The sequence below is a fragment of the Oryctolagus cuniculus genome, chromosome 21, assembly GCF_964237555.1.
Source record: "Oryctolagus cuniculus chromosome 21, mOryCun1.1, whole genome shotgun sequence".
Taxonomy (NCBI): domain Eukaryota; kingdom Metazoa; phylum Chordata; class Mammalia; order Lagomorpha; family Leporidae; genus Oryctolagus; species Oryctolagus cuniculus.
In genome coordinates, this window is record NC_091452.1 from 8,496,101 (window position 1) to 9,053,613 (window position 557,513).

Consider the following 557,513-nt stretch of genomic DNA (forward strand, 5'->3'; position numbering starts at 1 on the left):
AAGAAATAAAAATGGCTGAAAAGCCGTTTGGAAATAGCTTCCGTCTCGTGCGTGGTTTCGGCGAGCACGGAGGGGACGGCACACACAGCTGGTGCGTGCACAAATCAGCGGCTTCCTGCGAGGAAGTTGGTGCCACGTTCCACATCTTCTTAGAAAGTCCCATAACCGTCTACGGCCATACCACCCTGGACGCGCCCGACCCCGTCTGATCTCGGAAGAAAACTCCACAACCGCACACTGGCCACAAGAGTTTCACTCTCTGGGAGTCAGTCGAGGAAGACACAAAGCAGCGGAGAGAGGCCCCTGGGGACCGCTCCCAGCTTCCCCCGCCCCTGAGCAAGCTCCGCAGGGGGTGACCCTCTGCTCTCTGCTGGTGCACCAGGTGTGCGTGACACAGTTGAAGTGACAAAGGTGACAGGAAGAACCGATATGGAGGCCGGCGCTGCGGCTCACTAGGCTAATCCTCCGCCTAGCGGCGCAGGCACACCGGGTTCTAGTCCCGGTTGGGGCGCCGGATTCTGTCCCGGTTGCCCCTCTTCCAGGCCAGCTCTCTGCTGTGGCCCGGGAGTGCAGTGGAGGATGGCCCAGGTGCTTGGGCCCTGCACCCCATGGGAGACCAGGAGAAGCACCTGGCCCCTGGCTTTGGATCAGAGCGGTGCGTCAGCCATAGCAGCCATTAGGGGGGTGAACCAATGGAAAGAAGACCTCTCTCTCTCTCTCTCTCTCACTAACTCTGCCTGTCAAAAAAAAAAAAAAAAAAATTCATTCATTTGTCTGAGAGGCGGAGAGGGAGAAGCAGATAGAGAGTGCGTGCTCCCGTCAGCTGCTCTGGGCCTGGCCAGGCTGAAGCCAGGAGCTGGGAACAGAATCCAGGTCTCCCCTGTGGGCGGCAGGAACCTAACTACTGTCATCGTCCTTGCCTTCCAGGGGCTGCGTGTGCGGGAAGCTGCAGCCAGGGGCCGGCGTCAGGTTGAGGGAGGCGCTCTGGTGTGGGATGCAGATGCCGTAGCTGCCGGCTAAGCCACCAGGCTAACTGCCCACCCCACAGCTTTCCACGGTCAAGTGCCCCATCGGCAACGCTCTGGGGTCATTTCTCTACTGTTTTGAAAGACCTCCAGGTAAGGGCTCTGCCTGCTAATTGCTATGCAACAATCTACCTGCTAACGATCATTTGTTGTCCGTGTGAATTGGAGGTTGGGCGGTGAGGCCAGCTCGTCTCTGCTCCACGCGGCGGCGGTGGCCGAATCCGCTCCGAGGTGGCTCACTCCCCGACCTGGCACTGTGCTGCTAGCCCCGGGCGTGGAGCTCAGGCCGGGCACAAGGCTGAGGACATCGGCAGCGCCCCCTGCCCAGTGTGCGCCTCTGCCAGGGACGCTGGGCTGCCTTCCAGCCTGGCAGCCGGCTGTGAAGAGCGAGGCGGAGGGACATGGCCTCAGGGGTCGGTGTCACGGTGTGTACCCCGCTGGTCGGTGCAGCCAAGGTCAAGGGGAGCGGACACGGCTGAAGGCGCTTGCAGCTGTGGAAAAGCACACGGAGGGGGACTTGGCTGCGGCAGTTTCTGGAAAACACCGCCTGCCGCCACGCCCCCGGGTAGCGGTCCCTCCCGCCCCTCCAGCCTACCCCGGCCTGCGGCCAGCTGGGGAGTGAACCGGCGGGGGGAAGGCCTCTCTCTCCCCCTCTCTCTGTAACTCATCTTTCAAAGAAATAAAATAAATCTTAAGAGATTATTTATTTTTGTAAAGCTGGATTTTTAAAAAAATATTTACTTATTTATAAATCAGAGTTATAGAGAGAGAGGGAGAGACACAGAGAGAGGTCTTCCACCCGGTGGTTCACTCCTAAATGGCCGTACCAGCAGGAGCTGGGCCAATCTGAAGCCAGGAGCTTCCTGAGGTCCCCCACGTGGCTGCAGGGGCCAAGCCTTTGAGCCGTCTTTGGCTGCTTTTCCTGGGCGGTTAGCAGTGAAGCAGCCTAGATGTGAACTGGCGCCCACGTGGGTTGCAGGCATTAAGGGGGCAGCTTCACCTGCTACGCCAGCGCTGGCCCCCATTGTGAGTTACTGTGTCTGCTCTCACCATTTCTGTCCAGCATTGTACTCAAGGTTATAGCCATTTTGATAAGGCAAAGAAAAGAGATTTTTAAAATTTACATTGGAAAACAAGAAGTAAAATTTGCAGACGATGATCATCTGTGTAAAAAATGTGGCCGGCGCCGCGGCTCACTAGGCTAATCCTCCGCCTTGCAGCACGGGCACACCGGGTTCTAGTCCCGGTTGGGGCGCCAGATTCTGTCCCGGTTGCCCCTCTTCCAGGCCAGCTCTCTGCTGTGGCCAGGGAGTGCAGTGGAGGATGGCCCAAGTGCTTGGGCCCTGCACCCCATGGGAGACCAGGAGAAGCACCTGGCTCCTGCCATCAGATCGGCGCGATGCGCCGGCCGCAGTGCGCCGGCCGTGGCGGCCATTGGAGGGTGAACCAACGGCAAAGGAAGACCTTTCTCTCTGTCTCTCTCTCTCACTGTCCACTCTGCCTGTCAAAAAAAAAAAAAAAAAAAAATGTGATGGAACCTACAGAAAAACCACCGGTGAGTTCAGTGAAGTCCTGGACATAAGATCATTACACAAACAGCAACTGCATTTCTATACGTATGCAATGAAAAACTGGAAACTGGAATTTTATTTTTTAAAAAGATTTATTTAGAGGAAGAGTTAGAGACCTGTCTTCCATCTGCTGGTTCACTCCCCAATTGGCCGTGATGGCTGGAGCTAGGCCAATCAGAAACCGAAGCTTGGAGCTTCTTCTGGGTCTCCCACATGGGTGCAGGGGCCCAAGGACATGGGCCATCTTCCACTGCTTTCCCAGGCCACAGCAGAGAGCTGGATTGGAAATGGAGCAGCTGGGACTTGAACCGGCGCCCATATGGGACGCCGGCGCCGCAGGCAGAGGATTCACCAAGCGAGCCCCGGCGCCGGCCCCGGTTTCTTTGTATTTAAGGGTCTGCTCTAATAGCTCCTTTCTCTGCATTTTCTCACAGGAGGCCAGAGAAGGCCAGAGGACACTCAGCATCCTGCCGCATCACCGAGTTCCCCGGCCCATTTCCTCTTCTCCACGTCCCACCATGGCCCCCTTCCTGCCCCCTCAGAACAAAGACCCTGTTCTCCCCGTTTCCAACAGGCTTTCCTTCCTCTGTGCCGACGCCCTCCCTAATCCTGTGCCGGGCTCAGTGTCTCCAAGGCCCGGGGGTCTCGACGCTTGGTTCTGGCTGCGGCCTCTTGCTTAGCTGCTGGATCGGCGGGGGACAGCTGGGGGCTGGCTGGGCCTTGTTGGCATGCGGCCTCCGGGGGAAGGGGCACTGCGCTCTCTGCCTAGCCTGGCTTGGGCTTCCTCACAGCATGAACGCCCTCAGGCTGCGCAGACCAACCACCTGGGCTGGACAGCATCAAGAGTGTTAGCCCAGCCTGGTTTTCGTTTTTTTTTTGTTTTTTTTTTTTTTTTTTCCCCTAAGATTTATTTATTTGAAAGGCAGAGTTACAGAGAGAGGGGGAGAGAGAGAGAGGTCTCCCATCCATTGGTTCACTCCCCAAATGGCCGCTACGGCTGGCGCTGTGCCTATCCGAAGCCAGGAGCCAGGAACTTCCTCCAGGTCTCCCACGCAGGTGCACGGGCCCAAGGGCTTGGGCCATCTTCTACTGCTTTCCCGGGCCACAGCAGAGAGCTGGATCGGAAGTGGGTCAGCCAGGATGTGAACTGTTGCCCATATGGAATGCCAGCACCGCAGGTAGTGGCTTTACCATATGTCACAGCGCTGGCCCTAGCCCAGCCATTTTATAAGGGAGACTGTTTCCTTTCCCACGCTGATCAAAGCTCACCATTGAAGGAATGAGTTTTCATTTAAGAGGAGACTGTGTTATACCAGACAGTAACTGGCATTCATCGAGGGTTACCTGCGGGCCAGCTGCTCCTCTAAGCCTTCTACATGGCGAGGTGGGCCTCGCTGATTACCGTTTCTGAGATCCACTTGGGTGGCACAGAGAGGCACAGTGAGAAGTGACAGAGCCGGGACTGACAGCCACAGAGCCCGAGCCAGAGCCTGTGTACGGACTGCTGGGCTGCTTGCTGGGCAGTCACAGGCTGATTGTAACACTTCTGCCAGTAAGTAAGAAACAATAAGAAACAGTAGCTTTTTTTTTTTTTTTTTTTTTACAGGCAGAGTGGACAGTGAGAAAGGTCTTCCTTTGCCGTTGGTTCACCCTCCAATGGCCGCCGTGGCTGGCACACTGCGGCCGGCACACCGCACCTATCTGAAGGAAGGCAGGAGCCAGGTACTTATTCTGGTCTCCCATGCGGGTGCAGGGCCCAAGCACCTGGGCCATCCTCCACTGCACTCCCGGGCCACAGCAGAGAGCTGGCCTGGAAGAGGGGCAACCGGGACAGAATCCGGTGTGCCGGCGCCGCAAGGCGGAGGATTAGCCTAGTGAGCTGTGTTGTGGCCAACAATAGCTGGTTTTAAAAACTGAAGTGGTTCCTCTGTGCTGGGCTCCTGTCCTGGTAGGGGCCCCAGACACAGTCGCTGCCGCTGTCCCAGCTCCCAGGAGAGGAGGCCGAGAGCCCCGGGGAGGTCTAGGTCACCTCACCCGGCCGGGAGATGGGGTTGGAACTGGGGGCCCGCTGAAGGCCTCGCTCTTTCCCATGCATGTCACGCCAGAATCCAGCGGATCCTAATGCCGTGCCCGTCTTTGATGGGGACCCTCTTCTTGGAAGGCCGGCTGTTGGGGTTAACCTGGAGCAGGGCCAGGATCCGCGGGAGGACTTCCCAGATCAGTTTTGCCAGGCAGCGCCGTGGTCTGCAGCCGGGCCCTCGGTCCTCTCGCTCCCTTCCCAGCGGCCTCCGAGCCACGAGCGGGCCGGGGCCCGGGGAGGACCGGGGAGGAGAGGCAGGCCCTGGGGCAGCGGGCGCGGGAGGCAGCCAGGCCCTGGTCCTGCGCTGTGGGAGGCCGGGAGGGCTCTGCTTCTCCACGCGCGAGTGGAGTCCCTGCCTGGGTCTAGACAGCACTTCCCTGCAGGGCTCCCGCGTAGACCCCAAGCCCATCCTGAGTCACGGGGCTGCTTGGTTTCCCAGCATGCACTTCACGGTCACAGTGCTCGCCCCGCCCCCTGGGGGCGCATGGACTTCTGGAAAGCTGACTCCTAACTTCTGGGAAGCTGACTCCTAACTTCTAGGAGCGGAGCACGTGGCTGAGGCCTAAGCCAATCAGAATAATCCCCAGCCCTTGGCTGCTGTGATTGGGCCAAGAGCGGGCACGTGACTCGATTGGCCCAATCAGAGTGAAATAGAGGCCGAGACGCCTGTTCTGCTGGGTGTGAGGGAGTTCCTGCAGGTGCTGCCAGATGGCCGCAGGTGCTGCAGAGGGGGGCCCGCCTGAGTGGAGCGGGTGAGGAGGAAGTGGGGCAGAGAAGCAGACGGGGGCCCCCTCCCTGCAGCCCCGGCCCCGCGGAGGACCACACGGTTGTGTCTGGTCTGCCCCGTCTTCTGTCTTCCTGCCCTGTTCCGTGGCCACAGCGATCTGGCGGGCGTGGTCGGTTTCATCAGCTTTCCGCGAGATTTTGCGCAGGGAGGAGCCGGGCGGGGCTGGACTTTGTGCCGGGACGCCGTCTCCCCCGGCCCTCTCACCGTGCAGCTCCCATTTTGGTCTCTGAAGCGTCAGATGTCATTGCACAGAGCATCCGCCTGGGCCTGCCGGGGAGGGGGATTCGCCTTCGGCTTGGAGCACCTGTCAAGGCGTCTGTGGACCTGGGGCAGAAGTTCCCGTCCAGAGGGAGCGGGAAGTGGGGCCCGAGGGGGTGTTATGGCAGATACTTCCTTGTCGCGGGACCGTAGGCTTGTTCATGGACTCCAGGAAGGTGGGCTCAGTCTCTGGCTTGGGGGGGAATTGCAAGCTGCGAGGCCCAGTCTCGGGGCATTCTGGAGAAAGTTTTCTTGTCTAGTAAGAGGAGAACCTCTGCTCTAAGCCTCTGTTCGTTTCTTCCTCCAAATGTAGTTGTGTGAGGATGTGATATCTGGAGCTCTGGCTGCCATTTTGTGACCATGAGGGGAAGGCCAAGAGATTAGCAGGGACCAGTGCTTTGAGTATTTTTTGGCCACCAAACTTACTCTGAGAGCCACCTACTCTGAACTTCCTGCTATTTGAGAAAAAAGAAAACACACACACACACAAACACACAAACCTCAACCTCTGTTCAGTTAGGCCAGAGTTTAGCCAGTGTTTTCTTTAAAGGGTCCCATAGTAGATATTTTAAATGTTGCAAGCTATGTGGCCTCTGTCATGACTACCCATGTCTGCATTTGTATCACAAAAGCAGCTACAGACAATTTGCTAGCAAATAGATGTGAGGTGTCCAACAAAGCTTTGTTTTAAAATGAGAGGGGCTGGCGTTGCAATGTCATGGGTAAGGCATCCTGTATGGGCGCTGGTTCATCCCAGCTGCTCCGCTTCTGATCCAGCTCCCTGCTAACGGCTGGGAAAAGCGGTGGCAGATGGCCCAGGTGCTTGGGTTCCTGACTTTGAGCTTCAGCCTGGCCCCGCTCTGGCCATCACAGCCATTCTGGGAGATTGCTCTCTCTCTCTCTCACCTGACTTTCAAATAAATAAATAAAGGAAACTGAGCAAAGGGCTGGATTTGCCCTGAGCCGTAGTTTGCCAGCCCCTCCTGGCCCCGTGAGCTGGCCTTGCCGTGACGGACACCCGGAGCTGGGCTGCCTGGGCTGCCTGGACGGGGATCCTCTCCACCCTACCAGCTGGGCACGCGGCTCGTCCTCCACGCTGGCAGCTCCCACTTCTTTTCTTCTTCTTCTTTATTTTTAAAGATTTATTTTATTTATTTGAAAGAGTTACACAGAGAGAGAGAGAGACAGACAGAGAGAGGTCTTCCATCTGATGGTTCAGTCCCCAGGTGGCCGTAATGGCCGGAGCTGCACTGATCTGAAGCCAGGAGCCAGGAGCTTCTTCCGGGTCTCCCACGTGGGTGCAGGAGCCCAAGCACTTGGGCCATCCTCCACTGCTTTCCCAGGCCATAGCAGAGAGCTGGATCGGAAGAGGAGCAGCTGGGACTAGAACCAGCGCCCATATGGGATGCCGGCGCTTCAGGCCAGGGCTTTAACCTGCTGCGCCACAGCGCCGGCCCCACTTCTGTCTACACACACTCATGCAGTCAACAGACGTCTACGGAGTATCTTTCATGTACCAGGCAGTGTGCTGCTGCCGGCAGTGACGGACCCTGCCCCTGGGCGCTCGCATTACCTAGCAGTGAGAATCAGGGAAGGCTCACGGAGGAGGTGATTGCTGACTCAGTGCTCAAGGCTGAGGCGGAGTCGGGAGGGTGCAAGACACGGCACGGGCTCGGTGGCATGTGGGTGTCCCTCGCAATGGTCCCGGGGCGAAGGTTTGCCCCTGGACAGAAAAGGGAGGGGAAAGGGAGTGGAGGTGGGCGAGGCCCCTGAGACCCTGTGCGCCCAGACCACGCAGTGGCTCCCAATGTCGCGATGGCTGCTGGGCCTAGGGCGGTAGCGGGCGAGGGGAGGCGAGGCCTGGTGAGATTCCGAGGAGACGGAGCGACAGGCCTGAAGGATGGAGCGGCCGTGGCGGGAGCCAAAGGCGACCGGCAGGGTTCTGCCTCCTGCTCCGACGACGACGGGGTGGCACCTTATCTAAAGGCGGACAGGGAGGGCGGCGGGGAGTGCAGGGGAGAGTGTCTGCGGCCTTTATGCGAGGCTTTCTCAGATCAGAGAGGAGAGCAGCGAGCGGGCGCTCGGGCTGTGGCCCGGAGAACGCACCAGGGTGACGGGGCTTCTGCACACGTGTCGTGATTCACAGCGTTAGGGGAGAGTCTCTAAAGGTCAAGACGCAAAGTGCAGGAAAGTGACGGGGCTGTCATGGAGGCCGCTGCATGCGCGGCGGTCCCTGCTAGGGTGTTTGCCGGAAGAGCAGGGCGGGACTTGGCCAGGAGCTCCGCGGGAGCTGGGAAGGGAACGGGCCTCCCCCGGAGACCCTGAGGCCACCTCCAAATACTCTGCTCACCTACTAGCAGATTGAATCTAAATGTTGATCAGAGTATTGCAGGTCCGCTGATTTAAAAAGCCAAACAGGCCTGCCTTCTGCTACGCGTTGTATGTGGTTGCAAGTGACACACACCCTGGTGGCTGGCAGCTGGAACCTGAAGATCTGATTCTGACTTTTTGGTTGCTATTCACAGCCAGGAGTCCAGAGGTGAGCCCTTGGTTAAATGGCTCAACAGTGTCGGGCCAGATGTTTTTCCTTTTCCTTTCTGTCATGATCACAAGATGGCTGCCAACTTTTCTGTAACTCTAAAGCTTCTCTTGAAAGTATATTAAAGTATCAAATTGATATTCAACATCTATATTATGATTGTTTATATTATTCGCAAATAGGCTGCTTTGTGTACCATGAATACAACATGATGTTTTTCCTGGAGTTAGCAATTGCCTCATTTTTCTCTTGGTCTTTTATGTTCTTATCAGTAAGTCATCCCAGACCCTGCTATTTGTATAAATCTCTTAATACATTTCAGCACATTGATCATTGATAATTCATCCAACTATATTTCTGGTTCAAGCACTACTCCACTGTCTTTTTTTTTTTTTTTTTTTTTTTTTTTGACAGAGTGGATAGTGAGAGAGACAGAAAGGTCTTCCTTTTGCCGTTGGTCCACCCTCCAATGGCTGCTGTGGCTGGTGCACCGCGCTGATCCGAAGGCAGGAGCCAGGTACTTCTCCTGATCTCCCATGCAGGTGCAGGGCCCAAGCACTTGGGCCATCCTCCACTGCACTCCCTGGCCACAGCAGAGAGCTGGCCTGGAAAAGGGGCAACCGGGACAGAATCCGGCACCCCGACCAGGACTAGAACCCGGTGTGCCGACGCCGCTAGGCGGAGGATTAGCCTACTGAGCCGCGGTGCTGGCCTCCACTGTCTTAATACTCAGAAGGTAGCAGTAGTCTTTAAATGTTTGAAACAAATCTTTAAAAATTTATTTATTTTGAAAATCAGAGTTAGAGAGGGGAAGAGGTGGAAAGTGAGAGACCTTCCATCTGCTGGTTCACACCCCAGATGGCCACAATGGCCAGGGCTGGGCCAGGCCGAAGCCAGGAGCTAGGAGGTTTTTTTTTTTTTTAAAAGAATTATTTTATTTATTTGAAAGACAGAGTTACAGAGAGAGGGAGTCAGAAAGAGAGAGGCCTTGCATTCCACTGGTTCACTCCCCAAATGACCATAATGGCTGGAGCTGCAGCGATCTGAAGCCAGGAGCTTCTTCCTGGTCTCCCACATGGGCACAGGGGCCCAAGGACATGGGCCATCTTCTACTGCTTTCCCAGGCCATAGCAGAGAGCTGGATCTGAAGAGGAGCAGCCGGGACTAGAACCGGCACCCATATGGGATGCTGGTGCTTCAGGCCAGGGCTTTAACCCACTGCGCCACAGTGCCGGCCCCAAGGAGCTAGGAGCTTTATCTGGGCCTCCCACATGGATGGCAGGGGCCCAAACACTTGGTGCCACCTTTTGTTTCTCCCAGGCACATTAGCAGGAGCTGGAGCGGAAGTGGAGCAGCCAGGACATGAACCAGTGCCCACATGGGATGCCGGCTTCACAGGTGGCGGCTTTACCTGCTATGCCCGATGCTGGCCCCGAATCAACATTTTAATCCTTGTAAACAATATCTCTATGTGAGGAGCAGCTCGGGCTAGACTAAGTTACTGGAATTAAGACTTGTTCTATGCATCTGCTCTCCCACAATATGGCGCTGGGAGAGGAGAAAACAGCTTTTACACAGCTGCCTCCAGTTCAACCAATAAACTGTAGGACTTGTTCCTGATTGGAGGAGAGCAGCGTGCTCGGCGTGTGGGCAGCCGAGCACGGATTGGCGGAGGAGGACTATAAAGGAGGAGAGAGACGGCATGCACCAGGAACATCTAAGGGGAACATCTAAGGGGAACACCTGTGCAGCCCCCGAGAGAGTCGGCCGGCGGAGTGCCGCTCCCCTGCGGAAGTGGGGAATGTGGCCAGGGGGAACCGCCCTTCCACGGAGGTGGAAGGGACAGTAGCCAACCCGGGAAGAACCAGCAGCAAACCCGGGGAGGGCCGAGCAGACGAAAGAACAGCGCAGGGTCCAGTGTTGCTCCTCCACGAAGAGGGGGAGCGACATAATGGTGCCGTGACTCGGATAGGAAACCTAGGACGGATAGGAAACCTATGACGGATAGGAAACCTAGGAGGGAAGAAACGGGAAGAACTGGGAAAATATCGGAGAGAGAGACTAGCAAACAGCCTAGGGAAAAGCCTGACGAAAAAGGTGCCGGAAGAAGCTATTGAAAGCCTAGGCATAGACTCAGATACGGACTACGGACTACGGGGGGAAGCTGGGAGAAATCTCTAAGGTCGAAAGCGAAAGTGAAAGCTAGAACAGACTCGGATGCGGACTGTGGGGAGAGGCCAGGAGAAATGAGGGAGGAGTATTGTTGGAAGAAAGCTTGGGGAAACATACTGGGTAGAGAAAAATGTTAGGGAAATTGAAGCCGCGGGGGGCAGGCCGAGGCGGAAACGAAAGCCACTTTGGGATTCTCAAGTTAGCCCGGGAATAGGGGGCGAAAAGTTAAAACCAGAAGCGGAAACGTAAGCCCGGTTGGGATCCGTCTGATTAGCCCGGGGAGCAAAGGACGGGAAGCCAAATCGTGGGGCGGAGACGTGAGCTGGGTTGAATTCGCCAGGTTAGCCCGGGGAACTTGGATTGAATGCTAGTGGCGGAGACGCAAGCTACGCTGTGTGACTCGCGGAAGCCGCCGCGTGCAGAGAGAGCATGGGGCGTGAATAGATAGGGAATGCGGGGCTGGCGCGAGGCCGTGTTGCGGACGTGAAGGGGCGTGGAGACCGCGGAGTGTGCGCGCAAAGCCGAGCTGCGCAGAGCCGCGAAGCCGCGCAGATGAGAGAGGCGCGGGCTGAAGCGGCTCAGCCGGGAAGCCGCCGAGAAGCAGCCTCGGGGCGGGCGCCGGGAAGCCGTGGGGATAAGAGAAACAGAAGTTTAGAAGTAAAATGAGAGAAATAGGAATGCTGGAAGATAGAAGTAAAATGGGAGAAATAGGAATGCCCGGACATAGAGAAATAGAGAAATAGAAAGGCCTCCCCACAACAGGGCAATGAGAGAGCTTGGATTCGGTCTGCCTGATTAGTGAGGCGATGAGCACCTGCGGGCGGCTAGCAGCTTATGCACCGCAGGTCACCGAAGACAGGCACGAATTAACATCAGTAAGGCCTCCCCACAACACAGCAATGAGAGGGCTTGGATTCGGTCTGCCCGATTAGTAAGGCGATAAGCACCAGTAGGCAGCTCGACCAGAGTATGAGCTGCAGGTCACCGAAGATAGGCACGAACCAACACTAATAAGTCTCCCCCACAATACGGCAATGAGAAGGCTTGGGTTCGGTTTGCCTGATTGTTAGGGCTTGTAAGCCCCTGCAGGCAGAGCAGAGCATGCGCTGCAGGGCACCGAACACAGGCACGCATCAGCGCCTAAAAACCTCCTCACAATGGCGAAGAGAGGACCCGGATTCGGTTTGCCTGATTGATAGGACTTGTAAGAACCTGTGGCAACTCTAGCAAGCGGAGCGGAGTGTGTGCCGCGGGACACCGAAGACAGGCGCGTATCAACGCCAAAAAATAAAAAGAAAGGGGGATCTGTGGGGAGCAACCCGGACTTAGTCTAAGTTACTGGAATTAGGACTTATTCTATGCATCTGCTCTCCCACAATATGGCGCTGGGAGAGAAGAAAACAGTTTCTGCACAGCTGCCTCCAGTTCAGCCAATAAACTGTAGGACCTGCTCCTGATTGGAGGAGAGCAGCGTGCTCGGCGTGTGGGCAGCCGAGCACGGATTGGCGGAGGAGGACTATAAAGGAGGAGAGAGACGGCATGCACCAGGAACATCTAAGGGGAACATCTAAGGGAACACCTGTGCAGCCCCCGAGAGAGCTGGCCGGCGGTGTGCCGCTCCCCTGCGGAAGTGGGGAATGTGGCCAGGGGGAACCGCCCTTCCACGGAGGTGGAAGGGACAGTAGCCAACCCGGGAAGAACCAGCAGCAAACCCGGGGAGGGCCGAGCAGACGAAAGAACAGCGCAGGGTCCTGTGTCGTTCCTCCATGAAGAGGGGGAGCGACATCTCTATTTTACTGCTGGAGAAGAGTAGGCTTCTTACAGAAGGACTTGCCGCGGACCACAGAACAGGCCTTTCTGCCTGCCCAGCACCACGGTCCTTTGTGAGCGGCAGTCAGAAAAATCCACAGGGCGGTAGGGAGGCTCTGCTGGGATCCGCCGTCTTCAGTTTAGGACTCTCCTTTGGGCTGACAAACGGCAACACGATCAGAGCTGCCGTTTCTTGAGCTCCATCTGGGTGCCAGGCTCTGTGCCAAGGACGTACATACGGGCTCTTGTGTGCTCCGGGAGAAAACTCGGAGTCTGCCATCCGGGTGGGGCCCACAGCACCTCCAGTGCAGACCGGCCCCAGGACCTGTGTTTCATACCTGCCAAATGTATTCATTCGCCTCCCTCTCCCGCCCCCTGGGAGCCATCTTAACTTGGGGTTCCCTTGGATTGTCTACTGTAAAGAAGGCTGTGTCCCCAGGTCCCAGACGGAAGATGGCCTGGCCACGGAGGGCACGCAAGCCCTCGTCACGTCCGACTCTCCCTGGGCTGGCTGTGATGACAGCTGTCAAGAGGGGCCAGGCTTCGGAAGTGGGATGATTTCCAGATCCAAAGAGGGGCTTAGAAGTCACAGCTCCGCGTGCCAGGGCTTGCCCTGGGGCTGGCTGCCCTAGAGTCGTTTCCTCCCAGAGTCACACTGCCCCTTCGGAACCTTGTGAGTGACCATGTGTGTGCCACTTCATCAGAGTCAGAGCGCCAGCCACAGGTTCACAAGGTCACATATCCCTGGCCTTTCCCTCCTCACACGTTTCCATGCAGCCGTGGCTGGGTGCCTGCAGCAGCCCCGCTCAGACTATGCACTGGGAGTGAGCACCTACTATGTGCCAGGCAGCCGTGTTTCTCAAACTTCAGTCACTTGACTTCGGCTTCTCAGTTGTTTGCATGTTGCATTTCTGCTACTTTTGATTTAACATTCTTCTTTAACTTAGCTTTCTTTTTTTTTTAGCTCAATAAATGTATTTTGATAAGAAATGTTAGATCCCTGCCATCCATGAAAAGCCAATTTCATCTGCCAAAAGCAGATAGTAACCTTAAAAGTAAACGCTGTTAAAATAAAAATGGCTGTTCTCTGTTCACCTAAATGACCTCTGTCAGCCCCCAGTGCTACCGGTACCTAGACAGGTGTTGCCGTATCTCCTTCACACCTCCCCACGGTGCCCTAAGAGGGGTTCCATTCTCACCTGCACTCCACAGATGTGGAACTGAGAGGCTCAGTGGGTTGAAGGGATTTGGCCAAGGAAAAAGAGGACAGGGGCACCATGGAGCTGAGGTTCAAGTCCAGGTCTAGAATGAATACCCATGGCCCTTGCCTGCAAGCCCTGGGGCTTCTGAGGCCCATTCTTGGTCTTAAGGTGCACGAGAGGATCTTTCGCTGTCTTCTTGGCTGATTTAGAATCTGTCCACGCTTATCCATTTATCCACAGCCAGGACAGGCAGAGGCCAAGGTGAACACTCCCTGATGATGTGGGAGAGAACCTTAGAGGCCAATCTCATATCACATGACCTGGCCTGGTTCTCCATTCAGCCCCTCCCACAACCCGCCTGACCTCCTGCAGCTTGCAGGATGTGGTGCTGGTTCCTGGTATACAGGATGTTGGTTCACTCCTCATTCCTTTGGTTACTAGTGAAACAATCCTAAGTCAGTGGTTTATGTAAATAAGGGAATTCATTGACTTGTGCGTAAGAAGTCCTAGTGTGTAGGACTTCAGGCATGGCTGGAGCCAGGCTTCACCCTACATCATCTGAACTTAATCCACCTTGCTCTCGTTCACTTCTCTCTCTCTCTGTTCTTCTGTTTTGGCTCCATTCTCCTCCTCACCTCCAAAATGGCCGCCAGCAGGCCCACACTGACATTTCACCAGATCAGCAGCCTCCTTAGAGAGCAAGCACCAAGCTCAGCACCAGCCCCAGGTTTGTCTTGTCCAGCCAAGATCGGGTCAAGGCTGCTCCCCAGAACAATTATTACAAGTCTGATCGGCTGCGCCTGGGTTTGGGCCAGCTGATAACCAGCCTAACTCAGCCACAGGGCCCCAGCGTGGCGAGGGCACGGTCTCCCAGGTCACTCAGAGCGCTGCTACCACGGCACGCCAGAAAATGGCCTCCCCGTGCGCACAGGCTGGGTCTTTGCAGAACCGCGCAAGGCCCAAGTTCCTGTTCCTGGAAGGCGCAGGCGGATGGTGTTCTCAGTTTCTTGGACCCACACTCGCTGTGCCTCTGAGATAAAATGATGAGGGCCCAGTAAAGGCGTCTTCAGTCTCCCTTCCTGGCACCCAGAAAGTGCAGGCAGAGAGCCCCGTCCTGGCTTCGCCGCGGTGCCAGGCGCACCATTTTTGACGCAGAGGTCACGAACCAAGTCCCTTCTCTCACAAACGTTCAGCCCAGAGAGAGCCGGTGGGCAAAGCTGGGAATTTGTACAGCGGCAGGAGAGTAGCCGGTGCTCAGGACCCGGGGCGGGGACTGACAACCGCACGGCGACCTCCCTGTCCGTTGCGTACCTGGCCCTACAGCACTCCCGTCGAACCCCCCATTTCCTTCCTCTAAACAACCAGCGCCGAGTAGCACCTCTGAATCCCAGATTCCCGGATGGAAGGATCTGATTGGCCCGGCTGCGGCCAGCAACGCAGCCAGAACCAATCAGCTTTGGCCAGGGTTAGCTCACGTGACTGCGGTCACGCCTGCTCGTGAGGGAGCCTGAGTCTGTGGAGCGAGGCGTTGCGGACCAGGCCGCCATCATAAAAGAGTTAATTAAAATCCGCCGGCATCGAGCTGAAATCCAGTTAGTTTTAGCATTTTATGTTTAAGTGGGCTCTCTCTCCGGGAAGTGGAGAAGTGTGAGGTCTGCCTTCTGAGAAAAAAGGGACTGAACAGCATCGATACGGTCTGAAGAGGACACCACCGGCCTGAGAAGCCGAGCCCGCCGGAGCCACCTCACCGCTCGGCTCGGAGCTCCTGGGCCTGAGATAACATTGATTTGGGCGCTTGCATCACACATGTGCTCCGTGACGGATTGCTGGACGTTGACAGCATGGCTCCGCTACTAAAAACATATGACTCCATATGGCGCTCCGCGGCGCGGGGTGGGAATCCTGGCCGGCTCGCGGCTGCAGATGGCCATGTATAATTCACGGGATCTGTAAGACTCCGCATCTGCTCCGCTGCTCATTCTTCAGTTGTCAGACAGACACAGTCCCGAGCCTCTTATTTTATAACACAGCTCTGCCAACGGGCGGGAGCCGGGGAAGGCAGGGCCGCTGCCAGGAAAACTCAGAAATAATTTGGGGGAGAACGTTACGCGTGTCAGCGAGGACAGAAACACGCGCTGCAGGGAGCCCAGGGGGAGTTGGAACCGGGCTGCCAGCTCCCTGGTTCCTCTAGGAAGACCGGGTGCCTGAGGAGGCTTCTAGAACCGAGTGCATTTTGAAATCGCCTCTAACTGGGCCGCACGAGGCGCGTGTGGGGTCCCCTGGATCTGCCTCTTGGGTGAGTCAGCAGGTCAGAGGGCAGGCTGGTTAGGCGGTTTGTACACTGAGTCAGCCCGTCTTGGACCAACCCGTCCTGTGGTAGCCTTAGAGGGGCAGAAAGAGGTTCGATTTTGTGTCGCTTCCTCGGATGACTTTTCCTGCCCCTTCTGCCCTGGATGGTGTCCCTGCAGTGGTCATGGCTGGGACCCCATGGCTCCCCTCACCACTCTGGAGTCCTTTGCACGGACAAGTTAAGGGTTTTGTCCATCTGCCTTTCTGGGAGCTTTTAAAAAAGGATTTATGCTTTTTTTTTTTTTTTTTTTTTTTTTTTTGACAGGCAGAGTTAGAGAGAGAGAGAGGTCTTCCTTTTTCCATTGGTTTACCCCCTAAATGGCTGCCACGGCCGGTGCTGTGCCGATCCAAAGCCAGGAGCCAGGTACTTCTCCTGGTCTCCCATGGGGTGCAGGGCCCAAGCACTTGGGCCATCCTCCACTGCACTCCTGGGCCACAGCAGAGAGCTGGCCTGGAAGAGGGGCAACCGGGACAGAATCCGGCGCCCCGACCGGGACCAGAACCCAGGGTGCCGGTGCCGCAGGTGGAGGATTAGCCTAGTGAGCCGCGGCACTGGCCTTATGCTTGTTTTTAAGATGCCAGAACTCCTTCAGCCCCGGGGGTGGGATAGGTCGGAGTGCCAGGGAGCTGGTCCCCCAGAAGCTAACCTCAGCCAGCAAGGGTGGGGCAGTACCCCAGCGTCTCCCCGCTGAGGCAGGGCGAGATGTGCTGCTGTGGCTTGAACACGCTTTGGCTCCCAAAGTCAGGCAGACCTTTAAACCCCAAATCCTTCAGTTAATGATACTAAGAAGGGTGAAAAATTAACCCAACTATGCTATTTGGGTGGTGGGCCTAGTGGGAGGTCCTTGGGCCGTTGGGCATAGGCCCTGGGGTGTCCTTATCCTGAGAGGGTCGGCTAGAAAAGCCTGAAGCAGGCCCAGCTCTGCGCTCTTGCTGCTGTCTGGGTCACCCTGTGATGGCTCCTTCACAGGTGCTGTGGCACTGCCATCTTCCAGACTCCCCAGACAGCTGGCAAGGGGCCCTCCACTCTTGGACTGTGAACCTCCAAAACCATAAGCCAGGGTAAACTTCTGCCTTCATCAGTAACTGTGCTACGGGTGATGAGAAGCCGATTCGTGTATGTGTTCTGCCGTTTTCCGAGCGTCTCCAGGGGCTGAGCCCCAGTTGCCCAGCATCAGACTTGCCTATTAACAGCCTTTGAGAGTACATACCACCTGTTTCCCTCTGTGTGAAGTTCCTATACATGCTAAGCTAAAGCCTAGAGAAATCAGGTCCATGGTGCCCTCTTGGGAGAGCAGAGGTTGTGGGGGACAGGGGGTGTTACTTACTGGGAAGGAGCATAAACAGACTTTCTAGGTTTGGATGATGAGCTGCACCTTGACGGTGGTTTGGGTTAGATGGTTGAGGCATTTGCCAAAACCTATGCAATGACAGGAAAGATTAATGTGTAAAATATTTTAATTTCACCAAAAAAAGGAAGAAAAATACTGAATTGGAGTTCATGATACATGAGTGAAGTGTTTAAGAATGAAGTATGAGGCAAGCATTTGGCATAGCACTCTTTGGATGCCCATGTCCCGTATCAGCCCCGGGACTGAGGTCCTGCTGCTGCTGCTCACTTCATGCCTTTTTTTTTTTTTTTAAGATTTATTTACTTGAAAGTTAGAGTTACACAGAGAGAAGGAGAGGCAGGGAGAGAGGTCTTCCGATCCGCTGGTTCATTGCCCAGATGGCCCCAACGGTCGGAGCTATGCTGATCCAGAGCCAGGAGCCAGGAGCCTCCCCCGGGGTCTCCCACGTGAGTTCAGGGGCCAAGGACTTGGGTCATCTTCCACTGCTTTCCCAGGCCATAACAGAGAGCTGTATTGGAAGTGGAGCATCTGGGACTCAAACCGGTGCCCATATGGGATGCCAGCGCTGCAGGCGGCTGCTTTATATGCTACGTCACAGCGCTGGCCCCCCACTGCTAATGTGCATCCAGGGAGACAGCAGTGAGACTTGAATACTTGGGTCCCTGGTGCCCTTGTGGGAGACTTGGGTTGAATTTCAGGCTCCTGGCTATGAGCTAGTCCAGTCCTGGTGGATGTGGACACTGGGGAATGAACCATAAGATGAGGGATCTCTGTGTCTCTCTCTGCCTTTAAAATAAAATAAGTAAAGAATTTTAGAGAATGAAGTGTATGACTGTGACTCATTTGGAAATGCAAAAAAAAAAAAAAGTAGTTAGAAACAAGGAGGGGAGATGGACAACCATGTAATAAAACACCGCATTGTCGTGGCGTCATCTGTGGGATGTACTAAGTGGATACAGGTTTGTTCACAGCTCTTTCTGCTTTTCTGTAGTTGGGGATTTCTCATCATAAAATCCTGGGAGAAAGATCCCACAAGCTGGAACAAGGAGAGTGGCAAAGGAGGCTATTTGGGTTTGTGCCGGCCGCTGTAACAAAGTGTGGCCCACAGGGCCTTGCTCCTCGGACCCAGTCTGTGGGCCGGAAAGCTGAGGGCAGGATTGGCTCCTTCTCAGGGCTGCCGGGGGCTCTGTCTCGTGCCTCTCTCCCGGCTTCTGGTAATTTGCTGGCAGTCCTTGGCAGTCCTTCAACCGTAGAAGCATCTTCTGATTTCTGCTTTCTCCTCGACATGGCCTTCTCCTCGTGTGCGGGTCTGTCTCTGTGTCCCTTTGTAGGAGGACACCAAGATTACTGGATTAGGGCCTACTTTACAACCCCATTTTAACTCAGTTACCTTTGTTAAGACCCCATCTCCAAACGAGGTCCCGTTCAAAGTACTAGGTACTCCCACATGTCTTCTTTGTGTGTGTGTGTGTGGTGGGGGGGATACAGTTCAACCCATAACAGACCATTGGCATTCTGAACTGAATATAAAAGGCTGGCTACAAGGACCTACTAAATGATTAGCATTGTAATTGGCAAAACTTACTGTCAAGCGTCTCCTGCCTGGGTGATCCTCATTTTGATAGGCATTTAGAAATCCTGTGAGGGTGTTTTTGACAGAGAAAGGTCTTCCTTCCATTGGTTCACTTCCCAAATGGCCGCTGCACTGATCCGAAGCCAGGAGCCAGGTGCTTCCTCCTGGTCTCCCATGCAGGTGCAGGGCCCAAGGACTTGGGCCATCCTCCACTGCCTTCCCAGGCCACAGCAGAGAGCTGTCCTGGAAGAGGAGCAACTGGGACAGAATCCGGAGCCCCGACCGGGACTAGAACCCTGGGGTGCCAGTGCCGCAGGTGGAGGATTAGCCTAGTGAGCCGTGGTGCCAGCCTCTGTGAGGGTGTTTTTATACAAAGGGGTGCCAGCTGTCATTGGGACCTGCTCCTGTGCTCAGAACAGTGCTGGACACGTTAACCTAGAAAATTAGGGTTTTCAGCTGCAAGCAGTAGACGACTATTCAGTCTGATGGAAGCAGATGAGGAATTTTGGAAGAATGTGGAGTAGCCAGAGTCCCCAGGAAGGGAAGCAGCCCCAGAAAAAGAGGGACAGAGCAGACTCCACCGGCCCCAGCCAGTGATACCACTCCTTCCATTGCCACACTGCCCCTCCTGTTGTCCTTGGAAACTGGGCGTGGCTGTCATTGCTGAGACCCCCTGAAGAGATTCTTCCCTATCCTGGTATTTTTGTATCTCAGCTCCCAGTTCATAGTCTGGAACCAGAGCACCTGATTGGCTGAGCTGGATCACATGACCTGTGACTTAGACTCCTCCCCAGGCTAGGGAGATTAGGAGACTAAGGCTTGGCTTCCAACTTCAAAAGAGAGGTGAAGTTTCTGCCTCATCATCCTCATGACTGATACAGCCAGGAACTTCCAAAATCTCGGAAAGGATTCCAAATGCCAAATGACAGAAGTGACAAATCCCTTTTGCATAAATTCCCTTACTTATGCAGAAGTAGACATTACCCTGACACTCCCCCCACCCACTATCTTACAGCCAAGAAAACTGAGGGTGATATAAGTGTATGTCAAAGGCTTCGTAGAAAATGGAATTTAAAAATAAGTTTATTCTGGTGCAAAAAAATTTTGAAATCCATTCATAGTTTCTTCATAATATCTATTTCCATGAACTTTTAGAAGGCCCCTTGTATACATGGCTTTTAAGGGTATTTTTGGTGGCTGGCGTCGCAGCTCACTTGGCTAATCCTCCACCTGTGGTGCTGGCACCCCGGATTCTAGTCCTGGCTGGGGCGCCGGATTCTGTCCCAGTTGCTCCTCTTCTAGTCCAGCTCTCTGCTGTGGCCCGGGAAGGCAGTGGAGGATGGCCCAGGTGCTTGGGCCCTGCACCCCCGTATGGGAGACCAGGAGGAAGCACCTGGCTCCTGGCTTCGGATCAGTGCAGCGCGCCGGCCGTAGTGGCCATTTGGGGGTTGAACCAACGGAAAAAGAAGACCTTTCTCTCTGTCTGTCTCTCTCATTGTCTAACTCTGCCTGTCAAAAAAAAAAAAAGTTTTTTTTTGGTATCAAAAAGTCCACTTATCCTTTAATTACGTTTTCCAGTCTGAAGTACCATTGTGGCAGTGGAGCCCCCTGTTCTGGGTCACACAGGTGAACGGTGCTACCCAGGATTACAAGCCAGGGAGTGGGAGGACGGTGCATACCTTTCTCATGACATCATGTAGGGGAATCATATGCCACAACTCAGGTGGGATTTTCACATTGAACTCCGGGATTGTGCAACTTTGCAGCCAAAATTGCCCCCAGGATTCCTACCTGAGGAATCTGAATTTTTTTTGTCCATTAACCTGTTTTAAAATCTAAATGGATATGTCCCTTGAGGAGGCATATCACATACCCAATCAGTCACCATAGTCAAGGTCTTGCCTGGAAGGAGACAAGGTCAGGAGCTGCTAATAATTAGAAGAGCCTGTCTGTGTGGTTTTCTCTTTGCTCCCCATGTCTTCTCGCTGTGTGAGAAATGATCCCCAAACTTAACATTTGAACGCGGCAACCACTGTTTTTATTATAGCACATGATTGATTGTGTGGGTTGGCTGTGTGGACAGGGCTCAGCTGGGCGATTCTTCTGTTCCATGTGGTATTGACAAAGACTGCTCAGGAGTGTTCAGCTCGTGGCGAGGTTGGTTTGGAAGGTCCACCATCATGTCTGGTGTCTCACTGCTGTTGCCTGAATGGCTGGGTTCTGCTGGGTCCCCTGACTGAAGCTCCAACATGTGGCCATCCAGCCTGGTGCCAGTCACAAGTCCATCCAGATCCAAGTGGACAGCACAGAGACCTTCAGCTCTCAGTGGGCAAGCTGTCAAAGAACTTACAGTAATGTTTTAAAATCACCACACCCTTCTAGAAAGATCTGTCTGCCACTTAGCCCATCCCTAAAAGTAGGCAGAAGGATGTTTGTTATCTCTACAACAGCAAGAAAGAAAAGAAATCGGCCAACGTATGACTCTGTACCCTGCTTTCACTGCAGTCGGTGAGGGCTTTTTGGGCCACAGGTGAGAGAGCCCCAGTTGCAGGTCATTTCACTGGACGATGGCTGCAATTGACTATCCCCCTTCTACCCCATCTCAGTCCCTGACTTCTTCTTCTTCTTCTTTTTTTTTTTTTTTTTTTTTTTTGATTCATTTGTTTATTTGAAAGGCAGAGTTACAGAGAGGCAGAGGCAGAGAGACAGGTCTTCCATCTGGTGATTCACTCACCAATGGATGCAATGGTTAGAGCTGAGACAATCTGAAGCCAGGAGCCAGGAGCTTCCTCCAGTCTCCCATGCAGATGCAGGGGCCCAAGCACTTGGGCCTTCTTCTACTGCTTCCCCAGGCCATAGCAGAGAGCTGGATCGGAAGTGGAGCAGCCAGGACTGGAACAGGCAACCCTATGGGGTGCCAGCACTGCAGGCAGTGGCGTAGCCCCTCCCTGACCTTTTGACATTGAATGTACAAGTCACCCTTCCACATGTTCCCATCTCTGCTCAGGGGCTGAATGAACTATCTTGTTTGGGACAGTGAAAGCCTTTGTCATCTTTTCCTTCGTCGGTGGGCCGCTGTCTGTGTGAGAATCCAGATTACCCTTGTGGGCCCCACTGGTGATTGCCTCTGAGAATCACTTCTCCCCCGACCTCTCCTGGAAGCAGGGGGTGAATCGGGGCTGCACAAAGGGAAGAATGTTATCGCCGTCAACCAGGACGAGCCCAGCTTGGCTCGCTTGCAGAAAACACACTGCTCTCATGCAGAACAAGCCAAATTGAAAAGATCGTGGGTTAATCAAATCCTTTTCTCCTCTGTTTTTATCAAACTCAAGAGGGGCTGGCCTATTAATTAGAAACGCTTTTTCATGTAAAACACGGGCGCTTTGGAGATAAGGAGGGAAGACCCTTGATTCTGCAGTCACAGTGCTGTTCCAGTTATTTCATTACAAGACGCCACACTCATTGCTGGTCCCGTGGACACAGAACAGAGCTCCCCGCACTCTCAGGGAAAAACTCCCCGAGATTCAGAAAGTCCCCCTGCAGCCAGCCAAGGGCAAGAGAGTTTATTTTATTGGAGTCCATATGCTTTGGAGATCTTGCGTTTCTATTTAGCAGCAACTGAAAAACTTAGCTGACTTCCTGTGCCGCCCAGTGTGGCAGCCACCAGACTCACGTGACCATTTAACTTGTTTAAAATGAAAAATTCAGTTTCTCAATGTTACTAGCCACAACATTGCTATCGAGTATTTTTTCAATAGCAATGTTGTGGCTAGTGGTGCCCACTATAAAATGTTTCCATTATTCCAGAAAGTTCTATCGGACAGCACTGCTTCCAGAGCAAACTCACAAAACCTCATATTTGTCATTTGGAAGAAATAAGAAAATCAGGCACAAACTTTGCCTCAAGCATGAATTATTTTTACAATTGTATAAAATTATCTCCAGGGTATGCATATAAGGTATATATGCAATGTAAATGAATTTCATGTTTAGACGTGGGTCCCATCCTCAAGATATCACATTACCTATAAGCAACTATTCCAAAATCCGAAACTCTTGTGGTCCCAATCATTTTGGATCAGGTATGTGAATCTGTATGTCAGTTTGCCTTTCTGAGTCAATTGTCATTGGTGTTCTCTGCCCCAGCGTCCATTCCCCTTCTTCTGACAAAAGCACCCTGATTTTCTTTCTGGGTGTCTCCCCTCTCCTACTCTGTGTTTGTGCAGTTAAACCTGAATTTTTTTGTCCATTAACCTGTTACAAGATCTAAATCCTTGACCCCACTGCCGGGCCCCATAGCAGGCCCTAGGACCTAAGCCTGACCACAGCGATTGTGTCAGTGCCTCCGGCCCAGTAAAAGTGAAGCCTGCATTTTCTGCTGGGTTCCTCTTCATGGTGGGATTGCCTAGGTGGTAGGAGCTGCCGGTGGCCCTCAGCCTGCCTTGAAGGCCCCGGGGCTGTGGAGGATTCTGTTGCAGAACGGAGGGAAAGGAGGAGTCCTGGTGGCAGTGTAGGCCTCTTGGGGCAGCTTTGGTGACAGATCTACCCCTGAACTTCCCGGTCACATGAGCCAGTAAACACCTTCATGCTTAGGCCGCTTCAGACTGAGTTCCTGTCGCTGTCAGCAGTTCTGATCACCTGTCTTCTGAGGACACTGACCCATTTATGAACGAAGATGAGGCCCCTTTTTCCCTTTGGACACATTTTTGTTCCTAAGCCATTTCCAAGATTCTCTGTGTCCTGAAGGGTTATCAGCTGCAGTTGCATCTTCCTGTTCCTACCTGGCTGCCTTTGGTTAAAAGGAGCTGGAGGGTGGGGCAAGTCCACAGGCTGAGGCCACACCCACAGGCCGTGTCGGGAATTCGGATGAACTTGACCTCTAGGTTGTGGAGCCATGTCAGTGGGAGTATCAGTCTGAGGGTCCCTGCTCGGCTGCTCTGCTCTCATCCTTCCTAAGACGTCTGTAATAAATCGTCTTGAACTTGAGCTAGTTCAAATGGTTGTCTGTTCCCCAAAACCAAATATGCCAAAAGTTTGAGAAGTGTTTTATTTGGGCCAAAATTTCTACTTTTAGGAATCTACTTCCAATCAAAGTACAGGGTCAGAGATTCAGCTTCGAGGTTGGTAATGCAGTCGTCCTTCTTGGAGGGAGAAGCTGAGACGGTAACGGGCTCAGTTCGCACGTTCTGGGGCCTCTGTAATTGTGAGCACTTGTGAATGAGTGACTGAGCTGTGAGGTAAGCATGAGATCACGTTGGAGAAATAGACTCATGCACATGAAACACGGCTGTGTTCGGGAGTGCTGTGTTCTGTATGAGCTCATCTAGAAAGAGTCGCTGTGTATTTGGGTTGGGAAGAATCAGTAGTACCCAGTAGGTGGGACTGTAGGTTTGTTTTTTTGTTGGTTGATTTTCTTCTTTTTGCTTGTCTGCTTGGTTTTCATTTTTATTTTTGATAATGAACCTTGTTCTTGTTGTAAGAAGTGCCTCTTCCCTTATAATAAAATAGTCAAGTGGTGATGTTTATTTCAAAACAATCTCAAATCTTCAGTTTTGGGATTACCAAGCAAGAATTTTTACTTAATCTCAGTAACTGTGGAGTGTCACCCACCTCCCTCCCAACCCTGTGTGATTTGGGAGCAAGGCTGCTTCGTTAGTTAAGAGCAGATATTTTGTCCCTTCCTGGTTGTGTCATGTGGGGAAAGTTGCAGAATCGACTTAGGCCTCAGTTTATCCACCTGCAAAATGGGGTAATAAATGCAGAAACCACAGTGAATTGCCAAAAGCTCCAATGAGCTGCTGCAGATCAAGGGCCCTGCACTGGGCCTGACACACAACCAGGGCTCCCTAGACAATATCATTGCCACTAATAGGGCGAAACGGGGGAAGGGGAAACAGCATTCCCATGTGACCCAGCAATTAGCCCTGGGTATGCTAAACAGAATTGAAAACAGGCTGGGGAGATTCTTGCGCACTGACGTTCATGCACACTGTCACCGCAGCCAAAGGGCGGGAACCCAGTGTCCATCAGCAGATGAGGAGATCGGATGAGGTCTGGCAAACCATGGGGTGTTATTCAGCCTTGAAAGGTGAAGAACTGACAGCTGCTACAGCACAAGCGCATCGCGTAGCCATACCCAGAAGCCCCAGAGCGTGCGCTTCCATGTGTAGGCAACGTGCAGAGGAGATGAATTCATAGAGGAGGAAGGCGCCTGGTGCTTCCCAGGTGCTGCGGCCGGGGAATTGGTGCTCACGGGCACAAGTCTTCTGATCGGGGCAATGAAGATGTTTCGGAACTAGATGTGGTGATCACATGATGTTGTCAGTGTACTTACTGCCCTGACGTGTATACTTAAAGATGATGAAATTGGCAAGCTGTATGTATATCTTACCACAATAAGTTTTTACTTAAAAAATAGGAGTTTGGGTTCTGGGAGCTAAATGCTTGTTTCAAGCAACTTTCACCTTCTCTTTGAACTTCACAGCTCATTTGGTCATTTAAATCAACACTGATTGCCAAGTGCAGTCAGCCATACCAGTCCCTCCATCAGGTACTGGGACCCAGTGTCAGGTTTGCCATGCAGTGAACTATTGGTTGAGTGTCTGAGCTGTTGTTGGGAGTTCAGTAGGGAATGAGACCCAGGCCGTCCCCGTCCTGTGGACTTCATGTTGGAGTTGGAGATGGTGATGCTGTAAACAAGGTGAAAATTGGTGCCTGCCCCTTGCAGCACAGGTTTCAGGGGCTCTGCTAACCTTGGGGAAGCTGTCACCTTGCTCTGGGGCGGAGAGAGGGGAGTCATGGGAGATTTCCTGGGGCAAGTGCCGTTTACTCTGCAACTTGAAGGATAAAGAAAATTGGCCAGGGACAGCGCCAGGAGCCTGCTCAGTTCAGTCCTTTAGCTTAGACTAAGCATGGAGGCCGTGATGGGGCCCTGTGGGTGACTTGAAAGTAAAACTACCCTGAACAGCAAAACAAGTATAGAGAGCTCTGAAAAATGTTGCGATTGCCCCCAGAATTCCGTCTGTTTAAAGTATTTCAGACAATTGGAGTATCAGCTTCCCTGGTGCCCCAGGCGTGAACTGAATTGCTTCACAGTGGTGGCAAGAGAGTTCCAGACAAAGGGAACAGCAAATACCAAGGCTTAGGGGTGGAGTGGATGTGGCTTCTACAAGGAGTGTTTGCTCTTTGAGCGGTAGACTCATGGGATGGTAGGTGACAGTGGCCACATGTGAAGCTGGATGGGGGTGCAGGACCCAGGCGCTGAAGGGCTTGGAGGTCACTGGAAGAACTTTACCTCGGTCTTCAAGGCAGTGGGAAGTAGTTGCAAGGCTGGAAAAAGACATGCTACGATATTTTTAAAAAGACCCTGTTTCTGAGTTAACAAAATGAGATATTATTAGCCATTGTGGCTAGGGAAATTGCCTTTTGAAAAAAGCCCCGCAGGCAGGATTTTTAACTTGACAGTGTTTCACAGACATTCTGGAGTGGGTTTGTTTTTAATTCATTATGCTGACACTAACTATCAAACCCCGTTCCCTGGAGCTCAGCTGTGTTGTAGCTGAAAACTTGCTCAGTATGTTTACTCCACACAGCACCCAATTTTCCCAATCTCTGCAAATTTGCCCTTAACAGTAAAATACTGGGTACAGAGCATCTTCCTACTCCACCCAAATTATCCCCTGTGGTGTGTGCTAACAGCCTGATGCTGTGATGGCGGAGATGGGAGCCCAGGCTTTGGAAGCCTCCCTGGAGGAACCTGGGTGGGTTCCCTGTGTTAGCCTTGTAGATGCCACAGATTGGGGTCATGGGGCCATTCATTCACCCTCGGTAAGTCAGGAGACCTGGGTGATGCTGCACTAACAAACATCCCTAAAGTTCCCGGGACTTCCAGCCTCCCAGGCTACATGGGATCAGAAGAGGGAGTGTCTCTATTCCAAGTCATCTTGTTGGGATCGGGGCCAGAGGACTGGCCTCTGTCTGAGGTGTCACTGGTCTCATCGCAGAAGGAAGAGAGAGCATGGTGAACCATGTGTTGTTGGCTCTTACTGTTTCTGCTGGAAAGAAAACAAAACTGATCATTTTCCCTACTTCTTAATTCTCTGTTGGCTGTCTTTTAGGAATCCTTATTTAATTTTTTTTTACTGTGAGAGAGAGGAAAGGGGGGGGGGCGAGAGATTGATCTTAACTGTGGGTTCACTCTCTAAATGCCCACAACAGCTGAGGCTGAGCCAGGCCGAAGCCAGGAGCCAGGAACTCAATCTAGGATGCCCATGGGGGTGGCAGAAACCCACATACTTGAGCCATCACCTGCTACCTCCCAAGGTGTGTATTATTATCAGGTAGCTGGAATCCAGAGCACACCTGGGACTGTAACCTAGGCACTCTAATACGGGATACAGACATCCCAAGTGGGTTCTTAACTGCTAGGTTAAATGCCAACTCCCTTTTTGAAAATTAAAAAAATATTTATTTATTTGAGAGGGATGAGAGAGACAGAAACAGAAACAGAGAGAGCAGGTAGGTGCTCCCATCCACTTGCTCACAACCCAAATTCTCACAATGGCTGGAGCTAGACCAAGGACTACATTGGAGGCAGGAGCAGAGCAGGCAGTTCAGGTGTCCTGTGGGGTGTCAGGCACTAAAACACTTGAGCCTTCACAGCTGCCTGTCAGGGTGTGCATCAGCGAAGCTGGCGTCAGGAGCTGGAGCTGGGAATGAAATCCAGGCAGCTGTGGATGTGGGACACAGGCCTCTTAACCGCTAGAAAAGCACTCAGCCCACCCTGGATAATGATCGTGAACACAATTACAGCAGCTCCTGGTCCATGAGGACCTGCTGCATCCCAGACGCGAGGAAAGTGCCTTCCATCCTCATCTCGTTTCCTCCCGCCGGGCAGGGCTGCTCATCAAGAAGATGGCACCTCCCGGGTTTTGCCTCCTCTTGTTTTTGAGTTAGTGATAAGGTGGAGTCTTGCCTAAAAGCAGTAGCTGGTCTACAGCAAGAGGTGGGAGTCAAGGCCAGGCAGAGTCCACACTGCCAGCCGCGTTGCTTTGCTCCCTCTCTCACGTCCTTGCTTTCTGCAGCCCTGAGCCACATTGTATTTGGCATCCACCACCTCCCATCTAGTTCTTTAACCATCTCAGGACTTGATCCTTCTTTCTAGGAACATTGCAATGTCCTCTTCCAGGTTTCCCAACCTTCAGATTTGGCTCCCCTTGGATGCACTGCCGCATTCCTCTTTGGGCGGCCTGGGTTCCGTCGTGCTCCTCTTCTGCTCAGGAAACTCTAGACTCCCCGCTGTGCTAAAGCAGGCTGTGGCTGGGCACCCAAGCCCTCCGTGACCTCCTGCAGCCTTGGAGGACGTGCTGTGTTTCTGTTCTCCTTTTGGGCTTTCCCTCCCACTCATGCCTTCCCGATCCCCAAACTCCCATGGGAAGTCTCTGTTGCTGTGCCTTGAGCACGAGTTGCAACGTCCCTTCTAGACCTGCAGTTCTGATGGGGGTGATCCCGTGATAGGAGGGGCACTCTAAGAGCAGCTTCGCAGCGCTCCTTGGAAACAAGTCCATAGCGAAGAATAACATTTTTCTCTTAACAAAGCAAAGCCAATCATACAAAGGACAGCAGGAAGTAGAGAAATTTTAGCACTAACTTGCATTGGAAAGAAATTATCTTGCATGCCATTTTTTTAAATTAAAGTGTAACACATAAAAAGCACATATGTTAAGTGTCCAATTCAGTGAATTGAGAAACGCATACACCTGAATAATTGCTGCTCATATAAGATATAAAACATGCCCACACCCTAGAAGGTTCCCTCAGGTCTCTTGCCCATCAATTCCCCACCCCCCTCCCTAGAGGGAATCATCATGTTGACCTTGATTCATTTTCCTGTTCTTACCCTTTGCATAAATGAATTCATGCAGTGTCTGGCTTCTTTCATTCAACATAATGTCTGTCTCACATGGTTTTGATTGCAGCATAAAGCATAAAATAATTTGCACAAACTTAAAAGAAAAACAGTTATCATTAAAATTGTGATTTTTCAGCAAGAAAAGATGTGGAGGACCAAACAAGCCTAGCCCTTGTTTTATCACGTGCTGGTGCAGTGATGGAAGGAACCAGAAGTTTGGGCTCAAGTTAATTCCGGGGCAAACAGCCACTGGGTGTTAAGGGTAGAGACTGGGTGCAGGGAAGAGGACAGGGACAAGGGTTTGGAGTTTTGTGTAAAGGTTTAAGTCCGGACTTGGCCAAGGTCCTGGACGGAAGGAAGCGTCTACTTTAGTGGAGGAAGGAAGGGGGCTGTGGCCTGGGGCAGGTGGGAGGCCCGGCAGAGACTGCCTTCGGCAGAACCTGCTGGCCACACGTGCTGAGTGCTGCAGGCCCTGTCAGAAAGTCACAGCTTCGTCATGTCCCTGGCTTCTTCCTAAGTGTAAATGACAGTGTTTCAGAGTCAGAACTCCTGGGGAAGGGTGAAGTTCAAGGGCTGGGTTAGTTTCCAACTCATTTCATCAGCCTTGCAAAAATCATGTAGTTCTTTTTTTTTTTTTTTTTTTTTTTTTTTTTTTTTTTTTTTTAATGTATATGAGAGACACACAGAAAGAAGGACAGGGAGGGCCCCTGTTGCTGGTGCACTCCCCAAATGTCCTCGTGGCTGGGACCAGGCCAGACCAAAGCCAGGAGGCAGGAACTCCATGCAAGTTCCTCACGTGGGGGACAGGAACCCAGTCACTGGAGCCACCGCTGCTGCTTCCCAGGGTGTGCATTAGCAGGAAGCTGGAGCCAGGAGCCGGAGCTGAGAACTGAGCCCAGGTGCTCCGGTGTGGGACATGGGCGTCTTAACCACTAGGCCGAACACCTGCCCCGTTGTACTGCTTTAACATGAAACCCTATTTCTGCAGTTCTGGAGGCAACTTTGGAATTACAATTTGGAATTAGATGGGGTGCTACCTACCTGAGCAAGTTATGTCACACTCAGGGCCTCTATCAGTGATGTGCACGCAGGAGGTGCTTACTAAGAACTTACTGAGTGGAAGAGAGAAGGGAACAAAGGGAGAGGGTGAAGCAGGGGGAGGTGGGTAACAAGGGATCAGGGGGAAGGAACAGCCCCCAGGTAGGAGTGAGGTGGGGAAGGCTGCTCGGCCTGCTGGGCGGACCAGGATCCCTCCTGGTGGGTGGAGTGCACAGTGCAGCGCCAGGAGCCCAGGTCAGCGGCCACTCGCATCTCCACCTTTCAGAAACAGAGGCCTGCTGCCTCCTGACAGGGCTGGCATCGCTGTCGGCTTCCTAGCAGGAGGTTTCCAGAATGAAGCCGCCTATTCCAAATCGTAGGAGATCTAGAACAGGTCGCTCACCTCATCGGACTTTTGCTTCTTTATCCATGGAAAGGACATCCAGGGTCCCAGTTCCCCTGTTCTCCCCAGCCTCCTCTCTTACACGCCACCCATTTTATCCACTGACAATAGCGCATTTCCCCAAAAGTGGGAGGGCCTGGGACCCTGGTCTAGAAGCTTCATCGTGTTTCTGGCCTCTGTGGAATGATGAGATGTCATTTCTGTTATCAAATGTGCATCTGATTTCTGACTGTACACGTGGTGCCTTGCAACACAAGAGTTTTTGAAGTGATTTTGCAGATTCTGCAGAAGAAATTTTTTCAGCCCCCGTGTCGTCTTTATGGGATCATTACCAAATATCGGACAGCTTTGTTATCCTGCCCCGAAACAGAGAGCACTCAGGTCATTGGCATTCCAGTTCAGGCATCCTTTGATTTGCATTCGTTTCTTGATTTTCTGGAGTATGTTTTCAGGTAGCTTTTTTCAAAAGATCACACAAGCAGTTCATTGTCTGAGCCCTTAATTATCGGCGTATATTTCTCAGTTGCCTTCAGACATGAGTAATAATTTGAATATAAAATTACCGAGTTACCTGCTTTTGCCTTTGTAATTCTGAGGATGTTGCTCTCGTATTTGGGGCTGCATATGGGAAATCTGAATTCTCTTTTTCTCGGGCAACTGTATTTTGCGATCTGGATTTTTTCCCTGTAAATATCTTCAGTGGGCATGGGAACTTGTTTCCGAGATGGGCATCATTGATTCCATACCTTGCCATGCCCACAAGCCTTTCCCCCACTGAGTAGAATCTCTTTCCCTACTCCTTGATTTGACCAATAGGGTAAAATGACAAAATGTGTGTGACGTCTGCAGTTAGGTTGTCAGAAGCCTTGAGCTTACTTCAGAGCTCCTTAGAACATTCATTCTGAAGGAAGCCACCGTGGGCGATGCCGGACAGCTGTGACTGAGACGAACATGCTGTGAGGAAGCTCAAGCCAGCCGCACAGAGGGGCCACATGAAGGGAAAGAAATGCCCAGCCCCCAGATGTCCCCACATATCCCAGCCATCCCAGCCCAAGTGCCAGGCAGGCAAGGGAAGGCGCTTTCAAATGATCTAAGGCCAGCCACCAACTGACTGCAACCCCAGGAGGCACCCTGAGCGAGGTCACCCTGCTGTGCCCAGGGCACCCGTAGCACCATGAGAGGCATTAATGAGTTGCTCTGGTTTGAATATTTGTCCTTCTCAACCCACAGGCTTGCTCTCATGCTGCCGGCACTAAAGGGTAGAACCTGGATCCATCATGGTGTTTGGAGGTGGGGCCCCCCTCAATTTTCCGATTGGCACGCACTCTGGGCCTGAGAGTGTGGCTGCCAGTGGGGAAGGGGTGGAGGATTTTCTTCCTCCTTGGGGTCTGGAGGGGTGCCCTGTTTCGGGAGATAAAACTTGAACAGACTCCTGATTGTTTATCTCAGCCCAGCTCCATCTGCCTCATATTTATGGAAATTCCTCCTAGCTCTGGCAGCGGGTGCCTGTCAGTCTTGGGTGTCAGCACTATGAGGTTTGAATTCTTTCTGCCTTCTTAGGTGCTTTAATGGGAAGCTGGGAAAACACATCTCAAGGGCTGCTACTCTGATGCCAGTTTAAATGAACCACATCCAACCTCTTGCCTTCACAACTTCACCAACTTTTTTTTTTTTTAATTAATTCACTCATTCAATCAACAAACATTTATGGAGCCTGTTGAGTGTGCTGGGTATGATACTATGTGTCAGGAAGGAGGAGGTGAATTGGAACTCATCCTCCTCTCTGCCTGCGAGAGGGACTATCTTTTGGAGGAAGCAGATTCATAATCACAATATTAGTACAAGAGTGGTGTGTGATGCCGAGACCTCATAAACCAGAGAAGCTGAGTGGCCTGTGCAAGGCTGTGCGGCAGGTTGGAGCAGTATCCCTACAAGAGGCGTGTTCTCTGGGGCCTCCGGTCCATCATCCTGAGTTTCTCTCTGCAGCTCCCACTGCCAGGAAAAAGCCCATAGACACCGCTTCCTTCCTCGCAGATGCAGGTGCCCTTGTTGTCCGTAGGGACTTGGCTCCGGGACTCCTGTGGTCCCCAAGCCCACAGATGCTCAGGTCCCTGTGTTAAATGGCACAGGTTTGCCTGTAACCCGTGCACATCTTTCTTTAAACATCACTGTGGTCCTTTTAGTACATACTCCACACACTGTAAATGCTGCTGGACCGTGTTGTTTAGGGGCTGATGGCGGGAGCAGATCTGTAGTGCTCAGTACAGATGCCCTACAGGGCTAGGGCTAGGTTTTCCAGGCATTTTCCACTGCAGTTGGTTGAATCCATGGCTGTGGAACCTGCAGGCATGGAGGGCCACTGGTGTTTCTCTGTGGAATTTGGGCCTCTCCCACTTCTCACCCAGTCCCTAGGTCTTCTCGCCTGAGAGCCCTTCCCAGGCTGTGAACACTTCGTCCCACAAACTGGAGAAGGTGTGCAGAAGTCTCAGCTTGGTGGCCTATGACTTCTTCTCTTGTGTGACCGGAAGTCCTTTGAGCACATGGGGTGAAGCCTGCAGCTCGAGGGCCAGAGGCCCACTTTTGCACATCTTTTTGCTGTGTGCCTGGGCCAAGTTGCGTGCTGTCTCTGGACTTCACGTCTGTACCTGCAGAATGAGGATAAGAGCACTGGTCTTCCTGTGGGTGTGTTTCAATGAGCGTGTCGAAGCACACATTAGCAGTGCCTGGTGAACAAGGCCTGCGATTAGTGTTTTTCTCTTTTAAATTTTATTTATTTATTTATTTGAGAGGCAGAGTTACAGAGAGAGAGAACTAGAAACAGAGAGGTCTTCCATCTGCTGGTTCACTTCCCACATGGCCACAGCGGCCAGAGCTAGGTCCATCGGAAGGCAGGAGCAGGTCCCCATGCAGGTGCAAGGGGCCCAAGCAGTTGGGCCATCTTCTGCTGCTTTCCCAGGTCATAGAAGGGAGCTGGGTCAGAAATGGAGCAGCCAGGACTCAAACCGGCACCCATGTGGCATGGCAGCACCGCAGGTGGAAGCTTAACCTCGTTAGGGTTAACCACAGTGCTGGCCCCATGATTACTGTTCTTATTACTGCTCATACTCGCTTGCTGGCCTGTCTCCCAGCACCAACATATACTGAACCTTTGATGAATGTTCATCCAGTATTTCAGTTGACACGTTTAAGTCCAATCCAGGTTATCAGGCCGTGCCTTTAATTGTAAGAAGGAAAACTTGAAGTTGTAAAGCAGTGATTCCAAAGTTGGATCTGGAATGTACTGCTGGCCTGCTGGGCTTCCAGAACATCTGACACCCCATCCTCCGTGGAGCAGAGCTCCAGACACCTGCCAACAGCCCCCTGGGGCCAGGAGCCAATGGCACAGCGACTTCTTTTTTTAAAGAAGTTATCAGTGTGCATTTTAAAAAATTGTCGATTTCTTGTACAGACAGCAAAGTAAAATTGGTTTTCTGTAAAGAGAAGAGAGATGGTTCAGGTGTACTCACCAAAGGTTATTTTGAACATTGAGACATTTGCAGCTGACCCGAAACCTTGTTCTTGTTGTAGCCCCTTTAAAACCATCACACACGGGGCTGGCACTGTGATGTAGCAGGTAAAGCCACTGCCTGCAGTGCCAGCATCCCATGTGGGCGCCAGTTCGAGTCCTGGCTGCTCTACTTCTGATCCAGCTCTTTACTATGGCCAGGGAAAGCAGTAGAAGATGGCCTAAGTCCTTGGGCCCCTGCACCCACATGGGAGACCCAGAGGAAGCTCCTGGCTCCTGGCTTTGGATCAGCACAGTGCTGGCCATTGTGGCCAAATGGGGAGTGAACCAGCAGATGGAAGACCTCTCTCTCTCTCTCTCTCTCTCTCTCTCTGCCTCTCATTCTCTCTCTGTGTAGCTCTGACTTTCAAATAAATAAATAAACCTTTTTAAAAAAATCACACATTTACGTCCCCGGCAGAATGCCTGTCTTCCTTGTCTGGTAAGCACATGACATGGAAACTACATATTTAGTCTTTGCAGGAAACAGTATGGTCAGACCTGGGGACTCCTGACTTCCCTCCCCATGGGTTGAGTTGGATCTACAGAGAGCAGCCTTTCAGCTCAAGCAGAGCCCTTTAGCTCGCGGCCTGGGCCTCTCCCCGCCATCTCTCAGCCCTGGCTGGGCTGTTTTCCCAGCTTCCACTTGTTCATCACTTACTGTACACCGGGCTCTGCTAAGAGCTTTACCCAGTTTAATTACCCAATTCAGCGCTTCTTCTGGCAACTCTATGAAGTGGAAGTTGATCATTTGCAATAGACAGAAGAGGAAACTTGGACTCTAAGAGGTCAAGTCTGTACGGTGCCTGGTCCTCTTCCCAAAGCCAGAGCAGCAACTGTAGAGCCACCGTCACCCCTCCGTGCCTCTGGATTTCTGTTCCCACTGGGGGGAAGTTCACCTAGTGTAAGTGGAGTCACCTGACACGGCACAGTTCAGCACATCTAGGACTTTCACGGTGTGTGCAACTGCCGTGTCTGCCCTTCCAGACGCGTTCGCCGTGGCGACAGGAGCATCAGCCACCGCCTCCGCCGCCGCCGCCGCCTCCTCCTCCCTGAGCCTGGCGGTTTCCATCCTGCTTGCGCCTGCCCAGGGCCCAGCTCCCTTTCGGGAAGGATTCTTGCCTCCGAGGAGTCATCCTTTCCTGGCACGAAAGTAGAACTTGATTTCCCCAGGGCAGGGGCTGGTGGTACGCACAGCTGTGGCCCGAGGCACGGTACCTGAGCGTCGGCATGGCATCAGCTGGAAGCCCCACCTCGTTTTCAGTGGCTGCTCTGCTTGAGTGGCTGTCGAGTTTACTGAGGTTCTGCTGAGGGCCTCCACGTGCACTCTCAGGGCCACTCCATATGGATCCTCAAGGCCTCCGTGTGGATCTCAGGTCCTCTGTGTGGATCTCAGGGCCTCCGTGTGGATTTCAGGGCCTCCATGTGGACCCTCAGGGCCACTCTGTGTGGGTCCTCAAGGCCACTCCGTATGGACCCTCAGGGCCTCTGTGTGGATCTCAGGGCCTCCTTGTGGATCTCAGGGCCTCCGTGTGGATTTCAGGGCCTCCATGTGGACCCTCAGGGCCACTCTGTGTGGGTCCTCAGGGCCCCCGTGTGGACCATCAGGGTCCCCGTGTGGACCCTCTTTTCTCATTTTATACATTTAGGTGCTGTTCGAGTCCCGGCTGCTCCACTTCCGATCCAGCTCCCTGCTGTGGCCTGGGAGGATTAGCCTAGTGAGCCACGGCACTGGCCCCCTTTTTTTTTTTTTTTTTTTGACAGGCAGAGTGGACAGTGAGAGAGACAGAGAGAAAGGTCTTCCAATGGCCACAACGGCTGGAGCTGTAGCCCGTGAGGATTCTCCCGGTTCTGCAGCTCGAGTGCTGCTCTCACCCCAAGCATCAGCTGGGTGGGTCTTTCCCAGCAGCAATCTTAAGTATGCTGTCCTGTGAACTTAAGCCTTATTGCTTTCCCCAGAGTCCTAATTTCGCTTGCTCTCCTCAGGAGGTGCCCCAGGGCCCCTGTGTGGACCCTCAGGGCCCCCATGTAGACCCTCAGGGCCTCTGTGTGGGTCCTCAGGGCCCCCGTGTGGATCTCAGAGCCCCCATGTAGACCCTCAGGGCCTCTGCATGGGTCCTTAGGGCCTCCGTGTGGATCCTCAGAGCCCCCGTGTAAACCCTCAGGGCCCCCGTGTGGATCTCAGAGCCCCCATGTAGACCCTCAGGGCCTCCGTGTGGATCTCAGGGCCTCCGTGTGGACCCTCAGGGCCTCTGTGTGGACCCTCAGGGCCTCTGTGTGGATCTCAGAGCCCCCGTGTGGATCTCAGAGCCCCCATGTAGACCCTCAGGGCCTCTGCATGGGTCCTCAGGGCTCCCGTGTGGGTCCTCAGGGCCTCTGCATGGACCCTCAGGGTCTCTGTGTGGGTCCTCAGGGCCCCCGTGTGGATCTCAGGGCCCCCGTGTGGACCCTCAGGGCCTCTGTGTGGACCCTCAGGGCCACTCCGGGAAGAGGTGGGAATGATGGACCCCATTGTGCAGAGAGGAGACTGAGGCTCAGAAAGGTGAAGCCACTCACCCCCTGCCGGTTTCTCTGCACCTTCGCAGCTGCCGGTCCCCTTTCCCTGACCACCCTTCCCCCAGATTTCCCACTGCCAGTGCCCTTGCCATCCCTCCTCTTTCTGTCTGGGGCCTGGCCTTGCTCCTGTGTTTAAAAAGTGAAAACCTGACACACAAAGGGGATTCTTACATTTGCCTCCCATCGGGCCACCCAGGCTCCTCCAGACATCCAGCGTCTTTGCTCTTGGCTGGGATCCTCTCGGCTCCAGGAGCCTCCTGCTAATCGGAAGCCCCGTCTGCAGTTTGTACATCTTTGATGAATAAAAAATGGGGAAAGGAATTAATTATTACTTAATAAATTCAGTTTGGTTGACAAAAATCTTTCAAAACATAAGGCCTTCAAAGTTGGAGCCAGCCCAGATGTCTGTCCGTCAACGGATGGCTGGTGAAATAGATGATGATGTCTTTGCACGGTGGTGTGCCAGCGAGGGACAGCTACGGGCAGTGACAGGGAAGCATGGTGGGGCCATTGCGTCAGGAGCAGAAAGAAAGCTGCAGAGGAGCGTGGAAGGCACAGACTCACTCTCTTGGATAGAAAAATACATATGCATGTGGATATAAATATGTATTTATGGAGAAAATTCTAGAACATAAGTTGGCCTGGTGATTAAGATGTCAGTTAGGAAACGTGACCCATATTGAAATGCCTGAGTTTGATCCCCGGCCCCGACTCCTGCTTCCAGTTCCTGCTAATGCAGACCCTGGGAAGCATGAGTGTTGGCTCAAATACTTGGATTTGTGCCAGCCACATGGGAGACTTAGACTGAGTTCCTGGCTCCAGGCTGGGCCCCGTCCTGGAGCTGTTGCAGGAATTTGGGATGAACCAGTAGGTGGGAGCTCCCTCTCTGCCCTTCTGTCTCTCAAATAAATAAATAATAATTTAAGATAACACCAAATCTTGAGCAAAACTGATCTGTGGGTAAGACAGAATTTGGGAGATTTTTGCTTCCTTTTCCTCAGTGCAGTCAGTTTATTAATTACAACATGAAATAGGATTGACTAAAAACTTTAAATGCAACAAACATGTATAAAATCTACAGAAATATGTATAAAACATGTATAAAATCTACAGAGATACCACTGGTACCCATCTGTCTTAGGAAAGTATAATCATACCTTTACACATACTTTTATAGTCGTACCTGGAGTGTGCTCCTCTATGTTTTCTCTGCCCCCGTGAACACTTTTGGAAGGAGAAGTTGAACTGTCAGATGGCATCACTTGCTTCAGCCACTGAAGCTGCATGTGGACATCTTCCCCGGCCAGTGTGCGTGGCTCTGCCTCCATGCGTTTGAACTGTTTCCTGGTGTTCCATTGCCTGTGCGCTCCAAGTGTCCACTTAGCATTTAGGTGCTTGCAGTTCATCTGTCACTAAAAACTGTGACGCGGCCAACACCCTCATCTTGGCGCCTGGTGAGTGCCACCAGCTGCTAGACAGGCACCCAGATGTGGCATTGCTGGGCCAGGTGGGCGGGTTTCACCAAGCTGTCAGCCAGAGGAGTCATGCTGATTGCCCTCCTTCCTCCCAGAGGGTGGGAGTCCCTTTCCACCACAGCCTCACCAACTCCAGCACCTCTCCACTTTTTAATCTGATAAAGACAAAGCATATGAGGGTGCCTCAGGAAGTTTGTAGAGGGGCGGGTGTTTGGCACAGCAGTTAAGGTGCCACCTGGAACACCGATGTGTCACACTGGAGTGCCTGGGTTCAAGTCCCTGCTCTGCTCCCAATTCCAGCTTCCTGTGAACGTCTACCATCGGAGGCAGCAGGTGATCGCTCAAGTACTTGGGTGTCTGCCAATCACACGGAAGACCCAGGCTCCTGTTGCAGCCTGGCTCTGCTCTATTGTCACAGGCATTTGGGGAGTGAACCAGCGAATAGGAGCTCTCTGTCTATCTGTCTCTGTCTCCCTTGCAAATACCTTTTTTTTTAAAGTTTGTGGAAAATTAAATTAAAGCATAAGTTTATTTTGGTACAAAAAGTTTTGAAATCCGTACTTACGTGTGTGAGGTTTTTGTCTGCGTCTTCAATTGCAAGTGCAACTGAATGCCAAGTTGAGTGGCCGTTGTTATTCTGTGGAAATTCATTTGCTCAGTCCACTTGTTGGAGGGAGAGTTTCAGTCTCCTTCAGGCATTCCCGTTCTGTGTGACGCCATTTGACTTTCTTAAGACAAATAGCCAGTTCAGTCCTCGGTCCCTTATCTGAAGCCTGTGGGGAATATGGTCTCAGGATTCAGCACTCATGTGGCTCTTGGAGGCACCACGTCTGGCGCCTTATCTAACGCTCCCAGCCAGGTGCAGGGCAGCACCTTGGAATCAAACGCAGCGAGATTTCTGCAGCGAGAGGGAGAAACAGCCCACAAAGAGGGGTGAAGGGGGAATGCAAAGAGCCTTATATCCATTCAAATCAAGTTTCACCACCAAGTATGTTACCATAAAAATTCAGTTTTCACAGCTTTTTGGACCTGAGAATTCCCGAGCTGGAGTCCTTTCTGGACTTGAGAATTTTAAATCTTGACAGACAGATTGCTGACCTGAATCACTTTTGTTTACAGGGAAAGAACACAAGAAAGATGGCTTTAGAATTAAATAACTACGTCCGTGCCCACGCAGGGGACGTGACAGGAAGGGGCGCGAGTGGACTCCCTCCTCCACTTGCAAAGGCAGGTGGGACAAGGTGGAGTGTGCGTGCTTACCCAGGCTTTCAGCAGCCGGGGCACCCCCCACTCCTTCCCAGTCCCTGTAGTTGGCCAGTGTCAGCTCTCGCCCTAGCAGACTTGTCCTCTTGCAGCCCTCAGCCCCAGCCTGTCCCGACACCTGCCTCCTGCCCAGGTCCAGTGAGGACCCCCTTCCCACCTTCCACCTTCCACCTTCCACCTTCCACCTTCCCCACGAGTGCTTCCCGCCTGAGTGCTGTGGCCGTTCCCTCGGCTCCACGCGCGAGTGCACCTGAAGTTCCTCCAGTCCCACAGAGTCCTCTGGGTCAGGGGGCTGTCATCTCCCCACCAGCCAAGCATGCAAGGCAGTGATGGAGGAGGCCCCATGCTAATTCTTCCCCTAATATATAAAAACCAGGTGCTTCCAGGAACTGTAAATATGAATCTACTTTAGGCTTTTAAAGCTACCGTGGAATTGAATAATCATAAAAGATTCTTCCATGGAGATTTATGCCATCCACGCACCCCCCACTCCCAGTTCCCAACTGATAAAAAAAAAAAAGTATTGTACCAAAATATATCTCCCATCAGTGGTCCTGGAACACCTCACTAACTGGCTATATTTATTGGGAAATGATTCACATTAATTTCAGGTGTCATCCTAATATTATATTTATGGCAGACCATGGGAGCGTCAGCCGGGGCCCTCGCCTTATCCCTGGCATGCATTCTCTGTGTCTGCAAATACATATTGTAAACACTGCCTGGAGAGAGAGTATCATAAAACCAAGCCAGGTTATCTTTGGGAAATCTGTTAATCCTAATCAAATAAGACAACTGCCTGCATGATTTCAAAAACCGAGAGGCTTCACCCGAGGTGTGGGGAGTATCTCTTTTAGAACTTTCTTATCCCAGTATCCCCCCACCTTTCCCATCCTAACATGTGGGGCTTTCTCCTGCTGGTGAGACTAGTCGGTGAGTAAGACTTGACTTAGAAATCCTGCCAAGTGAGTAGTTGCTCATTCTGGAGGAGAGAAACTAAAGGGAGAGGCTGCATAGGCCCACCATCATCAATGTGGCTCTTGTCAACTCACACTATCAATGAATCCATAGCTGAACAAGAGGAGATGCGCTTGAAGCCGCATTTTGTGTGGTGAGGCAGTGTGCCAGAGTACAGACCCAGACAAATACATAGCTGCTGCCCTTTGAGGGAGAATTACTTCTGACTGGCAAGAGGCTTTCGGGGCCTGTCCCCTGGAGCTGGGAGGGAAAGGCCTGGGATTGTTTAAGGATAGAGGGAATCCCGGGGCAGGTGTTGCGGTGTAGTGGGTAATGCCACCGCCTATGATGCTGGCATCCCACGTGGATGCCCATTCAAGTTGCAGCTGTTCCACTTCCGATCCGTCTTCCTGTTAATGTGCTTGGGAAAGTAGTGGAGGGTGGCCCAAGTACTGGAGTCCTTGCACCCATGTAGAAGACCAGGATGACGCTCCTGGATCCCAGCCCTTGCCATTGGGCCATTTGAAGAATGAACCAGCAGATCAAAGACTTCTCTCTCTCTCTCTCTCTCTCTGCCTTTCAAATAAATAAATATAAAAAAATAGGGGAAATCTAATATTTAATTTTAAATTGTGTTGTGCAGTGTGATGTATACACATACCGTTGCAGGCGCCATGTCCTGTAAAAGCCACCATCTAGCACAGCCTCGTGTGGGGGTTGCCCTGGGGCAAAGGGGCTGTTTCCAGTATTCCACGTCAGGGTGTGGTCCTCTGAGGCAGCTGTGTCTGCCTGCCCTGCATTCATTCCTACGTCTGGAAGCAGCACTCCTCACCTCTCCCTTACTACAATCCAAGAGCTTGGGTGAAGTCCGCTGTAACTGGTGGATTGGCATGTGACTCGGCCTGGCCAATCAGAGACTTTTATCTCTCTGGACATAGTGATTGGTTCCCAAATGACCATGTGACTCAGACCTGGCCAGTCAGGGCATTTAACCACCATAGACATAACCATTGGTGTCAGATCTGGCCAATCAGAGCTTGCCATCCTTCTGGCTGTAGTGATCTGTGCCAGGACGGGCACGTGGTCTAGACTCGCTGATGAGAACAGCCCGTCTCCCTACCCCAAGATCGGTACAGGAATGGTCAGGGCTCAAAGCCAGGCTGAAGAAAACTAGAATTTTGAGGAAAGAAAGGACGGCACTCTTAGACTGGTCTTTTCAAGGGGGTGGGATGTGAACTTGAGCTCTGGCAGCCATTTTGCCACTGGGGCGAGAACTTACCTGAGAGTGAAGACGCGTGGATGAAAATAAAGGCGAGATGGAACACGTGGTTGCTGTTGCTGATAACCATGCCAGTAACACTGACACTAATAATGGCTACTCGTACATGAGGACAGCGCTCGCTTGTCCAAGTCCACTCCTGGAACAGTACCTGCAGGGGTCATTGGGTCCTTCTGTCAGCTCTAGGAGCTGAGTGCTTTCATTACTTCCATTTCACAGATGAGAAAATGGAGGCCCAGAGAGGTCACCCAGTAAATGACAGGGCCAGAGTCACGACCCGAGCAGCCTGGCTCCAGAAGCCCTGTTCATTGCTGCTCTGCATCATTCCATAACACTGTCGAGTGCCTATTGTGTGCCAGGCTGTGTGAGGACAGGTGGTGCGCCACCTGTATTTGCTTGCTTGCTAGGACCATCGTTGCAGAACAGCACAGGTTAGTGGCTTGAAGACAGAAAATTTTATTCTCACAGTTCTGCAAGCCAGAAGTCCAAGATCAAGGGGCCATTAGGGCTCTTTCTGGCGTGGCTTCTCCCTGCTTTGTGGGTGGCTGCCTTCTGGCTGTGTCCTCACCTGTCCTGTTCTCTCTGTGTGTGTGGGGGGGTGGGGGGCAGGGGAGCAAGGAGTCAGAGAGAGAGAGAGAAGAGAGGTTGATCTGGTGTCCCTCCCACTTCTTCTAAGGACATCCTGTTGAATCAGGGCCTCTCCCTGTGATTGCATTTAATCTTGGTTGCATCCCATGAGGCCTATTTGAAAATGTAGTCACATTGGGGATTACAGCTGCTGTGTGTGGGTTTGGGGATGCAATTCAGCTCATAACACCTGGTCTCCAGGAGCTGTGGGCTGGGGCGGGGAGGCAGGAAGCTGGTAGACTGGCCATGGTGGGACTCAGGTGCCCTCCACCTGCGGCTATGTCACCACCTGCAATTTGTGAAGAAATTCATTCCCATCAGGAGAGCAGCTCTGGCTGTAGCAGGCCTTGGGAAATGTCAGGGGTATTTTTAGCCTGGAGAGTTGGTGCATCCAGTGGCAGCTCAGAGAAACCAGAGTGCTCTGGGGAGACGAAATGGGAAGCTTCAGGAAACTGTTTCAGGAGGGGCTGGGCTCAGGGGAGGCCCAGAGCCTCGAGGGGGGAGGGGTCAGCCAGGCTGTGTGGCTTCTGGAACTGAGGGTGGGGTCACACCTCAGAGAGTCCTGTCCTGGGACTTCTGTGGTCCACTCCTGGGAGGACTCATGGAGGCCGTCCAGAAGGCACCGCCTTGCAGGTGCGCCTGAGGGAGTGGCGCTCAGTGAGACAGCCAAATGGGTGCAGAGCGCGGGGGCAGGGCCTCGCGTCAGTCCAAGCACCTGTGTGCTGCTGCCCGGAACCTGACGCGCCGTCGGTGCCCACGTGTTCTGCTGAAGGAAGAGAGGCTGGCCCCTGAGTGAGCAGCCGCCGTGCCTCAGAACCAGACTAGCAGCTGGGAGTGCGCAGGATGGAAACGGGACCATTGAACCCGGACCACCACGGTCTGGCAGCCCGAGGGACTGTGGTAGCACAAGAAAGGGCCAGGTAGCCTGGTTGTCAGGTCAGAGAAGGCCCTCTGGAAGAGGTGAGCATTGGATTGGAGGCTTGAAAGACAGTGTGCAATGAGTCAAGTGCTAAGGCCTGAAGGTGGGTGAAGAAGAAGGGGACAGCAATAAAGATAGCAGCCCTCCAGGGGCTGGCCTTGTGGCATAGCGGGCTAAGCTACTGCCGGCATCCCATGAGAGCGCCAGTTCAAGTCCCGGGCACCCCCGCAGCTGGGGCTGCATGCAGTGAGACAGGGACTTACTCTGCCGTGGCCACTTGGTGCCGCCCTGCCCGGTAGCTTGCCATGTGCGTGTGCCATATGCACCATTATCACTTCTCTCCTCTTCTTCAAACGGACTCACTTTTCTTTCCTTTTTTGTTCTTTACTGTGAATATATGTATTGGAGAAAGAAACTATGTTGCTGCTGTAAATGAAACACCAGCTTTCCTTTTCAGAAATAGAATCTAACCTAAAAATACATATATAAATACTAAATTTAAAAAAAATTCACTGTTAGACTTGGCTCAGTCTTGCATGCATAGTGTCTCCCCCATAGCTTTCTTGTTCCTTACTCAGGGGAGAAATGCTGTGGAGAAGCCTACAGATGCCACCCTCTCCAAGAGCCTGGGGTCTGTAGCCCCAGAGGTGGGGCAGACAGGCAGCAGGTGCCTCTCACCGAGAGGGGTGCAGATTTGGCTTCTGTGTCCTTTCGCCAAAGTGCACAGTCTGAATCTGATCTTGAGGAAACATCAGGAAAACCCAGAGTGAGAGACATCCTCCAAATTGGACTTTCAAAATGTTAAGGTCAAGAAAGACAAAGAACAGCTGGGATTTTTATGCAGTAAAGGAAATTTGAGATGTGGCCATTTGTTTCATTTATTTTCATTTACTTGGAAGACAGAGTGACAGAGATGTGGGGGAAAAGGTGGCAAGAGAGAGACACACACACACACACACACACACACTATCCATTGGTCCATTCCCCAAATGCCCACAGCAGCCAGGGCTGGACCCGGCTGAAGCTAGGAGCCCAGAGCTCCTTCTGGATGCATGGGAGCTTGTGGGTGGCAGGGACCCAAGTACTTGGACCATCATTTGCTGCATCCCAGGGGCCACCAGCAAGAAGCCGAATCAGAAACACAGTGCCTGGGCCTTGCGCAGGCACTCTGACATGGGATATGAGTGTCCTAAGCAGCAGCCTGACTAGCCGCGCGACAATGCCTGCCGCACAGCTAATTTTGTGTCTGATCCTAGATTAGATCCTGGACTCGGAAAATGATTGTTATAAAATACAAGAGTAGGACAACTGGAGAGATCTGAAGATGGACTCTGACGTTGAGATCCAAGGACTGCATGGGTGCTGGGGTGCTGTGTGTGATAGTTAGTGCTGGTCCAGGAACAGGGCCGTGTTCTCTGGAGGCCACCGTGAGTGTGCGGGAAGGGTCCCGTCCAGGAGCGGGGCCATGTACTCGGGAGGCCACCGTGAGTGTGCGGGAAGGGTCCCATCCAGGAGCGGGGCCGTGTTCTCGGGAGGCCACAGTGAGCTGTGTGTGGGAAGGGTCCCGTCCAGGAGCAGGGCCGTGTTCTCGGGAGGCCACCGTGAGCTGTGTGCGGGAAGGGTCCCATCCAGGAGCGGGGCCGTGTTCTCGGGAGGCCACAGTGAGTGTGCGGGAAGGGTCCAGTGTGACTGCACTGACTCTCAGGTGGTTCGAGGGTGAGAAATGCAGGGAGAGAGGAAATGTGGCAAGAGGCCGACGTTAGCAAATCTGAGTTGGCTGAGGAGTTGTTTTTACTTTCCCTGCCTGCAACTCGTCTCTTGCAATCTTTTTCCGCAGTAAAATGTCTTGGAAGCTGAGGAGAGCGGCGGCGTCTCGCGCTCCCCGGGGCGGTGGGGGCTCCCTCTGGGGCGCACGTCCTCGCAGGTGCAGTACCTCCCTCTGCAGCTGTCGCTCTCTGTTGTGCCTCACAGCTTAGGAACTTCCGAGAAACTCGGCTTACTCTCCCCTCTTATGGAGGCATGGCCCGTTGGCGCATTAAAGGCTCTGAAAACGTGTTGGCTGCGATTATCGTTAAGGGGAGAGGTTGCTGTTCACTGAGCCTCCGTGTTCCTGGTGTTGTGCTGAGGGCCATGGGGCAGGGGGGGAGATGCTGTAATTGTACCCATTTCACAAATGATGAAACTGAGGCTCAGAGGGGCAAATTACTTCCCAAGAATTCCAGATAGGAAGCCACGGAGCAGGGATTGGAATACACCCCTTAGAAATCACAGTACGTCTGCTTTTGGAGCCACAAGGCAGTTACTTCAGGGAGTCTAGTGATGGGGAACAGGCACTCTGCCACTTAGACCCCAGTTCAGTCCCAGTTCGCATCTCTGCTGTTTCCCAGGTGTGTGATCCAGAACAGGTCACCTGTCTGGACTGTGGGCTTGTGTGGATGGTGACATGGACTAGTCTGTGGCAAGCAGTAAGAACAGGGTCTGACGTGCCGTGAGAACCAGAAACTTGGAGAGCGGCTCGGGGGCTCGGCTGAGGTTGCATGTGAAGTGGCAGGCATAGGGTTTGAACCTAGGGCTGGTTGATCCCAGAGCCCCATCTGTTGACCCTGAGCTCAGCTCCTGGCTCCAGTCCCCTGCTGTCCCCCTGCCCATGCGAAGGCCCACACTTGCTCCAGGGTGGAGGTGCTGTTCTCCTAGGCTGGACTGGCCCCGGTCAGTGCCCAGGTGGACAGGAGGTTATCTCCTGGGCCTGTTGTTGGGTCTCTGGCTCCTAGCCCAGCCCAGTCTGGACGGGGAAGCTGGGTGTGACTTAACTACCACTGAGGACAGCTTACCTGCTGCTGGGGTCAGTACCCCACTTGCAAACCTGTGGGTTTCCAGAATGTTCCTCAGGCTCACCCCACCTGCCTTCTTTCATGTGAACTGGCTCCACTGAAGCATCGTGTGAGGTATTTACTCAGCAGAGAACAAAGCAGTGGCCACGACTGTGACAACAGGAGCAGAACCCCTTTCACCCTAACTGTTCTTTTACACAAGTGGCTACAATTGACTGGGCTAATCCATATGTATGGGGACTCATGCATTGCCATTCAAACCAATGTAAATTACCTTTGACCAATATATTTTCCTGGAAATCAATGCATTTTAACACGAGATAATATTTATGAAATTGAATTTTTTATTGAAGCTAATGCAATTCTATTCTATTTTATGCATTTTTATTCAACTAATGCATTTTAAATTAATCCATTGTATATTAAGTACAACAGACATTGGTACTTACAGTAAAATAATGTATGCCCATTGAAATCAATACAGTTTCAAAACTGGGTGTTTTCCCTTTAACTGAAGGATGTCAAGAATACACAGACATGAGTTTGGAGCTTGAGAGTATGAAATTCCACCTTTTCTTTTTTTGTTTTTCAAAAACATTATTACATGAAAGATACTGTGCCTCCAAATCTGGCCAGAGGCCCTGAGGTTTGGACTTAATTAGTGACAGTAACAGCCAACTGCATCAGGCATTGGAGGTCACCAACTTTTTTTTTTTTTTTTTTTTTTTTTTTTTTTTTTTTAAGATTTATTTTATCTATTTGAATGGTGGAGTTACGGGGAGGGGGTCTTTCATCTTCTGGTTTACTCCTCAAATGGCTGCAACAGCCGGAGCTGTGCTGATCCAAAGCCAGGAGCCAGGAGTTGCTCTGGGTCTCTCATGCAGGTTCAGGAGCCCAAGGACTTGGGCCATCCTCTGCTGCTTTCCCAGGCCATACAGAGAGCTGGATGGGAAATGGAGCAGCTGGGACTTGAACTGGTGTCCATATGGGACGCCAGTGCTGCAGGCCGAGGCTTTAACCTGCCGCACCACAGCACTGGTGTGACCAGTTTTTTGGCCAAGTGGGCAAGAGATTCTTTCATGAGGTGTGACACAAATCACTTGTCACTACTGGTGAAATACACAACTCTGTCTCTCTTTGCCTTTCAAATAAATGATAAAAAATTTTAAAAGAATTATAAAAAAGTTTAAGTACATAAAATATGCAAGTTCGCAAATAATTCACTTTGGGGAAAAGCGAATCGTGTTTTGGATTAGGCATTCTTGGGCAGAGAAGATGGCACTCTCCAGCTGGTGTTTCGAGGCGCGTGTTGAATGAGGGGGCTGTCTTCAGGCGAGGGCAAGTCTAGAACAGCAGTGGTAAAGCCCCCTGGTGTTAGAAACAGGGAGAGACGCTCCCATCCAGGCTCCTGAGGGCGAAGCTCTAGCCGACAGTAGAGAAACTCCGTCTCGCTGGGCTGGCCCACAGGGAGGGAGCCTCCCTCCCTCCTCTTCCCTGGCCACCCCCTTCCGTTGGGCACATCTGCAGGAAGCCAGAGGACAAGGGAGGCCATTGTTGTGGACCTGGGGCGGCGCAGAAGCTGGAGAAAGGGGAAGAAGCGTGAACAGGCACTGAGACTATCACCCTGCGCGTGCTTATTATATGCAAAGTCCCTTATTTAATTCTCACTGCACGTTATCAGGAAGGTTCTATTACTGTTAGCCCCATTTCCAGGACGGGGAAATTGAGGCTCAAAGAGATTAAATGGGCGAGCTGGGGTCTGGTCAGAGGTTCATCCAACTTTGCTGAGGAAGTGGGAGACAGTCTTTGAGAAGAATCTTTCTCTTTAATGAGACAGGATTCTCATTAGTGCCATTGATGGAACAAGGACTTATGCCTCGGCCATTTTAGCTCCTTGCCTGAAAGCAGAAGAAATCCCCTTTGCCCCTGCCTTCTTTCAAGAGACCAACTCAGCCCACACCCTGTGTTGTTCCCCACCCACCCTCTGCATTCTTTCCAAGTTTGAAAGTCTGCAAAAAACCTGTGTGCACTGGCCCAGCCCCCACCCCCCATTGCCCACCGTAAGGAAGTAAGACCCATGTGCTCTGCCATGGGTTCCAGCGCGCGTCCACCTTGTGTCCTGTCCTTCTCCGTTGTGTCCCTCTTGCCTTACATTGGGTGTCCCACATGGGGAAGGGCGTGGGAGATCACCCTCTTGCCCACAGTGGTCCCTCGGAAACTGGACGTTCCTCCATCCTCAGGTAAGAGCCGCGCACCCCCTTACTCCGAACTTTGTTCTTTCTGTGGCAGACTGCACATCTGCCTCACCCTCTGCTCAGACTTCCTTGTCTCCAGCTGAATTCACAGCCAGAGACCCTCTGTCACATCTCTCCTCTCTGTGCAGTATCAGACCCGACTTTCAGCCTGTCAGATTGGTAAGAGGTTGGGGCAGACTGGCCATTGTCCCCTGCCTCCCGGTGGTCTAACGTGGGGGGGCTCGTCCCACTTTTGAGCAAGGATGCTTGTTTTAAAGCAGGCCCACTCTTCTCTGGGAGATTTCTGGTTGTGTGAAGCTTCTTAGGGGACGCTCTAAGAGAGTGACCCTCCAACCTCCAGGCCCACCCTACCAGATGCACGGGCTCTGAAGTTTCTTGCCTTCCACCTGACTCCCTCTGGCCTGTCTATAAAAAACCTGCGCAGGTTGGGCCTAAAGAGAGAGACATCAGGCCAAAATGACTCATTTTCCTCTATGCTAAAGCCTGGCCTCAGTGTATATTGGGCAAGAATTGCAGGTGGCCAGAATTCTGCATGTCTGGCCCCAAATCCTCCTGATCTTCGTGACTTTACACAGAGAAACGGCAAATGGGCAGAGGTCCCCTATACCCAAGTGTGGGGAGCAACCCGGACTAGACTGAGTTACTGGAATTAAGACTTATTCTATGCATCTGCTCTCCCACAATATGGCGCTGGGAGAGAAGTAAACAGCTTCCGCACAGCTGCCTCCAGTTCAACCAATTAACTGTAGGACTTGCTCCTGATTGGAGAGCAGCGTACTCGGCGTGTGGGCAGCCGAGTTGGGATTGGCGGAGGAGGACTATAAAGGAGGAGAGAGACGGCATGCACCAGGAACATCTAAGGGGAACATCTAGCTGAAGGAACACCTGTGCAGCCCCCGAGAAGAGCCGGCCGGCGGTGTGCCGCTCCCCTGCGGAAGTGGGGAATGTGGCCAGGGGGAACTGCCCTTCCACGGAGGTGGAAGGGATAGTAGCCAACCCGGGAAGAACCAGCAGCAAACCTGGGGAGGGCCGAGCAGACGAAAAGAACAGCGCAGGGTCCTATGTCATTCCTCCACGAAGAGGGGGAGCGACATAATGGTGCCGTGACTCGGATATGAAGCCTAGGCAGGGTCCTGTGTTGCTCCTCCACGAAGAGGGGGAGCGACATAATGGTGCCGTGACTCGGATATGAAGCCTAGGCAGGGTTTAGTGTCGTTCCTCCACGAAGAGGGGGAGCGACATAATGGTGCCGTGACTCAGATAGGAAACCTAGGACGGATAGCAAACTTAGGAGGGAAGAAACGGGAAGAAACGGGAAGAATTGGGAAAATATCGGAGAGAGAGACTAGCAAACAGCCTAGGGAAAATACCGGAGAGAGAGACTAGCAAACAGCCTAGGGAAAAGCCCGACGAAAAGGGTGCCGGAAGAAGCTATTGAAAGCCTAGGCATAGACTCGGATACGGACTACGGGGGGAAGCTGGGAGAAATCTCTAAGGTCGAAAGCGAAAGTGAAAGCTAGAACAAACAGACTCGGATACGGACTGTGGGGAGAGGCCAGGAGAAATGAGGGAGGAATATTGTTGGAGGAAAGCTTGGGGAAACATACCGGGTAGAGAAAAATGTTAGGGAAATTGAAGCCGTGGGGGGCAGGCCAAGGCGGACACGAAAGCCACTTTGGGATTCTCAAGTTAGCCCGGGAATAGGGGGCGAAAAGTTGAAACCAGAAGCTGAAACGTAAGCCAGATTGGGATCCGTCTGATTAGCCCGGGGAGCAAAGGACGGGAAGCCAAACCGTGGGGCGGAGACGTAAGCTGGGTTGAATTCGCCAGGCTAGCCCGGGGAACTTAGATTGAATGCTAGTGGCGGACACGTAAGCTACGCTGTGCGACTCGCGGAAGCCGCCGCGTGCAGAGAGAGCACGGGGCGTGAATAGATAGGGAACGGGGCTGGCGCGAGGCCGCGGTTCAGACGCGAAAGGGCTCAGCCGGAAAGCCGCGGAGAAATAGCCTCGGGGCGGAGCCTGCCGCGAGGTGCCGAGAAGCTGCGGGGATAAGAGAAACAGAAGTTTTAGAAGTAAAGTGAGAGAAATAGGAATGCTGGAAGATAGAAGTGGAATGGGAGCAATAGGAATGCCCGGAGATAGAGAAATAGAGAAATAGAAAGGCCTCCCCTCAACATGGCAATTAGAAGGCTTGGATTCGGTCTGCCCAATTAAGTGAGGCGATGAGCACCTGCAGCGGCTAGCAGCTTATGCGCCGCAGGTCACCGAAGACAGGCACGAATTAACATCAGAAAGGCCTCCCCACAATACAACAATGAGAAGGCTTGGATTCGGTTTGCCTGATTGTTAGGGCTTGTAAGCCCCTGCAGGCAGAGCAGAGCATGCGCTGCAGGGCACCGAACACAGGCACGCATCAGCGCCTAAAAACCTCCTCACAACATGGCGAAGAGAGGACCCGGATTCGGTTTGCCTGATTGATAGGACTTGTAAGAGCCTGTGGCAACTCTAGCAAGTAGAGCAGAGTGTGTGCCGCGGGACACCGAAGACAGGCGCGTATCAACGCCAAAAAATAAAAAGAAAGGGGGATCTGTGGGGAGCAGCCCGGACTGGACTGAGTTACTGGAATTAAGACTTATTCTATGCATCTGCTCTCCCACAATATGGCGCTGGGAGAGAAGTAAACAGCTTCCACACAGCTGCCTCCAGTTCAGCTAATAAACTGTAGGACTTGCTCCTGATTGGAGGAGAGCAGCGTACTCGGCGTGTGGGCAGCCGAGTTAGGATTGGCGGAGGAGGACTATAAAGGAGGAGAGAGACGGCATGCACCAGGAACATCTAAGGGGAACATCTAGCTGAAGGAACACCTGTGCAGCCCCCGAGAAGAGCCGGCCGGCGGTGTGCCGCTCCCCTGCGGAAGTGGGGAATGTGGCCAGGGGGAACTGCCCTTCCACGGAGGTGGAAGGGATAGTAGCCAACCCGGGAAGAACCAGCAGCAAACCTGGGGAGGGCCGAGCAGACGAAAGAACAGCGCAGGGTCCTGTGTCGTTCCTCCACGAAGAGGGGGAGCGACATAATGGTGCCGTGACTCGGATATGAAGCCTAGGCAGGGTTTAGTGTCGTTCCCCCATGAAGACGGGGAGCGACACCCAAGCCTTTGTCCTCGTCCGAGGTCACCTTTCCTCATTCCAAGTCCTCAGGCAGGAGAAGGGCCTGGAGCCTCCTCTGGAACCCTCGCCTCTCCCTCTTCCCACTCTTGCTCCCCTCTGCTGCTGCCGCCTCAGGAGTGTGACCCTCGACTCGCCCGGTCACCTCTCTGGCCCTTCTCCCCTCACCTCTGCCTTCTCTCAGCGCAGCCACACTGCCTCTCCCCTTGCCTCCTGACCCCACCCCGCCCCGTTCTGCAGATGGGTAACGTAAAGGCCAGCAGAACGCTTGCTGCTCTGGAAAGTCGTGCACTGTGGATTCTCCAAGGAGCCTTTCTCGCGTCTCCCACCCACCTTGTCAGGGCTGTGTGGTGCTCTGCACCTCTGCCGACGAGCAGCTGGAAAAGGGGCTCTGCCTGCGGCTTCAACCCCCCTGCATCTTGGCAGGCTCAACCACGCTCTCTCTTTGCACCCCCTGTTTTGTCCTCCCTAAAATAAAGTCTTTCCTACTTCAGCTAGCTGCCTCCTCTCCTCCTTCGAACCCTAGAATCCCAACACCTAGCAGCCATCATATCCTTCTTTGCTGCTAGGGATTCTTTTGTGAGGACCTGGTGTCTGGGAAGGAGGCAGCCATCTTGTGACCCCCCCCCCAGGTCACACTGTCTCCCCCCCCCCATGTGCCCCAAGTCCAGCAGAACAGCGAGAGCAGAGGCACCTGCGTGCTGGTTGACTGAGTCTGTGAACCAAGCCCAGGCTCCCTGCTGGTTAACAGTAAGCAGCTTTGTCTGTCAAGCGACTGCTTCCGGTAGCTAGAAGCAGTCCTGGCTGATGCATCAGCACATCTACACTGAATTCTCAGTGACGACTATGCCATGCCTTTGTGAAGACACAAGGTCAGGTAATAAATGACCACTTAACAGCACCCCTCATCTAGCTTCACCAAACTGACGGTGGAGTTCCTGTCTTCTTTGTGACAAAGCCCAGACACACGTGATTTTTAAAAATTCATTTATTTATTTAAAAGTCAGAGAGAGAGGGTGGGGGAGAGCATTCACACTTCGATCTGTTGGGTTTCTTCCCAAATGGCTGCCACTGCTGGGGCTGGGCCAGACCTAAAGCCAGGAGCCTGGAGCTCCATTCAGGTCTCTCACCTGGTAGCGGGGCGCAGGCCTTGGGCCACCTTCTGGTTCCCAGGTGCACTAGCAGGCAGTTGGATTGGAAGTGGAGCAGCCACCCTTGTGGCTACTACAGCACAGCACTGGCACTTGCAGGTGACTTTTTAAGGTTGAATTTGCAAGCCTGTCTTCCTGCATTTTTTTACAAGCTGTTTTCATTGTGCCCGAGTAGATGGCAGAGTGGCGTGGGTGCCTGTGTCTCTGAGCTCCCTCTCACTGGGAGGGGGGCCCCATGAGGCCCAGCGTGACAGTTGGTGCAGAGTTCCTGTGAAGGTCCCTTAAAAACCTGCCGTGTCTTGCCCCCACCAGCTCTGAGTGTGTTCAGGGGAGCTTTCAGGGTCCCCAGGGCCCGGGGGGAGCTCCTGGCCTTCACCCTCACTCTCCATGGACAGCAGTGTCTTCCTTCCACATGAGGAGGGTCTTGTACTAACTTCCATGTGGTGCCTGTTTGTGAATGGAGACTCTCAGGCTCCTGGGATCTCGAGGGAGTGGGGCACTTCCTCTTCCTTGCACACTGTCCACGCCCGCCTTCTCATTGCTTCAGTTCCTCTGAGCCTCAGTTTCCTCATCTGGAAAACGGGATGATGAGTTGTTGGGAGGGCGGCAGCTGCTGGAGCGTCGGCGTGACCCACACAGATTGCAGCCCTAGTACCCCAGGCTGCGGCGGAGTGACAGTCAGACCACTGTGAAGTCTTTGAGAGCCAGTGAGCACTCCTAATGTTCTGTCCACATCCCAGCTGGCTTCCCCAGGAGGGACTGCCTCGCAGTGGAAAAATTCAGGTCACCATGGAGAGACCGAGGTCTCTGCACGTCTCTCCCTCGGGGGACTGTCTGCTGAAGTCATCCCTAGCACTCAGAGGCCCAAGGCAGGCAGTGGGAGCCGAGAGCTGGGATGGTACAGCCAGAAGGAAGCGAGTTCAGCTCTGCTTGCTAATGTGACCTTGGGAAAATCACTTTGGCCTGTCTGAACTCAGCTTCCTCATCTGGAGGATGGGACTAGCTGGGGCTGGCGTTGTGGCACAGCCGGTTAAGCTGCCCACCAGCGTCCTGTATGGGCGCCGGTTCAATTCCCAGCTGCTCCATGGCTCCCTGTTAACAGGGGAAAGCAGCGGAAGATGGCCCAAATGCTTGGGCCCCTGTACCCATGTAGGGGACCTGCATGAGTGCCAGGCTCCTGGCTTCACCCTGACCCAGCCCTGGCCATTGTGGCCTTTTGGAGAGTGAACCAGTGGATGTAAGATCTCAAGCTCTTGCTCTCGCTCTTGCTAGCTCTCTCTGTCTCTCCCTCTCGCCCCCTCTCTCTGTAACTCTGCCTTTCAAATAAATAAATAAATCTATAAAAAAAGGAAAAGAAACAAAATGGAACTAGCAATGGATGCCTCGTGGGTTTGCTTGAAGATGAAACAGGGTACACACGGGAAGCCGTGAACACGGGCCACTGAAGGGTGCCTGCCATCTCTCTTTATAGCTGTCATTTGCTTCCTTTGCCACGCATGGAAATAAGTAGGGAAGGATGGAGCAGAGTCCTGCGGCTACGTGCTGTTCTGCCTCCAGAGACAGATGGAGAGAGGAAGGAAGTGCAAGGAGGTTATTGGTTGAGTTGGAAATTTCTTTTCTTAAATAAAAGTGATCTCAAAGTTGCATTAATATTTTCCCACTGTGTCTTGATTGCAGACTCGTTATGGGCTGAAACACTGTTAAGGAACCTTAGAGCTCCGTACAGTGCTGGCACTTGCAGGTGCCCAGTGAATGCCTACTACTGCACACAGATCCCTGCTGAGTCCATGTGCTCAGACTGTGTGGTAAAACAGCACAAGGATGGCGCTCAGAGCGGAGATTGAATTCCGCACAGGTCTTGATGCTGGAAGTCTGGGTCTGGGTGCCAGCAGGGTCACGCTGTCTTCTGGGCTTGCAGATGGCTGCGGTGTGATCATAAGGAGGAGAGAGAGGGGGGAAATGCTCTGATGTCGTGTCTCATAAAGGCACTAATCCCTCCTGTCCTCATCCAAGTTACCCTCCAAAGGCCTCACCTCCAACTGCCATCACGTTGGGCATGAGGGCTTCAGCTCGTGAATTTTGAGGGGCATATTCAATTTGTAGCAGTGCTTTCCTCCCTGCCCCCAAATTTTTTGTTTCAGCTGCAAAATAGACCAAACTCTTAAGTTGAGGAAAGTGAACAAGAATCCATGGATAAGGATGATGAGGCATGAAAGGGAGTTTAGAGTGGGCCTCTGGGGACAGCTGGCCCGCCTACCCGCTTGGCTCTCGTTGGCAGCTGGGGGAATGGGTAGGAGTGCCGGAAGTGGACTTCATTGCCTGGCTTCACTGCCGTGAGACCTAGGGCCCAACCCTGTCTGGACCCAAGTCTCTCTCCGTGTGAAAGTAAGAGCGGAGGAAACAGGTGCTGCTTTGACCTGCATATCTTTGCCCTTTCTTGCAAAAGCAGCCCCAGGTTTTCCTTTGGCCAGCTGTGCCTTGGTGATGGCTCCCCAGCTGGGGAGCTGGCCGTGTGACTTGGGCCTGGTCTGGCAGAGGAGAGGGGGTTGGATGAGGTATTGGCAGATGCTCTAGTCTGAACCAGTGAGAATCTTTCCCAGGGTTTCTGATGGAACTTCGGGGGGGGGGGGGGGAAGGCTTTCTTTTCCCAGAGCTTGTTAAACCGGGAGAGTGGAAGTCTGAGCTCTGACAGCCAACTTTGCTTTCCTGAGAATGAAGCCTGTACAGAAGAAACCAGCCTAAGGAAGAACAGTAAAGAACAGAATTAAACTTCAGAGGCCCTTGATCTAGCTGTTCCTGAAGCCCATCCACATGGTTAAACTATCCTGTAAAGCCAGCGAATCATGTTAGCCTTAAATCCATTTGAACTATGCAGATCACAGCTTGGCTAGTCAGTGTTCCAGTGCCTGAGTAGACACTGTTCCCTGCCTTCCCAGCATCCTCCTTCTTCCCCTGCCCATTTCCTTCCAGTTCCCAGCCCACTCTTACCCCCAGCTGCTGGCCCTAGGGGAAGGTGAGCCCACCCTAGTCAGGCTAATCCCGGCTCAAGAATGGGACTAGCTCAGGGACTGACTCAAGAATGGGCATGCGACTCACTGGTGGCCGATGACACAGGAAGACAAATCTGCCGGGTGGGGCTTCTGGGCCAAGTCCCCTGAGACCTACAAGGAAACTGCGACCCTTATCCCAGCGGGGCATTGCCATTATCTTCCTTTGCCCCAAAGAAAGAACTCGGAAGTCCACGGAGCAAAGAGACGGAATGCCCCTGTGTCCTGGTGACACGGTGGAACTGCCGCATCCGCCCCCCCCCCGGGGGGGTCTGCTGAATGTGGGAGGACGATGACCTCTTTCACCTAGACCACTTCAAATCAGGATTTCTGCTGCTTGATGCTCAAAGCCACCTTGAGTAATGCACTCTTCATTTATAGATGAAAATGACTTAGAGAAGTGGCTTTCTCTAATACCTTGTCCGGATTATATCAGTTGCAGGTGACAGCACCTAACTCCAGCAGTCTAAGAAAAGGCATTGGCTTGGGGAAACTCTGAGTGTGGGTGTGGGTGAGCTGTGGGGCATGGGGACACAGGGCTGTACCACTCAGCAATAAAGAGGGTCAGGCTCCCCTGTGCCCACAGCGTGGCCGAACCTCAGATACCGTTGGTGAAGAAGTTGGCCTCCAAAGGCGATGTGCTGTGCAGTTGTAGTTCGAACAGGAAACAGAGCAGTGGGCTCCAGGGGTTTGAGGCAGCAGACCCAAAAGGAGGATGAGTGAGTCTGGGGCCAGCGATTGGCCTGTTCTGTGTCTGGATTTTGGTGCTGGTTATGTGACTCAGCACTTACAGAATGACAGAAAAAGAGTGACCTTCACTGTCTGGGTATTACACTTGCAGAAACCAGGAGTCCTGGGGGAGAATAGTTACTGTTTAACGGGCACAGTGTTTCTGTTTGGGGTGATGAAGTTTTGAATATAGATTATGATGACTGCCCAGTGTGCTACTAATGTCACTGAGTTGTTGTGGCTGGCGTCGTGGAACACAGCGGGTTAAGCTGCCTTTGATGCTGGCATCCCCTGTAGGCCCTGGTTCAAATCTCAGCTGCTCCACTTCTGATCAAGCTCCCTGCTAATGCACCTGGGAGAGCAGCAGAGCTGTCCACATACTTGGGCCCCTGCACCCACGTGGGAGACTTGGCCTGGCCAAGCCTCAGCCTGTTGCAGACATTTGGGGAATGAACTGGAGGACTGATGACCTCTCATCTCTGTCTCTCCCCCTCTGTAACTCTGCCTTTCAAATACATAAGTACAACTTGTTTCTAAAAAGTCACTAAATTGTACTTTTAAAAATGGTTAAAATGGAAAATTTTATATTCTGTAATTCTCACTGCTTACAAGAGGAGGGAGCAAAGATGGAGGGAGAAAAGGAGGAAGAAATGCAAGTGGAGGTTTCAGGCATGGCTGAATCCAGGATTCTCTCTCTGTTGCTCTGGCTGCCTCTCCTCCACCTTGGCTTATTCTGACACCCACCCAAGGGGTGATAACAGTGATGTGACAATTACAGGTGATTTGAGGAAGCAGGTAGCAGTTGGCTGGCTGGAGAGGAAGTGTCTCTTTACCAGGAGTTTTTGGTTTTCCCATTGTTGAGTCTCACTGGCTTGCCTGGGGCGAGAACTTGCCTCTCACCAGTCCTGGGGCCAAAGCGTTGTCGGGAGCTGGCAGGTCGTAAGTCACATGCCCACCCTGCGGATGGAGAGCAGGAAGGGGGGATCCCAAAGAAAACCCAGAAGGTTTTTCCAGGAGCCCCTGCAGCTCCAGTAAATGTTGAGTGGCGTGGGCCAGTTCCCTGCCCGACATTTCTGCAGGCTGTGCCACTCTCTGCTGCATTCCCTCCAGCAGAGCCCATGTAGGTACAACACTCTCCTCATTCCATCCCAGGGTTTGCATAAAAACCCACGGCCACGAAGTAGCAACTGCAATGTTTTTCAATCACACAGCAAAGATATTTAAAAATATCACCCATATGTGTTTTAAATACAGGCAAATAGCTGGCAAGGCAGCCGGCTTCACACCCGCGTGCCATTCTGAGTTATAATCGTCTCGCTTCCAACTCTCAGAATCACACGTTGAAGGCCAGACGAGCCCAGGACGCTGCTGAGGCTGTGTGTCTACGCAGAATGTGCCTGGCCGGTGTGGCTCAGAGCTCTCTCCTGGTGGGGGCGGCGTGTTGGATTCAGGGCAGGGAAGGGCTTCCGGGCTCGCATGCAACCCTTTGCCCTCAGCTGGGAGCACAGCAATGGAGCCAGGAAGGGTATGGCATCCTCCATGAAACTGCCCTTCCCACTCTGCCCTCCCCAGCTGCCGCTGTCTCTGCCCACCCACGATGTCCTTTGTCTTGTGTTAGAGTCTTTAAAATCCAGTCTTGCTTATGTCGTAATGTGAGACTCTGCAAATCCTCACCTTCCAGATCTGTACTTTCCTTTAATATCCAAAATGATACTCTTGTGTGGGTAATGGATAATTCCAACTCAGGCAAAGTATATTTTCTTTGTATTGTGCAGGACTTGCATAAGGCAAACCCAGGTTTGGTATGGTCAGTGGGTATCTGACATCAACTCTCTAGCCTGCCCTCTATTTCTCTTTTTAAAGATTTATTTATAGAGTGAGAAAGAGAGATAGAGAAATCATTCATCTGCTGGTTCACTCCCCAAATGGCCCCAACAACCAGGGCTAGGCTAATCTAAGCCAGGAGCCAGGAGCGTCTTCTGGGCCTCCCACATAGGTGCAAGGGCCCAAGTACTTGGGCCATCTTCTGCTGCTTTCTCAGACACATTAGCAGGGAGCTAGACCAGAAGTGGGGCAGCAGACTCTCAAACTGGCATCCACACGGGATGGCAACTTTACCTGCTTTGCCACAGCACTAACCCTGCCACACCCTCTTTTGTGTGGTTTTTACCATCACTCTGCTTCTCCTCATGTCCCCAGAAATGGCTGCCCCAGCACCAGGTATCACATCTAGACACAGAAATGTCCACAGTCAACAGTCCCTATAAGCACTTTGACAGTTTTCCTCTCATTGGCTAGAACTAAATCACATGTCCACTCCCAGACCAGTCACCAACAAGGGCACTGTGAATATCTTGATTGATTTAGACTTTAGGTTGATCAAGATTTAGCTCTGAAATTGGAGAGACTTTCTTGCTGTCCTCTAAGTCAAGATTTGGGGCAGGTGGACATTCCAACAAAACACAAGGTATGCGAGCAAGGACTATGGGGGTGTGGTCCCACCTGTACCCTGACCTTATCCCCTCACCCTTCCTCTTAGCCCTTGCCTCTCACTGCCAACTGCTGGCACCTGCATGTCATTGTAAAAAGGCTTTCACAGCCTTCTGGTCCCTCCTGGCTCACCTGCACGGAAGTCTGGGAGGGCTAGGGAATTCACACGCTCTGGGCACAGCAGTTGGTGCATAAATGCTCGCTCGTTCGTAACTACTGTTACCTGGCTTCCCAGGTTTTCCTGGTGGAGTAAACTCCAGTTCAGTTGGACACAGTGGTGATTAGTTTAATAAGTCATTTACAAATTTTATTTACTTATTTGAAAATTTACAAAGAGAGAAGGGAAGGAGGGGGGAGGGAGGGAGGGAGGGAGGGATCCATCCATTGGTTCACTCCCCAGATTGCCACAACAGACAACAGCCAGGGCTGAGCAGGCCGAAGCCAGGAGCCAGGAGCTTCATCCAGGTCTCCCACGTGTGTGGCAGTGGCAGGATTCTAAATCCCTGGGCCATCTGCTGCTTTTCCCAGGCCATTGGCAGGGAGCTGAATCAGAAGTGGAGTAGTTGGGATATGAATGGCATCCATATGGGATGCCAGTGTTGCAAGCAGCAACTTTATGCATTATGCCATAATGCTGGCCCCAGTAAATCATTTTTTAAGATTTATTTATTTATTTGAAAAAGTTACACAGAGAAAGGGGGGGGGCGGTCTTCCATCTGCTGGTTCACTCCCAATTGGCCATAATAGCTGGAGCTGCGCCCATCCAAAGCCAGGAGCCAGGAGCTCCTTCTAGGTCTCCCATGTTGGGCAAGGTCCCAAGGACTTGAGCCATCTTCTACTGCTTTCCTAGTAGAAGAGCTGGATTGGAAGTGGAGCAGCCGGAACTCGAACCAGTACCCATATGGGATGCTGGCACTTCAGGCTGTGGCTTTACCTGCTATGCCACAGCGCCAGCCCCGCATAAATCATTTTAATGTTTTTTGTTCTTTTCCCCACTCTTCTAGTGTCTCATACAAACAAACTACTTGCATTTGAGTCTTTATCTTGGGGGTTTGTTACTTGGGGTCCCCAAATTAAGACAGTTGCCAAGGAGGGCTTGGTGAAGAATGAAGATGGAAGAGGAGAGGAGGATGAGAAGAAAGTGGGGGGTGGAGAGACAGGAGAAAGAGGAAGAGGAGAAGCAGGGCTGTGGGGAGGAGATTTCTCAGACATGCAGGAGCTCCTCTGTGTCCCTGCTCAGGATCCACGCTGTAGCTCACGTGATGTCCTCTCGCTGTCTCCAGACGCTTCTCCCTGTGCCCTCTGCCCCAGTGCCACATGGCCATGACTGAGCGCTGACTCTGTGCTGGGTGCCTGCCATCCCCTGTTAGTCCTGTTCCACCCTACCCCCCGACCCAACTTCCCATGGGGCTGCTCCCCAAGTCCCCATTCCACTGCATAGCAAGATTTGTTTTTGAGTTTGTGACCATTTTGTGTGGCAGGAAGGCTGACCAAGACTGCAGCACACGGACTTCTCTAAAAACCCCAGTTGACATGAGCAGTGGCGTATTTGCTGCAGAAGTATCCTTGTGCTTCATCATGGGGCAAGCCCAAGCCCTGCACACAGTGCACAGTACAGTCTCCCAGAAACCTGGAATGTTCTGAGTCCCCAGAGGCATCTGGTCTCGGGGGGTCTGGATGCAGTGGGAGATGATACTGGGTGGTGATTGCTGTCATCCCCATTGTGCAGCGTCTGGGGGAGCTGAGACTCCCGTCAGGCTAGGTAGCTTGTCTGAGTTTCCATAGAGAGAATGGTGGGGATTTAAACTTCATGTCAAAGGCAAGGCCGCTCCCCAGCACGGTCCTCTGAGCCTCCCATCCTTGCCACCTGCAGGTGTCATCTCTTACTGTTCATGTAACTATTTCTGTAATGCGTGCCTGCATTTGTAACAGCACACATCCTGTGGCACTGCGTGGGGAATGGCATCCCTCGCAGTGAACAGTAGATCCTGTGATGGCGTCCATGGAGTGCGAAGGGTTCAGTTCTTGCCTGCAGAAGGAGCTGAGGCTGCACTCTCTCCAAGAGAGGATTTTTGAGGGCTGCAAGCAGCACCTACCTTAGCCTTGTGATTGGGTGTGATGACGATTGAGAGACTTGAGGCATGGCTGGAGGAAGAGGGGCCATCAGACTGGCTGCCATCAAATGACCTATCCTGCCATGGGGGTTCGAAGTAAAAATTCAGTTGGTTTATAGGGGACATAAGGAGGCCAAATATCTCTTGTACACCTGGTCTGTGGGCTGAGATTTGAACCTATATATATATATGTGTGTGTGTGTGTGTGTATATATGTATACATATATATATATATATTTACACCAAAATAAACTTACCTTTTAGCTCCCTTTTCTGTGACTGTTTGAAGTCCCCCAGTGCACACAGAGTGTAGAGCTGACATGCAGGTGTCTGTGTACCTGTGAGTTCTGTCTGATCCATCTTGCTCCAAGGAATCCCATGGCAACCCCAGCCCTCTTGGTCTTTTACAGCTCCAGGATGTTAAGACCTGCTCCTTCTACAGATCGTCCCTGCTCTGAGGACGGGGACTACCACAGAGGGCCACAAATTTGTTGGCATCCTAAGAATTTCTCTGCCTAAGGTTGCCTGGGCATTTTCCCTTGAATATGAACAGCAGAGTAAGTGTGGACCTTGCCCTAGCGTAACCAAGCACTGAACTTACCCAGATAAACAGCCACTACCCCGGAGCTCAGGCTAGAGTGGATTTCAAAGATGCTGGCTCTGCATCCTGTCTGGTTCTGCTCTGGCACACGATGGCAGGGCACTCACTTCCCTGAGGCCGGGCGTGCCTGGGGGTGTGGCCAGTGGGATGTGAGCAGGTGAGGTGTGCTCTTTGCAGGCAGCATGTGACCCCTAGGGGTGATCGGCCGGCCTGTCATTGTGGAGGCCTGTAGTGAGGCTGAGGGCAGAGCCTCAGCTGACCCAGTACGAACAAGGAAGAAGCCTTTGTTGGGGGTTGTTACTGCAGCACAACCGTGTCCCTCTTGACTGAGGCAAAACCATCAAACTGTGTGATGCACACAATCCCCTTTCTCCACCAAGCCTTCCTTGTAATCCCATCTAGGGAGCTGTGTCCTCCCAGTGCCATCTCTCCCTTTCCTCCCACCTCCCTTCCCCTCTCTTGTATCTCTGCCCTTCCTCCTCCATCCTTCTTTAACAAGTATTTCCCAGCCGGCGCCACAGCTCACTAGGCTAATCCTCCACCTTGCGGCGCCGGCACACCGGGTTCTAGTCCCGCTCGGGGCACCGGATTCTGTCCCGGCTGCCCCTCTTCCAGGCCAGCTCTGCTGTGGCCAGGGAGTGCAGTGGAGGATGGCCCAGGTGCTTGGGCCCTGCACCCCATGGGAGACCAGGAGAAGCACCTGGCTCCTGCCGTTGGATCAGCGCGGCGTGCCGGCCGCAGCGCACCAGCCACGGCGGCCACTGGAGGGTGAACCAGCGGCAAAGGAAGACCTTTCTCTCTGTCTCTGTCTCTCTCTCTCACTGTCCACTCTGCCTGTCAAAAAAAATAAAAACAAAAAACAAACAAACAAAAAAAACAAGTATTTCCCTAGGGCCCCCAGATGCCAGACACCCAGAATCCTGCTAGGTCAGCACTGGACACCAGACTCCATGGTGATGGGTCAGCCTCCGATTGTGCCACGAGACTCCCCGGCCTGCCCTCTGCACGGGAGCTCCTTACGGACTGTAGCGCTGAGGACTCTCTCTTCATTGTATCTCAGCCCAGGCGCAGAGCACGTTTGATAAACGGCCTGTTGCTGGTTGGAGGAAGGAATTGTAAGTGCCTGCTGAGCCGCGCTTCGTGGATGTGGCCCTGAGTGCTTGGGAGTCCCAGGCCTGGCGCACAGCTATTGCTCAACAAGGCCTCACCCAGGAGGAGTGGGGCGGGCATTACCAAGAGGGGATGGGATTACAAGGAAAGCTGCCTGGAGAAAGAAGGCCTCGTGTGCATTAATGCTGCCTTGTTTTGACTCGGTCAGGAGGGACCAGGTGGAGGTGTGTGTTGACGACTGAGATGAGTGATCAGGAAGAAGCTGTTTCTCTCCTGCCCACCCCAACAGGCATGCTTTTGGGGGCCCCAAGACACGTGGTTGTAAGAAGATGAGCACGTGAAAGCGACACTTCTCCAACTGGTCACTGTTGTCTCAGGAGCTGCCGCACATCTGTGCTGCACTAGGTATGTTCACCGTGGGTTTTCGCACCCTCTAGGCTGCCCTGTGAGGGAGCTGAAGTCCAGAAACACCACTGGCCCCTGCTTTGCCATGACAGCCAGCAACCTTCCCATTCCCCTGGGGTGTTTTGAACTTTCTTTTGATCCATTTCAGAGGTGAGAAGACGTGGAGAATAACGCAGCATCTGGATTCCTGTCACCCAGCCTCAGGATAAACTGTCATCAAGTCCCCCACTACTCCTCCATGCGCTTTCTCCCCTTGCCAGCCAGCTCATCTCCGTCCTGAACGTCAGCACTCACCTCCTCTGCAAGTCTACATTGTGCGGACTCTCAGGACCATATCCCTAACCAGTGTGTGGTACCGCGCTGCCTGCTTTCAGGCTCGTGTGACCATCGTCACCCGTGGGTGTCCTGTGGCGTGCTTGCTTCACCCGGCGTTACTGTGTGAGCTCTTCCAGGTGAACCTGGAGTTCTGAGTCCTTAGTTCTCCTCTTGGAGAGTCCCGTGGTGTGAGCACGGCAGAGTTGGCTTCTCCCGCCTGCTGCTGGTGGGCATTTTCTGTTGCTACCTTTTCCCTTTTTTTTAAAAAAAAAGAAAAAAACCACTGTTGTGAATAGTCTTTTATAATTTTATGTGAAGATACCAATCATATCCTGCCTTGGACAAGGGTTCCTACGGGGTATTCCTAGGACTAGACTGCACTGTACATCAGTACAGGTTCCGCTTTGATTTTGCCACGTGTTTCCCAAGGGGGTTGTACTAGTTACACCCACACACAGGGTGTTTCAGGGCTCTGGTTGTCCCATATCCTTGCCAACACTTGGTGTTGTCAGACTGTAAAATTTTGGCCAATCTGGTGACTGTAAAAAGGTAGCTCATTTTGCTTTCAGTTTGAATTATTCTTAATTACTGGTGAGGCCGAGCTGCTTCTCCTGTGTGTGGCCCCTTGAGCTTCTGCTTCTGTGACGTGCCGACCTGTGGCTGTGCTTTCGGGCTCTGGAAGGGGAGCGTTTCACAGGGCCACCCTAGGCATGTTGAAATCTTTGCTTCTTCACTTGTCGAAGGAACTGGCATTCAAGATTTTAAGAAAGTGGAGAATCAGGAAGAGGGTGGGGGTGGGATCTGGGGACAAAGGAGGTCTCCCCTGTGTATCTGGGTCTCGTGACACCTCCCATTTCTGGAGAACCCTTTGCATCACGTAGGGCACAGCACTCTCCCATACAGGTGTGAAAAATGAGGCCCTGGAGGCCCTAGTAGTTAGGCCTTGCCCAAAGCCATGTGGCATTGTGACTCTGCTGAGCTGTGTGCAAGTCCTGCTTAGAGTCCAACTGCCAGGGGACAGTGCGAGATCCACTGACGGCAGAGTGGCTCGGCTCTAGACAGGGTGGTTTCTTAGCCTCAGAGCACCTCTCAGCAGCCGTTCCTGGCTAGCAAAGTCGTTTAAGAACCCAGGCGCCTCCCTGCGGGCACAGTGGGCTAGCAGGGGCCTGTTCTTCCTACGGGAAGGCAAACGTACTAACAAAGCAGTGGAAACGCGTGACGTCCCTTGAGTCATGGGCTCAGAACCGGCAGGCAACACTTGGGCTTATTCTGTTGACCAGAGCGAGTCACATGGTCCAAGCCCAAGTCTAGTGGCAGGAAGTCACGCCCCACCACAGTGGGATGGCCCCTGCAAAGCCACATGGCGTGGGGTATGAGTAGAGAGACGGGTGAAAAGCTGGGGCCAGCAACACCATCTGCAGCAGCGGGAATTGTTCTTCCCGTTTTCCTGAGGCAGAAGCAGGTGAATAATAAGGCTAAGCAGCTGGATCTAGAACACACAGCCAGGCAGCTGCAGACTGGGGTTTCAACCCCAGCAGCCTTGACCCCACCATGCCACGTCAAAACGATTCCGTGGTGGCTGGCGGCGTTGAGCAGCGATTTCTCAGTGTCTGGCTCTTAAGGAAAGGGTGGAATGCACGATTCCCCATGCCTGAGCTCTCTGACATGCGTCTCTTGTCTGGGCCACCATCTGGCCCCCGCTCCACGGTGTCGCCTCAGCAGCAGGGCAGGGCTTCGCCGCCAGGTTGCCTCCACCTTCGTGCCTCGTTGCGACATCCGGCAGATGCACATTTTCTGACGCAGGCCCCCACAGTTAGCAGGTGCTGTTTAATTAGTGTAATTTTCATCACCTTTATTGCTTCCCTGAGATTATTTTAATTCCTTAGCCCTCTGGGACACACATGGTGCTTATGTGGCCATTCGCCTCCCCAGGGTTGGCAGGAAGGATGAGCCTGTTGGGGACACTTGTGGTTGGGGACTTGCCTCTAGAACCAGTCCCTGGCCCCAGGGAAGCATCCAGACTTGGGGAGGCTGGGAGGTCAGAGCCAGTAGGACGTCTCCCTGGGAGCAGAGAAGGGAGAAGATTCTGGAATTAGCCTGTCAGGATTTTAATCCACTCTCTGGTTCCACATCACCCCTGTGCCTCAGTGTCCTCACCTATAAAAGGGGGATAATAAAAATGCCTATCCCAGGGTTGCTGAGAAGTTGAATGAGTCAATTTTTAGTGCTTACAATAGTGCCCAGCACAGAGGGATTCAATTACGATTCTAAAATTGTTATTTTGGGCCCCTACAGATCAGCTCCCACCCACTCCTGCACGTATCACTCATTTCCCTAAACATCAGCCAGTACACAGGAGCACTTCCTGATCCCCGGCTCCTTGCATGCATTGTCTCGTTTAATTCTCAATGCAGCACTAAGATCCCTGCTGCACAGGTTGGGGGACTGAGGTCAGGGAAGTGGGGGGACTAAAAAGTGGGAGCCAAGCTTCATATTGGAGTTCAAACCAGGTCCCTCTGATGCCAGCCCTGCTCTTTGTCACCGTTGCACTAGGTCTGAGAGGAGCAGAGACTGAGAGTAGTGGACGTCACCTCCGCGAGGGAGGTGTTCTTTCAGCCCTCCTAGTGGGACTTCTGGCCCACTTCACAGTTGGCAGAACCAGGTCTGGAAGATGGAGTGACTCGTGCAGGGCCGCGGGCCTGGGGAGGGGCGGAGCCAGGGTGTGCATCCTTGCTGGCCTCAGAATCGTTCTTGCCTGTCCTTTGCTTTGCCAGTGGAGCCGACGAGGCCCAGGAGGGGGAGAGGCCGTGGCGGCCGAACAGTGACTCAGACCTCTGCCCTTGCCTCTGAGCCTCTTCCCGCCTTCCGCCGAGGAAACTGCCGCATGGGGAAGGGTTAGACGGAGAGAAGGCAGCTCCACAGGGATGGGGGCGTCCCGAAGTCTAGCTTTGGGTCTGCTCAGTCATCGCCAGCCATCCAGGGATTGCCCAGTGCCCTCACTGTGGTTCCTGGGATTGGCACATACACCAAGTGTCCACCAGGTGGGGCTTTCGCCCAAGGCCACGCTCTGGGAAGGCCCTGGAGAGGCCTAGCTGCCTCACCTGGGGAGGCACAGCCTGGCACCCTACCCCCACCCCCACTGCGTATTCACTCAGTGTGCTCACCTGTGTGTACTTGCGGGCTATGTAGACATGTGTGTGAACACACAAGTGTCTCAGAGAGCCTGCTTCCGGCTTGTGTCCAAATGTGCATAAAAGTATGTGTGCACAGGTGTTTGGGAATGTGTGCATATGTGTATACATGTGTGCCCAAGGAGGCACATGTGTCTGTGTATGTAGGTGTGAGCAACTACAGACAGGAGCATGTGCCTGTACTTGTATCTCAGCAGATGCATGTACCTGAGTGGCACATATGTGCATGTTGTAGATATGAATGTGCAGGAAAGGGTGCAGGCCCACAGGTGACAGATTAGACCCTGACTTTGCTCCTTGAGTGTGTTTTCGTCTCTCTCTGAGGCTGTCCTGAGGTAGGAGGAGAGAACAGATGTCCTCCTGGGTCCCGATGCCTGGCAAGTTGGCCAGGAATCCTGAAGGAGGCGGAGGATGTGGGGCAAGAGGGGTCTTGATGGGGCTATGTTTGTGGGTCAGGGAGGGGTTGGATGTGGGGCTTTGCTCCCCACAGGCTGAATTCTTTAGTCTTCAGATGTCTCTGGAGTGAGAGGAAGGGAGACCCAACCTTCAAAGAGAGCTTCTAGGACCTGCCTCCTGGATCTTTTAGGCCTGGAGGGTGTGGCTGGAGACGTGGGAGTGATGGCCGGCTTAGCACCAGTCCTAACTCCGTCCCTCCCGGGCTGTGAAGTGGCTTCAGTGCCCCAGGGAAAAGCTGGAGGCGAGTGAGAAAGCGAAGGAGGTGGTGTTAAAAGTCAAGGATGCAAGCCTGGCATCGGACGGCACAGGAGTTGACCTGCAGCTCTGCTGCCCACAGGCTGAGTGACGTTGGGCAAATCAGTGGCCATCTCCAAGCCCCACTTTCCTCAGCTACTCAAAGGAGAACATGGCAAGGTGCATCTCCAGGTGCTGTCACCTGGGTCCTGGGCACAGAGAGCCCAGCCTGTGCACAGCAGGCCCTGAACTGGCACCAGCATCGTTGCTGACCTGTGGGGAAACGTGGGTCATTATAGGATTCGTGGGAGCCAAGAGCTGAGAAACCAGAAGCTCCAAGAAGGCTGCAGGTGGCAGACCCTTGCCCCCTGATTTGTCTAAATGACCTCCTTGTCCCCTTGCCTCCTGCCCCAACCACAGGCAGCAGGAAAAGCTAAAATGAGGCCGGTGCCCAAAGGTGCTCGTTTTCCCGACTGGCTTCCAAATCGGCTCAGTTCTTGTCCTGCTGCGTGCACGTGGGTGAGCTGTTCACTGTCTCCGAGCCTGTTTGCTTATCTGTAAAATGGACACAGCCAAGCTTGACACGAGATGCGAGAAGAATGGGGGTGAAGTCCTGGTGCGCTGCAGGCACCATGATGACATCGATGGTGACGACGACAGTGATGATGGCTGCACAGGTATAAAAAGACAAGGAGGTGTCTTCGTGTCTCCCCACCTCACCAAAGAAGGAAAAGCATGGTTTCTTTCTTTTTGGGTTTGGCTCCTGACCTGTGTTTGGCCAACTCGATTAAATATGAGAAGTTCAGCCTTGCAGAGGAGGGAGGAGAGAGGCAGAACAGAGGGAGAGGGAGATGCAGAGAAGGAGCCAGGGAGAAACCAGGAGTGAGCGATGAGCGAGAAGATGGATGAGCAGTTTGCAGGGAGAGAAATTAAAAATAGAGACTGGAGCAGCCGCTGTCCTGAAGGGACTTGGGGGAAGGAGAGGGGGCGAGGGCAGCGAGCCTTGGTGCCCTGCCCCTGCAGAAGCTGTCTGCTCTCCATGAGACCTGAGTGGGGGCTGCAGGGCTCAGTTCTCTGAGTGCAGGGAAGGCCCACGGCTGCCCCGGGACCCCACAGTTCCAGGAGCTGATGGAGGAGTGGGTGGCCGCTCAGCTCAGCTGTGTGCCGTGTGGGTGAGGTGTAGTCAGATGGGTGCCTTGAGTTCCGTGCTGGCGGCTGAGGACTTAGGTGTCTTTCTGCTTTGTACCCTCAGCTTTTACAGCAGAGATGCAAAACTGGAGGTGGGTTCCTGCCCTGGGGTGGACGCCGTAGAGACTGGGAAATTGTGTGTCCAAGGACGGCCATGCCAGTGCCCAGCAGCGACTCTTAGCTACCTGCGGTTTCTGTGCCGTCTGGGCACTACCAGCTGCCAAGTGTCGTGTCGTTCTGGGGACGCTCGAAGACGACCCAGCTGTTTCTGGTTGCAGATCCAGCTCTGGAAGGAATCCTGGGCTAGTACATGGCCAGAGCTCTCAGCACGCTTCTTAGCAAGCAGACATGGCACTGCAGAGTCACTTTAAAAAGGCTACCAAGTTTTCAGTCCAAATGTTCTGTGCTGTTGGGAAAGCGGAACCAGTTGAGTTTCTTTCTCTGAATCTGTGGGAGTACAGATGCCCTCACCTGGAGCTGGCCCTCCTGTGTGGTGTGAGGCACAGATCTAATTGGGTTTTTCTCCCAGATGGACGGGCAGTTGGCTCAGTATCACGTTGAAAATGAAATCTAGCCTTTTCCCACAAATTTGTAATGCCAGCTCTGCCACTTCTAAAGCCACTTCAGAGAGCTAATGGGAAAAAAGGAATTAGAAGATACACTTAAACTTTTTTTTTAAGGATTTATTAATTTATTTGAAAGGCAGAGTTACAGAGAGGGGAGGAGAGAGGTAGAGTTGGAGAGTGAGATTTTCTATTTGCTGGTTCACGCTCCCACATGGCCACAATGGTCAGGGCCGGGCCGGGCGGGGCCGAAGCCAGGAGTCTGAAACTCCAGCCGGGTCTGTCATGTGGGTGGCAAAGTCCCAAGCAGTTGGGCTATCTTCTGCTGCTTTCCCAGGCACATAAGCAAGGAGTTGGATTGGAAGTCGAGCAGCTGGGACCCGAGTGGGTGCTCATATAGAATGCTGGTGTCACAGGCAGCAGCTTAACCCACTGTACTACAACACATGCCCCAAGATATGCTTTTCTGAAAAGATAATTTTGGTACCAAAAAATTGAGAAATCCATGTGTACCTTTTTTATAAGACTCATTTTCTGGAACTTTCCGAAGTACCCTCCTATTTGTGGGAGTCTCTTCTCTGTGCATGTGAGTCTGTTTCTAGACTTTTCAGCCTGTCCCTTGGTATCGTCCTCTGTCCGTCCGCCTTAGTCTGTGTTACTGTAGCTTCACAGTGAGTCCTGACCTCTTGTAGGAAAAGTTCTCTCTCCGTGTGATCCCTCACACTTGCCTCAGCTGCCCTTGACACTTGCATCTTCATAAGAATTTAAAAATGGGCTTATCAAGTTCTGGGGAAAACCTTTTGATCGGAGTGGGCTTAAATGTATGGATTGATTTGAGGAGAGGTGACGTCATCACTTTCTCATATCTCCCAACCTGTCAGTGTGGACTGTGGTGATTCAGACCTCTTAGAGGCATTGCAGACTGGTGTGCTATCCTGTGGTGTGCATATAGTTCAGGGTGCAGAAGGAAATGGAGTCTCTTATCCCAACCAGATGAAGATTCCTGCTGATAAAAGTAATGTGTGCTATCAAAGAATTAAGACAGAGCAAGATGGCAGCTGAACAAGAAACTCTAGCCATCCTCTGCCCACAGAGACACCAGTTTGAACAGATATTCACGTGCCAGGTCACCTTCACAAAAACTGGGGAAGCCAGGAGAGACTACAGTGCCTGCATGTAATACAATAAGAAAAGCAATGGAGAAGGCAGGAAAGAAAGAACTGCCCACGTGACTCCTCCCTTGTCCCAAGTAGACAGTGTGAGAGGGATGCCTGGCCTCCTGCTTGGGAGGGCGGGCAGGCATTGAGTCCAGCCTTAGACCCACCACAGTAAAAGGCAGACCTGGACACAGCCCCCAGGCCCCTGCTCCCAGGCCGTGCCTGCAGACTGAGATCTTTGTATGGTCCCTTAGTCAGGTGGCTAAGGGGCCATGGCTACCACCTCTCCCCAGCCTCCAGCGATAGTGAGGAAACACACAGCTGCTGGGGAGGAGGGAAGGAAAGGGAACTTGGGGGTGTATCTTGGAGCTTAGGGCTGCTGCTCAGAGACCTGGTACCAGAGAACCCCCCAGGTCAGTGCTCGCAGACTGAGCCCCTAGACTTCAGGTGGAGACCTGAGCCCTGCCAGCCCCATGTGCTTGGACCCCGGAGATTGTGCTGTGCCTGGCAACTGGGAGATGCAGGTGCAACCACTTAGTGCCAGCCTGGATGGCCAAGGGGCTGCCAATATCGCACCTCCTCCAACCCTGGGCAGACAGGTACACCAGGACTTGTGTCTTGGGATTCAGTGACAGCTAGTAAAACGCAGCACTGGGAAGATCCTAACGGTGTCTGTCCCTAGTCCAGTGCTTGCAGACAGGGACTTGGAACCTGCCCCAGTGCCATCTGGAGTCTGGTGGCTTCAGCTGTTGGATTTGTACCCCAGCCAGCGTCACCTGTAGCCAGTTACAATGGCCTCAGGCTGTAAGTCCAACATTGTGGGCCTTGGTCCTACTTGTGCTATGCGGGTCTCAGTGGGCTGTAAGATGCAGGTGTAATCTGGTGTTGGGGTGATGGTGGCCATAGGCCTAGACCTCTGGGCCTCCTCCACCCCCAGAAAGAGGCCTGTAGGGATAGACTTTGTAGATTCTCCCCCACCTCATTCTGAAGAATGCACTAACTGTGGATTTGGAAGAAATAAGGGCCTGGCATCCTGTGGCACTGAAACAGCAACACACCAACAGCAGACTTGTGGCAAACCTTGCCTTAGGTGCCGTCTAGTGCAATAGCAGAAGTGTCTGCAATCTCAGGGAAAAGAAGTAGGCTGCTTAGAATTCCTGGAAGTCAGCCACAAGCACAGCCTGATTAGGAAGCCTGGAAGAAGAGGACAAACTCCAGGTGCACAGGATGCGTCCCATCAAGAACTTCCAGGGAACCGTGATCTCATCTGATGAACAAAATAAGGTGCCAGAAATCAGCTAGCTAGGAACTGACATTTACAAATGTTGGGATGAAGAATTCAAAGTAGTTGTTTTAAGGATACTCGGTGTACTTCAAGAGAGCACAGAGAAACCATTTAACATGCTAACAGAGAAACTTGACAGAGAGGTGGGATTGATTTTCATGTATCAAATAGAAATACTTTGACTGTAAAAAGTATAAGTGAAATTTAAAACACAGTAGAAAGCATCAGCAACAAAATAAACCAAACAGAAGAAAGTGAGGTGGAATAGGCTATTTGAAAATACAGTTGGAGGAGAAACAAGAATGAAGAGAAATAAATAAAGCTAACAATAATCTTGGAATAGGGGCCAGTGTTGTGGTATAATGGTTTAAGCCACCACCTGCAATGCTGGCATCCAGTGTGGGTGCTGGGTTGGGTCCTAGCTCCTCCACTTCTAATCCAGCTCCCTGCTAATGTGCCTGAGAAAGCAGTGGAGGATGGCCTGAGTCCTTGGGCCCTTACACCCATATGGGAGACCCAGATGAAGCTCCTAGCTCCCGACTTTGGCTTGGCCCCGGCCCAGCTGTTGCGGCCATTTGGGGAGTGAACCAGCGGATAGATCTCTCTCTCTCTCTCTCTCTCCCTCTCATTCTCTGTAACTCTGCCTTTCAAATAAACAAAATAAATCTTAGGAAAAAAGAACCTTGGAACAGCATTACAAGAGCAAATACTCTGAGTTACTGGGGTTCTTGAGACTTGACAATGCCAAGGGGGTAAAAAGCATATTCAGAGATACAGTAACAGAAAATTCCCAGGTCCTGAAGACAGATGGAACTACCCAAGTATGGAAGATCAAGGTCGCCAGTCAGAATCAGCTCACCCAAGTCTATCCCAAGTCATGTTGTAATCAAGTTCTCCAAGGTTAAATGTAAAGAGAGGATTCAAGAGCTGCAAGAGAAAAAACACAAAGGGCATAGAAAAATGTCCAAACTTGTCTGACTGCAGACTTCTCAACAGAGGCTTTACAAGTCGGGAGGGAGTGGGATGTGACTTTCATAGGATTGAAGGAAATGCCCCCACCCACTAAGAATACTGTACCTAGAAATGCTATCCTTTAGATATGAAGAGGAGACACAGATATTCCCAGGCAAATGAAGATGGGAGAGTTTATCACCACCAGACTTGTCTTACAAGAAATGTTAAACGGAGTTCTTCAAACTAGAATAGAGAGATTTTAACAGGAAGAAAATATCACAAGGTAAAAAATCCACTGGTAGGAATAACTAGATAGACACATTCAGAATGCTCTAGTATTGTAAACATGGTGCATAAGTCACTTATATCTTTAATGTGAAGAACAAAAACTGAACTTTTAAATAATAGCTGCATTAGTATGTTAAGAGACAGGCAATACAGAAAAAGTTCAAAAGGTCAATTCAGAATGTGGGGAGGAATGAAATGCAAGTGTACAATTCTGAATTTCTTCTTTCTTTTTGTTTTTCTCCATCTTTTAATCAATGTCATTTCTATCATTTTTTTTTTTTTTTGATAGGCAGAGTGGACAGTGAGAGAGAGAGACAGAGAGAGAAAGGTCTTCCTTTGCCGTTGGTTCACCCTCCAATGACCGCCGCTGCAGCCGGCGCACCGCGCTGATCCGATGGCAGGAGCCAGGATCCAGGTGCTTTTCCTGGTCTCCCATGGGGTGCAGGGCCCAAGCACCTGGGCCATCCTCCACTGCACTCCCTGGCCATAGCAGAGAGCTGGCCTGGAAGAGGGGCAACCGGGACAGAATCCGGTGCCCCGACCGGGACTAGAACCCGGTGTGCCGGCGCCGCAAGGTGGAGGATTAGCCTATTGAGCCACGGCGCCGGCTATTTCTATCATTTTAAGATAGCTTGTTATAATAAGATATTTTTGTAAGCCTTATGGTAAGCATAAAGCAAAAATACTAGGCAAGGAATCAAAACATACTACTAGAAAAAAGTCCATTATCTACAAAGGAAGATTGGAAGAGAGGGAAAAAGGAAGGAAGGAAATATATTAAACTAGAAAACCAGTATCGCAGAGCCAATAGTAAGACTGTACCTGTAAGGCCTACTAACTATTTTACATGTAAAAAGATTAAAATCTCCAATTAAAAAGGCATAGAATGACTGTGGGGAGCAATCCGGACTAGACTAAGTTACTCGAATTAGGACTTATTCTATGCATCTGCTCTCCCACAATATGGCGCTGGGAGAGAAGTAAACAGCTTCCGCACAGCTGCCTCCAGTTCAACTAATGAACTGTAGGACTTGCTCCTGATTGGAGAGCAGCGTACTCGGCGTGTGGGCAGCCGAGTTGGGATTGGCGGAGAAGGACTATAAAGGAGGAGAGAGACGGCATGCACCAGGAACATCTATGGGGAACATCTATGGGGAACATCTAAGAGGAACATCTACCTGAAGGAACACCTGTGCAGCCCCCGAGAGAGCCGGCCGGCGGTGTGCCGCTCCCCCGCGGAAGTGGGGAATGTGGCAGGGGGAACCGCCCTTCCACGGAGGTGGAAGGGTCGGTAGCCAACCCGGGAAGAACCAGCAGCAAACCCGGGAAGGGCCGAGCAGACAAAAGAACAGCACAGGGTCCTGTGTCGTTCCTCCACGAAGAGGGGGAGCAACAAATGACTGAATAATAATAATAATAAAACAAGACCAACTGTTTTCTGCTTACAGGAAACTGACATGCACGGGCTGAAAGTGAAAAGATGGAATAAGATGTTTCAGGAAAATGGAACTTAAAATAGGAGCAGCCGTATTTCTATCAGAAAAAGGTTTTAGATCAAAAGTGGTAAAAAGAGATAAGGAAGGTTATTATATAATGATAAAAGAGCTGTTCAGCAAAAATAAATAATTATGACTAAATATACACAAAATATCAGAGCACCAAAGCACATAAAGCAGATATTAGTAGACCTAAAGGGAAACATATCCTGCAGTCTGATGCTAGTGGGGAACTCGCACATCTCACTTCCAGAAACGGACACATCATTCACACAGAAAAATCAACACAGACGCAGCGGAGTTAGATTGTACCCTATTGTCGCTCCCCCTCTTCGTGGAGGAACGACACTAAACCCTGCCTAGGTTTCCTATCCGAGTCACGGCACCATTATGTTGCTCCCCCTCTTCACGGAGGAACGACACAGGACCCTGCGCTGTTCTTTTGTCTGCTCGGCCCTCCCCGGGTTTGCTGCTGGTTCTTCCCGGGTTGGCTACCGATCCTTCCACCTCCGTGGAAGGGCGGTGCCCCCTGCCACTTTCCCCACTTCCGCGGGGGAGCGGCACACCACAGGCCGGCTCTCTCGGGGGCTGCACAGGTGTTCCTTCAGATAGATGTTCCTGGTGCATGTTGTCTCTCTCCTCCTTTATAGTCCTCTTCCACCAATCCCAACTCTGCTACCCACACGCCGAGTACGCTGCTCTCCTCCAATCAGGAGCAGGTCCTGCAGCTTATTGGTTGAACTGGAGGCAGCTGTGTAGAAGCTGTTTATTCCTCTCCCAGCGCCATATTGTGGGAGAGCAGATGCATAGAATAAGTCTTAATTCGAGTAACTTAGTCTAGTCCGAGTTGCTCCCCACACCCTATGTCAACTGAACCTAACAGAAATCTACGGAACATTCCATCTAACAGCTGAAGAATACACACTTTTTTCAGCATCCCGTGGAACATTCTCCAGGACAGATCATCTGTGTGGACATAAAACAAGTCTTAACAAATTAAAAAAAAATCAGATTGAGCATCTTTTCAGGCCACAATACAATGAAACTAGAACCTAATAACAAGAAAAATTTAAGAACTATATAAATGCATGGAAATTAAACAGCTTAGTTCCAAGCAGGCCATGGATCAAGTAATAAATCAGGAAGGAAATTGAAACATTTATTGAAATAAATGAAAATAGAAACAGAACATACCAAAGCCGATGACATACAGAAAAGCAGTATATTAAGCAGGAAGCTTATAGAAATCAGTTAGTAGAAAAAAATGGTAAAAAGTGTTAAAAAAGAAAAATCAGAGTGGAGGCAGATGTGTAGCCTAGTGGTTAAAACACCTCCGTTTCATCTCAGAGTGCCTGCACTGGACGCCTCGCTCGGGCTCCCGAGTCCACCTTCCTGTTCCTGCAGACTGGCTCAAGTCATTGGGCCCCTGCCACCCACCTGGGAGACCTGGGCTGAGTTGTTGGCTTCTGGTTTCACATGGTCCGACCCCAGTGTTGCGGGCATTTGAGAAGTGAAGGGTGGGAACTCTCTTCAGTCTTTTTATGTTTCTTTCTTTGTCTCTCTGACAAATTAAAATTTAGAAAAAAATGTCAGAGAAGAAATATATGAAATACAGACTAAAAAACACAAAAAAATCAATGAAATAAAGGGTTGCTTCTTTGAAAAGATAAGATTGACACATACTTAGCTCAAGTAAAAAAAAATAAAAAGATTTAAATAAATTGGAGATGAATGAAAGACATTACAACTGACACCACAAATACACAGAGTATTGATAGAAAGTATTATGAGCATTTATACAGCAATGAATTTCATAACCTAGAAGAAATGAACAGACTCCTGGACAGATATACCTTTTTTTTTTTTTTTTTTTTTTTTTTTACGATTTATTTATTTTACATGAAAGGTGGAGTTACAGAGAGGGACAGGCAGAGGAGGACAGAAGTCTTCCATCCACTGGTTCACTTCCCAAATGGCTGTAACAGCTGGCACTGGGCCAGTCCAAAGCTGGGAGCTTTCTCTAGGTTTCCCACATGAGTTCAGGGGCCCAAGGACTTGGACCATCTTCTGCTGTTCTCCCATGCACATTAGCAGGGAGCTGGATTGGAAGTACAGCAGCTGGGTCTTGAACTGGTACCCATATGGGATGCTGGTGCTGCAGGCTGTGGCTTAGCTCGCTATGTCCGAGATATACCTTTTTTTTCCCCCAAGATTTTTATTTATTTATTTGGAAGGCAGAGTTACAAAGAGAGAGAAGGAGAGGCAGAGAGAGAGACAGGTCTTCCATCTGCTAGTTCACTCCCCAATTGGCTGTGATGGCTAGAGCTGTGCCGATCTGAAGCCAGAAGCCAGGAGCTTCTTCCCTGTCTCCCATATGGATGTAGGGACCCAAGGCCTTAGGCCATCTTCTACTGCTTTCCCAGGCCATAGCAGAGAGCTGGATCAGAAGTAAAGTAGCTGGAACTTGAACCAGTGCCTATATGGGATGCCGGCACTGCAGGAAGTGGCTTTACTCGCTACACCACAGCTCTGGCCCCCAGATACACCTTTTTAAGATCCAATTATTGGCCGGCGCCGCGGCTCACTAGGCTAATCCTCCGCCTAGCAGCGCCGGCACACCGGGTTCTAGTCCCGGTTGGGGCGCCGGATTCTGTCCCGGTTGCCCCTCTTCCAGGCCAGCTCTCTGCTGTGGCCAGGGAGTGCAGTGGAGGATGGCCCAGGTGCTTGGGCCCTGCACCCCATGGGAGACCAGGAAAAGCACCTGGCTCCTGGCTCCTGCCATCGGATCAGCGCGGTGCGCCGGCCGCAGCGCGCCAGCCGCGGCGGCCATTGGAGGGTGAACCAACGGCAAAGGAAGACCTTTCTCTCTGTCTCTCTCTCTCACTGTCCACTCTGCCTGTCAAAAAAATAAATAAAAAAAAAAAAAAAAGAAAAAGAAAAAAAAAGATCCAATTATTGCCCACGCCGCGGCTCACTAGGCTAATCCTCCACCTTGCTGCGCTGGCACACTGGGTTCTAGTCCCAGTCAGGGTGCTGGATTCTGTCCCGGTTGCCCCTCTTCCACTCTCTGCTGTGGCCCGGGAGTGCAGTGGAGGATGGCCCAAGTGCTTGGGCCCTGCACCCCATGGGATACCAGGAGAAGTACCTGGCTCCTGCCATCAGATCAGCGCAGTGCACTGGCTGCGGTTGCCATTGGAGGGTAAACCAACGGCAAAGGAAGACCTTTCTCTCTGTCTCTCTCTCTCACTGTCCACTCTGCCTGTCAAAAAAAAAAAAAAAAAAAAAGATCCAATTATGGGCTGGGCGCTGTGGCGTTGCACGTAAAGCCCCGCCTGCAGGGCTGGCATCCTATATGGTGCCGGTTCTAGTCCCGGCTGCTCCTCTTCTGATCCAGCTCTCTGCTATGGCCTGGGAAAGCAGTGGAAGATGGAAGATGGCTTTGAATCGGCCCAGCTCTAGTCATTGTGACCATTCAGGGAGTGAACCAGAGGATGGAAGACTTCTCCCTCCCTTCCTCCCTCCCTCCCTCTGCCTCTCTGTAACTCTTCCTTTCAAATAAATAAATAAATAAATAAATAAATCTATCTTTTTAAAAAAGATCAAATCATGACACATAGTGAGATTGAGTAATAAAGTCTCCCATCAAAGAAAAGCCCAGAAACAGATGATTTTACTGCTGAATTCTACCAAATAGTTAAAGAAGAATTAATACCAATTCTTTTTTTTTTTTTTTTTTGGACAGGCAGAGTTAGACAGTGAGAGAGAGACAGAGAGAAAGGTCTTCCTTTCATTGGTTCACCCCCCAAATGGCCGCTACAGCCGGCGTGCTACAGCCAGCATGTTGCGCCGATCCAAAGCCAGGAGCCAGGTGCTTCTTCCTGGTCTCCCATGCAGGTGCAGGGCCCAAGCACTTGGGCCATCTTCCACTGCCTCCCCAGGCCACAGCAGAGAGCTGGACTGGAAGAGGAACAACCGGGACTAGAACCCAGAGTGCCGGTGCTGCAGGCGGAGGATTAGCCTAGTGAGCTGCGGCGCCGGCCTAATTTTTAAATTATTGAACAAAAAGGGAGCCAGCGCTGTAGCACAGCAGGTTAATGCCCCTGCCTGAAGCACTGCCATCCTATATGGGCACCGGTTTAAGACCCGGCTGCTCCATTTCTGATCCAGCTCTCTGCTGTGGCCTGGGAAAGCAGTAGAAGATGGCCCAAGTCCTTGGGCCCCTGACCCTATGTGGGAGACCCAGAAGAAGCTTCTGGCTTCTGGTTTTGGATCAGCACAACTCCGGCCATTGTGGCCACCTGGGAGTGAACCATTGGATGGAAGACCTCTCTCTTTCTCTGTCTCTCTCTCTCTCTCTCTGCCTCTCTTTCTCTCTCTGTGTAACTCTGACTTTCAAATAAATAAATAAATCTTAAAAAAAAAAAAAAGAGGATGGAATTCTTCTAGATTCACTCTAAAAGTTTAGCTTTACCCTGATACCAAAACTAGTCAAGGATACAACAACCACCACAACAATGGAAAATCAATTTTCTTGATGAATACAGATGCAAAAATCCTCAAAACAAAAATGCTAGTCAACTAAGCAATACATCAAAAAGATCATTTACTATGATCAAGTGGGATTCATTCCAGAGGTAGAATGATTAAACAAATGCAAATTAATAAATGTGATATACCACATCAACAGAATAAAAGAAAAAACCTAATTGCAATAGATGCAGAGAAGGTATTTTATAGAACCCAGGATCTTCTCATGATAAAATGCTAAACCAAATAGGTATAGAGAGATTGCACTTCAGCATAAAGGTCACGTATAAGCTGGTGCCGCAGCTCACTAGGCTAATCCTCCACCTGCGGCGCCGGCACACTGGGTTCTAGTCCAGGTTGGGGTGCTGGATTCTGTTCTGGTAGCTCCTCTTCCAGTCCAGCTCTCTGCTGTGGCTTGGGAAGGCAGTGGAGGATGGCCCAAGTGCTTGGGCCCCGTACCAGCATGGGAGACCAGGAGGAAGCACCTGGCTCCTGGCTTCGGATCGGCGCAGCACTGGCCGTAGTGGCCATTTTGGGGGATGAACCAATGGAAAGGAAGACCTTTCTCTCTCTCTCTAACTCTGCCTGTCAAAAAATTAAGAAAAAAAAAAAAGGTCATGTATAACAAATGAACATCTAACATCAAACTAAGAGAGGAAAAGCTGAAACCTTTCTAAGATCTAGAACAAGACAAAGATGCCTGCTTTCCCTTTTATTCAACATAATACCTGAAGTCCTAGTGAGAGTCAAGAGAAAAAAAAGAGAAGGCACCCATATCAGAAAGAGTACGTAAAATTGTCACTATTTGCAGATGACGTGATCTTACAGATAGAAAACCCCAATACACCACAAAAAACTATTAGAACTAATAAACAAATTTGAAATTGCAGGATACAAAGTCAACATACCAAAATCATTAGCATTGTTATATACCAATAGCAGATTATCTGAAAAAAAAATTAATTCCACTTCCAATAGCAACAAAAATAGGAAATACCTAGGAATAAACTTATGAGGTGAAGGATCTCCACAGGGAAGACTGTAAGACGTTGATGGAAGGAGTGGAAGATGACAGGGAAATTGAAAGATCAGAAGACTCAACTCATTAGGCTCCTTACTGTGCAGAGTAAGTGCAATCTCTATTAAAATACCAGTAACATTTCTCATAGAGTTGGAAAAAAATTAGTGAAATTTGTATGGGGCCACAGAAGACCCTGAACAGCCACATGGATCTTGAGCAGGGAAACAGAGCTGGAGACGTATACTACCTGACTGTAAAATATGTCACAAAACCACAGTGAGGAAAACAGCATGGTGTTGGCATAAAAACAGACATACAGACCCATGGAGTGGAATAGAAACTCTAGAAGCGATCCACAGATCTACAGCCAACTGACCTTTTAAAAATTATTTATTTTTGGCTGGCGCCGCGGCTCACTAGGCTAATCCTCCGCCTTGCGGCGCCGGCACCCCAGGTTCTAGTCCCGGTCGGGGCGCAGGATTCTGTCCCGGTTGCCCCTCTTCCAGGCCAGCTCTCTGCTGTGGCCAGGGAGTGCAGTGGAGGATGGCCCAAGTGCTTGGGCCCTGCACCCCATGGGAGACCAGGATAAGTACCTGGCTCCTGGCTTCGGATCAGCGTGGTGCACCGGCCGAAGCGGCCATTTGGGGGGTGAACCAACAGAAGGAAGACCTTTCTCTCTGTCTCTCTCTCTCACTAACTCTGCCTGTCCAAAAAAATTATTCATTTTTCATTTATTCAAAAGGTAACATGACAGAGAAAGATATCTTCCAAATACTGGCCCGCTCCCTAAATGTCTGCAACTGAAAGGCTGCAACTCCATCCAGGTTTCTTCTAAGTGGGTGGCAGGGACCCAAGTCCTTGAGCTATCACTTGCTACCCCACAGGGTGTGCATTAGCAGGTGGTGGTTGGCAAGCAGAAGCAGGACTTATGCCCCAGCCCTCTCATGTGGGTTGCGGGTATCCCAAACAGCATCTTAACTGCTCTGCAACAATGCCCACCCCTCCCCCCAACTGGCCTTTGACAAAGATACTGAGATACTCATTAGAAAACAGTCTTTTTAATAAATGGTGCTGGGAAAATGAGAAATCCACATAAAGAAGAAGGAATCCCCCTGCTCAAACCTCTCGCCATGTATAAAAATCAACTTATGGGGTCAGTGTTGTGGCATAACAGGTTAAGCCACTGCTTGTAACATCCAGCATCCCATATTAAAGTGCTAGTTCAAATCCTGGCTGCCCTGCTTCCAATTCAGTTCCTTGCTAATGTGCCTGGGAAAGCAGTAGAGGATGGCTCAAGTATGTAGGCTCCTGCCACCCACATGAGAGACCTGGATGGAGTTGTGAGTTCCCAGCTTCAGCCTAGACCAGCCCCGGCTGTTGTGGCCATTTGGGGAGAGATATCTCTCTCCCTTCACCCTGTTCCTGTTCCCCACTCTCTTTCTGTCACTCAGCTTGTCAAGTAAATAAATAAACATTTAAGGAGCCAGCACCATGGCTCACTTGGTTAATCCTCCACCTGTGGCGCCGGCATCCCATATGGGCACCGGGTTCTAGTCCCGGTTGCTCCTCTTCCAGTCCAGCTCTCTCTGTGGCCTGGGAAGGCAGTGGAGGATGGCCCAAGTGCTTGGGCACCCGCATGGGAGACCAGGAAGAGGCACCTGGCTCCCGGCTTCGGATCGGCGCAGTGCTGGCCATAGTGGCCATTTGGGGGGTGAGCCAACAGAAGGAAGACCTTTCTGTCTGTCTCTCTCTCTTTGCCTGTCAAATGAAACAAACAAACAAAAAAGTAAACATTTAAAAAGAAAATAAAGATCTAAATGTAAGGCCTGAAACCTTGAAACTACTGGAAGAAAGCCTAGAGAAAATGCTTCAGAACATTAAAATGGGCAAGGATTTTTTTAGATCAGACCCCAAAAACATAAGGAACAAAAGATAAGTGGAACTTTGTTAAACTAAAGAGCATCTGCACAGTACAGAAAACAGTCAGTAGAGTGAAGAGACAACCTACAGAATGGGAGAAAATGTTTGCAGGTTGCATATCTGACAAGGAGTTAATATAAGGAGTATATAAAGGAACTGAATTCAAACAACTCAATAGCGGATAACCAAATAATACATTTAAAAATGGGTGGAATTAAAAGACATTTTTCGAAGGAAGACATACAAATGGCCAACAGGTACATGCAAAAATGCTCAACATATCAAGCAAATGCAAATCGAACCACAATGAGATACCACCTCATGCCAGTTAGAAAGACTGTTTAGCAGAAATACAGAAGTACATAAATGATGAGGATGTGCAAGAAAGGGCACGTGTGTCTGTGTGCTGTGGGTGGGAATGTAAAGTAACCATTGTGGAAGACAGTATGGAGGTTCTTCACAAAGATAAAATAAATAAAAAAAAATAAAGGTACTACATAATCTAGCAATCCCACTACCGGGCATGCATCCAAGGGAAGTGAAATCACTCTGTTGAAGAGATGTCTGCTGCCCCACACTTACTACACCACTGTCCACATAGCCACGGAGTGAGGCAGCCTGAGTGTCCATCCACTGATGAATGGATAAAGAAAACGTGGCACACATGCACCATGGAATACCACTCAGATGTCGAAAAGGAGGAAGTTTTGTTATTTGCAGTAACATGGATGGAACTGGAGGTTATTATGTTAAGTGAACTAAGCCAAGCACAGACAGAAAGGACCAGCTGATCTTATATGTGGAATTGAGCAAAAGTCACTTTCATAAAAGTTAGGAATATAATGGTGGTTACAAGGGGCTGGCGAGAGTGGAGGGGAAGGAGAGTTGGGGGAAGACTCTCTAATGGGTATTAAGTTATAGTTAGATAGGAGAAAGAAGGTTTGGGGTTCTGTTGCACAGTAGGGTGACTGCAGATAAAGACAATGTGCTGTATATTTCTCTAAGAAAAAGAGAAAGGAGTTTGAATGTTAAATGTTAGAGGAATGAGATGTGTTTGCTCTGAGTGGACATTACACAGTGTATATGTGGCATCACAGGGTGCCCCATACATGTAAACAGTTTTTATGTATCAGCTAAAAATTTTTAATTTTTTAAAATTAAAATTATGATGTGGAAATTATAAGAGCCCTCTAAACCTACTTTTCAGAATTAGCTATTAAAGATTTGATGAAAACATATATAATGCATATAGGGTCCAGTAATATCTGAAGGGTCTTAGAACAAAATCCCCTCTGTGGATGGGGAAGGTCCCACAGCAGAGGTGTGGGGCAGGAAAGTTTTGAGGCATCTCAGTGCTAGCAAGAGGGGGAAGCCATTTCCAGCCCACCCCTGGAGGGAGAGGGGAAGGGAGAGGGGTCCAGAGAGAGCAAGCGAGAGACAGCTTGGCAGGGCTGTGGCTGTAGAATGACCCGCTCACTGCCAAAGCTCAGCCGGGTAGGTAAGGACCAGGGAATAAATACCCCAGCTTCTCTCCACTCCTTCCTGTGGTCAAACCAAGTGAGAATCAGAGGACAGGGGAGCCTGGGAGATGCAGTCCACGGAGCTTAGTGTCCAGGAGGCCCTGAGCAGGTGGAGGGGAACCTAAGGAGAATGATCAGCACAGAAAGAATACACTATTGTTTATTTAACTGCAGGGGGCTCGGGCCAAGAGAGCCTACCCGTTTTGTGTTGTTCCTCTGGTTTTGATAGGTCACTGAGAGTTGGCCCATAGTCAAGGCTGCAGCTCTGGCTTTCTGGGAGTTTGCTTTTCCACCCATTCTTCCAAGACAGAGTAGGCTCAAGTGCCAAGTACCTAGCTTGCTCTGAGTCACCCCATGTATCAGTCCTGGTTCCACACCTTTGCAACCACATGACCGTGGACCAGCCGTTTCCCCTAGGGCCTCAGTCTTTCCATCTGCAGTATGGGAGTGTCCATTCCTGTCAATCACAATGAAAGCACATTACACCGTGCCTTAATCCTCATCACATTGTATGGTGACTTGCGCATTGTGCACATGAAGAAAGCAAGGCACAGAGAGGCCACAGAGCCTATCAGCAGCGAAGCTGGAATCTATACCCAAACATCCTGGCTCTGGAGCTCCCACTCCTTTTTTTATAATTTTTTTTTATTTGACAAGTAGAGTTATAGACAGAGAGAGGGAGAGAGAAAGGTCTTTCTTCCATTGGTTCACTCCCCAAATGGCTGCTACGGCTGGCACTACGCCGATCCGAAGCCAGGAGCCAGGTGCTTCTTCCTGGTCTCCCATGCGGGCGCAGGGGCCCAAACACTTGGGCCATCCTCCACTGCCTTCCCAAGCCACAGCAGAGAGCTGGACTGGAAGAGGAGCAACTGGGACTAGAACCGGTGCCCAGATGGAGCCCCCACTCCTAGCCACTGTGTGATGCCAATGATTTACTTATAAAGCATCCAGCAAGCAGCAGGTGCTTCATGATGGTAAGGGTTGACAGTGTCTGCATAAGCAGCAGCCAGCCGGGTCCCTGTGGCCAGTTAGCCCAGCCCCTGGGTCCAGGACCTGACTGTGGGCCAGCCTCCAGGACCACAGTGGGCAGGAGTCTGTGAGACAGCCCCGAACCCTCAGTCCCTGGTGAGGGCTGCTTCTCATTCCAGATGTGTTTGGAGTCTCCCGCCGTCTTTCCTGCCTGGCAGCTGCGGTGGGCAATGCAGAGCTACCGAAGGACATTTTCTTTTGTTTCCGCTTTGATGCCGGGATTTCGCATATCATTATGTTTGTGGCTAAGGATCTGCCGTGGTCTTCTCCGGGATTCTTGCACAGTGTCTGAATTTGCTAGAGGATCCTGGCTCTCTGGTTGTTTCTGGTTTCAGGACAGGCTGCCCCAAGCTGCCCTCTGCTTCCTCTGGGGAGGGGGGCAGTGTCGTCTTTTCCACTGTGTTTTTTTAAAATATACATGTTGATGTGTGGATCTTCAGGGATCAGGAAAAAATCAAGAAGCTGTTTAAGTTTTTGTATCTGTGTGTGTTTATGGCAGAGAGTGTGGTAAGAACATGAAAAACATCTTTTCTCAAAAAATATTTCAAATTTTAATTGTGTAGTTTCCGAATCCGAGGCCATTGTCTATGGAAAAGTCTGACTCTTGGCTCACCATCTTTCGTGATCACCCATGATAATACCATTCCCCAGCTCAGTCTGTTTAGGGGTAAACACTTAACTGCCTACTAACTCACTATTGCCAAGTCTGAGATGGCTACAGATTGCCTTTGGAAAATAAGTCCCCACAACCAAGGAGGCCCAGGCTCGCGGAGCACTGGGGATATGGTGGGGAGAGATGGCTGAAATTTATTTTGTGAATAAAGCAATAAGCCACTAAGCAAAGCTAATATGTTTCAGCCGAGACAGAGAGACACGATCATTCGGTATTTATGTAGCAGCCCATTCCTCAGTGGGACTGCAAGTTTCTACCATTAAAATTGTCGGAATTCTTCAGAGACCCACTGCATTAAGTCATTTAAAAATATCACAGACTTAAAACAATCTGAATTATTGGATTTTCTCGCTGCTTCTCGGTAAGCATGTTTGCTGTGGCAATTTCCTGCTCGGTCAAAGGTGCAGTCTACCTCCATCAGGAAAGTAGGCAAGCTCTGTGCGGAATATTTATTTGGAATCCAAAACAAAGTCAGATCTGGATATAGGGAATTTATTTTTTCTTTTAGCTTTTAAGTTGACTTAATTCCTGGTGCTGACGTGGTGCAAAGAAAGCAGAGGACGTCTGTGTCCTCTTCACCTGAGTCCTGGGATGTTAACAGTTGGCAACCCTGGCTTGTCCTTCTCTGCATAAAGATACATAAGCAGATACACACTCCCTTCCTCTGCAGTGAGCATCAGCTGGAGATGGCTGTCCGCCTGTGGGTCCCTGCACACTTCTGTGGGTTCTGTAAAAACAAGGATATTTTGTTGCAGAGCCACAGTGCCATGATCAAAATCAGGAAATTAACATTGATACAATGCTGTTACCTAATGTATTGACTTGATTCTAAATTTGTGGTTGGCTCCAATTAATGCCCTTTGTAGTAAAAGAACATCCCGATCATACATTTTAGTCACTTGTCAAGTCTCTTTAGCTTCCTTGAATTTTGAACAGTCCCTGAGTCTGCCTGCGTGTTCCATGCAACACTGACGTTTTTAAAATAGAGTAGGCTGTGTTTTGCAGGCTTTTCCCTCCGTTCCGGGTTGTCTGATATTTTTCGGAGTGTGGTTGTGTACTTTGGTGAGGACTGCTGCAGAAACGATGTGTCCTTCTCAGTACATCACGTCAAGAGGTGCACAGTGTAGCGAGTCCCATCATCGCAAGGTCAGGTAGAAATTTAATCTTTTGTCAGAACCTTGCTTGGAAAGGTTTCACACTCATGCCAAATTTTTAAAATTATTATTATTACAACAGGCCTTTTATAAACAGATTCTGAGACAAGGAAGCTACAAGCTTTGCAGATGCTCAGGAGAAAATGTAGCCATTTAAAAAAATTGCAATGAGATAGTTATGAAATTTTCCTAAATTCATTTTGCAGAATGAGAGCTGTAATTTAAACGTGAAGTTATCGAGAGCTGAGATAAAGCACACATCACGTGCAATTTAATCTGGCAGGGAAACAGGCCACTCGGAATTGCTAACTAGGCCTAATTCATTACATCTTGGTGAACACTGTACTTTTGGTCTTTTGAGTCTCTCAGCTCCTGAATTAATAGATTACCCAGACCTCATGGAAAATGTATGGGGATGGTAACAGAAATACTGTATCCTTGTTTAAATCACATTACATTTTTTAAACAGCTCAAATGATTGCTCAGAAAGATCACACCTTCTTCCGAAGCATTTATGAAACAATTATTTACATTACATTAAAAACTTTAATTGCCTTGAAGCACGTGCTCTGAGACACAAATATTGGAAAATCATCAAAAATATCCGTCATGATTCTCTCTCCTTTACAACTCTTCTAAACTTTATCTTTTTTATAACCCGCTGTATTGATCTATTGTCCCAGACCGAGAGTGATGTCAGATGTCCAAGCTGGGTCATAAAAAGTGAATATAATTTCCATTTGCTGTCTATAGCAAATCGTCTGATCTGAGAAACAGCGGGGAAATGCCCCTTTTCTTTTTCATGGGGAAGGGAGTAGGATGGTTTGTGGCCGGGATCCTCATGCCTGAGAGGGAGGATGGCTGTGGGATGGGAGGGGTGATAAGTGGGTTGATGGCAGACTGTGAGTTCTTTCTGGGCCACGGGGACTGGAAGAGAGAGCGAAAATGAAAAACAAGAAAACCTGGTTAGCTCTATTGTCCAGGTCTGAGGAATTTCAAAAGACCAGAAGCTCCCTCTGGCCAAGTTGAAGTCCCTCCCACAACACAGTCCTACTAAAGGAAGGCCCTGGGCCCCTGAATGATAATGGTGGTAACAGGAGCATTTCAGCTGGAGCCCCCATAAGCGGGGCTGTTCCCTCAACAGATCACAATAACACCAGCCCTGCTGGGGAGGGGCCCTGCAGAGGTTTGGTTAAGAATCCCCTCCAAAAATACCGGTTAACAGTAAAAGGGCCTCCCCTACAGTCGGGTTAAGGATCTCCCTAAATATTGACAATAAAAGGAATCCCTTGGGGTCGGCATTTTGGTGAAGAGGGTTAAGCCTCTGCCCCGGACTGCGTCAGTTGGAAACTCAGCTGCTCCACTTCTGATGCAGCTCCCTGCTAACGACCTGGGAAAGCAGCAGAGGGTGACACAAGTGCTTGGGCGCCTGCACCCACGTAGGAGACTGGGTGGATGTCCCTGGCTTCTGGCTTTGGCCTGGCACAGACCTGACCGATGCAGTCATTTGGGGGGTGAACAGGCGAATGGAGGATCTCTGACTCTCCCTCCTTCTGTAAGTCTGCCTTTCAAATTAAAAAAAAAAAAAAATCCCTTTTGCAAAGGACCCGAGGCTCCCGTCCCATCCGTAAAGATGAGCTACGACTATGACAAGTGCCCACTCCTAATACTAATAACAACGTTTAACAATGTGAAAACTGCCCGTGGTGGTGACATTTCCCACGGCTCAGTGGCGCCCCCGGGCGGTTCCCACCCGTCCGCTGGCCAGCGCGTCTGAGCAGCCCCAAATGCGCGTTGCGACCCTCGGATCCTAAGCCTTGTTGGTGGAAGAGCGGCAGCAGCCGGAGGCACGTGTTGTGTGTGCTCCCATTGCAAAGGAAAAAAAATGCATCGCAAACTATTAACTTTTTTTTTTTTAAGTATGCGATACTGGGAGTGGGTGTTAGACAGGTGCGGGGGGAGGGGTGGGGCTGGCGCCCCGCATGCCTGCCTCTTGCAGCACCCCCATCACAAACTTCCCTTTGCATTGATCAGCACGTTACGTCAGTATTGATAAGTTTGCAAAAAGCCAAAGTCAAGTGCAATCGCGCGGCACACCGACCCCAGACTTGGGGGGGGAGATGCGGCGAGCGCTCCGCGGGCCCGGGAGCCGGCTGCAGGCAGGGCAGCGGCGGCGCCGGCGCCTCTCGGAGAGGCGGCCTCCCCCCACCCCTCCCCTTCCACCCCATCCCCGGCCGCCTCCCCCAGGCGGGCGCCTAGCTCCCCGCCCGGCGCGCTCCGCCCGCGCCCTCCGGGGGTCGGGGGGACGCACAGCTCCCGGCCCGGCGGCGGCGGTAGCGGCGGTGGCGCTGAGGGGCAGCCGGTGGCAGGAGGCCGGGGGGCGCCCGAGGGGCCCCGGGCGGCGGCACGCAGGGCCTGGGCGGCCAGCGGCGGCCCCGGGGCTGGGGGGAGTCCAGCCCGGATATTGAGTGCAGCCATTGAGAAAAGCCAAACTCTTGTGTGTGTGCGTCTCGAATAGCCCCCAAGATGGCCGCCAATGTGGGATCGATGTTTCAATATTGGAAGCGATTTGATCTACGGCGACTCCAGGTTAGTGCGGGCAGCGCCGGCCGCGCAGCCGTGGGGAGCCCCCGGGCGCGCCCTGGGCGCATTGGGGAGGTCCCCGGGCGGGCAAGCGGGCGTCCTGGGGCTGCGGGCGGCGGCTGCTGGGGCTCGCCAGAGCTCGGCTGCCCGCTGCCCATCGATAGGTATTAGGAATTGATCTCGCCGCTGCTCTTTGTTCGGTTCAATCATCGATTAGCCGCCGCGACCATGGAGAAGCGCTAGTGAGCCCGCGGCCGGGGCAGTGAGCCGGCGGGCGAGGCGCGAGGAAGGAAGGCACTACGGCCCCCGGGCCGGGGGTGCGGGCGGGACCCCCGGGGCCCCCTCATGCCACACTTTATGCGCCTCCCAACTTCGCTGCGCCGGGGGAGGCCGCGGAGCGCGCCGCGTGCCTGTCCGCGCCTGGCTGGGGCTCAGGCTAGGGAGGGAGGGAGCTGGCGGGCAGGGAGGAGGAGGAGGAGGAGAGAGGAGGAGGAGGAGGCAGCCAGGGTTGGCGAGGAGGCGGCTCCGCGCCCCGCCGCTCGCCGGCACCTCTGCTGCCGCCGCCCGCCTGGCTGCGCAGCCCGGACGCGCCGCCACCCGGGGGCCACCGCCGTCACCGAGCTGCCGCCGCTGCCGCCGCCGCCGCTGGACTGGCCGCCTGCACTGAGAGACCTTTCCTCTTCGGGCAGGGGTCTCGGGGTTCGTCTCTTCTTCTTGTCTTTCCCCCTTCCCATCCCTTCCTGAGTCTAGATGCAGGCGGGCGGCAGCGCCGGCACTGGGCCCCGGGCGCGCGCAAGTTTGCGCTTCTGCCTCCCGGGCCCGTGCGGAGCCCGGAGCAGCACCGAGCAGGTGACTCCGGGCTTTTGGGCCCATGGGAACTTTTAAAGGAGAGATTCCCTCGCTCTGTTCTGCCTCCTGCGTCCCTGCCCGCCGTTCCCTGCTTATCTCTTCTCCCTGTTCTCCCGCCTTCTTGCCTCTTCCTCTCTCCACCCCGACGGCACTTTCTCTTCACTAGCTCTTCCCAGGAGTCTCCGTGGCTCCCCCAGGTTTGGGGTATTCTCTGCCCAGGTTCTAGAAGTCGGGGGTGGGATCTCCGGGTTCTGGTGCACCCGCTAGCTTCTGACCTTTCCCGGAGTGCCCAGGAGCCCTGGACAAGCCCCCAAGCCCTGGAGTCTGGCAAAGTGGCTGCCAGTGTGGCAGGAATAGGGGTGGAGAAATGATGCAGATAACGGGGCGATTAGAGCATCCTGCCTGGGCCGTGTCATCGCTGAGGACAGAGAACATCAGTCGGGGATAAAGAGACCCACTTAAAAAAAAAACCCACCTGCAAATCTCCTCAAGTTTATTCTGATAAGTGGTTCTAGCACCACCCCCTTTCTCTGCCCCTTTCCAGTAGCCCTCATCCCTAACCCCCCATTCCTGTTCCCCTCCTCCCCCAAAGCCACTGAGCTGGAGAGGAAATCGGTGCACTCAGGCATGGTCAGTGGCTGCCAGTGCCCTGCAGTTCCAGGTCCTTGCTGGAGTTGGGGCTACAGTTTGGTGGCCGGCAGGCTGTGAGCTGTGCTTGCCCATTTAAATGATGCTAAAGTGGCCTTTCTGTGAGAGTGGGGGTTGTGGCGGGGGTGGGGGGTGAGAGAGAGGGAGGGGGAGAGAGGGAGAGAGAGAGAGGGAGAGAGTTGGGCAGCCACATTGGGCTTGGCACGAAGGCCAATGGTAATCGTATTCCCTGCTAATGTTTGTAAATGAGACCGGAGCACGGCTGGGGGACAGCGTCTTTATTTATGATTGATGTTCTGTAACATAAGGAATGACAAGAACGTGGCAGACAAGAGGAGAGGAACCAGCCGGGCTGGGAGAGCCCTTTGCTTGGTCCTATTGTTATTCTGGGCTGGAGAAAATTTCTGCAGAGAGATTTACAGCGCTGGTATTTGCTCCCGGTCGGCTGGGGAATGTCCCTTAACACAATTTTCATTAGATAACTCGTTTCCATCCGGGCAGCTCTGGCTGCTGTGAGGTAGTGGCTGGGCTGGGTGCGGCGCCCCAGGGGGCTGATTTCTGAGCTGGGGGTGTTGGAACCTCAGGGTCTTTTGTGGAGCCGTTGAGGTCACCCAAATCTCGATTCCAGCTGGGCTCCTGTGGAGGCAAGAACCCTTTGTTAGGGCCTTACTGAAGCAGAGATGGAGAAGCAGATTTAGACCGGAGAGGCTGAAGGTGGGGGTGGTGGAGTGGCCGGTCCCAGTGATGGGGGCCCAGGGCCAAGGCCTCTTCCCCCTACAGGGGGCCGGCAGTGGTGGTGGTGGGTCTGTTCATTAAGACAATGGCAGTATGTCTGGCACAAAATGAGGAGGCTCTCAGGGAAGGGGGTGAGCTCATTTACATCGATATTAAGTGGAGGGGGTGTCCCTGAGGGAGTTTGAAAGGCTGCACACTTCCAGAGAGCAGAGAAATAGATGTGGCTGTGGCGGCGGCATGCAGGCATTCAGGCCACACAGCTGCCACTGTCCCCCTCCCAGGCCTGACGTCTTGGGTTGCACCCCCTGCCCATGTGCCCTCAGCTCCCCCATTCCCCTGTCTGTACCGTTGGCATTTTTGTTGGAGACGAGTTCTGTGCCCTGGGATCTTTTCCGGTCCTTGATGCTAATGACTCCTCCACCACACCGCACTTTCGCTTTCCCTCCCCACGTTCCTGTTAGGGGAGATAACCAGAAAGGGAAGCTACCGGAGAGGCAGGTGCCCACCCCAAGGCCTGAGCCGGCGGCAGCTTTGGGCCTGATGGTCCCGGGCAGCTGAGCTGCCTGTGTGGGGGTGCGTGGCTTCCATTCAGGCTGTTCGGGTTGAATGGTTTCTCACAGCCTGGTTGCAGAGCGTTAAAGTGGCCGAGGCAGCACGGGCAGCCCGCTGTCCCTAGGCCGTACCATTCTGCTGCTGCCACTCCGATCGTGGCAAGAAAGGTGACCTTGTGCCAGCCTGGCGGGAGCCCTCGGAAGTCTCTGGTTTTTGCAGTGAGGACGCCGTCCTGCTCTGGTTGCTCCAGCGCGTGCTCTGAACACAGCAGGGCTGTTTCCCGAGGACGCAAGTCAGGCCCCAGCCTTCAGGACTGGAGGACTGAAGGGCTGGAGGGCTGGAGGGCTGACGGCCGGGGGGGGGGGGGGGGGGGCTGTCCTGTGGCCCCCACTCTAGCCCCCCGGCCACTGCCTCTCCTTCTTTTTCTCCTCTTCTGCTAGAAGCTCAGGAAACGAGAAGAAATCAAATTCCATCCGAAGATAATGCTGGGCATATTTCATTTGGTTATAAGATTGCTTTATGGTGAACATTACTAATGCAGTATTTTTTTATGGCTTTTCTGTGTATAATCGTCGTAACCAGATTCATACCTTTATGATTTTCTTTTTCTGCTGTACTTTCCACTTTTTTTAAACGATGTTCTGGATCCAGTCTCCCAGGCTTTTTTCTCCCCCACTACAAAGAGGGTTAATTAAGCTAACAAGGACTGAGGGCACCCGGTCCGAATGAGGGCGCTCGGTCCAAGTGCACAGCTGTGTTTTGGAGGATGCAGAGCGCTTGGCTGAAGAGACCAGAGTGCGAGTTGTAGAGGAAGAGGCGAGTTCTGCCGGAGACAGCAGTTAGGGATGGGGCTCGGCTGGGTGCGCGGGAGAGGCTGGGCTTCTGCAGGGAGTTTCAGGAAACTTCTGGAAAGGCTCCGTCTCTCGGTGCAGGGGAGCAAGGTGGTGCTTGATGGAATGTTTTTCCCTGCTCAAAGTTTAGAAAAGAGCGTGGATGTGATTAAAATATTATAACCTTATGATATTCTGAAGTGCATAAATTTTACATATCAGCCACAGAGAGTTTAGACATCCATTAGAGCCTCTGACAGCTTGACTTATCTAAATGTGCTATCATTTAACAATGTGTCAAAATTCCTCTTTCTATAGATGACAGCAGTAAATAAGCTATCAGCCCTGTTGGTGGATTCCTAACTTTGGAAACTTCGCTGTAATAGAATCGCTGCTGGGGTGGGTGCCTGAGCCGCCAGGGCTTGGCGAGGCCCCAGCCTTTGAGATGGGTGGCCTGTGGGAGGGGAGAGGGCAGGGTGGAGATTTCTAGTAGCTTCTCTGTGAATAAGACCATGCACTTGTCCTCATCCCTGGGTTCTCCTACAAGTCCAGCTTGTGGGTGACCCCATGCCATCTGCCTCTCCACTCCCTTGGAATCCACACCCAGCAGGAGCTGGAAACAGGTGTGGGGTGTTTACAGGAAGAACCCAGCAGTCTTTTCTGGGCATCCCCAAATCCTGGTTTCTCAACCCCACCAGAAATTCTTCCCGTGGATGAGCTAGCTGTCTCTCTGAGTGCTGGAAGAAAAACAGGCACTGCTTTTTCCTTCACCGAGTTTGCTGCTGGCAGTCTTGAAATTTCTCTTATTAGAACCTGAATTCTCTGTAGAAAATTGAGAAGCCACGGACAAGCCTAAAGAAGCGAGCTGGCGTCTCGGCGGGTTATTTCAGATGAGCGCCGTGCTATTTTGACTCCAGGGAACAGCTTTTCTGATTCTGCTGGTGGTCCCCCCCTCCTTTTCTTTCTTTTTTCTTATTTTTAAAAACCCTCCTGTTAAAAAGAGAATTCTGTCTTCAGACTTGACATTCCTTTGCAGTAACCTTTCTTGAGGCAGATGGGGTTTCAAACGTGAGCACCTTGGTTGGTGCTAAATTTGGTCCTGGCTGATGGTGATTGGGGCTGCCCAGACACTGTGGTTTTCTGTGCCGCTTTCGGAAGGGGCTGCATTTCCGGCGGCTTCCTGGTTATCTGATTCCGAGGCCCCGCCTGGCAGAGGTTCCCAGGCGGTTCCTGCCTTTGTTCCTTGCCTTGGGAGTTGGGGCCCAGTCATCTGGTGGATTTCCCTCCCCAGGGAGATTGCTCTTTATTTATGGCAGAGGCTGTGTCAGGGTGTCAGGGAAGATGGAGCTGTGTGGAAGTGGGCAGGACCCCAAGCACTGTGGCCTGTGGCCTCCTGCACTCCAAGGAGACAGCCCGTGGCTCAGGTCTCTGTGTCTTAGTCCGTCACCTTGCCTGACATATCCCAGGCTGTAGTAAAAGTGAGGGACGCTGGGGTACCTTGTAGGCCAGTTCCAGGTGCTGTCTTCTAGTGACCTTGGGACAACCCCGCCTCCCACATGGTTGGTGGGGGCCGGTGGGGGGAGGGGCATTGGCCTTTTAAGCAGGTGTCTTTTTTTCATGAGACAAGAAATTATGTCCAGAATGTAGTTACTTGGTTTCTTTTCTTCTTTCTGTTTTCTCTTCCTTTTTTCCTTCCTTTGAGAGGTAGACAGGGGCAGCAGAGATCTGCCATCCACTGGTTTACTCCTCGAATGGTTTACTCCACAACGTCAGGGCTGGGTTGGGCCAAAGCCAGGAGCTGGGAACGCCATCCAGATCTCTCGTGTCCGTTAGCCGTCACCTGCCGCCTCTCAGTGGCTCACCAGCAGGAACTGGATGGGAGTAGAGTGCCGGGGCTGGAACTGGGCGCTCCGATAGGGAATTCAGGAGTCCCAGGACGCGACCTCACTGCTGCACAGACGCCCGCCCTGAGATGACTTATTTTTTTAAGCTTCCAGAAGCGCCTCACAAGCAAACAAAACCGGCTCGTAGCGGATTGTAGTTTGCAAGATGTGGATGATATCTTTCTGCCCCAGACCAAAACTGGATGCCTCTGCCCCGACGGTTCCCACTTGACCTGCGTCCCTGTCATTTTTCTGGCTCCTTCGCCAGCCAGTCTCCCCCGCTCCAGCCGTGCAGCCTTCACTCCGTCGCTCAGACACACAGGGCCCAGGCTGCTTTTCCTCCAGGTCTTCCTGGCCAGTGGCCCAGTTCCTCCCATCTGAGCCCACCTGTCGTGGCTGCTCAGCCCTAAGAAAGCTGGGGAAGCTTCCCTGGCTCCCTCCCCTCTTTGGTATGCACACGTCTTGAAGGCCATCTTGAAGGCCATTGCTGTGTTTCCCAGCGGTCTCGCTCAGAGCCCTCCCGAGGGGGTGGTGCCTCCCGGACACTCAGGCGATGCTGGGCCCTTCCCGGCTGAGGCACCCTGTTTCTCTAGAGTGTATAGGCTTTGTGGGTTATCCCGCTCTGCTGTCGTGTCTTGGAGGCACCCCTGGGTAGGCAAGGATGAGTGGGTGTGGCTGGGTTCCAATGAAACTTTTTTTTTTTTTTGACAGGCAGAGTGGACAGTGAGAGAGAGACAGAGAGAAAGGTCTTCCTTTGCCATTGGTGCACCTTCCAATGGCCGCCGCGGTCGGCGCACTGCGGCTGGCGCACTGCACTGATCCGATGGCAGGAGCCAGGTACTTATCCTGGTCTCCCATGGGGTGCAGGGCCCAAGCACTTGGGCCATCCTCCACTGCACTCCCTGGCCACAGCAGAGAGCTGGCCTGGAAGAGGGGCAACCGGGACAGAATCCGGCGCCCCGACCGGGACTAGAACCCAGTGTGCCAGCGCCGCAAGGCGGAGGATTAGCCTAGTGAGCCGTGGCGCCGGCCTCCAATGAAACTTTCTTTGCAGAAACGAAAGGTCTGGATTTGGCCCGAGGGCCGTGGTTTGCTGACCTCTTTCACTGGTTGACGTGACGGTTGTCATCCGTGCCGTGTCGTCCTGTGTTCAGTAATGGCTCAAGCTCAGTTGCAGAAACTTGTTCTTGACCGTTTCCCTCAAGAGGGAAGCACGAAGAGCCAGGACGGCGAGGGCCCTGCCTGGCTTCCCGCTCTGGCACCTGCCAGGTGTCTCTGAACCTCTCTGAATGCTGCCTGCCTCGTCTTTAAGTGGGACCGATGACAGTCTCCACCTTCTAGGTTGTTAAGGAAGGTTAAACCACTTTGAACATGAACACGTTTAGCATGGTGTGTGGCAGTACCTTCCTTCATGGTGTCAGTGAGACAGGGTGGGCTGGCATTGTGGTGCTTGGTACAGCAGCCTCCCTTGGAGTGCTGGTTTCAGTCTTGGCTGCTCTGCTTCCCATTTCGCGTCTTGCTAATGTGCCTGGGAAGGCAGAAGATGGCCCAAGGACCTGAGTCCTTGCCGTAAACGTGGAAGACCTACATGGAGCTCCTCCTGCCTCCTGGCTTTAGCCTGGTCCAGCCCTTTCTGCTGTAGGACTGAACCCAAAGATCTCTGCTTCTCTCCCTCTCTCTCTGTTTCTCTTCCTTTTAAATAAGTCAGTAAATAAATAAATAAGCAAATAAATAAACAAATCTTTGTAAGAGAGAGAGTGAGTGAGTGTGAGGAGGATGAGAAAGCCAAAGAAACAGCAGCAGCTGGGCCTCCCTGGCCATGCAGGGGGTTTCCGAGGCTCTGGGCAGGTTTGTGTCTCTCCCTCACTGCACTGGTGCTTACGTGTGTTAATGCATCATTGATGGTCATGACTTAGGTTTTTGGAACTGACCACAGAAGTTGTCGAGCTCTGTCTGACCCATGGGCATGTCTGTCTAGATTAGTGCAATATTTAAAAAGTATTTTTGTAAAAGTTGTCAATATTTAAAACATGAGAGATTTTACCTGGGAAGTCTAGAGATTCAAATCAGGATCTCTAGAGAGCGGCAAGGGCATTCCAAAGAGAGGGAGCAGCCCACACAAAGGCCCAGCTGTGGGTGTCCCAGCTCTCTCTGACGCTGTCAAGCCGCTTCTCTGAGTACCTCGTAGCAGAAGAGGTTGGAGTTCCAGAAAAATCGAAAGGCCCCAAACAGTTCCATGTAGAGATGTGGTTGGGAGGACATAGGCTTGCTGTCTCTGCTTTTCCCCAGTAGCCTAGTCACCACTCCCCCCCCCCCCAAAGAGTGAACCTGTCCCCCGTCATCCTTCAGTTTGACCCAGTGAGACAACAGTTCCCAGATACACTTTTGTCATTAAAAAGAAAGAAAAACAGAAAAAAAAATCAATTCTTTACCCTCTCTGGCCTGAGCTGGTCCTCTGCCCAAGCCACCCGGAGCCCAGCGGTGCTTAAGACTCGGCGTGCCGCCGCCGCCGGATGGGCTGAGTGGCTCCTCGGGAACCATTGCGGTCAACTGACTTGTCTAGCCGCCTGTTTGGAGGGGGCGCTGTGGACGGGGAGACCACAGGGGTCAGCAGGGCCGCCTGGCCGGAGCAGACTCCCACTTCCCTGATTGGGTCAGTTGCTCAGAGGTGGTGCTGCAGGGGACCCTTACTGGGGGTGCTGTGGTCCCCGATGAGCACCCCCGCCCCCCACGATGGGTCTGGGTGTGGGCTGCAGAGTCAGGCACCCCTAGGGTGTATAGTTGACTCTGGAGCCAGGTGGAGCCCAGCCGCTTCATAGCTGTGTGACTTTGCTGCAGTTAACATCTCAGCCTCAGTTTCTCCTGCATAAATGGGGATAACAGTGGTAGCCACTCTTCAGAAAGCTTATGGAAAGTTGGGATTAAAAGATAAGGTTCTTTTGTGTGTGTGTGCAGAATTGTTTTTTTGAATCCATGCATTTTTTTAATAATATGCATTTTCATGGACTTTAAAAATATATATATATATATAATTTGAAAGTTACACAGGGAGAAAAGAGGAGGCAGAGAGAGAGAGAGAGAGAGGGCTTCCATCCACTGGTTTACTCCCCAATTGGCCACAGTGGCTGGAACTGCACCAATCTGAAGCCAGGAGCCAGGAGCTTCCAGGTCTCCCACGTGGGTGCAGGGGCCCAAAGCTTGGGCCATCTCCCACTGCTTTCCTAGGCCACGGCAGAGAGCTGTATTGGAAGTGGAGCAGCTGGGACTGCTCCATATGGGATGCTGGCACTGCAGGTAGCCGTTTTACTTACTACACCACAGCGGCCGGCGCACCGCGCTGATCCGATGGCAGGAGCCAGGTACTTCTCCTGGTCTCCCATGGGGTGCAGGGCCCAAGCACTTGGACCATCCTCCACTGCACTCCCTGGCCACAGCAGAGAGCTGGCCTGGAAGAGGGGCAACCGGGACAGAATCCGGCGCCCCGACTGGGACTAGAACCCGGTGTGCCGGCGCCACAAGGCGGAGGATTAGCCTAGTAAGCTGCAGTGCCAGCCTTTTATGGACTTTTTAAAGTACCCATGTAGAAGTATAATATGATGCTAAAATTACCAATAGTTGCTCTTATTCTTTACTCCAGAAATGTATAATTACCCCTCATGGTAGTATTTGATAATTTCCTAAATAATAGCAAATGTAACGGATAATGTAAATACAATGTTGGAGATGTCACTGTGAACAGGGAGGGTGAGGTCCCAGCTGGCTCCGAGTCCACAGCAGAGGCTGCGGCTCCCGTCACTGCACGGACAGATGTGCAGTGAGCTTTGGGAATCGAATCTGAGATACGTATGGCAGAGTGATTGTGGGCCTCAGGCGGGGCTTCCTGGAAGAAATGAGCTTTTTGCCAGAGCTCAAGGATCCCACAAGAGGGAACAGCATGTGCTCAGACTCTGAGCTGGACGGAGTTGTGCACAGATGTGAAGGAGGTGCCGAGGCTGGGGGAAGATTCTAAGTAGGCTGCTAGACCCATCCTCACCTTGCTCCCACGCGTGTCAGCTGGGAGATGTTGCAAGTGTGGCTCCGAGTGAATACCCTCTCAGTGGGCAGTGGGCACTCTGCAAATCATCAGACCCTATAAAGGCTTTGAGTGTCGCTTGTGTCTTTTTTCGGAGACGCTTGGTCCCCATGGTCTGTTGGAAAATGCTTTTTCCCCCGTTGCCATCTCTGTCCGAAGGCTGTGCACAGGGCAGCCGGGATCCAAATCCTAGCTCCGCTTCCTCCCAGCTGCGTGTCCTTGAGCTGGTTATTCCCTGTTGGGTCCTGGTTTCCCCGTCTGGAAGGTGTGCGTGGTAATCGTACCTGAGAATGGGTCTCAGAGCCTCCCCTGCAGGCACTGCTTGGCCCCGGAGGCTGCACCCCAAACTCACCCACAGCCGCCACAGCCAGGGACTGGGTGCAGCGGGGATCCTGTGACAGACCCAGGCCCTCTGCTGGCTCCACGCAATCTGGAAGCCTCCCCACCTTCCTCCTCCCTCCTTCCCTCCCCGTCTCCCTTCCCCCTTCCCCCTCTCCTTCTGGCTTACTTGCAGGGCACACGCATTGACCCTGATAAGTCTGCCATAAAAACCCCGCCTTGTGTTCTGCTTTCCAGAGCACTGTGCTCTCCCACACAAGGATGAAAGGAGGTTCAGGCTTCTGCACGAGCTACCTAGCAGACGCGCACTCGCGGCCCCCATCGTGCCTATGTGGAGCGGTCGGGGACCTGTCGCTCTGAGCAGCCCTTCTTCTTGATGGCCTGGCCCTCTCTGGCCTCTGTGTCCTGTGTGATTAGGTGTCCTCTCCCTCTACCAACCCCCCAGCCTCTGTGCCTCTCGTCTTTTGCCATTCCAGGTCGCTATTCAAGCCACTCTGGCCTCCTCAGTGTTCCTCAGACACACCCAGCATATTCCCGCCCCAGGCCTTTGCACTCACCGTCCCTGCCTGCCTCACTCTTGTAGACGTCCCCATTGCCCCTCCCTCAGTGTGTCCACTCTCCGCTGCAGTCCTCATCCCTTCAGAGGGCCCTCGCTGACCTCTCTTTCCAGAATAGCCTCCCTCTTGCCCCTTCCCCTGCTGTAGCTAATGGGATATTGTGTATGTATTCCTTCAGTTCTTGGTTTACCGTCTGCTTCCCTCCCAGGGAAGGGCAGGGACATAGTAAGTGCTCAGTAAATACTTCCACGCTGGAGAGGTGCATGCCACAGCAAGAGGTGGCAGGTGCCCTGGACTGGACCTTGGGAGGTGCCCCTAGGGGCTCCCGGACCCTCGGCAGCTTCACCCGTCCCTGGCTCCCAGGTCCCTCACCCCATGCTGAGAATCAGGCCCAGGCCTCAGGCCTTTGGTGAATGAGGGTTTATCTTTAGCTCTGTCAGCCTCGCTTTAGAAACTGGTGACCCCAATTCCAGCCAGGGAGGTGGCTCCCATCCTAATTAATAAATCCGTTAATTAATTGCTGGCAGGCTGCAAGCCATTAGCGATGGTTTGGTGGCCGCAGTCACAGAGAGCTCAGAGCCAGTCCCTGCAGCCTGTGGGACAGCTGTCGTGGGGGACACAGCCAGGGAGCGTTTTCAGACCAGATGACGCTTCCGGTGCCTGCTTCTCAGGGCCACCGGATCAGCACAGCAGGCGTCAGAGAGGACCCTGGGTACTGCACAGGGATCCGGAGGAGGGGCCCAGCACCCTGTTCATAATCAGGTAGAGGCCGAGTTGTATTTTTTTTGTTATTATTTTTAAATTTATATTTATTTATTTTCAATTATTTGAGAGGCGGGGTTGGGGGAGAGAGCGAGAGATAGATCTTTCATCCTCTGGTTTACTCCTCAATTGGCAGCAACAGCTGTGGCTGGGGCAGGCAGAAGCCAGGAGCCAGGAGCTCCATCCGGGTCTCTTAAGTGGGCGGCAGGGACTCAAGTACTCGAGCCGTCACCTGCTGCCTGCCAGGACGTGCACTGGAGGGAGCTGGAGTTGGGGTGAGCTGGAACTCAAGCCCAGGCCCTTCAGTGTTGGGTGTGGTGCCCCAAGTAGCATCTTGCCCACTGTGTCAGATGTGGGCCTCAAGGCCAGGATCTAAGCCCCGACTCCCATCTGTGCTGAGGGACCCTCCCTGGGCCTGCTTTTCTGTCCAAAATGGAGCCACCCTGGTAGTGAAATCGGCTCACTCACTCAGATACGGAGCCAGGTGGGTGCTGCCGAGGCTCTGGGGGTGCAGGCGCCGGCAGCCAGAGGAGTGCCTGTCCTTGGAAGGCTCTGTTTCTGCTGCTCGGATGTTGGAGAGGTCTTCAAAACGTTTCTGGAAATGGCAATAAAAGCTAAGTTTATTTTGATGCAAGAAGATGTTGGAAATGCATGGAAAAAATGAATTATGAAGAAATTGTGTGGCTTAGAAGAGTTTTTTGCACCAAAATAAACTTACTTTTCAAATCTGTTTCAAGTCTCCTCGTGGAAAGCCGTTCCTTCCGGGGTCATAGGAAGCAGAGAGTACCCTGGGCCTGGGGCCTGGCACGCTGGGAGCCGGGCCCGCGCGGTGGCTGCTGGGAGAGATTGCTTCGTCCGCGGTAGCGGTGTTCTCCTGCAGTGTGGGCACACGGCCTGTTGGCTGCATTTGTCCTGGTGCAGCCGGTGAGATGCTGCGAGCCCGAGGCAGACCTGCCTCCTGACGGCGAGGTCTTGGGCAGTCCGCTGGACTTCCCCAGGCTTCCGTTTCCTCGTCTGTAAGGTGGGAATTAGAGACAGCGCCTGACTCCCAGGGGCATCGCAAGGATCCAGCGAGGCAAGGCATGGAGAGCCTAAGAGTGCAGTCGAGAACCTGCCGCCTGCTGTGACCCAGGGCGGCTGGCTGTTGCTACCTTTGTCACCATCGCCTTGCTGCCTGGGCCTCGCTGGCAGCTTGGAGGTGGAGCTGGGTGCAGCTGGGCGGAGCCTGCTGTGGGGAGTTGAGAGAGCGCACCTGAACTCCGGCCAGGTGCATGCGCCCGCTCTGTACCCTGCAAGCAGGGGACTCTTCCCACGGGCCTTCCTTAGCCAACAACCAGGCGGCCCTGCTGCACATGAGAAGCCCAGGACAGGAGGTCAGGCGTGGTTTCGCAGGCTTTGGAGGGTCAGAGGAAGGTGCTTAGAGAGGCCTGCACAGGCCTGGCAGTGCTTCAGTGAGCAGCGCCGAGCTCGTGTTCCATTCCAGACGGCGTGCAGGGCCCTCACAGAGAGCATCTCCTTAGGAAGAGAAGACCGTGAGTGTTCCCATCTTACAGCTGAACACACTGAGGCACAGAAGGTTCAGTCCAAGGCCACGTTGCCAGCAGGAGGCAGCGGCTGGGCTTAAACAGAAGACCCAGGTCCGTGGGCCGCCCTGGTCCTGCCCTTATCCCACTAGTGGCCCAAAGGCTCCCTTCCAGGGCTGCTGGCCCCATGCCTGGCCCTCCTCTACAATCACTATACTTGGATTTTCTGGGTTTTTTTTGAAAGCTTCTTAAAACATCTTGCTAACCCATGAGCCTGAGCAGCATGGGGCAGGTGGAGTTTTATTCACGACGGGGAAAGATTCCCATCTCGGCCTGGAGAATGGACGCCATCCGCCCATCCATCCCCGGCCCGCCTGGTGCCGGAGCCACGAGGTGCGCCCTGTCGTCGGGCCCGCGTTCCGCAAGATGGAATTCTCGGCTTGGGCTGATAATAAGCAGGTATTGATTGCCGCTGTGGTCATTATCAAGATTTATTTAGTCAATATGGTCTCCCCGGTCAATAAATCGTGTCGTTGATAAAGAAGGAAGGAGATAGACTTGTAGGCTTTATTAAAAAAGTTTTTTAGATTTTTTTTTTTAACAGCCAAGTCCAGCCCCCGCCCCTCCAGTGGCTGCACCAGCCACTCTGTACTTCTGGTGTTCAGTATTGTAAGCCTTTTCCTTTCATAGCACATTCCCGCTCTGGTTTCGGGGAGCAAAAGCCAGGGCTGGGTCTGGGGAGCAGCCTCTGGGCTTTGATGTCTCCTCACTTTTCTGCACCGCCCCCTCCTCCCATGTGGGGCTGGAAGCCCCCACCCTGGCTTATTGTTCTCTCCTCGCATCCACACGGTGATCCTTTGGGGCAGGCACAGGCGTGGCCCCATCTTGCAGATGTGGGAACTGAGGCCAAAGGAGGTCTCTTCACGCGCCCCAGCTCAGCCCCAACTGCAACCCAGACAGTCTGGCTGGGGTCTCGGCTCCGACTGTGGCATTCATGCAGCAGAGAGCAAATACTGTACACGCGCTGGCTGTAGAGGGGCAAGCTAGATACATAAATGTGTAATGACAGAATGGGTGGAGGGGCACCTGTTGATTCAGAGTGTCCACACAGGGCCGCCCGGAATAGGCCATATTTAGTCTGTAAGAGCTAGGCAGTGGGAAGGAGCTGCTCAGGCAAGTTTAGGCAGGAGCGTTTGTAGTCACAGGCTCAGCCTGTGCAAAGGCCCTGTGGTGGGAATCTGCTTGGCACATGAAGGAACTGAAGGGAATCCAGTGTGGCTGGGTAGCTTCAGTGAGCAGGGGAGGAGAGGGCGTGCGGTCAGGGTGGGAAGCGGGGTGTGACGGCACCAGCCCTTGAAGGCTACAGGAGGTGGTCACAGTCAGTGCCACAGCCAGGTCACACACAGATTCTAGTGCTGGGGAAGCGGGAAGACACTGAGGGCATGAAGTAGGGAGAAGCAGCATCTGGGTGATGTTTGAGTGGCGCTGGGTTCAGCCTGTTGGGAACAGTGAAGGGCGGGAGGGGCGGTTGGAAGGCAGGTGAACGAGAGCTGCTGTGAGCTCTGGGTGTCTGCCCAGGGAGGGCCACTGTGGGGCAAGACTTTGTGCCTACAGTGTTGTTGTTGTTGTTTTTAAAGATTCATTTATTAACTTGACAGGTAGAATTCCAGACACAGGGAGGGAGAGACAGAGAGAGAGGTCTTCCATCTGCTGGTTCACTCCCCAAATGGACGCAACAGCCAGAACGAGGCTGATCCAAAGCCAGAAGCCAGGAGCTTCTTCCAGGTCTTTCATGCAGGGGCCCAATCACTTGGGCCGTCTTCTACTGCTTTTCCAGGCCATTAGCAGGGAGCTGGATCCGAAAAGGAGCAGCTGGGTCTTGAACCGGCACCTGTATGGGTTGCTGGCACTGCAGGCAGAGGTTTAACCTGCTATGCCACAGCACTGGACCCACCTGCAGTGTTTTGAGGACCACTGCCTTTCGACCTGGCAGATAGAGAGGCATCCATGGGGACGCACCAGATAACCCCAGCAGGGTGGCTGATCCCCACGCAAGAGCCATCTGGGGTATGTTTAGAGGCCTTCAGTGGCAGGTGGGCGAGGGGTACTGTGTCCCCCCTGCTGAAATAAAACTGGTCAAAGAGACCTGTGGGGTGCAGGGTTATGCTCTGAGAAGGGCACTTGATCCAGTGGCCTCCGAGGGTCAGGTTTCCAGTGCGTCCCCTGGTGCCACCTGTCAACACAGGGCCATGAGATGAAGTGAACAAGATGGTTTGGCTGTCAGGACCCCAGACTGCACAAGGGTGCTGTGCCCTGGGGCCACGTCCTAGATTCACATGTGGGGCTCCTGTTGGGCGTAAGAGCGAGCAGATGTCTAGCTGGGATCACAGCAGGGGTGGACTGGAGGGCAGAATGAAAAGATTTTTCACCCTTTAGTTTGTCCAGGCTGTGAGCGCTTGTGGACTGTGCGTCCAGAGGAGCTGAGTGACCTCTTCCCTGCCACCCATCCTCTCACCCATCCAACAGGCCCTCTCCTGTTCATTCATGATTTGCTCACTCACCCACTTTTTATATTTTTAAAGATTTATTTATTGGGGCTGGCACTGTGACGTAGCAGGTAAAGCTGCTGCCTGCAATGCCAGCATCCCATATGGGCACTGGTTCAAGTCCCAGCTGCTCCATTTCTGATCTAGCTCTCTGCTATGGTCTGGGAAAGCAGTAGAAGATGGCCCAAGTCCTTGGGTTCCTGCCCCCACATGGGAGACCCAGAAAAAGCTCCTGGATCCTGGCTTCAGATTGGCACAGCTCTGGCCATTGTGGCCATCTGGGGAGTGAACCAGAGGATGGAAGACCTCTCTCTCTCTCTCTCTGCCTCTGCCTCTCTGTAGCTCTGCCTTTCAAATAAATAAATACATCTTTTTAAAAAATACACTTAAAAAGATGTATTTATTTATTTAGAAAGTCACCATTATAGAGAGTTACAGAGAGAGAGGGAAAGACAGAGAGATATCCTCCATCTTCTGGTTGACTTCCCAGATGGCCACAAAGACCAGTGCCAGGCCAGGCTGAAGCTTCTTCCAGGTCTCTTCATGGGTGCTGGGGGCCCCAGGTGCTTGGACTATTATCTGTTGCTTTCCCAGGTGCATTAGCAGGGAGCTGAATTGGAAGTGGCGCAGTCAGGACATGAACCGGCACCCAGCATTGTAGGTGGCTGCTTTACCTGCTAAGCTACAATGCCAGCCCCTTATCTACCTTTAAAATTTTTTATTTATGTTTATTTATTGAGAGACTCAGAGAGGCAGAGAGCTCCTATCTGCTGGTTTGCTCCCAGATTCCCACAATGGCCAGAACAGGGCTAGGTGGAAGCCAGGAGCCAGGAACTCAACCTGAGTGTCCCACATGAGTGGCAGGGCCCCACTACTTGAGCCCTCCCTCTGCCTGCAAGGTTCTGGATTAGCAGGAGCTGGAGTGCAGAGCGGAGCTGGAGCTCATATCCAGGTGCTGTGGCGGGATGCGGGTGCCCCAGCCACATCTTACCTGCTGGCCCAACGCGAGCTGCTTGTCCTTTCCTCCATCTTTGTATGCGTCCACTCCACAGTTCAGCCAGTTGTCTGCTTTCCCATTCCTGCAGACTTCAGCCATCCCTTTGTCTGTCCATTCAGCTGTTAGTCCGTCCATCTGCAAATCTGTTCAACCCTGCATCCATCCATCTCTCCATCTGATCATCCATCCACTGACCCACGTAGCTACCCAGCAACCTTCCACATACCCATACACCCAATGCACATCTCTCTGTGTGCGTGCATCCATCCGATATCCACTCAGCCAACACCAAGGCTCCAAAGAGGGAGCAGCCCTTGTCCTTAGGGATTTTGTAGAATGGAGAGAGCTAACCTCAAAGTAGTGTCATCAGCACAGTAATCAAAAGCTGTCCCCAGAGTTGCACGGACCGAGAGGGGAGGAAGCCACTGTCCCCACAGGCCTGAGAGGTTGACGGAGGGCAACTGGCGAGGGTGCTAAGCTCAGAAGGGGGAGGGGGGGAGAGAGAGAGAGAGAGAGAGAGAGAGAGAGAGAGAGAGATCGGTCTTCCATCCGATGGTTCACTCCCGAATTAGCCGCAACGGCCAGAGCTGTGCTGATATCTGAAGCCAAGAGCCAGGAGCTTCTTCCAGGTCTCCCATGTGGGTGCAGGGATCCAAGGACTTGGGCCCTCTTCTATTGCTTTCCCAGGCCATAGCAGAGAGCTGGATTGGAAGTAGAGCAGCCGGGTCTTGAACTGGCACCCAAATGGGATGCCCGCACTGCTGCAGGCCAGCGTGCTAACCAGCTGCTCCACAGCACCGGCCCCTCGTGACGGCATCTTAACTGCTAGGCCAAGCACCGTTCTCTGAGCAGATGCAGGCCCCTGTGGGCTGTGAGTGAGCAACCTTGCTCCTCATGCAGACCTGAGCTGCTTGGTCCCCATCTCTACAGCACTGACCACCTGGAGCTCGTCACCCGGAGCTCTCTGGGTTACTGATTAGCACCTGCTTCCTCCTTCTGTGGACTCCAAATTTCAGGAGGGCACAGAGCAGCTCATTCCCAGAGCTTAGCAACAGAGGCTGAGCACGTAGTAGGACCTAAAAAATAACACTGAAATGAATGGCCCGCTGCATCTATGTTCCCGTGCGTGCACTGTGTCGGTATGTCCGTACCTCTGAGGGTCTTTGTCCTTGTGTGTGTGTAGGTCATAGTGTGCTTCTGGGAGCATGTTTGTGTGGTGTGTCTGTGTGCCTGTGTGTTGGCATCCACGTGAGGGTGTGTGTGTGTATGTGTTGTGGTGTAGCTGTGTGTTCGCTTCTGGGTGCTCCTGCTCTGGGGCACAGCTCCTTTCGGTGTCTCCTTGCCATGCAATTATTTTTGACCAGTTTGGTGTAGCATTTAATGATTTCCCCAAAGCTAAGCACGGCCCCCCGAGTATTGATCTTGCTGCAGTGGAGGAGACATGGGGTAATGCGGGGCCAGCTGGCTGCGCTGCTTCCCCAGAATTGGCTGCCGCACCTCCCCCAGCCCAGGCTTGACCCTGAGAGGGGACCCCCGCCTGGGCTGTGGCTTGGTGCAGGGGTGTACAGACTGGCTGCATGCTTGCCAGATGGGGGCGGCGGCCAGGGCACTGCCATTTTCAGTGCCTCAGTTTCCTTGTCGGTGAAATGTGGTTGGCAATCACAGTCACATGGTAGGACCTCAGCATGGGGGGGAAGGTGCTCCCTGCAGGGGGCCCAGGCCCTTCACTTTGGATGCTCTCCAGTCCTTTCGCCTGGGCTGTGGGAGCGATCAGTGTGGGTGGCAGCATGGAAGGAAGTGACCCAAAACTCTGCTGTCCAGAGGCTGCCTGCCAGCCCTGGCCAAAGCAGCATGCTGTCCCACAGGGGCCCAGAGACACACGGCATTGCCCCAGCAGAGACAGGACTCAGGCCCAAGTTCCCGGTTTCAGCCAGTCTTCAACCTGCTTCCGTAGACTCCAGCCTTAGCTCTGTCGCTGCCTCCACCCTGACATCCCAGACATCTTCCCCACCCCACAGAGCTGCCATCCTCATGCCTCCCAGCTTTTCACTTTCTGTTCCCAGTGTACAGAACACTGTTCCCTTTGTTTTGCTTAGCCCTTTCTTCCCTGACCCTGTGCTAGTTTGGGCACCTTCTTCTGCCTCCCACTTAGACTCCCCTGGCCTGGGTGCTTTCCGTGCCACCAGATGATTCCCCACTTCCTCGTTGGTCGTCTTCACCCGGTGGTGAGCTCATTCCGTTACTCCACAGCTGCAGTGCTGGGTGGTGGCTGGTGAGGCCCCAGGGCTGGTGGCCTGATTGGAGTCATGTTTTGGAAATTCAGAGGCTTGGTTTTCTCTCCGGCAGGAGAGTTGGTGCCCCTGGGCCTGCGGCTAGGGCTAGGAAAGGGGGCATCGGCTTCCCACCCTTCCTCCACACCACACTGAGTTCGGTTCTCCCTATGTAGCCCCTGAGGCAGCCCCTGTAATCCTGGGAGTGGGCAGCCTCACTCCAGGGATCAGCTGTGTCCTGTTTGTAACTGGTATCAAGGGTATTCTGACTTTTCTAGCCTCAGTGTAGCCGCTCCAGAAAATGGACAGAATCGGCGTGACCATTCAGGCCTGAGATGCGCTTGAAGGTTTCTTTAAAAGTTTGTTTACTATTAATATAACAAACACTTAGCAAGAGTAGCTTGTGCTAGGCCTGCATCCCAGTGCTGCCTAAATACCACCATTTAAGTAACTTACCCCCCCCCCCCACAATAGCTCTTCTCATTTTCAGAGGAGGAAGGGGAGGCACACGGAGGCTAAAGGACTTGCCTGGTGTCACACAGTGCGACACAGTCTGTGCTTGTAGCCTCTCCTGCCTCTTGCTTCTGCTGCTGCTACTCAAAGCCCTCCCTTCGCTCCCAAGAAGCCCCTGTGCACGGGTTTGCCTCGCAGAGGTCTTAGGTGATGTGGGTGGCTTGCAGGGATGGTGCATCCTGGCAGTAGTGGGGCTGGGGCTGGGTTCTTGGGAGTGGCCCGATGCTGGGAAAGCAACTGCGATGTCAGGGTCCCAGGTGCCAAGGCCAGAGCCGGTAGCCACAGTGGGAGTGGAGCAGGCTTGTGTCCTGTCCTTCCTGTCCTAAGGTGGCTGGATCCTGGGCCCCTTGGGCCAGCAGCCGGGGAGCCTCTCTGAGCCAGCCCAGTCCCTCGGCACATGTCCTCTGCAGCTTCCTCAGCACGGGGCTTGGTCCCGCAGCCCATGGCCTACTTTATGAAACTCATCTGCAGAACAAAGATGATTCTCTGAGCAGAGCATCTCGGCGTCTCGTGGCGGGGAAGGCCTGCTGAGTCCTTCTGCCTCCCCGGAGCAGGGAGGAGAGAAACACAGGCCCAGCTCCTGCTTTCTGCTTGGCTACGAAGGTGTGGTGTGCTGTGGCAGGCAGCCCCCCCCAGCCCCCGCCCCAGGCTCGCAGGCCAGTCTGGCTGCCTCAGTCGCCCTATCCGTGTACATTTCCGGCACCTGGCCCATTTGGCCTCCTTAACAGGCTGGGGATGGCCCAGTGCCAGCAGGTGCCAAGGCTCAGGCCAGAACATCATGTCGTGCTGGGGGAGGTCTTGCCAAGCTGCCCAAGTGACAGACAGTCCAGCCATTTCACCAGGAGTCTGGGTCTGAGCCGGGCACTGCCCCACACCGGCCCTGGGCCCTGGGCAGGCTGCTCAGCTGCCTGGGTCTGTGTTGTCTTCCACAGTAGGGGCGTGCGGGGTGCTCCTGTGCTGGCTGTGTAGTTTGCACACCCAGGCCCTTCCTGCCACCCCAGACAGCAGGCCCATAGGAGGGAGGCTGATGGGCTCTCACAGGGTCCCGGCCGTCAGATCCATCCACTTTCTCCAGCAGAGGGGCTCTGAGGCACGAGGGATGGTGGTGATGAGGATGGTGTGCAGGCATTCACGGGGCCTTCAAAGAGTGCATGGGAAATGCCGAGAAAACATGCATGCACCAGTCTGCACCAAAATGCACTTATCTTTTAATTCCATCTTCCACCAACTTGTTAGTCCCCTGGCATCGCCCGACTTCATGGCGGGAAGCGACTGTGTGTACTGATTCCTGAATCAGCATTGGGGCGGGCCAAGCCAACGCGCTGACCTGCCCTCGCTGATGGCCAGGCTTCAGCTGGGGACGTTCCGAGTGGGGGACCACGACAGTGCGCGTGTCTGGTGGAGGAGCCCAGCTGCCTGCGGGCCGCTCCCGGCCTCCTCAGCATGGCAGTGCGTGTCCCCAGAGAACCGGCGGCACTGCAGGTGCTTTCCTGCCCTACCCTTGGAAGCCGCAGGCGTAGCAAAGGTTGACACAGGGTCAAAGGGAAGGCTGTCCACCGTGCCACTCACTCAATGGGAGGAGCATCGAGGTCACATTGCAGGAAGAGCCTGCGCAGTGAGAGGTGTGGCGGCGGCCATCTTTGCCGATGGCCCTTTGCTGCAGGAAGGGTGGCAGGAGGCTGTGGGGGGAGTGACAGTGACAGGGAGTGGCCGTGGCGGAGGTGGCTGCGTCGGGGGGAGTGAGTGTGACAGGCAGAAGCTGAGCAGGGCTCTCTGGCTTTGAGTCCGCCCTGAAGGGCGTGGGCCTGACAGTGACAGTGACAGTACCCAAGATGCATCATCTGTCCTTGCTTTCCAAGTTGGACTCCCTTGAGGGCCTTGGAGTGACCAGACTGGTTCTGCCACAGGGACCCAGGCCTCAGCCGGGCCTGGCCCGTGCCCTCTTCATCCCAGCCCTGCCTTCCTCTTGCCCCAGCCTCTGCCATCTCTCTCCCTTCCCAGGGGCCCAGGCTCCCTACTCCCGCCAGCAGCCTCCCCTTCTTCCAGAAAGAGCGACTCTCCCCTCCCCAGCCTGGAAGCATTCCAGCTACCATACTTTTCTTCAAATAAAAGCAGCTAATTAACATTATTCTTTAATTATTGCCTTTATCAACAAGGGGTCTGATTTGTACCAGCAGGATAGTCGCTTTCCCTGAAACTACCCAAGTGAATGCTTCAGTTCCTGGTGCTTTTGAAATGAATTTGATGTCAGCTGCCCGGAGTCACTTAATGGGGACGCCTGGGTAATGACTGAGCGCGCTGGCTCCGTTAGCAGCCCTGGAAGCATGTAATTTGGCCCCTCAGGCAACAGCACTTTTGAAATCTCTGGATAGTTTTGAACTCTCTGTTCTTAATTAAATATGCAATTTTTCACGGTAACCAGGTTAATTCTTTTGTGTTGTGTTGTAATACTGTTAGGAATTTTCATAGTTCTTATTAAACATTATTCAGGCATTGTGAATTCCATAATTAAAAAAAATGAAAAGAACAAAGCTTGATTCACTCCTTTCTTTTCCCTGGCTAATTTATCAAATGAATTTTGCAAATTTTTCTCTCCGTCCCCAGACAGTGTGGCAAGTGTTTTAAAGGGGAAGGATTTAATTGCCCTGTAGGGATTGGCTGGTTATGAAGGATTTGCCTGTTTGATTAGTAAACCCAGTTGGGAACGGCCTAATGCGCCGTGATCTTAAAAAGTGTCTGATTGTGCCCTCTCCAAGGAGGCCTCTCTGTTCGCTCCGGAGAGCGTCCGCTTCACACAAGTGTGATTAGTAGGTAGTGAGGAAGGCGAAGACGAGGATCTGACTCCGCTTCCAGCTGGCGGTCCGCGGAGATCTGTACCCCCGATTCCCTGGCCGGGGAGGAAGTGGGGAGATGAGAAAGACAGACACAGGAGTGTCAGTCAGAGGCAAGAAAGACGCGGAGAGACAGAGGCATGTGGAGACTGCAGGACGCGGAGAGGCACAGGCATGCAGGGACAGAGCCAGGCGGAGAGACACAGCCATGCAGGGACAGAGCCAGGCGGAGAGGCACAGGTGAGCTCAGAAGCAGAGGTGCAGTTCTCGAAGCTCAGGAACGGGCGGCCGCTGCTGCCTCCGTGTGGATCCTGGCCCCGGCCACGCTGCTGCTCGTAAGCCCAGGGCGTCCTACTTCGCAGGGTTCTGTGGCGGGGAGAGGGGAGGAGGGACACATCTCATTTCTGGAATCGGGCCTGGTCTCTGAAAGATGTGCTGCTGTCCCCCTCCCCTGAGCATGCTGGATGATGGGCTAAAGGGAACTTGCCTACCATACGTCCTTGAGAAGGTTGCAGCCTCCAGGTCGAGGGGCCTGGGCACTTGCAGTGAGAGGAGTGGGGCACTGCCAAATGGTAGACCTTTTGCTTTCCACTGGAGCCTCAGCTATGCCTCATTTTTCCCCATCTGCCAAATGGGGCAGGTGTTTTCCAGCCTTTTTCTTGACTATCTTGGGCTGCCCCAGTCTTAGCTTCCTGTATCCCAGGGGAGGGAGGCAGGACCAGGTCATGCAGGGTCTTTGGAGCTGTGGTGAGGAGCTAGGATAAAGCTCGCTAGACACTGGGGGAAGAGAAGGTGACTTGGAGACTTGGAGATAGGGTGTATGGCGGAGGCGGGGAGTGGCTCAGGCCCGGCTGGGGTCGAGCAAGAAGAGGCCTGTGTGCCAGAGGGTGGGCTGCCAGTTGGCCCGCTGCTTTCCCACCTGGCCCTGCCAGGCTTAGCATCTGCTTAGCCCTGAGCTGCAGGGCACTGCCCACCCTGGAGTCCTTCCCAGGCTCCGTGCCGGGGCCTCCTTGGGAAGCTGGGCAAGGAGCAGGCAGTGACTTACCTTAGGTCACATGGCAGTGCCCCTGCTCCATTCTGAGTCTTGGACCCTGAGCTCTGCCTTGAGTGATGTTTACAAAACACTAAGTCAGGTCACCACACTCTTCCCTCCATTTAAAACGCCTGATGCTGCCCCGTTGCCCGTGGACCGAAGTCGACACTGTGCCTTGGCCCGTGAGACCTGCGCAGCCACCCCTTCCCCTCTTCACCTCCACCTTCTCGTCTTTCCTCTCCTTCCTTTCTGCCAAGTCCTCCAGCCAGGCCTAGACACTTCCCCAGCCCCCAGGTGTCCATCCTTCCTCACACACGTGTTCCCCTGCCTGGAAGTGTCCGTTCCTCTCTCCACCTGGCAAACTCTGTCGTCCTCCACAGCTTAGCCAAGAGGCTGTCCTGAGCATCCTGGAAGATTAGGGCTCCCAAGTATCCCCTCCCGATTGTGCCTTTCTGGAGACCCAGGAGGGCAGCGTTTGTGTCTGCCTGGCTGGCTTGTCACACCACGGGCTTTGGCACACGTGAGCTGCTCGGTGAGCATCGGCTGATGAGCCCTCACTTCTGCTCCCAGGGTTTCGGGGAGCAGGAATCTTGCTCCTGAACTTGCTGGACCACAGCAGGAATCAGGGTTTGGTTTGAAGATGCTGAGGAGCAAGCTCCATGTCCCCCAGTCCTGGCCTCGCCCAGCCTGCTGGCTGATGGACTAAGAGGATGTGCCCCCCTAATGTACTTGACACTGTCCTTCTGGGAGGTTCTGTTGGGGCTGACACCTCCATGGAGTGAGGACAAGACGGACTCACTCTCCAAGGGCCATGGAAAGAGTTGGGCTGCTGTGGCTGCCCCGAGAAGCGGAAGGAAGGGAGACTCCCCCCGTCCTGTTCTCCCTATTAGGTGAAGAGCCTGCATGGTCAGGTGCCAGGAATAGGATCAAAGGAAGTGACACAATTATCTCCCCTCCGGAAGGTCTGTGAGGCCTTTAGGAAGGACGCCTTGGGACATCAGGACCTTGGCCTGCACTGCAGCCCCCTTCCCTGGGGCCGGCCACGGGAGCTTTCCCAGCTCTGGCAGCAGCCGTGAGGATGCCAGTTTCTGACTGAGGTTCTGCTTGGCAGCCTGCAGGGCCAAAGCATCCTCAGGCACGCACACGCACACGCACACGCACACCGAGGAGGGAGATGCGTCCCCAGGATCCCTGCACACAACCACTCGCAGCTCTCTGTGCCCACTCTTCTCTATTTTTATTCCGGTTTGAGTTGGTAGGGGATGAAGCGGAGCCAAGGAGAGCTCTCTGGGATTTGGGGTGGGGAGACACAGGCCGCAGAGGGATTTGGGAGGAATCTCAACACTGCCAGGAGAGGAGGGATTTGGGAAATTGATGTTGTCTTATGAAGGTCCTGTCACTGTGCTCTGGGAGGGCTCTGAAAACAGAGTGGAGGGAGAGCAAGTGCCAGGAGGGAGCCCTGCTGCCTTGTGATGCGTTCTGTGTCTTCTCTTCCTGCTCGGCCCCATCAGGGCGGCCCATGCTGCCTGCCCGTCTTTCTGCCTCACGTCCGGGTTAGCCCCTTCCACGTCATTTCACTGTCTTTAGGACAAGCGTTCACTGGGGATGTTGGCATCCATATTAGAGTGCTTGGGTTCGAGTCTCAGCTCTATTCCCGACTCCAGATTCCTGCTAATGCACCTAGGAGGTAGCAGGGAAGGGCCCAGGCCCCGGGTTCCAGGCCCCCGCGTGGGAGACCCAAAGGGGGTTCTGGCTCCTGAGTTCAGCCTGGCCCAGCCTGGGCTATTGGGGCCTCTTGGGGAGTGGACCAGTGGGTGGAAGGTCTCTCTCTCCCTCTCTCCCTCCCTCCCTCTCTCCCTCTCTCCCTCTCTCCTTCTCTCCCTCTCTCCCTCTCTCCCTTTCTCCCTCTCTCCCTCTCTGTTTCTATCTCTGTCTCTCTGCCTTTCAAATAGAAAGTGAAAATAAATAAATGTAGAAATGTGGAACAAGTGTTTTGCCTGCCTCATATTCCGTAGAGTGAATGGATCTCTCTACTCAGCCTGGCCCCTTCCCTGCATCTCTGGGTTTTTTGCTTGTTGGTTGCTTTAAATTCTGTTCTGGTAGAAATGCTGTGCTTCTGGTTTAGTGTGCTAGGCCTTGTTCTCAGCAGGAAGGGCTCTGTGGCCAAGAACCTGGAGGGAGAGTCAGGCACACCTGGGTCTGATTCTGCCCCTGTAAGTGAGACTTGAGCAGGTGGGCCTGTGCTGTGCCTCAGTTTGCTTGCCTGTGAAATGGGTACCCTCGAAGTGCTGTGTGGTTGGAGGAGTGACTTTTCCTGCGATGTCTGACTCAGGAGTCGCACACATCGTAGGCACCCAGTAAGCACTGGTGCCTCCTGGGCAGCCCAGGGCGTCTGCTGTTCTTAGTTGCTGTTCTTCCCCGGGGTGGGGGGGCCTGTGCCTCTTGTGTCGCAGGAATTCCTCAAACCAGGAATGTGTGCGGATGGCGTCCTCAGGAGTGAGGGCTTCCTTCCTGTGCTGATGTGTGTGTTTCTGCTGGGGACTCTTCTGTAGAGATGCTGGTGTGTGCACACGTGTTCACCTACACGCACACGCACACTCAGCCGAACCAAAGGGAGCACGCAGGGCCGTCCTCGTGAGGTGCACGAGCGTCTGCCTTGATTAAATATTTATCTAGGGCTTGCAGTCGAGCATGGCACTTCGCAGTAGACAAAACGATGCCGTGTAGAAAACGCCTGAAGAGCAAGGGGCCAGCTCAGCACGGAAGCAGCGGGCGCTGGGGACGTGAGTGGAAGGGCTTGGGTGAGGGGTGCGGTCATGGCATCCGTCAGTCACCCACCCAGGAAGTGTTTCTCCAGCTCCCGCTTGATTCCAGGCCCCAGGCCAGGGGCTGGGGTATGCCCTGGTGATCAAAACGGACGTGCTCTCTCTCCTAATGTGCCATGGGTCTCCATGGTGTTTAGAAGTAAAGTCCCTTAAGAGACTGACATTAATCAAATAATCACACACGTTTGGAATTGCAAATCCTGCAGAAGAAGTGATTCAGAAATGATGAGATTGTATAACAGGGACCAGACCGAGTCTGGACGTCAGGGAAGGCCTCCCCGGGTTGCCGAGGAAAGAGGGGTGTGGCATTCAGTCAGAGGACGGAAACGGCCTGTGCGAAGGTCCTAGAGGGGAGGACACATCGCTGGTTCCCGGAAGTGACCGTCGCCCGTGTGTGGGAGGACACATCGCTGGTTCCCGGAAGTGACCATCAGCCCGTGTGTGGGAGGACACAGCGCTGGTTCCCGAAGTGACCGTCGGCCCGTGTGTCTGGAGCACGAGGGGAGGCACACAGAGGTGGGGTGTGGCTAGGGAGGCCAGCATAGGTGGCTCAAGCTGCTGCTGTTGCTACCATGAGCAGAGGGGAACCAGGGCTGTTGGTTTGGGGGGTGGTTGAGGAGGAGAATGAAGGTGTTTGTGGGCCCAGGGCCCAGAGTGGGAGAAGTGTCCAGGCAAAGAGGCTCAGCTTCTTCTGCCACCATCTTCTGGCCAGAGACTGCATGCCTGGCTTCTCCCAGCAGCCAGGCCATTTAGCAGTCTTGTTTACCTAGGGGCTTGTGAAAAAGAGAAAGAGCCAAAAAAGAAAAAAAAAAATACGAACGCATATCCAACATTGCTCCAGGCGTGAAGCCTGAGGGAACAAGCATTTTCTCCTCCCGTGTGTGCACGTGTGCACGTGTGAAATGCTGCACCCACACCCACACCCAGGCCCCGCCAACACAGCAGGCTCTGGGACCTTGCAGGGCTGTCAGAAGGGGAGCACCGTGACCCTAGCAAAAGTTGGCACGGTGGGACCGTGCTCGGCAGAATGGTGAGCTCATGGTCCTGCTTCGTGGCCTGCGCTGGGGATGGGAGGGTCTCAGGCAGGCTGGAGTCTGGAGCGGTGCGGCTCCTGGCTGGGAGGTTGGAGGCTGGGAGTCCCGGGGATTTGGCGGCCGCCCCTGCACAGCGATCCTCTGTGCCTCACACATTCTTATTAGCATCGTAATCGCTCCAAAATACTGATTCATTATCGCACTCCAAGCTGCAGACTGAAGCAATGGGGTTTAATGGTTCCATATGAGCCACTCTGGGTTGTTGAGTAAATATTGCTCATTCTGAAAAATTGGGTAAATGTGTGTTTACGCTGTCGACAAGCGAGGCACCAGCCAAGTAGGTAGTTGATGTCTGGGTCCGTGCCAGGAGAGGTGCTGGGGGACGGGCGGACGCGCGCTAAGCAGTGTCCAGTCCATGCATGGATGGCCCCGAAAGACCCTTGGGCACGTGGAGGTTGGGATTAGGGAAGTGACATCACCCCAGAGCTGGAGTCGAACGAGCGTCATGTGTCTTGTGCACATGGTGGTGGCTGGGGTGGCCCTTCCCACTGTATGTAGACCAGTGACTGGACTCTGGGCTTCAGGTGGCAGTGTGGCAGTGGTAAGTGTGCATGGGAGAGGGCCTCTCTTCTGCCACTTACCAACTGTGTGATCCTGGCTAAGTCATTTGGGCTTCTGCCACATCAGTTTTCTCCTCTGTAAAATGGGCATGACACAAGCACTTCCTTGTGGGGTTTTATGGCATTGAGGAGGTATCTGGCATCCTGCACAGGAAATGTTAGTTAGGACTGTGGTTCTAGCCAAGGGTGCAGACAGGCTTGCATTGGGAATGCCTGTCTCAGGAGCTGCTTGACTTTGGCGACCGGATGGGAGCTGAGTTGTCCTCAGAACCGTCACGGGCATACAGCAGTTTTCAGAGAGCTGCCAGGGGTGGGATCCCTCAAGATAGCCATGCACCCTGAGTTAGGGCTCTTGATTTCAGCCATAATTGCCTTGCTCTGGAAGTGGAGGTGAGGCATAGGATTTGGAACTTTCTAGAACAGGTTTCCAGCCCAATGCCTGGGTCTGCTCCCGGCTGTGCCTCGTGTTTGCTGTGTACCTCTGGGCAAGTAAAGCCGCCTCTGAGCCCCAGTCGGGTCCTTCTCGTGGACAGGGTTTGGATGGCCCTGGGCACTGGGCACACCGCCTGGCACTCAGCGGGCATGCAGTGTCGTCACCCACATCATTGCCCTTGATTGGAGACCTACGAGTTGCGGAGCGGAGGCTGCCTCCCTGTTGCAGGTGTAGTCTGTGGTCAGTAATTCTGTTACCAGAAGTACCTGGGCCTGATCCTGCTGCTGCTGTGTCTGTTGATGCTTGCACTTGGTAGACCAGCTCCCCTTACTTTTTTTTTTTTTTTTTTACTTTTTGAGAGAAATCTAGGTAGGATCATACCCTGTGTATTCTGTATGACCTGGATGGATCCTGGTGCGGAAGTCAGCCAGGTGGTAAACATTTTTGGCTGTGTAGGCTACAGGCTCTACCACAGTATTGCGCAAAGCAGCCATAAATGTACACAAGCCAATGGGTGAGGCTAGACTTGTCCCACGGCGGGAGGGACTTGTCCTGAAGGTCATGGTTTGCTTACCCCTGTGCTAGAGAAATTTTGTATTTGCTCTTTGCTTCATTTTTTTCCCCAGCTCTTCTCATCCCCAGCTGAGAATGATTTTTTCTCATGTTAGTTTCTAGTCTGACAGTAGTGGTTCTCAAAGTGTGGTCCCTGGACCAGCAGTTCAGCTCCCTGTGGACATTCATCAGGTGTGTACCAGGTCAGGAATCCTGGGGCTGGGGTGCCGCGGTCTCTCGCTTAACAACCGCTGGAGTGATTCTGGTGCACACTCGGGTCCAGGAGCTCCCAGGTAAGTGCGGAGCCATGGTGACAGAGCCTCGGGGAGGGTTACTTTCTTGGTTTTCCAATCTGGAGGCGAGACCCAGACGGATCAAGCCTGTCTTCTTTTAGTGTTCGGGCACGGCAGTGTGTGACCACACTTGGGGAGGGAGGAAGCCTCCTGACTACCAGGATGGGCTCCCTGTGGAAGGCACGGGCTCCCTGTGGAGGGCACGGGCTCCCTGTGGAGGGCACGGGCTCCCTGTGGAGGGCACTGGCTCCCCGTGGAGGGCACTGGCTCCCTCGTCCTCAGCAGCTTGGTTTGCTGGAGCTGGCCCTTCCATTCTGGCCCAGGGCATTTCTGTTCCTTTCTCATGGCACTGAGCTGCTTAGTTACAGGGATGCTGGCGCACTTGGTCCAGGCTCCTGGGAGTGTTGTAGTGGGAGCTTCTGATTCCATTGTCTCCCATATTACTGGACACAGAAGTCCTCTCGACTGAATGAGAAATTGAGTTTCTCCTTTAGAATTCTTCTGTGTGATGTCAGGCCACCCCCTTATCTCCGCGACATGATACTTGTCACTTGCCCTGAGGTCAGGACCCACTTTGTCACTTGCAGAGACAGAGCTGAACATCGCCTGGGGGTGGGGGGGTGTCTCTCCACCTTTCCTTTGCCCACAGCTTGAGTCTAGTTCAGCCATTTGTTGACCACCCACCCACTAGGGGAGGGCTGATGGGAGAAAGGTGTTTGTGGGGAGCAACTCGGACTAGACTGTTACTGGAATTAAGACTTATTTTATGCATCTGCTCTCCCACAATATGGCGCTGGGAGAGGAGGAAACAGCTTCTACACAGCTGCCTCCAGTTCAACCAATAAACTGTAGGACCTGCTCCTGATTGGAGGAGAGCAGCGTACTCGGCGTGTGGGTAGCAGAGTTGAGATTGGTGGAAGAGGACTATAAAGGAGGAGAGAGACAACATGCACCAGGAACATCTATCTGAAGGAACACCTGTGCAGCCCCCGAGAGAGCCGGCCGGCGGTGTGCCGCTCCCCCACGGAAGTGGGGAAAGTGGCAGGGGGAACCGCCCTTCCACGGAGGTGGAAGGGACGGTAGCCAACCCGGGAAGAACCAGCAGCAAACCCGGGAAGGGCCGAGCAGACAAAAGAACAGCGCAGGGTCCTGTGTAGTTCCTCCACGAAGAGGGGGAGCGACAGGTGTTAGTTGGTTTTGCCTTACTATAGCAAAATACTTGAGGCTGGGTACTTAATGAAGAAAAGAGGCTTGTTTGGCTTGGAATTCTGGAGGCTAAAGTTCCGACAGCAGAGAACGGGCTCTGGTGAGGGCCCCCGTCTGCATGCCATTGTAGCAGACGGCATCATAGTGTCAGTGCACGCAGGAAGGAGGGATCAAGGGGAGCCACAGAGGCAGGAGGGCCAGTAAGCACCTTCTATTAGGCTTCTCCTCTTTTTTCTTTTGTAAAGATTTATTCATTTATTTGAAAGAGTTACAGAGAGAGAGGGAGAGACAGAGAGATCTTCTATCTGCTCATTCACTCCCCAGATGGCTGCAATGGTCAGAGCTGGGCCAGGCTGAAGCCAGGAGCCAGGAGCTTCATCTGGGTCTCCCATGTGGGTGGCAGGGGCCCAAACACTTGGGCCATTGTCCACTGCTTTTCCTAGGTGCATTAGCAGGGAGCTGGATCAGAAGTGAAGCAGCCACCAACTTTTGTCCATCTGGGATGCAGATGGCAGCTTTACTGGCTGTGCCACAGTGCTGGCCCCTGACCCCACCTCTTACAGCTACCCCCACCCCTTAACACAGCCACACCGAGGCCAAGCTTCCAACTTGGACCTTCGGGGAATGCACTAGACCATCCCTAAAGCAGAGCAGAAAGGTCCGCTCTGTACCAGACACTTGTCTGCATTCAAAGATGCGACCCTGTGTCCAGTATTCCTGGGCACCGTTCTGTAGCCCAGCAACTAAGTCCTGTGCCACTTTGGGGGAATTTGACTGCCTTAAGGGTTTTCTCTGGGAGTCAGAATGAGGTTAAGGTATAGAGCACTGGCTTTGAAATTCACTGGCTGGAATCAGTTTCAGCTCCCAGCTCTGCCTCTTACAAACTGGGTGATCTTGGGTGAGCCCCATAGCTCTCTAAGCATTGGCTTTTCCCACTGTGAGGCAGGGTGGTGGGGCTGCTGTAACGAGCCAGTGGGATCCTTCAGCAAGGTGTTTGGCGTGGCGCCCAGTACGTGGTGAGTGCTCAGTGCGTGTTCCTGTTTGCGACCAGAATGGCCCTGTGCATCTGCCTCTGACGATCCTGTTCTTGGAGAAGTCAGGCTGGAGAGGTAGGCAGGCCCTGGGGTACTCATGGAATGGCAAAAACAGGCCGTTGTATAGCAGGTGCACTTGGGTGTCAGCACTGTAACACCCCATTCCTGTACTGTCTTCTTTATGCTTCCTATGCCTCTGCTCAGTCATGTGATCAGCCAGGGAGACACAGGAGCTGATGGTCATGGTACTCCATCCCCTGGCTACAGTTAGTCCCAGGAGAAGTCACATGACTCAAGTTGATCCAATCAGAGAATTCTCTGGGATTTTTTAGTTGCAACAAAGAGGGGAAATCTTTTTCTCTGTAGCAGAGGTACTGGAAGGAAGGAAGCTCATAGCTGCCCACAGCCAGGGTTACAGACAGCTTCAAGGGGGTCAAGGCAGGCCCAGCATGCAGAGAAGGGCCAAGAGAGACAGAGCTCTGGTTTGAATCATCCTGAGGCTGCCTCCTCCTCTGTGTCTATAGCTTGATCATTGGAGCTCACCTGGTTTCTTGTTTGTTCGATTGGTTAAGTTTCTATAACCTGCAATCAAAATGCCACCCACAACGTCACCCCACGGAAAGTTCTGGAAACTGTTGGTCACTCCATTCTAGCCGTCCACATTTCCACAGAGGTGAACCAGACGCAGGTCACATCTGCCACCGACCGCTGTTAACCTGCTCGGTGGTGGTGCAGGATGTGCCTTTTTGTTTGAAGAACCTGATGTTGCGCATGAGGGGTCAGGGGGAGGCCACATAGCATGTTAGGACACAGCCCTGGGGCAGAACTCCACTGGCCTGGGCACTGTGGGAAGCCTCTGTCACGGGACCCTTTAGGCCAGGACTCAGCCGTGACTGGACAAAGAGAGTCCTGTGTGTAGCTTCTGCCAAGTGGATGTGCTTGTCCTTGGGTGTCATGTTCTCCTCAGAGACGCCATGGGTACCCCTAAGGGGTCGCCAGCCCCTCCCTGTCGCATGCCAGCTTTGCAGGTCTGGTTGGCTGAAGTGGACCCTGCCCGCTTTGCAGGAGTGGTCTGCAGCCCCGGGCAAGGCCACCGCAGCTCCCTGAGCTCGTCTCACCTGCTGCCCTTCAGCCCAGCCCTTCCCTCGGGTGGTGGTCTCAGAGATCCTCGTGGAGAGGGCCAGTCTGTGCACTGTTTACCCAAATGCCACCTTTCCTAATTTTGCCAGAGATGCGCTCCCCTCCCCGTGTCCCTCCCTTCCCTACTTCCTTTTCTTTTTTTCTTGGTTTCACACTGGGTTTGGCTTTCTTGAACCAAAATAACTGTCACAGTGCGCAGGGAAAAGCGCTTCCTGTGGATGAATGACATCTGTATGAAAAGCCAGCAAGCCGGCGATTTCTGTCCTTTGAAGACACTTGTCAGCGAGAGCCGTGGCGAAGTGTCAGGCGTCACCGGGGTGACTGTAGAGGCGCCTGCCATACTGAGCCTTTTTCCAAAAAGCCTTCAGCCCAAACTTTGGGCTCTCCAGGGAGGCAGCAGCAGCTTCCAGTTTCCACAGGGATGAAAGGCGATGCCGGTTAGGGCAGCTGGTGCTTGCGACTGTGTTCCCAGCAGGGCCCTGCAGCAGCTCTGCTCCGCGTGCTCCCTTCCTGTGAGTGGTGCACCTACTTCGGGGTCTGGCAGTTCCAGGCAGCCCCCTGGGATGAGACGGGGTGCTGGCCATGCCCCCACAGCTCTCCTGTGGGAGGAGAGGGGGAAACATCTCATGATAAAGAAATGTGGCTTTGGAACCGACATGGTCTGAGTTCAGACCCCAGCTCTGCCATCCTCTCTGAGCCAGAGTTCTGTCACCTGTGCGAGCCTCGGTTTGCCCATCTGCAGAACAGGCTTATGGTGTTCAGTGGATTCAGTACAGGCAGAGCGTTCCCTTAGCTTGGCGCCTGTCCTGCACCTGCTCACCTCTCCAGAGTCACCTGGCTGGCCCTCCCTCGCTTGCGTCCAGGCAGCTTCCACAGGCCAGCTTTATTTCTCCCCTCGATGGTGTTCCTCATGCCCACAGTGGCCTTCCATGCTTGGTCTGTCCAACGGACTCCTATTCATATGTCAACACCCAGCTCAGGCATCACACTTCTGTAAGCCTTCCTGGATGGCATCCCTTCTGGTCAGACGTGGCCCATAGATAACTCCTGGCTTTGCATGCACACATGTGTTTCTTCACAGAAACTTACTCCCCCACAGTTCTGGAGGCTGGAAGTAAGATCAAGGTGTGACAGGGTTAGTTCTGTTTCAGGCTTCCATTGCTGGCATGTAGCTGGCTGCCTCCTCTCCCTCTGTGTGTGTCTGGGTCTCGATGTCCTACTGTTCTTAAGGGCATCAGGCTGGATTAGAGCCCACCAAAGTACTCTCACTTTTACCTTCAATACCTCTTTAAAGGCCCCGCCTCTAGACACAGTCAGGGTTAGGGTTTCGGTATACGAATGGGAGACAAGGTCAGGACACAGCACAGCCTATATGTGTCCCCATCTCTAGGTGGGCTTCCGTCCCTTCAGGACCCGAGTGTGGGCTTTGATAGCCTCTAGGTCCAGCTTCATGATGGACGTGACCACTCCTGGTGCCATGCAGGGGGAAGGGAAGGGTCACTGCAGGGGGTCACCTGCCTTGGGGGGGCACCCAGACCTAGAGCTTGCCTGCTGTCCCCCAGCTGAAGCTTAGATCTAATGGTCTTGCACCTGTGCCTGCAAGTCCCTGATCTGCCACAGTGACTGTGGAAGAGTTGGGAGTGGAACGGGCTGTGTGCATGGCTTCGGCCTGCATAGAATCAGCTGTTCTAGTTGGGGTCTGCAGGCCATCTCTGAGTGCCACAGCACCCGGGGGTCGTCAGAGCAGTTTCAGGTCCACAGTATTGTCAGCTCCCCTGACCCGAGTAGTGTGTTTGTTACATGCCATAACCTGCAGTGATTAATCATCGTTACACAAAGTCCACAGGTTAAAATTTGGAGTCATCCTTGGCAGCTGCCCAGTCTGTCAAGTTTGGAGAGATGTGTAAAGACATGTGTCGGCTGTCACTGTATCCTGTCAGAGTAGCGGCAGTGCCCGAGAAGTCCTCTGCATCCCACTGTTTACCCTCCACCCACAATTCCTGTCCCCAGAGTTTTGTTTTTCCCAGATCATCAGACAGGTAGACTCACGCACTGGGTAGCCTTTTCAGATTGGACTCTTTTCTGTTAGTAACACCCCCTTTTCGTGGCTTGATAGTTCCTTTCCTTTTAACACTGTCTGGAAGAGACACAGTCTATCCAGTCACCTACTGCAGGGTTTCTTGGCCACTTCCAAGTTCAGGCAATTCGTGTAAGGCTGCTGAAAACAACTATGTGCAGGTTCTTGTGTGGACCGTTTTCAACAAGGAGTGCAGTTGCTGAATCCTGTGGTGAGTAGATGTTTGCTGTTGTGAGAGGCAGCCAAGCTGTCTTCCACAGTGCCTCCCACCGCAATGAACGAGGCTTCCTGTTGTTCCACAGCCTTGCCAGCATTTGGCGTTGTCAGTGCTGTGGGGTTGGCCAGCCTGATCAGTAGATAAGTGGTGACGTCTCCCTGTTGTTTCAGTTTGCGTTTCCCTGACGGCATCTGACATGGAGCACTCTCCCGTGTATTTAGTCACCACATTTAGGTCTTCTTGGATGAGAAGTTCATGACGGTCCTTGGTCTGTTTCTCAGTCGGGTTGTTCGGTTTCTTATTGTTGAGCGTGCAGAGTTCTTTATATATTCTGGATAAAAGTCCTTTATTAGATGTGTCTTGTTCACGCGTTTCCTCCGGCCTGTGCCTTGTCTTCTCACTGTCACTGAACTCAGGCTCTGATATGGAATGCGGGCATCCCAGGCAGCGTCGTCAGCACTGCACTGTGTGTAATGTTGACGAAGTGGAATCGTGCACCCCATGCTCGAAGGCATCAGAGGGCCCCGTCTTTCCTTCTGTCGTCCACTCTCCCGCTGGAGAGCGCTACAGTGACCGAGTCTGTTGGCTGCCTCTGCACTCTGGCTTGTCCACCTCACTATCTGGTTCTGCACCTTCCGGCTGTGTGACTTTGGCTCAGTGGCTTCACCTCTCCCTGCCTGTTTCATCCTCTGTGTGTTGACAGTCTCTGCCTCCGTTGTGTGGAGGAGAATTGAGTGAATTCCTGTACACGAGGCGCCCAGGACGGGGTCTGGTGCAGGCCAGTGCACTCTGACTGCCATTGCAGAATTCGGTGGCTGCAGAGTCTCCCACGATGGTGAGCCTCATGTCCGTAATCCTTTGCTGCAAGGTGGCAAATGGCTTTCCAATCATGCTTGAAGATTTTGCCATAAATAGACACAGCAAGTCATGATAATAGTAAAGGGTGCTGTGGTGCTTAACGGGAAGTGGCTCTCCGACTCATGAGGTGTTTCAGCCCGATAGTCATGCCCTGGTGCTACTTATAGGTGGAAGCTGGATCCAGTTATGGTGTCTGGGCGGTCGGCACATGAGCGGTCCTTAGGTCATCAGGGGCGTGCCCCGGGAGGGAGTTCTCACAGAGGGTTGCTGACGAAAACCACGTCAGCTCAGCCGTCGGCCATCCGCTCCTGTCCTGCTCTGGGACCCGTCCTCTGCTGGGCTGCCCCATCTGCTGCCCTGGTCGGACGCCAGACCAGAGGGGCTGCCTGGCTGTGGGCTGTGAACCTCCAAAGCCACGAGCTGAAGTAAACCTTCTTGTTTTGTCACTTTCCTGGTGACAGAAAGCCGCCAATGCAGATGCGCAGTCCTGGGTGAACTGCAGAGAGCAGTGTGTAACCCTAGTCTGCGTGCATCCCCTGCGACCCTGGGGTCTGCTCGCTGCTGCTCTGAACTAAACTCTGTCTGCACGTGCTGTGTTTTATCTCGCAGTCCTGAGCCCCACAGCACCAAGAATGCCAGGAGCTGAGTCTTTTCGCACACACTCTTCCACAAACCTGGCCTCTCGTTCCAGTCACCTGGCGGGGTGGGGGTGGGGGTCGGGGGGACGTGGTTGTCAAAGCGCAGAATCCTGGCCCCGCCCAGGTATCTTGAAACTCAGGAGACTGAATTTTTAACCAGGGCTTCAGGTGATTCAGAGCCCAACCTTGAAGACGAATTCCCAAGAAAAGGAAAACGCTAGTGTTGCCCCCTCACCCCCAACTTCCCCGCCGGGCTCCCGACGCCCTGTGTGGGAGTTGGGGCCAGGAAAACTTACTGCTCTTCTCCGTCAGTGTTCTGCCATGGGGACCCTGCACCTGAGACTTTGAGCTTGGTCAGGGGGCTGCCAGGCCCCCACCCTGCCCGGCCCTCGACTCCACTCAGTGCCTGCCCAGCCTTACAGGAATCAGCTGCTGAACTTTGGCAGGGGGAGGGGGAGGGTGGGCACCAGAGCCAGCTGCATTGATTTCTGGCTGCAGATCTTGGCAGGCCTGTCATGAGGAAGGCAGACAGCAGGTCAACGGCAGACGGCGGCTCCGCGGCAGTGGGGAGCCCACATCCTTTCAAGGTGCCAGCACAGCATCCCATGGGCCCAGGCCCGAGGCTTCCTGGGACTCACTGTGCAGCCAGGTAAGCTGGGTCTGTGCTTGTGGTTCATTCGTTCAGTCCCCTGGGCCTTCGCTGGCCCAGGCAGGGCTGAGGACAGTGTGGACAGAGGCGATGTCTTCCAGCCCCCAGTGCCCCACACCCTACCCCGGAGCAGCTGCCCTTCCTGCCATGGGAGGGCAGATCTGATCTCTGTTTTACCCAGCCGCTGCTGGGCTAGAGCCGCCGGGCCACAGGCAGCCGCGAAATAACAGCTCAGACAGGATCAATGGGACCAGGCCAGAGGCCTTCGGCGGATGGTTTTGCTCTGAGCCGAGGTCGGAGGGCTTCAGACTTAGAAATGCGTTATTACGTAAGACGAGACTCCTGGTGGGCTGTGAGGCCTTGCTGGACGGCAAGGTTGGGTCCTTCTCTGGCTTCCTCGGTGCCCTCTAAGCCAGAGCCAGAGTCTGGGTGGCCTGGGTGCCTTCTGACAGCGACCTGGGATCCTTGGGGTGTGCGGGCCACATCTGGGTGGCAAGAGGGAGCTGTCCACCAGCCTTGAATTTCTGTTTGCTGCCTGCGGCTTGTGCTGGGCACTGATGCTTTTCTGCTGGAAAACTCTGAACAAAATGTGTGTAGCGCTTTGTCTCTTTAAGTACGAGTTGTGGGCCAAACATCCGTCTAGCAAGGGGCTGCATAAGGCCCTGTGAAATCATTTGGTCTGGTCTGTGAAGTCACATAAACATATAGCAGGCTAATTTTGAGGTTGATAATTTTGTTTGCCCCTCAGAATAATGTTATAAATAGCCAAAAGGAGCTTGACGGGGAAACTGAGGGAATTGGTTTGTGACTAAACCACAGAACTTAGAGGCCTCATTCTTTGTCCTCACTGGAGCCAGCCTGGTCTCACAGAGGCCCCCTGAGGTTTGACTCTGCTTGGTAAACGAACAAGATCGTGTCCAGTGGACTGAGTGAGAAACTGGCCAGTAAGGCAGCATAAATCGAGGGCTCATGGTGTGTCAGGGACTGCTGAGTTCCTGGAAGTCTGGAAGTTGGTATTATTATCTTCCCATTTTCAAATTGAGGCTCAAAGCTGTAAATTCACTTTCCCAGGATCTCACAGGTTGTAAGTGGCAGAGCTGGGATTTGAACCCAGAACTCCACACATATTGTTAGGCACTTTCTGGGACTCCCTCTGGAGCCCTGGGCACTGGAGAGGCATGCCAGAGCCATTCTTTGTACAGAGGGTAGGTACTTTGGCTGGAGTTTGCCATTGCGGGGGGGGGGGGGGGGGGTGCTGATTCACCTAACTTTACCCATAACCCCTCTTAGGAGTGTAAAACCTCTGGCATTGTCATAGCAGTAGTAGTGCCAGTGGGGTCCATATGCTTAGCACTTCAGTATTTCTCCTCTGTTTCACACCTAGAGATGGCCTGGAGAGCTTAAAATATGGGCCTTGAGGCTGGTGCTGCGGCGTAGTAGGCTAAGCCTCCTCCTGTAGTGCTGGCCTCCCATGTGGGTGAGGGTTTGAGTCCCGGCTGCTCCACTTCCAATCCAGCTCTCTGCTATGGCCTGGGAAAGCAGTGGAAGATGGCCCAAGTGCTTGGGCCTCTGCACCTGCATGGGAGACCTGGAAGAAGCTCCTGGCTCGGATCTGCCCAGCTCTTGCCGTTGCAGGCCATTTGGAGAGTGAACCAGCGGATGAAGGCCTCTCACTCTAACTCTAACTCTAACTCTAACTCTAACTCTAACTCTAACTCTAACTCTAACTCTAACTCTAACTCTAACTCTAACTCTAACTCTAACTCTCTAACTCTGCCTTTTAAATAAACAAATAAATCTTTAAAAAAAAAAATACAGGCCGCTTCATCATCCCATTTGACAGATGAGAAAATCCGGCCCATGAGAGGCTGATCTCTTGGCTGAGCCGAGGCTGACCTCTCCCCGCACAGCTCGCAGAGCTTTGGTTCTCCCGGCAGCAGCTCGACGAGCCCCTGTGGCCTCTGTACCCTTCTGGCGTCCCCCGTGGTGGCTCACCCTCATTCAGTCTGGTCAGCAGAGGGTGGGGCTGCCTCCTGGGGTCCCGGCTCCTTCCAACCCTGAGACGCCCGCATTTTCCCTGCCTGAATCTTTTCTAATCGGGTCAGCTGCTGAATGCGGCCCCAACATGAGAATGCCAAGTGCAGCCTCTGCGGCCTCTGGGTCTCCGGCTTGCTTAGCACCATGCAGCTTCGGTGTGGGTGTGCGTGTGTCCTTAAACAAGACAAAACCCTGTATTTACTCTGCTCTTGTTTTTATAAGATATGACTCTTAACAAGGCTTTAATTCAAGGTCAAAGAGTCTGGAAGTTGGCGAGAAATCCCGTGGCCCCAGTGGGCCCTGCCAGACCGAGCCGCAGCCAATGGATGGCTCTTCTCATCCCCTGCTTTCAACAGTCCCCTTGCAACAGAGCTATTCCTTGCATGAGGAGGGAAAATATTTGAACTGACCGTATTGCCTGTTCCTAACTGTTTACAAAATGCAGCCATGCCCTCCTTGGTTTTATTTATTCTTTGCTTTTTTTGTAGTTCAAGGGAAATAATTTATTAACTTAGGAATTAGAGATATCGTTTCCCCAGCCCCTCAGATCCCTGGGGCTGGAGCCAGGCTGTCTGCCCCGCAGGGGGAGTTGAGGGAGACCTTTCCGTCAAAGGCACAGGCCGGGCAGAGCCCAGGCGGCCATGGGTAATGTATTCACAGTCATGACACATACCCCGCGTGTCTCGAACCCCAGCCTCTGGGGACTCACAGGGCCATGCCATCGACCTGAACCCCTGGACTGCTGCCCTGGTCTAAATCCATCAGGCCCACGGGCCCCGGTCTCGGACCACTGAATAATTTACGGTCCCCCGGAGCAGCGAGGAGCGGGTCACTGGAGTTCATGGGTTAATAACAGGTTTGGTTTTCGATGTCAGCAGCTCTCTTGATAACGTATGAAAGAATCCTATTCTGTTGATTAGATTTTGAAATGGATCAATTTTTAATCAGCCAAACACCTGACTCACTCAATAAGAGTTGCATTGTAGAGACAGGATGGAGGCTGGCTTTATTTACAAGAGTGTTTGTTTTTTGGGGGCCATACGCAAATTCCCACCCAGGTCCCTCCTCCTGGAAGAAATTGACCGGATTATCTCCCCCCACCTCAAATAGCAGCGTTTGATTCACCTTCCGATTAGTTGGGAAATCCATGGGTCTGTTTAAGAGATAAGAACAGCAGCTAAAGGTTTGATTTAGTCATCCGTGGTTATTGATGGGGAAAGCATTTATTTGCCAATGAAGAAATTTTGCTTAATGTAACAGCAGGGAGGAAGCGAGGAGACAAAGGGAGTCAGGGCAGTACCTGGGGGTGGCCAAGGCACTTCTGCCCTGAGGGTGGCTGCGCTTTGCAGCCCTGGTCCCTGAAGTGGTCAGAACAATGTTATGGCCGTTGGCGAGTGAGTCTGATGAATTTGTAGAAAGTTAATGACAGTGGGTGCTGTGTGTGTCACTTCTGTTTTACTTATTCACTCAACAAGCAGTTGAGTCTGCCTTGTGTGCTGGGCTATGCTGGGCGTCAGGGATGAATCTGCTCCTGGGAGAGAGAAGGGGTCCTGTCCTCATCCAGCTTCTGTTCTGGGTGGGGGGGGGCAGGTGGTAAAGAAAGGGCATCACAGAGCTTCTGAGTGTTAGGATACGAGAGGAGGCTGGGAGTTCCTCACAAGAGTGTCCCCTTTGACCCATGATCCAGCGAGGAGAGAGGGACAGGCTGGAGGGGCGGCCAGGAAGCCAGTGTGCTGGAGGAGCCCGGTAAGGCCGGGGTGGGGGAACAGATGGCGGAGGAGGCTGGGAAGGCAGACGGTAGGTCAGCGAAGGAGCCTGGGTGTGACTGACGGTGCTGTCAGGAGCCCTGCAAAGCTCTGGAGCAGGTGAGTGGCTGGTTTGAGTTTTCACCAGAAGAGGTTGCTCACAGGAGAGTGGGCTGGAGTGCTGGGAAACCACCGAGGGGTCCAGTGACGGGCCTGGGCCAGGGGCAGCTTGGAGAGGGCGAAGGGGGTGGATTCCGCGGTTCTGCTCCATGGCCAGGCAGCCGAGGAGCAGGAGCAGTAGGTGGGGCCCCAGGCCAGCCCTGTGAGGGAGCAGAGACAGTCTGGCAGAACGTGCATGCCTGTGGGCTTAACCTCAGACAGCCTGCAGCCGGAGCAGGCGGCCCTGAGGTGGGACACTGGGCTGTGAAGTCAGCTTCAAATCTCAGCACTGCCTCTGACAAGCTGGGGGCCTCAGACAATAGTCTTCTGCATGGATGAGCAGGTTAGAATAATTTTTGGTATAGATCTTTTCAGAAAGGGTCATCAGAGACTGCCAACAGCCTTGGGTGGGTGGGAGATTCCTGGCTCCTTCACACTGCATTTGTACACAGGCATGTGTTGTCTAGTCGATAGTGTCCACGCCAATTTTGACGTGCTGTGGTGTTTGGAGCAAAGACGGGGTGCCTCTCTCCCCCTCTCCCATTTTATAGAAAAGGCTCAGAGAGAGGAAGTCACTTGCCTGAAGTCACACAGCAGTACCTGCCAAGGCTTCTGTCCCTTCTCAGGCCCTGACCCCTGTGTCTCTTCTCAGCTCAGCCCCTCTTCCTCGCTGCTGTCGGCCAAGGTCGTGGACTTGCCGCTCCTTGGACGAGCTTGGTTTTCTCCAGCTTGAGTAGCGATTTCTCATTCCCTGGTGCTCTGCTCCAAGAACCATCGATTGGGCCGCTTTGTTTATTAGCTTAATCTCTGCACATCCCTCTGCTATGCTGTTCTCTCACCTGCTTGGTCGAGGGGCAGAAAGGCCTGGGCACACACCTGTGTGTGTCTGTGTAGGTTTGTGTGGGTGATGGTCTGAGTGTGGCTTTGGGATCGGGTAGAGGACAGCTCACTCTGCAGCTCTCCCTGGGGACACACAGACTCTCCCAGGTCTCTGCTCCAGGGCACTGCTGTGGAGAGCTCTCAGTGGAAAGAGCCATCGCATCTCGTGTCCACGTCCTGGGTTCCTGTCCTGGCCCGTGTATTTGCTTGTCCTGTGACCTTGAGCAAGTCATTTCTATTCTTCGGGCCTCAGTTTCTTATCTGGAGAATGGGAGTGATCAATTTTAGGCTTGTTCTCGACCAGGCCGAGCATCCTCCCGTCTCAAGGCCTTGGCCCTTGCAGGTCCCTCTACCCACGTGTTGGCCTCCCTGCTCCTTTACTTTGGCGCTTACGCAGGGAGGCTGTCCCTCGCCACTCTAACTAAAATTCAGTGACTAACAGGGACACACACAGACCTCTTCCCCACTTTCTGTTTTCTTCCTTAACATTTAACATGACTGAACTTAGCTTACGTTGCCTGTTGATCTTACCTGGGGATTTTTTCCATTGGAATTCAGTCAGTTCCAGGAGGGCAGGGACTGGTGTGTATTTCGTTTACCGACACCTGGAACACACCTACGGCAGAGGACACACCAGCAGCCCTGGCTGGAAGACTGACACCTGGAACAGAACCTACAGCAGAGGACGCACCAGCAGCCCTGGCTGGAAGACTGACACCTGGAATGCACCTACAGCAGACGCACCAGCAGCCCTGGCTGGACGACTGACACCTGGAACAGCACCTACGGCAGAGGATGCACCAGCAGCCCTGGCTGGACGACTGACACCTGGAATGCACCTACAGCAGAGGACGCACCAGCAGCCCTGGCTGGACGACTGACACCTGGAACAGCACCTATGGCAGGCGCACCAGCAGCCCTGGCTGGAAGACTGACACCTGGAACAGCACCTACAGCAGAGGACACACCAGCAGCCCTGGCTGGACGACTGTTTGCTCACCTGTAACGTGGAGATGCTGCTGACGATTCCCTAGGGCCCTGAGGATTCAGTGATGGGGGTGGGGATGCCCAGCTCCTGTGCAGCTCCCGATACAGTAATTCCCGAATACACAAGAGCTTTTGTGGCTGTAGAACAAAATGAATGATAAAGGCCCTCCCCAGGTGTGGGAGTGTTCCTTGAAAATGGCGGTAGTGTGTGGGACCCAGCCCAGCCCTCGACCACCCCATCACTGCTGCTGCCAGGGAGGGACCGCTGATCCTTGCTGGCCTCGCGCTGTCATCTCCCTTGTGTGTTGAGCCAGTGTTGATGAACGCACCTTAGGACTGGAGCTTTCTCGAGGGGATGTCTCAAATTCTTCCAAAGTTCCCTTGATTGTTTTCAGTCATAAAGTTTTATGGATTTAATTGTTTGAAAAGCAGAGTGATGGGACCGGCGTTGAGACGCAGTGGGTTAAGCCACTGCCTACAATGCTGGCATTCCATACAAGTGCCGGTTCAAGTCCCATTTTCAATCCAGCTCCCTACTAATATGCCTGGGAAAGCAGCAGAAGATGGCCCAAGTGCTTGGGCTCCTGCCACCCATGCTGGAGATCTGGATGAGAGGCAGAGTAACCGGTGAGCAGGGAGAGGTCTTCCGTCACTGATTCACTTCCCTAGATGGAACAGCTGGGGCTGGGCTGGGCTGAAGCCAGGAGCCTGGAGTTCTGTCAGAGTCCCCAGGGTGGGTGCAGGGACCCAAGCACTTAAGCCATCACCTGCTGCCTCCCAGGTGCATTAGCAGGGAGTTGGATTAAACATGAAGTGGGGCTCAATCCCAGACACTCTGACGTGCAGTACACATGTCCTAAGTGGTGGGTTGACCCTCTGAGCCACCATGCCAGCCCTGTGTTTTGTTTTTAAAAGGAGCATAGAAAGTTTTTGTTTTTAGGGAGCAAAAGATCAATTGCTATTTCCTGTCCCGGGGAAACATGCCAGCACGTTGGTGTGTGAATCAGAACCACTGGCAGGCGGTGTGCACAGTGCAGTTTCTAACGCGGTCAGTGCAGCGCCTCCCTGCCTGGGGAGCTGCTCATTGTCCTAGGCCTGGTTCCCGAGCCTCACTGCTCCAGTGGGAGAGAAAGCACACCCACGACTGGTATTTGCAGGTGCTGGACACTGAGTCAGCCCCCGAGCCCATGGCTCTTGTTGACCTGGGGGAAGGAGGTTCTGGGTGTTCAGGACAGTTGGGAGTGCTGGTAGAGCATGAGGTGTAGAAATACCCCAGATCCCTCCCTCCTGAGTGGAATGATTCTGTGGTCTGCTTTGTTCTTCCTTTAGGTGGTGGAAGTTATATTTGCTTTTGGCTTTCTTCTTCCCTCCTCTCCTCTTCCCTCCTCCCCTTTCCTTCCTCCCTCGCTCCCTTCCTTCCTTCTTTTAAAGATTTATTTTACAGGCAATTACAGAGATTGAGAGAGAGAGAGAGAGAGGCCGGCGCCGCAGCTCACCAGACTAATCCTCTGCCTGCGGCACCGGCACCCCGGGTTCTAGTCCTGGTTGGGGCACCGGATTCTGTCCCAGTTGCTCCGCTTCCAGTCCAGCTCTCTGCTGTGGCCCGGGAAGGCAGTGGAGGGTGGCCCAGGTGCTTGGGCCCTGCACCCCATGGGAGACCAGGAGGAGGCACCTGGCGCCTGGCTTTGGATTGGCTCAGCGCGCCGGTCATAGCGGCCATTTGTGGGGTGAACCAAAGGAAGGAAGACCTTTCTTTCTGTCTCTCTCTCTCTCTAACTCTGCCTGTCCAAAAAAAAAAGAGAGGTCTTCTATCCACTGGTTCACTCCCCAAATGGCCGCAACGGCTGGGGCTGGGCCAGACTGAAGCCAGGAGCCAGGAGCTTCTTCCAGGTCTCCCACGTGGGTGCAGGGGCCCACACACTTAGGACATCTTCTGCCTCTTTCCCAGGCCGTAACAGGGAGCTGCTACAAAAGGGCAGGAATGTCCCCAGGAAGGTGGGGGATGTCTGTGTGGGACAGCAGGCAGCATGGTCACATCGGGGTCTCTGCTCATACGGCAGGCAGAGCAGTTCAGGCTTCTTCATTGAGCCAAGCTGAAGGAAGGTGGAAGATCACCCGGACTGTGCACCCAGCCCCAGATCCTGGATCCGAGGCGCTCCGGAGTAGTTCTGTAGGGCGTTCAGAAAGCTGCTGATTTCTGACGCCTGGGATTAGGCGTGCTCAACCAGTGAAGTCTGCAAACAAACAGCTCTGAGAGCTGAAACACTTCCAGCAGCAAGCCGTGCAGGTGAGGGATGCGAACTGGGCTTTGTAAGGTGAGGCTAAAGGATTAGAGCTAAGCCAAGTCGTTAGACTGATGGCCTGAAGTGGTTTGCATTCTTTCTGGATTCAAAACCAGACCTGAATGAATTCTGCATCTCTTGAACACCTACAGAGTGCCAGGTGCTGTGCCGGGCACCTAGGGGTTGCGGGGTGGGGTGGAAGAGATAAGTGAGACCATGCTTCCTGAAGAACCCGAGAGAACCAACTCAGCAGTGGTCCTAGTTGGACAGGAGAAGCAGGAGGCTAGGGAGGGTGAAGCCAGCATTTGGGAGCAGAGAGGGACAGTGGTGAGGTCAGCTAGGGACCTGGGAGAGAGGACCGGGTGTTGGAGGCAGATCTGGAAACCTAGAAGATGGACGATGAGAGTTGGAGGAGGTAGGTGCTCCTGAGCAGAGCACAGTGCGGGTGAAGGCCTGGGGGAGAGGGAAGCCAGGCCTGCCTTGGAAGCGCGGGGAAGCCAGCTTGGCTTGGGGGTGGAAGGTGACCTGGAAGTTAGCCTGGGATCATGCAGGAGCCTGACCCTAGTGAAGAGGGTCGCTGCATAGCTCGGTGGCCAGGGGAAGGCATCTGAGGAGGGGAGTGTGAAGAGCTGTGTTTAAGAGATTCTGTCCCACGGCTTCTTGGCCTCCACACTGTCTTTGACGCTCAGGCTGTCCCGTGGTGGGGTGCGTCCCGTGCATTATAGGATTTTGAGCAGCTTCCCTGGCCTCTGCCTGTTGGGTGGTAGTTGCCTCCCTCCAAGTTGTGACAACCAAAATATGGGCACTCTTCTCTGAGAAGCACTTAGACTGGGTGGGGGCAGGGAGGGCAGCTAGCAAGCAGCCAGCAGGCAGGTGATCCGTGACACACCCAGAACCCAGGCAGGGCAAGGGAGGAGGGCACAGGTGCCAGGGGCCTTGCAGAATGAGGAGGAGGGGTTGGAGATCTGAAGGTCAAGGGCTCCATGGAGGCTAGGGATGCTGAGCCAAGCCTTGCCAAGGGTTCCCGGTGCCAGGGCCAGAGGGGAAAATGGAGGAGTCCTTTGGGGTTGAGGGACTAGGACATTCCGGTTGATGCATCCTGACACAAAGGACTTGATACAAAGTGGGTCCTTGGTGACAGGGAAAGTGTTGGGCGAATGAGTGAATGACTACAAGAGGCACAGGTGAGGCACTTATGGGAAAAAGACTAAGGTTTGGGAGAGAGTTAGTGTTTTCTGTGCCCTTAGTGGGTTCCTGCTGTGTGCACACACTGGAGCAGACCCGGGCCACATGCACAGCCCTGGTCTCGGAGGTTGAAGCCCAGCGAGCACCCCAGGGGGTGCCAGTGCCGGGAAAGGGAAGCAAGGGCTTGTGGACGGGAGCCTTGGGCCAGCGGCTGCCGTCCACAGCGTGGCCCGCTTTGGGCTCCCTTGGTGGGGGCAGAGCAGTGAGGCACGCCTTGGCGCGGAGCAGGTTGACGAGGCAGCAGGGCGAGTTCCTTGCGTTTGGGTAGGAGTAGTCACCTGTCCCTGAGCAGGTGACAGAATGGTGACCAGCAGTTTGCAGGGGGAGCAGCATATGCAAGTCCCGTGGCCTGGCTTGTCAGAGGCTGGAGCTTTTCAGGACCGACAGAGCCTTGACTTACCTTCTTGACCCTGATGGATAAACAGGGTCTGGCTGCTGGCCCCCCACAGCAAGGACTGAACCAGCAGGGGCGGCGAGGTTTGGAGAGCCTGCGATAGTGACGCCACGCTCAGTGCTACAAGATGGGCAGGTTGTCTGCCTCCCTCTCCTCCCGTTCCTGCCCAGTTCCTCGTCTGTTTGCAGGGGAGCAGATGGAGGGCCCAGATGTGCCCCCCAGCAGCTGGCAACCTGTAGATATTCCGAGAGTGGTTTTCAGCGCCTCCGTGTACCACTGGAGAAAACAACTGAACCTCTCCTTTTTTTTTTTTTTTAAAGGCTAATTTAAAAAAGAAAAAAAAAAATCACTTCTTTGCAGAACAGGCCACCAGCTATTACAGAAATAGTAAACAGGAGTCAGAGCCGGGCCCTAAGTGGTCCGTTTTAATTAGAACATTAAAGTATTTTAACGCTTACACTTTATATTTTTGCGAACTTGATTATATAGCATTTTAAATACCTGTGAACGTTTTAAGGACTCTCAGCCATGAATTATTTGCAGTTTCACAGGAAACTTCTATTTTAAAAGCAGAACGGCGTGAGAGTGGCTGCAAAGCTTGGCGGTGGCTGGGCTGTGTAACGAGGAGCCACGTGCAGCCGCTGGCAGACGGCCCACAGTGCTGCCACCACTCCACTGCTGCAGAGACCCCGGGGCACGGGGATCGGGAAGGCCTTGGGCCCCAGCCAGGGCCCCCATGTCCACCCCAGTTCCCCCCAAGGTCTGATGATTCCCCTCCCCAGTGCATCCCAACTGTGTCTCTGTCTCTTCCTGGCTACCTGGGTGACCATACAAGCTGCCTCCTGGGGCTCCTGGCTTCAACGTTTGCCCCTTCCAGCCTCCTTCCCACCCAGCACCCCCAGGGATCTTTTTTAAAGCACAAATCGGGGGCCGAAGGTGTGGTGCAGTGGGTTAAGCTGCTGCCTGCAGCACTGGCATCCCATGTGGGCGCCAGTTCAAGTCTCAGCTGCTCCTCCAATCCAGCTCCATGCTAATGTGCCTGGGAAAGCCGAGAAGGGTGACCCAAGTACTTTTGCACCTGCACTTACCTGGGAGACCCAGATGAAGCTTCTGGCTCCTGGCTTCACCCTGGCCCAGCCCTGGCCCAGCCCTGGCCCAGCCCTGGCCGTTGAAGCCATCTAGGGAGTGAACCAGTGGATGGAAGATCTCTCTGCCTCTCCTTCTTTCTCTGTAATTCTTTCAGATAAATAATAACTATTTAAAACAACAACAATAACAACAAGACCACGACTCCATTCCCTGACTCAGTCATGTAGAAACTTTCTGGGGTAGAAGGAACATCAAACCTCTCTCGTCAGATTCCCTGAAGCCTTGGGTGATGGGGTCCTGGGAACCCCCTGCCTTTGGCCGTGTTCTGTCACTGTGATGGAATTCCTGAGGCCGGACCCTGTATGAAAAGAGGTTTTTGTGCCTGCAGCTTTGGAGGCTGGAAGTCCAGGACCAGGCAGCCCTTGAGTCGGCGTCTGGTGAGGTCTCGTGGCGCGTGGGCTCACGGTGGCCGGACAGAGCATGTGCAGAAGTTGTGTGCGAAGCAGGGCCCAGAGGCAGCAGGGCCTGGCTAGCCGTTCTTGTGGGAACTCGGGTTCCTCCCTTCTGAGGGCTGTGTGCCTGGTACCCTAACCACGTCCCACCACCTGCCAGCACCACTGCACGGCAGTCCTGGGGCACAAGCACCTCCGGGGACAACCCGGTCCAACCTACCACCCCGTTAGCTCCGCCTCCCACACGGACCTTCCTGCCCGAGACTTCTGACCAGCTGCTACGTGCCGGGCGTTATTCTAGGTGCTGCTGACAGAGCAGTGAGTACACAGGGGCTCCTGCTTAGGCCAAGGGGACAGGCAGCAGAGAAAGACGAGTGGTCTTCACGTGATCCAGGAGTCAGAACGTGAACAGGTGGCGCTGGACGGATGTGCTGTTTTGATGGGGGATCAGGAAAGGTTTCGTTGATGAGGCGACCTCCAAAGCCTAGATGACATGAGGGGCTTTTCCTGCCAGTCCATGGCATGCTGGAATTGGCTTGCCCCAGCCAAGCAGGCCGGTTTGGTCATTTAAAATCAGCCAGTGGAAGAATTTATTCCAGGGAAATTAGCAATCGCCACAAATCGGGGCCTTGTCCCCAGAGAGTCCCCTGTTAAACTTTGCCACCACACAGCTAGAGCAAGTCATGCGGAGATCTCCGAGGGATGGAAGGGTGTTGCCGGCATTCCCTGAGGCGGAATGTGTTCTGAAGGTTTGAGGGATATCATGGAAGCCAGGGGGCTGGGACAGAGTGAGTGAGGGAGCAAGGAGGAGACAAAACCAGACACTCCTAACAAATACTCGCTTGTCTGTGGCTCAGGACCTTTGCGTGTGCTCTTCTCCTGGCTGCTGCCTTCAGTTCTGTTTCCTCTAGAGAGGTTTTCTCTGCCGTTTTTGCTAAAGCACACCCTTCACCGTATCCTGTGTCCCTCCCAGCGTTTGTCTCGATTTGTGATTGGTGCCGGGCTGCTTGCGACTGGAGTCTGCCTGCCCCACTGGAGCGTTCGTTCTGGAGGGTCTTGTTCACTGTCGAGCCTGCGCCTCCCAGCAGGGTGCGCAGAGCAGATGCATGGTGCCTTGTTGCCGCGTCGGTGAATGCTGATGCAGGAGCCTTCTCTGTCCTCTGGTGGTCAGGTGATGTCTCAATGGTGTGAGCTCAGGGATCGGGAGCACAGATGGCAGATGGAGGAGCCGTTCTAACTGCAGTGGCACAAATCCTGGTCCCTTCTGGCTAACTCCAAGACAACACACCAGCAAGGCAAGGCCTCTCCCACAGTGGCCACAGCAGTCTCCCCTGTCTGCCGGAAGCACTCCCTCTGCTCCCACTGAATCCCTCGGCTTCCCTGGAAGTGAAACAGAGCGATCACGTCGCGGCTGCACTTGCCTGGTCGCCAGAGTTGAGAGTTCAGCCTTGTGAGCATCGAGCAGGCGCTCGGCCGCCAGCACCCAGCCCCGCTGTGAGGCTCAGGGTGCCTCGAGGAGGGAACCAGCTGGATCAGAGGAATGGTTCGCTGACCTGATGACTCTTTATATAACGAAGAGAGCTTAGAACGCATCGACTGAGGTGATCAGTGTTTAGATCTTCCATCGTTAATGAGCAGCTGTCTGATTGATATTGGACACAGTCAGTTCCCAGGCCTTTAATGAGGCATGCGGTGCCAGTGAGAGAAGGATGCTTTACATCACAGAGCTGGGTGTGGAGTGGGCTCCATTTTTATGCCATCCGATTGACTCCCTCTGTCCTTCACGTCCTAGCGCTGTCTCCCATATGGGCACCACACACGTGCCTGGGGCCAGCTGCAGCCTCAGATTCTTCTGTGGATGGGGCTGGTAGTGCAGAGATCTTGGCGAAGGGTTTGCGGATTGTGAGGACACTGCCCAAGGCCCGTCTCATGGGAACGCGGTCGGCTTGTTCCGTGAAAACAGGAACTTCCTAAAGAGAATGCCTGAAGAAGTCCCTGTGGAGCTGTGTGGCCAGTGCCTGGTCGCCTCCTCTGGAGGCGGTGAGTGCTGAACCCCCAGGTGACGTGTTTCCCTGAGCGGCTGCAGCCAGGTGCAAGGCGCTGACCTTGGCCTGTTGGTGCCTCTGCTGGCATCAGCATGGGCGAGAGAACTCATCGTGGCTGTGTGCATTGCTGTCCAGTGGCCCGTGCCCCAACTTGTCCACGTAGTTAATCCGTTTTGTGTCATCCAGGAGGCAGGGGCTGCGTCTGCCTCGTTCGCTGCTGTGTCCTCCGTGCCTGGAAGAGCATCTGCACATAGTAGGTGCTCAATGGATGTCTGTTGGGTGGGGGAGGCTGTATGCCTACAGGGGTTAAGAATGAAGGACCAGATCCCAGGGAAAGGAAGAGATAAGATCACGCAGAAGCCTGCACACGAGCGTGCTCTGTGGTTTTCTTCACCATAGCCAGAAAGTGGAGACAGCCCAGACACTGGTCTGCCCTGGGCGTGGAGCCGCTGTGCCGCGTGGAGATTGAAGGGCTCGCGCTGAGTGACAAAGCCAGCCACAGACGGGGTTCCCCACGGTGAGACTGTGTTCCCCTGGCAGTCTTGAAAAGACCGAGTTTGGGAAGCGTGGTCCTTCCAGCTCCGGTGTCCGGTGGCTCTGAGCTCGGGTTTTTTAGTTTGTCTCACGCAGTTGCCAATCGCAGGGTAGCTTGTGGCCCGTGACCATGCTCAACGGCACTGGCCCTCGATGCAAAGTCCCCTGGAGACAGTGCTGGTGTTGAGCCTCTGCTTTGCAGATCACCAGACTGGGGCCTGGGCAAGCGATTTCTCTTCTTCTTCTTTTTTTTTTTTTTTTTTTTTTTTGACAGGCAGAGTGGACAGTGAGAGAGAGAGACAGAGAGAAAGGTCTTCCTTTGCCGTTGGTTCACCCTCCAATGGCCGCCGCGGCCGGCGCGCTGCGGCCGGCGCACCGCGCTGATCCGATGGCAGGAGCCAGGTGCTTCTCCTGGTCTCCCATGGGGTGCAGGGCCCAAGCACCTGGGCCATCCTCCACTGCACTCCCGGGCCACAGCAGAGAGCTGGCCTGGAAGAGGGGCGACCGGGACAGAATCCGGCGCCCCGACCGGGACTAGAACCCGGTGTGCCAGCGCCGCAAGGCGGAGGATTAGCCTAGTGAGCCACAGCGCCGGCCACGATTTCTCTTCTCAAATCTTGGTTTCCTCACCGGAGAAATGAGCAAGAATGAGGATGAAATCAGAAGACCAGTTTGAGAGCACACTGTAGGAAACTGGTGGTGTCTGGGCTCTGGAACTGGGAACTCCCGTCCACCTGCCTGTGGCCCAGGCTCGGGGCAGGGAATGCTGAGAGCAGTGCAGCCTCCACCCACTCGTCCTCTGTGCCACGGCTCCTCTGGGCTGTGCTTGGATCTGAGCTCTCCTTGACTGCTGGTTTCCCCGGGCAGGATGGCCTGGGTTGCAGCAGGGCTCCCCCGCCCCCGCAAGGGCCTGTGAGGCTTCCTGAAGGAGGCAGCACCTCAGCTCAGAGCTGACAGTTGCCTGGACTTGGCCAGGTGAGTGAGAGGAAGGGGGCGGAAGGGCAAACTAGGGAGGAGGAACTGCAGGGACAGAGGCGCAGAGGTGAGTGTTTCTGGGAGAGTGTAACTGGGCTGGTAATGACTGAGCATTAAACCGTGCCAAGCACAGCCGAGGCTCCTGGCCCTGAGGCTGGAGGGGTTTCGGGGAGCTCAGGGCCTGGAGATGCATTGGAACTTCACTTTGAGGTCATGGGGTGCCCCGGAGGGTTCAGAGCAGAGGCATGGCATGGATGGATTCGGGTGACCTCTGACTCTGACTGCGGGGTGGAGGGAGCCTGAGTAGAAGTGGGGAGGCTGGGCCACTGCAGCACATCGGTGAACCTTTGCGGGGACTAGGGCAGGGCTGTGGGAGGGGCTTGGATAGCAGTGCGTGGGCCAGATGAGGGGTATCTGATGTGAGCTGGGTTTCTGTCCTGGGTGCTGGGCCAGCCAGAAGGGGGAGACCCTGTCACTGCTGGTCCTTGAGATCATCTGTGGATCAGGAACAATCTCCATGTCCCCGTCTCCTGGCATCCTTCACTTGGTGAGAGCCACAGGACCTCTCCCAGAGCCAGTGCTTTGTGGTTGGCAGCAGAACACCGCGACCCCACCGAGAGGCCGTGAGAAAGCCCGGGGCGTGGAGCCCTGGTGTTACAGCCACCGACTCCCTCATCTCTTCCAGGGCTTTTCAGATGTGCCGCACCCAGCCACGTAACCTAGGTGCCGGCTGTTTCTTCCCTCCCCCCCCCCTTTTTTTTTTATTTTTTGACAGGCACAGTGGACAGTGAGAGAGAGAGACAGAGAGAAAGGTCTTCCTTTTGCCGTTGGTTCACCCTCCAATGGCCGCCGCGGCCGGCGCGCTGCGGCCGGCGCACCGCGCTGATCCGATGTCAGGAGCCAGGAGCCAGGTGCTTTTCCTGGTCTCCCATGGGGTGCAGGGCCCAAGCACCTGGGCCATCCTCCACTGCACTCCCTGGCCACAGCAGAGAGCTGGCCTGGAAGAGGGGCAACCGGGACAGAATCCGGCGCCCCAACCAGGACTAGAACCCGGGGTGCCGGCGCCGCTAGGCGGAGGATTAGCCTAGTGAGCCGCGGCGCCGGCCTCTTCCCTCCCCTTTTTAATCATCAACACCAGTTCTGGTCTCTGCTCCCTTCTGCTTGTCTCGGGGGAGGTGCTCAGGAGTAGTGCTGTCACCAGATGGCTGGCTCCAAAGCCAGCAAACTCATGTTGATGGGGCACCTGCCATATGCCAGGGCTTTCCTATGTTAGCTCCTGGATCTCTGGGGTAAGGGCGCGCGTGATGGAGTCCAACACACTTGTGCCCGTGTCTGGCTGTGCCACATCCTAGCTAAGTTGGATCTTAGGTGGGGACCCTCAGCTCCTCTCAGCCTTGGTTTGCGCATTCTGTGTGGGGCTCCATGCATAGGCTCATGGTGGAAGGTACGTGAAGGCATGGGCCAGGGCAGAGGCAGCTGGCAGTGAGCATTCCCGGGAGGTCGGCCTCGTTCCCATTCCTATTCAGGGAGGGAAGAGAGTCGCAGCCCCAGAGCTGCCGAGTGGCTTTCTTAACTCAGGCTTGCCCTTTCCGTGAAGGCCTGGAGGCGACAGCTGGGGCCATGCTGGTGAAGGTCAAGTGTAGCGTGGCCGCCTTCATTCCTCCCCACGCAGCCCCCTGAGGACAGGGGGAACCTTAATGGAACTGTTGCAGGCTGTGGGCTTGGACCACCTTGTCCTGGTTCCCCACCTGACCTGGAAGGTGCTGAAAGCCTTGGCTCTGTGTACATTTTGTAGGGGTGTTGTTTCTCTTTCCCGGGGCTGCCATCACAAAATGTCACAAGCAGGGTGGCCGAGGATGAGGAGTTCACCCTCTCGTGTCCCCGGAGGCTAGAGCCCTCCAAAGGCTCCCGGGGCAGCTTCCTTGGCTTGCAGCTGCGTCACCGCTGCCTGCGCCACCATCTTCGCAGGGCTGCCTTCCCCCTGGCCACGTCTGTGGCTCCTTGCCCTTTCTGTAAGGACATTCGTGCTTGGATGGAGGGCCCACCCGCATCCAGCGTGACCTCAGCTGCATTCACGGGATGAATTCGCCCAGGTTCTGATTTCCAATAAGGTCAAGTTCTGAGGTTGTGGACAGAAGTGCATTTCAGGGGCCGCAGTTCAAGCAGCACAAGCAGCTTTGGAAAACGTTGAGAATGCGCTGAGTTGCGCCTGGAGTTAGGGTGGGAAGCCAAAAGAGGGTGTGAGGCTGACCCGCAGCCAGGGCAGGAGGAAGGGCTCCTGGGGCTCCTCCAGAATGTGTCACTCCCCAGGAGCCCTAGACTCGCGGTCTCCTGCACAGGGGCGGTGTGCGCTGGAGCCAGGGACACAGGCCTCGCAACAGTTTCCACCACTTGCTTTCCCCCGAGCCTCAGTTTTCCTGTCTGTAAACTGGGAATAATAGCGGCACCTTTCCTTTCAGCAGATGGGAAGACGTCACTGTGGGTTTTAATGCTAGAGGCTGCCTGGCCTGAGCTCTCACTTTTTGAACAGAGTCTGGGGTTGGGGGAGGGGCCGTGACTTGAAGTGATGGCGCAGAATGCAAGCTGATCTGCTAGCTCCGAGACAGTCCTTCCCCGCAAGTGTAGCCCTGGTCCTGCCCATGATCGACCAGGAGGCGCGAGACCCCTTTATAGTGGAGTGGGGGCTTGTCCTCAGAGTGCCCCATTTCACAGATAAGGAAACTGAGGCTCAGACAAATTGAAGTTTCCAGCCCAGGGCCACCAAGGTGGTGGAGCTGAGATTCCCATGCAGAAACGTCCACGTCCACTGCCACTTCATCAGGCTTCTCTGTGCCTTGATTTCCCCATCTGCAAAATGGCATTGTGTCCCCAGCTTCAGGGGCCCTGCTCCATCAAGATAGTGCTGAGTTTGAGGCCCAGAGGTTATGTAAACCTCAGCTCACCCAGGAGGGTGTCTCAGTGTCTCCATCTCCTGTGCCTCACACCGTGGCAACTTGAGATCTTTATACAGACAGGAACTGTGGGGGGGGGGGGGGAGCAGGAGTGTGTGTGTGTGTGTGTGTGTGTGTTTGTGTGTTTGCAGCAAATATTTTATAATAGACAAGCCTCGTCTGCCACTTCTAAAAGTAGTGAAAAAAAAAAATAAAACACCTCACTTTGAGAAAATAAAAATAACCCAAGCCTGAGTCACTGAAGTCACTGAACTCGGCTAGAATTGTCTGCTGTGGGCCATGGCTGCATTAGGCAGCTCGGGGTGAGTGGGTGCAGGTTAAGGGGGACAGGCACCCCAAGCTTGGAGGGGGCAAGGCCCAGGGGTCAGTGTGTGAAGGACGTGACTGTCCAGACTCCCAGGCTTTGAGGGGCGGGGCCCAGGGGCCAGTCTGCAGGGGAAGTGACTGTCCATGCGCCTCTGCTTTTTTAAGCTGCAGGAGGAAGCATCGCCCTGAGATGCTCTGTCTTCTTTCTCTTTGAAAAGTGACTTGACAATTGATAATTCTGCCCTGGCGACGGACACCTTAGAGCTTTTATTTCTTGGAGGCCAAACATTGATGTTGTGTGAAATGGGAGCTTGGCGGAGCCTTTGTGCGGATCTCAAGCTTCCTGAAAAATTTATTTACTGTGACTGTGATCCGCAGGAGCGAATTGATGTTTATCTATAGCCGTTCGCGCTGGCAAGGAGGGGAAAACTGCATCACTGCACTTTCTGCAGACGCCTGCGAGGCTGTTTAAAGAAGTATCTAATAGTGAACTTTCAGCAGCAGACGGGAGGCTTGACGGACAGGGGACAGTGTATTATTAACCATGAGCAGGTGCAATCTTTCCCCCACGCTTGCGAGAAAGCTTTATAATCTGGCCGAGGAATTCACGAGAACAGGTATTTGAGGCTAAGCAAAATCATCCTAGCGGTTCCAGTGGCAGAATCGATCGCTCACTGTGCCACAAGAGGGAAGGAGGGCAGGCGGCAGAGGCTGTGGCTGGGCCTGGCATGAGCAGCCCCAGCCGCCTCTTTGCGGCTGAAGGTCAGAAGTTGACCAGGACGGGAGCTGGCAGCTGGGTGGGGGACGCCTGGGAGATGGGCTCCTCCCCTGAACCCCCGGGTAAGTGACTTCTGCTGTTGCCTGAGCCCAGGGGGTCAGTGGGGATGGGGAACAGGGACGTACATCTTCCCTCTATGCCCTGGTTGCAATGGCACCCGAACCCTGGGGCACCTCGTGAAGCCGTGGAAACGCTGCCTTGGACCAGAAGTTGTGTGCAGCCAGGGAGCTGCCTGGTTTCTTGGGACTCCGGGGCAAGGTGGACTGTCTTGGCTACAGCCCTCGTCCCCGCTATGGCTGTCATCACTTTGAGAGAGATGGCGCCTTTGGCATCTTGTCCCCTTCTGGAAAGGCAGCCGTGACAGCCCTGGGCCATCGCGTTCACCCCCAGCTCCCTGCACTGAGCACTTCTGGCTCCATCAGCATCTGTGGAATGATGACCCCAGGTTCTTCTGGGGAGGGGAGGGGATACCTGTGGTTAGAGCGTGGAGGTCAGGGGAACTCGGGATCAGGCCCTAGTCTGCTGCCGGCCGCGTGTCCAAGTCTCTGTTTCCAGGTCTCTAAGATGGGGAGGGAGGGAGTGACTTCACCTTTAGAGGCTCAGTTTCCTCAAAGAATGAGCCTCAGAGCACATTTAGCTCAAGCCTTAGGTGAGGAGCAAACAGCCTGGACTGGTACTCAGTGTGGCAGAGCTGTTCTCAGTGCAGCCGGGAGGGGCGGTATTGCTGTCATTGCCTTTTCCACTGTCTCTGGAAGAAACCCAAGCCACAGCCTCTGTCCATTTTGTCTGCTTCAGACACTGTCTTCCCCTTGTGTTGTGACAGGCACACGGGTCACAGCGGCCGTGCTGGCACTGCGCAGCCGGGAATCCTGGGTGTAAGCGCCTGGTGCTGGGGCTGGGCTGGGGTCAGCCCCTGCAGACAAGGGCAGCTCCCATGGATCTGCTCAGCACTGGCACTGGGAGCTGCCCCAAGTTTAGGCCCTCAGGCCCGTCTGAGCTTTGTCCTGCAGGAGTGAGGGCCCCACAGACTTGGCAGCGAATCTGGGGGCAGGGGCTTCTGGGCTCAGCCAAGTCTGAGTGAGGAGGGCCCCAGGAATATCGGTGTCGCTGTGCCCTATGTCAGCTGGAAACCCGAGAACTGCCTGTGTCACCCCCGTGTCACCAGTCCAGGGGGTCCATGACGGAGCCCTTCTGGGTGGTGACGAAGGATCAGACCAGGCTCTCGCGCTCCCCAGCTGCCTTGCCTAGGCTTCTTGTCCACCCTGGGCTGCTCTCTGTCCTCTGTCCTTTCTTCCTGTCCTGCCTGCAGCCAGTTGGACTTAACATGACTCATTGTCATAGCAGCCACCGTGCATGGAGCAGAGCAGGCCACCTGGCCGTGTACGGTGCACTCCCTGTGTGGGATTTCAGGAGTGTTTATAGCTTTCACCCATTTTCCAGAAGAGGAAGCTGAGGCCCAGAGAGGCAGAGTCATTTACCTGAATCCACAGCATTTTCATTACCTGATGCACTAAGCATCCCCATTTCCCATGCAACTGGGTCCCCAGCCTCCTCTTTTTCTCCAGGAAGCAGGACTGGCCCAGCCACCGGGGGGCATTTGTTAGTGGACTTGGCCAGAGAGAGTTGGGTGCAGCCAAGAGGATGAGTCCCCACTGGAGACATAAAGCCTGAAAGTGGAGACTTGCCAGCCCCATGGGGCAGAGCGCAGCATCCCCAGGGCCTGCACCACGTCCTTCCTGAATGCATTCTAACCCTGTCCTGGGTAGCTCATTGGGTAGCCCTTGTCCGGACGCACCCAGGAGGGTGAGGTGGAGCCCTTGGATGTGTGCGTGTCACCTGAGACCGCCAGGTGTGGCCTCACAGTGCAGATCCCCAGGGTTCTGGACTTGACACGAGGGCCTCAGATTCTCAGGTGCCAACCTGGGGTGAGGTGCCCACTGTCTCCCCACTTCCTGTTTCCTTTCAGGGCCTCTCCCACTGCTCACCCTTCAGTCCCTAAATCCCTTCCTCCTAGACAGCATCATGGGGAGATGGGGAGGAAGCGCAGGAGCTGGGTCTGGCCAGCTGACTGGCTTTATCTGTTAGAAAGAGTCATACAGGCACCTGGAGCAAGGCACCAGCAGCAGAGGGAGCTTACAAATGATGTTAATCCCAATTGCCGTAACTGATCCATTTTACTATGTCTGTTCTGGACCAGATCTGGGGAGCCCCTAGATAAAGACCATGGGCTTGTGCCTTCCAGAGGGTCCCTGGGGAGAGAGAAGACCACACTACAGTGCAAGATGGGGTTTTCCACAGCAATGGGTGCCTTGCTCAGCAGATGCGTGTATCTGGGAGCTGGGAAAGAAAGAGACTGCAGCGGCTCTGAGGATGAGTTTGTCAGGTGGGGAATTAGGGTAGCTGTCATACCTGGGGCAGCATTGGCCACAGGGATTGGTGTGGGTGTTGGCACAGAGGATGAGAAACAGGGTGTTGGGGCAGTGGGAGTCATTTTATTAGGACGGGGGTAAGCTTGGGGTGGCCAGCAGATGTCAGGTCCGGAGCCCTTCTGTGTGCTGTGTGGAGATTGGACTTTTCTCTTAGGATCAGGGTCAAGATTGGGGGTTAATTCCGTGCGCAAAAGGAGGCCATTGAGGACCTGAGCCAGGGTGGTGGTAACAGGGTGGCTTACCTTTTGCAAAAAGCTCTCAGGCCACCACGGAGAGGAAGGAGGGGTTATAGGGTAAGAATGGTGAGGGGGAAACCGGCGCTGTGGCTCAACAGGCTAATCCTCCACCTAGCGGCGCCGGCACACTGGGTTCTAGTCCCGGTCGGGGCACTGGATTCTGTCCCAGTTGCCCCTCTTCCAGGCTAGCTCTCTGCTGTGCCCCGGCAGTGCAGTGGAGGATGGCCCAAGTGCTTGGGCCCTGCACCCCATGGGAGACCAGGATAAGTACCTGGCTCCTGCCATCGGATCAGCGTGGTGCGCCGGCCGCGGCGGCCATTGGAGGGTGAACCAACGGCAAAGGAAGACCTTTCTCTCTGTCTCTCTCTCACTGTCCACTCTGCCTGTGGGGAAAAAAAAAACAAGAATGGTGAGGGAGACAGGGCAGAGCCAGTGCCGGTGGTCAGGCCTGAGTCAGGGGCCTGGGCCCCGTGTGGCACTGAGGCTGCCCAGGAGAATGCGGGGCAGTGGTGTTTCAGAAGTCGGAATGGAGACTTTGAGGCTGCTGTGGGCCGTCTGCTGACGTCACTCTTTTCCACTCCCCGCAGGCCCTGCAGAGCCCCAGTGGGCGATCCTGTAACAGCTGATGGTTGGGAATGGCTTGCGGGGGGCCCACACCTCAGCCCCAGTGCAGAGTGGGTAGGAGCAGGGAGCCACCTCCCTTCTCCAGCAAGGACTCACTTGGTCTCTGTTTCCTGATTTCTTTGTGGGGGTGTGGCCATGTTGGAGGGATCTGCCTGGGCCAGCCAGCTGTTCATTTATTCATTCATTCCGTCGGCAGCAACCTATTGGGCACATGCTGTGCCCCGTGCAGGGCAGACAGGAAACACTGCAGACTGCTTCCTGTCCTCAGGGAGCCTGCAGGCAGGGACAGACCTGGAATGAAGCGGATAGCGTTCTTCCAGGCTGGGAAGAACTATCCTGAAGTGGGAGCCCAGGCATCTTGTGGGGCTGAAGAGGGTCTGCACAGCCTAGTCTGGGAGGCCAGGAGAGCTCCCTGGAGGAGGCTGCCCCATTCAACTTGGGATTCCAGGCCCCCAGCACATGCAGTGAGGTGACTGGGGAGACCTGTGGGTGAGCGGGCACAGCGCTAGCAAAGGGCAGGAGAGAGTAGAGGGAATGGCGTGGGCAAAGGTGCAGAGTTGGCTCCCTGGAGATCACTGCTCAGAGAGCCTGGGGCCTCCAGGCCGAGCAGGGTCGGGGGAGAGTGAGGCTGTGGGCCCAAGGCAGTGCTGTGCTCTGGAGTGCGGGCCTCTGAGGTCCTAAAAACTGCCTGCTTCGCTTCCCCCAGAGGCCCTGTGGCTTCCCTTCCCAGTCCTGCAGTCCCTGCTGAGGCCAGAAATCTAGCCCGGGTCACTGCTGGAGGGGAGAGGTGAGAGAGCAAGTGGCCGGAGGGGGAGAGACTTCACACCCAGTCCGCACTGTGGGAGTGGGCAGGGGTAGGCAGACCTGCCTCGTGGAAGGCACCTTGCTGGTGTGTGGTGCTCACACAGGACAGCAGCCTCAGATCCGCCCCCAGGGGCCATGGAAGGGGTGAGATGGACTCTACAGGGGAGGTTGAGGGGGGTCTCTGCCACATTTGGGCTTCTGGACCCACTGATCACTTAACTGCTTCATCAGGTGCTAAAACTGGGTAGCATAGAGTCAGACGAGGAGGCCAGCGGGTCCCTGGGCTTGTCCCATTGTACAGGGTGTCCCTGCGTCCCTTCCCTGCCCAGTGCAGTGGAAGGGGAGCTGAGGCACAGGACTGGCTGGCTGGCTGGGGAGCCAAAGAGGTAATGCTAATGTCTTTTAAATTTAGAATGAAAATGTTTATTGCAGAGCAGAACCTGCGTCAGCTCAGTCCTGTGGGAAGGGGACGGCGCTATCGCCGCCTTTCGCTGGCGTTTTTGCACGTTTGCTTTTTCTTTGCCTGCGGAGCTGCTGCCGGGCCTTCGGAACAGGCTCTGCGGCCAGGCCAGGGTCGAGTCTGGACACGCCGGGGGGCCTCCCACAGCCCTGGAGAGAGGCCAGAGCTGCCCAGAGTGAGTGTGGGGCCCACCCTCATGGGAAGGGCCTGGGGGATGAGAGCCAGAGGCTGTGACCCTGTGTGTGTCCAGCGTGATGTGTGTGTTGCATGTGGCTCTCCCTGTGACTTCTGTGTAAGTCATGACTGTGAGGGCCATCCATGTGTGAGACAGGGTGTGGATGTGTGTGTGTGTGTGTGCACGCACACACATGTGTGGTCATGAATTGAGAGTGTCTCTCCATATTCACCTATCCATGTCTTTGGGAGGTGGCCCTGGGCATGGCTGGAGTGAGTCTGTAGGTGCCTCTGTGGGGCCCTGCAGATCTTTTTCTGTGTGTGGATGGATGTGTGCATCTTGGGGAGGTGCGAGGGTGCAGGCACCCATGCATGTCAGATGACATGTGTGGGTGTGAGCTTGTGCGAGCACACGAGTACCCACACACAAATATGTGTGGAGGTGTGTGTGCACATGTGCGTGTATGCATGCCAGTGTGTGATAGTGCATTGAGACGTGAACATGCTTGGGGCAGGGTGTTGTGTGGGGAGCTGCATGTGTGCTTGGTGCGTGTGTGTGTGTTTTGTTGGAGAGGCCGGTTATGAGCACACGTTGCACATGAGCTGTGAGCGGTTCTCTGTGTAAGGACACATGTTGCAGGTGTGGTGCTTTCCCATTTCCCGTGTTGCCTCCTGTGTAGGCAACCCGTCATGGAACCCCATGGCCAAGAACACAGCATAGGTGCCGTAGAAAGATGAGCAGCCTCCCCCGGCCACGCCCTGCCCTGGCCCCTGCAGATCCCTCTGGGAACCCACGCCAGCCTAACCAAGAAAATTTTGTCAAGCTTTGCTTTCTGAAGCTTTGGCAATAAAAACAATGGGTGTTTAGTTTTTGGAGGGGGCGCTGCTTTCCGAATATAAAATTATTTTATGATACAGAAAATGCTTTGTCTCAATCTGCCTGCCCCAGCAATCGGGACCCCAGTTGACACATGCTGTGTGATCCGAGGAGGCCAGCATCCCTGGACTGGCCGTTGGACTGATCCTACCAAGGAGGCCCCCCGCCCTTGGTTTTGGGCAGTGAGGGTCTCCAGCCACAGCCCTGGAGATGGCAGCAACTCTGCGGATGGGACCTGCCCCAGTGGTTTCTCTAGGGTAGAAAAATTATGCCCTGCAGGAAACCTGGTGGCCCGCTGGGCCTTCCCTGGAGCTAGGGAACCTCTTAACATCTGTCCCTGTCTGCTCACCCCAGCTTTGCCAGATCTGTCTTGCTGCAGTGTCACCCTCCACAGACCAGGGCGGCTGGGCTGGGGAGTCCCGTTTTTCTGAAGAGAAACCAAGTGTTGTGTGCAATTCAGTGCTGTTAGGCCAGTGCCAAATGCAGGTTTAGAGCCTGGCCTTGAGTGCCATGTGGCCTTGAACATGCTACTCTGCTTCTCTGAGCCTCAGTCTTGTCTCCTGGACAATGGGACTCCTGGCAGTGCCACTGTCTCTCCCTTGTTGCAAACTCAGTTCTGCGTGTCATAGCTCATGAGATGCAGATTTGGGGCAGGTCATCCTATCTGTGCCTCGGTTTCCTGACTTGTAAGATGCAGCTAATAATAGTACCTGTTGCTGGGGCATGTCAGGGTTAAGTTCCTGATTCTACATAAAAGGTTGTAGTGAGCACTGCAGAGCATGAGCTATTATTGGTATTTCTGGAATGCTTGAACCCAGATTAAAACATCTGTCAGCACAAAATAGCCTCCTTTTTAAAAGACACAATGCGTAATGCACTCCGTGTGCAGCCTTGCCCACTCTGCTGTCAGGCAGCTGTGGGGTGCCAGGGGCGCCACAGCCAGGATTATGGGGTGGGTGTCCTGTGTGGGTGGGCCACATGGAATGCTGTCTGCCTCTCCTCCAGCGATTTGGCAAGATGGGCATAGACTTGGGTTAAATCAGTCTGGGCAGCAGCCAGGGGCGGAAGCCAGCCAGCAAGGAAGCCACCTGGCAGCCCTCTTCGCCGAGGGCGAGCCCAGCAAGCCAGGGCAGCGGCTGTGCCGAAAGCCGACTGACATCTGAGCATTGGTGGCAGACAGCAAAAGGAGGAGGGGTGGTGTTTCCCCCTGCCTGGCACCACACCCCACCCTGAGCCCACCCCTCCTTAAACTGTGTCACGGCTGGTGGTGGGAAAGTACCCGGGCGTGCCGAGGGAAGCCCTCTGTGCCTGCCTGGCCGGCACCCACGCTCCTTGCTGCAGTTAGCTCGTCTTGTCTTCGTAGACGCCTCCCGGAGTAGGACCCCCTTATTCCTGTTTCAGGCAGGGAAAGCGGAAGGTTGGAGACCTTCTGTGATCCTCCTCAACGCTTGCATTTGCTGGGCAGCTTTGAGCTAGACCTCTCTGAGTGTCTTTTTGTTTTGTTTTGTTTTGTTTTTACAGATTTTTATTTATTTATTTATTTGACAGGTAGAGTTACAGAGAGAGAGAGAGAGAGAGAGAGAGAGAGAGGGGTCTTCCTTCCGTTCGTTCACCCCCCAAATCGCCACTACGGCGGGCGCGCTGCACCGATCCGAAGCCAGGAGCCAGGTGCTTCTTCCTGGTCTCCCATGTGGGTGCAGGGGCCCAAGGTCTTGGGCCATCCTCCACTGCCTTCCTGGGCCACAGCAGAGAGCTGGACTGGAAGAGGAGCAACCGGGACTAGAACCCGGTACCCATATGGGATGCTGGTGCTGCAGACAGAGGATTAGCCAAGTGAGCCATGGCACCGGGCCCTCTGAGTGTCTGCTTACCCACACCATGGACTTTGAATTTTCTAAAAAATTTTTAAAGATTTATTTATTTAAAAGGCAGAGATAGAGACTGGGGAGTGACAGAGAGAGATCTTCCATCCACAGGTTCACTTCCCTGATGGCTGCAGTAGCCAAGCTGGGCCAGGCTGAAGCCGGGAGCCAGGAGCTTCTTCTCATCTTACTGTTACTGGCAATGGATAGGTTTCTAAATTTCCTGTTGAGGAGGCCCCTGCCCTCATCTTGAAGGTCTTGCTGGGGGCCAACATTGTGCACAGCCAGTTAAGCCACCACTCGCAATGCCGGCGTCCCATATCACAGCACTGGTTCAGGTCTCAGCTACTGTTCCACTTGGGATCAAGTTACCTGCTAATGCACCTGGGAAAGCAGTGCAAGATGACCGAGGTGACTGGGCCCTGCCACCCACGTGGGAGGCCAGATGGAGTTCCAAGTACCTTTGCTCTTATACTGTTGCCATCATCTGGGGACTGAACCAACAGATGGAAGATATTTCTCCCTCCGACCCTGTGTGTGTGTGTGTGTGTGTGTGTGTGTCTGACTACAGCTTTCAAATTAATAAATAAGTTAATCTTTTTTTTTAAAAGAGAAAAGGTCTCATTGGCTTATGGAAGAGGTGCCCATCTATTTGATGAAAACGAAATGTCCCCTGGGTTTGGTCCCAGACCAAGTTCCACAGCAGACACCCAGATGCTGTGAGCAGGCGCTCCGTGTATCTGTTGTCTAACAGGTGTTGTCAGGTGGGTGGATGGTGGTCTCTCAGCTCACTGTGGCTCAGGAGGTGATTGGGTTCTGGCGTAACCTGGTAGCTCCCAGGAAGAGGGGTTGTGGTCCATGAGACCTGCAGACCTGTGTGTGCCAGAAACGTCTCATGGAGTTGGTCATGAAGTGTGATTGTGATGGCTGGAGACAGAGGAACTGCTGGGAAACTAGGACACTCATCCTCCGCTCGAAGACTTGGCCGTGACTATAGCCTGCCAGGCCGCTGAGGTGTGCGCTGGCTTGGGGAGGGGGCACATGCACTCGTTCAGTGAATACTTCTGTGCTCGGCTTCCTGGTACCAGGGGACAGCCCGTGGGACCAGCAGAAGGAGGAGAACTGATTGCCCTCATGAATCTCAGGTGGAGGTTTTAGGGACTATATCACAGTGAGGGGTGTCTGAGACCACTGTTTTGTTTTTTTTAATTTATTTGCCAGGTAGAGTTATAGACAGAGAGAGAGACAGAGAGAAAGGTCTTCCTTCCATTGGTTCACCCCCCCCCCCCAGATGGCTGCTACGGCCAGTGCTGTGCTGATCCGAAGCCAGGAGCAAGGTGCAGGGGCTCAAGCACTTGGGCCATCTTCCACTGCCCTCCCGGGCCACAGCAGAGAGCTGGACTGGAAGAGCAGCAACTGGAACTAGAACCTGGCGCCCATATGGGATGCTAGCGCCGCAGGCAGAGAATTAACCTAGTGAGCCACGGTGCCAGCCCGTGAGACCACTCTTTACTATAACAGGCAGGACTTCTTATTTTTTAGATTTATTTATTTATTTGAAAGGCAGAGTTTCAGAGAGGCAGAGGCACACAAAGAGAGAGGTCTTCCATCTACTGGTTCACTCTCCCAGATGACTGCAAAAGCCAGAGCTACGCTGATCCAAAGCCAGGTGCCAGGAGATTCCTCTGGGTCTCCCACACGGTGCAGGGGCCCAAGCACTTGGACCATCTTCTACTGCTTTCCCAGGCCACAGTAGAGAGCTGGATCAGAAGTGGAGCAGCCGGGACTCGAACCGACGCCCATATGGGACGCTGGCACTGTGGACAGCAGCTTTACTCCCTATACCACAGCGCCGGCCCCACCGGGCAGGACATTTAAGTCTATGTGAGAGGAGTTCATCTGGAACCACCCTAAATTAAAAAAGGACTTTTATTGACTCATGTGACCTGAAAGTTCTGAGTTAACATCTTCAGACATGCTGTACCCAGCTGCTCAGATGATGTTATCTTACCCTGCTCGTCTCCTGGCTCAGCCTTCTGTTGGTGGGTGGGCTTTATTCTCAGCCAGGGCTTTCCCCTGGCAGCCATTGAGCCAGTTTGGCAACTCAGGGAAAGGAAGCAACTCTCCCGACAGCTGTTGCGAGTGCACGAGTTGCTCTCATTGGATGGGCTTGGGTGCTGCATGCACTTGTCCAGGCTGCTCTGGCCACCTGGACAGGGTTGGGGAATCTGGGCCCGTGGGCCAGGCAAGGCCTGAGAAATCATTTGTTCTGGCCCCGCCAAGGCAACCACAGGTAGGACTTGAAATTCAACATATCTGTAGCAGGCTACTTTTTAAGTTAACAATTTTGTGTGGCCTGTGAATGATGTTATGAATATCAGAAGGGCCCTTGGCAGAAAAAAAGATCCCTGCTTCCCCCAACTAGTGTCCCTCCTTCTTCTGCCTGTTCCAAACCCTCCCACACTTGGAGTTCAGCTCGAGTTCCGCAGCTGCCACCAGCTGGCTCCTTTGCTTTTTGCCTGTCTTGTCTTCTACATGTTTCCTCTTTCGGGATACCACCATCCTTTTTTTGTGACTTGCAGAGATTCTGCCACGTCCTGGCTGTGCTGTACTCACGGTACCCAGTGACACCACAGTCCTGAGCTTCATTTTTGTCTGCTCTTTTACCCCTCATGCAAGCAATAACAAAACAGGGTAAGTGCTTACTGAGTGAAGTGTTGACGGATGTGAAATGTTCAGAAGGATTTAATTGGGGCTGGCACTGTAGCTTAGTGGGTTAAGCTACCGCCTGCAGTGCCGGCATCCCACATGAGCACTGGTTTGAGTCCCAGCTGCTCCACTTCTGAGTCAGCTTCCTGCTGAAGCAGCAGAGGATCTCCCAAGTGTTTGGGCCCCTGTACCCATAAAAGCTCCTGGTTGGCGGGGGGGGAGGTTGTAGACTCTGCCCCCTATTAACAGAGGAGGAAAGAGCAGCCCAGGTAGCATCTGAGACATCCCCAAGGTCATGGTCACAGAGAATCAGTGTGGCCCCACCCTGCTCATCTTGACCCCCAGCTCAGCCCCTGCTTTCCACCTTGGCTGGCATTTTTGGGACCGCCTGTGCCTGTAGCCCATGTGGAGGCTTCTTTTGAGGAATGGGCTGAGGTGGATGGGGGCCAGTGTGGTTTCCTCGGAGGACGAACAGGGTGTCAGCCTCGGTGGCTTTGCCTGAAACTGATTTGCTTCCAGCTGCATCTTCGCTGCTCTGTCCTGGGACCTGCCGCCTCAAAGCAGCGTCCTTGACTGACCCACCTGCTGAGCAAGGCTCACCGCTGCCCCCAGGACAGACCAGGGCCCTGCCAGGTGTCTGGGCCATGTGCTGGGGAAGGACTGCTGCCCCGCCGGCCGGGCCTGTGTCCTTCAGCGCGAAGGTGCAGCCCCAGCTTGCTACCTGGGCGGCGTATTTATTGTGCCTCAGAAATATTTTGGGGTTATTAAAAGGAAATGTGCGTCCATCAGAATTGAAATGGGGCATGGGGGTTTTGGAATGATCGGCTCTGCCTCGGGGCCCAACGCCCATCGATTTGATAGCTGAGTCGATAGGCAATGAGTATTGATTTCTGTCCTCCCGGGCAGGGGCCGGCAAAGGCGGTGACTCAGCGCAGGGGAGATGATTTGAAATTCAGGAGAGGGCCACTGTGGGAAGCGGGACAGCTGCCCGCGCACGTGCACTGTGCCTCTCCCTCCAGGGCCTGTAACACAGAGCCCAGGAGAAGAGGTAGTGGGATTCCTACCCCTCCAGCTCCCTTTTCTAGCAGGCATCCGAGAAGAGTGAGGCCTTTGGAGCCACTCAGGAGCCCAACTCTGTCACTTGCTAGCTAGAGGTCCTGTGCAAGTGACCTCTTTGGGACACAGTTTCCTTGCCTGTCAAGTGGATGAACAGTAGTGTCTGTGTGTGGGCTGTGGAGAGGACTCATCAAGCCTCTCTCTCTCTCTCTTTTTTTTTTTTTTTTTTTTTTTTTTTGGACAGGCAGAGTGGACAGTGAGAGAGAGAGAGAGACAGAGAGAAAGGTCTTCCTTTGCCGTTGGTTCACCCTCCAATGGCCGCTGCTGCGGCCGGCGCACCGCGCTGATCCGATGGCAGGAGCCAGGTGCTTCTCCTGGTCTCCCATGGGGTGCAGGGCCCAAGCACTTGGGCCATCCTCCACTGCACTCCTGGGCCACAGCAGAGAGCTGGCCTGGAAGAGGGGCAACCGGGACAGAATCCAGCGCCCCAACCGGGACTAGAACCCGGTGTGCCGGCGCCGCAAGGCGGAGGATTAGCCTATTGAGCCGCGGCGCCGGCCCAAGCCTCTCTCTTAATGCTCGTTAACGGCAGTGCTGGCTGCACGGAGTCTCAGTTGCAGATGGAAACTGGAGTAAAGGGCAGGGGCACCAGGGAACGGGCGCTGGGTTCCGACCGAGGCTGTCCTGGAGGACGCGGTGGCAACGTGTGGCAGGAAGTGAGGGGCAGCAAACACTTTCCTGTTTCAGAAAATCAGGGAGGTAACGAAGCCTCTGGCCAGATGGGGAAACACCTGTTGTCCCGTGTGGCCAAGAGAGGGCCAGGGGACAGCCCAGGGACAGAAGGGAGTCGGCCTTGTGGGGCTGGCAGCTCAGTTGGAACTGGTTGATGGACACGTTCTGTGCAGGTAGGGCCCACGTGGCAGGGAGATAGTTGCACATGAAGTCCAGAAGCGGTGGTGACCCCTTCTAGTGTGCCGGGCATGGCGCTAATCGTCCTCGTACAGCCGCGCCTCTCTCCCCATTTAACACGTGCAGGTGCACCCAAGTGTAGTTTTCTGTGCTAGTGCCTTTCTCCCTGTGGCTCACACCCCAGGTCCTGCTCCATGACCAAGCCGTCACACAGCCCACCCACCTGGTGTGGATCAGTCGCATCCTGGAACTCCTGTTGGTTTCTCCTTGACAGAAACTTTTGTGACATTCAACTGGACTGTGTTTATCCCTGCTCAGGATCCCCTGCCTAATTGAACCAGGTGAAGATGGCATGTGGATGTCACTTACGGTTCTCTTCTCTGTGTTCCCAGCTCAGTTCTTTTGTTGCCTTGGGGAGTTCAGGAGCTGGGGTGTCACCTGGGCAGGGCCTGGTGCTGCCACCCCCACCTGGCCAGCTCCATCCTTCCTGGCCCTGGGAACGTGGAGGTACCTGCCAGGCATGTCCATTCCCCAGGTGGGGTTCCAGAGGGTGCAGGGAGCAGAATGGTCTGGAATGGGACTTGTCAGCTCTAGCTAGCACACAGATGCCTGAAACCAACAGCCATATGGATGAGGAGCGAATCAGTCAGGGCATTTAGGGAATGCCTCACGCTTTTAAAATCTTAATTAATTAATTTGATTTAATTTTTTTTTTTTTGACAGGCAGAGTGGACAGTGAGAGATAGAGACAGAAAGGTCTTCCTTTGCCGTTGGTTCACCCTCCAATGGCCGCCGCAGCCGGCGCACTGCGGCCGGCGCACCGCGCTGATCCGATGGCAGGAGCCAGGTACTTCTCCTGGTCTCCCATGGGGTGCAGGGCCCAAGCACTTGGGCCATCCTCCACTGCACTCCCTGGCCACAGCAGAGAGCTGGCCTGGAAGAGGGGCAACCAGGACAGAATCCGGTGCCCCGACCGGGACTAGAACCCGGGGTGCCGATGCCGCAAGGCGGAGGATTAGCCTAGTGAGCTGCAGCGCCGGCCTAAAATCTTAATTAATTAATTTGAAAGACAGAGTTAGAGGGAGAGAGAGATCTGCCATCTGCAGATTCACTCCCTCAAATGGCCGCAACAGCCAGGGCTGGGCCAGACTGAAGCCTGGAGGCTGGCACCCCATGCAGGTCTCCCACAAGTGGGTGGCAGGGGCCCACACAGTTGGGCCATCTGCTGCTGCCTTCCCATGCTGCAGCTTCACCTGCTGCACCAAAACTCTGGCTCCTAAAATCCTACTTTCTACCACTTCATTTTGAGATGATTTCAAAAGGATTTATAAGAAGTTGGGGGAAAAAATGGTACAAAGAATTCCCCAGATGCCAACCAGAACCACAGAACAATCACAAAAGTTAACATGGATGCAATACTGTTCTGTAGCGGACTGGGTAACCGTACTCAAATTCTGCCAGTTGTCCCACTCATGTCCTGTTTGTGGCTCAGGTCCAGTTCTAGATTATGCATTGCATTAGTTGTCATGGGCCTTCAGTCTCCTTAGGTCTGGGACAGTGCTTTGCTCTTCTTTGTCTTTGATGACCTTGACACATTTGTAGAGAACTTGGTGAGACTGACGATAACGTGTTTTAGAGATTGTCGCTCCATTTGGGAATGTAGGACGATCACTTGTGGTCAGATTTGGACTGTGCACTCTGGGCAGAAGTGCTGTGATGGTGATGCTGTGTCCTTCTTGGTACATTGTATCACAAGGCACCTTCTGTCTGTCTATCCTGTTACTGTTTTTTTTTAAGATTTATTTTTATTTATTTGAAAGAGTTACAGAGAGAGGTCGAGACAGAGAGATCTTCCATCACTGGTTCACTCCCCAGATAGCTGCAACAGCTGGAGCTGTGCTGATCTGGAGCCAGGAGCCAGGAGCTTCCTCGGGGTCTCCCACACGTATGCAGGGGCCCAAGGACTTGGGCCATCTTCTACTGCTTTCCCAGGCCATAGCAGAGAGCTGGATCAAAGATGAGCAGCCGGAACTAGAACCGGTGCCCATATGGGGTGCCAGCGCTTCAGGCCAGGGCTTTTACCCACTGTGCCACAGCACCAGCATGCCTGTTACTGTTGATGTTACCTTTGGCCACCAGCTCAAGGCGATGGATGTCTGCAGGGACCTTCTGCTATGAAGTGATTTTTTTTTCTTTGTAATTAATAAGTATCTTGTGGGGAGAGGTTACAAGACAATGTAATACTCTGTTTCCCATCATTCTTTTGCACTCTGGTTTTAGCATCATTCAGTGCTTCTTGCCTGAAACTTTGCTATGGTGTTTACCAAGTGGTAGTTTCCTATTTCCACTATTAATTTTACATTTATTAGTTGAAGAGCTTTTTCTTATCTCTTGTTGATCCATTTGGTTGGTTGTTTTTATCAGTGTAGACTCGAGGGTCTATATATCGTTTTCTCTGTCCTCTCTGCTCCCATCTCCTCTCTCCCCTCCACTATTTCCTGTCCCCCCACCCCGTCTCTGTGCCTCCCCATCCCATTCTCCTCTCTCATTTCTCCTCTTGTTTTTGTTAGATGTGTGTTTTTCTTGCCAAAGAAGCCAGACTGTTTGTCCTGTACAGTTTCCCTGCATTGGCTTTGGGCGAGCACCTCCCTGTGGTGTCATTTAACGCTCTCCTCTGTGCCCTGGGTTTCTTGCACACTGGCAGTAGACTCCGACGCTTGATCAGATGCCGGCTGGATCAATATTTTTGGCAAGACCACATGGCAGGTGGCTATGTGCCCTTCTGTCAGGATGCACACGGGGTCTGGCAGTCTCCCTGTCTTGATGTTGCGATTGATCGGTGGGTTCAGGAGCTGTCAGCCTGATCCATCCATTGTCAACTTCCCTGTCCATTTTGCATCCACTGGGTTTCATGCCCACTTGTGATCACTGCCCAGGTCCATTAGTCCATTCGGGGCTGCTAAATGTGGATCCACAGCTTCTGTCCCTGCTCCTGTCTTTTCTGCAGAGGAACTGCCCCTCATCAGTTATTTGCTTACCCTGAAGGAAAGTGTGTCCATGAAAGGGAAGATAAATGCTTAATTCTTTCCCTTTATGTACCAGTTCCAAACTAATGAACTGGTTCTCTGGCGTCCTCCAAAGGTGGCTGAGGAGAGGTTTAAGAATCGTCTTGATTAGCACAAGGATCCAAGCATGACTGCAGTCTCCTGATCCATTTCCATTACTGGCCTCATCCATGTTCAGATTGTGCCATCTCTGGCAGGAAGTGGCCTCTGCGTCGACCCCAGAACCCTCTGGACCTCCATCGGCCTTGGACAGCTTCCTTGCTTTCTGGGAGGACAGCTTGCTACAGGCTTTCTGCTCATTTCCTACCTGGCCTTGGGGCCCTGGAGCAATGGCAGAGATGAGGTCTGTGCCTGAACGAACGCATCAATAAAGCATCTCGAATCCCACAGTTTGGGTGCGTTTGCAGGGATCCTCGGTGGATGGGATGGGGGGAAGGGGCAAAGTGGTGACTTTGAACTTGAATCTCATCTGTGTCCCACCCAGTCCTGGGTTAATGACCCACTGGGAGCCTTTCACCCACTTTCACTGCTTTCCTCCAACTTGTTCTCCCATTTAGAAGACAAGGGTGAGTCTTTCCCCATCTCTCCCTCCTTGCTTGAGAGAGGCCACCGTGGGCCATGGGTCCCTGCTTGGATCCTGCCCCACGCTGTTTTGCTGCTCTGTGCGATGGATTGGTGGGGGGCTTGTCTCTGCCACTTGCCTCTTAGCTTCTTTAAGGTGCAGAGCAGCATGGGTGTTCACTGAGACCCCCTTCTTCACCCTCAGCTGCAGGCCAGACAAATGATGGATAATGTCCCTTCACCAGAGCAACTTAAAAATTCATACAGGCCTCTGAGTGTCCCCCCTCCCCTTTATCCAAGAAGCCCGCATCCTACATTTGAGATTAAAACTCACATTTCATTTTTATATGCTGTGCTTAATCCAATAATGATTTCATGTTACAAACAGCAATAATATCTTTCAGCATAGTTAATCAGAATAGACTTAATGCTGTCACTATTTATTAACCTTTGTTGAAAAGCAAGAAGTTTCTCTCTAATCTGTGATTGTTGGTCTTGTCAGGCTCTATCAGCGAAGAAACAGCTTTGGCATTCATTAAAACGGTGCGAATCCTGAAATGACAATTGGAGCCGGATGGTATTTGGTGCATGAAATCTTTGTCGTGTTCACCAGGATAACTGAGAAGGTTGGGGAGGCGCGAACAGGGGACGCACACATTCACAAGGCTCCGTGTCTCATCCCTGAGATCCCTTTGGATAAAGAAACTATTCTTGGGAATGGGTAAAGGGGGGTGCAGAGGTGGGATGGGGGGTGGTTAGGCCTGTTGGTGCCTCTTGCCAAAGAAGCACTGGGGCAGTGGCCTTGAACTTGGATCTCAGGTGCTTTACCTCTTTGCCAATCCCATCCTGGTTCGTGACTTGCTGGGAATCATTCATTCATTCATTCTCTCTGCCTCAACTTCCTTTGGACAACACAGGGGTCTCCCACATCCCCAGCACTCCTGCGTCCAGTGGAAGGAGTCCATTCAACCGAAGTGGCCGCCCTCAGACGGCAGACTTCCTCCTCCGCGGAATCCTTGTCCTCCAGCTTTGTCGTGCAGAAGGTCCCCTTGGACAGCTTCCTGACTCCTGGGGATGTAGCAGCCCCGACACGTCTTAGGAGTGTGCATTTCTCCCCAGTTCCCAGGCGCTGCTAACGTGGTCAGTGTGGGGAACTCTAAGGGCTTCATGGTTCAGGGGTTTCTGAACCAGGCCAGGACGTGATTGCTGGCTCAGTGGCCCTCTGAGCTAGGCTGGCGGCCTTGTTGGAAGGTGTCTGTTCCCAGGGCTATGGCGGCCCTGGGGGCGGTAGGGCCAGGGATCCCAGTTTGGGGCTGGCAAGCAGAAGGTGTCTTCGTTACTCTCCCAGGGGAGATGCGAGGGACCTCATTGAAATGGGGATTCTGGTTCTCTAGGACTGGGTGGCGCCCACGACTCTCTATTTCTAGCAGACGTCCTAGGCACACTGAGGGGCAGAGCTTTGGTCCAGTAACAGGAGAGCCCAGCAGGACGGCTGGCTCACGGCTGGGCCTTCCAGAGCTGGAATTACAGAGTTGGAGCCTTGCTAACTGCACCAACCCCCCTCAAGGGGGATTTGCCTTTCAAATAATCATGAGAGGTTTCAGATTCTCCCTAGGGCTCGTCCCCCTTCCTTGCTTGCCTCACAGCCCCCAGACTATGTCTCAGGAAGTCCCTGGGGGTCTTTACCTTGCAGAGTGATCCAGGGAAAACTCTAATCCAGTAAAGAAGTCCCAAGCCAAGGTGGGGATGGGGGGCGGGGGGAAAAGGGCCTGGGCAAGATCTTCCACTGAGCAAATAAAGTGCTTGTTGGGGGCGGGGCCAGGTGGCCAGGCAGTGGCCCATTGATCTTTGTTCGCACTAGGAGGGTCCAGCAGGGCTTCGAGTAAATGGGGAGGTGAGCAGGTGCTGTTAATTATTTAGGAAGAATTAAGCAGTCTGGGTGGGTGGGTTTTATGCTCTGTTTGGTAATAAAGGTTGCTGTGGAAAGGAATTTTAAAATTCAGTATTCTCATTTGCCTCATATCGCAAAGAAGCCCGGCCTGGGTTTGACTGGTGGGAGCATCTGGAATTAATGAACCGGCTTCTTACAGAGCAGAAATCAATGTTTGCTGCATTAATTGCACAACGCCAAAACCCCGCTTTTTATTTCTGACTCGCAGAGCCGCGGCCTAAGAAATCTCTCTTAAGCAGTGTTCTGGGGCCTCGCTGTTGCCTTAATCCGGCTGGGCGTGGGGAAGGAATTGCTCCTTCATCACGGAGGTGTGACCTAGGGGGCCATGGGGAATCCCGGGACAAGCTGTGTGCCACGCAGGGGACTTCCAGGGGCAGGCTTGGGTCAGTGCCGTCTTGAGTTGCTGTGCTCTGGCCTGGCTTCCTTCTCCTGAGAGCATCTTTGGGTTAAAAGAAGCCTTATTAAGGAAGGCCATGTTTTCAGCTGGAGGTATGTCCCTTGCCTCTTTCATTTTCCACCACATCCCTCTTTTGGAATGTGGATGTTGGCATCGAAGACATAGCTGGCCACCGTGTCCTTAAATAATGGGACATTGGATAGTGTCAGTCTTCCCCCAACCAAGCTGGGCTCAGCATCTCTGTGGACCCAGCCTCTGAGCTGGGCACTTTGGATGGATGACCCCAGGAAGCGATGTTCAAGCCACATCTGGAGGAATTAATAAGAGCTTAACTGGGAGGGAGGCAAGTAAGGCACTCCAGGCAGAAGGAGCAGCATGAACAAAGGCCCTGGGGTATGAAGGTGCTGACCTTGGGCCCTGGAGTGGTGGAGGGGAGCATCAGCTGTGGAGGGGGCTGTGCAGGTGCTGTGAGGCTCTGAGCATCGTGCTAAGAACTCTGCATTGTCTCCAACAGCGAGTGGGAGGTCTGGCAGGATGCCTAAGCAGAGGGTGAGAGGAGCGGTGGGGTTGTGTTTTACTGACACGCTGCCGTGTTTCTTGGTTTGCTTAGTGGATGGTTGCATGTGCTTTGAGCACCATCAGAATGTGAGACGCTTCTGCCACCCCGAGAGTCCCTTGTTCTGCTTTTTGTGTTCAAATCCTTCCTCACTCGCATACCTGGCAACGACTGTAGTGGCTGTCCCATGAGCTTTGCCTTTTCACAGACATCATGTAAACAGAATGATGCAGTATGTAATATGTTGTCTTTTTTAAAAAAAAAGAGATTTATTTATTTATTTATTTATTTAAAAGTCAGAGTTACACAGAGAGAGGAGAGGCAGAGAGAGAGGTCTTCCATCTGCTGGTTCACTCCCCAATTGGCCATAACGGCGGAGCTGCACCGATCCGAAGCCAGGAGCCAGGAGCTTCTTCTGGGTCTCCCACACAGATACAGGGGCCCAAGGACTTGGGCCATCTTCTACTGCTTTCCCAGGCCATAGCAGAGAGCTAGATTGGAAGTGGAACAGCTGGGCTTTGAACCATCGCCCATATGGGATGCTGGCACTGCAGGCGGTGGCTTAACCTGTTACACCACAGCGCTGGCCCCATATGTTGTCTTTTGAACCTGGCTTCTTTCCTTTAGCACAGTGCATCTAAGATACAGCTATACTGTCGAGTTTGTTCACAGCATGCTCCTTTGTATTGCTGAATAGTATTCCATTGTGTGGTCAGATCACCGTTTATTCATTCACCTGGCCTTTAAAGATACTTGAATTGTTTGCAGGTTATGGCACTTGTGCATAAAGCTCCAGTAAACCTTTGCACACAGGCTTGTCTGTGACTTCAGCTTTTTTTTTTTTTTAAAAAAAAGATTTATTTGTTCATTTGTTTGAAAGGCAGAATTAGAGAGAGAGAGGCAGAGGCAGAGAGAGAGAGAGGTCTTCCATCCACTGGTTCACTCCCCAATTGGCCGCACAGCTGGAGCTGGACCAATCCAAAGCTAGAAGCCAGAAGCTCCTTCCGAGTCTCTCATTTGGGTGCAGGGGCCCAAGGATTTGGGACATCCTCTACTGCTTTCCCAGGCCATAGCAGAGAGCTGGATTGGAAGTGGAGCAGCCAAGACTTGCATCAGCACCCATATGGGATGCTGGCACTGCACGCAGTAGTTTTACCCACTATGCCACAGCGCCAGCCCCTGTAACTGCAGCTTTTGTCTCTAGAGTAAATACCTAGGAGTGAGCCATTTGATAAGCGCATCATCAACATTTCAGGAAACTGCTTTCTTGTTGTTGAGTTTTGAGAGTTCTTTATATATGCCTCAGATTAGTCCTGTCAGGTATGTGGTTTGCAAATATCTTCTCCTAGTCTGTGACTTGTCTTCATTGTCTGCGGCACAGGTTTCTTTTTATGAAGCTCACTGCAGCAGTGAATACCCAGTTATGCCACTTCCCTTCTGCTGTGCCACACTCTGTCCATGCTGGATTTCTTGCAGAATATCAAATCCTTCTCCAGAGCCTTGGCCCGTGTTACGCCTCTTTCTCAAGTGCTCTTACCACTGTGTTTGGTTTAAGAGGCCTTTTCCTGCCCCTAAATCATGAAGCTATTCTCCTGTTTTCTTTCAGAAGCTGTGCTGTTTCTGAGTTTATGTTTAGATCTATGATTTGTCTTAAGTTTGGTGGTGTGAGGTAAGAGTTTTTTATATTTATTTGAGAGGTATAGTTAGAGAGAGAGGGAGAGGCAGAGAGAGAGAGAGAGAGAGAGAGGTCTTCCATCTGCTGGTTCACTACCTAAATGGCTGCTACAGCCAGAGCAGGGCTGATACAAAGCCAGGAGCCAAAAGCTTCTTCCGGGTCTCCCATGTGGGTGCAGGGGCCCAAGGGCTTGGGCCTGCTTTCCCAGGCCACAGGAGAGAGCTGGGCTGGAAGAGGAGCAGCCAGGACACAAACCAGTGCCCAAACGAGTGCTGGTGCTGCAGGCGGAGGCTTAGCTCACTAGCCACAGCGCTGGCCCCTGTGAAGTAAGTTTGAGGATCACTTTTCTCTGTATGAATATCCAGTGCCATTTGTTAAAAATATTTTCCTTTCCCCTTTAGATTGCTTTGTTTTCTTTTCTCAAATGTCAAATGAAGGGGCTGGTGCTGAGGTGTAGCAAGTAAAGCTGCCGCCTGCAGCACCGGCATCCCATATGGATGCTGATGCGGGTCCAATCCAGCTCTCTGCTGTGGCCTGAGAAAGCAGTGGAAGATGGCCCAAGTCCTTGGCCTCTGCTTCCAAGTGGGAGACCTGGAGGAGGCTCCTGGCTCCTGACTTTGAATTGGCCCAGCTCTGCTCTTGCGGCCATTTGGGTAGTGAAACAGCGGATTGAAGACTTCTCTCTCTCTTTCTCTGCCTCCGCCTCTCTGTAACTCTGACTTTCAGATAAATAAATAAGCCTTTTTTTAAAAATAAAAGTCAAATGAGCATCTATGTGTGGGTCTATTTCTGGGATCTTCATCATTCCTCAGTGATCAATATGCCTATCCTTACTGCGTCAGCACACTTTATTGATGACCATGTCTTCCTAGTGGGTTTTGAAACTGAATAGACCAAGGCATCCTACCTTGTTCTTGTGTTTCAAGATTCCTTTGGATCTTCTTCCTTGAATTTCCGTGTAAATGTTAGAATAGACTACTCGATTTCTACAACAAAGAAAACACACCTCCTGGGACTTTGATTGGGATTGCATGTGGCCTACAGATCAATTTGGAGAGAATCCGATTATACTGGGTCTTCTAATCCATGGACATTGTATATCTCTGTTTTCTTCCCGCTCTCTTCCCTTTCACTCCTCTCTCAAATGCAGCTGAAGTGTCAGCTCTTCAAGGAAGTGTTGGTGGCCCCTGGTCTAGATGACGTAGCTCCTCCTACACTCACAGGTGCCCCTCTTTTTCTGCTTGGCTCCGGTCACCATGGTAGAAATAATTGTGCGATTATCTGTTTTGTGCTTGTCTCCCCGGCTGGACCGTATGTTCCTTAAGGGCCAGGAGCGGGTCTGCCTTACTCAGGAGCAGCACGCTGCAAGTTCTCAGTAAAGACTGACAGAGGAGTGAATGCATGCCCTCCTGCTCCTTGGAATAAATCTGCAGGACACTGCTGTTATGCTTTGATGGAACCTTGATCCCTGCTTGCTAAAGGAAAAACCAAGGCCTCATCCTCCCTCCCTCTCTTGGCCTCTGCCTGGTGCTTAGTTCCTGCTGACATGCATTATATGTTGAGAATTCCTATTCATTTGACAGGTAGATGTGTGCAATTATGATTTTAAAAAGCAAAAATTGTGCATATACAGAGAATTCTTAGGTAATGATTATAATACAGAGGTTTAATTTGTTTGGAGGGGGAAAAAAAGTGTTGCTTTCATGGCATCAGTCAGAGCGTTAGAAAAAACCAGCAGTGGAATCTTGATTGAATTAGGCTGCACTCATAATTAGGGAATGCCAAGGCCTACAGAATGCTGGGAAGTGGGGGAGGCCAAAGTGATGACAGTAAAGAGGCTTTTTTTTTTTTTAAGGTTTAAGGAGCTGGCAGTTTAGGGCATTGTGTTGTTAACTAATTGGTTTGTGGATGCTACTTGGATATATAGATTTAATTCTGCATTTTGATCCGTGGTCAGTACGTAGGTCCCTGCATTAATTAAATCCCTAGGGTAAGTATTTCTAAGGAAGACTTTAGGAGGAACTTTCTGAGTAGGAGAGAGGTTGTTGGGACAAGTCGTCGAGGTGTGCTGCCGACACTGGTGATTCAGAATGAGGACAGGGAGGAGGGGGACGTCACGGGCGTGCTGTCCTGTGCAGGAATTCTGAACAAGGAGGCCAGAGAGACCTGGAGCTAGGTGGTGCACACAAAACGAAAACTCCAGCAGAGTTTCCGGGGGCGCACGAGGAGCAGTGGGGAATCTCCAACTGTGTCGCAGCCGCAGATGCCCGGCTCTCGGCTCTGGCAGCTCGTGTTTCACACAGTGCGCGTCCTCATTCGGGCTGCAGAGCAGCCTGGTGAGGCCAAAGCACATTGTTCGTCTTTATTCTTCCCATACCGCAGATGAGCAAACTGGGGTTCAGGGGACTGAAGTGACTGGCCTGAACATGCAGAGCTAGCAAGCAGCAGGTTCAAATGAGGATCCCTGGACAAGAATGCCACACTCTGTTCCTTACACCTCACCAGGCAAAACCTTCTTTTTATAGAAGTAAAGGGTCTCAGCTGAGAAGAGGGGAGAGTTTTTGAATGAAGTCTCTTTGGTTTGGAGACTGTGGTGATGCTGGTGAGAAGAAGAAGTGCCATTTGTTTAGCAGTGTTAGTCGATGTAGGGCATGCTGTGCTGCAGTAACAAAAGGTCCCCGAGTTTCCAAGGCTGAACACAGCAAAGGCGTATTCTTGCTCACATGACGTGTCCACTCTCTTCTTGTGCATCATGCATGGATACTGGGCTCTGCTAATCATAGTTATCTGGGGACCCAGGCAGGCTGATGGAGCTACCACCAGGTCAAATGGGGCATCCACCATCCTGGAAGCACGGAGAGCTCTGAAGGGTCTTGTGCCAGCAACAAAATGCCCCATCCTGGAAGCGACCCGTCACCGCCTTGCACTGATCACAGGGCCTCACTCAACCACGGACAGCCAGGAAGTGCTAGCTTCCCTTGTGCATGGCAGGGAGAGCTGGAAACATCTGGCTAGTAGTTCATCTGATCCTACCACAGACCTGTAGGGTAATAATGAGAGCCAGTGGTCATTGGTCACTCACCACGTGCTACGTGCTGTTCATCTAGCAGAGCATACTCGACCCCACAATGGCCCCATCAGGTGGACACTGTAATTGTTTCCATTTTACAGATGAGAAAACTAAGGTTCAGAGAGGTGAAGCTGCTTGCCCAAGGTTATACAGCTAGGAGGTAGTAGAGGCAGCATTTGAAGCCAGGCTGTCTTGCCTGCGGAGTCCACGCTGTAATAACCCTGTTTAACAGTTGGGGAATCAGAGGCTCGGGGAAGCCAACCGACCCGGCCCAGGCGAGACTGCAGGGAAGCAGCGAGCCCCCGTCCCTTGGTGGTACTGCCCGTGCGAAGGTCGGGAGACAGCCCCATTTGGTTTTGCCTGGTGATCGCAGCCGTTCTCTGGCTCCTCCCCTTGCCGGTGACGCCAGCTCTTGGCCTTCCAAGTCCCAGATGTGAGCACCATGCCAGACCTAGCTCATAATAGCTCGCAAGAGCCAAACGTTCAATTTCCAGGACTTGTGCAAGCCAGTTGTTAAACATAGACATTATTAAAATTAAATTATGCAGTCACTACAGTTGAATGAAATATATTTCAAACCAAGGTAATAAATACTCAGAAGTCACCACTGCCTAATTGTTTTATCACTGTAGACTCTGGAGGTCCTTGACATCTACCCTAGCAGTACTGAGGTGGAAGCACGGTGCGCTGGTGTGTGGCTGATGTCGGCCCCGCGCCGTGCTCAGTGACACTCGGTTCGTGGACTGCAGTTGGCTGTGGTGGGAGTATTGGCAAGTGCTGCCGTCTGGGCACTCTCCCGCTGGAGCTGGTGGTTAAGTGTTTACCAGCACGCCACTGCCTGAGGCTCCCACCATGGGGCTTTGCCATCAGGCTCAATCCAGGACCAACTCGTCTTCCAAAAGCCCCGCTGACTCCAGGGCCAGGCCTGCTTCCCTGCGGCTGCTGCCCTGGACTGGTAGTCTGCACTCACCTTTGAACCCATCATGCCAGACAGATGTCCTCCCTTTGAACCCCTGGTCGTCTGCCTTGGCTGCCCACGGCCCCCTAAGAGAGCTTTCAAAACCTCAGATTGTTTATGGGATCCACCTCCAGGGGTTCTGACCTAACTGTGGTCTGGGCATCCAGATTTTTTAAGGGTTTCCAGCTACAAACTCTGAGCAAACTCCGTGTGTGAAAAACACGAACTCTTATCAAAGAAGGCAGATGAGGGGACTGGTGATTTTGTAGCAAGCTTTCCCAGTTTCTTCAGTGATATGAGGGGTCTTCTGAAAGTTTATGGCAAGTGTGTGTGATGAAGAGCTATGCGTGGATTTCAAAATTTGTTGCACCAAAATAAATGTCTGTTTGAATTCCGTTTTCGTGAACTTTTGGGAATGCCCTCTGTAAAGAACACGGCGGCTGGGAGGGTAGGTGTCTGATGTTGGGGACCAGGGGGGCTCTGGTGTAGCACCCAGCTCCGCTGTGGCCGTGTGAAAGCAGCCACAAGCGTGTGTCAGGGATGCACAGGCCTGTGTCTAGTACTGCCTTGTTTACATGCTGAGGTAAGCAGCGATTGGCCCATGGCCAGTTTGCCAGCCTCTGTCTGTGGCATTCTGTTAAAGAGGGCCATGCTTGCCAGAGATTGCACTTCACATCAGTGCACATGATCACCCTGCGTGTCCCCAGGAGGCTGCCAGGTTGGGTGGTCTGCTGAGACGGATTCTTGAGGTAGAAATGTTGACTTTGAGCATAAGCAGCCTAGGAGTTCCTTTTTTTTTTTTTTTTTTTTTTTTTTTTTTTGACAGGCAGAGTTAGACAGTGAGAGAGAGAGAGAGAGAGAGAGAGAGAGAGAGAAAAGTCTTCCTTTTTCCGTTGGTTCACTCCCCAAGTGGCCGCTATGGCTGGTGCGTTGCGGCCGGTGCGCTGCGCAGATCCGAAGGCAGGAACCAGGTGCTTCCTCCTGGTCTCCCATGCGGGTGCAGGGCCCAAGCACTTGGGCCATCCTCCACTGCCTTCCTGGACCACAGCAGAGAGCTGGACAGGAAGAGGAGCAACCGGGACAGAACTGGTGCCCCAACCGGGACTAGAACCCCGGGTACCGGCGCCGCAGGCAGAGGATTAGCCTAGTGAGCCACGGCAATGACCCTAGGAGTTCTTTAAAGAGGGAGGAGCCTCCCCTGACCTGCACTCCACGTGGTGCCTGACCTGTGGACCTCACCTGTCAAATATATGTTAGATGAATAAGTTGACAAAATAAATATTTGCTGTTTCTTAAAAACTTCATTACGGGGCGGGTTCATTGTGGCACAGCAGGTTAAACGACCGCTTGAGATGCTCACATACTATATACGCATGCCTAGGATCAGGTCCCACCTCAGCTTCCAATGCCGCTTCCTGCCAGTGTGCCATGGGAGACAGCAGATGGTGGCTCAAGAGTCCTGGTTGAGCTTCCTGGCTCCTGGCTTTGGCCTGGCCCAGCCGCAGCTGTTGTGGGCATTTGAGGAGTGAACCAGCAGATGGAAGATCTCACTCTTGCTCTGCCTTTCAAATAAATAAAAATAAACAGACGTTCTTAAACTGCTTGATTATGGAGCATGTCAGAGGGACACATGGTGGGAACAGCATGGAGAATTCCATGTAGCGCCGCCCAACTCCAGCACTGAATGGAGCTGCTTGTCTAGGGGTGTGTGTGTGTGTGTGTGTGTGTGTGTGTGTCTGAATTCCCCTAGGACAGGATCTCTGTGTTACCCCGTATCCCACGGTATTCCATGGTGAGCAGGGCAAGTAGCAGGTGCTTGGGGAACCTGTGATGGAAAATGAAAGAACGAATCAATGACAAGCTGGTATGCTGAGAGGTAATTAGCAAGACTCCTGGGGGATTCGATGACTGCTTACAGAGATTTGGAAACATTGTTGGTTGAGTCCGTGTCCCTGCCACTAAGACCACAAGTGGCCAGGGGTGGCGTCTGCAGTGGACATCACACTCCTCTTTCTCTCGGGAGCTGGGCTGTGTGTGGGGAAGCCCAGAAGAGTCTTGCAGGTGATGGAGAGTGTGGCTGTCCAGGGTGAGGATGCTTTGGTCCTGACCACCTCTGACACTTTCTCTCCCGAGTCCTGGTGAGTAAGGAAGGGAGTGACCACACACACGCATACAATCTGGTCCGATTTAAACCCCTTTAAAGTTACCAGGCTGCTGGAGATTAGTTTTAGAAAGTATGTTGGAGGCTGCTTTGATTTGCAATTTGAGATAAATGCGGGAAACGTGTTTCGGCTTCCTAGGAGAGGATTATGTTGCCTTGCGAGTTGGGTCATTGTCACTTTTGATTTTACAACACTTACTTGTGCCTCCAGTAATGAACAAAAGCCAAACCGCACTGGAATGAGCCTGGGAGGCCCTGCTGTCTCCGAAGCGCAGCGTGTGCTGGTTTTCCCCGAGTGCGCGTCTGCTCCCGGATCCCTGCCTGGCACTCGCCAGCCTTGTAAGTGCCCTGCGCCCGGGGGCTGCATCAGTGCCACTGCTTCCTTTCAGACATAGACTCCCGACGGCGTTGTTACCCCCAAATCCGCAAGAACTAACTTGGCATTTTATATTTTGGGGTGAAGTCATCAACCTTGCCCATATTGATTTAATGTGCAATGGAACCCTTGCCTAAATAACCCTTATACAACACCCAGTCATCCCCAACCAGGGTGGCTGTGAATTCAGACCCATTTTACCTTGTTTATTCGTTTTTAAAGTATTATTTGTGTGAGAGGCAGAGAAGGACAGAGATTGAGGGCTTTCATCCACTGGTTCAGTCCCAAAATGTGTGCAACCTCCAGGGCAGAGCCAGGACCAAAGCTGGGAGCCAGAAAGCGCACTCAGGGTCTCCCCTTTGGGCGGCAGGGACTCAGCTACTTGAGCCATCACAAGCGCCTCCCAGGGTCTGCCTTGGCAGGAAGCTGGAATCCAGCGCCTGGAACCAAATCTGAATATTCTAATATGGGATGCAGGCATCTTGCACTAGGCTAAGTGCTCACGAACTCAGTCAAATTTTAGATGCATTAAATATGATCATAGAGCTTAAACTGGGAGGCAGACAAAGAAAGAAACATTTCCTATAAATAGTACCTTGCTTTTCTTTATCCACTAATTGATGCGATAAGAGAGGCAAGGTTTTAGCATAATTTTTCCAATTGAAAAATGACTGTGTAAGTTAGAAGCCATAGGTGCCTGCATGGCAAGTGTTGTTATAAGTGTGAGTCATACAGATTTTGAACTGGAGGGGCTTTGGGGTGAAGTCCTGCTTTCCCAAACTCTCAGAATTACTTAACCCAGTTCCACTGATACCTACAACACAAGGGTCCTTCCAAACATTTGTAGGAAAGTGGAATTCTTATGAGTTTATTTTGGTGCAAAAAGCTTTGAAATCTGGAGCAGGCGTTTGGTGAAATGATAAAGAGGCCACTCCTATGCTTAAGTGCCTGGTTCAAGTCCCATTTCTGCTTCCTAGCCAGCTTCCTGCCAAGGCACACCCTGGAAGTCAGCAGGTAGTGATTGCTCAAATGCTCCTGCCACCCATGTGGGAGACCCAGATGGAATTTCTGGCTCCTGGCTTTGGCCAGCCCAGTCCCCACTGTTGTAAGCATTCAAGGAGCAAACCAGTGGATGGGAGATCCATCCCTCTCTCACTCTCTCCTCATCCCAGCTTCGCTACTCCCTTTCAAGTAAAAGGAAAAATAATTTTTTAAAGGTTTTTATTTGATGGTAGAGTTATAGACAGTGAGAGAAAGAAAGGTCTTCCTTCCGTTGGCTCACTCCTCTAATGGCTGCTACAGCCAGTGCTGCGCCAATCCAAAGCCAGGAGCCAGGTGCTTCCTCCTGGTCTCCCATGCGGGTGCAGGGCCCAAGCACTTGGGCCATCCTCCACTGCACTCCCGGGCCACAGCAGAGAGCTGGCCTGGAAGAGGAGCAACTGGGACTAGTACCCAGTGCCCCAACCGGGACTAGAACCTGGGATGCCGGCGCCGCAGGCGGAGGATTAGCCAAGTGAGCCACGGCACTGGCCCCGGAAAAATAAATTTATTTATTTATTTATTTATTTATTTATTTATTTATTTATTTTTGACAGGCAGAGTGAACAGTGAGAGAGAGACAGAGAGAAAGGTCTTCCTTTGCCTTTGGTTCACCCTCCAATGGCTGCCGCGGCCGGCGCACTGCGGCCGGCGCACTGTGCTGATCCGATGGCAGGAGCCAGGAGCCAGGTGCTTCTCCTGGTCTCCCATGGGGTGCAGGGCCCAAGCACCTGGGCCATCCTCCACTGCACTCCCTGGCCACAGCAGAGGGCTGGCCTGGAAGAGAGGCAACCGGGACAGAATCCGGCGCCCCGACTGGGACTAGAACCCGGTGTGCCGGCGCCGCTAGGCGGAGGATTAGCCAAGTGAGCCACAGTGCTGGCCCCGGAAAAATAAATTTTTTAAAAAAAGAAGTATTTTGGAAATCCATGCACAGTTTTTTCATAATATATATTTCCCTTGAACTTTGTGAAGACTGCACTGAAATAAACTTCAGTTTCGCTCTCCATGAATTCTTGGAAGCGCCCTGGAGTTGGTGCTCCGGATCGTCCTGGGAGGCTGAGCCCCCCGCCCACAGCCGGTATCCTCACATCATCCACTTCCTTCCTGCAGTCTTGTGCTGGGAGTCGCTGGTTCGAATGGCTGAGTGCTTGGTGGTCTAAATATAGCCATTTAGAAAGAAGATTACAGCCCGTCCACTTGGGACTGCTAAAAAGCCTTTCACGATAACTCTTGAAAGCCTGATGCCTTTAATCCTTAACTTTAATTTAAAATAAGGAAATCTGCTCAGCTCATGTTCCATTCTCCGCAGTCTCTCCCCCCACCCCACCTTCCGTTCTTGAGGAATAAGACGCTTGCCAAGTAGCTTCTGGAGCAAGGCTGGGCTAAGCTGTTTTAATTTCTTGCAAGGATGTTTTCAGAGAAGAAAATCAAGTCAACACTCGAGAGTATACAGGGCCCTTCGCGAGGCTGGGAGAATTAATCAGGCCAGAAGTTCGGGGTATGAGAGGGGGAGGGGAAGGACGTTTCATCAAACCCGACTGCTCTGGGAGATGCCGAGATAAAAGGATTTCCCTCTCCCCGCGCCTTAAATATTGGCAGGCAGTAGGGTCAAGATTTCTCCTTTTGTTGTTCTAGAAAGCCATACAGATAATTAATGCCGTTGAAAGAAGATTGTTCTGTTGGCGTCTGCGAGGCTGGCCCCCCAGTCTGCGATCTTCTGGAAAGAAACAAGTCAGGGAAAAAAGTTAGGCACCAGGGGAGATCCTGCCAATTTACCCTCCCAGTAAATAACGTCCGGAGAGCAGCCGCCACCGGCCAGCTCCCTGTGGCCGTGGAAACGGCAGAGGGGGGGCAGGTCAGTGCCCCCCCCCAGCCCACCCCGTCACAGGCTGCTTCGTTTAAACAATAATTATTAAAGAAAGGAATTTGCAGCAGGCGCCCGGGAAGGCTGTGCATCGGCTTTGATATTTACAGTTTTTATGTCTTCTGAGATGGATGGCTCCTGCTCTCATTTAATGGGCAGGAAGTATCTGATCCCTTACTTGGATGTCAGATGCAGCCACAGGGTCTGGGAATCCTGGCCGGGCCTGCTGGGCCCCCAGGAGCCTTCTCTGCCTGTGGCTGACCCAATTTTGGAGGAAGGAGAATACACTGAGAAAACTCCATACACCCCGAAGTGGTAAGAATGGCTCCGTGTCCACCCACCGCTTCCTATGTGCTGGGTCTCGCACACTTTTCGTATGTTAGCTCGCTTAGGCCTAAACACCCACTGAGGCTAACAGTCCCATTGTACAGATAAGGAAACTGAGGCTCAAGGGTGGTAAAGCTCACATAACCAGCAAATGTCAGAACTAGAGTTAGAACTCATGGGGTCTGGCTCCAGAGTGTCCGACACTGTTTAAAAAACTGAGGGCTGGCATTGTGGAATAGGGACTTAAGCCACTCCCAGCACAAGACTGCATCCGGCATCCCATACGGACAACGTTTGGAGTCCTGGCTACTCCACTTCCGATCCAGCTCCATGTTAATGCACCTGGGAAAGCAGTAGAAGATGGCCCAAGTGCTTGGGCCCCCACACCCACTTGGGAGACCTGGAAGAAGCTCCTGGCTTCAGTCTGGCCCGAGCCCCAGCTGTTACAGCCTTTTGGGGAGTGAACCAGCAGATGGAAGATCAATCGATCTCTTTCTCTCTCTCTCTCTCTCTCTGTCTTTCAAATAAATAAATAAGTCTTTATAAAAAAAACTGAAGTGACATTCATAGAACATAAATTAACCATTTCAGAGTAAATAATTTAGTGGCACTCAGTACTCGTGCATAGATTTCAAAATTTTTTGTACCAAAATAAATTTTAATTCCATTATCTATAAACTTTTTCAAAACATTTATTTCAGAAACAGAGACAAACAGAGCTCCCATCTACTGGCTCACTCCCCCAAATGCCTGCAGCGGTTAGGACCGAGCTGGGCCAGGACTGAGAGCTGGGAACTCAATCCAGGTCTCCCACATGGGTGTCAGGGACCCCACCAAGGAGGCACTGCCTGCTCCTGCCAGGGTTTGCACTGACAGAAAACGTGAACTGAGAGCAGCCAGAGCCAGGAATCAAACCCGGGAACTCTGATATGGGACTCGTGCATCTCAACTGCTAAACCAAATGCCTGCGCCTCCATGAACTTCTAGAAGCACCGGGCGCATGCACGGTGATGTGCCACCATCGCCTCTGTCTCGTTCCAAACATCTCCGTCTCCTTCCCATTAAATTTCCCACAAGGAAACTCTGGATCCATGATGGTCATCCACGCTGCTAGCCCCTGGCCCCCGAGAACCACCAGTCTCCTTTCCATCTGCGTATTCTGGACATTGCCCATAATAGCACCAAGCACGCGCTGTGTCTGGCTGCTTCCACTTAGCGTGATGTCTTCAAGCTTTGCCCGCGGCCTAGCACGCGTCAGGAGCTCCTGCCTTGCTGGTGTGGCTGGGTAGCAGTCCCTGCATAGCTAGATCACGTTTTACTTCCATCTACTGCCATGCATTTGGGTTATTCTGTCCTTTTGGCTGTGGGGACTGGTGCTGCTGATCTATAAACTTAAACACCTGTTTCCAGTTCTTTGGGGTGTAGCACTAGGTGAGGAATTGCTGGGTCATGTAGTAATGCTGTGCTTTACGTTGGGGGAATCTGCCAGAATGGTCGGAGCCAGCAGTCATAACCACCCCACCCTACTATCGCCAAGTCCCCCAGTACCCAAGGTGCTCCGGGTGTTTTTGGAAGAATGCTACTGCGGCCTTACCTTGGAGAGACTTGTGGTTCTTGTCCGAGATGCAGGGAACATTCGTTCATTCACTTACTCATCAAATGTATTCCGAGCACCATCTTTGCATGGGTGCCGGCCATGTATTTGGTGAATATAGTGCATGGTCCTTGCGTTTCTAAGCCTCACAGTCTAGAAGGGAAGAAAGGGGCCATGTGAAGCAGGACCAGCAGGTTCAGATTCCTGCAGGTGCCCCATGGGTGGGATTAGGGAGGGAGGTGGCGCCGGTGCCAGGTTATTAGGGCATGATGGACGCAGGCCAATTAGGGGCTGGATGTCCAGATTAAAAGCTCTAACGGGTGATCACCAGACAGCATGGCAAGCCCAATGTACTCAGATCTTCCTCTTTTTAAAAGGAAACTGGGAATGTGGGTGTTTGTATAAAATCTGACAAGATGGAACAGAAAGTCAACAGCAGCGTGTGCAAGGGCCACCAGCTTCTGAACTGTACCAGAGTTTTCAGAGAGACAGAATCAACAAGGGGTCTGTGCAGCCATGCCCCACGTAATGGCACTCTGGCCACGGTGGGGTGCAGGTGTGATGGTGGTCCCATAGGATTACGGTGGGGCTAGACAGTCCCCGTTCCCTGATGTTTTAACTACACTTCCCCTGTTTCTAGATGTAGTTAGACATACCCATACTTCCCGTCGTGTTACTGTTGTTCAAGATATTCAGAACGGTAACAAGCCCATACAGGTTTGCAGCCTAGGGAGGATAGCCTGTGCCGTTTAGCCCAGATGTGTCCCAGGCTGTACCATCTCAGTGTGTGTGGGTGCGTTCGTGATGTTGCATAAAGAATCACTTTCTGATGCGTTCCCCAGGACAAGTCCCTCTTGTCAGGTGACGCGTGACTGTATCCATAGATTTGTTGTAAGGAATCGGCTCACATGAGTTTGAAGGCTGAGAAGTCGTAAGGTTTGAGGAGCAAGCTGGAGACCGGGAGCTCACGATGTTCCAGTCTGAAAGTGGACAGGCCTACGAACCAGAAAGAGCCAGTGTTGCAGTTCAAGCTTGGAGACAAGAAGAGCCGCAGCTTGACAGGCAGGCAGGAGGGCTCCCTCGTACTCCAGGGAGGGTCAGCCTTTTTGTTGTGTTCAGGCCTCCCACTGGTCGGAAGGGGCCTCCCACGGCGGGGAACCTATGGATTTAAATATTAATCCCAGCCAGATACACCCCAAGTAAAGCTTAACCACATACCTGGGCACCCAAACCCAGCAAAGTTGACATACAAATCAACCATTGCAAGTCAACCCCTTGGCAACTTGGCACCCAGCATATCTCATTAAGCCATATTTAACCTCCAGATAAAGATGACAGCAAGATCACAATCCCGCCTAACATGCCACACCCACCCTGCGCTGAAGGGGACACACACTAACCCCCTTCCCAGAAGAGCAGGCCTTGCCCGGGAGTGATGTCTCCTCTCCTTCTAGACGTCCCAGAGCATAAATATTGCGAGGTGACGTCCACGGTGCTTTAGCGTCATCAGAGGAGTCAGTGTGCTGTGTGTCGAGAGACTTGATCTGTGTATGTGTGTGTGCACATGTGTGCGTACAAATGAACTCCAACAGTCAGGAGGAAGCACTCAGGACAGCCACAGCCCTCTTTCCTGTGACTGGCCGTGGGGTCATGGCTGGCTTCGTAGCCAGTTTCCCTACTGCTCATGCTATGTCCCTTTGCCCATAAGCCCCTCAGTTGCTCATGGCTTTTTCCCTGCTGGAGTCCCTAGACTTGCCTTCCTGGCGGGCGGGGGGGCTGCCTGGACTGGGTGGCAGCTGGCCACTGACCTTCAGCACATGGTGGTGCTATGTGATGCCCTGAGAGTGCTCCTGGATCCCAGATGGTTCCTCCCGAGCCCGCTGGGGATTAGCAGTCTGGGCTCCCCTTGGTCATCTGGGCCACCCACCCCAGTCAGCTCGGAGATGCCTTCCTGCTGGGTTCCGAGGCAGGAGGACCCCAGCATGGCCAGTTCAGTGACTCATCACTGTGTCTCCTGGTGACAGCATCCCTCCCTGCCACGGTGGCCACTTACGCCACGAGCTCATTGGGCAGTCACGAGGTGGCTGGGGAAGGGACCGACTGGGACCACAGAATGGGTCATCCGACGCTCCACACAGCCCCCCGGCCCTGCCGCCTCAGATGGCCCAGAGCACAGAGCAGCGTGCACAGGAGCCTGCACCTGTTGTAGGGCCTTCTGTCCTGGGCCCCACCCAACACTAGCGGTATCTCGGGTCCCTGGTGAACAGGGAGCAGTAACGCGCCAGATGCCACACAGGTCTGTGAGAGGAGCTGTGCCAGCACGGCCTGCATCGTGCCCCCGGGAGTCTCACTGTGGCACGCAGCCCTGCACTGTAGCAGGCTTGTCTCCCACACACTGGCATACCTGTGTCTCACCCGGGAGGCCAGAGCGGTCGCTCCTCCTCAGCCGCTGGGTCCAGCCGGCAGAACGTCGTCAGTGTCGAGGGCCAGTGTGATGTCCTGCAGAAAGGAAAGGTGGTCAGGATCCTCGCCACCTGGGTGGGGCGGGAGGCCGCAGAGCCGATGCCCCTGGAGACTGCACTGCAGGTGCGTTGTTGGCCCTCGGCTGAAAGCAAGCTGCCCTGGTGGGCCCTATGCACAGGGGTGCCGGAGAAGGCCCCGGCCAGATCAGTAGCCACGTACCACATACTGGAAGGGGGAGTGAATTTGTTCAAGCAGGGAAACCACATCTGGTACAGCAGCTGCCACGGGAGTCGCCCCTGGTTAAGCTCTGACAGCCCATTGTCAGTCTCCGAGATCCGCATGCCTCCTGCACAGGCCCAGTCGGGCTCACCACCGCTGTCTCTTCCAGGGGCTTGGTGGTGGCCTGGCCCTGCACTCCCTTCAGGAACGCAGCGCGGCCTTGCCTGGGCAGAGGCGGCTGACGTGGCTTCTGCTCGGCCTTCCCTCCGTAACAGCCCTTCCTGCACAGGGCAGAGGCATCTGGGTCAGGGGGAGAACCACAGGATGGGCTTGGGGGCCCACGGCGAGACGGACCTCAGCTAAGGCTCCGCGAGCCCCTGCTCGGACCGGGGACCACAGTGGCGTTGCGGGTCTCCTGGATCAGGGTCAGATGAGAGCGGGAGTTCAGCAGCACCTGAACGTTCGCATCGCTTCCCAGTCCCCGGTGCGTGGTCACTCTGGTAGGACGCCGTGGTGGGTTCCTCTGAGGGAACTGCCCGGCAGTGTACCAGACTTTTCCTTAAGGCGACTCCACCACCCCATCGTCAAGGGGTTCTGGGCTGCAGTCTGGGAATTGAGTGGGGGCTGTTGAAGAAGACTGTTTCTGTGATTCAGGTTAGAGTTTTCTTCCCTTGTTCTAGAACACCCCATGTATTTCATTTCTAGGGGTGCCTGAGTCCGGGCGAGTCGGGCTGTCCCAGCTACTCTGTCATTGTAACAACACCCACCCTGCCTTTGGCAGTTCAGTGCCACCACCTGGCCCTGCCACCTCCAGGGTGCAGTTGTGCAGTGACCTCTGTCAGCCTGGCCTACTCCAGCTCTGTGCTCCTGGCACCACTCTCCCACGCCCTCAGTGTTCATATCCACACGCGTGCCCTGGATTTCTGTCCATGTGCATTAGGAAACTCAAGTGGGAGCAGGTGTTTGGTGCAGCAGTTGACGCTGCTTGGGGCACCTGCCTGGTTCAAGTCCTGGCTGCTCTGCTTCTGATCCAGCTGCCTGCTAATGCAGCTCTGGGAGTCAGCTCAGGGTGATGGCTCAAGTCCACGGGTCTCTGATACCCACATGGCCTGGCTGTGGCTGTTGTGGGTATTCGGGGAGTGAACCAGCAGACAGGAGCCCTCTCTTTGTCTCTCACTCTTGCTCTCTCTGCCTTTCAAATAAAGTAAAAACAGTTTTTTTTAAAAAAAGAAAGCCCAAGTAGTTCTTGCGAGTGGGGCACATCTCCTCATGAGTCGCATTTTGTTCCCACCTTCAGGGCCTGCTGGGACTTGTGCTCCAGAAGCGATGGCTGGGGGCAGGGAGCAGGGTCCTGGAAGAATCCACTCACCAGAATGCCGGGGCCCAGTGTCCCCAGACTCTTCAGGCTCTTGCACTTGTCCCTGCCTCAGCTTGCAGGGCGCACCCTCCCCAGTCAGTGGGTGCCGCAGCTTCACTGGGGTTCAGCCAGCCCCAGGATGAGATGGGTTTGGTGCTCAGCAGTTCAGCTCCTGCAGGAGGGGGATCCTGCAGGAGGATGCTTCCAGGATCCTCCACCCCTGGCCCCTGAGTCGGAATTCAGCTCTCAGGGCACATCCTCTTCTTTCCCCATTTCATCCAGAAACATTAGGTACAGCCAGCCAATCCCATTCCATTCATTAGTGTGCCCCAGTGTTCAAAGGGGTCGTACACGTGGCCACCTGACCCCCCGCTCCTTATGAGTGGTTGGTCAGAAGTGTCTGGTGGAGAGGGTTTTTGCTTCTTTATGACCACATGCTGTGAACAGACAGTGCCAGAGTCGTGAGTGCCCTTGAATCTGATCAGCTTTGTGAGCCAACCCCAGGAACCCTAAAAACAAGTCAGAAAATGCCTTAAAACTCTGTGTCTCTGGAACCATGCCTCATGCCAGAATCTGTATTGATCAGGACGCTCCAGAGAGAGAGAACCAGCAGGGTGTGTGTGCGCGCGTGTGTGTGTGTACGTGCCCATGAGTGCCAACAGTGTAGTCCAGCCAAGTATGTACCCAGAGCAATGCAGGCTGAAGTAGGTGTGAAGGAGATATGCAGGAAGATCATGTAAAATCTGGGAGGTCAGGGAAGGCTCCCAGGAGGAGGTTACGCTTCGTCTACATTGCCGGGGGAAGTGGGTGGGACAGGGAATGCCGGGCAGCAGGACCACATGTACTTGGGTTCCTATAGCTTAGCTCGGTGTGACCCTGACACAGGACGTGTGTGAGGATGTGACAGGGTCGCAGACTCCCCTGAGGGCCAGAGGACCCTTCTGGGGCTTTGAACACGGGAGTGGCGAGGGTTCAGGATTGTACTGGAAAGACTGCTGTGTGGCGCTGTATATTGAGCACCTACTGTGTGCCAGGCCTGGGGTTTCAGCGGGGAGACAGAGAAGGGTGCTGCCAGCTGGAGCTGCATTCTAGAGAGAGCGCAAGACCAGCGTGGCCGACATCCGCTCCTTGGCACTGCTGGCGTCTGCCCCTCCCGCCCCTTCATGTTCTAGAGTATTTGTAAGAAAACCCAGAGATGGTATTTCTCTCACCCCAGTGGTGGTGGTGGTGGTGGTGGTGGTGGTGGTGGTGGTGGTGGTGGTGGGGTGTTTAATGATCATTAGTTTCAGCTCATTTGGATTTCCTAGGTTTTGTGCAGAGATATGTGTTTTATTTTTGGGTCTGACTTCAAAATCTCTGCCCTTGTCAGGTTGCTAAGCCCTGGGCATCTCTCTCGGAGCTCATTTCTGTGAGATCCTGATCACAGGACCTCTGCAGCATAGCTTATACTTTCTTTTTGAACTTAAAACAAATCTGCTGGAAATAGAGCGCTCCCATCCACTGGCCCACTCCCCAGATGCCTACAACAGACCCTGGTTGGGGCCAAATCCAGGAGCCAGGAACCCCATGCAGGTCTCCCACGTGGGCGGCAGAAAGCCCGCTGCTGCAGGAACTGGAGCCAGAAGCGGAGCCTGGCGTCGAGCCGAGCACTCTGCGTGGAAGGTGGGCACCTTCCCTCTCCAGCCGGCCTCTCGCCCTTTCGTGTTGTTTTTGATGTGGTGTGGCTTGTGATGTGTAGATTGTGCCCCTCGAGCTCCTGCAGCCTGGTCTTCCCAGGAGGACTGCTGAGGCCCTGGCCTGCCCCCAGGAGTTCCCAGGCCACGTGCTGCAGTTCCTGCCCACGGTTTACCGGGCTGCTCTTCTCAGACCCACCGTCACCTCCCGCCCCCTCCTGATGCACCCCAGGATGCAGAGACCGGGCCCTGTGCTCATTGGCAGGCAGCCACCCTCTCCGAGCCTGTTTCCACCCCTTTCGGTTCAGGATGGTCGGGGCACAGGGCTGCTTGCAGGATGGGAGGAGCTAGTGCGAAGAAAGGTGCAGAACAGTGCAGTGTACTGGGCATGCAGTAGGTGCCCAATAATTATTCACTTTGGGATGCACATTGAGTAGGAATGAGGTATTGGACCATCGCTGCCTCCCCGATCATGGCCACAGGGCCGTGGAATGAGCTTTGGCTGCAGTACAGTCGGGTCAGCTCAGACTCGCCCTGCCGTGGGCCTCGGGCATGTGTCCTAGCCTCTCTGGGCATCCAGAAAGGGGCAGTGTGGTCAGCTGCATGAAAGGCCATGGCCTGGGCCACTGCGGGGACAGGGGCAGCTGTCGGGACCACTGCTCCCCTCTACTTCCCGCGCGCAGCAGCCGCTGCCAGGCCAGCCCACGGGAGGGGCTTGGCATGAGGACCAGCAGATGCCAGTCTCGCTCTGCGCACAGATGTAGCTGCCAGTTTCTGATGGGGAGAAGCGATCTGGGAGTCGCTCACTTCATTGATAATTAAATTCAAATTAAGAGAGATTTGCATTTATCAGAAGCCTGTTTGACAAGGTGTCACTGCTCTCCTCCAGCACCCGGGCGCTGGGGAGCCAGCAGGGGAGGTGCAGCGCCATGGGGGCGGCCGGCAGAGAGGCTGCCTGCCAGCCCCTCGTTGTCACAGAGGGTCTGGGCTCCATGGGAAACAGGACAGAACCCTGAGTGGCCTTGGGCAGGCTGCTGAAGCTTTCTGAACCCCCAGGGTATTCCCCCAAGTTGGGGGGACAACTACCATTTTGCTTTGAGCTAGACAAGAGCCCCCATGCCTGCCACCCCTCTCTGCTGAATGCCAGCTAGGAGGGCCACAGACACTCTGGGGGAAGTTGTTGGTGGCCCAGCCAGGTCTCTTTCCCCTACAGTGCTACCGCCCTGGCAGCCCCTTCTCCAGGGAACCTCGGGGCCCCCATGCTGCCCCACCCTGGGTACAACTCACAGCTATGACTGGCTGACTCCAGGGAAGAATGCAAGCCTGACCCCCTTTCCTCCAGGTGGGACCACCCTGGATCCCGTCCACACTCCACAGCATCCCCCACCCAGGCCAGGATGAGACGCATGGAGTGCGGAGCTGCTTCTTTGTTCCATCCTGCCTGCCCAGCCTGCCTCCCTTGCTCGCTGTGGCTTCCTCCTGATGACTTGTCCCCTAGCTCCAGGAGTCAGTAGCACAGAAACCCGACTCAGCTTCCACGCTGGCGACCTTGACCCCAGACAGAATCCAGCCCCCACCTCCAGCCAGCTGTCAACCTCCCTGAGCCTCCATGTCCTCTTGGGGGCCTGGAGGTGAGACGGCCCCACCTTGGGTGGCAGGTGCTGCATGCCTTCCCGTAAATTGGACCAGAGGCTCCCTTCATGGACGAGAGGGATCCTGGTGGCCTGAGTGGCCAGCAGGTGTTCAGTGGCAGGAGAGTGGAGGGGGTCTACGGGGAGAAGGGGGGTGCGATGGGGACAGTGCTGCCTCGCTGGCTTGCGGTAGGCCCATGAAGGCAGAACAGCAAGTGGCAATTGTGAGCCGTGGTCACCAGTGGGCCGAGGTACAGTTCCGATGGCAGCTGAGGTTGGGGTTCACGGGAATTGTACCCCCAGCCCTGCATTGGGATGGGGCCACCCCATCCCCCAGAGGGGCTTCTGGTGGCAGAGGTGGCATCTGCTCTCCCTGGTCCACTCTCTTCTCCGACCCAGCCCACTGTGCCCTTCGTTGGAAGGCAGAGGAAGCCGAGTAGGAGGAGGTCTCCTGAGCAGAGCAGGTGAACCCAGGGACGCTGCATGCCCTGCACGGCACTGCTTAGTGCAGGGCTGTGCTCCCTGCAAACAGGGTAAGATGTCAGGGGAAGTTTTCCCCAAGCAGCTGCCAGTGTCAAAGGTGCTGGGCCTGCCTTCACTCTGCCAAGGGATCCTTTGTTCTGTTAAAATCAGACTTGAGTTCTGCCCTGAGCTAGCTGTGTGGCCTGGGTGAGTCACTTGACCTTGTCTGTAATGGGGGCTGTGGATGCAGTGCGTGGGAGCAGCAGTGAGGCGAGCACGCGGCCTGACCCCAGTGTGAGCACAGCTGGCGTCTCCTGTGACTTCCCCGTCCCTGGCCCTCCCTGTTGGGACTCAGCTCCCTGCCCTCCACTCTGCTCCTTCAAGGCTCCCAGTGCTGGGACTCTCGTGTCAACTGCACTTGCAAAAGCAGGGGGAGACTGGGGGTGAGCTGGGTGCTCACTGAACCACTCCCCAAGCACTCCTGTAGGGCTGTATGGGGCCGGGTCCTGCCGATGGAGGAGCAGGAACAGCAAGCGTGGGGGCTGTTGTGAGGACAGCCGTCTTGGGGGCCAGTCTCCCTTTTTTTTTAGTCAGAGCAGATTGAGCTGGTAACCGAGAGTTCTGGGATTTCGCTGAGGCTTTTCCCCACCGCCTGCGGACCCCTGATGGAGAGGAGAGTGCCGGGAGGGCAGCTCAGATGGACGCAGCCTGCAGCCGCCCGGCTGGCCCGGTGCTGCTGCTTCCCACCAGTAGCTTCCACCCAGTCGTTGGTCTCCCTGCCTGCACGCGGCTGCAGAGCGCGCCGGCGGAGTAGCCCTGCACAGGCAGGAGAGATGGCGTGAAGTTAGGGGGGCGAGAGGGGTGGGTTGGCATAATCGGAATGGGGAGGGTCTCCAGCCTGTGGCGCATTTTGATTGAGGCTCCTCGGCACCAGAGAGCCCCACTTGGGTCTCACAGGCAGTGCGAGTGCTGGGGGGTTAGACCCCCGCCCCGTGCTGTGTTTTCCCCTCTCCCCTTTGTGGCATTTCAGGCCTAACTTTTCCAGGACCCAGTTTTCCCACCTGAGGGCGATGCCTAAGCAATGGGCGGGGAGCCTCAGGTGCCCCCGGGGACTCACCTCTCGGCCTTGTGTTTGCTGTCAAACCAGAGGTGGAGTGGAGGTGGTGCATGGAGGGAGGTGGTTTTTGTTGCTGACCAAATCTTGATCTCATAGGCCCTTAGAATCAAAATTATAATTTAAAACTGAATTAGGGGCTCAGGGCTTAGCTCAACAACCCCCTCCCCCCAGTTTATACACAGATACAAACAGAAGGACACCTCCCCCCAACAGGCACAGAAATGCACATGGATATGCCCACACACATACATGCATGCAGACACACACAGACACCCGCACACAGACACACATACATGCATGCAGACACAGACACCCACACACATACATGCATGCAGACACACACAGACACCCACACAGACATGCATGCAGACACACAGACACAGACACCCACACACAGACACACATACATGCATGCAGACACACACAGACACATATACATGCATGCAGACACACACAGACACAGACACCCACACACAGACACACATACATGCATGCAGACACACACAGACACAGACACCCACACACAGACACACATACATGCATGCAGACACAGACACCCGCACACAGACACACATACATGCATGCAGACACACACAGACACATATACATGCATGCAGACACAGACACCCGCACACAGACACACATACATGCATGCAGACACACACAGACACACATACATGCATGCAGACACAGACACCCGCACACAGACACACATACATGCATGCAGACACACACAGACACCCACACACAGACACACATACATGCATGCAGACACACACAGACACAGACACCCACACACAGACACACATACATGCATGAAGACACAGACACCCGCACACAGACACACATACATGCATGCAGACACACACAGACACATATACATGCATGCAGACACAGACACCCGCACACAGACACACATACATGCATGCAGACACACACAGACACCCACACACAGACACACATACATGTATGCAGACGCACAGACACCCACACACAGACACACATACATGCATGCAGACACAGACACCCGCACACAGACACACATACATGCATGCAGACACACACAGACACATATACATGCATGCAGACACAGACACCCGCACACAGACACACATACATGCATGCAGACACACACAGACACCCACACACAGACACACATACATGCATGCAGACACAGACACAGACACCCGCACACAGACACACATACATGCATGCAGACACAGACACCCGCACACAGACACACATACATGCATGCAGACACAGACACCCGCACACAGACACACATACATGCATGCAGACACACAGACACAGACACCCACACATATACATGCATGCAGACACAGACACCCACACACAGACACACATACATGCATGCAGACACACACAGACACATATACATGCATGCAGACACAGACACCCGCACACAGACACACATACATGCATGCAGACACAGACACCCACACACAGACACACATACATGCATGCAGACACAGACACCCGCACACAGACACACATACATGCATGCAGACACACAGACACAGACACCCACACATATACATGCATGCAGACACAGACACCCACACACATACATGCATGCAGACACACACAAAGACACCCACACACATACATGCATGCAGACACAGACACCCACACACAGACACACATACATGCATGCAGACACAGACACAGACACCCACACACATACATGCATGCAGACACACACAAAGACACCCACACACATACATGCATGCAGACACAGACACCCACACACAGACACACATGCATGCAGACACAGACACAGACACCCACACACATGCACACATACATGCATGCAGACACACACAAAGACACCCACACACATACATGCATGCAGACACAGACACCCACACACAGACACACATACATGCATGCAGACACAGACACAGACACCCACACACAGACACACGTACATGCATGAAGACACAGACACCCACACACAGACACACATACATGCATGCAGACACACACAGACACCCACACACAGACACACATACATGCATGCAGACACACAGACACAGACACCCACACACATACATGCATGCAGACACACGGACACCCACACACAGACACACATACATGCATGAAGACACAGACACCCACACACAGGCACACATACATGCATGCAGACACACACAGACACCCACACACAGACACACATACATGCATGCAGACACACAGACACAGACACCCACACACATACATGCATGCAGACACACGGACACCCACACACAGACACACATACATGCATGAAGACACAGGCACCCACACACAGACACACATATGTGCATGCAGACACACAGACACAGGCACCCACACACAGACACACATACGTGCATGCAGACACACAGACACCCACACACAGACACACGTACATGCATGCAGACACAGACACCCACACACAGACACACATACATGCATGCAGACACACAGACACAGGCACCCACACACAGACACACATACGTGCATGCAGACACACAGACACCCACACACAGACACACGTACATGCATGCAGACACAGACACCCACACACAGACACACATACGTGCATGCAGACACAGAGACACAGACACCCAGACACAGGCTTCCTGGTGGAGGTGGCCCTCTTGCTCTTCAAAAGAGACAGTCTTTTGTGGTTGTTAAATTAGCAGACTCTAGATACTGCATTTGTCACTTCCTTGTTCTGTCACGGTTAAAGCACTTTCCTTCCCCAGTCCTCAGTTTCCCCATCTGTAAAATGGTGCTATTTCCCTAGGCCAAGCAAAATGATGGTGAAATGACCAGCAGCCATTGAGCCCTCACTGTGCGCCCACCTCCCTAATAAGCGTCACCTAATATCTGAGCTCTGAGAACAGCCCCCTAGAACCAGTGTTGTCTCCATGTCACCAGCGGGGAAGCTGAGACTCAGAGGCTAAGTGTCTCTCCTGAAGCCACATAGCAGGACCGGCGCTCAGACCAGTTCTGGGCTCTTGTGCCCACAGGTGACTTAGCCCCACTGCTGGACACAGTAGGCGCCCAGTCAGCGTTGGCTGGAGCGGTCATGGTTCTGCTGGCAGTGCCAGGAAAACCACTGCTTGGGAACAAGAGAATGGAGGGGGGGTGAATCCCAGGCTGTTCTAGCACAGATTCAGACTCCCATCTGATTTCCAAATGGAAGGCTCATGCTGAAATGAGCCTCACGCAAAGTGCAGCCTTCCCACCCCGAAGAAAAGGAGGTATTTATATACACATGCTCCCGTCCTGGTGTCTCAGAACCAGGCAGAACATTGTAAAGCAGCGTACAATGGCATAAAATATCGTCCCAATTTAATCCATCTATCTAGTGTTCCATCTAATTACTATATTAGAAAAGTCTTCAGACCATGTATTGAACATTATAAATGGGAATAAAATGATTCTGGTAATGGCTTAATAAAACAGGTGAGGTAGCTCCGTCTGTCTGCCTGTATCCTTGGACCATGGCCAGATTGATTTGTCAGGGAAGCATAAAAAAAAAAAAAAAAAAGAAAGAAAAGAAAAGAAATGGGCTTGTGCTGTTGCACTTTGGAGATTGTCTCCATTAGGGGCCTTTGATTTTCTTCTTGTTTTTCCTTATGAGAAGTGGTTATCGGTTCCTTTTGTTAACAGCAAAATATGTAGAACTGATGGAAAAACCTGAGAGCAGCCGTTTCATATTTTATAAAGCCGCTCCCGGCTTGTCTTGTGCGGGCCGGGATGAGTCGAGCCTCCTGGTGCCTCCACTGCTGACAACCACAGCCCGCTCTGGGGGAGGGCGTGGCCACCGCCAGGATCTGGGGGTGCAGCCTGAGGAGCTCAGGGGAGCCCAGGGACAAGAAATGGCGGCGTGAGCTCTTGTGCGTCACGTCCCCCTTTTCCGAGCCTCGATGGGTGTTTGCTGCCTTGCAGTCCCTTGGAGCCCCTGTGGCTTTTGTGTGGGGGTCAGAAAGGCCCCGCCTCTTCTGCCTCGCGCCCAGTGTTCCCTGTCCGCGCCCCTCTGGGTGCACCCCTGCCCGAGCTGCCTGCCTGCTTCGGGGCTGTGCTGGCAGCCAGCGACCAGCAGGCCTCCGGCCCCTCGCTCTTACCCTCCTGCCTCAGAGGAGCCTCACCCCGGTGAGGGAGGGGGAGATGTCCCCCACCCCCAGTGCCTTGCCGCATTTCCAGTCCCAAACTCTGTCGTCTCTTGCTCCCATGTCGGCGATGGAGGTTAAATTCCAGCACCTCCAGGAGGTACCCGTCTCTCCCCGAGCCCTGGCATCCGCGCCCAGCGTCGTCCATGTTGTCATGGCTACGCAAGCCCGGGACCCCAGAGATGGGCGCGCGGAATTAATGGCAGTCCCGGATAAAGGATTCCTGTCTTGGCGAGGTTGATGGATTACATTGATGCCCCATTTGTCATACTGTAATTGTTCTGGCAAATGTAATACCCACCAGTATAAACATTGTACTGCTTTGCTAATAAAACCCAAAATAGGAAGAGAAAGGATGATACAGTGTTGGGCTCACTTAAAGAGACAATGCCTCTTTTCCAAGGTGGGGCTCACTTTCTGGAGGCCCTGAGCCGCTGCTTTCTCCTTCAGTGTGTGTGGTCACCCTTCTTCCCGGCGTGCCCGGCATGGACCACCTTGTGCGTGTGGGCAGGCATTTTCTTGAATGCGTGGGGAACTTGGTTTCCCTCCCTGTCAGCATCTCCCATGATTTGTCTTCTTGGGACCAAAACTTGGTGTGTCCTTGGTGCCTGCTCAGCATCCCCAGACTTGACATTTGCAGCCCTGTTCAGATGTACCACTGCCTCCAGGAAGCCTTCCCTGACTAGCACTTCTCCAACCACTCACTTTCCTCAGACCTATGTGATACGTCAGAGACCCACCTCTGCCAGGTGTCAGTACTGCCCTGGATTCCTTATCCTCTTAGGTCGTGGGTCAAACTGGGCCCCAAACATCAGTTTCCCCACCTCCCATCCCCGTGTGATGCCCAGGGCAGTGTTTGGGATGTGTACCTGGCAGGCGGCTGACTCGCCTGTTCCCACTGGACAGGAGAGGCTTGAGCAGGCGGCCTCGCTGGCCACGTCAGCGTGTCAGGACCCAGATGCCCGTCGCCGCCTGAGGAGGTGAGGGTAACGCCTGCTCCTTCCCTGGTGTGCAGAGCTTCCCTGTTTTGTTTCTGGCCCAGCCCCTGTCCACGCTCGTCTGGCTACTGAGTCCTGCGAGTGAGCCTGCCCCTTGGCAGCTCTGTAGTGCACACACTCTCAACTCACACGGCACCTCTTTCAGAATACCTCCCCTGGCACCTGCACTGATCCCTGGCTCCCTGGGCTTCACCCTCGGGCGCTCAGCGCACGCTGCGTGGCCTGTGCTCACGGAGAGCACTGTTAGGTCATATCCTGCCTCGTGCGTACCTCTGGGCTCCTGGTACCCTGCTCAGTGTTGAGATCCTGAAAGAAGGACAAGGCAGTGCGTGAATGAGCGCCCTCCCCTGGCCCCAACCCCTAGGAAGAGCTGTGCGTGAGTCCCCTTCCTGGGGCTGACCTGCCCAGGGCTGCCATTGAGTGGAGAATGGGGGCCCGTCCAGGGTGGCCATGCAGCTGGCCTGGGCCTGGGCAGCGTGGGCAGTGGAGCAGCGCTGTCATCTCTGGGTTGAGCTGTGAGTGCCCTGGGCGCTCTGGCTGCACCATTTGTCCTGGGAAGGTGTTTATGCAGGGCTGAGCCTCTTGCCGGGCCTGGCTGCTCACCCTGGTTTTTTTTTGTTTGTTTGTTTTTTGTTTTTGTTTTTGTTTTTGTTTTTTGACAGGCAGAGTGGACAGTGAGAGAGAGACAGAGAGAAAGGTCTTCCTTTGCCGTTGGTTCACCCTCCAATGGCCGCCGCGGCTGGTGCGCTGCGGCCGGCGCACCGCGCTGATCCGATGGCAGGAGCCAGGTGCTTCTCCTGGTCTCCCATGGGGTGCAGGGCCCAAGCACTTGGGCCATCCTCCACTGCACTCCCTGGCCACAGCAGAGCTGGCCTGGAAGAGGGGCAACCGGGACAGAATCCGGCGCCCCGACCGGGACTAGAACCCGGGGTGCCAGTGCTGCAAGGCGGAGGATTAGCCTAGTGACCCTGTTTTGAGTTCCAGCTTTCCCAGCTGAGCCATGAACCATGAACACTTGTGTTTTTGACACCCACCCACTGCCCCCAGCCACCTTCCCTTGGACCATGACAAGTAGGAGGGCAGAAGGGCTTAGGCAGGGCCTCGGGCCCCACACAGTTTGTCAGGCACTGCCTAGCTTCCCCATCCTAACTTGCATCTCTCTCACTCTGTCCAAACTCCTCACCGCTTGCGGGCCCAGGCGGTAGCCCCAGGGCTGCTGAGGTTCTGCTCCCATGAGGGACATCTCCAGCTGCAAACAGCCAGTGGTGCCAGAAACTCACACGGGCTCGCTTATTTGTATTTTTAAAATGTGTTTTACATGTTGATGTCAGTTCACAGCAGAACTGCCCGCCCCTCCATACACTGGCTCTCCCTGCCATCAGCATCCCGCACCAGAGCGGTGTCTTTGTTGCAGCTGTACACCTGCGCTGGCTCGTTCGGTCACCCAGAGTCCAGAGGTCCCTGTAGCGTCTCCACTGGACGGGTTTAGACAGGCATGTGCACCGCTGTTTCCACACAGGGGAGCTCCGCTGCCCTGAAAATCCTGGGTGTGCCGCCCCTTCGTCCCCTGCTGTGCTATCTCCATAGCTTCGCCCTTCCCAGAATGCCGTGCAGCTGGTATCTGAGTCCATTTTCAGTTGCTCCAACAAAATACCAGAGACCGAGTCATTTTTCAAGAATATGGATTTGTTTGGCCCACAGTTCTGGATGCGGGAAGGCACCGGCATCGGGTGAGCGCCTCCTTGCTGCGTTGTGTCGGGAGGACGTCGTGGCCTACCACCCTCCTGGGAAGCTGTCATGGAGGCCCGTCCTCTGACCCCGCCCTCTGACGGCCTGCAAGTGTGCGGATTGAGGTCCCAACACACAGACTTCGGGGCCACACTCCAGGCGCAGCAGGAGAGTGGCCAGGGTGAGCCTTCCCAGCTGGCTTCTTTGGCTTAGCAAAGCGCACAGGCTCCTCCATGGCAGTTCCGGCTCGTCGGCTCGTCTCCTGTTGGTGTGGATGAAGCCCCCTTGTCTGGCGGCACCACCACGCGTGCGTCCTCTCACGGCTGATAACGCGGAGTCCGAAGGAGGAGGCAGCTTTCTGGCCTTCCCAGTCCCATCTCGGCTTTCATTGTCCGGGCTCGAGGTGGTGTGCAGGCCAGAAAGGGGGGAGAGGAAAGGGCGGGGAGCAGAGGGCCCGTTTCTCCTGCCGAGGTCGGTAGCTCTTCACCGCACTTGGGAAGCTCCCTCCAGACTTCGTCTTGTCGTCCAGAGCACGAGGCTGGGAAGTCAAGCCCTTCAGCTTTGGGTGGTACAGACTGGACTTGGGGCGCCTTGAAGTCCTGACCGCCGCCCCCAGGACCTGGGAATGCAGCTGTGTTTGGAGATAGTCAGGAGAGCATAAGGAAGTTAGCACGAGGTGAATGGGGTGGGCCCTAATCCCACGCAGCTGATGTCCTTGGGCAAGGAGGACAGAGCGGGGAGGGTATGTAGACTCCCGGTAAAGACACAGCGGGCAGGCGGGCGCTGTCTGCAAGCCAGGAGGAGGGCCTCAGGGGAAACCAGCCCTCCCCACACCTTCCTCCTGGACTGCAAGGGAGTCAGTGTCCGTGGTGGAGGCCCCGGTCTGGTACGGCAGCCCTGGGAGCCAATGGAGAGAGCAGGGAGAAGGGGCTGGGAGTGACCCCCAGGTGTCCAGTCAGCAGGGTCTGCCTTGAGTGTGTTCCGCTATTGCCCCCATTTTGCAGAAGAGAGAGCAGAGTCGGAGGCAGCAGCAGGCCCGGGCTCCGGCGGCAGCCCCAGGCCCCAGAGGCACCCCTCCCCACCCCGGGTCACACGCCAGTCTCCCCGCCAGCGTGGCCCGTCAGAGCTGCGCCAGCCCCCAAGCCTGTTTCCTCTTTTTCGAACGTGGATGTGAGGACAGCCTGCTCTCCCAGGGCTAATGGGCACATTAGGTGAGATGAACTGTGGGAAGTGTGTTTTTTTTTTTTCCCCCGAATTATCTAAGTAGATGGGAATTTGAGCCACATCTGTCTGCTTCCCAGGCCTGGCGGCATGTGGGAAGGGAAGAGGGTCCCAGCGTCAGCCCTGCTCCCCTGGGAAGGCAGCCAGCTCGCAGCAGCACAAAAAGCCTGAGATTTATATCCCCACGACTGACTCTCCGCCTTTGTCTGCTGGGCTCCTGCTGTGTTGACTCCCCCTCATCCTCTGCCCAAGGAGGGCCCCTCTTCCCTGGCACCCCACAGGCTGGGAGTGAGGGGCCCTCCCGGACCATCAACCCCGTGCTCTGTGCGCCTGTGTCACAGGGAGCTGGCTTTGATGACAGACACTGGCCTGTGGAGGTGACAGGATGAAGACAGGTGACCAGGCAAGAGCTCCAGGAGGCCACCCTGGAGCAGACCCCTGGGACGCTCCAACCAGAGGTGGGAGAGTCCCGGGGAGATGTGTCCAGGAAGGCAGCGTGTGCAGGGTCTTGGCGATTGAGTCCTCTGCCCAGGTGTCACACACATGGGGACTGACCTGTGGGGGAGATTCTCCACCGCGGACCCGAGTCTTTGCCATCCCTAAAAGTACTGCCGCCAAGGCCAGCTCCAGGTCCTGGTGAGGGTGCAACAGTTCCTGAGAAAAACATGAAGAGAGTGACCATGTGATGCAGCCGTTCTGCCTCTGGGCAGGCGCCAGGGGAGTTGGGAGTGTGGACCTGTACAGTGCCCGTGCTCACAGCAGTGCTGTGCTGTGTCCCCAGAGCGTGCAAGCAGCCCCCGTGTCTGTCAGTGGCTGCATGGCTCAAACTGTGGTCTGTGCAGCAGAATAGTCCTCAGCCTTGCAGAGGAGGCATTTATGACACCTGCTGTCACAGGGACAAACCTTGAGCACACTGTGCTTGCTGAAATAAGCCGGGCACAAAACCCAAACCACACGTGAGTCCACTTCGAGGAGGCCCCAGGGTGCTGACAGAGGCAGGACGGTGGCGCCAGCGGCTGTGGCGTGTTTCCCAGTACAGAGGTTGAGTTTGGGAGGGTGAGCATTTCTGGATACGGACAGCAGTGATGGCCACACAGCAGTGTCAGCGTGCTCAGTGCCACAGAGCTGCACCCTTGGAACGACGGGAATGGTGAAGTTGAGTTATGTGTGTTTTATGACAATGAAAAGAATTCTGTGCTCATTACTGTGCTCACAGCCTCCTCCACTGCTGCCTGACACGGGGTCCTTCTCGAAATCTTCCCAGTTACCCTGCCGCGTAGACACTGCCCGAGGGCAGCAAAGACACTGACCTGTAGTACTTAGCAGGTTCAGAGAGGTGAAATCTTTTGTCCCAAGTCCCATGACCAGCAAGTAGCAGACATGGGACATCTGTGTCCAGCACCCACTGTCTCAACCACACCGCCCTCGAGCACCCGGAGTGAGCAGAGCGGGCTTTTCATCCTGACACCCCGGACACCAGGGCTGCCCGAGCCTTTGTGCTGTGTGACTTGATGTACACGGTAGGGTGTTAGCATCTCTGGTTTCTTGATGCCAGGAGCACAGCGCCATGGCCCCCAGATGTTCCACAGACACTGCCAGATGTGCCCAGGGGGGAGGGGGGATTACCAGGGTCCTCCAGCAGGGCACAGGGTATGGGACGCTTGCTTCCCTTTTAAAGCCTCATCTCTGTAGAAGGCAACTTTTTATGACAGGAAATCGGAGGGAAGGCAGGGCCGCAACTGCTTTCTATCCCTGTTGGAAGGGTTTCCCTCAAGCCCTCTGAGCCGTCAGTGCCGCAAAACCTTTTAGATCCGTTTTGGCATGAGCCTGGGCTCACTGGTGCTTACACCTTGAATGGCATCCATTTGTAATATGTCTCATCTTAGCAAGCAACCGTCCCTTTCGGGTGTGGGATAGTGCACGGTTGGCGTGGTCGGCACGAGCTGTGGGATTGTAGCCTTTTAGTTAGGACATGTTGTTAGGTGAATAAAACATGGAGTAGTGTGCAATTGCATTTTGTAAGGAAGATTTATTTATTTATTTAATTGACAGAGGGAGAGAGATCTTCCATCTGCTGGTTCACTCTCCAGATGTTCACAACATCCAGGAGTAGGCCAGGCTGAAATCAGGAGCCCAGAACTCCACCTGGGTCTCCCATGTAGGTGGCATGGACCCAAGTACTTGGCCCATCATCTACACTGCTTTCTCGGGTATCTTACAGGGAACTGGATTGGAAGCAGAGCAGCTGAGACTCAAACCAGCACTCCATTATGGGATGTCAACGTCCCTAGTGGCCCCTGAGCCCACTATGCCACAACACTGGCCCCATCGTTCTATTTTTGAGAGAAAGTCTGCCTATGCATGCACATGTGGTTGGCATATAGAGAAAGGCCTGGAAGAGTGGGCCAGGGACAGTGCCCTGGCACGTAGTAGGTGTCTTATTGTTTGTTATAACTGAATACAAAGTGGCAAACAGAGCTGTTAGCTTTTTCCTTTGTGTGCTTCTGCCTTATTTGAATTTTTATAACAAAGCTATATTAACTTTGTTGCTTAAAATTTTTTAAAATCTTCCTCTAGAAAAGACACACACACACACAAACCTCATCCCTTGAACTTGAACTTGAACTTGCCTAGCTCTCTGTCTGCAAAGCTCAAATGCACATGTCCATCCTGCCAAAGCCATGCGAAGAAGCGAGTCTGGCATTTTATGGTCCTTGTTCAGTCATGCAGTAATAACACTGGACTTCTGAAGAAAGCGGCTCTGTATTCATTTCTCTTGCCTTGGTTTTTCCCTTGGGCTTTTGTAGGGGGCAGCGGGGGGTGGGGGAAGAAGGAGGTATGGGCAGGAAGGCGGTTAAGGAAGGGAGAAGGGGCCTGGAAGCTTCTGTCTTGCGTCTGCAGGAGGCAGAAGGCTGAACCAAATGACATCTTGGTGGGCAGTGAATGGCCACTTCTGTGACTTTCTCCTTTTGTGCCTTCAAGGTACCTCCAGAGCTGCCCAAGTGCTAGGAAAAGGTTGGGGCGATCAGAGGCCCAGGAGGGACAACAGGAAGTGGCATCTTTCGGGGAGCACGTTTCTGGACCTCAAGGATGAGGGGGATTTTGTCTTTTTTTGTTTGCAGTGAGGAGATCAGGGCAGAAGAAGCCCTGCAGCTTTCCAACTCCCAGATACCCCGAAGCCTTTTGAGTTTGTACAATTGCATCTCAAATGTTTTTTAAAGTTTACGACTGACCCGATTCGGAGGAAAAGATAAACACCCTTCCCATGTTTGGAGTCGTGTGTAATTTTTATCTCTTGACCTTTAAATGTAAGCAGCAGTGAAATGAAGAACTATTGCAGTCATTTAACACTCCGGCTGTACTAACTGGTTCCTGCCTGAGAAGCGTGGTTTTAAATTGGCTAATGCAGAATACTTGCAGAGCTAATAATAATTCAGATTATTCCTGTCAGCTATTCCGGTTTCATGGGTAATTTAGTAGTTGAATAAATTTTTAAAAAAATTCATTCGTTACCATGCGCTGTTATGAATCAGTAGATGGTTTACCATTGGCAGCAGTAACTGTAAGAAGATTTAAATTGCGACTGAAAAGGATTTGAGTGAAGGTAATGTTTTATAATGTTCTAAGCCATATGCACTACTTTCAGGCCTCATCAGTTTTACATTGATTCCTAGTGAAGTGTTTAATTGCATCATGAATGCAATATAATTCAGTTCTTTCTGCTAATATGGTATATATCTCAAAGTGATATACAGCGCTGACAGGGAGAATTCGCAGTTTTGTCTGGATTTGGGAGGGCCGCGAGAACTGGGCGCCTCCTGCATGCATGTGAGCAGGCGGCAGCAAGGAGGGCCTGGCTCGGCCCCATCGTGCTGACACGGGGGTGTCCTGGCACGTGCAGGAGGGGTACGCTGTGTCTGTCGTCGGCTCCCAGTGCCGGTGGCCAGCCAGAAAGGGGTCAGGTGCTACTGGCCTTCCTGGGAGGGTGGGGGGTCCCTCCACGGGCTGTGAAGCTACTGAAAGCTGGCCAGGCCCAGCCATCACCCGCTGATGGATTGGGTCCAGGCATCTCGCCGGCCGTCTCCAAGCAGTCACTGAGGACGGGGCTCTCTGTTGCTGTCTGTTCAGTCATTCAACAAATATTTATCGAGGACCTACTATGTGTGAGGCAGCCAGTGGCCCAGGAGTGCAAGATGGGCCTGGACACTGCCCTTTACTGCTTGTGACAGAGGAGCCGCACACTCCTAAGTACAGGTTTAGAGAGGGGTTGAGCCTCACGCCCCTGCTGGCACCACGGGCAGTGGCCGGACGCCGGGACCTCAGGGTGTGGGGCCGGCCCGCGGCTCCAGCCAAATGTCTCCATAGGCCCAGTGTTGTCAGGGCTTTAAATTTCTCATGAGAAGCTGGGCATCAGGATTTGTATGCAAAACCACCCATTTTTAAAGAAAAATTAAAATGTATACACGATGCAGGCCAAGCTAAATACAGGATGTCTGTGGGCATAGCCTGCCCAGGGCCACCTGTTTCCAATGTCTGTTAATGCGCCTGACTGCTGTTAAAGCAAAAAACTCTTGCTCGCAGGGCCGACCAAAAAAAAAAAAAAATAGGCACATTCAGGGGGACAGAGCAGGCAGGGCCTTGTCAGGCGGGGATGCAGTCTGCGGAGAGGGGGTGTCGGAGTCCCATCAGGCCCCTGGGGATAGAGGGTGAGCTGCCCTGGACAGGGTGCAGAGGCCAGAAGCATGAAGGGGGCCCCTCCTTGGAGCCAGAACTGAAGGCCAAAGGCATAGTGGTATTCCCTGGGGGGTGTAAGCAGGCGACTCAGGCGAGGTGGCACCTGTGCCCGGCAGGCAGCCTGGAGGCGGTCAGAGCTGGATCAGAGCTTCTCCTTGTGTTTTCCTTCTGTGCATCTCAGGGAGCAGCCCAGGTGCAGGGTTTCCCCCTGGGGAAGGCCTCTGGCTTCTGTTTCTAGGGTGTCTGTGGCTACCATCCTGCCAGGCCAAAGGACGCCCCCTTCCAGATGGCAGCGTGGGAGAGCTAAGCTCGGTCCTCCCGCTGCTCAGTCACTGATTCACGTGCTTGTTCGTTGGACAGACATTCCGAGCCAGGCACTGTTCTGGCTGTTGGGCAGGGAGCAGTGCCCGAGGCGGATGGGCGGGCTCTCCTGCGGCTTCCAGTCCAGTGGGGACGGACAGGTCACCAACGAGCAGGCGGCCAAGAGCGCGGGTCAGCTTCGCATGCGACTGGTGACCTCACCGCAACAGGGTGCACGTGACGCACCTCGCGGGCACCTGTTTGCTCTGTGCTGGGGTTGCCGGGTGGCTTAAGTGACAGGAACTGGTTTCCTCACGGTTCTGGAGGCTGCAAGTCCAGAATCAAGGTGCTTTCCTCCGGCCCACTCTCCTTGGCTTTCTGGCGGCTGATTTGTGTTCATAACGCGTCCTTCCTCCGTGCTCCTATGACACACCGCGTCAGGGCCGTCTTCGTGACCTCACTGTCACCAAACAAGGCACGTTCCGAGGTACTGGGGGTCAGGACTTCAGTGTTTGGATCCGGGGTGTGCACAGTTCAGCCCCCTACAGGGCAACCTGTGCATGATGACAGCAGGGTGGATGTGCTCCCAGTGCAGGGACAGGAAGACGGGGCTACAGGACTCTCATGGCAAACCTGTCCTGTGCAGCCCTGGGAGGGATGCTGGTCACGTCCATCCCTGCCAGAGCAGACCTTCGAACCAGAGTCCACGCGTCTCCAGCTATCAGATCACCACAGTCGCAAAACAGAAGTCCAGGCCCCGCGGCTCCGGCCCCAGCCTGGCGTCGCACTGTCATCAGAGCCTTCTTTTTATCCCCACTCTCAAGGAAGGCCGGCCGGGCCACCTTTTTGATCATCGTGACCTTGATGCACAAGAATAATTTATCCACGCCCCCGGACGAGGAAATTGCAAAATATTATTTATGAAGGCGAGCCGACGCGTCGTAATTCTGGCCCTGCGTTTGTGGTCACGGCTGGCCAAGATGGGGAGATGCAGGTGACTTTTGACAGTTAAATGGGATGTCACACCCAGGAGGTGTGGATGTGGGTGCGGTAGGGAAGAGAGATCCCAGGGAATGAGTTGTTCCAGAAACCGACCCAGGTGGAACCAGGTCAAAGGTGGGAAGACGAAACCTCTGTGAAAATGCCAGCATACTGGGATGCAGGGGGCGTGGATTTGGGGTGGGAAAGGAGGTGCGGGGCCCTCTGGCAGGCGTGGCCTTGCTCCGGGGGACTGGGAAGGTTGTGGAGCTCACTGACGCTGAGCCCTAGCTTTGGGCCAGCCTTGCATTTGAGCTCTGGCTCTGTGGCTTCCTGTAAGGTATTTGGCAGGTTGGATAAATTTCCTGAGCCTCAGTTCTTTCGTCTGTACGATGGGAATAAGGATGAATCTATTTCAAGGTTTTTTTTTTTTTCTTCTCAAGATTAATTTAAGAGATGTAGATTCTGTTTGATTGTCTAGTCCAATGGCCTAAATTCTTACCTCGTAGGAATGAAGTTGAATGATTAAGAGCAAAGCCCTAGAGCCGTACAGCCTGGCCTGATGTCTCAGCCCAGTTTCCCACCAACTGTGTGACGTTGGACTAGTCACTTTACTTCTCTGAGCCTCTATTTGCCTCATCTGTCAAATGGGTATGAAAGTTTCCCATCTTATAGAGTAGCCTTGAGGGTGGAATGAATGCAAGCAAGGACAGAGTACAGAACAGCACACGTCTCAGCCCACACTGGCTGTTAATACTGCTTCCTCAGCCACGGTTCTTAACGGTCCTCATTCCGAGGCGCAGTTCCCAACTTTGACTCGGATTCAGAGGCACCCTGTCCCCCATCTGCCGGTGCTGTCAGAAAACCCGCTCAGCCAGAAGAGCCCAGGGGATCCGTATTCCTGGGACTGGAAAGCTTCTGAGGGTCGGGAGGCTCCTCGCGAGGTGACAGGGGTGCATGCTCCCAGGGACTCGCCTTGCCTTCTGTGCCCACGCCAGCCCCCGACAACACCTGCCCGGCTCTCAACCCCAAAGTGTTTGCAGCCTCTCAGCGATTTGTGGTTCTACCGAATTAGCATTTGGTATTGAATTAGTCTTCATTTTCTCTAATATGATATAAAAGTATAATCACATTAGTGACTTTTATAGCACATTAGATTATACATTTGGAACACGTCCCTGCCTGAAACAGCTTAAAGAAAAGAAAAAAAGTCAGCCAACAATACCAAGAAAACCGGTTTCCATCTTCGCTCACGAGCCCTGGCTTTTCCAGCTGGGCTGCGGCAACCTGGGATAGAAAATTCCGTGCTCTTGGCCTCGTGGTCCCCGCAGAGAGAGAATTTCCATTCCACCGGCCTGATTTGTGAAGCATTGAATTTAAGACCTTAATAGTCGTTCCAAATGAATGTTTCTCTAATCCCGGGGCAGAAACGTAGGCTGTGGTTGAGATGTAATTAATAGCACTAATTACTCTTCTCTTGTTCCATCTCCTTCTCCTCCTGCCCTCATCCCCGTCTCCCAAGAAACCTGGTGGGGGCCCTCGGAATGTCCACGCCCCTCGTGCTCCAAGATGTCGCAGCCAGCGAGCTCAGAGTTCCCCTCTCGCTGGACTCCCAGCTTCTGGCATTTTCCCTCTGCCTCCCAGGGGTCCCTCCAGTTCTGGGACCCCCGAGCTTTTCAGAAGGTCCAGTTTTCTAGAACCTGCTTCCAGCTGTCACGGTGCCTCAGCCGGTCCTGAATGGGGATGTTGTGAGGCGGCGGCAGCCCGTGGCCTGACTGGCCTGGGCATCTGTCCCCAAGTAATAGCCTCACTGATTCCTCCCAGACGGACTTGCCCCAGCCCCGCCACCAGACACCCGAAACCAAGGAGCCCCATCCATCGCCACGTGGGCCCACAGCTCAACCCCCACAAGCCGCTTCCCAGCACTCGGAGCGGAGGAGGCAGAGGTGGCCCACGTGGACCGGGGAAGGCTGGTCGGAGGACGGAAGTGCGCCGTGCGTCCACTGGCGCCGTCCCAGCACAGAGCGTCCCCGCGGCGGAGCACGCGGCGAGAGCAGGCGCACTCCGCCTGGGAGCCCTGAGAGTGCCCGTGGGCGTTGCCTGGGGAAGGCCATGCTCTGGCTCAGCAGGAGCGTCTCTCTGCTTTATAGCGTTGTGGAGCATCCGTCACGAGGGGGCTTCGGAAGGTTTGCAGAAAAATGGAAAATAAGAAAAATTAGACTGTAAGTTGGAGTGGGGAGCTGGCACAGTGGGGAAGACACCGCCTGGGACACCCACATCCCATATCAGAGTGGAAGCTTTGTCTCACCTCTGCTTCCAACCCAGCTTCCTGCTAACGCATGCCTGCCTGGGAGGACGTGGCTCAAGTTCTGGGTCCCTGCCACCGCATCAGAGACCCAGACTGAGCTTTGGCCTGCACAAGCCCCGGCTGTTGTGGGCGTTTGGAGAGTAAAGCAGCAAATGGTAAATTCCTCTCCCCTCTCTATCTCGCTCTCTTTTTCTCTGCCTTCCAAAGAAATAAAAATAAATAGCTTTTTTTAAAAGAGCAGGCTCCATTAAAAATGTTTATTTTGGTACAAGAAAACTTTGAAGCTTTTGGGTAGCCTGCAGCTCTTGTGAACATGCTGAGGGCCCAGGGTAAGTGGCTGTGTAGGTGGCCACTGTTCAGGCACCGGGGACACAGCCGCCTTCTCCTCAGTGAAAGTCCCTCCCCTACAGGAAGTCACACTCTGGTGAGGAGCGTGTGACAGTTAGGCCCTCACAAAGCCACTCTGGAAGGGCTGGAGCGAGCACAGGATAGAGTCGGCGCCCACCCTACTGGGAAGCCTTTGGAGGATTTTCCCTGGCGAAGTACCAAGATCTGCTGGCTCACTCCCCAAATGCCCACAATGACCAGGGCGAGTCAAGGCCAAAATCAGGGGCCAGAAACTCCTTCCTGGTCTCCCACATGAGTGACCAGGACCCAAGTGCTTGGACCGTCATCCACTGCTTTGCCAGACCTGCTAGCAGGAAGCTGGATCGGAAGTGGGGCAGCCAAGACTCGAACTGGCTCTCCAAGGCACTTGCCATCCCAAGAGGCAACTCAGCCTGCTGCTTCACAACACTGGAGTAAAGCTTTCGTAAAAAGTCACTCAGGGTCGTGTGTGGAGAGGTAGCGGAGAGGAGAAGCTAAGAAGCCGGATTTGAGGTTACGACAGGTGTCTGAGCAAGGAATAGTGGAGGATGGACGATGGGTATGAACTGATGCACCGACAGACTGGATTGCAGTAGAAGAGTGGGCACTCTGTTAGTAATGTCTGCCACGGGCCTTGGAGGCATGCTCCACGTTTGCCATCTCTGTCTTAGGTGCCATTCTTAGGGTGACAGGAGTGGGTTAGGGAAGATGCAGGCTCACTTGGAGATATTGATTCATGGGTTTCACAACAGCTGCAGGTATTCCAGACGGTGCATTGACGAATACTCACCAGTTGTTCTTGGAGGCATTAGACAAAGAGATGGGCCGGCTCAAGGAATCTGGGGTGCACAACCTGAGATCCTCTAGGTCCCGGGTGGACAGATGGGCCCCTCAGAGTCAGACCAAATCCCTGGAGAGCTGTGCAAAGGGCTGGCTGGATTCTGTGGAGAAACAGTCAGGGAGGTTTGGGGAAAAGTGGTGAGGCAGGCGGCCGTCAAGGGCACAGGTAATGGAAAAGCATTTTCAATTATGTCAGGCTCAGACAGAGGATCAGGGACGGTGTTCTCTCTGTGCGCCACACAGGAGGACCCAGGGCTGGGTGAGACGAGAGCAGGGAGCGGTTACCAGCCAGTGACCGACTGGCAGCACCTTTGGTGTGCACTTGTGTTTCCTATAAACCCTCACCTCCGCTAAGAGGCTCAGCCGCCATCGGGCACTTGGAGAAAGTGTGTTGTCGCCCTGTGAGTGGCCAGGAGAGACAGACTGGAATGCGGCAGGGCCTGGCCTCCTGGAGGGAACCAGGAGCATCCACCTGGGATGGGTGACGGCAGCACGTGGAGGGGCGCTGACTCTTACTGCGCCTCTAAGAAAAAGGTGAGATTATGATGTTGAATCAGTGAGACACGCGATGTCTTACTTTCTGCTTGGAAAAAAAAAAAAAAGATACAAGGGCAGCCTTTGTTGGAGGAGGGGAGGGGGTCCGGGGAGGGCATTAGCTCAGCTTCTGGTAGTAGGAAGAGTTTCGACAAAACCGTTCCCCTGAGCAGCCATCTCTGCTGTTGCGCCTGGCTCCCACAGCAGCAGTGTGGCTGCAGGAACCATTCAGCCCCGGAAAAACGTCATCTCCACGGCCGGGAAGGCAGACAAGGGCGCAGAAAGCGAGCCCACGGGAGGCCCAGGAGGGGGCCCCACCCCGCCCAGGAAGGTGTTGAAGTCCCATCCGGTAGCCCAAGCTGCGGCTCCTGCTGGGACGTTTGCAATACTCCCAAGGGCTCTGCTGCTGGCCAGGTTGGAGCACACCTGAGAAAGCCCATTTTAAATACCGACTCTCGGGGTCTGGCGTTGCGGTGTAACTGGTTGAGCCACTGCCTGCCATGCTGGCATCCCACATGGGTGCTGTTTTGAGCCCTGGCTGCTCCACTTTTTTTTTTTCTCCACTTCTGATCCAGCTCTCTGCTATGGCCTGGGAAAGCAGTGGAAGATGGCCCAAGTCCTTGGGCCCCTGCACCCACTTGGAGACCCAAGTGAAGCTCTTGGTTCCTGGTTTCAGCCTAGAAAGACAGGGAGAGAAGGAGAGAGAGAGAGAGAGAGAGAATCTTCTATCCGCTGGTTCACTCCCAGAATGGCCGCTATGGCTGGGGCTGGGCCAGGCTGAAGCCAGGAACCTGGAGCTTCTTCTGAGTCTCCCACGGGTGCAGGGGCCCAAGCACTTGGGCCATCTTCTGCTGCTTTCCCAGGCACATTAGCAGGGAGCTGGATTGGAAGTGGAGCAGCCGGGTCTGGAGCAGGCACCCATATGGGATGCCAAAGTCTTGGGCAGTGACTCACGACAGGCACCTGCATGTCTGCTGCATGTGTGTGAGGTGTGCATGGATGTGTTTTTGTGTCTAGAGGGTCTCTGGCTGTGCGGGATGTGCTGCTCCCTCTCTATGGGTGTCTGCAGGTGCACACGTGTGGCACATGGATCAGGGTTCCTGGGGTCTGAGAGCTGCTATGACCAGGGGGAGTGCAGAGTGGGCAGGAAATGCGGCCAGAGGCAGGCTCGCACCTCCTTGGCCGTGCTGAGGGGCCTGGGTTGTTGAGTCAGATGCGCAGAGATGACGTGGTCAGGCGGTGTTTCCAGGACAGTGCTCCGCATCTATCATGGCAACCAGATCTTGGACGAGGATGGGTGGTGGCTGAGGATGGCTTAGGCTTGGCCTTGGCCTTGGCCTTAGAATCGGAGCTGCCAGGCCTCTCCGGTGGATGTCATGCACTGTAATGGAATGAATGAATGCATGTCTGGGGCCTCCGGCATGTGCGGGGGCTGCAAAGATTCAGTGCTGCTCCCTGCCCTGGGGGAGAGGCAGGGAGAAGGACTGGGGAGCAGGTGGGAGGCAGGATCCCAGCGTTCCTCTTGGCCATGGGAAATCCGAGATGCCACTGCCCTCCCAGAGGGGGAGTCCTGTGGCTGGAGGTGAGACCCACCTTGACTGCAGGCAGGGGCAGTCTGCTCTGGCTGCCCTGGGCCTGTAACCAGAACCCTGAATCACCGGAAGAGTATTTGAGTGTGGCCACTTTCATCTCTGGCCCCGTCAGTCATCTCAGCACAGCCCCTCAGTCGCTGATGGGAGACACCCATTAGAATGATGTCGCCTCGGACCACAGCAGTGGAGCACAAAGGCCCCAGAACGTTGGGTCACCCCTCCCCAGAGGGCTAGGACCAGCCTCCTAGAGGCTGCTTCCCCTCCCCTTATCTCAGAAAATGACACACTCTGTCACTGCAGGGACATCTTGCAGGCTTTGGTTGATGGGAACCCTGCGAGCCCATGTTGAACACTTTGCTGTGCATTGGCCCCGACTGCCCGTCAGCTCGGTTCACGCTCACAGCCACCCCAAGAGTTCTGTTCCGCAGTCACTGCCCTTGTGCAGGTGAAGAAACTGCGGCTGTGTAGACGGGACTAGAAACAGACCAGTGTGCCTGCAAAGCCCGTCCTCTCAGCTCCCACACTCGGTGCCCAGCACTTGCTAGATGTCATTTCTTAAAGACAACTACCTCCAAATAGGGGCGTCGTACTCACTTTGTAGAAGGAGAAATAGAGGCTTAGGGAGACGGATGCTTTGCTGAGAGTCACAACTGGTAGGTGGCAGCATCGGGATCTGAACCCAGGGCCTGGAGAAGCCCTGAGTTCTCTTTCCAACCCACTCCTGGTCACCAGCCCCTGCCTCCGTCCACTGACAGTAAAAGCCTCTGTGTGTTCCCAGCCCTGCCCCAAAGATCCCAAAGGAGGAGGTAGGACTCCAGCCTCTGGCTGCCCCTGCAGCTTCCTGGACAAGCGTTACGCACCCCTGAGAACTGTCAGAGGCCCTGGGGCTCTGTGGAATGTGTGCTCAGAGCCGGTGAGGTCCCGATGCACCAGAGGTGGGTTTGTCACCAGAGCAGTTCCCAAAGGTGGGTGCTGGAGCTCATGTGGGGCCCTGATGGCATCAAGTTCCCACTGCTGGGGTGCACATTCTCAGCCAGCTGTGGGGGCTCGGCACCCTACCCACGGGGACAGCCCAGTGGCTCTTTGGGCAGTGGTGAACAGCTCATGCACAGGGAGCTCTGAGGGTTGCTGCAAGGAAGTATGTGTACATGTGGTGAACATGTGTGTACCTGTGTGTGTCTTGAGCCAGTAATCGGAAAGTCACATGGACACCTGCCTCCTGAAGCTTCCAGGAGACCTCTGTTTAATTAGCATTGCTATTAAGAATATGGGATTTGGGGCCAGGCTGCTGGATTTGAGTCTCAGCTCTAATGCTCACTGGCTGCGTCACCTTGCGCTTGATTGGTCATAACCTCTTCATATCTCAGTTTCCCTGCCTCCTAGGATTATTGTAAGAAGCAAACGAATGCTTGGACCCGTGTCTGGTGCACTGTGCACCCTCCCTGTGTGCTGGCGGAGTTGTGCTGCTGCTGTTACTGTCGAGGCTGGGTCTTTCTGGGAGGGGCCAGAAAGGGCGGATCTCATGTTTCCAGGCCTCGCAGTCTCTGCTGTGACTGTGGGTGACACATCAAGGAATGGGTGTGAGTGGGGTGCAGGTGTGGGTGTGGGTGGGAGTAGGTGTGTGATTGGGTGTGGGTGCAGGTGTGGGTGTGGGGGGTTGGGAGTGGGTGTGGGTGTGGGTGCAGGTGTGGGTGCAGGTGTGGGGAGTGGCTGTGGGTATGGGTGTGGGTGGGAGTGGGTGTGGGATAGGGTGTGGGTGTGGGTGCAGGTATGGGTGGGAGTAAGTTTGGGATTGGGTGTGGGTGCAGGTGTGGGTATGGGGAGTGGCTATGGGGAGTTGGGAGTGGGTATGGATGTGGGTGTAGGTGCAGGTGTGGGAGTGGGTGTGGGTGCAGGTGTGGGTATGGGGAGTGGCTTTGGGAAGTTGGGAGTGGGTATGGATGTGGGTGTAGGAGCAGGTGTGGGAATGGGTGTGGGTGCAGGTGTGGGTGTGGAGGGTGGCTATGGGGAGTTGGAAGTAGGTGTGTATGTGGGTGTAGGTGCAGGTGTGGGAGTGGGTGTGGGTACAGGTGCAGGTGTGGGTGCAGGTGTGGGAGTGGGTGTGGGTGTGGGGAGTGGCTGTGGGGAGTTGGGAGTGGGTGTGGATGTGGGTATCGGAGCAGACATGGCAGTGGGTGTGGGTGTGGGAGTGGGTGTGTACCAACACACTTCCCTCTGACTTGGGTACGAGCGCAAAGGAGGCAAGTCCTTCTGGGAGGATGGGCCCTGGGGCTGCGGCCAGCTCAGTGGGAAGCAGAGCCGAATCTACCCCTGCACCGTTCAGTTTTAAGAGCTGGGTTTTCCTTGTTATCCTTGAACTACTGTAGATGCTGCCAGCACAGCCCCTGTCACAAGGGGCTATTCTGGGAGGTGCGAGCTGTTTCATTAGGAAGCCATGTGGTGTCTTGGTGGGGAGGAGGTGCCTCCTTCCACTGTCTGGGAAAGAGAAGTGGGAAGGTCACGGGGAGCCCTGGCCGGTCAGGCGGTGGGAGGCTCAGCAGAGCCCAGCCAGACGGGCAGAGCTGAGCACGGAAGATGCACAGACACCCTCACTGCTGCCTGTCTGTCCCGGAAGGTTCGTGTTGTGCTAACAGGGAGCCAAATCTGGGCTGGGCATGGAGAACACGACCTCTGGAGCCCATGCAAACCTCAGTGGGAATCCTGGTGCTGCTGCCCCTCTCTGGACGGGGAATATGTGTCCTTGAACCTCACCATCCATGTCTACAGAATGGGGATCCAGTGGACGTGGGAGGGTTACTGCCGTGGTGACCAGAGCTGGCTGATGAGGACCGGCTACAGATGCCGCTTCTTCGCCCCATGTTAGCTTAGAGGAGCTCGAAGCTGACCCTGGTGGGAGAATTTATACCTTGGGAATGGTGCACTTGAGACTCTCCGTTCTCTCCAGAGAGCAGGTGGCGCCAGCACACCACTGGCTCCGTGACGAGGTTTCCTAGTCCCTGCACCCAGCGCGTCATGGCTGGCTGCTGAGGCTTGCTGTGTGGTATACTACTATACTATTCCTGATCTCACATCCATGGTTTTCACCATTAGGCTTTCAGGAAGTTAACTGTGGTTTTCTACTTGTTTTTTTGTTTGTTTTGTCTTGTTTTTTTTGAGATGCAGAAAAACAGTTCCCATTCTCTGGTTTACTCTCCAAAACGCCCACAACCGCTGGGGCTGGGGCTGGTCAAATCTGGGAACTGGGAACTCAGTATGCACCAGAGACCTAATCATGTGAGCCATCACTACTCTTTCCCAAGATGCACATTAGCAGGAAGCTGGAATTGGGAGCAGAGCCGGATTCAAACCCAGGCACACTGGTGTGGGACGTTGGTGTCCCATGGGGCATCTTAACCACCAGACCAGTGCCAGCCCAAGTGTGTTCAGTCTGTGACATTTATTTTAACTGTGTGGGGTCCGTATCTTCTGGATATGGACATGGTCCGTGCGTCAAGTTCTGGATAGTCAGAGTACTATAGATAGAAATAACCAAATGCTAACACATTTTTTAAGCACGGACTAGAATGCCTGGCACTGGGAAAGTACTCCTTCCATATTCTTTTTTAATACTGTAACAGCTCTGGGAGGCAGAGGCACACGGGGGCCCAGAGAAGTTAAGGGACCTGCTGTGGACTGAGCAAAGGAGGAGCCAGGCTTTGAATCCTTGCATTTTGGCTCCAAAGCCTGTGCCTTCATCAGGGGAATGCATGGAGGTTGAACACAGCTGGGGCAGGTGTTGGGATCCTGGGGTTGTGTACCTTCTTCGCTGGGACTTTGGGGAGGGTGTGGACAATAGGTAGGGCCAAAAAGTCCTGACCACATCATCTGCCCGGTGGATTGTGGCAGGGCGATTTTCCAGGCCGTGTGCCGCCGCCTTCTGACTGTCGAGGGGATAGCTCTTTTGGAAGGGAACCTTGGCCACTTGCCTCTTGGCAGGCGGCTCTTGGCTGTCGCGTGGAGTGCTGTTTGGAAGCAGCAGGAATAATTCGGCAGCCTTGCCGGGATAGCTTGGAATGGAGCGCGCTTGGGCGGGGGGCCTCTGCCCATCTCCCAGACAGGCTGGCGGGAGAGCCGGAGAGCGGGCACTGTCACCCGGCTTCTCCGCTCTCCTCTTTGCCTCTGTCTCTTTCTGTCCCTCAGCCTCTTTCTGCCAGGACTTGGGAGCCAGGGCAGTGACAGGTGGTTCCGCAGCACAGACAGCAGCATCTCCGTTCCCTCCACCGTCCCAAAGCTTTAGCTTGTGCTTCCACCATTCCTGATTTCCCAAGTTCAGCTTCCTCAGTTTGTCTGGAAAGCCTCCCGTGGCGTGACCTCCGTCTTCGGATCCTGTAGTATGCTTGTGAGTACAGTATGCACTTCCTGGGAGAGGACTGGAGCATACTTGACTTTTTCTTTCTCTACAGCGCTCACTCAGGACATGTGGGTGGACTCGAAGGGCAAGCAGGGGTGGCCGCCCCTCGCTGGTGGAGGGCCTGACTCAGGTCAGCCATGGCTGCTGCACGAAGCACATTCACCACCATCCTGCCAGGCGCTGGGCAAGATCCCCGTCTCACGCAGCCCTTACAGCAGCCCTGTTACGGAGGCCCCATTTGATCCCCATTTTACAGAGAAGGAAACTGAGGTACAGAGAGAGCAGATTACAGACCCAAGATTATCCAGCCAGGCCATGGTGGTGATGAGATTTGAACTCCAGAGTCCAGGCTGGCTTAAGAGAAGTCGTCCTTGAACCACCCCAAGAGCCTATACCAGGTCAGTGCACCCCAAAAGCCTGTACCGGGTCAGTGTCACCCCCTTCCCCCCCCACACACACTCCACACCACTTTCCTGTGGCCTTGTCAGCACAACACCTGGTTTCCTGGCTCTACACATCGCCCCGGCTCTGCACGTCCACACGTTCTTGATGAATTGACCTTGGCAATGCCAGCCCCGCTTGTCATAGCAATGAGTAGAGCCGCAGAAAGCTGAGTCGTGAAAGGTATAATGGTCCCCTCGCCCTGCCTGTCGCCTTCCCCTGCAGACTCCTGGGCTGCCCAGTGTTTAAGGGGAGAGCCAGAATGTACCTTAGGTGGGGCTGGGAGGTGGGGAGTTGGAGATGGTGGAGACCCCATTTTATCCCCTTTGATGTTATCCAAGGGGAACCTCCTGCACCCCAAAGCCTTATCCTGTGAAGAAGGTGGCCCATGTGGCTCGCCGGGGACAGAGGCCTCGCGATCCCCGACACTGCTCAGACGCGCCCAGGTTGGGGAGAGTCGCGTTGCATCAGCCATTCTCAGCCAGGCTGTGTCATGTTCCGACTGCTCGGTGGTAGCGGTTGCTCTTGCTAATGTGAGCCGAAAGTTACTAATCCGAGGAGACTTTCTGCATTGTATTAGGGAAAACAAATATTAATGTGAGTCGATGGAAGTGGCTAATAAGAGATTCTAGTTGCTAATATGACATGATGGGTCGGTGGGAGGAATTTGGGTCGGGTACTTGAACTTTTCCAGAATGTTCAGCAAGGTTAGGGGGCAAAAATGGCAGGAACTCCATGTTCTGATTACTCAGTTAAACTCTGTTCGAGCCCTCTGCCACTTGCTGCCGTCACCACAACCCATAGGCCCCCATTCCTGGTTGAATAGTGTGCTTCCCAAATTTATGTCTACCCAGAGCCTTCGGTCTCACTTTACTTGGAAATAGGGTCTTTGCAGGTGTCGTTAGTTAAATGATGTCATAGTGGGTTGGGACAGGCCCCATGTCCAGTGATTGGCATCCTTGTAAGCAGAGGACCGACACTGGGAGAGAGCCATGGGGGATGGAGACGCAAGCCACTGGACCCTGAGGACTTCCAGGAGCTGCCAGAAGTTGAAGAGGCAAGAGAGGCTTCTCCCCCGGAGCCTTCAGGGGGCAAGGCCCTGCAGCCCTCACCCCCGCTTTGGTCTCCCGGCCTGTACAACTGCCGAGGAATCAGTGTCTGTTGGTTTAAGCCACCCAGTTTGAGGTCATTCGTCCCAGCAGCCCTAGGAAATTAATAACTGCCTGTCCCCTCACACCCAGGAAACCAGGAGCAGTCATGGCAACAGTCGTTGAGCTCAGAGACGCCCAGTCGAGTGGGGGATGTTCTCCCAGCCCCACAGGCTGCCTGGCTGCTTAACCAGCCCTGAGTGTGGGGCCTAGCTCTCTGCCCCCGCTTTGATCTTGGCGAAAGAGAAAGGGGTGTCCTCCGTGGCAGGGCGGTTGGCATATGGGCTCCGCAGCCGGCTCCGCGTCACGTTAATATGTGATTAAAGGGATCTTAAAACACCCATTAGTCCCCCTCTGGTATCTAATAGCGCTTTTGGATTTAGAACAGAATATTATTTACTCATTAGCTGATAATAGACCCTAGTACGCGCTGTATGTATTGGGGCAATTATTAGAGTCAATTACACACAGAAACAGTGCTGCTGCTGTGGCTGGTGGCAGGACAGGGTGGTCCTGAGGGCATGGGGGCGGTCCGAGGTGACCAGTGGGCCCTACAGAGGAAGCCAGGAGCGTCGCTGGTGGCTCGCCGTGGACAGGAGCACATTTGGGTGCGAGTCAGCTGTGTGGGTGCCCCTGAGAAGGAGGACCAAGGGGTGGGATTTAGGATCACTGCCTCCAAGCACAGGGGTGCCAACAGTGATGGCCCCTTGCAGTGGTAAGGGGGTGCCCTGAGCCCTGGGTCCAAGGCTGCCAGGGTGGGAGCATGGATTAGTAACGGGGCTGCTGCCACTCTGATCCCAGGGAGGCTGGCTGAGGGGCACATGGCTGGTGAGGGTCACAGGCAAAGCAGCTCTTCAGACGACGGGTCCTGCGTTGTGGTCAGCACGCCTCTCTCCGCACTGCAGGCCCTTCTCGCTGAGCCCGGTTCCTTCTCCTGTGGAAAGAGGACTTTGAACATCATTCCTTCTTAGGTCTGCTTTGTTGCAAAGATGACAAGAGCAGACGTGCCCCTCTGTGCTGGGAAGGCCAGGGGAGAGGGAAGGTTTGGGATGGCCCTCCATGCCGTGGGAGTCACCTGCACATCTCCCAGGAAGCAGGGGGATCGGGAGTGACTGGGTTAGGAGACAGTGACCCCAGTCAGGCTTTGTAGGAATCAGAGTGGGTTGGAGAAGAGATTTCCTGGTGAGTCTTTCCAGATCGGAGCCACGGATGGCTTTGTACCAACAGGAGGGAACAGCTGGCAGAGACACCTGGAGTCCACCTTGCAGGTGTCAGCGGCCGACTCTACTCGGAGATGACAAAGATAGAGAAGCTGGGTTAGTCCCCAGTTTGATTGGCAGGACACAGGGTGTGGAAGGAGCCTCAAGTTTGACCTTTTACTTGCCTTGACCTTGGTAAGCCCGATTCCAGGTCATTAGCTTGCAGTGGTTTTGCGAGTGAATGCATAAACCTTAGTACCGATGCTCTTGATTGGGCTGGGGCACGTGTCATAATCATATAGAGGCCACCCAGCCTGCCCAGCATCCCACCTCCACAGCACAGCGCACCCTAGGGCGCTGGCGGTTTCCCCTCGTGAGCACAGGCCCCCACTGCCCAGCATTGCAGAGAGGATGCACTGTGTAGCACCAGCCCAGGGAAAGATTTGAATTCCAAGTGCCATGTACAGTTCCTACAGAATGCCCATAGCCTTTGCCCCACCACAAAGTGGAAAAATCCCAGGTCACCCCGTGTGAGCTGGGGTGGCCGGTACTTGCGTGGCAGGGCACGAGCACCCAGATGCACACACGTGAGCTTCGGAAAGCACAGGCACCCACACCTCACCTTCGTGTTCGGACTCACCTGGGCGGTTCTGAGATGTGCCAGGACACCAGGGCTTCTGGCAGGGCTGTGACTGGGGTCTCTGTGGCCAGGGGCAAGCAGCCAGGAAACAGCATGCGTCCCAGTTTCCGGGGTGTGCAGGGGAAACCCAGGCCCCATGTTCCTGTCAGGCACAGGTGGCCTCAGGAACCCCCGTTCATGATTGAACATGCACAGGGCCAGGGAGGGAAAGGCACAGCCGTTCCAGCCTGGGAGAAGCCGAAGGTGTTCCCAGGGGGCGCCTGGAGACCCACTCTCACCTTTGTCTGCTGCCTGCACTAGGACCAGGGCTCCCAGGGAAAGACTGGCAGGACCCCTTTCCAGCACCCTGTGAAGGGGCCGGGGGAAAGCATAGCTTGGAGAGTTTGCCCTCCGCCACCTCCTGCTCCAGAGACGCAGGTTCCACAAGCAGCCAGGCCAAATAAATAAAGTCCTTTCCCATGGGCGTGTGGCACGTGCATGTCTGTGCGTGCGTGCTTGTGTGTTGCAGTAAGGCGCACCAGGAGCCAGATATCAATTTCTGTCAGAGACACAGAGCATCTGAACCAGAACTAAATAAAAATAAACATTAAACAATTATTGGAATTTAGGTTTATTTAAAAAATCAGCAGGGTTGAAGGAACAAGCCACCCATTAGTGAGGCAGAACTATCGGGTCTTTTAACAACATGCTGGTTCCTGGCTGCCAAGGAGATTTGGACTGTCCAAGCCGTGGAAACTCCAGATCCTATTGATTAAAGACGACGAGGTAATGGGCCAATTACAGCGCCGTGGCCGCTGGCGGCGCTGGCCAGCGCCCACCACTCATTTGCCTTTATGGAAAGGCTTTGTCTGGGGGGCTCAGCAGAGAGGCTTGGAGTCCCCAGCCAGGGCAAAGCATTGAGTGGAGGCTGCGAACCCCGAGCAGCCCCAGACGCTTGCACTTTTCTCCTCCCTGCCCCCTCCGTGGACGGCCACAGCTCAAAAGGAACCTGTGTCTTGTCAGCCAAATCAGTGCAAACAACCGGTGAGTGGTTCTCAACTTTTCAGTAATAATTGATCTTCCCTGAACTGGTGCCGTGTGGAAGATGCCAGTAAGGGGAGCAGCAGCAAGCCAGATGCTGGCATTAAGGGAAGATAATCGCTCCGCGATATAGGAAAAGAGATGATGTCTCTCCCAGCTACAGCTCCAAGAGGAGCTGAGCAAACCCACGCAGCATCTAGAAGCTTCCAGTACACTCAGGGCTTAGCCCAGTCTTGTCTCTCACCTGGAAGATTTGGGTCACTGCAGGACTAGAATCTTGCACGCCGATGGGCAGGAGTTCCTGCCTGCAGCTTCCGAGTCTCCAGGTTTTTATTTGGAAACCCTCTCACAGCCAGTCCCGGGCAGGGAGGGGGCAGGGCTGGTGAGCCAATGAGCTGTTTGCTGCAGGGGAGCTCCTCTGCTGTTCGTTCCGCTGAGTCTGTCCCCCATTTGATGGGTATTTCCATACCCTGCTGTGTGATTGGTGCCTGGCTCAACCAGGGTGATGCTTGGATGGGGACCTAGTGCCTCATCGAAATGAAGAGGGGACAGTGAGGGCCCCGGCAGTAGGAGCCTGACCCCATCTTGGGGTGCTGGTCTCATGGAGACAGTGCGTAAGATGAAGCTTGACTGAGGGGCAGGACTGAGCTAGGCCACTGGTTCACAGACTCGTGTGTGCGTTAGAACCACCTGGAAGTTCCCTGGAAAGATTGCCAGGCCCCACTCAGTTCTGATTGAGGAGGTCGGGGGATAGCCTGAGAACCTACATTTCTGTCAAGTTCCTGGTGGCCCTGCTGCTGATAGTCCAGGTACCACACTTTAGAATCCATTGACTGGGGTAACGGATTGAGAGGGAAGGGCACCCAGGTAGCAGAAACTGTGAGTAAAGGCCCTGGGGCTGGCTTGAGCTTGGCAGCTCCCAGGGACAGAGGAAAGGCCAGGTTGGAGGTAGGAGGAATGGAGAAGCAGGCAGAGCCCCGACCACGCAGGCATGTGGTCTGAAATGGGACAGGGAGCCCGGGAGGGTGAAGCATCCAGTCTGAGGCGGAGCCAGGGAGCCCCACACGGAGGCTACTGCGGGCAGCCAAGCGGGACTGGCAGTGACTGGACCAGGCCGATGGCAGAGGGCATCGCAAGGCAGGGGCATGTCCTGCAACTGCTGAGCTCAGTTTCCTGCCAGTCACGTGGACAGGGATGTGGTCAGCTCTTTGGGGACGGGGCTGTGTGTATCGCATCTGACGCAGGTAGCCCACCGGCTGCCGCCGGGTTGGATCCACAATACCTTGTCCTAGTTAGCTGGTTGAAAAATACCAGCTAGGCTCACAGCTGTGACCTCATTCGGTTTTCCAGATACCTTGGAGGAACACTGAGGTTTCCATTTTCTGGATGGGAAAACAGGTTAGAGAGGGCGGGGGCTACTCCTGAGCTTACAGAGCCGGGCTGAGGAAGGGCGGGACTCCCACCCTCGGCCAGGTGGCCCTGGTGAGCACAGGGAGCTGGGAGCCTGCTCCCGTGTGCTTTGAGCAGCGACTGGATTTCTTCGTGGCATCGCTAGACTTCCCTGTGATGCTGCCAGAAGTGCGAAGGAGTTTCCAAGGCTATGGAAGCCCTTGAGTTCTCCGACTCTTATCTTGTTTAGACAAGGTCATAGTCATGGAAACTCATGACTGGTGCATAGGGAGATTACTGATGCCATAAACATGAGTGTCAATTTGTAAAGTCAACAACAGGAGTCACTGTGCACTTACTCCTCATGTAGGATCTCTGTCCTTAATGTGCTGTACATTGAGGCTTAATGCTATAACGAGTACTCAAACAGTATATTTCACTTTGTGTTTCTATGGGGGTGCAAACTGTTGAAATCTTTACTTAATGTATACTAAACTGATCTTCTGTTAAAAAAAAAAAAAGAAGAAATTAGCAATTCCCAACTTGACTCTCGCTGGGATTAAACATGACAATAGGTCTCATCTGATTTCATCATCATTTAAAAAATCATCTATTATTTTTCACTTTATGTTTCTGTGTGGGAGCAAACTGTTGAAATCTTTACTTAATGTATGCTAAACTGATCTTCTGTATATAAAGAGAATCGAAAATGAAAAAAAAAAAAAGAAGTACGAAGGAGATATAGGAGAAGCGGACATTGGGAGCGGATCAGAAATAGCGTTTTCCTAGGGCTCAGCCTAAATCAGCGTGTCAAGGGGATGGGGAGGATGTTGCACTTCCAGAAAATTCTGCTGTAGCGTGAGGGAGAGGAGCGGCCTCATAGTCTAAATTGTCTCCAAGAGCAGCCCCCACCCCCCGAAGCCGACGAGGGGCTGTAGGGATGCGGCCTCTCAGAATCAGTCTATAATGCAATCAATTTTGTATATCCCTGGTGAAACAGCAACATTTATTTAACGTCTTTTATAGAGCAGCTGAGTTTTATCACAAATCACATTCCATTTCTATTCATCTGGGACTCCTTGAAGGCTAAAATGCACTTACTTTTCTCGGAGGAAATTTACCAATTCTTCAATAAAGACCCATTTGCCTCTGTATGTAAAATTGACACATTTATTGAATATTAAACATTTAAGGGTTTTTTTTCTGGCTCCCCCATCCCCTCATCCACACCTTCTGGACTTTTCCATGAAGCCTCGCAGGCATCAGGAAGCTTCCTCAAAGTGGCGAGAAATGGCCAGCGTTGAGCCTTGGGGCTTTCTCACCGCTGGGAAACGGCCACGTGACGTCGCAGATTTCTAGAGCAGGCGAGGCGCAGCACCTCGGGGTGGCCTCTTCAAGCCTGCGCGTTTCCTGGCGTGTTGTGGCGGGCTGGGTCATGCGGTGCCGCCGTGTTGGGTTTGTGACAAGAGTCTTTTTGTCCACACTCACAACGTGTGCAGAAGGCAGGGCTCGCCTTGCCCACAATAAATCGTTCTAATTAGCATAAGGGCCTATTAATAAAGCGAGTTTTCTTCCATCCGTGTTCCTGAATGGTTGGAGACATCAGTTAAAGTATGTGCTCAGGGTAATGTCTTTTCTCTGCTGTTTGCAGTGTTTCTGTTTAAAAACTAAGTGGGGGCGGGGAGGGGGCACTGGGGAACATGTTTTTGTTTCCTGAACATGAGAGAGGGCTGAACTGTTGAACTGAGGCCTCAAATATTGGGGCCGCGTTTCCTGTGTTCTCAGAGTGGAGGTGGGTGGGGGTGGCAGCAGGTGTCCTCCGTCCGGCAGAGCTTTGCTTTGAGTCAGAGGACAGAGGACTGGCAGGGTTCACGGGCCTCTCCTAAGGGCTCTGGCACCAGGCAGACACAGGTTCAAGTTCTGACTTCCCAACTTCCTGGCTCTGTGACCTCAGACAAGTGGGTCTGCCCCTTCGAGCCCAGTTTCCTGTTCTGTAAAATAAGGTTAACCATGTTGCCCTTGTCATGGGCTAGGCTGTGAGGTAGAAAAGGAGAAGGTTCTAGAAAGAACCTCAGATGTCACTCGCTGCTCTTGTTCTAAGGACGTGTTGGATTGGTTAGGAAGAGATGTCATTGTATGCAGCCCCCTGTTCAAGGCTTGATCTTGCCCCTCACGGAAGCCATCAGTTGACTGCTCTACGCTGACACCCTCCTGGGGACAGGGGCCTCATTTCTGACCACCAGGACTGTCTCCTTGGGCTGGTCTGAAATCCGTGTTTGTGTTCCTTCCTTTGCCCACACAGATCTGAGCTCCTCTCCCATTCTTCAAGTATGCAAATCTGTCCCCTGTCCAAGTCTCCCGTCCTCCAGGGTCACTGCCCGCAGCTCTTTGTAGATCTGATTTCTCCGCCTCGTGCATCACGGATGTCTTGGGCCAGGTCATTGTTTCTGTGGGAGGCTGTCCTGTGCACGGGAGACTGTCGGCCAGCATCCCGCTAGCTGCCAGTGGCAGCCCCGATGCAGCAATGGCAAGTCTCTAGACCTTGCCAAGTGTCTGCGGGCAGGCACACTCACCCTGGGTTGAGAAGCACCATTCCTGTTTTTGGATCTTCCCCACACTGGACTCCTGCAGCCAGACACCTTCTGTCTCAGCTCGGTGTCCCCTCTGCTGTGCCCACGTCCCTGTGGCTCATGCCTCCAGTGTGTTTTTGGCACCTTGCTGGAAGCAGGGTCCATGTTTACCCAGCAGCATGAAATCTGCCCGGATCCTGAGAGCCCAGAAGCAAGCCTCCTGAGGCTCCGAATCCGACGGCACATGTCCTGTTCCCTGCAGCTGCCTCTGCTCCAGGACTGGGAGGAGGCTGGGGGCTTCCTTGTTGGAGTCTCCAGCTGGGGAACAGAAACGATGAGGTCTGAATGCGTCTCATCTGTGTTGTCTGATCAGGCAAAGCTGACTTCACGGAGCAGCTCAGTGGTCAGGGAGGGTTTCTGACCAGAGGTCACTCCAGCTCTGGGTTACCTGACTGCGCCGCTGACTGTCGGAGTGCCTGCACTTGTCGGAGCCCTCGTCTCCTCGTCTGTAGAATGGGAATAAAGATAGTAACTGTCTCAAGGGTGTTACGGTGATTGGAAGTCACCCTATGCACACCGCCCAGCCTGTCACGGCAATCATCGGTAAAATCGTAGCTGTCTGTCGCTGTCTGTTATTGTTTGCAAATAAGAAAGGAGAGTGGGAGGAGTTCACCCACAGTCGCCTGTAGGTCAGAGAGAACAGCGGGTCCAGAGCCTTCCCCCAGCACCCCAGGGCTCTCTGCAGAGGTGTGTGCGTGCGTGCTGCAGAGAGCCCTCCAGGATGATGTGTTTCCTGGGATTCTCACCCCATTTACAGCCCACGGTCTTGCCAGAATATCCTCTTTTCACTTTCATTTTAAAAGCCAGCCAGTGTAATAAATCTTGCCCTGGGATCTCGGCAGCACATCTAGGCTGCGGCGTATGATAAGCCTAATACACTGGCCTCTCCCATCTTACAGACCCCGACACGTAGCTGCACTTGGGGCGGACAGCCCCATGGCCTGGCAGGATGGTCGTCAGCTCTCGGGAGCCAAGGGTGGACTCGTGGCCCACAAACTCCTAGCCGCCCCTCCCCACAACCATAACATGGCTTTAGAGCCAGGACTGAACTGGAGGGCCCAGCTGGGACGTGTGGCCTTGGGGGACACAGTAGGGGTCCTGCTTGGGCCGTTCAGCAAATGTTTCTTAAGCACCTCCTGTGTGTTTACAGAGCTGAAATGTACTGAGCCGGGCTTCAGTGGAGGAGGGGACACATCCATGGTGTGGGCATCAGAAACAACGTCCAGCGTTGATGCTGCGAAGGGCCCGGGTGGAAGTGTGGGGGCCGTGGGGGCCCCAGGGATGCCCAGAGCGGAGCTGGAGGGCAGTGGACATTGACAAGGCCTGGGGGTGTGCCCAGACCTTGAGCCAGGAAAGGGTAGTGCAGAGGTGAGCAGGAGGGAAGGGGCGGGGACAGGCCATGCAGGACGCTCTTGGCCCTTGCTTAGGGCCGGGGGCAACCTGAGAGGGCGTTTGGAAGGAGCAGTGCCCATTTTAAAGGTGCCTCTGCCTCTCGCACAGGGCAGACTGGATGGCAGTGGAGGGAGTTGGGAGCCCATTAAAGGGCTGAGGACTTCCCTTCTCCTCTAGGAGCCCCACGGGGAGCCCAGCAAGGCCCTTAGGAGGTCAGGAAACCATCCCCAAAGGGGGTTAGGGACTGGGAGTGGGTTCCAGTCCCCACTGCATGCCTCACAGACCAGCCTTAGTCACTTCCCCTCTCAGCCTCAGTTTCCTCGCCTGCAAAATGGGGGTGATAGAAGTATCACCACGGAGGAGCATTCAAAAGACAAATCAGGAAAACACATTGCAGGTGCACAGAACAGGGGCTCAGCGGCTCTGTTGACAGCCTGTGTGACCCTGGGGAGGTTAACTTGACCTCTTCAGGTCTCATTTACCTAATCTGCAAAATGGGGCTGCAGTTATTCCTCTTGGTAGTGTGTTTGAGAGGATTCGAGGACTCAGAGCAGCGCCTAATGGCATTGGGGCTGATGAGTGGCAGCTGCCGCTGGTTTTGCCTGCTTTTACCTTCAGTTCCTGTCCCCCGTGGCTGACAGGTGGGAACTGCGGTTTTTAATCCTGGCTCAGAATCCACCGTATTAGCCTCCCGCTTTGTGCCCCCTCCTCAGGCCCTCTCGTGTGCTCCCCGGAGTCCCCAGGCCCTGTCACACGCCTGCTGCCCACTCGCCCTGCTGCACCGTAACCCACTGACTGTCCTGCTTGGCTGAGACAGTGAGGTCATCCAGCTGGGGGGTCCTGGGGACCGTGCCGTCCCTGACTGGCACTCGTAGCCACTCCTCCCTGCAGAAGCACTCCTGCCCCTTCCCGTGAGCACCACCTCCAGCTCACGCTTCCACGGGCAGAGAGGCCTCCCAGACACTCGGCCTGCCTCTCTCAGCCCCAGGGGCCGCCGTGACACGTGGCGCAGGAGAGCCTGGGCCTCCACAGCAGCCGTGCAACGGTCTTCAGGTCAGGCCAGCATGGCTGAGCCAAAGGAAAAGCTCAAGAGACCCCAGTCTGGAGAACACTGGCCTCGATGGGGGTCTTCCAGGCTGGCTTATTCTGGAACTTTCTTCATCCCTGTCTTGTAGGACCCAGAACAAAGGCCTGTGAGGGTCTGCTGGGACTGAGGCCCACGGTCTTCTTAGCTCCTGCAGCTGAGGCTGCTCACGCCTGTGTGGCCAGCTGGCTGCCCCGGGGCCCTGCTGCCACCTCCCCTCAGGGCGAGCAGGGGCGCCTCAGGCTCCCCCGTGCTGTTGAGGGAAGAATCGTGGCCTGGACCCCTTTCCATAAGAATACCTTCCCTGGCTCCTCCTGATGGGCGAGGGAAAGTGCTTCACATGCTTAGAAGGAATAAACAGCTTTTAATGAAGTTACATTGCCACATAATGGGTATCATAAAATCGCCTTCATACTACAGGGTCCCAGGATGGCATTTATTATCGACTGCGCCAGGATAGTCTTTGCAGAGCTCCGGCAGCTGCAGAGAGAAGAATGCAAAAGTCTCCTTAAATTACCTGATTGAAATAACCGGTGGAATATTCCGCGGGGCCGCCGCGTGCCAGGGCAGCCGCCTTTGGGGTGGTCTGTCAGAGGCGGTTTGCGCGTTCTGAAGAACACAGGAGTTTCATTGCAGCAAAACAGATGTTCATCTTGTTTCTCCATCGGCTGTTTGATGAGAAATTTATTGCTCTTCCGCTGGGCAGGAGGCCCCTCTCGGCTGTGGAGTCTATTAGGCAAGCCAGCAGCTGGCGGGAAGCCAAGGTGAGGCTGTTTTGATGAAACCCATGAAAAGCTTTGGCTTCGAGGCGCCGGTAATAATGCACTGGCTAGACTCTCCTGATTGGGCGATTGATTGGCCTGATTTGATTTATTGATCAATACCCTCAAATTTGGCGTCTGAGAAGCTGCACTAATCTTTAACTGTTGTGAACATCTCTACCTGCTGGAGAATTAGACCCTGATAAGGAATGTATGAAAGGAATCGGGGCTTATCTTAATCACACACCAGGCCCCAGCGCTGCCCGAGCCGGCAAGGGCCTCCACGCACCGGCCCCAGCGCCGGGCAGGCCTGCGCAGATCTATAAATTGATGGAATTCAAAGCCTCCAGCATCGATTACCGTTATAACAAACAGTGGTGCACAGAATGTCTGATTATTTTTAGACAAAGATTCTGTTCTCTCAGCAGCAATTTTGCTGAGGCTGTCACTGTGTCAGATGTCTACTGTTGATTGCAATTAGATGCAATACAAAAAAAAATTAAACTATCTGCATCCTTACTCTTATTTCCAGTTATTCAATCGCTTTCTTTGTTTGCCGTTTCCTCACGATATCTACAGCTGGATGAAATGTTTGGTTGGCAGGAGAAACCCTCAGAATTCGGCGAGGGGGCCGTGGCCCACCCGCTGGGTGGGTTATGTCTGATGGGGCGCAGCAGATCCGGGCGGAGGGGAGCCCCGGGGAGGGTGTTGCTGGGCATCTGGTTAAAAGCGTGTGAGGGAAAAGGCTCGATGCAGAAATGTTTCAGGGCGGGGTCCGAGATAACCATCAACCCCCAAAGCATCCGAGGTGTGGAGTCTTCCTGTGCCCATTCATGTCCGGGAGGCTGTAGGCAGGGATGTGGTCCCCTGCCGGGGTCCTGCGAAGCTATCCACAACCACCAGAGCTCAGAGGTTGGCGCCGCTCAGAATAATTAATTCCTCCAAACAGAGACGGCACTTGGGACCGCTGCCGCACTACATCATACCCAAGAAGCAGGCTCCAGGTAGTTGTGGGTACGAACAAATTAGGCATCCCTTTTACATCCGGCCCGGCCGCCAGCATCCCGGCGTGGACGGGCCCATCCATCATCCTGACGCCCTCCAGTTGATCTGTCTTCTCGGAGACATTAGCCCTGGCGTCCTTGACGTTGGAACAGCTGTAAACCAGAGACCATCCATGGGGTGGCTGAGACTGACAATTCATTACACCGTCGGCTGGGGACAGGGGCTCAGGTGACAATGCCAAGGCCTCCCCGTTCCCAGAAGCCAGCTCCACTTGGACTTGTCAACAACCAGCTAATTTTAGAATATTCCAAGTTGAGGATGGAGAAGGAGGAGGTGGCAGCTTTGACTTCGGGGTCCTGCAGAAGTGGCTGAGCTCAGTAAGGCATCCATCAGCACGGCAAGAGTGGGCAAGGCTGTCTTCAGGTGGGTGTGGCGTGGCCCAGGGCCAGACATTCTAGAGCCCCCAGAAGGACACCCAAGGGAGCCAGCAGAGGAGACTACCCCCCAACCCCCGGAGCAGAGAATGGGTCAGTCTTCCTCAGTGATGGTAGGAACAGCATCCACGGTGTGTTTACCATCCACCTCCCTGACCCCTGTACTGGGTACTCCTGGGGGCCCCTTCTCTGCCTGTCCTGTTACCTCGGGAGGTCGGTGGTGACTGTACTTGTTTGACACACGCCGAGACAGGCTTAGGCCTGCCCATGGCCACGCAGCCGGGGAGGGGATTCAGGTTGGTTTCTGGAGTCTAGGCTCAGCCACAGTGGAGAATGCTTAGTAAGCATCTGTTGAACTCATGCGTACATGCATGCCTGAATGGATGCTGCGTGCGCCTCCAGTGGAGATCAGAGGGGCTCGTGGACAGCCACGATGACAGGGCCTGGCCATCTCTCAGGCAGGCGTGGCCTGTGGGCTCTGGACTGCAGAGAAAGCCCTGGCTTCATCCTCACGGCCACAGAGCTGGGCCCAGGCCCCAGGCCCTCAGTTGGAGGAACCGGTTCCATGTTCCCAGGAAGCTTCTGTGCAGAACCTGTCAGGGTCTGCCGGGTCTGGCCACAGGGAGGAGTGCTACTGGGGACTTGAGGCAAGGTGGGCTCGTTGGTCACCTAGCTGGGAGCCAGGCAGCCTCGGGCCAGAGTGTGACAGTGGTTCAGAGCTTGAACCCTGAGGTCGCATAGAGCATCGCGTTCTTAGCTCCCTGCGACCTTGGGCCTCTCTGAGCTCCTCCCTCTCGAGGTCGCTGTGTGGATGCAGTGATAACGCATGTCACCCCGTCACAGTGCCTGGGACCTTACGTTTGGTGGCCGTGGTATTGGTCTGGAGCTCTTGGGGACACCCAGGACCCCTGCTGGACATTTATGGCTAAAGAAAATTCCAGACCAGGGCAAAAAAGAGGTGTCAAGTGACCTCTAAGACACAGAGCAAGTGGCTTGCCCACATCTTCCTCGTCACCTGTTGTCACCTCTTGATGTCAGTTGTCTGTATCTCTCCGCCTTTTCCCTTTCACAGCCCTGGTAACTTTGACCACCATAAGACTCACGCTCCCAGGGCGGGCTTGGGGAAAGAGGCAGTGCCTTGTGGGGCTGGTGGGCGATGATCAGTGCAGCCCCATCGAAGGACAAGCTGGCCATGTCGGTCACACAAAGAAGCCTGCCCTGTGGCCAGGCCATTGGCCACACACAGCATCTCAGTAGAACGAACAGAGCCCGTAAGTAACCTGTGTGTCCATGAGTAGGGACCAGATTCCCCAAACGAGGCTCAGCCACGCAGAACATCCTGCAGCTGTAGGATGGAGTAAGCATGCTGTTCATGTCTCAGTAAAAGGGAGCAGGCAAGATAGGTGCCGTGAAGGTGGCACACTGCACAGCTCAGTGGGTGAATACCCCGAGAGGAGACCATCGTACTCATGTGTCCCAGGGAGTGTGGCCGCAGTGTCTTCGGAAGCATACAGCATTGTGGCAGGCGCCCTGGGAGAGGAAGACCTGTGTGCAGTCCTCCTGGGCTGCAGTAAATGTTGTCCTACGCATTAAGCGCTTTAGCAGGCCTGACATTTTACTGGTTCTACAGACTGATGGAGTGAAAAGACCCTGGACTCTCGCAGTCAGATTTGGGAGCAAGTATTGGCTCTGTGGCTTACAGGCTCGGTGGCCTTAGATAAACAGCAGCCGTGCCGATGCCTTGGTTTTGTCCTCAGTGCCGGGGCAGTGACCAGCGTTGGGGAGATTGGCCGCAGAAATCACCCAGTCCCCACGTTAGCGGTTATCATTAGCAGCTCAGGCCTGACAGGACACACTGGTCATAGCTTTTGTGGGACACCCAGCCCTGGCCTCACGGGCAGGGTCCCAGGGACAAAGGCAGCCCCTTGAGGAACCCACACCCAGTTGGTGCAGCCCCGGACCCCATTAGCCTGGAAGGCTCAGTAATGGATCCCTCCCCAGAGCCCAGCTCCTGACGGTCACAGCTCCTGTAATGAGGCCTGGTCCCCAGCTCTACAGAGAGAGGCGCAGAGCAGGGCCCCCCTCCCCCTTCCCACTCTCCTCTACCCTCCCATCTTTCCCCTCCCCCTTCCCACTCTCCTCTACCATTCTCTCTTTCCCCTCCCCCTTCCCACTCTCCTCTACCCTCCCCTCTTTCCCCTCCCCCTTCCCACTCTCCTCTACCATTCTCTCTTTCCCCTCCCCCTTCCCACTCTCCTCTACCCTCCTCTCTTTCCCTCTTCATTCTCCTGATGTTTCTTCTCCCTTTCTCTGGATTTCTCTTCTACTCCCTGTGTCTTCTCCTCCCGGGTTCCCCTGCTCTCCCCCTTTCTTTCTCCCCCTCTCTGTGGTCTCCGCCCTGCTGTCCCCATGTCAGCTGTCCAAGGGCTGCTGTGGTTGTCACCATGAGGACCTTAGTTGGGTGACACTTGTGGGAGCTGAGTGTGCTGAGCCGGCATTGGGGCTAGACGGAGGGGATGTGGCAGACCCAGACCCTGCCTTGGAGCTTTTTGGGGGGCGGCCTAGCATTTCTTTGGGGACCCAGGAACAGAGAAAGCATCAGAGCTCCAACACGGAAAGGCAGGGCCTCTCGGCCCACCCCCTTGGAGAGGTGTCGGTGAGCCCAGCAGATGGGGCTCCCCAGAGGCCCTGGCACTCAAGCTGAGGCCCACGCGGACCAGGTGTGCGTGCTGGGGGCAGGGGCGGGGCAGGAGCGTGCCTGGCAGCAGCAGTCATGTGCAGAGAGCCTGTGGTGGGTGAGCGTGTGCCAGCCCGGTCAGTCACCCGGCACGTGTCCTGGGAGAAAGAAGGGGACTCCAGGGAGTGACCCCCACCATGGCTGTGCAGAGTATAGATGGCAACCACGGAGTTTGGAGCCCTGGGTTTGCCTTTCAGCCCCACCATCAGCCGGCTGTGTGACCTTGTATGACCTTGCCACTCTGAGTTTCTGCTCCCTTGGCTGTAGAGACGGTGGTGGGACATACCTGGGGGGGCTGCTGTGTGGTCACTGCCCTGCTCAGATCATGCCGGACGCAGGCCCAGGCCACCCAGGCACTCTCCCGTCATGGTCTCCATAGCACTAGCTGTGTCCCTGCTCCGCGGTGCCTGAGGCTGGGGGTCTGCATCACACAGCAGCCAGGGGTCCTGTGAACCCATGTCAGGACCTACTCCTCCATAGCTCACAGACCTGCTCCTGCTGCCTGCAGCCTCTGCACTGCTGTGCCCTCGGAAAAGCCTCTTCCCTAGCCGCCCCTGGCTTGATTCCCCACCCGCTCTGGGCCTCGCTGAGAAGTCCCCTGTTCCCGAAGCCCAGAAGCCCCTTGCTACTGCTCTGTGTGAGCCTGGAGCGCCCCACCCCCACCGCTCCTGACCCCTTCCCTGCTTGGTCTTCTCTCTTTCCCCATCTCTACGCTCAGAAGCAGGTCAGTGCCGCCCCCTCCCCCCATTGCTCTTGGAGCAGAGGCCCAGCGGTGCCTGCCATCCCTGGGTGCCCCCACCACTCCCAGGTCAGTGGTGCCTGGGGTTGGCCCTGTCTACACAGCTCAGGCTGGCGGGTAACCCGAGGGTCCACGCACAGCATCAGTCCACACAGGACTCTGGCCAAGGTGGCTTCCACAGCCCCATCCAGCAGACAGCAGCCTGGCCTGCTCGCTGGCTTCCTTCCTGGAGCAGAGATGATGGTGACCAGAGCAGGCCTGGCATCCTGGCCTGTGACCTGGTGCCGGTCATGCCCTCTCTGAGCCTTCTTTGGCTATGACTGTAGGATAGTCAGAGTCAGAGTCCTACTCACTGGCCTTCCTTGTACCCACACTTGTAACTGCATTGCTGCCTGCCTTTGGGTTGATTCAAGGGGGTTGTACTCATTTGGGGTTAAAGGGTTGGGTTATGGAACCCGCCTCCCTGGGTTCAAATCCTAGCACTCTTACTCGCATCCTGGGTGCCCTTGGGCAAGTAACTTGAGCTCTCTGTGCTTTAGCTGTGAAAAATGAGAATATTATCACTTTACAGAGTCGTTATAAGCATTGAATGAATTAACATGAGGAAGGCGTGTGGAACAGTGCCCAGCATAGGACAAGTGATCAGTATGGAGTTGGTGGAATGAGGGAATGTTATCAGGATTGCATGGGATAATAGTCGGGGCCCCTCGCGCTTGGCCTCTGTGTAGATTGTCAATCCCAGCTCGAGGCCAGTCCGTCCACTAGCGAGGGTCTGTTTTCTCCCGTGGCTTGCTGGCTGGAATGCCAGGTGGCTTTCTCCGCTGTTTGGTGCCCACGAGCAGCCGGCCTAGGAGAGGCAGCGTGCGCACCTGAGGTGTTCCTTTCCTTCCCCAGGGTCCTCCCAAGTGGCCAGGGAAGGGACTTCTGGTGTTATTGTGGTCTCCTGGTTTACATCCCTGCTGGGTTTCAATCCCAGAAGCCACTGCTCTTCCTGAACTTGCATCACCCACCACTCCCCTAGAGGCCCCTTCAAGTTCGCCCCAGCGGTCCTGCTGTGAGGGAGTCAGGTCCTCGTGAGGAGGCGGGCAGCACAGAGCCCACTCCCCTGAGGCTTCAGGACCTGCCCAACATGCCATGATTTACCGCTGGCGAAGCCAGGGCTCGAGACCTGATGGGGGAGGGGACAGAGGGGAAGCCCAGCACGTGCAGCCTGGCCTCTCCATCTGCTTCTACCCACTTCTGGTGCCACACCCAGCCTCTCCATGCCTCAGCGTGTGCATCTGTAGCATGGGTTGATGATGGTGAAACCTGGGATTTAGAACCGTGAGTGACATAGCAGGTGTGGAGTTCTCAGCACAGGGCTCCGACCCCTGCTCAGTGAATGGTGGGCGCAATGCCATGAGGCAAGTCATCGTCGGCCCATCAGCCCCCAGGACACGCCTGTTTGGAAGGAGATCTCGCTTCCTGTGTCCCCTTCCAGTGGGCGCCTGCCTCGTGCGCTGGAGCAGGGTTCTCAAAGGGCCCACCCTGCGATGGCAGCACCTGCTGCTTTCCAGCGGGGTGGGGTGGGGGGCGGGGACTCATGCTGGAAGCTCGAGCCGGAGAAAGAAACGGCCCGCAGAGGTTCTCATCCAGCCCCGCAGGCCAGTGTTCCACCCCCGGGCCCAGGCCCTTGGGGAGATGAGGACCCAAAGCCGTTTCTCGCCTTTTTCCACTCTGTTTCCAGAGGCCCAGGTGACCCTCAGACCCTTAACCGGACCTCCCCTTGGCCTCATCACCCCCTTTTTCATGACAAAGCTGCTCCAGCTCCAGCCCATCAGAGAGGCCTGGTCTGACAGGTCCCTGGGCGGGCCTTCACCAGACACGGTCACTGACTCACGGGGTGTCCAGTGAAAGCTGGTCACCTGGGCCCTCAGGCTCATTTGCTTACCTTCCCTCAAGGACATACTTTGCAAACCTGAAGTGGGCCAGCCAGGCTGTGGCCCAGTCATTAAATCCGACGCCAGCTGAATCCCAGGAGGTGCTCGGGGACTCTGCAAATACAGGGGCCTGCAGAAAGTTCGTGGAAAAACGCATATTGTGAAAAAACTGTGTGGATTTCAATTTTTTTTTTGCACCAAAATAACTTTACTCTCTAATTCCATTTTCTCCGCTACAATCTGAAGCACCCTGCTTTGTCTTGTGGCTCTTGAACCCACCTCTGGCCCTGTTGGTTCAGCAGGCACTCGCCGAGCCCCCGCTGCATGCGCTTTTCTGAATGGAGGTTCTGTCGGTTCTGACCCAGTAAATAGGTTACTAACACGAGGTGTCCATGTTCGGAAGAAAAAGCCAGCGAGCAATGGCGGTGGAGGAAGGGGGGATGGAGTGTGGAGGTGGGGCCACGAGATGGAGGGCCAGCTGTCACCTCTGCCCGAGAGGGCAGGTGCTGCGTATGCCAGGTACTGGCGGAACCTGGGGACACGACAGGACAGATGTGGACCCTGGCCTCAGTGGTGAGCAGGGGGGGCTGCAAGAAACGAACAGGGTCACCATGCGGAGCGCAGAGAAGGAAGCCCCTGGGGCAAGAGAATAAGAATGGGGCCATGTAGCGTGATGGGCAGGGAAGGCCAGAGGGCCAGTGAGAGGGCAGTCAAGGGGAAGAAAGATACACACACACACACAGTGGGGGAACAGCAGGTGCAAAGACCCTGCGGTAGCCAAGTGCTTGTCCAATGGAAGAGTGGCTGGAACCCACAGAGCAGAGGACATGAGGGCAGAGTGGTGGGCAGAGCACACTCCGTTCGCTGGCCCAGGGAAGATTTGGGACCTAAGCTTGGGTGTCCACCCCTCCTGACATGGCAGAGCTTCTGGCTATGGAGCGGCAGGAGCTGATGGACTGGGTGCTGCTGGGAGGGAGGCACAGCAGGAAGACGTGGAGAGGCTGCCGCACCCGTGGTGGGCGCAGAGATGGCCAGGCAGGGGCAGATACAAGAGGATTTCAGGCAGAAGGAACAGAGCTGATGCAGAAAGGGCAGGGGATTTAAGGTCATACATAGCCCAACCGGTGGCCACGACTGACCGCACCCATGGACCAGCATGGAGAGCCAGAAACAAAACCTCCCCACCCCCCACCCCCAGCCACCTCCCTTTGACTCATTCTAGTCCGGGCCACCAGGTGAGAACTACCTTCCCAACTTCCACGCAGGTCCCTCTGTCCGTCTCCACGCCTTGTGCCACTGGGGTCTGCTGGCGTGCACTCTGCGTCCTGCTGTTTGCTCGGCACTGCACTTGTAAGCCGTATCAGCACCGTCTGCCGTTGTTCGTGCGCGTGGCTGCACCGCCGTGACGTGTGCAGTGAGTGCGTCACAGACGCGTTTATGCAGCCTGCTGAGGGTGGGCATTCAGGTTGTGGCCATTCGGGAGCTGGGTGGCATTTCTATGAACAGTCCAGACCTGCTGGCTGTAATGTGCTCATGAATCGCCTCGAGCGCTTGTTAAGATACAGACCTCAGGCCGGCGCCGCAGCTCACTAGGCTAATCCTCCGCCTAGCGGCGCCGGCACCCCGGGTTCTAGTCCCGGTCGGGGTGCCGGATTCTGTCCCGGTTGCCCCTCTTCCAGGCCAGCTCTCTGCTGTGGCCCGGGAGTGCAGTGGAGGATGGTCCAAGTGCTTGGGCCCTGCACCCCATGGGAGACCAGGAAAAGCACCTGGCTCCTGGCTTCAGATCAGCGCGGTGCGCTGGCCGCAGCGACCATTGGAGGGTGAACCAACGGCAAAGGAAGACCTTTCTCTCTGTCTCTCTCTCTCTGTCCACTCTGCCTGTCAAAAAAAATAAAAAATAAAAAGATACAGACCTCAGTTCAGTAGGTCTGGGGAGGTCCTGAGTGCAGGCATTGCACACAAGTGCCTGTGTGATGTCTGTGCTGCGGGTCCGTGCCCATCCTGTGCACAGTGAGGCTCGTGCTGGTGAACATGTCCCTGGGGTACGTAGCCAGGAGGAGACCTGCTGGTTGTAGGGAGGCATGATGGCCAGTTTCACGGAACACTGCAAGCAGTTGTCCCAGATAGCAGTGGTAAGCACCGCACCACTGCACGAGGCTCCAGTTGCCCCACATGCTAGTCAGCACTTGGTATTACCCGTCTTCCTTTTCAGCCGTCCTGGTGGAGAAGTAGCTGTGTGTAGTCATGGCTTAACGTCACAGTTCCCTGATGACGGATGAGGTTAAGTGTCTTTTTGTTCGTTGCCTGCTGAGGGCTCCTCTTCTGTGAGGTGAGGGTTTGAGTCTCTTGCCCATTTTTCTATTCAGTCATCTCTTTTTGTTACTGAATTTTTAGGCGCTCTTGACTGGACACAGTCCTTTATCGGGTCAGTTTAACAAGCCTTCTCCCAGGCTGTGTGGCCTCTGCACATTGGCTTCACCTGCTCTTTTTAATTCAGTAGTGACTGCCCAGGACCTGGGTGGGGGGGGGGTGTGCCGAAACTCCCCCTTTTGTCCGTCATAAGCACTCACAGTGTGCTACTGGAGACAGTGTCCTTGAGCCTCTCACGTGTTCACAGACCGCACGCTCTGGCCCCTGACCTTCCTAAGGGTCCTCAGATTCCTGGTGAGCAATTTGCCACCTGCCCCCTCCACACTCCCCCACTGTTGGTGCGCACCGTGGCATCCGCTGATCTCAGTGTCCTGGGCGTTTTCCCACCTCCTGATGCTTTGGACTCCTTGCTGCGTTCATGTTTCCTGGACGCCCAGGGGATGCGTGGGATGGTCGGTGCACAGACAGCCCCTCTGTGGCCGATGGAGGTACACAGGAAGCTGGTTGGTCTCATGCAGACTGGGAGGAGTGAAGGCAAAAAAGGCAAGTGCACCTTGTGCCAGCTTAATTTCATTTCTAATCTGACGGGGACCCCTCACCTTGGCACTTGCCGCTCCCCCAAGCCAAATGCCCTGCTTTACTCTGGTGTGTGTGTGTGTGTGTGTGTGTGATCCTGCCATGGACTCACACCCTCCGACACCTCACATCACACCTGCATCTGTGCTTGTGCCACCTCCTCCCTGCCACCTCCTCCCTCCCACCTTCACTCTTGGCCCTCCAGCTCCCAGACCCCACCTAGCAGGAAAATCCCCCGGTGCCCCAGGAAGCCACTTCCCACTGGTAACCCTGGAGGACACAGAGGGGCGGAGTGAGGCCTGCAGCCTCAGAGCTCTTCCCCGGGGCGCTGAGCTGCTGCTGCCCCCTTCACTGGCCTTGTGAACTGGGCAGTGTTCACTTTCGCCAGCTATAAACCAGGGATGATGCCGGCAACTCACGGTGCGGCAGGGAGGGCTGAGTGAAGCAGTGGGTGTGGGATGCCAGGAAGGGGGCGGCGTTGACCCGCTGCGGGCAGCGTGGAGCTGTCGGCTGCCATTACCCTTCCTGCTCCTGCTGTCCTGACGGCACCCGGCTGCCCCCGCTCTCCCACGCTGTCCACGCCAGCCAGATGCGCCTGCCTTCGCTCATCCCCAGGCTTTGTATGTGCTGCTCGTTCTGCCGGGAGCCTGTGTCCCCCATTCTCTCTCTGGGGACCCCTCCCGTTTATACCCTGAAACCCGTAACCTCCTGCTTCTGGCACATCTCCTGACTGCCAGCATTGGTGCCGCGCCCCTGTGGGGTGTGTGTGTGCACAGCAGGGGCTGGTCTCTCGTGATGCTGGGAACAAAGGACAGTGTTTCCTGAGCACCTACCGTGTGCACTCTCGGGGAGCTTTTCCCTGAGCTCTCCCATGGTGCCCCTGACGACCCACACTTCCACAATGAGCCCAAAGTTCCACGTGGGGAAGAGGCCGAGCCAGGGTCCCCACGTGGCCCCCTCCCCGCCCTGGGCTGGTCCAGCCCCTTCCACTGTGTCAGCCCCGCCCTCCCCGTGAGCGCTCAGCCCTCCCTGTTTACTCACTACATCTCCTTCAAGGGAGACTGGTGCCCCCTGCTGACTGCCCTCCTCCCCTGCTGAGAACCCCAAGAAAGGGGGACAGGTCACTTCTTCGCTGTCATATCCCATGGGTATTCCCAAACCTTTCCAGGAGTCTTCAGAATCAGACCAGTCTCAAAATACCAGGAAGCTGCGATTTGCCCTCTGCGCTCTTATTCTGGCACGAATGCACGTTGGAATCTTCCAGAAGCTACCCAAGGCGTGATGATGGCATGATGCCATGGCTCTGACACCTGCACTGGCGCATGCACTGTGTCCTGTGCTGTAGGAACTTCCCAGTTCTCACTGGGTGATGAGTGCCAGTTCCGGGTGCCTGCACAGACAGGCTCCTTGGGGGTCTGAGTCACGGTGAAGGGTTTAAAAGGGTCCTGAAGCCCAGTGTGAGAACCACTTTACCGGGCAGTGCAGAACGGGTGAGTGAAGGAAGGAGTGGGCGGAGTGAGCGTTGCCGACCCGGCTTGTCTAGGTGGGACGTTTGGACCCGGCTTGTCTAGGTGGTTGTGGTTTGGGGACCACATGCTGGTGGCCACGTGGAGAATGGGCGAGCCCAGGAGAGGGGCGCATGGGTGAACCGAGTCCCGCCTGCTGGAACACAGCTCTTGGCCTGGTACCAGCGTGCCTCGGCACTGCCAGCGGCTGACCGACCGAGGTGTTTTCCACAGCAAAACAATTTGGAATAATGAGAACTTTACAGAATGTCTTTAAACATGCTGGTAATGGGCATAAGAAAGCCTTGCGAAGTGTAATCAGTTATTAGCAGCTGATCAATTATCCTCATGGATAGCAGTGGAGGGGGGAGAGGAGACGCAATAATAAGCCCCTTGATTAACTAATTTGAATATCTTTGGAGAAGAAATTCTGAAATTTCTTTCCATTTTCTCGCCTGCTATTGTACCGGCCGCACATCTGCTGGATCGAGGCGGGACGGAAATGGTAATGAGTGCCGTGCTGTGAACAGGCCCCTTGTTCAGCACCCAGAGGAAGGCTGGGGGGTGCAGCCAGCCTGGCCTGGGGACCTCGTGCTGGCTGGAGGGTGGAAGCACAGGGCTGCGGTCAGCCCTGCCCCACGGCGTGACCTCTGCCCCCCGGTGAAGCGTCAAGGTCAGGGGAAGCTGGCTGTGGAAGGCAGAAGGCACAGGCAGGCCAGCACCCATTTGAGTAGCGACACAGGTTGTCCTGCAGACCCTCCTGGGCCAGTTGGGCCTGGGGCAGTCCCAGGATGGAGCTGACAACAGGAGAGGACCCTGCACGCTGGATGCCACTGTCAGCAGCAGGCCCCTGCCCAACCTCCATGTGCAACAAGCCTACAGAAGGCAGGGAGTGAGCCTGGGCAGCACTAAGGGTCCCCTTATGCCCTGGGATCTTGGATGACCCTGTGGACATATCACCCCAGTGGCCACCTAGCTTGCAGCCGCCTTGCAACTAAAGCAGTCTCTGGAGCCAGACTGCCCGAGGAGGCCAGCTGTGCAGCCTTAGGCAAGTGACCGGACCTTTCTGTGCCTCCGCCTGCGCTGCCTTAGAAAGGGGAGAGCGGCCCTCACGGCTCGGCCCGGGGCCGTCGGCACAGTAAGCACAGTACAAACGTGAGCGCAGCTATTGCAGCTTCCTGCACCCTGTGCCATTAGCAGGCTGGGCTCGGTTTGCAAACTGGCAGGCCAGGCTCCAGATCCCCCCAATAAATCTGTTTTACTTGGCACAAGCTGCATTGTTAATTTTTTTTTCTGGGTTTGTTGCCAGCCATTAAAATTTGGGAGATTCTCATATCACAAATCAGGACGGGAGGGTTTTTCCAGGGAATCAGGCCCCCTGGCCCCAAGTCAGCCAGAGCCAAGCAGGGGCACTGGTGTCCCACTCGGCGCAGCACGCCCCACCCCTTCACCTCTCACGGCACCTGCTGCGCCCACCCTCGCCCGAGAGACTGGGAGGTCTGCTGGGGACAGGATGCCCCAGTCCCCGATGTGCCGTGGCCTGAGACTCAGACACGCCTGACGGAGCGTGTGTCTGATGAGACGCTGACCTACGGGGCAGGCCTGTGTCCCCAGACCCCTCAGCAGCCTTGCCTGAGGAGGCGGCCAGCTCTAGCCTCGGTTAGCGCCCCCAAGAGGCCCTGTGGTCTCTCCTGCTCCCGCTTCCCACACCCCTCTGTCCTCTCTTTGTGCCTCCTACAGGAGGTGTTCTGGAGACCCCACACAGGGGTCCCAGTTGCCCACCCCAGGCCAAGGCCCAAAGTGCCAGAGAAAGCCCCGCACAGCCGCGGCAGTGCCCGTGGTCCCTGGGCCTCTCCCCCGCCCCACCCCAGCGGCTCTTTTATCTTCAGTTGGAGGCTGCTCAGAACAGAGCCTCCGAAGCCACCTTTCAAATCCTTCCCGCCCCCTCCCCTGACCGTTCCACTGCTTAAAAATGGCTTAACCAATTTGGGTTATTTTTAGTAAAATGCCTGGCGTGTTGGCTGACAACCTGTATTCTAAGTTTCAACCTGATATGGAAAAGACAGAGTTTATAAACCTCCACGGGAAAAAAAGGAGAAATGCACAAAACATTTCTTTAGAATAGAAATCATCTGAAACTGACCCCATGGGTCCTGGCCAGCGGGGCTTCAAGGGCACACAGAGGAGTTTGTTCATCTGAGCTTCCAGCACTGCTGGGAGACCTGGACACAGGTCTCCCTGTGATGGACCGAGAGGCAGGATGGACAGAGAGGATTTGAACCCTGATTCCACCACTCTGTATGTCCCTGAGTCCTCAGTTTTGCCATCTGTGGTATGGGGGTGCTCGTAACCACCCCAGGTAGAATCCAGAGCCTGACCCTAGTCACATGTTCATGCGTCCTTATTGTCACAGTGGCCTGGTGTGGGAGGAAGCCCTGATCTCTGTGAAGGTAGCTTCCCCTGCCTCCTTGTGTCTTTTGAGGTTGATTTTTTTTTAAACAGCTCTATTGAGGTATAATTTGCATGCTATAAAATTCATCTATAGAGACACATGCGTGTATATATGTGTGTGTGTATATATGCACACACAATTCATCACATATAGTTCAGTGATTTTTAGCATACTTGTCGAGCTGTACGGCCATCACCACGACCATATTAGAACATTCCCACCGCTCCAGAAAGATCTCTGGGATCCACTTAGAGCCACTTTCCCATCTCACCTCCAGCCGCAAAACCACGCGCCTGTTTTCCGTGTCTACAGGTTTGCCTGTTCTGGTTGTTTCCTGCGGATGAGATTGTGCAGCGGAGGGCCTGCCGTGTAGTGTTTTTGGTGTCCCCCCACGCCGTGCCTGGTGGTGGTGTTTGGGTGAGCCGCGTCCCCTCTGCTCAGCAGCTGGTGGGTGCTGGCTGGGTGGTTTCCACTGCCGGGTCCCGTGAACAGTGCTGCTGTGAACACAGGGACACAGAGCTTTGTGGAACCGTGTTATCACTTCTCGTGGGCACAGTGCAACTGCTGGGTCCTAAGGCAAATTTATGTTTAAACGATTAAGAAACTGCCCGACTGCTTTCCCAAGCGGCCCACAGTCTGCATTCTCACTGGCGGTATTGCACCCGGCATTCCTCCTTGAGGTTTGAGTATACATTTTAGGTTCCTGGTTTCAGTCGGGATTTGGCCTGGGAATTCTGGGAGCCCCTGGTGCTTGAAGAGAGGAGTGGCGGGTGGGAGCGTGGGACACGATCACACATCCTTCAGTGTTCTAGAGCAGCGCTGCCTTGCAGAGCTTCTGAGATTGTATGTACCGTGTGCGTGCGAGCCCTCCGGTGTGGTGGCTTCCGGCACCTGCAGGCGTGGCCGTGCAGCCGAGGGTCGGATCTGTCCCTGTTGCGTTTGCGTTCATTTAGATGCATTGGGTATAAGTGACCCCATGCTGCCCTGGTGGATCGCCTCCTTCTGATGTCCAGGGTCACCGCTCCCGTATGCCAGATCCTCACGGAGTCTCTCTGAGGATGGATCAGGGCTCAGTTCTTTAACCACAGGCAGCTGCATAGGTGTGAGGCTCGGGGACCACAAGGATGTGCTCAGTGGCTCCAGCAGACTTGGGGGTCTTAGGTGGGGCTGTGCCGTGGAGTCACAAGAGTATAGGTGGGCCCTGGGGCTAGGGGACCCAGGTTCAGATCCCAGCCCTGTCACTTACCGGTCTGGGACCTGAGACAAGGGACCTGTCCCTGCTGAGCCTCGGTGTTCTCATCTGAAGAATGGGAGTAGTACGGCCCCTCTGTGGAGGAGGCAGCATCACTCTGAAAGGCCTGCTGTCCAGCTCGGAAAATCTAATCCCTTAGCTGCACGTCTGCTTGAGGGGCGGGGAAGGGGTGGTCTCTCCTTCCCATTGTAAAGGGAACACCCAGCACCCCTGTGAAGAAGACAGGCTGACAAGAGAGACGCCTGACAAGTCCACGTGATCGTCGTTTTTCTGCCACGAGAGCCTTCAGCTTGAAGACCCCGAGACTCCGTGGCTGGCGTGAACTCGCCCCTCGCAGGCCCCGGTTTGAGGAAGCCTGGAGAAACGGGATTGCGTGGGAGGGGCATGCGCGCATGGGCCTGGACAGGGGCAGACCAGATCCTTCTCTGCTGCTCTGCGCAGCCTCCCTCCCTACCCCCGGGGGGCTGGGCCCTTTCCGGGAGGGAGGGCTTACGACCTACAGCCAAACCAGGGAGGCGGAGCATGCTGCTAAGGCCAGCTTCTCCCACGGCAGCGGGGAAGGCAGTTTGATGTTCAGGTCTTGTGGCTGCCTTGCAAAGGAGGGGTCTGGCCCCGCCTTGGGGACGAGGGACCTGAGTCTCTCTGGCCGGCCTTGGAGAGAGGGAGGAGCAGGAGATGGGAGCAGCTTTGGTTCTGAGGCCTTCCCTTTGGGGGAAGTTTCCAAGTCCCCACACCTGTGCTTAGAGTCAGGGGACAAGGGTCACCTTCTGTTACTGTCGTCCGGAGTCCCGCCTCCTTGTCTGGAAAAGCCAAGATGTTAGACCGTGAGCCCCACCTGGAGCAGGTGGCTCCGTGCTTGTTTGAGGAATGACAGTGAATGCCGTCGGTTTGTCAGCATGCTAGGTGTGAGTGGCATGGATTAGCTGGGGACAATGACGCTGCCTTCGGAAGCTGTGGCTGGGAAACAGCCCTGGGGTCAGTGCTGACCGCGGCCTGCTTTGTGGGAGGCAAAGACGGCTTCCTGTCAGCAGGAATGGGGCCGCAGCGCAGGCCAGTCTGGAGGCCCCTGAGGTAAGCGGGGAGTGGACAAGGGTTCCCAGGGTCAGCCGAGCCAGCCAGTACCCCCCAGTTTCCACAGGGTGAAAACGTGGCTCCTGGTAGGCACAAGCGGCTGACAACTCTCCCACTCCCGGAGAGACCAGGACTGCTCCCATTCCCGGCAGCAGTGTCCCCTCTGGTTGCTTGGGGACCAGGCTGGCTCCGACGCCCCCAGCCTGGCGCCCCGCCTCCTCCCTGGGCCCCTGGTCTCGCTCACTGTCACCACTCCAGCCCCTCCGCCCTACAGAGTTGTTACCCTCCCTTCACTTGTGTGACATGTTCAGCAGCCACCAGATTCTTCCATATTCCTTGTTCTCGTCCAACATGCAGAGAAACTCGGGAAAGCAAATGTTCATTCCAGAAAGCTCTGTTCTGCTTTTGCGGGGTCTGGGCCTAGGTGCCAGGGGTACAGAGGTGGACCAGACAGGGGAGGGCCCCCAGCCTCCCGGAGCTTCTAGTTGTTGGGAGGGGGCTTGCAGCTGAGTGGATGTTCTGCGGAATGGGAGCGGGGGAGGGGCGTGGATTGGAATTGAGGGCGGGCCCCACTGAGCAGTGCCTCGTGGTGGGGGTGGGGAAGCATCGCACACAGGGAGAAGCGCGTGTGCAAAGGTCCTGGGATGGGAGCGAGGACAGGAAGCGGTCAGTGTGTCTGGAGAGCCTAGAGTTGGACAGGGGGGCCCTCCCAGGAGGGCTGGAGCCCACTGCAGTGCCCAGTCCCAGTGGGCCCCATTAAGAAGTCTGATTTTAATCTTCGTAGCAAATAAATCAGGGCCGAGTTCCGGGCCAGGAGAGGTGAGCTGACTCACGTTCGAACAGCTTCCTCCGGCTGCCACGCAGAGAATGTAGGCAAGGTGGGCGCTGAGCGAGAGGGGAGGAGGCCTGGGATGGTGGCAGCTTGGACAAAGGCGGCAGTGGGGGTGGTGGTTATTTCTGGACAGTTAAAGAGATGTGGCTGGGACTTGCCAAGGAATGCTGCTGCTGTCCTTCTGCCGCTGTGACGGCGCCGGGGCCTCAGAGAGGGGCTGCAGAGGCAGAGCTGGCAAGTGCCGCAGGTGAGGGAGGAAGCCAGGCCCACCCACACCCTGTTCCGCTCTCCACACGGCTCCTGGGGGCCCCGCCGGATGACCATTTCTGCTGAAATGATGCCTGTAGAGATTACCCCCATTTTACAGGTCGGGCAGCTGAGATGTAGATGTTAGGGTCTCCCAACCAGTGGGTGCCAGGAGGATTTGAACAGCTGGTGAGCCTCGCCTGTGTGTCCACGCACATACCTCTGTACGTCTTGGTGTCCATGCGTCTGCGGAGCTGTGTCTGCATTCTTGTCCACATGTATCCATGTGTGTTTCTGGGCATCCTACACCTGTGTGTCTGCGCGTGTCTGTGCACCCACCCACACTCATGTAGAAAAAAGCCTGGGAGGCAGGCTTTGCCCCGCTGCCCTCGACGTGCCAGGGCTGCCGCCCACTCACCCTTTGCCTCCTCTCTCTGCCATCCCTCATCTGCCTGAGGAACGCATGTTACTTTCATGAGCAGTGCTGGGTGCGGGGCGGGGACGGGACAGGCCGCTCAGCGGTGCCTCACACGTGGTGTCCATGTTGACTTTGGAACTGGTGTTGTTGGGTTTGAGGAGGGGAGTGGCACCCCCTGCCCCCCATTCAGAGAGGGTCTGAGCCTCGCCTGGACTCTCCCTGCCCTGTGTACCACGTCACGCGACTCTCGGGGACCCTGCATGGGGATCTTGATGCCGTCTCAGGTCACTGAGGCTGGATGTCTGTGATCAGCGTTGCAATAAATGTAGGTGCATCTAGAGATGTCGATTCCCCAACAAAGGCATTTTCCTTTCTCCCTCCGCCCACCTCCTTTCTTTCCTTTCTGGAAGTGGCAAGAATCGTATGTCGGGATGCTGTGCAGCTGGATGGCAGATAAGACCACACCCTGGACAGGAAGCAGCCCACAGGCGCTGCCTATCAGGGCGTTAGGGGGAGGCTCTGTCTTGGTTCACTGGAGGAGTGGAGTCTCCTGTGTGTGTGTGTGTTGAGGGGCTCCTTCCTGGAGGTGGCAGCAGGTGGGCAAATGTTTTCCAGTCCTAAAAGAAACAGCTACAGTGTGTGCTTAGGCCGCAGCTGAGTTCGGGGTGGCCCTGGGAGCCAGGAACACCAACAGCACTGGAGGGAGCGCTGGCACTTGGGTCTGGATCTCTTCCTCCCTCTAGCAAAATGTTTCTCTTTGAAACTGGTTCTGTCCTGGCAGGAAGCTGGCTCCACAGGCCAGTCATTCACAGGTGTGTTGAGAAAGAAAGTGCATCTGCACCCCTCTCCCGGTCCTCTCAGGAGGCAGCCCCCCATCTCCTTGCCCCACTTCACCAGTAGGGGCTCGGGGGAGATCAGACACTTGCTAAAGTCCACGACAATCTAGGGTATAAGCCGGCGTCTAGCCAGGCCGCCGGCCGCCCCTCTCAGAGCCTTCTCTCTCAGTCTTGCCTTCAGGCCCACCAGGCAGGGCTCTCAGCTGCCAAGTGGTGGGGAGGCCAGTGTCCCAGGGGGCCCTGAAATCTGCCACCTCCACCTTCTGCTGTTGCCCCCACTGCCCCTTGCTCACCGGGCCGGTAGCAGGAGGTGGGAGGTGGCCCTCTGCTCTCCCAGTGTGCGTGCCTTCCCTCCCCCGCCTCCTCCTCTCCGTCCCCTGTGGCTCCCAGCCGCTCTTTACTGAGGTCCCACAACTTTCCCACGCAGTCTGCAGGAGTCCCCCCTGTGCCCTGCGTCCTGTTGGGTGGGGCTCTCTCTGTTGTGCTTCCCCTGGGATGGCACCTGTGTGTCTGTGTCATTGTCCCACCCCACTGAGCCGCACAGGGCTCTTGAAAGCCAGTCTGGCATACAGCAGGTGCATAGGGACTGAGCCTAAAGCTTCCACCCCTGCCTGCAGTGCGTGCCTGCCCCTTCTTAGCCCTGCACACCAGTGGATTTTTCCAGAGGGCCTGAGGTTCCTGCAGATCTTCGTCTCTCCTTTGTCTCCCTTCAGCCTCAGAAGAGTGGCTGCTCAGGGAAACGGTTTGGGGGAGAAGCATAAGGAGTAGCAGAGACTTGAGCTGGTGCAGTGTTGTGGGCAAGAACGGAGCGGGGTCCGAAGCCCTGCTCTGCTTTCGCCCACTGTGAACATGGGGCAGTGATGCTGTCTCTCGGGGACTTATTTTCCTTATCTGCAGAGGGGGTTGTTAGGAGCCCAGACTTCTGGAAGACCAGGTGGTCTGAGGTGTGCAAAGTACCATCACGTAGAAGCCACCGGTTCCTGCACTGTGGTGAGGGATCCACCAGTGAGGCCCTAGCAAGTACCTTGCACATAGTAGGTGCTCAGTAAGTGCCCAAGGAGGGAGTGCTCGGTTACTTGATGTGATCATTTTGACAGAGGAGGGCGGGGAGCTGCCAGGCCAGCTCACGCAGCTGGACCAGACCTGCTGGCTCTGAGTAGACGGGGTCTCCCCCTCACTGAGACCCAACAGAGTTGGGGCTACTTTGTTTTCTCAGTGCCTGCAGGGTTTTTAATTCTGAGACCTCTGGAATATAAAACAGCAATCAAGGCCAAGAGGAAGTGATCGGATGTGTCTCCCAGTTTTTGGGGCTTGTCATGAGATAATTAGGTATTTGATTGGCATCTGCTCTCAAGGACAGCCACCTCCAAGTCCCGCCTGCAGCAGGAGCGGGCTGTGTGCTTGCCCAATGCTTGGGAGAGGCTGGCTGGAGGGGGACAAGGCACTGAGGCAGGGGAGCCCCTGCTGGGAGTGGGGGTGGGGCTCCAGGAATCAGCCTGTCCATCTTTCATTCTTTACATTCATTCACTGACGCAGCAAGTGTTCAGCACCTACAGCCATGACCCAGAGTCCTTGTCCTTATGGAGTGGACACTGGAGGGGGCAGGCAGCAGAAACAGGCAGGTAAAATACGATATAAAAGGTTCCACAAAAAGCATTATGGACAAAAATAAGCAGGGTGTAGGGGAGGTAGACAGGAGGCGTTGCTGGTTTGAACAGGATGGCGGCACAGGTTCTGGGGGAAGTTACTGTAAGAGCTGAGACCTTGAGGGTGCAGGGAAACATCTGTGTGGAAAACAAAACAGCATGTCGGGCCATGGGAATAACCAGTGCAAAGGCCCCGGGCCACAGACGTGCTGGAGACCATGTGGGCTAAAGAACCAGCCACGTCCCTCTGTGGCCGCAGCAGAGTGGGTGAGGGGGGAGCAGCAGGAAGTGAAACCAGAGGTGAAGCAGGTGGTGAGCACTTTGACCTTGTCTGAGTCAGGTGGGGGCCTTGGAGTGGTTTTGAGGATGTGAGTGAATGGCTGCCAGGTGAGGACAACACGGTAGGAGGGCAGGGGTGACAGCAGACAGCCCAGTGAAGAGGCTCCCGTGGTCACTGAGCATGATGGCCTGACCCAGGGAGGTGGCAGCAGCAAGGGTAAGACATTGTCGCATCATACGATTTGCTGACTGATGTCAGCCTGATACCCGGGTCTGGGAAAGTGGCCTCAGCGTTGGCAGCAGCCCCAGCCCAGGCACCAACCTTGGCCCTGGGCACCCAACCCTCCCCAGGCACTTCCTGTAGCCTGGACCCTGAGGCGGTGGCCCCCTGAGGGAGGCAAGGCCATGACTGACTTGCTGCACTCTGCCTGCCAAACACTGGCCCTCAGCCTCCCTCACACGGACAGCAGATTGGCCCCTACATTTGCTGGAAGTCTAAGCTGGGGCAGTGCTCAGGAGGCTTGTGGCCTGCGGCTCCCATTGTCTGTGCTGCCTGTGCACCCAGATGCTCCATACAGCGGGGCCTGCGTCCTTCTCGCCCCTGGAAACACTGTAGGCACCTCAGGTGTAATGGGTGGGTGATTGGACGGACAGATGGCCAGGTGATTGGATGGGCGGACAGCCCCAGTGGGCCCAGCGTGCTCCTGCTCTTCAGCTGTGTGGGTTCTTGTTGAGGACAGTTCGGGGAAAGGCTGGCCCGTCAGTAGCTGGGGTGCAGCTCCCAGGAAGCACCCAGAAGAAAGGACCCAAAACACATAGGTTGGATCCCCATGGTGCCTGTTCCCAGCGGGTGATTTGGGCAAATAGCTTAGTCTCTGTGCAGAGGCACTGTGTGTCCCATGGTACCCACATCACAGAACTGTTGATTTGCTCCGTCAGCAGAGATTTCTGGAGATTCCCCTGCACTCTGAGCGCTGCTGGGGGAACTCGGTGAGCTGCCGTGCCCAGAGGGCTCTCTCCACCCCGGCCGTCACAGCAGGGTGGTCACTGCTCCAGAAGCTCGCCGCACAGTCGTCGGCAGCCTCTCTGCTCACGCCCAGGCCCCGAGGCTTGGCACCGTTCCCCTCCACAGCTCTCTGAGTGTGAACTGCCCATCACCTTGCGGAAGACTGGAAAAGCCAGCCTGGCTGAGACCCATTCAATGTAGGCGCCGCCCCTTGCCCCGGCCTCAGATAATTGGCCCAATACATCTTGGTGTGGGGAATTTACATACGGTGCAGCGGGTGATGGATGGCTCTGGGAACCCAGGCTGTCTCTCAGCCGCCATGCAGTTATCCATCTAGGCGGACTGCAGAGCCATCCATCTTGTCGCGTCTCCTTGCTGGTGGCAGGTCGGCATGTGCCCTCCCTCCATCCTAGGTTGTCCCTGAGTCCCCCCCTGCCAGAGCTGGCCCACTGAGGCCCCTCTGAAGGCGCCACTCCCAGCCTGCCCCACTACAGACAGAACAAGTCCCTTGGCTGCGAGCATCCCTGGGACTCCCTCCTCCCTGTCTGCCTGGGAGCTAGTCGCAAAGCCCTGTGTGCTCCGGGGACCAGAGATGCAGGTGAGACATTTGGCAGCCAGAAAGGTGTCGCCTCCCTGCTCTCGCCACAGGGGACCTCTCCTGCCTCTTTCTGGTAGCAGGCTGTCACTCCACTGTACTTGCCGAAGGCTTCCTGCACACCAAGCATTTTGCTAGAACTGTGGACAGAGCTGTGAGCAACCCAGACACAGTCCCTGCCCCTCAGGGACTCCCATTCCACTGGAGGTCAGTACCACTCTGGACGCCGCCACGTGTTCACTCCTCATCTCCTGATTCTCAAGAAGTCCACACCAGGGGCCGGCGCTGTGGCACGGCAACACCCATAGCCCACGTCAGAGTACCAGTTTTCAGTCCTGATCTCTGATCCAGCCCCCAGCTTGCGGGTCTGGGACAGCAGCAGATGACGGCCCAAGTGCTTGGCTCTGCGTCCACATGGGAGATCCAGACGGAGTTCCCTGGCTCCGGGCTTTGGCCTGGCCCTTCCCTGGCTGTTGCAGACATTTGAGGAGTGAACCAGCAAATGGAAGAGCCTGCTTGCTCACTCTCGTCTCAGTCTCTCTCTCCCTCCCTCTCTCTCTCTCTCACTCACTCACTCTGCGTTTCGGATAAATAAGTCTTAAGAAAAAAATAAGTCCTCACAATATCCCTGCAGACATGAATTTCTGTCCCCATTTTACAGACACAGAAACTGAGGCTGAATCATTATAAAGAGCAAACTTACCTATGGTGCTAGGACCAGAATCATGGTTACTTTTACAGGATGGTGACTGGGAGGGGACAGAAGGGACCCCTCCAAGGGGATCGGGGCCATGAACATTCCCTGTCTCCTTCTGGCCAGTGGTGAAAACGCATCCAGCTTAGCATGGGTATATCCCAGTCAGAAACAAAACGCGGGAGCCCATATGAAGATAAAGATTCAGGGAGTCATTGTCAGAATGTCCTTGTGGCAAAATTCACACAGAGGGAGCTGTGCATCTAAAGTTCAGGCAGGGAGGAGCCGGCAACCTTGAAGGCTTCTGCTGGCTTCTGTTTGGAGTGCCTTGAGATCCAAGTCCCAGGACTGCTCAGCTCGCTGATGGCAGACCCGCTGAGGGCTGGGGGCACGCGCTGGGCGCTGGGCACTGCTTGCTCCCATCAGAAGAGCCCCTTCCTTGGAGCCCCGCCTTCTGCTGCAGCGCCCGTCCTGGGTGCGGCTCAGTCCCAGCCCCCTTTCTCTCCACACGTTGGCCCGAGCCTCAGCTGCATCTATCATCTGCTTCAAGCTCATTAAAATTATTTCTTTTTAGTTGCAAATGGGCTGTTTATGATGATCATTATTTGAATGGTCTGCGCCGGGCTCCGGGCTGTCTGTCTGCTGCTGCTGGCCGGTTAATCAGATGATTCGCCTCCTTGCCTGGGCTGGGTCCAGAGTCTGGGGCTGTGTTAAGCAGGGCTCCCCAGGGCTGGGGCTGGGGCTGGGGCTGGGGCTGGAGGCCAGGGTGGGAGAGGATCCCGAGTTCTGTGAGGTTTTCCAAGAGGAGGCCCTGCTAGCTCTGTGAGCATTTCTAACTCCAGACCTGTGAAGAATTTTTCATTTCTTAAAAAAAAAAAAAATTTAATATGGCCTTTTCAATTGTAAATCTGTTTCTTTGTAAAGACCATCGTCAGTCTGTCCTCGGCCTTCTTGCTTTGTTGATGTTCATATATCTGTTTTATAGGGGTAGGAGCAAGTGCTTCTTAGTATCTTTGCTTGTTTCAGTCAAAATTGGCAATACTCTTGTTGGTCCCCACCCCCCTCACCTTTTTGGGTAAGATTTTTTACTACCCTGTGAAATCCAGAACTCACGGAATCATTTATCTGGTGTGGTGTTGTCTGAGTTCTCAGTTTATCTAAGTATAAGATTAACGTCAGCCAACGTTTATTGAATACTTGGTACCATGCTTTGGTGTTTTACACATGTATGTTATGTCATTTACAACAAGCTCTCTGAATTCATACCAGCTAATGGGGAATGAAGCAGGTGACTAAAAATTTCCCTTATAGGCTGGTGTTGTGGTACAGCTGGCTAAGCCACCACCGGAGATTGTGGCATCCCATATAGGCATGGTTTCAAGTCCTGGCTGTCCCACTTCTGAGCCAGCTCCTTGCTAATGCACCTGGGAAAAGCAAAAGATGGCCCAAGTTCTTGGGCCCCTGTACCCACATGGGGAGACATGCATAGATTTCCTGGCTCCTGGCTTCAGTCTGGCCCAGCCCTAACTGTTGTATCCATTTGGGGAGTGAACCAGCAGATGGAAGATCTCTCTCTCTCTCTCTCTCTCTCTCTGTCCCTCTCTGTGTAACTCTGCCTTTCAACTAAGTAAACTAAATCTTTTTTTTATTTCCTTTATAATCCACCAAGGAGATAATGCTCACTTCAGTTATTAGAATTGACGATATCCCTTACAGACACTTAACATGTTTGTCATATGTGATGATATATGATAAGAACTTAGCATAGTACCTGGTCTGCATAAGCACTCAATAAATGGTGATTTTTTTGTTTTTATAAATTTTATTTATGTGAGAGGAAGAGACAGAGCTACTGTCTACTGCTTCACTCCTCAGATGCCCAAAGTGGCCAGGGACAGGGCCAAAGCCAGGATCTGGGAACTCAATCCAGGTCTCCCATGTGAGTGGCTGGAACCCAACTACCTGAGCCATCCATACCACCTCCCGCATTAGCAGGAAACTGGAGTCAGGAGCTGGAAGTAGGTGTCAAACCCAGGCACTCCAAAGTGAGATTTCTGGTATCTTAACTGGCACTGAACTGCTAGACAAAATGCCTGCCCATATTTTTTACTGGTGTTATTATTGATGGTAGTGTGTTTACCACAGAAATGCAGCAAGAATTCAGGGTTCAAAAATGAGGATAGAATTAGCAAAGTTGAGAAGAACGTGGATGTCCCTAGCATTGCCTGTTTCTCAAGAGCCAAACAGGAAAGCTACCAAGAGCTTGGGTTGCAGTGAGGCCTCCTGAAGTCCCCCTGCCTTCCCTGGCTCTGCCCTCCCTGCTGCATGGTGCCACAGACACCCTGCCTGTCAGAGGTGCACCTGCCAGCAGCCTCGGAGGTACTGGTAGGGCACCAAACATAAAGGTCTGGTGCAACACAACAGAGAGTTGGCCTTACCCTGCCCTGGATGTCCTGCAGAACCTAAACTGGGTGTGTTGAATGAAGAGTCGAATCCAGACCCACCAGGTATCTCAGTTGCTGTGGTGTGGGGAGGTACAGTGTCCCTGAAACAGGAGCACAGCGCCAGAAACAAGGTCATCCAAAACCAAAGCATTAAAAACCCAAGTCTCAGTTGTTTGTCCAGCAGCAATGTGCAGATGACATCTTTGTCTTCAAGGGGACAAGAAAAACTGTGAGCACTTGGCTCAAGAGCACTCCAGGTCTCTTTCTCCCCTGGCAGGTGAAATTCTGTTCACCTGGCTGCACCAACTGTTAGTTATCTATTGCTGCAAACACTGAGCTCACCCAGTCACCCGATATGGTGGCGGCGGTCAGCTGTGGTTTCTGTATTGGAAACTGACCTTGGTTTTAAATGAAGACAACCAGACATCTATGCTTTTTCTTGCGACACCTCATTCCCCTCTAGGCCCAAAATTGTATGGGGCCTTTTGACAGGCAGTCGTATCCACCAGCAGACCGGTGCTGCAGCAGGAATTAGTTTCAGGACCGTGGACAGCGCCCATCCCCCAGCGCCACGTTGGACAGCAACTTTTGTTCCTCTACCGTCTCCTTTCTGCTCTTCTGATTCTCCAGAGATGTTAGACACTTCTCTGGAATAGAATCTCCTGCCTGGATTGCTCCAGAAAGCCCCATGGGGCAGAGACACTTTTCCCAGGTTTGGGGTACCAGCTTTGTGGTGCTAGGGTGAATTGCTGTTTAGCAGATTTACCGACTCTCAGACATGATCTAAGACAATTGCCATGTGTTCCGTCTCTTAGAGGGAAAAGGATTTGCAGCGGGTTAATAGTACTTTTATTTCATTATCTAATGGTAAAAGTGTTTCATTGTGTGTGCAAGATGAATGTGTATTAGCAATGACAAATGGGGTCTTTCAACACAGTGCTGGGCCTCCTCATACATATGTTAGATTAAAGAGTTCACCCTAGAAACACACTCCCGCATCTGCATGTGTGTTTTTAATAAATCTGATTGCAGAAATTTATTGCGCCACCGGATTTAGGAAATTATGGGGCTTGATTGCTGCAAATATAATCGGGTGATATATACAGAAATACTCCTCGAGTTATGGTCCAGAAAAAAAGCCCATCTCGGGACGGTGCAAGAAAGCAGCAGACCACATAAACAGAGCGTTTCTTGAATTATGCAAATGAAATCCCTGACAACTTGCAGTGAATTGTACTCCCCTTGTGCGACTGCCACTGTTAAAGTGAAAAAAGCCCCTAGGGGTGATCAGACACACACGCTCGGCCAGCAGGCAATGTCTGAGAGGAGTCTGAGCTGGGCGTGCCCCCTTCCATCCCCCACTTTTTTCCCCCTCGCTGCTCTATCCTGCAAAACACTCCCTCCTCCCCCTCTTCTGACACCACAGCCATTGCACACAGGCAGGCCCAGTGGCTTCCAACCCATCTCTTCTGAATCCAGGAGTCTCCAGTGAAATATTTCTTATACTTGAAGTGAACCTTAAATGATTTACTGCAGGGTACACAAAAGGTCAGCATGCTTCTTATTGGCACCTTCATTTTTCCAAAATCCACTGAAATTAAAAAGCCATCTATATCTTAAAAGGCATATTTATGAACCTTTAAGTGTAAGTAAGTCATAGTTGGAAGAGTTCCCACATCTGATATATGAAAGCTGTCGACAGCACTTTCTTGCTGTATAATATGCCCATACAATATGCCACACTTTACTATTTTGACATGGTTCGGAGATGTTTTCTACAGTTACTGACAAGCTTATGCCATCACTCCTTTGGAAATGTAAGAGGTGGGGCAGGGGGGTGGGGAAGAGATAGAAAGAGAAACAACTCCACCCAACGCCACAGAGATGATTGATCTGGCCCGACAGTCACTGTGCAAAACAGCCGTCCTGGAGTGGGGTCTTTGTTTTTTTCTTGGTGTATCCCCAGTTTTCTTACAGTATTCGTTTGTGCCAAGAGTCGATACCCTGTCTTTTCTCAGCTTTATGAGTTAAGAAAACTTGTTGGAATGCTGTTTTGTATGATGATTAAAAAGGGAAAAGAGGAAAAAACTCTTTTCTTTCTCCCCCTCCTCTTTTTATTTTATTGTTCCAGAAGGAGCTTAATTCCGTCGCTTCTGAGCTGTCTGCACGGCAGGAGGAGAGTGAACATTCTCATAAACATTTAATTGAACTCCGCCGGGAATTTAAGAAAAATGTACCTGAGGTACAGTATATTTGCTGTTATAGAATTAACTCAGTAGGAATGCACATTTTTCTCTGTTCAAACTGTATTTTGAAAACTGTAGACATAAGTGACTAACAAGAAAAGAAGCTAATTAGCCACGAGGAGAAATTACTGCCCGAACCCTCCGGTGCTCCCTGGTGCTGTGTGCTCAGCAGTGCTGTCCAAGTCAGGGCAGATCGTTTCTCCAGGAAAGCTGTTGTCTCTGAGGGCCCCAGGCGGCATCCATTTCTCCCTCCTTGTATGGAAGCCGGATGCTTGGCCTTGGTGGCAGAGACGGTCTGTCCAGCGCTCGTGACTTTGTTTTGCTTTCCCACTGGCATCTGGGAGGTGGCAGCTGTGGCCTTCCCTTGTTCACGGGTCTGAAAGACCCTCCCACCCCGCTTCCCCGGGGGCGCAGGGGGGATTCCTGGAGATGCCCAGCCCCCCAGAACAGCCCAGATACATTCCTGTTCATTGCAGGGCTCAGTGTGCGGGTTATTTTCCCTCCTCTCTCGGGCCCCCTGTGGCTTCTCCAGTTGAAGGGGTGGGGGAGAAGCACGGGACTAAATGCAGACAGGAGAACTAAAGGCCTCTGACACTGTATGATGTGGGCAGGGATGTGGCCCCCCAGAGCAGTTACGGAGCACAGGTATCAGTGGTCTCCAAAGCCACCTGTCCCCCTCAGGTCAGCAGGTTGATGGCTTAGTCTTCTGCCCTTCCCTGCCCAGAGTTGCTGGGTCTTGGAGGAGGGCGGGGCAGGGTCTGGTGTCCAGGCGTCCACCAGTGACACTCCACCTGTGCACATCCCCGGAAGGCTTCTGCTGCTGTTGCGCTGAGGGAGGAGGGGGCCCGGAGAGTCAGAGAAGAGGCAGGAAACAGGCCGTGAGCACAGAGGGGTGGCGCCTGCAGGTCCCCCTTGGTCTCGGCTATGAAATCCTCTCACACTAGTCATAGATGACTCTGGTTCTTCAAGGAAAGAGAGGGGACTAAGAACTTACCCTTGGAACAAGTCTAGGAGGAGGCTTAGGTGTGAAGGCTGGGAGAGGGTGGACCTGAGAGGCTCAGAAAAGCCAAGGCAGTGCTTGGTTTGACTCGGAGACCAGAGCTGTGAGGGCCCTCCCTTCCCTTTGAGAGCAGAGCACGGGTTGATCTTTAAGCCGATTTTTTTTTTCTCCTGGAAATGAGGGTACCTCTGACTTGGCTTTACCTCTGAGTTGTCTCCAGGAAGTGGAGCTGAATCTGCCCCAGATCCTCGTAGCCTCCCCTGCCCCTGCTCTCTGGTCCACTCAGGCCCTCCATCCTGTCCTCTTTCCCCCTGTGCCGTGGACTTACCCACTGAGCCCACACGGGAGCCCCCAGGTGATGAAAGAAATCCAGGCCAGGTTTTAAGCCTCCAAGTTCGGCTTACATAATTTTAATACTGCATAATTATGCAATTATGTAATTAGGAGGAATAAGTTTCCACTCCTATTATAGTCGTGCGTCTAAAAATCCTCATTTTTGGAACCCTTCTCTCCTGACGGGAAAGTCGTGCCAAGCTGTATTTAAGAGCATCTGGCTGGTGCCACTCACCTGCTGCTGCTGCCTCGGCCCAGCTGCTGCCAGCAGGAAGTGGGCAGGGCAGTGGGCTCCCGGAAGTGGTCAGCATGGGCCCAAAGCCCTGCCAGCACCGCCCCCACCGTGGCTCTGATGTGGGTCTCTAAGTTCACTTGAGTGTAGGGTTTTGAAGAGCCTGTTTTGGGAGTCTGGGGACTGGGGTTCAAGGTCGAGCTGTGCCACCAACGTATTGCTTGAGCTTGAGCAGGCTAGCCCCTCTAGGGCCCCGGTCTGTCCCTCTGTAAATTCAGGGACCAGCTGGATGGTTCCAAGGCCCCATTAAGTATGAGGGGCCTACAAAAAGTTCATGGGAAATCCACATTATGAAAAAACTGTGCTTGGGCCGGCGCCGTGGCTCACTAGGCTAATCCTCCGCCTAGTGGCGCCGGCACACCGGGTTCTAGTCCCGGTTGGGGCGCCGGATTCTGTCCCGGTTGCCCCTCTTCCAGGCCAGCTCTCTGCTGTGGCCAGGGAGTGCAGTGGAGGATGGCCCAGGTGCTTGGGCCCTGCACCCCATGGGAGACCAGGAAAAGCACCTGGCTCCTGGCTCCTGCCATCGGATCAGCGCGGTGCGCCGGCCGCAGCGCGCCAGCTGCGGCGGCCATTGGAGGGTGAACCAACGGCAAAGGAAGACCTTCCTCTCTGTCTCTCTCTCTCTCACTGTCCACTCTGCCTGTCAAAAAAAAAAAAAAAAAAAACTGTGCTTGGATTTTTAAATATTTTGCACCAAAACAAGCTTATCTTTTAGTTCCATCTTTCACGAAGTGCGTCCACGCTCACACTTCCAGAACCCGAGCAGAGGTCTCTGATATCCCAACCAGAGCTCTCCTGCCAATACAGCTTCCATTTAGTCTGGAACACTTACCGCCTGTGACACCGACAGGTCAGCTTCTCAGCGTCCTTTGAGACCCTCTGGGCGGATCTCGCAGCCCCCTGGGCCTGTGTCCAGGGGGTATTTGTCAGCTCAAGCTGCATGGCCGTGGCCTCATTAGGCAGCTCTGTGCCCTCCAGCCCTCCTCCCTGGTGTCCCCTTCTTGCCTGACCCTGCTGGGCACTCAGGTTCGTAGCTGCAGCCCAGGGGCTCCCAGGCTTCCTTTTCCATTGCTGAGCCTCGAAGCCACATCCGCCACGTGGTGCGCTGCCTCTGGCCCCCTAAGGGGTGTCAGGGCAGCAGTGACTCTGAGATGCCCTGGGAGCAGACACCAGTGAGGCAGGGCACCCCAGACCCAGAAGATGGGGTTTTTCTAGGAGCAGGAGCAGCACAACCTTAGTTTCATAACTAAGGAATTTATTCTTTATCTGAACAAGGATCCATCTGCCCACCTCGCCCTTTCCTGCTTCTCTGCCACCCTCCCCCGCCCCCAGCAGGGATGTCCTGTGCTGTGGCTGCTTGTGGTTGGGAGGTCCCCGGTGGGTGTCAGAGGAGATGAGGATTTAGGGGTGGGGTCTTGGGACACAGGGTTCTCAAAGGCTTCCCCCCTCCCCGCATGCTGGGGAGAGGAACCCATCAGAGTCCACCAGGGAACCCTCGGACTAGGAACCTCCAGGTCACTTAGGGTCTGGCAGTAGAAGACAGCCCAGGTCCACGGAGTTCATCCGACACAGGCAGGGCCCTCCTCTGAGCTGGCATCACAGTGCAGGGAAGACCCAGACAAGTGCCCAGAACCTGCGCACACTGGTGCGGAAAGAGGGAGCGGCACACCGTGGCGTTGCCAAGACAGAAAGCAGGCTTCGCTGGGGAGGCAGCCCAAGTGATGCCCTGAACGACGGGAGATTTGGATGACTGTGCTCCGTGTGGAGAGCTGGAGCCGTCTCTCTGTCCCCCAGCACAGGTGCCCTGTGATGGACCACCATGATGCACTGCCCAAAAGACCATTCCACGGTCAAATCCAGCTGCTTCCCCCTCCCTCTTCCAGAAAGTCCCAGTGCGTGCTGTGTCACACTGCCACGGCCTGCAGGGCAGCAGATTCTTGAACATGACCTTCGCAGTCTGATTGGGCTTAGCACCCCCGGTTCTCCAGGGCAGAATCACCCTTAGGAAATCCCGTGGAGTGCAGGTCCCTCAGGACATGCTGGGGAGAGGCTGACCGTGGGACAAGGACGAGCTGCGAGCTGGGCAGTGGGGGTGTCCCACCTGGTGCTGTGGTGAACTCTTCGCTGATCTCTTTTTCAGGAAATCAGAGAGATGGTGGCTCCTGTATTAAAAAGCTTCCAGGCTGAGGTAAGACCCAAGGCCATGGCGGTGTGTCAGAGAAGTGCACCAGCTGCCCCTCCTGTCCCACTCGGAGTTGCCAAAGGAGGCCAGCTGCCCTGCCCCCGTGCCCACCTCTGTCCCATTCCCTGTAGTGTCCCTTCCAAGGGTGTCCCGGCTCTCTTGGGTCTGGTGGACCTCCCGATTCTCATCCCAAGAAGTCTTGTCCCCGGTTTGCCCGGGGCTGGCTCTGCTGCGAGTCAGACCTGCGACCTTGAGCAAACTGCTTTACCTTCCAGACTCAGTTTTCCGTTTTTAAACGCAGAGGTCTGTGCCAGGTGATCACGGCACTCTTCCCCTCAGGCAGCGAAGTCCCAAAGGCAAACCACCCCCTCTGAACATGAAGTCCGCGCGGGTCGTGTCCTTTCCTGCCAGCCCTCCGGCTCCAGTCCTCTGCAGCAGCTGCAGTCGCTCCCCCTGCCCGGCGTGCCCTCCTGGCTCCCGTCGTCTGACCTCTGACCAGGGTTCTGAGCATGTCCGCTGACCTGGCAGGCACAGGAGCCCGGCTGGACAAAGGCTGGACGCTCCCTGGGTGGGGGAGTGGCAGGGAGGCCACCGCTGGAAGATTCCATCTTGAAGGGCTTCTTCCGGGAGCGGTGGGCTCAGGCAGGGCCCCCGGGGTTGGCCGTCCTCAGAGCTTGCCCTGGGGATGCGCTGTACGTCTGTCCGCCAAGCCCCAGGCTACCTTTATCTGTCTCTTTGGAGCCACGTAAGTGCGCACGGCAATATTAAAGTAAACAGTAACTGGATTTACACAAATGTCGCTGATTTCCATATTTTTCATCCCTTCATTTTATTACTGAGCTGACTGATGTGCTTATTTATTCATAGGGCCACCCGGTATTGATTCATTTGCTTGTAAGTTTCCCTGTGCTGGGAGAGGGGGAAACAAAACAAAACAAAAAAGGCCAATAATGTTGGGAATGTGTTTCCTTGGATGTGTGGGTGGTTTAAAAAAAAAAAAAAAAAAAAAAAAAAAACGAAAAACAGAGATTCCTGTCTGCCAGCTCCTGGTCCCAGGGCTGCCCGGCACACAGGCTCTTGGGCAGCTGACCCCTGCCCAGCCCCACGGGCGTTGTTTTGTAGACTGTGTCCTTTTGTCAGCTTTCCTTTGCCTGAGTTGATGTGAGCAGAGCTTCTCTTAGCCTCTTCAAGGCTCAGTTTCCCTGTCTGTTAAATGGGCACAAAGGTGCTACAGGTCTTTTTGTATTGTTTTGAGAACTAGATAAAATGCAAGGAAAGAGGTTAAGGTAGTGTCTGGTGAGGGGGTGACAAGCACAGACTCTGGGCCTGGCCTGGGTCTGAACCTCGCTGCTGCCACGCAGTAGCCACGCGGGCTTAGGTGAGTGACTTAGCCTCTCTCTGTCTGTGTCCTCGTCCACAAAATGGTTGCTAAGGACGCTCTCTGCTAAGGCTGCGGTTGACACTGAGACGTGCTCGCAGCACGAGTGTGGAGGTCGTGGGTAGTGTGTGATACTGTCATCAGTGGCCGCGCTGCGGGTTTGCTCAGTCTCCACGGGAGCTCAGCGAGAGTCAGCCTCTCTTCTTCCCAAAGAAAGGGGCTTTCCGTGCCCGTGGGAGCAGGCGCATCTTGTGTCTTCTTTTCAGGAGGGCAGGGTGGGTGAGGGTCAGGAGAAGACCCCAGGGCGGCGTCAGCGTGGTGAAGCCGGTCGGGGCCGCCTCCTGCGGGCCTGGCCTGCTTCCCGGCCCTGCCCTGAAATGAGCTGTGTGGAGCTCCGGCTGCCCTCTGCCCATGAGGCCGGTGCTCAGGATTCCAAGGACTCAGCAGCGTGGAGGTGGTCTTCAGGGCTTCCGCACACAGTGGGTGCTCAGCCAGCGCCGGGCCAGAGGAAGTCTTGGCAGATCTGAAAGGGAACACAGTGCCGCACGCGTGCTTCCGAACCCGGTGGCAGGCTCAACAGACACCGCCTTAGTGGCCGGGCACCTGCAAAGGGCTTCGTTAATTTTCTTAAGAGGGCTTTCCATCGTCCCTTTAATGTACCAAAAAGACTGCATTTGTCTGGAATTTTATTCCAAAACCCCCGCCTTCCTCATGATCTATTGACTAAGCCACTGTGGCCACCGTGTCCCTCCGCGCGCCCCGGGGGAGAAACAGCCGCCAAAGAAAGGTGTTAATAAAAAGCATCTTTGTCCGGAACGAGCCGCACATGCAAGGCTGTTTATAATCCAAATATGATTTTCATTTTAATTTTTTTAATGAGGGCTCATCCTTCACGCCGCTTCCCTCTCGCCCTCCGCCAGGCTCTGGGCTGGAGCTGCGCGTTCCCAAGTGGGCATTAATCACCTCCCGGAAACATTCCCCGGGGCAGACGCCATCCCGACTCCCATAAACCAGCCCATAAAACGCCAGGGCCGAACGGCCCGCCGCCAGCCCTTCCCTGGGGCCAGCCTCCAGTTGTAGTAAACCCTGTGCAAGTGTATTCCTGAATTCCTCGCCACCAGCCTTGGGACGTGTGGAATCCGGGCGTCCTTTCTACCTTTGTGTGCTCTGTGTGCGTGGGTCTGTTTTCAGCGTGTGTGCGCGTGTGTGCGCGCGCGCCTGCGGGAGGGGTGGGAAGGAAGCGGATTTGCCTTGCTGTGAATCCAGGAAGCTCCCCCTGTGTTGATTGCTTCAAGGACAGCGATGATTTCCCTGCTCGGGGGAACAAAGACAGCCGGGGAAGGTGGCTGCGCGGAGACAGCTTGAAATGGCCAAAGTTTGAGTCTCCTCGCCTGGCAGAGAAAAGAGCAAGACGAAAGCCCCGCTAATTACAAAAGTTGCTTTATGAAAGATAATTCAAAGCAATAATTTAGCAAACATAATCAAGGCGCACAGATGGGGTTGTTGATGGATGGATTGCAACATGCAATTAGCAGTTCTTGCAGTTACATATCATTAACCCTCCGAGCACAAAAATTATTTTCTCATTATTAGTTGAAAAGGTAAAATTAAGCTGACTAGACAGTAAAGGAACAAACTACAATTAATTACCTTCATTTATTACAGTCATTATTTTAAACTTATTTTTACTTGGAGAGAGAGATGAAAACATCTAAATTAAAAGTTTTGTTATGCTAAACCAGAGGTGAAACTTGTCTAAGCTTTGCGTGCTCCGGCCCAGCCAGGAAGCCAGCATGGCCGTTGCGAAGAGCTGCTTTGCCGTGGCCGGGGAGGCGGCCTGCAGGGTGGAGACCCCTTTTGGTCGGGTTGGAACAGAGCTGTGCCCCTGAACCGGATCAGAACACAGCTGTTTGGGAACAAGAAGGCTGACGTGGCCTCTGACCCCCAGAGGGAGGCAGGAGTGCAATGGTCAGACACCCACAGTCTGAGTCCCGTCGGGAGGATGAGCCTGTGTGACCTTGCCCAGTGACTTCAAGTCTCTGAGCCACTGTCTTCTCGCCCGTGAGACTCAGCGAGCTGCCACGTGTCGAGTGGCAGCTAGGCCCCATGTTCTCAACACAGCAGGTGCTGGGGCTTGCCAGGGCCGGGGAAGCCTCCGCACCTGGATCCCGGGCACTGGTGTCACTTGCTGACCTTCTAGAGCTTGGAGAGGGGGAGCTAAGACGCTACTTCCCAAGAGACGTATTAGATCGTCAGTTGTGTCCGCGCAGTCATTTATTCATTCAACAAAGATGGGCTGGGTGCCTACTGTATACAAGGCCATGTGTTAGATGGTAGCCCAGTGAGGGTCACAGCCGAGAACATGTGTAATACAGTGCCCAGGAGGACTTTCCAAAGGAGGCAGGGACACCCTTCTGCGGGCACCGCGTAAGTCCATACAACAAAGATTTGTGCAGCACCACCTGAGTGCTGGGCCCTGTGTGAGGACCCAAAGGCACCGAGACGCTGTCCTGACTCGAGAACAGCCCCAGGCGCTGAGTCCTGTGATGGCGCTTACACCCATGAGTCCCATCAGAAGCCCAGGAGAAGCTGTGGGTTCCTTCCCGGAAGTTCCACCTGTTCGCTCAATGTCACAGCCACCCCGTCACCATGGCAGCCACAGTGCGTCTCCCATCCTGTGCCTGTCTGCCTTGTGTCCTTGCACTCCCCACCAAGACCTGTAGTCTGTCTCCATCCTTTAATCTGGGCCACCTTAGCTCAACAGAACATGGAGGAAGTGACCCCGTCAGCTCCAGGTGTGGCCCTCAGCCTGCCTGCTGTATCTGCCTCCTACTTCTTCACACCCAACCTGAGACCTCCCCTCTACTGGGAGAAGCCACCTGGAAAGGCCTTGGGGGATGAGACGCCACAGGGAAGAGAGGGCCAGGAGCACGGAGACACCAGGCCTGAGTCAAGGAAGCTTGTGGACAGCCAGCCCACTGCAGCCGTTGGATGCCTGCAGCCCCACCTGCCATCCAGCCGGGACCACCTGAGATGACAAGAGAACTGCCCAGCTGAGCCCTGTCAACCTGCAGAACCGTGAGCGGTCATAGTAAGGTGGCTCTTTGAGGCCCCAGTGTGGTGTGGTTGGTTACAGAGTGGTGAGTGACCAGAGCACCCCAAATCTGCAGTGGGCCTGCCCTCCCTCCTCTCCCCTCCCCTCCCTCCTCTCCCCTCCCCTCCTCTCCCTTCCCTCCTCTCCCCTCCCTCCTATCTTTTCTTCCCTCCTTTTACCTTTTACTTTCTCCTCCATTCACTTCTCTGCTGGCCTTTTGGCAGATTTTAGCCTCATGCACAGTGCAGCCTTCTCTCCTGCACACTCAGAGGGACAGTGACAGGTTCTCCCAGGGGTGCCCTCCCCACCCCGTGGCAGAAGTCAGGGCACAGGGAACACGCACTGGCTGCTCAGCCTCAGGCTGGCCTAGGTGAGGCGTGTCTCAGCCGTCCTGAGGCTTTGGTGTCCTGTCCTTGGGGTCTCTGCCGGTCAGATCAGGGTGCTTGCCTGGGACAAACCCTTGTGGCTTGAAGGGAGTTGGAGCAGAGGTTGTTTGCCGAGGACCAGAGAGGGCCCAGTGGGCTAGGGCTTTGCAGGAAAGCGAGAGGTGGGGCTGTACTGCCCTGCTCAACCTGGGCAAAGTGAGGCACGGTGCCAGCTAGACAGTCCCCATCCTCCAGGGACGTTTGCTGGGTGAGCGGTAGCCCCATTGATCCACAGCAAATGGATTCTGTCCAACCCTAATCGAGTCAGTTACCCTGCACTGTGCTGTCTGTGAAAGGAGAGGTGATGCTCTCTGGCCCAACTCTCAGGGGCTCGGGGTGCCCGCCTGGAGATGTAAGACGTGAGCCTCTGTATCCAAGGCATTCCAGACTTCCCTGCAGGCCTCACCCCACTGGAGGGGAGCAGCCCGGCATGACTGCCCCTCTCTGTAGTGGGCAGTGAGAGCTGGGGGTCCTCCCTTCTGCCCACACTTGAGGGGAGCAGCCCGGCATGACTGCCCCTCTCTGTAGTGGGCAGTGAGAGCTGGGGGTCCTTCCTTCTGCCCACACTTGAGGGGAGCAGCCCGGCATGACTGCCCCTCTCTGTAGTGGGCAGTGAGAGCTGGGGGTCCTTCCTTCTGCCCACACTGGAGGGGAGCAGCCCGGCATGACTGCCCCTCTCTGTAGTGGGCAGTGAGAACTGGGGGTCCTCCCTTCTGCCCACGTCCTCCTGCTGGGATCCTGGCAGTTGATCAAACCCGACCCAGCTCACAAGTGACAGGGACAGTGAGCAAAGGCCAGGTGCCCCTCCTGACCGGGCACTTGCTAAAGCTCTCAGAGACACCCAGGCCATCCTGCCTTTCCCTCCCAGAAGCAGGCAGGGGGCAACACGGGCCCTAACATAGGACAGGTCCCCAGGGTATCAGTGCAGGTTCTTGCAGCCGAACCACCTGAGAAGGGTGTGGAGGGCTTCCAGGGACACGCATGTCCCGGCCAGTCCTGCCCCGAGCCTGCCTGCCCTGCCTCCAGCCTGCCTTCTCCCTTTGGAGCTGAAGTTGAAGTTACAGGGCCTTTGATTTGGTGGGGGCCCCTTCTGACACTGCTCTTACTCCTCCACGCTATGCTTTCTCCAGCCCTGGTGTGACCATCCCTTTGTACGTGGGACCCCCTGAGGGCTGTGGCCGAGGCGAGCTGGCCCCTCTGAGCAGCACCACCGTCCGGAGGACTCGTGGTCAGCACAGGCTTATACACCAGCTCGTCCTCTTCTCGGCTGAGGGACCTTGCGTGGTCACTTCCCCTCCCTGCACCTCGGTCCCTGTGCCTGGTGCCGGAGAAAGGAGTAGTCCCTACTTCACAGGCAGTGGCCGGGCTCGGGGAGGCGACCCTCGAGAAGCCCTGGAGGGAGGCCCAGCACGTGGTGCCCGCTCTGTGAGCGGCAGCTGGCGCTCCCGGCACGCACACTGAGGCCGCTACGTCACAGTTCCTCCCCCAAGCCCCCTCAGGAGGCTCCCACTCGCCGCTGTTTGTCAGGTGTGGTAGCTGAGGCCCTGCCCCCAGCCCATGGCCGTGCTCCTGGCAACACGGTTGGTCATGTCCTTGGTGGTACCTCTGCCACCTCAGCATCACCGCAGGGGAGGCTGTTGGTGTCGTCCCCTCCAAAGGGCGCCAGACTGGGACTCGGGTAACCCCGCTTGCCTGAGTTCACAGAGTTCTTGCACAGCCGTGCAGAGGTGGGGGCTGCAGACCCCAGCTTAGAGGGCCCAGGAGTTCAGGAGGAGCTGGGGGGCTGCCTGGGACGTGTGCACGTGGTGAAGACCTGAGGGAGCTCAAGCCCAGGCCTCTTGGGTGTGTCTTAGTGAAGCTCTTCCATCGGCCAAGTCTGCCAGGGAGTCCACCACGTGCAGGGAGCTGGCATTCGAACCCAGGTCTGTGCACCCAGCCCAGGACTGGGCGCATAGCAAGTGCTCAATAAACACGGTGTCATGTATAGCTTGAGTTGAACACAGTGAGGGACAGGCCTTCCGTCCCCAACAGGCCCCCGTCCCCTCCTCTCTGATGACCTCGTAACTTTGGTGGCACAGGTCGCCTTGGCCGCCGGCACCCAGCCTTGTCTCTCTGGAGCCTTCCCTGCCGGCTTGGGGTAGGACTCCCAGGAAACGGGGCAGCCTTCTGAATTTAGCATTAAGAGCCCACCAAAGCGTCATTGAACCTGTCACAGCACATTACAACCAAATTAAGACCCGGCAGCAACCCTCCTTCGTTCAGTATCATGTGCCTTATAAAGTAAATTATTAATGCTTTTCCCCCCAGTTAAGCAGCTATTTGCAGCTGTTCCGGGTATTTCTCATTAGAAATAACATCATCTCAAGAACGATATTGATTGATTTTTTTAATCTTGGAATCATGGACGTGAACCACATATTTATATGACATTCCCTTTAACTAGAATTCTCATGCTTTATTTTTATATTATTGATCTTTTTGACACGAATTGCCTCTTGGCCTTGTGCGAACACTGTACGCTTTCCTCCTGCAGAGGAATGGGCTGGCCAGCCGGCCCGGGAAGACAGATTGCGCCGGCCGCGTGGCAGTAACATTCCCGCACATTTAACAACAATTAGTCTGTGCTGACGCCACGGTAGACTTGCGCGTATGAAAATTTACAAGCCTTTTAATGGACTGCATTATGGAAGGCCGTGCGGGGCCAGTCGGTGAGGAGATAAGGCCACTGGGCGCACATCCATCTCTTGGCTCTGTCGGCCGGCGTCTCCTTGGCTCTCGTGTCTGCCTCCTGGAAGTGAAGGGCCGGGGAGGGGGACACAGGGTGGGAGCTCCTGGAACAGCAGCCCGTCGACCCTGGCTGGGGACATGTGGCTGCTCTCACAGTCACACATTCCTCCTGTCGGTGGGCGTTAGCTGAGCACTTACTGTGTGCCGGGTAGGTGCTCCCGCTGAGTCAAAGCTGGTGAGTGTCTCCTTTACTAACTGCCGGGCGTAGGTGGGTGAACAGGGACTCTTCATCCACTCGGCTCCATGGTGGAGCGGAAGTGACCTAAGTGCTCAGATCACAGCCCTGTCCCTGGCCAGGCTCCTCGTGAACCCCACTTTCCTGTCTGTGTGAGGGGGCGGAGACGGTGCCTCCCACCTGGGGAGGCGGCCGCACAAGTGCAGCCGACGCGATTGGCTGTGCGATCTGCGTGATCTGGCAGCTTGGGCGGAGCTTCCAACACTCTCCCCTTCTCCCTAGGATAGAACATTCCAGACCCAATCTCCACCTCCCTTGGGACTAAGCGGCCCTTGCAGTTCCCAGGGTTCCCAGTGCCTGGCTCCCTCCTGCTCACTCTGGCTCCCAGCAGTACTTTCCTGGAAAGCCTGCTGCAACCAGCCAGCCGGGGACCAGCAACGACACGGCACCCTGGAGGGCTCACTCGTGGACCTCCAACGTCCAGCCCCACCCCGGGGTCAGCCCCCTTCTCTCCACCTGCCCTCTCTCTTCCATCTTGCTCCCCCGGAGCACACGTGCCCAGCCATGCCTCCCTCTCAGTTCTGCTGAGACCTTTGCTTGTGACATTTATTTGGCACCTGCTGTATGTCACGGTGAGTGTCAGTCTCCGGGGGTGTATCGGGGAGCAGCCTCAGATACCTTCTGGTCTCGTGGTGCTCACTGGCTCACGGTAGACGACGGAGACACACCTCGGTCAGTGCCAGTGCCAGTCACGGCAGTGAAGGACGTTTGTGTGGCCAGGACGTGGAAATGGGCGGAGTAAAACAGGTCCACTCGCCTCCTCGTTCCAAAGCTGTTTCCTGAGCCCCTGCTGTGTGTGGGCCCTGTGTGGCATCCTGAGGACCTGGAGCACAGCGAGGGGTGTCGAGGTCTCTATCCTGTGAGTGAGATATTTGAAAGGCAGTGGAGTACAGTGGTTAGGAGCACACTTCCGGGGCCAGACTGCCTGGGTGCAGATCCCAGCTCTTACTGACCTGTGGCCTGGGACGAGCTGTGCTTCCCTCTGTGCCCCGATATCTTCATCTATAAAATGGAACTCGGTCACCCCTCCATTGGGCTGTTGGTACATCCCAACGCCATGATGAAGGCGAGGCGGGCACTGCCGTGATGGTGACCCCGCAGCCATCCTGCAGTGTAGATATGCCCAGCAAGGCCCCGGTCGGGGACAGAGGGCTGGACCGCCTGACTCCCACAGCGGGTCCGTGAAGCAGCATCCCCAGGATTAGGTACAGGGGAAGGAACCTTCCTGGATGGGGGTGTCCGCTGTGAAGCAGGTGTTCAGGGGCCCGTGGACATCCAGTGTGACTCTAGTAGCCTCCCCATGTCTAGAGTGGCAGGAATGAGGCCCAGGAGAGGCTGAGAAATTCGCCTGACATCACACGGCTGGAGGCAGGAAGGACCCAGACCAGGTCGCTTCATCATCGGCCTTGGTCTCCTGTTCTTCACAATGGTGGGTTCCTTTTTTTTTTTTTTTTTTTTTTGACAGGCAGAGTGGACAGTGATAGAGACAGAGAGAAAGGTCTTCCTTTGCCGTTGGTTCACCCTCCAATGGCCGCCGCGGCCGACGCAGCACACTGATCCAAAGCCAGGAGCCAGGTGCTTCTCCTGGTCTCCCATGGGGTGCAGGGCCCAAGCACTTGGGCCATCCTCCACTGCACTCCCGGGCCACAGCAGAGAGCTGGCCTGGAAGAGGGGCAACCAGGACAGAATCCGGCGCCCTGACCAGGACTAGAACCCGGTGTGCCAGCGCCACAGGCAGAGGATTAGCCTAGTGAGCTGCGGCGCCGGCCCCACAATGGGTTCTTCAACACCCACTTGTTTATGTTGGGGGATGGCGGAGGGGAACCCTTGCGATCCCCAGCTGCGCACAAAGCTGTGCTGGCCACAGCAGCGCTTGCCCTCATGCCTTCTGCTGTGCGGTGTGGTCCACGGCCAGCAACATCCAGACCGTCGGGGAGCTCTGGAGACGTGTGTGCCCCTGCCCACCCCAGGACTCCTGAATCGAGATCTGCGGTTGCACACAGCCCCTGGTCACTCCTGGGCACGTGATAGCTTGGGACCATCTGCCTCGAGCAAGCCCCTGGCTCTCAACCCTGACTGCGTGGGAGAATCTTCTAAGGGCTTTAAAAACACTGAGCCCCGCGTCCCAGCCCAGAGCGGTTGGTATCCTGGGTTTGAGTGAGGCTCGGGTGTCGGGCTTTTTCAAAGCTGCTGCTGGCAACGGTCGCGTTTGGGAACCTCTGCCCCGAAGTTCACCAGCCGGCAGAGGGCAGGTGTGTGGGCTTAGCCGGCGTGTGCTGCTCGGTGCTCCACAGCCGGCTCTGTCTGCACAGGAGGCCTGGTGGGTAGCACGTGTCCGGGCTTTGGTGAGCGGCCCCCACCACAGCGGAGTCCAGGCTGCCCGCAGCTCGGAGTTGGGAGAAGATATGGCGTCGCCCTCATTGAGAGACTTTCCACCACACAGGCCCAGAGAGTGCGCAGCCCCCAGGAAGGGTGGGATGCAGTGGAGAGTTAGGAAGGGGTGGGCTTCGAGGCTGCGGTAGCTTCGTTGTTTTCTTCGTTTATCTCTGCGGCCGGATACAGGTGTCTGCATCACGTGCAGCCCGGCACCTTGGCCTTCCTGAAGTGTGCAGTCCAGCGACACTGCTGTGGCACCGTCACCCCAGCCCTGTCCAGAACGCCCCAAACTGAAACTAAGTCCCCACTGAGTGACAGTGTCCTGTCCTGTCCTGTCCTCCCTGCCCTGCCCTGCCCACCCCCCCCATCCCTGGGAACGGGAGGACTCCAGGGCCCTCAGGTCAGCGGCACCCCCAGTGTCTGTCTGGACGTAGTCTTGTGGCCTCCAGGTTTGCCCGTGTTGCGGTGCCTTTTATTTCGGTATCACTGTTTAATGGTGGCTTCTGTGGCCGGGTAGTTAGGAACAGCTCTGATTAACAACCAGCTTGCAGAGCTCCTGAAGGTCTCCATCCCTTCTTGCAAGCTGCTGCAGGCCACCCCCGGCACAGCCCCACACGGAGCAAGGGTACCACAGCATGCTTAGGTCAGGGGTCAGTAGGCGATGGCCCGTGGGCCCAAGCTCATTCTTGCGAATAAATCTTTATTGGGACACCACCCTGGTCATCCATTGCTGCACCGTTCTGCAGGCAGCAGCGGAGGACAGGCGTGGCCAGGGAAGCAGTGCAGCCCACAAAGCTGAAGGCCCTGCGGAGCACTCCTGCTAGGTGTGCAGGGAGTGGGGAGACTGATCACCTCATTCGTTCATTCATTCGTTCACCCAGCAGGCAGCTCTAGAGTACCGGCTGTGTGCCAGGCGCCCACTGTCGCAGGCACAGGAGCAGCCCCAGGACCGACCTTGTGATGGAGGTCAGCAGTGAGTATCCTCACTGCTGCTCCCTGGGCTGGGAGAGGAGCTAACCTGTGAGCGGGGCAGTCTAACCAGCACGGGCAGAATCACAGGACCAGCATGTGCAGATGCCCTGAGGCACGGGGTCAGTGGGACCTGGAGGACCTGGAAGCCCGTGAGAGGCGGCCTGAACCTTTCCTACCTGGATCCCCCTTGCCAGGCACAGCATCCGCTTGAGCCGAGCTCCCCTGGCACAGGGCTCCCGTCCTCTTTCTGCCCTCCAAAGGCCACCTCTTAAATCCTCTCCACCCTCCTCCCTGCCGGGAGTGCACGCCGCTGCAGACAAGGAGTCTAGTTCTTTCTTCCCTGCGGTTTATAAACTCCCCCGCTGCCGTATCGTCGTTCGCAGTACAAGGAAGGAATAATAGCACCTAACGAAAACACAGCGAAGCTGAGCCTAGCGGAAGCCAGGAAGGAGGAGGACCGGCCAAACCCCACATCCCAGAGCTGAGTGCAGGCCCTGCCCTGAGACCCCTGGGGGAGCCCCTCTCGGGTGTCACCCTCAGGGCTGGTTGGCTGGCATCGTGTTCCTTTTATGAGGGGCAGACTGAAACTCAGAGAGGCTGAGACCCAAGATTACGCCGCGAAGAAGTGGGAGAGCTGGGAGTCCAAGCTGACCTGCCTGCCTCAGAGCGGGCTCGCCCCTGTCACAGCAGCACAGGCCCAGCGGGGCTTATGTCCCCATCTGGTGCTGGTCGGTGGCCAGTGGGAAGGGGAAAGCTCTGCTCCACGCAGCTGTTTGAGGCCCCAGACGTCTCCCGTCTCCTATCCCCCGTCCCCTCGGGGAGCTGGCGCGTGGGGAGGGGGACAGCAGGGTGGCTCTGAGCAGCTTCTCCGCTGCCAGCCCTGGAAGTGGCCACACTCTCCTGCCCACACCACCCGTGGTCTGGCACCGTGTGCGGCACTGTCTCCCGTCCCTGTCCAGGTGGGCTCCCGGCTGTGGCTGTGCACAGTGCTACAATTTGGACAGACGAGCAAGGAATGGAACCCCGGGGAACTGCCAAGTCCAGGGGCAGGGATGCAGGAGCTAGGAATTTGAACAATTGCATGAATGTTATAAAGCCCCCGCTCTGTCTCAGACTGGGCTAGGCTGGGTGGGGATAGAGATAAACTCCTTCCAGCAAGGAGGCCAAGCCACCACCGGGAGCCCACACCCAGGGCCCACTGAGGGAAAAAAGCAAATGTGCAGTAGGAGCAAATGTCCCAGGTGCAGAGAGTGGCTTTTAGGCAGGCAATCCTGGAAGGCGTGCTGGAGGAGGTGAGGTTCCAGTTGAGATTGGGAAGATTGGGGCAGGTGGCTCTTGGGAATGAGCTGTGGTGGTTAGGGCCAGGCCTTGGCATTGGCCAGACCTGGTTCAGCCCTGGTTTGATCCCTGGCCAGGTGATCTTAGGTCACTTTTTTTTTTTTTTTTTTTTGACAGGCAGAGTGGACAGAGAGAGAGAAAGGTCTTCCTTTTGCCGTTGGTTCACCCTCCAATGGCCGCCGCGGCCAGCGCGCTGCGGCCGGCGCACCGCGCTGATCTGAAGCCAGGAGCCAGGTGCTTCTCCTGGTCTCCCATGGGGTGCAGGGCCCAAGCACCTGGGCCATCCTCCACTGCACTCCCGGGCCACAGCAGAGAGCTGGCCTGGAAGAGGGGCAACCAGGACAGAATCCGGCGCCCCGACCGGGACTAGAACCCGGTGTGCCAGCGCCGCAAGGCGGAGGATTAGCCTAGTGAGCCACAGCGCCGGCCTGATCTTAGGTCACTTCTGAGCCTCAGTTTGCTCGTCAGTAAGATGCTGATGGGCAGGTGGGTTTATCGTGAGCGTGAATTGAGATGGCAGTGCACGGCACAGAGAGCGTCCACTGAGGACTCCCCAGCGGCTGTGCAGTGAGGTGGGGTTGAGCACAAGCCTAGCAAACGTGTTCGGGCAGGACCCCTCTGTGGGCCGAGCAGGTGCCGTGAAGGCCCTTTGGATGTTTGAAGTCAGCATGACCCGACGCCTGTTCTAGAAAGTTCTCTGTGGAATGGTACAGGTCGGGTGGACCTTGTACCTAGAGGTGGGCGCTAAGGTGGCCCGGCCTGACAGTGACGGAGGAGGGGTGAGGTGTGGCCGATGGGGATCCAGGCCTGGGCCTCAGCAGCGGAGGAGCCTGTCTGGGGAGGCAAGCCCAGCTGGTTTAGACACTCCCCCTGCAGGGTCCAGCTTGGGAACCTTCCAGAAGCCAGGGAGACCTGGCACAAGCCCAGCTGTGCCTCTCCCTGGCTGTGGGAACTTTGTCCCCTCCCCTCTCTGATCCTCATCTCCCCACCGTTCACGTGGCAGTAATGTTTGTCCCCACTGCTAGCACTGTGCCTGTGGAATGCCCCGAGCAAGGAAAGTGGGAGCCATGGTAGCAGCTGGGTCTGTGCACCCCAGGCTCTCTGGAGCACACATACTTGCTGACTTTGTGGTCATTGTCACTACCCCGGGATAGACGTTAGGTGACACCCTACCTTTTGTGGAGGTGAGCAGGCAAAGGGCAAAGGGCCCTCCGTTACCCATATCAGGTGCTCCTGCTTGGGCCCCAGGGGCTGCCCACAGGTATCCCAGAGGCCTCAGGACCAGAGCCCAAAGCCTGATGGATGTTGGTTCAAGAGAAGGGCCCAGAACACTCTATCTGAGGTTGATGCGGTAGTGTGAAGCCTGGGTTCATATTCTGAGCCCACCACCACACAAACAGCTTCGAGTCAGACTGAATCTCCCTGGGCTTTAATATGTTCCATAGGGATTGCAGAATTCTGTAAAAAAAAATGAAAAAAAACGAATATAAACCATGGCCTGCTAATAGCACCCAGGCGAGGAAGGGCCACAGCACCGTCCCCCATCACCTGACGGCCTGATCCTGGGGCTTCCTGCACAGGGCGCTGTCGTGAGCGGCTTCTGAGCCTTTGCGCGTTCTGTTCCCTTCTCCAAGATGGCTTTTCCTCCCCAAAGCCCTGCAAACCCTCTTACCTTGCAGCCTCCAGCCACAGGTGGCCTTGGCTGTGGGACCTCGTGAAGCCGCAGGCCCCTGCGCTCGCCTGCGCCTCCTGGGTTACGGGCCTGTCTGCCCTGCTGTCTCTAGGCAGCAGAGGGCAGTGAGCATGCGCAGCGCAGCCCGACCCTTTGTTTCCAGGTCCACTCAGCCAGCACGCCCTCGCCAGCAGCCTCGGTGAGCCCCACGGGGCAGAGGGCATCGCGCAGCGCACCTCCCAGGGTGCCTGCAGGCCCTGCCTCACGTCCCGCCTCGCTCCCCTTCCCTCTTCACACGCCTCTGCGTGGTCTCGAAAACACACTCTGTCTGCCTCAGACCCTCTGCACCTGCTCTTCTCTCTGCCTGACCCTCTCTGGCCGCCCACTTGGTCCACTTAACACAGAAGTTCTCAGTCTCAGTGCTTTGGAATCTTGGGTCAGGTGGCTTTCAGTTGTGGGAGTGACTGTGCCTCGCAGAATGCGTAAGGCAGCCCCGAAATCCACCTGCTGCACGCCGGAGCATCTGCACTGGTCTCCACACGTCGCCGGACTCGCCCCAAACCACTGCCCCAGCGCCTGGGCCTGTCCCATTCTTCCCAGGGGGACTTCCTTGGAGAGGCCTGAGCGACCCCTGGGTTTGTCCAGTCCTCCGTGTCGCATGCCGTCCCGTTGAGTAGGCCCTGCAGTGCTTAGCACGGTTGTTGTTGTGTATTTGTTTGCCTGACTGCTCAGCCCCACTTTGCGTCCCCTCCATCGGGAGCAGGAAGGAGCACTGTGTAGCCTCTGCTGGTCCCGTCCCACACAGCGCCCTGCACAGGAGGTGCCCAATCCGTGTTTACGGAGCGCTGAGCCAGCACTGGGCTGGCTCTTGTGGTATTCCAGGCAGCGTCCCCAGCACGTCTTCCCCCGTGACTGCTGCCCTACCAGGCCGATGACGGTCACGGCATTTGATAAATGAGAGGAAAGAACCACAGAGAGGTTCAGCATTCTGCCCAAGGTCACACAGCTGATGGTAAAGTGGCAGAGACAAAATCTGAAACCAGGCATTCTAGTGCCGGAGCCCTGGCCCTCGGCCACTGCCTATGAAGCACCCGCCGTGTGCCAGGCACCGACAGTGTGGCAGTGAACGGGAGCCCCGTGGCCCCAGGTTTTGTGGATGCTCGTCTTCATACACAAAGTCCGCTCGAGTCCAAAAAGGTGGCTGTGCCGACAGGTGCAGACGCGCGGGCACAGAGACGCCGTGACGCTGGGCCAGGTCACACAGCCGGCTGCAGCAGAGCGCATCTTAGTCCAGGCCCTCCGCGCTTCCAGCTACACCCTGCGTCCACGCAGGAGGGCCACTTTGACAGTACAACCAGTCAATTATAACAACATTTTTCTCTCCAAATGTTTAAAAGGAAGAAAAAAGAGTTGGCTTGCCAAGGTGTGAGCGTGGCTCCGAGGCCAGCCTGCCGTCGGTTATTAATTAGGCCATTATGCATTCTGCAGTGATAATTGCTTTGCCGTGGAGCCACCAAGCATGAAACAGAGCAGCACAGACCCGCAATCTATCAATCCGGGCAGTCACGGCCCAGTCGCACGCTCTCACCTTGAGTCGGGCATTCGTCCTAGCGGGAAACACAAAGAAATTGCAGGCACGTGGACAGGGGCTCGCGAGGATCGTGTGCCGGGCAAGGGACGGCCCGGCCACGAGGCTGGTGTCCGAGCTGGGGGAGCGCTTTCCATCTCAGTCCCGTTCGGGGGAGACGCGGCCGCCCCTGCCGGCAGTCAGGCTCGCCTGTTGTTCTTCGCAGTGGTTGGAGCTTAAGGGCAAGTGCAGCCGTCCACTGTCTGTCCCCGTCTCGGTTCTGTCCCCGGCCTTGGTGGCACGGGGCAGGAGACCCACACCTGCGTCCTTCCTCCAAGCATCCTGGGGCCCCCACGTTGAGGTGTTGGTAGAGGAGGCAACCAGAGGTCCATCTCAGGAGGACCTGGGGAGCAAGACGCACAGACGCCCACACGGGTGGACCCGCGGGGAACTGACTCCAGCGATAGCTGGGCGCGGTTTACCTGCCGCCTTCCGAGTGCCTGAGTCACAGCAGTCCTGGGAGGGAAGTGCTGGCATTCTCCCCATTTTATAGACGAGGGAGCTGAGGCTCATCAAAGTGGGGTGATTCATCCAGTTCCCACAGCCGGCGGCAGAGCCCACACAGATGCGGCACACCCCTGCGACTCCCGTGCGTGCCCCAGAGACGGCTGAAGGCGTCCACAGCTCATCTCCCGCCCAGGAGGCCTGGCCGTGCCTTCCGCAGCCTGCCATGTGGTTGCCCGCGAGTGCCGTGCTCCGGAGCGTGGCTTCAGTCAGCTCCGCCGCCCGCCGGGGGACCTCAGGGCAGGACCTGGCCCCCGGGTGGGATTTGCCCTTCAGCTTGCTCCTCCATCCCCTGCCTTTGCTGTGTGTGGGCAGTCAGATCTAGAGGCAGGGTCAGACGCAGGTTCCACAGACGGCTGGGGGCTGGCCCAGCGGCTCTCAGGCAGCGACCAGCCCCATCAACGGCAAGCTGGATCTGGCTCCCCGTGCCAGCGTGTCGGGGAGCCTTAGCCCATGTCCTCAGATACTTAGCATTCATCGTTAATAATGGAAGCGGAAACCAAGTTTCATAGCTGCACAGGCTAATTAAGTTACTCACACTTGATTATTTCCACATTTCCCACCCAATAGATGACGCTTGTATGCTGGGCGCAATGGGGGTCCCCCTGGAGGCCTCACGGGGGCTACCAGTCTAAGAAAAAAAAAAAACGCAGGCTGCACTGTGCGAGCCCCGCTCCCCCGCTAGAGGAAGGCGCCTTCTCCAGCAGCACGGGGACCCGGCGGTGTGTGTTCCCACCCACGGGGGCCTCTTGTTCCTCTGCCTGTACGTCATGTTGTCTCGAGTTCTGGTCTTCGTGGTAGCCCAAGGTCTGCGGAGACTAGAACGGTAGCTGTCGTGCTCCCGGCGAAGAGACTGAGAAAAAAGCAGGTTGCCCTTGAAGTGCACATCTTGTCATGTGCTGGGGGATGGGCCAGGTGCCTGGGACCCCAGAGGTGATGTCTCATCCCCTAAACTCATAGGAGCTGGGGCAGGTGAGCCAGATGAGCGACACGGGAACCGGGGAGGCTGCAGGGAGCAGTGGGGACTGAGGCAAGCCGCGTGCTCCCTAAAGGAGTGGCCTGGGCCCAGGTTGGGCAGGCGACAGTGGTGCATGGCAGAGCCAAGAGCACCGACTCCAGAGTCGGGCTCCCCGGCTTCTGCCCGCTGTGCTGGCTGTGTGACCTTAGACAAGTCCCCAGGCCTCTCTCCGCCCCCGTTTCTTCACCTAGGAAATGAGCGTCCAGCTGGGCATCCCGTGGGGCTGTCTCGAGCCACCGCCCGCGGAGACCCGTGGAAAGGTGCTGCTGTGTGTAAGTCGGCGTGGCGGTGCTGCCCATCTGTAAAGGGCACCCGGGTGCTCTCAGCCTCGCTCTCCGGGGTCTGCCAGGATCACTGTGAGGGGGAGACCCCTGCAGGTTGGGGGGGGGGCGAGGCCACCACAGTGCTGACGGAGCACAGGACGGTGAGTGCCCAGGGCAGGTAGCAGACACAGGTGGGAGCGGGGCCTGGCACACAGACCCTGCACAGCCCAGAGACTCAGGGGCGGGTGGGGTGGTGCTCCGTGCGGCCGATCTTCTGCCCACACCCCGGCTCTGTGGCTCCACCCTCCCACTCCAGAGGCTTCCTCCCTGCACGGTGCCTGCTGCTGACTCAGCCACAGAACCCCTGGCCAGAACTCCCAAGAACAGTGCACAGAGCATGCCTTTTAGGTGCGTAGCTGGGCCCGGTTGCCCCCCTCTCCAGACGGGCAGACGGGCCTGGAGCATCCCAGGGAGGGCCTTCCTTGTCTCAGACTCCGCGCCAGCTGCTCGCCTCCCCCCGTGGGGCCTTCTGGCAGCTCTGACCTCGATGTGCCCATTTTACAGTTGAGGAAGCTGAGGCCGTGAAGGCTTTGTGGAAGTCACATGTTCAGGGCTCCAGATTTCGGATCTCTGTTGCTCAGCCTGACCTGACTGCAAGCCCGTGTGCTTCCCGGCCCTGCCTGAGTGCTGGGTGCCCCGCGCCCCCCTCACCGACCCTCCCCTTTCTTCCTCAGCCCTCTCATGCCAGCACCCACCCTGCCCCCACCCCCATCGGAACACTGCTCTGGGTTCTGTCCACGGTCACGGTGCAGGGAGCTGCAGAGTCACGCGGGCGCCCTCAGGGCCCCTCTTCTCCCTGCCCAAGGTGGGACTGGAGTTGGCAGCGGCTGGCCTTTGCCCGTGCTGGGCAAGGAGCTCACCTGGAGGGGTGGGCAGCCTGGACAGGCAGGAGGCCAAATGCAGGACCGGGGTTCCATCGCCGCATGTTTCTCAGGTGTGACCTCACTCCTTGAGCAGGTGGGGGAGGGAGGGGCTGGCAGCCCCCAGGAGGATGTGGGGGACACAAAGCAGGGAAGGAGGGACGTGGGTCTAGGCCAGAGGGCAATGTGGACGCTCACAGCAGCCACACTGCAGGCACATGGGGGCTGGGGGCAACGCAGACTCCCCTGGCCCATGCAGAGCAGACGGCTCCAGCCAGCCCCGGAGGCCAGATCCTCTCGTTTCCCAAGAGCCCGCAGTTTGGAGCCCCTCTGGCTTTGAGCACTGGCTCCGTCACGTGCACACGGTTTCCTGCCCAGTGCCCTATGCAGGAATCGTTTACATGCAGCAGAATGCACAAGCTTAAGCACATGACTTGGTGAATTTTGACAGCTCCAATATTTTTTTTTTTTTTTTTGACAGGCAGAGTGGACAGTGAGAGAGAGAGACAGAGAGAGAAAGGTCTTCCTTTGCCGTTGGTTCACCCTCCAATGGCCGCCGCTGCAGCCGGCGCACCGCACTGATCCGATGGCAGGAGCCAGGATCCAGGTGCTTTTCCTGGTCTCCCATGGGGTGCAGGGCCCAAGCACTTGGGCCATCCTCCACTGCACTCCCTGGCCATAGCAGAGAGCTGGCCTGGAAGAGGGGCAACCGGGACAGAATCCGGCGCCCCAACCGGGACTAGAACCCGGTGTGCCGGCGCCGCAAGGTGGAGGATTAGCCTATTGAGCCACGGCGCCGGCCAGCTCCAATATTTTTAAAACACCGGTGGGTCTGAGAAAATCCACCCATGGGGTGCATCGTGACCCCAAGTTTACTGTCCCACGTGACCCCACGAGCAAGGAGGACAATGCACACTTGCGCACACACATGAGCTCTGGTGGGAACCCGGATGGTGCAGAGCGTCATCCTCCGGCTCTGGGTCACAGGCCGGGAGTCCTTGCTGTGCCTCTCCCTGTGTGGCTTTGCCCTCTGCAGTCTCACTTCCCCACCTGTAAACCGGGGGAGGGAACGACAGAGATCCCAGGCGGGCTTCTCGTGCCCGGAGCTCACTCTGTTCGCCTGCTGTTTTTTAGTTATTATTTACAGATAACACCCCCCTACTCTTTTGAGCAGTTCAGATTTAAAAGGGGTTGGAGCAAAAGGTGTGGCGCTCCCATCGGCCGCTCTCCCCACACCCGTTTCCCCTGTCGTCAGCATCTTGCCTTGGAGTGATGCATTTGTGACAGTCGACAAGCTGGTCTCGATGCCGTGTTGTTAACCACAATCCAGGTCTGCGTGAGGGTCTTCGCGTTGCCCAGTTCCGCGGGTTTTGACAAATGCCCGGCGTTCGCTCCTCACGGTCACGGCCGCGTAGGAAAGCTCGCCCTGCCGTCAGGAGTCTTTGTCAGGCTCGGGGCCGCTGCTGCTGCTGCTGCTGCTTCATACTGCAGGAAGAAACTGCCTCAGCTCCCGAGCCCTGCACACGGGCTGGCCAGAGCCCGCCTCTCTGCTCTGGACAGCACAGCACGCTGCAGCGAGACCCGGGCGTGTGAGTCTGTTCTAACACACCCAGAGGCGACATCACCTTGGCCGCTGTGGTGGAGGGCGCACAAATTCCAGCCCCAAATCCTGCGTCCACGGATCCCCTCCCTTCCTACTCACAGCCTTGCCGCAGCCCCTCCTGTGCGACCTGGAGCTGCCATCTCAGCCTCGCTGGGCCTCTGAAACAAGCAGCTCCTCCCGCCCAGGGCCACCCCCGCAGTGTCCGGAGGCCCAGACGCCCTGGCTCCCGCGAGAGGCCTTTGTGGGCCAGAGGAAGCTCTCGAGGGAAACCGGAAGGCGTCATGCTTTCCATCAGCTACACAGGAACACCGAGCCGTGCGCGCAGGGGGCCTGGCCTTCTGGGGCTGAGCCTCATGGAGGCAGCCTTGGTTCCACGCGGGGGCTCGGTGGTCATCGTCCATGGCAAGTCTCTGGGAGGAGGGACCCAGACAGTCCGACACAGTGGGGCCCACCTCTGCCTGGAACAGCAGGTTCAGAACCACGCCAGCCAGCACAGAGCCTCGTTCATGGGTGTGGCAGCTTCCAGCCCTGGGACACCGAATCTCCATGGTCCAGCTCCACCGCCAGCCGTACCCCGGGCCAGCAGCAGACCTCCCTTGTCTGTAGGTAGGGCCTTGTGGAATCACTGATAGCTTTTCAACTCATTATATGCGCCTGGTGCTGGTTTTTTTTTTTTTATTACCCCAAAGCAAAACGTATTTGTAAGGCACTAAAGAAAGCCTCCTGTCCCTTTTATGCCGGGGGCCCGCGGAAGAGAAGTGAAATTGTGTATTGGCTGCTAAAAAAAGCCCCGGCTTATACAATTTTAACAATAGAAAAATGATCTCTGTGCTTTGGTGCGTGGATGCTTAGAGGAAAACAGGCGGCCTGCTCAGGTGGCTGGCGAATTACAAATGAGTGGGGCGCCTTTGTTTTGAGTGACAAGCAATTTAAATGCAGTCTTTCGTGGAGGCCTGGAAAAAACGTTCCCCCCAGAAGAGAGAGGGAACGGGAGGAAAAGGGAAGAGAGAAAGGGAAAGGCTTTGCTTTCGAGCCGAGGGCTGTGGTGGCCGCCGCTGAGCGGAGGTGAGAAGTTGGCACTTCATTTGATAATTGTACGTCAGTGGTTTGTGATTGGACGTAATTGACGATTGCACTGTTGCTAATAGCAGGCCTGCCGGCCTCGGCCCGCGGGACACCTCGTTTTGGCGCAGCTTCCGAACCCTGAGAGGCAGCTGGCCTGGAGCAGGCCCACGGCACCCAGGGGTTCTGGTGGCAGAGCTGCCGGCCTGCCCAGCATATGTTGCAGGAGAAGTGGCTCTGAGCCTTATCTTGAACCTGGGAATAATTACAGACATTCGAGTAAAGCTGCATAGTTTCTCTTCCCCACCTGCAGCCCCTGCCCCACCCTGGGCGTGTCTAGGACGCAGTGTGGAGGGCAGGGAGGGCTGCCCGCCTGCCTGGGCGCACAGCCGAGTTGGAAGGCACTGGGCGTGGCACCTTCACCTTACAGATGGGCCGCTGGGGCTCCGAGCAGGCCGTGACGCAGACCCCAGCTGCAGCAGGCCCGGAAGCTTCTGCTTCTACTTCCTGCCCTGCGGCCGCTGCCCCACATCAGGTGTTACCTGGCACTGGATGCCAGTGCCTAGAACCGGGGGACGTTCAGGGAGTATGGGGGGCGGCGAGATGAAGGTGTGGCCCCTGTGGCGGGCCGGCCCTGTCTTTATGCTTTGCGTGTACCATGGGCCTTCACGACCCCAGATGTAAGCGCCTGCCCCGGAGGCTCGTGGTCTGGCTGGGGGAATGGAACAGCGTCCAGACGACAAGACAGCGTGGGTCCGGCTGTCCTCAGCAAACACTGACCGGTGTGTGTGAGGGCCCCGCGGTGAGAGAACATTCGAGCACACACCCCCTCCAAGTGAGGCACAGCACAGCCTCAGACACCTCGAAGGATCAGGACGTGTCGGCATGGGGAGGGGAATGGGGGCTGCGGCGCGTAGCAGGTGGGTGGTTGCTGTGGTTACCAGGCTGTCCCTGTGCCCGTCCCCCGCGTAGACTGAGGTACTGGGAAAGGGATCTGGAAGCTGGACCCACAGCCCCGGAGCAGGGGAAGCCTCAGAGCCCAAGCTCTGAATTAGTGGCGCACACTCAAGGGTTCAGAGTGAATTAACGGGCTACACCTGTGAATTCAGAATGACTTAGTAGTTTATACCCGAGAATTCAGAACAGTGACGAGTGGCCAGATGTGTGGGTACTCCTCCTGTCGGTCTCGACACAGCTGGCACCTGAGCCTGAGCCATGGCGAGAAGACCTTCTAGGACCACCAGGTGACCCTCCAGAGAGCCAGAGGCCCCGGGCTTCTGTCCCGACCTCCAGGAGCCCAGGCCAGCAACAGCGAGAGCTGCGCTCCGTCTGCCCCAAGCCCCAGCGCCGAATCCTAGTTTGCATTTGCTCAGCTGCATCAGCCACTCCTAGCCGGGGGCGCTCGTGCTGCCTGGTCCTGCCAGCCGGCCCTGGCCTCCCCATCCCCTGCCTGTCTAAGTCACTCCAGCTCCCTCCACAAACCCCAGGAGAGAGCCAGTCCCAAGTTGGCATTAGAAGCATGGGCTTCAGGTCAGAACAAGCTGGGTCCGACTCCCAGCTCCTGCGTGGTGTGGCCTCCACCCTCTGTGCGCCCGTATCTTCATCCTTGAAGGGGGAGGGCAGCCCCTCCCCCAGGGTGGTGAAGGTTAGATGAGTGGATTGGTGTCCAGCCCTTGGCACAGTGCCCGGCACAGTGGTGATGCTTGATAGTGGCCCTCAGGTTGGTCAGACAAGGACACTACCAGCCCCATTTCACAGTTACCCTAGAGAAAGGGGCGCTGTCACGAAGGCCCTCGGAGGCGGCAGAACTCACGCACGTGTAGGTTTGCGCAGCGCCTCTTCGTCCTCACGTGCTCGGGGGCCTCCCGCCACAGGGAGCTCAGGGCCTCTCTGGGGAGCCTCCTTGTAATTCCCACTCCCTGCTGCTGCTCTGCCCCGGCCCTGGAGCCTGCGGGCGGGATGTGCCTCTTTCTCCCGACTCTGTGGCCCGCCAGCTCCGGAGTGGGCACCCCTCAGAGTGCTGCGGTGTACCCTGACTGACTGCGCTCTGTCCCCACCGCCTGCAGCCCCTCCACGGCCCCATCAGGAGGTGAGCACCCCTCATCTCTCAGACCCCACCCTTTCTACCTCTCTCCAGCACCACCCCCCACCCCATGCACCTTCCCCTCCCACAGACCTGCACCCTGCGTGGTCCCTCTGAGTCCTCCCCTGCGGCACATCCAAGCAGGTCACGCCCCCCCCAGCCTCCAGAGGTCCCCACTGCCCCTCCCTGCACCCACATCCTACCCTCTCTCCTGAAGCCCCCTCTGCGCTGGCACTCTTCCTTGCTGACCCTCCCCCATCTCCATGCCCTTCCGTTCCCTCACTTCCTGTCCCCAGCTCTTCGCCCAATGCTCAGGGCTGCGAACCCGCCAGTCTTCAGTTTCTCCTGGGATCCCCGCCATATCAGACCCTCCCACCTGTCTCCCAGAGCTCGGAACCCGGCGGGAGAGGGAGGCCGTTCTCAAAGTGTGTTTTGTGGAATCCTGGCTTCCCAGCTCATTCCCTGGAGAAGTTCTGTGGGCAAAGGACTTGGGAAAACCCTGAGTTGCGCAGAGTTGGTGAGGACTTACCCCTGCAGCTGTGGCTGGTCGGCGCGCCCCACACGCCCGTGTGTGTGTTTGTGTCCACAGGATGGGGGAGGCACACACGGCTGACCACAGGCCCCCTTTCCGTGCTGGGGGCACTGTGTGACACACTTTGAGAAGCCCTGTCTCGTCACAGGCCCGGGCCCTGAAGTGAGAGGCATCTGCACCCTGATAGCCCGGGCCAATGACTGCTTCTGCCGTCTCGGCCAGGGGGCAGCGCTTCGCTGGCCCTCAGTTCCCACTCTGCAGAGTGGGGCGGAGTGCTCGTGTCGCGGAGGCACGAAGTGGACCACTGAGTAGAGTAAGGGGGGGGTCTGCAGGGCCTCAGACCACTGCTTGTGAAGAGCAGGACGTGGGGCAGGTCTCAGCGGTCAGTAGATGTCGTCTCACACACACACACACACGCACACGCACGCACGCGTGCACCCATACACACACACACATGCACACGCAGCAGTTCCGCCCCGCAGGCCCCACCTCGCAGGCCCCACCTTGCCTCTCTGAGCACCTGGCGCACATGACCAGGGCGACTGGAGCCGTCTCTTGCCTTTCTCTCACCGGACGGCTCTGCCCCAGCTGTGCTCGTGCTTGGGAGCCAAGCGCACTCACCCTGCTGTCACAACGGGCGGGGAGCGCCACGTGCGCCGTCAGACACTGTGCTACTTCTGATGGCGACCTTCTTGAGGGTGTCTAGCTGGCCGCTACCGCCACCTCCTCCTTCCACAGATGGCCCTCAAAGATCTGCCAGGCATAAGCCAGATCCGTCGTGCAGGACGCTTGTCCGGCTCCCTTCTGCCTGTAGGGCACAGCCACATGGCCTTTTCTCTCTGCTCACCTGTTCAGGGCTCATGGTTGAGATGTGTGAGGGTTGCAGCCGCTGGAAGAGGCGTCCCGTGTGGCAGGAAGGCTCTGACTCCCTAGGAAGTTTTGTGCCGGCTTTCCGGGGTCTCTGCTTCCTGTCTCTCCACCCCAGCAGCTTCCTGACCACTGGAAATTCTTCGCGCTCAGTGGATAAACAGACCAGGCCCCGAGTGCTTAGTGACAGAGGGCCTGGTACAGGATCAGACTGATGCCACCAGGAATTTAAGGACGCGGCTTTCTAGAAAGGGACACACGTGCTTTTCTTAACACAAGACAGAGTGAGGCAGGACACCCAGACAGCCAGTCTGCAGGAGTCACCTTACCGCGGGGAAGTAGCCACAGGCGGCACGCGGTCGACTGCAGCTGCGTTCCACCAAGACTCCATTTACCGAGCAGAGCAAGGGCCGCGGTTTGCCAGCGCCGTCAGTCTGAGCAGAACTGTGCGGTAGGAGCAGGGTGCGAACTCGGGCCTTCGCGTGCAGTAGTTGCCACAGTCTTAACAAGTAAAAAGAAGCAAGCGGGTTTAGCCTTAGCGATAGCTCTTACTTATCCTCCTGTGTCCACCACATCGCTTCAACAGGGAATCAGTATGAAGAGTAACTGGGCCTTTTGCACGCCTGTGTTGTTAAGAGTTGGGAATGCTGATCTCCGTTGGGAATGGTCATACTGCAAATGCCCAGCAGGACACGGGCCCCGGGCCGCCAAGCTGGATGGCTCGCGAGACATCGTTAGGCCATTACGCGCTAATGGGGGAAGGGGCTGCTGAGGGCAGGGATGGGGCAGAAAAGGAGTCTTGGGGCACGTAGACCCACCATGCCCCTCCCCACACCACAGGCTCCCCGTGCTTGACACAGACAGCTGTGAAGACTGTGGTGGCTCGGGGGTCACTCCCATCTGGGGCGGGGGGAGCAGTGGCTTTGCCTCCTCAAAGTCTTCTTGGGCCACAGGTCGGCAGCACAGCAGTCTCTAAGCTGGGGCAGCCGCACCTGCAAGTTAGCAGCGTCGAGCGGAGTCCAGATGCCCTCCCCACAGGCTGGGACAGGGTCTGGCTGGACTAAAGGGCCCAGTGTCTGGATTCAGAAAGCTGTCCGAAGCCCCAGACTTGGGGTGAGTCCTGGCCCTGCCGCGTACTAACAGGGTGCCCTCGGCCAAGGTACCTGACCTCACTGCACCTGCCTGCACGGCGGGGACGATGGCGGCAGCAGCTGGGAGCCTGGGGTGGCCGTGAGATGACAGGCAGGAGCACTGAAAGTGTTTGGCGCACGCTGAGCGTCAAGTGCCACACTGGCTGTGGGTCCATCAGAGAACCAGGTTAACTGCCCTTCTCACCTTGCCCAGGAGACCCTCGTGTGTCCCGGCTCCCCTTGGGTGTGGCTGTGGCACCCACTCCACAGTGAGTGCCCAGACAGGAACTGTATCGTGTCCATCTCAGCGAAAATAAAACTCTGGCAGATTTTTCCTTTGCCTAGATTCTAGAACATTCTTTCTGTTCTAACTGCCCTCCCCCCACCCCACCCCGCACATCATCTCCTTCTCAGGGAGACGATTCCGAATGTTGTCCCGCCAAGCTAGGTCAGCCTTCACTCCCTGAGATCCTCTCAAGGCCCCACACTTCTCTTCTGAGCGTTAGCACTTGTACTGCCGAATCGTCTGGAAACCTGGCCCAGTGTCGGTCTCCCCCAGCCTGCGTCCACCTGGGGGGAGCTCAGTGTGTGTCACACAGTGCTGGGGTCTCAGCCCCCGGTGCCGGGCACAGAGCAGCCCAGGTTCGCCTGAGTGAGAGAGACCAGGTGCTGTCCCAGCAGAGTAACGAGACGAGGGAACTCTTCACCGGTCCAGCCTGCGCCCTGCATTCCTCGCCACTTGGCCTCCCCGTCTGGTTCTCTGCCTGCCTTCCGAAACCTGCAGACACCAGTGTCCACGGAAACATGACGCGACCCATACGTGTCACTTTACATTTGCTCATAGCTACACGTTATCACTTGGTTGCGTCATCAGTATTTTTTGAGTCTCTTGGCCCCAGAGGGTGTCTCATTCCCGAGGCGCATCTTGGTCTGGCCCACCTCCTTCCTGCTGCTTAGTAGTCGCACTTGGCTCATGGCCACTGTTGGAGTGGCCGTGGCCCCAGACCCCTCTTCCCAGCGTGCACAGCGGTGGGTTCCCAGGTGGGGCTTTTCCCAGGTGCTCGCCACGAGGTCCCAGAGACCAGCACAACCGAAGCAGGCAGGATGGGGGCCTGGCGCGTGCGCCCGTGTTCAACCTTCAGCCCCCAGCACTCCCTTCAGCCAGGCCACTGCGTTATTAGCTCTGTTCTACCAATGGAGATAGAGGCACGAGGGTTTCTGGGACCTCGCTGTGCAAGGACACACAGCTGGGTGAGGGGCGGGGCTGGCTCTGAAGCCAGACAGCCCAGGCCCCGGGCTGCGACTCCCCTGACCACCACTGAACTCTGGGAAATGCCTCTTCTCGTGGGGAGCAGGGGTGTCACCCACCGGGTCTGTTCATCCGGCAGATGGTGCTGGGCCCCTGCAGACCCTGTTCTCAGCTCATAACAGACATGCCCTCTCCTCTGTCAGCAGCCTTGTGGAGGTTTCTAGAAGCCCACCACTGAGGGCCAGACCCTGGCCCATTGGCACTCGAAGGAGATTCGTCATTTAGGGAGCGGGTGCCCAGGGAAGGGGGTGTCTGTGCTGGGGAAATGAGGCTCACCCCAGCCGAGAGTGGGACACCCGGCCCAGCGTGTCCTTGCAGATGCTGGGAGCTCGGTGCAGGCGTGGGAGCTGCAGGCCACTTCCATCGGGACTGGCCGGCGAGGGCCAGGGTCAGGGCAGCCAAGAGGCCAGAGCCGTGGGTGAGCAGGGGCTGGCTCACCAGACCTCGGGAGAAATGTGCGTTGTAAGAGGCCCCCCTCTTGCCCCCAGGCATCTCCGGGTGTCTCATTGCAGGAGAAAGACCCGTGAGCAGAGAGTGAAGGTGGGGATGTCGCTGTCCAGCACGGGGTCACCCTGCCGTTCGCCTGTCCGTGCTGGTGGAGGCACGTGCTGAGCACCTTGGGTGTGCCGGGAGGGGCCGTGTGGAGCACTGAAGTCGCCCACGCCTGTCCTGGCTCTTTGTTAACTTCCGAGAGCTTGCAGGTTCTTCCTTTAATTTTCAGGGCAAGAGACACTCCTCAGATGTGTCCCCCTTTCCCCAAAGCCTGGAGCTTCCAGCAGGGCCCTTCAGCAACAGGGAGAAGTAGCAGCAGCGTCGGTGACGTGCGCGTGCCAGGCCCTGCGTTCAGGGCTTACACGCGGCTTCACTCATGCCCCACACAGATGAGTCTGCCGAGGCCCAGAGAGGGGCAGTGACTTGCCCAAGGTCATATGGCCTGGGCTCCCAGGTTTCCTAACTCCAGAGCTTACACTTTTGTTTAATCTACTTGCTGTTTGAGAGGCAGAGTAACAGAGAGGTCTTCCGTCTGCTGGTTCACTCTCCAGATGGCTGCAACAGCCAGGGCTGGGCCAGGCCAAAGCCAGGGACCAGGAGCTCCATTCTGGTCTCCCACTTGGGTAGCACAGACCCCAGCTGTTGAGCCATCCTCTGCTGCTCCCCAGGCGCGTTAGCAGAAAGCTGGGTAGGAAGCAAAGCAGCCAGGACTCGAGCCAGGCACTGTGCTCGGGATGCGGGCGTCGCCAGCGGCGGCTTAACCGGCTGCACCAGCGCTGCCCCAGAGCGTGCACTTCCAGCCCTCACTGCCCGCCCCTTCCCCTCGGCACAGGAGGGAACAATCGCGTTCGCTTGCAGACCCGATGCCATGGTTACACGTGACTCTTTCTCTTGTCTCCAAAGGTGGTGGCCCTTAGTAAGAGAAGTCAGGAGGCGGAGGCCGCTTTTCTGAGTGTTTACAAGCAGTTAATTGAAGCACCAGGTAAGAAACACTTGGGCTCCCAACCTGAATCACTAATGACAAGGAAGTGCCTTTAAGCCTGTTTCACAGGGACCTCCCTGTGATCAGTCAGGGGACAGGCCCTCTGCAGGTGGGGAAGTGTCCCAGTGTGCGGTGACATGTCCCCCAGCCAATTCTGCCGTCAGCCCAGAGCACCCCCCACCCCACGGCCATCGTGATCAGTCAGGGGACAGGCCCTCCGCAGGTGGGGAAGTGTCCCAGTGTGCGGTGACATGTCCCCCAGCCAATTCTGCCGTCAGCCCGGAGCACCCCCCAGCCCATGGCCACAGAGGACAGAAGGCCTCAGTGCTGTCTGCCAGTAGGAGATGGGGGGAGCCCCCAGCGCTTTCCCCAGCCAACCTCAAAACTAGGTGCTGACCAACAGCCAGACCCCAGAGAGCGTACACTGTGTGTTTCCATTTACAGAAAGCATGAGATGCCTAAGTTTATCTGGTAATGCTGCTTACACTAGCCAGAGGGGGGGACAGCCCGTGTCCTTCCACGGGTGAGTGGGGAACCACGTGTGGCCTTGCCATGCAGTGGAACATCACTCAGCCAGGAGACTGCTGCGACTGGAGGGAGCTGGGAAACGTGACGCTGAGTGACGTGAGACGTCCAGAGTGGCAGGCCAGCGCACGGACGCAGGCAGATGACCAGGGCTGGCGGGAGGGGAGGCGACAGTGCTGTGGCAGGGAGAGGGGTAGAGCTGGAATGTCGTCCGTGTGCTCCGTGGTCCACTCGACAGTGGTTAATCTTCTGGTAGGTGAATTGAAAAAATGAAAGCAGCCCACACTGTTGGGAGTCGGGTGGGGGCTTCCAAGGGACCCTGTGGGCCAGGGGTGCCGTTGTCAGAGCAGGGGTGCTGCCTGTGCACCGTGCACCTGTGCACTTGGCACACCTGGCGTGAGTTTGCCATTTGCCTATACAAAGCTGCTTCTCTAGAAGTTGTCCATCCCCTGCCACCTTCTCACTGACACAGAAGCAGCAGCCCAGAGAGGTCCCATTGTTTGCTTAACAATCATGGGACCGGGAGGAGGCCCCACTGTGCCAATGCCCTCTACCCAGACACCTGCCGGTCCTTCCTCAGAGCTACAGGAATCGGTGCTGTCGGGGGTGCTCGGGGCCGGAGTGTACAAGAAGGAAGAAGCAGTCCCGTCCTAGCTGTGGAGAACAGACGCTCATGTACAATATCCGGGTTGTTTGTGTGATTGTTGTTCTTGGGACGGGGACACCCCGTGGTCCTCGTGGAGTTGTTTTGAGCCCCGCGGGCTCTGTGTCCCTCACAAGGACGAGGCCCTGGGGTCGGGGTGCAGGCAGTCCTTGTATCTGCAGTCAATGTCATTGTCACCCCCGTTGAGTGGCATATTCCTGCGGCCTCTTTATTTGTAGCATCTCCACTCTCATCAGCAGGGTCTGGGGAAAACTTGGAAAAACACACCCCTCTTATTTCTCAGTGTTTATTTAAGATCCATCGATTGGCTGATTTAAAAAGCAGAGTGTGATGAGAGAGAGAGAGCGATCTTCCATTCATTGGTTCACTAAGCAAATGGCCACAATAACCAGGGCTGAGCCAAGCCTGAGCCAGGAGCCTGGCGCTCCATCCTGGTCTCCCACGTGGGTGCAGGCCCCAGGCACACGGGCCATCCTCCACTGCCTCCCCAGGCACATTAGCAGGGAGCTATTTCAGAACCCAGATGAAGCACTCCTGTATGGGATGTAGGCTCCTGGCAGCGGGGTCCCAGTGGGGCTCAACACCCCTTCCAACCTTTTTCAGTCCTTTGGGTTTCACAGCCCCAGAGACAAGTGACATTGGAGGATGACCCTCCTGGGGGTCCCCGCACGTGGCCCCTCTGTGGAGCCCTGTAGTTCTCTGGATGCAGCACTGGGGCAGCCCTGAGATGGGTTTGTGCTTTCAGGCTCAGTGCGAGACCCGGTTCACATCTTGCTGCACCACATACACCGTGGCAATAGACTGATTAATTCATCTCCTCTTCCATAAGTTGTGAATATGAGAACCCGCTTCACCTGATTGTGGCATGGCACACAGTAGGCGCTTACTGTTGGCTGCTCTCATCATTGTGTGTGTGTTGGGTATGAGAACCCACTTCACCTGATTGTGGCATGGCACACAGTAGGCGTTTACTGTTGGCTGCTCTCATCATTGTGTGTGTGTTGGGCTTCCCTAGAAGATAGGAGGTGCTCCCAGACTGGGAATGACCAGTACTAGATTTGTGTATTTGTATACAATAGGCACCTAATAATTGTTGAATGCATGAGAAATTAGACTCAGCAGCAGAAAGGAAAAGAAGTTACTGAAGAAAAGAGATGCTTTTTTTTAAAGATATATTTATTTATTTGAAAGAGTTACACAGAGAGAGAAGGAGAGGCAAAGAGAGAGAAGGAAGTCTTCCATCTGCTGGTTCACTCCCCAATTGGCCACAATGGCCAGAGCTGTGCTTATCTGAAGCCAGGAGCTTCCTCTGGGTCTCCCACGTGGGTGCAGGGGCCCAAGCACTTGGGCCATCATCTACTGCTTTCCCAGGCCACAGCAGAGAGCTGGATTGGAAGTGGAGCATCCGGGACTCTAACCGGCGCCCACATGGGATGCCGGCACTGCAGGCAGCGGCTTTACCCGCTACACCACAGCGCTGGCCCCAAGAGGTGCTTTCTCTACTATAGGCCTCTACTTATCACATGTTTATTTACTCAGACAGCAACTGTTAAGTGCTTGCTGTGTGCCTGGCCCTCACTGGACACTGGGAATGTAGCTACGAGCCTGGGTGTGACAGCAGAAGTGACCACATCATCACTCAGATGACGACTGGCCACGGCACGGGAACGCCCGTGGGTCTAGTGCTTAGAGTGTAGACAGGCAGACAGATGGGAGCGGCAGAAATGGGGCTTCATTTCAGGGATTCTGGGAGACCCCCAGTACTTCTGGAGCAGGGCTGTTGGAACCACCAGGGGTCCAGCCAGGGGCCGTGAGAGCCCCGAACTGGGGCGGAGATTTCCAGAAGGGCTACGTGCCCTCTGGCCCTGCCCCCCAAACCCTGGGAGCAGGGAGGTCGTCCCGCCTCTCGTTCCCCACCCATCCTCCCCAGGAACGCAGGGGCGAGGGGACGTCCCCAGCTGTCACCGAGTTAGAGAACCAGGAGCCATAACTGATGGAGACGCACCAGCCCAACAGCCCCTTTAGGGCCTCTAATTCATTTTCGAGACATTTAAGAATAACAAAATGTTTTAATGATTTCTTAGGGGAATTAGGAAGACATATTTTTGTTCTCATTAAATTTTATCCTCAGACGCAAGAACCAAATGTCAGATGTGTTGTTGGCACTCGGAGCCTCCCCGCTCGCCGCCCCAGCCCCTCCCAAAACTGACGCTCCTGCAGTCGTGGCCGGGCACGGGCTTTGTTTTGCTGTTTCTTGACAGGCAAATTATTTGTCAAAACGCTCCCCCCACCCCAGCCTCCCGAAGCCGCACAAGTCCTGATTCAACATTTTCGTTTTGAGTGACTTCTGCCAGCCCGGATCCTTGGCAGCGAACGCGCTGTGGCGTGATTGCTCAGCAAGTATTTTGATAAGTGTGCAGCCTGCATGTCTGTAATTACGAAAGAAACCCGTAAATCTTTTGGATATTGTTCACACAGATGTGGCGTGAAGTGAGAAAAAAAAAGCAGTAAAACGTGTTAAAAGCATAATTAATGTCATTGTTGTGCGGGATGATTTGATTTAAACCCCTCTGACTTCCGCGGCGGTGACGGCTGATTTCTTTATCGCGCTCGTGGAGTTCCTAGGTGCCGACCCAGGCTCAGAGAGCTAACTCGCGAGCTGAGTTGATCAGTCAAAGGAAAAGAGGGGGAAACAAAGGGAAGAGGGAGAGCCGAGCGGGCAGGCGGGCGGCCCCGCGGCCGAGCAGAGGGAGCGAGGTGAGTGGGCCCGTGCGCGTCCCGCTGCCTCCGCTGGCGTTTTCAGATGCGGCACAGGGGTTGGCGTCTCCCGGCAGGTGCCCCTGGCTCTCCGTCTTGCAGGGGTACGGCATCAGACACACCTGGGTGGCACTCTGCGTGATGCCTTCGAGCTGCGTGACCTTGGCCTCTCGGAGCTCTGGTTTCTGTGGCCTTAGGAGAGGGACAGTCCTAGAAGCTGGTCACCAGCCGGCGAGAGGACTCCCTGTGCTGTGCGGGGCAGCACCCAGCAGGTGTGCGGCAGCGTCTGCTGAGCCGTCTGCTGCGGCCCGCCCGGGGCTCTGTCGTCAGGGACGTTGGGTGAGCCGTGTGGACAGCAGGGTCACTGAGGCCATGGAATAGGAAATGCTTGGCAGCGTTTGTTTTTTTTTTTTTTCCCATTTTCTTCCCCAGTGTAAAAATAGCACGTGCACACTGTGAGCTTCAGAAATACAGCAAAGCGGGCAGGAGGGAAGACGCCCACTGGAAAAGCGGCTTTCGGTTCCGCTCCTTTCCCCGTGTGCATTTCCGATTCCTCGCGTTGAGCCCGCTGCCGTATTCCCCTGTGTGTCTGTTGTGTCTGACCGTCTGTCGTGTGGCCGTGTTGTCGTGTGCCAAGCCCCTCGCCAGCGCCGGGCGTCGGGGTGCTCCTGAGTGCATAGCTTCCTGGTTCTCTGCTGTAGTTTCAGCTGAGAAAGAAATCTCGGGAAGGGGTACGCATGCGCTGGGGCCATCCTGCGCCATGCACCTAGGGTCGGGGGTCAGAAGGGCTAGGGGAGTCCCTCCGCCCGGCTGTCTTACGTTGCAGCCCTTTATCGGCTGCCATCCTACTTTTTATGCGCTACAGCCCACTCACATGTATTCTCTTGCATCCTTAGCCTATTTTTCTGTCACTGAATTGTTTTCTTAGTGATCTGTAGACACTCTTTGTATATTAAGGCTATCGACCACTGTCCTCCTACGTGTTTTCTATCATCACCCTTAGTTTCCCTTTTGTTTCCTAACTCTGCTTTTAGTGTCTCCTCTGTACGGTGCATAGCCAGCATTCCACAGATGTGAACAGGAAGTAGGGCATCTACCAAACCTTTGCTTTATGGCTCCTAAAGTTCGTGTCCTGTTTTTCGAAACTCTCCATGGTATATGCATTTCTTTAAGTACCTTTGTGGTTCTAATTTCTAATCTTTTAAATCTGCAAACCATTTTTGTACGTTGATGGAAGCAGAGAGCTGCCTTAAATGTCTAGTTTTGTTCCTGTCCCAAACGACTAGTTCCAGTGCCATCTAGTGGCCAAGCCACCTTCACAGGTACAAGAATTGCAAGTCTGCTTGGTCTCTGCCGCCGCCTCCTCTCCTGCATGCTTCTCCTCTGCTCCGTTAGTTCAGTAGGAGCCGTGGGTGCACTGAAAGATAACATACAAGTTTCTAACCCATTAAAAAGGGGAGGCCCGGGGGCCAGCGCTGTGGCATAGTGAGTAAAGTCACTGCCAACGATGCCTGCATCCCATAAGGGTGCCGGGTTCGTGTCCTGGCTGCTCCACTTCCAATCCAGCTCTCTGCTATGGCCTGGGAAAGCAACAGAAGATGGCCCAAGTATTTGGGCCCCTGCTACCCACATGGAGACCCAGAGCAAGCTCCTGGCTCCTGGCTTCAGCCTGGCCTAGCCCTGGCCGTTACAAACATTTGGGGAGTAAACCAGCAGATGAAAGATCGATTGACTCCCTCCCTCGCTGTAACTCTGATTTTCAAATAAATAAGTAAATTTTAATCTTTTTAAGAAAAAGATGGTCTTGAAAGTGGGTCTGTAGCCTAGTGGTTCGGATGCCCACGTCTCCCATCAGAGCCTGCGTTGGATTCCTGGCCCTGGCTCCTGGTCCAGCTCCTGCTGACACAGAGCCGGAAGCAGCGGTGGGGGCTCAAGTACCTGCACTCTTGCCACTCCCACGGGACACCTGGGTGGAGGTTTGGGCTCCTGGCTCTGGCCCTGGCCCAGCCCCGGCTATTGCAGACATTTGAGGTGACTCGTCCGAGGGGTGGACTTGTCTCTCCCTCTCTAACAACAAGTACTTGTTTAAAGGGAGCCGTAGTGCTCAGGTTTCCCTCGAGCAGCTGGCTTCAACGGGCGGTGCCCCTCTGCTTCCTGCCGCACCGCTGCCGGGGCCGCCTCTTCCTGCCGCCCTTTCCCCGTGGGCACCTCCCTAAACCTCGGCCTCCCTAGCGGCTCAGGCTGCACCTGGCACAGCGCCCACCCCACAGGCGCTCCCCCTCAGCCTGGGTTCCCGGGGCACTTGCCATGTGCCAAGCCCTGCGGGGACTCAGCCTGAGTCCAGATCGGAACACAGCAGAGAGCGGGCTCCACGGAGGCACAGCCGAGAGAGGCGCCTCCGGGAGGGGGGAGGGAGGCCCCTGAATTCGGTGGTGGAGGAGGAGGTGCTGTCGCGCCGGGGCTGTTGTCAGGCAGTGCCGTCAGCCCCTCACGCACACGGGTGCTCTGATCCCCTCACGCATCCCCTCGGAGACAGGTTCCAGCCTCTGCCCTACTTGTGCAGCCGAGAGACGTGATGGAGCCGAAACCCAGACCCTGGGCTCCTCGCCCCGGCCCCGGCTGCAGGGTTCACCTGCAGATCAAAGGAGCTTGGGAAAAACATTAGAAACTTGAGCCCTGGAAACTGAAAGGCAGTGAAGGAGAGGTTCCAGGCGGGAAAGACAAGGATGCGCACAGAGGCGTTGCACCGGGGAGGGCGAGCTGCTCCTGCTCTGGCCTGGGCTGCCGGGTGGGCCCCTGCGTTGCAGGGCACAGTCACAGGTCACCACCCTCGGGGGCAGAGAGGGCGAGGGGGCACAGAGCCGGGCCCGTCCCTGCGCTGCCACGTTGCTTCCCACGTCACACGTGACTCCTTTGAGCCTCAGTCTCCCCACGTGTAATGTGGGCGGTGACGTGCCCCTGTCGGCAGGTGCAGAGAACACAAGCACAGTGCCTGGCACAGCATCGCTGCCGCGCAAACACCGACCCGGGCTGCCTGCCAGCGGGGCCACAGGGCCTGGCAGGACCGGCCCACCCCTGCCCTCCTGGGGCTTTGAGTGTCGCTCAGGTTGTGGGGACTTGGTCACAACAGGTGGAAATTCACATCCTCTCTGCCGCTCTCCGTCTCGTGGCCTTAGGCAACTGGCTCTGCCTCTCTGAGTGGCTCTTTCTCCTTTGCAGAAAGCGCACCTGGCCTCCCAGCGCCTCTAAGATCGGGTGAGGTGGAGTGTGAAGTCTGGCTGCGTATTTGACACACAGTAAATGCTCAGTAAACAGTGGCTGCTGCCGTTACTGCTGCTGCTGCCACTGCGATGGGTGTTGTCACCTTGCAGACCCCTCGTGCCCAGCCCTTGTGTCCCCGCCAGAGCCAGGAAACTTCCCCCAGATCAGCCGGCACTGGCAGTGTCAGGGAGAAAGGGGTGGGCGGGCACGTGGCTCCCGGCTGCGAATCAGGGCCCCGCACCCCATCTGCTATTGAAAAGTTGAGATTAAAGGATCAGAGTGAGTCTCACTGCCACCATCAGTAGCCTGAGCCTCCCTCCCACACAGGCGCCTGGAGCCGGGGCCCAGATGGGAGAAGGCTTCTGTCTCAAAGATATTTTGGAGGGGCGCACGCATACTTCTGCATATATGGTTTCTAAACAGCCTCTCGGACAGCCTTTCTGGCTCCAGCTTTCCTAAAAAAGCTCTGAATGCCACTTCCCTTCAGATGGACATGGTGGGAGGACTAAGCCGCCCCGCCTGGATCGGCCCTGCCCCCACCCCACCCGCACCGTGCTTTTCCAACAGCCGCCAACAGCATCAGCTAGTGGTGGCAGGTGGAATGGACGCCATTTCACTCCTCCCTGACCGCGCCTTTGGGAAGCCTGGTTGTGGCATTAAAGTCTTGCAGACCGAGGGCTGCGTTCTCTAGGGACCGGATCCAACGGCACCAAAACGAATGCGTCACTTTATTAAGCAGTACTTGTAGAAAGGATGGGCTGATGTCGACAAAACAAAGGCAGGTGGGGTCCCCTCCCTGAGCCCCCCTCAGGACCTGCCGCCTCTCGCAGCTCACGCTCAGCCCATGGGAGAATTTGTTGTGTGCGAATGCCTCGGACTTGGGGTTCCCCGCTTAGAGAGTTTTGTAAGCCCAAGTTGGATCTCCGGCTGCTGGGTTCCTGCCGCCCTCGTCCGGGAGTCGACAGTCTGTATAATGCGGAGCGAAGCAGGGGGAGTGGGGCCCCGTTTGACGCCGGGCAGTGGCACTGGCAGCCCCGCCAGCCGTGGGTTAGCTGAGAGGTCGTCGGTGTGAGTGTCGAGCCCCAGAAACTGGGTAGCCGGCTGTGCGCGAGCAGCTGTGCGAGTGCTCTGTTGCCGCCCCCTCCCCAACCCGGGAGACAAGGCTGGCCAGACGCTGGAGGGGCACACGGGCCATTTTGGACATCGGGGGCTTGGTGGCACGAGGCATTCCCCAAGGTGAGGGGTCACCTGACCCAGGGAGCAGCCCAGGTGTGCCTGGGGAGCGGGACTGAAACTTGGAACGGATTGCAGGCTGTGGCAAGGTCACCTGTCCGCTTCCGCCCACGCGCAGCCTCAGTCAGGTACTGGAGCATCTTCAGCTCGCTCGTGGCGCCTGCAGGGCCCCCTCTGAGTGTTTGTTTGAGAGGCAGACGAAGCCCCCGTCACCACTCCATTCCCAGATCTCTGCATCAGCCAGGCCGAAGCCAGGAGTGGGGAACTCTGTCCAGGCGTCTCACGTGGGGAACAGGGATTCCTGGAGCCTCCCAGGGTCTTGTTTAACAGGATGCTGGAGCCAAGAGCCAGAGCGGAGACGGGCGTGGGACAGGCTTCTAGCGTAAGCTGCACACCGCCCCACTCCTCCCTTTCGAGCACGGGAAGCTAGTTTCAGGCTCGAGATCTCGGGGAGGCAGCAGGGTCTAACACGCCTGGAGCCTCAGCGGGTCCTTTTCCTCGTGTCTGTTATGGTTGAAGCACCTTCTAGGTGTGACAGAGATCAGAGGCTTTTATTTACGACGCTGAAACAAATGCAAGTTGAAAATCCCTTATCCAAAATGCTTGGAACAGAAGTGCTTCGGATTTCGGGTTCTGGAGTATTTGCATATTCGTACTGAGCTATCTCGGGGATGGGACGCAAGCCTAAACACGGAGTTCATTTATGTTTTATGTACACCTCATACACATAGCCTGGAGGTAATTTTATGCAGCATTTTTAGTAATCTTATGCTTGAAACCAAGTTTCCTGGGGTGGCATTTTCTGCCTGTGGCACCATGACAGCACTCAGAAAGTTGTGGACTTGGGAACGTTTCAGATTTTCAAATTAGGGAGGCTCAACTTGTATTCCTTTAACATATATTTAAGTTCTGGGACCAGCACCGTGGCTCACTGGGTTAATCCTCCGCCTGCAGCGCCGGCATCCTATATGGACGCTGGTTCTAGTCCCGGGTGCTCCTCTTCCAGGCCAGCTCTCTGCTGTGGCCCGGGAAGGCAGTGGAGGATGGCCCAAGTGCTTGAGTCCCTGCACCCCATGGGAGACCAGGAGAAGCACCTGGCTCCTGGCTTCGGATCGGTGCAGCTCCGGCCGTTGCAGCCATTTGGGGAGTTAACCAGCGGACGGAAGACCTTTCTCTCTGTCTCTCTCTCTCACTGTCTGTAACTCTGCCTGTCAAATAAATAAATCAAATCTTTAAAATATATATATATATATATTTAAATTCTAAGCCGTTGAGTCCCCCCAGGACAGTGAGCTCTCCAGGGCGTGTGGACACAGCAGCGATCTTGAAGTGGGTTCGCCAGCGTCTGGCGTTCAGTGCCCACTGACGTGAGAGAGGCTTGAGTTTAAATCCAGCTCTGCTTTTTCCCACTGGGTGACCTTGAGCAAGTGGCTTCCATGAGCCTCAGTGTGCTCATCAGGAAACTGGGGATGATAGCAGGATCTCACGCGGTCATTTGGGTGATTAATTGGGATAAAAACACAGGCCGACCACAGCATCCCCTGCGGAGGTGAAAATCAAGGATGCTAACGTCCCTGGAGTCGGCGCATGCTGAAGCCAGCTGTGCACAGGGCTCGGCACGGGTCAGGGTCGGGGGCAAGGTCGGGATTTCTACTCCTTTGAGCTCTTGGCTCAAGATACTGGCCGGGGGGCGGGGGGCTCTCGTCCACCCTGTGCCCGCCTTGCAGATGTGGGTGCCTCGTCTGCTCCAGGGTGGGGGGCACTGCAGTGCTGGGGGTGAAACAGCCTGCTCGGAACCCAGCCACTGCCCTCGGCCGCAGCACCCAGCCGACCTGCTGGGCAGGGAGGTGACAGCGGCAGCAGGGGCCACCTGGGCAGGCCCACCCTCATCTGTGAAATGGGTCCATTGAGGTTTGTTTCTGGGACAGTCACCCCAGGGGGCCAGGTTGGGCGGGGCCACCACCCTTCCTTGGGGCCATCGCGTCCATTTCTCCTGGAATCTCCTGTGTCTAGAATATCCCCCCTTTGGCCTCCCTGGGGGCCGCCTCACTTCTCTCATGGTTCTTTTCGGCCAAGCCTCCCAACTGGCCTGCCCCGCCTGGCGCACCCAGCCCCCCGCCCCCACCCCCAGCCTGTGTTATTTTGCTCCCTGGCCCCTCCCCGCGTGGCCTCTTCCGTCCTCAGCCCGACTGGAAACAGGGCCTCCTCCTCGTCCACGGGCCAGGTCCTTCCCAGGCACACAGCTGGCACTCGGGACACGCTGGCAGCCAAGCAGGCAGTGTCCGGCGTGCAGTAGGTGTTCAGTGAACATGTCTCTGGCCAAGTGGCCGGCACACGCTCTACCTCGCAGCTCCAGGGCTGGCATCCAGTGGGGCCTCACTGGGCTGCAACAAAGGGCCCCGGGCTGTGCCGCCTCCCCAGGCGTCCAGGGGGAGTCCGTGTCTGACCTTTTCCTACTCCCAGAGGCTGCTGCGTTCCTCGGCCCGTGGCCCCTTCCGCTGCCTTCAAAGCCAGCTGTGTGCCCACTTCAGCCTCTCCCTCTCCCCCCCTCCCCCTCCCTCTCTCCCTCTCTCCCCCTCTCTCCCTCTCCCACTCTCCCTCTCTCCCCCTCCCTCCCTCCCTCTCCGTCCCTCTCCCTCCCTCCCTGTCCCTCTCTCCCTCCCTCCCTCTCCCTCCCTCTCTCTCTCTGTCTCCCTCCCTCTCCCCCTCCCTCCCTCTCCGTCCCTCTCCCCCCGTCTCCCTCCCTCTCCCTCCCTCCCTGTCCCTCTCTCCCTCCCTCCCTCTCCCTCCCTATCTCCCTCTCTCCCTCCCTCTCCTCCCTCTCCCCCTCCCTCTCCCTCTCTCCCTCTCCCCCTCCCTCCCTCTCGTCCCTCTGCCCCCTGTCTCCCTCCCTCTCCCTCCCTTCCTCCCTCCCTCCCTCTGTCTCCCTCTCTCCCTCCTTCTCCCTCCCTCTCCGTCCCTCTCCCCCCCGTCTCCCTCTCCCTCCCCCTCTCTCCTTCCCTCTCTCTCCCTCTCCCCCTCTCCCCCTCCCTCCCTCTCCGTCCCTCTCCCCCCTGTCTCCCTCCCTCTCCCTCCCTCCCTCTCCGTCCCTCTCCCCCCTGTCTCCCTCCCTCTCCCTCCCTCCCTCTCTCCCTCCCTCTCCCTCTCTGTCTCCCTCTCTCCCTCTCCTTCTCCCTCCCTCCCTCTCCTTCTCCCTCCCTCTCCGTCCCTCTCCCCCCCCGTCTCCCTCCCTCTCCCTCTCTCCCTCTCTCCCTCCCTCTCCCTCCCCCTCCCTCCCTCTCCCACCTCCCTCTCTCCCTCTCCCCCTCTCCCCCTCCCCCTCTCCCCCTTGTCACTCCCCCTCTTCGTGGAGGAGCGACACTGAACCCTGCCTAGGTTTCCTATCTGAGTCATGGCACCATTATGTCGCTCCCCCTCTTCGCGGAGGAACGACACTAAACCCTGCCTAGTTTCCTATCCGAGTCATGGCACCATTATGTCGCTCCCCCTCTTCGCGGAGGAATGACACTAAACCCTGCCTAGGCTTCACATCCGAGTCACGGCACCATTATGTCTCCTAAGTTTCCTATCCGAGTCACGGCACCATTATGTCGCTCCCCCTCTTCGTGGAGGAACGACACAGGACCCTGCGTTGTTCTTTCGTCTGCTCGGCCCTCCCCAGGTTTGCTGCTGGTCCTTCCCGGGTTGGCTACCGACCCTTCCACCTCCGTGGAAGGGCGGTTCCCCCTGCCACTTTGCCCACTTCCGCGGGGGAGCGGCCGGCGACACCGCCGGCCGGCTCTCTCGGGGGCTGCTCAGGTGTTCCTTCAGATAGATGTTCCTGGTGCATGTTGTCTCTCTCCTCCTTTATAGTCCTCTTCCACCAATCCCAACTCTGCTACCCACACGCCGAGTACGCTGCTCTCCTCCAATCAGGAGCAGGATCAGCTCCTGCAGGTTACTGGTTGAACTGGAGGCAGCTGTGTAGAAGTTGTTTTTACTCCTCTCCCAGCACCATATTTGTGGGAGAGCAGATGCATAGAATAAGTCTTAATTCCAGTAACAGTCTAGTCCGAGTTGCTCCCCACACCCCTCTCTCCCTCTCCGTCCCTCTCCCCCCGTCTCCCTCCCTCTCCCTCCCTCCCTGTCCCTCTCTCCCTCCCTCCCTCTCCCTCCCTCTCCCTCTCTGTCTCCCTCTCTCTCTCCCTCCCTCTCCCTCCCTCTCCCTCCCTCTCCCTCCCTCTCCCTCTCTGTCTCCCTCTCTCCCTCCCCCTCTCTCCCTCCCCCCTCTCCCCTCCCTCCCTCTCCCTCTCTGTCTCCCTCTCTCCCTCCCCCTCTCTCCCTCCCCCCCTCCCCCTCCCTCCCTCTCCCTCCCTTCCTCCCTCCCTCCCTCTCCCTCCCTCTCTCCCTCTCCCTCTCTGTCTCCCTCTCTCCCTCCCTCTCCCTCCCTCTCTCCCCCTCTCCCTCCCTCCCTCCCTCTCTCCCTCTCTCTCTCCCTCCCTCTCCCTCTCCCTCCCTCTCCCCCTCTCTCCCTCTCCCCCTCTCTCCCTCTCCCTCCCTCTCCCTCTCCCTCCCTCTCCGTCCCTCTCCCCCCCTCTGTCTCCCTCTCCCCCTCCCTCTCTCCCTCTCTCCCTCTCTCCCTCTCTCCCTCCCTCCCTTTCCCTCTCTCCCCCTCTCTCCCTCTCTCCCTCTCCCTCTCTCTGTCTCTCTCCCTCTCCCTCTCTCTCCCTGTGACTGAGCCCCTTCCGCCTGCCACCTCCATTCCCACTTCCGCGTCACAGTTCTCAGGGTTGGGATCTCACGTCTCTGAGAGGCCTGCCTGCCGCAGGGTCGCCCACGGAAAACTCCACATCTCTGCTGTTTTACTGAAGGGGCAGAGCTGGAATGAAAGAGAGGCACTGTGAGGGTCTCAAGGACCCCCTCCCAACACCTGACGATTTTGTGTGCTTCCAGTGGTGTTGAGCTGTGGGCCATAGTCAACGAGGGACCCTCGGGTCTGCCGCCGCCTGGGCAGAGCAGGCCACCCTGGCGAGGGGTCCCTCAGGGTGGAGGCTCAGGGCCCCCCCCCCCGGCTCTCTCTAGATGGGAAGTGGGAAGAAGTGAGCTGCCCTCGGGGTGCACCTGCCCTGGGGGGGAGGAGGGAGCTGTTGCTGTGCAGTTTCCAGGGTAGGGGAGTGAACTGGGCTGTCCCACCCACGGCCAAGTCCTCTGGAGCTGGAGACAAAATGCAGGAGGACCACAGCCCAGGGCCCGCTGCCTCCTCTCATGGAGCTGGTTTGTCTCCTTGGACAACTGAGGCCATGGGTACAGCAGGAGGGAAGTGGGTTAGACTTGAGTGAGGACTTCCTTCCTGTGTGACTTGAGTCCTGGCCTGCTTCTGCCCTGGAGCCTTCAGCGTGGCCCTGCTGCCTCCACTGCAGATTTCTCACCCCCAGCAGTGTGCCCCTCCCCCAGGAGAGCTGTGCCCCCCCCAGCAGTGTGCCCCTCCCCCAGGAGACCTGTGCCCCCCAGCAGTGTGCCCCTCCCCCAGGAGAGCTGTGCCCCCCCAGCAGTGTGCCCCTCCCCCAGGAGAGCTGTGCCCCCCCCAGAAGTGTGCCCCTCCCCCAGGAGAGCTGTGCCCCCCAGCAGTGTGCCCCTCCCCCAGGAGAGCTGTGCCCCCCAGCAGTGTGCCCCTCCCCCAGGAGAGCTGTGCCCCCCAGCAGTGTGCCCCTCCCCCAGGAGAGCTGTGCCCCCCCAGCAGTGTGCCCCTCCCCCAGGAGAGCTGTGCCCCCAGCAGTGTGCCCCCCCAGGAGAGCTGTGCCCCCCAGCAGTGTGCCCCTCCCCCAGGAGAGCTGTGCCACCCCAGCAGTGTGCTCCTCCCCCAGGAGGGCTGTGCCCCCCAGCAGTGTGCCCCTCCCCCAGGAGAGCTGTGCCCCCCAGCAGTGTGCCCCTCCCCCAGGAGAGCTGTGCCCCCCCAGCAGTGTGCCCCTCCCCCAGGAGAGCTGTGCCCCCACAGCAGTGTGCCCCTCCCCCAGGAGAGCTGTGGCCCCCCCCAGCAGTGTGCCCCTCCCCCAGGAGAGCTGTGGCCCCCAGCAGTGTGCCCCTCCCCCAGGAGAGCTGTGCCCCCCCCAGCAGTGTGCCCCTCCCCCAGGAGAGCTGTGCCCCCCCAGCAGTGTGCTCCTCCCCCAGGAGAGCTGTGCCGGATTGCCTTGGACTAAGCGGCCCTCCCCTGTGGAGGCTTGAGGGACAGGCTGTCCCTGCCTGTGCCCAGCAGCGCTTGGTGTCCCTTGGCTTCTAGAAGCGTCGTTTCAGCGTTGGCCTCTGGCCTCTGTGTCTTCTCCTCTCCTGGGGACAGTGGTCCTTGGATGAGGGCCCTCGACCTCTCCTGGACGTGACTGCAGCTGCAAAGTCCCGTTTCCGGATCTGGTTGCACACTGGGGTGCTCATGAACGTGCCGTCCCACCGAGTTCTTCCTGTCTGAGCACCTCTCGCCCTGCCTCTCCCGCCACCCTGGCTCGGTGCAGAGCCTCCTGTCTGGCGCCCTCTACAGCCCGCCGTCCACACTACATGCTGTGCTGCGGAAGGGCCAGCCCCCACCTGGTTGTCCAGCAGGGGCTTCGGGGACCCCGCCCTCCGGGTGCCTGGCTCCAGCAGACACAGGACTTTTGCTGTTTGCCCCTGTTCGCCCGGGCGGGGCCCTGACCCGGAGCTCCTTGCGGGTCTTCCCTGCCCCGAAGCCACCCTGGGGCTCAGCCCTCCCGTGCCTCTTGCTTCCCAAGATGGCCGCAGCCCCCCAGGGTGTGTGGGAGACACAGTTCTCCGTGGTCCCACCGAGTGTGTGCGTCACTGCACAAGCGCAGGGCCCTCGTCCCTCTCATTCCCCCACACGCCCCACACACAGCCAGTCAACTCGGCGCGGTGGGCTCCGGCCTGTGGACTGCGCAGCGCCGCCCCGGGCCTCAGGTCCAGAGACTCCTCAGAGGGGACGCACTGTCCAGCCCCATCTTACAGACCGGGAAGCTGAGGTCCTGAGAGGCGGCACAGTGGCACGCGCCAGCACCAAGATGGCACTGGGCGAGCAAGGACCTTGTTGCGGAGACACCTGTGATGTGGAGGGGGGTGGGGAGCTGGCTCGGCCTGGGGCAAGCTGCCCTGTCGGCCACACGGGCGTGGCTGGCCCGCAGACGTGTGCAGCCCTCAGGCTGGAGTCCGAGGCCCAGGTGCCGGCAGGGCCGCTGTCCGGAGCGCATCTCTATGGCGTACATACGGCGCCTTCCTGCCTCGTCCACGTGGCCTTGCTGCTGTCGGAGAAACTGCTCTCCGGTGGCTCTTCCTCTTCCCTTTTTTGTTTTTTATTTATTTATTTGAAAGGCAGAGAGACAGGGATAGAGGGAGAGGGAGTGAAAAAGATCAGGCTTGCATCCGCTGATTCACCCCAAGTGGCCGGAACAGCCAGGGCTGGGCCAGGCCAAAGCCAGGAGCCAGGAGCTCCGTCTGTCCGTCCAGGTCTCCCACGTGGGTGGCAGGGGCCTGAGCACTTGGGCCACCTTCCGCTGCCTCCCAGGAGCGTTAGCAGGGAGCTGCATCATAAGTGGGGACAGAACTTGATCTGAGGCACTCCCGTGTGGGATGTGGGGGCCCTCAAGCGGCTGCTTACCCCACTGCGCCGCAGCGCCTGCCCCGGCTTCTTCTTCTAGTGGGGCACCAGACCTTTTGGATTCATGGGGTCATGACCTCATTTAACCTTCACTGCTTCCTTGAAAGTGCCTAGATCTGGTCACCCTGGGGCTGTGGCTTTAGCACGTGAGTGGCAGGACAGGGTCTCCGCTCAGTCCGTATGCCGTTGCCTGTTCCAGACTGGCTGGGAGCAGCCCGGGGCACAGGCTGTCAAGTTCATGCACACAGATGGGAGGTTGTGGCCACCGTGGCTGTTACCATCTCAGGGGAGCTGAGCCACACAGCCCGTGGCCCGCCAGTCACAATGCTGGTGTGAGCAACACATGCTGGAGTCTGTGGGGTGCTGCGCCCTGTCCTAGGGGCACGTGGGCTCGTGCAGTGTCTGTTCGTAGCGCCGTGTAACTCATGGGGAATCCTGTTTGTCTCCCAACCTCACCCCTCCCCCTTTCTCCAAGGGTGGCTTGGGGAATTTGGGTCATTAGCAGTATCCGCACGTCTTGTGCCAGGCTCCACTGTGGAAGTGTTTAATAATCACCTTCCCTGGACACCCCAGCTTGCAGGGCTAGGCCCAAGGCCAAGAGTGCTCTCCTTGGCAGACCCTGCCCCGCTGTGGTGTCCCCCAGTGCTGAGTGTGTGCCTGGGACACACCTGTGGCAGGAATGTGGAAGTCCAGAGAGGTTGGTGCGTTGTTCAAGGTCACAGAGCAGCCCTCAGTCTTGTGTTCCTGGCCCCTCCATGCCCTGCCTCCACTGGAATCCAGCAGCACTGGGTTCAGATCCCACCCCTGCCACTTCTGGCGCAGTGCCGCTTCCAGCTTAGCAACGTCTGCCTGCCGAGCGTTCTGGTCCTTGTGAGGGGGTGGGGATGATCGGAGTCTGCCCCGCGGGGCCTCCGTGAGGATGGAGAGCACGCGTGGGCCTTCCCTGAGCAGGGCGCGGCAGAGGGCCGCAGCTACGGGATAGGTGGGGCTGCCCTGAGCCCGGAGACCCCAGGAAACTGGTGCCAGTTAGAGCAAGACCTCAAGCCGGGTCGTTGCTGTCTGCCAGAAGGTTTTGGCCACAAATACTTAAATCCGTGGAGTGATGTCAGTTCCGCGACAGCCCTTGAGCTGTGTACAACCTGCCCAGCTGTCCACAGCAGGCCGAGCTCTGTGCTTGTGCCTCACATCGCACTCAGGTCCCCTCGCCCCGCCCCTCAGCGGAGCCTCCTCCCAGGACGCCCTGCTCACTCCTTTCCTGCTGAGACCCGCCGTGAAGTCCCTGCCTTGCTCCCTCTCTTGCCTGCGCGGATCCGGGCCCAATGCCTTGGCCTCCATCCTTTGACCTCCAGGGACCCCTTGGCAGCTCCCGGGGGTCTCTGTAGGGCCCCCATCACTGAGAGCCTGGTCAGCCCTAAGAGACTGCCCCTGCCGTGGCCCTGCAGACACGCCACCGCCTCTGGTTCCCGTCCTGTAGTTCTGCCCTTAGCGAGGCTGAGACGAAGGCGGGTGGTGCCAGACAGAGCTGGACGGGCTTGGTCCCTTGGGCCTTGGAAGCTGAGGCGAAGCCCATTGTCCCCACCGAGCACTTCTGTGTTCCGTGCCAACAGTTACAAAGCTCACGGTGTCACATCCCCACGGTAACCTTGGCACGTGCCGGTACAGTCTCCATGTTTTTAAAGATTTATTTTATTTATTTGAGAAAGTGACAGAGAAGGAGAGACAGACGGATCTTCCATTTGTTGCTCACTCCCCAAATGGCCATGACATTCAGGAATGGGCCAGGCTGAAGCCAGAAGCTGGGAACTCCATCTGAGTCTCCCATGTGGGTGACAGGGACCCAAGCCCTTGGGCCATCTTCTGCTGCTTTCCCAAACCCATTAGCAGGGAGCTGGATTGGAAGCAGAGCAGCCAGGACTCGAACCAGCCATCTGATAGAAAATGCCAGCATCATAGGCTGCAGTTTAACCCACTGTACCACAGTGCCCGCCCTAGAGTCTCCACTTTACAGAAGGACAAACTGAGGCTTGTATGGGTCAGTGCTTTCCTCAAGACCCCCATCAATAAGTGACCTCTGTCTCGCTGCCCCCAGAGCACATGCTGTGGGCTCAGCCCTCTCCTGCTGCACTCTTCACCAGACGCGCGCCAGATCAGCAGGTCAGCCTCCCCTGCACAGCGCACTCCTGTGCCCTCCCTCTTGCTGCCTCTAGACACTGATCAAGCACCTGCTGTTTCCCGGCAGCGGCAGGGCGGGGGCGGGTCCAGCCATCACGGGAGCCCTGAGATGGTCCCAGGCCCAGCCGCCGAGGTCTCCTCGGTCCCCCACACCTGTGACGCCGTCCAGGACTTGCTGGGTCTTCCTGCCCCCCCCCCACTCCCACGTGAGCACTTGCGCCTCAGTCCCTGTCCTTGGGCCCGGCTTTGACCTCGTCGGGAAACGAAGCTGTTGGACCAGGAAGCTCCGAGTCCTCCCTTTGTCGGAATCCAGCCCCGGGTCCATCAGGAGACCTCACGTCTTGCCGAAGCCACCTCTGGCCACACTGTGGAGCAGGAAGGGAATCGAGGAGAAGGCCGGGGCAGGGGAGAAGAGAGAGACTGCCCGGCCGACACAGGACAGAGCAGCAGATGGCTGGAGAGAAGGGTGCAAGTTCCCAGGGCAGCTGAGTGGCCGGCCCGAGTCAGGTGACCCTCCCTGCCCGGGGGAGGCGGAACATCCAGATTGGAAGCCACGTGGGAATCTGAAGTGTGCACGCACTCAGCCCCCCGAGGAGAACAGGGCAGTCAGCCAGGCAGTGAGGACCCCACCTGCTCCCTGACAGGACTGGACCTGACACAGACCGTCCCAGCGACACTTCCGCACTGAGCCCCAGAGCTGTTGGAGGTTCCCCAGCAAGGACGCTGGAGGAGCTCCAGTTATCCTGCCTGGATTCTGGCCTGGCCTTAGGGAGGTGACCTCACCCCGTCCCTCACCTTTCCCACCTGTAAAATGGGATACAGCAGGGCCCACTTCAGTGACAAAGAGCAGATTCTAACCTGTGTCGAGGGCTCCAGCTGTTAGCATTCAGCTGCCGGGGCTGGCACTGTGGTGTAGCAGGTGAAGCTGCCACCCACAGCAGTGGCGTCCCATGTGGGCACCAGTTCCGTTCCCAGCTGCTCCACTTGCAATACAGCTCCCTGCTAACGGCCCAAGTGCTTGGGTCCCTGCAGTCTACATGGGAGACCTGGAAGAAATGGAAGAAACTCCTGGCTTCTAGGTTCAGCCTGGCCCAGCCCTAGTAGCTTTGGCCTTTTAGGAAGTGAACCAGCAGATGGAAGACCTCTCTCCCGCTCTCTCTGTAATTCTGCCTGTCAAATAAATCAAAAAATAATCATTAAAAAAAGAAGAGGCCAGCGCCACGGCTCACTAGGCTAATCCTCCGCCTGTAGCACCAGCACACCGGGTTCTAGTCCCGGTCGGGGAGCCGGATTCTGTCCCGGTTGCCCCTCTTCCAGTCCAGCCCTCTGCTGTGGCCGGGGGGGGGGGGGGCAGTGGAGGATGGCCCAGGTGCTTGGGCCCTGCACCCCATGGGAGACCAGGAAAAGTACCTGGCTCCTAGCTTTGGATCGGCGCAGCGCGCCAGCCATAGCAACCATCTGGGGGTGAACCAATGGAAGGAAGACCTTTCTCTCTGTCTCTCTCTCTCACTGTCTAACTCTGCCTGTCCAAAAAAAAAAAAAAAAAAAAAAAGGAAGAAGAAGAAGAAGGACTCAGCTGCAGCCTGACTGGCTGAGGCGTCTGAGCACGCTCCACCCCAACTGCATCCCCCTCAAACGGGGGGGGGGGGCACAGTGTGGGAGAAAGAGGCCCAGTGGCCACCAACCCTCTGACGTCGCCCAGCGGACCCTTCTCTTCCCCGTCTGGGCATTGGGGCGGTGTGCAGGGGACACACTGATCAGGCAGATCCCTCCCCACTGCGACTTTCCAAACTGGACCGAGTCCCAGAGTGCAGCTAGTTCAAAGCGAGACCACTGGGCTGTGGGCCTCCCGGGGACGGATGCCAACTCGTGAGGCTGCCGCTGTCCCGCACCCAGCACACAGCTCGCAGCACACCCTGTGTGAGACCCGGTGCCCTCCGTGGCCTGGCAGGATGGCAGGGGCCAGCGCTTCCCTCTCTGTGCCTCGCCTGCGCCCTGGTCCTCACACCTCCTCCCTCCCAGCCTCTCCACCTCCCTGCACGTGCGGCCCCATTTTACACACAAGAGGATGGAGGCTGCAAGCAGTCAGCAGTCCAGGGGCCCCGTGGCTAAGTGGAACGGGAGCCGACCCCGATCCCTCAGTCCTGCTGCCTTCCTCGGCAGCTCCGTCTCGTCTCCCAATAATAACTCCTGCAAAGCAGGAACTCGTGTTTTTCCCGCTTTGTAAATGGGGAAACTGAGGCTCAAGGCTCCATGGGATTTGGACGCAGGGCTGGACTTCTGATTCTATGAGCCTGATGACCGTAGCAGCTAATGAAGGTGGAGGGCCGATGCCTGGAGACGCCTGGGACCTGCCCCAAGGGGCCACCCACCCCTCCTCCTCAGCCCCTGTCGGGGCCACCGAGGCTGGTTGCCCTCCGGCCACAGGTGACCCTCGGGGCCTCAGAGCAGAGCCAAGTGTCAGTGCGTGTGTGCCCGTGCAAGTGACGGGCGTCTGCTCCCCCTGAGAGCAGTGGTTTGGCTTGGGCAGGCTCCAGCTCGGCCGAGCCCCTGGGCCCCGAGCCAGGTCCTCCCCGCCCTCGTGGAGGCAGACGAGCGCCGTGACCCACTCAGCCTGGGTCCTCCTGTGTTTACCTGACTCCCCTGACCCTGGCCAGCGCCGGGCGCCTTTTTCTTCCTTTCTCAGAAGCCAGGACACAATAGGAAGCGTTTCCTTGAACTTATTAAAAAACCCAGACTTGTAAATTAATTTGTTCGTGTTGTGCAAAGGCAGTGCAGATGGACTCATTAGCATGCACACAACAAATAATTATAGATGAATTTTTAGCTGGCCTGCCTAATGCGCTTGCTGGGTTAATTATGTCAATGTATAATTACATCAGCCCGGGGAGACATAATGGCGTACCCTGCTGAGCAGCCTTGCCTAATGACAGGGCATGGGGGGGCTGCTGACAGAGGAGAGCCACGGCAGCACTGCCTTGCACCTGCTTACCTCGGCACAGACGCCCATTGTCCAAGCCTTCCACCACCTAAGCCAACAGGCGGCAGAGGAACCAAACCAAGGTCACCTTGTTCCAGCCATACCTGAAGGCCCCATGCACAGGCACTGCCTCACTTCTCCCATCGGCAGATACTTGTTGGGTTGGACGGTGTGTCAGGCCGTGTCATAGGCCCAAGGGGCCCAGTCGGGGGAGGACAGCACAGATGCAGTGCCAGCCCACCCCCATGGTGCTGTTTGCAGTCTGGTGGGTGTTAATTAGGCAGACTTGTAAAGTGATGTGAATTCTAACTGCAGTGGGGAAGGGAGGGCACAGGCAGCTGGGAGAGCGCGTATCAGAGGACTTCCTGGAAGAAGCAGCATTCGAGTCGCAGTACGGAACGTGACACCCAAGTGTTCGTCAGCTCAGAGGAGCAGGGCAGGGGAAGACGCTCCTGGCAGAGGCTCCGTACTGCAGCTCTGAGGTGAGGGGCGCCTTCCGGGGGCCTGAGGAGGAGGCCGACATCTCGGAGCGAGGGCTCCCGTTGTTCTGAGCGGACCAAGCGTCACCCACTGTGTTGAGTGCTCCTCGCCATGGCCGCATGAAGCTGCTGCTTTTGGCTGTAGCACAGAGAAGTCAGGTCACTTGCCAGCATCACACAGCAGCCCTGAGAAGCAAACGGCATGAGACCAGGGTCCAGGGACCTGTGACCACAGAGGCCGTGGCCACACACCTTTACCCCTCCCCCAGAGGACAGCAGTGGCCAGCAGCTGGGCAGGAGGCTCTGAGGGAGACGGCAGGAAGAGAGGGGGTTGGGGTGTGTTAGAGACCGGCCCAGGCCCCGAGCCCCTCGGTGTGGAGCACCGTGTGCAGACGCTAGGACAGGAAGCCATCGTGCTGCCACACCCAGATCCCGGGCTCCCCGCTCCCCTCTGCGCGTCACCTGGCCTCCCAGAGCCTGTTCGTCCGGTGAAGACGGTGGGCGCATGCTGGGTCCTGGGAGCCCGTTCCCTGGGGGCCTTGCGGCGCTGATGATGCCATGTGCTCCCCTGGACCTGCCCTGGGGGGAGGAGGCCACGGCCTGGAAGAAGTGGGGCTGGACTCACAGGCCAAGGAGGAGGAAGTGGTCACAGGTGACAGGGTGGGGGGCGGAGCCTGGTTCAGCCGGGACCCCCACCCCCCTCCCCTGCGCCTAGGGCTGTGTTTCACCCCGGCAAGTCCGTCGTTGATTGACAGCACACGCCCCGAATACTGGTGTTTCTCCAGGAGCTCTGAGAAGCGGCCGGGGGGCTTCTGTGTGTGAGCATGCTCTGGGGGAAAATCAGCCTGCGTGGCAGCCCTGACCCCAAGAGGCCGGAAGGCGCGACGGGCTCTAAGCGTTCCCCGCCACCACACGGCCAGGGCAGCGCTGTGAGTCTTCGGCCGGAGTGGCCTCGGGGCAGGCCGGCTCAGGCAGCGCTGCCTGGAGGGCCACGGAGCGGTTGGCCTCGGGTGGACTGCAGAGCGTGGACCGTACTTGGCGATCTGCAAGGCACAGTCCCACGGCCGTCAGCGATGGCATCGTCCAGCCAAGAAAACACGGCTGTGTGACAGTTGTCGCTGCGCCCAGCTGGATGGGACACCGGACCTGTGGGGACAGCACAGGCGCCCCCAAGTAGGTGCCAAGACTGCTCGCTCCTAAACCAGGCAGACCCAGTGCTCCCCAAGCCGTCGGAGTGACACCAGGTGGCCTCTGTGGACCGGCTCCCTGGCTGCTTGCGGGGCCACCCAGGGAATCCTGTGGCCTCAGCATCGCCCTCCTGGGACCGTCCCCACCTCTGTGCCCTCTCTCTACGCAGACCCCGTGCCTGTGTTTGAGGCGCCGCGCGGCCCAGACGACAGACTGCAGCCCCCCAGCTTCGACCCCAGTGGGCAGCCCCGGCGAGACCTCCACGCATCGTGGAAGAGGCACCCGGAGCTCCTGGGACCAAAAGGTACGGAGCAGGGGTGGGTGGGGCCGGGAGCTGGGTGAGGGGTGGGTGGGGCGACACCACGCTGCTCACCCAGGGCCCGGAGTCTCGGGCTCAGCCCGCCCAAGGGCTGGGAAGTGGCCGGGAAGCTCCACGCAGTCACTCGAGGGCCCGCTGTCTTCCACGTGTGACATCCAGAGCCATAGTGAGAGTGGACCTCCCACCCACGGGCAGAGCGGGGCGCAGGCCCGGGCAGGGGACACTTCCACCCACAGCCCGCGGGCTGCCGCTCACGCCTGTGGCCAGCCCCAGCTGCAAAGGAGGCTGGGAAATGTAGTCTGGCTGTGTCCGGGAGGAGAGGGCACAGTCGTGGGCAGATGAGTTGGACCCTTAAGGTGGGTCCACATCCTGGCCACGTCCCGTGTCCTCTGCCTCCAGCATGTAGACGTGGAGCTTGCGGTCCTGTGAGCCCTGGACGCCTCACGTCAGGGTCTGGGGCGGGGCTGTAGAGGCCCCCTGACTTACGCTGGGTTCTGTCTGATAAACTCAGCATAAACCGAAAAGGCCACCTGTCAGAAATGCATTGCGTGGGGCCATGTGGTGGTGCAGAGGGGCAAACTGCCGTTGGGGGCGCCCGCGTCCCTTACCAGAGTGCTGATTTGATCAGGTCCTGGCCATTCGGCTTCTGATCCGACTTCCTGCCAGTGTGCCTGGGAGGCAACAGATGATGGCTCAAGTGCCCGCCTCCCTGCCACCCACGTGGGAGACCAGGAATGAGTTCCTGGCTCCTGGCTGTGGCCCAGCCCAGCCCTGGCTATTGGAGGCATTTGGGTGTGCACAGACATTTGGAACATCAATTGGTCTCTGTCTGTCTCACCCTACCTTTTAAGTAGATGAAAATAAACAAATAAACTTTTTAAAAGTGTACTTAATATCCCAGTAAACCCACCATAAAGGCAAAAACACCGGTAAACTGGAGCCATGCGGTCAGGGACTCCAACTCCATCTATATGTGACTGCACCTTGGCCCTGTGAGCTTGGGGCTAACGAAGAGCGAGCCTCAAGGGCTCAGGGCTTGGCTCCTGCAGCCTGAGGCTGGCGAGCCGGCCGGGGCCGCCTGCAAGGGCCCCAGCAGGGCTGGAGGGCGAGACCTCACTCCCTCCTTCAGAACCGTGGGCTGTGTCTGGGCCCAGGGATGCTCCGGCCCACGGGGAGGGTGGGTGGGCATAGGCAGCCTGCCCTGAAGGAGCCAGACCGCCAAGGGGCCGTGCCAGCTGCCCCCGTCCCACCTGTCAGAGAAGCCCCTGACACAAGAAGAGACACAGAGTCCTCCAGTGACCCAGAGTGGCCGCTCCAGTCACCACCCAGGCACGGCCACTGCTCAGCGAGCCTGAGGGTACCGTGGGACGGCGGGGACACGGGGCATGGGACCCTCGTCCACTGCTGCTGTGCGTGACTGGGACAGCTTCTCTGGAAGACGCTCGCCGGAAAGGTTCCAGGTGGGCCTAGCCTCGGGCCCGGCACACGCATGCCTCAGTGTGTGCCCACACACCGTGCCCAGGGAGATGGGGCGAGAATGTCGCCACACAGCTGGAACAGGCTGGGCTGGTGACCAGAGACCGGATCACTCCAGGGCTCGTGAACAGCATCCAAGTGGACAGGCAGCCGTCTGCCCACAGCACAGATGAATCTACAGGGCTGGAGGACCACCCTGAGCCCCGGGCCCTCTCCGTCGAAGCCTTGAACTCGCAGAGCTGACGTATGGTGTCCCAGTGTGCACGGTTGTGATGAAAAGTGGAATGATGACAGCAGAGTTAGCCCGGTGGTTACCTGTGCCAGGGGGAGGAGCCGGGAAGCAGGTAGAAGCCTCGGCGACCATCTCAGCCCTGGGCCTTCATCAAGCCGTGTGCCAGGCCCCGGGCTAGTCTGAGGGGCGCAGCTGGAGTCAGACCCGCAGGAGCCCGCCCTGTGGCTCCGACCTTCTGGAAAGACACAGTGATTGTGACCGAGTGAGTGAAGGAGTCAGCCGCACACATGTCAGATGGCTGACAACCTAGGGGAGGCTCGCCAAGGAGAGGGAGGTGGCCGTGGGAGGTGGTCGTCCAGGGAGTGGTGTGTAAGGTTAACCAGGGGCCTCCGCTTTCTCTGGTGAGGGCGAGAGTGAACATTCGGGGCGTCACAGCCATGCAGTGCACGCTCGGAGGTGCAGAGGCAGCCGTGGCAGAGATATGAGTGAGTGTGCCTGTGTGCCAATAAAACTTTATTTACAAAGCAGGCAGAACCAGGTCTGACCCGAGGACTGCAGTATAAGCCACATCCTAGACAGAAAGCACTGTGGCCACCAGGTCCAGATGTGCACTCTCTCTCTCTGTCCCTAAGGCCACCAGGTCCAGATGTGCACTCTCTCTCTCTGTCCCTAAGGCCACCAGGTCCAGGAGATGTACACTCTCTCTCTCTCCTGTCCCTAAGGCAACCAGGTCCAGGAGATGTGCACTCTCTCTCTCTGTCCCTAAGGCCACCAGGTCCAGGAGATGTGCACTCTCTCTCTGTCCCTAAGGCCACCAGGTCCAGGAGATGTGCACTCTCTCTCTCTGTCCCTAAGGCCACCAGGTCCAGGAGATGTGCACTCTCTCTCTGTCCCTAAGGCCACCAGGCCCAGGAGATGTGCACTCTCTCTCTCCTGTCCCTGAGGCCACCAGGTCCAGGAGATGTGCACTCTCTCTCTGTCCCTAAGGCCACCAGGCCCAGGAGATGTGCACTCTCTCTCTCCTGTCCCTAGGCCACCAGGTCCAGGAGATGTGCACTCTCTCTCTCCTGTCCCTAGGCCACCAGGTCCAGGAGACGTGCACTCTCTCTCTTCTGTCCCTAAGGCCACCAGGCCCAGGAGGTTTGCGCTCTCTCTCTCTGTCCCTAAGGCCACCAGGCCCAGGAGATGTGCACTCTCTCTCTCCTGTCCCTAAGGCCACCAGGTCCAGGAGATGTGCACTCTCTCTCTCTGTCCCTAAGGCCACCAGGCCCAGGAGATGTGCACTCTCTCTCTCCTGTCCCTAAGGCCACCAGGTCCAGGAGACGTGCACTCTCTCTCTTCTGTCCCTAAGGCCACCAGGCCCAGGAGGTTTGCGCTCTCTCTCTCTCTCCTGTCCCACAGCCCAGTCCCTCGTCATGTCCTAGTGAGCACCTGCCATGTCCGCCTTGGGCCAGCTCTCCAGGGAAGACCTGCAGTGGCCAGAGCTCACTTGGACTTCTTGTGCCCACCCTGTTGCCCTTCCAGGCTCAGTCTGGGAGGCAGGATGGAGCAGCCTTTCACCCCCAGCTCTCCACGTGCCCCGTTTGGCCCTCTGAGTTTCCCCTGGGAAACCCCACTGCATCCTTGGGGTTCCCCCTGGCTTGGCCTTCCTCTCTTGAGAGCACTCACCATGTGCCAGGCCTCAGAGCCAGCTCTCTGCGGCGTCGCTGGCTGCACCTGGGTCTCAGAGGCGGCAGGCACTGGCAGGGACCAGCCCTGAGCCGCCTCTCGTCTTGAGGACGCCTCTCCCCTGCATCACCGTGCTCGGACATCATCTGTCCCTCCCAGGAAGCTCTCCCTGCACGCTGCCAGCTCTGCCCCCGCCCCCAGGGCCGCCAGCAGTCCGGGATAACAGCACAGAGGCGAACTCAGTCACTTGGGCCCAAGGCCGGAAGCCCAGGCTGCAGAACTCTCGCGTTGCCCGTCAGACCCCTGTCAGACCCTCGTCGTGTCTCACCGCGGTCCTTCCAGGCTTCCTCCTGGAGAGTCAGTGCTGTCCACCGCCTGGGCCACACCTGGGCCCTCTCCTCTCCTTCCTGGGTCTTCCCGCCTAGGCCCCCCGACGAGCTCGGCCACAGATCCCAGCTCAGGCTCCCACCCTCAGGGGCCAGGCCCTAACCACCGTCCTCTCGAGGCGGTCCCCGGGAAGAGCCGCCGTGGGTGCAGCTGCAGGTGACAGCGCATGCCCCGCACGGCGGGGAGCCGAGGCAGCCTGGCAGTCCTCGGTAGAGTAAGCCTGGGGTGACCATGTGGCCCAGCAACTCCACTGCTGGGGCTGCACCCCGGGAACTGGAATCCAGGGAGGCAGCAGACGTGGGCGCCCAGGGTCCCAGCAGCACCACACTCGCAGCCGGAAGTGGAAGTCGCTCCAGTGTCCTTGTAATGGGACCGGCTCCTGCCGTGGCAAGGAATGGAGTCTGCGCCACGCTGCCGTGTGGTGGCCCTGGGAGACGCGAGGCTAAGCGGAAGAAGCCCCCAGAGGATGAGCAGCGCGGGACTGCGTTGGCCTGGAGTGTCCGAGAGGCAGGGCGGACGGCGGGCGCGGGGCTCCCTTCCTTTGGGAAGGGTCCAGGTTTGGGCGTCCTTGGTGATGTGCACAGGATTGCCCGTCCACTCGGTGTCTCTCCAAACCCGTGCGAGGGATCAAGGTGGAGGGGAGGCCTGGGCAGCAGGAAGCCCCAGGTGGGCGTGGCGGGAACTTGGCCTGCAGGTCCCAGCGGCCGGCCGGGCTGTGTCTGGGAAAGCTTGGAGAAATTGACTGCAGTGAACCTGCGGGCGCGCTCTGCTCACTGCCCTCAGCGCCGGGCATCTCCGCCCCTTTCTGTCCCCGCAGAGCAGAGAGAGGGGACGTCTCCTGCCGGACCCACGCTGACCGAGGGGAGCCGCCTCCCGGGCATTCCCGGCAAAGCCCTCCTGACAGAGACCTTGCTGCAGAGAAATGAGGCGGAGAAACAAAAGTGAGGGGAAGGGGCGGGCGGGCTCCCGGGAGTGCAGGCGAAGGGAGGGGGAGGGGGAGGGCTTCGGGCTCCGGCAGGCCTGGGTTCGAGCCCCAGGCAGGTCACGTCACCTTTCTGAGCCTCGGTTTCCCCCCGTGGAAAACGCAGCGGGTGGTGCATCAGCCAGCGTTCTGCAGAGACACGGGGTGGATGGAACAGCCCAGCAGGCCGGCACAGGCCACAGGCTATGGGGCCGCGGGCACAGGCAGGGTCTCTCCTGTCTGTCTGGCTCTTGACACCTTCCCCCAGTCAGACAAGGCCCAGGGATGCTCTGCTCCGCGTAGGTCAGCTGAGTACAGACGCGAGCCCTGTGCCTGCCCCAGCCACGTGTGCCCTGACCTGACGTCGCAGGGTGGCCACTCCCGAGCTGAGGTGGTGCCCGTGGGTGTGTGGCAGTCATGGCGGCCTGACGGGGCGGTCTCAGCCTCTCGCTCATTCCCTGTTCTTCCTTCCTTCTGCTGTACACCAGGCACTGTTCCAGGCACTGGGACACAACAGTGACAGAACTCTGTCCTCCTGGGGGTTCCCCTGTAGTGAGGAAGACACAGGAGCAAAGCAGAAAAAGCAGAGAAGTTGTAGTTAGGGCGAGGCAGGCAACAGAGCAGGCTACAGAGCCCAGGTGACGGTGGGGACCTCGCCGGAAGGTGAGAGGCGAGGGAGTGGGCCTGGCGGGTGTAGGGCAGAAGCATGTGAAGACAGTGCAACAGCCAGTGCAAAGGCCCTGGGGTAAGAACATGCCTGGCATTTTGGAATGGCAAGGAGTGGGCTGCAGGGAGGGACAGGAGACGAGGCCAGAGGTAGAGGGACTCCTTCCCTAGGGTCACTGAGCCAGACATGCGGGGCTGGCTTTCCGCACACCCTCCCCAGTCCTGCCAGGGCCCCCTGTCCTGGGAGGTGTGGCTCACCCCTGAGCTCCATCCCAGCAGGCCAGAGGAGCCGCCACAGCCCTGCCACAGCAAGGGGGAAGGCGCCTCCCTGGGACCGCAGTGACCAGCGGTGCCCGGAGAGACTGAATAGCACCCGCTTCACAGCACCCACGACGCAGGTCCTGTCGGAAACCCCATTTACAGAGGCGGAAGCTGAGGCCCGGGAGCCGAGGCCCCCTGCTGCTGCCAGTCTGTGCCCCTGCAGGTGCTGGCAGAGACCCAAGGGGCCAGCCGGGACACCAGTGTCTGGCGCTGTGTCCAGGGACCCCTTAAAGAGATGGTGGCGCCGATTACGGGGCGGCCGAAGGGAGCGGGAGCCGGACGAGGGTCGGCCTGGGTGGCCCCGGCGAGGCCCGGGCCGTGGCCAGCACGAGCAGGCTTGGTCTCTCTGCAGGGGCCTTCAAGAAGTACAGATCACTCTGGCAGCCAGGCTGGGGGAGGCGGAGGAGAAAATCCGCGTCCTGCACGCAGGTGGGTGTCCAGCACGCACGCCCCGGGGCTCGGCGGCTCCAGAGCTAGGAGGGCAGGAAGAGTCTGGGAGGGGAGAAGAGGGCCGCCTTCCCCAGCTGGGGGTCCCCGGGGCCACTGCTGAGTGGAGAGGGGGCTGGAAATAGAATGCATCAGGTACCCATGCCACCAGCGTTAGGGCAGACCCTGGGGGGGCGGGGCAGGTCTGGGGCAAACAGGAAGCCAGGCCTCCCTGAGGCACCAGGCGTGCGGGGCCGTGTGGCCCAGTGCAGAATCTCATTGGCTGCGACCGACACCCGCGGGAACCTGGTGGCCGCCTGGCTCTCCTGCCCCCTTGCCTGCTGGGCTGCAGAGGCAGGTGGATGTGACTTGAGGGTGTTAAGGCTTGTTCCCAGGTCACAGGCTCACAGCAGCTCTGCCCGCACCCGCATCTTGGACTGGAGCTGCCTCACTGCACTGCCCAGCCCGGCCCCACGCCTTCCCACCGACGTGAAGCCCTCGAGGGCCGAAAGACTCCGTCCCGGTCACCAGTTCCACCTGAGAGGAAGGGCCTCCCTCGCTACGCTCACCCCCGTTCTGCCCTCGGGACTCCCTGAGAGACGTGGTCCTTCCTTGGGGGGCCCAGTGTGTCCCCACCTGCAGACATGCGTCTCATCCTGGCTCTTTACCCCTTCCCAGCGTTAAAGGCCACCCAGACAGAGCTCCTTGAGCTGCGGCGGAAGTACGATGAGGAGGCAGCGTCCAAGTAAGTGAGTGCCCTGCTCAGGTGTCTCCTCCCCCGACCCTCCCAGCCCTGCCTCCTCCCTCTGACCCTCCCAGACCTGCCTCCTCCCCCGACCCTCCCAGACCTGCCTCCTCCCTCTGACCCTCCCAGACCTGCCTCCTCCCTCTGGCCCTCCCAGACCTGCCTCCTCCCTCTGACCCTCCCAGCCCTGCCTCCTCCCTCTGACCCTCCCAGACCTGCCTCCTCCCCCGACCCTCCCAGACCTGCCTCCTCCCTCTGACCCTCCCAGACCTGCCTCCTCCCTCTGACCCTCCCAGCCCTGCCTCCTCCCCTGACCCTCCCAGCCCTGCCTCCTCCCCCGACCCTCCCAGCCCTGCCTCCTCCCCCGACCCTCCCAGCCCTGCCTCCTCCCCTGACCCTCCCAGACCTGCCTCCTCCCTCTGGCCCTCCCAGACCTGCCTCCTCCCTCTGACCCTCCCAGACCTGCCTCCTCCCTCTGACCCTCCCAGACCTGCCTGCTCCCCCGACCCTCCCAGACCTGCCTCCTCCCTCTGACCCTCCCAGACCTGCCTCCTCCCTCTGACCCTCCCAGACCTGCCTCCTCCCCCGACCCTCCCAGACCTGCCTCCTCCCTCTGACCCTCCCAGACCTGCCTCCTCCCTCTGACCCTCCCAGCCCTGCCTCCTCCCCTGACCCTCCCAGCCCTGCCTCCTCCCCCGACCCTCCCAGCCCTGCCTCCTCCCCCGACCCTCCCAGCCCTGCCTCCTCCCCTGACCCTCCCAGATCTGCCTCCTCCCTCTGACCCTCCCAGACCTGCCTCCTCCCTCTGACCCTCCCAGACCTGCCTCCTCCCCCGACCCTCCCAGCCCTGCCTCCTCCCTCTGACCCTCCCAGACCTGCCTCCTCCCTCTGGCCCTCCCAGACCTGCCTCCTCCCCCAACCCTCCCAGACCTGCCTCCTCCCTCTGGCCCTCCCAGACCTGCCTCCTCCCTCTGGCCCTCCCAGACCTGCCTCCTCCCCCGACCCTCCCAGACCTGCCTCCTCTCTCTGACCCTCCCAGACCTGCCTCCTCCCTCTGGCCCTCCCAGACCTGCCTGCTCCCTCTGACCCTCCCAGACCTGCCTCCTCCCCTGACCCTCCCAGACCTGCCTCCTCCCTCTGACCCTCCCAGACCTGCCTCCTCCCCTGACCCTCCCAGACCTGCCTCCTCCCTCTGACCCTCCCAGACCTGCCTCCTCCCCTGACCCTCCCAGACCTGCCTGCTCCCTCTGACCCTCCCAGACCTGCCTCCTCCCCCGACCCTCCCAGACCTGCCTCCTCCCCCCCGACCCTCCCAGCCCTGCCTCCTCCCCCCGACCCTCCCAGACCTGCCTCCTCCCTCTGACCCTCCCAGACCTGCCTCCTCCCCCGACCCTCCCAGACCTGCCTCCTCCCCCCGACCCTTCCAGCCCTGCCTCCTCCCCCCGACCCTCCCAGACCTGCCTCCTCCCTCTGACCCTCCCAGACCTGCCTCCTCCCTCTGACCCTCCCAGACCTGCCTCCTCCCCTGACCCTCCCAGACTTGCCTCCTCCCCCGACCCTCCCAGCACTGCCTCCTCCCTCTGACCCTCCCAGACCTGCCTCCTCCCCCGACCCTCCCAGACCTGCCTCCTCCCTCTGACCCTCCCAGCCCTGCCTCCTCCCCCGACCCTCCCAGACCTGCCTCCTTCCTCTGACCCTCCCAGACCTGCCTCCTCCCTCTGACCCTCCCAGCCCTGCCTCCCCTGACCCTCCCAGCCCTGCCTCTTCCTTTGGCTCTTCCTCCTGACCCTGCCCGAGGCCACATTCTGTGAAGCAGCTCCGCTCCTCTCTCCCGCCCCACCAGACACACAGCTTCTCTCACTTGCAACTAAACGCCCTGGGATCGGGGCTGAGGGGCTGCTGGGTGGGGGCCGTTGCCTCACCCCAGCCCCCCACCCAGGCTGTCCAACCCTTGGGGGCCAAGCAGCACTCACAGGAGACCTCTGGACTCAGACAGGCTTCAGCTTGTTCCACCAACCCTGAGCACCTGCTGTGACCCAGTGTGGGCTGGGCCGGGAGGAGGTGGTAGCAGGGAGACAGCCCGCCCTCAGACGCTGCAGAGCACCTACTGCGTGCCCAGCCCTCCTCTCGGCACGTGGGAATGCCGCGAAGGAGAACGGTGGGCAGGGAGCCGGAGCGCGGGGTCCTCTCCCCGAGCAGTCAGGGAGGAGTCCCTGAGGACGGGAGGGAATGGCCCGTGAGGAGCCCCGGGAAGGGAGCTCCGCCTACGCCAGAAGACCCCCGTGTCCCCCACAGGCCCGCCCCGAGGCCCTGGGTGCTGGCAGTCGCTGGGGGTGGGGAGGGAGCGCGTCCCGGAAGAGGCGTGCACCTAGACCTGCTCCCGTCTCCCCGACCCGAGTTCTCTCCAGCAGGGCCCTGGGGTCCAGGCGGGGGTCTGGCGGCTGCCAGGACCCCTCCTCAGGGCCTCGTCTCTGTGTCTCAGGGCAGATGAAGTCGGCCTGATCATGACCAACCTGGAGAAGGCAAATCAGGTGAGGAGGCCGTGGCCGCCTGGCGGCCCATCATGGGGCCCAGCGGCCATGGAGCTCTGTGTGCTGCCTGCTGAGGGCTGGGACCGGGAGGGGCGGAGCTCCCGGGGCAGACTGGGGTGGGGGGCTCAGAACCGGGGCAGCAGCAGTCAGGGAAGGGGCGCCGGCCTGCCACATCCACGAAGGTATCCTGGAGGAAGGGACCTGAAACCAGAGGACGTGGAGGGGTGACGCCAGCCCCAGGGGTCGGCACAGGCAGAGCCCGGAGAGCGCCCCTCCCCGCGGCCTTTCCCGGCATCTCTGGAGGCCGGACAGGGGCGCAGTGAGCCATCCCCAGGCTGTGGCCTCTTGCAGGCGGAGTGAGTGAGAGGAGGCTGCTTTGCTCCTCCCCTGCACCCCCCACTGGGCTTTCTTCGGCCTCCTCCCTTAACCCAGCCACCTGCTGAGCAATGGTAGACTCCCTGCCTTCCCTGGGGTGCCCACCTGCCAGCCCCAGCCCCGTCCCGAGTCTCCATTTTCTTCATCCGTGGCTTCCCACGGCTCCAGAGGTGGTGCTGTCTGGTGGGCACGGAGACTGCGCTGAGTGTCGGGGAGGCCAGAAGGCCAAGTTCCCCAGAACGTAAACTGCTCCCCAGGGAGGGGTGGGGCTCACTGCTCCACGGCCCAGCTTCGGGCGGGCATCGAGCCTAGCCGTTGGTTAAGACGCCTGCCTCTCATATCAGAGAGCCTGGGTTCAAGTCTCAACTCTGGCACCTGACTCCCAGCTTCCTGCTAATGCAGACCCTGGGAGGCAACAGTGAAGGTTCAAGTGATTGGGTTCCTGCCACCCACGCGGGAAACCTGGATTTCAGTCTTGGTCTGTGCCTGGAGCCCCTCAGCTCCCCAGCTGGTGCTGGTATCCCCAGTGGATGGGAGCAAACACGCGCTCGCTCGCTCTCAAATAATCATTAAAAAAAAAAAGAAAAAAAAACAGCTCTGTGACCCAGGGTCCAGGTCTCGTCTCCCTTGAAGAGCAGGCACCAGTTGGCAGGGGGCCCCTGGCGTCCTCCCCAGGGAACCCTAAGTCGCAAGCTGACTCCAGGCTGGGCACTGAGCCCAACCCCAAGCTTCTGTCAGATTTGCGCAGAAGGCCCTCCCTGTGCAGAAATGTAAAAGTGTTCTTTCTCTGGACTCACACACCGAAAAACCCTTCCCCAAACAAAGCTGACTGGTACCATTTCTGGAACAAAATGTAACCGGTAAAGCCACCGCTTGTGATGCCAGCATCCCAAGTGGAGGCCAGTTTGTGGTCTGGCTGCTCTGCTTCTGATCCAGCTCCCTGCTTGTGGCCTGGCAAATGCCACTGAGGATGGCCCTCGTGTTTGGGCCCCGCGCCCATGTGGGAGACCTAAATGGGGTTCCAGGCTTCAGCCTGGCTCAGCCCTGGCTGTTGTGGCCTTCTGGGAAATAGACCAGCTGATGCAGATCTCTCTCTCCTTCTCTCTCCCTCCCTCCCCCTCCCTCCCTCCTCCCCCCCTTCCCCCTCCCTCCCCCTCTCTCTCTCCCTTTCTCTCCCCCTCTCTCCCCCTCTATCCCCTCTCTCCCTCCCTCCCCCTCCCTTCCCCTCCCTCCCCCCATAACTCTTTCAAATAAATAAGTAAATCTTAAAAAAAAAAAAGATGGATGTATTTGAAAGGTAGAGTTAAACAGAGAAGGTAAGACAGAGATCTTCCATCCTGTGATTCACCACCCAAATGGCCACAGTGACCAGGGCTGTGCCAGGCCAAAGCCAGGAGCTTCCTCTGGGTCTCCCACATGGGAGCAGGGGCCCAGGGACTTAGGCCATCTTCCGCTGCTTTCCCAGGCCATAGCAGAAAGCTGGATTGGAAGTAGAGCAGCCGGGACTCGAACCAGCGCCCATGTGGGATGCCGGCACCACAGGTGGAGGCCTAATTTACTATGCCAGAGCAGCAGCCCCTGGCATAACAGCTTGCTAGTCCCACTAGACAGCCCTGCCCCTCCTGCCCTATGTCTGACTCCCCTTGGGGTCCCAGCATCCCAGGGAGCAGAGCCACCCCGAGGAGCATGTCTTCCTGCCCGCCAAAAGCAGGCACAGGGTTCTGGCAGGTCCTCCGGCTCCGGGAGAAAAGGAGGTGCCAGGACACAGCAGAGGTGCAGGGTGGTCCCGCGTGGTGCCTGCTCACCTCTGGACCACTCTCACCTCTTCTCCTCCCCAGCGAGCCGAGGCCGCCCAGCGCGAGGTGGAGAGTCTCCGGGAACAGCTGGCCTCGGTCAACAGCTCCATCCGCCTGGCCTGCTGCTCCCCCCAGGGCCCTGGTGGGGTAAGGCTGAGGGCTGAGGTCCAAGCAGTGGGTGGGGAGGGGTGACATTTCGCGTGTTGATTGTGTTTTTGTGAAGTTGTGAGTGTGATTGTGTGTGGGTCTCTGTGCATACATCGGGCATCATGTCTTCACTGCCATGGCCAATGTGAAGTTTAAACTTAGTACCAGCATTGACTTCATCCCCTGAGGGCAAAATAAAGACAGCCCCCCCCCTTAAGGCCGGCGCCGCGGCTCACTAGGCTAATCCTCCGCCTAGCGGCGCCGGCACACCGGGTTCTAGTCCCGGTCGGGGCGCCGGATTCTGTCCCCGTTGCCCCTCTTCCAGGCCAGCTCTCTGCTGTGGCCAGGGAGTGCAGTGGAGGATGGCCCAGGTGCTTGGGCCCTGAACCCCATGGGAGACCAGGAAAAGCACCTGGCTCCTGGCTCCTGCCATCGGATCAGCGCGGTGCGCCGGCCGCAGCGCGCTGGCCGCGGCGGCCATTGGAGGGTGAACCAACGGCAAAGGAAGACCTTTCTCTCTGTCTCTCTCTCTCACTGTCCACTCTGCCTGTCCAAAAAAAATAAATAAATAAATAAAGACAGCCCCAGTTCTTTGAACCCTCCAAACTCAGGTCTCCGTACATACAGATGAACAGGAAGTCCCACGTCTTCCTTTGGAGGCCTCCTGCCCCCCAGTTACCCAGCCAGGAGGAGCGGGGTAGGGTGAGTTTGAACAACATGCAGCCTTGCAGTTTCAGTGTCTGTCACCAGGGGTCGCTGTTCACCGCTGCTCTCACACCACTTGGTTGAAGCAGGGAACACTGATGCCCTGGCTGGATTTTAGTCCCTACCAGGACCTCAGTGGCCAGACACCAAAATCTGAGGTTTAACACTCGCTCCCAACCATTGGTTCCCAAAACATGCCTGGGTGACTCACCCCAGACGTGCACTGTGAAGAGTCCGTGTTCGGCCACCAGCCCTGAGGCCCCTGAATCACGTCTGGTTGGTCAGCTCACCCTTCTCTCCTCCTGGTTAGGGCCCTGTGCAGGGCTGCCGGTGTTTCTAGGTTAGTCTGCCCTCTTCCCAGATGTCTGTGTGCTGAGTTAGCACTACATTCATGGTTCCCGTGTGACAGCAGACGTGTGACTTACATGTCCACCCAGGAACCTGAAGTGCTGCATAGCTGTCACTTCACCGGATGCACAGGCCCAGGGCTCTGTACCTTCTTGAATACTGGAGTGTGTATGGACATGGGAGTGTGTAGGTGCGTGTCTGCTGTGACTTCTGTGCCCCGTTCCTTTGTCTGTACCTCACAGGGTTATCGGAGCATTACATATGCCTGAAGAGATGCTTGGTTCAAAATGTGCACCCAGTAAATAGTTGGTGCTGCTGCTTGTATTATCAGTGTGCCTTTGGTGTGTCTGGGCTTTTGTTCGTGACAGCACATGGCCTCTTTGGCCATAGATGTGTCCATGTGTGTCTCCTCGGTGCCTGTGTATTTTGGTGTGTGTGCATGTCAGTGTGCACCTCTGTGTGTGCCCATGCAAGAACTGGGTGACTGCACAACACAGAGTGAACACAGGGAGAAGGGGGCTGACGAGACAGACAGTGAGAGAGCTGGTGAGGAACTTGCCAATGGTTCTTAATTAACCCCCATGGAACCCAGCAAATGCCTGTGCTAATCAGCCACAGGGAACTTTGCTAGTTTTTTTTTTTTTTTTTTTGGGGGGGGTGAGCTTTCCTGAGCACAACAGTGGTGCTCGATGCTAATTAATTTAATGTATTAATGGCATCCGCTTCCTGTTTTAATTGGCATTTATCTTCTTGGAAGAGAGCTGGGCTGGGAGAGCTGGGTTGCTGGTGGCTTCTCCCCGGTGCTGCTTAGATGGATCTGTGACTGAGCCTGTGACCAGCCTGCCTTCAGGTGCCGCAAACCGCAGCCTCCGGGTCTCTGCCCAGAGACAAAGGGGCTGCTTCCTAACCGCAGAGCGGCCGTGGGTCTGGGACCGTCAGGGGACTAGGAGGAGGAAGGAGCTACCTGAAACACAGCCTGTGGCTGCAGCACCTTGAGTGTGACCTCGAGGGTCTCTTGGTGCCAGGGAGGGGGTGTCCCCGTGGGACAGCACCTCTAGACACCCCTCCTCAGTTCACACTGTCCACTCTGCTGCAAATGCCCACGCCCACTGCCCAGCTAACCACTTCCTTCTGGAGCTGTCGGGGTTCGTGAATGTCTCAGTTCAAGTGCGACGTGTGCCCGGGGATGCGTAGACAGCACAGTGACCTGCTCGCCGCAAGCGCGCGCTGTCCCCACAGCTGGACCGCCATTCTGCTCGGGGGGCAGGGGTGGGGGGGCCGGCTCCGCTCCTCTCAGCCCCTCAAGGCCCCTTCCCCATCACCCCCAGGATAAGGTGAACTTCACGCTGTGCTCGGGCCCTCGGCTGGAGGCCGCGCTGGCCTCCAAAGACAGGGAGATTGTGCGGCTGCTCAAGGACGTGCAGCACCTGCAGAGCTCGCTGCAGGAGCTGGAGGAGGCCTCTGCCAACCAGATCGCCGACCTGGAGCGGCAGCTCACGGCCAAGTCCGAGGCCATTGAGGTAGGACCTAGGAGCGGAGGCGGCCGGCCCGCCCAGCCCGCGCGCCGGCCTCACCGTCTTGGTTTGCTTTTGTAGAAGCTGGAAGAGAAGCTCCAGGCACAGTCTGACTATGAAGAAATTAAGACAGAACTGAGGTACCAGGCAGTGGGCCCCCCAAGCCCCCCAGTGCTCTGTCCTGGCTGGGGGCCACCTGGCTCCCTCCCCACGGCCCACTCTGTGCTGTTCTCGTTCCATGACCATCCCGGAGTGGTGCCCTCAGGCCTCCTGGGTGTGGGTGTGGTCCCCAGGGTGGGCCCCGGGTGACGCTCACTGTACCATCACCTGGGGACGCGAACCGGGGCGGGGTCTGCGAATGACTGATGCGCCTCCTCCCCCGCACCTGGAGTCACCTCTGGGTTACTGATGACACAGCGCCCCCGTGTCACCCGTCCTGAGGGGCAGCCGAGTTACTCAGCACATGACGAGTTCAAGTGTGCTTTGAGGACTTCCTGGCTTGTTTTTTTGCCGGAATGTTTTCCACCTGTGGGGGGCTGGAACCACGCAGGGTGGGAGCTGCTCAGGGCGGGGCCGGTGGAGCGGGCGTCCTCCGCAGGGGATGGAGTGGGCGGCCACCTGTGCGGGCCTCTCCAGCCCAGGGCCCGGCCGACCTCAGCCCGCCACCTCCTCCACAGCATCCTGAAAGCCATGAAGCTGGCCTCCAGCACCTGCAGTCTCCCCCAGGTAAGGGCCCCCGCGGCGGGGGGCTGCCCAGAGCCCCCCGCCAGCCCCGCCCCTAACCCTATGGCCTGTCTCCCCAGGGCCTGGCCAAGCCTGACGACTCGCTGCTCATAGCAAAGGAGGCCTTCTTCCCTGCGCAGAAATTCCTCCTGGAAAAGCCCAGTCTCTTGGCCAGCCCTGGTAGGGGAGGACGGGTGCCCTCGGGCTGGGGGACGGGGACTACTCAGGGTCCCTGGTAGGGGAGGACGGGTGCCCTCGGGCCGGGGGACGGGGACTACCCAGGGTCCCTGGTAGGGGAGGACGGGTGCCCTCGGGCCGGGGGGCAGGGACTACCCAGGGTCCCTGGTAGGGGAGGACGGGTGCCCTCGGGCCGGGGGACGGGGACTACCCAGGGTCCCTGGTAGGGGAGGACGGGTGCCCTCGGGCCGGGGCCAGGGACTACCCAGGGTCCCTGGTAGGGGAGGACGGGTGCCCTCGGGCCGGGGGACGGGGACTACCCAGGGTCCCTGGTAGGGGAGGACGGGTGCCCTCGGGCCGGGGGACGGGGACTACCCAGGGTCCCTGGTAGGGAAGGACGGGTGCCCTTGGACCGGGGGGCAGGGACTACCCAGGGTCCCTGGTAGGGGAGGACGGGTGCCCTTCAGCCGGGAGCAGGGACTACCCAGGGTCCCTGGCCTGCTCCAGGTGCCTTCCACACAGGTAGAGCAAGGGGGTGCCCACTGACTGGGCACCTGCTGTGTGCCTTGGCCACGGCGTGTCTGCCCACATCCAGGCCTCAAGCTCACAGCTCACCCGGGCCCTCCCAAGGCCTCCAGAATGCTCCACTCCCCCCGGGCCCCTTGAGCAGGCAGCAGGGGCCCTTACTGAAGAGGCCGGGGGCCACCCGCCCCGCCCCCATAGCTGGCCTGAGCCCTGGCACGGTCCCGCCTGGTGGCTGCGTGACCCTGCAGCCTGTGACCTCTGTCCCCGTCTGTGAGCTGGCAGAGGTCAGGTGCTGAGTAATGCTCCTGATGTGAGGAGGGGGCTTCCCGAAATGCTGTTTGGCCGGGACCTGGCAGCTCATGGGTTGGAAAGTTGAGGGGGTGCTCGTGGCTGTGGGTGTCTGCAGCACCCCCCACCCGCCCCCGTTGTCTGCCTCTTGGTTTTTCTGTCCATCCGTCACCTCTTGGTCTGTCTGTCTGTCCATCGCCGGCGCTCCAGAGGAGGAGCCTTCGGAGGACGACTCCATCAAGGACCCGCTGGGCACAGAGCCGGCCTTCGCCTCCCCCCAGCAGCTCCCGCCTCCACCAGGCCCTGAAGACCCCCTGTCCCCCGGCCCTGGGCAGCCCCTGCTAGGCCCCGGCCTGGGGCCCGACGGCCCTCGGACTTTCTCCACATCCCCCTTCCCTGGCTTGGCCTCGGGGGAGAGACTGGCCGGGGACCCGCTGCTGTCCAAGCACATGATGCCCCCGGCCGCCTTCAAGGGGGAGGCAGGCGGCCTGCTGGTGTTCCCGCCAGCCTTCTACGGCGCCAAGCCCCCCACGGCCCCCGCCACCCCAGCCCCTGAGCCGCCTGGGGGCCCGGAGCCGGCGGACGGGGGCGGCTCGGCGGGGGCGGAGGAGGAGCAGCTGGACACGGCCGAGATCGCCTTCCAGGTGAAGGAGCAGCTGCTGAAGCACAACATCGGGCAGCGCGTGTTCGGCCACTACGTGCTGGGGCTGTCGCAGGGCTCGGTCAGCGAGATCCTGGCCCGGCCCAAGCCCTGGCGCAAGCTCACGGTGAAGGGCAAGGAGCCCTTCCTCAAGATGAAGCAGTTCCTGTCTGACGAGCAGAACGTGCTGGCCCTGAGGACCATCCAGGTGCGGCAGCGAGGTGAGCGCAGCCGAGGGTGCCCAGCGGGGGCTCGGACCCGGCTCCAAGCCCAGCTCCGCCACCTCCCAGCCGCGTGTCCCGGGCAGGCGGCCCTGCCTCTGTAGACGAAGGAAATGCACCTTAGCCCCTCCTACCCGGGGCCTGCCCATCCAGCCCTTCTGGGGCAGCTCAGGCCCACAGTAGGAAGAGACTGGTTCCAGATACTCCTGCCCCGCCAGATACTCCCTGAGCAACTCCCAGCCTCGGTTCACCCATCTGTGAGACGGCCTGGTGACGGCCAACCTTGCCACACCGGGTCCTTATGGTAATCACGGAGAGCGGCCTGTGCCTCGGTTTCTCCCTCTGTCGGTGGAGTCCTGAGGACTCAGCGGGTATGGCGCTCAGGTGCAGCGGCCGTGGTGCCGGCCAGCACCGTCTTCACTGCGGCTTCACTACTGCGCTGTTTCAAGCCAGAACCGCCGTGCCCACAGTGTGTCTGTGTCGCACGGGCTAAGCAGCGGTTCTGCCACACTCACAGCCCCGCCCCCGGGCCCCGATCTGCAGCCCCTCGGGGACGGAAGGGAGCCGGCCTCGCCCGCGCCACACGCCTCCTTGCCTCCCCAGGCAGCATCACCCCACGCATCCGCACGCCTGAGACGGGCTCGGACGACGCCATCAAGAGCATCTTGGAGCAGGCCAAGAAGGAGATCGAGTCACAGAAGGGGGGTGAGTTCGTGCACGCTGGAGGGCTCACACGTGGGACAGGACCCTCGAGACCAGATGCCAAGCCCCGCGCGAGGCCTCGGACCCTGAGGCTGTCAGGCTGCGCCAGGCCTCTCCGCCTTTTACGGGCACTGTCTGTAGTCACGCCGGCTGCCGATTGCCTGTGCCTCAGACACCGTCCTCGCCCCGGCACCCTTGCCCTGGCTGCCCCCTGCTCTTGCCTTACCACCTCCTCCAGGAAGCCTCCTACCCCCGTCCTGCGAGGCTAGATGCTGCCCTGACTCCTGTGTGCTCAGGGCCAGATGGGCTGCAATGCTGGCTGTGCTGTTCGTCAGTTGTGTGACCGTGGGGCAGAGTGTGGCTGCTTGGTGCCTGCATCCTCCTGGTTTCTGTATTACTTCTCCTTTCACCAGTCGTGTGACAGTCAGATGAGCTGGGACCCGCAAGCACTCCACAGCAAGCCTGGTGCCCGGCAGGTGCACCGGAGGGGCCAGCCACCAGCACAGGTGATGGTGCACAGTTGTTGCTCCGTCTCTGGGGTTCTAGGTCTGCAGTGTCACCGATGACTGCCGGTGTGTGCCTCTCACACGCCTGGGGCTTCTTGCAGAAGGGTGCAGAGTTGGCCCAGCGTAGGCCTTGGCTGCCCAGGAACCTGGCTGCCGGCTTCAGCTCTGCCCCTCCACTCTGCAGTGTCTGCTGCCCCCTGGTGGCTGCTGCTTGCTGCTGGGAGTCAAGACATCTGCCCGGCTCCTGGGAGGGGTGAGGGGAGAAGGGGGATTTGCCCAGCTAGGAGCCTACACTGCCCACTCATGTAGCCCTGGGGCCCTCACACTATACAGTTTTTTTATTTGTATGTATTTTTTAAAGAGTTATTTATTTACTTGAAAGAGTTACACAGAGAGAGGAGAGGCAGAGAGAGAGAGAGAGAGCTCCTCCATCAGATGGCTTACCCCTCAATTGGCTGCAATGACCGGAGCTGAGCTGATCCAAAGCCAGGAGCCAGGAGCGTCTTCTGGGTCTCCCACATGAGCACAGGGGCCCAAGGTTCTTTTTTTTAAGATTTATTTATTTATTTGAAAGTCAGAGTTACACGGAGAGGGAGAGGTCCTCCATCCGATGGCTCACCCCCCAGTTGGCCTCAGTGGCTGATTTGTATGTCTTTTTTAAAGATGTATTTATTCGTTTATTTACAAGAGTAACAGAGAGGGCCGGCGCCACGGCTCACTAGGCTAATCCTCCGCCTTGCGGCACTGGCACACCGGGTTCTAGTCCCGGTCGGGGCGCTGGATTCTGTCCCAGTTGCCCCTCTTCCAGGTCAGCTCTCTGCTGTGGCCAGGGAGTGCAGTGGAGGATGGCCCAAGTGCTTGGGCCCTGCACCCCATGGGAGACCAGGAGAAGCACCTGGCTCCTGCCATTGGATCAGCGCGGTGTGCCAGCCGCAGCGCGCCAGCCACGGCAGCCATTGGAGGGTGAACCAACGGCAAAAGGAAGTCCTTTCTCTCTGTCTCTCTCTCTCACTGTCTACTCTGCCTGTAAAAAAAAAAAAAAAAAAAAAAAAGAGTAACAGAGAAAGTGATTCCATCCACTGATTCACTCTCAAATGCCTGCAACAGCCAGGGCTAAGCCAGAGCACAGCCAGGTACTCCACTGGGGTCTCCCGTGTGGGTGCAGGGACCCACGTACTTGGACCATCATCGCTGCCTCTCAGGCACATTAGCAGGAGGCTGGATTGGAAGCCTGGGGTAGCTGGGACTCAGATCAGCACTGTGAAGTGAGATGTGGCATCCCAGGAGGCGGCTTCACCCACCGGGCCACAACACCTGCCCCCGTAGAGGACAGGCGAGAGGCGCTATGGGGGGGGGGGTCCCGTGAGGGTCCATGAGATGGAGGCCTCATGGAGAGAGCCCAGAGGGGGGCTGTGGGGAGCACACAGGGCAGCAGCTTCTCCCTTCCACGTCAGCTGTCACTCCTTAGGACACAGAGTGCTCGCGCCTGCCCCCTGCATGGCCGGCCCGTGCGTGCACATGGGAACAACAGAATGAGCCTTGGCGAGCCTGTGGCCCGACCTAAAGTTTAGAAACTTCCAGAACGCAGAGCCCGCTGGCGCGTTCCTCACCTGCCGCCCGCCTCCTGTCTGATTGTCTCCTGCATCTTGGTTCTCTCGTTTCCCCGAGTTGGCCGTGTGGGAGACGGACCACACGCTGTTTATGTCGCGTGTTTGGAGCCGCATAGAGAGCTTGCAGCGCTCGTCTCACCTCCGGGGACGCGCTGCTCCCACTCGCCAGCCTGGAGTCAAGATCGCACCTCCGGGCCAACGCTGTGACGCAGCGGGCTAAGCGGCCACCTGCGTCCCAAGTGGGCGCCAGGTCAGGTCCCCACTGCCCCACTTCCGATCCAGCTCCCTGCTACCGCGCCTGGGAAAGCAGCGGAGGACGGCCAGTTGCATCCTGTGGAGACCTGGGTGCAGCCCCAGCTCCTGGCTTCAGCCTGGCCCTGCTCTGGCATCTGCGGCCATTTTGGGGAGTGAACCAGTAGATGGGAGGTCTCTCTCTCTCTCTCTCTCTCTCTCCCCTCTCCCCTCTCCCCTTTCCCCTCTCCCCTCCCTCTCTGTAACTCTGCCTTTCAAATAAATAAATCCTTTTTAAAAAGAAAGAACCTCACATCCGCGCGGGTTGGGATGCCTGGGTCTGATGACTTCCTGTGTGACACCCTGGGAGACAGCAGGTGACACACACTCCACACGGGAGGCCCAGGGGGAGTCCCCAGCGCCCTGCTTCGGCCCCGCCAGGTCCCAGCCCAGCCGTCGCAGGCTTTGGGGACTGAACAGGAGGCTGGGAGCCCATGTGCTCTCCCACGCTCTCCTTCCCAAGTTAAAAAGAAAAAAATGACCACGCAGGTGTTGGCGTAGGTGGCATCCTGTTTGGCTGCCATGTTGCATTCCGTTGTGTGAGCACACCCCCTCGCCGGGCGCGTGTGGGCTCACGCCGCCGTTCGGCTGGCTTCCTCTGTCCTTGTCCTTGGCCATCGGCGTGGCTGGGTGATGGCACCTGGAATAGACGCGTCTCTTCTGTACGTTAATGACCGCCGCGGAACACCCTTCCCCGGAGCTGGTTTTCAGCCCCAGGGTGGAGCACTGGCCTGGCTGCTCAGCCGCTGTGGTTGCCCACCTGTGGGCCTCTGGCCACCCTGTCCTCCTCCGCACAGGTGAGCCCAAGAACCCGGCAGCCCCGCCCAGCGTCCCCAACGGCACGGCCGCCACCAGCACCTCGGAAGACGCCATCAAGAGCATCCTGGAGCAGGCGCGCCGCGAGATGCAGGCCCAGCAGCAGGCCCTGCTGGAGATGGAGGCGGCCCCCCGGGCCCGCCCCGGGCCTCCCTCGCCCCCAGAGCGGCCCTCGCTGGGCGCCGTGAGCCAGAACGGGGCCCCCGCCTATGTGAAGCAGGAGGACAGCGGCGGCGGGGGCCCCAGCGGCAGCGCGGGGCCGGCGCTCCCGGTGCTGTCCCCGGCCGCCTTCGTGCAGAGTATCATCCGCAAGGTCAAGTCCGAGATCGGCGACGCTGGCTACTTTGACCAGCACTGGGCCTCAGACCGCGGCCTGCTCAGCCGCCCCTACGCCTCCGTCTCGCCCTCGCTCTCCTCGTCCTCCTCCAGCTACTCCAGCCAGCCCAACGGGCGGGCCTGGCCCCGTGGCGACGAGGGGACCGCGTCCCCTGAGGACGAGGCTGCGGCGGGCGAGGACGAGCCCCCCAGGGTGGGCGAGCTCAAGGCTGAGGGGGCCGTGGCCGAGGCGGGCGGCGGGCGGCTGGCCTACTACCCGGCCTACGTGCCGCGCACCCTCAAGCCCACAGTGCCGCCCTTGACCCCTGAGCAGTACGAGCTATACATGTACCGCGAGGTGGACACGCTGGAGCTGACGCGCCAGGTCAAGGAGAAGCTGGCCAAGAACGGCATCTGCCAGCGGATCTTCGGGGAGAAGGTGAAGGCCGTGGATAGCGCAGGGGTGGGGGTGCCGGGACAGTGGCCCCCAGGCCCCAGGCCCCGCCCGTTGGGCAGTTCTGTGCCTGCTGAAAGAGGGAGGGGCTTCCTCCCGGGTCAGTTGAGAGCGCCCCCCGCCCCAGGGCCCTCCACGCCTTCCTGGTTCAGCCACTAAAGGGCTGAGCCCAGCCTGGGGTCTCCCGCTGCCAGCACTTGTGGTATCAACTCTGCCTTAGCAGAGGAGCAGGCAGAGAACCAGGCAAGCTCAGAGGAGGGGTAGTAACTAGTGGGAGGTGCAGGAAGGCTTCCTGGAGGAGGGGGCACTCAGGGTCCTTCCCGTGTCAGGATATCGGGAAGGGTGCACAGCGGGGTGCGTGGGATTTGACGGGGCCTGTGGGGCGGGAGGCCTGGTGTCCCTGAGGCCCGCTGACAGCTGGCCTGCCCCACCCACCTGCAGGTGCTGGGCCTGTCGCAGGGCAGCGTGAGTGACATGCTGTCGCGGCCCAAGCCGTGGAGCAAGCTGACGCAGAAGGGGCGTGAGCCCTTCATCCGCATGCAGCTGTGGCTCTCGGACCAGCTGGGCCAGGCCGTGGGCCAGCAGCCCGGCGCCTCCCAGGGTGAGTACCGCCAGAGAGGGGGGCCGCACCCCGGAACTGCAGAGAGCCCTCGGTCTCCCTGGCTGTGCAGGGGCCCGTGCGGCCAGCTGCCCGGGCTCTCCCCAGCCGTCTGGCTCCCCGCTACCCTCCTCTACCCGCCAGGGGGCTTCTGAATCCCTGGCTGCAGGCTGGGGCCGTGGTTTGAAAGCCCCAGGCAGCACCGGACCTCCAGCCGGAGGAGGAAGCACCTTCCCGGGGAGCCCCACTCTCTGCCTCCAGCATGCACCCCAGAATCCTTCCTCACCAGGGCCACGGGCAGCCGTTAGCCAGCCATTCGCGATGGCCCAGGCCGGGTAGGGCCTGCAGCTCGGAGGGTAATGGCACGTGAGCGCCCCCAGGCCCACACAGCCTCCCTGCCCTCCTGCCGAGCCCTGAGAGCAGCAAAGAAGGAAAGGCCGCGCTGCCCAGTGCCGGTGCCTGAGCTGCCTCAGTTTCCCCGTCTGAAAAGTGGGGATAGGTGCCACGAAGCCACTTCCCAGGTTCACAGAACTCTCCAGGAATGCGGCTCAGAAACCAAGTCAGGTGGCTTTCAGAGGCGGCGGCCAGGCCACGAGACACGCCTGTGCACACGCGTTCACTCACAGCGCCATGTGCTGCCTTGGGAGAGCGGCTGCAGGCCCGGGGGGCGGGGGAGACCATTGGCCAGATCTGCTCCTCTTCCCTTCCAAAGAGGAAGGGACGTTTGAAGGACGAAGCCTTTGCGCCTGTGAGGGTGACGGGCCTGGGAGGGAAAGAACTTGGACTTGCCGTCCCATGTCTTTCTGTGTGTCTGAGATACTTCACGAACGCCGCGTTCTGCAGCATGAGGTCGCGGTGAGGGCCCTTGTAGTGACAGCGGCCACTCCGTGGTCGCGGCGCCTGCTTGTCGGCCTCACCCGGGTCCACCAGGGGGAGCCCCTGTACAGAAGAGGAGACCCAGGGCCAGGGGAGGTGGCTGCGCTGAGCCTGCGGGCTCTCCCGGCTGCTCTGTCCCCAGCCCAGAGCCCTCCAGTGAGCAGGTGCCCGTCCCGATGGGTTGGGTCGGGCTCCCGTGAACTCGCTGTTGTGGTAAAGCTCACAGAACTTTTGCTATTTTCAGCGTCATTAAAGTGCACATCCAACATCGTGGCCGCCCCGCCAGAGACCCCAGGCCCACTAAGCAGGCATTGCCCATGCTCCCCGCCCCGCCACCCCTGTGGGTCTGCCTGCCCTGGACACCTTGCACCCACGCGCTCACACAGCGGCTGGCCTCTCGTGCCTGGCTTCCGGCTTGGCGTCGCACGTCCAGGGCTCACCTGGTCTGTGCCGAGTTTCAGGACTGCGTTCCGCCCCGGATAGGCGCATCTTGGTTGTCTCAAGTAACGCCGTAAACCCTGTGTGCCTTGCTCTTGGGCCGCTGTTTTCAGTCGTGTGGGGCACAGGTCTGTCCTGGGGACAGGGCCACTCTCTGCCCCTACATCCTCACGGCCACAGCCCCTCCCGCTTCTGCTCCGGCCTTCCCAGGCATGTGACGTGGTCTCTCCCCGAAGTTTTCGTTCGCTTGAGTGTCTCACTGGTTTTGGTTTCTTGCAAAACTCCCCTGTTGTGGAAGGATTTGGGTGCAGGCAGGACAGAGCGAAGCCAAGAGCAGGTGTCGTGTTCCAGGTGGGAGGGCTGTGGGCGATGATGATGATGGTGCACTTCATCCGCCCTGTCCCGCGGCAGGGAGCCCGTGCCCAGGTGCGTGGCGTCAGGACCTCCAGGAGAGCATGGGGCTGATGCCACCCTGTCCACAGCCCGGGGGCCTGGCAGCAGGAGGGTGGACCCCCGCCTCAGGGCCCCCATAGTCTGGCTGCGGGGTGGGTGCAGAGACCTGGCCAGTCCCTGCGCACTGGTCACTGGGCCTCTCTCATTCAGGGGGTTGGGGTGAGGCAGCTGCCAGGGAGGGGTGTACTGAGCACCCGCCCGTGCCAGCTGCCTGCCTCACGAGCCACGCCCACTCCGGAAGCGTCAGAGCTGGCAAGCCCCTCTCCAGCTCCCCCCGCCACCCTCTCTCTGCCCCCCCCCCCCGCCCCATCTGTCACCACCAACCTTCTGCCCAGGGCAGGGGGCTTCCCAGAACATAGGACTTCCTGTCCTAGAACCAGCCTGGCAAATGGGGTCCAGTTGGTACCTGCTGTCCCCAGCCTGGGCCCAGGGGCCCTGTCACTGCCCCGTCCCAGGCCACCTGGCTGTTCACACCTGGCCTCCTGGGGCCTCCTGCTGCACATGACGTCAGAACCTCCCAGAAGTGCTTCTGGTCCTCGGAGTCGCAGCAGTTAGAGGGGCCTGGAGCTGGGGGCTTGAGGAGGCCCTGGGGTGGGCGTGGGGGTGGGGTGGGAAGCTGCTGAGTTGTTCCCTGCTCACCCTCTCGGTTTGTCCCCTCATCCTCATCCCATCGCTCCCAGGCTGAACCCGGCCCTGAGGGAGTCAGGGGGAGGGGTGCAGGTGGTTCCTGGGCCCTAGAAGTCCCCCGCAGTGGGCTCCCTACACTGCCAGCCCTGGACAGCCCCTCTCCGCCAGCTCGGCACGCCCTGGCCGCATAGCTCCAGTGTCTCCTGGAAGGCCAGGGTCAGCTTGGTTGGGGGCAGGGGCAGAGTTCCGGGACCCCAGGTGTGGGCTGCCGCACCCCCACACGGTGCTGCATGTAGGAACTTGGGGCTCTTCCGCATCCCTTTCAGGGGTCTCAAGGGTCCTGGCCAGAACGCACACTGTCAGCAGTTATCTGCCTGGCATCTCCACCGCCTGAGGCCCAGGGATCCTTGGAGCCGACAGGCCGTCCTCATTTTCGAGGGCTCACGGTCATGGGCAAGAGGATCGTGCCGGCGCGGTCAGCCCTGCACTTGGGACCCAGCTCGGCCACTGGCTTCGTGTGGCCCCGACGCCTGGCTGACCTGCCCGAGCCTCCGCTCCCCCTGAGATGAGGCAGCGCTGGCCTCGCCTCCGAGACTGCGAGGCGTGCGGGAGGTCGTGGGGTCAGGCCCGCAGCACGGCGCTGGGCACGGGTGTGGCGGTGCTCGGTGATCTGTCCCTGTTGTCGTCCGTAAGGGAGCGGTCTGGCCCCGCACGTGTGAGGGGTGACGGTGCGTGGCCAAGCTGGGTGAGGCCCGGTGGGCTGGGTCTTGACAGACACGTAGGAGTGTGGGTTAGGCGGAAGGCCTGCAAAGTGGCCAGACCTCTGTGGCGTGGAGTGGGAGAGACCTGGGTAGGTGGGCGGGGCTGAGAGAGCGGAGCTGTGATCACCAGGCCAGGAGGCAGCCGTTTCTGTGCGGGGCGCGGGCAGCCGTGGCAGTTCTAGAGCCTGCGCGTGCTCTGATCGGAGCACTCCACTGACCTCCCGCAGGGAAGGAGGCTCCTTGGGGGAGGGTGGGGCAGCCTCGCTGGTGCTCCCTCCCCTCCCCGGCCTCCTGTGCCAATTCCAGCAGACGTCCAGCAGGTGGAAGCTGAGTGCCCTGCGGAAGAGGCGCAGTTGACAGGTTGCTGGTGTTCTGGAGCCCCCACCGTGTTCCCGCCCCGTTAGGTCGCAGCCCCTGCCCTGGATGGCTGGCACGAGGCTCAGGTCACCCGGGAGAGCCCAGTGCTTGACTCCCACACCTCGGGAGGTGCAGGGGCTGAGCACTTGACCCCCACTAGTGCCCTCAGTCCCCACAGAGGCCATGAACCACCCAGTGCTTCCCTCCCAGGGACCCTCGCGGAGGCTCGGCCAGCTCGTCCCGCTTAACTGCCCTCCCTGCTGGCTCTGCTAATGCATGCTGGGAACGTGGTTTAAAAAAAAAAAAAAACACCTCGCCTTTCCACGTGGCCGTGTGCGTGGGCTGTCTTTCCGTGGTATGTTGGCTGCCACGTGACACACCGCACACTGTTATCTCCTGCGTTTGGGGCTTGTGCAGTTATTGGCCCTTTTTTTTTTTAAGATTTTTTTTTTTTTTTTTGACAGGCAGAGTTAGACAGTGAGAGAGAGAGACAGAGAGAAAGGTCTTCCTTCCGTTGGTTCACCCTGCAAATGGCTGCTACAGCCGGCACTGCGCCAATCCGAAGCCAGGAGCCAGCTGCCTCCTCCTGGTCTCCCATGTCGGTGCAGGGCCCAAGCACTTGCGCCATCCTCTGCTGCACTCCCGGGCCACAGCAGAGAACTGGACTGGAAGAGGAGCAACCGGGACAGAACTGGCACCCCAACCGGGACTAGAACCCCGGGTGCTGGCACCACAGGTAGAGGATTAGTCAAGTGAGCCATGGTGCTGGCCTAAAGATATTTTTGATTTATTTTTTTGAAAGACAGAGAGGTCTTCTGTCTGTGGTTCACTCCCCAGATGGCCACACCAGCCGGGCTGGGCTAGGCCGAAGCCAGGAGCTTCACCCGAGTCTCCCGGGGGGACCCGAGCACAGGGGCCTCTCCTGCTGCCCCCTGCCATGCTAGCCGGCAGTTGGGTCAGAAGCAGAGGAGCAGGGACTCCGGCCGGTGCCCTCTGCCGGGACACTGGCGCCACCGAAGGCTGCTCAACCTGCTGCGCGTGGTGCTGGCCTTGGTGGGCTTTTTTTTCTTTCTATGATTGCTTAACTTTGCATTTTGCTGGGATTTCCGATTTACAGAACAAACGAACCACGGAACAGCGAACTCCCTATGAGTCACCAGTTACTTACTTTGCCACGTCTGTGCACCGTGACGTTATGTCCCCTCAGCCCTAAATGCTCCCGCGGGGATCTCCCAGGGACACAAGGCTTTGAGAGGGGAGCTGTCGGCACAGCGGCCAAACAGCCACTTAGGACACCCACATCCCGTGTCACAGGGCCTGCTCCAGTTCTCAGCTCCACTTCCGACTCCAGCTTCCTGCTGGCGCACCCTGGAGACAGCAGTGTGACTCAGTACTTGGTTTCCTGCCACCCATGCGGGAGACCCAGGTTTAACTCCAGGCTCCCAGCTTCAGCCTGGCTGTCGCAGGCATTCGGGGGTGAAACCGCAGCTGAAGGAACAGTCTGTGTCGCTTCTGCCTGTCTCTGTCTCTCCCCCGCCACTCGCTTTTAAATGTAATGAAAATAAATGATGACGCCTGCCGGTGACGCTGCACTCCTGTGTAACCTCCATCTTTATTCACGTTTCTTCAGTTGTCCTGGTAATACTGTGTGTGTGTGTGTGTGTGTGTGTGTGTGTAACAGAGAGAGATTTATGCACGAAGTGCCTTGCGGTGGAGATACACGGAGACTTGGTGAACATCCTTTTCACCGTCAACCTTCCATGCAACAGCTCAGTGTCCAGGCTGGTCCGTTCCTGAGATGTTGGCTGTGGTGGCCGCAGAATGGGTGGTCAGCAGCACGTGGCTCTGTCAGGCCAGCCGCCCTGACTGTGAGCATCCACACCAGCTTGCAGTGACCTCTGTCTCTCTGTGCCCACAGCCAGCCCCACGGAGCCACGGTCCTCCCCGTCGCCACCTCCTAGTCCTGCTGAGCCTGAGAAAAGCTCCCAGGAGCCCTTGAGCCTGTCGCTGGAGAGCAGCAAGGAGAACCAGCAGCCGGAGGGCCGCGCCGGCTCCTCCGCCGGTGGGAAGATGTACTCGGGCAGCCAGGCCACAGGCGGCATCCAGGAGATGGTGGCCATGTCCCCCGAGCTGGACACCTACTCCATCACCAAGAGAGTCAAGGAGGTCCTCACAGACAACAACCTAGGTACGGGGTGGCAGAACCAGGGACAGCCTCCTGCCCTGGCGGCTTCTGCCTGCCTCAGCAGGGCGCCCTCAGACCCCAGCCGGAAGGTGCTGTCAGCCCTCCATGGGACTGACTGACCTGCCTCCCCAAGTGGGCGGAAGAGAGCGGACGCGGGTCTGAACTACCTGCACCCCTCGCCCACAGTGCCCACAGCTTCCTGGCAGGAGGCCCAGGGATGCGACAGCCAGTGCCGCCCAGGGCACGGCAGAGCTCTCTTCTAGGACCCCCCGCTGCTTGGGTCGCAGACTCCTCTGAGTCTTAGATGCAGGTTAGGGCCCCTCCCAGAAGGGTCCATGCAGACTCCAAAGTTTTCCCTGGAACGTCTGTCATCAAAATAAGATATACTCATTGTTTTATTTTTTCCTAAATATCTTTTATCTTTTATTTTTTATTTATTTAATGAACGCGTTTTTTTCAAAGATACAACTTCAGGGATACACTAGTTCTTTCCCCCATACCCACCCTCCCCCCGCCCTGACTCCCATCCCACCTCCCTCTCCCTCTCCCTCTCCCATCTCCTTCTTCATTGTGTTCTTCATTGTGGTTCATTTTTAGTTTGACCTTATATAGAGGACCAACTCCATGCTAAGCTTAGACTTCAACAGTTTTCACCCATGCACACACACAACATATAGAGTACAGTTTGGGAACAAAATTTGCAGTTGATTCTCATAGTACAACTCATTAGGGATGGAGGTCCTACATGGGGAGTAAGTGCACAGTGACTCCTGTTGTTGATTTAACAATTAACACTCCTATTTATGACGTCAGTGATCACCCGAGGCTCTTGCCATGGGCTGCCACGGCTATGGAAGCCCTCTGTGACCATGGACTCCATTGGTATTTGGACACGGCCATGAGCAAAGTGGAAGTTCTCTCTCCCTTCCGAGAAGAGTGTCTCCTTCTTTGATGGCCCCTTCTTTCCACTGAGGTCTCACAGAGGTCCTCCGTGCAGGATATTTTTTTGCCACAGAGTCTTGGCTTCCCATGCCTGAGATGCTCTCACAGGCCTTTCAGCCTGACCAGGAAGCCTCCAGGGTCGATTCAAGGTCAAGGATACTCATTGTTTTAAAATACCAAACAGTATAAGGGGAAAAATTAGTTAAAAAAATAAGGAAATAGCACCCAGTCTCTGAGTCACGCTCCTTCTGTTTCTCCGACACTTTCTGAACACACACGAGGATATGCGTACACCTCGTCTCGTCTCTTTTCTGTGTAATGAAATTGTACCCCCCTTGTCTTGTGCTTGCATTTGAAACCCGAGTGCTGTTTTGCAGCTGCTGGTCCCCTGCCCAGTTGGAGGATTTCAGGGCTCACGTGTCTTTTACACTGTTGCAAGTGTTTCAGGCCATGGATGCAGCTGTTTTGTCGCCCAGCTGATGGGCATTTTTTTGTTTCCAGTTTCCCACTGCCTTTAAAAACACATGTGCGCCTCTGTGCACTGGGGCAGGTGTCACCGCGGGGCGAGTGCCCAGCAGCAGGATGCCAGGTCAGAGGATGTGCACACTGAGAATCCAGACGGAGTCTGCAAGCTGTCCTCTACGAGATGCTGCAAAGTTGCAGGCATGAAGTTTGCAGGCAATTTCAGGGATCCCCTGGGATGAAGAACCCACTTGTGTTAGTCACTGTCTCGTTACTCCCCACAGCGTCTCTTACGTGGAAAGGTCCATGTCGGCTCCGTGGCGAGTGTGGGTTCCCCCACGTCTCTGGCCCCTGGCCAGAGGCAGTGGCGAGTGCCCAGAGCCCACCCCGGGTCTCCGGCTTGTTCGTTGTCTCTCCTGGGAGTGGGCTTCTCTGCCCAGCCTGGGGTGACAGGTCGCCCTCCTCCCTTGTCCCCAGGGCAGCGGCTGTTTGGGGAGAGCATCCTAGGCCTGACACAGGGCTCCGTGTCTGACCTGCTGTCGCGGCCCAAACCCTGGCACAAGCTGAGCCTGAAGGGGCGGGAGCCCTTTGTGCGTATGCAGCTGTGGCTCAGTGACCCCCACAACGTGGAGAAGCTGAGGGACATGAAGAAGCTGGAGAAGAAAGGTAGGACTGGGCAGAGGGTGGGCCCAGCTCTGGGCGTCCTCAGTGTCCCCTTGGAACGAAACCTAGGTGTGACTCAGCCACAGGGCCTCGGCCGTGCCGTCTCTGCCGGGCACGGCACTGTGTGCACAACAGTCCCGCCAGAGCCGCTTGGAACGTCTGCCTTGCCCGCCTCGGGAACGCAGTCCCTGCCTCTCGCTTCCCTCCTGTGACCCCGCAGCCCCTGCGGCACCTCCACAAGCACTGCCTCGCTGCAGGCCCCGGCTCCTGCCACGTCCCTCACCTCTGCCGGGTGCACACTGAGCCAGCTCACAGGCTGCCTGGTGGCCGTGGGCAGGAGGTTGCTCGTTCTCAGCCACGTCCCCCTCGGGTCCCTGGTAGAGGACGCAGCCCGGAGCGCCTCTGAGTGAGGGAAGCACGGGCCAGGCCGGGAGCTCAGAGGAAAGCTGGACAGGGGTCCCCCGGCGTCAGGGCAGCTCCTGTGCACCGAGGCGAAGCCACACTGCTAGGGGCGCCTGGGGCAGGGCCAAGGCTGGGCCCCGGCTGGCGGCATTGTCTGAGGATCCAGTGAGGCCCTGATCCCCTCCCTCCTCCATGCTGCGGTGACCCGTGTCCCTCATTCTGACCACGGAGGGTGCTTCTGAGGTTGTGGCTTCGAGCCCTTTGGTCCATGCCCTTTAGTGTCCCGCGCACAGCAGTGGCTGCTTTGCCATCACCACGCCCTCCGTGTGCTCCGTGTGCTCCCCCCGCCCCCCCGGGAGTGGGTGGCCCAGGGCGGGAGCCGGCCCTGCTCTCAGCAGCCGCCTCCTTCCCTCCCACCCAGCCTACCTGAAGCGCCGCTACGGCCTGGTCAGCACGGGCTCGGACAGCGAGTCGCCCGCTGCGCGCTCCGAGTGCCCCAGCCCCTGCCTGCAGCCCCAGGACGTGAGCCTGCTGCAGATGAAGAAGCCGCGCGTGGTGCTGGCGCCCGAGGAGAAGGAGGCGCTGCGCAGGGCCTACCAGCTGGAGCCCTACCCCTCGCAGCAGACCATCGAGCTGCTCTCCTTCCAGCTCAACCTCAAGACCAACACCGTCATCAACTGGTTCCACAACTACAGGTGGGCCGGGCGGCGGCCCTGCGCCTACCCCAGCCCGCGCAGACGCGGCCAGAGCAGGCTAAGGGCTGTGGGGGCGCCTGCTGGGTTCCCCTTCAGTGGCTGCCTCCCCACGGCCCAGCCCTCATCCGGGCAGCCACTGGCCTGCAGTGTGGTGCCAGGGCGGCTCTGCGCTGGCTGAGGGACCCCTGAGGAGACAGCCTCATGGGCAGGGAGCCCCCACCAGATTCCCCAGGCAGGGAGGAGGAGAAGGAGGAGCACTTTGCCTAGAGCTCTGGCCGTGTGGCCGCAGGCGGGGCCCTGGGGCTGTGGGATGTCCGGGGAGGGCCCCCATAGCTGCCCCAGTGCCGGAGTGTGGTCAGTTGGAGCGGACTGCGGGAAACACTGCCTGAGGCCTGGCCCAGACCCAGGCCTGCCACACGGCAGGCGGGTGGGCGGCAGCCCCTGCCTCGCCCTTCCCCTCCATCGCATTTGCGATGGACGCCCACTGAGCCAGGGGCCAGAGATACAGGGTTCACAGCCAACGTCCCCGCCCCTAAGCAGCCTGCAGTCCCGTCCCAGAGTGCAGCAGTGCTGTCAGACAGGAAGGAGCTTTGAGAGAGGGGAATTCGTCCTTTGCTTCCAGAGGGGCGACCTCGTGGAAGAGGTGGTGTTGGGCTTGGTTTTGAAGGTCGAGTAGGAGTCTGCACCAAGGAACAGAGAGAATGCTGCTCTCGAGGGAAGTAACTCGGAGCCTACCAATTACAGAAGAATGTGGGATTTGGCCAAATGTTTGTTGAGCACCAGACACCACGGAAAATGCAGCAAAGCCCCCACCCCAGTGTCTGTGGGCTCTGCCCCTGTTCCTGTTGGTGCAGGCCGTGGGGATAGGGGGCAGCAGCATGTCCACAGAGAAAACGCCAGGAGCCCCTCTTAGCTTTGGGAGTCCCCCCGGGCAGTGGGTGGGGTCATCAAGTCCAGGGCAGAGGGTTCCAGCCCAGGCTCATGGCCGTCTCTGCCCCAGGTCCCGGATGCGCCGGGAGATGTTGGTGGAGGGGACCCAAGACGAGCCAGACCTCGACCCAAGCGGGGGTCCCGGCATCCTCCCGCCAGGCCACTCCCACCCAGACCCCACCCCACAGAGCCCCGACTCCGAGGCCGAGGACCAGAAGCCGACCGTGAAGGAGCTGGAGCTTCCAGAGGGCTCCGAGGAGAGCGTCACAGCCCTGGGCAGCCAGGACAAGGCGCACGTGGTGATCAAGCAGGAACAAGTGGAGGAGGATGCGGAGAGAGGGACGGGCCACCCACCCCTGAACGCAGGGGAGCCGGACCACGACCAGCGTGCCCCCCGAGAGGAGCCTTCCGGTTCCCCGGGGAGTGACGGACTCCCAGGAGTGGCCTCAGGGCCCCTCCTTCCAGGTGCCACCATTCCAGACTGCCCCTCACAACACCCGCCGCAGGAGGCCGAGGCTGGAGAGCGGCCGCACTCAGACCCTCTGAGCTTTAAGTCAGCCTCAGAGTCCTCACGCTGCAGCCTGGAGGTGTCGCTGAACTCGCCCTCAGCTGCCTCCTCACCAGGCCTTATGATGTCTGTGTCGCCTGTCCCCTCCTCCTCAGCCCCCATCTCCCCATCCCCACCTGGCGCCCCCCCTGCCAAAGTGCCGAGTGCCAGCCCCACTGCCGACACAACTGGAGCCTTGCACCCCAGCGCCAAGGTGAACCCCAATCTGCAGCGGCGGCACGAGAAGATGGCCAACCTGAACAGCATCATCTACCGGCTGGAGAGGGCCGCCAATCGGGAGGAGGCCCTGGAGTGGGAGTTCTGAAGGCAGGGCAGGGGGCGGGACACCCTGGGGACCAGCTTCCTTCTCTCCCTCCCACCCCCGCTCAGGGCAGGGTGGGGAGGGACGGACTCAGCCATCCAAGTGTGGACAGTGATGTTAGGCCGTTTACGTTTTTTGTTGTATCCTGGTTCCATGAAGTTGGCAGTGAGCCAGCGGGGCAAATGCCATTGCCGTCTCTTCTCAGCACCATCGGCCCAGGAGGCACCGGGGGTCTCGCCCCTCTTCTCCCCCTCACCCCTCCGAGGAGGCAGAAGCAAAATGGCACCACGTTTTCACCTGAAAACTCCAAACTCTTTTAGAAAAATAAATAAATATTTATAGACCTCTTTTAGATATTTTAATAAAGGATCCTTTGGAATTTATTCCCAGCCGATGCTGTTTTGATATTACAGAGAGTTATAAAATCAGGATGCTGTCACAACTGTTGCGAAGTCTACACTGAAGTTGTGTCGCTTTTGCCACAAGATGAGATTAAAAGAAGACAATTGCTCAAAGCCATCACAAGACACTAAGAGACTGACCAGCGTCTTGCCAGCCTTGGCACTGCGAGTCCCCCCCACACCTGTCTGTGAGACACAGCGCAGTGCTGCTGCCCTGCCAGAACCCGTGCTGAGAAAGCAAAGTCCGAAAGACTCTAAACGAACGCCGCCGTGCCATCGGGGATGTGTCCCTGCAGCCCTGGTGACACAGAGCATCCCGTGCTGACGCAGACACTGTAGACGCCCGTCCGAGACACGGTGCGGCACGAGAACTGCTTACACTCCCGGGGGAGAGCCCGCGGGCCACGGACGTCTGAAGACGAGAAGTGTTTCCAGATCTTTCAGAAAGCCGGGCACGGGGCCAGGCGCTTGGAGGGTGGCGCCAGAGCCACAGTGACACCGTGCCCCAGCCTGGGAAGCGTCCCCGCGGTCTGACGTGGGCACTCCAGAGCAAGACCGTGGCCGCCCCTCGCCTGCTCCGTGCTTTTGGAAAGTGACGGTGTTGGTCACTGCACGAGCACTGAGACCTAGCAACCAGCACCAAAACGTCGACCCTTCGAAGTCGAGAGCCCGCGTGCCCCTCCCCCGCCTCCCCTCCCCTGCCTCCCCTCCCCAGCGGCCCCTGGGCCGGGCCAGATAGCAGCAGCACCCTCCGTCCCGGGCTCTGAGCCACCCCTGCCTTCCACTGCATGACCTGCCGGGCAGCCGGGACCGGACCCCCTCCCAGCAGAGGAGCCCCTCCCCAGCGGCCCGGTCTCCGGTTTGGATGGAGCGGCCGCCCCATTGGCTGCTGAGTCTCTCACTCTCTTGCTTTTGTTTGTTTTCCTTTCTCAAACTCTGTGGGAAGACTGACTTGGGCGACTCCCAAGAATAACCATGGAGAGGTGACCGCGGCCGGTGCCAGTGCAGTGCCGGGGGGCTGGGGGGAGCCGACGGAGGCGAGGTGGCCAGAGGGGGACAGGTGAGGACCGTTGCAGAAATCCCAGCTCTCATGCACCCAGCCCAGGCCGCAGTCTCCATGCTGAACAGCCGGCAAGAACCCTGCGGGAGAACCTCCTCCCTTCACCCAGGCTATGCATTGAAGAGTTTTCCACTGTCTACATTTTTATCCAGATGAAGGTATTTTTATATTTTGACAATAGAAAACAGTGGCCAATTCTCGGAGTAGTCAAATCTGGAACAAGTGAGACACCGCCGCCCTGTTAACAATCAGGACACGCATGGGGGACCAGCACTTGTTATTCCCAACACCAACACGACGTCGCGATCCAGGCCGCCACGCTGACTCGGGTTCCGCGAGCCCTGCGTCTGGCCTCAGTGGGACGGGATTTGCCGCAGCACTCGGCCCGGGCTCCAGAACACGCAGATCCTGTTGTGCCTGAAGCTCACGGACCCCCGAACAGCCTGGTCAGGTTCTCGTCCCGAAACGGTCAGAGAGCAAAAACCCACACCAAACCATTTCTATGAGAGATTGATGAACTTTGTTTAAAATTTAAAAAAAAAAGGAACGCGTTCTGTCAACGAGTCGCTAAATACAGAATTGTATACTAGCCCGGTGTCTCGTGTCTCTGTCCCGAGGCCGGGGATCGGGTGTTCCAGAATGTGTTCGTTTCTTATTGGAGAGCGCGCGAGCTCCCATGCGCTGGCTCACTGCGGCCATGCCGGGACCGGGGCCGGAGCCAGGGGCCCGTGACTGCGGCCATACCGGGACCGGGGCCGGAGCCAGGGGCCCGTGGCAGGACCCAACTCCTGGAGCCATCCCCTGCTGCCTCCGAGGTCTTCCAGAGCTGGGACTCGAACCCTTACAGCCCACTGTGGGGCGAGAGCGTCCGACCTGTGGCGCTCAATGGCCACTCCCACAAAACGCACTGGGTTTTGAGTTGTTTGCCAGTTCTAAGACACAGGGCATGTCCCAGAAAAACCACGCTGACCGCTTCTCTTGACAGCCGTAGGCGCGGCCACACTGGGCCGGGTTCTGACGTGGCTGCAGCGGGTGGAGGGGTGGCCGTCCTTAGCCGGGGCACAGTCCATGACCCACCCGGGCCCCGTGGCTCCACATCAGTGGCCCCAGGCCACTGAGCCCAGCCAGGGTACAAGTTGTGCCAGCCCCACAGAATGTGAGAGTGGCTGGGGCCTTCGGCCTGCTGGTGGGAAAATGCCGGCAGCGGTGGGGGGGGGGGGGGGGGGCTTCCTAGCGTCCAGCACAGCGTGGACCTTTCCCAACTAGGGCCTCAGTTTTCTCGTCTGTGAAACGGGGGCGTCCTAGCAGCCAGCTCGGATGATCGTCCCGAGGAGCGCTCCGTGCGTGACCTGTGAGCGTGCGCCCGGACGCCCGGAGCAGGAGCTCGTGAGCGTGAGTGGAGGGCAGGGCTGTGTCCGTGCGGGAGGTGCAGTGCGGGAGGGCCTGGGGGCCCGGAGCGTGACTACCCCGCGTCTCCCGCCTCGCTCAGGAGAAGGAATTGCTCCCAGCCCGGTGGGGCGGCCCCTGGGCCTCCTGGGCACGCGCTTGGGGAGACGCGTGGGGTCGGCACCAGGTGAGGCACAGCCCCCACCCTCCCGCAGCTCCTGAGGGTTGGGGGCTTCCCATCCCAGCCCCGCCTCGTGGAGCCAGTGCCTAACCCGCGGTTCCCCCCCCACAGTGGCCGTGTGACAACCCCTTGCAGAGTGGATGGGAAGACGGGAAGCAGGTGGAGGACTGGCCCCGGGGCCCTCGGGCCACAGCTCTTGAGAGGGCCAGAGGTCAGGGCTGCGCGGGTGATGCAGGGGCAGGCGGGAGCAGCTGCGGGGCTGAGCAAGCCGCTGCTCCGGGGGGACGCTCCCCTCCAGGCCCTCGGCCCCTGTCCTGAAGGCAGAGCTGTGGAGGGCTGAGCTGAGAGGGAGGCGGCGGCCAGGAGGCTCCCAGGAGGAGGTGCCCTGGGCTTGGGGGTGGGGAGAGCAGGGGGTGGAGCTGGGGCGGTCTGGCGACTGCCCCCCCCCCCCCCCCCCGCTAAAGCAGAGGTGTGCAGAGGGAAGAGCAGGCAAGAGGTGGGGCTGGCGTAGGACATTGCGGGGGCATCCCGAGGAAGCTGGGGTTGGGGGGGGCGAGGGAGGTTGTAGCAGCTGGCATGGTGCCCGCCCCACCTGGAGGGTCCTGGGCAGCCGTGGGGTCGAGGCAGGAGGTTGCACTCTGAGGAGCTGGGGGAGGGGGCCCTGGCTCGTGTCTCCACGCCCCTCACTGCCCACCCTCACCCCCTCCCTCTCCTCATTCCGCGGCCACCCTGCAGCCAGCAGCCTCCCTCCCGGCCCCTTCTTGGTGAGTGCAAAGAGAAACCTCACCGAGGGGACCGCCCGTGACCGTGACCAGGGGGCAGGAGCGTTGGGGACGCCCAGCCCTGCAGAGCCGAGGCCCAGGTCCGTGTGGCTGTGGAAGCCGGGCTGCCCTTGCAGGAGCCACTTGGGTCAGCCGAGAGCCCTGCCCGCCTCCTCGCCTGAAGCGGATGTGGCCGGTGCCGCGTGGCTCCGTGGAATTCGGGAGTGGCTCCGCTCCGGGTTCTGGGGGCTGGACCCTGATGAGCGTGCCGTGAGCTGAGTGCGCTCGGGGGCCTCGGGTTGGTGCCGGCCCTGGGTTTGGGGCCTCAGTTCTGCCCGGCTGCGGCTCTCCACACGGCTGCTTGGGCGTCCACACGGCGCCGAGCTGCCTTCCCCGGGCTTCCGCGGCCTGCGTGGGGAAGCGCCGTCGCCGCCATCCAGTGTTCTGTAGGCCCCCGAGGCCGGCCGGGGCGCCGCGTGGGGGGCCTGCGCCGTGTGGGCCCCCGGTCTCCCCCAGCGGGGACCCCACACTGCCTTCCAAGCTGCTTCCTGGCCTGTGGTCCTAGAATCCCTTCCAGCTGCCCCGCCCAGCCTCCTCACCCAGCTCCTCAGAGCCAGTGCCCAGGAATCTGCATTCTGAGGGTGCTGCGGGGTTCAGGTGCACACTGACGACCTCGGATCTGTGGCCCCGCGAGTCCCGTCATCTGGGCCCGGTGGCATCCGGAGCTGCTGGGTTGGCTGAAACCATCGCCCCCATCAGCAGCATTTGGGGGCGTCAGAGGCCCTGCCTGGGCCTCAGGCCTGTTTGGATCCCCGGTGCAGGTATCTGAGGCCGTGGGCTCAGCGGGGGTCTCGGGACTGACCTTGTCCTGGCAGCTGCAAGTCCAAGACGGGGAACCTTGTGAGGCCTCTCAGGGCCAGGCCCGGGGGGCACCCGGAGGAGGCAGCCAGGGCCCCGCCCTCCAGCAGCTGCCTCCCTCCCCCCCACCCCCTGGGCCTGGGGGCCCTGCCCTGGGATCTCGGCCTGCAGCCAGAGAAACGGCGAGAGCTGTGCCCTGGGCCATGAAGCAGCACCCAGACGCCCTCGGGACTGGGGGCAAGGCCGGCCACAACCACAGCCAGGCGCAGGGGGAGCGAGGGACCCCGTCCCCAGACCTGGCCACACCTCCTTGCTGCTGTGGCGAACGGCACTTAACGAAAGGCACCCTTCTCACCATGTTTACGAATTTTATTTTCATTTTACTTGGAAGGCAGAGACAGAGATTATGTTCACGATATATTTTTATGTATCTGAAAGGCGGAGTTAACAAAGAGGGAGAGACACAGAGGTCTTCCCTCCGCTGGTTCACTCCCCAAATGCCCACAATGGCCAGGGCCGGGCCAGGCCGAAGCCCGGGGCTCCCACATGGGCGGCAGGAACTCGAGCACTAGAGCCATCTTCTGCCGCCTTCCCAGGCACATTAGCAGGGAGCAGGGTCAGAGCAGAGCGGCCGGAACTTGAACCTGAGCTCTGATGTCGGATGCTGGCGTGGCAGGCAGCAGCTTAACCCTCCACTACACCCCACCAAGGCATTTTCTTTAGAAAACAGCCAACTTTATTGTCACAAGATTGCTGCCACAGCTCCAGGCGTCATGGACACAGCCCCCTGCAGAGAACAATGGAGAGTCTCTGTACCTTTCTAGAAGACCCTTCCACCCACGTCTTGTTGGGTCCCACAGCGTCAGTCGGCAGCTAAGGTTCAGGCCACCCCTGCAAGGCGGCCAGCAGCAGCGGGGCACTCGGGGTGGCCGGGTGCTCGGGCGGGCAGCCCCCACCCCGGGGGCTCCTCAGCATCCCCCTTAGGCTAGTGCCCTGAGCCCCTCCCCGCGTGTTCCCCGTGGCCGGCTCGCAGGAAGCACCCCTCCCTGGAGCCGTCTCCCCTGCATTTCCCCATCCTGCGCCTGCGGTCAGAGGCCACAGCGGTGCCCTGACTCAGCCTGTGCGGGGAGCTCACGAGTGGGCTGAGCCCCCCAGGAGACGGGAAGAATTGCTCAGGGCGCTCACGAGTGGTCTGAGTCCCGGCCGGCTCAGCTTCCCTTCCTGAACTTGAGCTTGAGTGAGTAGGCCCGTCTTCCTAAGCGTGCCCTTTCCCGGGCTGGCGAGGGAGACCGGGTCCCTAAGAGGAATACCCAAGGCCACCCTGGCCAGCCTCTCCCCTCTGAGCCAGCGGACCCCCCCAGGACGGCAGATCCGTGCAGTGAGCGCCACTGCCCTCCCCGGCTGGTGGACCACCAACCTTTACCTCCGAGCCGCCGCAGGCTGGCACCCCAGCGAGAAGAGCCAGGCCTCGGCCCGCCCTTGCCACCCCGATCTGGACTCTGCTCAGCCACCACCCCATCTGCCAGGTCTCCGGCCTGCACTTGACTTCCAAACCTTCACCTCCCCCCCGCCCCGAAACTTCTTGCCATTCGAAAAAGGACTTTGTGCTCCATCAGCCCCACCTCCTTCCTGGAGGCCCTCCTGTGCCGAGGGCTCCAGAACTTTCCACCCCGGCTCTGCCACGCTCCGGCAGGGCGGGCTGTGGTAAATCTCCCAACGATCTGGAAAATGGGGCCGGTGTCGGCCTCAGGCGGCTGGGAGAAGGGGCCGGGCTGGCCCCCAGCCACGAGGGACGCACACTCCCAGAGAAATCGCCGAGGGCTCGGGTGGGGACAAATGACACGAGCCGTCTCCCTGACAAACCTTTATTGTAGCCCCGGAGTCTTCCCTCCCACGCCTCGTACCATGGGAAGGGGGCGACCAGGGCTGCGTACCCGCAGGTCTGGAAACCTGGACCGGGGCTGACACCCCGCCGGCTGCCTCTGGCCGGGACGCAGGGCCCTGGGCAGCTCCTAGTGGACCCTGCAAGGCAGGGAGGGGAGAGGGCGCACCAGGACCCCAGCCGTACCTGCTGGGGGAGGGCGGGGCGCCAGGCAGGGGAGCAGGGCCAGTCCCCCAGCCAGCAGCAAACAAAAGCCCTGTAAACGAGGAGACCCCTCCCCAGATACTTAGAGGTCAAATTCACGCGGAAGCCCCAGCCCACTGAGCCGGCAGCGGGCTGCACACCCACCCGCCCGTGTCCCCCCAAAGACAGGCGGGAGGGGCAGTGAGCTGAGTCTGTGCCCCCAGAGGCAGCCCTCAGGGAACTGAAGGGGCCCAGGCGCGGGGGCTGTAAACACTCCAGGGGGAGGGCCAGGCTCACGGCCCTGGATGACAGCGGCACTGCAGTGAGCAGAGGAGGAGGCCGGCAGTGAGCCGGGCACAGTGGCTGCACCTGCCAAGGGCAGGGGTGGGGGGAGGGCCCGGGAGCCACAGCTCCACCCCCAGCCAGCACCTGGGCACTTCCGGGCCGTGAGTCAGCTTGTGCCTCGCCTCCCTGGGTGAACCTGCCGGAAGGTCAGTTCAGGCTGCACTGCCCAGCCCTGCGCTGCAGGTCAGCTGAGCTCCCGAGGCCCCGCCCCATCCGTGGGGCAGCCACTGCTCCCAGGAGGGACCAAGGATGCAGTGTAGGAGTGACGGGAGGCTGTGGGGGGGCCCTGGCGCCAGGCCATTTCAGCCCCTGAGAGCTCCACCTGCCTCCCGGAGCCAGGCCGGCCGGGCCCTCTCTGTCCACACCCAGGGCCCGGGAAGGAGCTGCCAGGGCGGAGCGGACGTCCAGTGGGCCGGTCAGGCCCCAGCTGCTGCCTTGGCCGGGTCTGGGGTCTGGGCTTCTCCTTAGGACGGGCACACACTGCCCCCCGCCCCCGCAGCTGGGCTGGGCCGAGTCCCCCAGAGTCCAGCAGCGGCCCTCGGGGCTGGCCTTGACCACGGCGTGGCAGAAGCAGGAGCTCTGGGACCTCAGGGCTGGGCGCGGCTGCTGAGCCACTGGCCCCTCAGCGCCTGGATCTCCTGCCCGTACCACTCGTGCAGCTGCGCGAAGGGCACCCCGTCCAGAGGCCCGTGTGGCGGCGAGGCCCTCCGGCGCGGGGGCGGGGGCGGGAGCCCGGGCCCGGCCGCGGCACAGGCGGGGGTGGCCTCAATGCTCCACACAGCACAGCCGTTCTCCTTGGGCCGGCGCGGCGGGGCCGGGCAGCCCCCCGCCTGCATGGCCGCCAGCTGCTGCTCCAGCTCCCGCACCACCAGGCGCAGGTAGTCGAAGCTGGCTCGCGACAGGGCCTTCACCCAGCCCTCCATGGCGGCCTGGCTGTCCGCGGCCAGCACGTAGGTGCGGGCCCGGGCGCCGGCGAAGCGCACGGCGAAGGCGAAGTCCTGGGCGGCGTCGGCCAGCTCCACCGTGCAGCCCTCCAGCACCACGACGCCGAGCGGCTGGCGCGCCGCCGGCTCCTCGAAGTAGAAGAGCAGGTTGCCCCGCAGCACGAACCAGCGGCGGTGCGAGGCGGCCGGCCGGCCGGCGCCCTGCTTGCGCAGAAAGCCCGCGTGGTCCACCGGCGCGTCGCACGTAGCGTAGAAGGCCAGGCTGCGTTCATTCAGCTTCATGGCGCCAGGCCGCGGCGGGGCTCACCCCGACCCCCGGGTCTCAGCGGAAACGGAGGCTCGCTGGGCTCCCAAGGAGCTGAGATGCGACTGGAACCCGGGCCAGGCCGGGCGCCCCCGAGCCAGCCTCCCTGAGCTGCTGCCGAGACGGCCCCCACCTGCCAACATTCTCTAGTGCCGCGTTTAATCTCCCACAAACCTCTCCTCACTCCCACTTCACAGACGGGGAAACCGAGGCACGCAGCAGTCAGCCACTCGCCCGGCTCCCAAGGCAAGCCGAGCAGCGCCGACACTCAAACCCAGGCCTGCGCCACCGTGCCTGGCCGCCTTCCGTGGTCCCCGCCGGCTCCCAGCTCTGAGGTCATGACGAGGCCTCCGGCTGTCCATGCGTGAAACAGGGCGGTGAGCGCCTGCTGTGTGTGCCAGGCACGAGGGACACAGGACAGCGGGCGGTCAGGGTCCCTGCCGCCAGGCGCAGTGTCTGCCCGCCGCGTCCTCCGTGCGCTGGGAGAAAGGAGAAGGGGTCGGCAGTGCCGGGGCCAAGGAGAGCAGCAGGGGCGGAGCTGGGAGGTGCCACATGAGCAGAGTCCCCTGCCCCCCCCACACAAGGGACGGCAGGCAGAGGGAACAGCCAGGCGACGGCCCTGTGTGCGTGGGCCTGGGGCCGCGGGGCCGACGCAGTGCGTGGAAGGGGCATGCCGTCCCAGAGGGACACATCACCTGGATCAAGATGCGGGCCAGGGCTTGGCGGGGGGACCAAGACCAGGGGCCCGGGGCTCAGCGTGTTTAACCCCCACTCTGCCTCCCTGAGCCGCCCACTTCACTCGGGGCTGTGCCCCTCAGCCTCGGTTTCTCCCCCTGCAAAGTGGACCTCGCACGCCCCTGCCCCCTCACTCCCATGGGGACCCTCCCTGCCCCTCCTACCTCTCAGGCAGCGCTGGCGTCCCCAGCTCCTGGCCGGCTCGCTCTGCTCTGAGGTCAAACGCCACCCGTGTGGGGTCTGGGCTGGGTGTCCCCGACAAGCTCCCGGCCTCTCTGGTCCTCAGCTTCTGCATCCACACAGCGGGGTCGCAAGTCAGGGCGGTGAGGACGCGGCCATGGGGACCCCACGGAAGGCACCAGCGCAGGGCTGCGCCGCCCTCCCCGCCACGCCCCTCCAGTGTCTCCTGTGCCAGCCCAGGGCCCCAGGCTTCTCGCTCCTCCCACCTCCGACCCCCCGAGGTCCCACCTGCTGCCCTCATCTCTGTCCACCGCATACACACCCCCTTCCACCCCGCCCCAGCCAGGGAGGTGCCGCCCAGCCCGTCCGCTGACCTCAGGGTCAGGTCCAATCCACGCAGCCCCACAGAACCCACTCCCCAGCGAGGGAGCTCCTAGGACCCAGCCCCATGATGCCCTCTGCTCCCACCCCCGGGACGGCTCCCCAGGCGCGCCCCCACCCCAGGGTCTCTGCCAGGCTGATGTCTGCCTGTGATACACCCCCCCCACACACACACACACACGGCCGCCTTCTTACCATCCCTGGTGGTGACCATGACCTTGGGCCAGCAGCCCCCGGCCACCCTCTGCACAGGACAGCCCATGGATGCCAAACCGAATTACCTGGGTCACGGTCGCCTGCTCTGGGGCGGAGCTTCTGGCTGAAGTCCGTGCCTGGCATGTCGCAGGTGTGCAGATTCCCACAGGTGCCTCCTGGGCCTCTCAACAGTCCCCAGCCCCCACGCCTTCCCAGAGGAGGAAAAGTGAGCCGTGGAGAGGCTAAGTCCCTGCCCACAGACACACAGCGGTGAGCTTGGGGTCTCCCAGCCCCCAGGCCCTCCTCCCCGGCTGCCCGCAGGGGGCCAGCAGCAGAGCCACCCCCTGCCGCCTGCAGTGCAGTGTCCCCAGCCTGGCCTAGAGGGAGAGCCTGGGCCCCGGCTTATCTCCCCTGCACGCTTCCAGCAAGTTCAGAGTCCGGCACTGCTGCTGAGTCAACAGCCTGTGCCGCCGGGCAGGAAGCCGGAGGGGGCCCGGCCTCTGCCAGCCCAGGCTGGATGCTCCAGGGGAAGCCGGGGCCAAACCCGGGAAAGCCACTCAGCATCTGAACCGGGCTTCTCTGGGCCTCGTCCACCAGATGGGGACACTGGGCCCGCCCCTTGGGGACAGGCTGAATGAACTAACTCCGAAGGGGCGGTCGCATTCCAGAGAAAAGTGCAGAGCCCCCAGGAGACTGGGGAAACTGAGGCCGGGCACTCAGCTCAAGGAGAGGAGCCTGCCCCGGCTGTGGGCGTGGCGGCCGCGCTGAAAAACACGTGCGGGGGAGCCCTGAGCCCCGGCCCGCGCTGCCCCGGCGGGACCCGGGCGACACCCCGCAGAGGCCCGCGCGTGCTGGTGTGGCGTGGCCTGGCGCGTGCGGGCGCGCTCCTGAGCTCCCTCAAGGACAGCAGCAGCCCCGGCGCCCGCCGCGGGGCGGTTCTCGAGGTGGCCGACGGGCAGGGCCCCAGCAGGGTGCGCCCCGGGCGGCCGCGGAACCCCGAGGCCCAGGGCGCCCAACCGGATCCGGCGTCCCCGCGCAGGTCCGCCCGCAGGTCCCCGCGCCGAGCTGGCCTTACCCAGACGCGCAGGCCTAGGGCGGCGGCGGCCGCGGAGGCGCGGGGCCGGGGGTCGGCCCGACCGCGGTCCGGGACCCGCTTGGCGGCGGCGGCGGCGGCGTTGCTTTGTCCCTCGGGCGGCAGGGCCGGCGCAGCCGCGGGACAGCCAGGATCGGACGGAAGGGGGCGGGGACAGCCGGACGGTCCGCGACCCGCGGGTGCGCCCCTTTAACCCTTCCCGGTCCGCTCGCTCGGGCCCGCCCCCACGGCCCGCTCGACCCCGGATTGGCCAACGCCGACTCGACACGCCCCCGGGTTCGACACGCCCCCGTGAACCCGCCCCCGAAACCACTTTTAAAGGGACCGCGACTGGTTCAGGAATTCCCCAGGGCCCTTTTCCTAGAAAGGGAGAGCAGAGCCCAGAGAACAAGGGGCGGTCCCGCAGGTAGGGGGAGGCCCACGTTCGCCTGGAAGAAGCGCTGGGGTCGGGAATCCTAGGCTTTAAGTCCGGGCTCCCCCACTACAGCCCCTGCTAGGGCTGCCAGACTTACTCGTGTAACGTCCAGCGCAATTCGAAAAATCAGTAGCTCCCGAAAATGCGAAAATGCGTGGCTCACTGAAAACAGCCGAGGAGGGGCCATTTCAAGCGTCCCGACCGAGTCGGCACAGGGCTGACACTGGCGCTCCCACCCTGTCCCCTGGGCGAGGAAGGTTCTGGAATTGGCAGACAGGGGTTCCCTTCTGTGGGCGTCCTCCCCCGACGGAATCGCCGTGCTGGCCCCTGCCCCGGGTGACCCCCGCGGCCCCACCACCACTCTAGGGTCCTCACCATGGCCTTCCCTGGGCCAGGGGCCAGGAGAGGAGCAGGCCAGGCCAGGGTGCCTGTCCCCGCGCTGCCTCGCCAGCACCTGCTGTTCTGAGCCGGACTCAGTGGGGAGCAGACAACAGCCGGGTTCTAGATGCGGAGCGCGTATCTAATGGGTGCGGGAGGGCAAGTGTGGGGCCCAGGGGTGGGGTGGGGGTGAAGGACCCCAGGGCGGGCAAGGGGAGGAGGTCGCGGGTGATGGCTGGGGCAGGTGCAGGGACATGGAGTGGGAAGCCCAGCCCTCAGACCCCGCTGATAAGGGCGCCTGGCGTAAAAATGGCCAGGAGACTTCAACAGCGGCTTGGTAAGAGGAGTTACCAGGATGGAGACAGCAGCATTTCCGCCCCTGGGAGAAACGCACAGCGGAGCCGCACGCGGGACCTGCAGAGGCCGCCGCTGAGGCCCGGCCGGGGACGGCGGGCGGCGTCTCAGGGAGCTCAATGGAAACTCGCCGCGTGCCACCCGGGATCCCGCCCTCGGGGTGGCCCAGGGGAATGAGAGCGCGTCAGTCCACGCTGAGCGGCCCACGGGCTCGCCCACGCCGCTTTATTCACAAAGAACACGACCCCGACGTGGGGGCTGGCGCTGGGCTCGGCGCCGGAGACGCCGCTGGGGATGCCGCGCCCCGTTTCAGAGCGCCCGGGCCTCCCTGCTAAGGTGCACCCCGGCAGGCCGCAGTATGGGACGAGGAGCTGGGTCCCTGTCACCCGGCCCGGTGTGTCACCCGGGCCCCAGTGTGGGCTGGCCCTGTCTCTGTCGCAGGCACTGGAGAGCGAACGTGCAGGTGGAAGATCTCTCTCATCCTCTCTCATCCTCTCTCCCTCTCTCATCCTCTCTCCCTCTCTCATCCTCTCTCTCTCTCATCCTCTCTCTCTCTCTCTCCCTCTCTCATCCTCTCTCCCTCTCATCCTCTCTCCTCCTCTCTCTCATCCTCTCTCCCTCTCATTCTCTCTCTCTCCCTCCCTCTCTCATCCTCTCTCCCTCTCATCCTCTCTCCCTCATCTTCTCTCCCTCTCTCATCCTCTCTCTCTCATCCTCTCTCCCTCTCTCTCATCCTCTCTCCCTCTCTCTCATCCTCCCTCTCCCCCCCCCCTTCTTCTGTCTTTCAAAAAGAAAATAAACTCGAAGCACCCCGAGTGTTCACAGCAGGTGGCAGATAAGCCAGTCTCAGTCCTCAGTGGAGTCCGGCCAAGCAAGGGATTCGTGGATCAGGGCGGGGGGTGGGGGGGGAGCAGCCTCAGACCGGCGTGAGGAGAACATTCTGGAACTAGAGAGGTCTGAGGGCCCTGGATGCCACGGGACTGCACAGCGGAACAGGACTTCACTGCTCAAGTATAAAGATAGCGAGCGCCAAAAGCCGCGGCGCCCGGTGGCTGTGGGGTGTCGGTGTTCCGAGCTGCCGTGGCCGGGCCACACGTGAGGCGATGGCAGCTTGGAGCAAGGGCGGAAGGAAGGGGGACAGCTCTTCGAAGTCGTGGGGACGGCCGGGGGCTGGAAGCAGCACGGGGAGGAGGGGGAGTAGTGGCAGGAGCAGGGCGACAGGGCCCCAGCTCAAAGGGGCAGGCATTGGCCAGAGTGAGACACTGACTTCCTGTGAAACAGCCCATGTCACCTCCTCCAGGAAGGCCTCCTTGACTACTCACTCTGCGGCCGCCTGGTCGTCGCCAGCCCTCACGGATTTATGTCGTTTTCGGCACAGCTCCTGGCTGCCTGGTAAGCTCCTTACTGTCCGTGTCTCCATGAGGGCAGGAACCTTTCCTCACTCAGCCAGCACCGTGGCCCCCCCCACCCCGCACACAGCAGGTGCTCAGTAAGTGCTCGTGCCCTTGTGGGAGCAGCAGAACGCACCCCTGGCACACAGTAGGCACTCAGCTGGGTGTTTCTCAGGTGAAACCTTCCCGTAGGAGGAGGGCTCAGGTCCACGATCACGGTGGCCCAGTCTCATGGCCAGGGGCGGGAATGCTGTGACGGCCCAGGCCGTGGGAATGGGGTGTGTGTGTCCCCGGGGACGTGGGACACCTGTTGTTTGAATTTTTATTTACTTTTACTTAGTTGAAAGGCAGAGAGAGAGAGACTGTTCCACCCACCGGCCTGCTCCTCAAATGCCCACAAGGGGCCTGGGCCAGACGGAGCCGGCAGGCCAGAGCTCCATCCGGGTCTCTCATGTGGGTGTGGCCGCAGTGACCAGCGCCCAGCAGGTGCGCAGCTGCAGGGGGCCGGCGGGGGAAGTGGGAGCCCTGCGGTGCGGCCAGCGCCCCAACACCAGCCCGAGCCTCACGCAGCCTCCTGCAGCGGCCAGCGTGGCCGTCACCCGTGCCCGCTCCTGCCTCTCCCGCACAGCGGCCTCTGCGTGGGGTGGGGGCTGACCCGCCGCCGCCGCCCACTCCCTCTGTCCAGCGCCGCCTGCAGGCCCCTGTGGTCGGGAATAGGGGTGCTGTGGGGAGGGGACGGTGAGTCACGAGGACTGGAAAGAGGAATTTGGGAACCAGAAGTAGGCTGCGGCCGCCACGCCAGGCCCTGGGGACTTCGCCTCCCAACCGCGTCTCCCCCAGTCTCCCTCCTGCCCCCACCCGCCCCTGCCCCTCCGGCCTGCTGAGTCCTGCGACTTCCGGCCGCCAGCTCCCCCTGCGGCCCACCTGCGCGCTCCCAGAATGCACCACGCTGCACACCTGGCCTCACCTGGCCGGCCTCTCCCGGGAAGGCCTAGGCCCCCAGTCTGCAGCCGCCCGGAGGTGAATGGCCAGGTGGAAGCGTCCCAGGGACGTGCGGCCTCTCCCTGCCATGGGAAATCCTCAGACTCGGGGGGACCGAGCCCCTGACTCATGCGCCAACGGGGCAGCGCGGGGCGCGCCCCACAGGCCTGGCGCCGCCTCTCTCCCTGGCCTCCCTTTGGAGCCCTGGGAATATTGTGCGACGGCTCGGAGGTGTTGGTGTCGCGGTGCTGTGGCGCTGAGTGCCACTGGTTGTCACCTGGAAGTGGCTGTGGGCGCGCAGCAGGTGCTCAGGACGTCCGTACCGGGACCTGAGAGCCGGGTTCGAGTCCTGCTTCTGCTTCCAATCCCAGCTTCCGGCTTCCCGCTGATGCGCACCCTGGGAGGCAGTGGAAGATGACCCAAGCCCTTGGGCCCCTGCTCCCATGTGGGAGGCCTGGGTGGAGTTCCCAGCCTTGGGTATTATGGACATTCGGGGCGAACCAGCAGGTGTTGAAACCAATCTCTCTCCTCTCTCCTCCCTCCCTCCCTCCCTCTCTCCCTCTCCTCTTTACTCTCTGCCTTCCAAATAAAATAAATAAATAAGAGTATAAGAAAGCAGATAGAGGAATTTCACTTCCATAGCTATGTTTTAGGAGAAAAGTTCAGTGCCCCCCCCCCCTGCCGGCGGCAGGCGCAGGTGCAGGAGGAGAGGCGGGGGCTTGTTCAAGGCATTGCCGGTTTGCTGGGCGGGGACCAGGCAGGTCCCCCGGGAAGGCGGGTTTTGAGTAAAGACCCAAAGCACAGAGGGCCTGGCGACGCAGGTAGCCAGCGGGAAGCGCATTTCCCGCAGAGGGAGCAGGGAGCCCGGGGGCTTCCCCCACCCACCCCGAGGCTGCGCAGGGAAGGCGGGAGGGTGGGGGACTGGGAGCGTGTGTCTGGGCGTGGCGCCACCGCCTCACCTGCCCCAGGTGCACCCCACCCAGTCAGCACCCAGCACGCAGGCGGCCCCCGGGGCATGGCACTTGGCACTTGGCTTATGCCGTGCCCAGCCCTTCCCACAGCCCAGCCGCCAGTTCCCTCCCACTGTGGCTGCCCCACCCCGCGCTGGGCTGACCCAGCTGCCCCCAAGAAGGAACCGAAATTGTCCACATCCACGCTGGCCCAGGCCAGGCTCGGGTGGGCCTCGGGGCGGGCGGAAGGGCCAGAGCCCCCGCCAAGGGCCCCATCCTCTGGGATACAGGGGCGGTGGGGGGTTCCTATGCGCTGGTTCACGCCCCGAATGCCCATAACAGCCAAGGCTGAGCCAGGAAGAAGCCAGGAGCCTGGAGCTCCACCCAGGTGTCCCATGTGAGTGACAGGGGGCCTGAGCTCTGGGCTGGGCCGACGCCCCCATGGGTGCAGGGGTGGAAGCTGCTGCTGAGCCCGCGGTGCCCCAGCGCCTGCCCTGGGAGTCCTTTCGCTGCTGGCGGGGAGACCAGGGAGACTGGGGGTCTTGCTGGCTGACCCACGGCAGCCCGCCGGGATCTGCGAGCCCCCCCACCCTGGGGCGCCTCGTCGTCGCCCACACAGCCGCGGGAGTCCCAGCTCCCTGGGTGCCTTCTCTCAAGGAGCACTTGGGACCTCAGAGCTTCCCCCATCCCACCCCCTTTTTTAAAATATTTATTTTTATTTGAAAGGCAAAGAGACAGACAACTCCCATCTGGTTCACCCCCAAAATGCCGGAGCGGGCCCAGGAGCCTGGAACTCCATCTGGGTCTCCCATCACTAGGGACCCGAGTGCTTGAGCCGCCACCTGCTGCCTCCCAGGGTGCACTAGCCAGAAGCGGGGCCAGAAGTAGAGGAGCTGGGATGCCAACCTGCCCTTGGATCCGGCGTCTCGACCTCCAAGTGGCGTCTCGACCGCCGCGCCCAGTGCCAGCCCCCACCTGTCCCTCGCTGACAGCCTGGCTCTGCACACCGGGCCAGCGCTGCATGCCCATCCCCTGGGGCCTCGGGCTGTGGGCGCAACACGAGGCTCCGGGCTCAGGCCACCACGGAGGAGGCAGAGGTAGGCTCCCACCACGGCTGCCAGCACGGAGCCCGTGTTCCCCACCCGGCCACCTCGGCTGCAGGTACAGAGAAGCCCGGTCAGGTTCGCCTAGGCAAGACCTCCGCACCCCCACCCCTGCTGCCACCCCGAGATGCCCACGCCCAGCCCTGTTGCTTTTCTTCCTGCTGCCCCAGGTCAGGACCCGAGGGGGTGGGGCCGGCAGGCCTGGTCCCTGAGTCAGAGCTGGAGGGGCCTGGCTCTCTCTCGCTCGCAGCGTGCTCTGGGCTGCAACTGAAGGGGCTCCAGGTGCCCCCACCCTGCCCTGGCAAGCTGTGTGGCCTTCAGCCAGTCGCTGTGCGTCTCTGTGCCTTGGTCTCGTCCTCTGTGATGGCTGTCCTGCTGAGGTAGGGGTTGGGGGGTTTTCGAGAATGGTGACTGAGTTCACTACACCCTGGCTGTGTGTTGCCTCGCCCGACCGCTCGGAGAACGAGGGGCGATTCTTCCACCCCGGGGTAGAGAGCACAGCGAGCGCTCAGGGAACACCCGGCGTGGCCTCGCTCAGGTTCCCACCGGCTCTCCAGACGTGCCGGAGGAGTCGTGCTTTCCTTTAAAGATTCACTGGTTTATTGGAAAGGCAGAGATACAGGGAGAGAAGGAGAGAGAGAGAGAGAGAGCGAGCGAGCGAGCGAGCCAGGGCTGCGCCAGGCTGAAGCCAGGAGCTTCTTCCAGGTCTCCCACGTGGGTGCAGGGGCCCAAGCACTTGGGCCAACCTTCACTCCCTTCCCAGGTGCATTAGCAGGGAGCTGGGTGGGAAGTGGGGCAGCCAGGACTTGAACCAGCACCCATATGGGATGCCGGGACAGAGGCTCCGCCCACTTTGCCACCACACCGACCCCAAAGGAATAGAACCTAAAACAGCTGCCTCACCACCTTGGAACCTGTGTGTGGGGCCGAGTCCAGGGCTCCTAGGGGACATTTTTATTTAAAATGACTGAATTAATTAAACAATTGTGCAGTGCGCTTTTGGCCTGGAAGTGAAGAGACCCCCTACCAGGCGCCTGGGCTCCAGCCCGACTCCAGTCTCTGCTGACGCGCGCCCCGGGGGGCAGCAGCTTCGCCGAGAGACCTGGGTGCAGTTCCCTCTCCCGGCTTCGGCCTGGCCCAGTCCTGGCCAACGCAGGCATTCAGGGGGTGAACAAGCAGACGGAGGTCGGTCTCCTCTCTCTCTCAAATCAAGTACTCCACTTGGAAACTAACAGACAAAAAAGTTTTGGTTCTAGACCCAGGTTCGAATCCCTGTGTGACCTCGGGCAAGTCACCTCACCTCTCTGAGCTCTGGTTTCCTTGTCCGGAAGAGAGACGAACGGGGTTATCAGAGGCAGTTGGTGAGCGCTGTGGCCCACAGTTTGCTGGCTGCTTGTCCGGTTCCCCTCGTGGGAACAGACCCCTGTGTGTCCCCAGTGCCTGCAGCAGGGCCCAGCTCACAGCAGGGGGAGGGACCGCACCTCTTCCTGCCCCCTTCAGCCCCTGGGGCTCCAAGCCTCTAGCCCCAGGACCCCCCACCCCATCTTCCTCAGGGCCTTGGGCAGGCCTGTTCCAGCCCCCCGTTCCAGGCAGGAGAGGCCCAGGAGGCCCACAGCTGGACACAGGCTGGCCGCTGCAGGCAGGACCAGCCCTTGCAGTCCAGGCACAGCCGCGTCAGGCATGGCTGGATCTGGGTGCTCAAAATGCTCTCTGTCCCTGTCCCCTCCGCTCTGAGCGGGGCCGCAGGTCTCCTGCCCATCCTGGAAGCAGTCACTGGGGCCAGGGCAGGGGGTGCAGCCCCCCCCACAGCTCCGCTGCTCCTGTCCTCACCCTCAGCTCCCACTTCCCCTCCACCCCTGCCCTGTGCTCTCCTCCCCTCAGCCCTGCCGCCTCTGGGGAGGGGCAGTGCACCAGGCCCCGGGCCCAGGCTGGCTGGAGGCTGAATTCAGGGGCCCGCGGGGTGGGCAACGGGGAAGCCCATGGCCCCTATCCCCAGGGTCCCCACCGCCCTCTGCCCCTCTCCGTCACTTCCTGCCTGTCTGCGGCCCACGCCAAGTGCCCGCGGCCTCAGCTCTCCCCACGCCGGCCAGGGCTCCCATGGCCTTGGGCGTGGCCATCCAGGGCCTCAGAACAGGTGAGGACGGCCCAGCCGGGTCGGGCCCTCTGAGCCAGCGCCCACTGCCTCCTGCAGCCCACAGTGGGGTCCAGGGCATCCTGGGGGCATCGCAGGCACAGAGGGGGCACACCCCCGGCTCCCTGCGAACACTCGTGGCTCCGGCTCCCCCTTTTCCTATGTTGTGAACGAGTAAGGTGCAGCTCACAGTTCAGGGGCAGTGGCATGGCGCCCCCCGCCCCCACGCCTGGCAGGGCCCACCGCCCAGGAGGAATCCCGCCCACTGTCTGGCGGGGCCAAGGGTGCACCTGCCCTGGGCGTGTCCTGGACGGCCTGGCCTTCACTCTGGCCTCTCGCTCAGCGCCGTGCCTTGGAGGTACTGCGTACTAGTCCAAGGCGTGGCCGGCCACCCACCCCCGCCGGCCGCCTCCACCTCTGCCTCTGCTCTGTGAGCCGGGAGAATGCGCGCTCGGATGGACGGACGGTAGCGGCTGGTGCGAGTGCTGCCCACGTGGGCTCTGCGAGGCAGCCCCTAGCGCCGGCAGCCTACGACCCGGCTCCCCACCAGCGTGCGCCCGACTCCTGCTGGGCAGGGAGGGGATGGACAGGCAGGGACACTTTGGTGGCTTTGCGGGATGTGGAGGAGGTCCCCAGCCGAGCAGGGGTCCGGGCCGGGGAGCCTGGAGCCGCAGGGACGGCGAGGGCACGGGCACCGTCGTCAGGGCACAGGCCGCCAGCCCAGCAGCTGGGAGTGTACTGAGACGGTGAGGGGACCTGCGCAGGCTTCCTGTGGGACCGACAAGGCCCACCGTCAGCGTTCCTCCTTGAAATAACGACAGGCAGCACTCATTGAGCACCTGCTGTATGACAGATTCCTACACACACTCCTTCACTTCCTTTCCCCACGGTCCTGCCAGGAGGTTCATTCCTCACTGCCGTAGATTTTAATGATATGATCATCTACGCCAAGACAAGTTCATTTTCATTCTTATTTGTTAAGACATTTATTTTTATTTGAAAGGCAGAGTTACAGAGAGGCAGAGGGAGAGAGAGAGAGAGGTCTTCTAGCCGCTGGTTCACTCCCTAAACGGCTGCAACGGCCAGAGCTGAGCTGATCTGAAGCCAGGAGCCAGGAGCTTCTTCCAGGTCTCCCACACGGGTTGCAGGGGCCCAAGGACCTGGGCCATCTTCCACTGCTTCCCCAGGCCATAGCAGAGAGCTGGATTGGAAAAGGAGCAGCCAGGACTCGAACCGGCGCCCATATGGGATGCTGGCACGGCAGGTGGCAGCTTTACCCACTACTCCACAGTGCCGGCCCCCCTTGTTGCCATTTTGCAGATGAGCAAACTGAGGGGCAAAGAGCTCAAGCCTGGGGCAGGTGTTGTGACACGGCCAGCTCGAGTGCCTCTTACGGCGCCCATGGCCCATTCTGGGGGGGCCTGGAACCTCCTCTTCCAGTGCAGCTCCCTGCTGATGCACCTGGGAGGCAGCGGTGACGGCTCAAGTCCTTGGGTCCCTGCCACCCCCCTGGAGACCTGGAAGGGGTTCCTGGCTCCTGGCTCCAGCCCAGGCTCAGTGTGGCATTCGGGGAGTGAACCAGTGATGTGAGATACCTCTCCTTCTCTCTCTCTCCCTTTCAAGTAGATGAAAATAAAACACTACAACAACAGGGAGCCCAAGCCACCTGCCCCAGGTGAGCCAGCACAGCGGGGAGGAGCCGGGCGTTAAACTGTGCTCCAAACCCAGGCTCTCTACCCCGGCGGCCAGGATCCGGCCTGGATGGGGCTCCAGGGAGGTGTTGGGGAGAAAACCAGCCTGCGGCCGCCCCCACGACCACCAGGGGGCGCTCGAGCCGCGCGCAAGGCCGGGAGCTGGGTCGCCGGGCTGGTCCTGAGCCGGGGTGGGGCCGCCTGGGCCAAGCGGGCTGTAGGCCCTCTGCGGGGCTATTAGGGCCCCTAATTGCCGGGATTGGAAGTGAGTAATTATCTGCCGGGCCTCAGGCCACTGAGTCACTTCCCCCAGAAACCAGATTCCCCGGCGGGCGGAAGAGGGGGCGGCGCAGCCTCCAGGCCGGCGGGGGCCCCTGCTGGGGCTGCGGCCGGTTTTAGGCGCAGATGGAATGGTGGAGCCACTTGCAGTCTGGTCGCTTGGGCAGGTGACCTCAGCACTTGGTGTCTTAGTTTCCCTGTCCGTCAAATGGGGCATGATGCTGTCCTCTCCGCGGTCCGCATAAGGCCCGCAACACAGTGCCCAGCCTTCGCTACCGCGGAGGCGCACTCGGTGGGCAGGGTGGGGGTCCCTGGATCCCTTCCTGTGCCAGTGGGGAGAGGGGCTGGGCCGCTGTGAGGGTCCCGGGTCGGGCGCCTACCCCGGGTCCGAATGGCACAGCCTTCCATCCTGTCCTCAGCCGGGTCCGAGAGGTCCCAGGGGGTGGGAGGAAGCGGGGGCTGGGGGGGGGGGTGCGTCCGCAGCTGGGGCCCCTGTCCAGGAATCTGGCCTGGGAGGAAGGAGCCGGTTATGTAACCCCTCCTGGCGGCGGGCAGAGCGGCTGGCGCGGCGGGCAGAGCTGCTGGCGAGGCCGCCTTTTCTGAGCGCCCAGCCCCCGCGGGACCGTGGCGGGCCAGGTGCGGTGGCCACCCCGCGCCGCCCTGAGCCCTAGCTGACTGTGGAGGACCTCATCGCTCCTCATTCCCACACTGAGGGCTTGAAAGAAGCAAACCGGATTCACCTCCTGGCGCGCTGGGGATGCGGGCATTTTACCCGGCTGCGCCTGGGGGCTGCAGGCTGACTGCTCGGCTTTGGGTGCGGGAGCTGGGCCAGCCTAGTGGCTCACCTGGGCCCCACACCCAAGTGCCCGGGTTCAATACCCGGCTTCAGCTTCCGGCTGTCCTGACCCTGGGAGGCAGTGGACATGGCTCAAGTTACAGGGTTCCTGCCACCCATGTGGGAGAGCTGGGTTGAGTTCCCGGCTCCCGGCCCCAGCCTGGCCCCAGCCATCGCAGGCATCTGGGGCGTGAACCGGTGTACGGGGGCTCTGTCCATCTGTCTGTCTGTATCTGTCACATAACTAAGCGCTGGGGCCAGGGGGAGGTTCCGGTCTGCTGCGGGAGCTCACCCCGGGCGCACCATGCGGCATCTGCTTCCAGAGAGGCAGCCAGGCCCCCCCGCCCCGGCCCCAGGAGCTGGCGACTGGGAGCCCCGTGCCTGAGCGGCCCTTGCCCAAAGCCGGGCCTGGCCAGGCGCTCCCGGTGCACGTGGCACCCCCGGGCGAGCTCTCTGTTCTGTGCTGGAGGGTGCAGGAGGCCTCCGACTCTCCCCCCGCCAGCCCGTCTGCAGAGCTGCTGGGCCGTCCGTGCCACGGACGGCTTCGGACAGAGCCAGGAGGAGCCGCAGCACGGGGATGACCAAGTCTCCGCCGGGTACCCTTCGTTAGAAGGGAGCCATGGAGCCCAGCCCCTGCTCCAGGGATGGGGCGTGAGGCGCCCCTGTGCAGGGGAGGTGCCGGGGACACAGGAGGGGGCGGGACGGACAAGGGGTCCTAGCCTGTGGGGCTGAGCTGGGGAGGGCAGACAGTGATAGTGTGACCCGGCAGGGGTGGGGGGAGGAGGGGGGCAGGGTCAGCCGTGGCGAGCAGAGCCCCCTGGGACGGACTGAAGTGAGTTTGGAGACACCTGGTGGAAGGGCACCCCAGGCACAGGGAACAGCAGGTGCAGAAATGCTGAGTCCAGTGTGCCCCAAAGCTCGCTCTCTTTTCCCCCATTTTTATTTGGAAGGAAGAGAGAGAGGCGTTCCCATCCGCTGGTTCACTCCCCAAATGCCCACAACAGCCAGGGCTGGGCCAAGCCATGGCCAGGAGCCTGGGGTCTTCCCCGTGGCCGGCAGGGACCCCAGTTCCTTAGCCATCACCTGCTGCCTCCGGGGTGCGTTAGCAGGAAGCCGGGACTGGGACCAGACCCCAGGAGAGTGTGCGGGCGGCCTAAGCAGCGACTTCCATGCTGGGACACGAGCCCAGCCCCAGTTATCTCTGGGCACACCACGTGCTGGACACCCCGACACATGTCATTGCCCTTGCTCAACGCCTGCTGGACCCATTTCACAGACTGGGGACACGCTGGAGGCGCAGGGCAGGGCCGAGATGGGGTGTCAGCGTGGAAAGCTCCAGTGGTAGCCGCCGGCCAGCTGGGAGAACAACCTGGCCCCGGCCTCCTCACTTCTCACACGTGGTCTAGACCTGAGAGCCGGCCACCGCCGTCTCTGTCCCCTGGCTGGGCGGGCTTGGGCGAGTTGCCCCCCTCCCCGGACTCAGGGTACCGGGGGGGTCACTGAGGCCGCCACGCTTCAGCCACCTTTCACACGCCCCTCACGTCCACTAGCATCACAGATCTTCCTCACCGATCACCCTTCTTCATCCATCACCTGCGTCCCGTCTCTTAGATTCTGCCCTCCTGCCCTGGAAGGGGGAGAGACGGACGAGCCTCCCCCACCCGGTGCCCTGGCGCCTGATGGCCGAGTGACTTCACTTATGGACCAGCCAGAGCTGAGTGCATCCCACGCGGGGGCCACTACACATGCAGGGTCACTGACACTTTAACACGCACACACGCATTAAAGTCACAAATCCAGCGCCCACAGGACCCTGGCCACGTCTCGGGTGCCGGGTTCCATCATGCGCTCGTGATACGCCACTGTGTACGGTGGAGAACCGTTACATGATCACCAGATGTGAGCGGGTCTCCCGTGGTACTCATCTTCTAACCTACACCTGCCAGAGGTGGTGCCCGTGTCATCACCATTCCCATCCTGTTGCTGGTCTTGGCTGCCAATCCCGTCTGAGCCAACAGGAAGGTCTGTTAATCAACCTCCAGTGCGTGAGAGGCTACATAAACAATACAAGTAAAGGGGAACAGTTCCCTTATATTAAAAGATCCCAGCCGGCGCCACGGCTCACTAGGCTAATCCTCCGCCTAGCGGCGCCGGCACACTGGGTTCTAGTCCCGGTCGGGGCGCCGGATCCTGTCCCGGTTGCCCCTCTTCCAGGCCAGCCCTCTGCTGTGGCCAGGGAGTGCAGTGGAGGATGGCCCAGGTGCTTGGGCCCTGCACCCCATGGGAGACCAGGAAAAGCACCTGGCTCCTGGCTCCTGCCATCGGATCAGCGCGGTGCGCCAGCCGCGGCGGCCATTGGAGGGTGAACCAACGGCAAAGGAAGACCTTTCTCTCTGTCTCTCTCTCACTGTCCACTCTGCCTGTCAAAAAAAAAAAAAAAAAAAAAAAAAATCCCAGCCGGCGCCGTGGCTCACTAGGCTAATCCTCCGCCTTGCGGCGCCAGCACCCTGGGTTCTAGTCCCGGTCAGGGCACCGGATTCTGTCCCGGTTGCTCCTCTTCCAGGCCAGCTCTCTGCTGTGGCCAGGGAGTGCAGTGGAGGATGGCCCAAGTGCTTGGGCCCTGCACCCCATGGGAGACCAGGAGAAGCACCTGGCTCCTGGCTTCAGATCAGCGCGGTGCGCCGGCCACGGCGGCCATTGAGGGGTGAACCAATGGAAAAAGGAAGACCTTTCTCTCTGTCTCTCTCTCTCTCACTGTCCACTCTGCCTGTCAAAACGAAAAAAAAAAAAATCCCAAATACAATATGGCTTGAAACATGTATTGAAACATGTAAGGGCCAGCACCGTGGTGTCGTGGGTAAGGCCGCCGCCTGCAGTGCTGGCATCCCATATGGGCACCGAGTTCGAGTCCCGGCTGCTCCACTTCCCATTCAGCTCTCTGCTGTGGCCTGAGAAAGCAGTAGATGACCCAGGTCCTTGGGCCCCTGCACCCACCCAAGTGGGAGACCCGGAAGAAGCTCCTGGCTCCTGGCTCCTGGCTTCGGACTGGCATGGCTCTGGCCTTTGCAGCCAGCTGGGGAGTGAACCAGCAGATGGAAGACCTCTCTCTCTCTCTCTCTCTCTCTCTCTCTCTCTCTCTCTGCCTCTGTCTCTCTGTAACTCTGCCTTTCAAATAAATAAATCTTAAAATAAAAAGGGAAAGAAAAGAAACTGCATGTAGTTCAAAAATCTGAGCACGCTGAACCAAAGGCCGCACGACGAGGAACCTTGACAGCAAGTGCAGGTACACACGCAGCTGCTTCCCCACATCCACGCCCTTGGAAGCCGCCCACGACTTTGTGCTTTTCCCGTGGGTGGTTCTGTGTCGCCTGCCTCTCTCTGCACCTGACTGCATCCCTGGATCGCACTCCGTCTGCCGCATGACGCTCTCCACAAATCCGCATCCTTGGGAGCTCCGGCCCTGTGCGCACCCCAAAGGGAGCCCAGCGCAGCAGCTGGAGGCTGGGGTTACATCACCATGGTGACCTGATCACCAGTCCTCTGTGGCTCCCTCTGGCTGTCGTTGCTATTGTTATGTTAATAAGCACGGTGGCAGCGTGGATCACCGCGCAGCGCTGTGCTGAACTCGGCCGCCCGTCCGCTCATGGCACTGACCACTGCTGCTTCGGTGGTCCTTACTCCCGCCTTGGGAACGGGGACACTGACTCGCTCGTGGCCACTGGCCCCGGGGCTCCCCGGCCCGCGTAGCGGCCAGGCCCCGGGCGCTGGCCCCTTCAGCTGCACCTGACGCCCCCGCTCCGCCCTCTGCCCGGCGCACCCGCGGCTCCCCGGCGGCGCGGGGCGGGGCGGTTCGCGCGTGGGTGGGAACCCTGCGCCTGTCCGAGGGAAAGCGGCTCCGGCAGGGGCCGGGCCCGAGCCTGATTAAAAGGGGAACAACCGCAAGTCCCCGTTTAAGTCAGCGGAGCTGCCGTCTGGGCGGCGAGAGGGAAAGTGCTTGCGGCTGGCGCGGCGCAGCAGCCATTTGGCACGGGCTGGGGGTGCCCCGGCGGCCGTGCGGCGCGGGGAAGCGGCTGCTCTCCCGGCCTCCGTGCGGCCCAGCCTACCTGCGGCTTGAGGCCGTCAGTGTGGACCCCTCGGCCCCCTCCCCCCTCGCCCCGCGTCTTCAGAGGCCGGAGGTTCCCGCAGGGGTCGCCAGGGTGGGTCCTCCTGCCCGCACCCTCGGAGGGGCGGCTGCGCGCGGCCCAGACTCCTCCCCCCGGGGCCCTTGGGACCCCGCGAGCCGGGCCTGCCTTTCCCGTCTCCCCTCTCACCCCCGCACCTGCTGCTCCCGGATCGCCTGCCCTCCCCTCCCCCGGACGGCCTGGGGCCCTGTCCGGGCAGGTGCCCTGTTCAGCATTGGTTCTGCGGAGATGCCCGAAGGAGCCGGGTGTCCAGGCGGGTGCAGGGCCGAGCACGTGGGCCGTCCCCGCGGCTTCCCCAGGCCACAGCGGGAGCTGCCCCTCCCCCAGCCACTTCCTGGTCTCCGAGCGCCCCGTGTCCCCTCACCGCAAGGCAGGGGTACTGGCTTTGCCCCTGCTGGGCCCCCAGCACCTAGAACAGTGCTCGGCACAAAGTAGGTGTTCAACACGTCCCTGGAACAGCACACTCTCGGGTCTGCAAGGTCACTGGGCTGGAAACCCCCACCACCTGGGGAACCCCTTCCTGCGGGCGGGGGGCGGGACCCCGGGCCGCTCAGTTCCCCGACCGCCCGGGCGCCGGGCGCGCGCTCACCTCGGCCTCGAGGGATGGAGTCGGCTCGTCCGGCCCAGGCCAACGAGCGGTGGGTCGGAGGAGCACCGGGCCCCTCCAAGTGGGGGCGTGGGCGACTGGTTTCCTGTTGGGGGAGGGGAGCGCAGCCATTCCCGGCGCCCCTGTGCTGCGCTACCTCCACGCCGCCCCGGGGAGACCCGCCTGGTCGGCCTGGGCTCCAGGAGGCCCTAGAAGAAATGTGAGTAGCCTGGGGGCGAGCAGAGGCCCCGGGGCAGCAGTCCAGGAAGGCTTCCTGGAGGGGGGGCGCGGCCAGGTAGTGGCGTGGCGCTGGGCTCAGGCGCTCGGGACGCGGCAGAGCGGTGCTGAGGCTGGGGGCGCTGAGGCCGAGGCGGGTCGGCTCTGCGGAGCCGCGGAGAGGCGGGAGCGGGCGGGCTGGGCCCCCTCCCCAGGCGATGATGAAAGTCCAGGTTGATCTTGCGCTGCCGGGCCCGGCAGGCGGCGATAAGGCCCTCAGGGCGGGAGACAGCGGTGGGTGCGCCCCCTGTAGGCCGCACAGCTCGGCGGCCCCTCCCCAGGCCCCGCCTCCCGGCCTGGCCCCGCCCCCGCCACGCCGCGGCGCCCTGTGGCCTGCAGGCGTGGGGTGGGTGGGACCCGGGTTGCCCCGCCCCCCCCGCCGTTCCTTCCCTTCTTTAGGCTGCGCGACGCGAAATTTGGTGGGTGAGTTGTGGGCGTGGCTCGGTGAGACCCCCGCCTCCCGCCGGGCTCGCACCTCCGGATCTCAGGGCCCGGCCCCCGCGGAGGCGCTGGGCAGTGGGCGGGGCCACCTCGGACCCCGCCCCTGGTCCCTCCCCTTCCACAGAGCAGCGGGTTCGCCAGGGCGTGGCTCTCGGCGGCCCCGCCCCTCCAGGCCCGCCCACTCCGGGAGCCGCGGGTTCGCCGGGGCGTGGCTCCCCGTGGCCCCGCCCCGCCGCCCTCCCACGCCGGGCTCGGCTCGCACAGCCGGTTCCTCTTTACATAACGGCGCGGGGCGGCATGGGCCCGGGCCACCGCCTCCGCCCGGCCGCCCGCCCGGACTGTCGCGGCCCGCGGAGGCCACGGCGGCCGCAGCGAAGTTGTCCCGGCGGCGTCCCGGGGGCGCATCCTCTCGCAACTGTCAGGCGCTGGCGGCGGAAATGATGAGGCTCTGGCCATCTTCCGAGCCGGGGTTTCCTGCCTGAGCCCCGCTCGAGCGAGAGGCGAGCGAGGAGCCGACGCGCCCGGGGCGGGGGCCCGCCCGCCCCCTCGAGGTCTCGGGGGGCCGGGGCGCGCGACGCCATGGGCCGGCCGGGCCCGTGCCCCGTCTCTCTCAGGTAAGCCCGCCTGCCCGCCGGGCTTGGGGGCGTCCCGGGGCAGGGGAGGCCCCGGGGCCGGCCCTGCGCGCCCTCAGCCGCCCTGAGCGTGCCCGGCTCGGACTCGGGGGGCGCCGAGGCAGGGAGGGCCCTCCGCGGGTTCCCCACTACCTGCAGCCCAGCCGGCCAGGCACAGCGGTCCCTCGGCGGGAGCCGGGAAGGAGGGGTCGGGGTCGGGGTCGAGGTCGGGGCTGGGGTCGGGGTCGGCGCCGTCTGGGGAGAAAGCGTCAGCCTGAGGCCGTGTGCGCGCGTGCAGGGAGCAGCACCCCCCCGACCCCGGAGCCCAGGCCCTGCCTGGGGGATGCCCCCGCCCCGCTCTGCACTGCCCACGGGTTAGGGTCCTGGAACCGGGGCCCCTTGACCACCCTCGGCCTCCCCCCAAGACTCCCAGGGAATACCCCACCAGGCCGAGGAGGGGGTGTCGGCCTGGGGGGGCACCAGCGGGCGGCTGTGGGCTGCATTTGAGGAACTGGGGAGGGGTCCGCCCGGCCGCCCGCCGCTCGGCTCCCTACAGTTTCCTCATTCTCCTGTTTCTCTTCCCCATTCCCGGGCCACTGCGAGGTAGGTGGGGAGGTCAGTGCCTGCAGCTGGGGCCGCGGAGGGGGGAGGGAGGGCCGGCCCAAGTGGCGCATCCTTGACACCTGGCTGCCTCCCGTTTACAGCCTGGCCTCGGGCTCCTGCCGGGGCGGCGGGCAGGGGGATGTCCCCGGGGGGCGCGGGCCGGGTTAGGTCTGGATTTCCCATCGGTGACCCGGCCGCTGGAGTGGAGCCGGGTCCAGGGCGTCCCGGGGACCTGGAGCCCTGGCCCTGATGGGGGCGAGCCGGCTCAGGGGACCAGAGGCCAAGGCCCCCAGCCCGCAGGGAGGTCGAGCGGTCGGTCATCGGTCTGCTTGCTCGCTGCGTGCCTTTTCCCACAGCCCCCAGTGGGAGGGAGAGTCCTGCTGAGCCGCAGGGTGCGTGCTCCTGGCCGGTCCCCCAGGGCCGCTGGGGAGGGGCTGGCCTGGGCCGGCGGAGGAGGAAGAGAGGCTGGTGGGGCCGGCGCCTGAGTCCTCCGCCCCTGAGCGGGGGCGGGCAGGTGGTCTCCCTCTGTCCAGCGGGCTGACAGGTTTGCGGCCTGAGCAAGGCACCTGCCGCTCAGCTACAGGTGGCCGCGCGCGTCTCGGCCTCACCGGCGATAGCGCTGTTACCGGCTGTGGGCCGTGGGCGCCCTCTGGGAGAGTCCTGAAGCCCCGGGCAGGGTGAGGGGAGGGCGCTCTCTGGCTCTGGCCTCCGTTCCCCGCTAGGAAGTGGGTCTGACGACTGCACCCACCACAGGACCGCCGGCACCCTGGCTGAGCGGATCCGCAGAGCACCCAGGGCGGTGCGGCCTGGGGACAGGAGGGCCTGGGGTTGGCTTTCGCTGCTGCCCAGGTCACCTCTGCTCGGCCTCCTTCTCGGGACTCTGTGGTCCTGCTGGCCACAGGGCTGCCCAGCCTCGCGTCCTCCCGCCCGGCACGAGAGAGACACACTTCCCCGGGGGAGCAGGTCCTGCCTGCGGCCGCCCTGCCCCTTCCTGGCCCCTGCGCCCAGGCCGCAGGCCCCAGCCATGAAACTTTCTGAAATGCATCAGATGTGCAGGATCGCTCCAGCTGTGCCCGGCGGGGGGGAGCCTCCCCGGGGACAGAAACTGGGGAGCAGGGTTGGAGGCTCCAGGGAGGGGGGCACGTCCCGGCTGCCAGTCCCAGGACCCCCTGGCCCTGGGAAGGGGAGACGGGGCCCGGGGGGCTGCCCCCGTCAGCTGCTGTTGCTGCCTTTGCTGCCAAGGCCCTCGGGCCCACTGGTGTCGTCCCACAGCCTCTGAGGCTGCTTGCTGTGAATCCTCGGGCTGAGCACTTGACCTCTCTGTGGCAACTGCTGGGCGTCTGTGAGCGTATTTGGAGTTGAACTTGCGCTCTGTGGGCTTCCAGCTGCAAGGCCTCGGGCAGGTTGCCTGGCCGCTGGCCCTCCCTGCCCAGGCGGCTCCAGCACAGATAGGAGCCTGGCACAGCGGAGGGGCTCAGACTCTACAGTCTGTCGTTGCTGTGTGACCCTGACCTGATGCCTTAGCCTCTCTGGGCTCCAGGCCTCCTCGCCTGTGCAGTGGGGCCCCAGCGAGCGTGAGCTGCTGCTCTCCGTGCCCAGAGGGACTGGCGCTTCATCGCCAAGTTTCCTGGGCAAATGGTCCCCAGGCCCTCCCCCCAAGACACCCAGCATCCTTAGCCAGGCGGGGCAGGAAGCTGCTTCAGTGTGGCCCCGAGAGCCGCCCTTCTCACGGGGCCTGGAGGTGGAGTGCCAACCGCTGGTTCCCAGCTCCCCGAGGAAACTGAGGCGGGCGGGCTGCCCAGGGGAAGTGACTCAGCCGGGGTCGCCTGCTGAGTCAGGCCTGATTGGACCCAAGAGCCCTGCAGCCCGGCTTCCTGGCTTCCAAGGACTTGAGGTCCCTTGTGGCCTGGGGGAAACCGGGCAGTGGGACGTGGGCCCCAGCGGACACCTGCTTGCTTGGCCCCCGCTGCCCGGGCATCCGGTGCTCCTCTCTCGGGACTCGTGGTCCCGCTGGCCACAGGGCTGCCCAGCCTCGCGTCCTCCCGCCCGGCACGAGCGAGACACTTCCCCCGGGGAGCAGGTCCTGCCTGCGGCCGCCCTGCCCCGCCCCGGCCGGAAACGCGGCTGCTGAGCAGATGGCTGGGAGATTTTTCCTCCCACACCACCCTCTCAGGGGTCGTGGGGGGGGCTGGGCTGCGGACTTCCTTGGGAGCTGGGCCTGGAGCCCCTGGGGGCCCACCCGGATGTGGCGCTCCCCCCCCCAAGCCGGCTGCTGCCCAGGCCACGGGTCCCCAGGGAGGCCTGGGAGGGAGGAAGTGTGTGCCCTGGTTACAGAGGCTGACTCACAGGACGCTTGGGGGGGGGCACTGGGGGCCTGGGACGCGACTTCGGGGAGAGAGCATGGTGGGGGAGGGAGCATGGGGGGGAGGGAGCATGGGGGGAGGTCCAGAGGGGGGCCCTTTGCAGGGGGGAGGTGCAGCCCCGCGCTGAGAGGGAGCGCAGGAGAGGTTCCCCGCTAGGGTCTCCCCCTTCCTCTGCCCGCCTCCCAGGGCAGGTGGAAGAAGCCACATCCTGGGCCGGGTGGGGTTGGGCTGAAGTGGGTGCTGCCCAGGCCGAGGCCCGGCCCCCGGCCCTCCCCACCTCCCGAAGCCTGGGTGGGGCCGTGGCTGCTGCGGCAGGCTGGGGTGGGAGCAGGGGAGGCCGCAGGACAGTTCCTGTGCTGGCAGACTGTGCTGGCCTGATAAATGTCCCCGGGGCACCAGGTGACCCCAGAGAGGCCTCTGCTTCCCCCTGGCGTGGGCTTCCCTGCGCCCGGCCGCTTGGCCGTCAGGAGGCGGGGGGTGCCCACCAGGCTGTGTGCTTTGGCAGCCCCTCGGCTCTCGGCACCTCCCAGGGCTGGTGTCGGGGGAAGAGAGAAATGTCCCCTGTGCCCTAGAGTCTCCTTGGAGGAGGACCAGAGGTCTCCTTGGAGGAGGTGTCCCCTCCTAGGGCGTAAGACTTTCTGCCCGGTCTCTGTGGGCTGGGGTGGGGAGGGTGGAGGCTCAGCAGGTGACCAGGGCCTTTCCCGCAGGCACATGGGCCAGCCCACGTGACTCCCGCCCAGGCTGATGGGCCCATCTCGGGGGTCGTGGGCGGGAGCCCAGCTGCCCAAGACCTTGTGCTCCTTGACCACCTCGCTGGAGGGAGGCCCAGGTCCTGCGCAGGCCACTCTCCAGGGGGAGACACGGTTGGGCTCTGCTCCTGGGACGCCCCTGCACAGCCTGGCTCCTGGAGCCGCTGTTCTGTTCTGACCACAACGGGACTGAAGGCCAGGCCTGCAGGCGTCCGTTCTGAGGCCGGGGTAAGAACATCAGTGTGCCTTCTTGATCTTAACTTTTGTTTAAAGATTATTTATTTGAAAGGCAGAGAGACAGACAGACAGACAGGTCTTCCATCTGCTGGTTCTCTCCCCAAATGGCTGCCACGGCTGGAGCTGCGCCGATCTGAAGCCAGGAGCCAGATGCTTCCTCCAGGTCTCCCATGTGGGTGCATCTCCCAAAATGCAGGGGCCCAAGGACGTGGGCCATCTCCCCTTGCCTTCCCAGGCCCCAGCAGGGAGCTGGATCGGAAGTGGAGCAGCCAGGTCTCGAACCGGTGCCCACAAGGGATACCAGCGCTGCAGGCAGCGGCTTTACCCACTGTGCCACAGTGCCGGCCCCCTCTTGACTTTAATTTGAAAGGCAGGGAGATCCACCTGCTGGTTTATTCCCCAAATGCCGGCAACAGCCAGAGCTGGGCCAGGCCAAAGCCAGGAGACTGGAACTCCATGTGGGTCCCCACGTGGGTGGCAGGGTTCCAGGCTGGCTTCCTCAGAGCCCTCCCACCTTGGCTGTGGGTCTGGGGGAGTGTGGAGCCCAGCTCCTGGGCCTGTCGGCGACGCAGGAGTCCATACAGCTCTGTTCCTGGGGCTCCTGTGGGTTCCGAGGCGGGGCCCTGGGGTGCACACCCGGGATGGAGCTCTGGTCAGATCCCAGCACATTCTGCTCCCCATCAGACAAGCCACTGCTGGCTCGCCTTGGTTTTCCCATCTGTGAAATGGGCATAATGACAGGCCTCTGCCCTCTAGTGGTGGGCGAGAGAGTGAATGTTGCCATGTGTGCGCCACCGAACCTGGGATCAGGTCACGTGTCACCAGTCTGTGGTCCGCCTGTCCCCCAGCTCCGCCACAGCTCCCCGCCTGGTAACTGGTGGCTCCCAACCGCAGCTGGAGGTGGGCCTCATCAACTCAGTGAACACCCACTGGGACGTGAGCCCCCCCGTGGGGGGCAGGAGCCTCGGGGGTGCCTCCTGTGTGCGGGCTGCCATCAGCCCACAGCTGTGGGACCCGGCTGGGCTGCGGTTTTTCCATCTGTGAAATGGACGCAGAAATTGGACGTCCCTCCTGGGCTTCTGGGAGGCTCGTGACAGCAGTTAGAGCCGCCCTGGGGCCGGGCTAGGGAGGACTCATGCTGTCATGGGGGAACCGGAGCAGGGCACGTGGCGGGGGAGGGCTGCGGGCCGCCGCTGGACTCAGTGAGGGGCGTGGACAGCTCCGCTGTGGCCTGGGCTCCGGGACTCTGACACATGGGGCCGCACGGGGACAGGTGTTCCAGGCAAAGGCTGGGGTGGACAGCACCCCCGGGGCAGGTGCAGCCATGCGTCTGCCGGAGGAGCCAGATGTTGCAAGTCTAATTCATCCAACGTTCGCTAGATTCAGGCAGCACACACTTATTGAGCGCCTGCTGTTTGCTGGGACCTGCAGCTGGAGCGCGGGAGTCTGGTGTGGAGGGAGTCCCAGTGACGTCAGGGTCCCCGTGCAGGGGCGGTGTGTGCCCAGTGGGCTGAGCACAAGGTCAGGACTGCTGCTGGATGCAGGCAGAGAGCAGACAGGCGGAGGGTCACACAGGGCGTGGGGGTGCAGCGGGAGCATGGATCTGGGCTCCCCAAAGCTAGGAGGGCAGTGCCTGCCTCCCCTGGGTTCGGGTCTGGGTGTGGGGTGCGGCGGAAGGGAGCCCACGTCGGGCCTCAGCTCTGCACCGGCGGTCCCTGGAGGGTCCCACAGAAGTGGGTCCGCACGGTTCCCGGCCTGCCAGGTGGGAGCAGTGACAGGTGCGGTGAGGTGGCGGGGCCGCTCCTCGCGGCGCCCCGCGGTGGGAGCCCTGTCTGCTGTGGGCGGCCCCACGGCCGCAGTGAGGGAGCCTGGGCAGCCCTGTGGCCCGGTGCGTGCAGCAGACGCCGCATAGGGACCCCCGCCTTTGCCCAGCGGGCGAGCTGTGAGTCCTGGGCCAAGCGGACAAAGCGGGCGGGCTCATTCCCACTCATGTCTTCTTGCGTGTCAGCTCTCTGGCCCTCGGGGACACTGCAGTGAGGATCCCGGCGGCTGGCCCTGCGTGCTCGTTGGCTCCCAGGGCTCCATGGGCTGGGCGCCGTCGGGTCCCCTCTCCTGGGTGGAGAGACTGAACTCGCAGGGTCACCCCGCTACGTGGCGCTGCTGGGGTCCCCAGCCAGTGGCCGCCGCCCGCCTTCCATGACCAGCCTGGAAGCATGATTCTGTTCCCCTATAACTTTGTGGGCAGCACTTGGCACAGCGGGATGCCACCTGGGCCACTCCCAGCCACTCTGCCTCCCGTCCAGCTTTCTGCTAACGGGCACCCTTGGGCCTCCGCCAGCCCCGGGGGAGACTGGGACAGAGTTCCAGGCTCCTGGCTCGGGCCGGGCGCGGTCCTGGTGGTTGCAGGCATCTGGGGGGGGGGGATCTCTGTGTCAGTCCCTGCGCCTGGTAAATAAAAATCGAAACAAAAAGACTGAAAGAAAAGTTAGTAGCTGAGAATACGTTGGTACTTGACAACGTGGGTGGTGGGTTTTTGGGGGTGTGTGGGGGGCGCCCTGGCTCCGGGCTGTGCGTTCGCCTGGCCTGGAGGGGGCCGGCTCGGTCTTGGTCAGGTGGGCATTCAGGCGGCGGCAGGAAATGTCCCGCAGACAGGTGACCCGGCGCCTGCACTCTCTTCAGTACTTCCAAGTGGGACTCCAGCTCCAACACCGGGCCTGCCAGGCGGCCCTCCAAAAATTCCGCACCCCGCCACGGAACCCGCAGCGTGGCGGCCCTGCGTGGCGCTGGCCAAGCCGATTTTTGGCGTCGTGCGGGTGAAGGACACGTCTGGGGGCGGTGGTTGGAAGTGCGGGCAGCCCCTCCCCTTATCCACGGTCCCACATCTGGCGCTGCTCTTTCCTGCGTCCAGCGTGGGATTTGGAAAGAAAGAATTCCCACGTGCTAGGCTGGGGCTGGCACCACGCTGCGTGCAACCCCTCGGGCCGCAGCATCCCCGCACGCGGCCGGCCTGCTGGTTACTTGGTATCCACTCCGTGCCCTGGGGTCCTGGGGGGCTTCGGGCCTCGCCGGCACGGCTGCTCACTCCTTTCTCGCCCGCCCCCCGCGTGTCTTTCAGCCTGGCCGCCCCACGTCGGTCTCCACCATGAACGGGCCCAGCCTGCAGCCGTCCTCCGCGTCCTCGGCCTCCCCGGCGCCCACGGCCTCCCCGGCGGCGGCCCCGGGCCCCCGGGGCTGGAGCGACTTCTGCGAGCTGCACGCCGTGGCCGCGGCCCGGGAGCTGGCCCGCCAGTACTGGCGCTTCGCCCGCGAGCACCCGCAGCACGCGCCGCTGCGCGCCGAGCTCGTGTCGCTGCAGTTCACCGACCTCTTCCAGCGCTACTTCTGCCGCGAGGTGCGCGACGGGGCCCGCGCCCCCGCGGCGGCGCGCGACTACCGCGACACGGGCCGCGGGGCCCCGGCCAAGGCCGAGGCGGCCACCGCCGAGCCCGGCCCGGGCCCCGCCGGCCTGGCCCTGCCCAAGGCCCGCAGTTCCGAGGAGCTGGCCCCGCCGCGGCCGCCCGGCCCCTGCTCCCTGCAGCACCTGCGCCGCAGCCTCCGCCACATCTTCCGCCGCCGCTCGGCCGGGGAGCTGCCCGTGGGCGCCGCCGCCGGGGAGGCCGGCGAGGGCGCGGCCCGGCCCGGCCTGGCCCGCAAGCTCCTGCCCTGGACCCTGGCGCGGGAGCCTCCGCCCGAGGCGCTCAAGGAGGCGGCGCTGCGGTACAGCTTGGCCGACGAGGCGTCCATGGACAGCGGGGCGTGCTGGCAGCGCGGGAGGCTGGCGCTGCGCCGCGCCGCGGGCCCCGACGGCCCGGACCGCGTGCTGGAGCTCTTCGACCCGCCCAAGGTACGCAGCTGGGCGCCCGGCACCTGGGGGCGGGGACGGGGACCGCGGGGTGCGCAGGTGGCTCTGTCGGAGGACCCGTGAGGCATACGGGCAGGCTGCAGAGCTGGGCCGCCCGGCGGCAGCTTCCGGCGGCGTCCTGTCCCGGGGCCCCGGGTGACTCCGTGCGGCCGCCCTGCTGCCCCCTTGCGCCGCGGGAGACTTGCCCCGGGCTGTGTGTGGGTGGGTGTGGGGGGGGCGTCCTTGAAGCCCCCGGCCCAGGTGGACGTTCCTTCGCACCCCCTCGTGTTTCTCGATGTCATCTTTCGAGTTGGAAAAGCTGGGCCGTTTGCGCCCGGAGCCCGGCTGGGGCGGGTGTGCCGGGTCCCAGGGGCCGTGCGTCTCCGTTTGGTCCCTGCTGGTCTCTATGCGCAGCCCTGGCCGTGAGCCTGAGCGAGACGGACCGAGGGCAGCGTGGAGGGCGCCGAGCGGGGTCCCGGGGGAGATCACGGAGGGTCCCACTCCGTGGGGCGCGGGTAGAAGTGTCGCAGCGCCGTGGTGTGCAGGCGGGAGCGTGTCCACCCAGTGGCCCAGCGGCGCCAGCCCCCTCGCACCTCCCTGGGTGAGATGTCGGTGTCCTGGACCGCCACAGAACTGGGTCGCCTGGGTGTCGGTGGGGGCGGTCAGGGGCGGCACTGGGAGTCTGCACGGATGCCGGAGGTGCCCTTCTCTCTGCTGGGTCCCCGGGAGTGGCCCCGCTAGGTCTCATGCAGGGTTAACCTGGTGAGTGTGGCAAGCTCAGCCGATTGAACAAGGACCGAAGGCTGAGGGGGGTGGAGCTTTGCAGCCCGCCTCCTGGCAGGCAGGGGGCAGAAGCGGGTGTGTGGCGGCCCAGGTGCCACGTGGGCTGCAGTGGCCGGGGACCGAGCTGGTGGCCCCGTTCTGCGTGCCCAGGGTGGGGTCGGGGTCCAGGTGCTTCTGTGTCGTCCCCAACGCGTGGTGTTGGGAGTTTGCAGTGCGGCCGCCCTCGTGGGTACGCTCTGGTCTCTCCGTGGCGGCAGTTTGTCTCACCGGGGATGCAGGCGTGTGGGTGCTGCCGCTGGACCTCACTCTCTGAAGTGCCTTTTTTTTTTTTTAATTTATTTGAAAGGTCGAGATAGAAGGAGAGAGAGAGAGCGCTTCGGTCCGCTAGTTCACTCCCCAGATGGTGCAATGGCCAGGACTGGCCAGGAGCTTCATCCGGGTCTCCCACGTGGGTGTAGGGGTCCAAGCACCTGGGCCATTTTCCACTGCTTTCCCAGGCCGTTAGCAGGGAGCCGGATCGGAAGTGGAGCAGCCGGGACTCGAACTGGCGCCCCCCAAGTGCTGTTCCGATCGGCCTGTCCCGTGACCTGTGAGAGGTTCCGTGCACTCTGCACGCCTCCTGTGCTTTGCGTCACTGCCCGGCGTGGGCTGCCTCGGCACTGGCACGGGTCCCTCGCTCGCCTGGGGTTCGTGTCTGCCGGGAAGTGGGGCCCCACAGCTGTGCCAGGCTTGGGAGCAGCTCTCCCCCGCAGTCTTCCCGCCGCTGTGCACCTGTGTCTTCCCCGCGTCATCAAGTAGCGATGTGGGTGGGGCCTGGAGTGGGAGGAGTCGGGTACACCAAGTGTGGGCACACCAGCCGTGGGCACACCCGTGAAACCTCAGGGCCGTGGCCAGGCTCCCCGTGAAAATCCTCGCTGTAAGAGCAGATCCTGCTTCGAGCGAACCCGCTGGAAGGCGAGTGTTGGAGTCGGGTGGCCCCGGGCTCAGCGCCCTCCGTCCCAGGCCCCCCGAGCAGGGTCTTTGGGAAGGACGCCCCTCGGGAGCCGGTGCATGGGTGCCTGGCTCTGAGTCCTGGCCCCACCTCCTCCTGCCTTCGGGCACCCTGGGAGGCCCGGATGGGGGCCCTTGGGGAGTGAACCAGATGGAAGATCTGTCTCTGCCTCTGCTTCCAAACAAGAATGAAAATAAAGGGAAGTGCATGTTTTGAAAAAAGATCTATGGGTGGATTTCAAAAATCAGCTTATCTTTTAATTCCATTTTCCGCAAACCTTTGAAGCCCCTGGGCTGGGGGAAGGGAGCACTGGGTTGCTAGGACGCGCGCGCGCTGTGTCCAGGAGGACCCGGGACTCTTGCCCGAGCTGGTTGGGGCCCTGCGCCCAGCTTGAAGGTTCCCGGGTCGCCCCACTCTCTGGGGCCCTCTCTCCCTCTGTGCCGAAGCCGGGGCGAGGGGAGGACCCTGGCCCCCAGCCCAGCCAGGCCGGGCTGTTCCAGGGGCTGGATGCTGTGGAGCCAGCAGCCCTGGGGGCCTCCTGGTGGCGGCAGCAGCGGCGTGGGGTCAGGCCCAGCTGACGGCTGCCCCGAGTGGCGCAGAGCTCCTAGCGGCTGGGCCCGGGCGCTCAGACCCCAAGCCTGGCATGTCCCTGCCGGGTGGCCAGCTCGACCCCTGGCCTGTGGCCCTGGAGTTGGCTGTGGAAGCAAGTGACTTCCAACCCTGGGAAAAGGAAGGGCTGCCGGGCGGTGGGCGGGGCTGGAGGGCTTCAGCCTGCACCTGAGCGCACAGCGGGGCTCCCCCCAAGGTCCGGGGCTCTGCCTGTATGTAAAATAGGGGTAACAGGGGCAGCTCTCCCAGGGCCCAGCGAGGGCTGCGGGGTGGGGAGCTCCCTGCTACGGGGGCTGTGCATGGCCTGCTGGGAGGGGAGGTTGGGGCCAGCACTGTGCCTGCGTCCCAAGGTCAGGGGCGAGTGGAGAAGCCATAGCTCTGTGGTTTCAGTGCCGGCCTTGCCAGCGAAATGGGCAGCAGGTGCCGCCCCAACCATTGGCCTTTGGGAAGAGGCGGGGTGGTCAGTACACGGCCCTGAGCAGAGAGATCTGGTGGGGGAGCAGCAAGTGCCCAGGCTGGGGGGGGTGGGGTGGGATGGGCGTGAACTAGCCACTGAGACAGGCAGGCCACAGAGGGCTGGGCCTGGGCTAGCTCAGGACCTCACGGGCTCGGGCTCGGGAGGGCCTTGCTGGGGGCGGTGATGGCAGGGCGTGGCCTGATCCTTATCCAGAAGCCTCTGGGCATGGGCTGGGGGAGAAGCGTGCCCTGGGCCTGTGGGACTCGGTCTCTCCCGTGAGTAGCTCCCGGGAGCCCCAGCCCCTTTGACAGCTCGGCCCAGAGCCGCAGGGCGTGCCTGGCACCTGGCCGATACAGGACTTCACAGGAGTCGGGTCGGTTGCCTGGGTCAGCGGCGGTGACTTCGCCTAGGAACCCAAGCTTCCAGTTCTTCCAGTTTCTCTCAGGGAGTCTGGGTGTGGCAGCGTCAGGCCTGCACCCCCAGGAGAGGACCCCAGCTGGCCCGCGCCTGTGCCACTACGGGAGCCTGGTTGGGGCGGCACCGGGCCGGCCAGGTCTGGGTTGGCCGAGACGGTCTTGAAACCCTGCCAGTCCTGGCATTCTGGGAACCAAGCCTTAGTTGCTCTCCTGTGTACAGGGGCGACCGTGGAGGTGCAGCTACTCTGGAAAAATCCCACTTAGCCACCACTAATTGGGCTTTGTTACAGCCCAGGTCCACTGCCCTGTGAGGGCAGCTGCTGTGATCACGCCCATTTCCCAGATCGGGAGACTGAGGCCCATCGAGGTTAGGCCACTTGCTCCAGGCCACACTGCTTGTGAGTGGCCCAGAGGGGATTGGAACCTGGTACCTGGTGCGTCCCCGTGGCGGAGTTTCGCCTGGGGGAGGCATCTGTCGGGGCGCCCATAGCCACATAGTCCTGTGCCCAGGGGCCTGGCCAGAGCCCTTCCGTGGCATGGAGGACTTGGTGGTCCTGGCCTAGCCTGCCCTGCCTGTTTCCCGAGGGAGTACAGGAGGTGGGGACTCCCCGGGGCCCGTCCACGTCCCTGCTGGCACCACAGGCCCCCAGGAGCCCGGGGAGGAGGTGGCCAGGCACTGGAGACAGCGGCCTCCTCTCTGCTCCTGCGCTGAGCGCCCACGGCAGGTGATGTGGCCTTGCTGGGCCTCGTTCTTAGCTGTGGAATGGGGGTGGTCGCGGTGGCCGGGTATGGGGTCCGTCCCCGCGCAGGCGCACACTGGAGCCTGCTGGGTCGCGCCCGTTCTGCAGACAAGGGCGCTGAGGCTGGGAGAAGCTGAGGCGCTGCCCGGGCCCGTGTGGGAAAGAGGAAGCCGAAAGCAGGGACGTCCGCCGGGGCTGGCGGTTTCCTCTCGGCCGGAGGGCGAGGAGGAAGGGGAGGCGGCGGCAGGAAGTGGTGGGCAGGCCTGTGCCCCCCCCCCCCCCCGAGCTGGGGGACTTGGGAAGGGCTCCGCGCCCGACCTGCAGCCGCCGTGATTTGCGTGAAGTGTGAGCTGCCTGTGACGGACACGCCCGCAGCCTGCCCGTCCCGTGGCCTCCTCCCCCACAACCCCACGGCAGAGGGGCTGAGGGCCAGAGAGGTGGAGGGACTTGCCCGAGGCCACCAGCAGGAGGAGCCAGCAGTGGGGTCCTCGCGAGTGCGGGCCAGGAGCAGAGGGGTCGCAGGGGTCCCCCTGTGGCATGGCTGCCAGTCCCCTGCCCATCTCTGAGCTGCGAAGTGACAAGGGCCTTCTGGGCCTGGGGGCAAAAGGAAGGCGGGGGTGGGCTCCCGTGGGGCCCCTGCCTGCTCGGCAGGGCTCTGGGAACCTGGGTGTGTATGTGTGTGTGTGTTGGAGCTGGGTGTGTGTATTGGGGCTGTGTATGTGTGTGTGTGTTTTGGGGGCCGGGTGTGTATTGAGCTGTGTGTGTTTGTGGGGCCCGGGTGTGTGTGTTGGGTGGGGCTGTGTGTGTGTTGTGGGGGCCAGGTGTGTGTGTGTTGTTGGGGCTGGGGGGGAGGGTGTTGGCACGAGGCCATCACAGTCTGGATCCGGGCGCAGGGCAGCTGTGGGCTGAGGTCTGGGCGCTAGCTTCCCCGCCGGCGGACCCAACCGGGAACTCCTAACGGCATGGAGTCCTCCGTGGGCCCGGCCACGCGTCCCCTCCTCCCCGTGGGGTGGGCGCCGTGGAAGCCTGCACCCGCCTGCAGGTGAACGGATGTTCCAGAAGTCTCTGCCTGGGGGGGCCGCCTCCCTCTGACCCCGTGCAGGCCTGTGCGGTCCGCGGTGACAGAGCTGGGGTGGGGGGAGGGCCACCTCTCCAGGGAGCCCGCCCAGCCTCCCGGCTTCCTGTCATCTAGGAAGCCGCTCTCACCGCCCAGGGCCTCCGGGCGGCTTCTGATGGCTTTGGTTTCTCGAGGAGCACGGCTCAGGGTGGAAATGATAAAGCGACCCAGAACTACCCACGGCGCCGACCGGCGCAGACCCGCGCTCCCTCACGCCAATCCGTTACCTGCTGCTTTCTTTTTGAAAACTATTTATTTATTTTCAAGGCAGACAAAGAGACCTTCCATCTGCTGGTTCACTCCCCAAATGGCTGCAATGGCCAGGTCTGGGCAGGCTAGAACCAGGAGCCAGGAGCTTCTTCCAGGTCTCCCACGTGGGTGCAGGGGCCCAAGAACTTGGGCCATCTTCTGCTTTGCCAGGCACATTAGCAGGGAACTGGATTGGAAGTGGAGCAGCCGGGACTCAAACTGGTGCCCATATGGGAGGCTGGCACTGCAGGCGGTGGCTTAACCCACTGCTGCACAGAGCCAGTCTCACTTTTCCTTGTTGATTTGCAAGTGCTCTTTACGTATGGCATGGCTAGGATCTGTCACATGTTGCAGATGCTTCCCGAATTTCCCACTTGACTTCTCGGTTTTGTTGCTGAGTTTCTTGCCTTACAAGGTTTCCAAGTTCAGGCCGTAAATACCGTCCAGTGAGCTTTCTCTCTGTCCCAGTCTTGCCTTCCCCACCCTGGGATCCGGTAAACTGGATAAAGCCTTTCCCAGCTGTAGCGGTTTGGTCCAGCTGGCCTCTTCTGCGGCTGGCGAGCAGGGCCAGGCCGTGTCGGGGTCTGTCACGAGCTGCAGGGAGGCAGGACGCGTGGTGCCTGCAGCTGAGGCCCGGCTCAGGTGCTGACACGCCCTCTGCCCTCTGGAGCACCCCACGGGGGCCAGAACAGTTCCTGTTTCTAATTATTTATTTGAAAGTCAGAGTAACAAGGGTACGAGGGACAGAGGGAGTCTCCAGCTGCCAGTCCACTCCCCAGATGGCCAGAACCAGACCGGGCTGAAGCCAGGAGCTTCCCGCAGGTCTCCCACATGGGTGCCGGAGTCCACGCGGTGAGCCTTCCTCCGCTGCTTTCTCGGGTCAGTAGCAGGGAGCTGGATCGAAAGGGCAGCAGACGGGACGCAGACTGGCGCCCAGTGGGATGCCTGCTGTGCCCCAGCTCCTTTCAGGCTCGCCGGCCGCTGGCAGAGCAGGGCTGCTGGAGGCAGCGCCAGCCTGGCACTCAGCTCCGGAAGGGAGAAGGCAGCCTGGCCAAGGTGCGGCTGGGGCCAGGCCCCCTGGGGCCGTGAGGGTCGCCACGGGGGTGACTGGGAGAGAAGATGGTCGTGAGGCGGGGCCGGGAGCAAACCTGCTGCCGCTCCACAGTCCCGGGAGGTGTTGGTCCTTGGCTGGCACCAAGGACGGTGCCGGCCTGACCTCTGCTGCCCATGGTGGGGGGCAGGCCAGGGGCAGTCCCTATGAAGCAACAGCCCCTGGGGCTGGCCTCACCTGACTGGCTCCCTCTTTTAGGGGAGCCTGGGGGTCCCCATGGGGGTGCTGGCCCACTGTCCCTGTTGCTGTGGCTCTGGAGCAGCTCACGGGGTGGGGGGGTGCTGTGCACTCTCCCATCCCTCTCCTGGCCGCAAGTGGAGATGACTGGGGGCAGTGGACCTGGGGCAGGGCTGGTGCAAGTGGGGTCTCTGCTCACATCTGTCTCCCTGCCCAGGAGACCCCTGTGCCGGGACAGAGGGAGCGCGGGTGGCGGGCGGCCGTCACCCGCAGGAGCCCTGCAGAGGGCTCTGTGACGGCGCACAGAGGACGAGGTGGCTGAAGCAGCCACTGGGCGCCTCTCGGTGTCCTGCTTGGGTGTACACGGGCCACAGTGGGCCACGCTGTTCAGTCCCTAGAGCTGGCCCGTGGCGCTGTGGCCCTGAAGGAGCCGCACCCTACCTCGCCCTCCACTCCCTAGCCAGGGTCCTGAAGTGCAACCATCTGGCAACCCCCAGAGGCGGGTGCTGGGCCCCAGCAGGGAGCAAGGCCTGGTGCCCCACCCCAGCCCCAGAGGGACTCCCAGCTGCAGCTCAGGAAGTTATGGCTGACCCCGATAAGCTCCATGCAGAGGGAGAGGTACAGGAGTCCCCTTGTGACTTGGTGGTCAGGGAAGGCTCCCTGGAGGAGAGGTGTTCTCTGCGTCTCCCAGGGCCGCAGGGCTGCGGTTAGGACCCCTGCACGTTCTCTTTGCTGCCCCCACGGTGCCCAGTGTGTGGAGGGAACTTGCAGGAAACCACGCCCCTGGTGTGACCTTGCCGCCCCGGGGCCTGGCCCTGAGCAGGGAACGTGAGGGGTGTGGCAGCTCTGCCTGGTGCATTCAAGGGGCAGTGGCCGCCAGCAGTGTGAGCACAGCGGGGAAGGGGGGGCCTCATCCTGGCCACACCCACGGTGGGTGGGGAGTCCCTCTGAGCACCCTGCCTCTGGGAGGTGGGCCACGCCCTCCCTGCACCAGATCTTCATGGGTACCCGGTGCCTGGGACAGAGCGGGGGCAGGTGAGCCCTGCCCCGTCACTCACGGTCCCTGCCTGCGCTGCGGGGGTGGGGTGCCCAGCACGCAGAGCTGCCCCCCGTGTCCCGCAGGGACAGCCCAGGCAGGCCGCTCCCTGCAGCAGCGCCCCGTGGCTGAGTCTCTCCAGAATGGGACTGAACTCTGGGAACCAGGGAGCATGCGGGCTTCTTTCTGAGGCTGGCTTTTCAGTGTCACCCGGTGCCACTCCAGCAGTGTCTCACCTAAGGGGGTTCGTCCATTTACCCACCAGGCTCTGGGCTGCACGGGTGACTCGGCTGTTGGTGGCATGGACCCGGGGCTTCCTCTGAGGCTTGTAGGGCCTCATCCGAGATCCCCGTCTGCCGCGGGCAGTGGGCGCGAGAGGAATGTGAGGCCGCACAGCCCTGGGGGGGACGAGGGTGCTCTCATGTTGGGGCTGTCGCCGGATCCCATCTGGCATGGCCAGCCACGCTGGGGTCTTCATGCCAGGCCCTCTGTGTCCTCTTCTGTCTCTCCAGTTCCTGCCCTAGAATCAGTCCTGCTGATCCCCCACACCTGGTGACTCCATGGCTTCTGGGGCTGCCACAGGACACAGGTCCTGCCTGTGTGTAGCGTGCCACCCCACCCTGCAGGGTCTCTGCAGTATCACCCAGTGCCGCGAGGTGCACCGTGTGCCCGTGGCCTCACCGCTACCCCCAAGTTCCAGCCCTTGCTAGAATGGAACTGCTGGGACCCTCACTCCCAGGAGGCGAGCGGGGGTAGCCCTCCCCAGGTGGGCGGAGAGCCACGGACGCCCCAGGGTTGGGCACAGCTGTGCGTACCGTCAAAGGTCTCCAGAGAGACGAGAGAGGGCAGAGCCAGAGCCAGCGCCCGGCTGTCCCCGTGAAAGCACGCACGGCTCTGCCTCCCTGCAGGCTCGCCTTGCTTTTCAGAACACGCTGTCTGCCGCAGGCCCTCTGAAAGGCGGCTGATCTCGCAGAAACTGCCTGCAGTCGGGCAGGACTGTGGGGTCCCGTGTGACTGTCACTGCGGGATGGGAAAGGGGCACGTGACAGGAAGGGCAGGGTGGGGGAGAGTGGGTGCGTCCCGGGCTGCCCCACTGAATGAGGCCTTTCACTTACACTGGCTCACCCGTCACCATAGCAACCCCAGGAAGCGCGCTCTGCCTTACGACGACTGGAGAGCAGCTTGCTCAGGACTGCCCTGGAAGTGGCAGGGTCAGGGCTGGCCCCGACAACCTAGAGGGTAAGAGAACGATCCAGTGCGGGGTAAGCCCTCCCAAGAACTGGGACAGTGTCGGAGCTCGGAGCTCCCCGACAGCCACAGCGCAGAAAGAACCGAGGCGGCGGTCGCTGCAACGGGAGCAGAGGACTTTCGCCCCAGAAGCGGCACTTGCGCCAGGTGCCGGAACGTTCTGCCGCCTCGTTCGCTCCCTCAACCCGAGTCCGTGGCCGAGCCGCCCGCCACCAGGCAGCTCAGCGGCCGACCTACCTGGGTGGCGCTGCTGCCCGCAGGGAAGCAGCCTGCAGGCAGGTGGCGGCCAGGGCGTGGAGGGGAATCCTCCCCAGTCTGCTTGCTCAGCAGTTCCGCAGCTGTGGGGGGAGGAGCTGGCAGAGAGGGGCCCCACAGAGTGAGAGCGGCGGCTTTGCTGGTTAATCTCGGCGCTCACACTGGGCCTGGGCCAGGAGCGGAACTGAAAGGGAGCCCAGGCCTGGCAGACTTCCTGGTAGGGTTCCTGAGGGCGGGCAGGCAGGGTCAGCTGCACAAGAAGGGGCGAAGCCCTTTGTAGACAGGAAATGGACGCTTTGAAGGGTTGGTCAACTGCGCCAGCAGCTAAGAGCAGCCCTCCCCCCCCCCCCCCGCCTGCCCAGCCTGTCCAGCTGCAGGGCCTTGCCCTGCCCCCTCCTGGCCGCAGCAGTGGCAGCATGGGCTGTGATTTGAGCCAAATTCTTGGAGCTGCTCTCCTTCCTCTGTCGGTTGTTAGCACATTACTGCCCCCACCCTGCTGAGGGGTGCCCAGCCCGGGAAGGGCCCTGGTGTGGTCAGCTTTCTGTGGCCAGGCCACCCCGTCTCCTCCCCAGCCATCGGCCCCCTTGTGGAGAGGGCCCGGACCAGGCCGAGGTCGTGGTCCTCGTCTGGTGGCTGTGTCCGAGGCACGATGAAGTTGCGGCTTTGGGACTGACCTTTCGAAAGACAGCCTCTGGCCATGAGGAGCCCTTTTGGGGACAGGTGGCGGTTGGAAGCGCCGGAAGCCACGGTGCTAGGAACACATCTTGGGGCCTCCGTGCTAGCTCGTGGTCCGTGAGAAAAGCAGGTGCTGGCGAGAGGGGGCCCTGCGGCCTCCTGTCCACCCCCCTTTCTAATCTGCCCCGACCTCTGTCATCAGCCATCTCCTGGCGCCTTATCACAGAAGGAAAAGATGGGTGTGGGGGGGTGGGGCCTGGCTCACCCCTTCTGAGACAACGCCCATGCCCACCCGGCAGCAGCAGGCTCCTGGGGGCAGGGGTCTGCAGGGCCAGCCCTGCTGTAGCTGGGTGCCCGCAGGCCCTGGGGACCCGGCCGGTGCTGCCACTCTGCAGCCCTGGGTGTTGCCCAGTGAGGCCACAGTGTGGGGTGTCAGAGGCCTGTTCATCGATGGCACACAGCAGGCGCCTGTGCAGGCCTGGGTGGACAGAGTGCCTGCCACCAGGGACCCGTCTTGAGTGCCCCTTCTTGGTCTCCTAGAGCTCAAAGCCCAAACTGCAAGCAGCCTGCTCCAGCATCCAGGAGGTCCGGCGGTGCACACGCCTGGAGATGCCCGACAACCTCCACACCTTCGTGCTCAAGGTGGGTCATAGAGCTGTGCATAGCCCAGGCCCCCGCGGACATGCCTCAGCCCGACAGCTGTTCCCTCCCTCTGCCAGGTGAAGGAGCGGACAGACATCATCTTCGAGGTGGGGGACGAGCAGCAGCTGAATTCGTGGCTGGCCGAGCTCCGGGCGTGCACAGGCCGAGGGTGAGGCCCGAGACCCCTGCCGCTGGCACAGCCTCTTCTGCCCTAACCTGCGCCCCCCAGTCACGTGTGGCCTCTTCTCCAGCAGGCTGGGGCACAGCGATTCAGAGCCACGTGTCCCCTCCCCCCTGGAGCCCAGCACGCCCAGGGGAAGCACAGACGCCCCTAACCAAGGTGAGTGGAGCCTCGGTCCAGGGTCAACCCATCTTCTCTTTAAGGTTTATTTATTTGAGAGAGAAATCTTCCATCTGCTGGTTCACTCCCCAAATGGCTACCGAAGCCAGGAGCTGCTTCTAGGTCTCCCACGTGGGTGGCAGGGGTCCAAGCACTGCTGCTTTCCCAGGTGCATTAGTAGGGAGCTGACTGGAAGTGGAGCAGCCGGGACTCGAACCAGGGCCCATGTGGGATGCCGGCACCGCAGGTGGCAGCTTTACCTGCTGTGCCACAGCACCGGCCCCTCCCATCTTCTCTCCCAGCTGCTGCTCCTGGGGGGCTGCTGGACCCAGCTTGCCAGAAGACGGATCATTTCCTGTCCTGCTACCCCTGGTTCCACGGCCCCATATCCAGAGTGAAGGCAGCACAGCTGGTGCAGCTGCAGGGCGCGGGTGCTCACGGAGTGTTCCTGGTGCGGCAGAGTGAGTCCCGGCGTGGGGAGTACGTGCTCACGTTCAACTTCCAGGGCAGAGCCAAGGTAGGGGGCAGGGCAGGTGGGCTGTGCCACCCTTCCCCTTGGGGCCCGGGACCCCTGGGGCAGTCCAAGCCCACCAGCACCTTCTCCCGCAGCACCTCCGCCTGTCGCTGACCGAGCGGGGCCAGTGCCGTGTGCAGCACCTGCACTTCCCCTCGGTCGTGGACATGCTGCACCACTTCCAGCGCTCGCCCATCCCACTCGAGTGCGGCGCCGCCTGCGACGTTCGGCTCTCCAGCTACGTGGTAGTTGCCCCCCAGCCACCAGGTGTGACTGCAGGGCCCTGTGCTCAGGGGGAGCAGGCACAGGTGGACCCGGTGGTGGGGAAAGGCCGGCTACAGACCAAGCTAGAGCGAGCCTGCTGCAGCGTGGTGGCAGGCGCAGCAAACCGACCGCGCGGTCTCTCTCGCTTGCTTGTCCTAGGCTCCTGCAGCACCGTCCTGTTCCCGTTCTCCCTCCCTCGCTGGGATTCAGAGCTGGGCCTTCCCCACCTGGGCTCTTCTGGCTGTCCCCAGGGGCTCAGCCGAGAGGGTCACCCAGGCCGATCCTCGCCACCTGAGCAGATCTTCCACTTGGTGCCTTCGCCCGAGGAGCTAGCCAACAGCCTGCGGCACCTGGAGCCAGAGCCCGGGAGTCGAGCCAGGGACTCAGACTACGAATTGGACACATCCTCACGGAGCCACCTGCGGGCCATAGACAACCAGTACACAGCGCTGTGACGACACGGAGATGCGGAACGTGCCCATCTTTCCTTCCTTCCAGTGAGAGACTGAAGGGACACTGGTCACTGTGCTGTCCAGGGTGGATGTGACCCTCTTATCAGGCCTGTTAAAGGGCCTCCGCGAGTCTCCCAGCGGGAACCTGCACTGTCAGGGGTGATGACAGACTTTCTGCTGTTGGGGGAGGGGGTGATCAGGAAGTCCAAAACACTACCAAGCCCCGGATTCTCACGTGGCTTCCCCACTGTAGCTCCAACCTGTGGCGCTACACCTCGTTCTGTTCTCAGCTTCAAGACAAATGCTGTATCAGAGGGACAAGCTCAAGGTCAAAAATGATTTAAACATTTTACCTCAGGTTAGTTTTTAAAGAATTCAGGTTTCAAAACTAAATCAGTGCTTATTTCTTTGCACTGTTCCACCTTGCACCCCTGCGGTTCTGTCGCCAGACAGCCACGCAGACCCTGCTGTCGCCCCCCTCCAGGGCAGGCAGCCACTGTCCCGCCCCAACACGGAGCAGTGAAGTATGCCACCCTTTCAGGGAACGTCAGGCAATGAACCGCAATAGGGCGGCAAGGAAGAGTCCCTACCCTGGTGCCTTATGAATAAAAAAGTGGATTCTGGTTCACAGCCGCTTGACGGTGAGAGTAAATTAGTGATGGTGGGTACGTGTGGCAGACAAGCATAAAGGGAAGGCGGACTCAGCCCCCATCCCACAGCCTACTCAATGACAACACCGAGTATACTACCCCACGAGTGGGTCTGACTCCTTTGGACCCAAAATGGAAGCCAGGGCACAGCGGCCACCCCTGGGAGGGTTCCCAGGGCTAGCAGATCTGCACCTAGACTTGCCTTTCCAAAGTGCTGAGATTGGGGGGGGGGGGCTGACTCCTTCCCACCTTCCCGTGGCGGCCTGTGGAACAAGGGGGCAAAAGTTCGCTCTGGCACCACCTCGTGGTGTGGTATGTACAGGTGCATCAGGCCCACAGCTGACACTACCAACTGCTTTCTCAAGGGGCAGGTTTGGTGTGCTCCTACTCTTCTCTAGCCCGAAGGATCAGCCTTTTGCTTCTAAAAATGCTCTAGAAGCTGGGGAAGCAGCCATTATTCCCAGGTGTTGTCATGGACCATAAAACAGGTTTAACACTCATCCAGACTTGCAGTTCACTTTCACGGATCCTGTCTTCTACAATAAAGCAGGTTTCACCATGAAACCAAGATCATTGCAGACCATCAGTGCCTGGCTGCACAGGTAAGGGCCGGCGAGGTATCCAACCACAGCTCTCATCTCTTAGCAGACTTGGGCAGTGCACACCAGTGTACACACCAGGTACAGCAAACTTAGGGATCTTTGCAGCCAGAAAGAAGCTAACGAAACTGGAAGTCAGCTGCCTCCACACTGCTGCTTTTCTGAGTGTGCTGTCCAAGTTTTAAGCAGGGCAGCTCGGGGACCTTCTGAAAAAATCCCCCTGCTGGCGCTGGGACAAAGCGACACTAAGCTGATGCCTTTTCTTCGTGCTAGAGTCAGGTCCAGCTGGAGGGGGTGGGGGCGGGAGGAGTGGGCTCAGTCCCTGGGCCAAATGCAGCCTTCGCAGGGCAGGCGAGCGGCCCACTGCAGGCATGGCCCGCCCCACTGCTGCTGGCGGGTGCCGAGGCCACGCCAGCCCTTGGAGAGTCTGGCTCCAAGCACAGCTGCACAGCGAGCCTCACGGCCCCTCCCGCCTGCTCTGCTCGCAACCACAAGTGCCGCCGCACAGCCCCCAGCAGCCTCACTCCCGTCGTCTACTACTGAGCTTCGGCAAACTAACAGTCACCAGCACCAAAGAATTAAGTCAACTAACCTGCCTTGACTTTTAGACCAGCAATCCATAGGGCTTTATCTGGTATAAATCTTCTGCCTTTCATCAGTTCTGGACCATGTAGGAGAAAGGAATGGCAATCATTAACATCTTGGGCCAGAACACTGTTTTTACTTAACAGTTTCTTAGCCTCACTCAAGGCCCCTGAGGGCCTCCTGAGATCCCCCGCCGTTGCATTTTTATTCGGGGCTAAGCCTCTTCTGTGGGTGTCTCCCACAGTCTTAGGGAACTCAATAGTGCCCTGCCCACTGCTCTGAACACATCTGACACCCAGTGTTGGGCTGGGGTGAGCGCACTGTGATGACACAAGTGAGCTCACCTTGTTTCACTCTAGGCAGAAAGGTATCTGGCAAAGTTTTTTGTATTGTTTATGTACTATATATAAGTAACTTATTCTGAAATAATGCACATTTTGCTATAATGTACAAATTGCTATGTGAATTAAAGTTTTCAGACTTTTGATCTGCTGCCAGTGTGTAGAGGCTGTCTCCCCCTGCCCCCACTCGCCAGTCCACGGCCCTGGGCTGCTCTGTTGCTGGTGTCTTTTCAAGAGTCTCCTGCCACCACCCGCTGGGTCTGAGGGCTGGGGGGGAAGGAGGGATGGAGAAGGGGGCTTACAGGACATGCGGGGGCGCGGAGCTGCGGCGCTGCCAGCCTCCTCCTGGTGCAGACGCGACTCCGCCACAGAGCATATCTCAGTCTTGTCTTTCTCTAGAGAGCCCTTGAACCAGAACTGCAGGTGAAGAAGAAAGGTCACTGGACCAGCACCTGCCGGGCCGGGAACAGCGCGCAGAGCCCGTGCCCGCTCACACAGACACACACTAACTGGGTAGCAGTTTTTAAAACTTTTTTTATTTTTAAATTTTTTTTAAGTTTTTATTTTATATTATCTACAAAGTAAAAGTTTTTTCCCTTAACTTAAAAGTTGAACCACTGAGACAGTGATCACTTCATCAAACTTGATTTATAAATAATAATCCGTCAGTTTGACGGTAAGAATTGACTGAAACCTTTGTCAAGTTTAGTAAAAGGGTGTTCCAAGTCTTGATTTTTTTGTTTTAAGCGGTAATAGCAGCAAGAATCACTCTTGTTACTTCTTTTGCTAGCTGATGTGTTCATGACTTTCAAGGGCCATTAAAAAATAAATAACTTCCAGTTTTGGCAAGCAGAGCTGGGGTACTTGCGGGACTCTGCAAACAGCATGTGGAATTATGGACAGCCCCAGGTTCCTACAGTGCCTCTACTCGGGCCAAGTATCTTCCACTGCAAGTGAGCTGTTAGCATTCCTATTGGATGTTACAAGAAATCAACGTATATCGTTTAAAAACAAAATAAGTGAACTTCTAGTTTTCTGTGCTTCCAGCTGGTAGAAGCAGGAGCAGGGGGGAGGGGATCTGGCCCTTCGGCTCCTCCAGGGCAGCCTTACAGCTGCTGGTGGTGGTGGGCTTGTACTGTAAGAGAGAAGAGTGAGCATTTAAACAGAACGCTGCAGCACGGCCCACGAGCCCAGAGTCCGCAGCGCGTGCCTGCATCTAGCCTTGGCTAGCTAGGAGGAGACTCCAAGTTTAATTCACTGCCCCCCTCCCAATCTGCATCACGTGGGGAGGGCTGGGTGGGTGGGGGGGTGGGTAGATAGAAACAAGCCAGTCAGACATGAAACCACTTCAGATAAACTCCCAGAAGACTTGTTGCTCATGGGGTAGGAAAAAAGGCCTTCACATACCCCCTCCCTCATATTAGCCAAGCACCAGGAAGACCGTCCACGACCGCCATGGCAGCCATCAGTACTGCAGAACGACCACGGGGCACTCCTGCTGTCAGGACGGAGGCTGCAGCTGACCCTGCACTCGAAACCAGTCCACACAGCACTTGCTCATCACTGGTCTGTTCCAAGCTACAATCAGATTCGGCCATGGTAATAACCCCCCACGTGTCCAACGGTCGGGACGCAGGACGGAACCACGGCCCTGTCCAGCCTGTCATAACCAGGAAGGCCAACTGTGCCCTAGGCATGCATCAGCTACCCAGAATGCTGCTGCTGCTTCTCATCAAGTCAAATCCTGGACACCATCAAAACACACAGACTCGGCCCTGACACGGAACTGACGGTCACGGTCCCTCCTGCGCACGCTTGCATGGGGCTTGCTAGTTCTCAGGTGTGAGGCTGGAAGCACTGGCCCTGCCTGCCATTCGACCTGTGCGAGCAGAATGCTTGGGGTGCCCCGGCGGCCCCTGCACACACACGCCTCACCTGAAGGGTGCGTCATATAGGGGAAATGCGCTGTTGTCGAGACTGGAATGGGCTGTAGTGCACTTTGAGCGAGGGCGGCCTGGGGACCGCCGGGTGGCTGTGTCGTCATTAGCATCATTGGCGCATGGGCAGTTGGATGAGAAGGAACCATTCCTGACTGTACATGAGCCTGAAACAGAGAGCTCTTTTACGCATACAGGCAACATCTCCGGCTTAAACAATATGTCAACTGTGTTCCTTTCACTGGGCTGGGAGTCTCAGGAAAGGGCAGCAGCAGGCCCAGGCCCCCTTTCTTTTCTCTGGGGACACTCCTTAGTTCACCTTTTTGGCAGCTCCTGCAAGGCTGGAGGAGCCTAGATAAAACATCAGGGCCCCAATGACTGGGTCATTAAACTCTGAGCACAGAACTCATGTGTGGGCCAAGGTCTTCAACAAGAGCAGACCCCTGATCCAAGAACAGCTTTCTCAACTGAGCAACGCAAGACCCGATGATGCTTCCGCAGCGGGCCTCCGGGGGCCTGAGCGGGTGCTGCAGAGCACACCCCTTGCAAACAGCAAAGCAGGGGCTGTCCGCTGTGCCAGTGCGCGGTTCTCCGCCCGCTCCTTGTCTGCCTGTCTCCCTCTGCTTGTGGCCTGCTCCCCCAGGCAGGAAAAAGAAACGTGGCTTCCTTCACTCTAGAGAACATGCTGACTGGGCAGGAGGAGGAGCAGGTGCAGTCAGGGCTCCCGTGAGATGGAAGGAATCCTCTGCAGTGACCTGGGCCAGCAGTCTACCAGTGTCTACCGAGGGACGGGGAGTCCGAGTAGGAAAGGCAGCTGCAGGCAGCCCACGGCAACACTCACTTTCTGCCTCCCACACTGGGCACGGCTCGAGACCGGGACAAGCCTGCACCAAACACTGCTTCTGCTCCCTCACAAATTCAAACGGGCCCAGGACCTACTTGGGCTTCCCTGGGTTGACCTTTTGCTCTTTCTGCACAGAAGCACAAACGTGAGGTTGCAGGGACCTCTCTTGCAGGGAAGCTCACATACCTACTTAGCCACCAGCCTCGGCTAGACACCTACAGGACCCCAGCTCCCATGCAGCTCATTCCACCACACCGTGCTGGTCCACACTGACCAGAACCAGCTCCCCGCCGGCTCCCAGAAGCACACCAACTGCAGTGCACTGCCCCGCAGAACTACCCTCGGCAGGCGAGGCCGCCCGACTCCCCGGAGCTGCGGCCCCCCAGTCAGACTGAGTCGCATCCAGCCCGTCCCTCACTAGCACCACGCTGGAGCACTGCCTGGCAGGAAGCCTCAGAGTTGGTATGAAAGGAGCAGAGACGTCCGACACAGCCACCTCGCCTTGCCTAGCCCTGGGAGGGCCGCCAGGACGGCGTCAGAGCCCACCCTCAGCACGGCTCTTCGGCCACCTCAGCCCTCGCCAGCAGCAGGTGCACAGAGCCACCCCTGACGGCAGCCAGCCTGCCAACCCTGAGCAGCTCCCTGCAGGGGAGCTCCCAAGTGCTTCCAGAGCTGCTCCTCAAGAGAAAATGAGAACACCTGGAGCTTCCAGCGTCTCACTCACTGCACCAATGGCCAAGGTCAGGACCCTCACAAAGTACAGCACACGGTCCAAGTGGGCATACGGGTCGTCGGGGGGATGACTGGTGTGATGTCTCTGGAACTCCAGGACTCCCACCTTGGAGGGCTGAGTCTGAAGTCCATGATCCCTGCCAAGCTTGCGTGTGTGTGTGTGCGTGCGTGCACGCGGAGACAAGAAATGTATGTACACACATGTATAGTGATAAAGCTGTAGAGACATAGCAAAGCAGACACAGAAAGGAAAAGAGTGGGCTGCATTCCAAAGTCAAAGATGTTCTGAAGGTCTCAGGTGGGCAACGTTCAAGGACTGACCAATTAGCAACTCTGCTGAGCCCATTACAAAACCACACATACATTAATACAGGGCCAAATCACGTGTGTTTGAGCGGGAAAAGGGAGAACAGGCAAACAGCGTCACACACAGGGTTTCCTAGCTGGGAGAGCGAGCGGCTCTTCGCTGCTTGTCTGATAACCTTCACCGTCTACCTGCTCTGACAGCTGGCTTACCTGAGGTACGTGGGCCATGTGGGCTGGGTTGGTATACGCCGGCTGGACGTGAGAAGGGTGGATCGTGAAGACGGTCTGCTGTGCTGCTGGGAAACCGCTCTGTGGCGACTGCGTGTTGGAGGCAGGTGTCATGGAAGGGGGGGTTGGAGCGAGCCCCGCGTGGTAGATGGCTGACTGCTGCTGTGGACTGGCCAGGTGGAGAGCTTGGGCGGCCTGGTGCTGATGGTGCTGCAAAATGATGGCGAACAACTGAGAGGAGAACTCCAATGCACTCCAAGCAGCTGGAGGTTACAAAAAAACAGGCTTCACATGGGCCCAACTGGCGTGAGGGGTGCTGGAAGGCACAGGGAGTGACAGCAGGGCTGGGGGCCTCCTGTCTAGAGACAGCCCTTTCTGGAACACAGGAGCCCAGTCCTCAGTCTGGCAGTAACAAACTCCCAACCAAACAGTGGTCAGCCAAGACCTCCGCCAGAGATGAAGCCAAGCCAGCAAGGAAAAAAAACACAAGTCTGGGCAGTTCAAGCCAGCAGCTAAGCTGCTGGCGAAGGTGCCAGCACCCCTGTCGGAGTCCTGCACCTGCTCCCTGGCTCCAGCTTCCTGCCAGTGCAGACCACAAGAGGCAGCACTGACGGCTCAAGTACTTGGGTTCCTGTCACCCACACAGCAGACCTGCACTAAGTTCCTGACTCCCAGCTGCAGCTTAGCCCTGGATAATGGTTGTTGTGGGAGTGAACCAGCAGACAAGAACTCACTTGCCTCTGCCTCTCAAATAAATCAAATTTAAAGAAAAAAAATCTCATCAACTTTTAGAATGAAGTAAAAAAGTCCAAAGGAAATAGGAATGTTAAATTATGAACATTTTGTCAATAAGATTTTCCAACATCAATCTGTTTCCAGAGCCCATCCACTTGTCCCCCACCCCAGGGCCCAGCTGTGCACTGCAGCCCTGAGGGCGGACGTGCAGTCTGACCAGGGAGCAGGCCAAGCCTCGCCTAGTGCTGGACACAGCAAGGCTCTGCAGGCCTCCAGGCAGCTCCTTACCTGAACAGGACTGGGTGCAGGATGACTCCCACCATGCTGACTCTGCTGCTGTCCGGTAGGTGTCGCTGAAGGCTGAGGATGTGGAGTATGTGGGTGCAGGGTAGCATTAGGATGTGCGTACTGCTGAGCAAGGGAGCCCGTGGAAACTAGAGTGGAAGAGAAGGGAGCATGTGCATCCGGCGCGTGGTGGCCCTCCTCACCAGGCCCCCCCGCCCAGCCCTGGCGGCAAAGCCTCTATCAAGCCACGGCCAGTCTCAGCAGCGGGCTCCATTTACACCCGTCACTGTCTTGAAATAATAACTTTAACAAGAAGACTAGTCTCTGATTCATTATCAAACTGATTAATAAACAGCTGTGTGTATATACATATATATATAAAATCCAATTTTTAATTCACTTTAAAAATAGTCACTAGGTTTTCCTGAAAAGGCTACATAAAAGCATAGGCAGAAATAACTCAAACAGCTGTGCAAGATACACACACACACACACACACACACACTCCCTCCCGCTTCAGTTCAAGGCCATCATCTGGCTAACCTCACCATGCTACTGCCCTGGAGCTGGCACAATGTCCTGCAGCCACAGACTACAGGGGCTGCATCAAGTATGAGGCAAGGTCAGGGTTCTACTACCAGGGCCAATGACCACAAATCTCTTTCAGTCGATCACAGGAGCTGCTCTGACGCTCAGCTCATTCCCCAGGCCCTACTCAGTCTTCCCACTTCTGCTTTTTAAAAATCTAGATGAAATGACCTGACCTACACAGAAAAATTAACTTCCCTCAAAGTGTTCCAGCCCTTTAGAATGAATTCTACTGGCTAGAATGACTTCAAAGAAAACGTGATCAGTTCACATTAACATGTTTATGGGGTCTGTGCTGTGGGATAATGGGTAAAGCCACCACCTGCAGTGCCAGTATCCCACATGGGCACCGGATGGAGTTCCAGCTGTTCCACTTTTTTTTGGGGGGGGGGGCAGGCAGAGTGGACAGTGAGAGAGAGAGAGACAGAGAGAAAGGTCTTCCTTTTGCCGTTGGTTCACCCTCCAATGGCCACCAAGGCCGGCGCGTTGCAGCTGGCGCAGCGCGCTGATCCGAAGCCAGGAGCCAGGTACTTCTCCTGGTCTCCCATGGGGTGCAGGGCCCAAGCACTTGGGCCATCCTCCACTGCCTTCCTGGGCCACAGCAGAGAGCTGGCCTGGAAGAGGGGCAACCAGGACAGAATCCGGCGCCCTGACCGGGACTAGAACCCGGTGTGCCGGCGCCGCAAGGTGGAGGATTAGCCTAGTGAGCCGCGGCGCCGGCCTTGTTCTACTTTCGATCCGGCTCCCTGCTAATGTGCCTGGGAAAGCAGCAGAGGGGTGGCTCAGTCCTTGGGCCCCCGTACCCATGTGTGAGACCCAGAAGAACCTCCTGGCTCCTGGCTTCAGATCAGCTCAGCTCTGGCCATTGCAGCCATTTGGAGAGTGAACCAGAGGATGGAAGATCGATCGATCTCTCTCTCTCTCTCTCTCTGTAACTCTTTCAAATAAATGAAGTAAATCTTTATATTAAAAGATATGTTTATTAAACCTAAAAGCCCAAGGCCAGTTCTTTGTGAATTTCAGAATGGACTATACCCTAGCACAAAATGGGGGAGATTAGGTACAAATTCAATTGCCCACATCTTCCCAAAACCGCAATTTGAGACTTCAAAGCACAGTGAGATGTGTTCACTGCTTCCAGTGACCGTGGGGAACAGGGAGCTGAGAATAAGGCATTCTAAAGATGCAGCTCTAGCAATGCATAACTCTGGCTTGCTCTCAAGGAGTGCACCCTAAAATCCCATGGAAGCAAAGCCAGCACACAGAAACAATCCCAAAATAGTTTCTCACATTCTTCATACACATGTTAGCAGCAGAGACAGATGGGGGGGGGGGGAGGCTGATGGGGAGAGGCAGGCACTAATAACTGGGATTAGGCACATGAACTCCAGCAGTCAGAGAGGCCAGGCCACTTAAGAGTCTCCAGCACAGAGGGCACTGGGCATGGCCCATATAAATGGAATGGTAAGCAAAGGATCAGACACACGGAGGGTTCTTGAATGGGCCACCAACACTCCAGTCCAACTGCAAACGGCTCTCCCACAAGAGCAATGGGAAGGCAGAGCCAGCACTAGTGCGGCCTGTGCATCCACTGCCAATACCACAGCCGGCATTACTAGTCTCAGTTTTAATCGTATGCTGGGAGAATCTTCCTACGCTGGAATACTGTGACAAGAAAGCTGTGGCAACACAGCCACTGGCCGTGAATGCAGCACAGTGGTCCCTCTTCCAGCTCAGCTGCTCTGCAAGGCCACCCCACGCCACACCCTGGTCTGGTTCACTCTGAGCTTCCACAGTCGACAGCACGCGCTTGGTCTAAAGGACCGAGCGTTCTCAACCTGACCCTGTTCTTGTGAGAATTCTGCTCTCCCAAAAAAGTCCTCCTGTCTCCTCGTGTGCCTTATCTGTAGCAATCTGAAATCTGTCTGAGGGAAACCAATTCCCAAATCCCATTTATGGGGCTTTATAAAGATAGAATACAGAATCCCAGAGGTTTACATTTATATTTAAACAATACTTATTCAAGAAATTTGGAACTGAAAAATTTTAAATTTTGCTTTTAATCACCTTCTAAGCAATTATATTCTTAACACAAAGATGCAAACTCTAGCTGTGTGCTGTATTATTTTTACACATAAAAACATGGCTACTGCAAAGAGAGTAACTATACTTATGAAATCTCGTAATTACTCATCACTTGGAAAAATGTAAAAACCTTAAAATTTGGAGAGACAGGCTGATACACTATTACTATGGATTTTCAAGGCATTTCTGTGATATGTTTACTAATATGTAAAGGCTCTAATCTCTAGCTGATTTGCATGCATAGCAACAAACACTAAAATCCTTCTCCCAAAAACCTCAGCCCTTCCCTGCCTAACTACCAGGTAAACTTAGAAGATATTTCTAGAAAAAGATTAAGGAGATTTAGTTAGAAATATCTTCCTTTGTTACTCTTCTAGCTCACAAGATCTGAAACCAAAATTTCCCTCAAATGGAAAAATGAGTAACTAATAAGGGAAAATGTGAAATTTACTTTTTAATTCAATACTATTAACAAAGTTTATAAAGTCCAGTTCCTTGAAAGGCCAGTTAAGAACGATATCTAATGAGGCAGAAGAGAAGTTAAAAGGGCAAGTGGAAAAAAAGCCTGGAAGAGAGAGATGGGAAAGAAAACAAGCTTAGTGGAGTCAAAAAGGAGAAAACAGCCGCGTCAGGAACGGGGGAGGTGCGGAGTGGAGGTGGGAAGGAAGCTCTGCTCTGAGCTAAGGGCTAACTGCGCTTGCAACAAGTGCTCCTTTTAGCTCAAGATGCCAGGGAAGTTAAAAATCCAGTGAACTGTCCTTGAATTCTCATGCCATCACACAGCAGCTGAGCTCCTATTCATGAGGCTGAAGCGGCCTTCCCGAAGCCTCCGGGCACGCAACACTGCTCCTATGTGGCCAGCTGTGGTTCGGAAATTTCCCCACTCATTCCTGCTCCACCTGTTTTACCTGACATAAATATTTAAAGTTCTGTATGATTGGTAAGATCCTTACGACACGAACCCAAGTAACAGTCTTCTAAGCCCACGTCTTAACAAACTCAGTCCACAGGCTACATGTTTAGTCTGTTTTTAGGCTTTATCATTTTGACCTTGGATGCACAAGTCATGAGAGATCGCCAGCACTGCATCAAAGCAACATCTCCACTTCTTAAACGCGACGTTGGATTCAGAACAAGGCCAGCGAAGGAAGACAGCCAGAGGGGAAGAAAGCGACACGACCAAACCATGACAAGATGGCTCAGCAGGGGAGACAAAGCACAAATCATTCCACAGACAGCCCCCAACTGTTAGTCTCTGGTCTGGTACTGTCTCTGAGGGGAAGCTGTGCTAAGGCAATTAATGCTTAGGTGTGATGATGAAGGACCTTTTAGCGACTTACCAGGAAAATGACTGCACACTACTGACAGAGACAGTAAGATGGTGAGGATAACTGCATCTGAGACCTCAGGTTGAACTGCACATAGTGAAACTAATAACGGACACTATCTTTGCACACTAATCACAGACAGAGGCTCCCTTTAATGGTATATGCATACAGCAAGACTCCTTTTTAAAGAGCATCTATTAAAGGATTAAATTTGTTAACATTTCCTAGCACCACATAAATTACTTATGTTTTATCAACTTATTTTTGGATACCAAGTCATGGCACAATTAATGAAAATTTAAGGTCAAAATGCTTTCTAAATGCAAAATCTGGCATGTAGTAGAGTCAGGCACTGAGCCATTCCAAAATAATTCAAAACTTACTCTGTTACACAAAACGGTAACCCGCAGCCCCTCTGGAATCCCGTGTTTCACACAGAAGGCTGCACGCTGACGGAACGCATCTCTGACGCACTTCTACAAGCCAGTACCCCTTCTACCCAGTACCAAAGGCCAGGATGTGTCTTCTTTTAAAGTTGCTCTGTACACAGGGGAGACACTGAGTCCTCTGAGTTCACTCTGGAAGCAGGCTCTGCCCAGGCCTGCCCTATTTAGGCACAGCCCTCCCCTTCTCCCTGGTGGGTGGGGAGTCTGGAGCGCAAGACACATGCCAGGTGCCTGCTACCTGAGCTCTCACCTGCCGCTGAGCAAAGACTGGGAGAACACAGGTGTTCCTCCCCTCGCATCTTTCACCCTTCTGTAACGAAAAATCCTGGAAGGATAAATTTCCTCTTAGCAGGATACATTAGTAGTTTATTCCAAGTTGTGGCTTGAGTAAAAAATGTTCTCTGTTTAGGGAAAGTTGCTCTGAATAAGGCATCTGCCAAATACTTACGTTTGCTTGGTATGCAAAAATTTATTTTGGAAACAACTTAATTTTTAAATTCCAGCTTTATTAAGCTATATCATATTTCTTTTAAGTTCTGAATCACTGAAATATACATATAAGATTAGACATAATTTAAATAAATTACTCAAAATTTCATGGAAAACTTGCTTCAGCAGGTATATATATATTATATATACCTTTAAATGATTTTGTCTGGCACAAGGAAAATATTGTTCAACAAGTCTATTCCCTTAACATGTATTCTTTAAAAAGTGTTTTACTGTACAATTAAAATTAGTATAAAAAACCCAACTCACTGGCAAAGTAGAAAGAAGGGCTTGTCTCCTTGTTGTATGGTAATTTGGGACATGCTGAATTTGGGAAATAGAAAGGTAAATTAGCCTTTAAGGTGTGCATTTTCCTAATCTTCTGGAAAGGTTGACATAATTAATAACTTTTTGTATTCATGCATAATTAATTTTTACTTTACAAGAGAAGATGAGCACCTTAAACACTGCTACAGAATTTAAAGACTTTTCTTCTGTATTGGGTGTCAAGTTCCACCTGCTGACTCACTTAAATAAAAGGAATAAAATCATTTTCTAATAAAAAGACCAACATGGCATTTCACTGAACAATCTTGACATAAAAAAGTACTAACATAAAACACTATTTTCCAAGTTTAGGCAAAAGACATACAATTCTGCAAACATCATAAATAGAAATGTTCTTCTGGTAGATGGAATTTCGGCATCTGGCAGTGGAACCAAAGTCTGAGGGACAGTGACACCAACGTGAGAATGCTATCCTTTCCTAGTGAGCCCTGTTGTCAAGTGTGTGTAAATGTACCTGGAGGCAGACACACAGCGAGGGATAGTGAGAACTTTCCAGTTTTTTTTTTTTCTTACTCTCTTTTCTAACTGATTTGCATCAAACGGTCAAAAATAAACCAAAAATGCCTCTGGATCTAACTCTCCTGTCGGCTCTAGTTGGTAGTGACAGCCTTAGTTACTGAAAGGTACAACCATCAGCATAAAACACAATCAGATGGATGTGAAGGCAGCAGAAACCAAAGTGCTCAGGGGGAGGGCCAGAGATGCCACTCCTGACCAGAGTACGCGGTCAGCAGTGATGTGAAACGTCCACCTCCTCCTATTGGCACCATTTAGTTGTTCAGTTATCTGCTAGCACACAAGTTTAAAATAATCAAGTCTTCACTCTGTAGTCACTGCTGGTCCTCAATTTCACCACGCCTGAAACAATTAACGTGACACAAAACTGCCACTGCCATCTAGGGCACGTTTCCCTGCCTGCTGGCATTAAAACCTCTAAAATCTGAGATAGGATGCAGCTTACAAATAAATAGAATTCATACTCAAAGTATGTGGCTCCTTCGGGAATATAAAATATACATTGCTCAAGGGAAATAAGATCAGATATAAAATAAATAAATTAATGAAGATTTCATGAAAAACTTGCTTCAGCAGATTAAACTGTGGCTTACAAAAAATATTTATTTCCCAAGGTCTGAAGAACCCAAAGGAGAAACTTGATTAACAATCCTATCAAGGCCTCCCTCCCCTTCTCCCTGCTGCCCCATCAACAGAAACCAAGGGAACACAACTTGCACCAGGCTGCAGGGAGTACATCAGACTTGGCCAAGCAACTTTTCTCCTGGCACAAAGAACTGGCTTTGATGACTAGTTCATTGCTGATTTCATTGGACATTAGGTCTAGTGTTTTGCTTGCAATATTTCCTATTTACCCACACTTGCACGGACTTAGGTAGGGGTGAGGTTCAAAGCCAACTGCTTTTCAAATGGCAATATTCTGGGAGGGTACTTTACATCCAGGTTGTTTCAACAAGAAGCAACCACCTAGAGAGGGAACCTGGAGCTGGCAGCCAGGGAGAAAGCCTGTGCACAACACTGTAGGATTTACCACAGCGTCTCCAAACATCGCTACCCAAAAAGCTGCTCTCTAAAAGCAATGGAAACTTTAGCTTAAGAGTTTCAGATCTCATTCCAACGGGAGCATGGAGCATTCCAAGAGGAAAATATCCTCCCAGAAAATCGAAGGAAAGAAATGTTTTCTTCTATTTGTTAATTTATGATGTATTCAACAGAAATGTATAAACAATCATAATGAACTTTTCACTAAGTCTTCAGCAAACTGGAAAATTATTAGAATATATATATGTTGCATAAAAGCCAACGTGATGAACCAATGGGGCCGTTTTGTACATACACTCATCCAAGTTGAGAGAACTGAAGATAAGCCAAAGGACAGGAGAGTATAACCAAAACCATACTCTGCATCAGTCAGTGCATTTTTCAGTTACATTAGAGATGAGCTTCTTGAACAAATATTTCCTAAAACATAGTACTTATGCCACTTTAAAAAAATGCATAATCCATAGTGGAGAGTTTTAAGTGATAATGTGGAACATTAAAACCAGACTTCATAGTTTATAAACATGAATGTCTTTAATCAAGCACAATTCCTATCAATGGTGATGCCAGGCTGCAGGTATGCACGTCTAGGAAAGCATCCACTGCAGGTTCCTGCTGACAAGGAGGCCGCTGTGGCTGCCTCCTGCACTGTGGCATAGTAGGTTAAGTCTCTGCCTGTGGCTTTGGCATCCCACATGGGCACCAGTTCAAGTCCTGGCTGCTCAACTTCTGATCTGGCTCCCTGCTGATGGCCTGGGAAAGCAGTGGAAGATGGCCCAAGTGCCTGGGCCCCTGAACCTACATGAAAGACCCAGAAGAAGCTCCTGGCTTTGGATTGGCTCAGCTCCCACCATTATAGCCATTTGAGGAATGGACCAGCAGATGGATGATCTCTGTCTCTCCTTCTGTGTCTGTAACTCTATCCCCCAAATAAATAAATAAACCCCTCCTGTTTATAAATAAATGAAAAACAGTAATATTTCCAAAAAGGAGATTTACCAAAATACTTGTAAATTCTTAACTTAATTTTGCCTAGACATAGTCATTCAACAAATCTGAAGTTTAAAAAAAAGGTAAGATAATATTTACATTCTGAGTCATTCGAAAAGTTTAAAGAGGTTTAAAAACTGAAATGTTCATGCAGTTGCCTGTAACTGTAATTTAACACTCAAAGTGGTACACTTTTAAATTAGACAGATAAGCCCAAACTTATCTCCTGCTTTCAATAGACTGAAATGCCAACGAAGAAGCCTAGATGACAACACAGGAGTTCTCAGAAATATTCAGGCCAAAGCTGACATGAGTGAGATTGGTACGGATTCACAGTGAAGTTCCAAAGACATAACGAGGCATTCTGTTAACTCTAAGCTCTACAAGTGGAAAATTATTTTAAATTCTCAACATTAAAAAATGTATTATCTTAGTATTTTAGACAGCTCTCAGAGTGACCTACACAAAGTTCTCTGGCCACAAAACTAAGCTGATTGGTTTCTTTGCTTATTCTTTGTATAAAGGTTAGTACTTCAAAAACTTCCTGGGAAATTGGAATTAAAAGTTTACTTTGTTGCAAAACATTTTGAAATCCATGCACAAAAGGGGTCTTCAAAAAGTTCATAAAATGCATGTTAGGGGGCCGGTGCCGTGGGTTAAAGCCTCAGCCTGTGGCGCCAGCATTCCATATGGGCGCCGGTTCTAGTCCCAGCTGTTCCACTTCCGATCCAGCTCTCTGCTATGGACTGGGAAGGCAGTGGAGGATGGCCCAGGTTCTTGGGCCCCTGCACCCATGTCAGAGACCCGGAAAAACCTCCTGTCTCCTTGCTTTAAATTGGCACAGCTCTGGCCATTGTGGCCATATGAGGAATGAACCAGCAGATGGAAGACCTCTTTCTATCTCTGGCTTTACCTCTCCCTGTAACTTTCAAAGAAATAAAAATAAATCTTAAAAAAAAAAATGCATGTTATGAATAACCTATGCACAGACTTCAAAGAATTTTTTTTACAGAAATGAACATGCTGCAGTTTCATCTTCCATGAACTTTCTGAAGTCTGTTCATATTGAAATAATGTTTATTTTTAGAGAAAATACTTCTGGTTTCCATTTTACCATTTTGCTTATATACTGATTACATTTAGAGTGCGAATCAGTGTCAATATAAGCAGCAGCTTTGACAACACAGAAAGCCAGCGCCGGCCGAGCGAGGAGTGCGGCAGGCCTCTTGGTGCAGAAGCGCGCATTCAAGCCCTGCACGCTCCGCTGCGCGGCCCCCCCAAACCATAACACTGAGGAGGAGGAGGAGGAGGGAGGCGCCTTTCTCCACAAAACTGTGCCTTAATCATCACCTTCTAGGTAAAGTAGGAGACGTGTGAAGAAAGACGCATCCCAGGTACCAAGCAGGAACTACCTGCCGAGACTTACAGAGGCAGATCGGGGCGGCAATGGGTTTCTCTTTGCCCTCAGCTTAATAAAGGCTCAGCTATTCTTAAACACAGCATCGTTTCAGAGCTCCTACAAGCTTCTCAGCAAATTAACATCGTCACACTAAAAAGATAAAAGCGCTTCCTACCATACATGGCGTGCGTCTGCTCGTGAGCCCCGTACTGAGTTGCTGAGGAGGACACTAGGCCAGGCTGGGCGTGTGTTGGTGGTGCCACCACTCTAGCACCACCCGGTATTACAGGGCTGTAGACATGAGGAGGCTGCAGTCAAACACAACAGAGGGAGAGGGAGGGGTGAAGGAGAGGGAGGGACAGAGGGAAGGAAGAGGGAGGTCGGGAGGTAGGGAGGGGGAGAGAGACATTACAATATCAAACAAAGCCAAGCAGACATTCATTAGATTTTTAACTCCATGGTTTCTAGAAACAAGAGACAATTCTGAAACTTTCCCTGGTGGCTTCCTCTGAAATTCTGAAACTGCTCAAGAACCTTCAAATATATATTTAAAAGACCCCTCAAGTCCTTTTATTTTTCTTCGTTTTTTTTTTTTCCCCCACTCAAGTCCTTAGCCATCTACTCTACCAAAACACAAAAACAAAAACCCCTTTACTACATTAAGCTTCTAAAATGGAAAAAAACTCAAGAGCCGGATACTGAGAGCCTTACCTGAGACTGATAGTGTGGCACGTGCTGAACTAGTGGCTGATTCGGAAACTGCTGAGGACTGTAGGCAACATACTGCGTGGAGTACGCTGGCGGGGTGGCGACAATCGGCGGGCCCGCAGCCGAGGCTGGGTGCATCATGGTGCTCTGCGGGTGCTGGTCTTGCCGCTGCTGGGGCATATTTGGTACTGTGGGGGAAAGATGATTTCTTTATAGAAAACAGGATTTTTTGTATGACGCACACGTTGGCATGGTCTATGACACAGGGTGTGATCTGGCATTCCTGCCTGCCTCTCCAATACCATCCCACCCACACTCACAGCCAGTTAGCCCCTCTGGCCATCTTCTGATCAGACCCCAGCCCCCGACCGCCAGCTGGCTTAATGCTGACTCATCCAGCAGGTGTCAGCTTGGAAGTACTCCCTCCAGGAGTCCCTTCACGATGCTGCCCAGACTTCATTAGCTTTCTCTAATCATGTATCACATGACAGGTATCTAATTAACAGCTGTTTATACTTTTAAAATTCTTATCTATAAGTAAGTCATGGGGAGGGAGAGGGAGAAGGAGAGAAACTCATTTGCTGGTTCACTCAGCCCCTAGGCTGAATGGAGGAGCTGCAAACCTAAGCCAGATCTCCCACATGGGTGGCAGGGACACAGGTATCTGAGCCACCCAGGGAGAGCATTAGCAGAGAGCTGGAACTGGGAGCAGATCTGGACTTGAACCTTGGTATTCTAATGTGAGATGTAGGTGTCTTAACCACTAGGCCAAATGCCCAACCCATTTTTAGCATATCTTTTTTTTTTTTTTTAAAGATTTACTTATTTATTTGGAAATGAGAGAGAGGGAGGGAGGGAGGCAGGTCTTCCATTGGCTGGTTCACTCCCTAAATGGTTGCAATAGCTGGGGCAGGCCAGGCTGAAGCCAGGAGCCTGGAGCTCCATCTGGGTCTTCCATGGGGGTTCAGGAGCTCAAGTACTTGAGCCACCTTCCACTGCCTGACCAGGTTCATTGGCAGAGAGCTGAATCTGAAGTAGAGCAGCCAGGAGTTGACCCAGCGCCCATATGGGATACCAGCACTGCAGGAGGCGGTTTAACTCACTGTGCCACAACGCCAACCCCCAACTATGGCATATTTTCAAACACAACTCAACCTCTTTCACAGACTACAAAGCAGATTACAGTATGTAGCAAGAGGATAGAGAGATGGTTTGTGCAAAAGCCCTACTATGTTGTAGGAGAGATACACTTCAAACAATTCATGGTTGCATTTTGGAAACAAGCCCTTGACTTTGCCTGTTACATGTAAAACATTAAAAAACACACTTAGAGGGGCCGGTGCTATGATGCAGTGGGTTAAAGCCCTGGCCTGAAGTGCCGGGATCCCATATGGGTGCCGGTTCTAGTCCTGGCTGCTCCTCTTCCGATCCAGCTCTCTGCTGTGGCCTGGGAAAGCAGTGGAAGACGCCCAAGTCTTTGGGCCCCTGCACCCGTGTTGGAGACCCAGAGGAAGCTCCTGGCTCCTGGTTTCGGATCGGCACAGCTCCTGCTGTTGCAGCCATCTAGGGAGTGAACCACTGGATGGAAGACCTCTCTCTCTCTCCCTGCCTCTCCTCTCTCTGTGTAACTCTGACTTTCAAATAAATAAATAAATAAATCTTAAACACACACACACACACACACACACACACTTAGAACACAAACTGAAGAAATTCACAAACCCTTAAGGAAAAACTTTGTCCAAAAATCTCTTTGTTTACTTTCACTTTACTTGAATTTGGGCAAGGAGGTTGGAGAAAAAGAAAAGGAGACAGAGACAGATATACATGGAGAGGAAGGGGGAGGGAGGGGAGACCTCTTCTATCTGCTGGTTCACTCCTCCAATGCTCACAACAGCCGGGGCTAGGACAGGCTAAAACCAGGAGGCTGGAACTCCGTCTAGGCTTCCCATGTGGGCAGTGGCATTTGAGCCCTCATCTGCTGCCTCTCAAGGTGTGCATTAGCAGGAAACTGGATGGGAACCAGAGTAGCTGGGACCTGAACCACACACTCTTATATAGGATGCAGGGATGCCAAGCGGTGATTTAACTGCAGTACCCAATGTCCACTCCAAGGAGAAATTTTAAAATGATACTGAAGACATAATTTATTAACTGCACAGAAAGACTCAAGAATAAATAGATACCAAATATCCTGTAAGTTAACTTACAGATTTTCTGAGACTCTTGATTAAAATGCCTACTGGCAAACTGAACGATAAAATCCTTGACATTGATATCAAAGTACATAAACAAAACAAACACGAGAATATCTCTGGAAAATAATAGGAAACCAATTCATTATTTTGAAAACTGCCTTAAAAAGAGAAATGGTGAGTACTTTAGTTCCTTTTCCTGGGCAAGCTATGCTTCAAGGTAACCAACCAGTCCAATGAGGTAAACCTTTCCTTTACAGAAATATCCCAGCTAATAACGAAAGAAGGGATGAGGGGCCAGCGCTGTGGTGCAGCGGGTCAACACCATGGCCTGAAGCGCCGGCATCCCATATGGGCGCTGGTTCAAGACCCGGCTGCTGCACTTCCGATCTAGCTCTCTACTGTGGCCTGGGAAAGCAGCAGAAGATGGCCCAAGTTCTTGAGCCCCTGCACCCATGTGGGAGACCTGGAAGAAGCTCTTGGCTCCTGGCTTCAGATCAGCACAGCTCCAGCCACTGTGGCCAATTGGGGAGTGAACCATCGGATGAAAGTCTCTCTCTTTCTGCTTATCAACTCTCTCTGTGTAACCCTTTCAAATAAATAAAATAAATCTTAAAAAAAAAAGGAATGAAACAAAGAGAATGTCACCATTTTAGAAACCTCAATGAAATAATGGATATAGGACTACACAATGCTCATCAGTGGCTACAAAAACGTCTGGGACAGAGCTTGTGGGAAATTATACTGGATAGATAAGGCATGGATCTAGTGAATCTAGGTAACTTCTGTCACAAAAACAGATGACATAAGCTGCCATTTAGAACATCCTCATCCCACAGAGTGCCCAGTCTGGGTCTGGGATATTCTACTTCTAATTCAGCTTCCTAATACACAGACGATGGCCTAAGAACCTCAGGCCCTGGGGACGGCACTGTGGTGCCGTGAGTTTAATCGTCACCTGAATGCCTGCATCCCATATTACAGTGCAGTTGGAGTCCCAGCAACTCTGTTTCCATCCAGCTCCTGCTAATGTGCTTGGGAAAGCAGAAGACAGCCCAAGTGCTCAGGCCCTTGCTACCCATGTGAGAAACCCGGATGGAGTTCGAGGCTCTTGGCTTCAGCCTGGCCCAGTCCTGGCTATTACAGTCATTTGGGAAGTGAACCAGCAGAGGGAAGACATCTCTTTGGTCTCCCTCTCTCACTGAACTTTTCAAATAAATACAATAAACCAAAAAAAAGAGAGAGAGAGAGAGAGAGAGAGAGAGAGAGAGAGAGAGAGAACGAACTTGGGTCCCTGCCACCCACACAGGAGAATGGCTTGAGTTTGAGGTTCCTGGCTTTGGTCTGGCTCCGTCCTATTTCGGACATCTGGGGAATCAATCAATGGGAGACTTTCCTTCTCCATCTCTCTGTCAAATAAAGTAAATACAAATTTTTAAAAAGAAAAATATCATCACTGAAACCAGAGGCTGACCGTGAAGACTCTACCAAAAAAGATCAAGAAAACGGGAAAGAAGATAGATTACTAATACTAGAAATGGAGTAACAGAACATCACTGCCGATCCCACAGACACTGAAAAGATGAAGGGAAATTATGAACTACTTTATGCCACTAAATTCAGTGAGGTAGATGAAATGGCCAGTGTTAACTTGATGCCAGAATCGTATTAAGACATTAGAAGCAAAGAAGATCCCTCATGAACACAGACAGAAGCCCCTTTAATAAAACATTATTAAATTGTGGCATATATAAAAAGGATAATGTACCATGACTAAATGGAAACATGGGGATTTAAGGCTGGTTCAATATTAAAACATCAGTCAATATAATCCTTCAAGATAAGAGAACAATGCAGAAAAAACATAATCACCCTGGAAGATACCAAAAGAGTTCCTGATCTAATGCAACAACCACTGACTTAAAAACAAACAAAAAACCAGAAACCCTGTGCAGACCAAGAACTGAAGACACCACTATCACTATGCTTTAACAGCGAAGACAGGCCTCCCTCTAAGAACAGAGCACGGGAGATCTCACTGCTTCTGTTTAGGAATTCACCAGAAGTCCCAGTCAGCACAACTAAGGCAAGAAAAGAACACAGTGACTGAACTGTGACTGCATAACACGCAGAATTCTAAATCTTAAAAACAGCTAATAGAAAAAACAACCGGGTTTGGCAACACAGTTAAGAAAGCATATATTTAAAAATCCAGGGTGGGAGCTGGTGTTGCAACATGGCTACTGTCTGCAATGCAGCATCCCATAGGAGCTTGGGTTCGAGTCCCAGCTGTTCCACTCTAACCCAGGTCCCAGTTCTGGGAAAGCAGAAGATGGCCTCAGTACTTGCACCTGTCGCCCATGGGGGAGACCTGTATGGAGCTCCAGGCTCCTGGCTTCGGCCTGGTACAGCCCTGGCCATGGCAGTAATTTGGGGAATGAACCAGTGGATGGATGATCCCTCTCTCTCTGAAACTTTCAAATAAACAATACTTTTTTTCAATCAAGTATAGCTCAATGTACTAGTAAACACTGAAATTTTTAAAAACATTCACAGTAGTATAAAAATAAGATTAAAAATATACTTAAGAAAATATGTACAAATTGACAGAATAAAAATTACAAAACACAAGTAAACTCAAACTTAGATCCAAGGGCCAGTACTGTCATGTAGTGGCCACTGCCTACAGTGCAGACATCCCATATGGGCGCCGGTTTGAGACCCTGCTGCTCCACATCTGATCCAGCTCTCTGCTATGGCCTAGGAAAGCAGAACATGGACCAACACATTGGGCCCCTGCACCCGCGTGGGAGACCAGAAGAAGTTCCTGGTTCCTGGCTTCAGATCAGTGCAGCTCAGCCATTGCGGCCAATAGGGGAGTGAACCAGCGGATGGAAGACCTCTCTCTCTCTCTCTCTGCATAACTCTTTCAAATAAATAAATAAATCTTAAAACAAACAAACAAAACACCTTAGATCCATTTATATAGTAAACGGAGAGATACATCATGAAATAAAATGGTGATTCCAAATTAAGATATCCCTCTCCCACCAAAAAAAATAAAACCACAAACCCTGATCTACAGATTCAACACACAGATCCCAAGCTGATTCTATTTAATGCAAACAATCTAGAATAGTCAAAACAATCTGTCAAAGGACGAAGCTGGGGGACTTACATGAACTCACTTTCAGATCTATTATAAAGTAACAAATCAAGTTTGGTTTGAGGTAGAAACTCAGGTCAAATGAAACAAGACAGTTCACAAACAGATTATACAGTCAACTGACTTCTACAAAATGCTAACATAATTCAATAGGAAAAACAGTGGTGCTGTAAAAACTATACACATAAGCATATGTATAAATGCAGATGGGTCTATGTACATATATAAGCAGATGTGTGTGTAGTGTGTATTTGCACATGTGTCTAGTGTGTGTATATATGCAGATTTCTGTGTATATATGTGCAGGTGTGTATACATACGCAGACGTGTGTATACACACATATGCAGGTGTGTGCGAATATATATATAATATACATGGGAAAAAAGAAACCCAACCTTTACTTCACACTCTTCACAAGAACGGGAACAAGTAATTTATTAAACAAAGATTCTCTCAAATAGCCAAAGTACACAGACACAAGAATACTATGATCAACCATTATCAGGGAAACACACATTAAAACCATGAGTTCTGTTTTCAAGATTTACTTATGTATTTGAAAGGCAGAGGCAGAGAGAGAGAGGTAGGTTTTTCATCTGCTGGTTCACTCCCCAATTGGCCACAACAGCCAGAGCTGAGCTGACTCGAAGTCACGAATCAGGAGCTTCTTCTGAGTCTCACGTGAGTGCAGGGGTCCAAGGACTTGGGCCATCCTCCACATCCTGCCTGCTGTCCCAGGCAATAGCAGAGAGCTGGTATGGAAGCGGAACAGCTAGGACTCGAGCTGCGCCCACACAGGATGCTAACACTGCAGGTGGAAGCTTAACCCGCTACGCCACAGCGCCAGCCGCAAAACCACAGATTTTAAAGACAAACAATACCAAGTGTCAGCAAAGCTGTGGAGCACCTCAAAGTTTCCTGGCTCGTCAGCTGGGATGTAAAACAATACACTCTGAAAAATAACTTGCCAACATTTTATGAACTGAAACATGCATATACCATGAATCAGCAATTCCAATTCTTGGTTTAACTACGAAAAATGAACATAACAACATTTGTGCACAAATGCTTATGGCAGTTTTATTCATAATAGCTAAATTCTGGCAATAATCCAAATGTTTATCAAATCATAATGAGTACACTGCATAGAATACAATGGAACAAAAGAATAAGCAGTCATCTGACAACATGAAATCACCTCAACTCACTACACTTCTTAAGCCACATACACAAGACTATATACTGTTATGATTCCATTCATTAAAAAAAAATACCTAGAGGGGCTGGCGCTGTAGTGTAGCGGGTAAAGCTGCCTCTTGTACTGCCAGCATTCCATACAGACACCAGTTTGAGACCTGGCTGCATCACTTCTGATCCAGCTCTTTGCTGTTGCCTGGGAAAGCAGAAGAAGATGGCCCACGTCCTTGAGCCCCTGCACCCACATGGGGGACCCGGAAGAGGCTCCTGGCTCCTGACTTCCGATAAGCCCAGCTCTGGCTGTTGTGGCCATCTGGGGAATGAACCAGTGGATGGAAGATTTCTCTTTCTCTCTGCCTCTCTGTAACTCTGTTTTTCAAATAAATAAATCTTTAAAAAACAAAACAAAACAAAACAAAACAAAAAACTAGAGGGGCCAGCCCTGTGGCACAGTGGGTAAAGACACTGCCTTCAGTGCCGGCATCCCGTATGGGTGCCAGTTCCAGTCCTGGCTGCTCCACCTCCTATCCAGTTCCCTGCTAATGTGTCTGGGAAAGCAGCAAAAGATGGCCCAAGTGCTTGGGCCCCTGCACCCACATGGGAGTCCAAAAAGCTCCTGGTTTCCGCTAGGTCAAGCTCCAGCTGTTGTGGCCATTTGGGGAGTGAACCAGCAAATGGAAGACCCTTCTCTCACTAACTCTGCCTTTCAAGTAATAAATAAATCTTAAAAAGAACAAACCTAATCTACAGTAAGAGGAAACAGATCTGTGGTTGCCTAGAGCTAGTGTAGTGAAGGGGCACAAGGTACAACCATGACTGATGAGGTAGTTCCATGAGTGCATCCAGCTGTGGAAACTCATCAAAATGTAAACACAAAAAGGAGTATATATATATAAATTACAGAATAAAACAGATTTTAAAATTCTACACAGCCATTTAGAAGATAAATTGTATTTATAGTCTATGCTGTATGCAAAGATAAATTCTAAAAGACCAGAGATTTAAATTTTCTACAAGGAAATTACCTAAGTTCTTGAGTCTACAAGAAAAAGACAAATGAATTCTTTACTACATGAGAGCAGGGTAAATCTTTAAAACAAAAAATCCAAAGGTGAAACTCATGGAGGGAAAAAAAAGGAAGAAACTCCAAACTTTAAGACTTCTAAAAAATCAAAGTCCTTAGGAGGTGATCCCTGCAGTCCTGAGTGAGCAGAAACTGGAAAGGGAAGAGTTAGAAATACACATAATGAAAGACAAATGCCTGGTACCTATCCATACTCAAAAGTAACAAGAAAATTTAAAAAAGAAATGAGAAAAAATCTTTGTATAGTCAGTCATTTCTAGGACACAGATGTCCAAAAGGAAACAAGAAACAGAGTAATATTGATATTTTTCTTCCATGATTCACAAAAGAAAACATAACAATAAATGTCAACAAAGATTGCCTAGACAAGTTCATGAGGGAAGAAGAGCTTTTTTTGATAAATGGGGCTAGGGCAATGGATATCACATGCAAAACAATGTGGATATCACGCTGCCCCACACACTAAAATGTACTCAAACGGATCCCAGACCTCACTGCTAAGAGGTAACCTATAAAGCGCTTAGAAGACATTTGAAGAGTAAATTCTTGAGGCCCTGAGTTAGGCAACGGTTTCTTAGATATGACATCAAAAGCGCAAGCAACAGAAGAAAACAATAAACTGAATTTTATGAAAATCAAAAACTTCTGAACTGCAATGGATATCATCAAGTAAAAAGACAATCTATACAAAAGGAGAAGATATTTGTAAATCAAATCAGATAAAAGATCTATGAGTAGATTATATGAAGAACACTTACAACTCACAGTAATTAGAAGATAAATTAAAAATGAGATCAAAGGACTGGTGCTGTGGTGCAGCAGGTTAAAGCCCCTGGTCTGCAGCACCGGCATTCCATATGGTGCTGGTTCGAGTCCTGGCTGCTCCACTTCCAATCCAGCTTCCCACTAATGTGCCTGGGAAAGCAGTGAAAGATGGCCCAAGTACTTGGGCCCCTGCACTCACATGGGAGATCTGGAAGAAGCTCCTGGCTTCTGGCTTCAGATGGTTGTGGCCATTTGGGGAATGAACCAGCAGATTGAAGACACCCCCCGCTCCCGTAACACTTTCAAATAAATAAATCTTAAAAAAAAAAAAAAAAAAAAAACCAAGGTCAAGTATGTAAATCAACATTTCTAGAAAGAGGATATTCATACTCATGTGCATTAAACACATGAAAAGAGGCTCAACATCATTAATTAATTAGGGAAATGTAAATCAAAACCACAGTGAAAGCCGGCGCCGCGGCTCAACAGGCTAATCCTCCGCCTTGCGGCCGCTGGCACACCAGGTTCTAGTCCCGGTGGGGGCACCAGATTCTGTCCCGGTTGCCCCTCTTCCAGGCCAGCTCTCTGCTGTGGCCAGGGAGTGCAGTGGAGGATGGCCCAAGTACGTGGGCCCTGCACCCCATGGGAGACCAGGAGAAGGACCTGGCTCCTGCCATCGGATCAGCGTGGTGCGCCGGCCTTGGCAGCCATTGGAGGTTGAACCAACGGCAAAGAAAGACCTTTCTCTCTGTCTCTCTCACTGTCCACTCTGCCCGTCAAAAAAAAAAAAAACAAAAACAAAAAACAAAAAAAAAAAACCAAAAAACAAAAAAACCAAACAACAACAACAACAACAAAAAAACCACAATGAGACACCACTTTATACCCACTAGGATGCACAGACCCCAAGAGAAAGTATCAAGTGCTGACAAGGACATAAAATGGTACAGCTGTTTTGAAATGCTGGCAAATTCCAACAAAAGAATTCCACTCTCAGAGAAATGAAAACTAAACTCCAAATGAGAACTTGTCCATGTTCATAGCAGTAGCAGTCACAGCTACAAGTCAGAAACCATCCAAACGCTGATCAACTCAACAGGTAAATGCAGTATATTCACAAATGAATATTGTTTAGCCACAAAAAAGAATGACATATACACTGCTACAACAGACAAGTCCTGAAATCATGCTAAATCAAAGATGTCAGTCACAAAACGTTACATGCAGTATGACATCAGTGACATGAAACACCCAGAGTAGGCCAATCTAGCGTATTTGGGGAGTGAACCACTGGACGGAAGATACCTGTCACTCTGCCTTGCAAGAAGATGAGAAAATAAGATATAGGGGCTGGCGCTGTGGTGCAACCAGTTAAGCCCTGGCCTGAAGTGCTTGCATCCCATATGGGTGCCGGTTCTAATCCCGGCTCTCTCTGTCTATAACTCTACCTGTCAAATAAATAAACAACAAAAAACTAATACTGGGGGCCAGCACTATGGCATAGCGAGTAAAGCTGCTCAGTGCTGGCATCCCACATGGGTGCCAGTTTGAGTCCCAGTTGCTCTGCTTCTGATCCAGCTCTCTGCCATGGCCTGGGATATAGCAGTGGAAGATGGCCCAAATCCTTGGGTCCCTGCACCCACGTGAGAGACCCAGAAGAAGCTCCTGGCTCCTGGCTTCGGATCAATGCAGCTCTGGCCATTGCGGCTATATGGGGAGTGAACCAGCGGATGGAAGACCTCTCTCTGTCTCTACCTCTCTCTGTAACTCTTTCAAATAATAAAATAAAATAAGATGCAAACACTCTGGATACCTAAAAAACATCTATATTTTTAAGTAGATACCTACCAGCCAAATATGTAGGAATTAAAAGGCATGTTGTCTGGGATTTATTTTAAATACTTCAGCAAAGAAACAAGTACATATGAAGTAAATATGGCAAAATCTTGATAACCATACAATCTGAATGGCGGATAAAGTAAATACCAAATCACTCCCATCTCCCACACAGCATGTGCTCACAGCTGGAATTCTTCACAGTCGTCTGTTCTGTCCTATCAGGAGAGCCTCTGTGAAACTGGCTCAGCAGACCTCAGACTGTGTGTGTGTGTGTGTGTTTTTTTTTTTTCCAAAGACTTTATTTATTTGAAAGGCAGAGAGAGAGATAGATCAATCTTCCATCCACTTGTTCACTACCCAAATGCCTGCAAAGGACAGAGCTGGGCCGATTCAAAGCCAGGAGCCAAGAGCTTCCTCTGGATCTCCCACGTGGATGTAGGGCCATACTAAGCTGCTTTCCAAGATGCGTTAACAGGGTGCTGGATCAGAAGTGGGACTTGAACAAAAACACCCCCAGCCTATCATACTTGTAAAAAAAAATATTTAAGAGTTAAGATTCAAAAAATCAGGATTCCTTCAAACACCAGGAACTCTTGTTACAGTGAAAATTTTCTACCAGCAGTGTAATTACTAGGCATTTAACAATATATTTTCTATAAAAATCGTTCTAACTTCTATTGTTTATCAAGCAGAATCATAGCAACTAAAAGCTCAAAATTAACCACATAGCAAAAAAAGGGATCCTTTAAAGCATTTCCAACATTGAAAGATTTCTTTTAAGATGAACATGATTTTAACCACATGAGAGAAAGGTCTTCTATCCACTGGTTCACTCCCCAAATGGCCGCAATGGCCAGAGCTGGGTCAATTCAAAGCCATGAGCCAGGAGCTTCTTCAGGTCACCCACATGGGTGCAGGGGCCCAAGGACTTGGGCCATCTTCTACTGCTTTCCCACGCCATAGCACAGAGCTGGGTCAGAAGAGGAGCAGATGGGACTCGAACCGATGCCCATATGGGATGCCAGTGCTGCAGGTAGAGGCCTACCCCACTATGCCACAGCACTGGCCCCCAACTTCCCATTTTAAAAAGATGAGGAAAATACTCATCTAATAGAACTTCCACATTGGTTTCAGAAGAACGTTACCTTATACTTTAAATAAAATTCTGGGGGCTGGCACTGTGGCATAGCAGGTAAGATGGCCGGCACCTGATATGGGCACCAGTTCGAATCCTGGCTGCTCTCTGTTATGGCCTGGGAAAGCAGCAGAAAATGGCCCAAGTCCATGGGCCTCTGCATCCACACGGAAGATCTGGAGGAAGCTTCTGGTTCCTGGCTTTGGATTGGCCTAGCTTTGGCCACTGTAGCCACTTGGCGAGTGAACCAATGGATGGAAGAACTCTCTCTCTTTGCCTCTCTGTAACTCTGCCTTTTAAATAAATAATCCTGCCTCTTCCGATTTTATACATAAAAATTCATCCAGCCAGTGCCACGGCTCAATAGGCTAATCCTCCACCTGCAGCGCTGGCACACTGGGTTCTATTCCCGATCGGGATGCCGGATTCTGTCCCGGTTGTTTCTCTGCCAGTCCAGCTCTCTGCTGTGGCCCGGGAAGGCAGTGGAGGATGGCCCAAGTGCTTGGGCCCTGCTCCCACGTGGGAGACCAGGAGAAGCACCTGGATCCTGGCTTCGGATCAGCTTGGTGTGCTGGCCGCAGCAGCCACTGGAGGAGGGTGAACCAACGGAAAAAGGAAGACCTTTCTCTCTCTCTCTGTCACTGTCCACTCTGCCTGTCAAAAATAAATAAATAAATAAATAAATAGAATTTCATCCAATACCCTAGTATTGATAATCCAAAATCAATGCATAGCCTTAAATGTCAAAGCTTGAGTAGGCATTTTGGGCAGTAGTTGAGACTGTTGGGGCCGGTGCTGTGGCATAGTGGGTAAAACTGCTGCCTGCAGTGCCAGCATCCCATGTGCGTGCTGATGCAAGTCCCGGCTGTTCCACATCCAATCCAGCTCTCTGCTATAGCCTGGGAAAGCAGCAGAAGATGGCCCAAGTCCTTGGGCCCTTACACCCATTTGGGAGACCCGGAAGAAGCTCCTGGCTTCGGATCAGTGCAGCTCTGACCACTGCAGCCATCTGGGGAGTGAACCAGGGGTTGGAAGGCATCTCTCTCTGCCTCTGTCTCTCTGTAACTCTGCTTTGCAAATAAATTAATTAATCTTTAAGAGGAAAAAAAAAAAAGCCTGCTGTTGGGGATCCATGCACCTATATTGGTGGGCCTGGTTCTGAGTCTTTGCTCCAGACCCAATTCCAGCTCCCTGCTAATATGCACCTAGAGAGGCAGCAGGTGAGTTCTGATACTTAGATTCCTGCCATCCGCGTGGGAAGTCTGGATTGAGTGCCCAGTTCTCAGCTGTGGCCTAGCCCAGCTGCAGCCAGTGCGGGCATCTGAGGAGTAAACCAGAAGATGGGTGATTTCTCTCAGTCTGCCTCCTGCCCTTCTTCTCTTTCTCCCTCAAATAAAAATAAGAATTAGAGAAAGTCAAAAGTTGAACTATTAAATATTTATTCACTATACACCGTGTTGTTTAATCCATGCAGCATGCAGACCACAAGCAGACACAGGCAGGATTGTTCTCACCTTTACCTGCTCTATATGTCTTGGCTTGATTCACTGGCATGGGCGTCATGGGTATTGGGTATAAAGGCTTGAAGGAATTAAAAAGATAAATTAACATTAGGTTCATGATAATAAGAATGTGTTTCTATTCATGTTAAGTTCCATACTGCTAGAGAACTAGATCTGAGGTTTCCTGATTTTCTGAGTCATTAAAAAATAAAATCATACCCAAAGCTAAAAGCATAAACCCCAAACTACAATAACTGTGAATCACTGCTCTCATTAAAAGAAATTCTCAGATTTAGGTCTTCATACTAACAATACACCAAATCCTGCATGCCTCCCTCTTTCAAATATTTGTTTACCATCACTGCCTTGAGCCATCAAGTCTAAAGAAGGCCTGGTAAAAACTTCAAGCACCTAGGGAAGCTAAATGGACATCAAATTCCAGGACTTACTTGCACGCCTGGGCTCACAGGGACTGGATACATCATATTTGGTGCAAAACAAACAGGCTGAGTGTAAACTGGGGTTGGCTGCTGATGGCCCAGCATGGATGGGCTCGGCTGGGCTTGAGGCCGAGGAGAAGTTGGGGTGGTAGAAGGCTTTGGCTACAAAAACAAAAGCAAAATTCAACCATCTCAAGGTAAAAATTGAACTACTACAACAATTTAAAGACAGGAGACTCATTTTCCCAAACCACTTGATTTTTCACTCTTTTAATTAGTCCCTTTCGTTGGATTAAAAAAAAACCCACAAAATAAATTTCCTGTTTTAAATAAAGGAAAAATGCAAATGCTCTGTTAGAAAGTTGAACTGTGCTAATTAAAAATTAATATTGAAGGGCCGGCGCCGTGGCTCACTTGGTTAATCCTCCGCCTGCAGCACTGGCACCCTATTTGGGCGCCGGGTTCTAGTCCCAGTTGCTCCTCTTCCAGGCCAGCTCTCTGCTGTGGCCCGGGAGTGCAGTGGAGGATGGCCTAAGTTCTTGGGCCCTGCACCTGCATGGGAGACCAGGAAGAAGCACCTGGCTCCTGGCTTCGGATCAGCGCAGTGCTGGCCGCAGCGGCTATTTGGGGCATGAACCAACAGAAGGAAGACCTTTCTGTCTCTCTTTATCTATAACTCTACCTGTCAAATAAATAAATAACAAAAACTAATATTGGGGGCCAGCACTATGGCGTAGCAAGTAAAGCCACTGCCTGCAGTGCCGGCATCCCACATGGGTGCCAGTTTGAGTCCCAGCTGCTCTGCTTCTGAGCCAGCTCTCTGCTGTGGCCGGGGAAAGCAGTAGAAGATGACCCAAGTCCTTGGGCCCCTGCACCTGCATGAGAGACCCAGAAGAAGCTCCTGGATCCTAGCTTTAGACTGGCACAGCTCTGGCTGCTGAGGCCAATTGGGGAGTGAACCAGTGGATGGAAGACCTCTCTCTGCCTCTCCTTCTGTGTGTAACTCTGACTTTCAAATACATTAAAAATCTTAAAAAAAAAAAAAAAGAAAAAAAACTAATATTAAAACTAGTAGCAGTGGCCGGTGCCCCGGCAGCGCCGGCACACCGGGTTCTAGTCCCGGTCGGGTCACCGGATTCTGTCCCGGTTGCCCCTCTTCCAAGCCAGCTCTCTGCTGTGGCCAGGGAGTGCAGTGGAGGATGGCCCAAGTGCTTGGGCCCTGCACCCCATGGGAGACCAGGATAAGTACCTGGCTCCTGTCATCAGATCAGCGCAGTGCGCCGGCCGCAGTGTGCTGGCCGTGGCGGCCATTGGAGGGTGAACCAACGGCAAAGGAAGACCTTTCTCTCTGTTTCTCTCTCTCACTGTCCACTCTGCCTGTCAAAAAAAAAAAAGACAAAAAAAAAAAAAAAAAAAAAAACTAGTAAAAACTAGTAGCAGTTATTCTTATGGAACTGGAGAAAATGTTTTCAAAAATAAAAACTAACTCTCTTCTTCCTAATAGAATAAGAACAGGAGTCCATCTACAAACCTGACAGTCTAGCTTATCAACCATTTTCAAATTCTAACTCAAAGATTTATCCAAGATTGCATCTAACTGATGACAAAACAATGATCTTGGGACTGGTTTTGTGGCACAGAGGATTAAGCCACGCCACCTGCGATGCTGGCATCCCAAATGAGCACTGGTTCTAGTTCTGACTGCTCTACTTCCCATCCAGCTCCCTGCTACTGCACCTGGGAAAGCAGTGGAAGATGACCCATGTGCTTGGCTCTTACCACTCACTTGGGAAACCCAGGTTGAGTTCCTGGCTGCTGGCTTCAGCCTAGCCCATCTGTGGCCCTGCAGCCATTTGGACAATGAAAGAGCGGGAAGATTTCTCTCTCCTCCTCTCTCTCTGCAAGTACGCTTTTCAGAGAAAATAAATAAATCCTTAAAAAAAGTTGTTGTAGTGCACTACAGATGATTTCAGAGGGAGGTATGGGAGGAACAACACTACCAATTATAATCTTTTTTTTCATAGACTAGATTACCTAAAAAAAAAAAAAAAAAAAAAAAAAAAAAGGAGTGAGCTTACCTGAGAAAAGGAACGAGGGTTGAACTCCTTTGCATTGGGATTCAATGTTGATTTCCTAACTTGCCTAAACCAGAAGACAATAAAGGCCATTGAAAACTACTGGAATTGATATTTCTTTAAAACTTCCAATATCTAACCATTTTTTTGAAAAAACTGCTAAACATATATTAAACAATTCTCATTAGATGATCACAAATCTTTGTGTGTGAGGGGGGAGTACTACAAGGTGCAATGACATAACTAGCTTAGGGTAAATATATTTTGACCAGTTATCTGTAAATTAAGGGCTACTTATAAAGGAATCTTAAAGCCCAGATCCTTGAATTGAGAGGACTAGAATGCTTTGTAAAAAAATTGAGGCCAGCGCCGCAGCTCACTAGGCTAATCCTCCGCCTTGCAGTGCCGGCACACCGGGTTCTAGTCCCGGTCGGGGCGCCGGATTCTGTCCTGGTTGCCCCTCTTCCAGGCCAGCTCTCTGCTGTGGCCCGGGAGTGCAGTGGAGGATGGCCCAAGTGCTTGGGCCCTGCACCCCATGGGAGACCAGGAGAAGCACCTGGCTCCTGCCATTGGATCAGTGCGGTGCGCCGGCTGCGGCGGCCATTGGAGGGTGAACCAATGGCAAAGGAAGACCGTTCTCTCTGTCTCTCTCTCTCACTGTCCACTCTGCCTGTCAAAAAAGTGAAAAATAAAAAAACCTGAATGAGTGCCAGGAGGTACTTTTACATTTACTCACTCAGCTGCATCTGTCTTCTCCTCTTTATCCTCTTTCTCTTGCTTACACGCCGGACTGGAAGTCTGCACTCCCTGGGACGTGAGTTCAGGTGCCCTCTTGTGCTCTGCAGTACTCAGCACTGAGGGGGAAACACTGGGGCTATTCGGCTTGCTGCTGCCACTGGTGCAGTTGCTGCTGCTGTTTTCAATGAAAGAATCCTTAGCACTTGGCTCCATTTTGTCTTTGATCAGATCTCTGGATTTTTCTCCTTCTCTATTTTTGTTTAGTAACTGATCCATAGACTCAGAAGTAGAACTTGGCTGTAACTAAAGGAAAAATAATTACACTAAATATTTTAAATAACACTTAAATCATTTTTTTACATGTGCAAGTAAAGTATTAGGCATGAAATGTTCTGAAGAAGGCTTCTTGATAACTTTGAGAGTACTGTTTATATGACAACAATATAAACATTATATAAGGCAACAATCGGAGTGTGCACACGACACATCTGTAGTCATCAAAGCACTCCTGCATCGCAGCATCAACAGTTCAAAAGGTCAGGAACTGTGTGAGGAACTGTGCCTGTTAGGTACGGAAAGTGTGAAACCACTCCTATCCTACTAGGCTTGCCATCTGAATGACATCAAATGCTCAACTACAAAATGCAGAAGTGCTACAGGATCCCACCAAGAAGGCGAACTACAGAAAGGAAAGGCTTTTCATTCCAGGTGTCATGTACCACAAAGTATGGAAGGTGTTTAGGAGAAGTGTTTGGGAAAAGGAACATCGTCTAAGTAAAAGACACACATGCTTAAAACTTCAAAGCAATGGGCAAAAAATGGCGCCATGCCAAAACAGAAAAGCACTACTGGTTGGAAATGACAGACTTATCAAGAACAATTGATAAGGCAACTTGAAAGCTATGTTATGGATTCTGGCTTTTAATTTTCCAGGCAGTAAGAAGTCACTGAGAATTTTAAGCAGGATCCAGTACTGAGCAGATGCATGGCATAGAAAGATAAGCATAGCACCTTTGTGGAAAAGAACTTAGAGGAGGAAAATGAGGATGTAGAGAGACTATTAAGTGGGCAGGACTAAGTTCCAGGCCTTGTGGGTGGGAAGGTGGGCAGCAGATGGATTCCAGGGGAGACCTACTGGACAGTCCCATCTGCCAAACCCGTGAAGAGAAGGAAACTTCAGTGCAAGGAGCATCAAGAGTTAGTGAATCAAGTGACAGGGTTTTAAGTTCACAGAAAAGAAGAAATGGAATGCTACCACTGGCTGGACATGACCTCAGATAAAATCCTTCACAAAAGAAAGAAAACAGAAACAGCTTAAGGCAACAACAAGAAAAATGGTAGCATCACAAGTAGAAATGACAGCAGACTCTGGAGGGAGGAGAGAATGAACTAGAGAGGAACCCCTGCCAGGAGGAGAGGAGGCCTCAAGTCACTGAGAGACAAGATCCCTCCTCAGGATCAATGGGTTCACCCCTGGCATCTGCAACTCAGAGGAATCCAAACTCCCCTGCATCACTTAGGGAGCCCCACAGCTGTCTAGCTGCTGAGGGCAAAAGTTGGCAAGGGCATTATCTGAGCCCAGTGGCAACTGAAATCACAAGAAAGGAACCTGCTGAGCAAGCCTGCAACCATGAAAGAGGCTACACACACAACAGACCAATGATTTACTACAGTAGACTTCAAGGCTATTTATCACAAAGGTCTTTGAGTAAACATGAAAATAAGGCTTTTCTTGCTGGTTTCATTTTATTTGAAAGGCAAAGACACAGCAAGAAATCTTCCATCTGCTAGTTTACCCCCCGGATTCCCACAACAGCCAGGGGTAAGCCAGGTCAACCAAGTGTCTATGACCCAATGTAGGTCACCCAGATGGGTAGCAGGAACCCAAGTACTTGAGCTGCTGCCCAGGATGCCCTTTGTTACTGCTATTCTCATAATGGCAATTATACCTAGAGTACTTACTGTGGGTTGCACACTGTGCCACTTCCAGATTTCTTACCTTACAGTGGTTCTACTTGACAAAACACTCACAGGTCGGACACTGTGGGGTCATTTATATTTTAGTGATAAGAATTATCATGGTGGCTGGTTATGTGGTGGAGTGGGTTAAGCACTGCTTGCAATATCAGCATCCCCTATTGGAATGCTGGTTCAAGTTCCAGCTGCCCCATTTCTAATCCAGCTCATTAATGCACCTGGGAAAGCAGCAGTGGGTGGCCCAAGTGCTTGGGCCGCCACTACCCATGTGGGATACTTGGATGGAGTTCCTGGCTCCTGGCTTCGTCCTAGTCCAAGCCCAAACTCTAGCCATTAAAGTCATTTGGGGGAGAGAACCAATGGATGAAAGAGCTCTTTCTCTGTCACTCTGCCTTACAAATAAATAAAACAAATAATAAAAAGAAATACACACACATACACAGTTATCCCAAGAAGTGGGCATTTAGCACGGTGGTTGAAGACACTGCTTGGGGTACCTATATCCCCAATCAGAATGCCTGCATTTAAGTCCCAGTTCTACTCTTGACTATACCTCACTGTAGATGCACACCCTGGGAGGCAGCAGGTAATGCCTCAAGCACTGGTTCCCTGCCACCCACATGGGAGATAAAGATTAAGCTTCCCCTGATTTAGGCCCAGAATGGCCCTGGCTGTCATGGGGATTTGGGAAGTGATCCAGTGTACAGGAAATCTCCCTGTGGACTTCACTGAAGCCTGCGGAGGCCTAAGTCAGCCAGGAGCTGTCCTGGAAGTGGAGATGCACTGCACTGCTTCCCATGTACCAGGACCCTGCAGTATCTCTCCTCCACCACACCCACATCAGCCACGAGCAAGGAAACGGCCCTGCACCTTCAGGAGTGAGCTCCGTGACCGCTGGAGCCTCTGCTGGCTGTGCTTCTGTACACAGCGTCCACTGCTGGCTGTCTTTCTGTACACAGACAGCGTCCACTGCTGGCTGTCTTTCTGTACACAGACAGCGTCCACTGCTTGCTGTCTTTCTGTATACAGACAGCGTCCAGTGTGGGAAGGGAAGGTGGCTCCTTACTCAACAAGCAGTTTGTGGGCTATTACCAGGTGCTCTGCCATTTATATTCTCTGATTTTCAGCGTGATTTATAACCACACAAAGTCTGTATTGTTTAAACCTGATTCAATGCACGTACTCATTGTGTAAGAAAAATATGAAGCCTGTAACCAAACTCAGCCTTGCAGAACAGCCAACTCAGGCAACCAACTCATTTCTGGTTGAAATCCTCATTTTAACCAGCTGAATAAAATTTAATGCTGTTTTCAACCGGACTCTGATCAATTCAGTTAACATCTGTCTCTCTGCTTTCCAAATAAGTAAAATTAAAAAAGAACATGTAGCATGTGCACACTGTGTGCTAGGCACCATGTTAGAGGCACAGAAACCCTATGAAGCAGCTTCTACGCTGATCCCATTTTGGCGGAGAAGAGGTGACCAACGTTACACACGTGGGGATCAAGATTCAAACCCACACTATCAATCCATTACAGATCCAATTACTAGCGATTTTTACACAAGTAAAGCTATCAGTACTACTTACATAGCTACATCAGAGTCTGCAGATAGCTCTCAAAGGGACAGGGACAGGGGAAAAAAAACCCAAACCCAAACCCCAAAAAAGAAAAAAAAACCCAACCACCACAACCTCACAGGCTTTCCCCTTTTCTCTGTCTCAATGGAAGACTAGAGATTTCTGTGAACAAATGTAGTTCAGGACCACGTGTGTGTCATATGGGCAGCTCTGATGTCTCATTCATTGAACGGTGCTGTATGTATTACTCACTGTTCAAAGCACTGCTGGAAGCCTAAGCGCCAGATGGCCAGGCTTATAATTTACAAGCCACATGACTATGGGCAAATTGTTTAATTCCTCTTTACCTCGTCTCCTAAAATACATACTGCTGATAATAACTGTTCTTGCTTCAAAGGGATGTTAGGACAATAAAGGACTTAACTACCACAGAAGCAATTTGCATAGTGTCTAGTACATAGGAAATACGAAAGAAACGCTAGCTAATAACATTTTCCTGGAGAACAATTATTAAGCCCACTTCAAACTTTTATTTTTTAAAAGTCAGGAGTCCAGAGCTCCATTTGGGTCCCCATGTGGGGCAGCAGGGACCCGAGTAGCTCACCATCAGGTGCTTCCCCCCAGGATGTGTCAGCACAAAGCCGCTGCAAAGCGAAGGGGGGAGACTAAAACCCAGAGCACTCCAGGACGGGACGCAGGTGTCCAAGCAGTGTCTTCACCTGTTACCAAATGCCCGCCCCAATCTGTGGCCTATTCTGCTTCACTTCTTTGACTTAGTATGTTTTTTCTTTCTTTTTTTTTAAAGACTTATTAATTGGGGCTGGTACTGCGGCATAGCAAGTAAAGCTACCACCTGAAATGCTGGCATCCCATATGGGCGCAGTTTGAGTCCTGGCTGAGCCACTTCTGATCCAGCTTTCTGCTGTGGCCTGGGAAAGCGGAAGATGGCCCAAGTCCTGTACCTGCACCTGCGTGGGAGCCCCAGAATAAAGTTCCTGGCTCCTGGCTTCCGATCAGCCCAGCTCCAGCTGTTGCAGCCATCTGAGGAGTGAATCAGTGGACGGAAGACTCTCTCTCTCTCTCTCTCTCTCTCTGCGCCTCTGTCTCTCAAATAAAGTAAATCCTTTTTTAAAAAAACTTATTAATTTTATTTGAAAGGTGGCATTACATAGAGATTTTCTATCTGCTGCTTCACTCCCAGATGGCTGCAACAGCCAGCTCTGAGCCAGTCCAAAGTCAGAAGCCAGGAACTTCTTCCAGGTCTCCCATGTGGGTGCAGGGCTTAAGGACTTGGGTCATCTGCTGCTTTCCCAGGCACACTAGCAGAGAGCTGGATCAGAAGTGGAGCAGCCAGAACACAAATGGGCACCCAATTGAGATGCAGGCATTGCAGGCAGAGACTTAATCTGATATGCCACAATGCTGGCCCAACAATTCGGTTTTTAAAACAGGCTAAGGATCTGAATAGACACAAAAATGGCCAGCAGCACTGAAATTGATATTTGACTCCATCAGTCACAAGAGAACTGCAAAAAAAAAAAAGCACTTACTACGGCAACATTCATAATAAAACCATAAGATATATATCACAAGCAATGCTATAACCACCACAGACAGACAGCAGCAAGCACTGGCAAAGATGTGAACGTTAGATAGTACAGCGGCCTTGGCCAACAGCAGGCCAGCTCCCATAAGGTTCTACAGAAAGTTAACATATAGTCAGGAAAAGCCATTCGTAGGCATACACAAAACGGAAATGAAAACTTCCAAAAAAAAAAAAGTGTACACTAGTGTTCACAGCAGCACTATTCATAAAAAAGGTGAAAAGGTCAAAAAGTGGAACCATCCAAACAGCTACCAACTGATAAAAAGCAAAATGTGGTATTAATTCATATAATGTATTATTCATCCAAGAAAAAATGGAATGAATAGACGCAGAGGAAGAGAGAGAGAAAGAGAGACAGGTATCTTCCATCTGCTGGTTCACTCCCCAAATGGCTGTAATGGCTGGAGCTGGGCCGATCTGAAGCCAGGAGCCAGAAGCTTTTCCTAGGCCCAAGGACTCGGGCCATCCTCTGCGGCTTTCCCAGGCCTATTGGCAAGGAGCCAGATAGCAAGTGGAAAAGCTGGGACTGAACCAGTGACCACAAGGGATGTTTTACCCTCTAGACTACAATGCCAGCTCAAAAAGATTCCATTTGTATAAAGTATTCAGAACAAATAAATCCAGAGAAACAGAATGTAGACCGGAGGTTGCTAAGGGCTGGGGAGAGGAAGAGTTTGGAGCCGATGTTGAGTGAGTCCTAAAGAGCACAGGGTTTCTTTGGGAGGGATGAATACGTTCACTCAAGTGTGCTGACAGTCGTACAATGCTGTGAATACACCAACGCCACTCTATTGCACACTTTAAATGAATTGTATGAAATGTAAATTATCGCTCAGTAAAGCTGCTACAAACATACACAAGCTCATCTGTTGCAAAGTAAAAATATGTTTTTCTTTATAACATAATAAATTCAACACAAGAGTACTGTAAGAGGGGCTGGCACTATGGCGTAGTGGGTGGGGCTGCTGCCTGCAGTGCCGGCATCCCCTGTGGGAGCTGGTTTGAGTCCTGGCTGCTCCACTTCTAGTCCAGCTCTCTGCTATGGCCTGGGAAAGCAGTAGAAGATGGCCCAAGAACTTGGTGGCCAGTTAGGGAATGAACCATGGATGCAGGACCTCTCTCTCTGCCTCTACTTCTCTCTCTGTGTAACTCTTTAAATGAATGAATGAAGGCCGGTGCCGCGGCTCAACAGGCTAATCCTCCGCCTTGCGGCGCCAGCACACCAGGTTCTAGTCCCGGTCGGGGCGCCGGATTCTGTCCTGGTTGCCCCTCTTCCAGGCCAGCTCTCTGCTGTGGCCCGGGAAGGCAGTGGAGGATGGCCCAAGTGCTTGGGCCCTGCACCCCATGGGAGACCAGGAGAAGCACCTGGCTCCTGGCTTCAGATCAGCGCGGTGCGCCGGCCGCAGCACGCCAGCCATGGCAGCCATTGGAGGGTGAACCAACGGCAAAAGGAGGACCTTTCTCTCTGTCTCTCTCACTGTCCACTCTGTCAAAAATAAAAATAAAATAAAAATAAATGAATGAATGAATCTTTAAAAAAAAAATAAAGTACTATAAGAGGGAACTGATTAATTGTAAAATAAATGATCTGGGGGAAAAAAACCCAAATGGGCAAGAATACCTACAGCAATGACATCATTTATACCAAACTTTAAGACTATGCAAAATAGTATTATCTGGTGCTTAGGAAATCAATTCATATTCACTTCAAGTATAAACAACTGCACAGGAAAGAAACTCTTCCATCTAGAGGAAGAGGAGCGAGGTGATTTCACAGGAAGCCTTGAGCTGTGCTGAACTGATTTAGCTGGACAGTTGTACGTGAACACTCATTCACTATTAAAATCAACAACTGTTGATGATATTGGCATTAACTACTGATACATGTGCTAAAATATGAACTGGCAAGTAATATTTTGATGTTGCCTGTAAGTAAAAATAAAACTATTATCAAAATTAATAAACATTAGAAAAATTTCAGAAAGCCAGTTCAGCTGAGAAGTCTACTTCTTTCCTTGATTCACTCTCCTTTTCATGCAGTCATTTTCTTTAAAGGCTGATAATCAGGTTCCCCCCTCTAGGAAGCTATAAGTTTCAGGACAATTTCTTGAATTAGTTTCAAAATCTACTTTAATATCTATAGCATATTATCGTTAATATTATGCAAAACAAGGAGAGATTAGGATATGTTCAGAAGAGACATTATACAAAGACTGCTACATTTCACACGTGTGTACGAAGTGTACAGCTCCAACAGCTCACCAGGACCCAGTACATTTCCCACTTGCTACAACAGGTCATCAAAAGTAGGCTCCGCTCTACTGAAATCTAGCTTCACTGAACAGAGAATAAACATCAAATAACCTGTGTTACGGTGGCTGAAATGTCAGAACTAGGCTCCTTCGACTGACAACTTGTATTCTTACAAATCTCATGATTTTAGTGTCCCACTGAAAGGATAAGCAAGGACAATTTTATGACTATTTAGATTTCTATACACAGTCCAATGTTTCTGATTATATATATAATACATTGACAAACTGAAAATCCTTAGTCATTGCTATCCTCTAAAATTCTAATTCATAAGTCAATATGACACTTACCCTAAAATCATTCTTAAATTTCTTTAAATCATCAATCTGTTTTCTATGCTCAGAAATGATTGGTGACAAACCTGCAAAATTAAGAACAGATTTAGACACAGATTTCTAATCTCTAACTTAAGATTCTTCTAGTATAGAATATTACAATCTAGAAAATATTATTAAAATGATGTAAAATATGCATTTTGATTTTTGGCATTTTTAGTGGTACATTTATATACACATAATACTAAGGAACAGTGTTAAGAAAAATATTCTGCATTGTGCGTAAAATGAGAAAACAGTCCTTTCCTATTTCCACAGCTATCTCCAAAGACTCTAACCTTTATTTTCAGCTTTTGAGAAGCTAGGTGATGCTTCATTGGGCTTAATATTTTCTTTATTCCCTGCAGGAGAGTTCTGCCTTTGATCTTGAAGCCTGGAATCTTTAGCTAGAAAACAATTGGAAAAAAAAAGTTAGAAAAGTGGGAAAACATACAATTTTGATTCCCTGTTTTTGGAAATGCATAGTTTCCTTTAAATAGGTTTCTGTCCTTTGTAGACATCATATAGAACACCAATAATTTATATGAGAAGGCTTCAAAAGGTTCATGAAAAATTAGAGTTACCTTTTTTTCCCTAAAAATTTGTTTATCTGAAAAGGAGGGAAGGAGGGAGGGAGGGGGGAGGGGGAGAGAAAGAGAGAGAGAGAGGGAGGGAGGGAGAAAGAGAATATCTCCCATCAGCTGGTCCCTCCCCAAACGGCCACAACTACTAGGGCTTGGCCAGGCTGAGGCCAGGAGCCAGGAACTCTATCCTGGTCTCCCACGTGGGTGGCAGGAGTCCAAGTAAGGGGAGCAGTAGGGACGCAAACCGGCACTCCAATATGGGACTCCAGTGTCCCAGGAGCTAACCAGCTGTGCCACAGACTGAACTGTTTCTAAGGTCTATTTATGTGAATGGCAGAAGGACACAGAGAAGGAGAGACAGAGGTCTCCCATGCATTAGCGTATTCTCCAGAACCCAAGGGCCAGGAACTCGCTCCGGACCGCCCTCGGGAGTGGCAGCCATCACCAGCTGCCTCCCAGGTGCATCAGTGTGAAGCTGGACAGGCAGTGGAGGCAAGGCTTCATTCTAGGCACTCCAATGGGATATGGGCACCTCCAACAGTGGCTTAATCCACTCTGCCACAATGCTCAACCCAGCATTATTTTTTATTGTGTATATTTTTATTTATTCAAATTATTTATCAGGAGTGACTGAAATAAAAAAAATGTAATTGAGTCCCATCACCATCATGATGGAAACAGCTTTAAGAGAAAACTGCTCAGAAGAATATTACTGCTTCCCATTTTCAACCGCACACAGTTGCTTTTGATAGACAAGAGCCTGTCAAGACTGCTCAAGATTATAATACAACATGCCTGTTTACAGGGGAACAAACCTAGGAAATAACTTGTGTGCACTTTTTTTAAAAAGATTTACTTATTATTTGAAAGTCAGAGTTACACAGAGAGAGGAGAGGCAGAGAGAGAGGGGTCTTCCATCCGATGGTTCACTCCCCAATTGGCTGCAATGGCCAGAGCTGTGCCCATCCGAAGCCAGGAGCCAGGAGCCTCTTCCAGGTCTCCCACGGAGGTGCAGGGGTCCAAAGACTTGGGCCATCTTCCACTGCTTTCCCAGGCCATAGCAGAGAGCTGGATTGGAAGTGGAGCAGCCGGGACTTGAACCGGCACCTGTCACCTGTATGGGATGCCGGCGCTTCAGGCCAGGGCCTTAACCCATTGCACCGCAGTGCCAGCCCCTGAACTCCTTGATTTCATCCTTTTTTTTTTTTTTTTTTTTTGGACAGGCAGAGTGGACAGTGAGAGAGACAGAGAGAAAGGTCTTCCTTAGCCGTTGGTTCACCCTCTAATGGCCGGCGCGCTGCAGCCGGCGCACCGCACTGATCCGATGGCAGGAGCCAGGTACTTATCCTGGTCTCCCATGGGGTGCAGGACCCAAGCACTTGGGCCATCCTCCACTGCACTCCCTGGCCACAGCAGAGAGCTGGCCTGGAAGAGGGGCAACCGGGACAGAATCTGGTGCCCCCACCGGGACTAGAACCTGGTGTGCCAGCGCCGCAAGGCGGAGGATTAGCCTAGTGAGCCGCGGTGCTGGCCTTGATTTCATCTTAAAGACAAGCACAAAAGCACCACCCGTGCCTCTGAGGAAGTTGGACCATGGACCCTTGAAAAACGCTTTGCTTCCTTCATCAGGAGCAATCTTCCTCCAGCAGTCAGTGTGCCTGTGTATGTACCAGTTGCTTTACGCCCTGACTGCATCATCATGCCTCGACGAACAGCGTCAAGTGGATAGGAAGTTAACTGAGCAACAGCAGTGACAGACTGCGCGGTCACACAGCTGATGAAGATGTGCGTGTTCTTGGGACCTGGAAGCATTCCTTCTGCAGGGTCACAGACAGAGAAGCAGGCAGCTCGGTAGATGATAATGCCCTGTACAGACACATTAAAGCCTTGGTACAGGCCCCTAATCCCATCAGATTTGTCGATGTAACTAGGCAGTCTCTGAGGCCTTTGAATTCCCTTTCAGCTCCAGCGTTAGACGGGTACAGGCAAAATCAAGCGCATACAGGAAACACAAGGATGTGGCTCCAGCAGCACCACCTGATGCCAGATTCCCTGCAAAGTAGCGCCAAAACTGGGTCCTCTTGTCCACGCCACCCAGAAAAATCTGCTTGTATTTATCTTTGAAGGCAAAGCTGAGAGCCTGGGTGGGGAAGTATCTGATGACTCTGGCCAGGTTACCACGCCAGAAGGACAGAACACCCTGCTCCCTGGGATATGAACCCCACCGTCTAGAATGCCGTTGTATTGCTTATCAGCAGTGATTTGCTTGCTGGCATGCGGCACCTGGAGCAGCAGCTTGACCCTCTCAAGGGTCACAGCCACTCCACCTGCCAGGAAGTCCTTGGCAAAGGACACAGCGGCATCTGTCATGTTGGAAGCAGAGGAACCAGGCGACTGTGGGACAGGACTGGGTTGGGAACAGGCTTGGACTCTGGGACTCTGGGGCCCCAACATTATTTTTACATTATATTCTTCCATGAGTTTTTTGAATTTAATATCTAGGAATGTTAACAACAGACATTGAAGACATATATGAAGTTAGGGGTATTGTATCATCATTTACCTGGGATTTTAAATGTGCATTTAAAATACTTATCTATGGGGGGCCAGCATTGTGGCACAGCAAGTAAAGCTGCCACCTACAGTGCTGACATCCCATATGGACGTCAGTTTGAGTCCCAGCTATTCTACTTCCAATCCAGCTCTCTGCTGTGGCCTGGGAAAAGCAGCAGAGGATGGCCCAAGTCCTTAGGGCCCTGCACCTGCATGGGAGACCCAGAAGAAGCTCCCAGCTCCCAGCTCCTGACTTCTGCTCAGTGCAGCTCCGACCACTGCAGCCATTTCAACCAGCGGATGGAAGACCTCTCTCTCTCTCGGCCTCTCTGCCTTTTAAATAAAAAAATAAATCTTTAAAAAAACCCACTTATTTATGAGTAAAACAACACACAACTGTTCATTTAGTGGTGACTTCTAACATGCAACCACACAAACAGTATCATACAACTGAAAGCCCTTTCTTACATACCCTCGACAGATGGGGTCACAGCTCTGTTGGCTGCAGGACTAGCAGGTGCAGGAGACGCAGCACCTGGAACAGTCATGGCAATAGCTTCAGTCGGAATGATACCAGCCTGGGGAGAAGCAAGAACTGGCCCACTGGGACTATTTCCGATGCTGTTCTGTCTGGGAGACCGTGGTCTGTGAGTTTTAGGGGACATTCTGGGAACTGGAAGAAAGGGAAAAGTTATTCATTACATTCTGAGCTCAAATGTCAATTCCTGAGATTTCTCTGAAGATCCAGGTAAAATAGTCCTCTCATGCCCACACGTTTTATTCTGTCACTGTGTTTTCCCCCCCAAATTCTTAGGAACAGGGGTGGTAACTGAGAACACCAGTATCCACAGAATGACACAACTGCTACTTCCCAACATCAACTGTGGTCTTCCTTCCAGGTTAAATGTGTTCATTTTGAAAGAGAATATAGGAAATGATTTTGGAAACTGGATTCCTGAGGCAGGATAAATGTCACTTTTTAGGATAACAGCAGCAACATTCGGGGTGGGTATCTACTGTAGTGCTTAAGATGCCACTTGGGGAGACAAACATTCCTGCTAGAATGCCTTGATTCATGTCCTGCCTCATTCTGGCTTCCTGCAAATCCATTTTCTGGGAGGTAGCAGGTAATGGCTCAAGTACTCGGGTCCCTGCCAACCATGCAGGAGACCTGAGTTGAGTTCCTGGTTCTTGGTCTCAACCTGGCCCAGACCTGGCTCTGCAGGAATCTGGGGAGTGAACCAATGCATACAAGATTCCTGTCTCTTGCCTTCCGTCCCACTTCCTTTCAAATAAATATCTGCTCTGTTCTTAAGTCAAGAGTCATGGAGGAAACCACAGAGGTATTTCAAAAAGTTAACTGAAAAACAGAACTAAAAGGTGAGATTGTTGAAGATCCCTCCTATACCTGCATTAAAATTTTTTTTGGTACCAAAAAACACTTATTTTTTAATTTTCCATGAACTTTGTAAAGTATACTTGTATTACTCAATGACTGCCATCTTCCAATTACTACAAGGAACAAATCTGTCACCCTGTTTTGTGTGTTTCTCTAATAACCATATTTTTACTCTCCTGTTTCTGATTATTTTGTTACTCTCAAAATTTACTGATATTGTTGTTGAGATATATCAAAGGATTACTACAACAGAGGAGGCTTTTTAAAAAAACTCCGTTTTCTTAATATAATTGAACATCCAGGAAGAAAACAGGAAGTACAAGGGAATTTATGGTATAATTACACAAATACACACTACATGAAGCTGAGCAGACAGAGTAATCAACTAATAACAGACATTTAATAGAGCTTGGATTTTTTTTTTTTTTTAATTTAAGCACAAAGAATTTCTTTTTTCTTAAAGGTTCTATGGACTGATTAAGATGAAGATCAAGGGAAAAAAACAAATCATTATATGCTCTAGCTCTCCACAGCTGTCATGAAAACAAGCATTAAGATTTACTGAAAAAGAATCAAAAGCTGTTTTGGTATAACTGTTGAATTTTGTCAAAGTATTTTTTTTTTTAAGATTTGTTAATTTTTGGGATATAGCGGGTAAAGCTGCTGCCTTCAGTGCCGGCATCCCATATGGGCACTGGTTTGAGTCCCGATTGTTCCACTTATAATCCAGCTCTCTGCTATGGCCTGGGAAAGCAGAAGATGGCCCAAGTCCTTGGGCCCCTGCACCCACGTGGGAGACCCCGAAGAAGCTCTGAGCTGCTCCTGGCTTTGGATTGGCACAGCTTCGGCAATTGGGGCCATTTGGGAAGTGAACCAGCAGATTAAAGATCTCTCCCTGCCTCTGCCTTTGTAACTCTGCCTTTCAAATAAATAAAACTTTTTTTTTAAAAAAAGGATTTATGTATTTATTTGAAAGGTAGTTATGCCGGCGCCATGGCTCAATAAGCTAATCCTCCACCTAGTGGTGCCGGCACACCGGGTTCTAGTCCCGGTCGGGGCGCCGGATTCTGTCCCAGTTGCCCCTCTTCCAGGCCAGCTCTCTGCTGTGGCCAGGGAGTGCAGTGGAGGATGGCCCAAGTGCTTGGGCCCTGCACCCCATGAGAGACCAGGAGAAGCACCTGGCTCCTGCCTTCGGATCAGCGCGGTGCGCCGGCCGCAGCGCGCCTGCCGTGGCGGCCATTGGAGGGTGAACCAACGGCAAAAGGAAGACCTTTCTCTCTGTCTCTCTCTCTCACTGTCCACTCTGCCTGTTAAAAAAAAAAAAAAAAAAAAAAAAAAAAAAAAAAAAAAAAAAAAAAAAAAAGAAAGAAAGGTAGTTATAGAGAGCGAGAGGGAAAGACAAAGATCTTCCATCTAGGCCGGCGCCGCGGCTCACTAGGCTAATCCTCCACCTAGCGGCGCCGGCACACCGGGTTCTAGTCCCGGTTGGGGCGCCGGATTCTGTCCCGGTTGCCCCTCTTCCAGTCCAGCCCTCTGCTGTGGCCAGGGAGTGCAGTGGAGGATGGCCCAGGTGCTTGGGCCCTGCACCCCATGGGAGACCAGGAAAAGCACCTGGATCCTGGCTCCTGCCATCGGATCAGCGCGGTGCGCCGGCTGCAGCGGCGGCCATTGGAGGGTGAACCAACGGCAAAGGAAGACCTTTCTCTCTGTCTCTCTCTCTCGCTATCCACTCTGCCTGTCAAAAAAAAAAAAAAAAAAAAAGATCTTCCATCTGCTGGTTCACTCCCCAAATGGCTGCAACAGCCAGGGCTGGGCCAGGCTGAAGCCAGGAGCCAGGAGCTTCACTTGGATCTTTCACGTGAGTGGCCGGGACCTCGGTCAGAAGTGTTGCCGCTGCAACACAAACCGGCATCCACGTGGGATGCTGGCATCACAGGCAGCAGCTGTACACGACACTGGCCCCCAAGTACAATGCCTGTACCCTACAGATGCTGTCAGCATCCTCCCTGGGCTAACAACAGACACAAATGGGTCCTTGTGTGTGCCTGATATCCCTCACAAGGGAACTGTGGTTGGATGCTAGTGCTACACACATATGCTGTGCAAAACACTGCACCACGAAGCCCAAAATAAAAGCTTTTGGAATGACCCTATAAACAAAGATCCTAAAAAGTCAGGAAACAATGGGGTGGGCGTTCGGCTCAACGATTAAGACACCCCTTGGGATGGCCACGTCCCTTATCACAGTGTCTGGGTCTGAGTCCCACCTCTGCTCCGGCCAGCTTCCTGCTACTGCACACTCAGGGAGGAAGCAATGATGGCTCAGAAACTCAGATCTGGTCCCTGCCGCCAACATGGGAGACCCAGAGGGAGTTTCGGGCTTCCAACCCCAGCTGTTGTGGGCATTTGGACAGTAGACCAGTGAACAGAAGGTCTCTCTGTGTGCCACTCTGCCTTTCAAATAAGCAAAATTAATAATATTTTTTGGAAAAGATAAGAAATACAGGGGCTGGCATTGTGGTATAGTGAGTAAAATTGCCACTTGCCTCGTTGGCATTCCATATGGGCACCAGTTCAAGTCCTGGCTGCTCTACTTCCAATCCAGCTCCCTGCTAATGTGCCTGGGAAAGCAGTGGAAGATGGTCCAAGTACTTGGGCCCCTGCACTCATGTGAGAAACCCAGATGAAATTCCTGGCTCTCGGCTTCAGCCTGGCACATTCTTGGCTATTGTGGCCATTTGGGGAATGAACCAGCAGATGGGAAGAAACCCCTCTCTCCCTCTCTCTGACTTCCAAATAAATAAATAAATCTTAAAAAAATAGGAAATATGCTCTCTCTCAATAGTGTTATAGACTATTTGCCTTAGAGCAGTACTTGATACTACAAACGTATTTGTATTTACTTTTTTTTTTTTTTTTTTTTAAGATTTACTTATTTATTTGAAAGCCAGAGTTATAGAGGCAAAAGCAGAGAGAGAGAGAGAGGGAAAGATCTTTCATCCATTGGTTCACTCCCCAGAAGACAGCAACAGCCAGAGCTGGGCCAATTCAAAGCCAGGAGCCAGGAGCTTCTTCCAGGTCTCTCACGTGGGTGTAGGGGCCCAAGGACCTGGGCCATCTTCTGCTGCTTTCCCAGGCCATGACAGAGAGCTGGATCAGAAATGGAGCAGCTGGGACTCAAACCAGTGCCCATATGGAACGCCAGCACTGCAGGTGGCAACTTTACCTGCTGTGCTAACAGTGCCAGGCCTCCCTCACAGTAATCTTATCACAAGCCCCTAAAGCAGAATGGACAAGAATTACTTTACTCGTGAGGAGGGCCTTTGGCATGGTGGTTAAGATGCCACCAGGGAGATCCACACCCCTCCTCGAAGTGCCTAGGTTCAAGTTCTAGGTCTGCTCCCAGTACCAGTCCCTGCTATTGTGCACCCTGGGAGGCAGCAGGTCAATGGGTCAAGTGTGTGGCTGCTTGCCGTCCACGTGAAAAACACAGACTGCATTCCATACTCTTATCTTTGACCTGGCCCAGCCCCTACTGCTGCAGGCATTTGGAAAGAGGATCACTAGATAGCTGGGAGATCTCCCTCTTGACCTTTAAAATAAATTATAATTTAAAAAAAAAAATTATAAAGACCACTATTGAGAAAACTGAAATATGGAATGACTGCACGTCTTGCACTGACGTATGATGAGTAAGTGGTAGAACACAAAGTAAAAATGTTTCCTAATTGCTGGTTATTCCAGAAGTTCTAACATATACACTTCCTCACAAGGAGCGTCAGCTCAGCCCTTTTTACATCCAGCATGATTATGAAATAAACAATGTTACCATGTCTCAAGCACAGTGTCACCTACCCCCGCTGACCACTGATGACCATGTTCCTGCTGCCGGGCTGGTCCTGGCCACAGGAGGGGCAGCTGCTTCACTTGGGGGATTGTGGGATACAAATTCTAGGCCACTGGATATGGGACCCCTCCCGGCAGAAACTCTGTGATTTCGAGGGTGTCGCTGGGCCTTTGGGGACATCCGGGGAGGTCCTAAGAAAGGAACGGTGAACATTACCACAAAATGCTGCCAGTACGCCCTTTCTGCTGAATACATAAGCATACGCTGTCTCGCTCGCTCACTCTACAGTTTCACCTTAGTCAAAAAGGAAAAAAATACATACTTTGAGAAATATTTTGTGGAATGCCACAAATTTTATAAATGAATTTTATTTCCCTTTGATTTTAAAGAAAGGGAAAGGTGAAGTTGGTGATAAGAAATCAAACAATAAGATGTCATAACTCTTAAAAGAACTTTAGCAATCTATAAGCTATCTTCATCTGCCATGGTCAATCTTACAACTCATGGCTTAAAACAGTCCTCATCTATTAAGCAGTCTCTTTCACTTAATCTGTGCGCTGAAAATCCGACTGATAATACACGATCTGTAAAACCAGAGTAACTGACATTTGGGGAAGAAATTTGCAGATTATGAATTGTCGAAATTCCCCATCAGTGATCCTGCTACCCTACTGGAGCCTTCTCTTAAGGCAGCCTGTTACAGAGCAGACCAGACTGTCATGTGAAGCCACGTCTGGCCCACTCTCAGGTGCTAACACCAGCCAAAGCTTTCTTAACATCACGCCGTGGCTCCTCAATACCTGCTGCCGAACTCATCAGACCATCAAATCTATGAGTGTTCCAGAAAGAATTTAATTCCAGGCAGAATCTAAAAGGGTGTTAATGTTACAAATGATAATTTTCAACAATAGACATTCAGCATTTATGAATAATGCAGAAAGTATTACTTCTGTATGAATACTCAGTTCAACACAGTCCTCATATCTCAGTGTAAACAAATTGTCCACACTCATTAACAAGCACGTTTTATCCAACCTGTTCTCACAATACAAGTCTCACTTGTTCAAATGACAAGCTGCAGTATGAACCTCAAGAGAATCTGACTTTGCATTTAGTGACCATTATTCCATGACCTTTTGAGTATGGAATTCACCACGAAAACTCAGCAAATCTTGCTGTTCACAGTTAGAAACTTCAGTCAAGGTCACATGACTTCCCTGCCTGCCTGGATGGCAGTCATTTATTCAAAAGCAGCCAACATATATATTTCCAGGGAAGCAGGTTATATAGGAAACTTTATTAGTCCCAACATAAGCTGTATTAATTATGATTTTAAGGAATAAGTTAAAGTCAGATTTTTAACACAAATACTGTCAACTCATATCGAAAGAACATTATCATTCAAAACACACAGATTCTTAATTTATGCACTGCTTTTACATTAAAATGTTATCTTTCTATAACACGTAGCAAAGGCAGATTTTGACAAGGGTCAAAAACATACTTCAGTATTCAAATTCATATTTTTAATCAATAATTTTATGTTAGATCAAGAACTTCTACCAGATTAAAGCAGCCTTTCACTCATAATATTATTACAAAGCTTTTTCTTTTGAAAAATTACTCAATTAAATTTAGAATACCTTTCAAGCATCCTAAAAAACAAACTGTATTATAATCTAAGGGTAGACATACAAAGAGGCAGGTACATGGAATGTCACCCCCAAAACTGACTCCTGCTTCAGACCCACAGGAATATCCCCCAGTATTCTGGCCAAAAGGCTGTTACATGAGAGGCTGTACAATCAGCCAGGCCTATGTGAACAAAGTTCATTCTTTACCGTTACCCACTACACCCAAGGAAAGCCAGGAGGCAGAAGGCCCTGGGCAGCGCTCTCTGGGGCTGTGAGGGAACATCTTTCGCAGGTAGAAAGAGAAAGCCCCTTTCTCACAATTCAGCATAATTCATAGCTTCACACAGCATTTATCAAATTTCTCTCTAATGAACAAAAGGTTAATAGAAATAGTTTTAATAAACTAAAGTTAAAACACGGAAATTATAGGTTATTAAATAATGAAAGAGGAAACTTCTGTAATTATAAACTCACATAGGAGTTAAACAAAGACAAACAAAAACATGAACAAATTGTGGTATTGTACCTTCTGAAGACATGCGTTTAGGCATAGTAGAGACAGGAGCTGGAGAACCATGAGCAGAGGGGTGAGACGGGGGTCTGGATGGCCGCGAGGGGGGCCTGGAGGGCGGCCGTGTAGGGGTGGCTGCCCGAGGTGGAAGAGAGTTGGGACCTGACTGGTAGCGAGAAGGTGGGCGAGAGGAAGGAGATGGGCAAGGCGATGGCCAGGGAACACCTGACAGAACAAATGATATGAAGGAAAGTATAAAAACTAAAGAAAAAAATGAGGGAAAAAAGTAAACAGAAAAAAAAGTAAAATGACAAAAATGATTTCTTGTACATTTTAACCCTTTGAGGACAGTCATTTGAATTGTGCTAAGTTTTAGCATAACTTAACCGACATCAATTCACATTTTACTTTAACCTCCTTAGAATTAAATCTGTTTAAATGAATACACGTTCCCAAAGGGTTAATCAGGATCTACACATACTATTGAAGACAGGTAAGACTGTGCCTATTATCCTGCTTCTGTAACTGAGTCTCAGTAATTAACTATGAAAAGGATATAACATACACTAGATAATTTCACACAACGAAACACAGTAATTCCTACTCAGAAATAAGAGTATTTACTAGATTAGTTTTAGCTCTGAAGCAGTGAAAATAAGCAGCATCTACTGTATCAAATTGAAAACACAGCTCCTTACAATTACATACGACTCTCACTGGGTTTACCCTTGAATCTAAGGTTGTCTGAAATCTCTCTAAGCAGCTTCCATTTAAGTAGAGATAAAAGCATTACTTCTACTATTTTCTAGAGTCACAGGATTAACAAAGACCTATATTCACTGCTCTTTGAAAAAATTACTTTAATCTCAGACTAGAAAAGGGGAGACCTTCAAAGTCATCACTTATGCAGTGAACATTTCTCTGAGAGACTGCTTAACACACAACCAAAATACAAAGCAGTCGCTGCTGAGTGAACTGGCACTGGGGGACTTGCACAGGCCCACACACAGTTACCATGCCAACAGTCACGTCACTTACCTTCACCACAGCCGAGGGTCCAGGCCTCCTCTCCACAGAGTTCCACACACTTGAGTATCATAAATTTCCCAGCCCCCTCAGGTTTTTTACTCTGAAAATTCTGTTTATAAACACCTAAAAAATCTTTATCAGTAAGCAAATAAATTTCAGCCCCAAAACTAAGTACAAAAAATACTCAAGAGTGTTCATTTGGAGAGGAGTTCTGGAGAAAAGATACAAAGAAAACAAGTGAAACTGGAGACCTAGTGCTCTGTTTCTCTCTACAGTTCTAAACTGAGATGCTGCAGCAAGTGCCCAGCCTTCCTAGGTTAAGACACTCGAGCTCTCACTGATCACCACACTATCCTCAGTGCTGCGGTTCAGCATCCCTCTGTGCATCAAAGATCCACAGTGCAATGATATAGGTTACAATAATTATAATATATATATAATCTGTAACCCAGACTTAGAGGCAGAGTAGAAAATGTCTCCCACTTCTCTGACTTATTGTCGCTGACCTACAACAACCACCCTCACACTGAGAGTTGTTTCTGTTGTGTTAAGCACATTTTCTCTCATCACCTTCTTCACCTGATTCTGGGTCATGCCTCGTATTACAAAGTACCTCAAATCCTCTCTTACAGTAAGCACAACATAAATAAGGAAAATGAATCCATATTAACCATTGAATGTTTCACGTAGATTATAATTTTCCATATAAAATGCACCTATGTAATTTTATTGTTCATCAGTGTCTTAAAAATCAAGAACCTACGCAATGTATCCAATTTATATGTGGAGTCTTTTTTGGCCAAGCAATGATATTTGGGCTAAAATTAGCACTCTTTCATCGCTTCTCGGCCTTTTGGCTAAGATCAAGTGTAAAATTAGCACTCTTTCAGTACATGAGACTTCCTCACACTAAATACTGAATCTACAAATGATTCATACTATGTTTTACTAGTCTGATATCCACAAAAGCATATTTCAAGTAATTTTGAAATAAAAACTACCCCATAAAAATCATTAAGAGTGTACACTGTCTTATCAGTGATATAAACTGTTTTAAGTAATTAGAAAACTATGTATGTATGTGACCAATGACATTGACAAATATGGTCAAAATACTTGCCTCCATTAACTACTCTTTGGTCTGAACCAGAATTCGAGTTGAAATCTGAAGTGTGAGAAGTGGGTCTTGATGGCATGGAGCCTGATCCAGGCTGGCCCGCACGCGGTGAACTCTGTCTCCCACTTCCCCAGGATATGACTTCTCTATTTCTTTGTCCAGGAGGAATATATTTATTTTCCCTGAAAATGAGACATCTTCTAAATCATTTTATCCTAAAAAGTACCAGGCCAATGAAACATATCTAAAGGTAATTTAGGCAGAAAGAATGGTTGTCATGGAAAAGATCAACACTGACGCAAACTGCCTCACCTCTCCTTTCTTCCCTCTGACCCTCGGTTCTGGCCGCTGGCCTTCTCCTCCTAGCACAAAGCCTAATTGCAAGTGTTCATTCTCCTTCTGCCTGACTTCTCCATCAATCACAGTCTGTCTTCAACCTTATTTTTCCTAACACCTCTCCCTTCTCTCTCTGTTGCTCTTTGACTTTTCATGGCATCTATATTACCAATGCTGAATACTGATGAATCCCCAATCTGCACTGCCAGTCCCCATCTCCACTGGACACACGGATTCAAACCACTGAACTCTGGGTTTTGTGTGCCCCGAAGATACCATGTATCTCCTACTCTACCGGGTATGAAGCACAAAGCATTCAACTCATGGTTAGTGAGAAATGAAAGATCCACAGCTCTTCAGATGCACACACGGAATCATCATTTCTCCCCTTCAAACTTGCTCCCTATTTGCTATCTCCATTGTCAGTACAGCCATCAACTCACTAAGTTATCAACCGAACTCCCAGGTCCTGACGGCTTCTACTTACCCAGCACCAGCCGTGGTCTAGCTGCTTACCAAGTTAGCACGGCTCAACTACTTCAGTGTGCTAACTGGTCTCTGTCTCAGTCAGCCGGGCCCAAGTTTACTCGTCCCAAGCCCATACTTTTGAATGACACACCATGTCCTGCCACTGCCTCGGCTCCTCCCACCACTGCCACTATGCTCTCCCAACACAGACCCCGGGTTTCACATGCAGCAAGCAGCTGAGTCTTCTCCTGAGCTGACCAGGTTCTCCCACAAGGTCGTGCTTCTGCACATCTTCCCTGCTCTCTGAGTGGCCCTCTCTTCCTATCACAAAATGCTACCTCTTCCAGGAGATCTTCCCAACTACACAGGCCAAGCTAGTTCATCCTCACTCTGTATGTTCCTGCCGTCTGAACACACGAACTCTAACAAACCACACTGCACTGTTACGCTCTGTGCCCTCCCCTCTGCTTGCCAGTGCTATTCTTTAACAAGCTCTTTCAGATCTTGGCTTGTTCCTTAGTGTACATCTAACAGTTGACTTCACAGAGCTAATTCTAAAAGCATATGTTCCAAGATTACCATCATCTTTTCTCTAAACCAATCTTAAACCAATTCCATTTGCATTCGCTACCTAAGCTGCATTAAAGGAAGAGAAGACGATAATACACCTTACACAGACCTTGAGTTGTGTATCCAAAACACCGCATCATGATTTCCTTTAAATACCTAGTGTTTGTGCCGTGCCCCTCACGTTCAGTGGTGTCTCTCTGAACTGCTGTGTATTTCTCCTCCTCGCTCCTATCATCATTTTCCAGGGCCACTCGAGCTTTGTACTGAGCACTTGATTCAATTTCCTCTGCTAACTGGTTCGCCCTTGCTTCCCGTTTTAAAAATTCTTCTGAGTTATCCCTTTCTAAGGGCACCCTGAAATGGGAGGAAAAGAAAAGCAGAGTATTTTAAAGTCATAGGCTATGTATCTGCTGCAAACAACTATGAAGAAAGTTTAAAATTTGCAATAATGGCAAAACTATAAGAGTAACAGAGATTTGTTTACTTATAAATCAAAATTTGGATTTTTTAAAATTATCATTTCCCTGGAAGAACAGAACATTTCAAAATATGGTTGAAAAGACTTTCATTACAACCACTATACTAACAAATTAGACTTTTTATAATTTAAAAACCCAAAATGTATTTAGTGTATAATAACAGAGCATAGGGAAACTGTATTTATTCTGTTTTAAGAGATATTTGTCAGCCTACTACAGAGAATAATCCACACAACTGTAACTTAAAATCTCAAAGAAACATTCATCCAACATCATTTAATAAAAGTCAAAGACAAATGCACAAAAATAAAACCAGTGTTTTTAAACTTACGTATATGAAGATAAACTGCTATCATATGTAGACACCACACCATAATTTTCCTCATTATATCGAAACATATCATTGGGATCCCATCCATTAGACTAGAAGAAAACAGAGTGCATTATTCAAAATTAGAAAATATTTTTAATTTGGTTAAACGATGTCTACACTATCTAACAAACTACAGCAGCAAAATCAAGAAATTAAAAAAACAGGCAGAAATTTCCTTCAATATTTTAAGGAAAACATTTTCTTCTACATATCACTGTTTCAAATTGGTAACTACAGAACACAGTTATCTGACAGGTTATTATAAAAGCCTAGACAATTTTAGTTACTTTATAAAATATGAGCCTTCAGGGGCCGGCATTGTAGCACAGCTAGTAGAGCCACCACCAGTGATGCTGGCTCCCCACACAGGCACCGGTTCAGGTCCCAGCCCCTCCACTTCTGATCCAGCTCCCTGCTAATGTGCCTAGGAAAAGCACTGGAAGATGGTCAAGTGCTTGGGCGTCTGCCAAATGTGGGAGACCTGGAAGAAGCTCCTGGCCCAGCCCTTGCTGTTGCGGCCATCTGGCCCTCAGTGGATGGAAGTCTTTCTCTCTCTAACTCTTTCAATCAATAAATCTTTTTTTTTTTTTTTAAATGAGCCTTTAAATCAGTCCCTAACAGCCACTTTTCTATAGTGTAGAGCCACTGTATTTACTTAAACCCTTGCACTGACCAGCACGTGTGTCAAGGACAAAGAATTCTTTCTGATAATCAAACAGTGTTCAGGGGATGGAGGGAGAAAGCAGAGCAATCCTCCCTGCACCACCATTTCAAGATGGAGCTGTGGTACTACAGCTCTCCATCCAGCCCTTCCTCCTGGCAATGCTCAAATGGAAAGCAACACAAAAAGCAGGGAACTGGCAGTCACGGGATCAAGTCAGGAAGCTGAGTTTTAGAACTGGTCTTTGCCATTAACAGTTGTGAGACCCCAGCAATGGCAATTCTGGGTCCCAGTACAACCTTATGGGTAGATGACTGTATATTCTATGAGGGTACTATCAGGACGGCCACTCTCCAAAGCTAGGCCAGGAGCAGGCATCTAGCCTCGTGGTTAGTCCCAAACTGGAGCACCTGGGTTTGTTTCCTGGCTCCAACTCCCGATTCCAACTTCCTGCTGAAGCAGATGCTGCTCAGTGGCATTGACAGCTCAAGTAATTGGGTTCACAAGGAGACCCGGATTGAGTTATTTGCTCTTGGCTTTGGCTTTAGCCTCAGCCCTAGTCCAGCCCCCACACTGTAGGTTTCAGGAGTGACACAGCAAATGGAGTGCTCTCTGCCCCTCTGCCTCCCATGGGCAGGGACCCATCCAGGCCTCCCATGTGGGTGGCAGGCACACAAGTACTTGGGCTATCTTCTGCTTTCCCAGCCATCAGCAGGGGGCTAGATTGGAAGTGGAGCAGTGGGGACTCAAACTAGTGCTCTGATACGGGATGCTGGTGGCTGAACTCACTGGAGCCACAATGCTGCCCCCCAAGGCTGTTCTCTTGAATATGTAAAATCAACCATCTGGAGGAAAGGCTAGAAAAATCATAAAAAATACATATTACTGTCTGGTAAATCACTTATCCAACATTTCAACTCCTCCTTTTAAACCAGATTGGGTGCCAGCCCCTTGGGTTTCAAGGAGGCTGGGTGATGCTCCAGAATGGGAGACAAGCCAGTTTTGGAGCAGACTGGATTCAGCTTCATTCAACATCACTACCAGTTATTTGATGACAGAACCCACCCAGCACGATCTACGTTGATGTGTCATGCCTTCCAGGGGAGGGACAGCAGTCCCAAGGCAAAGCTGCCACTGTGAAGAAGTGTCTAGCCTTCCCTTCCAGAAAACCCAGCACAGTGTCACGGCACAGGACCCTCAGCCCACAGCAGACAGCTAGCTGCACCACCGGCATGGGGCAGGCCAGCACAAAGCTGACGAGGACCCTGTCATGAGGTTCCACCAGACGCTGCTATTCGAGAACATCAATGACGCTAGGGTCTGCACCAATGGCGAGTGCAGGCTTGCCCTGCACAGCCTCGGCTGGACCTTCTCCCAGCCAGGCACTCATCACTGTTTCCTCCTCCCTCTGCTTCCTGATACTATTCATACTCTTCCAGATTCTCCAAGTACCAGACACAAAGGAGCAGGGCGCAGTACGCTGCTGCCACTACAGTGCTCACGTGATATTTGGACTCGAGACTAGTTGCATCTGAGAGGGGAAGTGTGTGTTGTACCAGCACATGCCTTAGGAAGACCTAAATAATGCCAAAGGTTGTCTCTCTTAAAAATCTACTGACAAGTTGCTCTAGTAACCCAAAGAAGTAAAGGAGAAAGCAGCTGCCTCACTGTCGAGGTACTGATATGTTCAGATGCTTCAATGCCTCATGATACAATCAAACCAACAAACTTTTCTTAAAAACAGACAAAAATGGCGCTCAGCCCTCTGCCTCTCTGCTGAGCCGCCCACCTGACCTGACCTGGTCAGGTGTAATCTCTCTACTCAACCATGTAACCTTGCTCCCCCCTCCACCCCCAGTCCAAGCGACTGGGCACTCTCTCAGGCTGTCCCTGAGGATGTCCATTCCCTAATAAACCTTGTAACTTTTACTTTCCACTACTCTGTCTCACGCCTGAATTCTTTCTGCGTGAAGACAAGAACCCTGCCATTCTCTGGTAACATTTTGGCAACCACGAAGGGATTTTAAGAAGACATTGGAGAATAAAAACTGTCAAACTCCAAATGGTCATCAGACAAGGCTTCCAGCCCATTCCATTGGACAACCTGAGCAGCCCTCTGGACTGAGCAGGACAATCTTTCCTAGGCCACTGTTGCACACCATAAGACAGACAGCAAGAGGAAATACCCAAATCCTCCTCGATGCCCACATGCAGCTTTGAAGAAGTTACAGAAAACGGAACTCCACCCGTAATCCCAAAGAAGAATTTTGGGTATTTGCCTCTTGAGGGGGGAATGTTAGGTAGGAAGTTAGATATGAGCTTGTGTGTGTGTGACAGGCCTAAAGAGAAAAAGTCTATGTTCAGCATATGCATCTGCATCTCAAGGTCATCCCGATAATGTTTCAGGGGCAGCCCAGTATTCGTATCCTGCCCTGCCCCCTTCTACCTGATAACCTGCTAGATGGTGGGGTCCCCGCTTCTTCTGCCTGACAAATCCTCCACAATCTCCCAGATGCAGCCCAGTATCTGCATTTCAAACACCCTGCTCCGGATCCCGATTCTCTAGGGGGTCTTGCTCACCCTTCCTCTAAACTGAGAAAGGCGCCAGCTAGGCTTCCTCCTGTCTGATACCTTCAGGGGAAAACTCAGATAGGAGCTTCTTAATATTTACATCCATAAAATCCTTTGTTTCAGGAGGAGATGTGTGAAGACAAAGACCCATCTCCTTAAAAACCCCCAGACTCAACCGGACTGCACGCTCAGCCCTCTGCCTCTTTGCTGAGCCACCCGCCTGACCTGGTCAGGTGTAATCTCTCTACTCAACCATGTAACCTCGCTCCCCGCCCCCTAGTCCGAGCGACTTGGCACTCTCTCAGGCTCTGTCTGGAGAGGTGCCCTTCCGTCCTTACGGACGTCCCTTCCCTAATAAACCTTGCTACTTTTACTTTCCAAAAAAAGCAAACAATCAAAAATAGACTGGTAAGAAGTAGTGACATCTAATATACAACTTTTTGATCATTACCAGAACAGATCCAACACTAGCCAAGAAACACTGAAGGCTCACTTCAAATTCTACCTGTAAGACAGGATCTCCCAATTCCTTAAGAGAGGCCGGTGCTGTGGCGTAATGGGTAAAGCTGCTGCCCGCAGTGCCAGCATCCCATATGGGTGCCAGATCTAGTCCCAGCTGCTCCACTTCTGATACAGGTCTCTGCAAAGGTCTGGGAAAGCAGTAAAAGATAGCCCAAGTCCTTGGGCACCTGAACCCATGTGGGAGATCTGGAGGAAGCTCCTGGCTCCTGGCTTCAGATCAGCCCAGCCATTTTGGTCATTTGGAGAGTGAACCAGTGGATGGAGGATCACTCTCTCTCTGCCTCTCTGTAACTCAAGCAGTGGAAGATGGCCCAAGTGTTTGTGCCCTTGCCGCCCAGGTAGAAGACTCAGATGAAGCTCCTTGGCTTTGGCCTGGCACAGACCTGGCTGTTGTGGCCATTTTAGGAATGAATCACTGGATGAAGACCTCTCTCTCTCTAGCTCTGCCTTTCAAGTAAATAAATCTTTAAGAAAAGTAATCATACCAAACAGAAAGATATTCAGTAAAAGGTAAACAACCCCAGCATTCAGAGAACCACTACTAATACTTTTTTTTAAAAAAAGACTGATTTATTTATTTGAAAGAGTTACACAGAGAGAGGAGAGGCAGAAGAGACAGAGAGGTCTTCCATCTGATGGTTCACTCCCCAGTTGGCTGCAATGGCCAGATCTACACGGATCCAGAGCCAGGAGCCAGGAGCTTCCTCCAGGTCTCCCACACGACTACAGGGGCCCAAGATCTTGGGCCATCTTCCACTGCTTTCCTAGGCCATAGCAGACGGCTGGATTTGAAGTGGAGTAGCCGGATCTCGAACCGTCGCCCATGTGGGATGCCAGTGCTTCAGGCCAGGGCATTAACCTGCTGCACCACAGTGCCAGCCCCCTACTAATAGTTTCTAGACACCTATGCATAATGTAAGAATATGATCTGCCTTCACTTTTAAAAACTGAAACAGTATCATCTAAGTCTTATACATCTTTCTGTATCAAAGATCCTTCTTTTTGGTAGATACATAGTATTTCTTTTTTTTTTTTAAGGATTTTATTTATTTATTTGTGAGGCAGAGTTACAGACAATGAGAGGGAAAGACAGAGAGAAAGATCTTCATCTGCTGGTCCACTCCCCAGATGGCTGCAACAGCTGGAGCTGGGTTGATCCAAAGCCAGGAGCCAGGAGTCTCTTGTGGGTCTCCCATGTGGTTGCAGAGTCCCAAGCACTTGGGCCATATTCCACTGCTTTTCCCAGGCCACAGCAGAGAGCTCAGTAATTTTGCTCTCAGTAGTCATCTGAAACTGATGAAATTCCCTTCTTCCTAGCCAGCCTTTTTATGATGAAAAGTCAGTGAAGTGGCTGTCTACAGCCCACAAGTTAGAGTCCAAGCCTGGTGTTAAGATGGAGCTCCATAGTATTTCAATTGAATGGCAGCACCATACATCTATCTGACTCATCCTGGACACTTAGAACTTCCAGAAACAATACATCAAAACATCCCTATATATAACTATTTGCATACCCTATGGATATATTAGGGCAAAAACAAATTCTTAGAAGTAGAATCACTGGAACAAACTGTACATGCATTTTAAACGTCCTGAAACTCTGGCATCTACCTCTATGCTCTCTCTACTTTAAAGACAGTCTTTGAGGCCAGCACTGCTGCACAGCAGGTAAAGCCATTTCCTGTGGCACTGGCATCCCAGATAGGTGCCCATTCAAGTCCTGGCTGCCCCACTTTTCATCCAGCTCCCTACTAACGGCATGGGAAAGCAGTAGAAGATGGCCCAAGTGCTTGGGCCCCTGAACCAGCATGGGAGACCTGGAAGAAGCTCCTGGCTCCTGGCTTCAGATTGGCACAGCTCTGGCTGTTGCAGCCATCTGGGGAGTGAACCAGTGGGTGGAAGACCTCTTGCTCTCTCTCTCCCTTTCCTTCTGTAACTCTGCCTTTCAAATAAGTAAACAAACCTTAAAAAAAAAAAGTCTTTATTAAGCACTCGATGTACAAATGATGTGCTGTGGGAAAAGCAAAATTAATCTATGACAAGACCCACTTTAGAAACAGCAGGTTTTCTAGAGAGAATAATCTGAGTGTAAGACCAAGAAGCTGCAGGCACCACAGCTCACTAAGCTAATCCTCCGCCTGAGGCGCCGGCACCCCAGGTTCTAGTCCCGGTCGAGGCACTGGATTCTGTCCCGGTTGCTCCACTTCCAGTCCATCTCTGCTGTGGCCTGGGAAGGCAGTGGAGGATGGCCCAGGTCCTTGGGCCCTGTACCTGCATGGGAGACCAGGAGGAAGCACCTGGCTCCTGGCTTTGGATCGGCACAGCGCACCGCCAACCATGCACCAGCCATAGCGGCCACTTCGGGGGGTGAACCAATGGCAAAGGAAGACCTTTCTCTCTGTCTCTAATTCTGCCTAACAAAAAAAAAAAAAAAAAAAAAACACACACACACACACACACAAGAAGTTCATGTAAATGTTTGAATTCTAATGTAACCTAACCATTACCTTAATGATAAGTGACCTTTAGCATCCTACTTCTTCCACCTCCCCTTTAGGAGAAGTCAACTATGATACTATGTTGTCTTAAGGCAACTAAGATACCCCGTGCCTTTGGCTGCATCTAAGGCAAAATGTCTGGCATTTCCAACAGTTTCCAACTTAAATTTTCAAGTTTCTTACAATTTATTTTAATCATAAATAATTCAGGATCATCCACAAGACTAGACAGCACCTCTGCTTAGCCCTTACAAATAAAGTAAAAGACCATCCTTCTTTGTTGCCTGGGGGAAGTCTCTTCACAACCAAATGACTGCTCTAAATATATTCACTCCATCAACAACAAAAGCGCACTTAAATAAAAAGCAAGACAGGCAGGACACTGACCACGTCGTTCTCCAGAGGCTCCAGGTCCTCGCTGGCTGCAAGCTCGCCTGCATCCCATGGTTCCAGGGCCTTTTCTCTGTGCTCGCCGTTCACTCTGGCGCTGAGAGCAGAGTCCGTAAACGCATCTGCAAAGGACAGCTTTGGTTGAGGATCACAACTGACAAAGGGCACACTAACAGACATGTGACTTAGCAACAGATATATGGTAAGAGAATATTTATGAAAAGTGGAGTTCTGATAGAGGAAGAATAACATTCACTAACAGTACAGTTTCAAACTCAACTCAGTATGACAGTATAGCCAATTGTTAGTAAAGGTATTCTCTTTTCATATACTTTTTTTTAAAAAAAGAGTTATTTATTTATTTGAAAGTCAGAGTTACAGAGAGAGAGGTATTCCATCTGCTGGTTCACTCCCCAACTGGCCACAATGGCTGGAACTATGCCAATCCAAAGCCGGGAACCAGGAGCTTCTTTTGGGTCTCCCATGCTAGTGCAGGGGCCCAAGGACTTGGGCCATATTTTACTGCTTTCCCAGGGCATAGCAGAGAGCTGGGAGCAGCCAGGTCTTGAACCAGTGCCCATATGGGATGCCGGCAGTGCAGGCAGCAGCTTTACCCACTACGCCACAGTGCCAGCCTCTCATATACTTTCAAGTCACATGAAATATTCTAATGTATTAAAACATCTCATTTATATTAAAGATAACTACTTTATGTGTTTTAGAAGTGATCCACAAAATTCCTATCAATCCATGTAAAACATGATCCCTCTTGTTAATGAATCCACTACTCAGAAATACCTTCAGAGCACCTGCAACCAAATGTATTGAGATTTTATCAACTTCCCAAACGCAGGTCAATATAATGGGTCAGTATCCTGGCACTATGCTAAATGGCCTATCTCGTCACAGGACCCATTTTTTCCCTTAACCCGTGTTACAAAGTTCAGACCTTAGATCGCTGCCTTCCAGAAAGGCTCAGTGGCAGGCCCGCCTGGACTTCCTATTAACATGCTCTCCCTACTTGTGTCTCTTTCTACTCCACCATTACCGCTACTGGCGAACAGCAGCTTGTGAGGGCAACGTGGCACTTCCATGTTCAGTCAACCACACTGCTGTCCAGCAAAGGAATTCTCCCTGGTCAGGAGTTGGGACTCACTTAACAGAATCAGGAAACACTCTGTAGATCGAGGCTAGTGTTTAAATGCCTGGACCTCACAGACAGACTCTCCTGATGATCTGGCTGTGCTGCAAAGCACAAGCTCCCAGCCACTGTGCTCTCACCCAGCACGACGAGAGGGGGAAGACTCTCAGCCTGAACACGTAAATCCCTTTCAAAGGAGACAATGCACAGGGAAAAGGGAAAAGGGAAAAGGGAAAAGGGAAAAGGGAAAAGGGAAGGGGAAGGGGAAGGGGAAGGGGAGGAAAGGAAAGAAAAAGAAAAAGAAAAAGAAAAAGAAAAAGAAAAAGAAAAAGAAAAAGAAAAAGAAAAAGAAAAAGAAAAAGAAAAAGAAAAAGAAAAAGAAAAAGAAAAAGAAAAAGAAAAAGAAAAAGAAAGAAGAGAAGAGAAGAGAAGAGAAGAGAAGAGAAGAGAAGAGAAGAGAAGAGAAGAGAAGAGAAGAGAAGAGAAGAGAAGAGATGAGATTTGAGAGGCAGAGTTACAGACAGAAAGAGAAAGGGATAGGGAGAGACAGAGGGAAAAGTCTTCCATCTGTTGGATGGATGCCATGGCCACATTGGCCAGATCTGGGCTGATTCATAGCCAGGAGCTCCTTCTTCCAGGTCTCCCATGTGGGTGTAGGGGCCCAAGCACTTAACCCCTCTTCAACTGCTTTCCCACCCAGGCCATAGCAGAGAGCGGAATCAGAAGTGGAACAGCTGGTACTCGACCAGTGCACCACAGGCAGAGTTCTTTTTTTTTTTTTCTTTTTTTTTGACAGGCAAAGTGGACAGTGAGAGAGAGAGACAGAGAGAAAAGTCTTCCTTTTGCCGTTGGTTCACCCTCCAAGGGCCACTGTGGCCGGCGCACCGCACTGATCCGAAGGCAGGAGCCAGGTGCTTCTCCTGGTCTCCCATGCAGGTGCAGGGCCCAAGCACTTGGGCCATCCTCCACTGCACTCCCAGGCCACAGCAGAGAGGTGGACTGGAAGAGGGGCAACCGGGACTAGAACCTGGGGTGCCGGCACCTCAGGCGGAGGATTAGCCTATTGAGCCGTGGCGCCGGCCTATGGCAGAGTTCTTAACCTACTACACCACAGCACCAGCCCCGCAGAGGAATTTTTGAATTGTCCTGATAACTGTCCCTGTCTACCTAAAAGGCAAGGTGAGGCCAATATGAGCGATCTGAGCCAGCAAATTCAGGCAGGTCCTGTTAGCCCAGCTAACTCTAACCCCTTCTCATTCCCAAGCAGGGTGGGCAGGTATGCACACATTCCAGGGAAGAAAAGCATCTCCGCACCCACGGGCGTGGCTGCCAGTCCACAGCAGTGCTGCTCCCCTGTGGGGACAAGGGCCCAGGGTGCACTGAGCGAGACCCCAGAGGAGCAGGCCCCAGCCGGGGTGAGACGGAGCACCTGCTGGAAGACAGCTACATTTTGGAAAAGCTCTCTAGCAGGTTCTAAGAGGCTGTTTTCCCAACACCCCATCTTCTACTGGAAGGCACTGATAGCCCTGAATACCTGATTTGATTTGCCACTAACCTAAAGTAGGCCCTACCCCACATCATCTTAAAAGTATGTGGGGTCTGGGTTAAAATGAATCTACTCATGTATTTACAAGAATGTGAAATGTTCCCAAGAAAACATCAAATAATAACCTGTATTAGCATCCAGAGATTCCTTTGATTATCACAAACCTAGAAACGGAAAACCAGACTACAGGAAATTTCAAAATTAGACACTTTATTTTCTATAAGTAACAGGATGATTACTTTATATGTAAGATCCTTGAAGCATAGGATGGCCCAAGTCTTTGGGCCCCTGCACCTGTGCAGGAGACCAGGAAGAAGCTCCTGGCTCCTGACTCCCATCTGGGGAGTCAACCAGCAGTTGGAAGACCTCTTTCTCTGTCTCTACCTCTTTGTAAGTCTAATTTTAAAATAATCAAATCCTGTTACTGTTTTAATCACACTAGTTTTGAAAAATCATACATTTAAGTGAACAAAGCATTTGTTTACACAGAAACTCAGTATTAAAGATAACACACTTTTCATTCCAGAAGTTAAAGCTCTAAGCAGCTAGGGATTTTTATAGAAAACGATTCATTCCCAAGGCAGGGAATGTATGTGTTTATGTGTGCATGCCAACGTATTTTAAAGAGTGCAAACTGAGACAAGCTGTCCTCAAATCAAAGGATCCTAACGTGTGTGAGCTTGAACATACTTTTCTGGCGTTATTTTAAACAAAATTGGAAAAGGATGCCCCAGTGGGAGCCAACGTGGAAAAGCAAGTATTATCTTAAATTTTATGGAACCTGGCTTTTCTCTGCTGACCACAACTTAGGTTGAATAAATGCCTAATTTATTAACTTACCTTTCTTAAAAAAATTATTTATTTGAAAGTCACAGTTACAGAGAGGGAAACAATGGCTGCAATGAAATCCGCAGCAGCCAGGAGCTCCCTCCGGGTCTCTCACAAGGGGACAGGGGCCCTGAAACCGGGATCCCCCTTCGCTGCTTTCCCAGGCACAACAGCAGGGAGCTTTATCAGAAGTGGAGCAGCTGGGACTTGAACTAGTGTCCATATGCAATGCTGGTGCAGTAGGCAATGGCTTCACACCCTGTGCCCAGTGCCAGCCCTGAGCTAACTTTTTTTTTTTAAGATTTATTTATTTATTTATTTGGAAGTCAGAGTTACACAGGGAGAGAAAGAGAGACAGAGGAAGAAAGAGAGAGACTGAGAGAGAGAGAGAATCTTCCATCTGCTGGTTCACTCCCCAAATGGCCGCAACAGCGCCCTGAGCTACCATTTTTTCTTTTTTTTTTTTTTTTTTTTTATTTGACAGGCAGAGTTGTAGACAGAGAGACAGACAGAGAGAAAGGTCTTCCTTCCGTTGGTTCACGCCCCAAATGGCCGCCACAGCCAGCGCTACACTGATCCACAGTCAGGAGCCAGGTGCTTCCTCCTGGTCTCCCATGCGGGTGCAGGGGCCCAAGCACTTGGGCCATCCTCCACTGCCCTTCCGGGCCACAGCAAAGAGCTGGACTGGAGGAGCAACAACTGGGACTAGAACCCAGCACCCATATGGGATGCCGGCGCTGCAGGTGGAGGATTAACCAAGTGAGCCACAGCACCAGCCTCCTTTTTTTCTTTCTTAAGATTTATTTATTTGAAAGTCAGTTACACAGACAGAGAAAGAGAGGCAGACAGAGACAGAGACAGAGACTTCCATCCTTCCATCTGCTGGTTCACTCCCCAATTGGCTGCAACAGCCAGAGCTGTACCAACCTGAAGCAAGGAGCCAGGTACTTCTTCCACGTCTCCCACATGGATATAGGAGCCCAAGGACTTGGGCCACCTTCCAATGCTTTCCCAGGCCATGGCAGAGAGCTGGATTGGAAGTGAAACCCCCGGGACTCAATGCAGCACCCATATGGGATACCGGCACTGCAGGTGGCGGCTTTACCACTATACCACAGCGCTGCCACCCCCCCCCCCCACCTTTTTTTTGACAGGCAGAGTGGACAGAGAGAGAGAGAGACAGAGAGAAAGGTCTTCCTTTTGCCGTTGGTTCACCCTCCAATGGCCGCTGCGGCCGGCGCTCTGCGCTGATCCGAAGCCAGGAGCCAGGTGCTTTTCCTGGTCTCCCATGGGGTGCAGGGCCCAAGCACTTGGGCCATCCTCCACTGCACTCCCTGGCCACAGCAGAGAGCTGGCCTGGAAGAGGGGCAACCAGGACAGAATCTGGCACCCCAACCGGGACTAGAACCCGGTGTGCCGGCGCCGCAAGGCGGAGGATTAGCCTAGTGAGCCGCGGCGCCGGCCACCCCCCCTTTTTTTTCAATTATATATTTTCATCTGAAATTCTCTACTTGAAATACCAATTGATGGGCTGGCTCTGCGGCATGGTAGGTTAAGCGTCTGCCTGAGGTGCTGGCATCCCATGTAGATGCCGGTTCGATTCCTGGCTGCTCCACTTCCAATTCAGTTCCCTGTTGATGGCCTAGGAAAGCAGAAGATGCCCAAGTGCTTTGGTCCCTGCACCAGCGTGGGAGACCCAGAAGAAGCTCCTGGCTCTTGGCTACAGGTCGGACCAGCTTTGGCTCTTGCAGCCATTTGAGGAGTGAACCAGCGGACGAAGACCTCTCCATCTCTCCCTCTGCCTGTAACTCTGCATCTCAAGTAAATAAATGAATTTTAAAAACAATACTAACCATGTAAAGGAATTACACATTGTTACTTAGCAGTATAATTTGCTTGCATGCAGAAAGGGAGAAGGAAAAAAGCAGAAGTATGATTCTATACAGAACGATATTCCTTCGGGGCCAGCACTGTGGTGCAGTAGGCTAAATCTCCACCTGCAGTGCTGGCATCTCATGTGGATGCCAGTTCGTGTCCCAACTACTCCTCTTCCAGTCTGGCTCTCTGCTATGCCCTGGGAAAACACTGGAAAATGACAGATGGGCGCAGATGGCCCCTGCACCCATCTGGAGACCCAGAAGAAGCTCCTGGTTCCTGGCTTTGGACTCTCTCAGCTCTGGCCCATGCAGCCATTTGTCTGTAACTCTACCTCTCAAATAAATGAAATCTTTTTTTAAGATTTATTTATTTATTTGAAAGTCAGAGTTACACAGAGAGAGAGGTCTTCCATCCACCGGGTCACTCCCCAATTGGCCACAACAGCCGCAGCTGTGCCGATCAGAAGCCAGGAGCCAGGAGTGTCTTCCTGATCTCCCACGTGGGTTTAGGGGACTTGGGCCATCTTCTACTGCTTTCCCAGGCCATAGCAGAGAGCTGGATCAGAAGTGGAGCAGCCAGCTGCACCCCATGGGAGACCAGGAGGAGCACCTGACTCCTGCCTTCAGATTGGTGTGGTGCGCCGGCCGCAGCACGCCAGCCGTGGCGGCCATTGGAGGGTGAACCAACGGCAAAAAGGAAGACCTTTCTCTCTGTCTCTCTCTCTGTCCACTCTGCCTGTCAAAAAAAAAAAAAAAAAAAAAAAGAAGAAGAAGAAGAAGAAGAAGAAGAAGTGGAGCAGCCATGACTTGAACCGGAACCAAGCTGGGACATGCTGGCACTGCAAGCAGCAGCTTTACCCGCTACACCACTGCACCGGCCCCATAGAATCTTTTAAAAAGATGATATTCCTTGATTTAAAATCTCCCTGGGACTAATCATGGTAAGTGGGGTTAAACTGCTGCCTGGGACACTGGCATCCCACATGGGACAGGTTCGAATCTCAGCTGCTCCACTTCTGATCCAGCTCCCCGTTAATGTCTGGGGAAGCAGTGGAAGACAGCCCAGTGCTCGGGCCCCTGCACCCACATGGGAGACCCAGAGGAAGCTCCTGGCTTCGGCCTGGCCCAGCCCCAGTTGTTGCAGCCATTTGAGGAGTGAACCAGCAGATGGAAGGTCCGTCTCGGTGTCTCTCTCTCTCTTTCAAATAAAAAAAATCTTTAAAAAGGAGAGAGAAATGTCCCCCAAAAGTCAGTTCTTTTTTAAAGATAAGTGAAATTTTAAGTAGAGAATCAGCTCAAAATGAGGTGTCAGTGTGGGATGCTGGGGAACCTGGCCATAAGTACTCCATCTCAAACCAACACTCTATCAGCCCACAGTTAGGGAGACCCTGGTATTCCACCTGACACTGTTACCAATATCCAGGATTGTAAATTCTGGTTTATTTCTATAAAGTGTGAAATAAAATGTTAGACATTATATTAACAGCCGTGTTTGGAATTTTAAAAAACCACTGTTGGTATTAAACAGTACAACGTTGGAACCAAGATTCCTACAAAATTCAGAAAAATCAACTGTGGTAATTTGCATGCAAATTTTACCAATTCCATAAGTCAGAGTGTATTAATTTTCCATGATCTTCACGGAAAGAAACAAAAGCATTACAAAGATGCAAGAACACAAAGTGACTGTTACCTGTTTCTGAAGTAACTATAGGTACGGAAAGAAAAAAGGGAAACAAAAGTTATCAGATGAGACGGTAAGAGATTTGGTCCTCATATGCTTCATTCCCTACCCTAGAAACAGGCAACTTACAAAGCCTCCCAAATAGAGGGATAAAGGCCCAAGATGACTCCCTGCTTACCCGACCCCTACACTGCCACACCTGGTGCAAGCCTGCCCTGATTCTGGGCAGAAACTCAGTGTCCCGGCCCAGTGGTGCCACCTGCTGGTGCCATACAGCAATGACGGAGCAAAGGCCACCTCTCCCACATATTTCCCAGTCACTGAGGACACTGGGTATCTTCACATTTGCAGCTTTTACTTCTCAATTATGCCTCTGAAAAAGCATCCCAAATTTGTCTGAGAACTTTTTAAAAATAATTTTTACATAGAGATTAGGGTGTTTTTTTTTTTAAAGATTTATTTAATTGAGAGGCAGAGACAGAGCTTCCATCTGCTGGTTCACTCCCCAAATTGCCCAAATCGCCAGAGCTGGGCTAATCTGAAGCCAGGAGCCTGGAGCTTCTTCTGGGTCTCCCACGTGGGTGCAGGGGCCCAAGCACTTGGGCCATCTCCCACTGCTTTCTCAGGCCAAAGCAGAGAGCTGGATCGGAAGTGGAGGATCCAGGACTTGAACCAGCACCCATATGATATGCCTCACTGCAAGTGGCGGTTTTACCCAATAAGCCACAGCACAGGGTCCATCTCAGACTTTTTTTTTTGGTACAGACAGAGTGGACAGTAAGAGAGACAGACAGAAAGAAAGGTCTTCCTTTGCCGTTGGTTCACCCTTCAATGGCTGCCGCGGCCGGCGCGCTGCGGCCCGCGCACTGGGCTGACCCGAAGGCAGGAGCCAGGTGCTTATCCTGGTCTCCCATGCAGTGCAGGGCCCAAGGACTTGGGCCATCCTCCACTGCACTCCCGGGCCACAGCAGAGAGCTGGACTGGAAGAGGAGCAACCAGGACAGAATCCGGCACCCCAACCGGGACTAGAACCCGGGGTGCCAGCGCTGCAGGAGGATTAACCTATTGAGCCGTGGCACCGGCCTCTCAGACTTTCTTAAACAGCCAGAACAGAGGTCAAATAAGTAAAATGCTGGTGTTAGAAATTTAAAATTTATAAATTTAAATTTTAAAAATTTATAAAAACTATAAAATGACATATTAAAACACACACACACACACTCTCATTTACTTGGGCCACTGCTGTAGTATAGCAAGCTAGCTTATGCCTGCAACATTAGCATCCCATATGGGTGCCTATTTTGAGTCCTGACTGCTGCACTTTTCATCCAGCTCCCTGTTAAGCTGGGAAGGTAGAAGATGGTCCAAGCGTTTGGGCCCCTGTACCTATCTGAGAAACCCAGAAGAAGCTTGTGGCTCCTGGTTTAGGCCTGGCCATTTGGGCAGTGAACCAGCGGATGGGAAGATCTCTCTCTAGCTCCGCCCTTCAAACAAAAATAAATATATGTAAAAAATATACATATACATATAATATTTATTTATTTGAAAGAGTTACACAGAGAGAGAAGAAGAGGCAGAGAGAGAGGTCTTCCATCTGCTGGTTGACTCCCCAGATGGCTCCAACGGCTGGAGGTGCGCCAATCTGAAGCCAGGAGCCAGGACCTTCTTCCTGGGTTCTCATGCAAGTACAGGGGCCCAAGGACTTGGGTCATCTTCCACTGCTTTCCCAGGCCACAGCCGAGAGCTGGATTGGAAGAGAGGCAGCCAGGACTCAAAGCAGCACCCATATAGGGTGCCAGCACTGCAGGCAGTAGCTTTACCCACTACGCCACAGCACTGATCCACAAAATAATTATTTTTAAAAAGATTTATTTATGGGACTGGCACAGTGGGTTAATCCTCCGCCTGCAGCGCCAGCATCCCATTCGGGCGCTGGTTCAAGTCCCGGCTGCCTCTCTTCCGATCTAGCTCTCTGCCATGGCCTGGGAAAGCAGTAGAAGATGGCTCAAGAGTTTGGGCCCCTGCACCCGTATGTGAGACCAGGAAGAAGCTCCTGGCTCCTTGCTTCAGATCAGCACAGCTCCGGCCACTGCAGCCATCTGGGGAGTAAACCAACGGAAGGAAGACCTTTCTCTCTGTCTATCCCTCTCATTGTCTGTAACTCTGCCTCTGAAATAAAAAAAAAAATCTAAAAAAAAAAAAAAAAAAAAATTTATTTGAAAGGCAGAGTGAGAGAGTAATGAGTTCTATAGGTGCCTAAGTCACAGATACTGCTAACATCAGTGGTTTGTTATCCATGTTTATAATGAAAACAAATGCTAAGGGGCTAGCGCTGTGGCACAGTGGGTTAACGCCGTGGCCTGAAGCACTGGCATCCCATATGGGCGCCGGTTCGAGACCTGGCTGTTCCACTTCCCATCCAGCTCTCTGCTATGGCCTGGGATAGCAGTGGAAGATGGCCCAAGTCCTTGGGCCCCTGCACCTGCATGGGAGACCCGGAGGAGGTTCCTGGGTCCTGGCTTCGGATCGGCGCTGCTCCGGCCGTTGTGGGCCATTTGGAGAGTGAACCATCGGATGGAAGACCTCTCTCTCTGCCTCTCCTCTCTCTCCTCTTTCTGTGTAACTCTTTCAAATAATAAAAATAAATCTTAAAAAAATAAAACAAATGCTAAATTTCACTCAAAGATTAATGAAAATAAAGGTGTGATTTTCTTCCAAGTTCATGAATGCCCTGCAACTATCCACAAACTCTGGAAATCATGGATACAGGTTTAGGACTCTGCTTCTGTTCTAACAAATAGGAAGATCATTGTGCTGAAAATAAAGGAAATGAAGTAGACGGGATAAAGGAGCTGGGGGCAGGGGGAGGATGGTCATTAAAACTGCACAAACAGGTACAAGAAGTAAACTCTTCTTTTGCTTCAGTAAGAGCTAGAAGCCTGACATGTGTAACTAACCAGCACCCCAACGGGACTGTCCCCAGCCACAGACAGCACATGGCTACAGGAACACAAAGTGACAATCGGGAGGCCAGGAAAAATGGGGGTTGAACAGACATGGTGGCACAGCAGGTTAAGCGACTGCTTGTGACATAGTATTGCAAGGTGTCCAGCGCGTAACAAATCTTCCCAGCCAGATGAATCAATTAATTTACAAGTTTTTATTGGGATTCCGCTCCTGGGCAAGGTTCTTCAGTCCAAACAGAGCGGGGGCAGGGGAAGTCAGAGGTTGGGAGGGCTCCTTTTGTAGATACAGGGCATGGGGGTTAAAGGTTGAGGCGTGTCTGATCCTCATTGGTTGACCGTTAGGCGCCCGTGGGGACCTTGGCAAGGACTTTTCATTCCGGGAAGTGCGGGTAGGGACTCTGTGGGCCTTCTCTCCTGCGGATCCCAAAGCTACCAAGTATCAGAGTGCCTACTCAAATCCCGCTCTCCACTTCCCAACCAGCTCCCAGCTAATGTGTCTGGGAAAGCAGCTGCCACTCACATGGACCAGGATAGAATTATGGGCTCCTGGCTTCAGGGTGGCCCAGCTCTAGCTCTTGCAGCCATTTGAGGAGTGAATCAGCATATGCAAGATCTCTCTCTCCCTCTCTGTCACTCTGCCTTTCAAATAAAGAAACATATACGCCTTGGAGGAAGGTAGGAAGGGGAGGAGGAGCGATGGGTAAGATGCCTACGGTCATAGACGTGGGAGAGCACTTGGGAACAGAAGCAGTGACACACTGATGCAAACAGGGACAGGAGACTAAAGGCACTGAAGGAGAACCCGGGAGGCCACCTTTCCACAAGAATAGGTCTCTGTTCTAAAGGGCCAATTTGAAAACGCCTTTCTGTAGCTTCTGCTCTTTGCAAACTAACTTTGAAAGGCATAACGTCCTAGTCACAAGAATACAGGTAACTTGAATGTATCCCAAAGGCAACCACCCTTCCCCGACTGTTGTAAAGACCAGAAAGTTAAAAAGTTATATTGCAAACACAGCAGGCAATAGTATGTGCCTGTTAAAAAAACAATGCAGTGAGGCCGGCGCCGCGGCTCACTAGGCTAATCCTCCGCCTAGCGGCGCCGGCACACCGGGTTCTAGTCCCGGTCGGGGCTCTGGATTCTGTCCCGGTTGCCCCTCTTCCAGGCCAGCCCTCTGGAGGCAGCTGTGTAAAAGTTGTTTACTCCTCTCCCAGTGCCATATTGTGGGAGAGCAGATGCATAGAGTAAGTCTTAATTCCAGTAACTTAGTCTAGTCCGAGCTGCTCCCCACAACCCTGACTTCACAGGTGGTAGAACGGGAACAGGAAACCAGGTCCTTCTCCACATCTCTCCACCCCCACAACAGGCAACACTGCTTCCTGCTCACACACGGTCGCTTGTCCCAGATGCTAACATTCTTACCCGAACACCTATCTGCAGCAGTCATTTATCAATAAGTAAGTAAAGGGTATTTTACGGGAGCACACGCTGGTGAGCAGGCATCCCAGGACAGGGCAGGTGACATACAACACAGCTGAGAGCAAACGCCACCCCCTCCATCCCCAAGGTTGAAACAGTGTCAATAATCTGAAAATAAAGTTCCTACCTTAATACAACAGCATGCCATTTTTCCAAACACACACCCATCACTTAACCATAACTTTGTCTCTAGGGAACTTGAACAGGGTGAAGTTTTGTGACTCACTGTTGGAAAAGGGGATGTTTTTACCCTGATTAACAGAAAAATAAACTACAACTCTAAGGTAAAATATTTTAACTAGATGATTCCAACTGCACAAAGTTGGCTGCATACTATTCTTCACAAATGGACTCATTAAATACCTAGGTAAAAATTCAAATATGTGTGCGCCTCTTACCTCACCCAAGAGCTAGGAGAACTTACTTTAGGAGAGCTTCCGAGAGCTTGCTAAGACACTTTAATACTCCAGAGCTCTACTGGTGCCTCTTACTTTTCTGACTTGTGTAGGAAATGTGTGAGCTTTGTGTCTAAAGTTAACACTTGCTATTTTTGTTTTTTTGCATTTCAAAAGGATTTTGTAAAATGTCTGTTAGAAGCAACCTTCTGTCAGAAAAACATGATTTGCAAACATCGTGTATAAGGAAGCCACTAGCAGATTAGGCTAAGCATGACTCATGACTTAGCTTTCCTTTTTTTTTTTTTTAAAGATTTATTTATTTATTTTGGAAGTCAGTTACAGAGAGGCAGAGATCTTCCATCCACTGGTTCACTTCCCAGGTGGCTGCAACAGCCAGCGCTGGGCCAGGCAGAAGCCAGTAGCTTTATCTGAGTTTTCCACGTGGGTGCAGGGACCATCTGCTGCTGCTTTTCCCAGGCCATTAGCAGGGAGACAGATTGGAAATGGAGTAACCAGGACATGAACCAACGCCCATATGGGATGCCAGCATCCCAGGCAGCAGCTTTACCCTCTATGCCACAACAATGGCCCCATGACTGCTTTCCTGAGTTCACCACACAGAAGTCAGGAGCTTATCTGGGTCTCCAACGTGGGTACAGGGGTCCACATACTTGGGCCATCTTCAGATGCTCCCCTAGGCACACTAGAAGGGAGCTGGATAGGAAGCAGAGCATCCGGGACTCAAACCAGCGCCCACATGGAATGCCGGCACTGCAAGTGTCAACTTTATCTGCTACACCACAGTGCCGGCCTCTCTTTGTAGTTTTAAAAACAGAAATATTTTATGAAACTTCTTGAGGGGACAGAAGCAAAAAATTATCCTTTGAAGCAGATGATACACATGGTTGGTCATCGTGCAGTCAGAATGTACATACTAACTCTTAGGATACATTAGACGTGGCTTGACCGTTTCTATTAACGTCACCCATGAGAGTGTGCTTCCAAACAAAAGGTAAAGAAGTAACAGTAGAAAAGGTTAAAAAGAAGATTCAGAAATGTTTAGGAAGGAAAACAATTTGAGAACCAATTTTTAATACAATTAGCTAAATATTCTTTTTACAGGGGCTGGCACTGTGGCGTAGGGGTAAAGCCGCTGCCTGCAGTGCTGGCATCCCATATGGGCGCTGGTTCCAGTCCTGGCTGCTCCCCTTCCAATCCCATTCTCTGCTATTGTCTGCGAAAGCAGAAGATGGCCCAGGTCCTTGGGCCCTTGCACCTATGTGGGAGATCCAGAGGAAGCTCCTGGCTTCGAACTGGCTCAGCTCCGGCCATTGCAGCCATCTAGGGAGTGAACCAGCAGATGGAAGACCTCTCTCTCTGCCTCTGCTCTCTGTAACTCTGCCTTTCAAATAAATAAATAAATCTTTAAAAAAAAAAAAAAAAAGGGCAATGCGGCAGAAGGGACAGAGTCAAGGGCATGACTGGAGAAATTAGGCTTAAATATCCTGTCTAATAAAACCATCAAAAACATAGCAATCATGTAAGGGGGAAGATAAATCTGTAGACTGGGAAGGGAGTGGCGGCTGATAATGGAGGTCGATTCCATTAACCAAGTTTGTCTAAATGACTTTTCAATAAATGTGACAAAGGCCCTGATAAGTAAAAGACAAATAAGGAACCACATGTGATTACACAGCATTAACAGTCAAAATATGGAGCTGGTGCTGTGCCACAGAAAGTTAAGCCTCTGCCTATAGTGCTGTCATCCCATTTGGGCACTGGCTTGAGTCCTGGCTGCTCCACTTCCTATCTAGCTCCCTGCTGATTCACCCGGGAAAGCAGAGAAAGAAGCTCCTGGCTCCTGACTTCAGCCTGACACACCCTGGCCATTGTGGCCATTTGGGGAGTGAACTAGCAGATGGAAAACAATCTCTTTATCCTCTCTATTTCTGCCTTTCAAATAAATAAATAAATATTTTTTAAAAAGTCAATATACATGTTTAAGGACAAAATATGTACTACACTATTTCCTAGTGAAACACATATCCTTGATCAGCTCGAAAAGCCTGATGTATCAGGAAAAACAATTCACGCTTAAGGGTTGGCAAACTTTTCCGTGAAGACTCAGACAGTAAAATTATTTGGCTTTGCAAGTCATACAACCTCTGTTACACTGCTCAAACCTACCGCTGTAGCACAAAGGCAGCTAAATACAACACATAAATGAATCGGCACAGGACAGTATAATAAAACTTCATTTACTATTGACTGGATTTGTCAGCCCATTCTTAGACTAAAAATAAAACACAGGAAATGAAGTAGTAGGAAAAAGCACGTGGGACAATGGAATGAGGAAGATGAGAGGCTGCATAACCAAAATATTAGTGGAGCTGAGATAACTAAAGCAAAGTCTGAATAAAACTGCATCAGATGGCACAGAAAGAGGACAAAGAAAAGAGCAAATAAGGACACTGGAGAGAGACAAGAAAGCAAGTAGCAACGAAAGGCCAATCCCAAAGTAAACAGATGCAGAGACAAAGGCAGCCGCATACCCTAAAACTTGATGGGAAAATGAAGAAAAGAAACAAAGCATCATAGATATGTCTGCACCAGAATTCAAATAACAGAAGAAACAACCAGTAACTTTCCAGTGACAGTATCCTCTAATTATGCGTGCCTCAAGGCTGGTAAAATGTAAAACTACTTTCAGTTTGGCCATAAATTAAACTGGCACATGTGTAATAGTCATAAGATCAAATGAAAATTATCTTAAGATATCAATTATTTCTAAGCCTCTTATCTACTTGCATAAATGCATGAGTATGGCTTTTTAAATTTACTGAAATCAATGAAATTAGCAACAAAGAACTTAAAAGCTTTATTGACATCATTAACTTTCAAAGACTTCCCTGAGGGCAGGTTTCATGGCCCCAGTAGATTTCAGTTACCCCTCTCTGCAACCCGTAGGCTGCTCCACCTCCAATCCAGCTTCCTGCTAATGTGCCTGGGAAGGCAGTGGATAATGGTCCAAGTACTTGGGCTCCTGACACTCACGTGAGAGATCTGGACAGCGTTCTTGGCTCTTGGCGTCTGCCTGGTCCAGCCCTACCTGTAGAGGGCATCTGGGGAGTGAATCACAGCATGGAGATTCTGTCTCACTCTTTCAAATAAATTATAAATGCATAAATAATTTTAAAAACACTGGTTTAATATATATCATTTAAAAGTTAGAAATATAGAGAGGGAGAGACCTTCCATCTGCTAGTTCACGCCCCAAATGGCCACAACAGGAGCCAGGAGTTTCATCCAGGTCTCCCACAGAGGTGCAGGGGCCCAAGGACTTGGGCCATCTTCCACTGGTTTCCCAGGCCACAGCAGAGAGCTGGATGGGAAGTGGAGAAGTTGGGACTCAACCTGGCTCCCATATGGGATACTGGCACTGCTAACGGCAGCTTAACCCACTATGCCACAGTGCCGCCCCCAAAACACATCTTCTTAAAAAAGTAAAAAAAAAAAGGGGGGGGGGGTGCGGGGCAGCGCTGTGGTACAGCGGGTTAACGCCCTGGCCTGAAGCGCTGGCATCCCATATGGGCGTCGGATCTAGTCCCGGCTGCTCCTCTTCCAATCTAGCTCTCTGCTATGGCCTGGGATAGCAGAAGATGGCTCAAGTCCTTGGGTCCCTGCACCTGTGTGGGAGACCCGGAAGAAGCTCCTGGCTCCTGCTTTTGGATCAGCGCAGTTCCGGCCATTGTGGCCATCTGGGGAGTGAACCAGCGGATGGAAGACTTCTCTCTGTCTCTCTCTCTTGTCTCTCTCTCTCTGTAACTCTGTCTTTCGAATAAATAAATCTTTAAAAAAAAAAGTACTTCCCTGGGGCAAGTGTTAAACACAATGGTTAAGAAGTCTGCATGCCACACAGGCGTACATGGGATCCACACCTAGCTCCCTGTCAACGTAGACCCTGGGAGCCAGGAGGGACAGCTCAAGTAGCTGGGTTTCTGCCACCCATGGGAGACCTGAACAGATTTTGGCTTCTGGCTTCACCAGGCCAAACCTTGGCTACTTCATGCTTTTAGGAAGTGAGCCACTGTATCGGACCCTATGAAACCCGATTCTTTCCCTCTGTTTGTCTCCATCTCTCAAATTTGAAAAGAAGGTTCCCCTATAACAAGGCCAAAGACACAGAGAAGAATCTTGAGTAATTATATTTCTTGAGATTTTTGTTTTCAAAGATTTATTTTATTTATTTGGAAGGCAGAGAGAGAGAGAGAAAGAGAGAAAGAGACAGAGACAGAGACATATATAGAAAGAGATCTTCCATCCTCTGGTTCACTCCCCAAACGGCCTCAACGGTCAGGGATGGGCAGGTCTGAATCCAGGAGCCAGGAGCTTCATCTGTATCTCCCACACAGGTGCAGGGACCCAAGCACTTGGGCCATTCTCTGCTGCTTTCCCAGGTGCACTACCAGGGAGCTGGATTGGAACTGGAGCAGCCGGGACTTGAACCGGTGCCCATATGGATGCTAACATTGCAGGCAGAGGCTTAAAAACCGTTATGCCACAGCACCAGCCCCCCTGTTTTTGTTTTTATTTTTAGCTTTGTGGGGAAATCCCTTAATATTAATTATGAGACAGCTCAGCAAAACCACAAACCAGACGAGGTAATTTATCTCACTACAGTTTAATGTTAAGACCTTAGCTGGGACTGAAAAGCTGGACTTACGTTGTCACTTTATTGAGTTACTATATTTAACATTAAATAAATTTAGATTTACTACAAACTTTGTTTCCTCATCTACAACATGTGGGCAATATCATACCTATCTTCAGAAAAAAGCTGTGATGATTGAAACAAAAAAATGTAAAACTCTTAGCATACAGTCTGACACATAAAAATGCACTCAAATTTTAGTTAGTGCTATCAAGAGAACAATTTTAACCATAATATTACAGCAGAGAATTATAGAATAGCTTACATTTTCTCCTCCTCTTCAGGAGGCTGGTATAACGCCATAGCAGTATTTACATTTTTATTATTCACTTCTTCAAAAAAAAAAAAAAAAAAAAAAAAAAAAAAAAAAAAAGCAACGACAAAACCTCATCATTCTCTCCACTAACATGTAGAAAAGTAGTATCAAATGAGTCCAGTGAGACCATTCAAGATAATCATCAACTCCAAGACAAAAAGGGCCCTATGAGGCCAGGTAAGAACCACAGATCCTTGAGAATCACAGAACACAGCCACTGCTAGAAGGCATGACATGATGCCAGGGCTCACAGCCCTGATGCACCTCCCACGTGCCACAGCCTCACCAGCCTAATCACAATTACAACAGAATCTCTACATGTGACAGACTTTTTTAAAAACTCTCTGGATAACTAAATGTGAACCAAGTTTTAAGAAGCACTGGCTAAGGGCTGGCATTGTGGCATAGCAGGTAACACCACCGCCTACAGTGCCAGCATCCCATATGGGTGCAGGTTTGTGTCCTAGGAGCTCCACTTATAATGCAGCTCCCTGCTCATGGCCTGGAAAACAGTGGAAGATGGTTCAAGCATTTGAGCTCCTGTCACCCACATGGGAGGTTGGGATGAAGCTCCTGGATTTGGCCTTGCCCAGCACTGGCCTTTGTGGCCATCTGGGGAGTGAGTCAGTGGATTGAAGATCCCTTTCCCCTCCGCCCTCCACCTCCCTCTCCCTTCCTAATTCTGCCCTGGAAAATAAATAAAAAAAATAAAAAGCAGCAGCACTGGCTAAACCCTATCTTCCTCTACTCCAGAAGACTAGAAATCTGAGCAAGTCACTAATAAAAAATAATATAAATCTAGAAAGTTGTACCAACTGCCTTACTTGACACTACAAACCATATCAATTAATAATTCTAAAAGGGGATTTCTCCTATCAATATCTTCAAATTAGTACTTTTCTTCTACAAAGAGGGTAACTTCTGCCATGATAGTCTTAAGAATTTGCCTTAATAAAGAGACCAGAAATTCTAAAAACATGACAACACTAATCTCAAGATACTATACACATGGGCAGAACTGTGTGATTCACTAAACCACTACAGTCTTGAAATACTCCAATACTGGATGTCTCCATCAAGAAAGTTAAATTTTTAGCTTATACATTATCAAAGCTGTCGCTCTGCATTTTCCTGGCTTTCAATGACATTACCTGAGAAATGAAGACATAATGAAATAACAAAAATTGAAGTACGTTAATTTTGAAAATGACCAAAGAATGGGTTATCACAAATACTTCAAGGTACTATTTACTGTTCTAAATTTGGGAAATATCAATTCATTATGAAAACAAAAACCAAAGCATACTGGAAATGGCTGTTAGCTAAACAGCCTGGTACAAATGGAGTAAGAAACTAGTTTTGGTTGTGGCCAACCCTCCTTCCAGATTGTTGTGCATTCAACTGAATAAAATGTTATTTTCCCTTTCAGTTTATGACCAAGGTTAATTTTTAAAACAGTAGAATAATTCAATGTATAAGCATAAATATAAATAATTGGTGCTCCTGAGCATAAACGGGGCAACCCCAAGCGAGCGACTGTACAAACACGCCCTTCCTTGTGTGGGCCACGGAAGGACTCTCAGAACAAAGATGCGAGTCCAAGACACAGACATCTGAGAGGCTCCAAAACACTGCTTCCATCAGCATTCCAGAGCGGCTACAGGCTACCAGGCCCTGCTAGTCTCCAGCAAAGCCAGTGAGCAGTCCCAGCTGGGCAAGAAAAGGCTTTAACTCCCTGGAGCCTAATGGTCTCAGCACAGAACAGTCAGTTTCTGGTACAGACTGAATCATGACAATCAAATGGTAATCAATCACAATCTCAAACAGAACTGCATATGCAATTATAGAATTTGGTATAAATAAATGCAGTTATTTACAAGTATTACAACCAACCTCAACATTTCTAGAACTACTTTCAGTGCTGTTCAACACTTGACACCAAATGAGCAACAGCAGCTTCCATGTGTTCTCTCTCAACGGACACTTGAGAAAGACTAAATTTCAATAACTGCTTTTAAATTCTCAAAATGCAAGCTCATATTTTTTTAATATACACATTCCACTTGACTTTACTTTCCTTATGCAGTTGTTCTCTCTCCATAGCTCTCTCCTCACTCAGCCCTAGGATCCGATTCCTTCCAGACTTACAGGTCCACTTACAAAATAAAAGCACTATGGGCCCCACGGGACAATACTCAGCTGAGCAGAACCAGCAGTTTTCTTCACCATGAAACTAAGAAAACACACTGCCAACTACTTTTATTTTTATTTATTTATTTTTTTATTTTTTTAACAAGTAGAGTGGACAGTGAGAGACAGACAGAGAGAAAGGTCTTCCTTTGCCGTTGGTTCACCCTCCAATGGCTGCTGCGGCCAGCGCACCACGCTGATCCGATGGCAGGAGCCAGGTACTTATCCTGGTCTCCCATGGGGTGCAGGGCCCAAGCACTTGGGCCATCCTCCACTGCACTCCCGGGCCACAGCAGAGAGCTGGCCTGGAAGAGGGGCAACCGGGACAGAATCCAGAGCCCCGACCGGGACTAGAACCCGGTGTGCCGGCGCCGCAAGGCGGAGGATTAGCCTAGTGAGCCGCGGCGCCGGCCAGCCAACTACTTTTATTAGAACACAACTCTCATTCTTTATGTTACTTCAAAGTATCAAGTAATCTTTTTCCACTAAAAAACACACATGAAATAAATTCCCATTATTTTAAGAAAAAAAAAACTGTCTTAATTTTACTCTAGAAAGCATATCTTTCTTTTGAAAAAAAGTACATTATCTTTGGAGAATTGTTGCTTGAATAAATCTAACAAACCATGAGGCATATTTAGGAAATGAAAACTCACCTCTTCTCGCGTAACTGGAATCCATATCTTTAAATTGTGCAACAACAAAGTCTGAACACTTGAACAAAATACTCTCCATTATTTCTTCACGTTTTGGCCCTGAACTGGATTCTGTACTTTTTTCATGTGCAGCATCAAGTACCAAATCGCACTAAAACAAAGAACATGAGTAAATATTCAAATCACTTCTAAAATAAAATACGGTAGCAAGTCTCTAGTCCATCAAGATCCTCTCTCTCATATTCTGTTGGCAGAAGTAATCCCAAGAGAACATGACAGTCACATCTTGATCCATTTATCCATTCCATCATTCAAAATTCTTCACATTAAAATATGGTCTTTGTGGCTATGGTCTGTCTGAAGTGTATTAATACTGGTAAGGAGAAGGAAAAAATATGCTACTCCATCCTTCTTCAGGTTCATAATGCCTAAAAATGACTATAATATTTTAATAAGCATATAAATCAAGAACCAGCCCATAAATTAGTGTGTGAAATTGAACAGCAAAATTATACAAGGTGATTTTAAAAAACTGGAAAACACTCGGATAAAATGTTCTTTTACTTTTTTAGAAGAAAAACATATGATTTAACAAAGACATATATATGCAGCTTATGACTATAACTTGCTAAATCAGAAACTAGCAAACACTGTTCACAAAGCCATACAAACATACAGTAGTGAATGATTCAAGCTAACAAAACCGAAAAGAGTAAAAATTACCTTGGGACTGTATGTTTTAAAAACTCCTTCATATATACCTCCATTTTTCACTTGTACTTCACATTTGGATCCCTGAAAACATATAATTATATTTTTCAAAAATGCAATATGATACCCAATCATCAGAGACCTATATTTTCATTTTGCTTTTGAGAGTTCATCAAGCTTTATTCCATATAGGAAAGTTAGTGAATATCAGGTATTCACTGACAGAATAGAAAATTTCCCCATATTAACAAAACAATGAATTCTCAAAGTTCTACAGGAGGCTCTATTCAGTTTGTGGTACTTGAATTTAAATACTGAAGTTAAACACTTCTGATCCCATCTATTAAGTGACACAATAATACAAAAAGACAATCAGCCACTGACATTACTGTGTATACAGCAGGGCTATCCCAACAGGTACAGTGAGTTAAATTAGACTGGGCAGTATTCTAATCTATTTTTTTCTAAATTATCCTGATTAAAAATGACCTAAGAAATGTTACTTTGGGAATCATTCATCCATATTTTAACTTCATGCAATTATTTTAATCCACTCTCACTCAATGCAGTGTATCATCAATAATCTGATTACTTACAACAACTGATGTTAAGATATGAACCATCCTCATATTTGCATAAATTCCATCAAAAGAAATCTGGAATATTAAAAAGAAGCACTATCAGAAATTAGTGTTTATATCTAGATATTTGCTACAAGATTAAAGTTACATTTACAATACCTTACATGACTAAAGATTTGGTTTACTGTAACCTTTTGCTTCCTTGAAAAATAGAAGTCAGGCTTTCAAAAGCAAAAGCAGTCATCCCAACTGATCCCAAACAATATTTGCATTATATACAGTACTAAAAAGGCAAAACTAAACCTCTATATATGAGGGAAGACAAAATTCACAGCAGCAGGGACAAATCAACAGTCAAAGGGGGGGAGGGTGTGAACTGCAAAGCAGCATCAGGGACTTGGGGGAGTGACAGACTGTTCTACACTCACCGTGCTGTCGGCTACATGACTACATGCGTTTGGCAGAACTCACAAAAATACTGCACACTTAAAAGGTGAAGCACACCTTAGTAAATCAACGAGGTGAGGAGTAAGGGCATTACCTTTGCAGACCCCTAACTTCCACGCACATCCCAATCAATGCTAGCGCTTAAGTACCTGCCCCACTCCACATCACACGCTCCATCAGCGGGTGTCCCCTCTTGATTCTCAGGAAGCCAATCTATTCAACAAAGGCAAAGCCTCAAAAATTAGCAACATCTCATCTTTTCTTTCACCACACGGATCTCTGTCCTCACATTCAGTTTAACTTCACTGATAAACTTCTGAAATGTCAGACCAGAAGGCCTTTTCCAAGGAAGAAAATTAAAGAGTAAAAAACACAGCATAGTCATTTCAAAATAAAAAGGTCAGAAACTCGGCAGACTCTAGATCTAGTGTTCTACTCATCTTCTGGGAGTTGCTCATTCAGATGTGCCTCCAGTCACTTGTCAAAGAACAGAGGGGCGGGTGTGAGTGACAGGCATCTGACTCAGGGTAAGTGAAGCCCAGCGTGGCACAGCATATCGCAATGCCTGGGTTCCATTCTTTATTCCAGTTTCTTGCTAATGTGCACCCTGATAGGCAGCAGGTGACGGCTCAAGTTCTTGAGTCCCCACCACCCGCGTGGGAGACCTGGATGGAGTTCCAGGCGCCTGGCTTCAGCATGGCCCTGCCCTAGCTGTTGTGGGCATTTGGGGGAGTGAATCAGCAGATAGAAGATCTCTCTCCCTCTGCCTTTCAAATAAAATGAAAGAATTAAAGAGGAACGATCGAAATAATTCCTAAGTATCATAGAAATATTACTTATAGATAATTTCATATTTTATACAGCCATCAAAAAACATTTAGCTAATAATTTTGTACCAAATAGAACTGATCTATAAAGATCATCTGTGGTATGAGGGCTGGCACCGTGGCTCACTTGGCTAATCCTCCGCCTGCGGCGCCAGCATCCCATATGGGCGCCAGGTTCTAGTCCCGGTTGCTCCTCTCTCTGCTGTGGCCCCGGGAAGGCAGTGGAGGATGGCCCAAGTGCTTGGGCCCTGCACCCGCATGGGAGACCAGGAGGAAGCACCTGGCTCCTGGCTTCGGAGCGGCGCAGCGCCAGCCATGGCAACCATTAGGGGAGTGAACCAACGGAAGGAAGACCTTTCTCTCTGTCTCTCTCTCTCTCACTGTCTATAACTCTACCTGTCAAATAAGTTAAAAAAAAAATCATCTGTGATGAAAGTCAAGAGAAGTTAGTTTCTTTTGGCTCTGGCATTGGACTATGGCTACAAATCATTGTTTAGCTACCAATTTTTCCAAATAATATTAAAATTACTCAAGTTACTCACCGTAGACTGAGGAAGTCCTTTGCTGCTGTTTCGACTTCTGAAAAGATTAAACATTATTTTTATTAAGTTCAATAAGGTAAATAAGCTAAAAAAAAAGTTTCAAATTTAAAGTATAATTCCATACAGACTATCTGTGGGGAAGTCTCATCTAATTCAAAGTCTAAAGAATTCCTAAGGGGCCAGTGCTGTGTGAAGCAGATAAAGCTGCCGCCTGCAGTGCCAGCATCCCATAAGGGCGCTGGTTTGAGTCCTGAATGCTCCACTTCCGATCTAGCTCCCTGCTATTGCCTGGGAAAACAGTACAGGATGGTCCAAGCCCTTGGGCCCCTGTACCCACATGGGAGACCCAAAAGCAGCTCCTGGATCCTGGCTTAGGATTGGCACAGCTCTGGCTGTTGTAGCCATTTGGGGAGTGAATCAGCGGATGGAAGACCCCCCCCACCTTTTTTTTTAAAGATTTATTTACTAAATAAATCCAACCTTTATTGGATAATAAACAAATCCAATAAAGCCAACCTCCTCCTGTGTGTTTTAAATCAACTCTAGATTACTTACTATGCCTAATACAATATAAATGCAATGTAAATAACTGTTACACTGTTTAGGAAATAAAATTAAAATCTTTCTGCATTCAGTATAGACCCAATTTTTCCCCAAACACATGTCCTAGCTGCAGCTGGTGGAGTTGTGACTGCACAGCGTGCAGGCACACAGGGCTGAGTGCACAACCAAAATGTGTTCTGGAAAAGAACCGCCTCCTCAGAAAAGACGAAAGCATTAATAAAGTGAAATGTTGTATTTTTCATACACATTAGCCACTCTGGAACAATACAATTAAATCTCAAATAAAATAACACTCAAAGCAAGCCAAGATTAAAAAGCATTCAAGCAGTAGCACAGTTCAGGTCCAAAAGAACCCAGCAGCGGGAGTGGTGTCACTTTCGGCAGAGCAGCATTCACCCTGGCACTGAGGCAGTCCTAGCTCAATCTCCAACTTGTCACCGCCTCCTCTAGAAAACACGGCGTGGACCCAGTGACCTCTAAGTATTCTTGCGTTTCCCACCTTTCACTCACTCTGCCTCACACACAGCACAGCAAAACAAAATCCTACTCTAAGGAAGACGAACGATTAACTTGTCACGTGTACATGGGCCTGGCACTGTGGCACAGTGGATAAAGCTGTCACTTGTGACGCTGGCATCCCATATGGACTTGAAATGTCCCAGCTGACTAAAATCAGTCTTTTTTTTTTTTTCCTTAATGATTTATTTATGGGACCGGCGCTGTGGTGCAGCGGGTTAACCCCCTGGCCTGAAGCACCAGTATCCCATATGGGTGTCGGTTCAAGACTCAGCTGGCTGCTCCTCTTCCAATCCGGCTCTCTGCTATGACCCGGGCAGACAGTGGAAGATGGCCCAAGATGTTGGGCCCCTGCACTCGCGTGGGAGACCCAGAAGAAGCTCCTGGCTCCGGATCAGCGTAGCTCCAGCCGTTGTGGCCATCTGGAGAGTGAACCATCGGAAGGAAGACTTCTCTCTGCCTCTCCTCTCTCTGTAACTCTGACTTTCAATAATAAATAAATCTTTTTTTTTTTTTTTTTGACAGGCAGAGTGGACAGTGAGAGAGAGAGACAGAGAGAAAGGTCTTCCTTTGCCGTTGGTTCACCCTCCAATGGCCGCCGCGGCCGGCGCGCTGTGGCCGGCGCACCGCGCTGATCCGATGGCAGGAGCCAGGAGCCAGGTGCTTCTCCTGGTCTCCCATGGGGTGCAGGGCCCAAGCACCTGGGCCATCCTCCACTGCACTCCCTGGCCACAGCAGAGAGCTGGCCTGGAAGAGGGGCAACCGGGACAGAATCCGGCGCCCCGACCGGGACTAGAACCCGGTGTGCCGGCGCCGCTAGGTGGAGGATTAGCCTAGTGAGCCGCGGCGCCGGCCAAATAATAAATAAATCTTAAAAAAAAAAAACAAACAAACAAACAAACAAAAAAAACACAGAAGATTTATTTATTTATTTGAAAGGAAGAGTTAGACAGAGGCAGAGGAAGAGAGAAGTCCTCCATTCACTGGTTCACTCCCCAAATGGCATCAATGGCCAGAGCTGGGCCAATGTGAAGCCAGATGCCAGGAGCTTTTTTTCCAGGTCTCCCACACGGCTACAGGGGCCCAAGATCTTGAGCCATCTTCCACTGTCTTCCCAGGTCATAGCAGAGAGCTGGATTGGAAGTACAGCAGCTGGAACTTGAACCGGTGCCCATATGGGATGCCGGCATTGCAGGTGTCAGCCCCACCGGCTACACCACAAATCATTCAGTCTTAAGCAGCACAGTTGGTTTGTAAATCAGATGTATCTGATCAAACACCCAGGCTTCTCATTTCCAGGTCATGCTACCTCTTCGAATAAACTGCCCTCACATTTTAAATTCACGATTAGCCCAACCTAACCTCCTTATTTTTTCAAATATCATGTCAATTTTCTGTTTTCTGTTTAGTTGTATTCTGTACTCAAAGACCTAAAAGGCTAAGCCTTCCTGGAAAGATTATCCTAGTAACTCTGAAATGCCAGTTTCAACACTTGAACAAATGCCATTAAGTGTCCTTAAACTCATGTGGCCTTCGGGGCTGGCGCTGTGGCACAGCAGGTAAAGCTGCTGCCTACCATGCCAGCATCCCATATGGGTGTCAGTTCAAGTCCCGGCTGCTCCACTTCTGTTCCAGCTCTCTACTGTGGCCTGGGAAAGCAGTATAAGGTGGCCGAAGTCCTTGGGTCTCTGCACCTATGTGGGAGACCCAGACAAAGCTACTGGCTCCTGGCTTCAGATCAGCGCAGCTCCAGCCATTGCAGCCATTTGGGAAGTGAACCAGTGAACTGAAGACCTCTCTCTCTCTCTCTCTGCCTCTCTGTAACTTTGCCTTTGAAATTAAATAAATCTTAAAAAAAAAAGATGCTTTAACATTCCTTTATAGAAATCACACTACCTTCTTTTACTGATTATACTATTACCATCTTTGATTAATAAAGAGCAACTGTTTGACAATCAAGTTGACCTAAAATAAACTGTTCAACTGTGCAATTAGGAGACTCACAATGGCATGAAGTGGTACACAGAAACCACTGATTTCCACTGCTCTACCAGGTAGCTGGACATCCAAGAGCAATGTCAGCATACCAAAGCAGCATTCTCCGGAACTGAACAAAGCCCAATTTCTTTCTTTTTTTGGAACCACTCAGATTACGCTTTAGTTTTTAATTTTCTTCATTAGTATTTTGGACCAAAATTAATCCACTACTTCATATAGTAAAAGCTGAGTGCCCCTCATTCAGAATGGGTGGCACAGGGGCCAGCACTGTGGTGCTGTGACACAGTGGGTGAAGCTGTGGCCTGTGATGCCAGCATCCCATGAGCGCCAGCCCCCATCCCGCTGCTGCACTGCCGACCCAGCTCCCTGCTCATGGCCTAGGAAAAGCAGTGGAAGAAGGCTCAAGCATTTGGGCCTCTGCCACCCATGCAGGAGATCTGGAAGAAGCTCCTGACTTCTGCCTGGCCTAGCCCCAGCCATTGCAGCCATCTGGGGAGTGAACCAGCAGATTCGCCCTCTGAGTAACTCTGACTTCCAGTTAAATAAGTAAAGGCATAATATTTTGAATGTTTTCAAATTTGGAGTATTTGTACATATACAATAAAATATCACAGAAATGAATAAAGCCTAAGAACAAAATTCATTTTACAAAATATACTTTACACACATTGCCTGAAGGTAGCTTCATAAAGTATTTCTGAGGTGCCTGTTTTGGCTGTGACCTGTCACAGGAGAGCAGGTGTGCAATTTTCCAGTTGTGGCCTTGGGGGTCAATGCTCAATTTTTGGATTTTGGAATACTTCAGATTTCTGACCTAGGAATGCTCGATCTGTAACAAACTCTAAATCTCATTTAGGTCAAGACCATCTCCTAGTTCTAAACATACTTACACTGAATGGAACAACTATAACGAAACTGTAATATCCAGACTTCAGTGATTTCAATAGTTACTGAATATGAAATACGATTCAAAATGACAATCAAGAATTTGAAATTTTACATTACAAAATAGTAGAGCTTCCTAGAACACAGGAGGGGTGTAGGCATTGTGCCACAGTAGGTTAAGCTGCTGTCTGGAATGCCTGCACACCGTACCAGTGTACTGGTTCAAATCTTGACTACTTTGCTTCCCACCTAGCTCGCTAATGCACCTGGGAAGCAGCAGACGATGCATCAAATACCTGAGTGCACTTGAGTCCCCACCATCCCATGCGAGACCCAGATAAAGCTCCTGGCTTTGGCATGGCTCCCTGACTGTTGCAGGCGTTTGGGGAACGAACCAGCAGAAGGAAGATCTCTGTCATTTTGTTTTTCAAATAAATAAATCTTTAAACAAGCACATACACACACACACACATGCACGCGCGCACGGGAGGAAACACACTATGCTACTGATGATTCCGAAGTGATAAACACTGACGACCGGTCAAGCTAGGCAATAGGTACACACACAGGAGCTCACTCTACTTTGGTTTCCTAAGTCAAAACAAATGAACAGAGTCTTCCAATACCAGTACTAGGAGGCTGGATCTAATCAAGCTTATAGACCAGTTTACAGAAAACATGAGAACAATTTATTAACTGATACTTTGAGATTATACATCTGTCAGATCCAGAATGTAGCAAATTCAGCTTCTAAAATGATAGCTGTGGGGCTGGCACTATGGTGCCACAGGTTAAGCCACTGCCTGCCAATACCAACATCCTGTATCGGAGTGCTGGTTCAAGTTTCACCTGCTCTGATTCTGATCCAGCTCCCTACTGATGCGCCTGAGAAAGCAGCAGAGGATGGCCCAAGTATTGGGGGCCCTTGCTACCCACATGAGAAACCAGGATAAAGTTCTAAGCTCCTGGATTTGGCCTGGACCAGTCCAGACTGTTGTGGCCATTTGGGGAGTGAACCAGCAGATGGAACATCTATCTTCTCTTAACTCTGTCGCTCTTCCAAATAAATCAATCTTTGGGGAAAAAGATAATAAACTGTCATTTGATTTATTTTTTAAAGATTTACTTATTTGAGGGGCTGGTGCTGTGGCATAGCAGGTTAGGCTGCGATCTGCAGTGCTGGCGTCCCATATGGGCACCAGTTCAAGTCCCAAGTGCTTCAAGATCCGGAGTCAAGATTTTTCTCCTATGTTTTCTTTTTAGAGCTTTTTAGTTTTAGCTCTTACATCCAGATTTTTGATCCACTTTTAGTTCATTTTTATCTATGATATAAGGTAAAGGTACAACTTGATTCTTCTGCATGTGGTTATCTACTTTATTAGCATTCCTCATGGAAAACTGTTCTTTTCCTGTTGAATGTTTTTGACTTCCCTTCTAAAAGTCAAATGATCTTACATGTGAGGGTTTATTTCTGGGCCCTCTGTTCCATTGGCTTTTTTTTTTTATTATTTCTTTTTTATTTTTTTAACCATTGCTGTAAAAGCAGTTAAAGGCAATATATTTTATTTTATTATGTTAAAGATTTATTTATTTATTTGAAAGAGTTAGAAAAGGAGAGGCAAAAAGAGAGAGAGAGAGGTCTTCTATCCACTGGCTCACTCCCCAACTGACCGCAACGGCTGGAGCTGCACCTGGAGCTTCATCAGGGTCTCCCACAAGGGTGCAAGGCCCAAGGAGTTGGGCCATCTTCTACTGCTTTCCCAGGCCACAGCAGAGAGCTGGATCACAAGTAGAACAGCCTGGCCTCGAACCGGCACTGCAGGTGGCAGCTTTACCTGCTACACCACAGCGCCGGCCCCTTCCATTGGGTTTTATATTTGTCCCTCTGCCAGCATCTCACTGTTGTCATTGTATCTTTTCAGTAACACTTGAAATCATCAATCCTGGCTATTGATTGCTTTTGATTTGCTTTGAATCACACATTAATTTGCTTATCTTTAAATTTGTGGGGCCAGTGTTGTAGCGTAGCTGCTAAAACTTACACTTCAGATGCGGCCATCCCACATGGGTGCTGGCTGCTTCACTTGAGATCCAGCTCCCTCCTAACATGAGTCCTGGGTGTTGCAGCCATCTGGGGAGTGAACCATTGAATGGAAGATCTCTCTGTCTCTCCTTCTCTGTAACTCTTTCAAGAAAATAAATCTTTTAAAAAATGAATTTGTTATAGTTCTTTCATGTTAACTGTCTCTTTCTGTGTCATTTATGTGTTCAGAAACTGATTTCCAGGGAACTGTGTTGTGGTAAAGTGCGTTAAGCTGCTACCTTCAATGCCAGCAGTCCTGGTGGCTCTGTTTTTGATCGAGCTCCATACCAATGTGCCTGGGAAAGCAATAGAAGATGGACCATGTATTTGGGCCCCTGCTACCAATGTGGGAGACTTGGATGGAGTTCCTGGCTCCTTGCTTCAGCCTCTGCTGCTGTTGGGGCCATTTGGGGAGTGAATTAACAAATGAAAGATCTGTCTCTCTCTGTGTCACTCCGCCTTTCAAATAAATGCATAATTTTTTAAAAGATTTATTTATTTATTTGAAAGTCAGAGAGGAGAGACAAATCTTTCATCTACTTGTTCACTCCCCAAATGGCCGCAATGGCTGAGGCTGGTGCATGATGAAGCCAGGCGCTTTTCTTCCTGTCTGCCACCTTGGTGACAGGGGCCCCTGGACTTGGGTCACCTTTCGCTGCTTTCCCAGGCGCATTAGCAGGGAGCTGAACTGGAAATGCAGCAGTTGGCTTCCTGCAATATGCCAGGGAAAGCAGCAGATGATGGTCCAAGTATTTGTGTCCCTAATCACCCAGGTGAGAAACTCAGATAGATTTGCAGGTTCCTAGCTTTGTCTTGGCCCAGGCCCAGCTGGTGCAGGTGTTTAGGGACTGAACCAGCAGATGGAAGACCTGTTTCTCCCTGTCTTTGTCACTCTACCTTTCAAAGAAACAAATCTTCAATATAGGTGGTGGCAACACAACAATGGGAACGTACTTAATGCCACTTCATATACTTAAACGTGGATAAAATAGTAGGCATGCATATTTTACAATTAAAAAATTAAAAATCTCAGAATCTCTTCCCAAAGGAACTTCATTTGCACCAAGATGTAGAGAAGCCCATGACTGCACATGCTCTCACGAACAGTGGAGGCTGTGACCAAAGGCACTTGCTAGGAGGAGGCTGGAAGAATCAGAATCATGCACACATGAGCAACCTGTAGGTTAGCTAACACGGTGGCCAGAAACAGGGAGAGATGGCTGGGCAGAGACCTCGTGGAATCCGAATAGATCTCAGACCCTGACCTCAGGATCCCCCGTGACAGGAATCCAATCTGTGGAACAGGTTAGAGCCCAGGGCATCACTGAAAATAAGACAGAAATCCACAAGCAATTATTGCAGCTTCACAGCTGAGTGAGGTCAGGAACAGAGACAAAGCCATGCCAAAACCACCGACTCCAGGGTGACTGCCGGCATACCCAAGGTTGCAGCCCTTGAAGGGGCAACAGAGGCCTTACACTGCAGAGAGAGGTTGAGGGAAAGCCAGCCAGCCAGTCACTAAACAAACACGCTAAACACAGACACACGCTGTACAGCCTGCGTAACGGTCAAGAATGTGTAATCCACGTGTGAGATGAGGTCCCACGGGATTCTACTGCCAGTCTGTTAAGCACACTTTGTGGGTTTCACACAATCAAGTAATGATGTATTTCTCAAAACTACCCCATCTTTAAGCACCTCATGACTCTGACAATAAAAACAACCCTTCCTCCAGGGAACAAGTACTCAGAGTTGCTATAATGTATTATTTAAAATGTCTAGTTTAAAAAAAAAAAAAGTTACAAGACATGCTAAGTCAGACAAAAGACTGACCCCATCCACTGGGAAAAAGGCAGACAATAAAAACTGAGTGGCAGGGGGAGGAATCTACCTGTATGACTAGATGTCAACTTTAACAGACAGAAGTTAGGCCGGTGCCGCGGCTCACTAGGCTAATCCTCCGCCTTGTGGCGCCAGCACACTGGGTTCTAGTCCCGGTTGGGGCGCCGGATTCTGTCCCGGTTGCCCCTCTTCCAGGCCAGCTCTCTGCTGTGGCCAGGGAGTGCAGTGGAGGATGGCCCAGGTGCTTGGGCCCTGCACCCCATGGGAGACCAGGATAAGCACCTAGCTCCTGGCTCCTGCCATCGGATCAGCGTGGTGCGCCGGCTGCGGCCGGCCATTGGAGGGTGAACCAACGGCAAAGGAAGACCTTTCTCTCTGTCTCTCTCTCTGGCTTCGGATTAGCGCGGAGCGCCGGCCGCGGCGGCCATTGGAGGGTGAACCAACAGCAAAAAAAGGAAGACCTTTCTCTCTGTCTCTCTTTCTCTCACTGTCCACTCTGCCTGTCCAAAAAAAAAAAAAAGAAAAAAGAAAAAAAAGAAAAGAAAAAAGAAGAAGAAACAGAAGCCAGAGACAAAAAGTAACTGTCACTCAAGAATCTTACATCCAACAAAGCTCTTTCCAAATGAAGGCAAGAAGACATTGTCAGATAAACAAAAACTGAGAGAAACGTTCCTAGTAGATAAAATTTACAAGATACAGTAAAACAAGTTCTTTAGGCTAAAAGCATGTAATACCAGACAGTGACTAACCCATACAAAAGGTAACTAATTATACCTTCCTCTATTAACTGCACTAAAATTCAACTATAAAACAGCGTGCTGGGCTGCAGCAGTGTTCCCCGTCTCACTGCTAGTGCTGCCTTGAATGGGCTCTCAATATCACAATCCACCTGCCACCTCCATAGGAGCCAAGCCCAGGCACCCCATGACTCCCATGTGGGGGTGCCAGCGGGTAACAGACTAAGCTAACCACCATCAAGATGTCTGATGACAAACTTCCACCCTCCCTGAATGAGATGACCCACAGAGCAGTCGGTCCCGAGTCCCCTGCAGACCTGCCGTAGAAGGCCCCTGGAGTTCCCCAGTCCTGCTGCCACCCCAGCATGGACACCAGGGTGACCTCTGCCTGGACGTTCTGCAGGACAAGTGGTCTGCCCTGCAGGCCATCAGGAGCATCGTGCTGTCCACCTGCATCCTGCGAGGACAGCCGACCACTGGCTGCCCTTTCTGAACACACAGGCTGCTGAGCGCTACTCCAAGCAGGTCTCCAGCCACAGGCCCCCTCTGGGGCTGCCCAGCTCCTCCCTGGGCCGCCATCTCAGTTTTTCCATACCGCATCTTCCTTGATTTCCGTACTGGACTCTGTATCTTGAGTTATAATGTTTATTTTTGTTTTTCTTTTAAATTAAGTCGCTGTTTTAGCTCTTGTCATATACATTAAATAAAAACACTTTGGTTATTTTTGTAAAATACATAATGTTTGCTTTCTAATACACAGAAATTTAACATACTGTCAACAATAGCACAAAGGAAGTGGGTGGCAGCAAAGCTGTAAAGGGCTAGGAAACGACTCTTGATAGTGACTTATAGAGATAAATTAGAACCGGAAATGGAGCAGGCATTGGGCCAAAGCAAGTTAAGCCATGGCTATGGACACCCACATGCTGGACTGGAATGCCTGGGATCAAGCTAGCCTTCTGCTTCCCATCCAGCTTCCTGCTAATGGGCACCCTGAGAGGCAGCAGATGAGGGTTCAAGGAGCTGAGTCCCTGCCACCCACATGGGAAACACAGACGGAATTCCTGGCTCCTGGCTTCAGCCTGGCATAATCCCAGTTGTTGTGGGTGCTTGACAAGTGAAATCAGCAGATTTAAGATCTCTCCCCACTACACACACACACACAATAGCTCTGCCTTTCAGATACATCAAAATAAATAAACTTTTAAATAAAAGAACCAGAGGGGCTGCTGTTGTGGCACAGTGCGTGAAGCCGCTGCCTATGATGCCCCAGCACCCCACATGGGCTCTGGTTTGCTTCCTAGTTGCTCCACTTCCCATCTAATTGCTAATGGCCTGGGAAAGCAGCCGAATATGGCCCCTGCCACCCATGTGGCAGACTCAGATGGAGTTCCAAGCTTCTGGCTTTGGCCTGGCCCAGCCCAGGCGTTTAACACCATTTGTGGAGTGAATCAGCAGATGGAAGATCTCTAACTCTGCCTTTCAAGAAAATATTTTTTTTTTCCTTTTTTTTTTTTTTTTTTTTTTTTTTTTGACAGGCAGAGTGGACAGTGTGAGAGAGAGACAGAGAGAAAGGTCTTCCTTTGCCGTTGGTTCACCCTCCAATGGCCGCCACGGCCGGCGCGCTGCGGCCGGCGCACCGCGCTGATCCGATGGCAGGAGCCAGGAGCCAGGTGCTTTTCCTGGTCTCCCATGGGGTGCAGGGCCCAAGCACCTGGGCCATCCTCCACTGCACTCCCTGGCCACAGCAGAGGGCTGGCCTGGAAGAGGGGCAACCGGGACAGAATCCGGCGCCCCGACCGGGACTAGAACCCGGTGTGCCGGCGCCGCTAGGCGGAGGATTAGCCTAGTGAGCCGCGGCGCCGACCTAAGAAAATATTTTTTTAAAAAAAGAATATATTGGGCTGGAATGGTGATGCAGTGAGTAAAAAGCCACCTCGTGTGATGCCAGCATCCCATATGGTGCCAGTTCAAAACCTGGCTGCTAAGCTTTCAGTTCCGCTCCCTGCTAATGTGCCTTGGAAAGCAGCAAAAGGTGGCCCACGTGTTGGGTCCCCGACCCCACGTGGGAGTTCTGAGCTCTCAGCCTCAGCCCACTGGCAACTGTGGGCATCTGGAGAGCTGAGCCAGCAGGTGGCAGAGCTCTCTCAAGCACAGGAACAGTCGAGATAAAAGCCTCCAGAGCCAGCTTCCACATCACACACTCAACAAACTGTGGATCAGAAACACCTGAAAAACAGAACTGCGTCTATACTGAAATAGTTTTTCCCCTGTCGTTATTCCCCACACAATACAGCAATTTATACAGCACTTATACTGTGTTATATATAAGTGACTTAGAGATGGTTTACAGTACCAGGAAGATTTGTGCAGACTATATACAAGCACAACACCATCTTACACAAGGACTTGAAGCATCTGCTGGTTTTGGTATCTGAGGGGTTTCCAGAACCAATCTTCTCTAGATACTGGGGGATGACTGCACGTAGGCCCTAAAATGACCACTAAAGAACTCAAAAGCAATCTCATGGGGCCGTGCTGTGATGTAATGGGTGTCACCACCCAGCAGCACCAGCATCCCATCTGGGCGCCGGTGGAGGGCTATAGTTCCCATCTAGCTCCCTACTAACGTGTCTGGGAAGACAGCGGAAGAATGCCCAAGTGCTTGGGCTCCTACCACCCACGTGGGAGACGTAGATGAAACTCCTGGCTCCTGGCTCAGCCTCAGCCTCAGCCGTTGTAGCCATTTGGAGAGTAAACCAGCAGATGGAAGACCTCTCTGACTCTTCCTCTCTAACTCTGCCTTTCAAATAAATAAATAAAACTAAATTAAAAAAAAACTAATTTAGGGGCTGGTGCTGTGGCATAGCTGAAAAATCTGCCATCTGCAGTGCCAGAACCCCATAATGGTGCCAGTTCGAGTCCCACCTTCTCCACTTCCAATCCCATTCTCTGCTATGGCCTGGGAAAGCAACAGAAGATGGTCCAAGTCCTTGGGCTCCTGCACCTTTGTGGGAGACCCGGAAGCAGCTCCTGGTTCTTGGTTTCAGATCAGCCCAGCTCTGGCTGTGGTGACCATTTGGGGAGTGAACCAGCATATCGAAGACTTTTCTCTCTCTGCCTGTTAATTCTGGCTTTCAAGTAAAACAATAAATCTTAAAAAAAAAAAAAAAAAAAACTCATTTAAAAAAAATTAGGGCAGGCGGTTTGCATAGCAGTTAAGAGGCTCAAGTCCTACACCAGAGTATCTTGCTGGCTACCCACCTCTAGCTCCTGTCGCGAGATTCCTGCTAGTATAGACCCTGGGAGGCAGTGATAACAGTTCAAGTAATTGAGATCCTGCCAGCCATCTGGGAGAACTGGATTACATTACTGGCTCCAACCTAGCCCTGGCATTACAGGCATTTGGGGAATGAACCAGCCACTGGGACTTGCTCTCTCCAAATTCATACATTAAATAAAATAAAATAAAAAATGACTCCACAGTATAAAAGCACAAGCAAATAAACTGGATATACCTAAAAAAAAAAGGCTGAATTTTATGGTATGCAAAGTATAAAGAAACCCAACATTAGAAAGAGCTCACTAATTGAGAATTTTATTATCCCAACACCCACATGGGAGATCCAGATAATCTCCTGGCTCTGGGCTTTGGCCTCGCCCCATCTCAGCCTTTGAGCCATTTTGGGAGTGAAACAATGGATGGATAATCTCCATCTCGCTCTCTGCACTCTGCCTTTCAAATAAAATAAATCTTTTTAAAATTTTTTTTATTATTTATTTGACAGAGTTAGATAGAGTGAGAAAGAGAGAGAGAGAGAGAAAGGTCTTCCTTCCGTTAATTCACTCCCCAAATGGCCGCTAAGGGCACAGTGCCGATCCAAAGCCAGGAGCCAGGTGCCTCCTCCTGGTCTCCCATGCGGGTACAGGAGCCCAAGCACTTGGGCCATCCTCCACCACCTTCCCAGGCCACAGCAGAGAGCTGGACTGGAAGAGGAGCAACCGGGACTAGAACCCAGCGCCCATATGGGATGCCAGTGCCACAGGCGGAAGATTAACCAAGTGAGCCACAGTGCTGGCCCCAAATAAATAATCTTAATCCACTGCCCCACAATGCCAGTCCCTAAAGCTGATACTTCAGAAAATTTTAAGAAAGGAGGCACCACTGTGGCAAAGTGGGTAAAACCGCCACCTGCAATGCTGACATCCCATATGGGAGCAGGTTCGAGTCTCAGCTGCTCCACTTCCAGGCCAGCTCCCTCTCAATGGCCTGGGAAAATAGGTGGAAGATGGCCTACGTGCTTGGGCCTCTGTACCCATGTGGGAGACCTGAATGGAGTTCCATGCTCCTGGTTTTGGCCTGGTCCGACCCTGGCCATTGCAGCCATTTGCAGAGTGACCTGGCAAATAGAAAATCTCTGCCTCTTCCTCTAACTCTTTCAAAATAAATAAACCTATCCTGAATTTTAAAGAGATAAAACAGGAAAATTTGAATCTCTTGGATTTTAACTACTACTAAATTGCTAAAATTAATTTTTACATGATGTATTTTTTAAAACATCCATTCTCTTAGCAACTTATACTGAAATACTTATGGAAGAAATGATCTGTTGTCAGGAACTGCTTGAAAACAATGTGGAACTGCAGGCAGTTAGGTTGCTGCTCAAGACGCCTTTATCCTATATCAGAGTATCTGGTTCAAGGACTGGCTCCTCCACTTCTGATCATCCCTAAATTTCTAGCTAATGCACACCCTGGGACGCAGCAAACAACAGCTGAAGTACCTGACTCCCGGCCACCCATGTGGGAAACCCAGACTGAGTTCTGGACTGCTGGTTTCAGCTTGGCAAGACCTAGCTGTTACTGACATTTGAGCAGTAAAGCAGCAGATACTTCGCATGTATGTGTGCTGTGTGTTTGTGCACGCCTGAGCACCTGCCTTTCAAATTTTAAAAATTTTACAACAACCTAGAGAGGGTACAGTAAATTAAGGTAGTGTAATACTAGCATAAGGAAACTGATTTTTTTTGAAGATTTATTTAATTTATTTGCAAGAGTTACAGAGAGAGGTACATACACACACACACACACACATACACACACAGTCAGTCTGGTTCACTCCCCGAATGGCCACAATAGCCACAGCTGAGCTGATCCAAAGCCAGGGGCTTCTTCCGGGTCTCCCATGTGGATGCAGGAGCCCAAGGACTTGGACCATCCCCCACTGCTTTCCCAGGTGCACCAGCAGGGAGCTGGATTGGAAGTGGAGCAGCTAGGACCTGAACCAGCACCCACATGGGATGCCAGTGCTACTGGCTGGGGCTTTAACCCGCTGTGCCATAGCACTGGCCCTGGGTCAACTGATTGTGACAAATGTTCCAAGAAAATTAAATGCAGAAAGAAAATTTAGTTGGGGCTGGTGTTGTGGTACAGTGGTTTAAGCCACAGCATGCGATGACAGCATTCCACATGAGCACCAGTTTGAGTCCTGGGTGCTCCATGTCTGGTCCAGCCCCCTTTGTGCCTGGGAAAGCAGAGGAAGACAACCAAGTGCTTGGGCCCCTGCACCCATGTGGGAGACCTGGATGAAGCTCCTGGCTTTGGGCTGGCCCAGCCCTGGCCTTTGTGGCCATTTGGAGAATGAACCAGCAGATAGAAGATCTCTATCTCTTCTTTTCAAAGATGTATTCATTAAAAAATGGATCTGGCATTGTGGCACAGCTGGTAAAGCTGGCATCCCATATTAGTACCAGCTGCTTCACTTCCAATCCAGGTCCCCGCTAATGGCCTAGGAAAAGCAGTGAAACACGGCTCCTGCCAACCAACGTGGGAGACCGAGATGAAGCGCCTGGTTTTGGTCTGGCCCAGTGCTGGCCACTGTGGCCATCTGGGGAGTGAACCAATGGATGGAAGATCTCTGTTGCTCTCTCTGTCTCTCCCACTCTGTAACTCCTTCAAAATAAACAAACCTTTAAAAAAATGGATCAAAGGCCTAAAATATCAGCTACAACTAAACTCTTTGAGAAAAGGTTCTTCAGGATCCTGGATTTGGCAATGGTTACAACACCAAAAGCATAAGCAAAACAGTTAATGCGACTCAATCAAGCTTAAAAACTTTTTTGCTGGGGCCAGTGCTATGGCGCAGCAGGTTAACGCCCTGGCCTGAAGCGCCGGCATCCCATATAGGCACTGGTTCTAGTCCCGGCTGCTCCTCTTCCAATCCGGCTCTCTGCTGAGGCCTGGGAAAGCAGTAGAATATGGCCCAATCCTTGGGCCACTGCACCCGCATGGGTGAGCCGGAAGAAGCTCCTGGCTCCTGGCTTTGGATCAGCGCAGCTCTGGCCGTTGTGGCCATCTGGGGAGTAAACCAGCAGATGGAAGACCTTTCTCTCTGTCTCTACCTCTCTAACTCTGCCTTGCAAATAAATAAATCTTTAAAAAAAAAAAACTTTTGCTAAAGACAATATCAATGCTAAAAGCAGAACAAAGAAATTCATGAATGTGCTAGTCCCCTATATAAAACAGGATATATGCATAAAATATATGCACATTCTCCCAAATACTTCAATCATCTCTAGATTACTACAATCTAATACAAAATACAAATGTTACGCAAATAGTACTTATGCTGCTATTGTTTAGGGAATAATGACAAGGATAAAAGAGTCTGTACATATTCAGTCGAGTCACCATTTTTTTTTTGATTCATGGTTGGTTGAATCCGTGACTGTAGAACCTGCAGATACAGAGGATGACTATAGCCTGAGGAACACATGGAGCAGAGAGCACACCTGACAGGAATCACACTAAGTGCTGAGTCCCTCAATTCCTCCCTAGAATAATGAAGAACTACGGCTGTCAACTGAAAGGACAACTAACTAAAAACCAGAAACCCGATTCCAGCTCAGGCGACTCACTTTGTTCTTCCCCTTTCAGAGCTTTAAAAATTATTAGCACAAGGGGAAATTCTAAAACTAGTATTTATTAAATATTTCCTCACTGAAAAAGATGAGTCAAATGAGGCGGCGTAAGAGACAGTTTGTAACGATCCAAACACAGTAAATCTAGAGTTTTTTTTTTTTTTTTTTTTTAAGCAAACCAGGTTGGGCTGGCAACTGCGAATTCACACATAATTGCCAGATTAACCCAGTCACAGAGTTACACAGAATCACTGTTGTATTAGTATGCATAGAAGCACTAATTTCAGTTCTCCGGCATACTGCGTTAGTGCAAATTCTAGTCCTATCACTCCCAAGCTCTATCACTTTACCTTATCTATAACTTCAATTGTCTGTGTTTCAATTTCAATATCTATGAGGGGCAATAAAAATAGTACTTTCTGAAAAAAATGTATCTTCTCATAAGTTTGTGAAAATTAAATTATAGGCTGGCGCCATGGCTCATTTGGCTAATCCTCCACCTGCAGCGCCAGCACACCGGGTTCTAGTCCCGGTTGGGGCGCTGGATTCTGTCCCAGTTGCTCCTCTTCCAGTCCAGCTCTCTGCTATGGCCCGGAAGTGCAGTGGAGGATGGCCCAAGTCCTTGGGCCCTGCACCCACATGGGAGACCAGGAGAAGCACCTGGCTCCTGCCTTCGTTCGGATCGGCGCGGCGCACCAGCCGTAATGGCCATTTAGGGGGTGAACCAACGGAAAAAGGAAGACCTTTCTCTCTCTCTCTTTCTCTCTCTAACTCTGCCTGTCAAAAAAGAAAAAGAAAAAGAAAAAGAAAAAGAAAAAGAAAAAGAAAAAGAAAAAGAAAAAGAAAAAGAAAAAGAAAAAGAAAAAGAAAGAAAGAAAGAAAGAAAGAAAGAAAGAAAGAAAGAAAGAAAGAAAGAAAAGAAAATTACATTCCATACAGATAGCTTGGCTTACAATAATGCCTAGCACATTATTAAATGATTAGCAATTGTTAGCTAAACACAATTATTTTTATCATATTCCAGTGTACACTAACAGAGTTAAAAAAAAATCTTCACATTGAGTTCCACCAAGAAGAAGGGATAAAGGACTTGCTCACAAAGCCACATACGATTATATCTGACCCAGAAACTCCATGATTAGGCAGAAAGGAATCCCACGGTGTCCAACAGAACTTTCTGTCATGATACAGGTGTCTATATCATACTGCCCAAAATGGTGGTGACCACGCAACGGAAATGTGGCCAGTGTTACTGAGGAATTATGAATCTAAAAATTGCATTAAAATTTAAATGTAAACAGCCATATGTGGATAGCCACGCCACACTGGACAGCGCCATTCCAGTCCTTTCCTGTGCTCCCTCCAAACAGGAAGCTACCCTCCTTCCATGACATCCATCCCTTCTGACTTACATACCAAGAAACCTTATTTGACAACTCAAGGTTTACCCATCATTTTATCCCTCCTGAGGGGGAGGGGAGGTCCTCAAAATAATTTTAATCTCCTTCAAAATGCAAGTAACAGTGGCAGAGAGGGGAGTACAGATGAAACCAGTCAGTTTCCCCACTTTCCTTCTAACTGTTCTGCCACTCTGTGAGCCCGATTTCCTGCACACACCATGTTTACAGCATCTAGGGTCTTTAGCACATCTCTTCCCTTCCCTGTGGCCTCATCACTCAAGATCCACCTCAACTCCAACTGCTTTCTGGAAGCTTTTTTCCTCACTGCCCTAGCCAGAACTGTACTACTGCAAACCCGCCTTCCACCACACCAGGGAACCTGGAGGCACAGGTAATTAACCACTCCTTCATCTTTGTGACTGTCCCAGTTTGACAGCTTCAAACTGTTACTGAATTAATGAACAATATACAAGCTTAACAAAATGCTAAACTGCATCCAATCATACCGCATTACACAAAAGCCACCACCACTTTCGGCCTTGACTTGCTCATGTAGGTTTTACTGGTTTCTGAACAGGCTAACAAAAATAGCACTTACTTCCTGGCAGGCACCTACATAAGCACTCTAAAGATGTAATTCCTTGAATCCTTACCTCTATTTGACAGAGCAAGAAGCTCTGTTAGGTGGTAGGAGTTGCGGTGCAAAAGGTCAAGCCATCATTTGGGATGCTCACATCCCACAACAACGTGCCTGGGATGGAGTCCTGCCTCCGTTTCCAAACCAGCTTTCTACTAATGCGTGCCTTGAGAGGCAGCAGGTGGTGGTTCAAATATTGAGTCCCTACCATCCACATGGGAGCCCCAGATGGAGCTGCCGGCTCTTGGATTTGGCCTGGCCCAGCCCATTCCTGGCCGTTGACAGCATTTGAGAGTAAACAGTGGATGGAAGATCTGTCTTTTCTCTGACTTTCAAATAAGTAAAAAGAAACTTTTTAAAAAGAAGCCGGAACACAAGTGCAAATATTAAAAAAATAAACAAAACAGCTGCACAACCACACGTGAAACAACTTGCCCTACATCACGAAGTCAGCAAAGAGCTGGGACGCTACACAGACACGTGTTGTGCGACTGGACAAACCGCTTCAACCTCCTGCTCCTGTGTACAACGAAGAGGACGAATCACGAAGACCTCAAATGCAAGCACCTAATTCTGAAGTTCTTATCTGGGAGAGACATTAGGAACATCCATCTGTTAAAAGAAAATGTAACTTCAGGTATTCTTCATAAAATAACCTGAGAGAAATTTATCTTCCTGTTCTTTTAATTCACTGTAAGCTTCTATGGAGAAACATGAAACATGTCCTCAAGAAAGCGAAACGATGCAAGACAAGGTAGGTTCTACAGGCAGTAAAAATTAAGAATAAATTTCATGGAAGATTTGGGCTAGATCTTAAAAAGGATAAATACGAGGCCGCGGAAATCGGAACAATGTCAAAAGAGAAGGCAGGAAGCAGAAACTGAATACAGGGCCTGCACAAGCAAATAAAGATGACCACCTTCACTTAAATGAAGGATTTATATATATAAATCCAGGTCTCCCACATTGGCGACAGGGACCCAAGCACTTACACCATCATCCACTGCCTCTCAGGGTATACATTAGGAAGAAGGTGGATGACAAGTGGAGAGGCCAGGACTTGAACCAGGCACTCTGACATGTGATGCAAGCATCCCAAGTGGTATCTTCAAGTAGCGCCTTAACTGCTACACCTTTACTACTATACCACCCACCCCACAGCTCATCTTTTTAAGAATGGAAAATATAATGAGAAACGTCAAATGAGGTTCTACCTTGAGTCAGCAAATGCCCATGGGTCCGTGGTCTGTTTTTACATGGCTGTTGCTCAGAATAATTTTTACACTTTCCTGTTTCTTTCTAAATAAAGAATATACAGGGGCCAGTATTGTGGCACAGTGGGTAAAGCCACCACCTGTGACACAGACATCCCATATGGGTGCAAGTTTGAGACCCAGCTGCTCCACTTCCTAGACAGCTCCCTGATAACACACCTGGGAAAGCAGCAGATGACTCAAGTCCTCGGACCCCCTGTATCCACATGGGAGACCTGAAAGCAGCTCTGGGCTCCTGATTCTGGCCTGGCACAGCCCTGGATGTTGTGGCCATTAAGGGAGTGAACCAGTGGATGGAAAATCTCCCTCTCTGCGTCTCTCCCTCTAACTCTGCCTTTCAAATAAATTAAACAACAACAACAACCTGGGGCTGGTGCTGTGGCATAGTAGGCTAAGCCTTCGCCTTCAGTACTGGCATCCCATATGAGTGCTGGTTCATGTCCTGGCCACTCCTCTTCCAGTCCAGCTCTCTGCTATGGCCTGGGAAGGCGGTAGAGGATGGCCCAAGTGCTTGGGCCCTGCACCCACATGGGAGGCCTGGAAGGAGCTCCTGGCTCCTGGTGCTGCAGCCATCTGGGAAGTGAATCAGCAGCGAGAGGCGCTTTCTCTCTGTCTCTCCCTCTGTCTGTAACTCTACCTCTCAAATAAATTTTAACAATCTAAATAAAGAATATGCAAGAAAAAAATACTTCAAGTGGCCGGCAAAGCTTAAAACATTTACTGTTTGGCCCTTTACAGAAAAAAGCCTGCCAGCCTCTAGATTAAATCACGGAAAACGCCGATGGTAAGGTAGCCCTCAGGCTTGGGGAAAGGGTGATTTCTGAGCACAAGAGCGACCCAACAAAACTAAAGCTGAACTGTAATCACAAAAGGTAGGCTAGGCCAAGCTGGTGAGCACAATTAACATGCTACAATAATTAAACCTAAAATGGACAACTGTTTGACGTCGTTTGGCGCACACAAACATAATGCAGCACAGCTGGGAATTTTCCTAAAGCCACAGCAGACAGAAATCATTTCTGCAAATATTACGTCCCTTCGAAGGATCAATGTGTACTGAGGTCTTGTTCAGAGTGTCCTTCTAGCTCTGAGGCTGTGCAGCTTCTAACAGGACTATGACAGCCAAAGACTGAGGAAGTGCGTTCAGTACTCTATACAAACAACATAAGGGTGTTTACGTTCTTCGATTAAGCCACAAACATGTTCTGAACCCGCAGTATGGTACTATACCACTTAGGTCAAATTAATCATGGGTTGCAACTGACTACCTGCTAAAATAGGCAAGTGCAGAAAACCAACCACAATTTATAACAGTCTCCAATCTTTAAAAATAAAAAAAGTAAAACTTACAAACTTTTGGAGCCAAACTCATCTATAAATTGAGAACTGCTAGGACCAAGGCATTGAAAACTGAGCTATTTCATGGCTGGTAACAAACTGAATGCTCTCCTCACTGACTTTAAGCAGTTTGTACCTTTTATAGATCTATACTAACTAAGGGTAGTGCAGCACTTACTGAAAGCAAAGACTCCAGTGTCTCCTGGGGTTAGAATGTCAGCTCCATTACTTCCTAACTCTTTGACCTTGGCAAGTTTCTCACCTTCTGAACCACCACTCCCTCACAGGCAAAATGGATATGGCACAACCAACCTGACAGGTTGGCCTGTCGTAAGGATTGAGATATGAAAGTAATGCACTTGGCACAGTTCCTGAAATCTACTAGGCACACAATAAACAGTAACTATCATTTCATAAGTAGAGTCCTCCATAAACTGTATTCATACCATAGACAGCTAAACTTACTTCAGAAACATGGCTACCGCTACCAAACACTTGGCTCAGAAATGCTAGGGGCTTTTTTCTCTAAATGTTTTACATAAAGTTTCTTTTTTTTAATTGTTTATTTATTTATTTAATTTTTTGACAGGCGGAGTAGACAGTGAGAGAGAGAGAGAGAAAGGTCTTCCTTTGCCATTGGTTCACCCTCCAATGGCCGCCGCGGCCGGCGCACCGCGCTGATCCGATGGCAGGAGCCAGGTACTTATCCTGGTCTCCCATGGGGTGCAGGGCCCAAGCACCTGGGCCATCCTCCACTGCACTCCCTGGCCACAGCAGAGAGCTGGCCTGGAAGAGGCGCAACCGGGACAGAATCTGGCGCCCTGACCGGGACTTGAACCCGGTGTGCCGGCGCCGCAAGGCGGAGGATTAGCCTAGTGAGCCGTGGCGCCGGCCCATAAAGTTTCATAATAAGGTTCTTATTTGTTCCCTGACATTTTTAATTAGGGTAAAAATATGCAGATTTCCTATAACACATAAGACTTAAATTCCGCATCTGTCACAAATGCAAATTCTTCATTTTCTTCTCTGTTTCATCCTGAGGAGTCTACTCAAGTTACCCATCTCCACACAGTAAAGCTAGTGACTCTTGGTCAATTAAAATGAGAAGTTAGGGATGGGTGTCTGGCCTAGTGGTTAAGATGCCCATATCAGAGAACCTGGGTTTGATATCAGGCTCCAACTCCAACTCCTGACTCCAGCTTCCTTCTAATGCAGACCCTGAGAGCAATGGTGACAGCCTAAGTTTAGGTCTGGCCACCCATGTGGGAGACCTGGACTGCACTACCAGCTGCTTTTGGTTCCTGGCCCGGCCCAGCCTGTTGCTGGCGTTTAGGGAATGAACTGCAGACATTCACTCAATCTGTCTGTATCTTTCTGCCTCTCAAATAATTTAAGAAGTCCTCACTTTCCTTAACTCCATCACCAGTCTCCTCCCTGTGTCACTTCCATATACCTTTCCAGAGAGCGTAAACACAATGATACCAAGTTACTTCATCTCTGCCACTCCCCAGCTGAGTGCATTTGAGTATTCAACCTCTATGGGCCTTGGTTTTCTCTCAGGTATAACAGGGACAGAGTAACACCAGCTAACAGGACTGGATGGCAATCCATGAGGGAAAAATATACACATCTTATGTATGTGTGTGACAGAATAAACTCAAAGGGGAGGTAGATAAACATTGTGCCTGTCAGTAACTGCCATGTTCCTTTCCAGATGGAAGCTTTTCCCTGGCAGGGTAAATTTATGTTTTAACAATGAAATTAATGTGTAGTCAATAAATGATTATAATATATGTTATATAATAATAATATAATATATAATAATTATAATAAATAATTAACCACCTACCAAGCATACCAAGTTGTACAGGCATTTGTCTCTGCCCTCAAGATGTCCTAAATCTAGAACAAAGACAATGGAACTACTTTGGAACAAGTAGATCCCAAATAGCTTCTCGTTACTGATGATGATATACAAATGGCAAATAAGCTCATGAAAAGTTGCCAAATATCATCAGGAAGTAAGAAATGCAAATTAGAACCACAACTACTAGATACCCACATCCCATACCAGAGTGCTGAATGAGGCCCAGCTGCTCCACTTCTGATCCTGCTCCCTGCTAATACACCTGGGAAGCAGCAGATGATGGCTCCAGTACTTGAGTTCCTGCTACCCAGCTGGGAGACTCAGATGGAATGCCAGGTTTTGGCCTGGTCCATCTCTAGCTATTGTCACCATTTGGAGAGTAAGCCAGCAAATTGAAGATTGCTCTCCCTCTGTCACTTTGCCTTTCAAATAAATAAGTAAATAAACCTTTAAAAGTAAGTAAATTAAACACTTGTCATACAATGTTACCATCCCATTTCTATGTATTTAACCAAAATAAAATCACATATACCCACAAAATCTATATGTAAATATTCATAGATGTCTTATTCACAACAGCCAGAAACTGTTAGCAATTCAAAACTGCTTCAAAAACTCAAAATGGGCTGGCGCTGTGGTGTAGGGGGTAAAGCCGCGATCTGCAGCGTCAGCATCCCATATGGGTGCAGGCTCAAGCCCCATGGCTCCTCTTCCTATCCAGCTCCCCCTGCACCCATGTGGAAAATCCGGAGGAAGCTCCAGGATCCTGGCTTTGGATTGGCCCAGCTCCAGATGTGGCCATTTGGGGAGTGAACCAGCAGATGGAATATCATCCCCCCAACTCTGCCTTTTGAATAAATAAATCTTAAAAAAATAAAAAACTCAAATGTCCGTCACTTGATGAACAGGTACATGCATAAAATGGACTACAACTCAACAATAAACAGAGCTGATAGCAGGTTAAGCCAATGCCAGCAATGCCAGCATCCCATATGGGATGCTGGTTTATGAGTGCTGGTTTAAGTCTTGGCTGCTCCAATTCCAATCCAGCTCCCCACTGATGTGCCTGGGAAAGCAGAAGATGGTCCAAGTGCTTGGGCCACTGCCACCCACGTTGGAAACATGAACTCCAGGCTCCTGGCTTCTGCCTGGCCCAGCCCCAGCTGCTGAGGCCATTTGGGGAGTGAACCAGTGGATACTCACTCTCACTTTCTCGCTAACTCTGCCTTTCAAATAAATAAATCTTCCAAAAGGAAAAAGAGAAGAAATCACTGTTACCTGTATTAAACATCAATTAATCTCAATGCATTAGGCTACATGAGGTGTCAGTAACAAAAGTATATGATCCTGTCATTATAGAAAAGACACAACTCTAGGAAAACAGATGACTCCCAAGGCACAGAAAAAGGACTGCCTGAAAAGAGGCCCAAGAAGAGGAGCATCTTGACTCATGGTGGCTACATGACTACACATTTGTCAAAACTGAAGAACTGCACATTAGTGGGCATTGTGGGACAGTGGGCTACGCCACCACTTAGGAGGCCCGTGTCTCATGAGTGCCTAGTTTAAGCTCTGGCTTACTCTGTGCACCTGGGAGGGAGCAGGGGTGACAGCTCAAGTACTGGGTCCCACCATCGCTGTGGGAGATCTGGATGGAGTTCCTGGTTCCTGGCTTCAGACTGGCCCAGCCCCAACGGTTGCAAGCACTTGGAGAGTGAACCAGCTGAAAGCAGGTCCATCACTCTGCCTTTTAAAAAAAATAAACTTTGAGGCCGGCGCTGTGGTGTAGCCGGTAAAGTATCCCATATGGGTGCCAGTTTGAGTGCACAGCAGTGCTCTCTGCTGTGGCCTGGGAAAGCAGTGGAAGATGGCCCAGCTGCTTGGGTCCCTGCACCCACGTGGGACACCCAGAAGAAGCTCCTGGCTCCACTGTGGCCATTTGGGGAGTGAACTAGAAGATAGAAGAACTCTCTCTGCCTCTGCCTCTCTGTAACTCTGCTTTTTAAATACATAAATCTTTAAACTTTTCCTAAAAAAAAAGGAACTATATACAAAGGATGAATTTTCTATGTTATATTTCAATATGATTAACAAAAACGTAATTACAGTCTACTAGAGTAACCAGCACAGGCATTGGGCCTAGCAGCTAAGATGTCACAAGAGAGCCCAGCTCTGCTCTCCATTCCAGCTTCCTGCAAATGCTCTCCCTGGGAGGCCCTGCTGATGGCTCAAATAGCTGGGTTCCTGCCATTCACATGGGAAACCTGGACTGAATTCCTGGTTCCTGGCCCCCAGCCCTGGCTGTTACAGACATCTGAGGGAGGGGAGGGAAGTCTGCTACATAACCAGCTGCTCCAAAGTCCAAAATGGATGGCAAGAGGCTTGAAGTTCGCAGACCCACAAGATGTATATTCCATCAGACAGCTTTTGCCAAGAGAGAATGTTCTTGAGGGTCGCTGAATCCTCCTCAGAGCCTGCGTCCAGTGGACTGTGATCCCACAGCTCTGTGATAGGCCTTGACAAGCTTCAGCACAGCATTCGGTTTTCTCCCAAACTGATGAGGAACACCTTCACTGCAAACAGCCATGTTTGTCCATTTCATCTACCATTATCTTTATCTTCCACTGATTATCACTGACTACCTAAGCATGATTCTTTTGCTTCCTGTTCCTCGGAATAATTTGTCCTGTCCGAAGCCATCAGTTTCCTCTCTCTCAGTTCTGGCATAATTAAATGCTTTCTTTCAACTCACTGCTGCTGCACCTGAATACGACAGCTCTAACAGCAATAAACCAAGGTCAAGCACAGTCAACACCCAGAGATTTCAGAAATAACAGGAATCAATTGTGAGGAAGACATGCTTGCAGGTCAGTCCACTTTTGCTCCTGACACTCACAGCTGAAGAACCAGTCGATCAGGAAGCCAAGCCACAGCCATGGTTTCTTAAGATTCTAGAAAGATAACCAAACAGAGGTGGCGATTCACCAAATTAGAATTATCCTAGCTAGGCACAAGGTGAGACCCCTGGAGGTGCGTGCTGGCTTGATCAGAAGTGGAAAGGGTAAAGAGTCTCGAAGTGAAAGACCAGTGTGGATGTCTACCAAGACGGAAAATCAAGAAAAACATGTTGCGGCTGAGGTCCTAAGACAAAAAGACTGTTTCTATAGGGAATTCTATTTTTAGAATTTTATTGTGAAAATTAAATCTGTTCTCTTTATATTAAAAAATAAAAAGATTGTCTCTACATGAGAATTCATAAGCAACTCGCGACTCGTACAGCCCTTCCAAGACTATTAAGCAGACAACCCCATCAATACTGATCCAGACGTTCAGGCCGAAGTCACCACTGCAGCTGTTGTAAGAATCAGTAGTTTTCTAGAAAGTGGGGCAGGTAATTTGGTGCACCTGTTAGGCTGCCACTTGGGACACCTGCATCCCATCCAGGAGTGCTTGGGCTGAAGTCCCTGCTCTGCCCTCCATTCCAGCTTCCTGCTACTATACACCCTGAGAGGCAGCAAGGACAAGTACTTGGGTCCCTGCCACCCATGTGGGAGACCTGGATTGAGCTCCAGGCCCCTGGATTTAGCCTAGCCGATCTATTGTGGGCACTGGGGAAAGAACCCAGTGTGTGTCATTTTAATTATTTTCATATTATTTGAAAGGCTGAAAGAGAAAGAGAGCAATCATCTACCCGCTGGTTTACTCCCCAAATGCCCACAGCAGGGCAACCAAAAAGTTAGTCACTGTTTATCAGAAATTCAATTTTAACCGGATGGCCTGTATTTTTATTTGCTAAATCTGACAACTCTAGCCTAGACATACCTTCAAATCTGTTCCTCATTCCTTTTTCAGGCAATAACTGACTGCATCAATGATAAATTAAATTTTATACTATAATGTAGTATGTATATATATATACACAAACTCTTAAAACAATTCTTATTCTTAATGATGCAACACATTGTAATATTTCTCTAATTCATTTTTGTGAAAGTGCTTTGTCATGACCTACTAAAGTGATTTCACAACACACTAAGGGGTCATGACCTACAGACTGAAAAATACTTCTTTGAGAGATATGAAAACAATTTAACCTTGTCTTATGAGTCACTATTATGAGCACATTAATTACCTACATTGCGCTATAAAACAGTAATGCCCCCAGGGCCCACTAAGGCATAGAACTACAACTTTATAGTCTAAACTCCCAGGATGGCATACTTTTTGGTATTTTTTTGTAATTCTCCAGTACCTTAACTTCCTTTCACACTACTATTATTTCTCACTGCTGTCAGTACACTTGCCTATATAAATTTTACCTTTCTACTTGCTGCAATTAGTAAATCATAAAAGCTAGACAGAATCACATGTAATGTAAAAGTAAGCTCTGCAAGAGGCCCCGAAGAACCTCTTTTTCTGTAATATGTACAAGCTTCAATGCAAAAACTTTAATCTTGGATTTCTGATTTCCAAGTGTTTCAGGGATAAGAACAGCTAACTGCACAAAGTCCACAATTAATTTATGAGTCCCAAACCACTACTTGGTCCCAAACCAGCCTTTTTTCAAACTAAAATTGTAGTCAAGAATAATCCTGACCATTTGTAAAAATTAGAAAAGCAATATAAAAGTAGTAATAATCAAATATATCTGACCACTAACAAAATGCAGACCAAGTCTATCAAGGTAATAGTTTTATAAGAAAAGCATTCTAAAATTCTGATGTACTTAATAAAAATAAGCCACATTAATTGTCAAGTACTTTGCAGACAAGCCTCATACCACAAACTGATGAGTTTGATAAAGACCACTTTATACAGTGACATTCTATCCTATTTCCAAAATGTAGTTAACTACTAACCATCGCATGGAATTGATCTTTTATAGCCACTTAACTTCCAAAGTTTAAATTATAAGTAACCTACATAACAATCTTTAAAAAAAAAAAGGTAATGAAATTTTCACATAAATACAACTGAAAACAAACAAAAAACAGAGGTTAACAGTTGTGGCAAATTTTCATAAACAACCTAATCTATAAAAATACAAATACAAAACTGTTAAAATTAGTAAAACCAAGGATTTAACATTTAAACAAATTTCACATCACATACGCACAGAATTACATACATTAAAAAACAAAGATAAGGAATTATCCACAAGCCACACTCAAGGTTACAACAAGATGTCCTGAAAGGCAAGGCCTGTCTGTAGCTATGTATTCTTCAAAATACAGAACATGACTATGTGTACATATTTGCATATAAAGGAGCAGTATAATAAAATTCTACAAATGCTGCCTTGGGCAAGTCCCCAAATCTCAAAGCTCAGGATTTTTTTTCCTTCTATTTTGTAGGATTTTCTACTATTTCTTCATGTTACAAAATCTTATAGTCTTGGGGAAAATATTTTAAAAAATGATACATACTGTTGAGTTCAAAGCCACAGCACATTTTGTTCAACATATACATGTTCACAAAGATTCAGGGGGCTGGCGCTGTGGCACAGGGGGTTAAGGTCCTGGCCTGAAGAGCCAGCATCCCATATGGGCGCCAGTTTGAGACCCGGCTGCTCCACCTCCGATCCAGCTCTCTGCTGTGGCCTGGGAGAACATTAGAGGATGGCCCACATCTTTGGGCCCCTGCACCTGCATGGGAGACCAGAGGAGGCTCCTGGCTTCAGATCGGCACAGCTCCGGCCATTGCAGCCAATCGCGGGGTGAACCACAGGATGGAGAACCTCTCTGTCTCTGTCTGCATTACTCTTTCAAATAAATAAATAAATCTTTAAAAAAAAAAAAAAGACTCAGAAAACATATACACCAAATTTTTTAATGATTTTATTTATTTGCGAGCTAGACTTATAGACAGAGAGAAAGGTCTTCCATCCACTGGTTCACTCCCCAAATGGCTGCATCGGTCAGAACTAGATCAATCTGAAGCCAGGAGCCAGGAGCTTCTTCCAGGTCTCCCCCAGAGGTACAGGGGCCAAAGCACTTGGGCCATCTCCCACTGCTCTCCTGGGCTATAAGCAGACAACTGGATGGGAAGAGAAGCAGCCAGGACATGAACTGGCACCCATATAGGGTGCCAGCGCCACAGGCAGAGGCGTAGCCTACTATGCCACAGGCTGGCCCCTACACCAATTTTTTTTTTTCAACAGGCAGAGTTAAACAGTGAGAGAAAGAGAGTAAGATCTTCCTTCCATTGGTTCACTCCCCCCAAAAATGGCCGCTAAGGCCGGCGCATCGCACCAATCCAAAGCCAGGAGCCAGGTGCTTCCTCTTGGTCTCCCATGGGGTGCAGGGCCCAAGCACTTGGGCCATCCTCCATTGCCTTCCCTGGCCACAGCCTTGTGAGCTGCGGCACCAGCTCCTACACCAAATTTTTAATAGTGGTTACTTCAAACAAAAGAATTATGGGTGATTTTAATCTTGAAGGAGTCTGGTTTTCCTCTTCTTCACACTATCTTACTCTTCTATAAAGAATACTTAAGGCCGGCGCCGCGGCTCACTAGGCTAATTCTCCGCCTGCGGCGCCGGCACACCGGGTTCTAGTCCCGGTCGGGGCGCCAGATTCTGTCCCGGCTGCCCCTCTTCCAGGCCAGCTCTCTGCTGTGGCCAGGGAGTGCAGTGGAGGATGGCCCAAGTGCTTGGGCCCTGCACCCCATGGGAGACCAGGAAAAGCACCTGGCTCCTGGCTCCTGCCATCGGATCAGCGCGGTGCGCCGGCCGCAGCGCGCCGGCCGCGGCGGCCATTGGAGGGTGAACCAACGGCAAAGGAAGACCTTTCTCTCTGTCTCTCTCTCTCTGTCTCTCTCTCTCTCACTGTCCACTCTGCCTGTCAAAAAAAAAAAAAAATACTTAAAGCTTCTGGTTTTCAGATTATAAGAAAGAATTTTCATACATAAACGCAACAGTAAAGACTGCTTCCAATAAACTAATTGGAAAATAAATCTGTTCTGGACAGTAGTTCTCTACTAAACTGCAAGCAACTTAAGATCAGGGGCCATATTTTATACATCTACAAGCTCAAATTATGGAACAGAAACAAACAGATGGGCAGACGGAGAGGGTGGAAGGAGGAGAATAACATCTCTTGAACTAATTGGTGTTTTAAAGAACAGTGAAGGGGGCCGGCGCTGTGGCCTAGTAGGCTAAGCCTCCACCTGCAGTGCCAGCAGTGCCGTTTCAAGTCCCGGCTGCTCCACTTCCGATCAAGCTCTCTACTCATGGCCTGAAAGCAGCGGAAGATGGCCCAAGTGTTTGGACCCCTACACCTGTGTGGGAGACCCAGAAGAAGCTCCTGATTCCGGATTGGCCCAGTTCCAGCCACTGCAGCCATTTGAGGAGTGAACCAGCAGATGGAAGACCTCTCTCTCTCTGCCTCTCCATAACTCTGCTTTTCAAATAAATAAATAAATATTTAACAAAAACAAAAAACACACATCTGCTTTGCTAGGCTGGCCAGCCCTGCAATGGAGAATGCTGCTATGTTCCACATGCAAAGTTCATCCTCAGAGCACAAGAAACTGCTTTTCAACAGAAATAAACATACTTTAAGGTATCAAAAAACACATTAAGATATAGCTCAACCTATTTCCCATCATAAGCAATGCTAATAAAGCTCATGGATTCAAATGTATACATCAGAAATTTTACACGTAAATGCTACAACCTACCAAAGGTTTGACCCAAGCTTCACATTCATCGAGGAGTAAACCTAACAAAAACTTATCTACTTTTGAAGTCTAACAGCCAAAGGAGGAAGGAGGCAAAAAAAAAAAAAAAAAAAAAAAAAAAAAAAAAAAAAAAAGAGCGAAGAAAAAGAAAACCTCAAGAGAATATATTCTACTTTAACTCTGGTAACATTTTACTGCACAGGTAACTGTAGAGACCTCTTAAAACCTTAGCATGGTAACAGTCCATAGATGACTCAGATATGCCTCAAAACAAAATACAAGGACTTTCACTTAAAGAGGCACAATATCAGAAGGGCCTGTTAGTAAACTCCATTTACAGAGTCACTAAAGTTGTCACTATCATTTAGAATAGACGCAAAGGGGCCGGCCTTGTGTTGTAGCAGGTAAAGCTGCCACCCGCAAAGCTGGCATCCCATATAGGTGCCTGTTCATGTTCCTGGCTGCTCCACTTCCAACCCAGCTCCCTGCTAATGGCCTGGGAAAAGCAGCAGAAGATGGCCCAAGTTTTTGGACTCCTGCACCCACATGGGTGACCTGTAAGAAACTCCTGGCCCCAGCCTGCCCAGCCCTAGCTGTTGTGGCCATCTGGGAAGTAAACCAGCGTTTGGAAGAGCTCCCTGTGTTTGTCTCTCCCTCTCTAACTCCAACTTTCAAAAAAACTAAGATACAACAGATACAAAAACAAGGTCTTGTTCAGGCTCAACTACTAGGTGTATAATATCAAAATGCTAATCTATCCAGCCAAAATAGAAAACTCTAATCCTAACTAAAATCTTTTTTTTTTTTTTTTTTTTTGACAGAGTGGACAGTGAGAGAGAGAGACAGAAAGGTCTTCCTTTCCCGTTGGTTCACCCTCCAACGGCCACCGTGGCCAGCGCACTGGGGCCTGCACACCGCGCTGATCCGATGGTAGGAGCCAGATGCCTCTCCTGGTCTCCCATGCGGGTGCAGGGCCCAAGCACTTGAGCCATCCTCCACTGCACTCCCGGGCCACAGCAGAGAGCTGGCCTGGAAGAAGGGCAACCAGGACACAATCCGATGCCCCGACCGGGACTAGAACCCGGTGTGCCGGCGCCGCAAGGCGAAGGATTAGCCCATTGAGCCACGGCGCCAGCCCTAAAAATCTTAAAATTCCTTTCAGGTTAAAAAATAATAATAAAAAAAAAACCTTTGCTATGGCGGAAAACATTCTACCACAGCTGTAGCTATTTAGAACAAAAATCAGATCCTCATTTAAGTTGAAACATATGGCTATTAAATAGCTAAGATATGAGTTAACATCCCCTGTGTGAAATCCTAACTGTCTAATTAGAGAGACACAGACAACATAAGTTTGCATTTAGCCCAAAAAGAAACACGAGGACTAGTATCATCAACATTTTCAATGTTTCAGAACACAATCTCTAAACTACTCCAGGCTTTTTTTCTTTGACAAAAGAAATAATTTGATGTAGGCTTTTGCTCACTCTTACAAAGTGGATTTTCTCCAGGTACTTAGGATGAAAACAAAACTAATCAGGTGAAATAAGCCTCCCCTCCTCCAAAACAAAACAAAACAAAACAAACCTACACAAAACAAAAGCAGATCCCTTTTGTTATTACTAGCTGTCTACAGTCTCCCTCTAATGACCTAAATGTTAACTAACTTTGTAGGACCAGATCTGGTACTAACTGGATGGGCATCAACGCTCACAAACACAATCAGTTAACACGAGGAGGATGTAGTTTGAGAAATTACAGATGATTCCATGTGACTCACTAACCCAGATAAAGAGCCAACAGCTAAATACCCGCCCCCTTCCAGCCCTCCCGGAACGTCATCTGCAGTGAAGCCTCCTCTACCGCATGTCAACTGCAAGCTGTCCCCATGCTTTAAGGAGGTGCTCTCCAGATGCCACCGCTCTTATCAGACACTGCACACAGGCTGGTACCTACACGCTCACTGTCTAGCACATTACAAATCAGTAATTCGGAAAAGCAACTATCTTAGTTTTATTCATGGACATACACCGAGTACCTACACACCTGTCTTGTACACAGGTATTCAATAAGTTTATGTTGAATGTAGATTTTTAGGCCCTTCCAGAAGATATTAAATTTAGAGATGAGTGTCTCACTGATATTTAAATGGAAACATGATGAACAATTAAACTAAAACTGCAGGGACTGGTGATGTGACACTCCGGGTTAAGCCACTGCCTGCAACACAGGCACCACGAGCGCCAGTTTGAATCCTGACTGCTTCACTTCTGATCCAGCTCCCTGCTAATGAGCCTGGGAAAGCAGCGGATGGCTTGAATGCCTGGGCTTCTGCCACACATGTGGGAGATTCAGATGGAATTTCAGGCTCCTGGCTTTGGTCGACCTAGCCTGGGCTGTTGTGTCCACTTGGGGAGAGAACCAGTGGATGAAGATCCCTCTCTGTCTCTCCCTCTTTAATTCTGCCTTTCAAATTAAAAAAAAAAAAAATAGATCTTTAAAACTAAATAAACTGCAGTATAACTTCTAAGGCTTAATACCCCAAATCAAAAAAGAAGTAAAAGCACCAGGCTGAAAAATCACTGAAAGAGAAAGTTTGTATTTACACTGAATCTTTTATCCAAACAAATTTCACTGCTCTATTATTTACAGTTGGGCATAAGTAAAAGGGTTGTAAACACATAAAACAGGAAAGGGAATGTAGAAAGGGAAGAGATCCTTGTTAACCAGAGATGATTACTAATAATACCATGAGACTACCCTGAAGTTATCAAAAGTAACTTGGTCAGAAGCTAGCCGTTAATGACAACAATTTTTTTTTTTTTTTTTTTTTTTTGACAGGCAGAGTGGACAGTGAGAGAGAAAGAGAGAAAGGTCTTCCTTTTGCCGTTGGTTCACCCTCCAATGGCCGCTGCGGCCGGCGCACCACGCTGATCCGATGGCAGGAGCCAGGTGCTTATCCTGGGCCATCCTCCACTGCACTCCCTGGCCACAGCAGAGAGCTGGCCTGGAAGAGGGGCAACCGGGACAGAATCCGGCGCCCCGACCGGGACTAGAACCCGGTGTGCCGGCACCGCAAGGCGGAGGATTAGCCTAGTGAGCCGCGGTGCCGGTTAATGACAACAATTTTTTAAAAACATTTTTAGGGGCTGACGCTGTGGCACAGCAGTGTTAGCTACCGTCTGCAGCGCCAGCATCGAATATGGCCACTGGTTCGAGTCCTGGCTGCTCCACTTCCTATCCTGTTAATGAGCCTGGGAAAACAGCAGAGGATGGCCCAAGTCCTTGGACCCCTGCACCCACATACGAAACTCAGATGAAATTCCTGGTTTTAGTCTGGTCCAGCCCTAGCTGTTGCAGCCAGCAGATGAAATACTTCTTTCTTGGGGCCGGCGCCGTGGCTCACTTGGTTAATCCTCCGCCTGCGGCGCCAGCATCCCATATGGGTGCCAGGTTCTAGTCCCAGCTGCCCCTCTTCCAGTCCAGCTCTCTGCTGTGGCCCGGGAGGGCAATGGAGTGAACCAATGGAAGGAAGACTTTTCTCTAACTCTACCTGTCAAAAAAAATTCTTCTTTCTCTCTGGCTCTCTCTTCCTCTCTATAACTCCACCTTTCAAATAAATAAAAAAGTCTTTGGGAAAAAAAAAACTTTTTTTTTGGACAGGCAGAGTTAGAGAGAGAGAGACAGAGAGAAAGGTCTTCCTTTTCTGTTGGTTCACCCCCCAAATGACTGCTACTGCTGATGTGCTGCACCGATCCGAAGCCAGGAGCCAGGTGTTTCCTCCTGGTCTCCCATGCGGGTGCAGGGCCCAAGCACCTGGGCCATCCTCCACTGCCTTCCCGGGCCACAGCAGAGAGCTGGACTGGAAGAGGGGCAACCGGGACAGAATCCGGTGCCCTGACCGGTGTGCTGGCGCCGCAGGCGGAGGATTAGCCAAGTGAGCCGAGGTGCCGGCCAAGAAAAACACTTTTAAATGAAAGAGGGAGTTTAACGACAAAACACACCCAAAACTTTAAAACAAAAATTCTTCAAGGGGCCAGCACTGTGGCATAGCGGGTAAAGCCACCGCCTGCACAGTCGGCATCCCATAGGAGCAGAGTCCTGGCTGCTCCACTTCAAATCCAGCTCTGTGCTGTGGTCTGGGAAAGTAGTAGAAGATGGCCCAGGTCCTTGGGCCCCTGCACCCACATGGAGAAGCTCCTGGCTCCTGGCTCCGGATCAGTGCAGCTCTGGTCATCGCGGCCAACTGGAGAGTGAACCAGCAGATGGAGGACCTCTCTTTCTCTGCCTCTCCTCCTCTCTCTGCGTTATTCTTTCAAATAAATAAATAAATCTTTAAAAAACATCCCTGAGCAATTTCATCCCTGTACTTAGGGGAAGGATCAGCACAACATAAACAAACCCTGTGTCCTCCCTGGTAGCAGTTGCAGGTCTCAAAGCGTAATCAGTGAATCTTCAGAGGCACAAGTCACAGTCAAATATAAATTACCAGACAACCAACAACAATGCATGCATTGGATAGCAAATTCAAGTCTTCCCTCAAATCCTCACAGTATCTGACAAACTACAAAGAAATCATTCTATAGAAGTGCCAGCTTCTTGGTTTTCTGAAGAACAGTGTGGCGGAGCGAGCAAGACCCATAAAAATCTCGGAGGCCTCGGACCTAGTGAAACCACACCCCGGGAACTTTGGCTACGGAAATCACTACATTTAAACAAGGAGCTATGAGCATAAAGATGTCCACTGTACCACTATCTCCAACAGCAAAAGGGTACAAACCCAAAACCCAATCATAGGAGAATGAGTACATGGAAATCTTTTTTTTTTTAAAGATTTTATTTATTTAGAGAGTTACAGACAGTGAGAGGGAGAGACAGAGAGAAAGGTCTTCTGTCCTTAGCTCACTCTCCAAATGGCCACAACGGCCAGAGCTGCGCCGATCCAAAGCCTACTGCGCAGTGGCGCTGGCCCCATAAGTGGAAATTTTAATTTACAATGCAATGTTAAGGGGCTGGTGCTGTGGCCTAGTGGGTTAAGCCACTGCCTGCAGTGCCAGCATCCCATATGGGCACCGATTTGAGACCCGGCTGCTCCATTTACAATCCAGCTCTCTGCTGTGGCCTGCAAAAGCAGTAGAGGACAGCCCGATTCCTTGGGCTCCTGCACCCATGTGGGAAACCTGGAGGAAGCTCCTGGCTCCTGATCAGCGCAGCACCAGCCATTGCAACCAATTGGGGAGTGAACCAGTGGATGGAAGATTTCTCTCTCTCTCTGCCTCTCCTTCTCTCTGTGTGTAGCTCTTTCAGATAAATAAGTAAATCTTTAAAAAAAAAAGTTATGCTCAAATTTTAATATTGTGGTTGCACTGTTCTTTCCTAAAAGAGCCACTCTGAAATTCTATGTGGCATATACGGTGTTGTGGCACAGCCATAAAGCCGTTGCCTGTGACGTCAGCGTCTCAGCGGCTCCACTTCCCATCCAGCTCTCTAACACACCTGGGAAAAGCGGTGGAGGATGGCTCAAGGGTTCGGCCTCCTGCCATCCGCAGGCGAGACACCAGTGAAGCTCCGGGCCCTGGCCTGGCCCAGCCCTGGCCATTGCAGACATCTGGGTGAACCAGCAGATGGAAGCTCTCTCTCCTCTCTCCCTCCCTCCTTCCTCATAACTCTTTCAGATAAACAAATATTTTTATTAAAAAAAGGAATGACAAAGAATAAATCACTCTTGTCAAACCCAGTGCTGCCCTTTCTTCACTCATGCTCCCAGAAACTTACTCTAATTGCTGATATACACAAACACGGGGCAACTCTAGAAGCTGTTGCTGATATACAAAGAACTCAATAAAGTGAGCAAAACTGAAAGCAATCTGACAAGTCCATTACTTAAGACCTGAAAAACGAATCCCATACATTAAGCAAAACTTGGCCTATTTATGAAAAATGAAGACTACAATGCATACCTCCAGTTAAAAGAACTCAAAGCAAGGAAAACGCTACATTAACCTTAAATTTCTGCGATGCCTCAAGGAATAGTTTTGTAACTGGAACATCCCAATCTCAGACCAAACAACTTGGGAAAAGATTCTTTGTTACAGTCTAATACTTAAGCCTAGTACAGCCAATGCAACTTAAAAGCTTTAGCTTTGCTAACTGTTTGCACAAGTTAAATATATCTGCCAATTCTTCCTCACTCCTAAGAGAAGCTAGAACAAAACTTGTATTTGAAATGTTTTCATTTTCCTGTAGATGCGCTGAGAAAGGGAAGTTTAGTTCCAGAACCCCCAGTGGACTTGCACTGTGCGAGCCCTCAGCTCACGGAGACCACTCTAAGCGTGTCTGGAGGGCCGCAGCGGGCGAACAGGAGTGCGAGGGGGTCCGGTCAACACGGAAGGCGGAATCCCTTAAACACCGGCTGACCCATCTTAACGGCTAACTTGTGCTCTAAGTGAGCATTCCTTGGAAACGGGCTGAAGATCCCCTTATCCCACCGGCCCTCCGCGGCAGGGCCCGCACCGTGCACTCAGGGACAACCTGCGTGCCCTTGGCGGACTCCGGCCACGATGGAATGGAGTCGGACACCCGCCTTTCCCTGACACTAAGCATCTTCGTGGTTCGCAAAATACCAACTGACAACCACCCGCCCTAGGGCCTCCTGCACGCACACACCCTCCAGAGTCCAACTCAGCCCGGAGCACAGCGAGCCCCCCGCCTCCAGCACACCCGCGGGGACGGGGCGCAAGCACCCTCACCTCCGCGCCCTGCGGCAACCCCTCGCCCCGGGAAACCTCGGAGAGCGGGGTGGGGGTGGGGCAGCGCGCCGCGGGCCCGCTCCCGGCCGCCGCCCCCTCCCCACCCTCCGCGGCCCCGGCACAGCAATGCGGCTCGGCCGCCGCCGCCGCCGCGCGCCGGAGAGGCCTCGCGGGGGAAGCAGAGCCGGGCACTCCCACCCAGGCCCGGGCGGGGGAGGGCGGGCCGCTGCGGGAGACCCCGAGCACGCGGCGGCCGCGGAGACCGGACGCGAGCAGGGGTGATGCTGCCCTCACTGCCCCCCGCCTCCCTCCGCAGTCCGCGACCCCCCAACCTGCTGACCCCTCCAACACGAACACTCAGATACCCGGGGGTGAGGATGCTGCCCAAGCATATCCTCCCGTTTGGGGCGAAGGAGGCTTGAAAGGGGCGGGACGGGGGCTGACAGCTGCCAAGACCGGAGAACCCCTCCCCAGCATTTCCCTGGGAAGGGGAGGCTGCCCGGTCCCTCCATCTTGACCGCTGGCGGAGGGGGTGGCGATGTTGCAGGAGGCTGGACGCGGCCCGACGATCCCACGGGAATCCCGCGGCGCCCCCCCACCCCGCTGCGGACAGAGCGCCCCCCCCCCCACTGCGGGCCCCCAGCCCATCGCGTCCCCCCCACCACAAGCCGGCCGGTCACGGGGCGGGGACGGCGGTGCGGGCCGCGGGGGAGGGGACGCGAGGCCGCGGCTCCCGCAGGCCCGGAGCCCTGGGGGCTGGGGCGCCGACACCCACCTGCCCAGGCCGGGCCGCCCGCCTCCTGCGCTCGCCGCAGCCGCCGAGGACGAGGAGGGAGCCGCGGCCGAGGGCGACGAGCCTGAGGACGAGGACGGCGGCGGCGGCGGCGGCGCGGCAGCGGCCGGCGACGTGAGGAGGCCGCCGCCGCCGCCGCCAGGCTTACGGGCACTGGCGGCCGCGGGCGGCTGCGGCTGCGGCTGCGGCTGCGGCTGCTGCTGGGGCTTCAGCGACATGGTGAGGGGCCCATACACCGGTTCGCACGCCGGGCGGGGACAGCCGGGAGCCGGGCGCGCCGAGGAGACGCCGGAGCGCGGCGGGGACGCGCGGACGCCGAGCGGGGAGGCGCGGGCTGGCGCGGCCGGGGGGGCGTCCGCGCTGGCGAGGGGGAGGAGGAGGACGACGAAGGGGCGGGGAGGCCCGCCGAGACCGAGGAGCCGACTGGAGCCGGGCCGGGACGCGCCGCCGCCGTTGCCGTTGCTACCAAAACAGTCTGAGCCGGAGGGAGGCGAGCGCAGCCCGGAGGGAGGGGGGCCTGGGCCGGGCGGGGGAGGGGCGGCGGAGGGATACGGGCCGCGGGCCGCGCCGCCGCCGCCCCGCCCGCCCCTCCGCGCCTGCCGCGGGAGCGAGCGCCTGCCGGGCCACCTGGCTGCGGCGAGCCGGCGCGGCCCCGGAGCGGCCGCCGCGGGGCTCGGAGGAGCTGCGGCTGCCGGGCGCATCGCGAGGGGCTGGGGGCCTGGCGCGCCGAGGCTGCGGGTGGCTGTGCCCGGTGGGCGCGGAGGTGCGGGGCCGGGGGGGACTCTTTGCCGGAAGTCGGAAGGGTTCGGGCGGAAGCAGAACGTGAGGCGGCCCCGGGGCCGGGAGGGACACGTGAGGTCCGGGCGCCGCGCTGGGCCGCGTCCGCGGGGGTCGGGTGAGGACCAGGCGGCGGGCCCTGCGCGCGGGTCCACCCTCCTCGAGGCGGGTGTGTCCTTCGCAGAGGGCGTGTCGGGCTTGGCTGCGGGGCCGGCCTGGGCTGGAGGACGCGGAGGGAGTGTCCCCACCCGGCGTCTTCGCGGCCCTGGCAGGACCTGGGTCGCCCCCACCTGATGCAACCCAGAAAATGGCCTGCGGGTGCCTTCGGGGCGGGGGCTCAGCCCGGAGCCCCCAGGGCGCTGCGGCCGCCGCAGCGCGCGCTCTGTGCGCCGGGAGCCCCGCACGCCGCCGGCCTGCGGGGCCTCCGGCGTTTGGTCACCTTTCCCTGACATGTGCTCGCAGCAACACAGTGACCAGAAACCTCTGGGCATTTGACCTTCATGTGAACTCTGCTACCCTCGCTTGAACTTCCCCCTCATTCCGGAGACGCCAGGGGAATGCGCGTGAATGGCAGGGCCCCGGGCGGTGGGCCCCGGGCGCTGGAGGCGCGGACTTCAGACCTTGACCCCTGCCCAAGTTGTGCTTTAACTCGGAGCCCGCCCGCACGGCGGTGCCGTTTTTTTGCAAATGTGTTGCAACTAGACGGGAAGCAAGTAGATAATTTTTTTTTTTTTTTTTGGAACCATGAATCCACCTTTTTGGAAAGTGAAATTACTTCAGGAAATGAGAAGGGAGAAGGGGACACCGAAATTTCCCCCTCCATCTGGAGTTGTTCAGATAAAGACCTGGAAAAACTTGGGAGGCTAGAAATCCAGGGCTCCTCGGTAGTGCAAACGTAAAATAACCTCCTAGGGAGTTGGGGCCAACCTCACTCCTGCAGTCACTTGAAGTAGATTTTCCTGAAGTAGAAAATCAGCTTTATTTCCCTTCTGAGGCTAACAAACGATGGATGTAGTCTTTTAAACTGACAGTTGCACAACCCTTTAAAAATTAACCCGGAGGAAATTAGAACTTTGAAAAAAAAACCGAAACTTTTTTTTTAAGTTTCATTAAAGGACAATCACCATTTTCTGCGTTACTGACCTGACAGTCATATCTAAACCATGGGCCCAGAATTCAGTGTTAGGGCGAGTTTCAGGCAGGTGGGAAGACAGAGGGAACTGGAACAGGGAAGCCTGGAGATGACCAACCTTAGCTTTGGTTTTTTTTGTTTGTTTGTTTTTTGTTTTTGTTTTTTGACAGGCAGAGTGGACAGAGAGACAGAGAGAAAGGTCTTCCCTTTGCCGTTGGTTCACCCTCCAATGGCCGCCGCAGCCGGCGCACTGCACTGATCTGAAGCCAGGAGCCAGGTGCTTCTCCTGGTCTCCCATGGGGTGCAGGGCCCAAGCACTTGGGCCATCCTCTACTGCACTCCCTGGCCACAGCAGAGAGCTGGCCTGGAAGAGGGGCAACCGGGACAGAATCTGGCGCCCCAACCGGGACTAGAACCCGGTGTAGCTTTGTTTTATTTAGGCCGAGAAGCCTCATTTTTAACCCAGTATAGTCAGAAAAAGAAGACAGTTTTATTGAGGGCTAACCTGCACGTTATGAAATGCATTCTTTCTGTGCACAATTCAGAGTCCAGGCTGCTCAGCCTTCACCCCCAAGAAGTCCTTGAAGCCCATTTGCAGCGGCTGGTTCCACCCTGAGCCCAGGCAGCCGCTGGTCTGGGGGTCTGTCTGCGGCTGGGCGTTTCGTGTAAGTGGAATCAGAACGGCGGCCCTCCTGCCACTCACCCGTGGCGATTCTGAGCCTCACCCATTGTAGCAAGGATCTGGCAGCTTTCTGTTATCTGCAGCTACCTTGAGATTGCCTTGGGCCTTCTGGCCAAGGTGAGGGACGCTGCTGTGAGCGCCCGTGAACCCAGATGCTGTCCCTTCTCCTGGGTAGGCGCCAGCTGGTGGGACTGTCTGGCGGCACCGTCAGACCCCGCCTTTCCAGTTACTGTGCCGTTTCACACTCTTCCCTGGAATGTTGAGTGTTTATCATGAGAGTCGACGTCTGCTTTTTATTTCGATGGAAAGGAGATCCTCTGCTCTCAGTCTGTTTTGGATGCTTCCCGCCCCCTTTTTTTCTCTTTAGTGTATTTGAAAGAGTCACAGAGGAGAGGCAAGAGAGGTCTTGCATCTGCTAGTGCACTTCCCAGTTGGCCTCAACAGCTGGGGCTGAGCCAGGCCAAAGCCAGAGCTGCTTCTGAGTCTCCCAAGCAGTTTGTCCCTCCAGGTAGTTTGGCCATCCTCGGCTGCTTTCCCAGGCACATTAGCAGGGAGCTGGATCAGAAGAGGAGCAGCCAGGACTAGAACCTGTGCCCATGGGGGATGCTGACGCCGCAGTGGAGGCTTAGCCGGCTATGCCACAGCGCCAGTCCCTTCTCTCCTTGTTTCTGTGTGGAGGGAACATCACCACCCAAAACCAAGGAAGTTTTTATTGCCAATCCTTCACGCAAGTTATAGACCTTTGAAACATGGTTGTTAACCCGCCACCATGCCATCAGAGAACTTTATAGTAAAACATCAGGGTATGATGCCTCAAACTGGCAGGCTCCCAGGGACCTCCTGGTGTGCAGACCCTGTGGAATCTCCACTTCAATGCAAGCCTCACCTGGTGACTCCCTTAACCACAAGCTAGGAAGAATTACGGCTGTCTCCTTCCAAGGTTGGGGCCTGCCTCTGTCTTGGACTGCCCTCACGCACATCTGGTTGGGGGCAGCCAGCTGCCAGGTTGTGAGCTGTGAGCTGCTCTGTGGACATTCCCTTTGGCAAGGGTCTGATGTCTCCAGCCAGCAGGGAGCGAGGTCCTGACAGGTGCCAGCCGCCAGCAGTGAGCGGAAGTGCATCAGCCCCAGTTCAGCCTCTGTGAGAGGGCAGTCCTGGCTTCAGGCTCAAGCAGCTTGGCTCGGGACCTAAGCGAGAAGCCGCATCCTGATCTTTACTTAGTGTTGCTCTAAGCAACTAAGTGTGCAGGTTATTGACTATATAGCAGTAGTGCATGTTCTGTGATTTCCTTGGGCATTCAGAATTCTCTGAAGGCAGAGGCCAAGCTCAGCAACTAACCTGGTACAGAAGTCATAATTGTGAATGCTTCCCCCTCCCCCGGCGATTAGGTACAGAAGTCCTCATTGTGCATCTGCCTCCACCACCACCACCACCCCCCCCCCCCCCGTGATTATCAGGCAGCCATCCAAGCATGAACATCCAGGGGCCTTAAAGAGCTGTCGGCAAAGACTCCTGACCCGGGGCCGGGGTGACCTCGCTGTGAACAAGACGCTGCGCCCCGCATCGGGGTGTCTGGTCTGTTACCTGGCTCTGGCTCCTCACTCCAGCTTCCTGCTAATGCAGACCATGGGCAACAGTGATGGCTCAAACAGGCGGGTTCCTGCTGCCCCTGAGGTGGGGGGGTGGCCTGGATTGCCCTCCCAGTTCAGTCAGTGTTACCCTTCCTCCGACCAAGTAAACTATTAAAAAAAAAAAAAAGGAATATTGTCCTGAAAGAGTTGGTATTGAAAAGTATTGCTAGGACTTGAACTTTAAAAATAGCAATTGTGGGGGACCGAACTGTGGTGTAGCGGGTAAAGCCACCGCCTGCAGTGCCAGGATCCCATATGGGCACCAGTTTGAGTCCCAGCTGCTCCTCTTCCGATCCAGCTCTCTGCTGTGGCCTGGGAAAGCAATGGAAGATGGCCCAAGTCCTTTGGGCCCCTGCACCCACGTGGGAGACCCAGAGGAAGCTCCTGGCTCCTGCTTCACATGGGCCCAGCTCTGGCCATTGCAGCCATTTGGGGGGTGAACCAGCAGATGGAAGATTCTCTCTCTCTCTCTCTCTCTCTGCCTCTCTCTAATTCTGCCTTTTTTTTTTTTTTTAAGAACTTGTTTGTTTATTTGAAAGAGTTACACAAAGAGAGAAGGGGAGGGAGAGAGAGACAGATCTTCCATCTGCTGGTTCATTCCTCAAATGGCCCCAACAGCTGGAGCTGCGCCCATCCAAAGTCAGGAGCCTCTTCCGGTCTCCCACATGGGTGCAGGGGCCCAAGGACTTGGACCAGAGTGGACAGTGAGAGAGAGAGACAGAGACAGAGAGAGAGAAAGAAAGGTCTTCCTTTTGCCGTTGGTTCACCCTCCTGCAGCCAGGTGATCCGATGGCAGGAGCCAGGTGCTTCTCCTGGTCTCCCATGGGGTGCAGGGCCCAAGCACTTGGGCCATCCTCCACTGCACTCCCGGGCCACAGCAGAGAGCTGGCCTGGAAGAGGGGCAACCAGGACAGAATCCGGCACCCCGACCGGGACTAGAACCCGGTGTTCCGGCGCCGCAAGGCGGAGGATTAGCCTAGTGAGCTGTGGCGCCGACTTGGACCATCTTCTACGGCTTTCCCAGGCCGTAAGCAGAGAGCTGGCTCGGAAGTAGAAGAGCTGGGACTTGAACCGGCGCCCATATGGGATGCTGGCACTCCAGGAGACAGTTTCATCCACGACATCACAGCACTGGCCCCAACTCTGCCTTTTAAATGAATAAATAAATCTTAAAAAAAAAATCTAGGAGCCAGCGCTGTGGTGTGGCACTGTGGCAAAGAGGGTAAAGCCACCACCTGCAGTGCTGGCATCCACGTGTGCATTGGTTCAAGTCCCAGCTGCCCCACTTCCGATCCAGCTCTCTGTTATGGCCTAGGAAAGCAGCAGAAGATGGCCCAAGTCCTTGGGCCCCTGCACCTGCTTGGGAGACCCGGAAGAAGCTCCTGGCTCCTGGCTTCAGATCAGCTCAGTTCTGGCTGTTGCAGCCATCTGGAGAGTGAACCAGCAGATGAAAAACCTCTCTCTCTCTCTCTCTCTCTCTCTCTCTCTCTCTGCCTCTCTGTAGTACTGCCTTTCAAATAAATAAATAAATCTTTAAAAAAGAAATAATAAAGAAGGAGTCTATTTTAAAAATAGCTATTGTGGGGCCAGAGTTGCTGCGCAGCACGTTAAGTCCCCGCTTGGGACTCCCGCATCCCATGTCAGAGTGCCTGATTAGAGTCCTGGCTCCTCCTCACTTTCAATCCAGCTTTCTATTAAATGCAGCTGGGAGGCAGCAGATGCTGGTGCTAGTGTTTAGATTCCTACCCAGATGCAGCTCGTGGCGCCTGGCTGCAGCCTGGCTTAGCCCAGATGGCCCAGCCATTTGGGGAGGGAGCCAGCAGATGGAAGATCTCTGTTTTCTTCTTTCTGTGTCACCCAGCCTTTCAGATAAGTCATAAATCTTAAAAAATAAAAATAGGGGCTGACACTGGCAAAGCAAGTTGGCCACCACCGGAGACGCTAGACCCATATCGGAGACCCAATTCAAGATCCGGCTGCCCCGCTTCTGATCCAGCTCCTTGCAAATGCAACTGAGAAAGCAGCAGCAGATGGTCCAAGTGCTTGGGCCTCTGCCACTCACGTGGGAGACCCGGATGGAGTTCCAGGTTCTTCCATCAGCCTGACCCAGCCTCAGTCATTGCAACCATCTGGGTAGTGAGCCAGTGGAAGGAAGAGCTGTTCCTCCCTCTCTCCATCTCCCTCTCCGTCTCCCGTCTCCCTCTCCGTCTCCCTCTCCCTCTCCGTCTCCCTCTCCCTCCCCGTCTCCCTCTCCCTCCCCGTCTCCCTCCCCCTCTCCCTCCTCCTCCCCCTCTTCCTCTCCCTCTCCCTCTATATATGCCTTTCAAATAAAAAATTAAAAATAAATAAAACAATTAAAATGGCTATGGGTGATTTCAACTACTATTTGAAAAATAAAAACTCTTAGGTGAGAAACCACATAAAGACATTCAGAGGAGGGAGTTCAGTCTCATAGATTCTGTACTTGATTTCTAATTCTCAGTGATCTTTCAGGAGGCTACATGGCCCTTCTATTACCCGTTAATTTCCATCACTTCAAGCTTACTGGAGTCTCAGGATTCGAGGATGGCAAAGTGAGGGAGCTATGCAGCGCAGGCGTGTGGAGAGGATCTGCTGTCGCCCCCCCCCCAGCAGCACAAGTCACGTGACCCAGTGTTCCCAGCGCTTCATTTTTCTGCAATCAGTGCTTTTCCGCTCTCTTCGTCTGGTGTGTCTAACGTATGATGATACATTATCCACTCAATACTCTTGATTTCACTTTCAAAAGCATGAAAATGAATCCAAATCAAAAGTAGCATTCACCCCCCAAAATTTGTCCTCTTCTCAAGTTTTTGTATAGACCAATCCTGATTTTTTTTTAAAGTGAGCAGATGTAATTTTAAAAATAGGACCATGTCTAATTAAGCCCATGATTTTTTTCTAACGATGGTTACTCAGAATTCTTAGAGGCTAATCTATTTGTAGACATTCCAGGAATCCCAAAAAACTAAAAGCTATTTAAAAAAAAAAAAAAGTGAATGGGGTGGGGGCTTCCAGGAAGGTGTTATTTATACACCTTGTGTGCAAAATGACAACTTTCCCAGGGCATTGAAAAAACGGGAGTGGGGGTTGGGGGGGGGGGTTGTGTGGCAGAATAGTCCGGGCCACAGCAACATTATTTTAACAGCTTTTAAATGAGCCATTCCCTCTGAACAAGCACACTTCTGGTTGTTCAGTTGCTGTTTTGTTGTACCTTGTGGGACAGAATCATGATGCAGGGACATTATGCACAAGGCAAAAGCTGGGTGGCTACTGAAACAGACACAGAAGAAAGAATTCTTTATTTTTCACTGGAAAGCCTTGTGCTATATACCGAGCCAGAAATTTAAAGGAACATGGCCTTCTATTTTTCCTTCCTCTTCCTTTTTTGTTTGCATGTACTCTCACCCTCACTTTTTTTTTTTTTTTTTTTTTTGGAGGGGAGGTGAATTTTGTGGGCACCCTGCCGTTTGTGGAAAGCTGAAGATGTGAAGTCTGGGCCACTTTGGAGAGTGCAGGAGGGGACCGGGAACCACAACGCGCCATGAGCCCAGAGTGGCGCTCCAGAGGAGCCAGCCCCGAGTTAGGACTGCAGGCTGTGATCAGACACGGCCTCACAGTACTGGCTTGCTCAACCCCTTCTTCTCCAAAACATTCATTTCCCACGAGACAGACCATGACGGCCTTGCTGGGTGCCAGCGACCAGTGTGCTTTAGCAGCCTGAGCGCTCTCGATGGGGCAGCGCTTTCGCCGTGTCCCCCGGGGGCATCGGCAGGGTCCAGAGGCATTTTGGGTTGTCAGCAACGGGAAGGGATACTCTTGGCAACTTGTGTGTAGAGGCCAGGTATGCTGCGTGTGATATTGTGAAATATTTGTTTGGCCTTTGTCCAAGTTTACTGGCACACAGCTCTGAAAATCCGTGGGCTCTCTAAAGTTGTGTCTTTCTGTATGCTAATAAGTTACCTGAGCAAATCTCCAGTTCTAGGGTGGCTTGACCAGGGTTGGATGGTCTAGCATGGCCTCACTGACGTGTCCAGCTGTGGACTCCACGTCAGCTGGGATCCCAGGGACAACTGGGCCGCGTGTCTCTAGCTGTCCAGCAGGCTAGCCTTGGCTTACTCTCAGGGAGGTGGGCCCTGGGTTCCCAGGAGCAGCAAGAGGAGGCAAGCCCCCAAAGCACAGGCACTTTCCACAGCTCTTCTCGTGTCCCGTGTCCTAATACCACACAGGTCAAAGCAAGCCACGTGGCCAGGCCCGGGTGTGCGGAGTGGCAGCAGGCTGCTTCCTTGATGGGGCGAGCAGTGCGATGTGATGTGATCGCTGTGCAGAGGAAGGGCCTTGGGAGGGAGCTGCCGACTCCTGTACCCGAGACTAGGGATGGGTATTCGAAAATCAGTTCCGAAAAACAAAAACAGTTCTTAACAAGTTCCCTTGCAGAATGCAGAAGCAAGCTGAGACACCTACTTTTAACCATCGATGCCCTCCAAACCTCTGCACGTTTTGGTCGTCTCACTGAGGACTACAACATCTTTATTGTTGTTGTTGTTGTTGTTATTCAGCGAGGCACAGAGACAGGCAAAGCTCCCATCCACCGGCTCACTCCCCAGGTGCCTGCAATAGCCAGGGCCAAGAGGCCAAGGCGAGATGCTGGCGTTCAGTCCCGGTCCCTACGCGGGAGACGCGGCCCGACTACTTGAGCCATCACCTGCTGCCCCCCAGCGCGTGCGATAGCAGGAAGCTGGTTCAGAAGCTGAGCCAGGACTCGAACCCAGGCGCACTGATATGGGAAGCAAGTGGGCGTCCTAGCTGGTGGCTTCACCACTGTACCAAGGGCCTGACTCATAAGACCATCTTGATGAAAACAGCGGCTGCAAAGCTGGTTGTCCACGAGCTTGGAAAACTCATCCTCATTGTCCTTCATCGGCCATGAGGGCTGTACCGCGTGTCCTCAAGTGGCAGTGGGGTGGGGTTGTAGGAAGACAGGACAGGAATAGGCCGTGTGCTAACTGGCCCAAGCCCTGTCTGTAGAGATTCCAGAGTTTCCCTTCCTTTGAAAGGCAAAGTGAGAGGCTGAGGGGGAGGTCTTCCATCTGCTGGTTCACTCCCCTGAATTCCTACAATGGCCAGGCTGAAGCCAGGAGCCAGGAGCTTCATTCAGCTCTCATATGTGGGCAGCAGGGGCCCAAGCACTTGGCCCGTCTCCTGCTGCTTTCCCAGGTGCATCAGCAGAGAGCTGGATGGGAGGCAGAGCAGCCAGGTCTTTGACTAGTGCTCTGATACGAGATGACAGCGTTGCCAGTGCCGCCTTACCTTAGGCACCCCAGGAGTTTCATTTTCCAGCCAGCATCGAGAGGTTCTGAGAATAGTCCCACATGGGACATAAAATCACATGCGTTCACTACAGCACTCATACGGCCTCTAGCGAAATTAGCCTGTCCTCAACGCCTGGTAGTGGAGTTGTTTCCCCTTATCCCAAGACTGTTGAGAACACACCCCAGCCTGCATGTGACATGTGCCCAGGCAGACTTCCAGGGGTTCGCTCTGTAAGACCCAGGGTTCTCATCAAGCTGCGGTTTTGGACACCTGCATCCCAGATCCGAGAGCCTGACTTGAAGCTGGCTCCCATGGTTCCCATCCAGAGCCCTGCGGAGGCACCTGGGAGACAGCAAATGATGGCCCAGGTTCTTGGATCCCTGCCTTGCACAGGAGAGACCTGGATTGAGTTCTGGGGTCCTGGCTTTGGCCTGGACCCATCCTGGCTGTTGTGGGCATTTGGGAAGTGAACTGGTGGATGGAAAGGAGATCTTCACTCTCTCTCTCTCTTCTCTCTTCTCTCTCTGTCACTTTACCTTCCAAATGAGGTCTCTACCATGAAAACCCTTGTCAGCAGGGCCAGGGTGGTCTGAGCAGACCCATGACAAGATCACATGTGCTTTCCTATTTAAACTGCAAAGGCACAGACCCAGAGTCAGAAAGCTAAAGTTTAAAATGAAAGTTTTTTCCAAGTGTGTGTTTTTTAATTTGGAAAGGGACATAGAGTGAGAGAGAGTTTCTCAGCTCCCACACAGACTTCAGCATGGGCCTCGAGGCCCTGGTTCCCTTCCCCTGCGCAGGCCTGGCTTTGCCCTTTGATCTCATGTTAGCAGGCAGTGTTATGACACCGCTTTACAAACACACCATTTATTGCAGGCTGACCTCACAAGGCCTTCCTCTTGCCAGCTCCTTGAAGGGCACTCGTGGTTAACAAAATCCTCAACAATACAAGATTTCAAAAATATGGGAGTCACGGCCGGCGCCGCGGCTCACTAGGCTAATCCTCCGCCTTGCGGCGCCAGCACACCGGGTTCTATTCCCGGTTGGGGCGCCGGATTCTGTCCCGGTTGACCCTCTTCCAGGCCAGCTCTCTGCTGTGGCCAGGGAGTGCAGTGGAGGATGGTCCAAGTGCTTGGGCCCTGCACCCCATGGGAGACCAGGATAAGTACCTGGCTCCTGCCATCAGATCAGCGCAGTGCGCCGGCCACAGCGCGCTGGCCGCGGCGGCCATTGGAGGGTGAACCAACAGCAAAGGAAGACCTTTCTCTCTGTCTCTCTCTCTCACTGTCCACTCTGCCTGTCAAAAAAATAAATAAATAAATATGGGAGTCACACTGTGGGTGCTAAAGTGTTCACAGTGTGGGGGATGTCTGGTGCAGCAGTAAGACACAGGGTGGGATGCACTCGTCACATATAGGAGGGCCTGGGTTGGAACTCAGCTCCATTCTCAGTGCCAGCTTCCTGCTAACGCACACCTGGGAGGCAGCAGGTGATGGCTCAAGTAGTTGGGTCCCTGCTGCCCACATGGAAGACCTGGATCGAGTTCTGGGCTCCTGGCTTCAGCCTGCTCCAAGGCTGGCTGTTTTGAGCAGTTTGAGAGTAAATCAGCAGATGGGAGATATCTCTCTCTCTCTCTCTCTCTCTCCCTTTCTCTGACTTTCAAATATTTTTAAAATTTTTTTTAAAAGTATTAACAGAGGCCAGCACTATGGTGTAGTGGGTAAAGCCGCCACCTGCAGTGCTGTATCCCACATGAGCACCAGTTCAAGTCCCAGGTGCTCCACTTCCAATCCAGCTCTCTGCTATGGCCTGGGAAAGCAGAAGATGGCCCAAGTCTTTGGGCCCCTGCACCCATGTGGGAGACCTGGAAGAAGCTCCTGGCTTCAGATGGGCACAGCTCTGGCTGTTGCAGCCAATTGGGGAGTAAGCCAGTGGATGGAAGACCTCTCTCTCTCTCTCCCCCTCGTTCTCTCTCACTCTCTCTCTCTGCCTCTCCCTCTCTCTTTGTGTAACTCTGACTTTCAAATAAATAAATCTTTTTTAAAAAAAGTATTAATAGGGCCAGCATTTGGCACAGCAGTTTAAGTCACTGCTTGGGATCCCACATCCCATACAGAGTGCCTGGTCCAGCTTTCTGCTAACGTACATCCTGGAGGCATCAAACGATGGCTCACGTACTAGGGCCCATGCCACCTGCACAGCAGACCTGACTTGGGTTCGGGAGTCCTGGCTGTTGTAGGCATTTGGGTGTGAACCAGAGGATGGAAGATCTCTCTTTCTCTCCCTCCCTCCGTCCTTCCCTCCCTCTCTCTCTCTCCCCCATGCCTTTCTAATAAAAGTTAAAAATAAATAAAATTTTTAAATATACATTTATTAAAAAGCAACAAGTAAAGATGAGAAAGCGAGGGAGTAGAATGAAAGATAATGAGTAAAAGGGTCTGTTTCCTTAGCGCATCTCTTAGGCGTGTCCAACCTATACTAATTATTTTTTTTTATTTATTTATTTTTTATTTTTTGACAGGTAGAGTGGACAGTGAGAGAGACAGAGAGAAAGGTCTTCCTTTGCCGTTGGTTCACCCTCCAATGGCCGCCGCAGCCGGTGTGCTGCAGCCGGCGCACCGCGCTGATCCAATGGCAGGAGCCAGGTACTTCTCCTGGTCTCCCATGGGGTGCAGGGCCCAAGCACCTGAGCCATCCTCCACTGCACTCCCTGGCCACAGCAGAGAGCTGGCCTGGAAGAGGGGCAACCGGGACAGAATCCGGCGCCCCGACCGGGACTAGAACCCGGTGTGCCGGCGCCGCAAGGCGGAGGATTAGCCTAGTGAGCCGCGGCGCCGGCCTGATGCATCCTTCTTTAATTACCATAACATCGGCTTTCATTATGGAATAGCACTTCTGCAAAGAGGCGATGATAAAAAGGATTATTCTGTCTCTATAAACACAAATTATGTGATTTCTAGGGCAGATGAATAGGGGCTTCTGGTGGGGGCCTTCCAAGTCAGAAATGAGACTCACTCATCTTGTTCTCCTTCCTCTCACAAATCTATACTACTAGGACATGGCATTGTGTCACAGTGGGTTAAGTCACTGCCTGCAACACCAGCACCCATATGGGTGCTGGTTCAAGTCCCAGCTGCTCCACTTCCCATCCAACTCCCTGCTAATACCTTGAGAAAGCAGGGGAAGATGGCCCAAATGCTTGGGCCCCTGCCACTTACATGAGTGATGTAGACGCAGTTCCTTGCTTTGGCCTGGCCCAGCCCTGCCTGTCCCAGCCATGTGGGGAGTGAACTAGCAGATGAAAGATCTCTGTCTTCCTCTGTCTCTCTCTCTCTGTCACTCTGCCTGTCAAATATATATATATATATATACACACACACACGTACATATATACACATATGTATATATTATATATAATATATTGTGTATATATTATAAATGTTATATTTTTATATATTATATATGTGTGTGTATATATATATTTAATGTATACTACCAAAGCCTCTGGGACTTAGGTATTAGATGTCACTCCTCCTCCTCTGACGCCTCTTCGGTGCCTGTCACAGTTCTCCACGCCGGGAGGATGCTTTGCACATTCCCTGGCGCCCCATAGCAGCGTCCACTCTTCCCTTCCCCTGCAGGACCAATTCTGTTCACCATCCACTGCCCTAAAGAAGCTCCAGGCTTCAAGGGAAGCCACACTGAGCTCCAGCCCCTGAAGTGGCGAACCTTAGGCTAGTCCATTCCTCTGACCAGTGCTTGGTTCAGGTACAGCCATGTGCACCGACTCTGATAAACTGAGATGAGAGGGGAGGCTTGCTGGGCACTGTGCTGGTTTCACAGACATTTCCACGGAGACAGGCACTGGACTGCAGCCACTGGAGCCATCTCCCGGACACCTGCATCCCATACAGGAGTGCCTGGTGTGAGCCCTGACTGCTCACACTGTGATCTGGCTCCCTGCTCATGCACCTGCGAAAGCAGCAGAAGATGGCCCAAGTACCCAAGTACCTGGACCCCTGCCACCCACGTGGGACACCCGGATGGAGTTCCTGGCTCCTGGCTTCAGTGATGTGGCCACTGGGGGAATGAACCAGTGGATGGAAGATCTCTCTGTCCCTTTGTCACTCTACCTTTAAAATAAAAAAGTTTTTTTTAAAATCATACAAAATATGCTTCCACAATTCTTTGATCTCTACCCTTTAAGAAATAGAGTGTAGGGGCAGGCACTGTGGCATAGTGGGTAAAGCCTCTGCCTGCAATGCCGGCATCCCATATGGGCGCTGGTTTGAGTCCCAGCTACTCCACTTCTGATCTAGCTCTCTGCTATGGCCTAGGAAAGCAGTGAAAGATGGTCCAAGTATTTGGGCCCCTGCACCCACATGGGAGACCCGGAAGAGGCTCCTGGCTCCTGGCTTCCGATCGGCGCAGTTCCAGCCGTTGCGGCCAACTAGGGAGTGAACCAGCAGATGGAAGACCTCTCTCTCTCTCCCTCTCTCTCTCTCTCTCTCTGCCTCTTCCTCTCTGTAACTCTGCCTTTCAATTAAATAAATAAAAATAAAGAAATAGAGTGTAATTCTAGTCCCAGGTGGGTGAGCTAGACTTAGTGACTAGTCTCACAAGTTGCTTGCGTATGGCGGAAGTAACGGCCATCCCTCGCGATACTGGCTGACTGCAGGGCTGCGACTGCCTTCCTGGGCCGGCTGCTCTGGCTTCCTTTCCCCCGGAAACTCACCGTGCAGCAGGGGTGAGGGGTGTCGAGCCTTTGGCTGTATGAGGCCCAGGAAATCACGTGGTCTGGCCCTGCCAACGCAATAGCAGGCAGGACCTGAACTTCAACAAATACATCGCAGGCTAATTTTTAAGCTGAAAATTTTGTATGGCCCATGAATGATCTTATAAACATCCAAATGGCCCTTGGCAGAAAAAAAGGGCTCCCCGCTTGGTTCTAGAGGGGTCCTGCGGCTGCGTCATGAAAATGTTTACGTGCTTATGGGGATGTCCACATGTGGAAAACCAAGGTCTCCTGCCACAGCCAGAGAGCAGCCGAGCCTGCCAGTGCCGTGCTGGTCAGCTTGGGAGAACAGGTGTGCCTCCTGTCTGGGACAGATCGGTCCCCTCTCCCCACGTTAGGTGGACACTCGGGCTTAAGTGGTGTAAAGTTAGCACACTCTCACTGCCTCTCCCTCTCTAACTCTGCCTTTCAAATAAATAAAAAAATAAATCTTAAAAAAAACTAAGCACATTGGCCGGCGCCGCGGCTCACTAGGCTAATCCTCCACCTTGCAGCGCCGGCACACCGGGTTCTAGTCCCGGTCGGGGCGCCGGATTCTGTCCCAGTTGCCCCTCTTCCAGGCCAGCTCTCTGCTGTGGCCCGGGAGTGCAGTGGAGGATGGCCCAAGTGCTTGGGCCCTGCACCCCATGGGAGACCAGGAAAAAGCACCTGGATCCTGCCATCGGATCAGCGCGGTGTGCTGGCAGCAGTGCACCAGCCGTGGCGGCCATTGGAGGGTGAACCAACGGCAAAGGAAGACCTTTCTCTCTGTCTCTCTCTCTCACTATCCACTCTGCCTGTCAAAAAAAAAAAAAAAAAAAACTAAGCACGGCGTGGCCGAGCAGCACTGAGGGGCTCAGAGTCACGGGGACTCAGTCCCCTCTCAGCTCCGTTATCTTCTGGTTGACTTCATTCCCCGGCAGGTCTGTCTGCTGTGCCAGCGAAGAGGGCTCCCAGCTGCAGGCTCCCCTGTTCACCAGCTTGGCAGGCCCAGGAGACAAAGCTTGAAAAAAGTCCTAGAGCTGGGGCCGGGGCCGTGGTGCAGCAGGTCAGGCCGCGGCCTGTGACGCTGGCATTCCGCATGAACATCAAAACCGGCTGCTCCGCTTCCCATCCAACAACCTGTTAATGCGCCGGGGAAGCAGGGAAGAGGGCCCGAGTGCCTGGGCCCTGCACCCGCGTGGGGGCCCAGATGGAGTTCCTGGCTCCTGGCTTCAACCTGACCCAACCTTGGCAGTTGCAGCCATTTGGGAAGTGAACCCAGTCTTTCTCCCTTTCTGTAACTCTGCCTTTCAAATAAATAAATAAATAAATAAATATTTTAAAAGAAAAATTCTAGGGCTAATGCTCATTGGACAAGGCTGTGTCCTGTGGTCTTTCAGGAACCTGTCCCTGTGGCCAGCAGTTAGAAATGACTGGCCAGGCCCGAGTCACATGGCTAGTTCCAGCACAGGGGCAGGCTGTGGGCCAGGGGCGGGGGAAGTACATGTCCCCCAAAGGAAAACTGCCCTTGGCTGGCGCCGCGGCTCACTAGGCTAATCCTCTGCCTTGCGGTGCCGGCACACCGGGTTCTAGTCCCGCTCGGGGCGCCAGATTCTGTCCCGGTTGCTCCTCTTCCAGGCCAGCTCTCTGCTGTGGCCAGGGAGTGCAGTGGAGGATGGCCCAAGTGCTTGGGCCCTGCACCGCATGGGAGACCAGGAGAAGCACCTGGCTCCTGCCATCGGATCAGCGCGGTGCGCCGGCTGCAGCGGCCATTGGAGGGTGAACCAACGGCAAAAGGAAGACCTTTCTCTCTGTCTCTCTCTCACTGTCCACTCTGCCTGTCACAAAAAAAAAAAAGGAAAACTGCCCTCAGGAGGAGGGAGAGTGAAAGCGCAGAGCCCTGCCAGAGCTCCCCTGCTTCTGTGAACACGTCCAGCTGTCCCCTGACCAATCAGCCAACCCAGACGTCTGCAACTCCCTCGCGCTTTCGCCAATCGCTCTCCTTCCTCCGGCTTCCAGACCCCTGGTCCAGGGACTGGCATGGTGGATGCTACTCCAGCATCCCACTTCACAGTGCTGGTTTGAGTCCCAGCTGCTCCGCCTCCAATCCAGCTTCCTGCTAATGTGCCTGTGACGGCAGCGGACCCCTGCCACCTGTGTGGGAGACTCACTTGGAGTTCCTAGCTCCTGGCTTTGGCCTGGCCCAGACTCGGATGTTGCATCCATTTTGGCGGGTAAACCAGTGAATGGAAGATCTCCCTCTCCCTCTCCCTCTGTGTCACTCTGCCCCTCAAATAAATAAAGAAATCCTTAAAACAAAACAAAACTCTCACCTACACTGGCTGTTCTACTTCCCAACTTTCTGTGCCCTTGTCTGTCCTGGGACACCAGGCGTCCATCAGGGCGCTCCGGCTGTGGTGTCCACCGTCTCCATCCTCTGAGCCCTGTGTCCCACTCGAAACCTCCGGCCAGCAGCCACCTCCGTCTCCAGGCACCTCTGGCTTCCCAGCAGCTCCGCTGGCTGCCTTTCCCCCGGCTCCTTCGTGCCTCCCCGAGCTGCCTTGGCTCCTGGGCCCCTGACGCGAGCCTGCAGTTGTCTGTGTCCGCGCTGTCCTCCTGCCCGTGCTTGTCACACCCATGGCCTCGGCCATACATCTGCTGCCTTCCCAGGTGCATCAGCAGGAAGCCAGATGGGAAGTGGAGCAGCCAGGACAGGCTCCGGCACTCTGATCCGGTGGCTGAGCCTGTGGCACCACAACGCCAGCCCCTCTGCATCGCTCAGAATGCCTCACGATGTAAATGCTACAAAACAGTTCTACTGCAGTGTTTCCGGAATAAGAAAAAGCCTATATAATGTTCTACACACCAGTTCTCTTCCCAGACACTTGCAGAATATGTGACTGGTTGAACCCATGGAAGCAGAACCCAGGGACATGGAGGGCGTGCGTGCCGTGCACTGGATGGCTTCCACAACTGCAGGGTACTCTCTCATGAGGTCTGGAAGCCGCAGGTCCAGGCATGGTGCTGGCAGCACCAGGTTCTCTGGAGGCTGCAAGGGAGAATCCGGTCCCTGTCTTGCCTGGCCTCAGTGTTGCTGGCAGTCCCTGCTGGCCCCATCAGCACACGTTCTGTCTGTGTTCTTTCTTTCTCTCTCAGATTGATTGATTGATTGATTGATTTCAAGGCAGAGTGATAGAGAGAGAGAAATCCTCCCTCCCATTGACTGCTCCCAAGAAACAGCCTGGGCCGAAGCCAGGAGCCCGGAATTCCATCCGGGTCTCCCGTGTGGGTGCAGGGGCCCAAGCATGTGCACCATGCAGAGCTGCTTCCCTGGGCGCATTAGCAGGGAACTGGATCAGAAGCAGAGCAGCCAGGACTTAGCTAGTGCTCTGTGGGATGCCGGCATCACAGGTGGGAGCTTAACCCACTATGCCACACCACCACCCTGCTGAGTTCTCTTCTTACGAGGTATCACCCTACTCCAGCACAACCCCCACTGATGCCCCTGTTTCCAAGTAAGGTCAGACTCTGAGGTCCGGGGGGGTCCAAGAATGAACCCAGTACAACCTGAGTGGGGGCAGCGCGGCGTCTTCACTTCAGGGATCTGAAAGAAGCTGGGGTGGAGCTCGGCCACGGCCCAGGAGGCAGCAGGGCACTCACAGGGAGGTGGCGGCGCTGTCTATGACCTGACAGCGGTGGGCACAGCGACCGTCAAGTCGCTTCCATTCGTCCCGAGAGCAGCTGTGTTCCCGTAGCCTTGACTTACTGGTTCCGTAGAAACGACACTCCGAGTTGCACCCCTGTGGGCCTCCGTGTGAGTCGGTGGATAGGAGATCGGAAACATCCTCAAGTACAAGCCCTCGTGGGCTGTCTCTTCCTTTCTGGATACAACCTCAGTGTTCAAGGCCAAGTCCTGGGGCAGGCGGTGTGGCATAGCAGGTGAAGCACCCCTTAGCGGAGTGCTGGGGTCATTCCCACCTCTGCTTCCGACCCGGCTCCCTGCCTCTGTGTGCAGATGACGGCCCAAGTTCCTGGGCCCCTGCCACCCACGTGGGAGACCTCATGGAGTTCCTGGCTCCTGGCTTCAGCCTGCCCAGATTGGCCTGTTGCAGGCATTTGATGAGTGAACCAAAGGATGCAAGATACCTCTCTCTGTGTGTCTTTCAAATAAATAAATAAATTTCAAAAACAAGAAAAGTCACCCGAGCAAAAGTGCCCTGTTAGCCTCTCCAAGCAGAAAATCCACTCAGGGCCAGGCTGACTGCTACTGCTGGGCTCTTAGCATTTTCCCTGGAAAGATTTTTTTTGACCTTGCTGTTGCAGATTCTTGTCTTCCCTTATTCTTTCAAGCGTTACCTTTCCTTTCCCACGTAAGAGATACAGGAACACTGGGATGGATGCTTTCTGCCCACCCTGTATGGTCGCATGGATGACAAGATTTGGAAGTGTGTTGGGGGGATGCAAACACTTGGCCCACAGCCCCTCCCACAAGGAGCTGCAGGAGGGTGGCGGAGGAAGCCAGCTCATGGGTAGGGGGCGGTGGGTTCCACGGGGGAGGAGGGGGCTGTTCTGGACATCTATGCCCAGCAGTGTGAATGTTCTTTATGAACTGTATGCTTTAAAAAGGTTACAATGCGGGGCCGGGGTTGTGGCGCAGCGAGTTAAGCTACCAGTTACCATGCTGGCATCTCATTTGGGCACCAGTTCAAGTCCCAGCTGCTCCACTTCCACTCCAGCTCCCCTGCTAATGTGCCTGAGAAGATGCCAGGAGCTGGCTCAAGTGGTTGGGCCCAGCCACCCTTGTGAGAGATCTGAATAGAGCTCCGGGCTCCTGGCTTCGGCCTGACCCAGCCCTGGCCATTGTAGCCACTTGGGGGAGTGAACCACCAATGGAAAATCTCCGTCTCCTCCTCCTTTTGTAACTCTGCTTTTCAAATAAATAAATAAATATTTTTCAAAGAGGTTACAATGGTACAGTTTATGTTATCTGTATACCATAAAAAATAGAAAAATAATTCATCAGGCTGTAAAGAGACAAACCTTAGTGTTCCCACTAAGTTGGTGACTGGTGTCCAGTCTGACTCGGTCACCTGCTTTGAAAGACCTGCCTTAAATCAACATTCCAGTTCTCAAGCAATTCTGACTGGCCTGGACAAACAGAAAAAGAAACACTGAGAAAGCTTATCACCCCCGCTTTGAAAGGGTAAATAAACGATGACATGTCCCCACGGCAGAGCACTGTGCAGCCAGGGGAAAAGGACGCTTCCGGGTAATTCTTGTTTTTCTTTTTTTTAATTTGAGAGGCAGACACAGAGACCGACAGCGCTCCCTTGCACAAGTTCACTCCCCAGACATCTGCAAATGACAGACTGGGCCAGGCAGAAGTCAAGATCCGGGAACCCAACCCGGGCCCCATGAGGGTGTCCGGGATCTGATGGCTTCAGCCAACACTGCCGCTTCCCAGGCTCTTTGTTGGCGAGAAGCTGGTTTTGGGCACTGGAGCCAGGTAGCGAAGCCAGGTGCTCCAGCGTGGGACCCAGGCACGTTAACTGCTAGGCTTAACACCCACCCCTACAAGTAACATTTCATCCCATGAGGAAATGGAACCTACAAAGGTATTTCAAAAAGTTCATGGGAAGTGGAACTAAAAGCTAAGCCAGCATTTGGCCTAATGGTTAAGACCCCAGTTAAGATGCCCACCTCCCACATTGGGGTGGCTGTGTTCACTTCTTGGCTCAGGCGTCCACGCCCTCCTTTCTGCCACTGCGGACCCCTGAGAGGCAGCAGGTGGACCTCTGCCACTCAAGACCTGGACTGAGTTCCTGCCTCCAGGCTTCGGCCCAGCCCCGCCTTGGCCGTCGTGGGCTTTTGGGGAATGAATCGGCAAATGAAACCTCTGTCTCTGTCTTTCAAACAAAGACAACTTTTTCTTTAACTGTAGACATTTATTTTCATTTATTTGAAGGGTAGAGTGACACAGAGAGATTTCCCATGCGGTGGTTCACTCTCCATATGCCTTCAATGGCTAGAGCTGGGCCAGGCCAAAGCCAAGACCCTAGAACTCCAGGCAGGTCTTCCACATGGGCGGCGGGGACCCACGCACTTGAGTCATCGCTGCTGCCTCCCAAAGCGCACATCAGTGGGAAGCTGGGTGGGAAGCGGAGCCAGGACTTGAACCCAGGTGCTCTGAGTGTGTGATGCAGGCATCCCACGCGGTGGCTTACCTGCTGTGCCACTCTGCCTCTCAAATAAACAGAATCAATCTTCAAAGAAAGAAAGAAAGAAGAGCAACGCATCCTAGGGGTCTTCAAAAATTCATGGGAAATGTGGATTATGAAAAGACTATACATGGAGTTCAAACTATTTTTTAAAGATTATTTATTTGAAAGTCAGAGTTACAAAGAGACACTGTGAGGGACAGAGAGAGAGGGAGAGGGAGAGAGAGAGAGAAAGAGAAAGAGATCTTCCATCTGCTGGGTCACTCCCCAGATGGCCTCATAGGTCAGGGCTAAGGCAGGCCAAAGCCAGGAGCCTGGAACTCAATCTGGGTCTCCCTCATGGGTGCAGGGGCCCAAACACTTGGGCCATCTTCCACTGCTTTTCCCAGGCCATGAGCAGGGAGCTGCATCAGAAGTGGAGCAGCCGGGACACAAACCAGCACCCATATGGGATGCTGGCGTCACAGGCGCTATGGCTTTCCCTGCTAAGCCACAACACCAGCCCCAAGTTCAAAGATTTTTTGCACCAAAATAAACTTGTTTTGATTTCCTTTTCCATGACCTTCTTCAAGTACCCTCATAATGCAAAGTGGGGGGGAAAAAAACAGGAGGCGATTGCATGCACAGATTGATTTTAACTTTTTAACTTAGCAGGGAGTCTAACCGAGGCACTCGCACCCCCCCCCCCCGAGTTTCTCCTGACTCCCTTGCTTGCATCATTTAATGCCCGCTGCTTGCAGGTCCCTGCCCCAGGGAGGCTGATTCTGCCTGCTCCTGCAGCCTAACAGAGCAGCCCAAACTCCTCAGGGTAAAACAGCCACTGTGTGGCTCGCCGTTCTGCGGGTGGGGCCGGTGCTGGCCGGGCTTCCTCCTGCCCCTCTGCTGTGGCGGCTCAGGCAGGAGCTCTCCTGATGTCAGCCGGGCACCTTGCAGAGCCCCTGGGGGAGGGCCGGCTTGAGTCTGCCTGGGTCCTCATCCTCCTGCAGGCCCGTTTTCATAGCCACTGGGCAGGGTTTGAAACAGGACAGGAGCTTGAGACAGTTACCACAGTGTCACTGTTGTCAACTTTTTTTTAAGATTTATTTATTTGGTAAATATTTATTTATTTATTTATTTGAAAGTCAGAGTTACACAGAGAGAGAAGGAGAGGCAGAGAGAGAGGTCTTCCATCTGTTGGTTTACTCCCCAGATGGCCGCGACAGCCAGAGCTGTGCTGATCCGAAGCCAGGAGCCAGGAGCTTTTTCCGGGTCTCCCATACAGGTGCAGTGACCCAAGCACTTGGGCCGTCTTGCACTGCTTTCCCAAGTGCATTAGCAGGGAGCTGGATCGGAAGTGGAGCACCGGGGACTCCAGCTGGCGCCCACATGGGATGCCGGCACTGCAGACTGCTGCTTCACCTGCTAAGTCACAACAGCCGCCTCTATTTTCTCTGTTTTAAAAATAAAACATCAGGTTAGGGATCGGAGGCGGCCGTCAGACACGGCTTGGGACACCCACAACCCGCAGTGCAGTGCCGGGGTTCAAGTCTGGCTCTGCTCTCAGTTCCAGCTTCTACTGATTGGTAGTGCCCTGGAAGGCAGTGGCGATGTCTCACACGCAGGAGACCTGGCTTGAATTCTCAGCTCCTGGCTTGGGGTCCAGAGGGGCCCACGGCAGCCTTGTGGGGTGCACCAACAGAGAGGAGGTCTCTGTCAACTCTGCCTTTCACAAAGTCAATACAATTTTTTTAAAAAAGCTGAGTAATATTTTATTTTTATTTTTATTTATTTATTTATTTATTTTTGACAGGCAGAGTGGACAGTGAGAGAGAGAGACAGAGAGAAAGGTCTTCCTTTGCTGTTGGTTCACCCTCCAATGGCCGCCACGGCCGGCGCGCTGTGGCCAGCGCACCACGCTGATCCGATGGCAGGAGCCAGGTGCTTCTCATGGTCTCCCATGGGGTGCAGGGCCCAAGCACCTGGGCCATCCTCCACTGCATTCCCGGGCCATAGCAGAGAGCTGGCCTGGAAGAGGGGCAACCGGGACAGAATCTGGCGCCCCGACCGGGACTAGAACCCGGTGTGCCGGCGCCGCAAGGCGGAGAACTAGCCTAGTGAGCCGCGGCGCAGCCCCTGAGTAATATTTTTAAAAATAAAAATACTGCATTTGTGGGGGTGGGGGAGACAGAGATGTGTCACATTTTGAGATGAGCGGTGATCCCGTGGCGGTCACACTGTCAGAACTCACTGCGCTGAACGCTGCCGCTCGCGCCCTGGGAGCCCGGTGTTGTTCGCGGTGGGTCAAGCTGCTGCCGCCATCCGCGTGAGCACCCTTCAAGTCCTGGCTGCTCTCTTTCCGACACAGCTCCCTGCAATGCTCCTGGGAAGGTGGTGGAAGATGGCCCACGTGCTTGGGCCCCTGCACCCATATGGGAGACACAGATGAAGCTCTGGGATCCGGGCTTTGGCCTGGCCCAGCCTCAGCCATTGTGGCCATCTGGAGAGTGAACCAGCAGATGGGAGACTCCTCTCTCTCTCTCTCTCTCTCTCTAACTCTGCCTTTCAAATAAATAAAATAAATCTCTAAAAAAAGAAAAAAAAATCCATACTCTATTGTGTGTTAATTATATCTCAATTTTAAAACATACAACATTGTTTTGTCCTCACCATTGTCTTACAGTATTTAGATTATAATTGTGGGGCTGGTGCTGTGGCTCGGCAGGTTAAAGCCCTGGCCTGCTGCGCCAGCATCCCTTATGGGCACTGGTTCGAGTCCTGGCTGCTCCACTTCCAATCCAGCTCTCTGCTATGGCCTGGGAAAGCAGTGGAAAATGGCCTAAGTGCTTGGGCCCCTGCACCCGCGTGAGAGACCCGGAAGAAGCTCCTGGCTTTGGATCAGCTCAGCTCTGGCTGTTGTGGTCAGAGCGAACCAGCAGATGGAAGACTCTGTTTCTCTCTCTCTCTTTCACTCTCACTCTACCTCTCTCTGTAATTCTGTCTTTCAAATAAATAAAATATTTAAAAAAAAAAGAATATAATTGTAAGATAAATGGAAATAAGTAGAGATATGTATTACTTGGTACAAAAGTGGGTACTGAATCATATCGTAAATTTGACTTATTAAAAAAGAAAAGTTTTTGGAACACATTTTTACACAAACACCACCAGTTTATACCAAGTTAACACTGTTTTATAATGCCCCCCAGCGACTAGAAGGATTGCGCTCCCGGCTCTCTCCCGTGTGTTCTTTAACAAACTGACGCTGAGGGCAAAGCTGGTGCCTTCGCAGCAGGTTCCAGTTAGCCTGTTCGTGCCCTCCTGCCTGGGCCCCCGGGGGAATGACGGGGCCCACACTCAGAAATGCCCCAGAGACGGGTAGTTTCGTTCCAGGAGCAGCTCTTCCAGCTGAGGACGCGTCTCGGCTTCCACGAGGCTCTGAATGAAAGCGCTGAGATGCTGGCTCCGAGGGAGTGGGCCCAGCTTCCCGGGGGAAGGGGCTGGGCCAGGACCCTGGGAGGAAGTGCTTGCCACAGCCAGCTCCTGGGGGGGGGGGGGGCACGGGGGTGATTCTCATCTGGCTCAGGCCCCTGGGAGGTGGGAGAGACCACAGGGGGAAGTTAGAAAGCCGCCTGGGGAGAGAGCGAGGCTTCACGGGTGGCCGGGGCCCTCTGGCTCTCACCGAAGTGACCGAAGTGACCGTAACTCCCTCCCCCGCAGCACTGTGTCCTTCCCTTGGCGTGGCCTGTGTTGCGTTGCCATCACAAAGCACCTGAGGCCAGGGCGCGAGGAAGAGAGGTTTGACTCAGTCGCGGAGGCTGGACGGGAACTGGCGTGGTGCAGAAGGAGCCCAGGGCGTGGGGCGGCCCACCGGTCAGCTCGCCACAATCATAACAAGAGGCTTTCGAGGGGCCAGCCATAGGAAAAGAAAAGGCACGTTTCGTTGAAGGCTCCAAGGTCAGGCGGGCCCACGGGGTTGGCCCCGGCGAAGGCTGCCGTGGAGGCAGAGCGCGTCACGGGGAAGGGGGCGTGTGTGTTTGTGTCTTTCCACACAGAGCCACTGAGAGGGGAGGGCGCTGGGGGCAGTGGTCCAGACGTGCCACTTCAGAGCCTGGTGTAAGTGCCAGCTCTGCGTGGGAGCCAGCTTCCTGGCAGCGTGCACCTGGGGGCAGCAGGGGACGGCTCCTGTTCCTGGGGCCCTGCCACCCATGTGGGAGACCCGGCTAGAGCTCCGGGATCCTGGCTTCTGCCTGGTCTAGCCCAGCTGTTGTGGCCATATAGTGAGTGAACCAGCAGATGGAAGATCCCTCCCCCCACTCCCTGTGTTACTCTGCCTTCAAATAAATTAACATTTTTTAAAATAAGGCTTTTAAACATGTTTTAAAAGATTTATTTATTTATTTGAAAGGCAGAGTTTTAGAGAGAGAAGGAGAGACAGAGAGAAAGATTTTCTGTTTGCTGGTTCACTCCCCGTATAGCCTCAGCCAGGAGCCAGGAGCCAGGAGCCAGGAGCTTCCTCCGGCTCCCACGTCAGCAGCAGGGGCCCAAGCACTTGGGTCATCTTCTGCTGCTTTGAAAAGCAGAATCATAGGCTGGCCGGCACCCCGGGTTCTAGTCCCGGTCGGGGCGCCGGTTCTGTCCTGGCTGCTCCTCTTCCAGGCCAGCTCTCTGCTGTGGCCCAGGAAGGCAGTGGGGGATGGCCCAAGTGCTTGGGCCCCGCGCCCAGAGGAAGACCAGGAGGAAGCACCTGGCTCCTGGCTTTGGATCGGCGCAGTGCGCCAGCTGTGGCAGCCATTTGGGGGGTGAACCAACGGAAAAGGAAGACCTTTCTTTCTGTCTCTCTGTCTCACTGTCTAACTCTGCCTGTCCAAAAAAAAAAAAAAAAAAAAAAGGGCAGAGTTATGGAGAGGTCTTCCATCATTCCCCAGATGACCCCATAGGGCTGGGCCAGGCCAAAGCCAGAAGCCTGGAACTCTATCCAGGTCTCTGACAGGGACCCAAGCACTCGGGCCATCTGCTGCTGCTACCCCACGTGCATCAGCAGGGAGCTGGATAGGAATTGGAGCAGGCAGCTGCTTAACCTGCTGCGCCACGACCCGGGCCCCCAGAAAACTGGCTTTTAGAGTTTATCAAAAAGGCAGCTCCTGCCTGTGGCCCTAGAAGAGCTAAAGCAGCGGACAGGAGCGGCTCAGGGTGGGCTATCCTCTCCCAGATTACTCTGCCGCGCAAGGGGCAGACAGCCGCAGGGCTGGGGCCGGGAGAGCCGAGGCCGCAGAGGCAGGCGGGGACGGCAGCGAGCTGTAGCATTACCCGGGCCAAACACAGGCCAGGAATCGTGCCAAGAGAAAGTGCAGGATTGGCAGCCGAGGGATCCCGGGTGGACTTTGAGGAAAGATTCTGCGCCACAGCACGAGGCCGCCTGCTCCGGCGTCCGGGAGAACTCTGGCAGCAGCCCCCTGCCCAGGCATGTTCTCACGTAATTGTAGCCAAATGTGCCTTGGGGGGGGGGGGGGGCTGGTGGACGGAGGCAGCCTCGGCCGGTCCAGCCGCAGACTCCTTGGAGGCCCCGCTTGGGACCCGACAAGCCAGTCGCTGGCGTTGATTTTCGGCAGCGTGGGAACCCCAAGGCCTGCGTTTTGAAAAGAGGGTTTTAAGCTCCCCACTCCCCGGCCAAGGACAGACAGGTGGGGTTGGGAGGGGGGGGGGGCATGGCGTGGCCTCCGCCGCTGTGTTTTCTGCCAGCCGTTGCAGGCTGGGAGCCCCCGCGGGAGCATCCATCAGAGCCGGCGGGGGGGGGGGGGGTGCTGCTCTCGCGGAAGGGGATTCTTAGCAGTGCTGCTGGAAGCGTCCGCTGGTCCGAGTGCTTCCGGGAGAACGACGCCTCCTTATCCCCCTGAAAAGTTTCCACTCACTCTGCTCACTTCTGCCTCTGTGACCTGAACTCCTGCCCCAGAACTTGGTTGGTCTGGGTTCCTTCTTTTTCGGCTAGCACTGAGGTTAATGATGGAAAGTGACACCGGCCAGTTTCTCAAGTTGTGCAAATACCTCATTCTGCTGTACAGGGAACGCTGCTTCCCCCAGGCCCCTAGGGAGAGTCGGAACTTTTTGCCTATTGGGCCATAGCCAAGGGACCGAGAGTGCAGAATCAGGAGTCAGCGCCACTGGGGGTGGGCCTTCCTTTTCAAGCGAGGAGACAGCTGTGCAAGGCTGCCTCTGGGCAAGAGATGGCCAGAGTCGTGCGAGGAGGTCAGGGCACAGCTGTTTTCCTAGCTGACATTTATGCCCAGTGTGTAGGTTTCCTGTGTTGAAGAGAGCTGGGGGCCGGCGCTGTGGCATAGCGGGTAAAGCCGCCGCCTGCAGTGCCGGCATCCTATATGAGTGCCAGTTCGAGTCCCGGCTGCTCCACTTCCCATCCAGCTCTCTGCTATGGCCTGGGAAAGCAGTGGAAGATGACCCAAGTCCTTGGGCCCCTGCACCTGCATGGGAGGCCCAGAAGCAGCTCCTGGCTCCTGGCTTCGGATCGGCACAGCGCCGGCCATTGCAGCTATCTGGGGAGTGAACCAGCGGATGGAAGACCTCTCTCTGCCTCTCCTTCTCTCTAACCCTCAAGTAAATAAATACATCTTAAAAACACACACACACACACACACACACACAGAGCTGGACCCTCCGTCCTGTGACACTAGGAAGATGTATCTCAGAGGCCGTGACACTTCCTACCGCGTGACCCTGCAGGTGACTCCCGCTCCGGGACACTCCTCCTGGCAGTCTTGGGCTGGATCTGAAAGCTGCCTTGAATCACGGGATTTAGTACAAGGTCGGAAAAGAAACAAAGCTGCTTTGGTTCCCACAGGGAGCCTGGTAGGTAGCGTCGGGGAACAGTGTTAGCTGCACCAGCGCGACCGTGCCGGGCACCAGAAACACGTCTTCCAGAGGATTCCAGCGGTTCAGCGTCAGGCTCTGAAGCCCGCAATCAGCTTGTGTGAAACAGATTGCTCATCTCTTCCTTTAATGCGGCAAGAACGCAGAATCCAGACGAGGAGCCAGCTGCACGGTCCCTTGCGTGCCCTCGCAGGCTTCCGGAATTACAGACAACTCAGCGTGAAGGAAAGATGTGCTGGCCACCATCATTCCGAAAGCGCAGGGCTTCTGCGAGGACAGCTGTCGCATTGGAGGTCTGCTGCAACCTGTGGTCCTCCGGCTGAGCATCCCAGGACAGCATGCGAGTCCCAGGGACACAAGGAAGAAAGGGCTTCTCGTTCAGAAATGAAAACAGGTGTAAAGGGGTTGGTGATGACATCAGTCCCCCCTCACCCTCGATGAACAGTGACAGTGGCATTACGTAGCTTCCCAGAAGTCCCCTAAGGTACAAACGCAGGAATGTTTTCCACCTGCTCCAAGCAGACCCCAGAACAGCGTTTGCCTTTAGGGTAGACCTTGGGGTCCCAGAAGAGAAAGACTTCTCCTTATTCCAGCTTCCCTCTTTGCTGTCACTGGGGTGAACCTTTGGCACAGTGGTTAGGCTGCTGCCTGGGACACCCGCAGGCCACAGCAGAGTGCCTGGGTTCAGTCCCGGCTTCCGCCGATGTGCACCCTGGGAGGCAGCAGGTGACGGCTCAAGTGCTTGGGTCCCTGCCACCCACGTGGGCGGAGACTTGGATTGAGTTCCTTTCTCTGCTGTCGCAGGCACGTGGGAAGTAAGCTAGCATATGGGAGATCTTTCTTAAATAAACTTGAAATTTTATTTGAGGGGCAGAGAGAGAAACAGGAAGTGCTCCCTTCCGCAGATTCACTCCCCAAACACCTGTCAATATCCAGCTTGGGCCATCCTCACTGCCTTCTAGGGTCTGAGGTACCAGGCAGAGAGCCAGAGCCAAAGGCGGCAAAGGCAAGCAGTCCAGTGTGGAATATGGACATCTCAACTGGCATCTGAACTGCTAGCCTAAGCACCCTCCCCTAGAACTTTAGCTTCAAAAGCTGCATCTGAGGGCTGGTGCTGTGGCGCAGCAGGTTAAAGCCCTGACCTGCAGCACTGGCATCCCATATGGGTGCCAGTTGGAGTCCCGGCTACTCCACTTCCAATCCTGCTCCCTGCTGATGTGCCTGGGAAAGCAGCAGAGGGTGGCCCAAGTCCTTGGGCTCCTGCAACCATGTGGGAGAACTGGAAGAAGCTCCTGGCTTTGGATCAGCTCAGCTCTGGCCATAGCAGCCATCTGGGGAGTGAACCAGCAGATGGAAGACCTCTATCTCTGTCTCTACCTCTCTGTAACTCTGCACTTCAAATAAAATAAATAAATCTTAAAAAAAAAAAAAAAAGCTGCGTCTGGGGGCCCGTATTGTTGCACACCTCCCATGTGAGTAACGATTAGAGTATCTACTGCTCCACTTCCAACTCAGCTCCCTGCTGATGCACCTGAAAAAGCAGGACAAGATGCCCAAGTGCCTGGGCCCCTGCACCCACGTGCGAGACCTGCAGGAAGCTCCTGGCTCCAGCCTGACCCTGCCTTTGCCCCTGCCGCACCTATTGTGGCCATCTAGAGAGTAAGCCAGTAGGTGGAAGATCTCTTTGTCTCTCCCTCTGTAACTCTACCTTTTAAATAGAAAAATAAAAAAGTTACATGTGTTGGTGTAGCTATTAAGCAAATATTCTAATATTCCCATTTCAAGAATTTCCATTAGCAAGAATCAAAAGGACTGGTCCGCAGTGCACACCTGCCAGAACACTGCTAAATGCAAATTAAGGTGACGGCTGGGTCTGTAGGTAGATGTTCCTGTACACCACTAAGGAGCAGGAGCTGCTTGTTTGAGTTTTTGAAGATGTATTTATTTATTTTTCTTTTGGAAGGCAGAGAGAGAGAGAGAGACAGACAGACAGACACACCTTCTATCTCTTTGCTGGTTCACTCCCGAAGTGGTTGCAACAGGCAGGGCTGGATCAGACCAAAGCTGGGAGCCTGAAGCTCCATTCTGGTCTTCAACATGGATGACAGACACCCAAGTACTTGGGCCATCATCTACTGATTTCCCAGGTGCATTAGTGGGTGCCGATCAGAAGTGGAGCAGGGGCCAGTACTGTGGCAAAGTAGGTTAAGCCTACGCCTGTAGCACTGGTATCTCATATGGGCACCAGTTCATGTCCCAGCTGCTCCACTTCCGATCCAGCTCTGTGCTATGGTCTGGGAAAGCACTGGAGGATGGCCCAAGTGCTTGGGCCCTGCACCCATGTGGGAGACCTGCAGGAAGCTCCTGGCTCCTGATCAGCCCAGCCCTAGCCATTGCGGCTATTTGGTGAGTGAACCAGAGGATGGAAGCCTCTCTCTGTCTCTCCCTGTCTCTGGCTGTAGCTCTATCAAATAAATAAATCTTAAAAAAAAAAAAAGTGGAGCAGCTGGGACTCAAATCAGTGCTCATATGGGATGTGTCATAGGCAGCTGGTTCAACACATTGTCGTCCCACAATGCCAGCCTCATTTTTTTTTTTTTTCTAATTACTTTACTTGAAAGAGAGAGGGAGAGACAGAGGATCTTCTACCCATTGGTTCTCTCCCCAGATATCTGCAATGGCCAGGAGCCAGGAGCTGCTTCCAGGTCTCCCAGTGAGTGCAGGGGCCCAAGCACTTAGACCAACTTCTGCTGCTTTCCCAGGCCATAGCAGAGATGCTGGATCGGAAGTGGAGCTGCCGGGACAAGAACCAGTGCCCACATGGGATGCCAGCTACCCACCACATGCGAAGGCTGGCCGCAGGAGCTGATTCTTAAGAGACTTTCATCTCCCTTCTGGAGAGAAGCAATGCAGCAGGATCACCATACAGCAGTTCGCTCAGCTCTATCCTCGAGAAAACAATCCAGTTTTCCTCAAATGTTAACAGTGGCATTTTCCTTTCTTAGATAAGCCCACTGACCTCACTGCACGAACCAACACGTTAGCAGTCACACAACGTGGCCCAACACGTTCGCAGTCACGCGACGTGGCCCAACACGTTCGCAGTCACGTGATGTGGCCCGTGTGCGGCAGCTGAGTCTTTTGAGTCGTATCTGTAGCTTGTGTACCCCGCCCACACTCGGCAGCAGGTGGTTCGTTCACCGAGTTGCCAAGGCCTCCAGTCTCCCAGCCCTTGAATGAGGACAGCGTCCCTGTGCAAGCCGGAGGTGGTGCTGTTTCGGTGCCTGACACTACGCAGTCCATCTGTGTTAGTCAGCTCGGTGTCACTGGGTAACAAAGCAGCTGGCTTATTCTGGCTCGCTGTTTTGAAGGTTCAGTCCATGATCAGGTGGGCCCCTGTGACTCTGTCATCTGATGAGGCAGGGGGATGGCAGTGGTGGATGCCATCAGCACGTGGTGAACCAGGAAGCAGGAGGGCTGGGCTCAGCTCAGGCCTTTGTACTCTCCGGAGACCTACCTTCCCAGGGCAAGCCCTCAATGGCCTGAGGGCCTCCCTCTAGGCCCACCAATGGACACCATAACTGGATTAAGTCCACCTTCTTAGTGCCTTTAACACAAGGCTTTGAGAGTGCCACCTGAAGAGTCATTTATTTGAAAGGCAGAGTTAGAGAAAGGGAGAAACACAGATCTCCCAACTGCTGGTTCGCTCCTCGCTTGGCCACAACAGCTGGGCCAAGCCAAAGCCAGCAGCCTGAAAATCTCCCCATCCAGGTCTCCCACAAAGGTGCAGCGGCCCAGGCACTGGGGCCATCTTCTGCCGCTTTCCCAAGTGCAATAGCAGGAAGAGAAGTAAGGAGCCAGGACTGGAACCAGCACGAGCGTGGGATGCTGGCGTCACAGCGCCACTTAACCCGGGCCCCACAACACCCATGGTCTGCATGAGCTTGGTAGCACATCCTATTCAAACCATGGCAGCATTTTCATGAGTCACATTTGTTGACAGTCTACAAAAACAAAACAACTCAGATTGCTGGAGGGCCCACAAAGTCTCAGGTGTAACAGCTGTTCACTTTCTAAGAGCTGTGGCGCCTGCGTCCCCCTGCACCAAGCCTCTAAGTTGAGAAGACTTTCCCTGGCTTCCGTCGGTCTGGTTCGGCCCACTTCCATTAGCTGGAGCAGCGGCAGGAAGCCGTCATCTGGCCCCTCGCTGTACTACTGAAACGCTTTCACGCTGCCTTCTGAATCCGGGCCGGGAACACTGAGACGCCGATACAGATCCCACCCAAAAGTCGAGTTAGACACACACATTTCACACAGGCCAAAATAATTCCAAAGTTTGGTAATTTTAATGCAATGTCATTGTTCAAGGTCATAGGGGGTGTATTAACTGGTTCACTTCTTGAAGAGAACACTAACGGCTTCTATCTTACGTTACTGTGTCAAATTTAAACATGACTCTTTGGCCCTTCTTAAAAAACACTTCGTTTACACATTTTGTTAAGATTTTTCTTTTTTTCTGGAACATTCTGAAACCTTCAACTAATCTGGAAACCTTTGATGATCTGCGCACTGCTCTGGGCACGGCCTTTGGGAGCTCTGTCCCACCTGTGCCAGAAGGCTCCATCTCCCAGCTGGTGGTGGGGCTGCTTGATGGGAGCAATCAGAGAAATGAGGAGCACGCGCTTTGTACACGGCTTCTAATTCTCTTCCCTAGCGCAGCAATCCCCTCGGCTTCCTCAAGGTCCCACGTGCAAGACACGCCCTCAGCCCAAACAGCAGGGTTCTAACTAGTGTAAAAATAGATTTAAATAAAATAGAATCTCTATAGGGAAGAGAGTTAGGGTCTGCTTTGCATTCCCTCTCTTGCTCCAGGACAGCTGTGATTCAAGCCCAGGGAGGACTTGCGGAGTCGTCTGCCCTAGTGAAAGTTAAGAACATCTGAGTACATTCATTCTGCAAAGTTACAGGGAACATTTTGGGGAAATGCTGCAGCATGTCCCATAGAGATGGATGGCACTGGGGATCCAGCTGGTGCATTAACAAGTAACATGTAAGACACACAGGACATCAAAGGGGACGAGGCCTACTCACAGGCTAAACACTTCTGAAATGTGGTCATTGGAAACCTTTGGCTAATTATAAAGCAGAAAACAAAACCCATCATTTAATGGTTCATCTTGTTAACCTATCCAGCCACCTCACCTAGAAGCGAACTTCCGACAAGGGTCTGAACCGATCTGGCCCCATTTCTGTGAGTTACGGAGTGTCGGATGATCATGGCTCTGGAGAAAGGACCCAGCCTTCGCTGGCCAGAGAGGCAGCGCGTGACTGCTGTGCAGGGGCTCTGCGGGAATCCCCACTTTAGCATTCAGAATCAGCCTTCAAGCATACGTGGAATCTGCACAAGCTCCCTCTAGCTGCAACCTGAACCTGCAGCCTAATCTTCTGTAAACACTCCGAAAACACTGATACCAGCAAAACGCATAATTAGCTCGTCAGAGGCCTCCTCCATCTCCAGAGATGGTGAATCTCCCTGCTTCTTGTTGCTAGATGCTAGGAAATCCACTCTGAGGTCTGAGTGTTGGAGCAGCCATTAAGCATCCTTTCTTATCTGAGGTTCATAATGATGTGTGGGGTCACCAAAAATAAACGAAGTGCAACTGCCACCATTTTTTCTGACACTGGGTCTACTCAGTCGGCCCCTGGTGATTTGTGCTTTCTGGCTAGCCTGAGAGCAAGAAGAGATGGCTGCTGGCCACAGGCCAGTGCCGGCTTTACAACCCCAGTCTCTTTTCATCCAACATTCAAACAATTCTTTAACTCCCCAGAGGGAGGGAGGGAGGGATGACAATGACAGGAGACTAGGCCAGGGAATTTTCCTAACTTCTCCGTAGCCAATGGGAACCACCTTCAAAGCAGCTGTGGCCACCTCAGGGAGGTGTGGTGCTTTAGTGCTAGTTAACAATACCTTTGAGGTTACAAAAAAAAAAAAAAAAAAAAAAAAAAAAACAACCTTTAATGTCTTAAACCTACCCCAGAACTGTATGTCAAGAATACCAACTCAATAAATACAAGAGAAAAATGAACAGCAGAGTTGGGACATCTACCAAGCAGGAAGGCAAAGTGGTCATCAGAACGTCTGAGGTTAGTGAACTATTCAACTTTCCATCAGCTCTCCCGTCGGCACCCTCTACATTCCACACACCGCACACCAGCAAATGAAAAAGCCGAACGACTGTGGCGAGATCCTCACTTGCACTTATTAGGGCCCACCCACACAGGGAGCTGAGGGTCCCGGCACACCCCCGTCTCAGGAGGTCTGTCTCTCGGAAGGTCACTTGCCTCTCTTGCTACGGCCCTTCCTGGAGGGCAGCTTCCCAGGGCCCCCTGACGAGGAGGGGCTGGAGGCAGCAGCCACGGGGATGTTGATCTGTCCCTCCTGGATTTCCTGGCGTGCCTCAGCAGGCAGGTGGTTGATCTTCTGCTGCGCCTCCAGGTAGAACATGACATCACGCAGCTGCTCCTGGATCTCTGTTATCTGCAAGTCTTTTTGGTCACAGGTCTCCTTCAACACCCTCTCCTCCTCCTTCAGCTTGTTCTGCAGGAGGACCTGGTTGGCTCGCAAACATTTGTTCATTTCCTGCTCCTCTTTAAGTTCAGTTGTGAGTCTGGCCACTTTTGTGTTTAGCTGAGTGCACCTTTTGCAAAACAAAGGAAGACAAAGCACATTTTCATTTGCTGACACAGTCCTCTTTCTGCTCTGGGATTGCACAGAGGAGCCACAGCCTCAGAATCCACTGAGAACAGACCCCTCCCTCCTGCGCTGTTTGCCGACCTTGCAGTCAGCTGCACAAAGCAAGAATTTTGCTCCAGTTAACCCAAGTGTTCAAGATACTTTTTGTTTTAAGCATCAGAAGTTTTCCAATAGCAGAAACTACTCTGTGACTCATGGCAAAACTTCTGCTCCTCTGAGGTCAGTGGTTAAACAGGTGCCTTAGAGACAACTGTGATAAGGAAGTTATGAGGATAAGTGACATTCTTGAAGAGTCAAGTGCTCTGACCTCACTGCATTTGCTGGGGAAGGGAAAAAACGTGCTTATTCTAACCAAAGGGTTTTCAGGATTTGGGAGTGTCCCATTCTTGCTGCCCAATCTTACTCATAAGGGAGGAATTACAAATTAAAACACCATCTGAGATACCATTTTTATGTATCAGAATGCCAGGGAGCTTAGACATGGGAAAAGAGGCACTCCTACACACTGGCACTGCAGCATCAGCTGGAGAAAGACTTTGGAAGTCAACTTGGCAATGGCTGCAGGAGGAGAAAATTCACAGGTCCTTTGACACAGGTGAAGTAGACAGGCATACAGGTTAAAATTGATCAGACTAGTGAACTGGAAAACCACGCCCCTGTGTGACCTCATGCTCCTACCTGATGCCTTTGCCACGCCCCTATGTGGCCTCATTCCCCTACCTGGCCACACCGGGGTGCCCACCAGCCAATCAGGTTAATTAACCACTCCCCTTTGGAAGTGGGTTAAAAGCCTGGGGCACCGTGTGCCCGGCCCTGCTCTTCTTCCCTGACCTCTTGCCAGGACAGGGCTTGCTGTAGCCCTGCGCCTCCAGGGTGCGTGGCCTTTGGGCCATGTGCTCTAGGCTTCCCGGCCTAGATGCTCATCCACGTGGCTGGTTCCTGTGCTTGGTATGAACCCCTATTCACCTCTCTCCCCTAAATAAAGCTCTCACTCTCTTATGCACCTTTCTTACTAAATAAAAGCTTAAAACATACCATGCTGCCTCGTTTATCTGTGCCGGTATTTAGAATTCTTCTCTAAATACTAGGCAAGAACCCTCTCGGGCTTATTAATATCGGGGATTTGGTAATAAGTCTAATAATCGTAATAATCGTAAGGCACCCCAAATTCCAGTAGCGCATGTGGCACCCCGGATAGCATTTCTAGTGAACTTTAAGGGGCCACATTTCAGCGTAAATTTCAGGGGGTGTTGTCTGATTTCACAGGTATTCTATATAATAAAAATATTCAGGACTATGCAAAAAGACACCTGGAGAAGATGCTTAGCACAGCACTGACTGTAACAGTGTAAGACTTGAGCTCACTTAAGTGTCTATCATCAGGGAGCTGATTAACACTGGATGGGCACGGGCAGAGTGGTTAAGATGCTGCTTGGGACATCCACGCCCCATATCAAAAGTGTGCCTGGGTGTGTCCTGGCTCAAGTTCCATTCCAGCTTTCTGTTTCTAATCTGTACCCTCGGGGCAGCAGATGATGGATCAAGTACTTGGATTCCTGCCCCAATGGAAGACCTGGACTGAGTTCCAGGCTCCTGGCTTTTGCAGGTCCAGCCCCAGTTAGTGTAGGCATTTGGGAAGTAAGCAGCAGATGGAAACTCTGTCTCTGTCTCGCTGCCCTTTAAATAAGTAAATTAAAGTGAAAATTACTATGGTGTATTCATATATTGGAGTACCAAGCAACTGATACAAAGAACATGAATCTGAATGTGTAGTATGAAAAAAAAAGGGGCCAGCACTGAGGCGAAGCAGGTAAAGCCACCGCCTGCAGTGCCGGCATCCTGGGTGGGCACCGGTTTGAGTCCCGGCTGCTCCACTTCCAATCCAGCTCTCTGCTATGGCCTGGGAAAGCAGTAGAAGATGGCCCAAGTCCTTGGGCCCCTGAACCCACATGGAGACCTGCAAGAAGCTCCTGGCTTCAGACTGCCACAGCTAGGGCCGCTGCAGCTAGCTGAGTGAACCAGCGAATGGAAGACCTCTCTCTCTGCCTCTCCTTCTCTGTGTAACTCTTTCAAATAAATAAATAAACAAAAAGATTTTGTGAGACATGTGGGCAGAGCTAGAGGTCTAGAAGACTATTCACTGGCACCATCGATACTGGCTGCCTCCAGGGCTGGCGCTGTGGCACAGTGGGTAAAGCCGCCGCCTTGACCCACCATCCCGTAGCAGAGCACTGGTCTGAGTTCCAGCTGCTCTGCTGCTGACCTAGCTCCCTGATGATGAGCCTGGGAAAGCAGTGGAAGATGGCTCAGCTGGCTGGCCCCTGCCACTTGTGTGGGAGACCCAGGGAAGTTGGATCAGAAACAGAGGAGCTAAGACTCAAACCAGGCACTCCGATATGGGATGCAGGCACCCTAACTGCTGTGCCAAACAGCAGCCTCTCCATACTATCTTTGCAGTCTTTCTATAAGTCGAAATTTATTCCCAAATGTTTCCAAATAGTTTTTCCTTAAAGACCAATTACTCCCCCTCAACAGACCAATTACTTGCTTTAAATATATATTTTTAAGCATAAATGAGATAGTAATTGCACATTTATGGTGTACAGTTTTTTTTATCCATTTGTATGAAGGAGGTAAAAAATACATTTTTTTAATCTAATTTAACCCACAGGGGTTGGTATTGTGGTACTGCAGGTTAAGCTGCTGCCCGGGACCCTCACGTCCCATGAGCACTGGTTCCAGTCCCAGCCACTCCACTTCTGAACCAGCTCCTGCTAATGTGGGAAGCAGCTGATGACGGCTCCACTGAGTAGCGTTTACCCATGTGGGAGACCCAGATGGAATTCCTGGTTCCTGGCTTTGGTGTGGCTCAGCCCTGGCTGCTGCGGGCATTTGGGAGTGAACCAGGGTAAGAAGATATCTCTGTCACTTGCTTTTCAAACAAATTAACCTTTAAAAATACCTTAAACTGGAAGGATCATTTCAATCAAAAGCAACTTTCTTCCCTAAAAAACAGCCACGGGGGCTGTTCCTGCCACGTGGTTCGTGAACGTTTGCCCCATATCCACTCTCGCCGACCTCTCATTCCCGCTCCAGGACAGAGCCGCGGACGGCGACGGCTCAGACGGAGTCTGTTCCCTCACTGCTAGTTCTCAGCTCCGCGGCTCAGAGAAGCTGCAGGCTCCTGACAGGAGGGCACTGCTCGCTGAAGGTAAAACTAGAAGACACTGCAACGGGCCCAGCGCACAGACACCAGGAGGGAACGCTGCATCCCCCGCGGGCACGGACGCTGCACGTCTACGAGCAGCCACGGTGAGCCTGCTCGCCACTCAGGGACACCCAGGAAAACCTGGCGATGAACACACTTGGAAGACAAGGTGTTTCCAAAGGAACGCAGGCGACACCTGCTTACAGAGCCCATCACGGTGAAACGGTCAGCCAAGGCACACAGCGGCTGCACCTACTTGCGCTCCACAGACTGCTTCTCTTTCAGGAGGTCACTCAGCCTCTGCTCCAGGCTGTCGCATTTCTCGATTGTTTCCTTAAACTTGGTCTTCATGTTGTTAATCTGAAAGGACAGAAATCCTACTCATTTGTGAAGCAAAACTGCATGCTCTCTGGGGATAGTCCTAACTCCCCCTCCCCAATTATCTGAGCAAAATTTTTACAAACCAACTTTAGAAGTCCACAATGATGAATTCCAACCTTGATCCCTTCTTCTGCCCTATGTGAACATTGTATGAGGCCCCAAAACAAGAATCTCTCCAGGGAAACCCAGAATCAGGTCGGTTTCTCCTTGTCCACGCCCTACGGCTGGGGTGCTACTGGCCACAGGACTGGTCAGGAGGAGGACAGTGGCAGGACAAAGGGTTGTGTCGTTCACTAACTATGGATAAACAACATTTGTTGCCAGAAAACAAAGCATTCTTTCACGCAGCTCAAGCTTCCTGCTTGGGGCTGCCCGCGCCTCCATCACAGCCCTACCTAAGAGTAAACTCGGGGTTCAGTGTTTCATTTCCCTGTCCTTGGCCTTAGGAACGCGATCAATCCTAGACTCCTCCAGGGTGGAGAGAACCACCAGCGGAGCCCAAGGGTCTGCATGAAGCACTTCAGGCAGCCATGCCGGATATCCTGCAGGAAAAGCCACTAGCGAGGCGACAGTGTCGAGTCCACAACTTGACCCTGAGTGGCAGCGACTGTGTTCTGCCTCTGCTGAGTGTTCCCCGAGGCCGACTTTCCCTGCGGCGCCACAGTCAAGCCCCGTTAAGGACTAGTGAGTCAAGTGACTTCAAGCGCCTCTGGAAAGACACCTCTATGTTTGGTAGGTTCTTGTAGGAACCTTACCAATCATTTTTCACTACAGATCATTTTTAAACTGGAGTTAAGGGACCAGCACTGTGGTGTAGTGGGTAAAGCTGCCACCTGTGACACCGGCATCCATATGGGCACGGGTTTGTATTCTGGCTGCTCTACTTCTGAACTGGCGCTCTGCTAATGGCCTGGGAAAAGCAGTGGAAGATGGCCCAAGTGCTTGGGCCCCTGCCACCCATGTGGGAGACCTGGACAGAGTTCCAGGCTCCTGGCTTCAGCCTGGCTCAGCCCTGACAGCTGCTTGGGGAGTGAACAGGCAGATGGAAGAACCCTCTCCCATGCCAGCCCCCCCTGTAGCTCTGACTTTCCAATAAATAAATAAATCCTAACAAAAAAGGAGTTAAGAATCGATTTTTTTCCATTTATGGACATACTTGAGAGCTGGACCCCGCCTGCTCAGCAGCAGGGCAGTCACGACCACCACAGAGGTGGCCCCAAGCTCAGCTCTGCAGCCCCCATCTGAAGGCTCAGGTGTTGGTAGGGACCCACAACGTCACTAATATTCATGTGGCGATTTTTTTTTTTTTTTTGGACAGGCAGAGTGGATAGTGAGAGAGACAGAGAGAAAGGTCTTCCTTTGCCATTGGTTCACCCTCCAATGGCCACCATGGTCGGCGCACCGCGCTGATCCGAAGCCAGGAGCCAGGTGCTTCCTCCTGGTCTCCCAGGCGGGTGCAGGGCCCAAGCACTTGGGCCATCCTCCACTGCCTTCCCGGGCCACAGCAGAGAGCTGGCCTGGAAGAGGGGCAACCAGGAAAGAATCTGGCGCCCTGAGTGGGACTAGAACCCGGTGTGCCGGCGCCGCTAGGTGGAGGATTAGCCTAGTGAGCCGCGGCGCCGGCCTCATGTGGCGATTGTAAGAGTGTTTATCTAATATTAAGGGAATTACCGAATTAGATAGTGTTCCACACCAGAAAATGATTTCTAGCGCCTAATTATACACAAACCCTCAGGGGTCCCTTGGTTTTCAAACTACCTTCTTTGGAACCTTCAGGGTTCCTTGAACTTTCTGGAGAAAAGAAAAAAACCACACAGGTAGAGTTCCAGGCCCTGCATCCGAGTTCCCACCAAAATCGCGCTACTCTTCTCTTTTACACGCCAGAGTGGTGAATGGTGGCCTTTGAAAACGTGGGAACTGCTGCCCCTGCCCAGTGAAACAGCAGGTGAGCACTGAAGCCCTGGTATCTCTGCCCAAATTTATTTCCTTCTATTTAAAAGGCTCAACACCATTTTGTTGCCTCAGAAGTTCACATTCAGCTCCTCACAGCAGCTGTTCCTAAGCTGACAAACCAACTGGCTGACTCAAATTACAAACTCTTATGTATGTACTTCTGATTTTTAAAATGGAATTACACAAGGCATTAGAAAACCTGATTGAAGTAACAAACAAACCAACCCTCCTAAGATCCTCCCCCAGTACCCAGAACACTCAGGTCTTGAAATCCAAGGTTTCTTTCCAGAGGCAAACAGTTCTGCAGTTGTTATCGGGCTGAGAAGGGACGTGTCTAGGATTCCTTCTCCCTGCACGCTGCCTCCCCCGCCCGCCACACTGCCTGGCCACAGGCATTTCAGCCGTCACCGCACCAGAGACCTACTTCCTCTGCCGCGTCCTTCTCCATCCGAACTATCTTGTTCTCCCAGTAGATTCGCTGAGATTCCAGCTGACTCGTTAGTAAATATGAATACTAGAAACAGAAAATATCAAAACGTAAGTCACTGCTGTCAAGTTTCTGAAATCTAATTAAAGGCTGACCTTTCATGATCTAGAGAAGAATATGCAGCCATGAGAATGAACATGACACTTTAGCTCCAACCTGCTTAACCAGCGCTGGGCTGGGCAACAGACGTGACAACTGCACTTTTATCCTCCTGGGGCTTACGTTCTAGCTGGGGGAGTGTTCAGTTATAAGAACTGACTCTGGCCAAGCTGACTCTAAGAAGAACTACAGGGGGCTGGTGCTGCGGCACAGCGGGTTAACACTCTGGCCCGGAAGCACCAGCATCCCATTTAGGTGCCAGTTCGTGTCCTGACTACACCACTTCTGATCCAGCTCTCTGCTGATGGCCTGGGAAATCAGTGGAAGATGGCCCAAATGCTTGAGCCCCTGTACCCACATGGGAGACCAGAAAAAGCTCCTGGCTCTTGGCTTCAGATTGGCCTGGATCCAGCCATTGTGGCCATTTGGGGAGTGAACCAGCAAGGATGGAAGACCTTTCTCTCTGTCTTTCCCTCTCTAACTCTTCCACTCAAATAGATAAATAAAATCTTTAAGAAGAAGCGAAACAAAACAACAAGAACTACAGTGATCATGCATAACTCAAACCCACTCATCCACTTACCTGCCTCTGGGGAGCTGTCCTGCCCCTCACAGCTCACAGCCACCTGTCTAGCACTAACAGCACGTCTTAGCACACCTGATCACCGCCATGTGCCCATCACCTGGACTGCATCTCTACCTCAGTGTCTCCAGTGCTGGCACATGCGGGGGTTACGGAAGATTGCTGCCTGACTGCATGAATGAATGAAGCCCTGGGTAAGGACAGGGAGGGGATGGACAGTAAATGACAGTAGGAGCTGAGAAGGTTGGAGCTACAAGGGCTCTTGACAGACAGGAGGAACCTGACAGACCAAGCTCTGATCCCAGGGACCCACTGGACCACAACAGAGTGCTGGATGCTTTGGATGCTTAGAATCGCTTCAGAGATGAGCTGCAACACTGATGAGGCTGGGGTGCCGAGGACAGCAATGGGGTCTGTGCGAGGTGGTGGGGTGTTGTGTTGTGCAATGTGGGGAAGGGTAGGCCCAGGCCAACAGGGAGCAAGAGCACATCCCTAGTTTAGGGGTCACTCTAGAACAGCAGAAGTGCAGGGAAGGGATGATTGGAATGTCTGGGCCATAAGGACGTATGCTCCACAAGGGCGGGGAGTTCGCTTCGTGCCTGTAGGTGGACAGAGTGCAGCCCTCAATAAACGCCTCTTGAATACAAAATGCTCACACACATTCTCAATGTGGAAGAGTTACTCATTCTAAAAATGTAACAAAAAGGGTTTTATCTTTTTCATACCAGTACCATATTTTATTTATTTATTTATTTTTATTTTTGACAGGCAGAGTGGACAGTGAGAGAGAGAGACACAGAGAAGGGTCTTCCTTTTACTGTTGGTTCACACCCCAGTGGCAGCTGCGGCCCGCGCGCTGTGGCCGGCGCAATGCGTTGATCCGATGGCAGGAGCCAGGTGCTTCTCCTGGTCTCCCATGGGGTGCAGGGCCCAAGCACTTGGGCCATCCTCCACTGCACTCCCGGGCCACAGCAGAGAGCTGGCCTGGAAGAGAGGCAACCGGGACAGAATCCGGCGCCCCGACCGGGACTAGAACCCGGTGTGCCGGCGCCGCTAGGTGGAGGATTAGCCTAGTGAGCTGCGGCGCCGGCCGTGCCATATTTTATTAATGGTAACGTCAGCCTTACTTTACGCCACTTTACTGAAAACCTGTAGATGAGGAAGTTTTGCAATGTCTATTTCCTTCCAAGGTTAAAGTATTTAAAACAGGACTATGTTAAACTTCCCCTTCATTTACATCAAATTTATGTATCAGCTTTATAGTACATATGATATACTGCTATGAAGAAAAATCAGATTGTATTAATTCTGCTGTTTCTTCAAGTACATGAATATCCTCAAATGGCTTTAAGTACACAGGCCTCTAATTTATAAAATACATAGTGTGAGGGACTGGCATCGTGGCACAACCACTTAAAGCCACATGCTGCAGCACCAGCGTCCCATATGGGTGCAGGTTCGAATCCCTGGTGCTCCATTTCCCAGTCCTTGAGGCCATTTAGGGAGTGAACCAGCAGATGGAAGATCTCTCTCTGTGTCTTTGCCTTTCTCTGTAACCCTGCCTCTCAAATAAATGAATCTTAAATATATATATATATATATATATATATAGTTTGAGTACACAGCTGAATAGAAAAGCATCCAATTCATAGAATGCCAGCCTCGTCGACGTGAGAAAGTTCCTGAGGTTGGACAAATGCTACTGGGTCTTCCGTCCTCTGGCCAGGTCTGCTCAGTTTCTAACTGCCACTGTGATGCCAGTGAGAACATTTCTCAACTTCCAGCTTTACTGCAGCTATGGGAGACAAACAATTAATTACCCTGAACCTGAGATATCACATTAAATTCGGAATATCACATTGAAAACAGTAAGCACAGCAAAGCTCAGACTTCCAAAGAAAAACAGATGGAATGAAAATATTTTAATAATCCTTCACAGGAATGATAGAACTTTTTGGAAAAAAAATTAGATACAGAGTGAATGGCAAAATTTACAGTCCAAGCAACCCTTCAAGTTGTAACAGATGTCAGTGCCAACTCATCAAAGTCTTACCTCTAACTGTAAGGCATCTATTTTCTCTTCCTGGCAGGTGTCGCCCTCACACTCATACTGGACTATTTTCCCATCTGTTTTACTTGCAACCAGTCGGTGGACATAATTATCTAAAGAAAAGAAGTTGTCAATGAAAGTGCGTCTCTTCAGGATGAAAAGGGCCTTCATATGTTTCTACCTCTGGCAAAATTTTCGTTTTTACAGACCTAAATGAAGTATCTTATTTCTTTAAAACTGGGTCAAATCATTTGAATTTTGGAGAGAGTGAGCAGGCAAGAGTGGAAGTGTTAATTCTCTTTACGAAATGAGGCTCAGGCCTGGTGCCCTCAGAAGCCCAGGAGGATGCCATCGGGAAGATGACATTCCAGACTGTGAGAAGAGGAGGTTCCACAGAAACACTGCCAGACAGAAGGAGTCCAAATTAGAAACGAGAGTGGTGCTCACCTCCAGCATAGTCCCAGACTCGGTGGTTGGTGAGCTGCATGGCATACGTGTGCTGTGTCTCCTCAAAGTGCTTGTAAGCATGTCGACTGACATACCGCCCACATCCTATGTGGCCACATATCAAACAAATCCAAAGGTTCTGCCGAGAAGGGAAGATCTTCGTTAGATAAATAAAAATACTGGACCTGGCCGACTCCAGGTGGGAAGAGACTGACAGGAGGGGACTGGGCGTTGTCTCCACAGGGGTCATCAATCAGTAGGAATCTAAAAGCCAACCATCAAGGTCCATTTTCTGGCTCAATCAATTTCTTCGCTCTGATTTCTGAAGAGTGCTATGTAAATAATAAGCAAAAGATTCAGCTCATTAGTAAAAGCCCAAGCCTTTTAAAACAACAGAGTGCAGGGGCCGGCGCCATGGCTCACTTGGTTAATCCTCCGCCTATGGTGCCGGCATCCCATATGGGCGCAGGGTTCTAGTCCAGGTTGCTCCTCTTCCAGTCCAGCTCTCTGCTGTGGCCCGGGAAGGCAGTGGAGGATGGCCCAAGTGCTTGGGCTCCTGCACCCGCCTGGGAGACCAGGAGGAAGCACCTGGCTCCTGGCTTTGGATCAGTGCAGCGGCGGCCATAGTGGCCATTTAGGGGGTAAACCAATGGAAGGAAGACCTTTCTGTCTTTCTCTCTCTCACTGTCTATAACTCTGTTAAATAAATTTAAAAATAAAAAAATAAATAAGAGTGCAAAAACTTGACCTGCCAGCGCCGCGCCTCACTAGGCTAATCCTCCGCCTTGTGGTGCCGGCACACCGGGTTCTAGTCCCGGTCGGGGCGCCGGATTCTGTCCCAGTTGCCCCTCTTCCAGGCCAGCTCTCTGCTGTGGCCAGGGAGTACAGTGGAGGATGGCCCAAGTGCTTGGGCCCTGCACCCCATGGGAGACCAGGATAAGTACCTGGCTCCTGCCATAGGATCAGCGCAGTGTGCCAGCCGCAGCGCGCCAGCCGCGGTGGCCATTGGAGGGTGAACCAACGGAAAAGGAAGACCTTTCTCTCTGTCTCTCTCACTGCCCACTCTGCCTGTCAAAAAAAAAAAAAAAAAAATTAAAAAAAAAAAAAAACCTTGAAAAATTTTGCTTAGGAGTCACATAATTTTTGTATTCATGTCTGGCCTGACCCTAGACACAAAGAGAAAAAAAATCAGTCTTAAAATGAATTCTTTTAAAAATTTAAACCTTAATGAGAAGAAAATCCCAGACAATTAAAGCTGTGCTCATCATTCTTTTCCATCACCCATTACTTACTTCTTGAACACCACACTCAAAACACTTGTTTTCTTCTACTGGCTCTGGCGTCTGACAGTACCGGCACACGGGACACCTGGCCAGGACACCAAGAGACAATGGCACCCATTAAATATAAAAAGATTCTAGTTATGAAATCTGAAAGTCATAAAAATTGTCACTATGCTTTTTTTTTAATCATAAATAAGTATATATCATTTAAAAGACAAATGTGTTTCACTTTTTAAAAAAGATTTATTTATTTGAAAGGCAGAGTCAGAAAGTGGGGGGAGAGGTGGAGAGACAAAATGAGAGATCTTCGACCTGCTGGTTCACTCCCTAAATGGCCACAACAGCCAGGGCTGGGCCAGGTTGAAGCCAGGAGCTTCATCAGGGTCTCCCAGATGGTTGCAGGGGTCCAAGCACTTGGGCCATCCCTTGCTATGTTCCCAGGAGCATTAGCAGGGAGCTGGATGAGAAGTGGAGCAGCCAGGACTCGAACCAGCACTCATGGAATGCTGGCACTGCAGTCCACAGCTTAACCTGCTATGCCATAGTGCTGGCCTGACCTATTCTTAAACAAAAGAAAGCATGCAAAATCTTGTTAAGAGGAGGAAAAGGGAAAAATGTTGATCTGCCTCATACCCTTTCCCATTCTTCTGTCTAAATCTCAGATTGCAAAGCTCAATATTTATGGGTGGGGCCAGCGCTGTGGCTTAAGGGGGTAGAGGCACCATCTGCAGTGCCGGCATCCAAGCTGGGTGCTGGTTCAAGTCCCGGCTGCTCCATTTTCAGTCCAGCTCTCTGCTATGACCTGGGAAAGCAATAGAGGATGGCCCAAGTGCTTTGGCCCCTACAGCCATGTGGGAGACCCGGAGGAAGCTCCTGGTTTTGGATCAGCACAGCTCCGCCCATTGTGGCCAGCTGGGGAGTGAGCCAGCAGATGGAAGACCGCTCTCTCTCTCTCTGCTTTTCTGTGTAACTCTTTCTTTTTTTTTTTTTTTTTTTTTTTTTTTTTTTTTTTTTTTTTTGACAGGCAGAGTGGACAGTGAGAGAGAGAGACAGAGAGAAAGGTCTTCCTTTGCCGTTGGTTCACCCTCCAATGGCCGCCGCTGCAGCCGGCGCACCGCGCTGATCCTGGCAGGAGCCAGGAGACAGGTGCTTTTCCTGGTCTCCCATGGGGTGCAGGGCCCAAGCACCTGGGCCATCCTCCACTGCACTCCCTGGCCATAGCAGAGAGCTGGCCTGGAAGAGGGGCAACCGGGACAGAATCCGGCGCCCCAACCGGGACTAGAACCCGGTGTGCCGGCGCCGCAAGGTGGAGGATTAGCCTATTGAGCCACGGCGCCGGCTCTCTGTGTAACTCTTTCAAATAAATAAATAAAATCTTTAAAAAAAATACTTATGGATAAGAATGAAGACTTGAGGGGCCAGTGTTGTGGTGTAGTGGGTACAGCCACCTCATGCGATGCCAGCATCCAACAGCTGGCTCTCAAATCTACGGCACATTTTACTGAATTAAAAATAATGGAGGACAGTGATGTACTTTCTGAAATGCACAAGACATCTCACCACACAATAAATATCACGTCAAAGATACCAGTGCTCCATTGAGTATTCAAGTTTCAACGTATGAAAGAGCCAATAAAAGCCGCACTGAAAAAAAACATCCACTAACCCTTTGCTTATATGCAAGACAAAGTAATAGTAAGTGCTTGTCAGGAATATATATTCACAAATACATATACATATATATAAAGATTAATTTATATATTCATAAAGGTTTATTTATTTGAAAGGCAGAGTTAGGGAGAAGGAGAGAGAGATCTTGTATCCACTGGTTCACTCCTCAAATGGCCACAACAGTCAGGGCTGGGCCAGGCCAAAGCCAGGAGCTTCTTCAAGGTCTCCCACACGGGTGCAGGAGCCCAAGTACTTGGGCCATCCTCTACTGCATTCCCAGGTGTGTCAGTAGGGAGCTGGATCACAAGTGGAGCAGCCAGGACTTGAACTGGTACCCATATGGGATGCTATAACCTGCTAACCACAATGCTGACCCCTGGAATAAATTTTTTTTTAAAGATTTATTTATTTATTTGAAAGGCAAAGTTACAGAGCAGGAAAGAGGGAGGGAGGAGAGAGAGAGAGAGAGAGAGAGAGAGAGAGAGAGATATCTTCCATCCACTGGTTCCCTCCCCACAGTGGCCACAATGGCCAGAGCTGGGCAGATCTGAAGCTGGGAGCCAGGGGCTTCTTCCAGGTCTCCCATGCAGGTGCAGGGACCCAAGCACTTTGGTCATCTTCAGCTCCTTTCCCAGGCACATTATGAGGGAGCTGGAGCCAGGATTCGAACCAGTGCCCACATATGCGATGACAACACTGCAGTCTTAACTACTATACCACAGCACCAGCCCCAGGAATAAATTTTTGAAAAGATTTATCTACTTATCTGAAAGACAGAGTTATAGAGAGGAGAGGGAGAGAAGGAGGGAGGGAGGGAAGAAGGGAAAAGGAGCGGGGAGGAGGAGGTGGAGGAAGAGGAGAGAGTGGGAGAGAGAGAGGGAGGGAAGGAAAAAAAGGGGGGGGGGGATATTGATCTTCCAGCTGCTGCTTCACTTCCCAGATGGCCACTACAACCTGGCCCAGGCAAGCTGAAGCCAGGAGTCCGGAGCTAAATCAGGATCTCCCATGTGGATGGCAGGGGTCCAAGCACTCAGGTCATCCTCCACTGACTTCCCAGGCGCATTAACAGAGAGCTGGGTCGGAAGTGGGGCAGCTGGGACATGAGCTGGCACCCATAGGCGATACCAGTGTTGCAGGCAGTGGCTTAACCAGCTACAACACCAGCCCACGTCAGGTATATTTTTGTTGGTTGTGCAAACATGACAGGAAGTGGGTTATAATTGAGCCTGACTGAACTGGCATCAAGAAGAAAGAATGCTCAAAATATAACTAGTATCAGTGTGTCACCCCAACCGAGTACAGAAAACTAAGAAAAGGAAACAAGCAGGAAGAACATGAGGTTCCCATCACAGCAAGAAGGCCCTATCTGTGTTTCCTAAGGGAAAGAGCCAAGTCCGTCTCTGTAACAAAAGAGGAGACAGAGGACAAACTCAAAGAAATAACAGAAATGGAAGCCAGGGGCCGGTGTTGTGGCCTAGCAAGTAAAGATGCCACTGCGATGCCAGCATCCCACATCAGAGTATGCATGAGTCTCAGCTGCTCTGCTTCCAATCCAGCTCCCTGCCAATGGGCCTGGGAAAGCAGAAGACTGCCCGAGTGCTTGGGCCCCTGCTGCCCACATGGGAGAAACATGCAGTTCCTGGCTCTTGGTTTCGGACTGGCTTCACCCCTGGCTGTCGCAACCATTTGGGAAATGAAGCAGCAGTAGCAGATTTTTCTCTCTCTCTTCCCTCTCCCTTTCAAATAAATAAATAAATCTTGAAAAGAAAAGAAGAAAGAAATGGCAGCTGGTGAGTAACTAGCAGTTTGGTCAAGAGCAGAAACCATCTTTGTATCACTCTGTCAGTGTGATGGCTGTGGCAGAGGTGAGATAAGAAAACAAACGGGGGCCGGTGCTGTGGCATCTGGGTAAAGCCGCCGCCTGCAGTGCTAGCATCCCATATGGGTGCTGGTTTGAGTCCCAGCTGCTCCACTTCTGATCCAGCTCTCTGCTATGGCTTAGGAAAGCAGTAAGAAGATGGCCCAAGTCCTTGAGCCCCTGCACCCTTGTGGGAGACCCAGAGGAAGCTCCTGGCTCCTGGCTTCAGATCGGCGCAGCTCCAGCCATTGTGGTCATCTGGGGAATGAACCAGCAGATGGAAGACTGACCTCTCTCTCTCTGCCTCTCCTTCTCTTGCAACTCTTTCAAGTAAATAAATATTTCATTTAAAAAAAAAAGACAAATGGAATTTTTAAAAAAAAATTAATTCTGAAATCTAATTTAGATTGTAGATCATGTGCTAGAATGATCTTTCAAAAATGAAAATGTAATAGGGGAGTAATAATAAAGCATAGGGAAAAATAAACTTATTTGCATTAGACAACCAGCACTCTAGGATATATCATCTCATCTATTAAAAAAATACTTGACAAAGTCTTTCTGTCTTCTCTCCAAACCTAATTCCGAGTTTCTTCAGTGAGCCCTTCCATTCTGGCCTTCTCTGACTCCTTCCTGGGGCAGACCAGGCGCCCCCGCTGTCTCCTACGGCAGCCCCTCCTGAGCATCAGGCACTGTCTCTGGCTCCTTCCGTCTCTCCTGAATCACACCCACCTACGCGCACACACGTGTAAACGCCTTCAGGCTCAACTTCCTCAGGGAGGGCCTGGATTTGACTCCTCCTCTCAGCACCTACCGCTGTAGCATGTGTATTTTGAAGTTCCAAAAACACTCACTAAATCAACTGCATGCCTTTGCGAGTACACACTATGTTTCACACCCTATACAGTGGGTTCCATTTTTGTCCCAGTTCTGACATTCTCTGGCCATGAGTTTGAGCATGCTAATTCTCACCTCCGGGCCTCAGTTCCTCCTCGATAAAGTGAGGAGATAGGACTGGACAAGGTGGTTCCTGAGGAAATTCCTACTTTAAAATGCTATGGTTCCGGCCAGCGCCACAGCTCACTAGGCTAATCTTTTGCCTGAGGCGTCGGCACCCCAGGTTCTAGTCCCGGTTGGGGCGCCGGATTCTGTCCCAGTTGCTCCTCTTCCAGTCCAGCTCTCTGCTGTGGCCCGGGAAGGCAATGGAGGATGGCCCAGGTCCCTGGGCCCCGCACCTGCATGGGAGACCAGGAGGAAGCACCTGGCTCCTGGCTTCAGATCGGCACAGCACGCCGCCTGCAACGCACCGGCCGCAGTGGCCACTTTGGGGGGTGGACCAACGGAAAAAGGAAGACCTTTCTCTCTCTCTAACTCTGCCTGTCCAAAAAAAAAAAAAAGGCTATGGTTCCAGGGCCCAGCATTGTGAGCATTGTGGCATAGTAGGTAAAGCCACATCCCACCTGGGCACCGGTTCAAGCCCTGGCTGCTTTATTTTTTTTTTTAAAAGATTCTTTTCTTTTCTTTTCTTTTCTTTTCTTTTCTTTTCTTTTCTTTTCTTTTCTTTTCTTTTCTTTTCTTTTCTTTTCTTTTCTTTTCTTTTCTTTTCTTTTCTTTTCTTTTCTTTTCTTTTCTTTTCTTTTCTTTTCTTTTCTTTTCTTTTCTTTTCTTTTCTTTTCTTTTCTTTTCTTTTCTTTTCTTTTCTTTTCTTTTCTTTTCTTTTCTTTTCTTTTCTTTTCTTTTCTTTTCTTTTCTTTTCTTTTCTTTTCTTTTCTTTTCTTTTCTTTTCTTTTCTTTCCTTCCTTCCTTCCTTCCTTCCTTCCTTCCTTCCTTCCTTCCTTCCTTCCTTCCTTCCTTCCTTTCTTTCTTTCTTTCTTTCTTCCTTTCTTCCTTTCTTCCTTTCTTCCTTTCTTCCTTTCTTCCTTTCTTCCTTTCTTCCTTTCTTCCTTTCTTCCTTTCTTCCTTTCTTCCTTTCTTCCTTCCTTTCTTCCTTTCTTTCTTTCTTCCTTTCTTCCTTCCTTCCTTCCTTCCTTCCTTCCTTTCTTCCTTTCTTCCTTTCTTCCTTTCTTCCTTTCTTCCTTTCTTCCTTTCTTCCTTTCTTCCTTCCTTTCTTCCTTTCTTCCTTCCTTTCTTCCTTTCTTCCTTTCTTTCTTCCTTTCTTCCTTTCTTTCTTCCTTTCTTCCTTTCTTCCTTTCTTTCTTCCTTTCTTCCTTTCTTTCTTCCTTTCTTCCTTCCTTTCTTCCTTTCTTCCTTTCTTCCTTTCTTCCTTTCTTCCTTTCTTTCTTCCTTTCTTCCTTTCTTCCTTTCTTTCTTCCTTCCTTTCTTCCTTTCTTCCTTTCTTTCTTCCTTTCTTTCTTCCTTTCTTTCTTCCTTCCTTTCTTCCTTCCTTCCTTTCTTCCTTCCTTCCTTTCTTCCTTCCTTCCTTCCTTTCTTCCTTCCTTCCTTCCTTCCTTCCTTCCTTCCTTCCTTCCTTTCTTCCTTTCTTCCTTCCTTTCTTCCTTCCTTTCTTCCTTCCTTTCTTCCTTCCTTCCTTCCTTCCTTCCTTCCTTCCTTCCTTCCTTCCTTCCTTTCTTCCTTCCTTCCTTCCTTCCTTCCTTCCTTCCTTCCTTCCTTCCTTCCTTCCTTTCTTCCTTCCTTTCTTCCTTCCTTTCTTCCTTCCTTTCTTCCTTTCTTCCTTTCTTCCTTCCTTCCTTCCTTCCTTCCTTCCTTCCTTCCTTCCTTCCTTCCTTTCTTCCTTCCTTCCTTTCTTTCTTCCTTTCTTCCTTTCTTCCTTTCTTCCTTCCTTCCTTTCTTCCTTCCTTCCTTCCTTCCTTCCTTCCTTCCTTCCTTCCTTCCCTTCCTACCTACCTACCTACCTACCTATCTACCTATCTACCTATCTACCTATCTACCTATCTACCTATCTACCTATCTATCTATCTGAAAGACAGTTACAGAGATGCAGAGGCAGAGAGAGAGGGGATTTCCATCTGCTGGTTCACTCCCCAGATGACCGAAATGGCTAGAGCTACACCGATCTGAAGCCAGGAGCTTCTTCTGGGTCTCCCACATGGGTGCAGGGGCCCAAGGACTTGGGCCATCCTCTACTGCTTCCCCAGGCCACAGCAGAGAGCTGGATTGGAAGTGGAGCAACCAAGACTTGAATGAGCACCCATATGGGATGCCCACACTGCAGGCAGCAGTTTTACCCACTACGCCACAGCACCTGCCCCTGCTTTACTTCTAATCCAGTTCTCTGCTAAAGGCCTGGCAAACAGCAGAGGTTGACCCAAGTGTTTGGGCCCCAGGAACCCACAAGAGACCCAG

The 557,513-nt window shown here is 54.3% G+C and overlaps 5 protein-coding genes, 2 long non-coding RNA genes, 1 other non-coding gene and 2 pseudogenes across 39 annotated transcripts in view; 4 read left to right on the forward strand and 6 right to left on the reverse strand.

Annotated features, from left to right (window-relative positions):
- The window catches only part of LOC103351732 (uncharacterized), a 13,598-nt gene extending 10,378 nt beyond the window's left edge, over positions 1-3,220 (forward strand). Inside the window, exons 2-3 of the long non-coding RNA XR_519447.4 lie at positions 928-1,118; positions 3,031-3,220. This is a non-coding gene — a long non-coding RNA (uncharacterized lncRNA). The remainder of the gene's footprint in view (positions 1-927; positions 1,119-3,030) is intronic.
- An 11,713-nt stretch (positions 3,221-14,933) lies between these two features.
- On the forward strand, positions 14,934-337,874 carry CUX2 (cut like homeobox 2). Of its 8 annotated transcripts, none has more exons than XM_070066200.1 (22): positions 14,934-15,739; positions 247,217-247,327; positions 251,097-251,144; positions 279,729-279,807; positions 302,851-302,985; positions 307,581-307,704; positions 309,064-309,140; positions 309,816-309,882; positions 312,365-312,413; positions 314,627-314,731; positions 317,113-317,304; positions 317,380-317,438; positions 317,976-318,024; positions 318,102-318,201; positions 319,222-319,872; positions 320,476-320,577; positions 323,779-324,551; positions 325,008-325,167; positions 330,595-330,864; positions 332,743-332,931; positions 333,752-334,025; positions 335,026-337,874. In XM_070066200.1, the coding sequence occupies exons 3-22, from the start codon at positions 251,109-251,111 to the stop codon at positions 335,825-335,827; spliced, it is 4,293 nt and encodes a 1,430-aa protein (XP_069922301.1). In that variant the 5' UTR covers positions 14,934-15,739; positions 247,217-247,327; positions 251,097-251,108; the 3' UTR covers positions 335,828-337,874. The 8 variants fall into 8 exon arrangements, with proteins under 8 accessions (XP_069922301.1, XP_069922298.1, XP_069922297.1 ...); XM_070066197.1 differs by lacking the exon at positions 14,934-15,739 and adding an exon at positions 87,792-88,147 and having other exon boundaries at positions 247,220-247,327; XM_070066196.1 differs by lacking the exon at positions 14,934-15,739 and adding an exon at positions 87,793-88,147.
- LOC138847452 (uncharacterized) lies at positions 275,638-277,348 on the reverse strand. The gene is made up of 3 exons (XR_011385296.1): positions 277,230-277,348; positions 276,224-276,395; positions 275,638-276,138 (listed from the first exon to the last, which is right to left on the reverse strand). It is a non-coding gene; the product is annotated as an uncharacterized lncRNA (long non-coding RNA).
- Positions 337,875-343,326: 5,452 nt separating the features above from the next.
- On the reverse strand, positions 343,327-344,259 carry PHETA1 (PH domain containing endocytic trafficking adaptor 1). The gene has a single exon (XM_070066213.1). It carries the CDS (start codon positions 344,105-344,107, stop codon positions 343,469-343,471), a length of 639 nt encoding a protein of 212 aa, XP_069922314.1. The 5' UTR covers positions 344,108-344,259; the 3' UTR covers positions 343,327-343,468.
- A 12-nt stretch (positions 344,260-344,271) lies between these two features.
- On the reverse strand, positions 344,272-346,836 carry LOC100337760 (PH domain containing endocytic trafficking adaptor 1). The gene is made up of 4 exons (XR_011385267.1): positions 346,696-346,836; positions 345,707-345,828; positions 345,029-345,153; positions 344,272-344,608 (listed from the first exon to the last, which is right to left on the reverse strand). It is a non-coding gene; the product is annotated as a PH domain containing endocytic trafficking adaptor 1 (transcript).
- A 15,242-nt stretch (positions 346,837-362,078) lies between these two features.
- SH2B3 (SH2B adaptor protein 3) lies at positions 362,079-385,543 on the forward strand. Of its 6 annotated transcripts, none has more exons than XM_051826824.2 (8): positions 362,079-362,208; positions 370,384-371,151; positions 381,553-381,654; positions 381,732-381,823; positions 381,906-381,994; positions 382,297-382,511; positions 382,604-382,775; positions 382,932-385,543. In XM_051826824.2, the coding sequence occupies exons 2-8, from the start codon at positions 370,411-370,413 to the stop codon at positions 383,225-383,227; spliced, it is 1,707 nt and encodes a 568-aa protein (XP_051682784.2). In that variant the 5' UTR covers positions 362,079-362,208; positions 370,384-370,410; the 3' UTR covers positions 383,228-385,543. The 6 variants fall into 6 exon arrangements, with proteins under 6 accessions (XP_051682784.2, XP_051682783.2, XP_051682785.2 ...); XM_051826823.2 differs by lacking the exon at positions 362,079-362,208 and adding an exon at positions 363,179-363,319; XM_051826825.2 differs by lacking the exon at positions 362,079-362,208 and adding an exon at positions 363,179-363,319 and having other exon boundaries at positions 382,297-382,455.
- ATXN2 (ataxin 2) lies at positions 385,002-506,588 on the reverse strand. 20 transcript variants are annotated; one of them, XM_051826807.2, is made up of 25 exons: positions 506,034-506,587; positions 468,771-468,807; positions 466,970-467,029; positions 466,386-466,457; positions 465,663-465,813; positions 445,870-445,994; positions 439,189-439,280; positions 438,535-438,732; positions 437,008-437,186; positions 434,874-435,083; positions 432,722-432,904; positions 427,940-428,140; positions 424,630-424,737; positions 424,307-424,377; positions 416,540-416,844; positions 415,807-415,870; positions 413,738-413,890; positions 413,301-413,367; positions 400,408-400,592; positions 399,872-400,004; positions 395,673-395,726; positions 390,470-390,615; positions 389,429-389,656; positions 385,702-385,816; positions 385,002-385,134 (listed from the first exon to the last, which is right to left on the reverse strand). In XM_051826807.2, coding segments are annotated over exons 1-25 (3,375 nt in total). In that variant the 5' UTR covers positions 506,270-506,587; the 3' UTR covers positions 385,002-385,132. The 20 variants fall into 20 exon arrangements, with proteins under 20 accessions (XP_051682767.2, XP_051682761.2, XP_051682771.2 ...); XM_051826801.2 differs by lacking the exons at positions 385,002-385,134; positions 385,702-385,816 and adding exons at positions 385,914-386,534; positions 387,335-387,503 and having other exon boundaries at positions 413,307-413,367; positions 506,034-506,586; XM_051826811.2 differs by lacking the exons at positions 385,002-385,134; positions 385,702-385,816 and adding exons at positions 385,914-386,534; positions 387,335-387,503 and having other exon boundaries at positions 506,034-506,586.
- On the reverse strand, positions 426,141-427,530 carry LOC103351751 (ADP/ATP translocase 2 pseudogene; annotated as a pseudogene).
- LOC127484728 (nuclear transport factor 2 pseudogene) lies at positions 440,876-445,573 on the forward strand (annotated as a pseudogene).
- Positions 506,589-537,760: 31,172 nt separating the features above from the next.
- BRAP (BRCA1 associated protein) overlaps positions 537,761-557,513 on the reverse strand; it is a 39,351-nt gene continuing 19,598 nt past the window's right edge. Inside the window, exons 7-12 of the mRNA XM_002719751.5 lie at positions 550,691-550,766; positions 549,399-549,537; positions 548,955-549,064; positions 546,157-546,246; positions 543,655-543,758; positions 537,761-540,134 (exon numbers count right to left, since the gene is read on the reverse strand). Of these exons, the coding sequence (XP_002719797.1) occupies positions 539,771-540,134; positions 543,655-543,758; positions 546,157-546,246; positions 548,955-549,064; positions 549,399-549,537; positions 550,691-550,766 (883 nt within the window). The 3' untranslated portion in view covers positions 537,761-539,770. The remainder of the gene's footprint in view (positions 540,135-543,654; positions 543,759-546,156; positions 546,247-548,954; positions 549,065-549,398; positions 549,538-550,690; positions 550,767-557,513) is intronic.

Bases quoted from the DNA above. Each gene is read 5' to 3' on its own strand.
- CUX2 (XM_070066195.1), top strand. From the start codon at position 148,022: ATGAAAATGTTTATTGCAGAGCAGAACCTGCGTCAGCTCAGTCCTGTG. The intron at 279,808-302,850 runs GTAAGAAACACT...CTCTCTACGCAG, and splicing joins GCAGTTAATTGAAGCACCAG to ACCCCGTGCCTGTGTTTGAG. The intron at 320,578-323,778 runs GTGAGTTCGTGC...TCCTCCGCACAG, and splicing joins GATCGAGTCACAGAAGGGGG to GTGAGCCCAAGAACCCGGCA.
- SH2B3 (XM_051826824.2), top strand. From the start codon at position 370,411: ATGAACGGGCCCAGCCTGCAGCCGTCCTCCGCGTCCTCGGCCTCCCCG. The intron at 371,152-381,552 runs GTACGCAGCTGG...TTGGTCTCCTAG, and splicing joins AGCTCTTCGACCCGCCCAAG to AGCTCAAAGCCCAAACTGCA. The intron at 381,655-381,731 runs GTGGGTCATAGA...TCCCTCTGCCAG, and splicing joins TCCACACCTTCGTGCTCAAG to GTGAAGGAGCGGACAGACAT.
- ATXN2 (XM_051826802.2), bottom strand. From the start codon at position 506,269: ATGTCGCTGAAGCCCCAGCAGCAGCCGCAGCCGCAGCCGCAGCCGCAG. The intron at 438,733-439,188 runs GTAAGTTTAAAA...CTCCCATTTCAG, and splicing joins AGCAGTTTATCTTCATATAC to GGTGCCCTTAGAAAGGGATA. The intron at 416,845-424,306 runs GTAAGTGTCATA...TTTTTCCTTTAG, and splicing joins AATTTAAGAATGATTTTAGG to TTACAGCCAAGTTCTACTTC.
- PHETA1 (XM_070066213.1), bottom strand. From the start codon at position 344,107: ATGAAGCTGAATGAACGCAGCCTGGCCTTCTACGCTACGTGCGACGCG.